The following is a 553,327-nucleotide window of genomic DNA, read 5'->3' as shown; positions in this document are numbered from 1 at the left end:
AACCGTCGGAGTAGTAGCGCCATATTATCTGTTATTTACACAAAGTGCATCCGCAAACACGATTTACGACACAACGATTTTCTGTTAAATAACAACGCGCATTTATTGATCCCAGTCTGCAATGCGTCAGTAGTTGACGTCAGAGATGCAACTTTTGTTTTTTAGTGTCCTTTCTCATTTACAAAATATTTGCCCAAAGTGACAAAGGTTTTTGTAATGTGGTAATAACTTCTTTAACATGGCATTTGTTTATTCAGGGTTACATTCCGAGAAGCAGGGGACGTAGGTATTAATTCCACCACCGCGTCCCAGATTCCACCGTAATTTCCTTTTTTTGTACCACTCTGTGTCCTTAGTGCATGTATGTGTCTTTACCAGTATATGTCCCCGTTAGAAGTCGCCTCAAACCTTATATTGTTCTGTGTCTTTCGCTCATGCCTCACCCGAACCACGCAGTGACGTCACTCGGTACGCTGATGACGTCACGGCTCTTCGGGTTAAATATTGGGTGCCAAACAGCAGCGAAGTGTTCGTCAATATGTACCGCCGACTCAATTAGTTATGTGTTCCCCTTTTTGGCGCTCGCAGCCCTGCCGTTCTCTACTCGAACTTAACGTTTTAGAGCACTTACCGTAGCGCCGAGCACTCTTTGTAGTTGAACAGTGATAAATCGAATTTCATAGGCGCTTTTCCCGTCGAGCTGGATCTTTGCCTGTTTGGACAGCGGCCGGTGTTTTGCACAATCAATTGCTGACGTGTTCGATCGCTATTATTGCGTCACGTTGGTCTGACGCGTTATGCCCGAAACTCTCAAGTTCCCGTCCGCTCTGTGACTGGGCAAACACAAGCCCGGAGTCAACACTATTTGCCGGGCCAACTTCAGCGCAGATTTCACTGGCCTAAGCTGGCATACAGATTTTATTTAATTCCGTTTTAAATTCTACACAATGATATCTGTGCTGCAGCTTGACCTTGTTCAGGCGTGTGTGCAGATGTCAACATATTTTGTAAAAAAGTCACTTCTCCACCCCGAAAATCAATTCGGCTTGCTTTAGATTGCAACAAACACAACCTTTGCGTCGTGCAATACCCAAACGCCGCGGAAGATTCAAACAAAATTTTCTATTTTTTTACGTTTGTACAGTTCAACTGCACGACCACACATCTTGCAAACTCCTATATTTATAGATTGGCCCTCACTGTCTTCGGTTGAAATGTCGATTATTTCGATTTTGTACATAGTTTGAAAATGTTTCTTGCGATGTTCCACAAAAGTGCCTTCGAACTCGCTTTTTATGTTTTGTTTTCACTGTACTTTAGAAATATGTATCAATGCTTAGTCGTAGGGTGGTTCACTGTTAGAATTTTGCATGGAAGCTTAATTTTGCATCGGATCTGTAATACAACACAAATTTTACATGTCGGTTTCTCGCGTTTTTACTTGCTAACTAGCGAGTTAGTCAGGTGGTTGGTACCATCGCCCATATTCAAATGCTCAGTGGTTCAAACCCACCAGACCCCCATTCAGATTTTAACACTGAGATAGTCTAGTGGTTAGTGCAATCGCCGTCAAAATTTACTCATCATGAGGAAGTTAAATCTTAAATGACATCCTGTTACACTGGTCACTAGAGTAGTGCCTGTGGTACGCGTAACTATGTTACAGACACTACCCGAGTAGCTTTGCCCAAGGTCAACAATCATAGGCCTAAATAAGGTTGCGAACGACTGCACAAGTACAATAGCTTCTTTTCTGTTGCACCCATCAGGCTGTCGAAACGGAAGAAAAAATCTTTGCAAATGCATTTTGACACAGCAGAACTCTTGATCTACAATAACATAACATTTCATTTAAGTAGTCAAATAAAAATCAACAAAGATATTCTTTGAGAGCTTTTAACTTTATTAGCAAGTTAATAACGCATTTGTTCCCTGTGGCGTTGTAACGGGTTAGGGAAAAATGCACAACGCATTTAAATAAAAATGACAACGTGTCCAGTCTCTCATTGCACTGTTATGATCCGGCGAGCAATATTTCACTGAATCATATGAAAAGTCGCATGAACACAGCGATAATACTCACAAGTCCGTGATGCACAAACCGTGTACACTTGTGTTCGGGAAGAAATTCACACGAGTACAGATTTCAAAACGATAATAATATAAACGATAAATATCGAAATAATAATAACGAACATATATAGATATCTCACGAACGGTATTAGATGTACTTAAAACAAGAAAATACTGCACAAGTATAATGTGTACGTTGATGAAATGGCGCGTGTGGATTCACGTACTGTTGGTAAGTGGTGTGTAAAATTTGATCTTTAACAGTGTGCTGCTTAACACTACGAAACAAGTATGATCTTGCCCTTTGAACTCATGTTACACCCAAATGTATATGATTCAGCTTCAATGGGTTTGCTTTATTCAGAACCGCCGTACTTGGCTTCTGAATTTATTGTATCTCGCTCACGGGCGACACCCTTCGACAAAAAGCAATGAAACATCGAAGTTAGTTGAACATAATCGAGTCCGGATCCTGCTGGTTGAGCTGCGCGATGTGACGAAGAACGTCTTTCTTGGTAATAATTCCCAATAGACGGCTGTTGAACAACAAATTGGATTAGTATCGAAGGTAGCCTAAGAGCGGACTGTTCGGCAGATAAAAATCAACATTTGATAATATAAGCCTGTGCGTTCTTGTTGTCGGGTCATTAACTTTTTCGGTTCGGAAAGCATTTCCGGCGAGCATTTTGTTTGTGTTTATAATTAAAAAAATATTTTCAGATTTTGAATGGTTATCTTTCCTTGACGCAAGATACTCACAATATCAAACATCACAGATACCACAAAAAACTTTGGAAATTTTACAATAGAGATATATACATGACGACATTGACAAACACTTTGTGAAAGTTTTCGTGCATATAATATTTACCATTCCCACTTATTCTTCCGAGTGCTAGTGTATGCACAAAACACAGGCATTACATAAAAAATCAAAATCAAATTTTTGTCCTTTAAAATTTGCTCATCGTAAACATATTATTAAAAAGTACCACACGAATGTAGTCATACAGTTAAAAACAAAGATTTAATGTAAAAGATACAAAGTTAACTAAAACTTCGTCCAATGCGGCTTTTACTTACCCATTATGCGTGACTAGCGCTTGACGAATCCCTAACTTGGAAAATATTTCGACTACGATCTCCATGGGCGTGTGATCGGTGATTGTGATTGGACTCAGATCGACGATGTTAAAAAGACGAACTGGTGAAGGTTCGTTGGAAGAAGAAACCGACGGCGGTGCATGCAAACTGAAATAAACTTTCGAGTTGCTGAGCACGTTCTCGTTGTGAAGTCGCGCATTTTCTGCAACCAAAATGCTTTATGTAAGATAGCAGGTTTAGAGTAGTTTGTCACAGAATACATTTACCACTGTTCCTGAACAAATTGGTATTTTTTTTAAAATTTTGACAAGATATGATTAAGACCAGCATTTATGCTCTGTGAAAAACATTCAGTTTAAAAAAACATCTATATTTGTTGAGCGTTAAGCTTTAAGAAATTTTTTATCAGGCTTGGCTTATTCTAGAAACACCAACTGTGAGCGTTTAATCTAAAATAATAATTTTTCTTTATTACTTAAGTTAGTAGCCAGCGAAAATGCATGCAAGCTCAAGCAATTAACCAAGTCACCCAAGTGGCGTGAATAAAAGAACACATTCCCGCAAAAAAAATTTTTTCATAGGACAACCACATGTAACTTTTTTACCGCACACAATTCTCTGGCAGTTATATGTTAATTAAATTAAAACAACTTCGTCAAAACACATCCCAACTTACCTAAAGCGAAAATAAGATCTCGTCGATAAAGGTAACCGACCAATCTTTGCGAGTCGTGAGAGGTGATTACTGGAAACCCATTGTAATTTGTCGACCTCACCAACATTTCCAAATCCTCCACCGTCATTCCGTCTTTTGTGACGACACGTAGAGGGGGATCTCCCCTCCGCGGCCGCATCACGTCCGTTGCTGCAAAGGAAAAGTTTCGTTCAGGATATTACAGACTGGAAAATCCTAGGGCCACTGCAGTATAGGATGGAAAATTCCAAAGCCTTGGGTGGTGTTGGTAAGTGAGTCATTAGTGCGAAGAAAAATATCTTGAAAAACTTATATACATTGTGTCGAGCACATGTTTACCATTTTAGGTAAAGTTTTGGAAATTTCTGTCGGAATCATTTACAAAGCAACACAAATTGATTTTAGTGACAAACATATGAATTCAGTAAACTCCCCACCAAGAAAACGTGTCACGACTTAAGATATTGGAGATTTAATCAATGTTTTTTTTAACTGCCCAAATGTTGAGAACAAAATCAACAAAACATTGCATGAGTTTGGAGTGTTACATCCTAAAATATGAAGGCCTAGTGTAAATTTGCATTCAAGTTTTTAAATAATCAAAAGTTTAAGTGTGAGCACAAACCGAGAGTTGTGTGGGTAAATTCTTCTTTGTTGTCAAGAAAAGGATAGCCGTTGAGTCGTATGTGGCCATCATAAATGCCTTCGTGGCCAAACGCGTCTCCCGTCCATTTGCTGAACATCGCAGCAGCCATTAACGGCACAATGTACTGCAGGCCTCCAGTCAGTTCAAACATGATCACAACCAGTGAGACCGTCATACGCGTCACTCCCCCTGCACGCAAAAAGTCGTATGCTTGTGAAATCCACTGAACAATGCGCACGCGATTGTCTGTCCGGAAACAATTTTCATACACTCTGTTCTACAAGCAGTGACTTCTGTAAAGCTACTGCAAAATAAGCCGGGGTTCGAATGCTTTCCTGCATGAAACGGCGCGCTCGCAGACCAATTGATTGGCGATTGTAAAACACAAAAGACAAAGTTCAGCGACTTCTGTAATCGGATTTTAGCGACCATATGATCGGAATTAAATCATTGCCAACGCCTGGTTGTTTAAGTGCAAAACCCTGTTGACCATCCGCATGTTTAAGCAACGGAACAAGTTACACTTACCCAGTGTGGCTGCTGCACCGACCATCGCATACAGGCCTGGTGTAACGCAACTGCTCGCCCCATGGCAGCTGTTTTTCCACAAGAAACAGTCTGGGTACGTGAACACTAATTGCTTTATCCCGATGCCAATTAGCCGACCCATGATTGCACCAACAGCCATGCTTGGTATAAAGAGACCAGTTGGGACCTGAGAAGTTTGTGAAAATATATAAGCTGTCTTCTTCATTACAATGCTGTAAATGGTTGCCTATGTACTTTGGAACACTATGTACAGATCTGTTCATAAGTTTAATGATGAAAGTACCGGCCCAGACAGACGTAAATGCGACATGCTTTATTGTGTAAGCTGAATTTTGGGGAAGTAAAATTCTCTTTTGGACAAAAATGTTCTGACAGAAAATCTAGTTTGTTTTGCAATAAAAACCAAATGCCAAAATGAAAATTAATAAATGATGAGCTTAAAACTGGAGCTACATGGAAACTAGGAAACATAGAAAACAGTCTGCAGACTTTTTGGTTAACAAACATAAAAATCTGTTTTGTCAACCTACCTTGAGTCCAAATGTGAAGACCGTGATTACAGATTTAAGAATCAGTGCAATCACCAACTGCCAAACAGCTGTCTGCAGACCTGCACCAATGTCACCATTTGGAAGATCTCTTTCAGATGAAAATATTGCTGAGCCATTTTTGTTCTGCAAAAATTGGACAGAGTTTTTTTATGTTTTAAATGTTTGAAACTTATAATGCAGTAGATGCATGATGATGTTACTTACACTAGCCTTGTAATCACATAAATTGGTTTCAATGACATGACCACATTCTTTAAACAAACCAGCAATCATAGAACTTGCATCGATTCTTGTGTAAGGATTTGGGTAAGATGCTGCGGCAGTGATAAATGTCACTGCTATTACTTCTAAAATTGGAATCTTTCCCAGCTAAAAAAGTAAAACAGAACTTTGAATAAAAATTGTAAATATATGTCTTAAAGTTTGACAAGATTTACAAAAAATGCAAATAAACTTACAAAACTCTTTGCACTAAAATATTTTTTGGTTTAAGCAAAAAATGTTTTTTTGATCAAAATTTTGTGTTGATTTCAATTTGGACTGACAGCGTTTAAAATCAATATTCAGTCACTAAGGGCATGTGTAAAGCCCTCTTACTCAATGTTACAAGTATGTGCAAACCTTGGAGGTCTTTCTGAATCTGCACCAGGCCAAGTTGGCATGAATAAATGCTGCCCCATAAAGTCCACCCAGAACTCCTAGTAGTGAAAATGGTATTAGCTCAAAGAGAAACCATGGCCGGTTGTAAGTCACATAAAACATGACAAGGTGTGAAGTCCCAAAAGGATTGATTGAGCGCAATATAAAGGCTGCAGTCAAAGCACAGAAGAATGACCTCCATAGTGTCTTCATAGGAAAGTAGTAGCTGACCTATAACAGTTTAAATCACATTTATAACAAATATATTCCTGAGAAGATGGTGGTTTGGGTTGCTTATTGATTGGGAAGGTATTTTTTATTGAAAACTTTTACAAAACACCACTTTAATTTTTTAAATATATTCACACCATACATGTTAAAGGTCATTACTTTTTATATCTTTATTTATTGATTACTAATGTCAAAATCTCTCACCTCCTCTAAACTAAATAGAACTCCACCAACTGGTGCACCAAAAGCAACTGAAACACCAGCAGCTGCTGCAGCCGACAATACTTCTCTTTTCTTCGCTTCGTTTTTGGCATATTTAGGAAATAAATGGCCAAATACATTTCCACAGCATGCTGCAATGTGCACAAGTGGCCCCTCCTTACCAAGGCTGAGGTTAGATGCCACGGCCAAAGGTGCTGTCATTGATTTGATCAGCAATGTCCATTTTCCCAAATAACCTCTAATAATAAAGCCACTCAATATCGTTTTGACCTGCAAGGCAAAATATGAATTGAATACTGTTATTTCAAACAATATATTATTCAAGGCTTAAACCAAATTTTCCTCTGAAACAAAACGGGACTGGTGGGTAAGAACATTGATTACGATCTTACCTCTGGTATACCCGAACCACAAGCATATGGAGCAAACACTTTTACAAGCAATGCAGCCAGTGCTGAAAACAATATGGCCATCAAGATGTACACAAAATAATTCAGAACATATGTTGAAGATGTGTTCTACAAATAAAACTCAAAAGTTAGCAAATTGCATCACCAAATTGGCCAGTTTAAAATTGCACTTACACTTTCTGTCATGCCAAAGATTTCAGACCAAGTTTTCCATTGAGTGCAATTATCAGTTAAACTGTTTTTTGATTCTGACATCCAACAACATGATTCCTTGTTTAAATAAAATGCAAATGTACATACTCCAAGTTTGATATCTGTAAGCCACTTGGTCACAATGTCGATGATACCAGCACATGTTCCTGTAAATAATATTGTGGTGCTTGTTTTCACATGTCTATGCAATATTTATGACTGAACACAGACTTAAAACCCTGCTAATATTTTATATTCAGGCTATGCTGTAGTGCCAAGGGGTGCAATATTTTGTGATTAAGATGACATGAATTTGTTTTTTAAATGTTATACAGTAAAACTCAGTTAATCACGATTCGTTGTGGACCAAAAAATGTGTCGCCATTAAGTCAAAGATGGATTAACCAACATCAGTTAGTTCAAGCCTTACCGCTTTATAAATCATTTGTAACTCAAGTTTTGTCCTAATTTTACAAAGGTCTGGATTAACTGAATCAGGTTTAACTAAGGGTTACTGCATTTATAATGTTGCAAATAGTGCCAAATACACATACAGAACAGTCAAACTAAAAGTGACATAAAGTTATTGTCACAACCCAATAGCTATTTCTTCCACAAAGTTTTACAGTACAACACAAAAGACTAAGTCTGGCAACAACAATTTTAAACAACAACAACATTCAAATTGATTTTTCCCACCTGCAGCTAACCCAACCAGGAGCACCACAAGCCAACCTGACCAGGCATCATGCAAGCTTTTAATGGTTTTAAAGAAAGATTCCTTTTTGCCATACAAGATCTGCCGATGCCGTAAACGATTTCGGGACATCTCCCTAAGCCAATCGATTGTGTGAAAATCATCATAAGTACCAATGTCATCCATGCCTGCCTCTGAACTGTCTAGTGCCTCCAATAAATGACTGGTGACTGCTGTGCCAGACTTGCCTCTTCTTTCAGTTGCAATGGCTGTAAAGAAGAAAAAATGTATTGATTTCCAGCTTGTGGATTGATTACAGTGGCTGCATATCCTCTTCATTAATGAGAAACTTACTGACAGTTGGAAACTTTTTAAACACCAAATGCTAAATAGAAATTATCTGAAAAACATGTCTCATTGTTTTATGTGTCCCAAAATGTCATGTGGTAATAAATTATACCTAAAACTGTGTATCTGTTCATGAGATATTGTTGATGACAGTAAATTGGTAGGTTATTTATAGAAGTGTATTTAGTCTAGTAGGAGGAGGCACATCTAAAATATACATGATTGCCTGGTGCATTATTATCACTGCTTAGCGCACCTTAATATCACTTGGTTCACCTTTTTATCGCCTGGTGGCCCCATTTATTTGCTTGGTGTACCTTTATTTCCTTCTGTCCAACTTCATATTGCTTGGTGCACCAAGTGATATAAATGTGCATGTGGTAATATAAAGGAGCACCAAGGGATACTAAGGTGCACGCGAAGTGGTATAGTGATGCACCAAGCGGTGATAATAATGCAACAAGTGATCCAAGCAATTCTGTATATTTTAGGTGCACACTTTGTAAAGTTGTAAAATATACCTTGAAATGTATGATTTCCAAGTAGGGGGTCATCTTCACTGTCATCGTGGTATACTCCGGTGTTATTTGTGAAACTTGTCATGTCTATGAGATCGTCGTCAGTATCACTGTCAATGCGCCTAGCATGCAGTTTGCCTTAATAACATTAGGACACGTTGGTTAAAATGAAAAAGAGAAAAATCAGTACAAAACTCATTTCTTTAATTATTATATAGTTTTCCTTATCAAAGGCTGTTAATCTGTTGTTATCTGAGGTATGAAAGCACTTACTGTATACTGTTATACCCTAATTAACTTTTTTTAAACCAAATGCCTCTTCTTTTACACAACTGTATTTTTGGTTTGTGAATAACTTAACTCGATTACACAACTGTACAATAATTATATACTATTTCAAAACCTGCACACTTTAACAAATTTTTAACAATTTCTTACACTTGTTGATGTGAATGCCACTAAAAACTTTCCTATAAATTTTCAAGAAATGTTTTGAAAACTAACATAAAAACCTGCTGTTAGTTATTCACAAACCAAACATTATGCTCTTTTTATCACATGCATTACATCTTGATCTTGTAAGAGAGCTGTTTGCACTTCTTTCACTTAGCCTCAGGCACTTTTAAACTTAATCATGCTTTTTTCTTTTAACATAGTCTGGCACTCCACTTTTGCAGGAAGCTCAAACAAGTGTAAGTTGTTTTACAATAGGCTTTTTTCTGGCGATTGTTACATGCGAGGCAGTGGGTTTTTTTTCATTCAATAACGTTAAATACCTTTGTCGAGAAAAACACAATCATTATGCCCAAGACGTTCATATTATCCGGAGGAATCAATAACTCTCTACCCAGGACCTACCGTTCGTTTCACTCCGCCACGCCGACGAAGCCATATCAATCTCAACGTTGTTTGAACTCGCTCTGCCTTTACGGATATTGAAAGAAATGCGGTTCCAACCAGACATCAATTTTGAAAGTTTAAAGAACCTGTAGGTAGACTCGCAACGCAGGACGCTGAGTAACGACTCTTTCCCGACAGATCCGGTTTTAGTTTGTCAATTGTTTATGTGCTATTAAACATAAACAGAAAAACATGGAATCACCATTTCAACGCACAAATAACAATATGTTTACGGCCACAGAAAGTATAATTTGCATTTTCATAGTTGACACATTGCCGTCTGAAATCAAATGTGATGTTTTGTAATTATCTATTAACTGTACTTTAATTGTAGTTGATTGTGAATGTTACTTTTGGTAGTCTGTGAACGCGCTTCAGAAGTCCTTGGTTAAACATACGTCACAAATCTTGTGACGCAAATCAGCTGGCGTACGAACAAAATCCCCCAACCCATTACCTATATGTCAGCTGTACACATTGTAGCGACCAGCAGAGTATTTATTGGACGATAGAACACTAATAATAAGTGCTCTACGGTTTGACAAGCAAAAGTGGCCTATGGGCAATAGATTATGAGTTTGTTTCTATTTGGGACGCCAAAGATTCAAAGTCTTTTAATGTAAAACGCTTTTTAAACTGACAATTGTATTAGTTGTAACTATTAGAATACTTTATTAACAAAAAACAATTGGATAGTTTTTTTAGTTTCAATGAGTAACAAATGCAATAAATACTCAAAAAATTACGGTCAGTTGAAAAAAGATTTTTGTGTGAATCGTTGTGAGTTGAAGTGTTGCCGTGCGCCGGCGAAGATCGGCGAAAGTACTGACTACTGAGTACTGACTACTGACTTATAGTGATATTAACTATTAAACAGTTTTGAGTAAATAGAACAACGTAATGGGTGACAGCGAAGATGAACTAGAAAGGCAGAGGAGAGACAAATTCCAAAGAGAACGAAGCGATCAATATGAGAGAAGGGGTCACGAAAGAGAATGGTCCCGAGAAAGGTGTGTATAATTTGTGTCACTTTTTTTAATTTTGACGGATTATCGTTCATGTATGTGACTAAAAATATCTTTTATTGGGTCATTGCTTTTTGATGGTCAACACAATGCTTGTTATTTTAGACCGAGGGGCTGGAATGGGTCACCTGGAATGCCTGGAGGAGAAATGAAACAGGGAGGAATGAGACCAGCAGAACCAATGCATCGACGAAGAATGGACTATCCCCCGCCAGGTCCTCCTGAAATGAAACGTCGTTTTAGTCCAGGTCGGGATGCTGACATGCGAGCCAGAAAGAGGATTAGGTAAAGCTAGATATTAAAACATATGGATCATAGATTTAAACTAATGTGCAAATTAATGTCTGTATCTAACATATATGTTATTTCCTGGATCTTTTGTACTCCTTCAAACAAATCTGTGCAGTCATGTTTTCGTCATTCAAATGTGAATCATGAATTGTTGTTAGTATAAAAATGCTGAAAAATAGAGCTGTTTGTGTGTATAGAACTGTTGAGGGTTTATAGTTAAAATTTATTATCTAGTGAAGTGCTATATATATTTGTTCTCCAGAATTACTGACAACAGTTTAAGACAAAAATTCCCAGGCTTTCGTTTTAGAATGACCATAAGGAATGTTGTAGATATCCTTTAATTATTGTACACATGAAACATGTTCGTTTTTGTATTTAGGCCTTTTGAGCCTGGTTTTGATCAAGGTTGGGGTGGTCCCATGTGGGACAGACCCCCTTATCCTCCTAGAGAGGACTGGGGTCCTGGTGACCGAGGTTTAAGGCAACCCATGGACATGGACAAACCTGGCCAAAACATGATGACTTTCAAACAATGGCTCAACACTCAAGTATGTTAATGCTATGATATACTCTGTTACAAAAATTGAAAAAGATTGTTTAATTTGTATTTGTAATAACAGTTGACCACCATTATTGTGCAATGTTTTCTGTTTTTGGTGAGGGCTTTTTCCTGAAATTATAAGTACGATACTTGCAGAGTGATGACATCACTGATGATGATGCGGTAAAGAAGTACACAGAATATAAAGTTGGGTTCCGAAGACAACAGTTACAAGAGTTCTTTGTTGCCCACAAAGACGAAGAATGGTAAATGACAATTATGTTTACCAAAGCAACCATATACATACCTGCAGTTACATAAGCCACATAATTGTCATCTGCAGTCAGCAGATATAGGAAGTATTAAAATTACAACTACTTTTTATTGACAGGATCTTCAATGAAGCAATTCACTTTATTCCCAAAACCCAAAGAAATCAGTTATATCTGTTATTGAAATGGAAACCATTGAATTTGGTTATTAGCACAGAGATTCAAACTGTATACTGAAAACAGATAGTTTTGTTGTATTTCTGATATGATATGAGTTAGTCAGAGTGTATTCTGTATCCTAGACAGTGGTTTTTATGTAAGCATATTTGATCGAGTTTCCAATAACAAAGGTAAAGCATGTTATAATTAAAAAAGATTGTGTTTTTTGCAACTTTTTTTTTAATTATAAACAGGACCAGTGGTATGACTTGTGCATTTAACTTAGTTTTTTACTCTTAGCAAACTGAGCAAATAGCCTTTAGCATTTAGTTATGTCACATTGTGGTTGTGAAGTATGGTATTATTCCAAATAGAAAAAGTTCTTGCCATGAATAAATTGTATCGCAAAAACCGTCATTTAAATTGATGCATCACTTGTTGGTGCAAAGATTTTTTATTAGATTTTGGGTGACTAACATGATATCATCTCACTGAATTTTTCATAAATAATGTAAGCGCTGCGCATTACATAGGCCTTTGGTACACTATTTATATATGCCCTAACACGTGCTAAATAAAGCTTGTTTATCATTACATTAGGTTTAAGGAAAAGTATCACCCTGATGAAGCAGACAAGTGTTTTAAAGACCAGCAAACCTGTATCAAGTGGAGAGCTGAGGTTTTTCAAAAGCTCACTGATCTTGCATTGTACAATGGTATCGATTTGGATCTTCAAAATGAGCCGGAAATTGTGAAAGTACTTGACTCAGGTATAATGCATAGTTTTGTGTAAAAATTCAAGTTACCGTCTGTTTCATTTATTTGCACTTAAATGGTTGCAGTTATATGAAACCATATTATTTGGATTAGTTTGTCTTTTTGCATTGTTTTTAAACTGAGATTTCCATTATTTTACCACTAAAATAAAAAAACTAAGATTTTTCCTTATTTTAGAACAAATTATTGTCCCTTTTTTCTAAGAAATGTCTTTGTTTTTGACTTGAGTCCTTAGTTTGTTTCATTTTTAACCATTACAAATCAACTCCCTCTGCTGCAAGTAGAATTAAACCTAGACCTGAGCTGTCATGAGAAGTGCAAAGTATTGTCTGCGAACGATGAGTTACTGTAGCAGATTGTTTCTGACAAAAAAATATGGCGTATGATATCTCATGACTAGTATAAATACAAAGATTCATTCAAAAACATTTGTTGCGTTTCGAAGGCAAATTTAATTTTTCTGTTGTACTGATTTTGGGGTTCATGTCGATGGCAGACCTGATGATATAGTTTCAGTAAACATCTGTTTGTGTTCTTTGCAGCTGTGATACTAATGGAGGGTGGCACATCAGAAGATTTAAAGGTATTTGACATGGATCCAATGCAGCTTGAAGCTGAAAGTGCTGTTCAAGCACAAAAAGCAGAACCAGAAAAACCACCCAGTGCTTCAGACCAAGATGCAAAGGATCCAGAACCAGTAAATGTGAGAACATTGCAAATGTCTAGTCAACATGCAATATATACATGGTGAAAGTAATCATTTTTTGCAGCCGGAAGCCTTGACCGAAGAGCAGTATGAATTAAAGAAACAAGCACAGTTGTATAAACAACTGGTTGAACAGAAACCTGGAGAGTCAGCTGAGGTGGGGACAATTAGCTACATCATATTTTTGAGTACAACACTTTTCAAAATGATATGCTAAGAATATAGATGTGTCAAAAGCATTTCTAGTTGCGAAGTTTTTATATATCGGAGTGCAGTCATACGTCCATGTTACATACTACTTTAGCATACAAACCAACCAATACTGAAAGAATTATTGTATTGATTTTTTTCTTTTTACCTTGTTCATTTTTCAGCATAAAAATTTGTAATGTTCGTATCTGTGTGCGGCCATACTTTGATGTAACATACGCATGTACAAGCCAATCAATACTGAAAAAAAATATTGAGCCCTTTTCTGTTATCCGTGTGTTATTTTCAGTCTTCAGAACAAGCAGGTGAAAAGAAGACAAAGAAAAAGCGGGATCGTGGTTACATGGGATATGATGATGAAGATGGGGAAGGTTCTAGTGATAGTGACTCTGATGCTGGTAAACATAAGATGGCTTGTATTGTATGTTTATGATTAGATTTTTACTTTGTTCTGTTGTTAAGGTGCTGCTAAGGAATCTGAGGTGAAACAAGATGCTACTGAAGGTGGAGGTAGGCTTTCCACACTTCTAACTATATTATGTTGTTTACAATCACACCCTAACAGGTTGCAAAGTGGCAAGTTAGCAAGTTATTCTATAAGTTCTGTTGTTTAAAATTTGAGGAAATTCTTCAAAATAGAGTTTATTGATCCCTGAAGTTTTGGTATTAATGCCTTTTTTAAAATACCAAACTTTCAGTACCATTTAATCAGTGTTTTGCGTTATGCAACGTAACATATAAAAATTGATATCGCCCATATAATAGCATCATCAGTTTTTATTCAAATGCAGGCTATTACATTGCATACGGAAAAGCACAGATTGATTTTAGTGTACTGAAAGCTTTAGTTTGGTGTATATTATCCCAAATGGACTTGTCTCTAGAGAGCGTGCGTTGATTCAAGACGATTTTTGTACAAGCACAGTTTATGATTTTTTGTTATTGCAGAAAAACCACCAATTAAAGAGAGCGAAACCAAATCAGAAGAAGGAGAGGTAAGATTTTTCTTTCCCATACAATGAATCTTGAGTCATTTGTATCTTATGTATGTAATTATTTTAAAGGTGGCTAGTACTCCAAAACCGAGAGCCCTTCACCGCACTCACTCCATATTTATGCGCAACTTGCCACCTTCTGTTACCAAACAAGAGATCGTTAACTTATGCAAAAGATTTCCTGGTTTCATACGTGTTGCATTCTCCCATCCACTGGAGGACAGAAAGTAAGACTTTAGAATCGAACTCACTTGCCATCGTTTTTGTTGACTTCGGTAGCACTTTACTGTACTTAATTTTAATATGCATAGAGACTCTACACAATTATTTTTAAAATTGGACATAGAGTAACGGATGAATTCATACCTAGCTAAAAGTGAATTTGAATAAATTTGTATGTAACTATTTATTGGTTATGGCAGCAGGATATTTATCATAACATACTTTCAGTCGTTTCTATCGCCGCTGCTGGGTTACATTTGACCGAAGCGTGAACATCAAGGACATCTGCTGGAATCTCAACAACTTAAGGGTAAGACTGTAATTTGTCTATAGCCAAACACAACCAGAAGCAGTTTCAAAAGGAGATTCGCATGCATAAGTTTTATTTTGCAGACAAATCTTGGGTGTCGAAACCAGAGTTGTATGTGGGGCCGGGCTTTTTAGGCCGCGTTTAGACTTAAGTTTAAATAAAATATGTATTTGGTCCTGGCATCACACATAGCTTTATTTGTGCCGCAATGTCACCAACTTTCGGGCCAAAGTCAGGCTTTGCGTTAAAAATATGTTACATCAGGGCCGGATTTCGGACTTGTACCTTCCGGTTTGGGTCCGCTTAAAACACTGGTTTACACTTATAAGCCAGGCATTGTGTTATTTAACAAACACAACTACAACAAACTCTTTTCAGCTTCGTGATCTGGAGTTGAATCCAGTGGTGAATCGTGACCTTGCACGGCGTGTTCGACCGATATCAGGAATTTCGCAACATCCCAGCTGCGCACGGAATGATCTGCGTAATATCGCCAGACTCATCATGCACCTCGACGAAAAGTGGAAGATATGGGAAAAGGAGGTTGGTGACTCGTAATACCAGGAATACTTTTTAACGCACTTTTATTTTTTGAAAGATGAAACGCTGTAAGGATTGACAAAACAAAAATACAATGAATTTCAGGCTTTGTAACAAGAACAGACCGTTTGGAGTTTTTTAGTACCAAGTCATTTGACTTGAAATCACTGTGGACATTTACAGTCGTAAATTATTATCACTCTTTTGAAGAAGGAAAGTCCACTAACGCCATACCTCACGTTGTCTGCATGTTTAACTAAATTTCGATAGGGGGCGTAAAGAGCACGAATACCTGTCAAAACGATACTTCTCCGATGTTATTTGGGTTGGTGAAGGTATTATCATTCAAATCCATTAAAACTAACTTAAAACTTGAAATTTTAGCCCTTTGCGCCACCTATCGAAATTTAGCTAGATGTTGGGCTGCCGTGAGATATGCTGTTAGTAGCTTTACCTAGTACACAAAATTGTTTCATTATACCAAAGTATGTAAATAGAGTTACTCAACAACGATATGTTTGTCCGGACTATGTCAGTCTAACCCATTATGTATTTGTGTTAGGTAACAGAGCCAAGCGGGGAAGAAGGTGCAGAAAAAAAGGTCACCAAAATTCAAGGGGAAAATCCGTGGCTGAAAAACATCTCCGAATATTTGGTTGATGAGACGAGCGCTGAGGAGGAGGAGCTGCTCGGAGAGAAAGAAGACAAAGATAAGGAGGAGGGAGAAGAACCTGGAGAGGCGACAGTGAAAATCACAAGAGACCCGGAACTGATCAAGGTACATTGTTGTGTTTCACTGTGTTTTTAATTTGGCCCCTTACGCAGTTTGGTTTTAGATTTGACCAACTTGCTGTGGACCAGTGGTTCTTAACCTTTTTATAACGGCCGAACCCCTACGATATTCTTTAGCCTTTGGTCGAACCCCAAAGTTACATCTTAGATTTTTACCCATTTTGTTTTTGTCATAATGAGATTTAGACCAAACATGATGGTGACAGTTACCGTTTGCCATTTTGTTAAATTCTGACATAATAATACGAGCAACTTGTTTCAGGATTACTTTAATTTCGGCAATTTTTGGTTTTTACCAAAATGAAGCATTGTATTTTTAGCATCTGTCACAAACATGAAAAAGATGAAGTAATAAGTTTTTGCTGCCAACAAAATTTCGTTGTTTTCTGGTTGCGAACAACGCGCACAGTGTTCTTTGTTACGTCAAAAAAAGAAAATAAAACCTCATTGCAGGGGTGCACAACCATTTTGCTAGGACGGCCGCATCGCAGATTTCTATTTCACCAACGGCCACCATCTACCTGCTTTTTTGTTTTAAAATACTTGGTTTATATCATATGTATAACATCTAATAGATTTTTTTCTAGCTTGGTGCACAGATTGAGCTGCACAGCGTGGAGATCCAGTCTTAAGTGTTTATGATGTAATAATCTATATTGTGATGCTTGTGGTACCTATTTTGTTCGTATTGTTTGCACACAATAGGCGTACAAGAAATCTGACGCATATGGTAATTAGGCTGGTAATACTCTTTTCAGTATCACAAAAACTGTTTAGAGCAGTTTAAAAATCAAAATACTTAGCAAAAGAGTTTACGTCATGGCCGCCTGTACATATGTTCCCGGCCGCACAAATCGACTCTGCGGCGGCAGGTTGTGCACCCCTGCCTTAGTGTAAGCGTTTTGATATTTGGCAAATATAAATGCCATTTTTTGGCAAATATAAATGCCGGTTCGATCGAACCCCGGTTAAGAACCACTGCTGTGGACACTTTCCAAAACATTAAATGTAAAACAAATACAGAATAATGAAGAAGTATGATTATGTTGAAATTTGCGACAGGTTGTCGAAACGTAATCACAGTTCTTTTTAGAATGATAGACAGACGTGTATGTTTATATTCTGTACTATATTGCCAATTAAGTTTTCATAAAAAATTGATCACTAATCTGCAAAAACCTTTATTGTTGTAGATTTTGGACAGACTTCTCTACTATTTGAGAATCGTCCACTCAGTAGATTATTACAATGCAAGCGAATATCCATGTGAAGACGAAATGCCGAACAGGTGAAATGAGGTTATGAAATTGCCACGCTTGTCAGAAACGAAGTTAAAAGAGTGTTACTTAACGACACTTTTATTAGTCGTAATTTGAGAAAACTTGACATAACTAAAATCTTTAACCATTTCTAAAGGAACATTTTAATTCACTCTGTCCGATACTCCAATGTTTATATTTTGTATTTTTGTACTCGCATAGATTTAAATGAACCAGTCTGGAGATAAGGTCTATATTAGGGATGGGCCAAAACTGCAAGTGTTCCGAGCTTCTCCCGTTAATGATCGGTACTCGGCCGAGCACGCTTGGGTGCATTATGACGTCACAAACATTTCATTCTTCTCCCATTCCAGCTAGTTTTACAAGATCGCTTACGTCACCAAGGTTGCTTACGTCACCAGCGGTACAAAAGCTGTACAGGCCCTAGAACAGGGGTGGCCAGACCTGCTTCACGCTCGAGCTATATCACATAACTTAGTTTTAAAAGAGCCGCAACACAAAAAAATCAAAAAAACGAATTTATTCACTCACAACGAAGTGTATGCTATCAAATAATGATTATTGTTGCAGTGTGATACTGTGAGTCTCCACCTGGGCTGCAAGGTGTTTGAAATTAGGCTGATATGATGGGAAAGTTTTGTGTTTAGCTTCGTAATGACGTTTCAAGTTACTAGTTTTGTAATGATTGAGCGAAGCTTGACAGATAAGACACACAGGTTTAAACTTTGCAGTTATTGCTAGTAGAAGCTGCAATACAAATGTAAACTGCTTTCAATGTCAGCCCTGACTTACAGCTTAAATCCAAAAATATATTTGACTACAATGCACAATCTAGCACGCTTCTGTACAATAATGTTATTTTCGGTTGGTTTTCGGAATGTACATTGGTTATGTCAAATGACCCTTTGCCATCTGGTCAAACAACTGTAAGATGGGGAACGCATATGTAGCATCCAAGAGCCGCATGCGGCTCGAGAGCCACAGTTTGGCCACCCCTGCCCCTAGAAGTACGCGTTTTTTCACAATCATAACGCATTTAAATAAACAGTCATTATTGTTCTTGTATACCCTTTTATCAGAAGTTTATTATGTTAGTATAAATCTGCAAATTTAGTACTCTGGTCAGTTTGTGCAACCGCTCGGCCGAGCACCGAGCATCAAAAACAGCGATGCTCGGTACCGAGTACTCGGGTTCTGGCTCGGCTCACCCATTCCTAGTCTATATCACCCTATTAGCCGAAAGGGTAAAATGTTGCAAAACACGAACATAATGTTTTACAATAACCTCTATTTTAGGCGCCCAAACACCATGCTTAGGTGTATTGCATGTATAAGTAAGACCTCTTTGTTTGTACGTAGGTGTGGCATTGTCCATGCTCGAGGCCCAGTCCCACCCAACATGCTCACCAAGTCGGACATCAATGAGTTCCAGAAGCGATTTAACGACAAACTGGTTCATATTCTCAACTTCAAGGACAAACTTACTGAAGAAGAGTCCAAGAAACTCGGTAAATGACAAAGTTGACCTTGCAACTATTTAATATGATACGGTAGTCTTTTGTAGTTTGTGAATACAATTAAAATGTCACATAATGTCGTTTTCCTGTTCGAAAATAATGTTGAAAATGTTTGAAAAATTCCCGTTTGTTTTTAGGCCCTAAAGATGTTGATACTGAGGTTGAGAAGTTCATTAAGGCCAACACACAGGAATTGGGCAAGGATAAATGGTTGTGTCCGCTAAGTGGAAAGAAGTTCAAAGTAAGTTAAGCACAATTATAAAGCGATACTACAGTTCCTAGCTGTATCAAATGATATCTAAAACGCAACAACTCAATCTATCTTGCTCTAGGGACCTGATTACATCCGAAAGCACATTTTCAATAAACACAATGACAAAGTCGAGGCAGTCAAGAAAGACGTGCTTTACTTCAACAACTACTTAATGGATCCTCGCCGTCCAGGACCACTTGAAGGTCAAGGACCGAAAACAGCGCCAGGTGGACCCCCATCTGGACCCCAACATCCCCCTACACCGGGGTATGGGGGTCCACCACCGGGGCGAGGGTACGGTCCACCCCATGGTACACCACCGTTCAGGGCTGAACAAGGTAAGAAAAAATACGGATCAAAAACCTAAATCCCGATTCTTGGTTTTAATGTCCTTGGCAATACCTAACACTTCACAAGCATTGGTAAACTGTTGTTATTATAGGACGCGGACCATTTTCGACTCCCCAGTTTCAGAGGCCGCCGAACCCGTATGGAAACGGAGCGGGAAGAACTTACCCGCCGAAAGGCCGCGAAATGCGACCAAAGTAAGTAAAACTGGAGTGGAACATGTGCTGTGGGGATGTTCTATGGTTTGGGCATCAAAATGTGTTTAATTGCTTTAATAACCACCCCCTTATTAACGTATGTAATGGCTTGTTTCCAAAATTTAAATCCTTGCCAGTCGTAGTTTTCCCTAAATCGGGGTCCACAAATACGAAAACATTCTCAACGCGACCGATAATAATAAACCCTTCTCGTTACACAAATTATACAAAAGCGAAGCATTTTATCTATTTTTTAGCCCGATGTTTTACCTAACAAATCAAACTCTCACCAGATTTACTACACTTTTACACACTGACAATTGCTGCCAACTTAACGGTTACCGTGACGTAGTTACGTTGACGTATTAAACAAACAGACAGTGGCAAAGCACATTTTACAAGCGCTGGTAACAAGGCAAACAGTCCGTGCAGGCAACCAAGAAACATGACAATAATTTTGACGGTCACCTACCCACTACTTGCTGACCCCTGGCCTACATTATAGCGCAGGAAAAGCGTTGCTTTGCGAAGGTGACTTCGCTGGTTTAATAAATAACCTAACGTTTTAATTTTCAGCGACTCGTACTCGTCGCGTCCTATCGTTGGTTACCAGGATTTGGACGCACCTGAAGACATGGATTTCTTCTGAATGCCGTATGTTAAACAAAACAACATTCAGCTTTTGTACATAGCCAAACGCAGCAAAATCATTCTCGACTTCTGACAGCATCCGATGGGCAAAGGCCACGTGTGTGGTGACGTTTCGAAATTGTGACACAAATTGTTTGTTGTGCGAAATACACCAGATCCACGTGTAACTGATTTGTTGGTATTTTTGGCGTACGAGCTCTCCTATTGGCTGTTCGTAGGCATTGTGAACACGGGAAATGTGGTGTACAGGTTTGTTGTACGAACAAAGGTCGCTTCGTATGAAAAGGAATTGGACGTTTGGACTTGCTGTCAATGGGCACGTAAATTACCGGTCATTTTGTGATGGCGTTTAACTTTACAACGGGCCACGCCTTTTCGCATTTTCGCATTTCTGTTCAGGTTGCAATTAAAATGGGTCGATACACTTTCGGAATATGTTTGGTTTGGGGAATTATTTCAACGCACATTGGTAAGTAAAATTATTTTTATCACTTCCATACAACAGGCAGTGATTTTCAACAGGTGTTCTGCGGGACACTAGTGTTCTGTGAAAGATTGTCAGGTGTTCCCAAAGAAATTTGGAAATTTGAAATTTACCAGTTTGACCATTTTTCCTTGAAACACCGGTCGAAAATCACTGGTTTAACACAGTGGGCGTAAATAGCTTTCTTTTATCAAAGTAATTACCCATTATCACCAGTTTGAACGTTTCTTCGCGTTAAGCTTCATTTATTGTTGTGTAATAATAAGAATGTTAACGCGTAATGACAATAATGTTAGTACAATACAATGTTTGTGTGAGCTTGTTTTTGTATATTGCATCATTATAAACTTTCGTTTTGTGGTCGAAAGCATATTTTAATGCATAAAGTGTTCCTTGGCCCCCAAAAAGGTTAAAAACACTGGGGTAGGCTATGTCAAACCGTTTTATTCGAGTGAAGTCATTTCGATATTTTAGTGATCTAACGTTTTGAATGTAGTTGGTGTAAATCCAGAGGAACATAAATGTGGCTCGCGGCCTGCGTGGCCCTATCCTCCGGGTTACGCGTCCAGAATCGTGGGAGGAAAAGCAGCCATTGTTGGCGAGTTTCCCTGGCAGGCGGGATTATGGAACAGAAAGTGGGTGAAAGTATATTTAGAACAGTAGTGAATGCTGAATTACAGTTGTTTATAATTATTTTTGCATACATAGGCTACGTGTTTTAAACAGGAGTAACTTTATAAAATTTAGGGGCAGATTTGGGGACTGTCAAACTTTTAATTGATTTGGCTTAAATTCGTTTTGGTAGTTTACAGGTGTGCGGCGGATCAATTATCGACGTACGATGGATACTAAGTGCTGCACATTGCTTCAATCCAACCCAGTAAGTATTACAACTCGGACGTTTAGGTTTGTGATTAGCTCCGTTTGGCTGATTATGAAATCTGAGAGTTCGTCTGAAAGTTTTTTAAGGCATGTTTAATAGAATTAACCTCCATGGTTGCAGGATATCTGCCTAATTGTCGGTTCATGGCCTAGCTACAAATGTTGCGCTTCGTCTGTTTTGTGCGGGCATTAACTTAGTTCAAACTCACTTTAGCCTTAAGTAAAAAACAAGTTGTTCAAAGAAACTACATACTATAAACACTGTTCTAGCTAGCCTATTGTTTAAGTCTCTAACATATTAGCTGTTCACAGTGATATTCAAGAGGATTTCTTCGTGAAAGTTGGGGACACCGACAAGGAAACAGCAGAAAATAATGAGCAGCAATTTTTGATTTTGCGGATCATTATCCATCCCTCATACGATCACCTGACATATAACAATGACATCATGCTTATAGGTTCATCCACCCGTTTTTGTTTTAAAGCTGCACTCTGTAAATTAACCGCACATTTTTGTGCAGAATTGGACGGCGACATTGTATACGACGACACTGTAAAGCCGATTTGTCTACTGAGTGAAGAGGACGATCCACTGCCACCTGCTGGACAAAAATGCCAGGCTTCCGGTTGGGGAATTACTAACGTAACACACTATCGTATGCCTTCTGTACTTCGCAAGGTAACTGCTAAAATTAACAATCCTTGTTTTAATTTTTATAGCTTTTTTATTCCAGGATTTCTAAAAAACTATAAAGAATAAACTACAAAATTATTGTTTACAAACTGTTTACATAACGCCACGCTCGTTTGAATATTTTGCGGGCTTTGCAAATTGTTAAGCTAGTGCGACAAAATCTTTAACATAGGCCTTACAACTGTTTCACTACGAAATCACGTTGACAACAAGTCGCGAATGTTTCCGACCAGGCATATTAATCAACCCTAATAAACAGCCAACCTGCAGGCATTATTTAGCAAAAAAGTGTACCCAATTCAAACTTTCAATCTTGGTTATTACAGGCCGATCTTCCCGTGTATGCCGAAAGTGCCTGCATCCAGTCGTATGACGATGTCTGCGAGTCCCCTGGTTCATTTGGTTGTATCACTGAGTTTATGTTTTGTGCAGGACTTCCACACGGGGGCATCGACACATGTCAGGTAGATTTTTTTTATGCTTTTTGAACCACATAATTAGTCTTTACTTTGTATAAAGTGAAAAAGCCTTCGACATGGTTTATTGAATTTTCTGACCAAACACAAAACTTCTACAAACGCGTAACAAAAATGAACCTAAAAAAGTGTTTGTTTTTTTCAATCGCTTACTTTTTTTCCAGTTGATTTTTGCTAGTCCAACCCATTCTTGTACAAAACCGATGCTCGCTATTTTTTTGCTCGACCTGAAAACATTTTTCTAATCTATTCCGACTTTGCAGGGAGACAGCGGTGGACCACTTGTGTGTTACAGCACTGAGTATGAGGCAAACGTGCTGTTTGGAGTTGTTTCGTGGGGTATTGGGTGCGCACAGGCAGGAAGGCCGGGAGTCTACACCAAAGTGCACCGGTACATCTCCTGGCTAAAGCACATGATGGGACACGTCACAATTACACCCACTGGAAAACCTGTCTTCGCTGCAGAGAGCACTGTGCCTGAGATTGTGGAAATAGAGGATGAATACGGTAAACCCAGATCAGCCCAACATGTTTATTATTGTTTGGTACAAGCTTGTTGTCTAAGTCCGTCGGTCTGTTACATTGTAGTAAGGCACAGACCAAAGCGCACAAATGTAACTCCTTTACATTGATGATCTGCATTTAACAGGAGACCCTGACGACGACATGGTGATTTCTGGCAACCCGTGCAAAAAGTTTGGCGCCATAGTGCGTGGAAAGAAAGGAGTTATAACTTCACCTCACTTTGATGGGGAATCTCCCTATTACCCAAATCTAGAGTGTACCTGGAAAATTCAGGTAATTTTTTTAGTTTAAGGTTCTATACATGAATTTATCCGTATGCTGCACAAACTTGCATAACAAATTGTGTTACTGCAGTAGTTGTAGATAGGCGTATTATTGGTTAAACTTGATTAACTAACATTTGCTTAATTTGTTTTAAGAGCACAGGCGGACAGGACAAACAAGTTCTTTTGCATTTTGTGGAGTTCTCGTTGGAGGAAAACCCTGCTTGTTTGTACGATTATGTGTCAGTGTACTCAGTCGAGAATACAAGTTACGTGCCACTCGGTAGGCATTGTGGAAACAGACACCGACCACAGAAATTGCTGAGCAACGGACCGAACATGACTATACAATTTTTTACGGATGTTTCGAATAATTATCGTGGGTTTGTTGCCACATTTGAAGTGGTTGTACCATCCTATGTACCAAGTAAGTAAAGTATTGTAGCTAAAATAACACAGCATTGCATTTATTTAAAGTTAAAATTGCCAGAAAAAAAGAAAAAAAAGAAAGAAAGAAAATGATACAATGGTCCACAAATTCTGTTTAAAACAAGTTTTTAAAGTTTATTTTATTAATATGACAAGAAATAAACCTGATATGGTACCATGTGTTTATTTTCTCTCTTGTTGTTTATAATCTTTAACCATTGAAATTACCACTGGCCAGTGTGTTTTTGACAACTTTTTCTACTTTAGTCTCTGGGTGTGGAGGAATTAAAATTATGGAAGAAGACGACGGAGAGTTTACCAGCATCAACTTTCCAGGCTTGTATCTGCCCAACTTAATATGCAGTTGGACGATCAAAGCATTTGAAGGTTTTCGAGTTCGTCTGCACTTCACACATTTTGAGCTCGGGACGCCATATCAACATACCTGCTGGGACAAGGTACTGAAAGGGTTTTTAGTAGTGATGTACCGAATCGGCTAAATTTCGATTCGGCCGAAACCGAATATTCGGAGGTTTTGCCGAATAAATTCGGCCGAATCAACCGAATCATTTATGACGTCACGCGAAGTCGTACGCTACGCGTTTGACGTGAAAAAAAATACCAGGCAGACAGTGCAAAATAGTTGTGTTTCGTCCTTATTTCACTTCTGTGGTGTTTAAAATTGCCTTAAGCATGATTGGCAACCTGCCAATGAATTACTAATTTTTTTGACTACCGTGGGAAAAACGATAATGTGTTGAAAAAGATAAACATTGACGCAACTTTCGTTATGTTTGGGCTTTTGAAAGATTGCGTGGACCTTAATAAGCAGAAAAGACACGTTTAACGCTTTAAATTTGTGTTCGTAAAATATTCGGTTTCGGCCGAATCGCAACAAATTATTCGGCCGAAACCGAATCTTTGCAAAAATGATCGATTCGGCCGAATAAATTCGGCAAACCGAATATTCGGTACACCTCTAGTTTTTAGCAAAGGTGACACAACCACAAAAAGCGATCGGGTTTATTTACCGATTCTTGGTTTAAATATAATTTATACTTGCGAGTTTCGGACGTAAGATTTTAGCGATAAAAGTGACAATAACAGACATTCACGTACCTTATTTTGTACCATTAAAAATCTGACCGCCCTCACAGGCAGCCTTTAAGAAAATGCCAGCGCCTTTTACAGATTTAAAATATTGTTAAAAAACAATGTTTTGCTGCACCAAACTACAAAAAGTTAAAACAACAATGTTTTGAAGCACCAAATACAAAAACAAACCAATGTTCTAAATTCGCAAGCGTTACACATCGAAAACCCTGCTTAAGGTTGAGGTTATGCTTTGCTAAATTTCTTTTGAAATCGTTGCAACACTAGTGCTTAGGGGCAATTTTGCGTTTGACATCTTTGACGACGGAACTTCTTTTCAGGTTGTTGTATATGATGATTCGCACACTTGGTTGACAAGGCGACACGCTTTCTGCAAAAAAGAAGGACTGGGTCAGATCGTATTCTCAACTGGACGTTATTTGACTGTCACCATGGAAACCGACCCGACTGGACAAGGCCGAGGTTTCAGGGCCGAGTATGAGTTTGTGACGTCAGGAAACTCCACAGTAATTGTTTCATATTTTATTGAGAATTTTACGCATAACTTTAGACTGTACCTGCAGGCCAAGATTTAAATTGCTTGTGTGCTGATATATTGGAGTTCTAATAACAAATATGTCACTAAAATGTAAGGTACTTACCATTACTCCATACAATGTATTGGATGCTGTATTTTAAAAATTACTGTCCGCCACTCGATTTTAATTTGTTATGTCACTTATTTTAAAGGTTAGAGCCCAAATATACTTAGCTTCACAGTTTTGTTATTCTTAGGAGACCAACGCAGTGCATAAACATAAAAATGCATGTTATTGCATATATTTTTACAGATATCATTCACGAGTGGCCCTGTATACGAGGGAGAATGTGGAAGATCAAAGGCGGAAGACGAAATTTTGGAAGAAGAAGAAGTTGGACGGATTGTTGGAGGAAACGAAGCCCCTGTGGGTTCGTGGCCATGGCAAGTGAGTCAGCTTTTAAAAGCTTTGTATAGTTTTCTTTAAATGCTTTTGATATTCACAACAGGTCTCGCTGAGAAAATGTCCGATGAGCGATTGTCCCCATTTTTGTGGTGGAACCATCGTTGCCAAATCATGGGTTGTAACTGCGGCGCATTGCATCAAAAAAGGGTAAATAACCGAAATCGAACCGTTAGGTATATGTTTCTACATGGTAAATTCGCAAATAAGGAATTCGCTACACGTAGAGAACAGCTGTACCTGGTAGCTGGGAGTCACGATCACATTCTCGAGAAAGAACCTGAGTGGATTGTTCGGGTAAAAAGAGGTGAGATAAATGCCATAAAAGATCTAAGGGAAAATGTTTTGCCTCAGGTTGGGACTTTTTCCAAACAACACATCGATTTGCATCTGATTTTACAGTGATTATTCATGACGAATACGATACGTCGAATTTAAACAATGATATCGCTTTGCTGGAGCTTGATGGTGAAGGCATATACGACGATCGCATCAGACCAGCATGTGTTCCTCCACAAGGTCTTCGCTATGGTGTCGGGACGCTGTGTTACACTACAGGTGTGACATAAATTTTTTACATCTATGTTTCTGTACTGACTCCCGATTCTGGTTTGTCCAATCAGGCTGGGGTTCCACAGAGTTCGGAGGTTCTCTAGCCAGATTTTTACAGGAAGCACTTTTACCATTGATATCTACTCAGGAGTGCAGTGAAAGATACAATGGAACAACTACAAATAATATGTTCTGTGCTGGCTTTGCTGAGGTACATTGCTGTAATCTAAAAGCGCACGGTTGTCCTTAAACTCAACTCAACTCAAGTGAAATATCCGATTAAGTGTGGGTTGCACAGCCTGCGGCGGCAAAGGCGAACTTATGCGGCCGTTAACATGTGTTTTAAATATTTGCACCGGCGGTCATGAATCAAATGAATTTTAACATTTGGGGTCAAAAAATGATTTGAATGGATTTCGATCAGTTGAAAACATGTAATTATAACCTGTCCAGTAACCATAAAGCCATTCTTTCAACCTATTATGTGCAAACAATTAAATAAAGTGGCAACAAACAACGTAGCAATACGGATTGTCACATCATAAAGAGTTAGGACTGCCAAATTGTGCAGAAGAATCAATGGATAAATAAACGAAAATCATAGAGACCATTGACGGTCTTTGGTCAAATAAGGACCATGCAGTGCTGCGGTCGTCAAATGAATTATTCAATCAACTGAATTATGCGATTAAGTGAATTATGCGATTAAGTGAATTATGCGATAAAGCGAACTATGCGATTAAGTGAACTATGCGATTAAGTGAACTATGCCATTAAGTGAATTATGCGATTAAGTGAATTATGCGATCAAGTGAAATATGCGATTAGGTAAATTATGCGAATAAGTGAATTATGCCATTAAGTGAAACATGCGATTAAGTGAAATATGCGATTAAGTGAACTATGCCATTAAGTGAAATATGCGATTAAGTGAAATATGCGATTAAGTGAACTATGCCATTAAGTGAAATATGCGATTAAGTGAAATATGCGAATAAGTGAATTATGCCATTTAGTGAAATATGCGATTAAGTGAAATATGCGATTAAGTGAATTATGCCATTAAGTGAAATATGCGATTAAGTGAAATATGCGATTAAGTGAACTATGCCATTAAGTGAAATATGCGATTAAGTGAACTATGCCATTAAGTGAAATATGCGATTAAGTGAACTATGCCATTAAGTGAAATATGCGATTAAGTGAAATATGCGAATAAGTGAATTATGCCATTAAGTGAAACATGCGATTAAGTGAAATATGCGAATAAGTGAATTATGCCATTAAGTGAAATATGCGATTAAGTGAACTATGCCATTAAGTGAAATATGCGATTAAGTGAACTATGCCATTAAGTGAAATATGCGATTAAGTGAAATATGCGAATAAGTGAATTATGCCATTTAGTGAAATATGCGATTAAGTGAACTATGCCATTAAGTGAAATATGCGATTAAGTGAACTATGCCATTAAGTGAAATATGCGATTAAGTGAAATATGCGAATAAGTGAATTATGCCATTAAGTGAAACATGCGATTAAGTGAAATATGCGATTAAGTGAATTATGCCATTAAGTGAAATATGCGATTAAGTGAAATATGCGATTAAGTGAACTATGCCATTAAGTGAAATATGCGATTAAGTGAAATATGCGAATAAGTGAATTATGCCATTTAGTGAAATATGCGATTAAGTGAAATATGCGAATAAGTGAACTATGCCATTAAGTGAATTATGCGATTAAGTGAAATATGCGATTAGGTAAATTATGCTATTAAATGAAATATGCGAATAAGTGAATTATGCTATTAAGTGAAATATTCGTTTGAGTGAAATATTCGATTAAGCAAAAATATGCGTTTAAGTGAATTATTCGATAAAGTGAAATATGCAATTAAGTGATGTAACACTGAATTTTGTTTTAGGGTGGCGTGGACTCCTGTCAAGGCGATTCTGGTGGACCTCTTGTCTGTCGGCAATTTCTCACAGATGCTTGGGTTCTTTATGGCGTCGTGTCGTTTGGTTATGTTTGTGGTTCTAAAGAACATCCGGGAGTTTACACGCAAGTAAGTCGAACCCCTGTTTAACTCAAATGATCTGTTTGTGATTGCACGACAAACTAAAACAACTGGAAGACTGTTGAACTTTCATGTCCATGTAGGTCAGTAACTACTTGCACTGGATGCAAGAAAAGAGCAACTACACCATCATGCCTGCCGATATAGAAGTAAGCAGGTAAGTCTCCTATACATCACTTCGTTTTTGGAAATTCGGTAAAGCCTGATCTGTTTTCATTTGAAGCACCATGTCTCCTTCCACCACCCAAAACATCGAGCCATCGGGCTGTGGTGGACCACGTGACTTAAAGCCGGGAGCGATCTTTACTAGCGGAGGCGACGGGACAACTTACGACAAAGATGCTTATTGCGAGTGGCAGCTAAAACCTACTGGCCCTAACAAAGCCATTGTCATAACGATAAAGTAACCAGAACTCAAGTTTTTAAACATATCCTGATAAGCTATTTATTCTTTTTATTTTATTTTTAGTTACTTTGAGGTGGCACAAAGTTACCAGTGCTCGCAAGATTATCTGTACATTGAGGAAATTGTGGCGAAAGGCTTGCAACGGACTCCCAAGGACTTCGGGCCGTATTGCGGGAGCATTGACTTTGAAGACCCAATTTATGTCGCAGATCCAGTGGAAGTCATTTTTGTGTCAGACAACTGGGATTCACGACGAGGTAGAGTAAAGCATAGTACGGCAGACCTATCAAAGGCGTAATACCGAATCATCCGGCCACCAACATTCCCAAATATGGCAAGGCATCTGCTAGTAAAATCTAGCCTGCAGTGGAATTTGAACCACGAAAGAAGCCCTTTCGCGACACTCGTTTTACCAACTGAGCTCAGTGGTGATCCCGTCAAAAGTCGAATCACAAGCACCGGTACCTGCTTCGTATGATGATCATGTCAACTTCGTTGTGGGGGATCGCCAGTTCCAACATTTATAAGTTGAATTTATGTTCATTTTAACGTATAATACGCATCATACCAAAATTGCACCAATTTTTGGTTCTGTCCACCACGAGTTGGTTGCCCTCAATTCGAATCTTACTCTTTAATCATTCAAAAGGTTATACATTTGCTGCAGGTTTTTCCGCCACTTTTACTGAAATAGGTGGCGGAATTCCCTTGCTGTCAGGATGCGGTGGAAACATGCACAGACATGCTCCAAATGGGACGATAAAATCCAAGTACTATCCCAGCAACTATCCGTCTTCCATCGATTGCAAATGGGTTTTGCACGCATCGTCCAGCAACAATGAACTTTATTTACATTTTAGGTATTTGCGCTGTAGTTAGTCAATATATGTAATGAAAAGTGACAATGCATATTGCGTGGTTTGATTTGCGTTTCAATAACCAACAACTTAAGGATCTGAAAACACTAATAATGGTTATCGAGGTGGTCGCCCATTCAACGAAATAAGATCTTGATGTGATGCAAATCACACTCCGAGAAAAATAGACATAATTTTACAGGAAAAATTAACGCCACGTTGGAGTATGGGTGGTTTTTGATATGAGAGTATACTCAAGTCGTTTTTCTTTACAGGGATTTTGCAGTTGAATTAGGAAGCTCGTGCCAGTACGATTACCTGGATGTGATCGATGTGGGTGAAACAGAAAACACAACCAGCAAGTTTTGCGGTCCCAATGTTCCCCAGAACATGACACTTCACTCCACAGCTGTTGTCACATTTCATTCCGATTCAAGTCTTTCCAAAAAAGGTTAATTTTGTCGCTGTAGCAGTTTTTAAACTCCAAAACGGCATTGAAAATGGACACATGAATCGGCCAAGTTTCGCAGTATTCACCTTTTATGAAAAATCATTATCGATGCATTTTTAATAAGTTTGAACTTTACATAGGTTTTTTATTGGACTTTGGAGAAATTGTGGGAGAGTCAACTGGTGACGAAGATACAGGTGGTTCTGCTGAGGGGGAAACGTCGTCTTGCTCTGGTCTTAAAGAAATTAACGCCGACTCGGGAAAAATCGTATCTTCAAATTACCCAGGAAACTATGACCCAGCGAACACCTGTCAGTGGATAATTACTGTTAGTGCCGGAAACAAGGTGGGTGCTTGGTTGAGTTTTTAAACAACATATTTGATATTGTGTAAAGCTGTTCGGCTTTGCTTACATGCACTTCAGTTTGTAGTAGCTTAGATAAAAATGGCTTATGTCCTGTTTCCTATATACATTGCTTAGCCTTACAATAAAATTTTGGCTTTTCTTTAGGTTGAGTTAACCATCAGTAGCTTCAACGTCGAATTTGACTTTTTGTGTCGATACGACTATCTAGCTCTCTATAGTGGATCTATACAAACTCATGACGCTCTCATTGACCAGGTAAACATTGCTGTATTTGGGTTTAAATAAGTTTACGTATTCTCACCAAAGACAAAAGATGATCACAAATGTGTTTTTCAGCCAAAAGTCGAAACATGTTAATATAAGATGGCTCGATTCTTCTATGACCTTTGTTCTGAAATGATACTCAAATATTTTTCTCGTTAGATATGTGGAAATATTGAAGAAGGGACGACATACACTTCAACAGGAAATCAGCTTATGGCATTTTTTGTCAGCGACGCGAGCTTGACGGAATCTGGATTTGAAATCGAGTTCCGTGCGGTCGTAGGCATAGGACGAAATTTTAATCCAAATGTGTAAGAAAACGAAAGTAACGCAGACGTTTGTAGTGATTAACGGCCAGTTTCGGCAAAAACGTTTGTTGCATTCATACGTGAAAGCTTTTTTATAAATTACAAGCCAGCGCGTTTAACTAAAACATTCGACACGACACGATTACATAGCCTTGGGATTTACCTGAGTAGGCCATGTACATATGATTCAGTCTGTCGCACCAAATTTGCAACGTTGAAATAAACATCTTTTTAATTCGCTTATACTTTTTCAGACCTGCTGAACAATCAACAGAAGCTCCCCTATCAGATTGCTGTGGACAGGGAAAATGGGTAAACTTAATAACAAACATACAAAAGCCTGCTCCGCTTGGTACATGGTCGTGGATGGTGTCACTACAAGACTGCGATGACTCCCATTTCTGCTCAGCCGTACTTATAAAAGGAGACAGGCTACTCACTGCTGCCGCATGCGGATTTAGGTATGGACTATGTACAGGAAATAAACTTCCGGTGCCGTTGGTCCAAATTGGTTGACAACAAACCAATGACCTTGGCCACAGTAAAATATACGATGAAATGTTTCAGCATTACATACTTGGTAATGCGACATGACCATGTTCATAGCAATGTGGCAAAAGTTAACTAAGTTACATTTCATTTTCGGACGTTTTGATTATTGCAATTCACGTTAAATTTAAAACGCAACATTATACTACATTTCCTTTCAAACTTCTGTAATTCCTGGATTATTTTGCCCTTTGTAGGACCGACACAGACCGCGCCTTTCTGTTTGAATATGATTTGATAAACAACCAAGACAGACGGAAAGAGCTTTACATCGAAAAGGCCGTCACCAAACCAAATGGAAGCATCACTTTGCTCACTGTAAGCAATGTTTTCATTCAGTTATTCGCTTAAGAAACAAAAACTGTGTTCTTAGTTGAGTGAACCTGTGCTGGAAGAGCTTGACATGTCTCCAGTCTGCTTGCCGCGGCCAATAGATCGTTATCTAAACGAGCGGTGCTTCTTGCTGGGTTGGGGATACTTTTTTACCGAAAGTATTTTTTTCTAAAAATGTTTCTTATCCCCAAACTTTATTTAGCTGCCTTTTTTTATGATTAATTTTGTTTTTAGATGGCCCAAGAGAAGCTCTTCTTCAGTCACCGGCTGTATTAACCACTTGCGGCGCAAGCGACGGGAAGTCCACCGCTGACAAACTTTGCACCAAGATAGTAAACAGAGCTTTTAGTGACGTAAGTTGTTTTCGTTTTTACTTCCATCATTTTAGTGTAGCCTTGTAAATCTTTAGCCTGTAGTAGAATGTGAAAATAAGTTATTGGTTGGCGTTTTCAAAACATTTTTATCCTTTCTGGAGGCTTTAAAAAAGTTGATGGCGTGAAGATTTGTGGTTTAGAGTTATAAACGGGCCTGAAATTGGAGCCCAAACCCGAACCCGAATCGTTTTTGAGAAGCCCCTTTAGGTCCGAAAGTTTCATTGACAAACTTATACACTGAAGCCTCAGGAAAGACCAAGACAACAAACACAATAGACAATTTGGCTTAAACAAGGCGTTTGGGACTGTTTGACGTTAGGTCAGGTCCAGCAACTGAAATTTATCAACCTTCAACATACACTAAACATTTAAAAGCACTTAGAATACAAAGCACAATCGAACGTTTATTGTGTGCAGGGGGATTTTGGAAGCGCTTTGATTTGTCAACAAAAGACCGGATCTCCATGGACTCTGGTGGGAATGCGGACCACAAACGAGAGAACGCTAGAAGGCGAAATGTTTGCAGATATTTACCTTCAGACGATAAACTTCAAACTTTAACATGTCATAATATCCTATCAGGGACATGAAAACTGACATTACTTCACCGCGCCAAGATTCCTGTAAAGTGGAATGATTTGTCGTGGACAACTTTATTATTGTACTCGCCAATTACATTTGCACTGATGCACCAGAAATCATACAAGAACGCTGTAAAATTGAAAAAAAGAGCTGATTATGATTTATTTATGTAATGCTAAACACACTTACTCAAACTTATATTTTCAAATTCACAAAATTATTGCATTTTTTTGTAAATTGTTTTAAAGTGTATAATGTTTAATTTATTTTTTATTGTAAATACATTTTCATGTTCGTACGACACGAATAAAAGTTTCCATCATAGCGTTTTACGTGTTTTTAACATGTAACTCAGATTTAAACTAGCTTTTCTCGGTTTCTAAAGCCTTAGTTTTGTTTCGAAAATCAGATCAAAATTTTGTTTTTCCGATTCCGGTTTAAACCGGTTTGGAGGTTCGGAAGGAACCCGGTCAAATTCAGTGCGGAAAACCTCAAAACCTCAAAACTGTTTCCAAGCCGTGTATAAATACTTTCTGGCAGCCGTGTATAAATACTACTGGCATGGAACATGTGTAATCGAATTGGTTCAATTTGACGAATGTATGTCAACTTACTTGTTAGGGGAGATATTGACATTTCATGATTTTATAACTAACAACATGAACCTTTTGTTGGTTTCTTACTTCAAAGTTAATTTCCAAACATTTTGCTCACCAATTGCTTCACGTGTCACATCAGTATTTGACACGCATGACTAGGCACAACCAATCAGCGATCTTCAAGTTTTTGTTTCGTGCCAAAGTCATTCCTGGCAAAGTCATTTGTCTCGTGGTGTTTGCGGCGTGCGGAGGTGGAAACATCGAAAAGTTACAAGGTAAATCCAAGTTATATTTTTGTTGACTTTACCAAGTCGGAAGTATTGTGATGATACTGTTAAGCAAGCAGGTATTTGAACCGGATTGTAAACATTTTTTGTGCATGTTATGTCATTTTAAATAAGAGTGGCTTTGCACGTTTAAACTAAATCATGAATATGTACTAAGACAGTATTAGATAATTAAAAGTATTGTTTATAAATCACTGCCTCTTTGTTATACCTGGGGTTTTAAACCGAATTCAACCAGCAACTATAAAAGCCAGAAAAACATTTCATTACATGAGGCAGTCACTACGCACTTTAGGTAAAGTGACGTCACACATGCAGGTGCGCTTTTTGAAATCGGCGCCGATTGTGGAATCTGCAACGCGCGTTTATGCTTAGGGCCGTTTGGTTCAACTCTTGTCTAAGATTTATGATCACAATTGGTATTACAGTGAACACTATACTGAACATATTGCTTTATTTACAGAATCCGAAGTTCTGCTTTACAAACACGTCAACCTTCATTCACCACCATTCTCTTCAACTTCAAATAATAATTTGTATGTAAACATAGGAGTCTGTCGTGGGTCAATCGGGATCGCGGAACTGTAGGCCTAACTTAGGTTAACTGGCGCTAGGGTTGAGTGACCTATTCTTTGGTCGAGATGGACCCGTAGAGGAAGTCTTTCTCGGTCAAAGAAAGGCCCAAGTCAGTAGGCGTGCTACTATTGCCAGCAAGTTGGCGCTAGGGCTATAGACCTAGAGTAGCACGCATTAACTAAGGTTAGGCTAGTTAACATAGGTGGGGTACGTTTGGGATTCGCGCGCCACATAGGGATTTTAGCTTAGAACGATTTCTAGCTAGGTGTGGCACGTTGTTAATGGCTCTAGCTAAAATAAGGTGCGCATAGAAACACGATCTGGGCATGGCCTCAACCGCATTGCATTGGCCGCGGTGTAGGCAGGACCAAGTACGGACACCGCTACCGTCAATGAAGACTCAGGCTCTTGAGTCCGAGGGGGCCGGCTTTGCATATAGCCCGAAAAGTCCTGTGACCCACCCTGATAGGGCGCAAACTGTTGTTAATTTTTTCCCAGCACTGCGCTCGCGTAAAACAATTGGGTCCTTGAGGGGGACTCGTGGGTTAAAGGGCAGTGACACAGAGTTCTTGAATTATACGCCTTAAATCGTTACTGCCCTTTTGAATAAACCTTTGCGCCTATGCTAACTGTAAAATTAGGGACGTTGTGGATTTTTTTCGGGTTCTGATCAGCTTGTATAATCCATGCTTGTGCATCCGTTTCAAAGTCATTTTCACTAAGAAGAGACCGATTATTGGATGTTAAGCATGTGATTTAATATCTTCTCTTATTCGCTTTATAATTCTTATATTTACCTAAATTTGCCGCATAAAAAAGCCCCAACTTCCCTTTTTGCTGGTCAAACCCATTTTTGTGTGGATTTTAAGTTAATTTATTACACATACTTAATCCAGTTCCGTTTTCCTGGCTGACCCGGCCATCTAGTCATTATGGGGCGATGGCATTGGGGGTGGTTGTAAAACACGACAGACTCACTTTCTACTTTTCTAGGCTAATTTGCGGCGATTGTATGCAGGGCAGTTAGTTGAGCCAAGTTTGTGTACTTTTACGTCGGCCGAACAGGGACGATGCATGGTGGTTCGAACGTTTTTTTAGGTTCTTATCCAACAAATCAGACGAACAATCTATTTGTGCTCAAGATAAACGACAATTTCGCGGTTTCTATGGCAAATATTATCCAAGATTAATATTTTTGAACAAAAAGTGCGATTACATTTATCTGTCGTTTCCCTCTTTCATCAACAAAACTGTGTGCGGAGTCCACTTTTACTATCCTTTTATTTCTAGTTAAGTAGACCAGTTCTTGGGGGGTGTTGTGCCTTTTTACATCAGCAGACAGGTTCTTCATACTATTAATGTGTATTTTTTTATCGCCCGTCGCTTGCACTAACTTCGCGAACCGCCATCGTCAAGTGATAGAACGTGAAAAAGTTTAGTTGTCAGGTTTTGCTGATGTTTCCTTCCAAGTCAACAGATGTTAAATTGTAAGTTTTTTGTTGTTGTTTTAACTCCTTAATTTGTAAAATCTAATCGTATTATTGTTTTTCAGGATTGGCGTCAAAATATTGGTTTTGTATCAATTAAATATATTGAAAAATGTAAAAAAAAAGTTTTGCAAAACCATGCAATGGAATTCACAATTAACAGGTATTCTGAAATTTGTGTTGTTATTAACCTCCTGTTTTGTTTTACAGCAAATAATCTTTTACATTTTTACAGGTTTAAACTTGTTCTGTTTTTGTTTTTCAGATTTTAATATTTTTCCACAGGGTTAACAAATTGTTTTGTTTTTCAGATTTCGAAAGCATATTTAAACTAGAATTCTTAAAATGATTTGTTTTGCAGGTTTTGGATTTCCACAAACTTTGAATATATTAATAATATGTTTTTGTTTTACAGATTTTAGGGTACTTTAAAACATAAGTGTCTTCTAATGTAGGAGCTTGTTTACAGGTGTTAGGAAAGCAAGCATTTCTATTTTAAAGTAATGATTTATGCTTTTTTCCAGGTTGTCCGAAATACTATTTAGTTTGCGGATGTAAAGTTTTGGGATTACGTATTGTTGATTGTTGAAAAGTGTGGTGTTTAAACGTTTTTTATTTTTATTTTATTTCGATTAACGATTAACGTTTCTTTTTTGCAGGTTTTACCAAACGTTGTTTTTGTTTTTCAGCTTCCTGAGGCTTAAGTAGGTTTAGAAAATTAGGTTTTCTGTTTTTACAGGTTCCACTTGTTATTTAGACTATTTGTACAATATGGAAAAATGCATTTTAAACTTAAAACGTAAGTATGCCAAAACTACTTATTTGATTCCTTTCATTTTCCAAAATACCGTAGCTCGTGATCAAAACGTTTGATTTGTTTTCCAGATACTGCAGCTGAGAATGACGCTATAAGTCGAGCAAGACAACGTCGACAACAATGGTTCTCTTTTATCCTAAAACAATAGGTAACTATGGTTTACCAAAATTGATTACTTATACTTTCAATCAATCAGAAAACCTTTTTTGGGCATAGACATAACTTCTTGTAACGGATAAAATAAATACTTTTAATCAATCAGAAAACCTTTTTTGGGCATATACATAACTTCTTGTAACGGATAAAATAAATACTTTTAATCAATCAGAAACCTTTTTTGGGCATATACCTAACTTCTTGTGTTTAGCTGATTTTACAGTTTGGATTTATTGTTTAAAGCAAATTCTTTGGTTTTTAGTGGTGGTCCCTACTAAACTGATGTCTGACAAACGGTAGCTTCCATCGCGGTAATTCCCCCTTACGTCATTATCATCGTCGCAACATCTTACGCAACATTTCATTTCGCCATCGCAACGTCATTGTGACAAAACGTACGTGACGTCACCTACAATCCGACGACAGAGCATTTTATCTCGCTTTCGCAACTGATTACGTCAGCTTGTCGTCAATACCGTGACATCATGTTGCGGTGCCATTGCGTCATCGACCCAAGGCGACGCTCGGTAGGGCTCTGCTTCTACACCACAGTGACGTACATTTCTGACGTCATGTAAACAACTGTAGTCGGTTACCAAACCATTGTTTCTCAACAATTTTTGACCAAACAATGCAAGGTGGTATCGCTTGTTCACTTGAGAAATCACAAATACTAACACTGCGGCTTGAAACATTCAGAAGTAATTGTTTTAACGCAACGTGTTGAAGTAAGGGCGATGTTTTTATGATGTTTATGTTTTTTTCTGTGTCAGAAACATACTTAACTTGACGGTTTAGCGTTTTATTTACTTGTATAAATCGATAGTAAGAAACATTTCCCTTTCATGCAAAGTTCTACATGCGGTCAGCCGTATAGCATGCTGTATGTGGCATTTTATTAATATGCTTCACATTTATTGTTCATCTGACTTAATAACTTTATGTACAATATTTTCTGGCTAATTCCCTGTTTTTTGATTGATAATTCTTCCGTCTAAAAGCGCTTAAATGTTATGCATGGTTTTGTTTCACAAACAATCCTGTTTCATGTTTATCATTGTTCCTCTGGGTGGCGCCATGTAGCCCTTATTCACAAAACACATCTGGGTTAAAAAATTAGCCAAATTATTAATTTGTCTTCCAGGTAACAATTGGTTATCCGCTAAATACTATTGATGTAACAGAATATTATGTAACCGATGTATACCTTATTGTTTCCAGGCATAATATAAATATTACAGCTTTTAAAAAAAAAAAACTGTTCGTTGTTTTTTTCCTTTCAACCGAATCCTCGAGTTGTTTAACTGCGCTATAGAACTTGGCTTACATTCCTGTTTTTTTTTAATACTACAATTTTGTTTTATACGTGTTTTCTTTACATTGTTCTTGTGCATCCATTACATGAATCTTTATGTATGTTTTCTCATATTACTGCTCTTTGCTGTTACATATTTATCATGTTTTTCTTTATGCGATTCACATACGAGCCAAGCCGTTAACCTTTTGTTCAGTATGGTTTATTGTAAAAGCTACTGTCATTTAAACTTAACTATATCAGCGATTCTTTGAAACGTAACAATATTAAACCTAAATCATATTATGATCTTATTCGATGTGCGCCATATATATAGTGTTTTTAATCAATTACAACTTAATCAGGCGTGATTCTTGAAAAAGTGCCAGTCCTACGGCTTTTTACATTTGTATAAAAATAATATTGTCATCTTGCAATCAAAAATATTTTATCTTATGCCATCATTGAAGTAATGCATGCCAAGCTCCACAGCGCTTTTAATATATCCAGTGTATGAATTAGTTGCCAACACAATATTTAGCCTTAGTTATATTATGTACGACAGTGTAATAATCTAATCTCAATGCACTTTATGGCAAAAACGCGTTTGTTTATTATTTATTGCTTTAATTTTGATGCGAGAACATGAATACAAATGAAAACACGGATGTATTGTTGTGCTTACTGGGAACATGCTATATATAGTTAAGATGGAGATAAATGTCTTGTCGATTTTGGGTTTAAGTTTGAATAAAACATACTTCCTTTGGGTCTGACTTCAAATCACGGGAAACGTTTTCGTTAGTTTGCCAATGTAGACGTAAATTTCGGGACTAATTTGGACATTTTAAAACTAATTGGGTGAGGGTTCAGTTTTGGGATTATACTTATTGGTTCAAGCATATAAAAATCTTAAACTAACAACAGAGTTTTGACAGGATCATGCTGCAGAATTATGGTAGGGAGGGTGACATAATGTAAGATGTAAGCTTGTAACAGTGCAACATTTAACATGGCATAGCAAACAGGTTTAGATCTTCTATTAGGAAAAAAAGGGACACCGAAATAAAACTCCTTTAGGCAAAAGTATTACTTAGAAATCACGTAATGTAATTTCAGGATTTTGATTTGTGATGCCTTTTTGTGTACAAACTATTTTATCATATTAATAAACCATCATTATTTAGGCAGAAATAATAACGAAGCTTATTACAGAGAATTGCATTTTCTCGTTAAACAATAATATCACCTACCAATAGTGTCATTCACTGGTTGCGCTCCATAACGTTTTAACGTTGAGCAGCAATATCCGGCTTGGTGGTTGTTTTAATGCTATTGGCTCGCTACGATTTCTTTCAGCAAGCGAAATACACTCAACTCAACTCAATATACAGCAAATGACATAAAGTGTGATGGTCTTTACTATTCTGCACACGTAAAATGAAGTCATAATTCACATTGCACAACAAAGCTGTAAACGGTCCTGAAATTGGAGCCCGAACCCAAAAGTACAAGCACGAAATTCGGTCCGAACCTGAATCAATTTTGAGAACCCCAGTTAGGCCCGAAAGTCTGATTGACAGGCCTATGAATGGAAGCCTCACGAAAGACCAAGACAACAAACACAATAGCGGTGTAGCTGCAGCGCGTCTACCATCTATCCACCAATTGTGTCCTTAACTTTGTCGCACTTCATAACGTCTGAACGTTGCGCAGCTATTTTCGACTTGGTGAATATTTCAGCGCAATTGTGCTTCTACAATTTTGCCCAGCCAAATAAACTCAACTCAACTCAAATAGACGATTGGTCTCGAACAAGGCGCTTTAGGGCCGTTTGACATTACACCAGGTCCAGCAACTGGCTACTTAGCTAGTTAAATTTATTTTTAAAAATACTGACAATGAGTGTAAAATTAAGACCCGAATCAGACCCGTTTTTTTAACAAACCTAAGCCCGAACCCGGCCCGAAAAACCCTTGCCGTCTTACAACTATCAGTGGAACAACATTGTTCAAATCGGTTTTTGCTATAGCCTTTTCCGTTATTGCGATAAGGTGTTTTCAAAAGTGGGTCAATATTGTCGATTTCGAATCCGATTTAAACCGTTTTTTCGGTTTTCGGAGGTCAAAAAATTGAAGAAAAATCCGGTTTTGGGTGGGTTTTCGCCGGAATATTCCAGTTTCAAACTGGTTTAGACCGGTTTCTGCCTCCTACCGAACCACCAAACCGGTTTAAACCGGAATCGGAGAGACAAAATTTTGACGCGATTTTCTAAAAAACCCTAGATTTTTCGGTTTTCGGAGGTCAAAAAATTGAAGAAAAATCCGGTTTTGGGTGGGTTTTCGCCGGAATATTCCAGTTTCAAACTGGTTTAGACCGGTTTCTGCCTCCTACTGAACCACCAAACCGGTTTAATCCGGAATCGGAGAGACAAAATTTTGACTCGATTTTCGAAAAAACCCTAAGACAGGGGTCTCCAACACGCGGCCCGCGGGCCACATCTGGCCTGCGAGGCAATTTTCCGTGGCCCGCGGCGCGTTATTAGCAAATGAAAAAATATTATTATTTCGTTAAATAGGACCAACTTTTTTGTTTTACTCATCCGTCGAGTGTTTAAGAAAGGAAAAGTAATGAAACTTTACCTGGACACACCCATATATCACTATACGTTAAAAAAATGAACCTTTGTGATACATAAATATGATGAAATAATGCGAACTTAGTCTGCTGGTCATCAAGTGTAAATTTAGAAAACCGTTTAGTTCTTGTTTACTGTGTAATTTTATTTTATGGATGAGGAACGTTTATGCCTTTGAAGACCAATCGACATTTTATTAACATTTGAGTAGGCCGCCTAGACTGTTTTAGGTGCTTAGGACGATTTTTATAAGAAACAAATTGAACTCGCGGTCAAAGAAAAATCCAATGCTAAAGCCAATCAAACGCTTTAGCAAAACTAAATCTCAACCTGCTAAAAGTAATTTTCAGTTTTACCACTACAGATTTTAGGATTCATTTCACCTAAATATTATTTGCTTGGTAACGCATATCAATGATCTAAGAGCGGTTTGTGACACCACAGACAAAACTATAAAATCTGAATTATGCGCAAACAATTGCTTTCATTGTTAATTGTGATGAAATAAAAAGCCTTGAACAAGCAAAAAAGATTTTAAAGACAAAACCTCATCAACGTCAACGAAAAAAATGCCTTCAACCGTTAAAGAGCCCAAGACTTTGGTTTGGAAAGAGCCGGCCTAGAGTGTTAATAGAGTGGTGTTTAGCTTGCATAATTAAGGTCTTTGAAAGCGTTTTGACATATCAGGGCGCATGTGGCCCGCGGCTTCAAGGCAGCTGGAACATTGGCTCAGGACAAACTTTGAGTTGGAGACCCCTGCTATAGCCTTTCCGTTTTTTCGGTTTTCGGAGGTCAAAAAATTGAAGAAAAATCCAGTTTTGGGTGGGTTTTCGCCGAACATTCCAGTTTCAAACTGGTTTAGAACGGTTTCTGCCTCCTACCGAACCTCCAAACCGGTTTAAACCGGAATCGAAGAGACAAAATTTTGACTCGATTTTCGAAAAAACCCTAAGGCTATAGCCTTTCCGTTTTTTCGGTTTTCGGAGGTCAAAAAATTGAAGAAAAATCCGGTTTTGGGTGGGTTTTCGCCGGAATAATCCAGTTTCAAACTGGTTTAGACTGGTTTCTGCCTCCTACTGAACCTCCAAACCGGTTTAAACCGGAATCGGAGAGACAAAATTTTGACTCGATTTTCGAAAAAACCCTAAGGCTATAGCCTTTTCGTTTTTCGGTTTTCGGAGGTCAAAAAATTGAAGAAAAATCCGGTTTTGGGTGGGTTTTCGCCGGAAAATTCCAGTTTCAAACTGGTTTAGACCGGTTTCTGCCTCTTAACGAACCTCCAAACCGGTTTAAACCAGAATCGGAGAGACAAAATTTTGACTCGATTTTCGAAAAAACCTAAGGCCTTTCCGTTTTTACGGTTTTCGGAGGTCAAAAAATTGAAGAAAAATCCAGTTTTGGGTGGGTTTTCGCCGGAATATTCCAGTTTCAAACTGGTTTAGACCGGTTTCTGCCTCCTACTGAACCCCCAAACCGGTTTAAACCGGAATCGGAGAGACAAAATTTTGACTCGATTTTCGAAAAAACCCTAAGGCCTTTCCGTTTTTTCGGTTTTCGGAGGTCAAAAAATTGAAGAAAAATCCAGTTTTGGGTGGGTTTTCGCCGGAATATTCCAGTTTCAAACTGGTTTAGACCGGTTTCTGCCTCCTACTGAACCACCAAACCGGTTTAAACCGGAATCGGAGAGACAAAATTTTGACTCGATTTTCGAAAAAAACCTAAGGCTATAGCCTTTCCGTTTTTTCGGTTTTCGGAGGTCAAAAAATTGAAGAAAAATCAAGTTTTGGGTGGGTTTTCGCCGGAATATTCCAGTTTCAAACTGGTTTAGACCGGTTTCTGCCTCCTACTGAACCACCAAACCGGTTTAAACCGGAATCGGAGAGACAAAATTTTGACTCGATTTTCGAAAAAAACCTAAGGCTATAGCCTTTCCATTTTTTCGGTTTTCGGAGGTCAAAAAATTGAAGAAAAATCCGGTTTTGGGTGGGTTTTCGCCGGAATATTCCAGTTTCAAACTGGTTTAGACCGGTTTCTGCCTCCTACTGAACCCCCAAACCGGTTTAAACCGGAATCGGAGAGACAAAATTTTGACTCGATTTTCGAAAAAACCCTAAGGCTATAGCCTTTCCGTTTTTTCGGTTTTCGGAGGTCAAAAAATTGAAGAAAAATCCGGTTTTGGGTGGGTTTTCGCCGGAATATTCCAGTTTCAAACTGGTTTAGACCGGTTTCTGCCTCCTACTGAACCTCCAAACCGGTTTAAACCGGAATCGGAGAGACAAAATTTTGACTCGATTTTCGAAAAAACCCTAAGGCTATAGCCTTTCCGTTTTTTCGGTTTTCGGAGGTCAAAAAATTGAAGAAAAATCCAGTTTTGGGTGGGTTTTCGCCGGAATATTCCAGTTTCAAACTGGTTCAGACCGGTTTCTGCCTCCTACCGAACCTCCAAACCGGTTTAAACCGGAATCGGAGAGACAAAATTTTGACTCGATTTTCGAAAAAGCCCTAAGGCTATAGCCTTTCCGTTTTTTCGGTTTTCGGAGGTCAAAAAATTGAAGAAAAATCCAGTTTTGGGTGGGTTTTCGCCGGAATAATCCAGTTTCAAACTGGTTTAGACAGGTTTCTGCCTCCTACTGAACCTCCAAACCGGTTTAAACCGGAATCGGAGAGACAAAATTTTGACTCGATTTTCGAAAAAAACCTAAGGCTATTTTCCGTTTTTTCGGTTTTCGGAGGTCAAAAAATTGAAGAAAAATCCAGTTTTGGGTGGGTTTTCGCCGGAATATTCCAGTTTCAAACTGGTTCAGACCGGTTTCTGCCTCCTACCGAACCCCCAAACCGGTTTGAACCGGAATCGGAGAGACAAAATTTTGACTCGATTTTCGAAAAAAACCTAAGGCTATAGCCTTTCCGTTTTTTCGGTTTTCGGAGGTCAAAAAATTGAAGAAAAATCCAGTTTTGGGTGGGTTTTCGCCGGAATAATCCAGTTTCAAACTGGTTTAGACCGGTTTCTGCCTCCTACTGAACCTCCAAACCGGTTTAAACCGGAATCGGAGAGACAAAATTTTGACTCGATTTTCGAAAAAACCCTAAGGCTATAGCCTTTCCGTTTTTTCGGTTTTCGGAGGTCAAAAAATTGAAGAAAAATCAAGTTTTGGGTGGGTTTTCGCCGGAATATTCCAGTTTCAAACTGGTTTAGACCGGTTTCTGCCTCCTACTGAACCCCAAACCGGTTTAAACCGGAATCGGAGAGACAAAATTTTGACTCGATTTTCGAAAAAACCCTAAGGCTATAGCCTTTCCGTTTTTTTGGTTTTCGGAGGTCAAAAAATTGAAGAAAAATCCGGTTTTGGGTGGGTTTTCGCCGGAATAATCCAGTTTCAAACTGGTTTAGACCGGTTTCTGCCTCCTACTGAACCTCCAAACCGGTTTAAACCGGAATCGGAGAGACAAAATTTTGACTCGATTTTCGAAAAAACCTAAGCCTTTCCGTTTTTTCGGTTTTCGGAGGTCAAAAAATTGAAGAAAAATCCGGTTTTGGGTGGGTTTTCGCCGGAATATTCCAGTTTCAAACTGGTTTAGACCGGTTTCTGCCTCCTACTGAACCACCAAACCGGTTTAAACCGGAATCGGAGAGACAAAATTTTGACTCGATTTTCGAAAAACCCCTAAGGCTATAGCCTTTCCGTTTTTTCGGTTTTCGGAGGTCAAAAAATTGAAGAAAAATCCGGTTTTGGGTGGGTTTTCGCCGGAATAATCCAGTTTCAAACTGGTTTAGACTGGTTTCTGCCTCCTACTGAACCTCCAAACCGGTTTAAACCGGAATCGGAGAGACAAAATTTTGACTCGATTTTCGAAAAAACCCTAAGGCTATAGCCTTTTCGTTTTTCGGTTTTCGAAGGTCAAAAAATTGAAGAAAAATCCGGTTTTGGGTGGGTTTTCGCCGGAAAATTCCAGTTTCAAACTGGTTTAGACCGGTTTCTGCCTCTTAACGAACCTCCAAACCGGTTTAAACCAGAATCGGAGAGACAAAATTTTGACTCGATTTTCGAAAAAACCTAAGGCCTTTCCGTTTTTACGGTTTTCGGAGGTCAAAAAATTGAAGAAAAATCCAGTTTTGGGTGGGTTTTCGCCGGAATATTCCAGTTTCAAACTGGTTTAGACCGGTTTCTGCCTCCTACTGAACCCCCAAACCGGTTTAAACCGGAATCGGAGAGACAAAATTTTGACTCGATTTTCGAAAAAACCCTAAGGCCTTTCCGTTTTTTCGGTTTTCGGAGGTCAAAAAATTGAAGAAAAATCCAGTTTTGGGTGGGTTTTCGCCGGAATATTCCAGTTTCAAACTGGTTTAGACCGGTTTCTGCCTCCTACTGAACCACCAAACCGGTTTAAACCGGAATCGGAGAGACAAAATTTTGACTCGATTTTCGAAAAAAACCTAAGGCTATAGCCTTTCCATTTTTTCGGTTTTCGGAGGTCAAAAAATTGAAGAAAAATCCGGTTTTGGGTGGGTTTTCGCCGGAATATTCCAGTTTCAAACTGGTTTAGACCGGTTTCTGCCTCCTACTGAACCCCCAAACCGGTTTAAACCGGAATCGGAGAGACAAAATTTTGACTCGATTTTCGAAAAAACCCTAAGGCCTTTCCGTTTTTTCGGTTTTCGGAGGTCAAAAAATTGAAGAAAAATCCGGTTTTGGGTGGGTTTTCGCCGGAATATTCCAGTTTCAAACTGGTTTAGACCGGTTTCTGCCTCCTACTGAACCTCCAAACCGGTTTAAACCGGAATCGGAGAGACAAAATTTTGACTCGATTTTCGAAAAAAACCTAAGGCTATAGCCTTTCCGTTTTTTCGGTTTTCGGAGGTCAAAAAATTGAAGAAAAATCCGGTTTTGGGTGGGTTTTCGCCGGAATATTCCAGTTTCAAACTGGTTTAGACCGGTTTCTGCCTCCTACTGAACCTCCAAACCGGTTTAAACCGGAATCGGAGAGACAAAATTTTGACTCGATTTTCGAAAAAACCCTAAGGCTATAGCCTTTCCGTTTTTTCGGTTTTCGGAGGTCAAAAAATTGAAGAAAAATCCGGTTTTGGGTGGGTTTTCGCCGGAATATTCCAGTTTCAAACTGGTTTAGACCGGTTTCTGCCTCCTACTGAACCCCCAAACCGGTTTAAACCGGAATCGGAGAGACAAAATTTTGACTCGATTTTCGAAAAAACCCTAAGGCCTTTCCGTTTTTTCGGTTTTCGGAGGTCAAAAAATTGAAGAAAAATCCAGTTTTGGGTGGGTTTTCGCCGGAATAATCCAGTTTCAAACTGGTTTAGACCGGTTTCTGCCTCCTACTGAACCACCAAACCGGTTTAAACCGGAATCGGAGAGACAAAATTTTGACTCGATTTTCGAAAAAACCCTAAGGCTATAGCCTTTCCGTTTTTTCGGTTTTCGGAGGTCAAAAAATTGAAGAAAAATCCGGTTTTGGGTGGGTTTTCGCCGGAATAATCCAGTTTCAAACTGGTTTAGACTGGTTTCTGCCTCCTACTGAACCTCCAAACCGGTTTAAACCGGAATCGGAGAGACAAAATTTTGACTCGATTTTCGAAAAAACCCTAAGGCTATAGCCTTTTCGTTTTTCGGTTTTCGGAGGTCAAAAAATTGAAGAAAAATCCGGTTTTGGGTGGGTTTTCGCCGGAAAATTCCAGTTTCAAACTGGTTTAGACCGGTTTCTACCTCTTAACGAACCTCCAAACCGGTTTAAACCAGAATCGGAGAGACAAAATTTTGACTCGATTTTCGAAAAAACCTAAGGCCTTTCCGTTTTTACGGTTTTCGGAGGTCAAAAAATTGAAGAAAAATCCAGTTTTGGGTGGGTTTTCGCCGGAATATTCCGGTTTCAAACTGGTTTAGACCGGTTTCTGCCTCTTGACGAACCTCCAAACCGGTTTAAACCGGAATCGGAGAGACAAAATTTTGACTCGATTTTCGAAAAAACCCTAAGGCCTTTCCGTTTTTTCGGTTTTCGGAGGTCAAAAAATTGAAGAAAAATCCAGTTTTGGGTGGGTTTTCGCCGGAATATTCCAGTTTCAAACTGGTTTAGACCGGTTTCTGCCTCCTACTGAACCACCAAACCGGTTTAAACCGGAATCGGAGAGACAAAATTTTGACTCGATTTTCGAAAAAAACCTAAGGCTATAGCCTTTCCGTTTTTTCGGTTTTCGGAGGTCAAAAAATTGAAGAAAAATCCAGTTTTGGGTGGGTTTTCGCCGGAATATTCCAGTTTCAAACTGGTTTAGACCGGTTTCTGCCTCCTACTGAACCACCAAACCGGTTTAAACCGGAATCGGAGAGACAAAATTTTGACTCGATTTTGGAAAAAAACCTAAGGCTATAGCCTTTCCATTTTTTCGGTTTTCAGGGGTCAAAAAATTGAAGAAAAATCCGGTTTTGGGTGGGTTTTCGCCGGAATATTCCAGTTTCAAACTGGTTTAGACCGGTTTCTGCCTCCTACTGAACCCCCAAACCGGTTTAAACCGGAATCGGAGGGACAAAATTTTGACTCGATTTTCGAAAAAACCCTAAGGCCTTTCCGTTTTTTCGGTTTTCGGAGGTCAAAAAATTGAAGAAAAATCCGGTTTTGGGTGGGTTTTCGCCGGAATATTCCAGTTTCAAACTGGTTTAGACCGGTTTCTGCCTCCTACTGAACCTCCAAACCGGTTTAAACCGGAATCGGAGAGACAAAATTTTGACTCGATTTTCGAAAAAAACCTAAGGCTATAGCCTTTCCGTTTTTTCGGTTTTCGGAGGTCAAAAAATTGAAGAAAAATCCGGTTTTGGGTGGGTTTTCGCCGGAATATTCCAGTTTCAAACTGGTTTAGACCGGTTTCTGCCTCCTACTGAACCTCCAAACCGGTTTAAACCGGAATCGGAGAGACAAAATTTTGACTCGATTTTCGAAAAAACCCTAAGGCTATAGCCTTTCCGTTTTTTCGGTTTTCGGAGGTCAAAAAATTGAAGAAAAATCCGGTTTTGGGTGGGTTTTCGCCGGAATATTCCAGTTTCAAACTGGTTTAGACCGGTTTCTGCCTCCTACTGAACCCCCAAACCGGTTTAAACCGGAATCGGAGAGACAAAATTTTGACTCGATTTTCGAAAAAAACCTAAGGCCTTTCCGTTTTTTCGGTTTTCGGAGGTCAAAAAATTGAAGAAAAATCCAGTTTTGGGTGGGTTTTCGCCGGAATAATCCAGTTTCAAACTGGTTTAGACCGGTTTCTGCCTCCTACTGAACCACCAAACCGGTTTAAACCGGAATCGGAGAGACAAAATTTTGACTCGATTTTCGAAAAAACCCTAAGGCTATAGCCTTTCCGTTTTTTCGGTTTTCGGAGGTCAAAAAATTGAAGAAAAATCCGGTTTTGGGTGGGTTTTCGCCGGAATAATCCAGTTTCAAACTGGTTTAGACTGGTTTCTGCCTCCTACTGAACCTCCAAACCGGTTTAAACCGGAATCGGAGAGACAAAATTTTGACTCGATTTTCGAAAAAACCCTAAGGCTATAGCCTTTTCGTTTTTCGGTTTTCGGAGGTCAAAAAATTGAAGAAAAATCCGGTTTTGGGTGGGTTTTCGCCGGAAAATTCCAGTTTCAAACTGGTTTAGACCGGTTTCTACCTCTTAACGAACCTCCAAACCGGTTTAAACCAGAATCGGAGAGACAAAATTTTGACTCGATTTTCGAAAAAACCTAAGGCCTTTCCGTTTTTACGGTTTTCGGAGGTCAAAAAATTGAAGAAAAATCCAGTTTTGGGTGGGTTTTCGCCGGAATATTCCGGTTTCAAACTGGTTTAGACCGGTTTCTGCCTCTTGACGAACCTCCAAACCGGTTTAAACCGGAATCGGAGAGACAAAATTTTGACTCGATTTTCGAAAAAACCCTAAGGCCTTTCCGTTTTTTCGGTTTTCGGAGGTCAAAAAATTGAAGAAAAATCCAGTTTTGGGTGGGTTTTCGCCGGAATATTCCAGTTTCAAACTGGTTTAGACCGGTTTCTGCCTCCTACTGAACCACCAAACCGGTTTAAACCGGAATCGGAGAGACAAAATTTTGACTCGATTTTCGAAAAAAACCTAAGGCTATAGCCTTTCCGTTTTTTCGGTTTTCGGAGGTCAAAAAATTGAAGAAAAATCCAGTTTTGGGTGGGTTTTCGCCGGAATATTCCAGTTTCAAACTGGTTTAGACCGGTTTCTGCCTCCTACTGAACCACCAAACCGGTTTAAACCGGAATCGGAGAGACAAAATTTTGACTCGATTTTGGAAAAAAACCTAAGGCTATAGCCTTTCCATTTTTTCGGTTTTCAGGGGTCAAAAAATTGAAGAAAAATCCGGTTTTGGGTGGGTTTTCGCCGGAATATTCCAGTTTCAAACTGGTTTAGACCGGTTTCTGCCTCCTACTGAACCCCCAAACCGGTTTAAACCGGAATCGGAGGGACAAAATTTTGACTCGATTTTCGAAAAAAACCTAAGGCCTTTCCGTTTTTTCGGTTTTCGGAGGTCAAAAAATTGAAGAAAAATCCGGTTTTGGGTGGGTTTTCGCCGGAATATTCCAGTTTCAAACTGGTTTAGACCGGTTTCTGCCTCCTACTGAACCTCCAAACCGGTTTAAACCGGAATCGGAGAGACAAAATTTTGACTCGATTTTCGAAAAAACCCTAAGGCTATAGCCTTTTCGTTTTTCGGTTTTCGGAGGTCAAAAAATTGAAGAAAAATCCGGTTTTGGGTGGGTTTTCGCCGGAAAATTCCAGTTTCAAACTGGTTTAGACCGGTTTCTGCCTCTTAACGAACCTCCAAACCGGTTTAAACCAGAATCGGAGAGACAAAATTTTGACTCGATTTTCGAAAAAACCTAAGGCCTTTCCGTTTTTACGGTTTTCGGAGGTCAAAAAATTGAAGAAAAATCCAGTTTTGGGTGGGTTTTCGCCGGAATATTCCAGTTTCAAACTGGTTTAGACCGGTTTCCACCTCTTGACGAACCTCCAAACCGGTTTAAACCGGAATCGGAGAGACAAAATTTTGACTCGATTTTCGAAAAAACCCTAAGGCCTTTCCGTTTTTTCGGTTTTCGGAGGTCAAAAAATTGAAGAAAAATCCAGTTTTGGGTGGGTTTTCGCCGGAATATTCCAGTTTCAAACTGGTTTAGACCGGTTTCTGCCTCCTACTGAACCACCAAACCGGTTTAAACCGGAATCGGAGAGACAAAATTTTGACTCGATTTTGGAAAAAAACCTAAGGCTATAGCCTTTCCATTTTTTCGGTTTTCAGGGGTCAAAAAATTGAAGAAAAATCCGGTTTTGGGTGGGTTTTCGCCGGAATATTCCAGTTTCAAACTGGTTTAGACCGGTTTCTGCCTCCTACTGAACCCCCAAACCGGTTTAAACCGGAATCGGAGGGACAAAATTTTGACTCGATTTTCGAAAAAACCCTAAGGCCTTTCCGTTTTTTCGGTTTTCGGAGGTCAAAAAATTGAAGAAAAATCCGGTTTTGGGTGGGTTTTCGCCGGAATATTCCAGTTTCAAACTGGTTTAGACCGGTTTCTGCCTCCTACTGAACCTCCAAACCGGTTTAAACCGGAATCGGAGAGACAAAATTTTGACTCGATTTTCGAAAAAACCCTAAGGCTATAGCCTTTCCGTTTTTTCGGTTTTCGGAGGTCAAAAAATTGAAGAAAAATCCGGTTTTGGGTGGGTTTTCGCCGGAATATTCCAGTTTCAAACTGGTTTAGACCGGTTTCTGCCTCCTACTGAACCTCCAAACCGGTTTAAACCGGAATCGGAGAGACAAAATTTTGACTCGATTTTCGAAAAAACCCTAAGGCTATAGCCTTTCCGTTTTTTCGGTTTTCGGAGGTCAAAAAATTGAAGAAAAATCCGGTTTTGGGTGGGTTTTCGCCGGAATATTCCAGTTTCAAACTGGTTTAGACCGGTTTCTGCCTCCTACTGAACCCCCAAACCGGTTTAAACCGGAATCGGAGAGACAAAATTTTGACTCGATTTTCGAAAAAACCCTAAGGCCTTTCCATTTTTTCGGTTTTCGGAGGTCAAAAAATTGAAGAAAAATCCGGTTTTGGGTGGGTTTTCGCCGGAATATTCCAGTTTCAAACTGGTTTAGACCGGTTTCTGCCTCCTACTGAACCTCCAAACCGGTTTAAACCGGAATCGGAGAGACAAAATTTTGACTCGATTTTCGAAAAAACCCTAAGGCTATAGCCTTTCCGTTTTTTCGGTTTTCGGAGGTCAAAAAATTGAAGAAAAATCCAGTTTTGGGTGGGTTTTCGCCGGAATAATCCAGTTTCAAACTGGTTTAGACCGGTTTCTGCCTCCTACTGAACCACCAAACCGGTTTAAACCGGAATCGGAGAGACAAAATTTTGACTCGATTTTCGAAAAAACCCTAAGGCTATAGCCTTTCCGTTTTTTCGGTTTTCGGAGGTCAAAAAATTGAAGAAAAATCCGGTTTTGGGTGGGTTTTCGCCGGAATATTCCAGTTTCAAACTGGTTTAGACCGGTTTCTGCCTCCTACTGAACCACCAAACCGGTTTAAACCGGAATCGGAGAGACAAAATTTTGACTCGATTTTCGAAAAAACCCTAAGGCTATAGCCTTTCCGTTTTTTCGGTTTTCGGAGGTCAAAAAATTGAAGAAAAATCCGGTTTTGGGTGGGTTTTCGCCGGAATAATCCAGTTTCAAACTGGTTTAGACTGGTTTCTGCCTCCTACTGAACCTCCAAACCGGTTTAAACCGGAATCGGAGAGACAAAATTTTGACTCGATTTTCGAAAAAACCCTAAGGCTATAGCCTTTTCGTTTTTCGGTTTTCGGAGGTCAAAAAATTGAAGAAAAATCCGGTTTTGGGTGGGTTTTCGCCGGAAAATTCCAGTTTCAAACTGGTTTAGACCGGTTTCTGCCTCTTAACGAACCTCCAAACCGGTTTAAACCAGAATCGGAGAGACAAAATTTTGACTCGATTTTCGAAAAAACCTAAGGCCTTTCCGTTTTTACGGTTTTCGGAGGTCAAAAAATTGAAGAAAAATCCAGTTTTGGGTGGGTTTTCGCCGGAATATTCCAGTTTCAAACTGGTTTAGACCGGTTTCTGCCTCCTACTGAACCTCCAAACCGGTTTAAACCGGAATCGGAGAGACAAAATTTTGACTCGATTTTCGAAAAAACCCTAAGGCTATAGCCTTTTCGTTTTTCGGTTTTCGGAGGTCAAAAAATTGAAGAAAAATCCGGATTTGGGTGGGTTTTCGCCGGAAAATTCCAGTTTCAAACTGGTTTAGACCGGTTTCTGCCTCTTAACGAACCTCCAAACCGGTTTAAACCAGAATCGGAGAGACAAAATTTTGACTCGATTTTCGAAAAAACCTAAGGCCTTTCCGTTTTTACGGTTTTCGGAGGTCAAAAAATTGAAGAAAAATCCAGTTTTGGGTGGGTTTTCGCCGGAATATTCCAGTTTCAAACTGGTTTAGACCGGTTTCTACCTCTTGACGAACCTCCAAACCGGTTTAAACCGGAATCGGAGAGACAAAATTTTGACTCGATTTTCGAAAAAACCCTAAGGCCTTTCCGTTTTTTCGGTTTTCGGAGGTCAAAAAATTGAAGAAAAATCCAGTTTTGGGTGGGTTTTCGCCGGAATATTCCAGTTTCAAACTGGTTTAGACCGGTTTCTGCCTCCTACTGAACCACCAAACCGGTTTAAACCGGAATCGGAGAGACAAAATTTTGACTCGATTTTCGAAAAAAACCTAAGGCTATAGCCTTTCCGTTTTTTCGGTTTTCGGAGGTCAAAAAATTGAAGAAAAATCCAGTTTTGGGTGGGTTTTCGCCGGAATATTCCAGTTTCAAACTGGTTTAGACCGGTTTCTGCCTCCTACTGAACCACCAAACCGGTTTAAACCGGAATCGGAGAGACAAAATTTTGACTCGATTTTGGAAAAAAACCTAAGGCTATAGCCTTTCCATTTTTTCGGTTTTCAGGGGTCAAAAAATTGAAGAAAAATCCGGTTTTGGGTGGGTTTTCGCCGGAATATTCCAGTTTCAAACTGGTTTAGACCGGTTTCTGCCTCCTACTGAACCCCCAAACCGGTTTAAACCGGAATCGGAGGGACAAAATTTTGACTCGATTTTCGAAAAAACCCTAAGGCCTTTCCGTTTTTTCGGTTTTCGGAGGTCAAAAAATTGAAGAAAAATCCGGTTTTGGGTGGGTTTTCGCCGGAATATTCCAGTTTCAAACTGGTTTAGACCGGTTTCTGCCTCCTACTGAACCTCCAAACCGGTTTAAACCGGAATCGGAGAGACAAAATTTTGACTCGATTTTCGAAAAAACCCTAAGGCTATAGCCTTTTCGTTTTTCGGTTTTCGGAGGTCAAAAAATTGAAGAAAAATCCGGTTTTGGGTGGGTTTTCGCCGGAAAATTCCAGTTTCAAACTGGTTTAGACCGGTTTCTGCCTCTTAACGAACCTCCAAACCGGTTTAAACCAGAATCGGAGAGACAAAATTTTGACTCGATTTTCGAAAAAACCTAAGGCCTTTCCGTTTTTACGGTTTTCGGAGGTCAAAAAATTGAAGAAAAATCCAGTTTTGGGTGGGTTTTCGCCGGAATATTCCAGTTTCAAACTGGTTTAGACCGGTTTCTACCTCTTGACGAACCTCCAAACCGGTTTAAACCGGAATCGGAGAGACAAAATTTTGACTCGATTTTCGAAAAAACCCTAAGGCCTTTCCGTTTTTTCGGTTTTCGGAGGTCAAAAAATTGAAGAAAAATCCAGTTTTGGGTGGGTTTTCGCCGGAATATTCCAGTTTCAAACTGGTTTAGACCGGTTTCTGCCTCCTACTGAACCACCAAACCGGTTTAAACCGGAATCGGAGAGACAAAATTTCGACTCGATTTTGGAAAAAAACCTAAGGCTATAGCCTTTCCATTTTTTCGGTTTTCAGGGGTCAAAAAATTGAAGAAAAATCCGGTTTTGGGTGGGTTTTCGCCGGAATATTCCAGTTTCAAACTGGTTTAGACCGGTTTCTGCCTCCTACTGAACCCCCAAACCGGTTTAAACCGGAATCGGAGGGACAAAATTTTGACTCGATTTTCGAAAAAACCCTAAGGCCTTTCCGTTTTTTCGGTTTTCGGAGGTCAAAAAATTGAAGAAAAATCCGGTTTTGGGTGGGTTTTCGCCGGAATATTCCAGTTTCGAACTGGTTTAGACCGGTTTCTGCCTCCTACTGAACCTCCAAACCGGTTTAAACCGGAATCGGAGAGACAAAATTTTGACTCGATTTTCGAAAAAACCCTAAGGCTATAGCCTTTCCGTTTTTTCGGTTTTCGGAGGTCAAAAAATTGAAGAAAAATCCGGTTTTGGGTGGGTTTTCGCCGGAATATTCCAGTTTCAAACTGGTTTAGACCGGTTTCTGCCTCCTACTGAACCTCCAAACCGGTTTAAACCGGAATCGGAGAGACAAAATTTTGACTCGATTTTCGAAAAAACCCTAAGGCTATAGCCTTTCCGTTTTTTCGGTTTTCGGAGGTCAAAAAATTGAAGAAAAATCCGGTTTTGGGTGGGTTTTCGCCGGAATATTCCAGTTTCAAACTGGTTTAGACCGGTTTCTGCCTCCTACTGAACCCCCAAACCGGTTTAAACCGGAATCGGAGAGACAAAATTTTGACTCGATTTTCGAAAAAACCCTAAGGCCTTTCCATTTTTTCGGTTTTCGGAGGTCAAAAAATTGAAGAAAAATCCGGTTTTGGGTGGGTTTTCGCCGGAATATTCCAGTTTCAAACTGGTTTAGACCGGTTTCTGCCTCCTACTGAACCTCCAAACCGGTTTAAACCGGAATCGGAGAGACAAAATTTTGACTCGATTTTCGAAAAAACCCTAAGGCTATAGCCTTTCCGTTTTTTCGGTTTTCGGAGGTCAAAAAATTGAAGAAAAATCCAGTTTTGGGTGGGTTTTCGCCGGAATAATCCAGTTTCAAACTGGTTTAGACCGGTTTCTGCCTCCTACTGAACCACCAAACCGGTTTAAACCGGAATCGGAGAGACAAAATTTTGACTCGATTTTCGAAAAAACCCTAAGGCTATAGCCTTTCCGTTTTTTCGGTTTTCGGAGGTCAAAAAATTGAAGAAAAATCCGGTTTTGGGTGGGTTTTCGCCGGAATATTCCAGTTTCAAACTGGTTTAGACCGGTTTCTGCCTCCTACTGAACCACCAAACCGGTTTAAACCGGAATCGGAGAGACAAAATTTTGACTCGATTTTCGAAAAAACCCTAAGGCTATAGCCTTTCCGTTTTTTCGGTTTTCGGAGGTCAAAAAATTGAAGAAAAATCCGGTTTTGGGTGGGTTTTCGCCGGAATAATCCAGTTTCAAACTGGTTTAGACTGGTTTCTGCCTCCTACTGAACCTCCAAACCGGTTTAAACCGGAATCGGAGAGACAAAATTTTGACTCGATTTTCGAAAAAACCCTAAGGCTATAGCCTTTTCGTTTTTCGGTTTTCGGAGGTCAAAAAATTGAAGAAAAATCCGGTTTTGGGTGGGTTTTCGCCGGAAAATTCCAGTTTCAAACTGGTTTAGACCGGTTTCTGCCTCTTAACGAACCTCCAAACCGGTTTAAACCAGAATCGGAGAGACAAAATTTTGACTCGATTTTCGAAAAAACCTAAGGCCTTTCCGTTTTTACGGTTTTCGGAGGTCAAAAAATTGAAGAAAAATCCAGTTTTGGGTGGGTTTTCGCCGGAATATTCCAGTTTCAAACTGGTTTAGACCGGTTTCTGCCTCCTACTGAACCTCCAAACCGGTTTAAACCGGAATCGGAGAGACAAAATTTTGACTCGATTTTCGAAAAAACCCTAAGGCTATAGCCTTTTCGTTTTTCGGTTTTCGGAGGTCAAAAAATTGAAGAAAAATCCGGATTTGGGTGGGTTTTCGCCGGAAAATTCCAGTTTCAAACTGGTTTAGACCGGTTTCTGCCTCTTAACGAACCTCCAAACCGGTTTAAACCAGAATCGGAGAGACAAAATTTTGACTCGATTTTCGAAAAAACCTAAGGCCTTTCCGTTTTTACGGTTTTCGGAGGTCAAAAAATTGAAGAAAAATCCAGTTTTGGGTGGGTTTTCGCCGGAATATTCCAGTTTCAAACTGGTTTAGACCGGTTTCTACCTCTTGACGAACCTCCAAACCGGTTTAAACCGGAATCGGAGAGACAAAATTTTGACTCGATTTTCGAAAAAACCCTAAGGCCTTTCCGTTTTTTCGGTTTTCGGAGGTCAAAAAATTGAAGAAAAATCCAGTTTTGGGTGGGTTTTCGCCGGAATATTCCAGTTTCAAACTGGTTTAGACCGGTTTCTGCCTCCTACTGAACCACCAAACCGGTTTAAACCGGAATCGGAGAGACAAAATTTTGACTCGGTTTTGGAAAAAAACCTAAGGCTATAGCCTTTCCATTTTTTCGGTTTTCAGGGGTCAAAAAATTGAAGAAAAATCCGGTTTTGGGTGGGTTTTCGCCGGAATATTCCAGTTTCAAACTGGTTTAGACCGGTTTCTGCCTCCTACTGAACCCCCAAACCGGTTTAAACCGGAATCGGAGGGACAAAATTTTGACTCGATTTTCGAAAAAACCCTAAGGCCATTCCGTTTTTTCGGTTTTCGGAGGTCAAAAAATTGAAGAAAAATCCGGTTTTGGGTGGGTTTTCGCCGGAATATTCCAGTTTCAAACTGGTTTAGACCGGTTTCTGCCTCCTACTGAACCTCCAAACCGGTTTAAACCGGAATCGGAGAGACAAAATTTTGACTCGATTTTCGAAAAAACCCTAAGGCTATAGCCTTTCCGTTTTTTCGGTTTTCGGAGGTCAAAAAATTGAAGAAAAATCCGGTTTTGGGTGGGTTTTCGCCGGAATATTCCAGTTTCAAACTGGTTTAGACCGGTTTCTGCCTCCTACTGAACCCCCAAACCGGTTTAAACCGGAATCGGAGAGACAAAATTTTGACTCGATTTTCGAAAAAACCCTAAGGCCTTTCCATTTTTTCGGTTTTCGGAGGTCAAAAAATTGAAGAAAAATCCGGTTTTGGGTGGGTTTTCGCCGGAATATTCCAGTTTCAAACTGGTTTAGACCGGTTTCTGCCTCCTACTGAACCTCCAAACCGGTTTAAACCGGAATCGGAGAGACAAAATTTTGACTCGATTTTCGAAAAAACCCTAAGGCTATAGCCTTTCCGTTTTTTCGGTTTTCGGAGGTCAAAAAATTGAAGAAAAATCCAGTTTTGGGTGGGTTTTCGCCGGAATAATCCAGTTTCAAACTGGTTTAGACCGGTTTCTGCCTCCTACTGAACCACCAAACCGGTTTAAACCGGAATCGGAGAGACAAAATTTTGACTCGATTTTCGAAAAAACCCTAAGGCTATAGCCTTTCCGTTTTTTCGGTTTTCGGAGGTCAAAAAATTGAAGAAAAATCCGGTTTTGGGTGGGTTTTCGCCGGAATATTCCAGTTTCAAACTGGTTTAGACCGGTTTCTGCCTCCTACTGAACCACCAAACCGGTTTAAACCGGAATCGGAGAGACAAAATTTTGACTCGATTTTCGAAAAAACCCTAAGGCTATAGCCTTTCCGTTTTTTCGGTTTTCGGAGGTCAAAAAATTGAAGAAAAATCCGGTTTTGGGTGGGTTTTCGCCGGAATAATCCAGTTTCAAACTGGTTTAGACTGGTTTCTGCCTCCTACTGAACCTCCAAACCGGTTTAAACCGGAATCGGAGAGACAAAATTTTGACTCGATTTTCGAAAAAACCCTAAGGCTATAGCCTTTTCGTTTTTCGGTTTTCGGAGGTCAAAAAATTGAAGAAAAATCCGGTTTTGGGTGGGTTTTCGCCGGAAAATTCCAGTTTCAAACTGGTTTAGACCGGTTTCTGCCTCTTAACGAACCTCCAAACCGGTTTAAACCAGAATCGGAGAGACAAAATTTTGACTCGATTTTCGAAAAAACCTAAGGCCTTTCCGTTTTTACGGTTTTCGGAGGTCAAAAAATTGAAGAAAAATCCAGTTTTGGGTGGGTTTTCGCCGGAATATTCCAGTTTCAAACTGGTTTAGACCGGTTTCTGCCTCCTACTGAACCCCCAAACCGGTTTAAACCGGAATCGGAGAGACAAAATTTTGACTCGATTTTCGAAAAAACCCTAAGGCCTTTCCGTTTTTTCGGTTTTCGGAGGTCAAAAAATTGAAGAAAAATCCAGTTTTGGGTGGGTTTTCGCCGGAATATTCCAGTTTCAAACTGGTTTAGACCGGTTTCTGCCTCCTACTGAACCACCAAACCGGTTTAAACCGGAATCGGAGAGACAAAATTTTGACTCGATTTTCGAAAAAAACCTAAGGCTATAGCCTTTCCGTTTTTTCGGTTTTCGGAGGTCAAAAAATTGAAGAAAAATCCAGTTTTGGGTGGGTTTTCGCCGGAATATTCCAGTTTCAAACTGGTTTAGACCGGTTTCTGCCTCCTACTGAACCACCAAACCGGTTTAAACCGGAATCGGAGAGACAAAATTTTGACTCGATTTTCGAAAAAAACCTAAGGCTATAGCCTTTCCATTTTTTCGGTTTTCGGAGGTCAAAAAATTGAAGAAAAATCCGGTTTTGGGTGGGTTTTCGCCGGAATATTCCAGTTTCAAACTGGTTTAGACCGGTTTCTGCCTCCTACTGAACCCCCAAACCGGTTTAAACCGGAATCGGAGAGACAAAATTTTGACTCGATTTTCGAAAAAACCCTAAGGCCTTTCCGTTTTTTCGGTTTTCGGAGGTCAAAAAATTGAAGAAAAATCCGGTTTTGGGTGGGTTTTCGCCGGAATATTCCAGTTTCAAACTGGTTTAGACCGGTTTCTGCCTCCTACTGAACCTCCAAACCGGTTTAAACCGGAATCGGAGAGACAAAATTTTGACTCGATTTTCGAAAAAACCCTAAGGCTATAGCCTTTCCGTTTTTTCGGTTTTCGGAGGTCAAAAAATTGAAGAAAAATCCGGTTTTGGGTGGGTTTTCGCCGGAATATTCCAGTTTCAAACTGGTTTAGACCGGTTTCTGCCTCCTACTGAACCTCCAAACCGGTTTAAACCGGAATCGGAGAGACAAAATTTTGACTCGATTTTCGAAAAAACCCTAAGGCTATAGCCTTTCCGTTTTTTCGGTTTTCGGAGGTCAAAAAATTGAAGAAAAATCCGGTTTTGGGTGGGTTTTCGCCGGAATATTCCAGTTTCAAACTGGTTTAGACCGGTTTCTGCCTCCTACTGAACCTCCAAACCGGTTTAAACCGGAATCGGAGAGACAAAATTTTGACTCGATTTTCGAAAAAACCCTAAGGCTATAGCCTTTCCGTTTTTACGGTTTTCGGAGGTCAAAAAATTGAAGAAAAATCCGGTTTTGGGTGGGTTTTCGCCGGAATATTCCAGTTTCAAACTGGTTTAGACCGGTTTCTGCCTCCTACTGAACCCCCAAACCGGTTTAAACCGGAATCGGAGAGACAAAATTTTGACTCGATTTTCGAAAAAACCCTAAGGCCTTTCCGTTTTTTCGGTTTTCGGAGGTCAAAAAATTGAAGAAAAATCCAGTTTTGGGTGGGTTTTCGCCGGAATAATCCAGTTTCAAACTGGTTTAGACCGGTTTCTGCCTCCTACTGAACCTCCAAACCGGTTTAAACCGGAATCGGAGAGACAAAATTTTGACTCGATTTTCGAAAAAACCCTAAGGCTATAGCCTTTCCGTTTTTTCGGTTTTCGGAGGTCAAAAAATTGAAGAAAAATCCGGTTTTGGGTGGGTTTTCGCCGGAATATTCCAGTTTCAAACTGGTTTAGACCGGTTTCTGCCTCTTAACGAACCTCCAAACCGGTTTAAACCGGAATCGGAGAGACAAAATTTTGACTCGATTTTCGAAAAAACCCTAAGGCTATAGCCTTTCCGTTTTTTCGGTTTTCGGAGGTCAAAAAATTGAAGAAAAATCCGGTTTTGGGTGGGTTTTCGCCGGAATATTCCAGTTTCAAACTGGTTTAGACCGGTTTCTGCCTCCTACTGAACCCCCAAACCGGTTTAAACCGGAATCGGAGAGACAAAATTTTGACTCGATTTTCGAAAAAACCCTAAGGCCTTTCCGTTTTTTCGGTTTTCGGAGGTCAAAAAATTGAAGAAAAATCCAGTTTTGGGTGGGTTTTCGCCGGAATAATCCAGTTTCAAACTGGTTTAGACCGGTTTCTGCCTCCTACTGAACCACCAAACCGGTTTAAACCGGAATCGGAGAGACAAAATTTTGACTCGATTTTCGAAAAAACCCTAAGGCTATAGCCTTTCCGTTTTTTCGGTTTTCGGAGGTCAAAAAATTGAAGAAAAATCCGGTTTTGGGTGGGTTTTCGCCGGAATATTCCAGTTTCAAACTGGTTTAGACCGGTTTCTGCCTCCTACTGAACCACCAAACCGGTTTAAACCGGAATCGGAGAGACAAAATTTTGACTCGATTTTCGAAAAAACCCTAAGGCTATAGCCTTTCCGTTTTTTCGGTTTTCGGAGGTCAAAAAATTGAAGAAAAATCCGGTTTTGGGTGGGTTTTCGCCGGAATAATCCAGTTTCAAACTGGTTTAGACTGGTTTCTGCCTCCTACTGAACCTCCAAACCGGTTTAAACCGGAATCGGAGAGACAAAATTTTGACTCGATTTTCGAAAAAACCCTAAGGCCTTTTCGTTTTTCGGTTTTCGGAGGTCAAAAAATTGAAGAAAAATCCGGTTTTGGGTGGGTTTTCGCCGGAAAATTCCAGTTTCAAACTGGTTTAGACCGGTTTCTGCCTCTTAACGAACCTCCAAACCGGTTTAAACCAGAATCGGAGAGACAAAATTTTGACTCGATTTTCGAAAAAACCTAAGGCCTTTCCGTTTTTACGGTTTTCGGAGGTCAAAAAATTGAAGAAAAATCCAGTTTTGGGTGGGTTTTCGCCGGAATATTCCAGTTTCAAACTGGTTTAGACCGGTTTCTGCCTCCTACTGAACCCCCAAACCGGTTTAAACCGGAATCGGAGAGACAAAATTTTGACTCGATTTTCGAAAAAACCCTGAGGCCTTTCCGTTTTTTCGGTTTTCGGAGGTCAAAAAATTGAAGAAAAATCCAGTTTTGGGTGGGTTTTCGCCGGAATATTCCAGTTTCAAACTGGTTTAGACCGGTTTCTGCCTCCTACTGAACCACCAAACCGGTTTAAACCGGAATCGGAGAGACAAAATTTTGACTCGATTTTCGAAAAAAACCTAAGGCTATAGCCTTTCCGTTTTTTCGGTTTTCGGAGGTCAAAAAATTGAAGAAAAATCCAGTTTTGGGTGGGTTTTCGCCGGAATATTCCAGTTTCAAACTGGTTTAGACCGGTTTCTGCCTCCTACTGAACCACCAAACCGGTTTAAACCGGAATCGGAGAGACAAAATTTTGACTCGATTTTCGAAAAAAACCTAAGGCTATAGCCTTTCCATTTTTTCGGTTTTCGGAGGTCAAAAAATTGAAGAAAAATCCGGTTTTGGGTGGGTTTTCGCCGGAATATTCCAGTTTCAAACTGGTTTAGACCGGTTTCTGCCTCCTACTGAACCCCCAAACCGGTTTAAACCGGAATCGGAGAGACAAAATTTTGACTCGATTTTCGAAAAAACCCTAAGGCCTTTCCGTTTTTTCGGTTTTCGGAGGTCAAAAAATTGAAGAAAAATCCAGTTTTGGGTGGGTTTTCGCCGGAATAATCCAGTTTCAAACTGGTTTAGACCGGTTTCTGCCTCCTACTGAACCTCCAAACCGGTTTAAACCGGAATCGGAGAGACAAAATTTTGACTCGATTTTCGAAAAAACCCTAAGGCTATAGCCTTTCCGTTTTTTCGGTTTTCGGAGGTCAAAAAATTGAAGAAAAATCCGGTTTTGGGTGGGTTTTCGCCGGAATATTCCAGTTTCAAACTGGTTTAGACCGGTTTCTGCCTCCTACTGAACCTCCAAACCGGTTTAAACCGGAATCGGAGAGACAAAATTTTGACTCGATTTTCGAAAAAACCCTAAGGCTATAGCCTTTCCGTTTTTTCGGTTTTCGGAGGTCAAAAAATTGAAGAAAAATCCGGTTTTGGGTGGGTTTTCGCCGGAATATTCCAGTTTCAAACTGGTTTAGACCGGTTTCTGCCTCCTACTGAACCCCCAAACCGGTTTAAACCGGAATCGGAGAGACAAAATTTTGACTCGATTTTCGAAAAAACCCTAAGGCTATAGCCTTTCCGTTTTTTCGGTTTTCGGAGGTCAAAAAATTGAAGAAAAATCCAGTTTTGGGTGGGTTTTCGCCGGAATAATCCAGTTTCAAACTGGTTTAGACCGGTTTCTGCCTCCTACTGAACCACCAAACCGGTTTAAACCGGAATCGGAGAGACAAAATTTTGACTCGATTTTCGAAAAAACCCTAAGGCTATAGCCTTTCCATTTTTTCGGTTTTCAGGGGTCAAAAAATTGAAGAAAAATCCGGTTTTGGGTGGGTTTTCGCCGGAATAATCCAGTTTCAAACTGGTTTAGACCGGTTTCTGCCTCCTACTGAACCCCCAAACCGGTTTAAACCGGAATCGGAGGGACAAAATTTTGACTCGATTTTCGAAAAAACCCTAAGGCCTTTCCATTTTTTCGGTTTTCGGAGGTCAAAAAATTGAAGAAAAATCCGGTTTTGGGTGGGTTTTCGCCGGAATATTCCAGTTTCAAACTGGTTTAGACCGGTTTCTGCCTCCTACTGAACCTCCAAACCGGTTTAAACCGGAATCGGAGAGACAAAATGTTGACTCGATTTTCGAAAAAACCCTAAGGCTATAGCCTTTTCGTTTTTCGGTTTTCGGAGGTCAAAAAATTGAAGGAAAATCCGGTTTTGGGTGGGTTTTCGCCGGAAAATTCCAGTTTCAAACTGGTTTAGACCGGTTTCTGCCTCTTAACGAACCTCCAAACCGGTTTAAACCAGAATCGGAGAGACAAAATTTTGACTCGATTTTCGAAAAAACCTAACGCCTTTCCGTTTTTATGGTTTTCGGAGGTCAAAAAATTGAAGAAAAATCCAGTTTTGGGTGGGTTTTCGCCGGAATATTCCAGTTTCAAACTGGTTTAGACCGGTTTCTGCCTCTTGACGAACCTCCAAACCGGTTTAAACCGGAATCGGAGAGACAAAATTTTGACTCGATTTTCGAAAAAACCCTAAGGCCTTTCCGTTTTTTCGGTTTTCGGAGGTCAAAAAATTGAAGAAAAATCCAGTTTTGGGTGGGTTTTCGCCGGAATATTCCAGTTTCAAACTGGTTTAGACCGGTTTCTGCCTCCTACTGAACCTCCAAACCGGTTTAAACCGGAATCGGAGAGACAAAATTTTGACTCGATTTTCGAAAAAAACCTAAGGCTATAGCCTTTCCGTTTTTTCGGTTTTCGGAGGTCAAAAAATTGAAGAAAAATCCAGTTTTGGGTGGGTTTTCGCCGGAATATTCCAGTTTCAAACTGGTTTAGACCGGTTTCTGCCTCCTACTGAACCACCAAACCGGTTTAAACCGGAATCGGAGAGACAAAATTTTGACTCGATTTTGGAAAAAAACCTAAGGCTATAGCCTTTCCATTTTTTCGGTTTTCAGGGGTCAAAAAATTGAAGAAAAATCCGGTTTTGGGTGGGTTTTCGCCGGAATATTCCAGTTTCAAACTGGTTTAGACCGGTTTCTGCCTCCTACTGAACCCCCAAACCGGTTTAAACCGGAATCGGAGGGACAAAATTTTGACTCGATTTTCGAAAAAACCCTAAGGCCTTTCCGTTTTTTCGGTTTTCGGAGGTCAAAATATTGAAGAAAAATCCGGTTTTGGGTGGGTTTTCGCCGGAATATTCCAGTTTCAAACTGGTTTAGACCGGTTTCTGCCTCCTACTGAACCTCCAAACCGGTTTAAACCGGAATCGGAGAGACAAAATTTTGACTCGATTTTCGAAAAAACCTAAGGCTATAGCCTTTCCGTTTTTTCGGTTTTCGGAGGTCAAAAAATTGAAGAAAAATCCGGTTTTGGGTGGGTTTTCGCCGGAATATTCCAGTTTCAAACTGGTTTAGACCGGTTTCTGCCTCCTACTGAACCACCAAACCGGTTTAAACCGGAATCGGAGAGACAAAATTTTGACTCGATTTTCGAAAAAACCCTAAGGCTATAGCCTTTCCGTTTTTTCGGTTTTCGGAGGTCAAAAAATTGAAGAAAAATCCGGTTTTGGGTGGGTTTTCGCCGGAATATTCCAGTTTCAAACTGGTTTAGACCGGTTTCTGCCTCCTACTGAACCTCCAAACCGGTTTAAACCGGAATCGGAGAGACAAAATTTTGACTCGATTTTCGAAAAAACCCTAAGGCTATAGCCTTTCCGTTTTTACGGTTTTCGGAGGTCAAAAAATTGAAGAAAAATCCGGTTTTGGGTGGGTTTTCGCCGGAATATTCCAGTTTCAAACTGGTTTAGACCGGTTTCTGCCTCCTACTGAACCACCAAACCGGTTTAAACCGGAATCGGAGAGACAAAATTTTGACTCGATTTTCGAAAAAACCCTAAGGCTATAGCCTTTCCGTTTTTTCGGTTTTCGGAGGTCAAAAAATTGAAGAAAAATCCGGTTTTGGGTGGGTTTTCGCCGGAATATTCCAGTTTCAAACTGGTTTAGACCGGTTTCTGCCTCCTACTGAACCCCCAAACCGGTTTAAACCGGAATCGGAGAGACAAAATTTTGACTCGATTTTCGAAAAAACCCTAAGGCCTTTCCGTTTTTTCGGTTTTCGGAGGTCAAAAAATTGAAGAAAAATCCAGTTTTGGGTGGGTTTTCGCCGGAATAATCCAGTTTCAAACTGGTTTAGACCGGTTTCTGCCTCCTACTGAACCACCAAACCGGTTTAAACCGGAATCGGAGAGACAAAATTTTGACTCGATTTTCGAAAAAACCCTAAGGCTATAGCCTTTCCGTTTTTTCGGTTTTCGGAGGTCAAAAAATTGAAGAAAAATCCGGTTTTGGGTGGGTTTTCGCCGGAATATTCCAGTTTCAAACTGGTTTAGACCGGTTTCTGCCTCCTACTGAACCCCCAAACCGGTTTAAACCGGAATCGGAGAGACAAAATTTTGACTCGATTTTCGAAAAAACCCTAAGGCTATAGCCTTTCCGTTTTTTCGGTTTTCGGAGGTCAAAAAATTGAAGAAAAATCCGGTTTTGGGTGGGTTTTCGCCGGAATAATCCAGTTTCAAACTGGTTTAGACTGGTTTCTGCCTCCTACTGAACCTCCAAACCGGTTTAAACCGGAATCGGAGAGACAAAATTTTGACTCGATTTTCGAAAAAACCCTAAGGCCTTTTCGTTTTTCGGTTTTCGGAGGTCAAAAAATTGAAGAAAAATCCGGTTTTGGGTGGGTTTTCGCCGGAAAATTCCAGTTTCAAACTGGTTTAGACCGGTTTCTGCCTCTTAACGAACCTCCAAACCGGTTTAAACCAGAATCGGAGAGACAAAATTTTGACTCGATTTTCGAAAAAACCTAAGGCCTTTCCGTTTTTACGGTTTTCGGAGGTCAAAAAATTGAAGAAAAATCCAGTTTTGGGTGGGTTTTCGCCGGAATATTCCAGTTTCAAACTGGTTTAGACCGGTTTCTGCCTCCTACTGAACCCCCAAACCGGTTTAAACCGGAATCGGAGAGACAAAATTTTGACTCGATTTTCGAAAAAACCCTGAGGCCTTTCCGTTTTTTCGGTTTTCGGAGGTCAAAAAATTGAAGAAAAATCCAGTTTTGGGTGGGTTTTCGCCGGAATATTCCAGTTTCAAACTGGTTTAGACCGGTTTCTGCCTCCTACTGAACCACCAAACCGGTTTAAACCGGAATCGGAGAGACAAAATTTTGACTCGATTTTCGAAAAAAACCTAAGGCTATAGCCTTTCCGTTTTTTCGGTTTTCGGAGGTCAAAAAATTGAAGAAAAATCCAGTTTTGGGTGGGTTTTCGCCGGAATATTCCAGTTTCAAACTGGTTTAGACCGGTTTCTGCCTCCTACTGAACCACCAAACCGGTTTAAACCGGAATCGGAGAGACAAAATTTTGACTCGATTTTCGAAAAAAACCTAAGGCTATAGCCTTTCCATTTTTTCGGTTTTCGGAGGTCAAAAAATTGAAGAAAAATCCGGTTTTGGGTGGGTTTTCGCCGGAATATTCCAGTTTCAAACTGGTTTAGACCGGTTTCTGCCTCCTACTGAACCCCCAAACCGGTTTAAACCGGAATCGGAGAGACAAAATTTTGACTCGATTTTCGAAAAAACCCTAAGGCCTTTCCGTTTTTTCGGTTTTCGGAGGTCAAAAAATTGAAGAAAAATCCAGTTTTGGGTGGGTTTTCGCCGGAATAATCCAGTTTCAAACTGGTTTAGACCGGTTTCTGCCTCCTACTGAACCTCCAAACCGGTTTAAACCGGAATCGGAGAGACAAAATTTTGACTCGATTTTCGAAAAAACCCTAAGGCTATAGCCTTTCCGTTTTTTCGGTTTTCGGAGGTCAAAAAATTGAAGAAAAATCCGGTTTTGGGTGGGTTTTCGCCGGAATATTCCAGTTTCAAACTGGTTTAGACCGGTTTCTGCCTCCTACTGAACCTCCAAACCGGTTTAAACCGGAATCGGAGAGACAAAATTTTGACTCGATTTTCGAAAAAACCCTAAGGCTATAGCCTTTCCGTTTTTTCGGTTTTCGGAGGTCAAAAAATTGAAGAAAAATCCGGTTTTGGGTGGGTTTTCGCCGGAATATTCCAGTTTCAAACTGGTTTAGACCGGTTTCTGCCTCCTACTGAACCCCCAAACCGGTTTAAACCGGAATCGGAGAGACAAAATTTTGACTCGATTTTCGAAAAAACCCTAAGGCTATAGCCTTTCCGTTTTTTCGGTTTTCGGAGGTCAAAAAATTGAAGAAAAATCCAGTTTTGGGTGGGTTTTCGCCGGAATAATCCAGTTTCAAACTGGTTTAGACCGGTTTCTGCCTCCTACTGAACCACCAAACCGGTTTAAACCGGAATCGGAGAGACAAAATTTTGACTCGATTTTCGAAAAAACCCTAAGGCTATAGCCTTTCCATTTTTTCGGTTTTCAGGGGTCAAAAAATTGAAGAAAAATCCGGTTTTGGGTGGGTTTTCGCCGGAATATTCCAGTTTCAAACTGGTTTAGACCGGTTTCTGCCTCCTACTGAACCCCCAAACCGGTTTAAACCGGAATCGGAGGGACAAAATTTTGACTCGATTTTCGAAAAAACCCTAAGGCCTTTCCATTTTTTCGGTTTTCGGAGGTCAAAAAATTGAAGAAAAATCCGGTTTTGGGTGGGTTTTCGCCGGAATATTCCAGTTTCAAACTGGTTTAGACCGGTTTCTGCCTCCTACTGAACCTCCAAACCGGTTTAAACCGGAATCGGAGAGACAAAATGTTGACTCGATTTTCGAAAAAAACCTAAGGCTATAGCCTTTTCGTTTTTCGGTTTTCGGAGGTCAAAAAATTGAAGGAAAATCCGGTTTTGGGTGGGTTTTCGCCGGAAAATTCCAGTTTCAAACTGGTTTAGACCGGTTTCTGCCTCTTAACGAACCTCCAAACCGGTTTAAACCAGAATCGGAGAGACAAAATTTTGACTCGATTTTCGAAAAAACCTAAGGCCTTTCCGTTTTTATGGTTTTCGGAGGTCAAAAAATTGAAGAAAAATCCAGTTTTGGGTGGGTTTTCGCCGGAATATTCCAGTTTCAAACTGGTTTAGACCGGTTTCTGCCTCTTGACGAACCTCCAAACCGGTTTAAACCGGAATCGGAGAGACAAAATTTTGACTCGATTTTCGAAAAAACCCTAAGGCCTTTCCGTTTTTTCGGTTTTCGGAGGTCAAAAAATTGAAGAAAAATCCAGTTTTGGGTGGGTTTTCGCCGGAATATTCCAGTTTCAAACTGGTTTAGACCGGTTTCTGCCTCCTACTGAACCTCCAAACCGGTTTAAACCGGAATCGGAGAGACAAAATTTTGACTCGATTTTCGAAAAAAACCTAAGGCTATAGCCTTTCCGTTTTTTCGGTTTTCGGAGGTCAAAAAATTGAAGAAAAATCCAGTTTTGGGTGGGTTTTCGCCGGAATATTCCAGTTTCAAACTGGTTTAGACCGGTTTCTGCCTCCTACTGAACCACCAAACCGGTTTAAACCGGAATCGGAGAGACAAAATTTTGACTCGATTTTGGAAAAAAACCTAAGGCTATAGCCTTTCCATTTTTTCGGTTTTCAGGGGTCAAAAAATTGAAGAAAAATCCGGTTTTGGGTGGGTTTTCGCCGGAATATTCCAGTTTCAAACTGGTTTAGACCGGTTTCTGCCTCCTACTGAACCCCCAAACCGGTTTAAACCGGAATCGGAGGGACAAAATTTTGACTCGATTTTCGAAAAAACCCTAAGGCTATAGCCTTTTCGTTTTTCGGTTTTCGGAGGTCAAAAAATTGAAGAAAAATCCGGTTTTGGGTGGGTTTTCGCCGGAAAATTCCAGTTTCAAACTGGTTTAGACCGGTTTCTGCCTCTTAACGAACCTCCAAACCGGTTTAAACCAGAATCGGAGAGACAAAATTTTGACTCGATTTTCGAAAAAACCTAAGGCCTTTCCGTTTTTACGGTTTTCGGAGGTCAAAAAATTGAAGAAAAATCCAGTTTTGGGTGGGTTTTCGCCGGAATATTCCAGTTTCAAACTGGTTTAGACCGGTTTCTGCCTCTTGACGAACCTCCAAACCGGTTTAAACCGGAATCGGAGAGACAAAATTTTGACTCGATTTTCGAAAAAACCCTAAGGCCTTTCCGTTTTTTCGGTTTTCGGAGGTCAAAAAATTGAAGAAAAATCCGGTTTTGGGTGGGTTTTCGCCGGAATATTCCAGTTTCAAACTGGTTTAGACCGGTTTCTGCCTCCTACTGAACCTCCAAACCGGTTTAAACCGGAATCGGAGAGACAAAATTTTGACTCGATTTTCGAAAAAACCCTAAGGCTATAGCCTTTCCGTTTTTTCGGTTTTCGGAGGTCAAAAAATTGAAGAAAAATCCGGTTTTGGGTGGGTTTTCGCCGGAATATTCCAGTTTCAAACTGGTTTAGACCGGTTTCTGCCTCCTACTGAACCACCAAACCGGTTTAACCGGAATCGGAGAGACAAAATTTTGACTCAATTTTCGAAAAAACCCTAAGGCTATAGCCTTTCCGTTTTTTCGGTTTTCGGAGGTCAAAAAATTGAAGAAAAATCCAGTTTTGGGTGGGTTTTCGCCGGAATAATCCAGTTTCAAACTGGTTTAGACCGGTTTCTGCCTCCTACTGAACCACCAAACCGGTTTAAACCGGAATCGGAGAGACAAAATTTTGACTCGATTTTCGAAAAAACCCTAAGGCTATAGCCTTTCCGTTTTTTCGGTTTTCGGAGGTCAAAAAGTTGAAGAAAAATCCGGTTTTGGGTGGGTTTTCGCCGGAATAATCCAGTTTCAAACTGGTTTAGACTGGTTTCTGCCTCCTACTGAACCTCCAAACCGGTTTAAACCGGAATCGGAGAGACAAAATTTTGACTCGATTTTCGAAAAAACCCTAAGGCTATTTTCCGTTTTTTCGGTTTTCGGAGGTCAAAAAATTGAAGAAAAATCCAGTTTTGGGTGGGTTTTCGCCGGAATATTCCAGTTTCAAACTGGTTCAGACCGGTTTCTGCCTCCTACCGAACCCCCAAACCGGTTTAAACCGGAATCGGAGAGACAAAATTTTGACTCGATTTTCGAAAAAAACCTAAGGCTATAGCCTTTCCGTTTTTTCGGTTTTCGGAGGTCAAAAAATTGAAGAAAAATCCAGTTTTGGGTGGGTTTTCGCCGGAATAATCCAGTTTCAAACTGGTTTAGACTGGTTTCTGCCTCCTACTGAACCTCCAAACCGGTTTAAACCGGAATCGGAGAGACAAAATTTTGACTCGATTTTCGAAAAAACCCTAAGGCTATAGCCTTTCCGTTTTTTCGGTTTTCGGAGGTCAAAAAATTGAAGAAAAATCAAGTTTTGGGTGGGTTTTCACCGGAATATTCCAGTTTCAAACCGGTTTAGACCGGTTTCTGCCTCCTACCGAACCTCCAAACCGGTTTAAACCGGAATCGGAGAGACAAAATTTTGACTCGATTTTCGAAAAAAACCTAAGGCTATAGCCTTTCCGTTTTTTCGGTTTTCGGAGGTCAAAAAATTGAAGAAAAATCCGGTTTTGGGTGGGTTTTCGCCGGAATATTCCAGTTTCAAACTGGTTTAGACCGGTTTCTGCCTCCTACTGAACCACCAAACCGGTTTAAACCGGAATCGGAGAGACAAAATTTTGACTCGATTTTCGAAAAAGCCCTAAGGCTATTTTCCGTTTTTTCGGTTTTCGGAGGTCAAAAAATTGAAGAAAAATCCAGTTTTGGGTGGGTTTTCACCGGAATATTCCAGTTTCAAACCGGTTTAGACCGGTTTCTGCCTCCTACCGAACCTCCAAACCGGTTTAAACCGGAATCGGAGAGACAAAATTTTGACTCGATTTTCGAAAAAAACCTAAGGCTATAGCCTTTCCGTTTTTTCGGTTTTCGGAGGTCAAAAAATTGAAGAAAAATCCGGTTTTGGGTGGGTTTTCGCCGGAATATTCCAGTTTCAAACTGGTTTAGACCGGTTTCTGCCTCCTACTGAACCACCAAACCGGTTTAAACCGGAATCGGAGAGACAAAATTTTGACTCGATTTTCGAAAAAACCCTAAGGCTATAGCCTTTCCGTTTTTTCGGTTTTCGGAGGTCAAAAAATTGAAGAAAAATCCGGTTTTGGGTGGGTTTTCGCCGGAATAATCCAGTTTCAAACTGGTTTAGACTGGTTTCTGCCTCCTACTGAACCTCCAAACCGGTTTAAACCGGAATCGGAGAGACAAAATTTTGACTCGATTTTCGAAAAAACCCTAAGGCTATAGCCTTTTCGTTTTTCGGTTTTCGGAGGTCAAAAAATTGAAGAAAAATCCGGTTTTGGGTGGGTTTTCGCCGGAAAATTCCAGTTTCAAACTGGTTTAGACCGGTTTCTGCCTCTTAACGAACCTCCAAACCGGTTTAAACCAGAATCGGAGAGACAAAATTTTGACTCGATTTTCGAAAAAACCTAAGGCCTTTCCGTTTTTACGGTTTTCGGAGGTCAAAAAATTGAAGAAAAATCCAGTTTTGGGTGGGTTTTCGCCGGAATATTCCAGTTTCAAACTGGTTTAGACCGGTTTCTGCCTCCTACTGAACCCCCAAACCGGTTTAAACCGGAATCGGAGAGACAAAATTTTGACTCGATTTTCGAAAAAACCCTAAGGCCTTTCCGTTTTTTCGGTTTTCGGAGGTCAAAAAATTGAAGAAAAATCCAGTTTTGGGTGGGTTTTCGCCGGAATATTCCAGTTTCAAACTGGTTTAGACCGGTTTCTGCCTCCTACTGAACCACCAAACCGGTTTAAACCGGAATCGGAGAGACAAAATTTTGACTCGATTTTCGAAAAAAACCTAAGGCTATAGCCTTTCCGTTTTTTCGGTTTTCGGAGGTCAAAAAATTGAAGAAAAATCCAGTTTTGGGTGGGTTTTCGCCGGAATATTCCAGTTTCAAACTGGTTTAGACCGGTTTCTGCCTCCTACTGAACCACCAAACCGGTTTAAACCGGAATCGGAGAGACAAAATTTTGACTCGATTTTCGAAAAAAACCTAAGGCTATAGCCTTTCCATTTTTTCGGTTTTCGGAGGTCAAAAAATTGAAGAAAAATCCGGTTTTGGGTGGGTTTTCGCCGGAATATTCCAGTTTCAAACTGGTTTAGACCGGTTTCTGCCTCCTACTGAACCCCCAAACCGGTTTAAACCGGAATCGGAGAGACAAAATTTTGACTCGATTTTCGAAAAAACCCTAAGGCCTTTCCGTTTTTTCGGTTTTCGGAGGTCAAAAAATTGAAGAAAAATCCGGTTTTGGGTGGGTTTTCGCCGGAATATTCCAGTTTCAAACTGGTTTAGACCGGTTTCTGCCTCCTACTGAACCTCCAAACCGGTTTAAACCGGAATCGGAGAGACAAAATTTTGACTCGATTTTCGAAAAAACCCTAAGGCTATAGCCTTTCCGTTTTTTCGGTTTTCGGAGGTCAAAAAATTGAAGAAAAATCCGGTTTTGGGTGGGTTTTCGCCGGAATATTCCAGTTTCAAACTGGTTTAGACCGGTTTCTGCCTCCTACTGAACCTCCAAACCGGTTTAAACCGGAATCGGAGAGACAAAATTTTGACTCGATTTTCGAAAAAACCCTAAGGCTATAGCCTTTCCGTTTTTTCGGTTTTCGGAGGTCAAAAAATTGAAGAAAAATCCAGTTTTGGGTGGGTTTTCGCCGGAATAATCCAGTTTCAAACTGGTTTAGACCGGTTTCTGCCTCCTACTGAACCACCAAACCGGTTTAAACCGGAATCGGAGAGACAAAATTTTGACTCGATTTTCGAAAAAACCCTAAGGCTATAGCCTTTCCGTTTTTTCGGTTTTCGTGGGTCAAAAAATTGAAGAAAAATCCGGTTTTGGGTGGGTTTTCGCCGGAATAATCCAGTTTCAAACTGGTTTAGACTGGTTTCTGCCTCCTACTGAACCTCCAAACCGGTTTAAACCGGAATCGGAGAGACAAAATTTTGACTCGATTTTCGAAAAAACCCTAAGGCTATAGCCTTTTCGTTTTTCGGTTTTCGGAGGTCAAAAAATTGAAGAAAAATCCGGTTTTGGGTGGGTTTTCGCCGGAAAATTCCAGTTTCAAACTGGTTTAGACCGGTTTCTGCCTCTTAACGAACCTCCAAACCGGTTTAAACCGGAATCGGAGAGACAAAATTTTGACTCGATTTTCGAAAAAACCTAAGGCCTTTCCGTTTTTACGGTTTTCGGAGGTCAAAAAATTGAAGAAAAATCCAGTTTTGGGTGGGTTTTCGCCGGAATATTCCAGTTTCAAACTGGTTTAGACCGGTTTCTGCCTCTTGACGAACCTCCAAACCGGTTTAAACCGGAATCGGAGAGACAAAATTTTGACTCGATTTTCGAAAAAACCCTAAGGCCTTTCCGTTGTTTCGGTTTTCGGAGGTCAAAAAATTGAAGAAAAATCCAGTTTTGGGTGGGTTTTCGCCGGAATATTCCAGTTTCAAACTGGTTTAGACCGGTTTCTGCCTCCTACTGAACCACCAAACCGGTTTAAACCGGAATCGGAGAGACAAAATTTTGACTCGATTTTCGAAAAAAACCTAAGGCTATAGCCTTTCCGTTTTTTCGGTTTTCGGAGGTCAAAAAATTGAAGAAAAATCCAGTTTTGGGTGGGTTTTCGCCGGAATATTCCAGTTTCAAACTGGTTTAGACCGGTTTCTGCCTCCTACTGAACCACCAAACCGGTTTAAACCGGAATCGGAGAGACAAAATTTTGACTCGATTTTGGAAAAAAACCTAAGGCTATAGCCTTTCCATTTTTTCGGTTTTCAGGGGTCAAAAAATTGAAGAAAAATCCGGTTTTGGGTGGGTTTTCGCCGGAATATTCCAGTTTCAAACTGGTTTAGACCGGTTTCTGCCTCCTACTGAACCCCCAAACCGGTTTAAACCGGAATCGGAGGGACAAAATTTTGACTCGATTTTCGAAAAAACCCTAAGGCCTTTCCGTTTTTTCGGTTTTCGGAGGTCAAAAAATTGAAGAAAAATCCGGTTTTGGGTGGGTTTTCGCCGGAATATTCCAGTTTCAAACTGGTTTAGACCGGTTTCTGCCTCCTACTGAACCTCCAAACCGGTTTAAACCGGAATCGGAGAGACAAAATTTTGACTCGATTTTCGAAAAAACCCTAAGGCTATAGCCTTTCCGTTTTTTCGGTTTTCGGAGGTCAAAAAATTGAAGAAAAATCCGGTTTTGGGTGGGTTTTCGCCGGAATATTCCAGTTTCAAACTGGTTTAGACCGGTTTCTGCCTCCTACTGAACCCCCAAACCGGTTTAAACCGGAATCGGAGGGACAAAATTTTGACTCGATTTTCGAAAAAACCCTAAGGCCTTTCCGTTTTTTCGGTTTTCGGAGGTCAAAAAATTGAAGAAAAATCCGGTTTTGGGTGGGTTTTCGCCGGAATATTCCAGTTTCAAACTGGTTTAGACCGGTTTCTGCCTCCTACTGAACCTCCAAACCGGTTTAAACCGGAATCGGAGAGACAAAATTTTGACTCGATTTTCGAAAAAACCCTAAGGCTATAGCCTTTCCGTTTTTTCGGTTTTCGGAGGTCAAAAAATTGAAGAAAAATCCGGTTTTGGGTGGGTTTTCGCCGGAATATTCCAGTTTCAAACTGGTTTAGACCGGTTTCTGCCTCCTACTGAACCTCCAAACCGGTTTAAACCGGAATCGGAGAGACAAAATTTTGACTCGATTTTCGAAAAAACCCTAAGGCTATAGCCTTTCCGTTTTTTCGGTTTTCGGAGGTCAAAAAATTGAAGAAAAATCCGGTTTTGGGTGGGTTTTCGCCGGAATAATCCAGTTTCAAACTGGTTTAGACCGGTTTCTGCCTCCTACTGAACCACCAAACCGGTTTAAACCGGAATCGGAGAGACAAAATTTTGACTCGATTTTCGAAAAAACCCTAAGGCCTTTCCGTTTTTTCGGTTTTCGGAGGTCAAAAAATTGAAGAAAAATCCGGTTTTGGGTGGGTTTTCGCCGGAATATTCCAGTTTCAAACTGGTTTAGACCGGTTTCTGCCTCTTAACGAACATCCAAACCGGTTTAAACCAGAATCGGAGAGACAAAATTTTGACTCGATTTTCGAAAAAACCTAAGGCCTTTCCATTTTTACGGTTTTCGGAGGTCAAAAAATTGAAGAAAAATCCAGTTTTGGGTGGGTTTTCGCCGGAATATTCCAGTTTCAAACTGGTTTAGACCGGTTTCTGCCTCTTGACGAACCTCCAAACCGGTTTAAACCGGAATCGGAGAGACAAAATTTTGACTCGATTTTCGAAAAAGCCCTAAGGCTATTTTCCGTTTTTTCGGTTTTCGGAGGTCAAAAAATTGAAGAAAAATCCAGTTTTGGGTGGGTTTTCGCCGGAATAATCCAGTTTCAAACTGGTTTAGACCGGTTTCTGCCTCCTACTGAACCACCAAACCGGTTTAAACCGGAATCGGAGAGACAAAATTTTGACTCGATTTTCGAAAAAACCCTAAGGCTATAGCCTTTCCGTTTTTTCGGTTTTCGTGGGTCAAAAAATTGAAGAAAAATCCGGTTTTGGGTGGGTTTTCGCCGGAATAATCCAGTTTCAAACTGGTTTAGACTGGTTTCTGCCTCCTACTGAACCTCCAAACCGGTTTAAACCGGAATCGGAGAGACAAAATTTTGACTCGATTTTCGAAAAAACCCTAAGGCTATAGCCTTTTCGTTTTTCGGTTTTCGGAGGTCAAAAAATTGAAGAAAAATCCGGTTTTGGGTGGGTTTTCGCCGGAAAATTCCAGTTTCAAACTGGTTTAGACCGGTTTCTGCCTCTTAACGAACCTCCAAACCGGTTTAAACCGGAATCGGAGAGACAAAATTTTGACTCGATTTTCGAAAAAACCTAAGGCCTTTCCGTTTTTACGGTTTTCGGAGGTCAAAAAATTGAAGAAAAATCCAGTTTTGGGTGGGTTTTCGCCGGAATATTCCAGTTTCAAACTGGTTTAGACCGGTTTCTGCCTCTTGACGAACCTCCAAACCGGTTTAAACCGGAATCGGAGAGACAAAATTTTGACTCGATTTTCGAAAAAACCCTAAGGCCTTTCCGTTGTTTCGGTTTTCGGAGGTCAAAAAATTGAAGAAAAATCCAGTTTTGGGTGGGTTTTCGCCGGAATATTCCAGTTTCAAACTGGTTTAGACCGGTTTCTGCCTCCTACTGAACCACCAAACCGGTTTAAACCGGAATCGGAGAGACAAAATTTTGACTCGATTTTCGAAAAAAACCTAAGGCTATAGCCTTTCCGTTTTTTCGGTTTTCGGAGGTCAAAAAATTGAAGAAAAATCCAGTTTTGGGTGGGTTTTCGCCGGAATATTCCAGTTTCAAACTGGTTTAGACCGGTTTCTGCCTCCTACTGAACCACCAAACCGGTTTAAACCGGAATCGGAGAGACAAAATTTTGACTCGATTTTGGAAAAAAACCTAAGGCTATAGCCTTTCCATTTTTTCGGTTTTCAGGGGTCAAAAAATTGAAGAAAAATCCGGTTTTGGGTGGGTTTTCGCCGGAATATTCCAGTTTCAAACTGGTTTAGACCGGTTTCTGCCTCCTACTGAACCCCCAAACCGGTTTAAACCGGAATCGGAGGGACAAAATTTTGACTCGATTTTCGAAAAAACCCTAAGGCCTTTCCGTTTTTTCGGTTTTCGGAGGTCAAAAAATTGAAGAAAAATCCGGTTTTGGGTGGGTTTTCGCCGGAATATTCCAGTTTCAAACTGGTTTAGACCGGTTTCTGCCTCCTACTGAACCTCCAAACCGGTTTAAACCGGAATCGGAGAGACAAAATTTTGACTCGATTTTCGAAAAAACCCTAAGGCTATAGCCTTTCCGTTTTTTCGGTTTTCGGAGGTCAAAAAATTGAAGAAAAATCCGGTTTTGGGTGGGTTTTCGCCGGAATATTCCAGTTTCAAACTGGTTTAGACCGGTTTCTGCCTCCTACTGAACCCCCAAACCGGTTTAAACCGGAATCGGAGGGACAAAATTTTGACTCGATTTTCGAAAAAACCCTAAGGCCTTTCCGTTTTTTCGGTTTTCGGAGGTCAAAAAATTGAAGAAAAATCCGGTTTTGGGTGGGTTTTCGCCGGAATATTCCAGTTTCAAACTGGTTTAGACCGGTTTCTGCCTCCTACTGAACCTCCAAACCGGTTTAAACCGGAATCGGAGAGACAAAATTTTGACTCGATTTTCGAAAAAACCCTAAGGCTATAGCCTTTCCGTTTTTTCGGTTTTCGGAGGTCAAAAAATTGAAGAAAAATCCGGTTTTGGGTGGGTTTTCGCCGGAATATTCCAGTTTCAAACTGGTTTAGACCGGTTTCTGCCTCCTACTGAACCTCCAAACCGGTTTAAACCGGAATCGGAGAGACAAAATTTTGACTCGATTTTCGAAAAAACCCTAAGGCTATAGCCTTTCCGTTTTTTCGGTTTTCGGAGGTCAAAAAATTGAAGAAAAATCCGGTTTTGGGTGGGTTTTCGCCGGAATAATCCAGTTTCAAACTGGTTTAGACCGGTTTCTGCCTCCTACTGAACCACCAAACCGGTTTAAACCGGAATCGGAGAGACAAAATTTTGACTCGATTTTCGAAAAAACCCTAAGGCCTTTCCGTTTTTTCGGTTTTCGGAGGTCAAAAAATTGAAGAAAAATCCGGTTTTGGGTGGGTTTTCGCCGGAAAATTCCAGTTTCAAACTGGTTTAGACCGGTTTCTGCCTCTTAACGAACATCCAAACCGGTTTAAACCAGAATCGGAGAGACAAAATTTTGACTCGATTTTCGAAAAAACCTAAGGCCTTTCCGTTTTTACGGTTTTCGGAGGTCAAAAAATTGAAGAAAAATCCAGTTTTGGGTGGGTTTTCGCCGGAATATTCCAGTTTCAAACTGGTTTAGACCGGTTTCTGCCTCTTGACGAACCTCCAAACCGGTTTAAACCGGAATCGGAGAGACAAAATTTTGACTCGATTTTCGAAAAAGCCCTAAGGCTATTTTCCGTTTTTTCGGTTTTCGGAGGTCAAAAAATTGAAGAAAAATCCAGTTTTGGGTGGGTTTTCACCGGAATATTCCAGTTTCAAACCGGTTTAGACCGGTTTCTGCCTCCTACCGAACCTCCAAACCGGTTTAAACCGGAATCGGAGAGACAAAATTTTGACTCGATTTTCGAAAAAAACCTAAGGCTATAGCCTTTCCGTTTTTTCGGTTTTCGGAGGTCAAAAAATTGAAGAAAAATCCGGTTTTGGGTGGGTTTTCGCCGGAATAATCCAGTTTCAAACTGGTTTAGACCGGTTTCTGCCTCCTACTGAACCTCCAAACCGGTTTAAACCGGAATCGGAGAGACAAAATTTTGACTCGATTTTCGAAAAAACCCTAAGGCTATAGCCTTTTCGTTTTTCGGTTTTCGGAGGTCAAAAAATTGAAGAAAAATCCGGTTTTGGGTGGGTTTTCGCCGGAAAATTCCAGTTTCAAACTGGTTTAGACCGGTTTCTGCCTCTTAACGAACCTCCAAACCGGTTTAAACCAGAATCGGAGAGACAAAATTTTGACTCGATTTTCGAAAAAACCTAAGGCCTTTCCGTTTTTACGGTTTTCGGAGGTCAAAAAATTGAAGAAAAATCCAGTTTTGGGTGGGTTTTCGCCGGAATATTCCAGTTTCAAACTGGTTTAGACCGGTTTCTGCCTCCTACTGAACCACCAAACCGGTTTAAACCGGAATCGGAGAGACAAAATTTTGACTCGATTTTCGAAAAAAACCTAAGGCTATAGCCTTTCCGTTTTTTCGGTTTTCGGAGGTCAAAAAATTGAAGAAAAATCCAGTTTTGGGTGGGTTTTCGCCGGAATATTCCAGTTTCAAACTGGTTTAGACCGGTTTCTGCCTCCTACTGAACCACCAAACCGGTTTAAACCGGAATCGGAGAGACAAAATTTTGACTCGATTTTCGAAAAAAACCTAAGGCTATAGCCTTTCCATTTTTTCGGTTTTCGGAGGTCAAAAAATTGAAGAAAAATCCAGTTTTGGGTGGGTTTTCGCCGGAATATTCCAGTTTCAAACTGGTTTAGACCGGTTTCTGCCTCTTAACGAACCTCCAAACCGGTTTAAACCAGAATCGGAGAGACAAAATTTTGACTCGATTTTCGAAAAAACCTAAGGCCTTTCCGTTTTTTCGGTTTTCGGAGGTCAAAAAATTGAAGAAAAATCCAGTTTTGGGTGGGTTTTCGCCGGAATATTCCAGTTTCAAACTGGTTTAGACCGGTTTCTGCCTCCTACTGAACCCCCAAACCGGTTTAAACCGGAATCGGAGAGACAAAATTTTGACTCGATTTTCGAAAAAACCCTAAGGCCTTTCCGTTTTTTCGGTTTTCGGAGGTCAAAAAATTGAAGAAAAATCCAGTTTTGGGTGGGTTTTCGCCGGAATATTCCAGTTTCAAACTGGTTTAGACCGGTTTCTGCCTCCTACTGAACCACCAAACCGGTTTAAACCGGAATCGGAGAGACAAAAATTTGACTCGATTTTCGAAAAAAACCTAAGGCTATAGCCTTTCCGTTTTTTCGGTTTTCGGAGGTCAAAAAATTGAAGAAAAATCCAGTTTTGGGTGGGTTTTCGCCGGAATATTCCAGTTTCAAACTGGTTTAGACCGGTTTCTGCCTCCTACTGAACCACCAAACCGGTTTAAACCGGAATCGGAGAGACAAAATTTTGACTCGATTTTCGAAAAAAACCTAAGGCTATAGCCTTTCCATTTTTTCGGTTTTCGGAGGTCAAAAAATTGAAGAAAAATCCAGTTTTGGGTGGGTTTTCGCCGGAATATTCCAGTTTCAAACTGGTTTAGACCGGTTTCTGCCTCCTACTGAACCACCAAACCGGTTTAAACCGGAATCGGAGAGACAAAATTTTGACTCGATTTTCGAAAAAAACCTAAGGCTATATCCTTTCCGTTTTTTCCGTTTTCGGAGGTCAAAAAATTGAAGAAAAATCCAGTTTTGGGTGGGTTTTCGCCGGAATATTCCAGTTTCAAACTGGTTTAGACCGGTTTCTGCCTCCTACTGAACCACCAAACCGGTTTAAACCGGAATCGGAGAGACAAAATTTTGACTCGATTTTGGAAAAAAACCTAAGGCTATAGCCTTTCCATTTTTTCGGTTTTCAGGGGTCAAAAAATTGAAGAAAAATCCGGTTTTGGGTGGGTTTTCGCCGGAATATTCCAGTTTCAAACTGGTTTAGACCGGTTTCTGCCTCCTACTGAACCCCCAAACCGGTTTAAACCGGAATCGGAGGGACAAAATTTTGACTCGATTTTCGAAAAAACCCTAAGGCCTTTCCGTTTTTTCGGTTTTCGGAGGTCAAAAAATTGAAGAAAAATCCGGTTTTGGGTGGGTTTTCGCCGGAATATTCCAGTTTCAAACTGGTTTAGACCGGTTTCTGCCTCCTACTGAACCTCCAAACCGGTTTAAACCGGAATCGGAGAGACAAAATTTTGACTCGATTTTCGAAAAAACCCTAAGGCTATAGCCTTTCCGTTTTTTCGGTTTTCGGAGGTCAAAAAATTGAAGAAAAATCCGGTTTTGGGTGGGTTTTCGCCGGAATATTCCAGTTTCAAACTGGTTTAGACCGGTTTCTGCCTCCTACTGAACCTCCAAACCGGTTTAAACCGGAATCGGAGAGACAAAATTTTGACTCGATTTTCGAAAAAACCCTAAGGCTATAGCCTTTCCGTTTTTTCGGTTTTCGGAGGTCAAAAAATTGAAGAAAAATCCGGTTTTGGGTGGGTTTTCGCCGGAAAATTCCAGTTTCAAACTGGTTTAGACCGGTTTCTGCCTCTTAACGAACCTCCAAACCGGTTTAAACCAGAATCGGAGAGACAAAATTTTGACTCGATTTTCGAAAAAACCTAAGGCCTTTCCGTTTTTACGGTTTTCGGAGGTCAAAAAATTGAAGAAAAATCCAGTTTTGGGTGGGTTTTCGCCGGAATATTCCAGTTTCAAACTGGTTTAGACCGGTTTCTGCCTCTTGACGAACCTCCAAACCGGTTTAAACCGGAATCGGAGAGACAAAATTTTGACTCGATTTTCGAAAAAACCCTAAGGCCTTTCCGTTTTTTCGGTTTTCGGAGGTCAAAAAATTGAAGAAAAATCCGGTTTTGGGTGGGTTTTCGCCGGAATATTCCAGTTTCAAACTGGTTTAGACCGGTTTCTGCCTCCTACTGAACCTCCAAACCGGTTTAAACCGGAATCGGAGAGACAAAATTTTGACTCGATTTTCGAAAAAACCCTAAGGCTATAGCCTTTCCGTTTTTTCGGTTTTCGGAGGTCAAAAAATTGAAGAAAAATCCGGTTTTGGGTGGGTTTTCGCCGGAATATTCCAGTTTCAAACTGGTTTAGACCGGTTTCTGCCTCCTACTGAACCCCCAAACCGGTTTAAACCGGAATCGGAGAGACAAAATTTTGACTCAATTTTCGAAAAAACCCTAAGGCCTTTCCGTTTTTTCGGTTTTCGGAGGTCAAAAAATTGAAGAAAAATCCGGTTTTGGGTGGGTTTTCGCCGGAATATTCCAGTTTCAAACTGGTTTAGACCGGTTTCTGCCTCCTACTGAACCTCCAAACCGGTTTAAACCGGAATCGGAGAGACAAAATTTTGACTCGATTTTCGAAAAAACCCTAAGGCTGTAGCCTTTCCGTTTTTTCGGTTTTCGGAGGTCAAAAAATTGAAGAAAAATCCAGTTTTGGGTGGGTTTTCGCCGGAATAATCCAGTTTCAAACTGGTTTAGACCGGTTTCTGCCTCCTACTGAACCACCAAACCGGTTTAAACCGGAATCGGAGAGACAAAATTTTGACTCGATTTTCGAAAAAAACCTAAGGCTATAGCCTTTCCGTTTTTTCGGTTTTCGGAGGTCAAAAAATTGAAGAAAAATCCGGTTTTGGGTGGGTTTTCGCCGGAATAATCCAGTTTCAAACTGGTTTAGACTGGTTTCTGCCTCCTACTGAACCTCCAAACCGGTTTAAACCGGAATCGGAGAGACAAAATTTTGACTCGATTTTCGAAAAAACCCTAAGGCTATAGCCTTTTCGTTTTTCGGTTTTCGGAGGTCAAAAAATTGAAGAAAAATCCGGTTTTGGGTGGGTTTTCGCCGGAAAATTCCAGTTTCAAACTGGTTTAGACCGGTTTCTGCCTCTTAACGAACCTCCAAACCGGTTTAAACCAGAATCGGAGAGACAAAATTTTGACTCGATTTTCGAAAAAACCTAAGGCCTTTCCGTTTTTACGGTTTTCGGAGGTCAAAAAATTGAAGAAAAATCCAGTTTTGGGTGGGTTTTCGCCGGAATATTCCAGTTTCAAACTGGTTTAGACCGGTTTCTGCCTCTTGACGAACCTCCAAACCGGTTTAAACCGGAATCGGAGAGACAAAATTTTGACTCGATTTTCGAAAAAACCCTAAGGCCTTTCCGTTTTTTCGGTTTTCGGAGGTCAAAAAATTGAAGAAAAATCCGGTTTTGGGTGGGTTTTCGCCGGAATATTCCAGTTTCAAACTGGTTTAGACCGGTTTCTGCCTCCTACTGAACCTCCAAACCGGTTTAAACCGGAATCGGAGAGACAAAATTTTGACTCGATTTTCGAAAAAACCCTAAGGCTATAGCCTTTCCGTTTTTTCGGTTTTCGGAGGTCAAAAAATTGAAGAAAAATCCGGTTTTGGGTGGGTTTTCGCCGGAATATTCCAGTTTCAAACTGGTTTAGACCGGTTTCTGCCTCCTACTGAACCCCCAAACCGGTTTAAACCGGAATCGGAGAGACAAAATTTTGACTCAATTTTCGAAAAAACCCTAAGGCCTTTCCGTTTTTTCGGTTTTCGGAGGTCAAAAAATTGAAGAAAAATCCGGTTTTGGGTGGGTTTTCGCCGGAATATTCCAGTTTCAAACTGGTTTAGACCGGTTTCTGCCTCCTACTGAACCTCCAAACCGGTTTAAACCGGAATCGGAGAGACAAAATTTTGACTCGATTTTCGAAAAAACCCTAAGGCTATAGCCTTTCCGTTTTTTCGGTTTTCGGAGGTCAAAAAATTGAAGAAAAATCCAGTTTTGGGTGGGTTTTCGCCGGAATAATCCAGTTTCAAACTGGTTTAGACCGGTTTCTGCCTCCTACTGAACCACCAAACCGGTTTAAACCGGAATCGGAGAGACAAAATTTTGACTCGATAATCCGGTTTTGGGTGGGTTTTCGCCGGAATAATCCAGTTTCAAACTGGTTTAGACTGGTTTCTGCCTCCTACTGAACCTCCAAACCGGTTTAAACCGGAATCGGAGAGACAAAATTTTGACTCGATTTTCGAAAAAACCCTAAGGCTATAGCCTTTTCGTTTTTCGGTTTTCGGAGGTCAAAAAATTGAAGAAAAATCCGGTTTTGGGTGGGTTTTCGCCGGAATATTCCAGTTTCAAACTGGTTTAGACCGGTTTCTGCCTCCTACTGAACCTCCAAACCGGTTTAAACCGGAATCGGAGAGACAAAATTTTGACTCGATTTTCGAAAAAACCCTAAGGCTATAGCCTTTCCGTTTTTTCGGTTTTCGGAGGTCAAAAAATTGAAGAAAAATCCGGTTTTGGGTGGGTTTTCGCCGGAATATTCCAGTTTCAAACTGGTTTAGACCGGTTTCTGCCTCCTACTGAACCCCCAAACCGGTTTAAACCGGAATCGGAGAGACAAAATTTTGACTCAATTTTCGAAAAAACCCTAAGGCCTTTCCGTTTTTTCGGTTTTCGGAGGTCAAAAAATTGAAGAAAAATCCGGTTTTGGGTGGGTTTTCGCCGGAATATTCCAGTTTCAAACTGGTTTAGACCGGTTTCTGCCTCCTACTGAACCTCCAAACCGGTTTAAACCGGAATCGGAGAGACAAAATTTTGACTCGATTTTCGAAAAAACCCTAAGGCTATAGCCTTTCCGTTTTTTCGGTTTTCGGAGGTCAAAAAATTGAAGAAAAATCCAGTTTTGGGTGGGTTTTCGCCGGAATAATCCAGTTTCAAACTGGTTTAGACCGGTTTCTGCCTCCTACTGAACCACCAAACCGGTTTAAACCGGAATCGGAGAGACAAAATTTTGACTCGATAATCCGGTTTTGGGTGGGTTTTCGCCGGAATAATCCAGTTTCAAACTGGTTTAGACTGGTTTCTGCCTCCTACTGAACCTCCAAACCGGTTTAAACCGGAATCGGAGAGACAAAATTTTGACTCGATTTTCGAAAAAACCCTAAGGCTATAGCCTTTTCGTTTTTCGGTTTTCGGAGGTCAAAAAATTGAAGAAAAATCCGGTTTTGGGTGGGTTTTCGCCGGAAAATTCCAGTTTCAAACTGGTTTAGACCGGTTTCTGCCTCTTAACGAACCTCCAAACCGGTTTAAACCAGAATCGGAGAGACAAAATTTTGACTCGATTTTCGAAAAAACCTAAGGCCTTTCCGTTTTTACGGTTTTCGGAGGTCAAAAAATTGAAGAAAAATCCAGTTTTGGGTGGGTTTTCGCCGGAATATTCCAGTTTCAAACTGGTTTAGACCGGTTTCTGCCTCTTGACGAACCTCCAAACCGGTTTAAACCGGAATCGGAGAGACAAAATTTTGACTCGATTTTCGAAAAAACCCTAAGGCCTTTCCGTTTTTTCGGTTTTCGGAGGTCAAAAAATTGAAGAAAAATCCGGTTTTGGGTGGGTTTTCGCCGGAATATTCCAGTTTCAAACTGGTTTAGACCGGTTTCTGCCTCCTACTGAACCTCCAAACCGGTTTAAACCGGAATCGGAGAGACAAAATTTTGACTCGATTTTCGAAAAAACCCTAAGGCTATAGCCTTTCCGTTTTTTCGGTTTTCGGAGGTCAAAAAATTGAAGAAAAATCCGGTTTTGGGTGGGTTTTCGCCGGAATAATCCAGTTTCAAACTGGTTTAGACCGGTTTCTGCCTCCTACTGAACCACCAAACCGGTTTAAACCGGAATCGGAGAGACAAAATTTTGACTCGATTTTCGAAAAAACCCTAAGGCTATAGCCTTTCCGTTTTTTCGGTTTTCGGAGGTCAAAAAATTGAAGAAAAATCCGGTTTTGGGTGGGTTTTCGCCGGAATAATCCAGTTTCAAACTGGTTTAGACTGGTTTCTGCCTCCTACTGAACCTCCAAACCGGTTTAAACCGGAATCGGAGAGACAAAATTTTGACTCGATTTTCGAAAAAACCCTAAGGCTATAGCCTTTTCGTTTTTTGGTTTTCGGAGGTCAAAAAATTGAAGAAAAATCCGGTTTTGGGTGGGTTTTCGCCGGAAAATTCCAGTTTCAAACTGGTTTAGACCGGTTTCTGCCTCTTAACGAACCTCCAAACCGGTTTAAACCAGAATCGGAGAGACAAAATTTTGACTCGATTTTCGAAAAAACCTAAGGCCTTTCCGTTTTTACGGTTTTCGGAGGTCAAAAAATTGAAGAAAAATCCAGTTTTGGGTGGGTTTTCGCCGGAATATTCCAGTTTCAAACTGGTTTAGACCGGTTTCTGCCTCTTGACGAACCTCCAAACCGGTTTAAACCGGAATCGGAGAGACAAAATTTTGACTCGATTTTCGAAAAAACCCTAAGGCCTTTCCGTTTTTTCGGTTTTCGGAGGTCAAAAAATTGAAGAAAAATCCGGTTTTGGGTGGGTTTTCGCCGGAAAATTCCAGTTTCAAACTGGTTTAGACTGGTTTCTGCCTCCTACTGAACCTCCAAACCGGTTTAAACCAGAATCGGAGAGACAAAATTTTGACTCGATTTTCGAAAAAACCTAAGGCTATAGCCTTTCCGTTTTTTCGGTTTTCGGAGATCAAAAAATTGAAGAAAAATCCGGTTTTGGGTGGGTTTTCGCCGGAAAATTCCAGTTTCAAACTGGTTTAGACCGGTTTCTGCCTCCTACTGAACCACCAAACCGGTTTAATCCGGAATCGGAGAGACAAAATTTTGACTCGATTTTCGAAAAAACCCTAAGACAGGGGTCTCCAACACGCGGCCCGCGGGCCACATCTGGCCTGCGAGGCAATTTTCCGTGGCCCGCGGCGCGTTATTAGCAAATGAAAAAATATTATTATTTCGTTAAATAGGACCAACTTTTTTGTTTTACTCATCCGTCGAGTGTTTAAGAAAGGAAAAGTAATGAAACTTTACCTGGACACACCCATATATCACTATACGTTAAAAAAATGAACCTTTGTGATACATAAATATGATGAAATAATGCGAACTTAGTCTGCTGGTCATCAAGTGTAAATTTGGAAAACCGTTTAGTTCTTGTTTACTGTGTAATTTTATTTTATGGATGAGGAACGTTTATGCCTTTGAAGACCAATCGACATTTTATTAACATTTGAGTAGGCCGCCTAGACTGTTTTAGGTGCTTAGGACGATTTTTATAAGAAACAAATTGAACTCGCGGTCAAAGAAAAATCCAATGCTAAAGCCAATCAAACGCTTTAGCAAAACTAAATCTCAACCTGCTAAAAGTAATTTTCAGTTTTACCACTACAGATTTTAGGATTCATTTCACCTAAATATTATTTGCTTGGTAACGCATATCAATGATCTAAGAGCGGTTTGTGACACCACAGACAAAACTATAAAATCTGAATTATGCGCAAACAATTGCTTTCATTGTTAATTGTGATGAAATAAAAAGCCTTGAACAAGCAAAAAAGATTTTAAAGACAAAACCTCATCAACGTCAACGAAAAAAAGTGCCTTCAACCGTTAAAGAGCCCAAGACTTTGGTTTGGAAAGAGCCGGCCTAGAGTGTTAATAGAGTGGTGTTTAGCTTGCATAATTAAGGTCTTTGAAAGCGTTTTGACATATCAGGGCGCATGTGGCCCGCGGCTTCAAGGCAGCTGGAACATTGGCTCAGGACAAACTTTGAGTTGGAGACCCCTGCTATAGCCTTTCCGTTTTTTCGGTTTTCGGAGGTCAAAAAATTGAAGAAAAATCCAGTTTTGGGTGGGTTTTCGCCGAACATTCGAGTTTCAAACTGGTTTAGAACGGTTTCTGCCTCCTACCGAATCTCCAAACCGGTTTAAACCGGAATCGAAGAGACAAAATTTTGACTCGATTTTCGAAAAAACCCTAAGGCTATAGCCTTTCCGTTTTTTCGGTTTTCGGAGGTCAAAAAATTGAAGAAAAATCCGGTTTTGGGTGGGTTTTCGCCGGAATATTCCAGTTTCAAACTGGTTTAGACTGGTTTCTGCCTCCTACTGAACCACCAAACCGGTTTAAACCGGAATCGGAGAGACAAAATTTTGACTCGATTTTCGAAAAAACCCTAAGGCTATAGCCTTTCCGTTTTTTTGGTTTTCGGAGGTCAAAAAATTGAAGAAAAATCCGGTTTTGGGTGGGTTTTCGCCGGAATATTCCAGTTTCAAACTGGTTTAGACCGGTTTCTGCCTCCTACTGAACCACCAAACCGGTTTAAACCGGAATCGGAGAGACAAAATTTTGACTCGATTTTCGAAAAAACCCTAAGGCTATAGCCTTTCCGTTTTTTTGGTTTTCGGAGGTCAAAAAATTGAAGAAAAATCCGGTTTTGGGTGGGTTTTCGCCGGAATAATCCAGTTTCAAACTGGTTTAGACCGGTTTCTGCCTCCTACTGAACCTCCAAACCGGTTTAAACCGGAATCGGAGAGACAAAATTTTGACTCGATTTTCGAAAAAACCCTATAGCCTTTCCGTTTTTTCGGTTTTCGGAGGTCAAAAAATTGAAGAAAAATCCAGTTTTGGGTGGGTTTTCGCCGGAATATTCCAGTTTCAAACTGGTTCAGACCGGTTTCTGCCTCCTACCGAACCTCCAAACCGGTTTAAACCAGAATCGGAGAGACAAAATTTTGACTCGATTTTCGAAAAAGCCCTAAGGCTATAGCCTTTCCGTTTTTTCGGTTTTCGGAGGTCAAAAAATTGAAGAAAAATCCAGTTTTGGGTGGGTTTTCGCCGGAATAATCCAGTTTCAAACTGGTTTAGACAGGTTTCTGCCTCCTACTGAACCTCCAAACCGGTTTAAACCGGAATCGGAGAGACAAAATTTTGACTCGATTTTCGAAAAAAACCTAAGGCTATTTTCCGTTTTTTCGGTTTTCGGAGGTCAAAAAATTGAAGAAAAATCCAGTTTTGGGTGGGTTTTCGCCGGAATATTCCAGTTTCAAACTGGTTCAGACCGGTTTCTGCCTCCTACCGAACCCCCAAACCGGTTTAAACCGGAATCGGAGAGACAAAATTTTGACTCGATTTTCGAAAAAAACCTAAGGCTATAGCCTTTCCGTTTTTTCGGTTTTCGGAGGTCAAAAAATTGAAGAAAAATCCGGTTTTGGGTGGGTTTTCGCCGGAATAATCCAGTTTCAAACTGGTTTAGACTGGTTTCTGCCTCCTACTGAACCTCCAAACCGGTTTAAACCGGAATCGGAGAGACAAAATTTTGACTCGATTTTCGAAAAAACCCTAAGGCTATTTTCCGTTTTTTCGGTTTTCGGAGGTCAAAAAATTGAAGAAAAATCCAGTTTTGGGTGGGTTTTCGCCGGAATATTCCAGTTTCAAACTGGTTCAGACCGGTTTCTGCCTCCTACCGAACCCCCAAACCGGTTTAAACCGGAATCGGAGAGACAAAATTTTGACTCGATTTTCGAAAAAACCCTAAGGCTATAGCCTTTCCGTTTTTTTGGTTTTCGGAGGTCAAAAAATTGAAGAAAAATCCGGTTTTGGGTGGGTTTTCGCCGGAATAATCCAGTTTCAAACTGGTTTAGACCGGTTTCTGCCTCCTACTGAACCTCCAAACCGGTTTAAACCGGAATCGGAGAGACAAAATTTTGACTCGATTTTCGAAAAAGCCCTAAGGCTATAGCCTTTCCGTTTTTTCGGTTTTCGGAGGTCAAAAAATTGAAGAAAAATCCAGTTTTGGGTGGGTTTTCGCCGGAATAATCCAGTTTCAAACTGGTTTAGACAGGTTTCTGCCTCCTACTGAACCTCCAAACCGGTTTAAACCGGAATCGGAGAGACAAAATTTTGATTCGATTTTCGAAAAAACCCTAAGGCTATTTTCCGTTTTTTCGGTTTTCGGAGGTCAAAAAATTGAAGAAAAATCCAGTTTTGGGTGGGTTTTCGCCGGAATATTCCAGTTTCAAACTGGTTCAGACCGGTTTCTGCCTCCTACCGAACCCCCAAACCGGTTTAAACCGGAATCGGAGAGACAAAATTTTGACTCGATTTTCGAAAAAAACCTAAGGCTATAGCCTTTCCGTTTTTTCGGTTTTCGGAGGTCAAAAAATTGAAGAAAAATCCAGTTTTGGGTGGGTTTTCGCCGGAATAATCCAGTTTCAAACTGGTTCAGACCGGTTTCTGCCTCCTACCGAACCCCCAAACCGGTTTAAACCGGAATCGGAGAGACAAAATTTTGACTCGATTTTCGAAAAAACCCTAAGGCTATAGCCTTTCCGTTTTTTTGGTTTTCGGAGGTCAAAAAATTGAAGAAAAATCCGGTTTTGGGTGGGTTTTCGCCGGAATAATCCAGTTTCAAACTGGTTTAGACCGGTTTCTGCCTCCTACTGAACCTCCAAACCGGTTTAAACCGGAATCGGAGAGACAAAATTTTGACTCGATTTTCGAAAAAGCCCTAAGGCTATAGCCTTTCCGTTTTTTCGGTTTTCGGAGGTCAAAAAATTGAAGAAAAATCCAGTTTTGGGTGGGTTTTCGCCGGAATAATCCAGTTTCAAACTGGTTTAGACAGGTTTCTGCCTCCTACTGAACCTCCAAACCGGTTTAAACCGGAATCGGAGAGACAAAATTTTGATTCGATTTTCGAAAAAACCCTAAGGCTATTTTCCGTTTTTTCGGTTTTCGGAGGTCAAAAAATTGAAGAAAAATCCAGTTTTGGGTGGGTTTTCGCCGGAATATTCCAGTTTCAAACTGGTTCAGACCGGTTTCTGCCTCCTACCGAACCCCCAAACCGGTTTAAACCGGAATCGGAGAGACAAAATTTTGACTCGATTTTCGAAAAAAACCTAAGGCTATAGCCTTTCCGTTTTTTCGGTTTTCGGAGGTCAAAAAATTGAAGAAAAATCCAGTTTTGGGTGGGTTTTCGCCGGAATAATCCAGTTTCAAACTGGTTTAGACTGGTTTCTGCCTCCTACTGAACCTCCAAACCGGTTTAAACCGGAATCGGAGAGACAAAATTTTGACTCGATTTTCGAAAAAACCCTAAGGCTATAGCCTTTTCGTTTTTCGGTTTTCGGAGGTCAAAAAATTGAAGAAAAATCCGGTTTTGGGTGGGTTTTCGCCGGAAAATTCCAGTTTCAAACTGGTTTAGACCGGTTTCTGCCTCTTAACGAACCTCCAAACCGGTTTAAACCAGAATCGGAGAGACAAAATTTTGACTCGATTTTCGAAAAAACCTAAGGCCTTTCCGTTTTTACGGTTTTCGGAGGTCAAAAAATTGAAGAAAAATCCAGTTTTGGGTGGGTTTTCGCCGGAATATTCCAGTTTCAAACTGGTTTAGACCGGTTTCTGCCTCTTGACGAACCTCCAAACCGGTTTAAACCGGAATCGGAGAGACAAAATTTTGACTCGATTTTCGAAAAAACCCTAAGGCCTTTCCGTTTTTTCGGTTTTCGGAGGTCAAAAAATTGAAGAAAAATCCGGTTTTGGGTGGGTTTTCGCCGGAAAATTCCAGTTTCAAACTGGTTTAGACCGGTTTCTGCCTCTTAACGAACCTCCAAACCGGTTTAAACCAGAATCGGAGAGACAAAATTTTGACTCGATTTTCGAAAAAACCTAAGGCTATAGCCTTTCCGTTTTTTCGGTTTTCGGAGGTCAAAAAATTGAAGAAAAATCCGGTTTTGGGTGGGTTTTCGCCGGAATAATCCAGTTTCAAACTGGTTTAGACCGGTTTCTGCCTCCTACTGAACCTCCAAACCGGTTTAAACCGGAATCGGAGAGACAAAATTTTGACTCGATTTTCGAAAAAGCCCTAAGGCTATAGCCTTTCCGTTTTTTCGGTTTTCGGAGGTCAAAAAATTGAAGAAAAATCCAGTTTTGGGTGGGTTTTCGCCGGAATAATCCAGTTTCAAACTGGTTTAGACAGGTTTCTGCCTCCTACTGAACCTCCAAACCGGTTTAAACCGGAATCGGAGAGACAAAATTTTGACTCGATTTTCGAAAAAACCCTAAGGCTATTTTCCGTTTTTTCGGTTTTCGGAGGTCAAAAAATTGAAGAAAAATCCAGTTTTGGGTGGGTTTTCGCCGGAATATTCCAGTTTCAAACTGGTTCAGACCGGTTTCTGCCTCCTACCGAACCCCCAAACCGGTTTAAACCGGAATCGGAGAGACAAAATTTTGACTCGATTTTCGAAAAAAACCTAAGGCTATAGCCTTTCCGTTTTTTCGGTTTTCGGAGGTCAAAAAATTGAAGAAAAATCCAGTTTTGGGTGGGTTTTCGCCGGAATAATCCAGTTTCAAACTGGTTTAGACTGGTTTCTGCCTCCTACTGAACCTCCAAACCGGTTTAAACCGGAATCGGAGAGACAAAATTTTGACTCGATTTTCGAAAAAACCCTAAGGCTATAGCCTTTTCGTTTTTCGGTTTTCGGAGGTCAAAAAATTGAAGAAAAATCCGGTTTTGGGTGGGTTTTCGCCGGAAAATTCCAGTTTCAAACTGGTTTAGACCGGTTTCTGCCTCTTAACGAACCTCCAAACCGGTTTAAACCAGAATCGGAGAGACAAAATTTTGACTCGATTTTCGAAAAAACCTAAGGCCTTTCCGTTTTTACGGTTTTCGGAGGTCAAAAAATTGAAGAAAAATCCAGTTTTGGGTGGGTTTTCGCCGGAATATTCCAGTTTCAAACTGGTTTAGACCGGTTTCTGCCTCTTGACGAACCTCCAAACCGGTTTAAACCGGAATCGGAGAGACAAAATTTTGACTCGATTTTCGAAAAAACCCTAAGGCCTTTCCGTTTTTTCGGTTTTCGGAGGTCAAAAAATTGAAGAAAAATCCGGTTTTGGGTGGGTTTTCGCCGGAAAATTCCAGTTTCAAACTGGTTTAGACCGGTTTCTGCCTCTTAACGAACCTCCAAACCGGTTTAAACCAGAATCGGAGAGACAAAATTTTGACTCGATTTTCGAAAAAACCTAAGGCTATAGCCTTTCCGTTTTTTCGGTTTTCGGAGGTCAAAAAATTGAAGAAAAATCCGGTTTTGGGTGGGTTTTCGCCGGTATATTCCAGTTTCAAACTGGTTTAGACTGGTTTCTGCCTCCTACTGAACCTCCAAACCGGTTTAAACCAGAATCGGAGAGACAAAATTTTGACTCGATTTTCGAAAAAACCTAAGGCTATAGCCTTTCCGTTTTTTCGGTTTTCGGAGATCAAAAAATTGAAGAAAAATCCGGTTTTGGGTGGGTTTTCGCCGGAAAATTCCAGTTTCAAACTGGTTTAGACCGGTTTCTGCCTCTTAACGAACCTCCAAACCGGTTTAAACCAGAATCGGAGAGACAAAATTTTGACTCGATTTTCGAAAAAACCTAAGGCTATAGCCTTTCCGTTTTTACGGTTTTCGGAGGTCAAAAAATTGAAGAAAAATCCGGTTTTGGGTGGGTTTTCGCCGGAATATTCCAGTTTCAAACTGGTTTAGACCGGTTTCTGCCTCCTACTGAACCACCAAACCGGTTTAAACCGGAATCGGAGAGACAAAATTTTGACTCGATTTTCGAAAAAACCCTAAGGCCTTTCCGTTTTTTCGGTTTTCGGAGGTCAAAAAATTGAAGAAAAATCCAGTTTTGGGTGGGTTTTCGCCGGAATATTCCAGTTTCAAACTGGTTTAGACCGGTTTCTGCCTCCTACTGAACCACCAAACCGGTTTAAACCGGAATCGGAGAGACAAAATTTTGACTCGATTTTCGAAAAAAACCTAAGGCTATAGCCTTTCCGTTTTTTCGGTTTTCGCAGGTCAAAAAATTGAAGAAAAATCCAGTTTTGGGTGGGTTTTCGCCGGAATATTCCAGTTTCAAACTGGTTCAGACCGGTTTCTGCCTCCTACCGAACCTCCAAACCGGTTTAAACCGGAATCGGAGAGACAAAATTTTGACTCGATTTTCGAAAAAGCCCTAAGGCTATAGCCTTTCCATTTTTTCGGTTTTCGGAGGTCAAAAAAATGAAGAAAAATCCAGTTTTGGGTGGGTTTTCGCCGGAATAATCCAGTTTCAAACTGGTTTAGACTGGTTTTTGCCTCCTACTGAACCTCCAAACCGGTTTAAACCAGAATCGGAGAGACAAAATTTTGACTCGATTTTCGAAAAAACCTAAGGCTATAGCCTTTCCGTTTTTTCGGTTTTCGGAGATCAAAAAATTGAAGAAAAATCCGGTTTTGGGTGGGTTTTCGCCGGAAAATTCCAGTTTCAAACTGGTTTAGACTGGTTTCTGCCTCCTACTGAACCTCCAAACCGGTTTAAACCGGAATCGGAGAGACAAAATTTTGACTCGATTTTCGAAAAAACCCTAAGGCTATAGCCTTTCCGTTTTTTCGGTTTTCGGAGGTCAAAAAATTGAAGAAAAATCAAGTTTTGGGTGGGTTTTCGCCGGAATATTCCAGTTTCAAACTGGTTTAGACCGGTTTCTGCCTCCTACTGAACCACCAAACCGGTTTAAACCGGAATCGGAGAGACAAAATTTTGACTCGATTTTCGAAAAAACCCTAAGGCTATAGCCTTTCCGTTTTTTTGGTTTTCGGAGGTCAAAAAATTGAAGAAAAATCCGGTTTTGGGTGGGTTTTCGCCGGAATAATCCAGTTTCAAACTGGTTTAGACCGGTTTCTGCCTCCTACTGAACCTCCAAACCGGTTTAAACCGGAATCGGAGAGACAAAATTTTGACTCGATTTTCGAAAAAGCCCTAAGGCTATAGCCTTTCCGTTTTTTCGGTTTTCGGAGGTCAAAAAATTGAAGAAAAATCCAGTTTTGGGTGGGTTTTCGCCGGAATAATCCAGTTTCAAACTGGTTTAGACAGGTTTCTGCCTCCTACTGAACCTCCAAACCGGTTTAAACCGGAATCGGAGAGACAAAATTTTGACTCGATTTTCGAAAAAACCCTAAGGCTATTTTCCGTTTTTTCGGTTTTCGGAGGTCAAAAAATTGAAGAAAAATCCAGTTTTGGGTGGGTTTTCGCCGGAATATTCCAGTTTCAAACTGGTTCAGACCGGTTTCTGCCTCCTACCGAACCCCCAAACCGGTTTAAACCGGAATCGGAGAGACAAAATTTTTACTCGATTTTCGAAAAAAACCTAAGGCTATAGCCTTTCCGTTTTTTCGGTTTTCGGAGGTCAAAAAATTGAAGAAAAATCCAGTTTTGGGTGGGTTTTCGCCGGAATAATCCAGTTTCAAACTGGTTTAGACTGGTTTCTGCCTCCTACTGAACCTCCAAACCGGTTTAAACCGGAATCGGAGAGACAAAATTTTGACTCGATTTTCGAAAAAACCCTAAGGCTATAGCCTTTTCGTTTTTCGGTTTTCGGAGGTCAAAAAATTGAAGAAAAATCCGGTTTTGGGTGGGTTTTCGCCGGAAAATTCCAGTTTCAAACTGGTTTAGACCGGTTTCTGCCTCTTAACGAACCTCCAAACCGGTTTAAACCAGAATCGGAGAGACAAAATTTTGACTCGATTTTCGAAAAAACCTAAGGCCTTTCCGTTTTTACGGTTTTCGGAGGTCAAAAAATTGAAGAAAAATCCAGTTTTGGGTGGGTTTTCGCCGGAATATTCCAGTTTCAAACTGGTTTAGACCGGTTTCTGCCTCTTGACGAACCTCCAAACCGGTTTAAACCGGAATCGGAGAGACAAAATTTTGACTCGATTTTCGAAAAAACCCTAAGGCCTTTCCGTTTTTTCGGTTTTCGGAGGTCAAAAAATTGAAGAAAAATCCGGTTTTGGGTGGGTTTTCGCCGGAAAATTCCAGTTTCAAACTGGTTTAGACCGGTTTCTGCCTCTTAACGAACCTCCAAACCGGTTTAAACCAGAATCGGAGAGACAAAATTTTGACTCGATTTTCGAAAAAACCTAAGGCTATAGCCTTTCCGTTTTTACGGTTTTCGGAGGTCAAAAAATTGAAGAAAAATCCGGTTTTGGGTGGGTTTTCGCCGGAATATTCCAGTTTCAAACTGGTTTAGACCGGTTTCTGCCTCCTACTGAACCCCCAAACCGGTTTAAACCGGAATCGGAGAGACAAAATTTTGACTCGATTTTCGAAAAAACCCTAAGGCCTTTCCGTTTTTTCGGTGTTCGGAGGTCAAAAAATTGAAGAAAAATCCAGTTTTGGGTGGGTTTTCGCCGGAATATTCCAGTTTCAAACTGGTTTAGACCGGTTTCTGCCTCCTACTGAACCACCAAACCGGTTTAAACCGGAATCGGAGAGACAAAATTTTGACTCGATTTTCGAAAAAAACCTAAGGCTATAGCCAGGGTTGCCATACCGTCCTTATTTCTAAGATTTGTCCTTATTTTGAAGGGTTATGTCTTAGAAACGTTTATTGTCCTTATTTCTAAGAAATGTCCTTCTTTTTGACTTGCGTCCTTATTTTGTCTTATTTTCAACAATTACAAGGAACAAACTTAGTGAAATGACAGTCAAATCCCTGCTATAAGTAAAAGTAAACCTAGACCTGAGCTGTCATGAGATGCACGAAGTATTCTTTATAAACAAGGAGTTGCTGGAACAGATTGTTTCTGGTCCAAATATTGCATATGATATGTCATGGCTCGTATACATGCAAATATTTGTTCAAAAACGTTTGTTTCGTTTTGTATGAAAAGTTAATTTTTCGGTTGTCCTTATTTTTGGTTTCATGTCGATGGCAACCCTGGCTATAGCCTTTCCGTTTTTTCGGTTTTCGGAGGTCAAAAAATTGAAGAAAAATCCGGTTTTGGGTGGGTTTTCGCCGGAATATTCCAGTTTCAAACTGGTTTAGACCGGTTTCTGCCTCTTAACGAACCTCCAAACCGGTTTAAACCAGAATCGGAGAGACAAAATTTTGACTCGATTTTCGAAAAAACCTAAGGCTATAGCCTTTCCGTTTTTACGGTTTTCGGAGGTCAAAAAATTGAAGAAAAATCCGGTTTTGGGTGGGTTTTCGCCGGAATATTCCAGTTTCAAACTGGTTTAGACCGGTTTCTGCCTCCTACTGAACCACCAAACCGGTTTAAACCGGAATCGGAGAGACAAAATTTTGACTCGATTTTCGAAAAAACCCTAAGGCTATAGCCTTTCCGTTTTTTCGGTTTTCGGAGGTCAAAAAATTGAAGAAAAATCCGGTTTTGGGTGGGTTTTCGCCGGAATATTCCAGTTTCAAACTGGTTTAGACCGGTTTCTGCCTCCTACTGAACCACCAAACCGGTTTAAACCGGAATCGGAGAGACAAAATTTTGACTCGATTTTCGAAAAAAACCTAAGGCTATAGCCTTTCCGTTTTTTCGGTTTTCGCAGGTCAAAAAATTGAAGAAAAATCCAGTTTTGGGTGGGTTTTCGCCGGAATATTCCAGTTTCAAACTGGTTCAGACCGGTTTCTGCCTCCTACCGAACCTCCAAACCGGTTTAAACCGGAATCGGAGAGACAAAATTTTGACTCGATTTTCGAAAAAGCCCTAAGGCTATAGCCTTTCCATTTTTTCGGTTTTCGGAGGTCAAAAAAATGAAGAAAAATCCAGTTTTGGGTGGGTTTTCGCCGGAATAATCCAGTTTCAAACTGGTTTAGACTGGTTTTTGCCTCCTACTGAACCTCCAAACCGGTTTAAACCAGAATCGGAGAGACAAAATTTTGACTCGATTTTCGAAAAAAACCTAAGGCTATAGCCTTTCCGTTTTTTCGGTTTTCGGAGATCAAAAAATTGAAGAAAAATCCGGTTTTGGGTGGGTTTTCGCCGGAATATTCCAGTTTCAAACTGGTTTAGACCGGTTTCTGCCTCTTAACGAACCTCCAAACCGGTTTAAACCAGAATCGGAGAGACAAAATTTTGACTCGATTTTCGAAAAAACCCTAAGGCCTTTCCGTTTTTTCGGTTTTCGGAGGTCAAAAAATTGAAGAAAAATCCAGTTTGGGTGGGTTTTCGCCGGAATATTCCAGTTTCAAACTGGTTTAGTCCGGTTTCTGCCTCCTACTGAACCTCCAAACCGGTTTAAACCGGAATCGGAGAGACAAAATTTTGACTCGATTTTCGAAAAAAACCTAAGGCTATAGCCTTTCCGTTTTTTCGGTTTTCGGAGGTCAAAAAATTGAAGAAAAATCCGGTTTTGGGTGGGTTTTCGCCGGAATATTCCAGTTTCAAACTGGTTTAGACCGGTTTCTGCCTCCTACTGAACCACCAAACCGGTTTAAACCGGAATCGGAGAGACAAAATTTTGACTCGATTTTCGAAAAAAACCTAAGGCTATAGCCTTTCCGTTTTTTCGGTTTTCGCAGGTCAAAAAATTGAAGAAAAATCCAGTTTTGGGTGGGTTTTCGCCGGAATATTCCAGTTTCAAACTGGTTCAGACCGGTTTCTGCCTCCTACCGAACCTCCAAACCGGTTTAAACCGGAATCGGAGAGACAAAATTTTGACTCGATTTTCGAAAAAGCCCTAAGGCTATAGCCTTTCCATTTTTTCGGTTTTCGGAGGTCAAAAAAATGAAGAAAAATCCAGTTTTGGGTGGGTTTTCGCCGGAATAATCCAGTTTCAAACTGGTTTAGACTGGTTTTTGCCTCCTACTGAACCTCCAAACCGGTTTAAACCAGAATCGGAGAGACAAAATTTTGACTCGATTTTCGAAAAAACCTAAGGCTATAGCCTTTCCGTTTTTTCGGTTTTCGGAGATCAAAAAATTGAAGAAAAATCCGGTTTTGGGTGGGTTTTCGCCGGAATATTCCAGTTTCAAACTGGTTTAGACCGGTTTCTGCCTCTTAACGAACCTCCAAACCGGTTTAAACCAGAATCGGAGAGACAAAATTTTGACTCGATTTTCGAAAAAACCCTAAGGCCTTTCCGTTTTTTCGGTTTTCGGAGGTCAAAAAATTGAAGAAAAATCCAGTTTGGGTGGGTTTTCGCCGGAATATTCCAGTTTCAAACTGGTTTAGTCCGGTTTCTGCCTCCTACTGAACCTCCAAACCGGTTTAAACCGGAATCGGAGAGACAAAATTTTGACTCGATTTTCGAAAAAACCCTAAGGCTATAGCCTTTCCGTTTTTTCGGTTTTCGGAGGTCAAAAAATTGAAGAAAAATCCGGTTTTGGGTGGGTTTTCGCCGGAATATTCCAGTTTCAAACTGGTTTAGACCGGTTTCTGCCTCCTACTGAACCACCAAACCGGTTTAAACCGGAATCGGAGAGACAAAATTTTGACTCGATTTTCGAAAAAAACCTAAGGCTATAGCCTTTCCGTTTTTTCGGTTTTCGCAGGTCAAAAAATTGAAGAAAAATCCAGTTTTGGGTGGGTTTTCGCCGGAATATTCCAGTTTCAAACTGGTTCAGACCGGTTTCTGCCTCCTACCGAACCTCCAAACCGGTTTAAACCGGAATCGGAGAGACAAAATTTTGACTCGATTTTCGAAAAAGCCCTAAGGCTATAGCCTTTCCATTTTTTCGGTTTTCGGAGGTCAAAAAAATGAAGAAAAATCCAGTTTTGGGTGGGTTTTCGCCGGAATAATCCAGTTTCAAACTGGTTTAGACTGGTTTTTGCCTCCTACTGAACCTCCAAACCGGTTTAAACCAGAATCGGAGAGACAAAATTTTGACTCGATTTTCGAAAAAACCTAAGGCTATAGCCTTTCCGTTTTTTCGGTTTTCGGAGATCAAAAAATTGAAGAAAAATCCGGTTTTGGGTGGGTTTTCGCCGGAATATTCCAGTTTCAAACTGGTTTAGACCGGTTTCTGCCTCTTAACGAACCTCCAAACCGGTTTAAACCAGAATCGGAGAGACAAAATTTTGACTCGATTTTCGAAAAAACCCTAAGGCCTTTCCGTTTTTTCGGTTTTCGGAGGTCAAAAAATTGAAGAAAAATCCAGTTTGGGTGGGTTTTCGCCGGAATATTCCAGTTTCAAACTGGTTTAGTCCGGTTTCTGCCTCCTACTGAACCTCCAAACCGGTTTAAACCGGAATCGGAGAGACAAAATTTTGACTCGATTTTCGAAAAAAACCTAAGGCTATAGCCTTTCCGTTTTTTCGGTTTTCGGAGGTCAAAAAATTGAAGAAAAATCCGGTTTTGGGTGGGTTTTCGCCGGAATATTCCAGTTTCAAACTGGTTTAGACCGGTTTCTGCCTCCTACTGAACCACCAAACCGGTTTAAACCGGAATCGGAGAGACAAAATTTTGACTCGATTTTCGAAAAAAACCTAAGGCCATAGCCTTTCCGTTTTTTCGGTTTTCGCAGGTCAAAAAATTGAAGAAAAATCCAGTTTTGGGTGGGTTTTCGCCGGAATATTCCAGTTTCAAACTGGTTCAGACCGGTTTCTGCCTCCTACCGAACCTCCAAACCGGTTTAAACCAGAATCGGAGAGACAAAATTTTGACTCGATTTTCGAAAAAGCCCTAAGGCTATAGCCTTTCCGTTTTTTCGGTTTTCGGAGGTCAAAAAAATGAAGAAAAATCCAGTTTTGGATGGGTTTTCGCCGGAATATTCCAGTTTCAAAATGGTTTAGACTGGTTTCTGCCTCCTACTGAACCTCCAAACCGGTTTAAACCGGAATCGGAGAGACAAAATTTTGACTCGATTTTCGAAAAAAACCTAAGGCTATAGCCTTTTCGTTTTTCGATTTTCGGAGGTCAAAAAATTGAAGAAAAATCCGGTTTTGGGTGGGTTTTCGCCGGAAAATTCCAGTTTCAAACTGGTTTAGACCGGTTTCTGCCTCTTAACGAACCTCCAAACCGGTTTAAATCAGAATCGGAGAGACAAAATTTTGACTCGATTTTCGAAAAAACCTAAGGCTATAGCCTTTCCGTTTTTTCGGTTTTCGGAGGTCAAAAAATTGAAGAAAAATCCGGTTTTGGGTGGGTTTTCGCCGGAATATTCCAGTTTCAAACTGGTTTAGACCGGTTTCTGCCTCCTACTGAACCACCAAACCGGTTTAAACCGGAATCGGAGAGACAACATTTTGACTCGATTTTCGAAAAAACCCTAAGGCTATAGCCTTTCCGTTTTTACGGTTTTCGGAGGTCAAAAAATGGAAGAAAAATCCAGTTTTGGGTGGGTTTTCGCCGGAATATTCCAGTTTCAAACTGGTTTAGACCGGTTTCTGCCTCCTACTGAACCACCAAACCGGTTTAAACCGGAATCGGAGAGACAAAATTTTGACTCGATTTTCGAAAAAAACCTAAGGCTATAGCCTTTCCGTTTTTTCGGTTTTCGCAGGTCAAAAAATTGAAGAAAAATCCGGTTTTGGGTGGGTTTTCGCCGGAATATTCCAGTTTCAAACTGGTTTAGACCGGTTTCTGCCTCCTACTGAACCTCCAAACCGGTTTAAACCGGAATCGGAGAGACAAAATTTTGACTCGATTTTCGAAAAAACCCTAAGGCTATAGCCTTTCCGTTTTTTCGGTTTTCGGAGGTCAAAAAATTGAAGAAAATCCGGTTTTGGGTGGGTTTTCGCCGGAATATTCCAGTTTCAAACTGGTTTGGACCGGTTTCTGCCTCCTACTGAACCTCCAAACCGGTTTAAACCGGAATCGGAGAGACAAAATTTTGACTCGATTTTCGAAAAAAACCTAAGGCTATAGCCTTTCCGTTTTTTCGGTTTTCGGAGGTCAAAAAATTGAAGAAAAATCCGGTTTTGGGTGGGTTTTCGCCGGAATATTCCAGTTTCAAACTGGTTTAGACCGGTTTCTGCCTCCTACTGAACCACCAAACCGGTTTAAACCGGAATCGGAGAGACAAAATTTTGACTCGATTTTCGAAAAAACCCTAAGGCTATGGCCTTTCCAATTTTTCGGTTTTCGGAGGTCAAAAAATTGAAGAAAAATCCAGTTTTGGGTGGGTTTTCGCCGGAATATTCCAGTTTCAAACTGGTTTAGAACGGTTTCTGCCTCCTACCGATTTTCGAAAAAACCCTAAAGGCTCGTTTACACTGTGCGTATCGCGCTCGCTCAAACCTGCGTAAGTTTGTTTGTTTCATTTTTTTTGTCTGGTTTCGCGCTTGACTGATTTCAGGCGCTCAAGTCTCGTAGAAATGAGTGAGCGATCGCCTGCCGAGCGTTTTTCTGCGTATAAGCTGCTTGAACCTGCGCAGACGGTTTGTGTTATCGCTGTGTACGGGTTTCTGATTTGAAAAAGCTGGTTCATTGTCCGAAACTAAATGATGACACGCTATTTGCCTTCAATTTAAGTATTTATTACATGGTTATGATTGCATGTTGTGTTTTATTGTGTTTAAATATTGTAATTAATTGCATTTAAAATGTACATTTACCCTAGCACAGCGGACTACATGTTACAGAAACATGAAAGTGAGATAAATATGTCACCAATCAATACAACAACATCCAGAACAATCCTGTATGATTACCAAGATGCAAAATCATGTTTACTAACAAAATATAATTTAATTTAGATTGATACAAAGCTTTTTCGATCTAAAATAGGTAACAATACATTTTTGTGGTGATTCATGGTCATCGACATTTGCTGCGAGCTAAAAAATACGTCTAGTGTATTATTTAGTAAGCTTAGGTACGCACCGATAATCGCAGTGTAAACGGAAGGGGTCGCAAGGTAAGGTTAGGTTAGGCGCCGCTAAGCATAGTGTAAACGGGCGTTAAGGTTATAGCTTTTCCGTTTTTTTCGGTTTTCGGAGGTCAAAAAATTGAAGAAAAATCCGGTTTTGGGTGGGTTTTCGCCGGAATATTCCAGTTTCAAACTGGTTTAGACCGGTTTCTGCCTCCTACTGAACCACCAAACCGGTTTAAACCGGAATCGGAGAGACAAAATTTTGACTCGATTTTCGAAAAAACCCTAAGGCTATAGCCTTTCCGTTTTTTCGGTTTTCGGAGGTCAAAAAATTGAAGAAAAATCCGGTTTTGGGTGGGTTTTCGCCGGAATATTCCAGTTTCAAACTGGTTTAGACCGGTTTCTGCCTCCTACTGAACCACCAAACCGGTTTAAACCGGAATCGGAGAGACAAAATTTTGACTCGATTTTCGAAAAAAACCTAAGGCCATAGCCTTTCCGTTTTTTCGGTTTTCGCAGGTCAAAAAATTGAAGAAAAATCCAGTTTTGGGTGGGTTTTCGCCGGAATATTCCAGTTTCAAACTGGTTCAGACCGGTTTCTGCCTCCTACCGAACCTCCAAACCGGTTTAAACCGGAATCGGAGAGACAAAATTTTGACTCGATTTTCGAAAAAGCCCTAAGGCTATAGCCTTTCCATTTTTTCGGTTTTCGGAGGTCAAAAAAATGAAGAAAAATCCAGTTTTGGATGGGTTTTCGCCGGAATATTCCAGTTTCAAAATGGTTTAGACTGGTTTCTGCCTCCTACTGAACCTCCAAACCGGTTTAAACCGGAATCGGAGAGACAAAATTTTGACTCGATTTTCGAAAAAACCCTAAGGCTATAGCCTTTCCGTTTTTACGGTTTTCGGAGGTCAAAAAATTGAAGAAAAATCCGGTTTTGGGTGGGTTTTCGCCGGAATATTCCAGTTTCAAACTGGTTTAGACCGGTTTCTGCCTCCTACTGAACCTCCAAACCGGTTTAAACCGGAATCGGAGAGACAAAATTTTGACTCGATTTTCGAAAAAACCCTAAGGCTATAGCCTTTCCGTTTTTTCGGTTTTCGGAGGTCAAAAAATTGAAGAAAATCCGGTTTTGGGTGGGTTTTCGCCGGAATATTCCAGTTTCAAACTGGTTTGGACCGGTTTCTGCCTCCTACTGAACCTCCAAACCGGTTTAAACCGGAATCGGAGAGACAAAATTTTGACTCGATTTTCGAAAAAAACCTAAGGCTATAGCCTTTCCGTTTTTTCGGTTTTCGGAGGTCAAAAAATTGAAGAAAAATCCGGTTTTGGGTGGGTTTTCGCCGGAATATTCCAGTTTCAAACTGGTTTAGACCGGTTTCTGCCTCCTACTGAACCACCAAACCGGTTTAAACCGGAATCGGAGAGACAAAATTTTGACTCGATTTTCGAAAAAACCCTAAGGCTATGGCCTTTCCAATTTTTCGGTTTTCGGAGGTCAAAAAATTGAAGAAAAATCCAGTTTTGGGTGGGTTTTCGCCGGAATATTCCAGTTTCAAACTGGTTTAGAACGGTTTCTGCCTCCTACCGATTTTCGAAAAAACCCTAAAGGCTCGTTTACACTGTGCGTATCGCGCTCGCTCAAACCTGCGTAAGTTTGTTTGTTTCATTTTTTTTGTCTGGTTTCGCGCTTGACTGATTTCAGGCGCTCAAGTCTCGTAGAAATGAGTGAGCGATCGCCTGCCGAGCGTTTTTCTGCGTATAAGCTGCTTGAACCTGCGCAGACGGTTTGTGTTATCGCTGTGTACGGGTTTCTGATTTGAAAAAGCTGGTTCATTGTCCGAAACTAAATGATGACACGCTATTTGCCTTCAATTTAAGTATTTATTACATGGTTATGATTGCATGTTGTGTTTTATTGTGTTTAAATATTGTAATTAATTGCATTTAAAATGTACATTTACCCTAGCACAGCGGACTACATGTTACAGAAACATGAAAGTGAGATAAATATGTCACCAATCAATACAACAACATCCAGAACAATCCTGTATGATTACCAAGATGCAAAATCATGTTTACTAACAAAATATAATTTAATTTAGATTGATACAAAGCTTTTTCGATCTAAAATAGGTAACAATACATTTTTGTGGTGATTCATGGTCATCGACATTTGCTGCGAGCTAAAAAATACGTCTAGTGTATTATTTAGTAAGCTTAGGTACGCACCGATAATCGCAGTGTAAACGGAAGGGGTCGCAAGGTAAGGTTAGGTTAGGCGCCGCTAAGCATAGTGTAAACGGGCGTTAAGGTTATAGCTTTTCCGTTTTTTTCGGTTTTCGGAGGTCAAAAAATTGAAGAAGAATTCGGTTTTGGGTGGGTTTTCGCCGGAATATTCCAGTTTCAAACTGGTTTAGACCGGTTTCTGCCTCCTACCGAAGCTCCAAACCGGTTTAAACCGGAATCGGATAGACAAAATTTTGACTCGATTTTCGAAAAAAACCTAAGTCTATAGCCTTTCCGTTTTTTCGGATTTCGGAGGTCAAAAAATTGAAGAAAAATCCGGTTTTGGGTGGGTTTTCGCCGGAATATTCCAGTTTCAAACTGGTTTAGACCGGTTTCTGCCTCCTCACGAACCTGCAAACCGGTTTAAACCGGAATCGGAGAGACAAACCCAGCCGGAAATTTTAGCGCGGGCTTTAGTCGAACTATCTTTGTGTTTAGTATAGCCCATATCCTGCTGATCGCATGTACCACATAGATCTATCATTGGCGGTAGACAGGAAACGTGGCATAGGCCGATGTTAGATTATATCGCTAAATCCCCTAGGTAGGACCTTATGTACGGGCCTAACGTGGAAGCAGCCTATACCTGCTTTACACCAAATACAAAATACCCGCAACATTCATTTATTGTCATTGCATTCACGCGCTCTTTAGACAGAGTAACAGTGGGCAATCACGGTAAGTTGAGGAACGAATTGTATACGAACAAACAGTTTAAACCTCAATAAGCAGTGTGACAGGTTGGGACAAAAGTCGTTACGCAGCATTTTGCTTGTTTTTCAGTGTATAACACCAGATGCAACCTTTGCCCCAACCTGAATTTTATTCCTTGTTATCCCAGTCTTCACATGTTATGGTGCAGGGGCGGCTCGTGCTAGGGTGCTGCGGAGCTGCAGCACCCCCCTAATATTTTTACTTAATACTCCTAATATAATATTACACATAACTTTTATTATTTTTATAGTTTTTATTCGTTAGCAGTATATAATAAGCATAATTTGCCCCTTGATCAATCATGCGTTTCTCTCAAACTGGTCGCTGTAGCGAGTTCTCATTAATGCGTTAAAGTACTTGTGTTGCAATAGTTTTAAAGCTGTAACAACAAGAAGGTCAGTCACTTACAGAAGAAACTGTGAGCACAACTAAGTTTTCGTAGCTTGAAAGTAAATATTTTGCTCCTTTAAATTTTTGTAATTTCTTTGTAAGAGAAAGCTAGTTAAAACACAAAGTTTGCAGGACATTAGTTAGTTAGTTGTAGCGTTAGATGAGCATTAGTATTTCTTAAGTTGATCTGTGTAACGTAGTTCAGTCAGATAAGTTCGTAATGGCGGCAATACAGGACCATTGAGCCAGTTGTTCACAGGACCATTGGGCATGGTCCAAAGGTCCTTTGACTTTACACCTTATTAGCGTTAATACATGCGTTGTGCTTGTGGGTTTTAAGTATGAATTTTTGTGTTAGGCCTATGTATTTATGTTGCATATTAAACTGTCAAAAACCTTTACACAAATGAATTGTTATATTAATAGAGTCTGATATTAGTCTAGTAAATCATATAAAAAAATAAACAAAGAAAAGTATAGACATTATACTGACTCTAGCTTGAGAAAAGCTGTTCTAGAGGTTTTGGATAAAAAATGTACCACCCGAGAAGCCGCTTTCAGCAACAACATTCCTCGTGTAACTTTGCAAAGATACACCAAAGAGGCGAAATCTACAGCAACCCTTAACTTAAGCAGTTATGACTTGTGAACTGTGATTTCTTGTATTTATGGGCCTACAAAGCTATTGATGCTGGTTGTATTTCTTTCTTTTGATTAATATTAGATTTCTTTTTCAATAAAATCGTTCTACTTTCAAACACAACACTTAATAAGCTCCCTCATACGTGGTTTAATGGTCCAATATCACATGAAAATACTGGCCCAAAGGTCCTTTATGCAAGGCTCAATGGTCCCCAAGGGTAAGGACCTTTGAGCCATATTTTTTGTAATTTTTAAAACGGAATATCTTGCCAACTCATTTCCAAATAAGAAAGTTATGCCCTTGTGTAAGTGTGTTAAAACGTGTAGTATTAGTACAGGTGTTCAATGGCAATTTTTCTTTCGAACTCAAAGAAATAGTCATGAAAAACCGAATTTTGGCCCAATGGTCCCGCATCTCCCCTACTTATAGTTAAATAACTATTTCTATCAATTCCATCTATCAATTTATTTGTTTGGAGGTTAGTCGTGACTTTTTAAGATGACTGTTAGTGGGCTTCAGTTTTTGCAGTTATCATTGAATTAAAAAGTGTATCTAACACTTTGAAAAGTCATGATTAACCTTTATAATAAATAACTGAATTAAAGAATTTTAAGACAGAATGGGATAAAACATCTGCTATTCCAAATATGTCGTGCAGGAATAGGCAACAACAAGAAATACTCAGTTTTAGTTCTGAATGCTACTGAAAAAATAGCTCTGTGACTGTGAAGTTAAATGCCTCACTGAAATTCAGGCAATATCAAACGCAGAACAAACAATTGCAGAAGCAACAGGAATTTTTGAAATAACCGAGTGATGGCCATTTTAAGTTTTGGTTTCACACCATGTGGACAGTATTTGCAACCAAGTGCAATCATGTGTATTGATATAATGGACATGTACTGTTTCTCTAAACAGTATACTTTCTTAGTTGTCATTTGGAAATCAAGGAAGAAGCTATCAACTACTTTGCCCAAACTATAACTTTATGATTCATGGTGGTTGTAAAAAGGAAGCACAAGGTTTAATCATATGGGTTAAATTTAAATGAGAGTGTCGTAAATTTCAAAGCTTGGAGGAGTATTGCACTTTAAAAAAGGAAGCACAAGGTTTAATCATATGGGTTAAATTTAAGTAAGAGTGTTGTAAATTTCAAAGCTTGGAGGAGTATTGCACTTTAAAAAAAGGAATTATAAGCAAACTAAAAGACAATTATTAGTCTGTAGTCTGTGCACAAAAATTTAAAGAAAAGATGTTTAAATAACCAAGTTCTGACACAAATGTAATGTGGTTGTTAAGTTTGTCAGTTATGATACCAATAAAAAGCTTTATGGCTAGTTTTTTGTGTGGCAATAATCTGTGAAGTGGCATGAGATATGTTGAAACAATGACTGTGCATAAGTTACTCAAATGAAACATGACCATATTAATGACTGAATAGCAAGTCTGTTAGTCAGTGGTCATTGTTATAACCAGTTATTCTTAAATGTGGCCAACTGAAATACTTTAATATATATTGTTGTTGCGTTTTACCGTATTAACATCCGTTCGTTTCGTGTCTGTGTCACGTGTGTTTTTGTGCCACATTATTGCCGCTTGTTATTGAGTTTGGCCCGTTGCCATGCAAGTAAACAAAATTCCCCAATGATACTGTCCGCTGTTTACACTCGTGCACATTAATGCGTAACGAAAATTACGTCACAATGGAATTACCAATTAAGATTTGTATTACTTGTTTTTCTGCACAAAACAATGGCTGGAAATCTAGAAATGTGGCTTTTCTATATATTGCCAACTTATATATGTTAAATAAAGGCTAAAATTTGGAGCAGCACCCCCAGAAATTTTAGGCACGAGCCGCCACTGTTATGGTGTCCCCGTACTGGTGTTGCTGTCACTTTCACTTCCTAAAATTTCTTTTTTTTTCTCTTTTCTTCTCTACTCCCGCCCCCCATTCCAATCCCCAACACCAGCCAGACAAACTTTACCTTCATTTTCGATGCGTGCGGCATCCTTATAAGATGTGAATTGCAATATTATTTAACAAGATAAATGCAATTCGCTGTAATAAGCTTTGCTAGCATTTCTGGCCTAATAAGATACTGATGATTCAACAATATGTCAACATACTTTGCACACTAAAAAGAATCAAAAATCAAAAGCTTGAAATTACTCTACATGATTTTGAATTAACACTTTTGCCTGGGGTTTTTATTCCTGGTGTCCGTTGTTTCTTAACAGAAGATCTAAACCTTTCAATGTCCTGTTAATGTTGCACTGTTACAAGCTTACATCTTACATGCTGTCCACCTCCCTACCATGATTTTGCCGCAAAGACAAACTGTCACTGTCAAAACTCGTTGTTAGTTTGAGAGTTTCACAAAAAACAGGCTTAAGGTTGTTTGTGGGCTTAAACTGTAAGCCTGTTACCCATAAGTACAAACCCAGAACTAAATCCTTACCCCAACCGGTTTCAAAATGCCAAATTTGTCCCGATATTTACAACTGCCATAGTGAAATAACGACGAACGTTTCACCTGATTTGAAGTCAGACCCAAAGGAAGTACAAGCCCACACTCAACAAGAACATGACCCGACTTACAATTCTGTCATGGCTCCCTCCCCTGACATTTATTTCCATTGACACTATAGCATGTTCCCAATAAACAAATAATGAAACCTTGTTTTCATTGTAATCATGTTCTCGCATTAAATCAAAGCAATAAATATTAAACATAGGTGTTTATGCCATAAAGTGTTTTTAGATTAGATTATTTTCACAGGTACACACTACACTGTCGTACATAACACAAATAAGGCTAAATATTGTGTTGACAACTTGCAATTCATACACTGGATATATTAAAGCGCTGTGCAGCTTGGCATACACTACTATGCATACAATGATGACGTAAGCCAAAATATTTTGATTGCAAGATGACAATATTGTTTTCAAAAAAGACCTTAGGAATAGCAAATTCACAAGAATCACGCCGGATTAAGTTGTAATTGATTAAAGACAAAATGAAAACACTATATATATGGCGCACATGGAATAAGATCACACGATAATTTCGGTTTAATAACGTTACGTTTCAAGCACCGCTGATATAGTTAAGTTTAAATGATTGTGACGTTTACACTGAACCACACTGAAAAAAAGGTTTACGGCTTAGTTTCATGTAATGGATCCACAAGAACAACGTACAGAAAACACCTATAAAAACAATTGTGTAGTATAGAAAAAAAACAGGAATGTAAGCCAAGTTATAAAGCGCAGTTAAACAACTGGTGGATTCGGTTGACAGGAAAACACCACAAACAGTTTTTCAAAAGAACTGTAATATATTTATATTATGCCTGGAAACAATAAGGTATACATTGGTTACATAAAAAAATATTACAGCAATAGTTATTAGCGGATAATCCACTGTTAATCGAATGACAAATTAATAATTTGGCTAATTTTTCAACCCAGATGTGCATTTTGCAATAAAAGCTACATAACCCCATCCAGTGGAACAATGATAAACATGAAACAGGATTGTTTATGAAACAGAAACATGCATAACATTTTAGGTGGTGTTGACCAAACCCAAAAACGAATACTATTAGATAAAAACATCATCATTCTAGGAATTAGCCAGAAAATACTCTATAAAGACATTAAGTCAGTTGAACAATCGATGTGAAGCATATCAATAACATATCATCACATATAGCATGCTATATGGTAGACAGCATGTGGAACTTAGCATGGAAATGCAATGTTTCTTACTATCGATTTATACAAGTAGATTTAAGAATGTTTCTGACACAGATAAGACAAACATCATCAAAAACATCGCCATTATACTTCCAACACGTTGTGCTGCTGTTAAAACAAGTATTTCCGAATGTTACGCGGCGCCGCAGTGTTAAGTATTTGTGAGTTCTCGGGTGAACAAGCGATACAATCTTGCACCGTTTGGTCAAAAATTATTGAGCAGCAATAGTTTTGCCACCGGCTGCAGTTGTTTACATGACGTCAGAAATGTACGTCACTGCGGTGTAGAAGCAGAGCCCTGCCGAGCGTCGCCTGGGGTCGATGACGCAATGGCACCGTATAATGATGTCACGGTATTGACGACAAGGTGACGTAAACAGTTTGAAAGTGAGATGAAATGCTCTGTCGTCGGATTGTAGATGACGTCAAGTGAGTTTTGTCACAATGACGCAGGAAATTGCGGCAAGGACGACAATGATGACGTCAGGGGGAATTACCGTGATGGAAGCTTCCGTTTGTCAGACATCAGTGTAGTGGGGACCGCCACTGAAAAACAAAACAATTTGCTTCAAACAATAAATCCAAACTATGAAATAAGCTAAATACAAGAAGTTAGGTCTATGCCCCAAAATGGTTTCTGATAAGTAATCAATTTTGGTACATCATAGTTACCTTTTGCCTTTGGATAAGAGAATCGTTTTGTCGACGTTGACTGTCTCGACTTACAGCTTCATTCGCAGCTGCAGTATCTGAAAAACAAATCAAACGTTGTAATCACCAGTTACAGCTTAAGTAAAAAGTTTTGGCATACTTACGTTTTATTTTTAAAGTGCAGTTTTTTTATTTTTATTCACATGGAGTCTAAATAACAAGTGGAACCTGTAAAAACAGAAAACCTAATTTTCAAAAACTACTGAAGCCTCAGGAAGCTGAAAAACAAAAACAACGTTTGGTAAAACCTGCAAAAGAGAAACGTTAATCATTAAAATGTCTAAAATAGGTAACTTTTAAACCCACTAATTTACTTTTTAGATTTTAGTATCAACAACCAACAATACGTAATTCGTAAAACCTTATATCTGCAAACAAAACAGTATTTCGTGAAACCTAGAAAAAAACATAAAAAATTAATTTGAAAAAAGAAATGCTTGTTTTCCTAACACCTGCAAACAAATTCCTACATTAGAAGACACTTATGTTTTAAAGTACCCTAAAATCTGTAAAACAAAAACATATTGTTCATATATCCAAAGTTAGTAGAAATCCAAAACCTGCAAAACAAATCATTGTAAAAATCTAGTCTAAATATGCTTTCGAAATCTGAAAAACAAAACAATTTGTTAAACCTGTGGAAAAATATTAAAATCTGAAAAACAAAAACAGAACAAGTTTAAACCTGCAAAAATGTAAAAGATTATTTGCTGTAAAACAAAACAGGAGGTTAATAAAAACACAAATTTCAGAATACCTGTTAATTATGAATTGCATTGCTTGATTTTGCAAAACTTGTTTTTGCAGTTTTCCATATTTTTAATTGATGCAAAACCAATATTTTGATGCCAATCCTGAAAATCAATAATACAATTAGATTTTACAAATTAACAAACAACAACAACAAACTTACAATTTAACATAAGTTGACTTGGAAGGAAACATCAGCAAAACCTGACAACTGAAGTTTTTGTTGCTTCTATCACTTGACGATGGCGGTTCGCGCGGTTAGAGCAAGCGACGGACGATAAAAAATACACATTAACAGTATGAAGAACCTGTCGGCTGATGTAAAAAGGCACAACACCCCCCAAGAACTGGTCTACTTAACTAGAAATAAAAGGATAGTAAAAGTGGACTCCGCACACAGTTTTGTTGATGAAAGAGGGAAAACGACAGATAAATGTAATTACACTTATTGTTTAAAAAAATATTAATCTTGGATAATATTTGCCACAAAAGTTGTTAAATTTCGTCGTTAATCTTGGACACAAACAGTTTGTTCGTCTGATTTGTTGGATAAGGACCTGAAAAAACGTTCGAACCGCCATCGTCCCTGTTCGGCCGACGTAAAAGTACACAAACTTGTCTCAACAAACTGTTCTGCATACAACCGCCGCAAATTAGCCTAGAAAAGTAGGAACTGAGTCTGTCGTGTTTCACAACCACCCACAATGCCATCGCCCCATAATGACGAGATGGCCGGGTCAGCCAGGAAAACGGAGCTGGAGTATATAGAAGAAACTTAAAATCCACACAAAAATGGGGTTTGACCAGCAAAAAGGGAAGTTGGGGCTTTTTATTCGGCGAAATTTAAGTTAATGTAAAAACTATAATGCGAATAAGAGAAGTTATTAAATCACATGCTTAACATCCAATTCTCGGTCTCTTCTTATTGGAGAAAACTTTGAAACGGATGTACAAGCATAGATAATACAAGCTGGTCAGAACCCGAAAAAAATCCACACCGTTCTTAATTTTACAGTTAGCATAGGCGCATAGGTTTGTTTAAAAGGGAAAGTGACGATTTAAGGCGTATAAGTCAACAACTCTGCGTGTCACTGCCCTTTACCCCACGAGTCCCCCCTCAAGGACCCAAGTATTTTACGCGAAAGAAGGGCTGGGAAAAAATAACAACAGTTTGCGCCCTATCAGGGTGGCTCACAGGACTTTTCGGGCTATATGCAAAGCCGGCCCCCTCGGACTCAAGAGCCTGAGTCTTCATTGACGGTAGCGGTGTCCGTACTTGGTCCTGCCTACACCGCGGCCAATGCAATGCGGTTGAGGCCATGCCCAGACCGTGTCTCTATGCGCACCTTATTTTAGCTAAAGCCATTAACAACGCGCCACACCTAGCTAGAAATCGTTCTAAGCTAAAGTCCCTATGTGGCGCGCGAATCCCAAACGTAACCCACCTATGTTAACTAGCCTAACCTTAGTTAATGCGTGCTACTCTAGGTCTAAAGCCCTAGCGCCAACTTGCTGGCAATAGTAGCACGCCTACTGACTTGGGCCTTTCTTTGACCGAGAAAGACTTCCTCTACGGGTCCATCCCGACCAAAGAATAGGTCACTCAACCCTAGCGCCAGTTAACCTAAGTTAGGCCTACAGTTCCGCGATCCCGGTTGACCCACAACAGACTCCTATGTTTACATACAAATTATTATTTGAAGTTGAAGAGAATGGTGATGAATGAAAGTTGACGTGTTTGTAGAGCAGAAGAACTTCGGATTCTGTAAATAAAGCAATATGTTCAGTATAGTGTTCACTGTAATACCAATTGTGATTATAAATCTAACGAGAAGAGTTGAACCAAACGACCCTAAGCATAAACGCGCGTTGCAAATTTCACAATCGGCGCCGATTTTAAAAAGCGCACGTGCATGTGTGACGTCACAATGCCTAAAGTGCGTAGGGACTGCCTCGTGAAGCAAAATGTTTTTCTGGCTTTCACAGTTGCTGGTTGAGTTCGGTTTAAAACCCCAGGTATAACAGCAAAGCAATGATTTATAAAAAATGCTTTAAATCAGTAGTTCTCAAACTGTGCGTCGCGTCGTTTCAATTTTCCAAGGGCGTCGCAGAATAGTTCCGTTTCGTGGCTTTTTGTGGTTGTATCAATAAACACAACTTTAATAATAAGTTTCCCCATTAACTTTTGTTTGCTTGTGCGTCGCAAGATTAGAAAACTTTTCCAGAGGCGTCGCAACCCAAAAAAGTTTGAGAACCACTGCTTTAAATGGTAATTATCTTATATTGTCTTACTATATATTCATGATTTAGTTTAAACGTGCAAAGCCACTCTTATTTAAAATGACATAATATGCACATAAAATGTCTACAATACGGTTCAAATACCTGCTTGCATAACAGTATCATCAAAATACTTCCTACTTGGTAAAGTCAACAAAAACAGAACTTGGATTTACCTTGTAACTTCCCGATGTTTCCACGCCCTCACGCTGCAAGCACCACGAGACAAATGACTGCCAGGAATGACTTTGGAACGAAACAAAAACTTGAAGATCGCTGATTGGTTGTACCTAGTCATGCGTGTCAAATACTGATGTGACACGTAAAGCAATTGGGAAGCAAAACTTTTGGCAATTTATTTTGAAATGAGAAACCAACAAAAGATTCATGTTGTTAGTTTAGAAATCACAAAATTCCAGTTTCTCCCCAGACAATAGTAAGATGGCAATGCATTCTACAAATTGAACCAATTCGATTACACTTGTTTCATGCCAACGCACGTTAATGGCAGAAAGTACATTCAGTACAGTCGCTCGATTATAAAACTGGAAAAACTAAAGAATACATTGCAAAATTGTTATAACTTGTGTGGGAGACAAAAACACAAGCGCACTGCAGGTTTTTTTCATGGCAGCAGATCCTTTTGGAAGTCTGCTGTGCGGAAAACGACTTGGAAACAGTTTTTCCGTTTTGTGGTTTTCCGTCCACCATAATATTGCTACTTGCCAACTGCACAAAAACACCTCGCTTCAACTTCACTTTGATGAACAAAGACTTAAACCCGTTGTGTATGGCGCTGTTTACAGTTTAGCTTTGTAGGAACTTCGGTATTTTATTACGAGGTTCAAGGCAGCCAAGAACGAAACCCCTGTACCATCCAGCCAATGTCCTGTCTAGCATATAGCATGTTTGACCCATGTACAGACATAAAATACCGATCGGGGTAGGTTTTTTCGACAATGGGATCAAAATTTTGTCTTTCCAAATCCAGTTTAAACCGGTTTGGAGGTTCGGTAGGAGGCAGTAACCGGTCTAAACCAGTTTGAAACTGGAATATCCAGGCGAAAACCCACCCAAAACCGGATTTTTACTCAATTTTTTGATCCCCGAAAATTTTTTTTCAGGCCCGTTTTCTTGTTATTTCTCTCCTTAACTCATAATTCGAAAACTGCTGGACTCTATGCTTGAATTCCTGATATTGACAGCAGCAGTATAGTAATTCTTAATTACATTCCCACCCATTTTTTACAACAAAATGCCGTATGATGTATTTATTTGTTTCATTGAAACCGACTAGGCGGTCGAAGCTTTTTTTTCACGGGGTTTGAATCCAGGACAACATCGTTGACGAATCCCGATCAGGGATTTTTATATCTGTATATGGGTCAGCCGCGCTAGACCATTCGGCCAAGTTCCTGCTCAATTGGACGAAGCTTGAAAACCATCTGGTTTCTACTGTAATCACCGTATGCTACAGTATCTTGGCCAGCTGAGAAAAACGTTCGAACTTCATCGACTACATCCTCATCCGTTAAATCCACTCCGTGTTGATCCTAGAACACAACAAACGGATATGGCATGTTCTTACGACGTGTTTCTGTTTACAGAAGCTGACCGCTAAGGAAATATCTAATATTTTGCATCACATTTTTCACAGTTTTGTTAACGGGTGGGACGTACTTTTTAGTTGCATAGTACATCCCTTACTTTATGATCAGAAATCACTACTTGATTACACCTTTGGTAGGCATTTCTTTTCAACGATATCGTTTGGCATTGCTAGCGTGGTCGTCAACCTATGGGTCGCGACCCCAAGTGGGGTCGCCTAAACTTTTTCTGGGGTCGCCATAAGTCGCCGAATTTAACTTACTGCATTTTAAAATTGATTACAGAAAATAAAACTAATATTATGTTCTTTTAGATCGCAACTTTTGCTCTTGTTTTGTGGTGCAGCTTGCTACCTTATGTTGCAATTAAATCGTGGTAGTGAAAAAACACAAAATGCCTTTATCGCGTAACAATGATGGGTTTGGACAACGTGTATTATGACTCAACACTATAAGTTTGTATTATGTAAGGTGACACCAGAACGAGTGAATAGTTATTTGTGTAACGTTTGAAATGAAACGCCTTAAAAACTTTTTTCGTAATACTTTTGTATCGCCATATTTGTTTGTAATTATGTATAGTATGTGTACTTGTTCTTTCGGTTCAGCATTACTTAAAACATTTTTCTCAGTGTTGAAAAAAATGGGGTTGCATGTAAATTCCGATTTCATTTTCCCTTAAATTGGGGTCGCCTATAATAAAGGTTGAAGACCACTGGTTTACAGTTTAAGAAAGCTGAAACATCTCGGTTGATAAATCAAAGCTGTTGCTGTCAGACAAAATGTTTTCCTCTTCAGCAGTTTTTTACTAACAAATGGTTTCCGTTTGTTGATGTTACCTTTGTCTGTATAAGCCAATCAAAAAAATCAACATTTTGACCCTTCTTTTTACGAAAAGCAAGCGACTCCCGTGTCGCCTTGTCAACTTTTGTCGTTTCAACAAAATCGGACTCCAAAGAATTCAACAGCGCTCGTCTCTCCCTAATAATCTGCAACAAAACAACACACGTTCTTGTAAACAGCAACACCAAACAAACACAAATTGTATCAATGTTAACAAGCTCGTTTGTCACCACTCTTGTCGTGGAGAGTTGCACACCGCGAAAACAGGAGAACAAACGCACAATCTGCCTTTACACGTTACATGTAGCTCTTTTAACTCATGCCTTAGGCCAACCTTAATTACTGGTTCTCAACCTTAATTACTTCGCGATCCCCTTTGGAGGATTTTAACACAACTCGAACCCTTTACAAACTCATGTAAGAAGTTTCACTACCAGAATGTGTTCATTTACTATTAAATGTCACTGTACGAGTTCGGCTTTTTGAATTGTACAAACCCCGAACATTGTGGTCATGGCTCAAGTCACCATAAACATTTTCACTATTTACTGCTTTTATATGAGGAAAAGCGAAAAACCAAATTCATAGACATATTTTATCACAAATGTTGTTGTGCCAATTTTAAGTCAAGCTTTCGTGTCAGTTACTATACTAAACAGAAGACTGGGGGAAAGTTTTTATGACACGGATAAAATTATCTTGAGTTGGGTTGCATCTTCGGAACCCCCTTAAAAGTGCTTGGCGGTCCCTTTTGGGGTCGCGACCCCCGGTTGAGAAACATTGCCTTGAGCAGAGGAACAAATGTAATGTAGATTTTTTTTCTCTTAAGTCTAAACATTTCAGGTTTGAGTGTTTTGAAATCCAGCGCCTGTTGTTCGCTGTGAAACTGAAAATAAACTCTTTTTTACCTCGCTAACCTTGTCCTGAATCCTGTCAGTGATGTCATAGAACCTTTTGCCCTCTTTTGTCATCTATATAACTTATCGTACAAAGGGTTAACCCAGCGTCGCAACATCAAATCAGAAGACTCAGTAACCAGCTGGTTGTAGTCTTCATCTTTGCTGTAAAACAATCAGTTTAAAATCAGCATTTTTATGGATTTTGCGATAAGCAGCAAGTTCAAGGAGACGTTGAATTTACCCCATAACCACGACTTGTGACATCATACACTCCATCACGTTTTTGTAGGAAGCTTCAGACAACATAAACGATATGTCCGCGGCTTTTTTGCTGGTGGCAACTTCCTCACGCCAATCAATAACCGAGTCGCAGCTGGCGTTGAAAACAGCGCATTGTCTGGCTTTAAAATGCAAAACAACCGAAGTTGGAAATCCGCTGTATACCTATACACCCCAATGAATACGTGAGTCTGGGTGCAGTTTGCGGGGTGGTGTATAGCATTTCCTAGTGCTGGCATAATAAACAACGGCGAAAACTATTGGAAGCTGAGAAGTGTCCGACTTATTGTCTGGAAAAAGTCGAATCAAACAACTTTACTGTTCGTCGCAGCCTGACTTGTGTTTGCACAAACGGTTTCACGTACTTGACTTTGACAGTGGAAATAACAACCGTAGGCAAAATAAACTCTACAAAACAACCCAGTACGAAAATCCCTGCCCTTGTTCCTCGATACATCTTGCTCGGCATACGCATACTAAGCAAGGATGGGTTTCTACTTGGGTCATTGGTTGTCTTTCATGTGGCTCCTGTAAATGTGAATTGCTGTCAGTTCAACAACATTTTTTGTAGGTTAAGTACCAGCTTATATGTTATGCACGTTGATAACACGCGTCAATCTTCTTTATAGTTGTAAACCAATGTCTACATGGGATTTTGGGATCAAAATTTAACGCATCCAAAATTCCAAATCAGTGTAAACAGTAAATTTCTCATTAAAACCCACCGAAATCTGGTTTTAAAATAAATTATGTTTTCTATATATGTGTCAGAAGTGTCACTAAAATTTAAAAATCGCCCCACGATAAAAAAATGACCAGATCAAGAAAAAAATCCATTAATCTTTGTCTTCGTCCTATGCACGAATTCAATGAATGATTAATTATAACCAGCAAAGTGGAACCGAGGGCATATGCATGTAATTTGGTCAGCCTTCTCGGATTTGCAAATGTTGGTTAAACCCAGATATCAAACGCCATCCCATCTTTTGCAACAAATACAAGCGGTAGTGACAAATATAGCGTGCAACTCGGCAGAGCTGACCCTCGCCAATGAATTACAAAACCAAATGACTTCGACAGCAAAGGTTTGAACCCAAAAAGGTTGAACGACTATGTAATAGGTGTGGGTTGAGCCGAGTCAGAACACAAATACTCGGTACCGAGCATCGCTGTTCATCAGTTGCACAAACTGTCCTTAGCATTAAATTTGCATATTCATGCCCAGATATAACATGCGAAACTAGTGTTCGAAACGGTATCCAACGAACAAAAATGACTGTTTTTAAAATGCGTTAAACGGTTTAAAAGCGCGTACTTCTGGGCCTGTACATCTTAATACACCGCAAGTGACGTAAAGGGAAAGCTACAAAACTGGTGTGAAATTGGGGATGTTTGTGACGTCACAATGCACCGAGCACTAACGTGAGATTCTTGGTGTTCCACCAAACAGAACATTTGCAGTTTTGGCCCATACCTACTATTTAAGGTCATCAAAGTTAATATACGCACAACAATACAACAAAATTATTTTATTTAAGTTATAGTCGGGAGAAACAAATCGGAATGAGAACTTCATATTTCGGAAGTTATCAGATAGTTTCATTGCATTTCCCGAATTCAGATTTCACTGACACTAAACTATCAAATTTGTAAATGACACTGAAAAAGCATCGAGCCAATAGATGATTAGCTGCAGACAGTGCACACTGTTTCGATCAGTAAGATCTCGTCACCAGCTGTACTGATGAGACCTTATAGAAACAGTGTGCACTTTCTGCAGCTTGCAAATAACACACTTTTAAACTCCTGCCGTTTTCCTACCAAGACAGACCACAAATAAATCGCAGATAATTTAATGGGCACGCATCAATTCCATTCACTTGAATCGCGTCGCCGTTGATAAAATCTGACAAACCGTCACCTCAATACATTTCTTATTGCACAGGTAACTGTGTGAACGAATAGTAACGTCGACACACATACAACAAACAAACAATTGTTAAGGATTTCAACCCGGGAAAGGCTTGCCTGTCAATCAAAAGCCCTCCCGTGATTTGAATGATGCTGATCGTTGCGTAACAATGACAACTTCCTGTCAGTAACTGTGAAACGTGTACAAGTGCCAATGTATGCGCCTGGTTTCGCTTTCCTTGTGTCATGTGGAAAATCTATTCTATACATATTGTGAACCAAATTTGGATATTCCATGATTAAATGTTTGGTTGGTTTGGCATGCGATTTTTGTTGAAGTTTTTGAATGCCCTTTGGGTTGAAGTTTGACTTGGTTCGGTTTTGCCAGTCATTACTTTTTCCCGAACAAAATTGATGTTTAAAGAAGTACCATCAAAGCGATAACACTAGCGCAATCACAAGTAGTAACTCCTCACACAGTAAGCCACCTAATTGTCAGCGGTTTGGCAACACTTCGACGCGACGAATTGATAATCGAATTTGAGAGTAAGTGCCGTCAATTGGGGAACAATTTCTTACATAATGTATGAGAAAGTGCTTGAACGAGGTTCGCCATGGTTTGGCTTTGGTAAATCAGTAGCAGGCGCTGTTTCTTTGGAATACGTTTTTATGTGAGCCTTGAAATCTACATATCCAGGGCCCTATGACATCACAGTCATATGAAATCACTCTAACAGCTAAAAGCACATGACACCCCTCACATTTGTAGCAGCTCAAGCACTTTCTACACTGGGTGAAGTTTCCAGTATAGGAGTAGGGTCTATCACGTCAGGCTTTAGTATTTCCCAACTGGTTATAGTTTCGTTGCTCGCAGACGGGGTCGCCGCAACGTCACTGACGTTTGTTACGTCACAATGGTTTGAATCACTTTCTGGTTCCTCGTCACTGCCGTCCGCCTGCCGAGCTGTAAACGACACCACCAGATTTGAGGTTCCAACCACAGCGTTTAAGACCGACTTGCTCTCAGCCGGAGGAGATTTCTTCTTGTTGGCCAGGACGGGACTTCCCTTGCGCGTCATGGCAGGGCTTGACCTGGAGTTGAGCGAGAGAAGATTGTCGGCACTCACATTCTGACGCTGAAGACCAGTAAGTTCTGGCGAGGAGTGAAGGGGTTGGCCCAACGATCCGTTACTGCTTGGCTCGTTTAGATAAAGTTGGTCAATGGCTACTTGAGAATCGTTTTGAAAATCTGGCCAAACATAAATGCAAGATTAATGGATATGTTTATAAAGACGGATTTTAATTCTACTGTAATAAACTATTATTATAAAGGTGATACATCATCATCACTTAAGATCCCATCTTAAAGCAAAAAAGCCTGTATTATTAGGCTTTTTTTCCCAAATTAGGTCTGGCTTTCAAGGCCAATACTTCAATAGGGGAACTAGTCACACTGCGTCATAACAAATGACGAGGTGGCCATGAAATGACGCATATAAATAATCATCATACCAGTGATTTGCAGATTTGTCTAAATTCTCATTTTTTTGTTGGCCACTAGAAAAAATACTGACAAATTTTTCAAGTTTCAGAGATGAAAACATTTTTGTATGTTTGAGTAAAATGATAGACTTATGGCAGTCATACTGTTTTAGTTTGTGTCAATTTACATGAACAACGTTTGTTTAAGTAATACGTGTAACCAACCGTCAGTTATCATATCTCTTTAAAGTTTGAACAGTACAAAGGCCATCACAAGTCCTTTATACACAATCGACATTTCCAAAGATCTCTACGTTTCAATTCCACGTCCACAACCTATCTAACATTACGTCAGCACAGCCAGCCGAATTAACATATGGTAAATGAACGTGAAGTAATAAAACAACAATACGACATAACAATTACGCATGTCGGTATACACGTTACACTGCGGGATTTTACCAACCTTTGGATGTGGGCTGCTGGTCTTTGTTGCTTGCTGGAGTCGGTTGCAAAATCCCACGTTTTATTCTCAACTGTTGACGTAGTTTCTTAAGCATCGCTACCTGCTTCTCGAGGGCCGAAGTTTCCTTGTTAAGGACATCAACCGCAGTGGAGACCGATTCCCGCGGCTGCAGTCCGTAGTCAAACCTGTGGTTGATACGTCAAGATTTAAAGGGGAAACTGATATTTATCCGCATATTTTAAAGAAGAAACTTTAAAAAAAAAATAATGCGAAAAATAACTTTCATGAAACTTCCAAGGCGACTGTTTTGACAGACTTCTGTAACGCCATATTAAGAGTGCTGTCATTTTTTCCAATGCTTATTGCCACAACAATTCCAACACAATGATGGTTGTTTTGTTTATCCATGTGCTGAGAAACACGTACAATGATGTAATACAAGACAAGAAAGGAAATAGCATGAGGAAATACGTTTCAATAATTAATGCAAAACTGTATTCACTGAATTCGGCAAACTGTATTCAACATGACCAATTTCTCTTTTAAACATATCCATCACGGCGAGTGTATCCCTACGAAAGGAAACACTATAATACATGCGCTATGCAGCATCGGTAACCAGTCGGTCGCCAAAATTAACCGGTGAAGGCGGTGATCCATCAAAAGCATTGAATCAGTCTCGATAAGGTTGGCCCAATGCTGGCATTAATAGCAGCAAGTTTGAAACAGTTTAAATAACGGAGGCCATAATTACTGTACATTTGCCTCCATTCAAATTTCAAACACCTACACATTTGAAGTCTTACGGTTTGACAACAAACTAAAGAGTCATGGCTTGGCTGCATGCGTAACTGTTTAAGCTGTAAATGGATAATGGAAATGGAAGACGACTTATTACCTATATATAAGCTATTGCTGCCCGGCATAATATCAAGTTTGTTGAGCTCTTCTGGCAAATGTAATTTTATTCCGACGTTTCGAAGTCCTATACAGGTCGTCTTCATCAGGGTAAATAACACTGAATGCGACTAGTACAGTAAACCCTGATGAAGACGACCTGTATGGGACGTCGAAACGACTTATTACCTGTTGTACATAGACAGCCAGAACTTGACGAACTGTGGAGACGAGGGTGGTATGAGAAGTTGATTTTCCTCCCTGTGGTGTTCGGAGCCCCGGTACAAGGGGTTGGTGTAGAGGTCGAGTCTTTTCATCATCCAGCCCCAGAGCGAGTAGGTTCGCGCGGCGAGACTGCATAAAATGAATACATAAATGCCAAGAAAGCATGAACACAATACTTGAGGAATGGATTGCGAAAAAATGTAGCCCATATGCTGTTTAGCAATCGTGACAATGGACTTTCCAACGACAAACCAAATTAATTGTTCGAAACGGAAACTGTACATCATGGCATAAGTTGATTTTTGTCGGAACATAGTTGACACATTGCACAACAACACAAAACAGGACAATGAACCTATAACAACGCAATAAAGAAAGTTGGTGATCTTAAATGCAACACGCACAGGCCAACAGGTCAGCAACTCTCCACAATGCTTTGCATAGTTGTTGTAATGAGCGGTCGAAAGAGAGTGGTGCGATATGTTTAACTTTAAAGGGTACAAGTCACGCAGGGCGTATGCAATCGTGCCTACGCTGCTTCGAAATGTGACAAGTCTCATCATAACACAAACCCACAGTCTGGGGAAAACAGTTAAATGCGCAGGCGCCAGTGCTGATGCGTCACCAGCTAGCTACTGTGCCTTCATTGCTTAATAAGAACCACAAAACTGGCATTCGTGCATTGCTACAATAGAGGTAGAATCAGAAACAATAGTCCACTACCGCTGCCTTTCCTTGAATGTTGAGCACTCGTTGAAATACAAATAAGAAACTGTTGGTGGGGGGATAACGGGCTAGCGAGGACTTCGCCTGGCATTCTGCGAAACTATACGCGAAGGGCCAATCCGGAAACGCGTAGTAACGCAACCGAGCGTCGATGGAAAGCAAGCTGATATACTAACGACATATTCTAAACATGTTGTTATGGTGAAAGAGAAAGACAACGATTAAAATGCCAGCCGCGTGACGAAATTTACATATGGCATAAACAACAAACACTATAGCCGCACCTTAACTGTTGACGTTCTTTGGCGCAATTCCCTAAGAATGTACCGAACTGGCAAGAGAAGACGTGGTCGTGAAGATCGAAAAGGAGCCGTTCGTTGAACTGGAAAGCACACGGTTTGAGCCGCATCAGTTGCCACACCGCGTCCACGAACTGTGTAAACACTGGCGAAACTTCGCGGTTATCTCCATCGATGTGACCACACCTTCGAATAAAAAATATTGTTGAAAAATATGCAATGCCGTTTGAATATAAAGCTTAACGCTATTTCAGTATTTCTTAAATGATTTTACACCTTGGTGCGACTTATAAACCAACCAAAAATTTGAGGGCGCACTATTAATAGCAAAAATCAGTCAACTTTTTATACAATCCAACTTTATCAGCGCATATGGCTACTCTTCAAAAATTATGTTTTAGGGGCCTGTGGGTGGACTGCTTGATCAATAGGAGTCTTGTAGATATTTATCACAAGTGCCAATTTAACAGGCCTAAACAGCTTTTCTTTACAAAAGAAAGGGACAGACACACTTTAAAGCAGGGGTGGGCAACCTTTGTTACTGTGGGGCCAATTACAAATGTCAAAGTTGGATTGCGGGCCGCACCAGCCTGTGTACAACACAAAGTGATTTTGATTTGTTGCTTACCAAATATGCTAAATTACAAGTATAATTCGCATTTGATTCTAGCCACATTTTGCCAGGTCGCAGAAAACTAGCATCAGGCGCATTAATCAGCTCGAAAATATGTAATAATTGGACTCGTTTGCCAGTACTTTTGAAATCCAAGCGTCTCTGCTGGCTGCACAACCTTTAAAGAAGGGCCGCATGCAGACCACGGGCCCCAGGTTGCCCACCCCTGCTTTAAAGAGTGCTATGAAAACTATAATTTAGAAATCTATAATTAGTTTTTGCACCCATAGTTAGTTTCAGAAACTTTATGCAGTTTAAAGCTACATTTAGCATGGATCTTTTTACACACAGTGAAACGTACAACTAACTAAACAATGCAAAAAACAAAAACACAGCATATGACAAGGTACAGAGAGTGAGACAGTAATTTGATGACTCTATTTAAGTAATAAGTACATGTCCACATTCCCCAATAATGACTGTATTTAACTAGCAGAATTATACACACATACCTGTGGGTAAACTTGTGGCCAAAGTGAAGCCATTCTTTTTGAACCAATGCAAGAAAACCATCAATTGTCCTGTAGTGTGGGTTAAGCATTATAGAAGATAATGCACAGGTTTGTGCTGTTCTGTCCCATCCGTCACTGCAGTGGACAAGAACGCTGCGACTTTCCACACCAACAGCCTACCAATATTTAAAAAATAACAATTCATTTAAGGCAACAGTTTCCAACGTTTCTGGTGCCAGGACCTCTTGATCATATTTGCCAGGCTACAGTAACCCCAAGGATAAAATTGGTAGGCTTAATATAAAAACTGCTTGTGTTTGTTTACTGTTTTTTTTTCTCAAAATGAAGTGGAAAATCAGTTTTTGGGGTAGTGGTCTGCGACCTACAAGAAATTTGGAACCCCTGCCTTTTGGTGACCTCAGGCAAATTGTCAGTTTGGAATTCGCTGATTTAAGGTGTACCGTATTTTACGGACGATAAAGCGCACCCGATTATAAGGCGCACTGTCAATAAATTGCTTTGATTAGTTTTTTGTTCATACATAAGGCGCACCGGACTATAGAACGCAACGTATTTTAAGGAGTATGGGTTACCGTATAAAGCTCAGTAAAGTCCCGTCTAAAGCTCATAAAGCTCTGAATATCACAGTTGGTAGTTGCGTTTACCATAGTTTTTGTGTAAGACGGTGGTTTATTTATATATATAATGATAGTATCGGTACTGGTTTTGAGTGTAGCCTAGGCAATTAAGCACTACTTGATCCATACATTAGGCGCACCGGCTTGTAAGGCGCACGATCAATTTATGAGGAAAAAAAAGGATTTAGATTGCGCCTTATGGTCCGTAAAATACGGTAAGTGAATTTTCAACATGAAAACAGGAACTTAAAATGATAAGTTTTCAAAATTTATTTAATCCCATAATTTTATTAAAACTGCAACATTATATTTAAAAAGTTAAACAATAATTGAAAGTAAATAATGACTATTGATTACACTGAAATGAAGTCACCAGTCTTATGTGCATAAACATGAATAATGAAAATCCCCTATGATGCCCTAACATCAAGCTGAGCCCATGTTACAAGAAGCCAGTACATTAGAACTTGCCTGTGCAATAAAACTTGATACTTGTAGCACTGAATGAACATGCTTTAGCCATCCACTGCTGTTTATTGCATCCAGCCAAGTCCCCATACTGCTGCTGGAATCCTCGCATGCTATATATATTGTTAAGTACATTAGAATATAAGTGTATATTTGTGTGATCAATAAGTAAAGCCAAAGGCAGTGACACTGGTTTATTTGAGATAAATGCATTATTTAGTTAAGCCAGGGGTACACAACCTGCTGTAAAGACCTATTTTGTAGCTGTAAAATGTATGTTAGGATATATGTACTGGAAAAATATGGCCCGGGAGCAAGAAAAATATATGTATGCTATTTGTGGGCAAACATTTAATATACAGGCAGCACAAAAGTTAACAATATGGATGGTGACATCACAAACAGTTAACATATTAGAAAATTTGCCAAATTGTTTAGCTTAATGAAAATGAGAAATACAAAACAAATCAAATTTTTTAACAAAATATGCTGAGACACTTGGCAGGCATTGGAGAAATGTTGACCTGTAATGTGGCCGTCAATACTAAAAAGGCTGTGCACCTCTGACATAAACACTTTAACCCAATAGATTATTCAGAAACTAAAGAAAAGTTAGTACCTTCCAACAACTTGTTTAAACTTGCTCTCATCACATGGATATTGTCTATTCCCAAAAAGTGATACTTGATATTTTCATAGACATCAGTGTTTTCGTATCCCTTGCCCTGTGCTCTGTTTGCTACAGCATTTATCTATTAGATAAATAATCTGGTTAAAATGGTAATCTAAATTTATTGACAAACCAACAATCGAGAATTTTACCCACCATTGGTCTAGTGTCAACAATGTACATAAAATCATTAGGAGACGTTTTTGATCTCCTAATTAAATCCACATAGGCTTCATCCTCTATTGATCGCGAATTTAAACCAGCCATAGGCTGACTGCACCTTAATACAAAAAACACAATGAATAGCATTTTTGCTAGTTTTTTTATTTATGGTTTCATAAAAACAAGTGATACCTCACAATTACAGCGCCATTTTTGTGTAAGTATGACATGACGGGCAATCTGCGCTTGCTTCGAAATGCTGCACTACCCACAAGTAAAGCTGGTGTTGCTAGTGAAGGTACACTTAGCAGTTTTGGGTAAGTTTCACACAAACCTGGTTGCAAACAAAGAAATATAGAAATTAAACCCTGTTTGTACATATTCATACCACAAAAACAACATTCAAAGTAAAGAAAATCGTTCAAATTTCTGCATATTTTGAGTGTCAACGTAACTATTTAAAATATCAATAACTTACCAAATTCGTTGTTAATTCGACTAATTTTCCAGAATCTAGTTGGTAAACCCATTTGTAAAAAGTCATTGTTTAAGCCGAATAAATCCCACCCCTCCTGTTGTATTAACTGTTCCTCTCTTGGGTTATAAGAAAATGCATACAGTTCTTCTGTCCGGACTGTAAATATAAATTCTTACATTAGTATTAAATTCTTTACGATATAACAAGAAACAACAACTTTTGTCATTCTCAAATGAATAAATGTAAAACCAAGCAGCGCGTTCATTCATTTGAGAATGACAAAAGTTGATTGTTGAAACGTCATGTTTTATACAAATATAGTGACTTGTTGGTTTCTCGTTAGAATTTTTAAAACCGTGAAATGTGTACCTTTACAATATACCTTTTAAAAAAATTAAAACTTTCATGAAAACTTAATATCAACTTTGGAATTGGAATATACTGTTGCTTTAAAAGGTAGATGATAAAATCTTACTCTTTGAAACACAGTCTAAAAATACACAAAATATATACATTTTAAACATTTTACCTGGCTTTGATAGTTTTAATAGTGAAGAATACAAATCATGACAATCTCGTTCTTCCGCAATTAAAAAGGATAGAACTTGAAATGTTTTGCACCTGAAACAAGAAACAAAATGTTTGTTTGTTTATCATAATAAAATAAAAATATTTTCCTAGTTTTGCATGCCGTGTCAAATTACTTACAAAAAATATATTTTCTTATTATACCTTATTTTTAAAGGAGAACCTGATTGGACAAGACTTAATTTTTCCACCGACTGGATATGAGTATGTACAATCCATGTTTCATTTCGTCTGTTTAGATCGACAAATATTAAGTGTGTTGCAGTTAAATACAATGTTCCTTCAATTGGGTTCTTTGAGTGATTGTCCATTAATCGAACATTTTCAACCTGCGAATAATGATGAATTTTACCTTTTCAAGAACAAACCTGCACCAAAAAAACTGAAAGCTTATTGTTAAGGGTTAAGCAATATTCATGTAAATAAAAAAGTTCAAAACAAAAATTTCTTACAATTTTTGTTTTATAATATTTTGTTAATATGCCAGTAGTTTAATTTTGTGATCTATAGATCAATTATAATTGTTTGACAAAAACAAAAAAATACCTTGGGCGTTCTTATGTACTCCATTGTTTCACTAATCCCTTTACTTCATGAGATATACTTGTGGTCAATCCTGTACTATTGAAATATGACACTCAAGAAAACAAAGCCATAATTTTTCCATGTACACGTTACCCCTGAGTCTGATCTGCCAACATATTTGCCTCTACCAGTACCAATGTTATTTTGTCGAACATTCTGACCAAATATTAAAGCCAAACTAACTGTTTGCCGCAAAAACTAAAGGTAACATAAAAAATAATTATTATTTAATTTTTACAAGAAAATGAGTACCAAAAACTATCTGCATGATATTTAAAAATAAACAAAGTCATTCATCAATACATGCTTAAATACTATACAAGTGCCTTTGCTATTTCTTTTTCACAGAATATAACTGCACAAAATAGAATTTACTCGTACAGTACCTGATAGTAATTGCGCAAATTTAGTCATTATTGGTCACAATGTTTACCATAGAAATCAATAAAAGTCTTTAATTACGTCACGCATACTATCAAATAAATACATATTTTGCGACAACAAGTTTGATATTTGCATCGTTTTGTGATAGAATACAAAATATTTGTAATCAAAGATTTTTAAAAAAATATGCCAGGATAGCCCATTGGTTAACGCAACTGTTTAAACTTTAAACCTTTTTCATCCCGCGACCCAATTTAGCCACAAAATGTAACTTGCGGGCACCCTAGTAAATATTTCCTTTTTTTATATAATCACTAGAATAAACTTTCACTTTGGACAAGCGAAGAGTCTAAGCTTGCTGGTCCGTTCGGTCTTCATACATAAAGTATCCTGTCACAACACACTGAGTGTTTTGATGTTTTAACGTTAGTTTGCCCACGAGGCACAGCGGCACTTGTATTGAATTAACTACATCGTGGCGTAATAAAGCATTTGTTTGTATTGTAATGGCCATAATAGCACACAAAATAAGTTTCAATCTAAAAGTTCGACGTTTCATTGCTTCAGATGTTTTCATTTTGCCATTGCTGATAAACATTCCTTTTTTCAGCTTATCAAAAGTCCTCGCGACCCCCAGTAAAATGACATATACGACTCCCACAGACCCACGGATTGGAAATAAAGTTTGTCCCCTTGTAAGCAAGAATCTCAAGTTAAATTGTTACAACAAATTACAAGATTCGGAATTTACCGGCCGATCTGTCGGTATTTGTCACATAGAAGTAATACGTCGGGCCTGGTTCGGGCTTAGGCTAAGTTTTAATAAAAGTGGAATATGGGACCTGATTTTATACTCGGTCGCAATTTTGCCATGTTAAATCTCACTTTTATGCCTGAAACCTTTGAAATTTACAAAACAATGATTTCGGCCGGGTTAAGCTGGGGCTTGTAAGTTATTTTTGCACAGGCTACGGGCCGGGTTCCCCAGTTGACTTACAACTCTGATTTACAGAACTGACTCGGAAAAAAATAGCTGTTTCAAAATTGTTCTTGCTGTGAGCATGCTTTAAAGAACATTCAAAGTCTTTGCAGATTTGTTTCTGTTAAAACGATTCAATTTTGTGTGATTAATCAAGGACGCATCGTTAAACGGTCGATGAACGGGGTCAACTTGTTGGACTGTCATGCACAGTTCAACTTAAACTGAAAATGCATCTGCAAATGCTTTTAAAAAGAGCTAAGCTCGGAAATTTTACTCAAAGCATTTTAGGTGTGTTAATATAATAATGTAAGTGCAAGGAAGTTCTTTGTTTTTTCAATTTTCGCAGAACACAGCAACGTTTTTAACGTTTACTGCTTCAGGAAGGAACTTGTAACGTTCACTCTGATTATGTCAGCGAGTGTTTTGTTGGCTAAACAAAATATCGCCAAAACGTTTTTCCTGTGAGATTTCTAGAAATACAACAAGCTTTTGCACATTTTCATGGCCTTTGCGCACGACCTCGACGACAGCGCTTGTTGCTGATTATCTTCTTGCAGCACACCGGCCGTTTTTTCTTTTTTTGCCAAAGGCGTTTTAGCTTTCAACTTTCCGGACCTCTACTATCTGTTGTGGTTCAAGAAAACGTTTCTAGCTTTGTAAAGTAGATTGGCAATTGAGTGTAATGCAGCTTAGAAGGAAAGTTCTTAGAAGGAAAGTTTTTTCATAGGTTATATAATGAAAGTTTTTTCTTGTGATTTGTCAAGATGCCTGTAAGTTCTAGATTGTTTATTGATTTCCTCAAACCAGCAAGAATGGAGGCTATTTGAAATTGTAAACCTAACCTTTTTGTTTGTACTTTTTAAATATAGCGATCGTTAATGTTATAATGTAAGCTGTTTGATTCATCAGGATTATCATATAGAATTATTACACAGAAGTATGTAATCTAAGGCTATGTGAAAAGTGTTGTATAATCTGATTTAATACAGATATGAGGAGTTAAATATTGTCTTTTAGTCGAGATCGATCGACTTTCAAAGCGTGTGGCAACGAATCGATGCCCTGAGAAAAACAACACAATCGCCAGACACACTCTTCAACCGTAGCCTATACTTCGTGTTGTAGATTAACATATTTACTGTTGGTAAAATGGTACAGGATCAAGTGAAAGATCATATGGCAACTTCATCGCCAAACAAAACGTCATCTGGAGAAATTTCAAGTTCAACGTCACCTACACTGTCATCGGCATCTACATCAAAACAAATGAAGGACCCTTTATCAGAACTGGACTCAGATTCGGACGAAGAAGCGCTACCGGTAAAGCTGTACACAAGAAGATGGGTGGTGCTGGCCATTGCAGCCTTCTCGATATCAATGCGTGGTTACAATCAGTCTTGCTTCGGGGTCATCAACAATATATACGCAGAGTACTTCGGCGTTATGCCCTGGCAAATCGACTGGTTCGTCGTCATTCAGTCAGTGATATTCCTTTTCATGTCGCTACCAATGACTCTGGTGACCAAGCGACTGAACTACAAGCTCTCCATCTGTTTTATAACAAGCTCTTTGACAATTGGATTTGCTGTAACGGCTTGCGGAATAACAACAAACGAAATGGGCTACGGTGTGGTTTTAGGCGGTCAAGCAGTAATGGGATTTAGCAACATTTTGTCGTGGTCTATTCAACCTGCAACGGCAGCTCTATGGTTTTCTTCATCAGAAGTTGCAATTGCCATAGCTGTCCAAGTGGTCGCTCGAGGCATTGGAGAAGCTCTAGGCTGCATCGTACCACCATTAGTCGCCAACGAAAAGTCTACACACGACCAGGTAAATGACGGCCACAAAACAAATGGAAGTCTGTCTGTAAATTGATTGAATAATCGATTGGTTAATGTACTACATAACGCATTAGAGACCCAAGGTAAGAAACATGTTGGTCTACAAGTGAAATAAATCGATTGATGTAAAAGCTACGGCCAATTTACTTACAAATTAGACAAACACATCGCATCATAGGCAAATTGTTACCTTTTACATTGAATTTAAAAGCCAGCACATTTTGGTTAAGTACAGTCAACCAGCTATTGACAATTCGATAAAATTATGGGTTGGGCTGTAATGTTATTTTGTTTGTTTTAGGTGAAATACGGGCTACTCAGTATGTTCATTGGTCTTGGAAGCTTCGCATTCTTACTGTTTGTCCTATGTTTGACGATAGTCAAGAAGAGACCTCCCCTGCCTCCAAGTGTAGCCCAAGCAAAACTGCAAGCTATAAAGCGAGAGCCACAGGATTTTAAAACGTCCATGAGCAAATTTTACGCCACGATCAAGACACTGTTCAAAGACAAAAATTTTGTTACTGTTTGGTTCGTGTTTGGGGCCATTAACCCTGTACTGCGAACAAGTAACATTCTTTTGACTTCCATGCTGCGTGGCCATTTTAAATTGCACTCAGACCTAAACTTTCAAGTTGGTATTGTTTTAATGGTTGCCTGGTTCATGTACACAGTTGGTGGATTCATCTCAGGCCCATTAATTTCCAAAACCCGACGATACAAGGAAATCGTCCTTGCTAATGTGATTCTTATATGCATTACGTGTATAATGCTAACGATAGGCATCATTTTCAACAGTATTTACTTGGTTTACTTCAGCGTTGCAGCACAAGGTTTATTTCTGGGCTTGGCCAATGCGTCGATTTTTGAACTGCTGATCGAAGTTACTTATCCACAACCAGCAATGTTTGTGACTATGCTGGCAATTGTTATAATGGGATTATTTCGTCTTGGTTATCCCTTGATCGGACGCGCCATATTGAAATTCGCGGGACCACCTGCCTCCACGTCATTCCCTATTGCTATGACGCTTGTCTGTGCATTTTTATTGATCATTCTGAAGCCAGAGTATAAACGGGAAATAGCAAACCGGCCCCCCGATGATTCTGTGCCCCTGATATCTCAAAACAGCGAGATTCGGAAGTAACGAAAACGAAATTGTGACAACCGGACAACTCCTTGTTTTCATTTGTGTACACCATAGTTCCTCTCTGTGTGTGCGCGTGCTAAGCCCGGTTTTTTTATTTCTTCAAAACTACTCGTTAAAACAGATTGCAATTTTGATTGACATTGACATTTTTTTGCTTGCTTTACTTGTTTTTGTGCAAATAGTTTTTTTCGACCAAAAAGTGTTGTTTCTGTGTTGTTTATGTGCTACTCTTTGACTTACCTATCTAGACGAAATTAAAAAAAACGATAAAGAAAGAATTGTTTATTTTAAAAGAGTAAGCAACAGGGAACAAACGTACCTGCTCACTTCATAGCTACAAAGTTTGGTTTATTCGTGAAATGCTTTAAACAATTTTGGCCAAGTCACGGAAAAAAACATTTAAAGCCAAGAACCGAGTGCAAATTTTGGTGCCGTGCTGTCAAAAATGTTGCCCAATTAATTTTCATTTAAAATATCAAGTAAGCTATACTTAAGCTACTGGTTACGGTGCACGTGGTTAATTTTTATATTTGTGGCCTTAAAAAAACTCTTTCTTCGTTTTCACTGAATCAAAGTAGAATGCAATGCATCAAGATGAAATGTTTTTACAAACCACAGAAATCGGTTAATTGAATGTACGGTTGGTGTCATTAAAAGAAGACTAAGCTAAACTATCTTAAGGCGTGAAGGAGGGGACACCATGTCAACATTTTACAGCCAAACTTTTAGAGGTGTCACAGACTTTAAACCTACCATCAAATTTGGAATTTATTAGTAACATACGGCGTGTTCTATATTGTAAATATTACAAAAATACCTTTTCGGGTAATTAAATTTATGTATCATTTCGCTCGCTATACCTGCCACTCTTCAGTCACATGCTACGACTGTATTTGAACCGTTATTAATCAAAATCGGTGTATTACGTTTAGGGGTGTATGGCCATCTTGGCTTTCAACAAAAATCTCCCATTGTTTCATACAACCTCTTAATAAGCTCTATAGCCAATAAAATGCCATGGACGCATACATCTTCTGCTGATCATTTATACAGTCACACAAAATTATGTCCAAGAATCTGAATTTCTACCTCGTTAAAGCGAGAAGTTGTGAACTTTTATTTACAGCACAAGATCACAATAATCCGCTGGGCCACAAAACGACACCCGGAGGAAACCAAATCCACAACAGCCTAGTATGAAAACTGCAGTTGATGAGACCGAACCAAGATTTCCTTGGACTGTAAATGGTTTCAGGTATGATCCATTCAATAATACAAGGCGCCCCATCCTATAAAAGTGGAAAACCCAGCAGCAAAGTTGTCAAAAAATTGAGCTGCATAGCAGAACACGCTGCTGCTGCTGATTTTCTGAGGGCGGCTTCCAGTCAACGATTCCAAATAGCCCAGAAATTAGGAACAACACAAGAAGGTGATGAAAGGTCTAAAAATCCGCCTCGAAACGAGATAAAAACATGGTTCGCCCGTCGTCAATGACGCCACGATCTTTCTTCGTCCAAATTTGCCTCCTCTTCGTCATCTTCGATCTCGGCTCCGGTCAGGAGAGCTTCCTCATCCAGCTCTTCCTCCTCCAGCAAGCCGTATCCATACACTTCTTCCTCTTCGGGAGGGGTGTAAGCAGCCACTGGCTCCACGACCACAGAAATTTCGTCGTCCTCGTCGCCGCTCTCATCCTCTTCTTTCTCTTTGGCGTGGATGAGATGTGCGGGACTGAGAATCTGATTCTGAGACGGGATAGCGGGAGGAGCAACCTTGGATAAGCCAAAGGGGGGTGTTATGAAAGCTTATGGTACAGATGGTAGGCAAACAATAAACACATCAGGCTGGAAATGTAAACACACTTGGCTTGACTATGTTAACTTCAATATACACTTTACGACAGAAATTTATTTTCTTTTCTTATCTATTCTTTTTGCTCGACGCTTGTTTCGCACCTTTTTTAGCAATCGTTTATGTGACTTAAATGTTTATGAACGGGTGTAACTAATGTGGCCCCTTACATCACTGATGATGGCACGAGCAAATGCCGAAACGTTTGAATAATAAAGCATGTCTCTATTTACGTCTATTTGGGCACTTCCGTGTTTAGTGTTCCCTACTTTGAAAGCTCGGACCTGTCAACCTTGTTCTTTTTCCATCAAGAAACGAAATATGAGGTGAAAAAATGACATTAAGATCTTACATACTTTTTTCAAAAAAACAAGCAACGAAAAGCACAGTTTACTTACAGACGCTGGGAGCTTGTTTGGCTGAGAAGTCCACACGATGATTAGATTTCGATTTTTGAACATGCTTCCTTGCGAAGCCGCCTGCATGGATCAATAGAAATGAAATTAGTGCACGGGTAGTCTCACACTGACGCGAGACAGCCTGCCAGTCTCGCAAATGATCTCATCGTGGGTCACTTAGTAAAATTACAACCGGCGCACGCAGGTGATAGGATACGGGAGCTTAAGTAGGCGGCTGTCAATCAAACCATGTCTAGGGTTAAAGGTCGGTTCGTCGTATGCCACGAATTGCGAATGGCATTGGTTGATTTCAACTAAACATGAGTGAAAAGCTACATGTGCAAATGTGAGTGGTCCTTATACAGGGTGTTCGGAAAGTCACTGTGCATTTACGAATTTATTAACAGATTTTTTCAGTATAGAATCCAGGAGGTAAATATGAATGACAATTTTAAATAATGTTAAAAGTGACCCACGTTAGAATCAATACAAGGCTTGGACCCTTCTTATTTTGCATAAAAAATTTATAAAAACAGTGCACAGTGACTTTTCGAACACCCTGTATAAGTAGATAGACATGAAAAGCTTTAAAGGGACTTAAACGTACGCGTAAAATGGTTGAATAAGACAAATTAGGCATCAACAAGTGGCGCATGTGTGTAACAGAATGTTGTTTTCCACATTCGCACTAGAGCTTATTATCATCAAAAAAATTCGAGGTTGTCAACATATTTAGGGTCTTGACGAAACAATAGGAAGTGAACACAGAAAAATACAAACAAAAAACTGGCGAGTTATTTTTCGATGTAGGTGGATGGACTTTTGCAGAAACATAAGTGTGATGCGTACAATGTGAATTTCGACCTTTTTTGTTGATATTTTTTTCTGCTTTCTTAACATACCTGTTCTGCGTCATGGCGAGTTTTGTATTTCACAGTGCAAGTAATTCCTTCCTCGTCAAATGAAAACGTTTCAATGTCACCGAATTCCTGGAAAAAAAAACACATTCCCCATTAATAAAACCAAAAAAAAAATTAAACAGCAAATCTTGGAGGTAAAATAGCTTTTAAAGACATACCGAAAAGTGGGTGATCATCTCATCCTTCTCGTCGCTGTGGAAACCGGATATACGAATTTCGCATGGTCTCCGGTCGATATTTGCTCCTGCCTTAATAAACCTGTGGATATTGCCACGCCCTCGACCACGCCCTCTGCCACGACCCCTCCCAGGGACCCACCCACCTCGACCCGCAGTCTGGTAAGCCGTCACTAATCCAAATGTGTTGGCCTGAATAAGAAACACATTGTTTTTAAGTGTAAGAGTTATATGCGACAATTCGTACTGGGGTTACTATTTCATTCTGCAAGTAAGTAGTCGTTTCGCTCATTTTTATACATATTCTGTTTTGCAAGCAGAAAGACAGCCTACAAACAACTGTTAACATTTCAGCACATTAGGGCTTGTATTTCTGACCCAAAGGGCTTGTAAACCAAAAAAAAAACACGAATATTTCAGGGTTAAGGGGTAAAAACGAGTGAATCAAACTAAAAGTTTCCTAATCATTTCACATTCTAGATCAGTGGTCTTCAACCTTTTTTGAAAGCGACCCCAATTTAAAAGAAAATTGAAACAGCATTTACACGCGACCCCATTTTTTCCGATGGGGGTAATGCCGAAACTGAAACTATTTTTAATGTAAATATGCCCGCTTAATTTTCAAGTAGACTTCAAATATTAGCATTCAGTGTGCATTATTACGCTCAAATGTTAGAACCCAAAAGTTTTATTAAATTTGGCCTGACCAGTTTGCAGAAATCAGTTAATTTATGTATTTTTCCCTGTACCCGCTGTATTATTTTGGACACAACAAGCCATTCATGAGTCGTTATCGCGTAACAATGGGTTGGATAACGTTTTTTATATAGACTATTGCCATCGCAATGATTAGATTGTGACACGGGTACTAAGATGTACTGCAAAACATGAGCAAAGGTTGCGAACTGGGACAAAACGTGCCATTTTTTTGGTAAAGAACTTAAAAGCCGATAGATTGAATTAATAGCGACCCCAGAAAAAGTTTAGGCGACCCCACTTGGGGTCGCGACCCACAGGTTGAAGACCACTGTTCTAGATCATGTACTATGCAAGTACAGCCGTTTTTAAAATTTCACGTTTTGGGGGCCTGTGGGGGCCTGTGGGCCTGTTGGACTCTCGGAGTATCAACTCTGGCTAACTAAGTAACATGTGTGTAAATTTTGAAGCACTTTCGACATGTTTGAAGAACTTTTTCTTTACCAAACAGTTGTAACAAACAAGCATTAGATAGCAAATAGAAAACAAAGTACGAACGAAAACAATATAGAACAAAAGATAAAACGTTATTGACTTAAAAAGTAAACAGGGTGGAAGCATCATGTGCTCTCTTGCAAACGACAGAAGTAAAATTTGTCGCAAAACAACTTAGTTTACTTGGCGCCTGCGTTCTTTTCTCTCTATATCAAGCAGTTAGTCAGTAAAAAAAATACTTCAGTGAAAAGAGAAAAATTTCCGAATTTATGTAAAGCTGTAAATGCGTTTTAGGGAACTTATATCATAGGCAATCTCCGCAACTGGCTGTGACAAAAAAGCGCTTATTTTTGTTTTTTAGGATCGATTTTTGTTGAGCTAACGAAATAGACACTACTGTGGCAGTCTGCGACAAGCATACCTCAATTTTGAGCTGAGTCAGCTTCTTTTTCAGGACTGACGTATTTTCACCGTTGGTCGAAGCATTGTAAAGGTCAAGTTCAGTGTCCAAAAGATCTTTCTGTGTCTGCAATGAAATGTATTTCAAGTTCAAAAATAGTCAACGCATTTGATTCAGAACACAAGTAAGTCAAAATTGTGCATCCTGAAAAACAATCCAGTAAAAAATATCGTTCTGATAATTTTTTTTTAATTTGCAGAAAAATTATGAAAAAAGTTTCCTCTTGAACCTGTTTCTGTTTTTCTTGTACGACTTGAGGAGCTGGTTTTGCTTTTGCAACATTTCGTAAACTGTCAATGGTGCTTGTTAGTGCTTTCAAGGTCTGAATACAATTCTGTTGTTAAGTATGTATTGTTACACCACACAAAGGGCAAAAATATTTATTGCATAAAAAAGTGGTCACCTTTAAAAGATCCATCCTTTCGTTTGGTTGCATACTTTTGTGTGTCTCCAGTTTGGCAAGCAGCAGCTAAAAAAGGTTTGATTTATTATTGACAAATAGTACAAAGTTATCAAAACGCGACGAACAACTCTTTTTTACCTTTTGCTGTTCAATTTGCTTCTGCAAAAGTCCTTGTTTTTGTTTTTGCAACTCCATCTTCTTCTTCTTGACCAACTTCTGCTGCAAAATTGCTTTCTGCTTGGCAGCTTGGCGAGCGGCGATTAACTGAAGGCAGTTGAGTGAATTTAGTGGCAAGTAAATTTAGTGGCGCAAATAATATAGCCAGAAACATTAAAACGTAAACTCAACTTTGAGGCACCCAAAACATGTATGAAATGCAACAGTTCCAAAGGAGAGCTCTTAAACAATATTTATTAACACACAACAGTCAAGCTAACACATACCTTTTTCTTGGCTTCAATTGCAGCTTCTTTGGTGGCTTGCAATGCAGCCGGGTCAGCTTGTACCGGTGCTGGTTTCGATTTCGATTCTTCGTCAGCATCAGGATTGCTGATCGTTCGTGACAAACTGCCGGGGGTGAAAGCCTGGAACAAAAAACAACATTTTGTGATAATTCTTTTCAAAGAGAGAGATGGTCGTTTCATTTCCAAACCAATCCTTTTAAAGTCATCCTTGGTGCCTAAAACGCGTCTTTTGACATGAGCTTTAAGTTAACAGAAGGAGGTTGCGTAGAAGGACTTCAAAGACCGACATCCAGGGTTGTGGAGTCAAAGTCAAAGTTTTGTCAAAAAAATAGCAATACTTAGTGTAAAATAAACCCTTTGTTTTGCGTTGAGGCCGGTACAGAAGAATTTTTACCAGACTTAACAACCTTCACGCGCCTTTCACCTTCACAGCTCTGCTTCGAAAGATCGAAACTAAAACACTAAACTCCGTCCGTGACTAGGCAGATTTTCAGCAGTAGGGGTGTGTTGCCTTTTTATTTAAAACTTATGTGGAGAAAAAGCAGCGACTTGCGAACTAGGGATGCGCCGAGCCGAGCCAGAACCCGAGTACTCGGTACCGAGCATCGCTGTTTTTCACATGAGATGCTCGGTGCTCGACCAAACAGAACATTTGCAGTTTTGGCACATCCCTATTGCGAACCAAATTATACCTATTAATAGCGGTACGTGAAGACGTTCATATCCGAGGTACGTAATCGGTCTTCAAATTGCAAGCCCAAACAAGACAGCAAGCATTAAAGGGCACATGTACACGGTCAGAAAGAGCTTGGAAACCACTGTCGAAAAGCATGAAGACATTCGAGTATAAAAATGTATTTTTACTCACCACTTTTCCTTGTTCGACGCCGGGTGCTGTGTATTTGAGCTGATTAGGGGTGGGAAGAGCACCAAGACGGTCTTTAACAGTCGGCTTGGACTATAAACAGAAAGTTGTTTTCTTTAGTTAGAAGCAAATTTTAAGACCTTCTTTTGAAAACATTTAAAAAAAACTTACAGTTCCGTTTGTTCCTTGCGTAGATTCGTCTGTTCCAGATGGTGTGTGCCAGTAAACTCGGATGAAACGATTATTAAGGACAGCCTCGGTATCGCGAATTGCTGCCCTTGCGCTGTTCGGATGTGCGAACTCGATGAGCGCCTGACTAGGTTGCAAGTCGAATTTCACCTGAAATTTACAACAATATTTTATAAGACATGAAACACATCCGTTACAGTAACACAAAAACAGGGTGTTGGCAAGTCAATGCTTCTTAAGCAGTTGGAAATGTTAAGGCTAAAATGGTCATGGATAAGTGCGGCAAGTTTACATAAACACTGTGAGCCCTGAATCACAGGGTCAATAGGGTTCAAAATGCAACCAAATTTTTTTGTCAGATAGTCGTAACATACTCCCGTTGGACAGAACAAAAATCTTCCTACGAAAATACATTTTCTTTATACTTTTATGGAAATATATAAAAAAAGTGTATATTTGTGGCAGGGAAATCTTCTCTCAAAATTCAACTTTAATTTAAATTTACTTGAATATTGTTGATCGCTCCAAACTTTGCGAAATGTTCGTTAAGCTTCGAAATGTTGTTAAGCATCGGCGGAATTTTCTTGACAATTAAAGTTTTATTGTTGTGACCTGCAAGAGAAAGAAAAAAGAGATCGTTTTATTGCACATCAACAAGAGCAAATAAAAAACTTGACCAAACAAGAACAAGAAAGTCTCACCGGATGCGTTGTTGTAATAAGGTCGTTTATTGGTCGGTTCTCCGCCAATGTTATCCAAAGCAGGCCTTTTCCGAGCGTTATCTGCAAATTTTCCAGACATCACAAATTAAAAATGTATCACTGACAATGAAACACATTCTGAAGTAGGCTAAAACTGGCAGATAAATTATGAAATTGCGCAACAATGGCAGGTATTTCGTCACAATCACATGCAAGTAGACTTGAACAAAGGAGATATTTTTACTGACCCTGGTCATAAGACATTCCCGTTGACATAAGACCCCCGTCATTTTTTCGCGATTCCATATTTCCACTATTCATTTCTGGAGCTTCGGGATTGTAAGGTTGCTGGGCTTGAACTGTTACACTTACAGGGGGGACTGGAAAAGAATTACAGGTTTTGACTACCTTAAACAAAAACTTATGAAAGAGATTTTTAAGTGTGCAAAGAGTTTCGTTAACTGAAAGGTCTTGGTATGATGTCATAAGTTTAGCATCATTAAAGATGCCTTTAGGCGGGAAAATGCGCAGTCAATAAATAGTGCATTTTCCAAACACAACAAGTTAAAATTTGGCTTAAACTGACCAGAAAACGAAACACACATCACTGCCAGAACGATCAAAGCCAATATCACCGGTGGTGCAAATGTATGTTTTGAGGGAGGGTTAACATATTAGAGACACTAAGACTAACGGATAAGTAACTTTTGGTCGGTGATATAGAAAATTGGGACTGTAACCGAATGGCCACTATACCAGGTATCGGTTTGTTAGATTTCATTCGCAACGCCACCACAAAAAGAAGTACATTAAAACAGCCAGTTTGCTTTACAATGAATCTCTGCAAACGTCACAGATAGCCTTATGGCAGTTTCTGTGGCAGTTTGTATGGAAATCAGTTGCTGTTTTAAAATGCGCAATCGTTTTTAAACGTCACTGTGGACAAATGTGGCACAACAGTTTTGTCATGATTCTTTTGCGACTTTAAAACTTGTGCAACAAAGTGGCGATAGCCCAATGTTTGTCACTATGACGAAAATGGCCAAAACCGGATCTTGTTGGTGATGCGACTTACATGGCGGACGAACGAAGTTGGGAGGAGGCACATTGACGTTGATTGGTTGAGGTGGCGGAAAACGATGCATGAGATGAGGAGGTGGAACAGTTATTGGCGGCGGGATCTAAAAATACAACAGCACTGAACTCAAATGCAAAGTATTGGGTCAGTGCTTTTCAAGCATGTTAGATCTCAGACTAGTCCCAACATGCGTATTAATTACAAGAAAAAGGGAAAACCATGTAAACAATATAAAGGTAAAACACACAGTACGCCAGCGCTCACAAGCCCATTTACATACTCGTTTGGCTTGTAGTAGGGTAAATAGACAAACTGCAATTTACTTGATCTACGTCAGTGGTTCCCAGCTTCTTAGTATGGTTACGGACCCCTTCAATAAATGTACCAAAAATCCGTGGACCTTTACATACAAATAACCCCTACATAAAAGCTTGAAAATCTCATCAAATTTTCGCATCCCTGGACCAGCTGAAACTATCTCATGGGCCCATTGGGGAACTGCGAATCCCAGGTTAGAAACAACAGATCTAAGTCATGCATAACAAGCACTTGTCAACGTCCACCCCATGCGTTCAATTTACTGAATGCGGCCATAAATCATAACACTCACCATTGGCGGCATAGGAACTCCTATAGGAAGGCGGGGTAATACAGTCTGTGGTGGGGCAACATTCAACACTGGTGCCTGGACTTTGGCTGCTGGCTCGTTTTTGGTCTCACTGGTTTTGCCGTCTTGACCAGTCGGTGTGATTGACAGGTCGTCGACCACTACCGCATCTTCACCATGGTCGTATGGGCACTGGTCACCCTTCATGCAGAATCCTTTCTCTAAAAGTGTATATTTTGTTTCAATATAATGTAATCTTTAAAAATGAAATAGACCAATTAGGTTTTTAGGGCCGATATTTTTTGCAAAAAAATACATACCGGTCGTTGCAAAGGTACGCCGCAAATAGACCGATTGTCACATGCAAAATATCGGTCTATCCCTAATCTTATAACGTGTATAAAACACATGGCTGACATACTTTAGTTCAGTGTTTTTCAACCTTTTTTGGGTCACGGTCCACGGAACACTTTATGCATTAAAATAGTGTTGCGGACTATGAAATGCAATTTTATGTTGATGCCATAAAACAAGCTCACACTGAAACATTGTATTAAACTTTAGTAGCAACTGGCCGACGCATTAACATTGTTATGATTACACAACAATAAATGAGGCAAATCACAACGAGATACTTTCAAAAAGAAAAAGCATTTACGCTCATTGTATTAAACCAGCGATTTTTGACCGGTGTTCCATAGAAAACTAGTCAACCTAATGAACTTCTTGCGGAACACCGGTTGAAAATCACAGCTTTAGTCAAAACTGTCATGTTTTGAATAACATACAGAATCCATCTTTATTTGTTTATCTATAACGCATGTCGATTTGACAAAGTTTGAACCAGTATTTTTGCTCAACGGAAGAAAAACACGCGTTAGACAAATAACAAAACCCAATAACGTTTCTCCAAAAAAGCAGAAGCCAATATCGTGCATATTTTTCGAAACTGATAGGTTAAGGTTGCCCGGGGTTATGATGACGTAACGCATTTGTGACAAAACTCGGTATGTATGTAGCATGTCTAATACCTATTGCTTGCTATACTTTTGTTCAATACAATACCATTTTCGGTAGACTATACACGGATCTATTCACAAATCTAATGCTGAATATAACAGCCCAAATAGACGTAAAATGCGATTTAATAGCATTAGAATTTGCTAAAGTACTTGTCGATCTCTACGTCTATTTGGGCTGTTATATTCGTCATTAGATATTCGGTACATACTGTTCATTCAAAAAGGCACACGTTTAATTTTTTATTAATATTCAATGATAAAATATGTGATAAACTCACGTTCATAATCCCAGCAGAGTTCTTTTTTCTTGTTTGAATCCCCAGAAACTGACTTCACGTTCTGTTGTTCAGCTGAGGACGACCGACGATTCCGTCTTTCAGGCGATGGCGAACGAGATTTACTTAAAGACCTCGATCTGAGTAAACAATACAACTGTAAATTTCTGATTTTTCATACAAAAGCTTTGTTATAGAAACTATACCATGAGTTTGCCTTTATTTTTGACTTTATTTATAACATACAAGTCTGGCATTTATTATTCTACTAAGTTACCTTTTTCTTCTCGGAGGAGAGCGAGATCTTCTTGGAGAAGCCATTCTTTGCAGCCTGTAAATTTTAATTAAAATATGTAACAATTGTTTTCAAGCACAAAAAAAAAATTTTCAGGGGTGAAAATTTTCATATTTACTGACCTTCGTTGCAATGGTTCTTGAGGACCTCTGTTTCTCCTTCGGCTCGGTGAAAGTGAGCGACTTCGCGGGCGTCTTCCGAAATTTCTCCTACAAAAAACCAATAATAACATTTTTTTTTACATTTTTTTACCTTATTCTGGCTTACTAAAATCAAAGTTAATATGAACATACAATGTATCATTACCATTTTCTGCAAACAATCTTTTACTTATATTTCAAAGTTCTTGTACTTAGTTGCAGTTACGTAGGCAGAACATAATTATAAGATGGTTTAAAAATGTCAACACTCTACACAATTTATTTAAAATGCTGAGTTGTGGTATCCAAAATGTGCATTTCAAAATTAAGGGGGAAAGGGTATGGCCAAATTAATTACAATCTTCAAATATTAGTAAATATGAAACTAAAATTATCTTCCAACTAATGTCAATCAATTATGCCATGAGAAAAACACTTATATACCTATTTTCTGCACCAGGAGACCTCCGACGATGCCTTCTGTCATCATAATTTCGGCGCCGACTGTAAAAAAAGGTTAAGCTTTTAAAGAACATTCTCATTATGATTTTTAACATGCAGTATACACTATGTATAAATAGGTTAAATCATTTTTGCTGTTGCTACATAAGACTTACGATGCATCTGGGCTGCGCTGTCGAGATCTTATTGGTGATCTGGATTTTGACTTGGTCCGTCTTTGGCGAACTTCCTTTGGTTTTTCCTTTACTTCTTGGCTTGATGCCCGCACCTGTAAAGTAGATGACACTTGTTAATCAAAAGTAAACCCAAAAGACATTCAATAAGAGTATGACATATAATAGTGTATCACAGCAATTACACCAACATTTAAAAGCATCGAGCCATTACATACATAAGCTACAGACAGCGCACACTGTTCGACTGTATGAATTCTCATCTGTGCGACTGGTTACAAGAGATTGGCCGTATAAGCTAATGTAGCCACATAATGGCACCAGTATAGCATGTATTTATTAAAAAACTGTCTACATTTAACAGTTTTTTTAATAATTGGGCCACTAATGGGGGTAGTATGTCAACCACTGCCTGTGAAAAGCCACAAAACACAACTCTACAACTTTAAACGAGAAAGGTGGCTTTCTGATATACTTCCATTTTATATATTCTATACGATATTTACCAATTTACTATCATTTGATCTACATATATGATTGTTTTTGCAAGCAAAAACAGATGGGTCCCCACATGCGCGTTTGTGCGGATTTAACGTCCTGGTTATTTTTAGATTCTTAAGAAAAAACTTAACCAACTTTAGCAATAACCCAGCTTTAAAAGTTTTGTCCGTATTCTTTTTGCATCATTATTGTCATATAATTACAAAAAAAAAGTACATAAGAACGGGAAAAATACTTTTAATTTAATCTCATGCTTTGACCTTGATTTTGTCGTTCAAGGTCAGTTTTTAACACAATTTTCCACAACTGAAAATGTGCTTGATAACTTAATAAAACGACATAGCATAGCTGCGCAAAAACAGCTGATTTCTAATCACCGAAACGACTGTCTCGTAAAACGTCTGTCCGGACGTCAAGCTGAGCAATCCCGCTGCATTCACCCGCCTTAATCGTAAACAAGTGAATTACTCCCTTGAGAGTTGAGACTTCTATCTGACTGACAGTGTACACATATTATGGGCTGTAAAAGTAACTATTTGGCCGATTAAGGCAAAATTTTAAGTACTGAACGAATAACCTACTGCAAACAATTGTTTAACATTTCAGCACATTAAGGCTTGTATTTTTGGCCTAAAACTTATTATTTGGGGGTTTAAGGGGTAAAATGGGTTAATCCAATAAAAAGTTACAAAATCTTTAGAATACCTTACATTGCACCAACCAACAAACCATGAAACTCTCAGATTATGTACTTTAGTCAGTACAGCCGTTTTTAATTTTTTTTTAGGGGGGGCCTGTGGGTGAACCACTGGGTCGTTTGGGGTCAAACTTCAGGAGGATCAAATTTGGAACAATAACTAACATCTGCGCAAATTTGAATAATTTTAAAGCCCTCTTTCTTGACCAAACGCATTTAACAAACCAGCGTCAGACGGAAATGAATGTTTGGGGGTTTAAGTGGTGAAAATGGGTGAATTGAAAAAAAGATACAAAATTCTTTGAAATATCTTATATTGCACCAAACAAAACAGCATATCACTCAGAGATGCTGTACTTTAGTCAGTACAGCCGTTTTAAAAAAATACGTTTTGGGGGCCTGAGGGTGAACCGCTGGGTCATTTGGGGTCAAACTTCAGGAGGATCAAATTTGGATTAATAACTAACATTTGTGTAAATTTTATTAAACTTGGAGCACTCTTTCTTGACCAAACGCGTTTAACAAACCAGCGTTAGACAGAAAAAAGAAAAAAAAAATACGGACAAAAACAATATGTGTCCCCTTCATAGAAGGGGACCCATAATAACCACCTTTAAGATTTGTTAGTTTTTTTGTAATGTGGACTAGTAGTTTATTATTACATTACATTTTATCTTTAAGTTTATAAAAAGACAAAACTCAATTTTGTAAGGTGCACATTTGATTGAAGGACATTTCGTTTTTTAAATGGTTGTGAAGAAATTTTTGGATCTAAGAATTCAAAGTAAATTGATGTCAACATGATACCGAGAACATTGAAATGAGTGAAACAGTAGGTGTATTTCTGACACTACAGCAACTTATTGAAAGTTATGAGCATAGTTTTGCTAATTCCTTTTATAATGTGCACTCATACCTCTGTATTGGTTGTGGAATCTGGCTGAGTTTGCAAATAAGACTTGGTTTGAAAGACTTCGAACAAAGCATCAACAAATGGATCAGTCTCTGTTGTGAAAAACAACATTTAGTATTTATACCAAAAAGAATTGAACATTTGAGACATGGGGTAGTACAAACACTCAAAATTGCACCAAGTGAATTTATTTAAAAATATATATATCTTTGTAAATTTACATACTGTATTACAAATATTAATTCAGGCTATATACATCCATGTGGGACATACCTTTCTGCAAAAATACATCTAACTGTTCTTTGCACAAGGTTTTGAGATCTTCATCACTTTTATCTTTTCGTATAAGGGCAACTACATACTTTGCAAGGGCATTTGGATCAGCATCACATCTGTAAGATTTAGTTGATTACATTTTAATTAAACAATCACTATTTTTTTATTCATACAAGAAACAAAAGAGGCTAGCATAGTAATAGAAGCAAGCCACAATATTCTTTGCCATATTGAAGCAGAATTCAGAATGCTAAATGTGCAAAATCAATTTTAAAGTCATTTATGTCACAATTATCAGATGTATATCACAGACCTGTTGCAGTGGAGTTTATTGTCAGCAAAGCTATGTTTGTTAAGTATGGTGTTTAGTTTCATCAACATAAGTCTTTTATTTATTTACTCCTATAAGTGACTTATTTGATGGTGTTGTCTGTTGTGGAATAATGAACAAATTAAGTCAAATACTTACACTGGAGACAGTTGCTTAACAAGCCATATCTTTAATGCTTCAACATTTTCAATGACCACCATTCTTAGAAAAATATGTCAAATTTGGAACAATACCAATCTTGTAAAAACAATTGTTCTTTTAGCAGTTTTTATCTTATTCAATTTGAACCTTTTACAAGCTGTAAAAAATACACAAGTAAAGTATTACTAATGCTACCAAAGGATACCTACATTATCTTGTTTTATCTACATTTTACAATGAAAATACTTGAACTGATTTGCTTATCTTGCCAAAGTTTGTATTTGCACTCAGTTTGATAAGCTGGTGACTAAACATATGTGACTGACTTCTCTATGCAACTCAAGAAAACTGGAAAGTTTTGAAACAAGAGCATCACTACCCGACGCAAAGAAAAACCCAGAACAGTAAATGAAACATGATGGACTACTAACATAAGCCACCAGGGGCGCTTTAAATCATCTTGCACCATCAAAATCAATTTTTTACAAAATGTGACACAACAGAACGCAAAGTGGTTATTCATGTGCCTAAAAGCCTACTTATTTTTTTTATATCTTGGAAATAATTAACACGTCACATCATATAAAAAGCATGCTGTATTTAATTTAACAGATCACGCAGTCCAAAAACTCCGAAACGCCGTGTTGCGTACGAACACTAAGCAGGGGTCGACAACCTTTTTTCTACTGCGGACCGTTTTTCAAACTGAAATTTTATCGCTGACCGGCCTTCAAAAAACTGCAAATATTTAGCAATGAAAACGCATAAATTAGTTTATCATCACCTGGTTACATGTGCAAAATGTTTTTAAAGCATTTAACCTGAAAAATTATACGGCCCGGCAACGAACTCGTCGCGGACCGGGACCGGGCCGCAGTCCGGCAATTACCGACCACTGCACTAAAGGACCGTTAGTCATCCAACTGTTAATGCGTCAAATTTGGAAAAGGGCTCACAAACGTACCCGGGAGGATACCAGTGAAATTGTGAAAACAACTTTGAGACCATGCGGCAAGCACACTTCACACTTGCAAAAAGCAAATATAATCGCGCTAGAAGGGACGCAAACTTGTTATGCAGGCAAAGTGGCATATGTTTGAGGAGTTTCGTCTCAACAGACGTCGAACTAACGGCTCTGCAGTTTTTTATCGCTACATCCCAGGTTTTATGTTACGCAACATCATTAAAAGATGAAAACCCTATTTAATTTTTGCGTATATCACAGTAAAGCAGTGATCCCCAGACTTTTTATCGTACCAGACCGACTTTTTAATTTAAAAAGTCTGACTCGCAGCCTCGCACGTTAACTTTCTGATTTGGGGAATTCTTGTTGTGGCATCGTCATGAAAGTAAAATGAATCGATTTGGAAAAAGGAGTTCGTGTGCAGTGAAGCAAGACGTTGGGTCAAGTGTAAATTAGAAATGTGAGTTAGTTGGTGTTATGAGATTCACTTCCTGAAAAACAATAATTTATTTACGTACTAATACAAGTTTTAACCAAATTGTCAGTAATTGTGAGAAACTGAAAGTCATCACACGTTTTTTTATCTTTTATTTGACATGAATGGGCCAAGCAATATAGTGAGTTAGAGTGAAAGTCGTTTTATATATTTTTCTCTTCATGTTGAGAATAAAAAAATGTTGGAAATTCGATTGTTTTGTGTTCTCTGTTGTAGAATGCAAGCAATAAAACGTAACATGTGGATGAAAGTAAGAAAAATTGCTAGTCCACGGAACATAGTATTTACGTTGACAAGTTTGGCAACATTTAGTGTTTTTTACATGTTTATTGAATGGCAAAATCGTGAGACGACATCTTTTCACATCAAAGATCATCATAGTTTTAAACCTGTACCAGACTGCAGTCTTGGGAGAGTGGTATGTGATATACGTAAAATTTAAAAAAATATGTTTTGTTCAAGTAATTCAACTAATTTACATTAGTCTTGAACAGAAATTGTGATACAAACATAAGCAGCAAAATTGATAAAAAAAATAAAAAAAAGTATGAATGATCGTTAAACTTTAGAAATTAAGCAGTAAAGTTAATCACTTCGCATATTGTGGACATAATTTGTGAAAATGCTCTGCAGAATAGAAATGAAAACCAAGCAGTCAAGTTCCCAGAAAACACCCAAACAAGGCAAAAAGCTTTGTTATTTTTAAAATCCCCTCAAACACAGGTGAGGCATGTATTGTATGTTTACTTTTTTGTAACTTTTGATCCCTTTTGCTGTGGCAATCTTTCCAAAATTTTGGTGAAGTTTTTAATGTTTTTTTTATATTTGTACAAAAGTGGTCTTATTTGTTTTTAGCTGGGACGAAAAATTGTTGTTTTGTTGGAGTCAGCAAGATTTAAATTTAACACACAAAATGGAGAGATCAAAAATCTGCCAGTATTAATTGATGACAACAAGGTGAGTAAAATACCATTAATGGATTTGGAATAAACTTCTTTTATATTTTTGAAATGACAGTTTTTATGGTTTGCAGGGTCGATATGGGGTTATTATTTTTGAGGATATGCTTTCCTATACGGGATTGCACCAATGGAATAGAGATTTGTTGGACAAGTATTGTCGAGATTTTAATGTGGGCATTGTCTCATTTCTTCACCCCAAGAGAACAAGTGTTAGTCACGATGTGGAGTTCACACAAAAGGTTTTTAACATTAAAACACAAGTTGTAGAATTGAAATACTAACCTTATGCACCACTTTTGTAAACAATGCTGTTAAAGTACAGTAGTAACATAGGCAGGCAATTTTTGTGCTTTATTTGATAATAGCTGTTTATTTGATGCAAAGTTGCAAATTCGTTTATAAGTTTGGCCTTTTTATTTACTGACATAACAAGAGTTGCAATGTTTTCAGTTGGGAAACTTTCCTTTGAATTATGCCAGCAACCTCAAAGTTAAAGACTATGAACTCAATGCAACTGCCAGAATTCTAAGAATTGCCAGACCTGCTGAAATTGTAAGATAATTTTTAATTTTTCAAAATAGACATGAAATAGTCTTTGTTAAATAAACATGTAACATAACATAGCCTTGTGATACCTTAAAATGAGCAAAAAATTTTTATTCCAGAGCTAAAACTACATTGTTTCACAATTATAAGTAATCAGTGAATGCTAAATAATGTATGCCAATCTTTGAACTTAAAAATCATAAAAATGCATTTCTTTTTATGTTTCCGATTGCAACATTTTTCACTTTAGATTACAGGTTTGCTCCCCAATGACTGGACAGTTTTTGAATTCGAGCACAACACTTATACACCTGTCAGTACTGTTCGCCTTGCACAAGCATATGAGGCTCATGACACTGGACAGGATTTAAGATGGGACAAAAATAAAGCAAGGTTGGTGAAATTGGTGATTTTTATGATTCATTTCCCAATGTTCTTTATCATATAGTATTCTTGTTTGTTATTTTGTTTTTTCTACTTTATTTCAGACCATTTCGACAAAGTCCTTCAGTAAATAGACAAAGTAGCCTATTTGGTTTATTTCCATCAGAGGTAAAATTACTGTTCTGTTTAGAATTGCAGTTTTTTATTGTGCAACAAACCATAAATGTATAATTTTTAGAGTGTCACTGACGATAGACTGCCAGCTGTGGTACAAGATCTTGGAAAATACGATCAAGTGGAACGCGTTATTTTCGGAGAAGCACTCAAATTTTGGCTGCATCAGTATGTACAATTAATGTTAAAGATGGGCTGCTTCAATACAGTACAAGCATCGCCATTTTATTTTGTTGTGGCAACATCTGCTAAATGTCAATGATAAGCAGAAGCAAAAACATGGGATAAAACAACTCACAAAGAATTTTGTAGTTGTACATTATGGGATTTGTATGTAATTTGACTCTTTCAAGAGCAAAAACTTTTAATATTACAGTTTTGAAAGTAAAATAAAAACTTGGTGTGTTGTTGTTACGTCTCATATGTGCTGTAGACCAGGGGTCGGCAACCTTTTTGGCACTGCCGACCGGTTTTGAACCTGAAATTTGATAGCGGATCGGCCTTTAAAAAAACTACAAATATTTAGCAATAAAAACGCCTAAATTTGATTATCATCCCCTTGCGGGTCGGCACTGGGCTGACGGGGGTTGCCGACCACTGCTGTAAACTATTTGCAATGATCTAATGAAGGTATAACATTTGGATGGATTTGTGTCCGGTAATTAAAAAAAAACTGTTGGGATTTTAACTCATCAGCTAATACGAAATGTGGAAAATTGTGTGTGTATTAGAGCCAAATTACTGAGTTTTTGTTTTTTTGCGTAAAAGGGTTCTTTTCTTGGATGCAATAAGTTACTTGTCACGTGGCCGTCTCGCATTACCACTGGAACGAAACGTTCAAATTGACATCGACGATATGTTTGTGGGAGTCAAGGGCACTCGTATGACGTCAGACGACGTGACGGTTTGTCAAATGTTGTTCGACATTGCAACGTTATTTAGCTAACTAATCACTTACTTAATCTGTGGCCAAAAATTATTTTACAGGCTTTGCTAAATTTCCAAGAGGAATTAAGGGAAACAATTCCTGGCTTTTCTTTCCAACTTGGCTTTTCAGGAAAATTTATTTTCCATGGTAAATTTTATGTTTAAGTCGATTGTATAGAAATTTTTTGTACAACAACCAGCAAAAAAGTTGTTCGTTTCGAGCATAAACGCAGTTAGCTAGGCTTTGGGTGGTCCTAAATTTTGTAGGCCAGAAATTTCTACGCCGAATATGAGTTGCCCGTTAAACAAGATTACTGAAGTCGCAGTCCCAAACCCTATTTTTATGACGCTATTAATCATAAAACACCCATTGGATTAATTAATCAAATCAAATGCCAGTTTCACTTTCACTGCGTGCAATGAAGTTTTGCGGTTTTTACGTGCTTTATAACTTTGCCGCGAGGAATGTTCTAAAATGCACGTTACATCGCAACTCTTATGAAATGCGATTAGGCCATTTTCTTACTTTGCAAAAACAAAAACAAAATTACCCAAACGTAAAAATAGATTTTGTAAATTAATATGGGTGCTTTTGACAATAGTTTGTGTGCAAGTCAAATTACTCAACATCAATCTAGCTGTAAGTAAAATCTGTCAATAACATTTTTAGTTTGTTTATTGTACATTTTGTTGGGTTACAGGCGAGCCCGAAGAAACCGAGGCTGAACGCTTGCTGCTGAAACTACACGACAAATTTCAATGGTTCCCACATATGTGGTCACACATGCAAGCACACTGGTTTAAAAATGTAAGCCAGCTTTGCAGCTACATGGACATCAACAGACAATTTGCTGTGGTAAGTAGCGTCGAAGCTTTGTTTCATAAAGTATTTCCTAAAAACAAAATCTTTAGTATAAGGGTCGTATTTAGTTTGTACATTATTCCTGGCAACAACAGTTCATATGTATTTCTCCCATAATTTCAGGCTTTGGTTTTAACCCTGTATTAAGCGGAATGTTTACGAAAGTGTTTCCACATGCTGTTGTAAAGCTTATGTATTGATTATTGTCGAATGTGGCGATAAGCTTGCTGCAGTGCAAAATCAATACCAACGCGATTAAGGGGCTGCACACCACTAACATGCTATGTGAATTTTGGGTTTAAAATCTGAACTTGTCAAACAGCTACTTTGCTATTAAGTTTTTGCTGACCCGTTAAATCAGGGGTGGGGAACCTGAGGGACGCTTGGATTTCGAAAATACTGGCAAACGAGTCCAATTATTACATATTTTTAAGGTGATTAATGCGCCTGATGCTAGTTTTCTGCAAACTGGCAAAATGTGGCTAGAATCAAATACGAATTATACATATTTGGTAAGAAACAAAGCAAAATCACTTTGTGTGATGCACATGTGCGGCCCTCGATACAATTTTGACATTTATAATTGGCCCTACAGTAACAAAGGTTGCCCACCCCTGCGTTAAATGTTGTTGTTTTTTGTAGCGACATAAATTGAACATGTCCCACGGATATGCCGTTTCGCCGCACCATGCAGGGGTCTACCCTGTGCATCAGCCTTTGTACGATTGCTGGCACAGGATATGGAATATTACCACAACCAGTACTGAGGAATACCCACACTTACGACCTGATCATAAGAGAAGAGGCTTTATACACGACAGCATAAAGGTAAAGTGAAAGTACAGGATTTGTAATTGCAAGATTTCACAAACAACAGCGCTACAATATTATTACACATACAGGGCCGCCAAGTAAACTTTAACCTGTGGCTCGAATTTGATCGTGTAACCATTTTTTTACTAAAGAAGGAACCACTGTGCCAAGAGTAACTTCAGTATTATTCCCATAGCGAAATCGATTCTGCCTGCCAAGTAATTCGAATGATATGACATGGTATTAAACACATTAAACGTAAAGAGAAGTGGTTTCCGCCTTAAATACCACGAATCTGAAACATTGTCACCATTTTTCCAAGGTACGAATGTCAATCGTGGGCCACTAAGGTTTATTCAGAAATCCACCGTTTTACGAAACAGCAAGCAATATTAAAGTGTTGACTTAACAGGTACAATTTCAGAAAGTGGATTTCACCCACGAGGACACGCTACCTATGTTTTACCACTTTGGGGTTAGAATTAGCTGTTGAAACTTTGGTTGTATTTTTGGAATAGTGCGTTTATTGATCAGTTGTACCTTTATTGAGCATTTCATTTCTGAATAAATTCATTTTCATGAACAAATAAATGACGTTAATAGCATCGGTTAAGTCGCAATAAACACCAAAAACAAAAAAGCCTTGGATTTCACCTGTAGCATGGCGCCTCAAACAAAGCGACCGAAGTACTGAAATCCATACAAGCGTTTCAGTGACGATAAACTGAAACGTAAAACGCTGCGGCTTGTAAATAAATGTAGATTTCTTGTTTCAGGTCTTGCCGCGACAGACGTGCGGTCTGTTTACACACACCATGATTTTGGACAAATATCCGGGCGGACCCACAACCCTACATGAGAATATTAACGGCGGCTTGCTCTTTCAAACATTTCTATTTAATCAGGTACGCTTTTTGGCAAACAAAGAATATACAGCCCACTTCAATCCATTTTTATGCGTTATTTGAGGAATATTATGGCTATAAATTCACGTTTTTCGAAATTTGGTTGTATTAATTTAGCCTTGATGGTGTAATATGTATGATTTTTAGGTCTGTTTTTTTTTTTTTTTCAGTTTAACATCTATATGACGCATTTGTCGAACTACGGAAACGACCGATTGGCAATTTATACGTTTCGCCGTGCCATCAAATTCGTGCAGTGCTGGACCAACCTTCAACTGCGCTACGATCCGCCGGAGGTGGTGGGACGCAAGTACTTCGAACTTTATCCTGAGGAAAAGGATCCTCTGTGGACTGTGAGTCTCTTCAAATTTTGACGAACATATTTCTTACAAGGGTTTTTATGGGTCCCATTCGCTTCTTAGTTTTTCAGTGTCTATTATACTGTCTGCGTTTTCTTCTTTAAAAGCCGTATGGGGGACAATCATGTTAATAGATAGTCAATACGTTAATATTGAAACGGTGTGTACAGTAAGTGAGATACAGAATTTGTAAAATGGAAATATATAGGAAAACCACCTTTCTAGTGTTAGTATTGTATTCTGCAACAGAAAACAAGTGGCTAAGGGCGAATGAACGGGGTGTTTTTTTGGTTTCGTATTTGACTCCGTAAAAGAGTTTTAAATAAAGTGTTATAACTTCTACTAATATTTCAGAATCCGTGTTTGGACAAACGTCACAAGGAAATTTATTCTGAAGACAAAACATGCGATCGACTCCCAAACTTTGTTGTTGTTGGTCCGCAAAAAACAGGTACACTCTTCAAAATCTGCATAACCTTTCCAAATTGCTTGTTTTCATAACTTCTAACAACACCAAGCATTCCATTTTAAAGTATTTGTGAATAAATGTATTTGTTTCATTTTAAAACTTCGTTAACTTAAACGTATTCTGAAAAGATAGTTTTGCCTTGAAAAAATGCCATTGTGTTGGTTTTTAGGTACAACGGCACTTTACTGGTTTCTGAATATGCACCCGGATGTTGAAAGCAATCGACCGAGCGACAAGACTTTCGAGGAAGTCCAATTCTTCAGTGGTGCAAACTACTACAAGGGCATTGATTGGTAAGCACTCTCGGTAAAGTGTGTATGGATTAATGTTGGAAGCGAAACTGGCTGATCCATTGTGTCTTGAAATTAAGTTTTAATGCACATCACACGACTAGTTACCTAACAAAGAAACTCTTTTGAATAACGATGCTTGTCGAAACACCAGCCAAGACAAAGCATTTCATTTTTAACAAACCTATAGGCCAGCGGTTCCCAAACTGGGGTCCGCGGTCCTTTTGGGGTCCGTGAGGCAATTTTGGGGGGACCGCGAAGCGGTTGAAGTAATTCTATAATCTTATTTGGCGTCAGTTTGTGCCACTAAATAAGTTTAAATCAAAGTAGAATTGAGAATCGACTGTCTCCATTGCTAAACAATGGCCTTTATTGAATGACAACTATCAAAAATGCAATTGTTCGCGCATAATCGTAATGTTTTTTGTCCTGTTTGTGATGTCAAATGCTGTCTTTGGATGATTGTTATGCGCAATTTTGCATAACTAGCTAAAATACTTCAATCAACTTTCGTTTTTATGAAATACACATTTAGGCTTAAGGACCGCGAGCCCTCTAAATAATGGCAAAGGGACCGTTTTGAAAAAAATATGAAAAAGTTTGGGAACCACTGCTATAGGCTAAATAGATATGCCAAAACAGTAAAAACTAATGTCTTTTCTGTCAACTATTTAAATCAGTAGTGTTGTAATTAAACTCAGCAGTCAGCAACGTAAACCAGTCTGTGACTGCTTTATGTTGGCTAGTTGACACCACTATAAAATTGAAGCATAATTAAATTAAGTTACAATTTGGCCTTTGTTCTGTAACATGATTTTACATTACTTAGGTACATGGACTATTTTCCTGTTCCGTCCATCGACACAATTCTGTTTGAGAAGAGTGCGACATATTTTGATCAAGAGGTCGTCCCACGTCGCGTGGCTGCCCTCTTACCTAAAAGTCACGTGGTTGTCATATTAATCGATCCGGCGAAGCGAGCCTACTCCTGGTATCAGGTAAAACAGGCTTCTGATGGTTTGGTGTACTTTCCACTGTGACCAGTATTTATATCAGTAAACCGGAACGGTCCGAAACAAAAAACTATCGTCTATATCAGTGGTTCTCAACCTTTCGTGGACGGTGCCCCCCTAAAAGTAACTTTTGGGCCTCGTGGCCCCCTTAATAAATGAAACTTGTGTTGAACATCGGTACTACTGAAATTCAGTTTAAACAGGCCGAATAGAGTAAACAAGAATCTATAATCGTGTAAAACCTCAATATAGACAAATAGTATGTGAAAAAGTCGATTAAATTAGGGAACAAAGAATATAAGAAAAGGGCTTTTAGTGGGCGTTTCTGGTGAATCTACATCCGTGCCCCCCCTGGGGAGCCATGGGCCCTGGTTGAGAACCACTGGTCTATATCATAAACATATTATAAAATCCCTAACCTTCATATTCGCATAAAATCTTGTTTTAGTGACGTTCTTACGTCATTTGGCCTTCAAATGTTGTTTTCGTTTTTAAGACTTTGTTACAAATACGACTGAAATTTCAGTAAGATAACAATAAATGCTAGATCAAAATTATTATACTTTTATCACTGGGTACAGCAAACAAACGACGAACTCGTAAAAAATGATATGTTTGAAACATGTTTCGAATGAGTCGTGCGAACATTTGCTTCACGGGTTGTCTCATTTTGTCGGTATTTTGCAGCATATGCGATCTCATGACGATCCAACGGCACTCAAGTACAGTTTTTACCAAGTTGTCAACGCCAAGCGACAAGGGTCACCTTCTGCTTTGATTTCTCTTCAACGCCGGTGTCTCGATCCTGGCTTTTACGCTTATCACTTGGAAAGGTGGACGGATGGACGCCGTTCCGATCAGGTGTGTAAAATGCATGTGAACATGTTTTGTTTGATGTAAAATGAAACGAATATCGTGACACAGCAGTGGCGTAGGCAGCCGAAAATTTTGGGAGGGGCCAAATAATTTGTTGTCCACTACCAATTTTTGCTAACGCTCGGCGTAAGACATGCTTTTTATTTACTGATTTATTCCATGTCTGCATAAATATATATAAAGCATGGATTTCGGCTAACAACTTGGTGACAACAATCATCTTTAGTAATTTACATATTCCTTTGATAGTTGAGAGACGAAACTACACTAAATTCAAGTTTCTCAATAAACAACTTTGAAAATCTGGCTACGCCACTGTGACACAGTTGTTGTTCTCAAATCAATCATGATTGATTGGTCATATCTTGCTACTGTCTGTACATTTTGCTGGTAAAAGAGTGAAAAAAATATTTATTGCATCAAAATCAATGCATGTCACTTTGCCCCTCAGTAGGCGTTAAACATTATTATTTAGGTTTAATGTTCTTTTCATGGGCTACTAAAATATGTGTTTGCTTACCGTTTTTACAGATTGTTATTGTGGATGGGGAAATGCTGAAAGAAAAACCAGCTGTGGTCATGCAGCATGTTCAGAAAGCTTTGGGATTCAAAAATATCATTGATTACAGTAAAAAGCTAAAGTAAGTAGAACGCAATACAATGAAATCGGTATCAAACCAAATTGTCACAAATTAAGCAACAAATGCTGATTCTATCTTTCTAAAGTGCTTGATTTAAATTTTGAACAAACAAGAAACACTTGTTTTGTAGGTTTGACCAGAAAAAGGGATTCTTCTGCCAGGTGACGGAACAAAAAAGATTAAAATGTCTCGGCAAAAGCAAAGGAAGGTTATATCCTGACATGGATGACAAGGTATATGGATACATTTAAAACGATCTTTATTACTGCCTGCATAAACAAAGTAATAAAAAAGTTCTATACTAACAAAAAGGGTTTTTATTCAATGCACTTTCAATGCAAATATTTTGAAATCTTACTAAAAATTGACTGTAATTATTTTTAAGAGTCAAATGTTCCTGACAAAGTACTATCAAGTGGCCAATACCAAGTTACTTCAGATGCTCAAATCAATGAACAAGCCAGTTCCAAAATGGTTAGGGGAACAACAGGGCTCCTAGCATGTAAGCATTGTTGTGCTGAAAAAAGCAGCAAAACTTCAAGCCATCCAAGTTGGAAAACATGCAGCGTGCGGGCGTGGACTGTAACATTGTGGGGGCATATGGCGATCATTGTTGATTGTATTATTATTGTCTTGAAAATAAGACCGTTTCCGTCTCATGTTGTCTTATGTAAGACTTACCTTAACTACCTCAAATATTTTGCCATTCAAGTTGTTAAAAGTTTTGTGGTCATGTGCTTTGTACCATTACAGTTTGATATTGTTTGCCAGTGCAATCTGAGCAGCATTGAATGGCAAAAATGTTATTGTCAAATATAATCAATACAAGATGCCTCAAGTTTGCACGGTCGGTGCTCATTTTTTAGCATCGCTGTTAGAAAGGGTATTCTTATTTATGGTTCTGTTTTTCCACTATTTTTAAATACCGCTATTGAGTAAAACAATACTACTTTTATTGTGTATGAATTGTTTGTGAATATGTCATCATTTCCCTCTACCTTGAAATCACCACCACTCGACACCTTTTTTGTTAGGTGCTAATATATGTGGTGACTATTGGGTGGACAATATCCTCAAAAATATATTTGTTGTGGTTTTACACAACGTTATGCACTGTGTTATGTATTCGCCAAATCATGCCAGTTTCTGTAAACATTTTTATATAAATCTGTGGAAAATAAGATAAACTGTCATCTTTACTGTATTTTTTTTCTGAATACAACATAGGCTTAGATTAGTTTTCATATGATCCCATACACACTTTCTTATGGTTTTAAAATTGCAGCATTGATTTGCACCATAAATATTTGTTATGTGACTTTGTATTGCTAATAAAAGTAAGCATTCAAAGTGTATTGGAACATAAGACACATATTGCACAATAATAATCAATAGTTCAAAGCAGTGAGTCTAAAGTTATACAACCAAAGTATATTTGCAGACTGTCTGAAAGTCGTTTGCTTATCACTTCACAGTTTAGAAACCAATGATTTAAAGCAAAAGTTTTCTGCATATTTTTCTCTCATTTAACCCCATGGTGATTTTGATTGTAAAATTTGCATCAAATTTTCTGCAGCACCCCAATTTTGCACACCTTTACAAAATTTTGCCAATTGTTGCACAAAAGGCTAACAAATTTACCATTCATTGGTGAAAAAATGGCCCTACAAAATGAAAAATGGGAGGTTTAAAAGCTATAAAAACTTAAATTTCATAGTTTCGAAACTTTTTAAGAGTGTCTGAAAAGGGCAGTGGTCCTGAGCTGGTTTGGAGATGCATGCTGTTAGATGGCTCTGCTTCTATATTACAAAGATCGTACATAAAGACAAAGTTCATATTCCAACACATATACTATATCTGTAGTACCTTTTCCATCTGAAACCATTGGAGTTTTGTTGGTTGATTTTGTGGCCCAATGCATGGACTGTAAAAAATATTTTAAAAGTTTTACTGTTAGAAAGTGAGCATGCATATTTACTGTACTATTTCATTTCACAATAGGTTTTTTATGTTACACAAATGGGCCCTTAGGTTTTTTATGTTACACAAATGGGCCCTTAGTGTATGTTACACAAATGAAAGGTTGCATGATGTAGCATAATTTACTAAAAATGAATTGGTTTTCAAATCAGCTGTAGTAGATTTTTCTTCACATCATCAGGCCAACAGTAGTTGCTGGGTTTAAAGGGTCTTTCACATTGCAAAGGTTTGTTGTACAAACTGTCTAAATTGTACAGGGCTATTAGAAGTTGATACAAAGACAACATTTTGTTGTACAACTTGTTCAAACACCATCAGATTCCAATAATGATCAATTACTTGACCCAGTGGGCTAAATTCTGGAAGCTTATAGTAAAACACTGTAAAAATAGGTGACAAAATGACAGAAATTTTGCAGTCATATAAATCAAATACTGTACAACAAAATGACCTATCCTACAGTAAAACGAATTGTAACATTACTACTGGTAATAATATTGTAGTACACATAGAACCTGCCACACCATTTTCAGTGATCCTCCTAATGATTTCCATCTTTTAAAAGAGATTTGCAACCCACTGTTTTTCCACTGTTCATACTCTTTTCTTCTCTGAAACACAACTGATTTGTAAATCCCAAACAAAATGTTTGTATGACTTTTCGTAACAGCATATTCTAGTTCAGGGCTTCTCAAACTGTGGGTCTGGACTTCATGCATAAATTTATTGTTCAAACATCATTCCCGTGTATAGGCTATACCAGGGGTGCACAGCCTGCAGGCTTAAACATGTTTATTAGAATATATGTACTGGTGGCCATGACATGAATAAAAATTATTTTGCCAAATATATTTTCGAACTGCTTTGAACACATTTTGTGTAACTAAAAGAACATTATCAGCCTAGTAGCCAAATGTGCCAGACTTTTTTATGCCTATTGTGTGGAAACAATGCAAAAAAGCAGATGCCACAAGCGTCACAATATAGATTATGCCATCATAAAAGCCAAGACAATCTGTGTATCAAGTTAGAAATTAATTTAGGCTTTAAGTATTTCTTCACATCAGTAATTTTAAATCACAATCAAGTAGGCAGCCGTAGGTGAATTAAAGATCTGTGATGCGGCCGTCATAGCAAAAAGGTTGTGCCCCCATCAAGGGGTCGCATAGAAATTTGTTTTAAAATAGGGTCGCAGAGCAAGAAAGTTTGAGTAGCCCTGTTCTAGTTAACAGTATCAAACAAATTGACTAAGCAAATCATTTATAGGTGGTGATTGACATAAAAGCGTAAACTGTTCGCCAGACATATACGGGTTAGTTTTCTTTTAGACCAGTAACATAACATATTTTTTCAACCTCAGGATCAGTTAGGACATCCTTAGCCTCCAGAAGTTTTGCAAATTCTGATGCAGCATTTTGATCTGAAGGGTTTTTGTCAGGATGGAACTTTTTTGCTTTAATTCTATATTCTGTAAGAATTTGTTCTGTCTGTGGTGAAAACAATATGAAATGTTTGTACAAAGTCACAGTCAAGAAAGGGTATAGGTCACAGCTTGACCAGTCAGGGTCCTTAATACTACACTGGTATTGCACCAATTGAATACTGATGCAAATAACTACTGAATGTTAGTTACATATTGTTGCTGGACACAAAAGTACCTTAGTTAACTTATTTGCCAATCAAAAAAATTAGTTATTGAATGTTTCCTTTGCTAAATAAAAAGTCATACTAAGACAAATTTAACCTAAATATTACCTAACATTCAGTTTCTTGTACTGATTACCACAAAGAACAAAACCAACTCACTGTTGACAATTCAGTGCATCCAATAATTTTGTAGTAATCTTCAGATTCCAGTGGTTTTTCAAAATCCAATAAATCCATTTAATGTACAAATGCAGTTGTGTGTAAATGTTGAAATAAGTATTTAACTAATCTTTAATAATTTAGAAAATCACTTCACAAATTCATATCGAGACACAGCTTACAACAAATGCATCCTAGATTACAGCAAAAATATGAAATCATAGGCTATTATGCAGTGATTGAGTAGTTTTTGAGACTTTTTTATTCAAATTTACCACAAAGGAGACGGTTTAAAACCAGTTTGACAGTAATGAATGCAACGAGTAGTTCTGGACTCGCATAAATTTGCCCAATACAACCAAAAAGTTTTTACCACAGGTCTTTCGACGTACATCGTTAATTTGCCAATAATATTTCAATTCTGTTACGCGCAACATTAAATTTAATGATGAAATTGCGATCAATATAAAACAGCTGGACGACGGGTGTTTACTTTTCCGCTCGCGAGCTTGTTTTGGGTTTGATAACATAACACTATTTCTAAAAGGGTTTTGCAAATACTGAATTGGTTGTCAACATATGGTCTGGGAAACAGCTGTTTCCACTGATGCGTAACAATCAAAACTGGTTGAGTATTATTTTTTATTTGCTGGTAAGTACAATCCATAACAGTTAAATTTAACACGATCAACGTACGACATGCAGCAAAGTAAAACCATAGTTATCTACGGTAAAACATATACCAAAATTTACAAATAAAAGAACACAAAAACTTATAGTTTAGCATAGCTGCACATAATTCGTTTGGAACATTGCCATTGTTATTTCTTTGGTCGAAAGCTTTCTCCAAGGCCGTTGGTGTAGCGGCAACAATTTGCACCTGTATTCACTCAAGCTCATAAACGTCACATTATAATGTCACTCTGTACATATAGGTTTTCTGCTTCTGCGACAATTGCTGTTATTCAGAGGTACGATCGCCGCAACGAAAGAACTTTGCTTGGCACTTGTTTCCACACAAGCCATTAGCATGAAGTAGTTGAATAAACTCCTGCTTTATCTGCAAATAAAAACCAAGGTAAAAATCCCATTGTTCTGCCTTAAGATTATTATTGTTAAGCTTACCTCTTGTATTTGATACCGTGACAATCGCAAGCAATCAGCAGTGGGCAAATACAAAGACCGTCTTCCGCGTTCTCGGGATGTTCCTGTAAGTAAGATATGTTTGATATTAGGCAAGACTTATATCGCAGGTCACCATACCCAAATAAATTTCACTTACTTTGGCATTTTCCGATAAGTAAGGAATCTTCAGCGTAGCCGCCAGACCACCTGTGCGTTGTCACGTGATTACAAACTTCCCATATCCGATAAATGCGCTGGGTGTTGACAAAATCGAATCCCTAAAATTTACACCAAAAAATAAACTTTACTGACAATTCGAGCAAATACATCTCAAAACAACTCAAGTCCTGGTCTGGTGGAAAATTACTTGAGATAGTAAATAGCCAGCCAAATGTGGTTATAGAATAAATTATTTGACTTTTTTCTACCAGATGTCTAAATTTATGAATAGTTATGAGAATTTACCAATACCATGCAGTTTGAAATGTTCATACCTGGGCACACATGGGTTTGCAGTATGTTGACTGTTTAGGGCTTGATTTTCCAGCAACAACACAAACCAAACCCCCATTGGGTGGAGGATGAGGATCCTCACAGTAACCTACCAGAAACATACATTCATTAATAACGAAGGGCATTTACCACGTTCAAAAAACATCTTTTAGAAATCGGTAAATCAGGATCTTTGCCTTATCCAGATACATTTTTTTGGTCCAAACGGATGTGGGTTAACCGAGTTTTACTGTAATCAGAGTTTTCGGGAAAAAGGGTGGCAATCTTTAACTTATGAAGGTGTTGAATACAGTTACTCACCAATATCTCTGCATTCTTTGTCGCCGTGTGCCCGACAGGAACAGCGCCAACTAAGGTTTTCGTGCGAGTGATGAGTTTTTGTCCAAACTTCTCCCACAAGCCGAACTTGGCCATCTTCCGTTACGCAATGCGGTTCTGTAGTCAAAACGCATTTCACATATAGTAAATCAAACGACACGACTTTAGCATAGAGTGCGAAGCAACAAAACATAAAGTTTTCTTCAGTTTTATTCTAAAAAATAACAACAAATATAATTTTCTTTAAATGGTTGACCAGCACTAAGAACAAAAACACTTGTGTTCAGGTTTTTTTAAGGTTTGGTTTGGGTGACCGCTAAGTAGTTTTAAGAGACCGCAAGTGTTTCATTTAAATACCAAAAAATAGCCATATTTGCTTAAACGAATTATTTTGGGAAACCGCTGGAGAAATTTGGGGGACCGTTTCGGCTCTGCAATATTAAAATTTCAATAAAAGAATAAACGCATTTATCGAATTTATTCCTAAAATTTTAGACAAATTAGCTGTATCAAAATAGCAAATAAAAACATTAGATTAAAATGTTGTACCTGGGCGACGTGAAACGGTGTAAGGGGAGCACGATATAAGAGCATCCTGACAAATACATCGTTCGACAACGAAAGTACTAGTAAGAACTTCTGAGGTTCTATTCCAAGTGTATCCACTGCTTACCACCTTCAAATTCGACCAACAAGATTTAGATCATTTTCACCGACCTTACTCGACTTTGCTTACTCTCGATCCAGTGTCGCAGGCTTGCAAAGTGGCGAGCTTTGGCCTTAGCACCCTCTGACCATAAACAATGTGATCTTCTACCCACTGCGCGTTTACTTCTGGGCGCGGAACGTCAGTGGTAACTGTAAAACATACCGACATTTTAATGTAAAATATATTTGTAACGTTTAAGGCAAGCGAGCATACTGAGTTCTGGTTAAGAAAGTCAAAAAAAGGCATAATGACAGTAGCCTACGACAAAAAGCCATGCACTTCAAATCAGCGTCATAGTAACTGGTGAATAGTTATAAATTTGTTTTCATCGAATAATTGTTGTTTTTGTTTAATTGAGAGTCGGTCCAGAAAATACTGTCTGCTTAGAACCGGCTCGCAGCGCTAAAATAGGTTTTCGACTACTATGCTATACGTTCTTTACATTGGAACACGTTCTCTGTTTGATTTAATTTTAAGAATGTGTGACATAAAATCCCTTGTAACGGACTCACTAAAATATGTCTCTGCTTCGGTCAATAAGATTAGAGCCCCAGCATTACACAACATTGTCTGCAGCTATGTATGTAAAGTCTCACCTGAAGCTCGACAGGAAACTCTTTCGGATCCCAAGCACTGGCAGTCCATCACTAACCCGGTGATGTCACTGGTTTGCCAGTCGTCACCAGTGCGATACGATTGACCGCCGCTGTGGCAACGATCTACAAAGAAACTAAGAAGCTGCATAAGTACGGAAAAGCAGGCCACAAGCAAAAAAACAGTAGCGCATTTTTTATGTAAGGTATGTGCTGAGTTCCTAACTCACCGTTGTATGGTTATTGTTGATATAAGTGGTTCTCGAATTTTTCAGGCATGCAAAGCACTACCAAACTAATTTTGGTTGGCTCACTTTGCCAACGTAACAAAAATTAATTTACAATTTTATTGTGGTGGGTGAGATTGTTTTTTATGACAAATTAGATTCTAAATGTTGTCATGCAGATTTTGGTCATTAACGCATAAAACACCAGGTAATGTCTGCACTTTTAAATAACGAATATTTCGCGGCATGCTTGGTGGCAATCTCTCGCAGAGCATTAATATGCCACGGCACACCGTTTGAGAATCACTAGTTTATATTTTTTAAATTACCGACATGTTTGTTTAATACATTCCTAGCTTTAATACAAATAACATCAATCGTGGTGATAAAAAACGAAAAAAATGTCACTCACTTTCTCCCGAGCATGATATCTGCATTCTTCGAGACCCAGCTCTTTGTTCACACACACAGTCAAGAGTTTTCCCTCGTACAAGCCGTTCCCATCGGTCATCAGTCGTTCTGTATCTTCTAAATGCGCGATCGTAGCAACGTCGTCGAACAACTACAAAAAAACTTTACTTCATGCAAAAAAGTACCCGTCATTTTTAAGTTTCTGTGAAGTCGCTCATGTTTTCAGGTTGTTGCTTAACACTCGTTATCTAGGCCAGTGGTTCCCAACCTTTTTTTAACGTGACCCAAATATTTACCAAAATTTAGTTTTGTGGTTTCTCGCGACCCATGGACATGCTATTTTAGTTGTATTTTTGTCTGTAAGTTGGAAAAGCTTTTTGAAAATTACTATGCCAGTTTAGCAAATCAGTAACCTTATAACGAACAAACGCTGTTTTTTTTTACGACCAAACATTTCCATTTATTCCGAACTTGGAGCTAACGAGGCATTATTAGCTAACGAGGGATTATATCAAACAACGCTCTTCTGTGAGCTAACACATCACTTTATGACGTCACAAACAGTTTTAACCATTATCACGACAAGTTGTGGTGAAGTTGTTATTGGGCAACAATTTAAAGCCCTTGGGTAATATAAAAGTAACGCTACGAGGTGTCAAAAAGTAGATGCTGTAATTGTCACTAAAACAAGCGACCCAACAGAATGTTCAGGCGACCCAACTTTGGGTCGCGACCCATAGGTTGGGAACCACTGATCTAGGCGGCTTAAAACACGGGCGACACCAACGGTAAAAGTAAACGAATTTGAGCTATTAGTGAGGCTGCTCTTACCTGATGTGGTAAACCAATCGCATCGTGGTATTCCGGAACTGGTACAAACGCACTGGAAGTATTTGGTGCCGTTTCCATATCGCCACCGTTCATTTACCAAATGAGTTTCTCCGAGAAACAAACAAGTCACCTATGTTAGGAGGGGAAGGCATTTTATTATATTATGGGTGGCGACTTTAGTATGTCCCTTTTATTATGCAGCTAGTTAAGTTTAGTTTCCATTTATTTATGTGTTTCAAACAACCTTAAATCGCTTACCACCGCTGGTTGCAGATAAACAAGAAACTTAATTGGATTGAAAACAATAACTGCAAAGACGACCGAATCAAGATCGTTGAAGCAATGTATTTCAAAAATTATTTTGAAACACTGCAAAAAAGCATAAAATTCATGTGACTTACCTCTTCGGATTGTCGTTTCTCACGCTTTTTCAACTTTCCCATTGACAACACGCTTAGCATCAGCAACAAAACGATACACGAGAAAATTCTTGCTGTATCCATGCTGTACTGAAGAATTCCAGCAATCCAAATCACACTGCAAAATCAAAACTATGTGTCTAATGCTGTACCAAAACCCTGTGTGGTATGTAAGCCAACTGCATCGCAAATGACCCAAAAGGTCGAGTGTTGCGCTGTGCCTGCGGTAGTAAATAGAGGGCTGGTTCTTTGATGTTTTGCCATGCGTGAAATTCAGTTGGCGCAAGCAAGCCACCATGACCTATCTTATGCCTTCTTTATCAACGTTGTGTTTAAATGTCACATGTACGAACGCAATTGCTATGCTATCAACGTCTATTTGGAGTGAAAACTTCGGCTTCAAGTTATATTCATGTTTAAAATTTTAATTAACTTCCACATTAATACCATACAAAAACATAATTGTGAACCAGGTTTTGCCAGACATGACCAGTGAGCACTTTGTTTTGATGTCTGTGACGTAACAGTGCCATGTTACGTCATAACTTATGTTTAAGGGAGGGTTGGCAAACTGTGGAACAACATCTCAAGATGTGTGTGTAAACCCATCAGCTAGCATGAAGACAAACAAGCGAAGAGGAGTTGTTATTTCCCAAGAGGAAGGGCAACGTGCCAGCTACGACTACCCTCTCTATCAAGACTTTGATGACTGCGACAGCGAAACTAACGAATGGGAAAAAAATCAAGGGTAACATACTTCTGTGAAAAATGAAATTGGTAGATTGCTAAATTTCAAAAAAAATCCTAAAAAATATGTCAATCAGTTGTAAACAGTATTTAGAATTGTATATTTCTTTGCCTAAAGGCGAAAGTTGGCGTAAAAGCTCTAGTGCCAGCAACCAATGCCAGGGACACATAAACATTCCTACTGTGTTTCACTTAATAGATTAGACTTAATAGATTTTCGGTTTTACTCGAATCAAATCCAACATTAATAAAACACTACGGTTGTCATACAGATGTGAAGCATGGAGGAAAGACAAAGTAATTCACGAATACGCTCAAGTCATAAGCGAAAGTGGCATCTTCAATGGTTTTATCATGCTGGCAATTTTCGCCAACTCCATTCTTATGATGCTTGATGTGAATGATTATTACCCAGCGATGCGGCCCTATTATCCAGTAAGAAACAACTTTTTCAATTTTACGCCTTCGAATTAACTGTAGATGTAGATTCGTTAAAGGTTATCAGTTTGATTCTTACCTGACCTTTAGGCGGCCGACATATTCTTCCTGGTGATATACTCCGTGGAGTTTCTTGTTAAAATCTACGCAGAACCGGTTGAATACTGGAAATCGTGGTCAAATCGATTCGACTTCTTCATTCTTCTCATTTCCTTCATGCAGGTTCGACTTTTAGGTTCTCATAAACTTCATACTTGAAAAACGCATAGCAATATGACTTTCAACACTGTATACATTTGACTGTTTTTACAGGTTTTTGTAGACCAGTTTTTTCAAGAAGCATCAGATGAAGCATCGTGGACTGGTGCTTTGCCTATGCTCAGGACGTTAAAGGCAACTAGGGCCCTTCGCGCAATGAGGGCTGTCTCGTTTGTTCGTGGTTTGCAGGTATATGGTCAGTTTGTTAACTCAGGCCTTCCAAAAAAGAGGACCTTCTTGCTCAAAACATGCGGCCTATTATTTCGGTGACACTGTAAACTAGTTTTTGTTAACATGGCTCATAATTTTGTCTATTTTCAATGCATTATACGTGATTAATTTTTAAATTTCGGGTCACCGCTAGTCTGAAGCTAATTTATAACATTTAAATGTGCCTTGCAGGTGCTTCTTACTGCATTAATTGATACCATGAAGAAATCGTTCATAAACGTGATGCTCATTCTTCTCTTTGTTATGTTTCTCTTTGCTATTTTCGGCTACTACATGTTCGGTTACGTTGGAGGAGATGAAGAAAATTGGGGAGACCTCGGTTCGGCTTTCCTAACACTTTTCAGCTTTGTTACCGTAAGAATTTTAAGTACACAGCTAAACACATACTAAATTAGGATTCAGACAAGAGCAAGTCGCAACGCCATACCCTATAACTGTCATACGATTCAATATAAAGGCAGTGTTTCAACTTTTTAAGCCCACATAAACAAAACGGTACACTAGATATGGAACATAATAGCAGCATGGCGTTAAACATTTAACAAACTCCCTCCGCACAAAATAGCCTCAACATGTTCATGCATACATTTCAAGCCATCTCAGTTTTGTGCTATTCTAAAGAACCGGTTTGACACACAGCTTGAGCTGCCACACGTCGGATTTCTGGATTTCCGAGGTCTGATGCGGCAAACAGGAGCTCACAACTTTCCTTTACCAACACCGCGCTAAGATCTTTTACCATTTCGGCTGGCATGCACTGTTTCACAGTTCGCGATAAAAGTGGAGTGGAATGAAGCACTATTTTAACAAATGTGGTGACGAAGTCAGCAATCGGACCCCAACGGTGATCCTTGTACGCCTTCCAGAGGCACTGTAGAAAGCCCTCTAACACAGTAATCAGGGGATGGTCGTGTGGAATGCCTGACACATTGACGGATGAAGAAAGGTCGTGTTCAGTGGAACAGCTAAGCATGCGCCGCACTCTCATGTTGTGCTCGTTGGTCTTGTCAGGTGAAATCTCGTGTAGAAAGGGACTAATAGTGTGGGCAGCCAACAGGGACTTTTCCCGCAGCACAAGGTCGCTAAACGCAATATCCAACGCGGCCACTGTTAGTTTGGCAACAGCTTTGCCCATCGGCGGGGCAAGAAAATGCGGCTCTGACATGAAGTGGCGGGGAATACCATGTTTCAGTAAGTACACAACCATTGACAACATATCGAGCTGCATGAATGCGAAAGCAATGTCAACCGCTATTGTTACTGAATCTATCCTCGTCTCCTGAAGCACCAAGCTAATGATCCGTCTCATAAACGCGACTACCCCAAGCTTCTTTAGACTGTCCTGAAACATCTCCAGACTGTTGTGATTAATCCAGCCGTCTTGTACTGTTTGTTCAAAAGCTTTCTGCAAAGTACGGGTTGGTGGAACTTTGGGTTGTGCGTTGGGATCAGGTAATAAATCTTCAGCCAATTGCTTAACAATGTCGCTGTAGAAAACGAAACGTTGGTCATACAGAGTTTGCATCTGTTGATGTCCTTCAGACTTCATTGCCAAGGTCTGCAGTGCATAAACGTATCCTGTGCGTACATAAACAAGCCTTGCTTTGCGGGCAACAGCAGCGATTGATGCCAGGCACACAGATAATGGGCAGTGATCTCGTATCAACACAACAGCACGGGTCAGATCTGTTTGGGATACAAATCCCTTTTGAAAAGCATGGATCAACTCTAACAAAGCCTGTGGTAAATTTATGCACATATCCTGCCACTTGGAGAGGCTCAAACGAAATTCACCTGCTGATCGTAGTGCTTGCAACAACAATTCAACACGACTGGCATCCGTCTCAGGAGTTTTTGTCTGTACATAATTTATGTGAGGGACACACCAAACCTGTAACCATTGGTACAAAAATGTGGATTCTATAGCTTTTTGATGAGAAGCATCCAGAAGAATTCTTTTGTCAAACTTCTTCACCATTCGACACAGCATTAGAAATGTAATATCAAAAATTATGGCTCGAATTTGAGCAGCTTTTGTAGTCTCAGCAGCATTGGCCTTCACTGCCTCATTGCACATAATTAGTTTTCCAGCAAAAGTTGATAGCTGGTCAGAAGCTGAAGCAGCTGCTACATAAACATCAAATGTACCTGCAGCACTAAGTTTTTGCAAATTGCCAAGCAATCGTTCCTGATCAGAGGTGACTTCAACTGATCCAAGCATTGATATCACCTGCTCCATTGTCTTCGCAACTTTGACAATCATTAGAGGATTAGTTGGCTTTTCATGATGGAGTTCATGTGCCATATTTTCCCTTTGAACCTCTCTTGCCTGTTGAATTTTAGAGGCAGAAGTCTCAGAAATTATCCCCTTGCTTGCAAAGTATTCTGTCAAAACTTTTATCCAATTCAGATCTTCTCCATATTGATCAAGAGTATCAAGAAGGCTATCCATGACCAATAAATTGTTGAGAGCTTCACAAACTTGTAATTCGAACTGTGCTGACTTTTTGCTGGCATTACCAGATGGTGAATCAAATTCAGAGCCAATCAATGAAGATTTGATATTAGATATTATTTTTGGCATCCGCAAAAAGAGCATTGCACACCAATGTGCATCAGAATTGGTGTGATTTTGTACAGCATCCAGATAGCACATTAGGCATGTTTGTATGCTGTGATACAACAGCTGGGCAGTTGAAAGACCAAGTATTTGGGACAACAAAACAAGCTGTTGCGATATACCATTATGGTCAGTGAGCTTAACTGTTTCAACTTCTATCATCAACAAACTTGATACAGGCAAACAGATTGATGCTGTTCTGTTGTGGGGGTATGATGGCTTTGGTACAATAGAACACCTTGATAGCTGTGAAACATTGTGACATGATGCACTAATTTCTGCATGTAATGCATGCTGACCAGCCCTGTTTTTGATTACTGCAAGGTCAGTTTCAATATGACTCCAAACCCCACTTTCTTCAAATCTGGCAATTGTCAGTAAAGCTGAAGTTCTAGGTTTGGTTGTCAGCTGTCCAAGGGTGAAACAATTCAATCTGAGCAAATCCTCAGCAACACTGACATACACATCATGAACCCCTTTAAGGTACTGCTCTATGTTTCTTAACAGCCATTGGAGAATCATTCGTAATGAACAGCACAAGTCCATACCATCCTCAATAATAGGACCACCATTGAGAATATCAATCAATTCCTGCAAAAGTTTGTACACACCTTTTGTACTTTCAACCTTATGCAGTTCTTCATGTTTTGAAATGGCTGTTATTACTGAACCGTATGACAGTAGTCCTGTGTTTAGAGCATGCCATATGTATTCCAGAAGTAAGTTATTTGGTGATGGTCCAATAAATGCTTGTGAAACCAGTGCATCAGCAACATGAAAAACATCTGATGAATGCACCAGATACTTTCGAATATGGGCAGACCACTTTTTTTCTGTCCACCTATCCTTCCATGAGGTCATTATCACCTGCTTCAAGTCATGGTGCATACTTGACATCATTTCTGGCGGCTAGCGTTGTGAACAAATGTCTATGCCACTTTGTTTGATGTGCTTGTATCTGACATAGAAAAAGTTTTTGTTAAAATTTACAAAGTTAACACAATGATAACCATGCACTGCTTCTATTTAAGCAAACATAAACAAACGTGCCAAGCCGCAATTAATGCACTATGCATTTACACAACTTCACAAATCACAATTTACATTTACAAACACGACATTTTCCTGTTCAACTGGGACTTCCCCTATAACATGAAACAACTAATTTGTGATCGATAAATTCATTTTCAATCAGTTTCATGGTTTCATGCGGTTGCGTGTTGATAGAAAATGATCTTACAGTACAAAATATGTTTAAGGTGGATGGTTGGTTCGACGCACAAATCGAAATGGACGAACGCACGACTTTAAATTCTCGAATTTATACGATTCTATTTATTGTTGCCGGTCACTTTCTAATTTTCAACATTTTTATTGGTGTCAACATCATGAACATTCAAGAAGCCAACGAAACATATCATGAACAGGTTCTCGCATCTTTGCATTTAATGTGTACGTTTTTGGACAGATACGTAGATTGCTGTTTTCGTAACGTCGTTTGTCATTCAGGTAATTGCAGAAAAAGAAGCCACCTTGGCAAGGAAAAAGGAAAGTATTTTGCATCGGCAGCATGAGGATGTACGGTACGCATATTGTATTAGCGCAAATAGATTAAAATACAAATTGCTGTTTCTTTAGAAATACAGCGTTCAACTTAATAGCGCTTTGAGGCACATCATCCGTGTGTTTTCGTAGTGTAGTGGTTATCACGTTCGCCTCACACGCGAAAGGTCCCCGGTTCGAGCCCGGGCGGAAACATTTTTTTCTTTTGTTTTAGAAAACTACAGGCTAAACAGATTGAAAAGGATTGTGGAAACTTTTACGAGATGGTGAAGTCTTTTCAACAATCCCTTCGTAACGACGATTACGTTATTCAAGAAGATTTAGTTACAAATCTTGATTGGATTGAACTTTACATGGAGACACTGGAGCACATGGATACGGCCGTAACCAAGTTAGTCTTTTATGTTTGTGAACTTGAAAGATATATTCACGTGACATAAAAAACAATTTTGTGCACAAAAGATACTTACTTTAAACTTAAACAAAGTGGGCAGTTAACAAATAGGTAAGATTGCAAAATGCGTTTTATTTAGGTGTTAAATATTGTTGGATTGTGTAAAATGTAATTCATTCTTTCACTGCAAAAGATTGCTAAGATCAGGGGTGGGGAACCTGCGGCCTTTTAGGGCACTAAGTGCGGCCTTCGATGACAGAATACAATTTAGGATGTTGATAATCCACACTGCACCAGGCGCTAAAAACTAGACAGAAACGTATTTGTTTTACCTTTATTCCACATTACTGTTTGATTGGTTCTAGGGCAGCGGTTTTGAAATGTTTGCGTACTGGTACACAAAGCGATATCCGTAGAACTGCCAAGAGACCAAGGTTCTACAATCTTACTTGTGTTGCAAAAGAACAATTGTTTGCGCATAATCGAATGTCTTAAACTCGTCTGTGATGTCACAAGCTGCTCTTAGATTGATATTGATAAACAAGCGACTTTCTATGTTTAATAAAATCCTGAATATTGTAGTGAGGGTGGAAATGTAGTGACGAATTTTATTTAGCTTGGACCGTTAGTCCAATAGCACATCAACCATTCTGTAAGTCAAAATGTTTGAATGCCACTGTCCTTGGCCTGAGAAATAGTCTGTGCGGCCTGAACGACTATTTATAAACCGTTTGGCGGCCTTCACAAACAAGAAGGTTTCCCACCCCTGGCTAAGATTATGACAAAAACGAAAAAGGATGTTTCCGCCCGGGCTCGAACCGGGGACCTTTCGCGTGTTAGGCGAACGTGATAACCACTACACTACGGAAACCGATGAAGAAGGCAGCGCTTTGTTGTGTTATATACCCACGCTGTCCATGCAACCTTTTTCACCATGTTTTTTTTTATTCAGGGTACAGATGTTTCATTTCGAGCTGGCCAACATTCTCACACAAACACTAAACAAGGAAATATCCAAACGACTTGGAGAATAAAAGACATTTTCACAACCATTAGAAGAAGAAATTTTCGCGCTTTTTTGTGTGCAAATTTGATTTAAAATACGTAAGGTCGCGGAATTCCTTTTCTTGTACGACCGCTGTAGTAGTCCTGAAGCATTTGTGGTGCATATTTTGGAAACTGGGCATACTCTTTGAACATGAGACTTCTGGACGTTGGTGGGGACAATTCAGGAACCACTGCATGTGCTGACGCTTCTACTTTAGTCGGATCTCCTCGCTTTCGGCCAAACACACGAGATGTTGTACGAGCACTTTCAGCAGGTGCTCCATCCCACGATGCCACTTTTAATGTATCGTTGTCCACTGCAGAAATCAGGTATTTTTTTGTGTTATCCACCCAACAATTAGGCAACGGTTTTTACACAGGCTGCAGTTTTTGTATGGGCCAATTTGTTTGAGCTTTCATAAAGTCTCTTTTAATCTCATTTGGCCAAAATGTTTGAGGTTCTGTCTACGTTAAATAACCTGCATAACTTTAGGAGTAAATCTTAGGTGCATTACTGGTTTGTAGCTTACCAAAGCTACCGTTTACCTAAATAAAACTATAGTTAGGCTACATTCGCAATGTAAGCCTTACAAAAGTGTAAAATATGGCGGTGTACGACACAACGACAGTTTGGAAAAATACATACCTGACAACGGTTTCAATGCTGGCCTGTTAAGGTCTTTGATAGGCAGAAACGGAAAAACTTGATCAGACTTTGATCCAACATCTATACAACACGGTGCAGTATTTTAACACAGCCTCATCGACAATCATAATCATTATGTTCTTACCTGACAAATGCGGTTGGTATTTGTTCTTGCGCGGCTTAATGACAGAGTTGGTCAACTCTCTTGCTTTGTCGGCTGTCAGTCGTGAGTTTCGCGGAATAACAGGAAAAAGACGGGTCTATAAACAAGTCGTGCTGTTTGGTTTACGTACACGAAAACGCCATAATTGAATTTTGCTTTGATGTAATATGCTTAAATACAGTCATGTCAAATCCACCTCGCTGAGTTCATGATCCAATTTGTTTAATTCTGGAACAATTCCCGTAACACTCTCCTCAGCTTGTCTGGCTGGTTTTGATCTCTGGATTTCCTGTTAAAAAAGGCGCCGTTTTACAAACAATGGCGAAGGCACAACCAGTGTTTTACACAAGCCTTTGTACTTAAAGAACACATTGGTTCGAGCCAACCACCCAAAAACTTTATTTATGCACATGTGGTGTTATAAACAAAATCGTTTCTTAATTACCTACACGAAAATCAGCATAGGCTGCATAGCCTAGCCTGTATGTCAAAAATCGGTTTCTGCAATATAAAATTTATCATGTGTGTAACTTGGGCGACATCGAGTGTTTCGCTAAACCTGATCCTTGAACAACATGACTTACACTGACTTAAGGTATGACATCACTATCTGCCCACTGCATAGAGAGTTATTAGGCCATGCACTCGCAACAAATCTTACCGCCTTTTGATATTCTCGATACGACCTGTGTGTGTTTGATACGTATGGGGATCGGACTGGTTCGCGATTAAATTCCTCAAGGGTCATTCTGGTTTTTACCACAGGGACTCCCTGCAAAAGAGAAAGATTGTTTATATTGTGCTGCTCTATAATACTACATACAAATGCAGGAAATCATACCTGATTAAACATGTGACGAACATGGAAAGCTTGATTCGGGTGTGGGTTGTTTCTTCTGTGGATGGAAGTTGGTCTAAACTTGCGGACTGACATGGGTTTGGGGGCAAACTCGGAAACATACATGCTCACTTCTTTTGCCTCATTTTCTTTGTCTGCTGTTTTTGAACTGTAAAATAATCTTATGTTCCCTTTTTTTGGTAAATTGAAAATAGGACCTATTGAAAGAATAAACCGCAAGCTGTATTCAGCACACCGATGACCAAATAAAAAAACTTGTTTTTTGTATAAGCTGTCTGTTGTAAATAAATGTAGACAACAGTCGTGTATACTAACAGACTGAAAACTTTAAAAAGTCTGAAATCTTTCACCGTTTATGTGGTAATATACACACTCGCATTGGTTCATCAGTTTGCAACACAAGTAGAATTTCGCGCATCCACGGTTGTAGTGCTTGTCTCGCGCCATTTTCTCTCGCGACTGGGTTGGCCGAGTGGTTAAGGCGTTGGACTTAAGTTCCAATGGACGAATGTCCGCGTGGGTTCGAACCCCACACCCAGTACTTTTCTTTTTTTTGTCTACAATGCTTTACCATTGCAAATTTGGCATAAAATTTTGATTTGTTTGTTTGGATGGCCTAAAATTAAATATAGGCTTGTCGTAAAGTAAAATTCGTTTAGCTCCGAAAGGTAGTTTATGCATTTTTGCTGCAAAAGCAGAACAATCCATACGATTCAAACTCCTTGTCTTTAATAAAGTTAGGTGCTACTGTATCTAGGCTACTGCACTGTTATGACTAGATTAGATTGCTAGCCTATGATAAAAACGACAACATACGTTTTGTTTGCAAACGGGTAAACCCGTGGCGTGTTTTGAAAATGCAAAACACCGTCTGTGTGACGGCGGTGATCGCCATGTTCTTCAACTTCGCGGTGTTTTTCCACGTATCCTGCAGCTGGCACTAAAAAGTAAATCAATCTAGCAAGCAAATAGTGATGTTTGTGCATGCACGCATTAGCCCACAATTAATCGTATTAATTTAAGTTGGACTGGTAGCCTATAGGCCAAGGCTGAAATCAGTTTGGAGCATAGCCTATTTCGACACTCCCTTAAAAAAGACGCATATATTTCCATGTTAGGATGTTTGGTAATTACAGTACACAGTAAAAATATTAACCTCTGCTCGACAAAACACGCTTATAGGTTAGGCTATGTTGAAACTCCCCTACAGAAAAACATTTTAACTTCTCCACTGATGATCCCCAAGCAAAGGTTATTGCCTAACGATTTCGCAAGCGATCGGGAAATGTCGACAACCACAAATGATACAGTTAAAACCTAAACGTTCCTAAAGACTTTCTCAAAATCTATCAGTCGTTCGATCACTAACCTTCGTCAAAGTTTCCCAACGGCGTTTTTTCACTTTTTTGCGACATATTAATAGCCTATTCTGAAATGTAAACACTCATTACATTGAAAATAATCATTTAAAAACACATTAACAGCAAATAGAGCAGCACAGCAACAAGTCAACGACAAACAAGTCCTCTGAGAGATTGACAAGTGTGTACTAGCAGTAGGGAGCGGTATTTGCTCAAACAACACGGTGCTGTTTATGCTAGCACTTTCAACAACTAATGGCACTTAAACGTTTACTAAAAAACAAATCTGCGCTTACTGTTATGCTAACAATCCTATCCGGTACTTGATTTAGTTTAATAAAAGTACAAAAGCGAACTCGTATCCTAACTTTCTCAAGTTCAACTCCGATAACTCCAGAAACTCAATCTAAGGCCACTAACTTAAAGTCGTTTTGTCCGTGCTCTTTTCTTTTGTTAAGGCGAGTTGATTAAAATATATGTCTTTGTGTGACTGGATTATACAGTGCTTGTTAGAACTATTGCGTCTAAACAGCGCGCTCGTAAAGCAAGTTTTTCAGTTCAATTGTTTGAAAACTCTCTGCTTTTTGCGCCACATGCACACGTTTGTTCACTTAACAGCAGTCAATTCGTGGGTCTTTAAACTGCCAGCAGGCGCTTGAAAGTCGCTTGCGGAGGTCAATCCGTCTCCCGCCGAACTGAATATGCTTCTTTGTTGACCGCGTCACGGCAAATTGCACGTGAAAGCACCACAGGCGCTCCCTACGCCAAGATATGTTGTTACCTGTGGTCTTTGTGCCGGAAGCACCCGTGTCAATTTAAAAGCTCATCAAAACAAATTGCTTATGGATGGCTGCGCTGTATATATCACACAACTCTTTGATCTATGTTAATGAAATGTAACCATGCGGCGGTTTAACGTTGATTGGATGATTTGATGCGACGTTGCGTTTCCCAGGCGATCACGCTTGTACAATGTGCGAGTGTCTCCAAATATTTTGATTATACTTTACACAATGGCCGTATGACTACAGTATTCTGTGAACGGTTTACAATTTAACCAGTAGCAGAACTTTGTTCAAGATAATATTTTCTCGGTCAAGAGCATTGCAAAACATATTGTGATTTTTGAAAAGCTTTGTTTGCTTGATTCACCTTCCCCGTAAGATTCAAATTGACACACGTTGGAAAAAAAGCATGAACGTTTACGATGAAAAGCGACGAGTTCTGCTATTTCACCAAACGTGAGGAGTTAGGACTTGACTTGACTCGGGAAACACCAAAGCAAGAAATAGCCTTATATTTAGTAACACCAACATTTTCCGAACAAACGTGCCCCAACAAGAACAAGTTGTTTGATCTAGTACTATGTTAATTTTTTATTATTATTTTTTTTTTTAAGATTTGACGCAGACGAAGCTTGGCCACTTGCAGCGCTATGGGTCTAATCAGCTTCCCTCAACAGCTTGGTGCTATAAACGGTGGTGTGGTTTCGGCCATCGACTAGCATTTTTAACATTGAAGTCGTACCAATTTTAACAGATTGACAACCATGGGTGGTAAATTTGGATTTGTACGCTTGTCGTGCACGCCTGCGTGATTTTCCAACAAGCGATGTTTGTGGCACCCCTGAGATCCCCAATCAATGCCTGGTTCTGCCTGCAGCGCGACTAACAGCAATGGGAAAGTATTGATTTGTAAATGAAAAACCGTTGCTATTGATTGCGACCAAAACTGGCCGGACATTGGGTGTTGGAAGTTACGCCAGTTGCTGTCTTGAGCACCGAAACTTAGAATTCGGTTCAACATGCTAGTAAAAAAGCATTCAAACATGTATAATATCTTTGAATATTGTTTGCATGTTAACCGAATTTCAACAAAAAGTCTTCAATTTCTTCATTATACTGTAAACTAGCGTAAAAGCAGGAAAGAACCGTTGCTGTTGTGGTCACCACGACGCAACAGCAATTATCCTTCCTACTGCTGTTGACAGAGCTTAATTAATTTGTTTCCTGTGCTGAATACATTATCCGCAAATGGCGATTCTCCGTACTTTTACGTAATTCTCGTTATGCTAAACTTTCAGGCTGGACATTTTATCTGTTTACACCTCTCATGTCAAGGTTGGAAATAATTGGTGGTAAAAATCACAAACTGAAATATTTTTAAGTTTTTATTCAATCTGCAGTGTTCGCTCGGGCGATAAGCAAAAAGAAAACATCACAACAACTGAAGTCTACTCGAACAAAACGGTGGTGGCAACCGGTAGGCCCGAAAACCGCACAGGATTATTGGTTCGGATGTCAGAACACCCTGCCCCACCGGTCCGAATTTGAAGAGAAGCAACAGAAATCAGCCAGACACAAAAAAGCAATAAATAAAGTACAGGGAGAGCAAAGTGTGGCATAATTCAGCTACACTGGTAAGTACCACCGCGAATGGCTTCACTTTCGGAAAAAGCACACACAGAAGAACACTCGCCCGCGGTAATGCATTGGAAGAAACGAGGCATATAAAACGTAGTGGCCAAAGTTGTCTCAGCAAGTTAGCCTAGCATACAGTAAGCTGTTGCTGTCGCACAAACTTGCACGAATGCATATCAATATGGACGTGAGACAATCGTGGCGGAGAGGAAATACACAAATATATATATATCACACAGTGTTCAGTTTTGTGTATCAGTAGGGGTTCGTGGCGAGTTGGTTAACCTATCGAGCCGGGGTTATACGTTCGTCTCATTGAGTGACAATCCATGTCAATTATCAAGAGTTACATCACAGTGACTTTTGAAGGCAAGCAAATGTGTTGCTGACTATTGCCAATTGCGAGAGCGATCAGCACCGCTCGTTGGTAAACAGGCGACACGCCTTCTAACAAAGAGATGGGTACTGCAACAGGCGAACCTCGGTCTAGGGAATGCCATAGTGTAGACAAACACAAACGTTTCTGGACCCGTCTACAAAGGAAACATTAGGTAGGATGCGTACGGGCGAGTATTGCCCCCGGCCGACTTACATAATACAGAATGAAAACACAAAACGGCGATTGAGATCGTAATGAGGTAGCGGGCAGCGGCGCCAAATTATCGCGTAATACTGTTTTAATTCTTCGCCCTGGTATCGGCAGACGGCAATCGGGTAACTACGGTCGCTGTGGCGTCGCTACCTGGGGTGATTTCGAGGCAGGAACCGGCGCCGGTGGAACCAGAAAGCGAATTCTCCAAAAGACGTATTTGTTGTTCAAACTACCGAATGCCATATCTTGCTAGGACACAAGCAACGCTAGGCTGGCCGTGGCGCGTTATTGAAGAGGGCGGCAATTACGGGGCGTGGCGACACGACCCTGTATCGTTGCGGGCCACGCCAGGCGGAAAGGCGAGGCGGACCATCTGGCCCGGCAAGTGAACAAAGAAGAGTTCGGCTCAACCGCGTGTTGGACACTTTTTGTGGGTAACGGCGTAGAACCAACTGAAAAGTCTTTGGACTCTGTGGTTTGCGCAACTGCGGCGGATGGGCTAGGGGCAAAGCGATAAAGAGAAACAGGCGCGGGGAGTTGTACGTGGAAAGTGCTGGTATAATAGTACGTCTGGATATACTGCCGAAAAGCAGCGCCGAAATCGGACGCGGGTTTGCTTGTTAAATAACACATTAAAACGAAAAAGAAAGCGTCTAAATATTAAATAATGTCAATAATAATCAAACATTGGAATAACTTATCGATAGTTATATCATATATACTCATTACAGGCGGAAACATATATGAGAACAAAGGAACCGGTATCTGAACGCGATCGACTTTCCTAAACGGTGTTCAGAAACTCATTTCTTTGCAAAAACACGCAATAGTGGCTGAAAAGTATCCTAAATGTTATAAAACTATCCAATTCAAATAAATAATAAACGTCCTTGCACGTACAGAATGCATATGGTGCAGGCTAGTAGGAAAATCAAATCGTTTTTTAAACCAAGGGAACCTTAGGAGCGGACGATACACTCGTTAACCTGCATTGTACAAGCAACAGGTGATCCTGGCCCTACCACGTGGTTTGTCAAAACCCGTTGCGCAAAGGATGGAGATTCTTGACAAGCGTATCGCGGTCCTTGAAATGGATCGATGGCCATCGTGTGCTTTTCGGGTGCAGGAGGGCTGGCGGGTGAAGCTGGGATATAAGTGGGCATGGGTTGGCTCACGTACATTTCGCGAGTGTTCATAATTCCGCTCGTCGGGGTAGACACGGGTGGCATCGCACCGTTGGTGAGCCAGGGATGCTGCAGCACGTTTTCGAGGGTCAGACGTTTGTATTGATCCTTGCAGAGCATCGAGCCAATCAGGTGGCGACACGCATCGCTAATCGCGTGTGCTCGCTTGTGACGAAGCTCACATGCGATAATGTCTTTCTCCTTCTGGAAAGGGACCTCGGCTTCCACCATTGTGTACAGCAGGACTCCAAGGGACCAGGCGTCCACACGGCGCCCGCTGTACCGACGCTCAATGAACCACTCGGGAGGGTAAAACTCTGGTGTTCCAGCGAATTCAGTGTACGGCGCTTCCTGCGATTGGTAAACAAGAGGATTATACAACTGTCGATTTGTTTTTAAAATCGTGAGTAACTTGAATTTACAACCAGTCAACATTTGCATACAAATTTCGATGTATATTTAACGCTTACCTTCATTAGCGTGCCGCAGCCAAAGTCAATGAGCTTTGCCTCGGAGGTGTGGAGATTGAGCAGCACGTTCTCATCTTTAATGTCACGGTGTACGACCCCGTTGGCATGGCAATGGATCACCGCTTCCACAATCTGCATACAACGATGTCACAGGGATTAGATCATGCGCAGACATGACGCTCGTCCTATATTTACGTGTAGAAATCACGTCGGGCGCGCGCTTAACGATTTAGCACACGACGTTTTGTGTGCAATCATGCGCCATGACCCACAAAGGGAACTAAAATGTATTCGTGACCTGCGGTCGACTGATATTTTTTGCGCATGCGTGCTTAGCAGGTCAAGAGAAACGCAGCTGATAAAAGGGGCTCACCTGTCTAAATATGTTTCTTGCTACATTCTCGGGAAGGGCGCCGTGCTGGTTGAGGTAGTCAAACAAGTCGATGACTGGCTGTGGGCGTTCCATCACAAGTATGTAGCTGTTGCGACGTTCGTACCAATCCAACATTCCGATCACACCTGCAAGACAAGTTGAACTGCATTAGAAACGGTCACTCACTCACGCGGCATTAGCGGCACAGTTCAGTTGCAGTTCTTGCAGATTACTTCGGGGCCTCGTTACACGCGGTTTACAGGTGACACACAGCGGCCCATCAAAGTGGGCGTACCTTGGAACTCGTTACCTATAAGGAGCGTTTACAAAAAACACATCGCGTCGGGCAGGACGCACACTTGTCACAGTCATAGTAAAACCATCATAAACGCAAAGCAATTTGGCGGCGGCTGGGCGCGAAAATTCGAGTTCGAAGAACAGCTTCGGTTAGTTGTTTTTACCTTTGTTGCCGGATGTAGCGGCCCGGTGGAGAAGTTCAAACTCGATTGGAACCACGCGGCCGTCTAGCTTTCCCCATCGCTTAACCTTGGCCTTGGGCACTTGCTTGATCGCCACCTGTACGTTGTCAGACTTACGAGTGCCTGCAATAAAATAAAACTGAGGTCATGACGAGTCATTTGGACAGTAATCATGTACAGCAACGGTAACGACGGGAGCACAGAGGACATTATCGACCTTGAATGACCCGAACTGTGCAGCGCAAGTGCATTGACGACCCCTGTGTGGCCTTGCAAGGACGCACGGTGCTTTTGACCTAAATAACCAACTGTCGAGTGCACGCAAGCATTGATTCTTATTTCTCTCACGGCGCTGCATTATCGCCGGCCGTGCAAAAGCGCAATTACATTATACGCAGTGAGTGCGCCCTATTCGAGGCCTTTAATCGACTACGACCTCTCCTGGGCAGAAGAACTGGAAACTGTCATAAATATTTTAACGCGAAGCACAGAGCAACGTATTTCTGCTTACTGCACGACCTCTCGTTTGAGTGTCGTTAACGAGAGAACAGTCCGGTTTATTGACATGCAAGTGACTGTGAAACCCCACAAAGTAACAAAGGCCACCACTGGTTTCGCTCTGCCAAGTGGGACGAATGGTTTTTGGAACATCAGCCCACAGCGGCGAACAGGTGTGGGGCGGAGAAATTCAGACGAGTCTGTAAACAACCTTAAGCAACTGTTACACGGTCACAGTTCATGTGCCTTGCTTGTTACGTTCTGGAGAAAACTGCGCAGCCTCATATGTGCGCAAAAACACTTCTGCGTACGAAAGCCCAAAATTTGTCGTTTGCACTCCGTTACACCACAACACGAGGCTACGAACGCCGCCGCTCTATAACGCCTACGTCATGCCATGCGTAGATTCTATTTTTGGATGCTGGAGTTGCCCAAAATAGCAGAGGGGACGTTTCGCATAAAATCGTTGACAATGATTTAAATATATACGGGCATACGGAGGATCGGACACGCAGTTCCACCAATTATGCGATACACAAAATTAACATCCTACGCATATTAAAAGATAAAAATATACGCTATAAAACGATTGGACCACAGACCCATACAATTTGGTTTGAAAATTTAAATCACGCCTTTGTATATCAGCTCGTGGCATCACAGTATTGTTCCGACTAAAATCCACGCATTCCAATGGTTATTTAACGCGGGTGGGTCTTTTGTGTAAGTGCCAGGCGATTATTCGGCTATCGTGTTACGGACGAAATGGCGACGACTGCCTACCGCCGGCATGAAGCAATATGTACGTGCAACAAGCTGAGCTATTATTCGCGTCGTCACTGTGATTCAGCCAACAAGACATGAGATGTTGTGCAAGGCAGCTCCGCTCACCGACTGACACCAGGGCGTGAGCAGGCCCTCGACGATAATATTGTGCAAGAGGAAGGAAAATTTTCTCGCCACTTATTTACAGGCATTTGTAATGGGCGACACTCTTCGGAGAAACATGGCTGAGGTGCTGACGTCAAAGTGCTGTGCCGCAGCGAAAACAAACAAACTTCTGCACTTCCCTGCCAAACAGCGCAACTTCCTTTAGGAAGCGCATCAAACAGACTGTCACAGTAAAACAACGCACTGTTAAAATAGGTTGTGCGTTTGTCAGTCCCTCAGACAGTGGCGGGGGCGAATGTGATCTACACGCGTGACGTCATATGCGAGATCGGTCGGCGAGCTGAAGCGGAAACTCGTATCGCGGCCTATTCAGCTTATAAGGCCATGAGCCCGGGAAATTGCGACTGAAGCGTCGCGCCGTGAGAAAGATGATTCTTGCACCTTCTCGCCGTCGTCAAGCAAACAAAATTAGGAGACTACATCGCCGCACATCCTCGACCAGCCCGAACACACAACTACTTGGAAGTCGGCCACCGACGGGACGGATTAAGTTTCCCAGCAGCGGAAATCGGATCCGCATTATGAACGCCCGGACTGCCAATAACGAACAGGGAAAGCAAGATATCGGTACACACGCCAACACCAAACATCCTCTCTTCGTTTTTTGTATTGGAACAAACCGGATTATCCTCATCTCATAAAGGGATTCATATGTATTGCGATTCCACAGCAGGACGGTGCTAATGAAATGTAGTTTTACCCTCCGCAAAAAATGAAAATCCTCTTGACATGCGCCCATGTATCCATCCAAAGCCAATGATTGCTACCAAGGCCAACGTCGAACACAGCCATATGATTAGTTATTGATTCTGTGAAGTGATGCAGGGTCGCAATGGTACTTAAGGTCACTGAGGGACAGCGTGCATTGACCGATACACAAAAGGTTAAGCATTTCAGTCCTTTCGATTCGAGGTCCATGCGCAATTAAAAATATAAACTGATGGGCAATCGGGAAGCGTTGATTATTGGTGCTGTGGCAATCATGTGGCCAAACGTTTTTTTACTGTAACTACCAAACCTTGGCAGATACTGGTCGACGCATGACTGACCACTAAATAATGCATGCGAGTACGATAGCGAGATGGTGTTGTTCTCACGTCGCGCAAAGGAGTTAAGTGCGGACAAGGTGGTTCATTATTGCGAGAAGAGCGCGAATGTCAAGAGTCTGTCCGCTGTTCCCAGGCGACGATGGGATGGCGAAATGAATGGGAATCTAAAAGGCCACGAAAATGCCCTTTCGGCATCCAGACACAAAGTTTTCGTCTCGCGGCCCGTTGCGGTGTCTAAATGTCCCAGTTCGGAAATAAAACTTGCAATGCCGACGGTCCTTCTAACTGACAACGCACGGTGATCACAGCTCGGTAATAAGCGGTTTTCGCTCTGCCAACCGAACAACAGGGTCGCTCCAACCGAAAGCTGTTTAATTCCGGATGCCGACAGTCAAGTGCTTTGCCGGGCGCTGCCACTAATGGATGGGTTGCTACGAGCGTCGCCAAGTTTTTACAAAGTTCGCAATCGCAGCGTTTACAATGCGCAGAGGGTCGATAAATGCATTGTTCTTGTACTGGCGACGAACAGGGAAAATGCAACCAGAAAACGCTACACTGCTTGACGAGATTCAAACATACACAACACCCTGGCTTTATACAGACATGGGGCAGTTCAATGATAATAGAGGGCGGAATCACCGTGGGCAGCACATTTGCGATGATTCAGTCGATGGGCGCTCCCAAAAGGCAAAGAGATCCCGTCCTGAGAATACGACGACCCGCGCTTGTCAAAATTTCTGTTTGATTCACCGCCCAGGGCCGTGGCGCGCGTTGTTAGAAGGCGACGGATCAAAGATTCTTCAACTGAGCACTAGCGATAAACGCTGACCGTCGTTTTCTCTTTGTACCTGATTACGATTTAAAGTCTTGCTCGTACAATTTATGGTTGTCATTGTCGAGAATAGAGTCTAGTTTTCATCCGCTGCACACCATCTACGACACGTTTAACACGACGCGTTTCCCCGAGGTTTATGGGCTACCATGGTGCTTGTGACGTAGTAGAGGTCGTGAGCAAACCTCATCGTAAGCCCTATGACGCTTGTTTACTGTTTCAAACTGAAACTTGGCGTTGCGAATTGGTGTTGGGAACGTGACGTAGAAACGGCGCTTGCGAGACTGGGTGGTTTGCAGTTGCAGGCGGATTGTCATTTTCTCCGGCGACACAAAAGCGAACTGCTGTTGCTGTTCTTGCACGACGAATGGCGAGCTGAGCTAGAAACGGTAGGCGCGACAGAGGAGGGCCAATCGATTAGCACCGAGGCCAACATCTGTCTCGCCGCGCCCCGGCCCTTCTACCGTCCCACCACTTGTAGTCAACAAAGCGAGGCACGCGGGAGAAGCGAAGAGAACGGTGAGCGCTTGGCGTCAGCTGCCAAAGTTTCCAAGGCCTCTTGTCACAGCACACACGGCGCAAAACAAATCCCAAGAACGACTCATGCGATCGGGTCGAATTGCCAAGATAAGGCCATTAGCAGGAGTGTAAGCAAAATCGACCGCCCACCGTAAGCCGAAGAATTATTCCGCACCCCACTTGGCAACTAGGTGTGATTTGCCTGACCCCAAACTACGTGGGGTTACATTGTCTACACGCCAGGGCTTGGCTTCACTGAAAGGCAACGTGACACGTCGGACGGGCGGCAATAAAAGGCAAACTTTGATCTGATTGAAATTCGGGTGTGCGGGTACCAGGCAAAGCTTTGGCCTCACACAATAGTTTGTTTTCGTGCATTCGCGCCGTGCGGCTCTACAAGCAGCGGACGCCGCTCCCAGTCGTTAGCAATAATCCGACCACCTTGGTGCAATAACGAAGCGACGTGAGTCGACAGCGAGAGGCACAACAGCCTCGTTTATGAAGCGCATGAACAAATTACACGCTCACACCCAGGCCACAATTTTCCACTTACAGTGCCATCCGACTGCGGGTGTTGAATACGGCTATCGAGACCCCGTTCATGCTACCCTGTGTGACAAATTGTTTGTTTTCATTTCAAACGGTAAACACGTCCGACGCTGCCCAACCGGGCGCTTCAAACCACAACATCACAACACGGTGCAATCATGTTTCGATGCACGTTGCAATACATTGCACCGAGCAACGGGTTTGTTTACAAAACACGCCAAACAACACATGCTTTCGGCATCAAGAGGTATTACGCATGATTATGGGAGAGCTAGAACCAGCATTGTCTTGAGTAAGCGGCAGATTGTACCCTCCATACACGATATTGCTTCCCGGTAATTGCGATCGTGCCTAAGGATGTTGATTTTTTATGAATCAGCTAGTTGACAAAGGGCGTAATGTAAGCATACCGGTAGCATGCAAGCTTACATCACTGCATCAGAACTGGCTACTGCATACCCGGCCAGCAGCGGCAAACTGTTCGCTTACTGTTTGGGTATAAGCAGCACCAGAACCATAGAGCGGTTTCGCTTCCCGTTAAACGTGACAAAGGGCTGGGAATGCTACATCGGGTTGCCCCGGCCACGCGGGTCGTGCTGGCGTTTACCATTGTACTTGTACACACCCGTAACAAGCACACACAGCGCAACAAGCAACTCGTATCGGGCAGCGGTTGTTTCCTCTCGCTTCGCCATCGTTTGCCGCACACCAAACGAATTCTTTCCTTGGTTTATGATGCGTCCGTGGTCGTTTAATATCAAGGCGGAGTGTGCGAACTGTCCTGTAAACACGGCTCGTAAGCCTGTTATCCGACCATAAGTGTGAAGCGACACAGATTTCATCACTAGCAATGAAAACCGTGTGCTACATTAGAATGCTTTGCAAAACTGCTTTTTCAACCAGAATGAATGCGGCTGAAAAACAGTCCAATTCAAACCAGTCTGGACAAGTCGGGAGGTGTCCCCACGCCCGCGAGGCATTCCATGAGGCACGATTAGTCAAAGAAGCGTCCTCGAAAAGGCGCAGTCATGTGTGGGGTGGGTGGGCATAGGCTCCTCTCCCATGAAAGGGCGACAACGCTTCGTCCAAATCAGATGCGGCTGGTCGATGATTTTCGCGGAATGCCTGGCACGCATGTTACCAGAGTCACGCAAATGGGCTTCCAAGTACAGCAGTCTTTGTTTTGTGCCTCGCATCTCAGCCTGTGCGGGCTGCTAGACTCACTATCCTAGTTTTTAAAATCAGCCCAGTGCGTATGGGATTCGCTCGACACCTGTTTGCCTTTATCTACGGAGCGCACGACGTGTTGCTGGGCCAACAAAGAACAGTCGTATCCGGCCGAGTGCGCTCGTCCAATAAAGGCGTTCGATGCCGCCCTCGCCAGCCGTTCCAGAACAAACAAGGCATTTCTGCGTCAACGGATTCGATCGGGTTGACATACTTTACGCAATCAGCGCAATGAGCTGACGTCGGTTAAGTTCAAGCATATTGCTCCAGCAAAGACCCACTTACAATTATAAGCGCACCCTCTCCGAAAACAGCTGCGTTTAGAAGATAAGCGCTCCTAGAAATAATTTCGCTACGGCGTCCTGCCTTTAACCTTTAATTGGGGCCGTGCTGCAATTCAACGAAAGCAACTGGTGGTTTGGGTGCGATGTTTAGTTAGTAGGTGACGCACAATTAGAGGGCAACCTTGTTTGTCTTTCGCAGTGTGCTGCCGCTGCCGATAGAAAGTCGAAAAACGCGCTACACAAAAATGAATTGCGTCATGACAAGTTAGTGTCAACGACTTTGCTTGTTTGCCTTTCGCATTGCTGCTTGCAAATCGGGTCGCCAGCGGCACAAACGCTTTCATGGAAAGTCTCGGGTGGCGCCACGTTGCCTTGGTCGCAATTAGAGCTATGTCCTGCCAAGCAACACATCAATGCCAACGTTTGCTGTTCACGTCTTTGCGGAATTTTGCGCCTACACGGCATGATCGTCCCGTGACAGACAGCTGCCTGACTGAATGGGACGTGGGAGGCGACTGACTGCTGCCTGATAGGCAATTTTTGATTCGAAAACATGTTTACCGCGCTCCAATCGATGAGCACAAACGCGCTTGCGCAATAACAATCGTACGCCTTTAAAGTACCACAAAATGATCGACCAGGTACCGCACCTCAAGTACTCAAAAGCCCTTACGACAGCACCTATGTGCACCAGAAGGAAGCGAAATGTGGTTGGTATATGCAAAGGCCTTTGTCTCTGTCAGCGGCGCGCGGCGGAAAAATCCCAAGCCGGGATGAGAAACAGCAAAGCAATTAATCGAACAATCGCGTTACCTATAAGCCACTCATTTGGTCGTTCGAGCGGACAATGAAGTGCAAATTAGGAGCAGTCGCTTTGTTGAAGTGATACAGGGAGCGCCATTGAATCACGGCGGCAATTGGTTTAAAATTGCAAATGCGTGCTCTTGCCCCACAAGTTGACCATTTCTATCCCATATATGTCCAAACATGCGCCCAATGATCCAAACAGTTCGCTTTGGTATAGTTACTATAGGTTGCATGCAAATTTAACTTACCGGCATAAACAGTTCCACCGCCTCCTGCTCCGATGATTCCTCGGATGTCGTAGATCTTTTTGAATGCCGAAGAGGACCTTTGCTGAGCGTCGACGTTCAGTGCTGCAGGCGCGGATCGGATCACGGAGGTGGGTGCGGAAGTCGACGCGACACACGATGTCGGCGGCACGGTCAAGTGCTTTACTTCCGTCGCATTCTGCTGGCTCTCGCTTACAACTGTCACTTGTTGCGGTGTAATTTGCTGCTCGGCTGGTTCGTAATGTTGTTGTTGCTGCTGCTGTTGAACCGGCGCAGGCGTCTTCTTTTGTCGGCGCTGCTGGCTTCGAGTGTGGTAACGCACGTTGTGAGCGCCTTGCTGGGTTTTCCGTCCGTGCTCCGGTTGCAGTAAAACTTGGCGCTCGTTGTTTGTGTTGTTGTTTTCATCGACGCCGTTCCGTTTGGCAGTGCTTCTTAAAAAGTAGCGCTCGTTTGATGCAGCAGAACTGGTGGTTAAGGCACCTGGAGCAACAAACACTGCTTGGCCAGATGTCACTTTCTGCTGCTGAAGCGTTGAGCTGCTAGGAACCATGCCGGGAACAGGGGAAGAGGAAACAACGCGTGCTGATGGGGGTCGTGTCGATCTCTTTGACGACCCTTTCTTCGTCCTACGCGCAGACTTAACGGGATGCGAGGGAACTGAGGCAAATGGATTGAGCGCCATAGCAGTTTTTCCAGACACATTCTCGCAAAGGCGTTGCTGCGGAAGCTTTGGCGCTGGCTCCATGGAAACAAAAACAACGTCGTCATCGTCTGCGTTGTCGTTCTTGGAACGTTTGTGTTGATGTTGTTCGGAAGCCCATTCCTGTGCAATCTGGCAAGTTGGGCTAACTCGCGAATTGTCGTACAATCGTACTCCATTTACTCCAGCGGTCACTTCACTCGTGGATGAAGTATTGGGGACTCTGCATCCGTTGTATGAACGCGCTGTCTGAGAATTAGCGTTGCTCTCGTCAGCTCGTCTTTTGCGAGGCGAAACTCCAGTAACCGAGGATGAAGAAGACAGTGATGAAGATGAATAGGATGACAAGGTCGATGAAGTGGACATATCAGACACCTTTTTTGTAGAGGAATAGGAAGCTGCTGGCTGGGTGCAATAAGCCGAAGACGAAGGCATAAATCCTTGAGTCATCGGGGCACCACCGTGGACAAGATGATTGTAGCTGCTACGATTGGCCATGCTTCCCAAACTCCCTCCAACTGTACCAGCGGTGGGGGAAGGCGGTGCCGATGACAAGGACATTTTGCTGTCGCGTACAACAGTGCAATCCCCACAGGCTGTTGCGCTAAACCGATTCTTGTTTTTCAGTTCGTCGATAGTGCAACCGGGCGTGGAAGCCTGATTGGCATTGGGATGGTGACGTTGGCGATAGTAAGCTTGGCGGCGGATTGCCTGCTCAGATGAAGGTGCAAGCTGGTTTGTCAACAGCGGCATGGTCGGCGGTTGCATGGGCATTCCGCAAGCTTGATTTGTAAAAACAGCGCTTGGTGCCAAATCAGGATTGATCTCGTGTGCTGGCTTTGAAATTGCTTGGGTGTAGAGAACTTGATTTGCGATCATCAGTCTTTGTTGTTCTTCAGGCGACGACAATCTGTTGAAGTTGGCGTTTCGCGATTCAAAAGCCGTTGACTGGCAGTATATATCATCTTGCTCGGTGATTCCGTGAGTGCGGGGTGAAAGCGTATTGATCGGCATTGGACTGGAGCCCGGCAACGAGCTTGGGGCGAACCAGAACGTTGGCGCGCCTTGTTCCGGCACCCGAAGGCAGTTAAACGCGTTGTGAACCTGCTTTGTTACCAGTTCACACACATCGGCTGTCGTGCATCCGCTAGTTGTTGCGAACGAACAGAAGGGGCTTCCAACCTTCGGACCAAGAGGAAAATTGTCTGTTGACATACTGGTGCAGCTCGGTTCGGGGAAAAGGGAAACCGCTGACACGTTGTCTAACTATCAATAGAAGCAGTCTCGTTTTAGCACGTCGTCATAGCGGTATGCTAACACAGGCAACTTGTGTATCGTCCGATATTAGTAACGCTAAAAAATGACCTGTTGAACAAAATTGAAAAATGTTTAAAAAACACCGAAACTTCAAAATACACACAACACTTCCGCGTCTCTTGCTAAACAGTGCTATCTGTCAACGCTAAACAACTTAACAAGGTTTTGTTTTGAAACTGACTACAAAGACTGCACGGTATTTGAGGCAAGCGGTTCTTTCACGTTTTTCGACGGTGGTCGCCATCTGCTCTCTTAAACAAAGCGCACCGCAATGGTTTGCATATACCGCTTATTGCGAATCACGACTAAAAAACCTGCCAACGCAGCCGGACGACAGTCCGGTGATGCGCCGTCGACCGTTATCGACATCCACATTATGTTGATGTTTGCCTGTGTTAGCGCCGGTCACCAAGCATCAGTTGCACAACAACATGACTCAGTCGCTTTTGCCAACAGTTCACCTGTTTTTTCGTGAGCGAGGAGCCAGTACACAACACGTACACACCCCCGGCTTAGGCATGTGAGACTATCTGGATCTACGACCCGTCAGGCACATGCTTCGACCAGTCAGTGCTGACAAAACATCTGATATCACTGCAGAAAAACACGCCTACTCGGTGCCTGCTCTCCGGCGCTACACTCAAAACAAAGCTCGCCTTTCCCTGTCATACCAACACAACAAACAGCTGCTGGTACACAAACCTTACACACACTGCTCATCTGGCGAACTCTTATTTCCACCGCCTGTCATGAGCAGATCAAGTCATTTCAGTGACGCGCCAGTATAAACCTTTCTGCCTGACGTATGTAGTCGCATTGTTTCGTGACGCTTACGCACATCATCGTCCGGCGCGCACGAGCCCTGGCAGAGACTGACCCAACAACGTCGCGATCGTGCGCTTCTAAAGCGACGCACAAAGAAGATTAGAAAGCAGCTTGGAGTGCTCTCTCTCCTTCTCCCTGCGCGCCAGAGCCAGCCGCTACCCTGCTGCTACCAGTTGTTGAGCACGCTCTCGTGTTACCAACGACGCGACTTGGTTTTTCCCGCAAACGCCGAGCGCCTTCGCACTACCCAGGATGGCTACACGACAGGACTGATAAAAAGCGCCACAGGTCATTCTCGTCCAATAGGGTGATTAGCGCCCAAATGATTGGCTGCGTTTCATGACACCGACAGTCCTTTTATTGTCCACAGTCTGTCCGCTTTACGGCCCGCAAACAAAAGGTGCAACTTCGAGCTGCCGTTTGGGCGTGAAAGTTTTGGCAAATGACAGCTGGAATTTGCACTACTTCAACCCACTCTTGTAACGATTTATTAGGAGAGGCGAGAAAAGCCGCCATCGTTTCTCCCAGCTACATGTAAATCATCAGCATGCAAAACAGCGAATTACCCCGTAAATAAGCCCAAAGTAACACCAGGCTGACTCGTACTGCGATAACACTTTTAAGAAATAGAATAGGGCAAACTCATTGCTAACCTTTTCTTAAACGTCGTCTAAAGTTGCAGTTTTAAAATGTCATATCATCTGTCAACCGCAGAGTTAATTTGCGCCCATTTGAAGTGGTAGCATACGTAGCTATGGCAATTATCAATTATCAGGGCGCTAAGTGCTTTGGACGACGCTGATTTAAGGGCAACAGTGGTAAAGACTTGAAATTGCGTGCCCGCGCGTGGCTTAAAGTTAAACAAGGCGATTTCCAGGGAATTATCATGACGTAGCGTCCATGTTGAACATGAATTCTGTTGTAGGGGCGCCATAAAATCGACGCCACATGACGTAAATGCCACGCAGGGTAGCTTCAAACCATTTGTTTCATTCGGATGTGAAACATGTAATTAAGACTGTAAACCATAAGCTGCCGTGTTGTGTGTAAGACAGCCACTGGTAGTTAGGCCCATTCCCGTTGAAACCACAAACATAAATATATGAGAGCTAAGCATTCTAGATAACTGCGAAGGATATGTTATGCGATGGGTCGCGGAAATGCGGGAGGGAGGCCGTATGGAGAAAATCTGCAAGCGAGTTCGACGTAATTCACGTCAGCCGAGTACGGCGACAGTTATTATTTAGGACCGGTTGCATTAGGAGGAAAAAGCCAAAAACGTCATAACGATCTTCGCTTCGGGCAACGAAATCAGAATGCTACTATCCGTCGTCTGCAGTTACGTCACAATCGACCGCGGCCTGGCTTCGTAAGCGCTTGCTGACGTGGCTCCAGGTTTCAAAAGCTAATTTCGACAGTATGCGTACGCAAGAAATCAAATCATTCTTTTTTACCGATGCAAGCCGTTTAAAAACGTCATCACAATTCACGCACCAAAAAATAGGTGTGAGCTGGCGGAAACATTTCAGAACATGTTGTTGTGCCTGTTCCGCATTTAGATAAAAGTACCGCATTTATGTCGGGTGGGAAAGTACGTGTTTTGGGAGTTTTTTTTAACGGAGGAGTACAGACTGAGTCATGTGCATACAAGAATACCGTTACTCGGTATATACCTTCACATTTTTGTATTTACCCAAACACAGTGACTAACTGCTGCCTGCAGCAATTTTAAAAGCAATTCTATTTCATGTGATTTGATTTTTTTTCAATTCATTTACAACACAATTTAGGGAAGCCATCATACACAGGGAATGGACAAGCTATGTCACTGTAAACCACATTCGTCACACGCACACTTAAGGGGCGACCAATGCGCGTATCGTAGGCCAAATGGCATGGACATGAGTTATATCTCATTCCATAGGCCAGAGATACCAAAATCGACGGGTGTGCTGAACAGAAATAGGGACAGATGTCAGTCAGACACCACTAATAGGAGCTACTTCCTTCTACAAAAACGAAAAACGAAAATCTTTGCGTGCTCTATTTCGGTTGTCTGACTGGCGCAAATTTGCAACGTTCGATTAAAAAATCGGCCCGTTTCGCAGAAGGTCTTCTGCATTTAGATCGATTTTCGGGCTAAAAGAAATTTGTCTGGAATAGAGACAGAAAGTAAACAATCACTCATAGATGGCAAATTTGTTACCAAGACATAGCAGTGCCAATCTTTTGTTCGCGGAGGAAGGAAATCAATGCTGGTCCCTTGCACCATTGGATATGTGGCAGTATCCTAGCTAGATCGCAGCTGCAGGGAATGACAACAAGCAGTCAGTTGCCGCGCGACGAGCACAACTGAGAACCGGGGTCCAAACAGGAAACACGTCGCGGAGTTTTTGCAAGTCGATCGGCACTGGTCTGCTGTTTTATGCAATCTAAATGAAATCGACTTCAGGTTATTGCTTGAGGCGCTGTGGACATCCGGGTGAATACCTCTTACTGACAGGAAGACCACCCTGTTGAGCGACAACAAACCTATGTACGCCAAGCACAAATGTTACGAAACAGGCCTGGTAAGTACGGAAAGGCACTGGTTGTTGTTTGAAGTTACTGATGAGCGTATGTTGTGCACCGATTTGGCAACACTTAACACCCTACGAGTCAAAGAGTATTTTTTGCAGTGGAGAGTGGGGCAAACAAGTCTGCTAATCGTCAGGAGCGATTGTTACCCTCCCCGGCCCGTCGCTGTACGCACGAGCCTTGTCACGTCATCATGTGGCACAGGAGCACATTCTGTACGCCGTATTTAGGTGGCGGGCGATCAAAACAAGTTGTTGTGTCGCTCGCACAGTATTGCAATTGACACCCCCGGGCGAACCCATAAGTTCACATGGCGCAGGTCACGCTGTCATTGCGCTCGTGACGCGATAAAACTGTCTGGCAAGCAAGGTGTCAGAGACTTTTCTCTGCTCAGCTGCGGATCAACACGGAGGATTGATTGCAAATTCATGTGAAGCGGGCAGTGGTGTTTGCACCGACTTGACGTGCTTCCACGGTTCCTAAGCATACATTATGCATTGGAACATACCCTTGGAAAGTACAAGCGACAACAGAAAAGTACCAATGTAGAAACATTGCGCTGCAAAACTACATTTGCATATACGTGTTTTAAAAGGTTGAAAGTTTACTTCACATCCAGTTGTAGATAATTTCTCGTTTGAAACATAAAAACCTTGTTTTGACAACAGTATTTGGTCAATTTTTGGAGGAAGATTTGTAACATAAAAAGGACAATGATTGATCGCTGCTTTAGGCACAGGTCAAACTGCAACAGAGAGAGTAAACTGAGGGTAATGCGATATCAATGAAATCATGATATCAACTTTCGCAATACAGCACCAAGAGTGGGCGATAAAAAGATTTTAACGCATACGGACCTCCCTGTTTCTACATTGCGGTTTTGACCCCTTAATGCATTGCTTATTCTGGGTCTATCGTCCTTGGCGCCTGGCGTTGCTACAATGAAGACCTGTATTATGCAGACTGCCGATTGTGGAAATCGCACCTCTAAAACGCGATAACCCCGGTATAGATCAATTTTAACCTCGCCCGAGTTTTTTCTCCGCGAAGAGGAGTGGCAAAGGCGTCAGCTGGAACCCAAGTGAAATGTCCACGGCAACGAGCGCTGGCACGCCACGCGTTTCAAGCTGAGCGAACAAAGGACAACATGAGATTACTCGGGCAGCGGGCGCGAGTCCCGAAGCGACGGTCTGGCAGACGGGCCAAGATCGTATGTCATGACAGCGCGGACTGCGGCGCGGCATTGATAAGGGGCCTCGAACAAAGGCACTTGCGCCCTGAGAGTGGTGACCTTAGCGAAACGGCGGTAGCACAAACAGGAAAATTGTCAGATTCATTCCAAACCGGACAGCGATCAACGGTCTTCTGGCAAACGGGTGTTGCTGCGACTGCGGCACTCCTGTGTAGTAAGTACACAGCGTTCCATTGGGGACAAAGGCCGAGAGCCATAAAAACAAACCGTCCGTGCTGTGGTTAAAGGACTGGCAACGAGTAACAGATAAGAGCAGTGAGTAGGAATCTACAAAGCAAGCAAATGCAACAAGCCCAGCCGATTAAGCTTCAAATCGTTTCGTCTTTTGGTCGCAACTGCGCAACGGGTAGGGCTTGTTTTTGCGTCGTGCCGCGGTGTACACATTCCAATGCAATAAATCGGTGTGTGGCTGCAGAGCGTAGATCGCCTTTTCTCGAAAGATCGCAGGCGGGCACGTAAGCGGTCGGGAATCTCGATCTACCGCAACAAGCGAATATTCACGACTGTTTTTGCCGGTATCTTGGTAAACACCACTCGAAACGCTTGTCGAGTTTCAGACAGGTGTAAGGTGCGACGCCCTCAAAGTCTACTTGAAGCAATAGCGGACCAAGAAAGTCGATATTAGCGGAATCCAAACGGCATGATTGTTTCGTAAGGACTTAGGAAATGCATTATGTAGTTTAACACCGGATATTTTTGAGAGCGACGTCGCAAATACACGCACGTAATATATTTAGTTTTCAGGCCTAATACTAAACTTAACGAGCGAGAACAACCCAAGGTAAATCCCCACGATAGCCGCTTCACGCCAGTGAAATCCCCGGATCGCTTTCGGAAAGCAAACAACTCGATTCGGACTCCGCCGCAACTGTTTCGTTTCGGGTTATCCACGCGTTGAAAGCTAAGACGAAAACAGCACGCAACAGCTCCAATACTGCAATCGAAAAACACGATGTGATTTATCTCGCATTATTTGCCAGAGAGACATAGGGTAAACAAATGTGCATGTCGTGGCCTCGCTGCGTCACATCCGAGCATGCCTACGTGGCACAAATCATGTGACGTCACGATACCGACCGATACTTGACCGAACTCAAGGTGACGTCACACACTGCGGCGGCACTTATCTAAATATAGACCACTGTATAATGTGTTAGCACAAGTGCATGGGTGGTACAACATAAAGCCGTTTGACGTAGTGAACATCATCATTATTGCCATCAACAGGTATATTTTTAATTTCAATGACTTATATACGAATGACAAAGACATTGGCCGAATCACGTCAGAAATAGATTTAGGCTATAACCTCTTAACATAGCTTAAAAACTTTTTTCATGGATAACGCCAAAATTTATGGCTAATTCAAGTAATCTACTGATCAAAATACCTTCTTAAGACAACTTAATAAACAGGCAACCACAAATTTTCGACTTCGTCACACGTTATGTGGTATTTTCTCTAATCTCGATTATCAGTTTACACTCAATCGAGTTGTAACATTCTAAACGTCCAAAACCAACCAATTCAAATACAACCACCTACGACCATATCGCACAAAGGCTTTAAATAACTTTTATTCAAACACACGTCACGACAGATTGACCAGCAACGTGGCGTAGTGAATAGAGCAGTTGTGAGGCTATTGCGCACAGCAGTTGAAATCAGTCTGGCTCACGGGCGCTTGTATTTGTAATGATTCACGAGGTAACGGCGCGATCCGCAGTGCAAAATAGCGCCAAGGTTGCGTAACAATTTGTTGATGCGAAATGTTGCGACCCAACCCGTAAACATGTTGTGTTGCTTTGATGTCCATTCGGTTGTTTACTGGCACGTTTCTATATGCATGGGGAATGGAACTGAAGATAGACTGACTTTTTATCGAACGGCGGTTGCGACTTGAATCAACACGTCACCAGACAGAAGGGCCTCTGAAAATCTTTATCGGACCTCACGAAATTGATGAAAGACGTCATCTGCCATGCTGAGCTAAGCTGTTTACGATCCAATCTAAAAGTCAGTCGAAGGGGTCGAAACATTTAACCAACAAAAACATATTTTTTTTACTTATATGTTGTTGTCTAACTTGGTATACCCATTGGTGATATTTACAGGTTGGGGTAAAGCAACTGTTTATAAATATATCTTGTATGCCAAGAACCATATAATAATCGTTACATGTCATCAGTTTTGTAATAAACCACTAAAAAGAGTTAAGTGTACGATTATGGGTTTGGAAATGATTTCATACGCATTAACGTCAGCCTCGGGTAAAACTTCTGAACAGTACTGGATCAAACTGTAAACGTTTAATTCCAATTTAAAACACTCGAGTAAGTGTTGGCAGTTACTTGCGATTTCGTGAAAATTATCCAACACATTCGAGCGCCGATTCACATATGGTAACAGGGCGTATGTTATACCCGTGCAGGGAATTGATTCGCAAATTAATATTTCGACACAAAGCGTTTTGGCCTTTAATGGTCACATGTAAGACTCAGCCTGCATATAATTAGTTACCACTCCAAAATGTTAAATTATTCAAAAGATTAATTTAAAACATTTGCAAAATACATTTCAACGGCGTATTGCAGATCATAGACATCTCTACCGAAACCGAAACAATGGATTTTAATGTAAACATTTTTATATCCACCATAAACTAGAGCTCGCAATAACACTGCACCATTTTATTATTTACTACCTGAAGACGAGATCTAAGTCTTCTACTCCTCTCTGCCTCAGATCTAAGTCTTCTACTCCTCTCTGCCTCTTTTTCAAACTCAACTGTTTTTAGAACAGACAAAGAAATCAAAATAACCTGACAACTCGGGCATTGCAATGGACTATGTACAAGCGTTATTGAATTGTTACATCTTTTATGGCCGTCTTTGAGCATGTATACCGCTGTGGTAGCGGCAGTAATCGACAAACCAACCTCTTTGTTCTTGCATGTCAGATATATGGTGGCCCAAGTGTGCTAGAGGCCGTTGACTACACGGCAACCGGCGTTCCAGCTACTCTTACTCCGCGCAGCATCCTCCCGATTTGTTTCTTTCTTTCTCCTAAACGTTTTCAGCGACCCCATTGGCCGACAGTGCGCTCGCGTAACGCTTCCGCGCACACACAAGGGGCGCGTGCGACACAGCTGATTTGTAGACAGACAATGAGCGTTGCGACTCGCAGTGCTGCACAGCACGCGATGTTTTTCATTGCCCAATTTGCTGCAATATTTCCCCCATACTGTTGTAATTACACTCAAATGCCCACTCCAGATAGATCACTGCCTATCACCATTACAGTTGCGCCACACAGACTAATGTGTTTCTGTATTGCAGCGAACAAAGAAACCTGCTTGCAGCCACTGTTGCCACACGTAATGCCGTCATCCAAACTCTGCAAGTAAAAGCTGCCTATCGATTTGCCTTAGTCAGCTACCTAATCCCAAAATCGAATTTATATCCAGGGCACCATGGTTGGCGTAATGTCACATTCTGATGGCGCTTACCGAAATCGGAACAAAGCCACACCAGTCAATGCAACAGGTGACGACCGGGCCAGCAACCATAAGAGCTGAGTGGCGCAATAACCGACGTGACTGCTTGCGACAGGACCGGGTCACCGACCGATTAGTCAGGCCAGTCTGTCGTTATTGTACTGGCAATTTGCATTAGCTTCGCGAACGCGGCACGATTATCCTGCCCTTTGTGCACTGGTAAATGCATTTGGCACCCGATAATCCGCCGTTAAATATGTCACGACACTTTTAAACTATTAAAGGTCGAAGTATTGACTACTCATGGTATAGAACTTAGTCGCAGCAACACGCCTATGATTTTATGGAGTTTCCGCATTCTTTACAACCATGCTATAGTGTTTGTTTATTCCAGTGGATTCGCGCTGTGATTGTACTCAAGCATTTCTGAGAAGCGGTGACAGAAGCACTCCGTTCTATGTTTAAAAAGATGGGCATTGTATTCGATGTATCGTGGTGTCAAATTACAATACCTGCGACCTCTGCCACGAAGTCAAATCGTTAATGTAAGAATCAGCGGGCCTGGATTCAACGTGCAAACAATCATTTAACCTGTTTATATCCACTGTGAATTACCAAGCAACTCGTCAAGCCGTTTCGCGTCCCGACTAAACCAATCAAAAGAGATCCGAAAATAGATCTGACAGATTCGAGGGCCTTTCGCCGTTAAGGAAGGATGCGTGCGTTCCCGAAATACTCCACAAAGTGCGGGCAATGTGATTTGTGAGGTATTCAAGCTACTCGGCGTCGCGTGGCATTCCGACTTCTTTCTATAAACGGTCAGAGTTGGGTTACAACGTTACATTCCCCATAAAGCACAACGAGATTCAACTGAAAGCGCGGACGTTGAATGGGAAACGCGCAATGTACAGCATTTTTTCTGTACACGCGCACAGTATCGGACATTCAAGTAAAAGGTCTTGACGAGCGTTAAAACGCTTATAGCCGTCGCAGGCAATTCGATGTTGTTTTAATACGAGTGGCATTTACCCGCTAATAAGGATGTTCTATGTCCTCCACGTGCGTCGCCAGGATATTGCCTGTTGTGGGATTCTGCAGTATTAGAAATTGGCCGTTTCTCGCAGATTTAATCGCTATTCAATCACGGCTCGACTTTTCAGCTGGCCCAGGAAACTGCGTATGGAGCGATCTGCACGATTGTGTCATATCTCTGCACACATTTCCAATTTTCATTTATCCAGAGTTCCGTTCATTAGAGATCAGGCGAATTTACACAGGCGCACTCATTATGGTTTCATCCATAAACCACGCCAAGTGTCAAAATACCTTCCTTATGTTTGCGCCAGTTCAACCCGCAAATGCACTTCTGCGGTATTTGGACTACAAGCTTTCAATTAATGTCCAATTATATATATTTGATATTTAAAATGGTACTGTTTCCATGTTTAGGGATTTTTATAGTCACGCAAGAGTTTAAAATTGTCATTTTGCAGTTCTTTTTAACTGCGTTACTTAAGGTTCGTGTCGTCGTTGTTTACCCAAAGCAAACACATTTATTAGTTTGTTGTGGAGTTTTCCCCTAGCCCACCAGTAATAACGTATAAGACGCAGTTTTATGAATATCGGGAAGCGAAGTCTATGCAATAATATGGAAGACGCTTCTGATACTTCCTTAAACGCACCTGATAACGTTACAAAGGAATTAGTTTAGCCTTTAAGCGCAACATTTTCGATACGTTAGGGGATTTTCTATCCGCGTGTATGCTAAGCAGGCAAAACCAAATTTTCGATGCGTTGTGGAACTTTCAGGATTCGCAACAAAATAGCACTAATGCAAAACGGGGGACTACCAGAGTTTTTATAATCAAGTAGAAATCTTGTAAACGGATCGAAAATTTGAGCCCGAACCCGAAAGTCCAAAGCCCGAAACTTTGATTGACAAGCCTATTAAAAAGAATACATACACAATGGAAAAAATAGACAGTGACCCAGCAAGACGTTTTAGGGATTTGGGGCATTGTTACATCCAGCAACTATAGCTATGCCTAGCTAGGTAATTTATATTAAAAAAACTAAGGACACATAATGTGCCAGGCCCGACTTACAACTCTGAGCAGGATATGGAAGTTGTGGACTCGTTATTTAAGACGTTAAATGCACCGACAGGTATATCTCAATGTGAGCGACAAAAAATCAAAATCCCCGTACAGCAATGAAGACCTCGAATTCGGACAGGGTGGTCTTTTTTAGATATTAATCACGGCGTGTGTCTTAAAAATACAAGAAAAATACAACGTTTTCGATCCAAAAAATGCTTCGACTTAAAAGCGATTTTGTTTGTGGTGAAACTGTCCGGGCGAACCCAGATTGCACTGCTATGTATGTAATGTGCGGTATTTTAAAGTCAAGAGATAAATTCCGGCGCCAGCCGCCCCAGCAAAGCAGGTAATGGATTGCCCATACATGTATAACATGATGAATACATACTGTCACCTTCGCGTGCTGAATGTCACCCTGCAGCCACAATCACTAGCAACCTGCGTACTGATAAATGGCATCGAGTAAGGACGATTGACCCAGTGAAAATACATTACAACCAGTGGTGGGATTCAGCCGGTTCGCAACGGTTCTATAAAACCGCCTCACGACATTTTGTGAGATCTGCGAACCGGTTAGCATTACTGGTTACTGTTGATGGACTTCTTGTAACAGAATCGGCTAAAAAATGACTTTTGTGATAGAACTGACTAACAAAACATTTGAATTCCACCACTGATTACAAACCGACTGACTGGGGCGGTTTACTGTATTAGACAAACCGAACGGTAAATTACATTCCTAAAACCCTGACATTTTGTTTGGCATAAACCTGAAACGTACTGGAACCAGTAAACACGCAGCTTGCATTTTTGTAAACACCACAAACATTATAGATTTCAAAACAACGCACTGGGGAATAGTCAAGATAACAGCTGCCAAAAAATGACGAATTTCAAGTGTTGCGTAATGAAGGGTCAAAATGTTTTCAGAGTTTAAAAAGCTGGTTACGCAATGGAAAAATATAATTAAACTACCTGGTGCGGTAAAAACCAGTCAGGACCGGATTATTGGCACGAACCTGAAAATGCAAAACCTGAACAGAACCCGAACGCCTAAAACAATAAATAGTGAACCCAAACCTATATGGCAAGCGAATCGACTTCCTGCAACAAATTGGCAGATGAAATTGAGTAAATTTGTAACAAACTAACGCAGTTATAAGGAAAGGCAATATTTTCGTAGTTCCAAACCGAGCTTAACATTTTGTGGCTACGCGAAACAACTTTGCAACGTCACTCAAGTGAATTGATGCGTATAGCAGCTGTGGGAAAGCACGAACACACAAACGACAATACACTGTTTATTTGGAACCCCGCGGTTAGAAGACAAAGAACCATCTTGCAAAAGCTGCAATCAACAACACGCAAACACGGTCTGGCTACTACAAAGCGACCAATGTGTTATGATATTATGCGACACTGTTAAGCAATATTAAATGCTTTTGCAGTACTTTGACCTGCTGAACTAAAGTCGACACATACTACCCTGATAGCCAATTAGCAAAGTTGCTGGTTTAACATGTAAATGTTTTGATTCCATATTGATTGCGTCGTGAGCATGCGCAGATACTGAGGAAATATGGTAAATAGGCCCAAGCACGAATCGAGGGTCACGAACAGGTCGATTGTCGACCACAATAACAAGCAGCAGCAATCAAGTAAACACTGCGTTGGTGGTAGACGGGCTAAGCAACTAAAAACGGTTCAAATCAAATATAGTTTTTTGCATTTTTACTTGCCATATGCGAAGCCATAACACTTTTAAAATACAATATTTATGATTGCAAATAGTAGGGGAACATTTTTTATTAAACCCTGGAACTTAGTTTTTCCTCGTCTATACTCTATAGCAGGAGCAACCTTTTTTGCACTGTGGACCGTTTTTGAAAGTGAAATTTTATCGCAGACCGGTCTTCAAAAACTACAAATATTTAGCAATCAAAACGCTTAAATTAGTTTATCACCCCCGGGATACATTGACAAATTATTTTTGTAGCATTTAAGCTGAAAAATTATACGGCCTGGTAACGAACTCCTCGCGGATCGGTACCGGGCGCGGACAGGCGGTTGACGACCACTGGTCTGTAGTATACTGTAGGGTGCAAAAGTTGAGTTATAGCAGCCTTATTGCACAAGCCTCCTGCGCGCACGTACCAGAATCTTGCCAGTACGAAGTACATGTCAACATGTGACGTCAAAACTGTTGGGGCGAGTTCGAACGACGGTTGCACCCTCCTTACAGACTATTAATCAAACAACAAGAAGGCATGCGAAATATGCCGGCCTGAACCGTTGTAACATTAGAAAATCAACGCTTTTCATTTTAGATCACGTACCCAATGCACGGTTGCTGTCTGTTGACTTGGTATAACGTTTAAATAGATGCGTCACGGTGTAATTGCACTGCTAATTAATGTTTATAAGTCGCCGACTAACTTTCCAAAACAATACGTTGACCGTGGGTTACATTTATAGTTTTGTGTCGTAGGATTAGACAGCAATTAAGCGTAAAGAGTTTCGCTGCAAACAAACATTAAACTATTTGGAAGTCCAGATTATATAATTGCGTTAGAAAGTATTACGGACATTAGGAACCGAATGCCTTGAATCTATCCCAAAATTCGGATTCATTTTCGAACGTGTCGAAACACTGGTCATATCAGTTGTCGATTTTACACGATTTAGGGTCGTGCACTGGTGTCCTCGCATTAGCAAAACTTTTCAAGCTTTTGTTTTCACTATCTTGTAAATTGTTTAAAAAAGCGTGACTAGGAAGCACACACCACGAGGTGAATTATCCAAACCCTTAGTCGTCATTTACTGCTTTACAAACACAAGAAAAATCATTCCGGTCTAGTGAGAAGTAGATAAAGTGGGTGGCATTTTGCCGGGGCGTTATGACTCATTTACACCGGCAAAGTGACAACCGTGCAACGATTCACGGGAAAGGCCGTTTCCCCTCCGCTAACGATGATCGGCCGGCTGCCCGTGTGCCTTCCTCCATCCGGATTCGCAGTGATGACTAATTTGTGCGTCCGGACCAGTCAAAATATCGTCTGGTGCTATCTCACTTCACCAGGCGAAATATTATATGCCTGTTTTTAATGAAGCTTTCTGGGACTAAATTATGGTAAATGCTATGACAAATAAACGCCGAAACGTTGTTTTTGACTGAGTGAATACACGACATGTTGCGCAACGTGCTTTATACACTTTGTTGCTTTATAACAACTTTGTGTTTTAAAGTCATTACCCTGAGGAAAGTGTCTGGTATGGGACGTCGATCTTCGACTTGTTATATAATAAGAACCGCTCGAACATATTTGTTACTACATTATGCCTGGCTGCAACAACTTATTTATATTGCGCAATATTGTGTCATAAACTAAGCTGTTTTCGGCAAGCATAAGCGATTCTGGTCTTGAAAGTCGATGAAGAATATTAATAATGGTTATGTTGAAGTAAAGTTATTCTGGCAAGACCAATTAGCTTTGAAATGTAATAAAAAAAACGAGTTGTGATCGACGTAAAACCATATATGCGCTATCCCTACACTTAAAAACAACTCAACTGCAAACTGTGGAAACGCCTGTAAGTCCCACAAACGAAATTGAATTAGAAGAATTCGCTGAAACAAAGCAAGGGAAAACAGTACGGGATGTTTGGCTTTGCAACTAGCCTTCGTCGTAGACGTTGAAAACGAAATTTCGGTTTCATCATGTTGAGATATCGGCTTGCGCAATGCTTTGACGAGGGGAATAGTAACGGGCAAAACCTAGCCTATATTTACCCAAACGAACAAAGAACAAAGGGGAATACCCATAGTCGAGTCCGGGGTGTTGCGACACGGTTGCTGCGTTAGAACTATGACTCATCAAAACCGATGGTACTAGCTAGCTAAAAAGGCAAACGGGTTTCACTGTGACCTTGCAAATTTTGCAATACCAAAAAATATGTTGTGTCTTTGCGGCAAGCATCAGTTCAAACAAACCACATGCACCTTGTACTGTATTTTACCTCTAGGCAAGACCGAAAATTCTCTTAACGTTGCAGATTAAATCTTTGCACCAAATTGACCTTATCCAGTGTTGACAATTCCCTATAGATTTTACAGTACATGACCGCGATGGTGGTTTAGACATTTACAGCTCAGCTCACAGCAGCAGGATACAGCGAAAACCTAATTTGTTTAGACGGGTGAGCAATTACCGAACCGGACGCACGGAAAATGCACTATGAGCTACACAGGTAAATGCGGTTTTAATAATAATATACTAACATTCTAACACCAAAGCACAACACAATATCATTAACTGAAACACAAACGATTTTTGCATAGATTTAGATGAATTTACAGAGAAAAGAAATATATCTTGGTTGTTTATTGCAGTTATTGCATCAGATTTATTGGCATTAAGGGCTAGGGGTCTTAAAACTTGCAATTGGCGATGACATTTCACGATACCATTACCAAAAAAACATTAATTACACCCGTTTGCCGCCATATCCTCCGTTGGGCTTGCGATCTGAACATTTAGTGAAATAAGTCTGCCTTCGTGTTTGATTCCTTGGTCGTGACCGCTACGCTTTCAATCGGTAACATTTTTTCCTGTCACGCGCCAATTTAGTCGGAGCAACTTCAAAAGCGCCTAGCAACACAAGTCGCGGTGCGCTTAATAATTAGTCACGAATCTGTGGAATTGGAAGTCAGGGAAGGGGCACACGAATCAGAACATGGGACACGCGCCGCAATTACCACGGAATTTCAGACGATAGGGGACAGCAAATGTCAAATTCTCGGTGCCGTTTGGATGTACCTGTGGAAGTGAACGAATTCTAGCGGTCTAGTGAAATAACTGTGGCACGCGTTGATCATGACGGAGGTCACAATTCAGAATCTAGCTGCCTGAAATTCGTTGCAGCTGATCGTGCACCAGTACCGTGCAAGCAACGAAACAAAACATGTTGTAATAAATCACCAGAACCTGCTGCTATACTGACTCCAAGCACACACACAAGCCTACAAACACATGGCAATACTTCTACACAATATCATAAACAAACAATTAAAACGCATTTTTTTATACTGCTACCATATTTTTGCAAACATATCAAACTAACAGGCCAATTATTTGCTACATTACAAGTATATTGCCAACACTATATTCTTTGGTTTTTTACTTGTCAGCCATCCCTAAAAAAGTTTTACTTGTCAGCCATCCCTATGGGCAATTCAGCACCTAAACAGCTATAGACTTTTCACAATTGACTGCTGTTATATGCTAATTAACGACGCACCGCGGTGTTATCTGCTGATGTGCTTTGGAATCTGGTGACTAAAGACATTAGAAAATCTTGTATGCTAACCTACTTCCAGGACTCGCCTACTGCACTGGAATCGCCTGCTCCCACGCAAATGCATACAAAGTGCATGTCATTAAGCTTCCAGCAGTCCCACAGCGAATGAAAAGCTTGCGTTTGCTGCAGGGTTAGCAGGACAACATAACACGTGTTTTGCTAATGGCATGTCTCTCAGCATCGCAATACCGATTCACAAAAATCTCATCAGTCTACACTCTACAGCTTGTAGCGGAGATGACGCGGCCTGTCAGTGATTCACACGTGTTAAGCCACATATGCATTGAAGCTTTAAATGCTGACTTGGAAAAAGTTTTATAATGCGTTCCGCGCAATGCTTTGTACAAAGCTACATCAAAACGTTAGGGTGAACTATACTTGTTGTTTTGAAGGTTTTTCTGGTCAAATGTCGGATTGCAACAGCACTGAGGCAATACATAACCTCATCGAGTTATTGACTCATTCGGGATTGTGCAATCAGTCGCAATTCCAATGCCAAATACGGTCAATAATTCGTTGTTCAAAATACGCTAGAAATATTTTAGCTGTGTTTGCACGGGTTCAACTGTCCAAAAATGACAATCGATACATTTTCGTGCGAAAAACACACATTGTGGTTTTCCTCGAATTCAACCGGAACCTATTTTTTATCAATAGTAATGACTTCCGTTGATGATATTTCGCACACAGCAACTGCATTGAGTGTATTGCTTTGCGTTTTTTTGTTGGTTTGCAACCGTTTGTTAAAGCATTGCAAAAAACACACTAATCGTTGGTTGCAAACATTTTGCTGAAGAAAACATAATGAAAAACGAACCTTTTGATCAGAATCAAATAGGTTTAATGGTGAAAATAACGGCCCAAATAGACGTAAAAAGCGACATGCTTTATTGTTCAAACGTTTCGGCAAATGCTCATGCCATCATCATAAAGCATGTCGTTTTTTACGTCTATTTGGGCCGTTATTTTCACCATTAAACTTATGAACAGATCCGTATATAGTGTCCCAAAGAATCAAATAGGATACCACATTTTTAATACAGCACATAGCATGTATATAGTTAAACATGTACGACACAACAGGTGAAAGTGCATTGGGATTTTTTGTCGTGTACGGATGAAGTGTTTACCTTGCAGGGCCCAAATTGCCGAGTTTCGTGCCATCGGGCTTCTGACAATAAAAACACAATCGCGCTGCGGAGGAACGGAAATCACGACCGACCGCTCGTTCCTGAGTCGCTTTTGGCGGATGTTGCTACGCAAAGCCGGGCCTGCATGGCATTTAAACGGTGGTTTCGTGGAAGCAACAGAAGCCGAGTACCGACTCCCCGGCAGCTGTTGTCGTTTTGACGTATTGTTTTTCCAAACAACAGATATTCATGGCACGCGTTCGTTTTTATGCCTACGTGAAGCCTTTGCGCACTGGTTCCCCTCCTTGGGTGCGGGAACCCCCTAGGGGTCAGTAAAATGGTTCCACGTGGTCCTTAAAGGTGCAATTTTAAAGCAAGTTTCTAAAACTAGCTTTAAGGTAAGCTTTATTTTGGGGTTCGTAAACCAAGTGCTTAAAAGTTGTTCGTTGCTACCATAGTGTTGGAGATCACTGCTTTAGCTGGACAAAAATCGTATTGTTGTTGGTTAACTCAGGAGTAAGGCAACAAAAACTGATATTAGGGCGGTTAATGTGCATTCACACTCCTAGGATAACGAATTGACATTGTCGGTACCGTTGCGCTACAATGACATTTAATACATGGGCAAGCCGCTTTGTAAGGATTGCAACCATCAACAGTCCGATCACTGTTCATCAATATTCAAAGGAAGTTGTCATCGTTTGTTCTCACCCTGTGGGCGAACTTTGTCAAGAGGTCGTACGTACTTCTTTGTATAGTGTTACATGTTCGTTAACTAAACGATTTGTAGTTTTATACTTACTTGAATTTGTACAAAAGCTGGTGAATACCAATCCGACAAACTGTTACCAAAATTACTCTCGTGAATGGGTTTTAAAACAAGAAATACCTTTCACATTTTTGAAGCGAAAATATGCATGGTAACTAATTAATCTATGTATGAAGCGACCCAAAAACGAGTTTCACAAATCGGTTTTTATTGAACGGCACTGCTAGCCGGTAAAATTTATTTTACTAACAATAGCATAGCTTATATGAACGTATTATTGTTTGAACCACTTCTACGAGTCATCAGTTTCTGACAAACTTTCGGTTTTGTATTTAGTGTCGGAAGGCCAAAGCCTAGGCATATTCAGTAAGTAGTTTATGAAACTATATACACTATGTTAACGAAGTATAAAGCCCCCTTGAAGGTTTCTGCCTGTTACACTCGTTAACAACAGTGAAAATTACTTATACAATGCTGTCTGTAAGATACAAAGCATCCTGTGCTTTTAAAAACACCGAGCAAGCCTTCCGTGTTGCAGTTTCGTTTTATTGCCACGCGAACCACCGGTAATTTTATTGACAACATTCCTTCATCCGTTTCAAAACAAAACATCATGGCCGATCAAGGCTTCTCCGAGACTAGGACACACGTGACGGCGTCGGCCAATCAGCAGCGACAAAAGCAGCTGTCAGTCAAACCGACACCCGTGCAACGGTCGACAAAGGAAATTACTCTTAAAGCAAGAACGACATTCGTATATATAGGACAATAAAAAATCTGTACAAATCTTCCTAAAAGCGACACCGTGGCAACTAAAGGCATGGCACCGCGCTTCTAAAGTGAACGAGGCACCACGATAACGATAGTGGTAACAATACTGGTCATGCAGGATAGCAGCACACACCAGGTATTGATTTACCGAAGGTTCTACGTAGAGTGGTGGACACAAAGGTGAAGGAAGGCCATAAGTTGAAAGGGTGAATGCAACCTATAAACGTATAGTGCGAAGAAAGGTTTAAAACGACAAATAGTATATCATTACAGGGCGCCGTGCAGTGGGATTTGATAGCAGTGAAAGAAATAAACTGCTATAACATAAACTGTATCGGCCCAAACCACATAAATTAATGTTCATTTCTCATCTACAAAAGGTTGAAACAGCGGCAGGATCATGTCAACTTATGCTTGGTTGCAATGCTTAAATACGCAACTGTCCGGCGATTTGAAGCATGGTTTTCACTCCGGGCATGAAAGCCGAAATTTCCGAAAAGTTGGAATGCGAGACAATATGCTGGTGCTGACGTAATCCTGTCGCGTAGTCACGTGCCGAAATGCTCTGCGCCAATTGGTGGAGGCCAGCAACGACGTTTTGGGACAACTGAAAAGTTAATTTTGGTTAGATTGGCAGCGTTGTGATAAACTTGCAAAATGTTTTAAAATTAAAAAAATAAATAATTTAAGGTGTTATACTGATGGTTAAATAAAGATTTAGGACTTTGGCACACGCAGTTAAGTTTGTAAGTCTGACAAAAAGTTTCTTAACTTACCAAACAGTATCAATACGTAAAAACTATTTGACAGACACAATCAATTTATTTTTTATGCGCAGTAAAAAGAAGAAAAAAAACTAATTCACAACACGCAGGACGCTACAATTTCTGATGAACAAAAAAAAAGGTTTTAATGAAGATGTTCATTTTTGCTCATATTCCTACGTTATAGTGCAAAAGTTAACTTTAGGCAATGAGATGTTTTTGTAAACTCCCGATGACACACTTACTAATATCCAGAAACCACTGCCCGCATATTTTGTGCAGAGGCAAATTAACACACACGAGGTTATGCAACGCGGACGGGAATGTTGTTTATTTTGTCGAACATACAGGATATTGTGTGCCACAACACAAAATAACTTAACCAGCGACGTTGCGTACTTAAATACACGCTTCAAAAGTCGCAATATCTTAAGCGGGCCTAAAACTTGAACCCAAACTATTTTTGAAAGACAAAGCCAACATCAGGCCCGAAAGTTGAAAATACGACAAAATTGATGCTAATGTGAAGTCAGACCAAACTATACGGATGGCTTTCACATATGTTTCCGGTTTATATATGCAATATCCTATGTAAGGCTTGTGTACATGTAAATTAGTAACAGTATTATTATGGTGCGAATGTTTTTGAACACATAAAAAGGGGGGTCCCACAATAAAGCCCGTTTTACTGGAAGTCCCCCCCCCCCCAAAAAACACACACACACACACACACACACACACACAAAAAAAAAAAACTAAAAGTCCGGCTCAACTTAAAACTCTAAACTGCCAACACTTTTTACCAAACGTCCACTTACCGATGAAGCGCGCAGTTTGTCGTAGAGGAATTCCAAACGTCGGTTGCAGTCATCCAGTTTGCGTTTCATTTGCTGCAATAACAGTAAGATAAGATGAGTGCAGTGCTCTTAACCTGGACACAGTCCAATCTTGGTTCCCCTTAAACAGGTTATTAATACACTTGTTTCTGCGTCTCATGATCGTGACATAACTTGTGAGAAATGCGCCCAAATGTAAAAGATTGAAAATTAATATTCACCTTATCTACCGATGATAACAATGAGGTTAAATCAATTACGAACAAAAAGTGTCTAAATTCCACTTGCCGCAGTTAAACACAGGTACCCATGTTACGTAAGTTGTTATGCAAGCAAATACGCCAAAATGCTGACATGGTACACGTCAAGATGACTCAACATAAACCTGAATGTTTGCAATTTATGTACTTTCCAGTATCTGCAGGTATTAAGGCCCACCTATGAATGATTACCTTCAACTGAAAAACTATTGCACCGTAGCAAACTGTGTAAACTTTTGGAGTACGTGGTCACTGGTTAATTCAGGATAACGCCTTCATATGGGCTGGCGTAACTATGGTTTATACATATAAGTGTGTCGTGATCGCTGGTTTGCATGAACGTTTCAGGACTGGTCCCAATTAGGAATTTGTGTATCCTAACCGTTAAGAGAAGCTTTAAATTTTACAATCGGATCAAACCACACTTGTTTTGTAACACATTTACAAATATAACAGTGGGTCCTTATAAGTAAAGGTACCTTATTGGTACGTATATACGGCCAAGGAAAGTGATTACTAATTCTTATGTGGACTTACAGCGCTTGTCGCTTGAGCATTGCAGCGTTTGATGAGATCGTCGAATTGGGTTTGCAGTATCTGGTGTTCGGTAGGTATGGGATCTTTAGGCACAGCCTTGGGTGCCGCTGTGGGCACCGATGCGGTTGGTGCCGGAGCCTGCTGTTAAATAGAGGATGTTGATGTTATCTTATTGCAACATATGCTTGTTTGAATGGCCAGTAAAGCGGATATTGAAGCAATATAATGTGATCATAAGTAGTAAACAGAAACGGAAACTCGCTGTTCTGTAGGCAATAATCGTTCAATTTATTGCCATGTAAATTTTGTGTTGCGCAAGTGACTCATAAAATATGCATTGAAAAAGGTGTCTTTTGAAAGTAAATCAAATCATTTTATGATGAAATCGACATATATTTGTTGCATAATCAAGGTAAGTGGCATGTTTTATAACAAAACATTTCACTACATCAACCTTATGCGTTAAAGCAGTGGTTCTCAACATTTTCACTGTCGGGTCAACACGTTAACTTTGTGGTTTTAAACTTTTATAGACAATACTCCAATACCTTGGCTTTTTTTCGCTATTGTAGCTGTTATGAAAACAAGATTTAGTGTTTTCTAATATCTGGTGAGCGCCACAAAAAAGTAGTTTAAAATAATGGCAGAGAACCACTGCGCGAACGAGAAACATGCAAGTAGACAAGTGACCTTTCCTTTCTCCCAGCTGGTCTGGGCGTCAATCGCGGTCAAGATTTGTGCCGCAAGTTATCAAAGTTGCAAAAGGTCAGTGGGACGAGACGTGATTTGGATGGAGTCACCAAGCCACATCGCATTAACATTTTGCCGAAAATTAGTCATCAAGAACCGCAAACGACAAACGAGTTCAAATCAACGTGTTAAGCCCAGCGAAAGACATTATCTACAAGGAGAACATGCACAACACGACAATTATGCCAATGTTTCTCCCGTCTTTAGGTAACACACATGCTGAATCATACAAAATACAGCTGAGGAGAAGTTATGAATTCCTAAGTTTGGGAAGCTGTTAAGACAGCGGTTCTTAACCTGGTAATATTTTGACCATAATACCACGATACGCCAAGGCTTTAGCATCGTGAAATAGTTTACGCCGTGCAACATATTGTAGCACGAAAATATTCTAATGAAAAGTGTCACCAGCTTAATACAAGGAAAAAACAGAACACTGAGGTGATTATTATTGTTTTGCATGATGTTAAGTGGGTTTGCTTGGCAAAATATTTGGAGAATTACGTAGAAAAAGGTCATTAAGGTTTGAGCACAGCTTGGTTAGGGGTCATGTCGGTTCACTTTCTGACAAAATAAAAGATTTTGCCCTAAGTAAAAAATTCAGAACACAAGTTCACAGCTACGAAATGTACTCTATAATAGGGTTTTAGACAAACATACGTAATCTCAATCGTCCTTCAAGAAAACCTTTAGAAAACTAAGCAATGCAATTTTGCTACGGTGGTTGAAAAGCTATAGCCTAACTTGAAAATATAAAAATAAATTTTACAATGATGAAGTCTACTGGAAATATATGAAGCTGAATGTGGAGTTGTTCTACATTTAAGGAAATTTTCTACTTTAACTATACAACTACTAATACTGGGATGCGTAAATGTACATGGTATCATTTACTAGTCTGCTGTACGTTGGTGTTAGTGGTGCGTTAACCTGCAGTAAGTCGTGGTCCGAAATGTCACTTTCCTCGCAGTACAAGTTGGGCTTAAAATCACAAAACCAAGCAGTTATTATTTTAGGTGAGAAAAATTATTACATCGAATGCTGATACGTGTCAACTATTGTTTACGGTAAAAGTGCCTTTAGCAGCACCATAAGGATCGCAATTTCAATAAATAACGACGAAGGGAAATTGGACGTTGCTTTAAAACAGAAAATTTATATAGAGGTAAAAAAACGAATTACATTTTGCAGCCATATACAGACCCTTTTTGCAGCCATATACAGACCATTTTTGCAACCATATACAGACCATTTTTGCAACCATATACAGACCATTTTGCAACCATATACAGATCAATTTGCAACCATATGCATACCATATTGCAACCATATACAGACCATTTTTTGTGATACATATTGCTGGTTGCCAAACCACAAAAAAAACATTTTTACCTGCATCTGTTGGATCATGTCAGAAGCCTGCTGGGGTCCGGGATTCATCGGCATTTGTTGGGGATAACCCATCATTGGGGCACGTGAAACAGGGGCCGCCATCGAATTGGGTTGCATAAGTCCAGGGTGTTGTTGGGGCGCACGCGCTTGGGGAGCTGGGGTCATGAGGTTCAACTCCTCAGGTTTAATGACTGGTTGCATTGGTTGCTGTATAACCAAAGAAAAGATTTAGATGAAAAAATTAACTTAGTTCATCTAAACAAAGATATAACCGCCAGTAAACTTGAAAATAGAATCATTTGTTTAAACATTGATAGTGCATGGTCAAAATAAACTGAGAGTGATTATGCTAAACAATATCAGACCCTCCAATAGACAGCACGGTCATTGACCATTACTGTTGATGAAATAAATGACTGATAATGGAAAATATTTTTCTATATGAATAAGGAACTAAAGATGTGAGCTGGGTGAAATATGTAAATTCATTGACTGATTCTGTTACATAAAAAATGTTTTTCATTCTCAGTTGTTCAAAATATATGTTTAAAAACTGAACAAAGTTACTCCACTAACTACGTTCTTTGCTTTTTAGTTACCCTATTGAACCAGTGGTAAGTTTAGTTTCAACATTAAAAATTGGACAAATATATTTCAATTGAGTGCAATGTGTCAGCTGTTACACAAAGAACCAGAAATGGTACGTGTGACGTTGTAATGTGACCTTTTTAACGTTATCATCTATTTGTGACAATGGCTGGTGCAACCAAGTGAGGCAACCTGGAGAAAGAGAGAAACCAAGCTAATTTAATGAGTCGGACGTAAATTGCCAAACATTTAACTTTTAAGACCAGCGGTTCTCAAACTTTAAGCATGCGGCGCATTAAGAAATAAAATTTTCTTTGCCGAGGCAAACTTTGCAGGTAAAATTAGCAACTTTGTTGTGGTCGGTAATTCTGCTTTTTATGACCAATAACAAAAATATGAGCCTTGAAATGTTGTCATCTACAATGGCATTTTGTCCTCAAGCCCCAACACACCAGAGAATGTTCGCACTTTTGAAACAGCGAATTTTTCGAAGCACTGTTAAAAACCGCGCCACACAGTTTGAGAATCACTGATCAATACCGAAGCACGTTTAAACCAATCACAAAAACTGCGTTATAAGGCAAACTACTCAGTCCAGCCAAAAATGTCTATTAAATCAAAAAGTTGTTAGGTTAAAGTTGTTTCAACAATTCACTAAAAAATGTTGAAACTCAGTGACAGTGCACCTTCTTTTTACGTGGAATCCTGTTTGGGTCGAGTGCAGGTGGATCGTTCCATCCCGAAGAAGATTTTCTGGTTATCGAACTGTCACCGCCACTTGGGGGAGGGCCCGCCATCGACGCAGGTGGGTTCTGCACGGGGGCTTGGGGTTGCATTGGACCGGGACCGTTGGACACTACAGGTGTGTAGGGCTGGTAGGCCGATGATATAGGCTGCTGAGGTTGTACCTGGTGGATTGTTATTAGGTTGTAGTTTTAATGGTTTACTACTTGAGGTTGTAAATGCTACAATAGTTTATGACTGAGGTCTAATTTGAAAAAAAGAAAAAGGTTTTGAAGTTAGCCGCAATACGGTGAACCTAAGTAAATTCGTACCAGCTTGGACTAAACAAATGTCCGGATTAGGCGAAAATCCATAATAAGCCGAATCTAATTTAACCCAGGTTCACTGTATTTGACTTTAAACGTTTTTAAAGGTTCTGTCGTGTTTTAAACTTAAAAGCTTGATAACGAAATGAACAAAAGGTACATAATAACGATGTTACCCCATTTTTACTTTATTCAAGCACACCCGTATAGGATTTGTACACAAATACATTTGAACAACACTCTAGCCTACATAGCGTGCCGCCTAAAAGCTACATACAGATTGTGCATACTTACAGGCATCATCATGGGGTTCGGGTTCGGAGCTGCGGCGGGAGCAACTGGTGAGGCGGCAACCGACTGGGGATTGTACAAGCTTGTTGGGGCGGTAAGTTGCGGAGAACCTGGTGAATTTTTAATGAGAGATCAAGTTGTGAAGACAAGAATTGATGGACGTGTTTCCCTTATGCAGTGGGGCACAATATAGGGGTCGCCGCGGGTCGGATAGGGGGCTCTTCGGTTTTTCAATGGTAAACAAACAGATACCGTGCTTTATAGCACAAAATTGCGTTCGAACTAATTCATAATACGGGCACTGACACTGTAAGACTGGTAAGCATACAAAATTAAACCAACATCCCCATTAAAGTTGTGTATCCCTGCACTATTGTGTACAGCCTATTTCCATCAAAACGGCTTCTAGCTGTTTAAGCATGAAATAGATTGCTAAGGCGAATTGTGTGCTTTAAAACGATTTTATAGACTTTTACGCGCATGCACAGCCTGTTGTTTAACCAGTTTCTATGAAAAGAGACTTCCTTTGCAAAAGAAATTAAAATTGAAAACGCTATTTATTATTTCCCCAACAGTTTTGTAGCATCCGTCATAAAAAAATCTAAGAGAAAATAAAAATTCACAAAGCTCACAAAGTGAGTTTTGCTTAATGGCAATATCGTTGTAATAGTTTGTGCAGCCGGAATAATATTTTAATAATATTTAAGATGTTATTGGTTTGGGCATGATGACGCTAATAAAATATTCTGCTTTGCCAAACCAAAACCTTGCCTGTGCAAAAAAATTTTTCATGAAGATTTAACGATCTTTTTTATGAAATCAATGTGTAAGCAATACCCCTTTACCTTTGTTTGCAAAAGTCTATGTTATACGTAAAACCCTAATCGGAAAAAAAAGTCTGCTATACCATAAGGCTAAATTGGAGCAGGAACGATTTCTTAATGCATTCTGGATTGGTGTGCTTGAGAAACTTGTCAGTATGTGCTATCATCAAATCCGGTATTAGGCAAACAAAGAGAAATAGTCAAGGGCTTGTGTAATTTAACACTTCTCTGTATCTTACCGCCGTAAGTTTGTCTTTGTTGAAACGGCTGAGTCGACGCGTACGGATTGGGTGATGCTTGTGACTGCGATCTTACCGGTTGCGGCTATAAATACAACAGTATAAATACACTTGTGGAATTCACTATTCAGTTCAAACCTTTGCTTATCATTATCTGGTGTTACATAAGTATGGAAAGTTGGAAACACCACGGCATTAAAGTGTTGAGTATCGAATCGCACCCACAATCCTTTTTTATACTTTCCTGTTATCGATTCATCCCGATCAACCGTTTCCGATACGATTATGGAAACTATAACCGGTTAGAAAATGCCTACTGCATGATGAACAATTACATAACAATAAACTGTTAACGTATACTGTTTACGAAAAATCGACTAATAATATGTTTAAGTGTTTTGAAATGAACATTTTTGTGTAAAATTCTGTTGCTTTAATTATGTTCATCAGTTTTTAAAAGAGAATTAGGGTCGATGGCAGATACTGCAAAACGCACTTCATCCTTATATAGCTAAGTTTGGAATAAGTTAACGGGCTGGGTTCGTTGTGTAACTGTAACAGCCTTGGAAGTAACTATCAGAAATTTTATGGAAAAAAACCCTTAAAATTGTCGTACGTTGACAAACGGTTATCAAATACACATAAGTATACAGACAAGAGTTTTTTTTTATGAAACTAACCGTGTAAGTTTGAGACAGTGGAGTATTTGTGTTCATTGAAGCCGGGCTTTGGGAGTAAACGTTTTGTGGTTGCTGGTTGTACATTCCTGGAAATAGTAAAAAATACAATTTGCAATTAAGTTATAAGAGCTGTGCATAAATTTTTTTGAGGGTAAACAAGTTACAGATACAACAACACAGGTTAAGCGTCAGTTGTTTTTTGGAAAACATGCAATGCAACGTGGCAAAGAACTTCTTGGCGTTTTCCGAGGTCGAGAAAACCTTTGACATTTTTCTCACTAGTTTTGGACCTTTTTTTAACAAGAAAAACCTTACAAAAACGAAACTCGGTTTCAAGCAACGCAGTAGCACCCGAAACACGACGCAACAGCCAAAAAGCCAACTTTTTGCTATGACTGAACACACGTGGTGCCACGACATGACCCTATAGCGCAATATTACATCATACTGTTGTGCGTACTTATAACTAGGTTTTGAAAAACATGAGTGACTATACGTTTTTGTGCGAATGCTTCAACCGCATTGATAAAATCTAGCGCATTTCTTCATTATTGTCTCATGCACGTCTTTTAGGTTTCCAGACTCTCAATCCAAAAAAATCAGGTATACTTTGTAAATCATAACAGGCCAAGCGTAATTCTGTTACAAGAACTTTTAAGAAGCGAAATAAAACACCAGCCTAAAAAATACACTTTGTAGGAACAGTGACACACCTCTGCCACGCCTCTGGGGAAGCACCTGGACTTCCGGTCTTTGTCCGATCCTTATCCCGTCACGTGAGAAGGGGAACGGAGGAGGCTGAAGACCTGCAACCGAATCACCTTGAGCGTGGAAGAGACGATCTTGCAGGATCTGGATCACCTCCTACGTAAAGCAATTACCAGGTTCTTTAACAAAATTTGGACATGGACGTTTCAAAGCCAAAAATAAAGAGAAAATGAATCAGCTATTGCCGTCAGGCATACTGTATAAACGAGTATTGCTCTTCCAGCAGTTTTTATTATATAATCGACGTTTCGACGTCCCATACAAGACGCCTTCTTAAGGAGGAAGAGCAATACTGGTTTATATAAGCGATAAAAGGCTAAAAACCAAAATTTTGAAATGGTGCATACACATAGAATGCAAGAAAACCAATCGCTTTAAGAAAATGGAAAATGTTTGAAAATCATTTTGTTTAGACTTCTTTGCTTAATAACATGAAGTTACTCATCGAGAAAGCGAAATTGGTGAATTTCCATATTTTCTGCAGTGTCACCATAAAAACGGAACCAAAAACATAATAAAATCTAAATTTGATGATATTGAGTTATTAGAGTGTTTAGTTTGTATTAAACGGATGATGCAACATGAAAGTAGGCGTCCGAACGTTTAAATCGCTAAATATTTCATTTTAGACAGACATACTGCAGTGGCCTTTTTTAGAAAGTTTCTGTATTTGCATTTTAGATTTCAAAAAACATGAAACTTTTTTAGAGCCTAATCATTCCAAGCACAAACCATTGGTGGAAACTCTTTATACTTTTATTGTTTTAATAAATCCAGCATATTTTATATTTCCAAATAAAATGTATTGACAAACAGGTTTGCCCTATAAGCCGCTTTCAGTCATACCTTGTTCGACGATCGTGGAAGGATTTCCATGGCAGGGGCAAGTTGGCCTTGCGCTGCAAGTAAAGATGCATATTCGGCAAGCTTGTCAGCTGATGCTTCACCAAAACTAGCCGACGAACGACCCTGACTCTGCAGCTCCACCACGCGGAATAAAATCATGATCTTCTCAATTAGATCCTGCAGGAAAAAACACAACGATATTGCTAGTACTGGTAACATGCTGTGGTTATCCTTGATGGTCAAATACCTAATGCTTACTAGTCGACGTAATTAACTTAAATTTACAATTCCTATCGCTCTACAACTGTTTTTGTCTTTTTTCTTATAAATGGCTTCCGGTTTTACATGATATGTTGGAGCGATTTGCATTAGTTTGATGGGTGCAATTCAGTAGGTATATTAAGCATAAACATGACGAAGGTCTCAATGTTTAACAAATATAATCAACTTGGGTACAACCGGCAATTTTTGCGCAACCAATCTTACTTGTATAGCTTTGCAATCTCCGTCACTTGCTCCATTTTGGGGTCGAACAGAATCCCAGCATCGAACCAAGCGTTCAATGTTACCAGAACAAATGTAACATAGACAAGCATGCGACCTGTACTCAGCACTGCCCTCTAGCCGCTCTCCGAGCTCGTCTAAAAAAAATTAGAAACAATTTTTTTTCTGTCTGTATTTATCTGATCGAACTATTTTAGGGTAATTGTTAAAAAAAGCGTTGTTTTGGCAGTAAAAATTTGTTTTAGATGTACATAACGTTTAAGTAAGTTCTGCAATTGGGATTAAAGAACAGTTAAGGGTTTTCAAAATCTAGTTGCTTGTCCCAATTAGCACTAAGTTACAAACTTTAATAAAAAAAAAACTTGCTTGAGCAATAATGAAAAAAAATGTGATTCTATAGTCTTGTTTTAATACAATGATAACGCAAACACTTAAAGCAAAGCTTTTGAGACGTTCACAATATATCTTAAAGCGTGCACAAATGATTGTGTACATATCTGCACATTTGACAACACATTTCAAGTTGTAGGTTACAAACCTGTAGGTTCAGATTTCGAATCCTGTCAAAGCTAATTATCGTACGTGGTGAAAGAAGTGCATAGGAGTTGGTAGGAAACTTACCACACAATGTAACAAGTTCGTCTGGACTTGCATAAGTGAGAAGTGATGCTAAAGCCTCCTTCCAGTTCTCAAGCTCGCACGACTTGACCACATCTTGCCAATCTTTCGTCACCACAGCAGATAGAAGCTGAAATGGAAGCACATCACGTTTGCACATGATATAAGGTGGTATTATACACAGTGTTGTGTCGACAGCTTGACAGAAGAGTTTGTTGCATAAAAAAGATATCGAGGCAAAAATAACTGATAAATTCCTGTTGAAAACTTTGACCACTCTTGAACAAGCTGTTTTATGTACGAGTCAACAGCTCTAAAGTTTAGCAAAGGAGAGCTACGAATAATTCTTTTACGAATTTCCTCAGTTACAAACTTTCGCATTCAACATGTCAAATCTTAGTAAGACCACCCGTCACAGCAGACCAACATTTAGATTTCGCTAAATGGTGCAAAAAGCTAATTTGGGTGGGTTAGAAAGTAAGTTTTTGACAATTGTAGGTTAGAAACTAAGAATCAAAGTTAGTTTTATTCTATTTTGAATAATAATATTATACCCAACCCTATTATTCAACATTTCAGAGATGTTTTCGTGTTAGTGATTTTTGGCCACCTAACGAAATTTCAGCTAAATGCGGGGCTGCACTCAGCTACAGTGTTGGTAGATTTCCCTTACTTACATGCAATTTTGTTCTCAGTTAAGGTTTTGTATAAATGAGTAATATTACACAAAAAACACAACAATGACTTACTCTTGTAATTTTGGACTCAGAAGAGGCGAAGTATTTTCTCTGTGTTTTCTCAAGTAGTTGCTCTCCACCAGCAATTGCAATAACGATTGCATCAGCCATTCGGTCGCCATGGAGACAGAGATCCACGGCGGCTTCGTAATCTCCGATTAGCAGAGCTTGGCTGATCATACTGTCCAAGTCTGCAAAAGAAATACGGTGTGCTTACCTGGCATATTTCATTACGCAGAATATAAAAATGCTCATTTTTATTCTTGTTTAAATAAAATAAGTTGTAACAAGGGCAAAACAATTATGCTAATGCAAATCGTCAATCATTGGTTAATTACAGTCCAACATTTGCACTCCTTTTAATTTTAAATGTTATTTAATCACATTTAAAAATCGTCACTTTAAATTGCTTGTTTAACTACACAGATTTTAGCGTTCAATGCCCGAGATTTTAGGTCTTTGACAATGCATAAAGGAACACGATCAACGGAGAACATCGAAGGCTATACCGATTACGCGTTTAGTGTTACTACTGCCCATGAAAAAACGTCGACGAAACACCAGGTTTTTGGATTCTAATTATGAAGCAAGGCCAAACAAACAAAGTCCAAACTTGAAGGAAACCTGATTGCAGGTTTGGATTCACACGCAAAAGTAATTTTAAAACAAAATCAATCGAAAACTTCTTTGAACGTTTACCGCTTTTTATCGGATTGGCAATAATTGAGCGTCAACTAATTTGAATTAGACAAGCACACAAGCCTACAAAGAACAATTTTATTCAGTTTCCAATATTAAATCCAACCTAAAGCCATATTGAGCCTGAGTTGAAGGCGGGTCTACAATTGGGGCGTAAACTCGAAACTACAAGCCCAATAACCCGGCCCGAAATCTTGTTGAAATAAAGCGAACGTTAAATTTACCATGGTAAAATTACAACATAAATATGGTTAGTGTGACGCCAGGCTCAAATCAAGCCCGTTTAATTTAAACCAAGCCCGAACCCGACACTAAAAACTCGGGTCGACCTACAATTCTGAATTTAATCCTGAAATGTCCAAATGAACACGGTTTTGTTACAAAAGGGCGTGTTTCCCAAGGCTATGAAGAGAAATTGACGGAAACTTACGTCAGTGTTCAAAATAACCAACGTCACCAGCAGCTAGTATTGAAAGGCGATCCTGAAATGCATATGGGCGGAAAGCTGCGTTCGCGACAAGGGGCGGAAATTTTCTGACCACAAAAAAGGAAAAGATGGGAAAATTGTCCTCCATCGTCATACGGTATCATTGAAGCGTAGATCCGTAGTAATTTGAAAGAGAGAAGTACCTATTATTGCACCATCGAAAAGCATGGTAGATAATAGTGCAGTCTACCTAATTTTACAGCCAGATTTTGTTTTGAAATTATAGGTTTTGTTTATTTAGTTGTAAATCAGGGTTTACTTAAGTGTTTGAAAACGCAACCAACTTTACTAAAAACAGTAAGTTTTGACATGGTTACAAACCAATTTTATCACCATATGGCCGCTTAAAAGTGTTATTTAGTTTCCACTACCACGCCCAGTCAAAAATATTTCAAGAGAACCGAATACGTCGTCAAGACAACCCTCCAATACCAAAACCCCGTGGGCGTGGGGAGCCGAGCCTGTCACAGGTCAACGGTTTTGCCTGAACAAAATGTTCGCGGGCAAGACGGAAAGCAATTCAGGGGCAGAACTGTGGCGAAGGTGCGCTCATATGACAGTGCTGTGCGTTTCGTTGACAGAAAAGATAAAACCACGAATCGACAACTAGACAAGGGTTGATGCGGTTTACATCACGACAGTATGGTTAGATTGCGGTTTGTTGGGCCCCATTATACAGTGTGGGAAGAAATACTGGTGGGAATATATGGTTGCTTTGTCAGTATGTTTGGTTAGACCAAATCACACAACAGAGACGTGTGACAGTTAGAAGCATACAGTTGCAGAATTCGGGTAGCTAATTTCGCATTAAAGAAACAGAAACACTATACAGTCAGGTTTTTATATCAGGTATATTTTATCTTTTTTATGTTTTATCCTGTGGTTTTGTAGGAACCGTAGGTGTCAAAATATATATATTTCATGTAAATTGAGTTACTGGTTCAGTTGCTTGGAAAATATTTCCATTCTCAGTTACGTATAACACAACTACTCCTAACATACTTTAAAATTTCTACGGTAACTTGTGTCAAGCTGTAATGGCGATGATGTAAAACAGGCTTGCGACATGCACAATACATCTAATCACATCGAGGGAAACAAAACCTTTTAGTGGAATCGATCCACAGTGCAAGGCTAAGGTTAGGCTAGATATAGCGTAAGTGCGGCAGACCCGAAGCAGCCAGTTATACCTATATAGGAAAAAAATCAAGGTGCCAAGCGCTAACAAGGCCATGGTGCGTGCACTAGCTAAGGGAAAAAAAGATTCGTAGTACTACAAAGGCCACAGTTTTAAGGCAAAACAAGGATCATCAACGGTGCATTATAGCGTGAAGGTACGAGTGCGAGGCGGTAGTGAAAAAAGACTGTACTTGAAACCGGTACCTCTTCGCTATCAGACTCAAGGCTTTGGACAGAGTTTCATAGAAATAGGGAGGCAAAGCCCAGCGCCATAACTGAGATAAGGAATGTGCGCTACGCTTATATCACACCAGCTGTGTTGAGCCTTATCGCTTTCGTTCGATGTTATTGGATTCAGCTAAATAGCAGTAGTGAACCGGGGACAGCAATTGCGCATAGCGAAGGATTTACATGGAGATTATCATTTTTGTAAGGCAGCAGCTGCGTGGGCTATTTAACCTTCGGAATGAGGAAACAGGCAATGTGCAATGGGTCGTGTTAGCTGTATGTAGTAACAACAGTTGGCCGGTATACAGTTTAGCATTAAATGCTCATTATAAAAAAATCTTGAATGCCAATAATAATCGCACTAGTAAACAATTTTGGGTGGCGGGTGAAACAAATAAGTGTAGAAGCAGAACCAGAAAAGTTAGACAAGAGCGAAAGAGATGGACTTAATTTTTGTCAGTCCGTTCAGTACGCCAACCTCAAAACCCGCTCTGTTTAGACAATTTAGCCTCTCAACGTGTCTAGATGCTTAAACCGCAGCATCCAATAAATGCGCCTGTATTCAAGTGCACTTAGCGTTCTATATGGAATTAAGCGAGAATGAAAGTCGAAAACGTCAACAAAATCGTCCTTTCAGCGTGAGTTCTCCCGAGGCCAGCGTTACGGCCTCAGCACGTTGCAATCAGGAAGATTGGAGCCGCAGACTTGTCATCTCTCCTGACCCTTGCAGGATTTAATTAGGAAACGGCATTTCAGCTAAGCAGCTTATTGATTGGTGCAAAACAAACTCGACGTTGCGTCGCATCAATATCAATAAAAGGTGCTGAGGTGCTGACGGTTTAATTCGATCAGCACTGTAGTGTAAGTTTGCCCAGCGTTTTTTGACAGTGATACTAGGTTGTGTGTTTGTGACATAGCTAAAATTGCCTTCATTGCTGGTTTTGATAGCTGCTGTTTTTTCATTGTTGAAAAAAGTTTTTTTTCCAAACCTATTTTATGCATAGTTTGTCAGTCTAACACAGAAATAGCTTCTGATGATGGCATGAGGCCATGAGCATTTGACGAAAGGTTTGGACAATAAAAGCATGTCGTTTTTTACGCCTATTTGTGCCGTTGTTTTCATCATTAAACTTACAAACAGATCCTTAAATAGTGTTCCAAGAAGCATCCAAAATGACCAAATAAGATCAATTAGTAACTATGAACAGTTTGTTGTCTAGCGCAGGAACAGGTAAAATGGGTTGAATGTTAAAAGTACTGGTGTACTGATAAATAATGTCATCGCAAAAACACAGAGAAGACAAACTTCATGAAATCGATGATTTGCTGCGAAGATGTCACAACGAAGCAGTTTACCATCTGCTTCTTGATGAAAGGAAAAGGATTAAAAGGGATGTTGAAAAACGTTCCCGTGATCATGAGAGAAGAAGAAGTCATCGCCACGGCGACAAGCGAAAATCAAGAAGCCATTCCAGCTTTGATGATATTCCAGCACATAAAAAAACTGAAAAAGGGAGAACTGTACAACAGAAGTCAGCTACGTTGGACCCTCGGGTGAATAGCAGAAATATGCCACCTGAATCGGAGCCAAAACCCAAGACGAGTCCAAAAAAAGAACACAGAAAGGTGATTTGTTGTGTAATTAAATTAAGTCCATGCATCATGCATTAGGTCTGTGAATATTTTATTGATCATATTTTTCAAGGTGCGTGCCAAGTCTGAAACGGTTGAAGAAAAACCAGACAAGCATGTGAAAAGCAATGGCCACACTGTCACAAATTCTAAAACTGCAAAGGATCCAAAAAAACACAAAGAACATGGAAAAACAAAGAGGGCAACTCCAGAAACTGAACAGCATAAAAGTACTACTCTGGTATGTTTTAAAAAAGGAAAATGTTTATAGTCTAAACCAGTGGTTCCCAAGTGGGGAGTAATTCCTCCCAAAGGAGGGTTTTTCAAACTTAAGGGGAGAAATTTATTTTAACTTTTACATGTTGTTGGTAAATAGACACTTCAGTGTTGGGAATATAACCTGTGAAGTTGATAAAAGACACAATTTTGAATGATCTTTGTATGGTTTAGCATCTACTAGTAGTCTTTTGGGGAGGATTGAAAATGTTTTGATTTGTAAAGGGTGGAATTCGTAGACAAAGGTTGGAAACCACTGGTCTAAAGCTAACATATTTTTGTTTGCAAAAAGTTAGCACAAAAGTTATTTACCAAATCAAAAAATATTTTATAGAAATCAGAAAAACAGCCAGTTGAGAAGAAACCAGAAAATAAAAAATCAGAATTGGACATTCCCCCAAAACTGGAAAAACCAAGAAAACCTAAAAGCGAAAAGAAAACAAAAACTTTGGGCAATGGTTCAAAACATAACACAGATACCACAGTGAAATCCACTGAGCCTGCAACACAGAAAGTAGAAAAAGAACCCACAAATAATCATAAAACTAAAACACAGCAAAAGAGCAACAAAAAAACTGAGACAGAGGTAAAGTCGATTCGGCCAAAAGAGTTACCTGTAAAGGAATTCACAGCAGATGAAATCGCACAAATGTCAAAAAATCATCGTTCAAAACAACTGCCTAGTTTTATGCAAAAAGATACAGAAGACAAAGAAACTGAGAAGACCGCAACAGTGGCCAAGAGCCCTACAACACCACAACCAAAGGCTGCAACATGGAACGAGGTTTCTCCGAAGTATTCAGTAACTAAATCCCAAAGTGTACCAAAAAGTGAAAATACTGACAGTGCAGTGCAACAGCCAGTAATACAGACTCTTCGTAGAGGGGGTGAACTTAATGTGTCATCTGGTTCAAGCAATATTTCTTCACGCCTTATGAAACTAAAACAAAGCGATAGAAGACCAAATTGGCAAACCAAGCGACCAACGCAAAGCAATGGTGCTCTTGACACAATCCAAAGGTAAATGTTGTTGTGTTGATTGTCATTTTTAGCATTATATACCATACACTAATGCAACTAAGTATATATATGTCAAAACAGACCAAACAAAAATGAGACATCCAAATGCCGGATAAGGTATTTTAATTTCTAGTTAATGCCTCGCAATAACATTTTATTTATTTAAATCATTTAAGTTTAAAGAAAATGCTAATATTAATTTTGTGTTTTATGCAGAGATGGCAAGATAGTCAACACCCAGCAAGTGACTCCTGGCAAAGAACCAAATGAGGCCAAAACAAAATCCCTAAAGTCAAAGACAAAAGTGCACAAGCTTCTACGTTGGCAACACAGTTCACCAGCGGCACTTGAAGATGAAAAGCAACCACAATATTTAGATATTGGCAACATGTCGGAAAATGAAAGGACAGTGGAAAACCATAAAGTGGAACAACAAAGAGAGAAAAATCCTGAAGTTGTTTTTCGAGTGGACTTAGATGAACTCAATCGAAGAAACAGCAAAACCAAAGGATTGTCATCGTTTTTCAGACAAAGAGTGATGAGAACAAAAAGCACTGAAAGAAAGTAGGAATATTTTTTTTTGATCAAAACTTGTTCCTTGAATGTAATGTTGCAGTATTTGGCATTTTTGAACAAAATGTATACATCTCATTGTACCGAACATAAATTAGTTTGCAAATTCAAAACCAAAAAAAATTAACGCAAAAGAAAGTGGAACTTTTGGTAACTGCTTGTTGTACAGTGTGTTGAAACTGTTTTTGCAGTTTTAATTAGAAAACTGTGGCAAAACACTCGCTGTTTACAGTGTACAACGTAACATTTACTTTACTGTTTTAAACTGTGTTAAAACTGTTTTTGCCATTCCATGAGTCCTAATGAAGTAATGTTTGCAGACAAGCCAACACGAAAGAATGCGAGACCCAAACCCACGCATGGGAAATACCAGCTCTTCTCCTTGAGCAAGCCACACAAACAGCCAACATTGAAATTCTGTCTGCTTCCACACAAACCTTTAACACAGGTCAAGTTGCCAGCACACAAACTCCACACAAAAAGTACCGAGATGTGTCTATTCAATTTGAGCCCAGGTGCTCCACTACTGAAACACAAGTAAGTGCTTTTTGTATTTTTCCTTGCAAAATGTAAATGTGGTCAACCAACAGACAACCCAACATATATGCAAAAAATAAAAGTTTGGACAATCGGTATGCCATTCTCAAATAAAATATTTAACCCAAGCAGACAATAAAACCAGTAAAAAGCAATAGAACAGTGCAAATAACAGTGAACACAGGTAGATAAAACCCCTGTACCAATTTAACACCTGACCTTTTAATCTTTGTCCACTTTACGTGTATCGTATGTTTACTAGAATCTTAACTGTGAATCATGTACCAATGGTCAAGCAGAAATGTTTTAGTCAAATTATTTGAAACAAAGACAAGAGATAAAATTTACATATTTTGGATTGATTTACCGCTGGAACTCAAAAATTAGTGGCATGTACATTGTTGCATATTATTCACTAGACCACATCTTCTGGAGTCCCATCAGAAACTCAAACAGAAGATGAAGATAGTCCTGTGTGGGGAAATTCAAACCGACTTAGTCTCGATCGATTGGTGCGCACAAGGGGCAGAAGAAAAGTGAAAATGAAAAGAGCAAACAGTCAAGATGAAATCAGCACAGGTAAAAAGCTGTGCATAAAAAAACTCTATCAAATGGTTTCCAGCCTATATCAAAATGTTCCAAATTACATAACTGCCTTTTATAGGAAGCCAAGAATTTGATGAGAGTGTTTTAAAGAGAGCTACAACCTTGCCACATGGTGGTGCCAAAGAGGTGGGTTGAACTGAAGATTGTACAATATGTAAGCTATTGCTGTCAGGCATAGTATCAAGTTGGTAGAGAATCACATTCGGTGTTATTTACCCTGATGAAGACGACCTGTATAGGACGTTGAAACGTCGGAATTAATTTACATTTGCCAGAAGAGCTCTACAAACTTGAAGATTGTACAAGTTTAGTTGTACTTTAATGTGTGCCATTTTGTTTTAGGAAAAACCGACTAAGCAGAAAATTACATCCTTTCACTGGACTCAAACTGACAAGTTTGTTAAGATAACAATTTCCTACAGTGGAGCACATTTAATACCAAGCAACAAGATCAAAGTGACCACAAATGGTATGCAAATTAAAAAAATGCATTAGGTGGTCTGTACTTAAAGTAAAAAAAAATCTACTGTTACAGGAATAAATTTTCGCCTCAAGATTAATAGTGATGAAGTTTCAAACCCAAATACCAGCAATTCAAATAACAACAACTCATCACAAGACATCATTCCAGCTGAACTTTACATTTCCAGGCTGCGTTATTTTGTCTCTGGGCTGAGCTACACTGTGCTTCCTGACATGCTAACAGTGTTGCTAAGGAAACAGAAAGTCCAAAATTGGGACAGTTTGGAGTTTACGGGGACAAAAAGGACAGTTATAGAAAATGTTTGACCAGAGAATATCATTCTTAAGTTAACAAAATTATTTGCAGTGATGCTTGCATTTTTTATGTTGCAAATGCAAAATAGCACTTCTTAATGATGAGAAGTGTATTGGTCTTCCAGTTTTGTGTGGTTATAAAACCTGGTGTTTACATGTAAATGTACTTTATTATTATTTTTTATTGCCAATTTTACTTCTTACTTTAGTGTGTACCCTATACATGATATTTGTTGGATTATGCTGCATTTAAACTCAATACAATCATGTATTTGCTCTGGTATGCTTAAGCTTTTAGAGGTTTAGTAATATAAAAGTGGAATTGGCCACTAAAGAATTAAAAGATTTTTTTATATAGGTAACTGCCAATTTTGGCCATTTGCAGCACAAGGTCAAGAATTATAAAACCAACACAACCAAATTCAACAAGTCAAAGACCAAAATTATACACACTTTTAGGGGAAATGCAATTTGAGAAAATAGCAAAATCAGAATGGCTTATTATCCAAACAAGAAAAATAAATCCAACATTTCTTTACTTTTACTAATTGCCTATGTTATTAATACAGCAGTGGAAAAATACCAGACCTAAAACTGAACTAAATTAGTCCCTAAAAAAGTGCAGCAACTACAAATTTAGGAAGCTGTTGTTAAAAAATTACGCTTCGAAGGATGGAAACGTCTACAAAAAATTGCTGCTCATGCAAAATTATCTAACAATCCCACTACCTTCACCAATTTTGCCCAGGGTAGAAAGCCGTCTGCCCATTGCATCACGTTTAGCTGCAAAGCTGTGAGCTGCAGCTGAAATGGTTTTTTTTCACACTTAAACATACATAAGCAAAGAAATAGGTCAAAGCAAACACACCTAGATTTTGGTTGGATTGTTCAAGTTTTATAAGTAACAAACACCACCACTTGCACTTTTGTCATCATTTGTACTACAGTAGAAAAAAACCCAATTACTAATGGCAAGGTAGTTGTGTAGGGGCTTTTAAACCAAGAAAGTATCTGTTATTTCATTTATTGGCAAAAAAACAACTTACCGCCTTCAGCAACAGGGATTTGCATTGGTTTAACCACAGCCTGAGGTGGGGACTTTTCTTTGGCCGCTGCAATTTGTTCAAACACATCCAAACCATTGGACGCACTGTCATCACCTGTTGTACTGTTGCTGCTCTGTTTTGCGAAAATTTTGATCAGTTTCATTCAAACCCCAAACTAACAATAGAGAGAAATTTGGTTTATCACATAACTATTTGCCACAGTTTGTTATGCAATTATCCGGATTATGCATTTAACCATACAATTTCCCCCAAAAAGAAATGCAATTGGATTTTAAGGTCTCTATGTAGCTAAATGGACTATGTGTCTAAAGGATTCATCAGTATCAAGATATGTTTAAAGAAAAATTAGTGTAAGGGTAAACAACATTAAAGTTTTTGAGAAGAAAGTGATGAACTTCAACTTACGCTGTTGTTTAGAGACACATCATTCATTTGAGATGAAAGATCGCCATTAGATGGTGACTTGCTTGATATTGCAGAGTTGAACTAACATATAATGCAAGTTAAGATAAAGATTAGAAACACTGACTCCTTGAAATTTTTTACAAACATTAACACAAACATTGCATTTAAAACAAAGATTGGTTACAAGTTTTGTTGCTTTTTTGTTTGGCTTTGTTTTCAAAACAGTCACAAAAGCTCTCAACTTTACTATTTATTTATAACTAGGGCAAGTTTTTGTTGCACTAAAAACGTGAGAAAGTTGCACTTAATTTCAACAAAAGTTGCAGTAAAAAGTTGCATTTATGCACAAGTTAAAATGACTAGCGGGCCGCAGGTTGGACAATCCCTGCCTTAGACTGTCATCTTAACAGATATCACGGTTATCGCTTCTTACTTGCAAAATAACGAATGCACTTTTATATAAAACTTTATGCTTGACTGGGGTTGTTGAACTGCTAGCTTGCAAGCCAACTGTTGCGTCATAGATAACATTGAGATGCAGCTAATCCATCACATAGCTCTTTGTTATGCCATTTAAAGAGAATAGAACCATACTAAAAATAGTTTTATAGCATGTTTTTTAAATCACTCCTTTACATTTTGCGCAATACTTGATAAAAGTTGCACGAAAAATAGAAAAAAATTGCAAAAAGTTGCAACATAAAATTCCTACAAACAGCTTATAACATCATACTACATAAATTCTGTATTTAGGAAGCTGCCGGAAGCTGTAAAAAAAGTTGCAAAAGTTGCAAAAACTTTCCCTATCTATAACCCAGCTGTAAAAACAGTACAATTATTGCACAACTATTTTTGTTACCTAATTTTTTAAAGGTTGCTGCCAGCAGAAATAAACGGAGTCCTGCGCTTATACATGTTTGGAGTGCAATTATTTTTAGGTTTGTAAAGACAAATAAGTAATACTGAAACTTTGTCAAAATCAACTAAAGCATTGAACCCTATTTCCCATGCTTTTTACATTATTAGCATGTTTAAGTACAAAGATTAAAAAAAAATCAAACAATATACCTAATTTCTTTGAGAATTTAATCAAAATAGAGAGCCATTGAGCAGTGGCCAGTGGGCACCAATATTTTTCTATGGTCAAAAATAGACTGCTTTAGCATGGTGACATGTAGACCATCCTTGTTGTTCCACAAAAACATTACAGTGCACAACTTCTAATAAAATCTTTAATATGTACAAACTTAATAATTTAGAAGTTTTCGTTACCAAAAATGAAAACAACCCAAGTGATTGGTACAAAAAATGAACAAATACATTTGGAAAAAAGACAGGTCCCCTTCAGGAAAGGGGAACCATAATAAAACAAAAGTAATGACTTACTTTTGCTTTTAATTCAGTGGGATTGTATCCCAAAAGTTGAAGATATTGTTGCCGTGGTTCAGGGTCAAAGTTCACCTACACACAAGAAAAACATTACACATATTTTATCCAAAAAATATGATAACAAAAATATAGCAGAAAAAAGCACTTCTGTGGAAAAACAAACCTTCAAAAAGCTCCAAATGTTTTCGTCGAATTCAGTCTTTGCCCCAGTAAGACGTTTCTGACAAAAAGCTGAACACTGTGCGTTATCAGAAAGAGCCCCTCGCAGCTCCTTGGACTGTTCAAGTAAATCTATTTCTGTAACCACCTGGAGAACAATTAAAGTTTCAAAATTATTCAGTTTCCTTAATCACAAACATTACTGCCAAGGTAGTGGTGTTTGTGATTAAACTACTTTTCAAGTCCGTGTATAGTGTTCCTAAGTATTCAGTTTCACCCCAGGATATTTTTTCGCTATGTAATATTTTTTTTAATTTTCAAACAAATGGAATTTTCAAAAATTCTTCAATTAGAAAAACTAATTTGTAAAAACCAACAACATTGATGTGTTGTTACCTTTAATACCTAAATGGGTACAAAAATATACATATAGCATGTCCCAAATTAGTTTTCATTTGGGTAGAAGGCAAAATACAATACATATATATTTGTTGCAAATGGTTGTGTCCCCTAATTCAGGGGTCGGCAACCTTTTTTGCACTGCGGCCCGTTTTTGAAACTAAAATTTTATCGCGGACCGGTATTCAAGAAACTACAAATATTTGGCAATAAAAACGCTTAAATTAGTTTATTATCCCCGGGATATATGCGCAAAGTGTTTTATAGCATTAAACCTGAAAAATTATACGGCCCGGTAACGAAATCCTCGCGGACCGGTACCAGGCCACGGATCGGCGGTTGCCGACCACTGCCCTAATTCATCAGACAAAGACAAAACAAAAGTTCAAACCTATTTCGTTGAAAAATGGATGGATGTTACACTGTACCACAACATACAACTATTATTATCAAACAAGTGTAAAACTAGAAGGGTGGCTTAGCACATATTGCCCTTGCACATACACTATGATCTATTTTAAAACATAAATATATTTCCTATGCTTATTTTGTATTGGGTCCCATATTAGCCATCGTCTTTAATAACCTTGGTTGTTTCTGCAAGCAAAAACTCATGGGCCCCCACACATGCAAAGTTGTAGATAATCCATTTCAATAGATAACAACTAGAATAGTGGTTTTCCTATATATTGCCAGTTTATATATACTACATCATATTTAACGATGTATCACATACACCACTTAATATATTTATAATGGATATATATTTGGCACCTACATTTCATTGGGTCCCGATCTTTTTCCTGGCGCTTTATACCATAATTGTTTCTGCAAGCATAATCTAATGGGTCCCCACACATGTGCATATGCGATTTTGTAACAGTAAAAAAAGGGCACAATCATTAACCCTGTTTACATGGACGCGGATTCGAATCCGTTTCGTCAATCCGCTTCTCTCGTTTTTGCCGCTGAAACGGATTGAATCCGCTTCACGCTCAATCCGCCCCGACTAGGTGGTTTGATCCGTTTCATGCTTAATCCGTCTTCTTGTTAAGGCGTGTTTGCTGTGTTGTCAGGTTAGTTGGAGGGTAAAAATAGGTTATTTGCCAGTTTATTTGCTTTGCATCAGAGAATATTTTGTAGAAATAGACTTAGGATGTAAATTGTCGATCAGGCGAAATGTGCAACGGAAAGTATAGTCGTCAGGCCCATTGCTGGAAGGTTGACCAACTAGAAAAATGTTAATTTGTTCAGCTTCAGTTTTGTACTTAATATATGGTAGTGGCAATTGATGTTAGCAGATGTAGAAACCCCTCTGCAAAGTCTCTGGAAGTATTATATTATATACATGACATATAAATGCCTAACAAATGGTAGAGTATGACATGTAAATGTAGTCTTGTTCCAAAATATACATCTTTCAAGAAAAATAGTTACAAGGTTTACTAAATGTTTTACCTCAATGCTGGTTTTGCTATACAGGAAACATGTTTCTGTTAAGTGTAAAATTATTTAAACCCAGTTTTGCAGAAATGCAACAGCAGCATCCAAATAAGTGGACATTTTTGATGAAATTAACAAACTATATTAGGATTGATTTGCAATGCAAGTGAGTATGAACAGTAGTTGCATGTCATAACTATTTCACCACACAACACCACAAAGCAGATGTAAATGTGATACAGTGTGACAAAATTGTGTGGCTATTTTGTAAGGCAGCGCCCAATAGCATGTATTGTTGGTTTTACCTGCATTCCACATTCACATGTTATGTTTTATTTTGTAAGACTAACACCTACATAAAAAACATGTGGCTGTTTTGTAATGATACTAAGGCACCACCCAATGCTATATACTGTTAAATGTATTAACAAACACATGTTAAGTTTTATTTTGTGGGACTAACACCTACATAATAACATGTGACTATTTTATAATGATACTAAGGCACCACCCATTACTATGTATTGTATTCACAACCAAATGTTATTTTTTGTAGGACAAACATCAACACAAGAACATGATACATTTTCGGATTTATTTGGGAACGAAAGTGAACAAGACACAAGCAGAAAGGCAATGGTGGAGTTCATGTAAAGATAATTGTGGAAAGATACAGCAACTAAATGAAAAATATACCAGTATTCACACAATAGAACACCAAACACACAAAACAGACTTGATAAAATGATAACTGATGTGGTGTCTGTATTTTAATTAGGCACCATGGTGCTTTAAATGTATTCACGTTGTTGTGTCCTTCCGCTTTTTGACCAGTACTCATTGGTGTAGGTTCAGATATATATGTCTTTGTCAAATGTGTAAAGAGTAAAATTCATGACAGACTTCATCCAACATAGAAGCAAGGATATTAAGAATTTAAAGAAATTAAGTACATCTTTAAGGTCTGTTGTACATTATGACATAGCATTACCATCATCCTCTTGATAGTGTCAAAAGATTTGCAACTAAAAATACATGTTTTACTTGCTGAATGAATGAAACCAAAAATGTACCTGAATAAATAGTATTTTATACAGTGTTGTTGCAACTTTGCTTTACCTTTTTGTGACTTGGGTTGATACATGTTTTGTTTTTATACAATTTTCAAGTAATATTAGTGGTGATTTTAAAAGCAGTCAGAAATACCAACAAACCTAACTTTACTGACACCTACAATGTCTTCTGCAGGAAATGTTTAGTTGGTTAACAGTCTCAAACATAATGTAATGGCTATTTTCCCAACCTTGTTTAATGACATTATGCTTCACTTGCTTAAAACAGATTCACAGTGAACTACCCAGAATTAAACTTTATGACTACAGGAAAACCCAGCAACTTCTGAAACCTCAATTACAATTTAGAAAAGATAAAGACTTCTTTCTGGACTAACAGCTTGAATTTTTTCTGACAAAATGATCTAAACAGTGAAGCATTTCTTGTCTTATTGTAAACAAAGGTGCATAATTGCCATATGGCTGCGATTTACTTCAAACAACGCCCTTTTACTCAACAAAGCAAAATAAATTACTATTTTTGGGGTAAGTTCACCGCACAAGGTGAAACGGATCGAGCCTTGCGCCATGCGCATGTAAATAGGACGCTGCAATGGATCAAATCTCAAGCCGGCTTGAGGCTTAATCCGATCCGTTTGCAGACGACGCATGTAAACAGGGTTATTGTTAAATTGGAATAGTGGTTTTCCTATATATTCAATTTTACAGAAACTTTGACATATTTACGCACCATTCATTATAATTGTAAGGGATATATATTTGATGGATACATTTAGTATAGTACCAATACTTTTGTGGCCTGTTATAACATAATTTTTTTGCTAGCAAAAACCAATGGGTCCCCACACACACATATTTTGAATTCGTAACAGGATGAATGGCGCATGCATATGCTAGGTAAGAATTTGAATTGCACAGATGACATTTGTCGTATTAAATAAATATTTATAAACTTTTGTTTTGTAACAGTCACAGCCCTTTGTTTGTTGAAGTATGATATTTAATCCGCACATACCGTTCCCTGGCGCCGTTAAGTTTCTACATACCAACAATACGATTGCTTAGCTGGGCTTTTTATGTCCAAAACCTGTTCTGAAACAGTTTTATTAACGCTTTCAGTTTGAGAAGTCACTTTACACAGGTGTCACAAATCGTGCTGCGTTGTCGCTCTGCGTTTCGAAACACGAATAAGTTGACCTACATTAACGTTTACAGCGCAATATAACTAACATCGTAACATCTTTATTTCAACCAGTGAAAAAATGGTCAAGTGACGACCGTGTTCATGCGTGAAGCAGAGGCATTTTTTCCATGCGCCACTATCATCAATCACTCCCATTGCGTCAGCTGTGCACTGAGCAACAGGCAAATACAGTCATGACGTCATACACATCGCCTGGCCCTGCCGTGACCCCGCAGCGTTAACGTTAACAGTGCAATATCACTAAAATCGTAACATCTTAATTCCAAAAAAGTAAGAAAATGGTCAAGTGACGACTGCGTTCATGCGTGAAGCAGAGGCATTTTTTCCATGCGCCACTATCGTCAATCACTCGCATTGCATCAGCTGTGCACTGAGCGAGAACAAATTTGACAAAAGACAACATATAAAAACATATTTTTACTATTACTGAGCCGATTGCACAGAAATTTTTAACAGCCAATAAGGAGAACCTTATACACAGCTGTTTAAAATTTCAACAGGTTAAGTCTTGTATTTCTGACCTCATTAACGTGATAACAAACAAAAAAATATTTGGGGGTAAATGGGTGAAAATGGATATATACAACTTCAAGTTACAAAATACATTAAAATACGCTGCAATGTACCAATCAAAAAAGTAAGAAACTCCAGAATCATTTGCTTTAGCAAGTATAGCCATTTTAAAAATTTCACGTTTTGGGGGGCTGTGGGTGAACCAAGGGATCAAATGGGGTCAAAATTCACATGGACCATCTTTAGACCAATATCTATAATGTGTGTAAATTTGAAAAAGTTTAAACCATTCTTTGTTGACCAAAACGTGGGAACAAATCCACGTTAAAAATGTCACGTTTTGGGGGGCTGTGGGTGAACAGAGAGATCAAACGGGGTCAAAATTCACATGGACCATCTTTAGACCAATATATATCTATAATGTGCGTAAATTTGAAAAAGTTTGAACCATTCTTTGTTGACCAAAACGTGGGAACAAATCCACGTTAAAAATTTCACATTTTAGGGGGCTGTGGGTGAACCAAGGGATCAAATAAGGTCAAAATTCGCATGGACCATCTTTAGACCAATATCTATAATGTGTGTAAATTTGAAAAAGTTTGAACCATTCTTTGTTGACCAAAATGTGGGAACAAATCCACGTTAAAAATTTCACGTTTTAGGGGGCTGTGGGTGAACCGAGGGTTCAAATGGGGTCAAAATTCGCATGGACCATCTTTAGACCAATATCTATAATGTGTGTAAATTTGAAAAAGTTTGAACCATTCTTTCTTGACCAAAACGTGGGAACAAATCTGCGTTAGAAAGAAAAAAAGAAAAAAAATATATAGACAAAAACAATATGTGTCCCCTTCAGGGAAGGGGACCCATAATGAGTAAGTTTGGTATTGTGAAGACAAACACAGTGATTGGTACTGTGCATATTTAAATATGCTATATGGAGTAAAAACTATTTAAATTAAAACACTCATTTTAGGGGGCTAGTAGGATAACTAATGGAGGTTCAACACACACAAACTTAAAAGTAAGAAACCACAATGACTCAATCAATAGTACTGCAAAATTTCAGTCCAATCTGCCAACGTTTAAAATTTCAACCCTAGAGGTGTTTTGAGCAACAACCGTTAATGTTTCTGACGTCAAAGGGCTGTAAACAACCCCCCAACTGCAATGGCGCAATAACGATAATTGGTATACTTTACAAGCTATCCAAATTTTAGCCAATTCTGACATTGTTTACAAACTCACCCCTTTTAGGGGGCTAGCGGGGTAAATACTAGGGTTATCCAGACAAACAAATCTACATAACTATATCTACCATCTGTATAAGTTTCAGCCCCATCCTTTAAGCATTTGATGGCAAACGAGTCAGACAAACTTCAGGGAAAAAACACCCATTTTAGGGGCTAGCGGGGTAAATACTGGGGTTACCAACAAAAACAAAGTGGGGTGTACATCTACATAACTACATCTACCATCTGTGAAAATTTCAGCCAAATCCATCAAACATTTGATAGAAAAACGAGTCGGACAAACTTCGGGGGAAAATACCCATTTTAGGGGGCTAGCGGGGTAAATACTGGGGTTATCAACAAAAGCAAAGTGGGATGCACATCTACATAACTACATCTACCATCTGTGTAAATTTCATCCAAATCCATCAAGGATTTGATGGTAAAACGAGTCAGACAAACTTTGGGTAGAAGAAAAAAAAAGAAAAAACAAACAAACATTTTGAGTAAAATCAATATGTGTCCCCTTCAGGGAAGGGGACCCATAATGAACTACCTGGCTGATAATTGCTGTTCTTTTTCCTGCTCTCTGTTGTTGTGGATCAGACACAGGATAGTGTTGAAAGGAGACAAGTTTTCCACCAAACTGTCAAAGCAAATATGTTTGTTACTTTAAGAAACTATGTGAGCAATTTGATTGTCTCAAATAGGGTCAAGTAAAACATAAATTACATTTGAACTGTTTCAGAACTAGTCTTTTGCGAACAACTATCCCAGCTTTCAAGAAAATAAACAAGAAACCAAGTATAAATGCTGCTGTATTTCAACTAGGTTCCACCACATCTATAAATACCAAAATTCTAAAAAAATCTGCTGCAGGCAGTCTTCACTCAGAATAGACTTGAAAGTAGTGATGGGACGATACCAGGTTTTGAAGCGAGTACCGATACCGAGTACGAGTACCACATGTATATACCTTCGATACCTTCGATACCGAGTACTTAGGTGTAGTGTTGTACTTAGTTGTATATCACTGGCTAATTTATCTGCCATGGTCGGGGTACAGGCGTGCACACGCACATGCCGAAAAATGTAATCTCCACGTGATAGCGAAAAAGATATACGTAAACTGGCGGAACTTTTTTCCAATTTTGTGCTGTCCGAAGCAAATATTGGCATAAAGTTGCCCGTATTCTTATGGTGTAAATCGGCCTTTGGTACTCACACGTTGGTATCGAAAACCAAGGCAAAATATTTCGATACCGAGTATCTATACCACTCAAATCGTTCGATACCATCGATACCGAGTACCGGGTACAATCCCATCACTACTTGAAAGGCAGTCTTTGGGCTTGGACGTCAAACAATGACCAAAAACAACAATCAACAAAGGCCAGCTGTACTCAAAATATGTTACAGGTCGAAACAGTGTGCACTGTCTGCAGCTTTATATTTATTTCTTACTACTTTTTCAATTAACATAGTTTTGGTATAAGGGTATAAATTTTTAACACTGAATTGCGATTACTTACAACAAATGAAGCTCCACATGGTTTTCTCATCCACTTGGGTGGATTTTTGAGACAAACACCAGCTTTCTTTTGTGCAGCAGCAGTTGGCTGTGGTCGTTCAGTTGGAAAAGATTCTGCACCAAAGGCTTCAGCAACCTACAAAATCATAGCATTAAAACCAAAACATACCTTATAACAAGAGTTTAGACGACCACAACAATTGGCACATATATATGTCAGCACCTTTAATTGTCTTTGAAATAAACAATTTCAGTTCATGGTTTTAAGAAAAATATGTAATTTGAAAAAGAGACAACGAGAGTGTTTATTTTATTTATATATGTACACTACATTTTGAAAGCTAGTAAGATTCTCACCATATTTCTTTGCTTCTCATCAGCACTGTCATCCTCTATGGCAGCACCACCACCCATCAGGGAATGTACAACAATTCTACCATCGAATGATCCAGTCGACACTACATTTGGGTTTCTGGGACACCATTGAACATCAAAACACCACTGAGCATTAGTTTCCAGCTCATAAACAACCTGAAAAAACAAGCGTAAATGCATAAGCCGAAATGTTAAACACAACTGAAAAGTCTTAGGACTGGCACTCACCAAAATTTTGTTTCTCATAAACTAATGCCCACTGTAAATATCTTCCATGTTATTTTACATTAGGTGCTATGTTTACCTAAGCAAATTTGGTTCACAGAAATCAAACAAACAAAAAAATTGAGAGAAGTATTATTACATCCCCTTTAGGAAGACCATGTGTCATAAACCATGCTTACTTCTGGTGGTGAAGTGTTAGGATTCCAACAGAAGACATGATTGTCTTTGCTGCAAGAAAGAAGTAGATCTGGATCCCTCGGACACCATGAAACTGACATTACTCCTTTTTTGTGCTTTTCCAAAACCTTAAACAAGAAACGTAAAATTGTATCCAATATTGTGGACAGGCAGTCACTTGCAGAGCCTGAAGTGAATATTCGGAAACTAAATATTCAGCCAAACCTTAAATCCTCATTTTAAAGGAAGTTTTCAACCGAACCTTGCACAGTTAATGTAGGTGAACTAATTTATAACACTCCAAAACAACTTCTACATATATATTATATGAACAAAACATCTTATGTTTTGCATACTCTGTGGCTTGTGATTTCTAGGCATAACAATTGGTTAATTTATAACGTTTCACATTGGCAATATTGAAAGTTAAGTTTTTTATTCCATACATCGAAAGTTCAGTTTGGGCCAAATTTTCCAACTAAAAATTCGGTGCATCACTGACCAAAACCACTCTTCCCAATTTTTTGGGGGGCTGTGCGCTTGCACAACCCTATTAGCAAGTTTACCTTCATAGGTGAAGTGGCATTTCGCAAATCCCATAGTTGGACTACAGGTGAGTGATCGTCTTCTGATGAAAGAACAAGTTGTGTGGCTACCTCAGGGTGCCATGCTACATCACTACATTGCATCTACATTAGACAATGCAATAGTTAGCTATGCTGCCGATTAGCACAAAATATAGCTTAAAATATAGGTTATTGGGTACTAAAGGGTAAATTAAACATGCCTTTTTCATCCAAACAAAGCAAAAGTTTTTTTTTTGTTTTTTTATTGTATTTTTCGACAATCAGGGAGCAGTCCTAGAACTGAAAATTGCCCTTTGTCCTTCACGGGATTCGAACCCAGGATACTCCTGGGAATGAAACCCAATCAGGTTTCTATGGTTGACATTGTTAAATATCCTAAAACTTACACGACCAGATGGATCTTGAACTTTGATTATCGGCTCATTTTTCCTAAGATCCCAAACCACACAGCAGGGTCCTGAAGTTATTGCACTTGTTGATGCTAAAATGTGTTGAACCTGAACACGAGCATTCATATTAAGAGTGTAGTGACAACAAATCTGTTAAATAAAAACTGCACACACTTGTCTGTTCCAAGCAATTGAACTAATTTGAGCAATTGGCTGCGTCTTGGCACCAGGGGTCATGGGACTTCCAGGATTTTTCATGTCCCAAATAAAAATTTCTCGTTCACTTGCACCAGAAGCAAACAGGTTTCTCTGTAATTTTTTTTTTTTCAAAAAACAGTTTCAATTTACAGACACCTATTATAACCAAACATTCAGAATTTCTGTACATACTTGGAAAGGATTAAAGTCAAGTGCTCCAACAGGCCCAGTATGCTTTGAGGTTTGCAGCACAAGACAATCATCATCACCATTCAAAATTTTATCTGGGTTGTAAATCTCAATTCCACCTTTATCTGTTCCACAGACAATGACTCCATTTTCATGAGGTGATTCTGAGTATGTTCCTCCCCAAACTACCTTCTGGAACCTAAATTAAGTTGACGCTTTACATCATTCGATCAGCTGCTGCTGAAGCATGTAGTACAAAAGTGTATGCATGCAAATCATATGTAGAAATATACTATGTCCAATGGGCTACCTGTTAGAAGTTTCAACACTGCCTGCACACTTTGCAGTTGTGGATGAATCAGTCATGTCCACAGTATAAATTTCCAGCTTGGCATTTGAACTAAAAGTGGCATCCAGCTGTTGTGCTGCAGTTCCAGCAGCAATGTACATTGGGTGGGTTTCAGCTGGACTCCATGCATAATTTGCTGTCACTTTGACCTCCTTAATTTTAACCATTTTAAATTTTAAAAGTTCTACTTGGGGTTAAAACTTGAAAACACAAACAACACATATTACACCATCATGTCTTCACAAAACAGATTATATTCAGATACCAACACAGTCTTTTGCTGTCTAGATGTGCACTTTAACCAGTTATTGTAAATACAATAATATAAGGAGCCAAAATAAATGATTATCATAACGTGCTTGGTTAATTTAAGAAACAAGAGAATATATTGGATGGCACCGTAAACAGGACAAGAAACTCTATGCATCTGTCTAGTTCTAACTAAACTAAGCTAACAATCAAGCGTAAACTCACTTCTGTTTTTACAAACAATCAAAAAACATTTTTCAATGAAAATTTGTTTGGAACGACAAGCACAAGTAAGAAACTTATGCTTGGTGTTTTTGTCAGCAAATTGCAGAAAGGCCCCTCTTGCTAATAGTGCAATTTTTGGAAAACTAAAAACAATAAGAAGAAAGTGTATCACCTAATTTCTTTTCAGACAAGCGTACTCCACAACACGTTTCAAACAAGACGTGGCATTTGTTGCCGCCTACGTCATGAATTGAAACCTCACAACAAACACCACCTTGTGACGACATACAGCGCATAAAAATCTAACAAAGACGTGTAAAATACTAGAACGTGAGTGGTCACTTTTTGCAAGTTGAATCTGTGCGCTGGGCATAAAAAAGCTTAAAAGAATTTTTGTAGGTGGTGGAACGGAAGGAAAGTTTAGACGTTGTGCCACAACAAAACAGTTTGTGTCTGTCGGAGTTTGGCCTGACGAGGCAGAAAAATGGGGAAGGTGAACGTAGACGCCGCCATTTTTGGTGGTTCCAGTGTCAAGAAAGTCCCTCTTTTCCACAAAATTGACATGTATGGATCGTACGCACTGGTATGTTATGGCTACTTTATTATTATATTTTTCCACTTGATGTTCATGACAGGCCAAACTGAGTATAAACAACCTGGAACCCCGTTCGTTTATCTTAAAATGTACCACTTTGAGCACAGAAAATAGCATATTTATTGTATTTGCAGCTGACCCTCATTTGGATTGTTATTCTAATCAACACTACCATGTCAATTGGTCAATACACGGTTACAATACCAAAAGAAATGTTTGTTCATGGGCCTCTAGCCATCAACTTTTCGCTACCCGACACAGAAAACAGACTGATTTGCAATCCCCACTTCAACAAGTTCGTTTCCAACTCATCTTTTTTCTTGGACGCTTTCGGGGAAGATGTTCTGACGACGGTAAACAATGTTCTTTATTTTCTATGTGATGTTAAAATCTCTCCAATACAGATTTGAAATAAACTTCTTTGCTACATTTGATGCAGGCAAAATCACCTGCTTTTCTAGCTCTGCCTGAGATTGTTGGAGTACTGAATGAGTTTAGCAACAAATCTGGAAGTAACATCACCTATATTGGTATTCATCCGAATGAAGTGTGCGAACTTATTCCCCCCAACTTACTGGCCGGCGGAGGGTGCATGACGTACAAAAATGTGAGTTTGACAAACAGTAAAAGTAAATTCAAGGAGACCAAGTACCTTGTTTCACATTCAACTATTAATTTAGCAGTTTAGGTCACACAAGAATCTCAATCGTAATAACCCACTTACTTACAGCTCACAGCGAATTGTCTGAAAGATGTATGTGAAACTGCAGATGGTGTAAATCTCTGCTGGTGGAAACAAGCTTCGTTGTTTTACATGCTTATTGTATTGTACACCATCATATTCGTGCCTGCTTGTTTGCTGGTAAGTTTGGTAAATACACATCGAATCATTGTATAAAGTACAAATTTTCTGCAGGTCGTAGTTTTGATGTTCGACCCTCCTCCCAGCAACATGCGCTGGATAGCAAGGCCAATTCTTTGCTCTATTTGCTTTTTTGGAACAGGTGCAGTTATTTTCTGTTTGTTTGCTTATCACGTTATCTTCTTATTGCTATTTATGATATAGGGTGCAACGTCGACCAGACTATACTTGAAACATAAGGGCTAAAATAGACTGGGCTGAATGTGTTGCGTTATACATTTTGTACAAATATTTTTAGGTTTCTTGTGCGTTGACTATAGGTGTATGTGATCTGCGTAGTACATAACTTGCGAACATAGCGCCTCAATTTTTGGGTTTACATAAAATTAAAATCGAGCAAGAAAAATCGTTACGTTTTGTAATATTTGGGTCATTTTGTACCCACTGTCAGAAACGTCAAGAATAACGCATTTTCTGACATGTTATAACAACTAACCCTTTGTTTGTAACAATTCAGCTTAAAGAATTATTTTTTTTCAGGTATTTTGGGAATAATTGCAGTCGTAATCTCGAGCAGCAATGCTTCTAAGTACCTTAACCAACCGGCGCTTTATGCGGATTACCCACTATTCACATACAGCGCTGGTTCGGGATATTGGTGCGTTCATGTGGTAGCTGAATCATCTGTTGCCTTTGGTATCGTCTACGCTTACATACACTTCTTCACTCCCAAGTACCCAAGGTAGGCTAGAATTTAAAATTCAAATTTGCAGTTTTTCGTCTACTCTAAATCACCTAAAACAAATGCTAAATTTTGACACAAATTATGAATATTTCTGGCATAAAAAAATCAACATTATATATACACGGGGACATGCCAAGTGACCTTCTTTTGGTGTGCGGTTATAATTCGGCCCATATCAATATTTATTAATTGTATGTGAATTTTGGAAAACACTTAAGTTATACTGATGCCAGTTTCTTAGTTAATTGGCCCACGGCATCCTCACTGTTGTAGTTTGTGACGTTGTTTCGTCTTTTTTTATGTTTACCCTAAAATTCATTCCAAAATTCGTCTCTAACCTTTTTTGTGGTGAATTGTTACCAGACATATATATACCTTTCTCTTTTTGTTCATTCTGGAAATTTAAACAAGTCATCCGACGTTTTAGTTTCCTATGCGGGGCGTCTATATCGGTGTAATGCCAGCTACCTAACACAGTCGTTCTTGTAACACCAAGAGGGTAACACGAGGAAGGCACTGGCGCAAAAACGGCGATACAACGTATTTTTTGTTATGTTCGTCCAACGTTGTGCATATTTGGTGTTAAAATATATAAGTTTACAAGTAGTGTTTTAACTCACAACAAATTCATTGCAGACACGAGGCACGTCAAGTGATCAGACAACGTCACTTTGATCGTGAATTGAAAAAACTTGAGGAAAAGTATCACATTGGAGAATCTACCAACTAGAACTTTTAATTTAAATTTTGTTGGTTTGTTGCTGTTTCGTTGGATTGTAACACGGTTATTTGAAAGTTGAAATATAGTTTATGGTTTTTAACAGACAATTATATTGAGTTTATACTAAGTAATGCACCAATTAACTGGTCCCAATTACTTTTTGAAGCAACCTTTGAAAATAAGACCTGAACCTAAAGTCTCCAGGCTAAAACCAACTTACGCTAAAACTAACTATTGTGTCCAATTCATTACAAAATGATTAAACTCTCTTTCGAGATTCAAAACTTAACAGTCAATCAAGGTATTACCCGTAATCGTTCATGCGTGAAAAGAGCCGGTCACGTGCGGTATGCGACTTTTTTCCGTTGCTATTTCCCACCCAGCGACGGCGTGTATTTCGCGGCTCAATTTACGTGGGCACGTAATACGTATGTGTCCTTACTCTTCAGTAGATACAGGCGCAGAGCCGGGAAAGGATAAATGAAACTGCCGGACAGGTTCTGAGAATTTAACCGGTATCAAAAAATAGGACTGATTTTTCATGTGCTCAATAATTAACTGTTGGATAAATTTAAGTGTGCAAGTAAATGCATGGGCCGGCGGCCCGGGAAAGAAAAACACGTAGTGACCGTATACTCAGGAAGTGTTATTTCATGCAAATTTATTATTTGTTTTTTCATGCAAATTTATTACACTAACCTGGTCAATTTTGCAACAGCAAGTAGGTAATTTAACATACTGCTGTAAATTCAAAACATTAAAAGTCCTAAAGTAGCTATTAGATGGATTTAAAGAATGCAACCCACTTTCAAGGTACAGTTCTTGTGTTCTGCTGTTTTCTAATAATTAGTAACATTACTCTGTAAAGTTCTATATATTTTACAGCTGAAATTAAAAAGCATCCAGAATGGGAACTAGAAAAGACAATAGACAGCTCTGAGTTTTCAGAATGGCTCTCTGAAAACTTCAGCATTTGCCTTTTCTGCTCTGTTTTATATGTTGCAGCTGTCTTTACAGGAAAAAAGTATATGGAGGATAAGGAAAGGTATTGATAACACCTTATTTTCAACCAAATTTTTGTTTTTTAAAATGTCATCAGATTTATATATGTCTCTTTGTCTGTAGGTACAATCTTCGACAACCTATGATGATTTGGTCACTGCTTCTTGCTGTGTTCAGCATTTTCGGAGCAATTCGTTCAGCAATTGTCATGTACTACTTGTATGCTGATGGTGGCATGCATTCTGTCATCTGCAGCAAAGAGTTCTACAAAGGTCCGATTGTCAGGTTCTGGGGGCCAGTCTTTGTTTCTAGCAAGATTTTAGAATACAGTGAGTACATGTTGGACATCATCATGCTGTGCCTGTTATTTCAATGTTTATAACAATACACCATGTCTACTATTGTATTGTTGGCAGTACCTTTCCTTGTTGAGTTGTATTAACAAGGCTTTTGACACATTGTGGTATTTCACAATGGATGACTTTGACCATTTAGCTAAATTCAGTCTTTTTACAGTGGATACCATGTTCATTATACTTCGAAAGCAAAAACTTATATTTCTACACTGGTACCATCACATGACTGTCTCCTTGTTTGCTTGGTGGACATATGGAGCACAGTTCGCAGGTAAAAAGTCTTTTCAAAGAAGCAAATTGGTTTGTCTAAGCCCAAGGTCATAAACTTCTTTATTTGCTGTGAAAGTAGGTAACAAAGGTGGTTGGTTCTGCTGAGCAAATGTGACTCTTTGAAATAAACTTTTAATGGTGTTTTAGTGATGTACATACTAGCATGTGACTATTTTTCTAAAAGTAATGCCAAACGAAAAAGGAGCTGTTAAAAAAGGTCACACTTTAACACTGTAATTTTGTTTTGCAGGCGGTGGTGTTTTCATGACTGTTAATTATGCAGTTCATGCAATGATGTACTCCTACTATGCAGTTCGTGCAGCAAACATCAGGGTGCCACGATGGATAGCTGTTGTAATTACTGCATCACAAGTAAGTGGTGTACACATAGATTCTGATATACATGTATAAACTACCCCATGTGACACATCAATTTACAACCATAAGTCAACCACAAAAAAGTAAATGGTTTTGCTTGACAGATACAACCCTGTGGCTGTTAAATGCAAATGTGCTGAGAGAACACTTGGTCTTATCTTGTATTATAGCGTTTGCTTTAAGATTTTCATGTTGTCCATACATGAGCCCTAAAACCTGCATTATGTGCATTAAGTGTATAGGATGTTAACATCTAGAACGTTGCTTAGACCAGATTAATTGCTGCCAAAATTGTTAACTGGGAATGACAAATGACCGGTACTTTTCCCTAACATGTATCGCATAAAGTGATGCAGTGCAAACGCTTGTTAACACCACTTTTCTGCAGATTATTCAAATGATTATTGGCTGCTGGACGGTGTATGCAGTGAACATTTGGCGCGGTGATGGCTCATGTCGCTCGTCGTGGGAGCACATATTCTACGGTGGCATCATGTACTCGTCCTACTTCGTTCTTTTCTTGCACTTTTTCAACAGTGCCTACCTAAACAAACCGCGGCGCGGTAAACCTGAGGCGGTATGTTCAATATTGTACCACTATTTCGCATATCCCGCATACCCGTCGTGTCACGATACGTTTTGCGGACACGCTATTTCCTGACTCATGAATGCTGTGATTAACGCTGGGTTTGATTTGGATGTGATCAAGTTGGCATTAAACGTTGGTTTTGTTTACCGCGTCCAAGTATTTGTTTTCATCTGATCGCTCTGCTTATACTTAGCTATACCCGGGGTCGATGTATTTATTCTTAAAGCACTAGGCAAGGCACTAACTTACCTTCGTGACAAGTTTAAAGAGCTCTTCTGGCAAATGTGATTTTATTCCGACGTTTCGACGTCCTATGCAGGTCGTCTTCATCAGGGTAAATAACACTGAATGCGACTAGTACAGTGCACGATAAACAAAGGAAAAAAGAATAGAACGCAAGCACGTAACAACTTCGTGAGTTGTGTAACTACCACAGTTATGGCATGCACACCGGCGTTGTTGCTTGTCACTAAACGTTTTTCGTAATTATTTTTAAAACATAGTTTGCACATGGTTTGTTGCAGCGTTCCTGCATTCATAACGCCCCTTAAAACTTGTTCTGTTAGTTGCTCAGCAATATTTTCAGAAACCTTTTCATCACCAAAATTATGAAATGCGCTTTGCACTACTTCTGGTTTTGGACTTCGTTCGATCTCTTGTTTAATTTGTCATCATACGCATACTGCGTCATTGCGGCCTTTTTAAGCATCCAACAAACTCAGGGTTTTACAGTTTAAACGACCTTATCACTTTTGGGTAACCAACTTTTGTTCAAGGCCTCGTGTTTTGAGAGCAAACAGTGGCGTGACCCCACCCGTGAGTTCGAAGTCCAAAGCTTCGTCTTGCGTGTGCAGATGGCGTGATCCATGACAAATGAAGACATTTTGTTACCCCAGCTAAATGGCACAGTTCATTGAATGTTAGCTAAAGTTCGAAATTTGGTGGATGTCAAACGTACTCCACGCAATGTGTCATGTCAAGGACTTTCAACTTTGTACTCCCTCTGTGCAGAATATTAAAAATTTCTGCATTGTATGAGACATGTTTTACTCCTGTTTTTTTTTTGCCAAGAACCTCTAATATAAAAAGTGTAAATGACAGTGCTAAATAGTGAAACGGAAAATAGCGACTTTCGTAGTTTTAATGATAAAACATCTTGTTTTTGTCTCAATTTACCCTTTTTACTAAGATGTACAACATGTATTTGAAACTTTGTGTATTAAAACTATGGGTCTTTTTTAAGACAGTTTGAATTGTGAGTTTTACTTTTAGCAACGGATGTATGTCATAAGCTAAAAGTGGCGCCCCTGTCGAACTGACATAAAAAAGTTATGTTATTTCCTCGTGGTGAACCGTTTCTGTGTTTGAATAATTTAACTTTCTGCTGTTGAAGCCTCTCTTTGGCGACAACTCGTTTCGTTAATAATTAATCTTTCTTGTTTTAGCGCACTGATGCGTCGAAGGCGACCAAAGAAAATGGTGACGGTGTTTCGTCGAACGCAACTACGCCACTCAACGGCCAAGAAGGTTTACGCGAAAGAATCAAGCAGAAATGAAAAGACTATTGCTTTTAGATCATTAACATTAGCTAGCTGTTTAGCAAATTTTCATTTTTGAAATGCCTTTTAAAGGTTTAAGCCCTGCAGCTTCAACTACACGTTTGTTATCTATTTAGACACATAGGCGGAAGTAGAAAAAATGTTTGGTTATCCAGCTTCCTCATATTGCTTGCTTACATTTTGGGGTGTAGCCTAATCCGAAATACTCACTCCGCAATGCTTTTTGGGTGCATATGACTATTATGTAAAATATCTACTTATTTTTCAATGAAGCCATCCTTTTCCACCAGTTTTTTGTCATGTCAACACTATACCAATCTTAGTAGTTTTTTTTTTGGTTTTACGCATTCACACAGTTCCTTCTAATTCCTGCAAAGTTCCCGAATCAAGTTTAATTTTTATGCAATCGCCAATCGTGAAATTATGGTTGTTGTTTTTTCACCGTCACCCTAATGCAAACATTCAATTTTACATTTTCACTTGTGAGTACTAATGTGTTTTCTTGCAAATGGTCGATTTGAATGAAGTTTCATTTTAAATGCATTGTATGGAGGTTTTGTGGCGTTTGTTTATGTACCAAGTATGTTTGTTTTTCCACGGTTAAAAGAATTTACGTGTCAAAAACATAAACCTGTTTTTTTTTTCAGTTTTCGTATATTCCTGACAATTTTTACACTTATTCTAAAACCTACATTGTTATTATCACTTCGGTAAGTGTCGCATTTTACACCGGTTCAGTAAATCCTCTCGTGTTTAAATTTTTTAACCTGGTGATTATTTGAGGTATATTTCCTAACCAAACCGTTCGACACAGAGTTGTAAGTCGGGCCGGGTTCGGGCTTAGGTTTCTTCAAAAAAAAAACGGGATTGATGCGAACCTGACTTTACACTCTTAGTCAGTCATTTTTTCAATAAATTTAACTTGCCAAAGTTTGAGTGCTGGCTATAACCGAATGTCAAACAGCCCCAAAACGCCTTGTTTAAAACCAATTGTCTATAGCGTTTGTTATCTCGGTCTTTTCTGAGGCTTCGATGTATAGGCCTGTCAATCAAACGTTCGGGCTTCTCAAAATTTCAGGCCCGTTTTAAACTGGTTTGACAGAACATAATGGAAGAATCATTGTTCGAGCTAGAACAAGAAATACGTAAGTGTCAACTACTAGGGATGTGCCAAAATTACAAATGTTCTGTTTGGTCGAGCACCGAGCATCTCACGTTAATGCTCGGTGCATTATGACGTCACAAAAAATCTCCTTTCTACCTTTTAGCTCTACAAGGCCTCTTACGTCACCAGCGGTGTATTAAGCTGTTACAGGCCTCAGAAGTACACGTTTTTCCACAATCTAATACATTTGAAAAATCATTTGTTTTTGTTCATAGACACCCTTTCGAACACTAGTTACCTATGTTAGCAGGGCATGAATATACAAATTTAATGCTCGGGTCAGTTTGTGCAACTGCTCGGCCGAGCACCGAGCATCAAAAATAGCGATGCTCGGTACCGAGAACTCGGGTTCTGGCTCGGCTCAGCGCATCCCTATTAACTACAACTAATCGCTAAACACAATTCTGTGAAATTTGACATTGTCTTTGGTACTCATGGTTCCTACGGCAAAGTGAACTGGAGTGAGTTACCTAAAAGGTTCTAAATCAGTTTGGGCATAATCGTATTATTTAATTTTGTGGCGAAAGTTTATGTGGGTGATAGGTCAACGCATGGAAATGTATTGGTTTGTAGGACTTGCAGAATAACATATGAAATCAAACATGCTTTACAAAACAGCCCTATCAGCATCGGGCTGATAAAGCATGCATTGCAATGTTGCAACAAAACATTGTCCTGGACCCTTACAAAACAAACGCCACTATACTACACAGTTATGGGTAGTACTAGTGATGCACCGAACCCGCCTAAAAAAGTTCAGGCCGAAACCGAATATTCGGCCACGAGGCCGAATAATTTCGGCCGAATCAGGCCGAACCTAAAATCCCTGTTTATATGGATGTTTTCAACTGAACCTTGGGTCGTAGATGCGAGTGAAGTGAATTATTCCAAATCAAAACCACTTTCACAATGCGAAAGTTTGACGAAACTTGTAATATTTTGTAGACAATGTGGCTCGTATTTTATAAACACAACAAGTAGGTAATTTATTACGTTTCGAATAGGCGAAAATGACAGTTTAGGCATTAACTCCACGCAATCAAAAAAGTTCGGTTTCGGCCGAATTTTCAAAAAAAGTTCGGGCCGAAACCGAAACATCGAAAAACAGCGTATTCGGCCGAAATGTTTCGGCCAACCGAAACTTCGGTGCATCACTAGGTAGTACCACAATGAACCCAAACAGCAATTTTTCGGCAACAAAACAACTCGTTAAACTAGGAGTAAATATTGGCGATCAATTGATATTGGTTTGTTGAGCAGTGCCACGGCCGGTTTACGAGTGAAATTTTATAGAACGTGGATACGCTAATACGCCTAATACCTTTTGTTAGTTTTCGGCAAATTATTTCGAGTTTTATCACCCGCCTTGACGGGAAATGCCTTCAGAGAAAGGTGGTTTATAACAGTGAGCAAACATCGTCATCTGTTTTCACAAATATAAGACGTGACTGGAATATTGTTTGTTACGCACAGACAACGATACACAGTTCGCAATTTTAGGACAAAACATGTCAACCTTTAGTAAAATAGTTTCTGTTTGAGTTGCTCATTAAGATTGCTTTGTAGCAACCAATAGTTGGTAGACAGAAATCCGTTTGTGGCCTACTTGTTGTATTGAGCATTTACAATACAAGCTGTTCAAACAGTAATTCTTACAGCACGTAACAGCTTAGCCTTAGGTATTTGATTGAAGCTGCGTAACTGTGTTTTTCAGGAGTAAGTTAAGCTTTAATCACTCAGTTATTTACAAATCTTACTTTTTAACAAAAACAAAAAAACTGGATTATTTTTTCAGTGTTGTTTGCCTTTTGAACATAAGCATTAACCTAGTCTACATACTTCGCCAGCTCTTCTTTTGCGACTATAACTACAGTGAAAACTGTTAAGGGTTAAATACACTTGGTTTCCATGGCTATCCACGTACCAGACTGCGAGACGTTGATTTCGAACTACCTTCTTACTTTTGTTGCAAATCGCAGCAATGCTTCTCTTTCCGAAGTAGAACAACTGATCAAGGAACAGCTCGGTCCTTGCGAGGACCAACTCTTTAACTATTTGTCAGATACCTTCGTTTACAGCCTCATCTCACTGTATTGCGTCATAATGCCGATTGGCTTTTTCGGGAATCTTTGCATTATCTTACTCATAGTTACAACGCCAAAGCTTCAGAAAAGCCTGAATTTTTTGTTGATGTCTTTGGCAGTTAGTGACCTTATCTTGACTATGTGCCTTCCTTGGACTCTTAATTACAACATATCGTATGATTACGTTCATGGGAATACCCTTTGTCGTGCTGTTCCTCCAATTCAAGGTAACAAACAACATTATGTGTTTAAAACCAACCAGGTTGTAGACATTTTTGTATTACAGGTACAGCTGTAGCCAGCTCCATCTATGTCCTAGTAGTTATGGCTGTAGAGCGACATCAAGCGATTGCCCATCCAACTCATGACCGAGCTCTCAGCAAAAAATCAAACATGGCAATATGTATTGCAGTTGTGTGGTGTCTTGCTTTATGTTTTCAGGTACAGCCGGAGACCATAACTAGAGCTATATGTCTGGTAACCATGCTTGATCAACATAATTAATTTTTTTCCAGATTCCGTTAATCGTTGTCGGACAGGATATATTGATCTGGAACGGAACCGAACCTTCTTCATTTCGAGGAATCAGCTACTACACTCAACTACATGCTTGTGGCGAGATTTGGAGCGAAGAACAAGCCTATTCGTTATCCATCGCAATCATTGTGATTCTCTACATTGTACCTCTTTTATTACTGCTGGTAACATACGCCAGAATTGGCTACATTTTGTCTGTACGACGGCCTGTTGGAAACATACTACCGGCCAGAGCTGCAGCTAGGGCTCAGAGAAGACGTCGCTTGTTGCTGCTGTTTGTTCTTTTGGTGGTTGTGTTTGCTGTGTTCTGGGGACCGTACTTTATTATTCAGTGTATCAAGGCCTGCCGTCAAGGATACTGTAGCATCGAAGCAATTGCTTATCTCCAATGGCTTGGACACTCCAACGTGGCACTTGACCCGCTGCTGTATGCAGCCTTGCACGAAAGAATGCGCGAACACTTCTTTATAAAACTTGGCTTGGTTAAAAAGTTGTTTCGTTCGATTTGTTACTGTAAATGCCGCAAAGTTAAAGATGAAACGCTGATGGTCAGGGTTCAGGAAATGGAAGCCAGCGACACAACGCAGCCTTCGTCTAGTAATCTGGCAACTGTATCACAAAGGTTGACCACTAATGTAAACACCAACATGCTAGCAGCTACACCCCTCAGTGACAATAGAACCTTGAAAACACCGCAATTGACCTTTGGTGTAAATTCCAATAACAGCGCACCTGTATTGCCAGGGGTCATCGTGGACGATTCATCGACATAAACAAATAAGGCTATCTTGTGAGTGACGCTCATATCTCCTCCTGTCAGCTACCATTTTCGATTAAAAAATAATAGAAAATGTGAACACATAATCGCTTTTGTTAAAATAGAACCTCGCACTAATTGTTTGTTTCTGTAATTGAGTACAGCGTGTAGAAACAGTATTAAACGACATGATGCGTAGAATTATTCTTAACATATCGCTTAACATAAGGGTTGCCGTATAACGTCCTTACTTCAAAGATTTGTCCTTATTTTAGAGGGCAATGTCTTAGAAAATTGTATTATTGTCCTTATTTTGTCTTATTTCTAACAATTACAAGTCAAATTCCTGCTGCAAGTACAAGTTAACCTAGACTCGAGCTGTCGTGAGATGCAAGTATTTTCTACCACCAAGAAGTTGCTGGAACAGATTGTTTCCGGCAAAAATATGGCATGTAATATATCATGGCACGTATCAATGCAAAGATTTGTTTAGAAACGTTAGTTCCGTTTGGTATTAAAATTTTTATTTTCGATTTTCCTTATTTTGGGGTCCATGTCGATGGCAACCCTGCATATAGCAGAGTAGCCTATTCAAAGCAACCAAAGAAATCCAGGTTGTAGCCTATCTTACAAAGTCCACAGGAATGTTTCAGAACAATTACCAATTGTAATTTCACATAATCATAAATCATGGTTAGTTTGCTGTATTCAACTGTGCAAAATAAAACAACGATTTGGCCGATTGGTATTTTCGGCACATGAACAAAATCGCAAACAGTAAATTTGTGGAAGCGCCCCTCTACTTGTAAAAAAGCGCCACTACAGCAATGAAGACACAACCGTATTGCAGCAAAATATGCTCATATAAGACTCCAAGAAATGTTATAGTTCACAGATTGTTGAGCGTTGAAGCAATTCGCTCTGAGGTAATTGCACTTTTTACTAGAAAAATCGATCAAAATTAACAGTCACTTAGGCGAAGGTAAATATCGCATACCGTCAATTTGGACTCGTGACTCGTGTAATAAAATGTTGAAAAATATTGATGTTTCTTGTCAATGTTGTAGGTGGTGCAAAAAAGAATCGATACCAGAACAATGCAAAGCACCAGCGATCGCTTTTAACTGTTAACAGAGAAATAAATATGGAACTTTGTTACGAGTAAGTGGCACCGGAACATTGTAAAACACGACATTAAAATCTGCATTAATAATGCACAAGAACGTTTCGGAGACGACATAGTATAAAAGAAAATCAAAATTTTTGAAGAAACCTTACAACAGTGGTTCCCAACCGGGGAGGAATTTTGAAACTTTATGGGAGGAATTTACTTTAAATTGGTTTGGAAATAGACCATTTAGCTCTGGGAAGGTTGGGAACCATTGCCCTACAACGTTACAAGCGCTCGAAAAGTTTTTTGACATCCAAAAAAAACGACCATCCAAATTGGTTTTGACCAACTTGTGAAGTGTAAACCGCTATACTTGATTACAAAGTTGGTAACCAACAAGTCTTCAAATCCGACGTTTAGTTAAACTACACAACGTACGTCCTTTCCGTCAGCTGTAAGCACATCATCCGCTACTACTACGACCCCGACATCACTGCGACCGCTAAAGGGCGTAGTCAATCCGTATTGCACCTGAGTCGTTCCAAATGCAAACCCCGGGATGGTTCCTGCTACAAGCGCTACTACTGGTTGGGTAGAACCTCAGACAGGGAGTGCCATTTGGCAATAGCTTTACGAGGATGGTCCATCATATCTTGCCAATGCAAAAGCTGTGCGCCACGACAGTACATAAAGGCGCCGATCTCCAAACGACCGTACTTGTGTTCGCCATGACGACCGCGGGTGACAGCGTTCTTAATGGTCGATGAGACTTTTTGCAGAGCGCCTTTGCCGCAGGTGGTGACAACTAGAAAAAAATATTTTGTATCGATCAGTTGAAGCGTTGGTAAAAGTAAAGTGTTTGTGCGAAGACTGAGATGAAATAGAGTCTTACATCTGTATGGTTGGAAATTTACGTATTTGGAAATGGTGTCATTCATATGTACAAAATTGATAATTTTTCCTTCACATGTGAATTGGAATGACACTTTACTTTACATTAAAAAACAAGTTATTCCTCCTATAATGCAGAGTTACGACGAGAAAGTATGTTTCGATGGCATTTTAAAAGGAAATGTCATCTTAAACAAGGTCACGTATTTTACAGAAGAAAAAACGCATAAGGTAGACTATAGTTTACAATTTTTGAACAATCAGCCCATTGGCACTGCACAAAAATCTGTAAAAAGATTTTTGTGCAGTGCTAATGGGCAGTGCTAATGGGCAGTGCTAATGCTGGGCATAACAGCAAAACCTGTTAAGCAACAACTTGTGCAATAGTTTGTCGAAAAACATTTCAGTTTTAGACAAAGAAACTTTTTAGCTTACCGTTGATTGAAAGCCAGGTCTTATCCATGTCTTTTGCGGTAACTTTAAAAGTGAAAGATTCGTTGTATTTTGGATCCGACACGCCTTCGTGTGTCACTGTCTTCTTGGTTTTAATTATGTTGTGGCCTTGTGTAAGTGTAACCCGCACAAATATACCTGCAATTAGATGTCTAGAATAATTGACTGTGTTTTAGTTGTCTCCGTGTCGCTTTAAAGGTCAACATATGCCCATTTTGATTGCAGCATTTTTTTTATTTAAGTGAATGTACAACGTCGTTTATAAATAACCCTTTTCCGCCTACAGTAATCTAATTATAAATACTATTGAGGGTTGTTTTTTAATTTTATTTGGGCGAATTCTAGAAAATATAAAATGGTCTCGTACTTGTTTCTTCCAAGTCCATTTGACGTAAGTTTTTCGCCTCTTGAACGACAACGGTGAGACGATCTAGGGTCGGATTGTAGCATAATGATACATTCAGGTCGCCCAACGAGTTGCCAGTGTCCCCAGGCTGTAAAAAAATATTAGGATGCAAATATATTTGAATTCTTCATGTTAAGTTTGTATTCAAAATATGCTTTAAGAAATAATACGTTGACCTTAGGTACACAAGACACGGACTTAAATAGTAGCTTTAATAAAAACCAAATTGCCAGCGATGTAGAATAAAACGTATTCATTTTATTAAACAGAATAAATATAAACGCGTATGTTTCCGCTTGTACATTATATTTTCGCTGATGATGACAATTGTTTTTGTCAAAACGTATGTTTAATAAAATGAATACGTTTTATTCTACATTGCTGGCAATTTGGATTTTATTAAAAAATTAAAAAATTATTTTATTAAAAATAAGTCGTTAGGGGAAAACACACAGAATTTAAACAGGTGCGTTATTTCTGTTAAACAAACTGACCAAAGGACTCACATATGTCACATTGTTTGTTTGTACATCTAACAACGTTAACTAATAATATGCAATACCCCACATTCCACTCTGTTTTAAATTTGAATATCATATACATGGAAAACTCACATGTGCAATATCATCCAAGTCCCTCCACATAACTTCATCAGCCCTGGTCGGATCCAAATCAGTAAGACTTACCAGAGCGTGACCGAGAAGATGACGTGTCGACTTACGTTTGTCGAGGTCGTAAACGGAAAGGCGCAAGCAGCGCGTTTTAATTTCGCTATCTGAGACCTGCAAAAACAAACGAATCTTATATTTGAATGAAACGCTCTAAAGGTTACGTCGTGTATTTACATGAACAGGGTATGGCAAATTTTAAATAAAACACGGAAATTTTGTTGGGTAAATAGCAAGACAAATTCGATGTATTGTTTAATAGGTTCGGTAAACGTAATGTCAACGTCGGCGGTATAGCTTGCTGCGGTGTCAAGAATACGAATTGCCTTATTGGCTACTCCACGAATGTATAATTAACTGAAGACATTTATTTCGAGATGTTGTGGCTATAGAATGCGTAGCCATTTCGTGTAACACAAAATGTCCGCCTTATTAACTGAAGGAGACTCTCAGGTATTTTGTTTACAACCAAAAATCGTTACTAAATGCCGCAACCACGAAACCTGTCATGTAAAATATTGCTTGTTTTCAAACTCATTATTAACATTATATTCCTCTCAGAGTATACGTAAATGAACTGTAATGGGTGTTACAAGTTCAGAGTAACGCTCTAACACACACCTGCGTGGTACGACAAAAGTGCCTCTGGCGGTTCCGTTTAGTGATGATACGCTACTGGGCTTACTTCTCACCTGAAAGACGAAGGATTCGTTAAAGAGGGGATTGTTTGTGCGAAGGCGGACTTTGGTCTGCTGTGAAATTCTCTCGTCGGGAAGAAGGAATATTTTCACGAAGCTGTCGCGGAGTGAGTTGTTATGACCTCGATTGCCGAGTTGCTTTACCTGCCATGTGTTAAAAAAACGTTAGCTAAACTGTCTATTTCAGCATAATCCGGGAAAAAGGTTGTTTCAACGTAAAACAATACGTCGAAAAATTTGCATTTTCGGTTCCATATGTGGCATGTGATGAAGTTTGTTTAAAAGATAAATAAACAAATACATTGTTTACACAAGGTAGAACGAGTGGTCATTTATAGAATGATACGTAATAAAACGTTTTACCCACACCATTGCGCGTCTGCTAGTGAAGTTTAATGGTAAAAAAACGCATTTTCAACCTACGAACACGTTTTATTCTCTAAACGACTTGTTCGCTGCGTTTGGTATAGGTATTGTTTTACACACATTCAGCTTTTCACCTATAACCACACATTCAAAGGCGAGATTAGCTACAGCCTATGGATGCTTTCTTTATCCTTATACTTAACAATGGGCTGGTCCGCGATATTAATTTAATTGAACTGGCGGCCAATAGCCTGAAACGAGTTGAGAACCACTGGCCTATAGCGTGCTTGCAATTGCCAAAATATTTCGCGCATTCGAGCAACACGAACCTTGATCACTCGCACAGTGAGGGATTCAACCGCTCCGTCGTACACCAGGGAAAACCACACACGACCGCAGCGACTGGGCGGCAAATCCTGCTCGCCACGCTCTGAGTACCTGAAACACACAGCAAGTCAGCAAAAAAACAATGCATCGGGCTAGGGGTCGACCTATGCTCTGAGGCAGTTGTGTATATTTCCCACACGTTTTGTTGCATGCTAATACCGCGGCTACACCTAATGATAACAAATACATGCGGTGTGGTTATTTCAATTATGGTGAAGAAGTGCAAGGGGATAAAAATGACTGCGAGAAATAACCTCGTTGCTCTCTAAATGCAAATATGATTTAGGTGGACATTCCAACAGTTTATTAAACCGCTTCACCAATAATTACCACAGCGCTGGGTAATTTCAGCCATTATGTCTTTATTACGTAGTTTCGTGTACTTCAAATTCGCAGACCAAAACAGAACAGAAACCGAAACTTGGTCGGAAAAATGTCTTACCTGTATAATTCGGGTTGTATTTTTCCTAACATGTTGTTGCGGAATTGTTCCGAAGAACTAAGCTGTGGCGAACTTGGTGAGCTTACTGAAGGTGAAATATTTTGGTGTAATACTGGACTTCCTGTAAATAGTTTAAAGGATACTGTTAGCATCCTAAACATTACATTAAACCCAGTAGATTACCTATTCTGACAGAAATATCTGGTTTTCTTTTTGGACATATACCTAAGTGTATTTTGTGTGTATAAGCAACGGTAAAAGCATTTAAATACACATTTGTGGTTAGAACTTATCAACAGGACGGAGAAAACGGATTAGACTGAGGAGCTACGATTGTCTGATACGGGGCCATATATTGTTACGTCACAGGTAATAATTGATTGCACATCGGCGTGGCTCGACAGATTCAATTAATTTTTTTTACGTAATCCATCCGCACACATTGCAACGCAATTCTTCTTTTTAAAACTAGTTCGGCAACTTTTTCCATTGAACGTATACTTTATTTAGCAACCCCGGGCATTCAAATCTTGTGCCAAGTATCTGGCTCGCAACGGCCCATCCCTAACGATTACTACCTACGCAAAAAGCACCAGCCTCACTCTGCAATAATTTAAATATTAATACAGTTTATCGTTAAGTGACTTCGAGTGCCAATGCTCCCTGTGATAGACACATGGCGTTTGAACTCTGCTTACCAATATTACTGTTTCTGTCATCCCAGATATCTTCCATTCCGGTATCGTCACTTGAGTTGATGTTATTTCGCGATCCCATGGACGACCTTGAACCGATAGAAGACCTTGAAGGGCATCTGCATGACGCTATATCCGGTTGAATCTATAGGAGAAAACACCCACTTAAGCATTCGGCTGAATGAAAGAATTCGATTTCAGTTTACGCTTTGTTTAAGTGGGGATTTCAAGTAACCGATGCCAGACTGGCTAAAATAAAACCGATTGTGTTTGCTATTAAACGGAGTGTGAATGCAAACGAGGTCAGTAAACAAACAAAAAATATTTTTCAATGATGTAATGGTCGGTTTAGCCCAGCGGTGTCCAAACTGGGGTCCGCGGTCCTTTAGGGGTCCATGAGGCAATTTTGGGGGGACCGCGAAGCGGTTGAAGTAGATCTATAATATTGTTTGGCGTCGGTTTGTGCCACTAAATAAGTTTAAATCAAAGTAGAATTGAGAATCAACTGTCTCCATTGCTTAACAATAGCCTTTATTGAATGACAACTATCAAAAATGTAATTGTTTGCGCACAATTGTAATGCTTTTTGTCTTGTATGTGATGTCACAAGCTGTGCTTGGATGACTTTTTTGCGCAATTTTGCATAACTAGCTAAAATCCTGAAATTAACTTTCATTTTTATGAAATACATATTAAGGCTTAAGGACCGCGAGCCCTCAAAATAATGGCAAAGGGACCGTTTTGAAAAAAATATCAAAAAGTTTGGGAACCGCTGGTTTAGCCGATCGGATATTGTTTACAGTGGATTGAAAATCGACCATACTCGTTCAAACTAAGTGTTGTTACGACTGCGCCTGTTACGCTCATCACGAACTGTTTTTGCTACGGATTTCGGTCATTGAAGATCGTGCGAACTTGGCCCAAGGCAGCGATACAAGGCAAAAACGTTTCATGGATAGCGCACTGAGGTTTGCCGTTCTGTAACCATGCACAAAAAGCGTTTCTCACGAATAGTTTTCGTGCTGCACTGGTACTTCAGTTCGTGTATTGACGCAAACGGAGAATACCGCTTGGTGCACTGAACCGCGAACAATGCGAAATCTAAGCTAACGAGCTTAAAGTCACAAGCTCGTATGCAATCATTCGGAAATGTCAAGGCTTTTGAACGCAAAACACAGGCTTTCACGTGTTATAGTTTGCACAGCACACAGTTCAAATAAAGCACAGTTTTACCTGCAGAGTTTCTGTGAGGCGACTCGGGGCAATGGGCGGAAGTTCGAAAGGAATATCACCGTGATGAAGGGATCTTGTGACGGGCGATCTGCCCCCAATCGGCGTGGATAATAAACCTTTTGGCGCCACAGGATGGATTCTTAGTATCGGTGATGTGTTGATTTGCAGTGTTGGTGTCTTGATACTGCAAAACACAACAAAACTCTAACAAAATACACGTACACAACCAAAAGTGAAACTAAGACATTATTGACTGAAAAACTTGAGCCGAATTACATTTTCCATGTATCTGACTGATGCATAATATGGAAATCAAACTTGGAATGCTGGAATCCACAGTCTGTATAAATCGTGACTCATTTTAAAGCTATTTAGACACAGATAACAAAAAGCATACAAACAATCACATTTTTATACCATAGCGGCGGAATCGCGTCACTGATGACAAGATAATTATCGTAAAGTTATTCAACATTCCACATAAAGGCGTGTGTTTGACTTACAACAGCATTTGGTGGTAAAACGCGATGCTATGACGTTGAGAAAAGCGAAGAGCATTGTAAAAACTTTGACGAGATAAGCACATGATTCGAATACGTCACATGTTTATGACTTTTAGGATTTACAAACTACCATTTTCTCAGCACCCCGAAAATCCCTTTTATCCGCGCTTTTGTTAAGGCGCGAGTTCTATTTTCAAACATTCTTTTGTGTTTTCTCTTCGAAGTGGTTTTGTCGGGACACAAGGATATCTATAATTCTTTTATCTCATAAAGTGCTTTACGACCCTCGGTGAACAAATTCTTTAAAATGACTTATCGCGTCATGAGAATCGCACCACACTATAAGAATATTATGGTGCAAACAACGCAAATGGATTTTCAGCACAATTTTTCTCGGTCTAGTTCTAAGTTATAGAGCCTTTGTTACTTTAAGTTGTCCCTAATAATCTGCATTCGAATATACTTACAGGTGATTGGGAACCACCACGGGTTCTTGTGCCTGCATGATTTGCTGAAAAGCTTTTTTGAACATAATCGCAAACGAGCTTGATAATTACAGCTTCTTCAGTAGATTGCTTTATGTTCAAAACACTATGCCTTTTAAATAAACCTTATGATACAAAAAAGAACAGAATCCAATTAGAACACAAACAAACTGGCTGCACCCATAGCTTTCCTTGAATTCTCCTTAATTCGATTCTCAAGACGCTTTAGCTAAATATTCAGACGTAAGCAATAAACCATAACTGGTATTGATTCTTAAGCGCAACGCCTGTCAATAAGTCACTCCATCTCCCTAATTTACAACCGTCCTCCTTTCCTCAAAGCATCAATTGGCAATTTTAATACCTGACCAATCCCTAAATACAAAATTCTCAAGAATGACCTGTAGTACAGTTTATTTCTTGTTGTAAATGCTTTCTCGTGTAGCCAACAACTGTTAAAGAAAGAAAAAACGTTCTATGTACGATCTGATAACAGTCCTCCTACGCCGGTTCTCGAGCAATAAACACAAAACGCCTCAAACATGGCGTTTTTGTTGGGCGCAGACGGGAGAAAAATAAATCCCAAGAACAGGCCGACCATGCACCTACGCGACTTGAGAAAGCGCCGGATTTTTAACACCTGATGTTAGATGTTTGTTTTGCTTGAGGGCGAATTCTAGGGCTGCGGCTAGCTGCTACATAATGTTAAGCTAAGCGGCAATTATAGACGCCTAGACCTAACTAATAATCTCTATCCTTATACAGACTGGACTGATTGCCTAGAAAATTTTAACGAAAATACATTTCGTCTGATAGAACCTGATCCTCGCTTCTATATTTGCCAACGTGACACTCTCGCTTTATTCTATCAGCCGTAGCGCAGTAGCCACATCACTGTTCGGCAACACGCGTTTTTCGTGTCGACTGCGGTCGCATCTGCAGCGCTTTCCCGGCGTTTTACCCGACCACAATTTCCCGCGATGGCGCAAAAAAACGCGTAACCAACCGCCTCTAAGCGCTCGCCGTCAAACTGCCATGTTATCAAGCGCTGCTGAACAAACTAGCAAAGCCAGGACAATGGGATCAGGGTGACGTCAGAAATGAAAAAGAGTGTTCCTGCCTAAAAGTGACGCATGGGCCACAACTTGAAGTCTTTTGTGTGTGACAGTTGTTGAAATAGTCGGCACACATTGCTTAAAGAGATCTTGCCACGATTGGCGCAAACCTTGACGTAGTTGGTTTTTTTGACAAAAACGTTGGTGTGGTCATCATCGCCAAAACAATAGTTTAAATAAACACGCAACGTTTGGTTCAATATTTCTGCAAGTCATCACCAAATAACAAAAAATGAGTTTTTTTCACGTCGAAAAGTTTGGAACCGTTTACAAAACACTTAAACAATAACATTAAGTGATGTTTTCAGTATTGTTTATTATTTGACCGGTGTAATTTTGTGCCTATATTTGCCTCTCTTGTTATTCACTAAACATACTGTTATATTAACTGATGGAGTTTATAGACGCCCGTTAAATTAAAACAGTTGAATCAACGCGTTGACTTTGACACCTCTAATTATCGCGGGTCGCATTTTTTTCGATCACTGTCAAATTGTCGCATTGATCGCACACAAAATTGAAAAAAGTTTAAGGCCCGCCTGCCTAAATACGCCGTATGACGTAAATGCATTTCTCTGGCAGATGCTTGGTTCCATCAATCACATTCAGTTTGAAATAAATGCAAAAAAATCTTTCATTTTAGAAAGTCAATAATTCATAGCAATTAAGGCTTAAACCTCCAGAGTAGGCGTTATGTTGAACTCAGAACAACAAACATGTATAATTTGACCGAATTTGAAAGCTAGAGAGCAAGTTTTAACATCCGGTTCGAATGCGAGAAATGACGTTCATTGGGCATCAAAAGCAAAATTCGAGCACCGTGCCACAAATTCAAAAATACAAACAAATCATAACAGCTGCTTTCACAAGGACACTCAGGGTCGACCGCTCGCGTTGCCCAAGGTACTTCATTCACTACAGTCGTTTAAGTCTGAGTTTGGTTTACCAACTGGTTTTAAAACTAACAAGACCTATTTGCACTCAATGTTAGCCACTTGTTGGCAATTTAAAAAGGTATAGAAATTAATATCAAACCTATTCTCTGTAGTCAAGTGGCGATGAAGTAGTCAATTTGTAGAGAACCAATGACTCGAATTGATTAATGCTTAAATAGAACATAATTAACCAATTGGTTAACAGGGTTATCACCCAATTTATTGTGCGGGGTGAAATTACTGGAATGCATGGCATAAATTGGCCTGTGATATTTGTTGGGTTTCCAACTTGCTATTTTTAGTTCTAGTGAATTTTCACGTTTAATTGCAATTAGGTTAACAATGTATTCTCTGAGATCTCGCGGGTTTAACTCAAACATCTATGAATTTTTTGTACAGTATGTGCCAATTAACGCATGTTAAAAGACGGATATAGCGCGGCAACTCTACGGAGAACCATTTCGTTTGTCCCCACGTCCGTAAACTGTCACAACGCTGATCGGATAAATCGATTTCACAAGGCACTCGACAATGCGGTATCTAAGACAGTCGGTTGATATTTGCACTAGTTCAGAAACGGGCCGTTTGTCTTACTGCGAATTCAAACAACCAACATACCAGTGTAAATAGGCACAGCATGCACCAACGACCCTATTGACCCAAACGTGCTCCCAACTGCGCTATAGCTCTTGCTATTTCCAACAGAACCTGTCACAAGTGCCGAAAACCCTCTTCTTGCGACATTATGTCTACACAACTTGTCAGTGTGTACAAGTCCATACACGATCAATAACTTTGTACAGCGTACATAAAAACTATTAATCAATTGCACAGCGTGTAAAGATCTTTAAAAAAAATTTGTGGCAAACCGTTAACTCAAAAAATTTCAAAAAATCGCTCGAATCCGGAAGTGGTGATTACTGTATAATTGTTATTATGGATGTTAACGCCTCGTAGGTTGTTTTCAAAGAGATCTTTTAATCCCAAAATTTGACATTCATTGGTCGGTTCAGAGCACCATTGACGAAATTTGCTGTTTACGACGTGCTTTCCAAAATTTGGTCGGTCCTAATAAGGATGGGGTAGAGGACACTGCTAATTTATCTTAGGCAGCCGGGAATATTTAACCCGGCGTCGATCAGTTGATACCTGTTCCCAGATCTAAACACGGAATGTCGGTAAACCGCACATTTGCCACCGTCTTCCGCTGGAAATCTGATACAACCAGAGTCACGTATAAAATACGTCGAAAGCCCAATTTTTACGAGATAAAACCATCACACAGATTTTAATAGAAAATCGTTCCTTTTTGTCGTAAACATGGGTCAACACCGTTTTTTAAGGATCCGGTCGTTATTAACGTACTTGAATTGGCTTATTAAAACGTACAGAACACATCGTAACACTTAAATACACATAAATTATCACAGTTTGCGGAGACATGCCTATTGCTATAGCATATGTGCTTTGGACATATTTCCACATACGAAATTTTCCTGCTAAAATTACTTCAATTTTGTCTTTTTTTAAGGTCTATATACATTAGAGCAGAACATTTTAAATATATGAAGCGGTCCTTTTTAAAGTTTTGTGACTCCTGCGTTAAAAATGTTTTGTTTAAGGCCCTCCATATGAAGTTTAGTTTTTCATGCAATTGTAATAAACGGTAGTTAAGTCACGTTCTTTGAAATACTTTCAAAAAGCTTGAAATATGACACGCGTGGCATTTATATCACTAAACACCATTTTATTACGTATCGTCTACGTTGCGAGGCAAAGTCATGGCTATGTCGCGTGCGTATACAGTTCCCCTAAATTAAATAATGTATGGGACCCATGCAAATGAACATAAATCATTAATGCTTACTGTCTGCATCCATTAAACAGACGTCAGCTATGGTTAAAGGTGTACCAGGTCATTTGGTGCGCGAACCGAGCCAAGGTTAAATATCTGTCATGTTCATGTTGAAAACACACCTACATTTATAGTGCGAATATTTGACAATCTATACGTGCCCACAAACAAAACGACATCAACTGTTCGAATTGAAATGATAAGAAATGTCCTAAAACGGTTTAAATCTTGGATGAACGAAAAACATATCGAAGTTAGGGAGTGTATAATTTTAAGATGAGCATCAATTCATAACTGGGATAAATCCCGAAATGTTCATGTAGACCAGCGATCGAGGCACACTCATATATGAATCATACTACGCATGTTTACCAAATCAGTCGTTCACCAAGCATTCCCATAGGGCAAGGCGCAGGCTAGAAAAAATTAGCTTGCGGTGAGATTCGAACCCACGGCAGGAGCCTTTCCGAGAGTGTATGAAAGTTTTCAAAATCATTCTCACCGTTTAGTCTCAGCGCCAAACGCAGATTCCAACTCATTGAATTTACTCGAAGACGTTTGTGATTCCAAATCCTCATCGATTTGTTCGTAGTCACTCGCATTGCTTTTGCTCCCAGGGCGCCACCCTCTGTTCACAAGACCGCGGCAGTAGGGAATGCACACGCGGATGAAGAGCGCGGCTAGTGACGCGAATACCAGAACGCAGCCGACCGTGATGGCGGTGATAGTCGCTGGAAAAGCAAAGGTGTATCGCTAAATGGTGGTGAACCAAAACGAAGCCAACCACTTTGTTAAACATACGCTATACCCGACTAAAGTCCTCTTTAATATAAGTTCCCTGTCAGGCATGCCTTAATTGGGTTTGTCTCGAGATTGAGAGGTTTAAACATTAACTTTGGAGTTATTCCTAGTGTGAATGTGGCCTTGCTGCGTCCGTCTACCCACCATGACATGTCGACAACCGTAACAAACCCTTCAGTCATAAAATTTGGAAAATTTATTGTACTTTCTGTTTGGTATTTCACCGTTAAATTTAAGGGAAGTCTAAGCGAATAGTTATGCCTATAAATTTATATTTCTGCAACTTATACTCTATAAACTTTAACAAGGCACATTTGTTTAGTAAGAATAGTAAAAAGCAAAAAATAATAGAATTGCTAGATAGCATTGCACTGAAATAATTCAGTGAACAACACATAATTTGTAACCCTACAGTCTTTGTAGACTGCACAACCTTTATTCAGTGGGGGCATTTACCCGCGCATGTTGCACGTAAGGGAACTGCGTGATAAGAGATAGGATTGCACCTGCCGATTGATTGATTTAAAATGTGTGCCATTGCTGCTACGCTTTGTGCACAAACACACCTTACAGTTTTACGTTCAAACCTAAATTCAAAGGTGTGCGGGGGTCCGTATTAAAGCTTTATATCTAAGGTAATATGCAATGTCATAAAACGATCAAACATGCCATAAAGTGAAAACCATAAATATCACAAAAGTAAAATATAAGATTTGTTTTATATTACTCTGTCTTGTGATATAGTGGATTTACAGTAAAACTCATTCTCAACTGGTTGTTACAACAATGCAAGGATGTTTAGGCGGGGCCGAGATGACTTTGCGTTTTACGGTTTAAGACTATACCGCGGTAGTTAGTAAAAGAGGTAAATTCTTCACAACAAGTTTCGGTAGGAGCTGGTTGCCTCAAACATTTTCCGGGCGAAATTATGCGGCGCGGCAAAAGCGATTTGATATGGAAAAAATCTATGTTTTCTACAATTTGTATTTCGACTGGTATCTTTCTAATTTCTGTTTTGGAACCGTAGACTTGTAGGTAGCACGCAACACAAAGCATATTATACACTTACCTATTCTTAACGTGGTTGCATTTCTGGTTATAAAATCGGAATCATCCTGTAAGGGAATATCTGTTGCCTCGATATTTTGAACGTTTTCTTCTCTGGTTGCAAACCCAAAAAAGTCGTCCGCCATCGCTCTGTGCGATTTGCTTAAATGCGGAACTTATTACAGCAAGTGCTATTTCTACGCCACAAGTTTTACCAAAACACAATCTAAAACCAAGCATAGTTCATCAACATTCAAAAAGTCAGACTTTCGCCGCATACTCATGATATAGGTTTCTTTAGACTATTTTACACTTTTGGAATGCAAAAAATTGTAGTGCTTACTGTCCAGCTGTTAAAGTAGGTAAGTATACTAAAAACGATGCTTTTTGACTTGCAAGTGAACGCTTTGCGATTCCCAGAACAGAATTACGCCAACTACAGCATACTACCTCTGCTTTGAGATTTTCGCTGCGCTACTTACAGCCGTTTTAAAGAAAAATGGTTAAGGCTTGAGAACCATTGCGCACTTTCTCAAGGGTTAAAAGATTAGACCGCGCTTCGGAGAGCAATTTTGTACGCTACGGGCATCAATAACTTTTCCTGTCGCCAAAAAATACACTGAAACCGGATTTGAGTTCTTGCGACTGGACGAGAATCAATTTGTTTACTCAAATCAAACTGAGCCAGCGCACTAGGTCACTTCAAGGCTGCCGCAAACCCTTCGTCGCAAAAGCCTAAACCCAAGGGTCTGACTCATTTTGTAATATTCCTACACACAAAAGCGGTTACTTTTGAGTCCTCAACAAGGGTTTTCCCTCTTTGAATTTCGTCGAAATTTGGCATAAAACTTTATTACTGGAACCACCGAATTCTCAAGCGCGTAAAAGATTATTGGTGGTGACGTAAGTTAGCAAAGAAAAAACCTTCGGCCATATTTCGTAACCTTGACATGTTATAATCTCTTACACAAAGATATCGGCCTTAGATTACACAGTGTTAGAATTCGAACCAAACGAAACACGATAATTTATAACAACAGTTAGACTGGTGGGTTTTAATAGTCAATTGCAAAAGAAAATCAATTGTTTGCTCACGTCTGATCGATTATGATTTTTCGCGAACAAGTACACTTTCGCGCTAGCAAATATCCGGGTTTTTATAGCACCTACTTCGCACCAACCTTTAGCAATTGTTATCTTCATTCATCAGCAAACCTAACCCACCCGGATTCGACTTTTTGTTCTGACAATTTTTTTGTCCAACACTTTCTTATACGCATGTTAATAACTTAAACCTGCCATTATTACACGATGCCGTTATAATAACCGTAAATACAACGCAAGTTGTATTTGCTCAGACTACATAGACTCACAACAGAACTGAACTATCTGGTCGTCACGCATCATTTTCTTTGCTCCACGACAAGTACCGAAAAGATTGTTTTTTTCTCTCAAAAGTCCCCTAAAGTTACGCCACAATTCTTAAACGGTAGTTTTTCGGTATCCCTCTTACACAACGCGAATGGAATTTTAGTTTCGATATTTTGCTTGTCAAAAAGTGCAAGGGGTTGTAAATTTTGATATTTTCAATACAAGCGTTTCATTTGCAAAGCAAATCTCATAAAAGGGCCATAAAAACAGCTTTGACCTAGTCCTAGACCAAAACGTATGTTTACTTTTCACGGTTTTTGCAAATGCTTACCACGCTTTCTTGGTGTCTGGCGTGACATTATGAAGGTGGTTATTAGGGCATTCAAGAAAAGCAACCCATGTGTTTCGTGATTGAGATAGTTTGAAATGAACAGTATCGGACCCTTCAACAGGCAGCATCGATATTCACTGAAAAATATTTTTCATTCTTAGTCATTTTTTTTGCGATTTTTTGTTTCCCTTTTTCCTGTTAATTTTATATCGATATTAACCTGTTTTTTTTTTTAATGTTACTGACCTCAAGTGTCAAATGTTATTGTGATTGAATCCCTGAAAGGGTCAAAGTTGCTACATTTGGATATTAGAAGTTAGTTGTAATACAAATGAAATTATCGGACTATTCTGTTATATGCCAACAGGATTTCCTTAAAATTGAAATAAAGTGTTTGTCGTAAACAATCTAATAGAACTTTCTTTACAGATGCGCCGGCATGAAATTCCATTGTCGTTTCCACATAGACCGGAACGCGATGTTACAATGCTTGAAAGAGTGGCATTGACAAATTGTTCCTCCAAGGTACAACAACAGTAAAACGTGCGTCACACTCTTCTAAAATCGGTTTCTACATGATGTGATTGGTCGAAAATATTTGTCTTGCAGTAAATTTGAAAAACAGCCATATTTTCACACTTCTTTTTGTTATTTGTGTGTGCCATGAGGGGTTTTCCAATTTGCCCCAGAAAGATCTCTTTGAAAAGTGCAACTACCATCACATGTTTAGGATATGATGACAAAATTCGGTTGTGCTTGGCAATGCTAGAATTCCATTTTGTTGTTTAATATGAGTCAAATTGATGTATACGTGTATATGCTGTGGTTTTCATACTGTACAGTAGTTAGTTACTGTGCAGTAACGTTTGAGAAAAAAAAAGTTTGAGAAACACTGAACTTGGTTATGTAAAAGGCCAGGTCACATATTTTCACCTAAAAGGCGGACAAAATATGGTATTATTTACAAATGCAATCAAACAAAACAAAGTTACCAAACCTTTCCCTTGGCCACGACTTGATCTTGTAGCAGTAATCAACAGCTTGAGTTGTATGAAACAATGTGATGTACAGCAACCCTGTCAACACCCCGACATGCAAAGCAAAAGTGACAAATGACCTTAACACCACGGGGTCACTCAACAATCTTGGTTTCTTCTTTGCTCCGTAATTAGCCAATCAGAATGGCGACGAAGAAACGAATTGCTCTGTGATAAACGAAGTGTTCGGGAAGATAACTGCTCGGCTATCATTAGGCTTTAGTGCCCCATGGAAGCAGTAACAAACATGAAAAAGCATTAGTATAGTTACTTAGTCTATATAGTTGAGAATAATAGGGGCAAATTTTAGCAGGTTTTTTAATTTTCAGGATTAGCAAGTTTGGTGTTATAGGCGGCTTTAAAAATGCCCTATGAGGTGTCAATGTCGGGAGGTTCCCCTTGGGGCTTTCGACTGTCTGGTGGACCCCTGAACTTTAAACCAGTTGTGGTATCACGGGTAAGTAATCGTCAGTAATTAACTTTGCATAAACAAATTTAAACCAAAAACCTGAAACAAGTTTTCCTTCATCAAAAAATATAAATCCAGTTTGGTAAGAAAATGTGCTTTCCCAAACAGTGGTTTCTCCTATTGCCGACAGACTGTTCATTAATCACATGGAGAGAAGTGGTATAAATTTAGTACTCAACACCTTTCAATTAGGTTTCGAAAACGTGTTGTTGCGTTACACCCACTCATACATTCTTTTTTATTTTCTGCAAGTATATGTGTTATGTCTGTGCCCTCTAAATTTTGTAATAATTTGTATTAAAATGTATGATTTTGATTTAGTATGGAACAAAGTCTTTACATAAAAATCTGCTACGGTTGGAGTTCAGCTGCATGAGTGTAAGTGCTTTTGTCAAAAACTCACATTTGATTCTAAGGTGACACCTGGCGGTAAAGCTGCACAGGCAAATGTGATGCAAGGAGATGTACTGGTTGCTATCAATGGTTTTGCCATCAGTGACAACGATCTGCCCGAAATCATGGAAAGGGTCAAGTTGTCTGGTTTGACGCTTCACATGACTCTATTGAGGTAAATAATACTTAAAAGTACAGCGGCGATAGCTGTAATTTAGTTTGTAGCCTGACTATTTTTGTGACATGCAAATTCAACGTGTCTTGTTTTTCCACGTTCTGTGGCTGTTTTAGCTACATTTTGACCTGTTAAGTAAAAAAAAATACCAGGCCGTTACTGTAGTTACTGAAGTCAAAACAATCAAAATTGTCCTCCTGTAACTACTAAAAAATATCATTTTTGTATTCATTAGGGGTTGCATAGCCTTTGTGTATTTGGTGGATGGCAAAGTAATTGGGCGTGCAGTAACGAGTACACATTTTGTTCCCAATCTATCAAACTTCAAACGAAATAAAAATCCCGAAAATTTGGGAAAGTACTTTAACGTGTTCCCCAAATTGCTTACAAGAGCACTTTAAATGCCCAAGCACAACCGCAAAAGTCTGTTGTTCCCTTTACCCCTCCATCTTCTGGTGCATCACTAATCGTTGTTATCAGTCATTCTATTTTGGGTCTGTGTCATCAGCATGGATTGCGACGACTGCTGGAAAACAGGGCCGACGTGTTTTAGGGTGCGAATGGCAGCTATTAACAGTTGTTGTATGCAAGGCATCCCTGCCCTGTCATCGCCAACTGACCGTTCGAAGCGGTCTTTGTTGCTGTTAATAATCATGTACTGAAATGTGTAGCTGTCCACGCTAAATCAAGGGTCTGTCAATTGGCAAATTTAACACTTTTATGTCGTTCCAACCAACCTCTTTTCATGCTTTTTTGTTTACATGTTTCATTACTTTTATTACAGTCAAGAAGAAATCGAACAAACACTTAACAAGAAACGTCACTCTGAAGCCAACTTCACATCCGTGTCAGAAATGTAAGACCAATAAATTGAACTAAATCTGTTTAAATCAAAGCAACATTTTAGTGTGGTATGTGGCAACCAAAATGCAACGCATTGTGTTTTTACAGGGAACGACCAAGAAGTCAACTAGTGATGACGCCCCTCAGGTAAATCATATTAACATAGAATATGATTATCATGGAAAGATTAAGGTTATGTAAAGAAAAAATAATTCTATAACTAACATTTTAATGTACAATGTTTTTCAGTGAAAGACCTTCGAGCCAAATAAGGTACGCATATTTATTACATAATTTAAGTATTTAATTGCAAGTTTTCTAACCATAAGTGACCTGAGAAACATTTACAAAAAATTTTGACCACCCACAGTAATTTGACATAATTTTTCACAAGAATCAAGTCAAGTTAAGATAATTTAAATATAGATCGCCAAAAGATGTTTTTATAAACGTAACCAGTCCAAACAAAAACTGTCAAAGCGAGGTGGGTTTGGTGTTGATGAATGGAACCGGTAGAAGGGATGCTACGAAAGCAGACACTAACGGGGTACAGATTGGCTCGAACAACATGCCAAAAATTACCATCAAAGTCGGACGAAGAAGCAAGGGCAAAACAAAGCGCGGTGATGCCCGCGATAGTCGAGAAAAGCGGTTAGAATTGAACACCACCTCCTGAAACACGCACTAGCTTGTTTTGCACTAAATCAATAGTCGCAAGCAAACCACATAACGTTTTGTCAGCTTTCACTTGCTTTTTTCATGCAAATAACCACCTTTTTTACACATGCACAGAGAGATATTGTTTTCGAATGTCTTACTAGTGAAAACAGTGCATATAAAGAACAATTTATATCCACACAATGTCTTGTCAGCTTTCGCTACCTTTTTATCTCAAAATATTCAGTTTTTTACGCATGTACAGACCGATAATGATAAAACTATTGTTCACGAGTGTCTTATTATTAAGAACATGTTTTGTCACCTTTCATCAGCTAAACCTACTGTTTACAAATGTCTTATTAGACGGTACATAATTTTTAAACTTGCTTTTCTCAGCAACGCTGCCCAGGAAGAAGTACGTAGTTCGACTCCCAACGGTGAACTGGTACCCAAGAGTCCCAGTCTCCTGCCCCCAGTCACTCGAAGTCCCAGTCCCCAACTAGCCCCAAACCCAGTTTGTGCAAGCCCCCAACCACCACCACCGGCGCCTAAACCCAGAACAAACAAGCCAAAGAAAGTTGAAATTGAGGATTTTGATGCAAAATATGATGACGACGAATCAACAACTAATGATAGGTAAAGCCAGCGTATGGTGAGTAGCCTATCTAAAATTTTTAGCTAATATGTATCCTTTTGTAACAGCGATGGAACTAAACAAAAGAAATTGCCCGATTATATTCGGCGACAAATGAAACCACCAAAACCAGCACCAGACTTCAAGCCACAAGTTCAATGGCTTCACGTAAGTCGATGTTTTACCACTTTAAAACGTTTCTGACTGCAAAAAAATAAGTTTGATATTTCACAATTTCAGGATAAACTGCGACTGAAAGGAAAACAACCTTCAGGAATGTGAGTAAACTATTTGTTTTCTAACATGTTTTTCTGTAAACCGTGACTTGGTATACGCCTTGCATAGATTGTAGAGTGATCATAGACAGCACAATTTATGAAAAACTTGAAATGTTATTTATTAAACTGTTGCTGCCAGGCATAGAGTATAAACGAGTATTGCTCTTCCAGCAGTTTTATTATAAATAATCGACGTTTCGTAGTCCCATACAACTGATACAAGACGCCTTCATCAGGATAATGCCATATCTTGCAAGACAAATGAAATGTCGTATGTTTAATATAACTTGAATTTCCTAAAAATGTATGAGAATTATTTCAGCACAAACCCTGGCAACACATTGAAGGTCGCAGCAGCTGCTTATCCATGTCAGCGTATCGAGATCGAGGGTCCTTTGTCAGCCACCATCGTGCATGCGCAATACAACACTCCAGTTGGAATGTACAGCGCCAATCAGATTGTCAACACACTCGTCAACACAGCTGCCGCTAGAGGTGCTGATGTGCCAGACCCAGCAGCTTTCGGGTTGGTTGAATTTTTTGTACATTAGGGCAGTGGTTCTTAATCTTTTTCCTTGCTGCACCTCTTTCAAATCACCAACCAACTTTCGCACCCACTTCTGTAATGTCTTAAATAACAAAACCATTGTAATTTAATTTTTATACAAGTAATCCCCGCACCCCCTAGGAACAGTTCTCGCACCCCTTGGGGGTGCGTGCAACCCTGGCTAAGAACCCCTGCTCTTGGGCTTTGGCCACTGTTTTAGACAATCTGCATTTGGACACGTTCTTACTTTTTAGCGTTTGTGGAGAAATCAATTAGTGATAACTCATAACTTTCTTGGTTAAGTTGTTATATTCATATTTTTAAAACTTGAAAAGTGAATATCTTGGACGACTTGATCACTGAAAAAATAACGCCATTTGTTTGTATTTTTTTGAAAATACCATTTAATTTTAGTCAGTGCTAGTATAAAATAATCCTTTTAGCATAAACAATTTTCACCTAAATCATAATTTGTTCTGCCTATAATCTCCCATTTTTAAGTGTACTTGGCTTGTTTGTCAGCAAAATGCAGCCCAAAAAACTAATTACAGAGTTTGTTAGAATTGCATCACCTTCGAGCCCTAACTAATACAAAACGATGTTCCCAATTTAGCGATCAAAACGTACCAGTGGATAAAGGCACTGCTGTCTACAAGCTGGTGCACAAGGAAGAACGGTCATCACCAGCTCCAGCACAATCGCGATCTATTCAGATTCTCGATGCACTGCTTGATTACGACGAAGACGCAATGCATCACTTTTAGCTTTGTGTCTAATCGAACGTTTTTTAATGACGCCTGCTCGATTTCGTGTGCTTTGCCTGCTTTATTTGCCGTGTACAGTAACAGATGTATATTTCGGCGGTTTTCCTAAAAAGATGCAAATAAATTACCCGAACTCACGTTGTATTATGCCACTGGTTTACAAATTACACTTAGGGATCAAATCGTCCCACTATAAAGCGCAAGAAAGCCACCGATTTTGTCATGTTTAATTTAACCAGAATTTCAGTCACGTAAAAACATAAACCAGACAGGTCGACCCAAATGCGGTCTTTGCAGCTGCAGTTCAGACAAAAGGAAAGTTATATATTCAGCTGACGCAATGATAGCCTGACTATTATTTTTTTCAAGCCAACCTTGTTTAAATTTGCTTTGTAGTGTTGGTTTTTCGACCTTTTGTTTCCACCAAGCGTTTGTAATACGAGAACCTGCTTTGGACTAAGTTTTTAAACTGACATTATGGATATTTGCATTAGACCTCAGTAGCAGGATGTCGGTTGCTTGCATAGTAATATGCCAAGTAGGTATTGGTTTCATTGCCTGTAGAGAAGTATTAATGCTAGATTTCAGCAAAAAATGATTTGTTGTGTTTGATTTGCATGCGTGAAAAAAATGATTTGTTGTGATTGATTTGCGTGCGTGAAAAATGTATGAAAAATGTAAAAACGTATTTACTGTATGCATTATGGGCCCCGCGACTGCCTGAAAGGCTTATTGTTCATGTCTAACAAATTGATGTTGCTACGTCTGGCAAGTAGATGCTGACAGAGGCAATCCAGTCACAAAGCTTTCTTGCTATCTCAGCTACGGCATGCAAGACGTTATTTCAGAAAAGCACCTCTTGTGCAGTATGTTGAGATACAGGCTTTGGCCTACAAAGACTGTACTACGAGTTGGGCTGCAGTATTTCTACAACGTTTTCTACACTTGCTTTTGGCGCTGGCGTCTAGATCAAGTACTGTATGTTGCAAATAAGTAATTGTTTAATTTACGACGGCTATGTCCACGAACCACAGGCTCAGTTTAGAAATAAAAAGCGTTTTTTGAGTACCAATGTCGCTTGTGTAAATTGTCGTGGAAAATTAGCCGCATGTATACCGAAATGTCCTTGACAGTTCTGGGAAATTTAGCAACGTGTTGTGGCAAACCAAAAGCGGACGTACTCGATCAACATTTTTTTCCTGCTTGTGTGTATACGGCAGCAGTCTGCTTTCAACGCCAGTGTTACAGCCTGTGCGCTTTTGCGAAAATTTAGCTTTATTTTGCTTAACTGTAATGGGCTAGTATTTAGGCTAAAGTTAAGCTGTAAAGCAGTATAATGTGGCACAGGTAGAGGAGGTATGAAGACATAAAAAAGAAGCCTATTCGAATCGGTTTGCAATTTAGCCAGATCAAATTTATAGTTTTTATTTTAACAACGTAAATATAATTTAAACGTACCAAAAATAATTGCAATCAGAAACAAACTAACGAAATTTGCACATACGAAACAGAAACTAAGAAATGAAAACCGACTAAGGGCAAACCAACAAACCTGGTAAAACGCAACTCATACTAGTTTACTTGTACGGGGTGTAGCGAGGATGGAGAGGTGATACCCGGTGCTTTCGTGAGAGTCCTATTCGACGTGGCCGCACGCAAGTTCGAAGCGGCTGTAACCTTTCCAAACGTTCTGCCCCTAAAAATGTTTCGAGACTTAAATGGTTTAAGACAAAAACTTACATATTAACAGACTGCCAACAACCTAAACATAATGTATAAGGTATTTTATTTTATGGGCTCAAGCTATTCGTTTTCTTGGCAACACAGCGCTGCTTTTTTACAAAATCACTGCAAACGTTGATAGTGTTGATAAGGAAGTACAGTAAACCTCGCTTAATCTGGACCCGTTTGGACCAAAAAATGTTTCCCGGTTATATGAAGATCCGGTGTATACGAAGTCGATTAGTTAAAGCCTTATCACTTTACACATCTTTTGAACCTCAAGTTTTGTCCGAATTATGCAAAGATCAGGGTTTACCGAATCCGGTTTTAACGAGGTTTATTGTACCATCATAGGTTATTTTGAACTTACTTGCGTTTTGCATCTTTGACGAATAGAATTTGTCGTAGAAACTGTCAATAGAAAACAACGATAAATGGTTTTAAAAAATGTAACAACAGAACGAAACACCACTAGATGCAACTTGCTTGTCCAACATAAACAATAAATGTCTTGTTTACCTGTTCGTCTCTGTTTCATACTCCATGTCACTTGTGTCACATAGAATTTCCTTTTGCATTTTGACATGTTGTTTGTTATTACATGGGTGCATAGATTCATCGTCACTATCCTGGGTTGATGTTAGTTCACAATCTTTCGTCACAGGGACTTCTTGATCCAAATCCCGATTCTGGAATTGGCTAAGCACGTCTGATACAGTGAGTGTTTGATTTACCTTCGCGCTTGGCAATGTTGTGACAGAGTCTAGGTCGTAAAAAATCTGGCCATCGTCCTCTTCACAATTTGTTGGTACAGACACATTTTGCACACTTTTTTCGGCGTTGTCCGTCATTGGAAAGTTAGCATCAGGACGACATTGGTTTGATATGCTACCGTTTAAATCCTCTTCGGCATTCGTGTGATTAGAGCAACGTTCTTCATTATATATTGGCACGTTACTCACACTGCAAGGTGTGACATGTGGGCTATCAACAAGTTGATGAGACAAAGAAGTGTTCTGTATGTTGTTTTCCACTTCAGGAACAAATCGGTCATTGGCCTGGCTCCCTTGGGTCCCGCTGTACTGGTTAACCATTGTTTTGTCGCAGAGTAAATCACTAGCCGGAACAACACGAGTAAAAAAATCATCAGCATTTGTTTGTGATATTGCATCCTTTGACAAAATGTTTCCGCAGTCGTGTTGGTTGTTTGGTATTTGTGAACTGTCGAACAGTTGAGGCGTGCTTGTCGCGCTAGAAACATACTCGTTTCCTCCCTGTAAGTGGGAGTTGATTGATGGATCGTTGTCAGGCGTTGGGGTAGGGGTTGGTAATGAGCGCTCTGGAATTTCATTTTGGCAGTTTGGAAATTTTCCAGCGATAGCGTAAGCGTCTGCGAAAGAATGGCTATTTGTTTTGCAACCACACCTAAATTAAATAGCTACCTGCACTTTCTTTCCATGCGTACGGCTTCCAGCTCATGACGGTGGAGTTGTTTGTTATGTCGGTGGGCCTGAAGTAAACAAACGGTTGCAAGCTTTTATGTACAAATAGCATACAATTTTTTCTACTCGTACCGTAAAATGATTTGACCCGAAGCGGTGTTGATAAGAGTTGATGTTTGCCGTTTTTCAGTCGGTAACTCCATCTCGTTTGGAGAGCTCTTTTCTAAATCACGAAGCGAGATACATTCCGATTTACATTTTAAGAAATCGACGTTGTTGACAGGGTCAGCATTGTGGCAAGATGGACTCCGAGTGCCTGAAACAAACTGCAACCAAGGGTCAGCTTCAGCTTTTAATTTAGGCGATAAGCCTTGCGGTGGACAGTCTTGTTTAGAGCTTGCCAATATATCGCCACCCTGAAAAATGTCGGAGCTTGGAGTTGGGCTATCATTTTCTGAGAGTATGTGCATTGGACACGCGTTTTCTTCTCTAGAAGAGCTACTGCATGGCGGACTTATTTTACTTGGCAATTGATCAGCAATCTTGTTACATTCTGTAGGATCAGATATATTTTGATCCGGCCATTGTTTGGAAGTACCGTTTTCAGTTGAGCTTGTTTGGATTTCAATTGCTTTGAAGTTACAAATGCGGTCAAGCATGTCTTCCATCAGAAATGTCACTTCATTGTTGACTTGCAACCATGAAAACTGCTCACTTTTCGTTTTGTAAGCAGGCAACAGCTTGTCTGTTTGACTGAATTTTGAAGAACATGTTTGAATCGGGCTGCTGGATTTGCAGGTAACCATGGTTGAAGAGACCAGTTCACTGACAATTTCAGCTACAGTATTTTCTAATGTCAAATCAAAGTTTTGCTGACACCCTGGTAAACTGAACACATCACCAACAGAGCAAAAATGGGCAGTTTCGCACTTGTCGTCCGTTCGTGTTTTAGGGGCAGCTGGTAAACATAGCGCATCATCAACAGTTTTCGTTTTACAATAATCCAAACTTCTGACAGCCACTTGGGAGACAATACTGTTTAAAAGCGCAGAAATTTCCTGAAACTGGCTTCCGAAACCAGGCGCAACATCGCTTACCATTGTCCTTGGTATTGAAGTGGCAATTTTACGGTCCGTTACAGGCTTTTGATATAGGTCTTAGCTTGCACAGTCATAAGTCAACCACTCACCAGGAGGCAGGAATGTACACAGCACAGCTGAACCCTTTCATGTGTGATAGCTATAACAATAGTTTAGAAAATACATTGTGACGTCACAAGCCTCAGAGAGTGATTTGTTGTGACTTACCGCCAGCAGACCTGATTCAGCGCACGACCAACTTCCTGATGTATAACAGCAAGCGGGTGCAGCTGCAGGTGGAATTAGGCAGATGCTGGACATTGCTGGACATTACCAGTTAATCTACAAAATAAGTTGGTTTATTGGACCATCAGGTCTGTGCTATCAACTTAAGTGGGTTTTTAGGTGAACATGTAAGAAACAAGTTTCGGTTTACTGTTTGCAGATACGTAGTTCACCGCATAGGACTGCAGGTTTCAGTTAGGTGCTTTGTTTACGGTTTGCTTTCATATGTAAGCACATGAAGACACTTTGTTAAGTTTGTAGGTGCAACATGAATTAAATTATAATCTAGTCATGTGCATGTATAATCATATTCATTCATAAAAAAATAGAACTTTAAATAGTTTTTGAGTACAAAAGCGATGATCAATTCAGGTTGTAGATTCAAGCAGCAAACAATGTAAACAAAAGAAACCACATAAAAGCAAAATTATTCAGAAAAACTTACCAAAGCTAAATGGCTTAGTGACATTTAAAGGCAGTGAGTAATTGTTACCGGCTTAGTTATGAATGCAGTCGTAGCGTGACGTATAACGCTGTGTGATTACTGCCGCCTATTAGTAAAACTAAGGACATGTGTTGCTTGTGAGTTTAAGCTGTTTACTAAAGGTACACGGTTAAGTTTAGTCACAAGGTTGAAATGATTTCAGTTGGAGCAGAAGTTGTAGTTGCAAAAGTCGGAATTCGAAGAAGTGTCGATAAACATTGCACGACATGCAATTTGTGCAGATCTGTCACTTTGCTAAATGTCCCGTACTATCCGTACCCGTAAAACAAGCTCATTATTTAATAATGAAAATAACGCGGCCCAAATAGACCTGTAACGCGACCTGCTTTATTGTTCAGACGTTTTGGCAAATGCTCATGCCATCATAAGCGATATGAGCATTTGCCGAAACGTCTGAACAATAAAGCATGTCGCTTTTTACGTATTTTTGTGCCGTTATTTTCATTATTAAACTTATGACTGGATCCGTATATAGTGTTCCAAAGCTCATTATTAATTTGTAAGAACTTAAGCGGTTTTACAGCTGGATTTCAGTTTTTACAAGAATCGAACAACGTGGCAGCGCCTTCCACACGGGCAGACCATTCATCTACGGATTTAATATCATCGCCACAAACGCTATCAAGTTACACAAATAGAATTGTACAATGCGACGAGAACCGAATCTCTCTTGGTGACAAACCTCTGGTGATTTGCTTTTTGCCCGCAATGAGTCCTCGCCTTTTTTACGACGTGTTCTCTTGTTTGCACACTGACTGGCTTGTGAGTAGCTGCTAACCGTCAGGTATTTGTCCAAACCTGTGGCTGGAGTCAGATATCTGCTGTATGAGAGACCTAGGGAAAGTATCTTCAGTTTTAATGCTAAATTTTCGAGTTAGCTAGTTGTTGTTGTTGTTGGAGGGTCGATTTGAAATGCGTTTACTGCTTTTATGAGTATTTTTAGATTAAATAACAATTAACAAGTACAATTACACATTCCAGGGTCCATTTTTTAGACCAGGATTGACAACTTTATAGTTACTGTCTATCATGTTATGATAATCGTCAGTTGCCTTAATTACCGTTTGTAGGATATTCTTATTGTGGTACCGTACTGTCATCATGAAAAAAAAGATTGCACGACTTGCATCCCGACTGTTTGTGGCAGGATTACTAGTAGCTGGTGTACTGTTCTTGCAGAGACCATATCGCAATCGCAACGAAAAGCTAATCGTGGACCCTGACTCAGAGCTTGCCGTACATTCCCCAGCTGTAATAAACATTCGTTCGCCGTTATTAACTTCTACGCTGGGACCGCCAAACATTTCTGACTTTACATTTGACGAGGCTGATATGCTGGACGAACATGGTAAGCCGTACACTATAGTGATATGGAAGAACATCAACGGCAAACCTGGTTATATGGCCAACCCACAGGAATGTTTGGGCAACGTGCGATGCGATGTCACATACGACAAATCGAACATGGACAAGGTTCACGCTGTAGTATTCCCTTTCGATGGTCTCTCGAGTTCCGGTTTACCACAAAACAGGTACATGTAAACAAAAACATACTGTGCGCAATGAAATAATTTCAGTATGCCTTTGCTCAGTTTGTTATGTAAAGCAAAAAGCAAACGTTTTGTTGCCCAGTAGAAAATAACCGGTTTTTTACCTCTCGTTATAACCCTCAATGACGATCCAGGGTGGCACCAAACCCCATATTACGGATTTTAGAAGCAGGTCGTTGAAAATAACAGACACGTCCCAATTACCCACGCCTTTTCATATTAACGGGCGTCACAGTGCTACTGGACAAGGGGTAGACCGGGCCTTACTGACACAACTGACACGCTTGACCAGATCACCCGCATTCCTGCTATGCTCTACTGGACGCATGTTTGACGTGCAATCAGTGTCGAGCGAGAGAACTTTGCTGACATTTGAGGTTTTCTCCAAACCCTATTCCAATGCCCTTTTCCATGTTTACATAAAACTGTTTTAAAAAAGTTTTGTAGTACTGCAGTAGTGTACCACAAAACCGAATTAAGGATGAGATGAATGCATTATGCAACATTAAATGATGCCTTTTGTTGTTGTCGTTTTTAGGCAGCCGTGGCAGCTTTTTGCTTGGTGGAGTTTAGAAAGTCCATTGCACAGTAGTGGTGGTGGGAGTAGCACATGGAACAACTTTTTCAATCTTACGTTTCATTACCGAACGGATGCTGATGTGTACGCACCTTACGGTAGCATTAATCTTATACTGCGTGAGCTGAAGAAAGCCGGTGAGACCGAATTGGAGGATTTACTGCAAAGAAAGCGCGGTTCGGACAAGATTGCTGCCTGGGCTGTTAGCAACTGTTACCAACCTCGCATGAGCTACGCAAAGAGTTTAATGGATGCCGGATTACAGGTATATATTGAACTCTTTAGAATAACCTACGTAGTTTTTATTAAAACCTTACGTTGTTTTCATCTACCTGGTACTGCCTTTCCCCTAAGTTGTCATTTTATGCTTCATAAAGGCGCAGTCATGTTTACCTGTGGAAAATGCAATGTTTACATGGTCAACATTCGATGACTGGTACAACAAATAAAGTCAAGACAGTTAAAGTCAATCATGGAACAGGCGTTTCATCACACAATTTCATATTATATACGACTGCTCTGTTGAAATGTGAATGAAAAAACTTTGAATCGGGCGTCTTTGTTCCTTTACCTAAATAAACATCTTTTTGTGTCAAAGGTCGACACCTTCGGCGGTTGCTTCGGAGGCAAACAACTGGCTGGTAACCGTTACTCCTTGGAGTTCTACAAAGCACTGGGGGAATACAAATTCTATTTCTCGTTTGAAAACTCCATTGGATGCAAGGATTACTTTACTGAGAAATTTTGGTTTAATGGACTGCGTTCGGGAGCGGTGCCGATCGTGTGGGGACCACGGAAAAAGGACATTCTAAAAGTGGCGCCTACCAAGTCATTTATCCATAGTCAAGACTTTGATTCACCTGCCAAAATGGTAGAGTATCTAAACTACCTAGTGAAGAACGAGACTGCTTACGCTGAATATTTACAATGGCGTACGTGGAATAAGTATCCGGAGCGCATTGAAACCAGGCTACGTATGGAGAACCGCGAAAATGACCTTCGCAGTTTCTGCAAGTTATGTAGCCTTGTTCAAATGCACGGCCGCGCTCGCAAAAAGGGTTTGTCGATGCCCCATAAAGTCATACCGAGCCTTCACGAAGCCTGGCAAGGCGCAGAAAAGGGCTTATGTCATCACTAACTGATGCCACGGGTCAAGGGGAAAAAACTACTGTGGAGCTCCGCGTGAACGCACAATGCGCAGGTATGAGATGCGCCATGGAAGCGTGACGTGCTTTAAGGAAGCTAAGACCCTATCTAAGCTCCGGTTACAGCTATTAGGTACGCGGTATAGCTTTTCTAAATTTAGTCGTGGGCCAACGGTACTGTTATACGTGTACAGTCGACACTTGTACTTTTATTTCATGCACCGCTTTATGCACATTAGATTATTTTACCCTCGATAAATGGTGTACGTTTTTTAGATTTTTTAGTAGGAGAAACCCTAAACAAATCAAAAGAAGCAGTAAACGATAATACTATTCTTACTGTTGTACATTAAATAAAAACAAAGTAAATTGAATTCCATGCGATACAGTTCCGCTTCGCAAAGTACTGCTGCCCATCACGCTAACTGAACCAAATAGACACCAAAGTTTACGGCCCGCTTGCTCACTGTAAAGGCTGAAGAGTTCCGACAAAGTGTTGATATTTATATAATTGTGGTAGAGCAACAGGCCATTGTGAAAATGTTCTACTCTATTGTGTGCTGCATGTCACTGTACTCAGGATGCTCACACCATCCATCCGTTGCTACATGATGCGTTTCGATTTTGTCCCTTGTGACTTCCTATGAATGTTTTTACAGCCTGTGGTGAACTATATGTTGTTTTAAGTCCCAGAATTGTAATTACGAAAATGTTGAATCTGAAATCCGATTTTTTTTATCGGCTATTCGTATTCAAACATATTTTTTGTGCCTTTGTTTACCCCAGGCTAAATAATTCAAATTTGCTTTTGATACTTATAAAACGAAACTGGTGCCCTGTAACGCGCTACGTTATTTATTGACTCAACAAAATACAGCTCCCACTGAAAAAGCAAATTAGAATTTAAATATAGAATGGCATTTAAAATAAACCATATGGTGACTTTTTACAATTGTGCATTCCTAATCATAGCAGACAAATTGCTTTTTTGTTCTACAGTGTAGATTTTTCTTGTGCCGTTTGTGCCTTTATTTACCATCATAAAACATATATATGACTTATATGTATATATATGGACGTTGTTTAAAATGTTGATCCTTAAACTATTGCTAAACGAACCGTGTTTTTACCTCTATTTACACTTCCTTGCACTAGAAAGCTCAGTACCAAGCACCTTACCAGTAGTGATTGACTCTAACCGTCACGTAAAACGACCGAGCATACTTTGCCAAGTAATGTTGTGACTGTATTGACCAATGTCATGAATTTAAAATATTCTAACGCTATTTGTACGTGCAGTTTGTTGTTGTGTCATTTGCAACAGAGGTTCTCAAACTTTTGTTTTCTTTACCCCATGCCGATTTCGAAGATTTTTTTTCTTAAAAAGGTAATTTTGCAACTATTGCAAAAATCAACTCCAGATAAATGTGATTTGGTAAGATAAAATATGTTTCATCTCTTAAGGAATTTCAACATATATTTACTCTACCTTTATATTTACTCTACCACATTACGTTCAGAACTTATGCGTTAGTACTGCAAATTGGGACATATTATTTTATACGAATGCACACACAAACTTGTTTTTTTGTCTGTTTTGAGCCTAATATTCGGTAAAGCACGTGTTTGAACTGTTTTCCGCTTGTCTTAAAAAGCAGTGACGATCCAGTCACATACGCAGTTTGTTGAAAGAATATTGGGCAAGAATTTAGCGTTAAAAAGCGTATCTGCTCCCGTTATGCTACTTTGTCTTGAATGGCGATCGTGAGCACACAATCGATGCCTTAACTATGCTGTATGTTTTTACTGTGAAGCTTTCGCGTTTATGTTTTTCTTTTCGCACAAATGTGCAAAACCGCTATGCAAGTGCACGTTGCTTTCTTCGCCTATTAAAGCCACTCTTTGGACAACAGTACCTATCGGGTAGCTAACGTTGAATTACATGTGTTTTTTTACAATAATTACAAGTTGTTTTGTTAATTTTTATAAGTAATGGTACAGCTTTTGCTAAAGTGGGCCATCTTTGGCAAAGATCCAGCTGGCATAACGTAATAACTACTTTATATTGAAGTCATCAACAGTTGGTGCTTGTCATGGTATTATATGCCCAACCGTGGGTTGTGTTTCTTTCGAACAGGCTACCGCTTTGTATTGTCTGCCTGAGGACTGGAAATAAATCTGTGATTGCTGGCTTATGCGGCTGATTTTCAATGAGACAGCTATAGCTAACCGGAAGTGACGTGTATTGCTTTAAACACAGCAACCGCAGGCGGTTTGTTCCGCGAATGAACAATGTGAATTGTAATGGTTATCAGTTTTTACCAAGCTCACCACGAACTTTTCTTAGGCCTGTACTTCAGTGCGTTTAACCATGAAGTTCGTTTTATGCGAAATCTGAAAGTTCGCCCAAAGTCTGTAGCTGCTATGTCGTTACAGTTTGAAAATGACAAAACAAAAACAATTCTTGAATGTTAATGCGATTTGAACTATGATAGGTTCAACCAATTAAATCATGTGGGGTTAATCAACCGACATTGAAAACCGTTTGATAATTCATAATCAATAAGCGATGCCACTGTAGACAGTTCCTTGGTAAACATCATTTAAGCCTACCGTTGTAGGGCGGTTTGGTTTAGTTTTCCTAGCCAACCCGATCACAAATGGTTATTGAATTGAGGACGAGACAAACAATAGCCGGTGTCCCCGCTCCTTTGAGGAAATATGCGCCAATACAATAATCACGACCTACATGAAATTTGTCACGCGTACAAACAAGAAACGAATTAGGTTCCGAAACGAATATACGCCGCCATCCAGAACCCCATACATGCTATTTTTGTCATCTACAAAAGCTTAATCAATAGCAGTTCCAGTTATAGTTGCTAGTTGCACGTGAATATCAGTCGCACAACCGATATGGCGTTGTGAACCCGAAAGAGGGTGAAGTTTATACCTTTGTTAAGGTCAAGGTCACAATAAAACAAAATAGTTTGGCAGACTATTTACAGGCAGTTGTAAACGCACAAGAAGACCTAAGGAAATGTTCAAACCCTTGAGTTCTGTTGCGCTTGTAAATTATTGCTGCATAATGTCCTGTTTAACTGATTTTAAGCCTCGATGAAATGCTTGGGCTATTAAAGCAATTAATTTCCGCACTTTTTAAAAATGCGTTTTTTTTTTTTTTTTTTTCATTATCTCTCTTCTTTTTTTCACGGGGTTCGAACCCAGGACTCTCCCGGGGACGAATCCCGATCAGGTTTTTTATGTCTGTATGTGGGTCAGGCGCGCCGGACCATTCGGCCAATTTATTCCGCACTACCTATTTCCGCAAGTGTTTTTCTATTGGATGGGTAGGTCGCATGTGCAAATGCATTAATTTGTAACTTTTTTCCCAGTGAGGGCAAAGTTGTCACATATTCCAGCAAGACAATATGTATATGTAACCCCCATAAACGTTGTGTTGCGCTGACGCCAGTTAAACCGGATTAGGTAAATTCGGATCTTCGCCAAATTCGGACAAAACTTCAGGTACGAATGATTTGTAATGTGATAGAGCTTTAACTAATCAACATTGGTTAATCCGGATCTTTGCCTAATCCGGACAAAATTTATGGTCCGAATGGATCCGGATCAACCGAGGTTTACTCTATATATATGTAGCCGACCTCACACACTACACACATTGTATTTTTGTATTTTGTATTTTGAAATATGAGAAAAGGGCGGTAAAGAACAATATATATCGGAAAACATCACAAAAAATAAAGCTTTGGAAAAGTGAAGGAATGTTACAAAAACGAATGTCAAATATCTCCGTCAATCTGTGTTTTATTAATTCTGCAAATTTTGGCAAGTCTTGATTGTCGCCATTGCATTAGCTGCAGTGGGTCTCTGTTCGGGGTCCGCACTCCAGCACGATGCGATAAGGTCGAAGTAAAGTCTTTCCGCACTTGCCATTCCACATGCGCTACTGACTATAAAGTAAACAGAAAAATAAAATAACTTTTACCAGCAAACCACTTGGAAAAGTACGTTTGAAAATTGTCAGTGAGGGCTTAAATAAAACAGACTTCACGTCTCCATGCGAAGGATTTAAACTGACATTTGATGCTGTTATGGAATGTATTGTTCGGTGTACGGCGATTTTGTCACGAACAAAAAGCGACATCGCCGTACAATCCTTAGCGAATTGAACAAACCATTGCACCCTAGCAAACGAGAACGGTTACATACTCGACGAAACCTCGTTGATTTCAGGAAATGGTTTAAGTAAATTTCTTTGTTAATATAAGTGCTTGATTATAACTGTGTTGGTATATTTAAAACACAGGCGATCGTTTAGTTATGGTTGGGTCTACAAGGGTTACGTGTTTGTTTTTGGACATTGATGCCAGCAGAATACACTATTAAATCACTCTTGTGTTTAGTAAACAGTCGTTATGCTTACCTGGCGACGCAGTGCTTGGTTGTGGAATTTTCGGGCGAGCACCAAATGCAACAACAGCAAACACGGTTGCGTGGTTGTGTTGACCAGCGTATGGTAAGACTCGACTCCATAGCTGCCATGCTGTGATGCTAAACGAATATATGTCCGATTTGGTGCAAGGCACGTAACCACGAAGTAACTCCGGCGCCCGGTAGATGAAAGTCCCCATAAGCTGCGATCTGCAAACAAAAGCGTATTGAAGTATTGCAATCGCTCAGAGATTTTAGTCACACAGTACCTTCAATGATTTTAAAATTGAAATGGTTGACATAGCGTTTTGAATAAAAAACATCAATGTGATAAGACCTAAGGAACCTGTTTAACTCTTGTAATCTGCGCGTCGAAATTATTGCTAGATAAAGTCCCGTTTAACTGATTTTTAGCCATCCATAAAATAAAAAATACCAAATGTGATGTACAATTTCTGAACATGCACCAATCCGAGGAACTAAGACTGGCTCTGTACTTAATACTGGCGAAGCATATAATACTTACGACGATCTTGCCGAGCCGGATGACTTTGATGATGATGGTGCTGAGAGCATTGTGGAGTTGCTCATTATGGAGTCAGAACATCCGGTAATGTTACAATTCGGGTCTCTTATACTTTTGTCCGCCTGCACAAGCAATCAATGAACAAAAATCAGTATTTTTTTACGACCAGTCAGAAAATTTGTTTCACAACCACGCCATGATGAGAAATTTACCTGCTGGGGTTCATCGACGTTGGCAATACGCAAGCACGATCCAAAGTCGCACACTTTGCACACGTCATCATGCGTCACGATTACGTTGCTAGGTTTCAGATCAAGGTGAGCTAGTCGTTTGCTGTGAAGATAATCCAAGGCCTGAAGAATATCCGCAGAAAATCTGCAATATACAAAGAATTGTAAAGATTGAAATATTTTTGACTTGTGTTAACGCCTTTTCTTTTTGAAGGGCACGTACCAATTTCATTCAGCAAATATTTGTATGTCTGCTACCTAATTGAACCCAAACAAAGCTCGTATACCAATGTGTAAAGGTCCTTACCTGTATCGTCGTTGCGGGGTTATAGGTTCTTTAATATCATTAATCAGTTGTGAAAGATTTCTGTTGCCGGCATGTTCCATCACAACGTAGCTTTACATATAGCAACAAAAAATTAACGTCAGTCATTGGCACAAATATGTTTTAATCAACTTTACATCTGATTAAATTATTCAATTTGCCTCATTTTTGTGTTATTTTCTACTCACAGCCACACGTATAGTAGACTGTTTTGCGTATTATGTGTCACATTAGTGTATGAATTTATATGCAAAGGCTTACCAGTAGCTGCGCGAATTGCTGTTGGACGGCGATGGTGTAGGTTGCACGACCACTAGTGTTCGGACAATGTTGGCGTGTCGCAAACGAAGTCCGTTCATTTCACCCTGTTAAAAGCAATCGAAAAACTACATTACCATAATCACAATCTTGTAAAAAATCCTGCACCACATATTCCGATGTGAATTCTTAGTTGCTTCCTTTTAGGTTTAACCACCCTTTTTGGCATTTCTTTTTTTTTCGTGATGTGTTATTGTGCGTTTATTCGCCAATACAAAGATTGTGCACATATATGGATTTTTAATTTTTCCCTTACCTGCAAAGTTTCAAGAACAGCTTGTCTCGATTTAAACGCATTTTCGATCTTCTTTATCGCCACCTTTTCCCCACGGTATCGACCTAAATTTGAAAACAACAGTGTCAGTATATCTTTCCGAATACCACAAAATCATGTTAATTCCACATTTCCACAAAATTGATGCTAATTTAAAATCCACACCAACCTTCGAACACTCTTCCAAAGCCACCGCGTCCCAACTGCTCTGAAGTGATCAGCTCAGATTCATCGTCCTCCCAAAAGTAAAACTTTCCTGATGGGCATTGCTCTATGACATCTTGCAACCGCTTGGTGTGCCTCAAACTGGTTGTGACGCCGCAACTCGCGAAACGCTTCCATTTAAAATGACGAGGTGATGAAATTGACTTTGTGGCGTTATTATGACCAGACAGTGGCACTGGACTCTGAGATGACCAGGACACTGAACTTGGAGAAAGAGCTACTCCAGAAAGCCGAAGTATCTGGGATCGATTCCCGTGTTTGGGAGTAGAAGCAGGAGCCACTGATGCACTAAAGACGCTGCATTTTTTGGTCATATGATTATGAGCCGTGTGATCGTCGTGAGTCGACTGGTTGGCGGAATCATGAACCTACAAAAGAAAACTGAAGTTTGTCAAAGCTATTTTTGTACAATTGCAAAATATATCAGCTAAAAACCTAAAATATGTCAAAGTTATTTTGACAGAATTATAAAATTGTGAATTTGGAAATAGGCGGATTTTTAAGTGACAAAACGAACCAAATAAACTAAAATATAGTTTATCAACAATTTGACCATTTTTGACAAACCTCATTTAGTTAAATTTAGATCTTATAAAAACATACGGCACATGAAGTGAAAGAAGTCAACTTGTCTGACGCGAACTCATAGTCACTGACGCTCACCTTAACCTTGTGACGATGTTCGGGCAAGTCACTGATGCCAAAATGCCTCTTGCGCGACGCATGTGGCAGAAACTTATACGGACTCACGCCGCCGAGGGATTGGCCTGCCATCATCTGACTTGCGTTGGCGGTCGGTGTGTAACTCCACTGTTCTGAGATATTCCTTTTACTGGGCAGCGAGCTTCCAGGACTAACAATGCTGTTGCCCAGCTTTGGAGTTGACCTTGCTGTAGGCGAATGTGCAACACCAGGCGCAAACCTGTGAATGCTATCGGCTGCTGAAGGTAAATCTGATGAGCGTGGACTAACCGGTCTTGGCGAGAAGAGGCGGGAAAATTTGCGAAGCTTGGTAACAGGTGATGACATTTTGATTTTGTGCAGATAGTATTTGACCAAACTCTTAATTTTTCTATTTTAGGAAGAAAATTTCAGATAATAATTATCACATAATTTTGTTTTCGCAGTTTCTAATCGAAAGCCAAGAATACAGCCTAAAAAACAGGTTTCTCCCTCTGTCTATCTTGGCTTTGCACTAAACATTAACATCTTGTTATTAAATTGTACCTGTTTACAAGTACGCTGGGAGACTGAAATAGTCCGACATATAGCTACAGTGTCTGGTTTTCAATAAAAAGTTGTTCAGCTTATAAACTGGCATCTACTGCTGTTATTTAAGGTATTTATGTGACTGAACACTTTTCCTTTTCTGTGTATCCTTTGAGGCTGGCACACATTGTGTTGTGGGGTGCAAAGTACCAAACAGACCGCTTTATAACAAAACTTCATCCATCTGTTATCTGTCTTTGCACCTCGCGCAAACAAATTAGAAACAGCTGGTTGGAAATGCGATAAAAACTAAGCACGCGAAAACGTGGACGTCATCTAATGACGTCATTGATAACGTAAGTTACATTTTAAAAATTTGAGTGCAGGGAATTACTAATTACGATAAACTTATGATTAAGTATTTTAATGCGAACGAAGGATTTCTATCAAAATATTCACAAGTATATTTAAATATGTAATTTACTGACATTTTAACCACAGTAGACGATAAACATCAGCACACAGTACAACAAAACAACTTTTTCATCAATAACAACGAAACAAAAAAATAAGACATATAAATAAATAATTCAGAAATCTTACGCCATATATTTTCTGTTAACATAGTGGTGTAATAAAAATCCTTAAAAATTAGAATAATATAATCTCTTGGAAGTAAACTGTTCGGGAACCGGGTAATTTATTTAAACAATATGATTCATGTCCCATAAAAATCGTAGTTATTTAGTTTAGTATTTTCGCATTCGCATTTGCAGAAACGGAAATATGTTGCTGTTTTTTGGTAAGGTTTTAGCGTCTGGTGCTCCGTCTTGAAGGGCTGGATATGCTCTGCAGCGACACCGAGCGGGTATAATTTCCCGTAGTGGCATGGTGAGTTGTGTGTTGTCGATTATCATTTGATGTTTGGAAGCACCGAAACGTGGAACGGAATTCTCTTCGAAACTGAGCTGTGGAAAATGCAAATAAATATTTAATTGCTGTTGTAAGAAAGTATGGTCTGTCATTCTGGATATTGATTTATACCCTAATTGTCCCAAATTCATGCCATACCTATTAGTTGCACACCATTATGTAAATACATACACACATAGTAAGTGGTATATATGCCTATTTAGCTGATTTGCCTGTTTCACATCTTTCAATTGTTTTCTGAATAACATAAAGTAAGGTATAATTTCGACCGCGTTGTTGTGGCATTGCGTATTGGACATAACATGTGATAGACACGATAGTTTTGGCCGCAATGACTATGGGTATTATATTCTTGCGTAAGTATGCGCTAAAAGAAAACGACTTCAAGGCAAATATTAGAGCTAAAGCAACTTACCACTAAAGAAGTTATAGATGATGGGGTTGAGGGCGCTGTTGAGGTACATTAACAGGTGAGCAACCGCAAAGACAAAGTAGATCGTTCCGCGATTAACTGAGCCGAATCCCCCGAAGGCTCTGTTGAAAGGTAGATTTGGTTGTTCAGAACATTGTGAAATATTTAATACAATTATTGTGTGTCTCTTGTGGAAGTATGGTTTAAATTTATACTTAGTCTGTGCTGCTGCTGACAGTGTAAAATGTTGATTTTAGATTTGTACTATCGAACGAAATCGTGAACTAATATGGTGTAATGGAAGTCAATAAAAATACTTTTTAAGTATTAAACTGGTCATAACGAAATAACTAGATTTGGTTTTCAGTTATGTTAAAAAAAGAAATAAGCTTACCAAGTTGCCCGATATGGAATATGGTATAAGAAACAGGATAAATTACCTTACAACATCTGCTACCACTGCTATATAATATCTGATTATAGGGCCAGATATGTCAGTTATTCTTGATGTTATTATCTCTCTGTTATACGAGCATGTCTGACATAAAGCATGTTTTCTCTGGTACGTATGTCCCTAGTGCATTGACATTTAGACACTGTGGCTAAGTTTATGTTGGAACGATTGTAATCGGGTCATCATGTACGCAGATATCAGATAATACCGTACTGCTACATTATTATTTGTAGACCACAGGACCATGCCATTAAACGTGGATAAATCGGAAGGACAAAGTATCTTTGTTATTGTATGAAGTCAACGTTTGCTAAGTAGCTGCCACAAAAGGTGAAAATTAATACAAACTTTAAAACATAAAAATACTGTTACATTCATAACAAATAGAAACAATAGTACATTAATGTATATGTAAAAAGCTAATGAACAAGCGTTTCGCCTTCACAATGTTGCCCATTTAACACTTTTGTCGATTAACTAGTGTAATGGTATAAACAACATTGGTCTACTAGTCGTTTTTTAAAAAGTTGCAATTATGCTGACGTTTTGCCCACCAGAACGACAGGGCTTTGTAGAGCAATAATCATGTTTAATTGTAAAAAAGAATGCTTAAACTAATAGTAGATTTAAAGTATTACAGGTCATTTTACCTTCGTACAAGATCTAGGATCATGACAGGAGCGTAGCAAAGACCGAAGACGACGATGAGAGCAACTTGCATCCGGGCACTTTTCTTCCGCGCATGGATGAGCATGATCTGTAAGTCACGTGAGATGCAAAATAGTTCTACCAACAATGGAAGCAAATGGCTCGTAGAGCTCGAAAATTTTAAAGGTTGTTTTGACATGTCTGAGTTTACAAATTCCTTTAGATGAGATTTTAGTGAATAATTGGGTATCTCACTTAAGTATTAATAATTAATATCCAGTTTTAAATATTTATGCCCGTATCAAGGCAACTGCGGTTTCGAGTTTTAATTTTCTTTAAAAATGTGCACGTAAGAAAGAAGTTTACGCGAGGGTCCTTCTTCAATAAACGCTTTATCCTGTAATCTGGTGAACATCTGAAAGGAATTAAACAATAAAGTGCCAAATTAATTTTACCTGCCAGCTTATCGAAGTGATGTGTGTAAACTTCGTATATACATGACTCACAATCGATAAAAATAATAATTGGTACGTGATAGTTCAACTCTTAACGGAAAGAAAAGCAGCTCGCTGGATATGAATTTAATGATTTGATGCGTGTTTCTGTCTTAATTTAATGGATTAATTTTTTGATATTTGCGGTGTATGCAAATTAAATGCCTGGTGATTTGCTGAGCCGGTAAATGCCGTTTGGAAGCGCCGAGCAAATCCAAAAAATATTAGGTTTTTTTTCGTCTGAAGGGTGTTTTTTCGTTGTTATTATTTGCACATAGCGTTTTACCTTCGCTGAACATTTACGACAAACAATTTTGTCAGATTTTGCCAGAGAGATGCGTCTTCTGATACGTCGTGTCATGGAAGATGTTCGCCGCGTTTGAACCAAAGGTCTTGCCTCTGCCAAAACAAGAAAGGCACGCAAGGTTAACAAGGAAAAATGGGACCAACTTAACGTATATTTACTTTTGATTTAAATTATTACCTTTGGTAAATGACGGCGGTCTTTCATATAAGTTGCTTGTGACGCTGCTGATAATGGAAGACGCCGAGTTCAACTGCCAAAAATAAAAAAGGCGTTCATCATCATTTGTAGCTCCACAAAGCAGAATATTCTAAATCAGTGTTAGTCTGCATTTGGGTTGTATTTCTCTATTATCGATTCTGTACGCTTTTGAATTCTCTCCACAATAAATCATTACAACCTCGAGCAAGCGTAGTCAGACATGGGGCAATTCGTATTCGTCATTCGTATTCGAATGCATTCGAATACAGGTTTTGCTACCTTCGTGCTGTATTCGAATAATTTTGGCTTTCGTTCGATGGTACATGAATACAATTCGAATAGTTGATGTTATCTTTTGAACCAACAATTCACGAATACAATAGCTTGGGTAAATTTATTCGAATACAATTCGAATTGTTGTAGGTTTTTGGCAACCTAAGAATTTGCGAATTCGAATACACGATATTTTTTACGAATACAATTCGAGTTGTTGTCGGCCTTTGACAAGGTAACAATTCGTAAAATGGAATACATGACTACATTTTTACGAATACAATTCGAATTGTTGTCAGCCAGTGGTTACGTAACAATTTTCAAAATCGAATACATGACTACATTTTTACGAATACAATTCGAATTGTTGTCAGCCTTTGGCAACGTAAGATACATAAATTCGAATACATGACTACATTTTTACGAATACAATTCGAATTGTCAAATATCTCCAGACTAGGAGTAGTCGAGAATATTTTGCTACACATTTTTGCCAAATAGATTCGACTACAATTCAAATTGGCAGTGAAGGTGACCTGTTTTGACAAGTTTTCGTTCATGTTACGAAACAATGACACATAGAAGTTTAATTGTGACGTTACATAAATGGAATTGTGTTACAAAGCTTGCAACATTGGGTTGTTCTCAGCACATGACAGGTGTAGCGTGTTCATGAAGCAAACATCTCATGTAAATTTGGTGAAATTTATATAACGGAGACTTAAATCAGTCAAGCTAATGTGGCAACAAAAAGCTCGTTCGTTTACATTTTTACCAATAAATTTGCAATTCATAAACCCATGTTACCTTTTGATCGAATACCTTTTAAGTTTCGGGGCGCCTTTTTCTTTTATTTTCCGCAACTACAAATATCCGAATTGGTGCATTCGAATGCTATTCGAATTGTTTGCTTCTCACAACAACTGAACAATTCGTGAATACAAATAACTAGAACTACTAATTCGAATACAATTCGAATTGCTACATCTCACAAAGGACGAAGTATTCATGAATACGAATACACGCTTGGGGTTTATTCGAATAGTATTCGAATTACACGTTGTTGTTTTTTGGTCAACTATTCATGAATACTAATACTTGACACGTTTTATTCGAATACAATTCGAATTGCTGCCACCTTAACATTACGAAACAATTCGTGAATACGAATATTTGACTCGCATTATTCGAATACAATTCGAATTGCCGAACTTCAAAAAGTGCGTAGAATTCATGAATACGAATACATGCCTTGGTTTAATCGAATAGTATTCGAATTACTGGTCATTGTAGTTTGGTCAACAATTCATGAATACAAATACTTGACTCGTTTTATTCGAATACCATTCGAATTGCTGTCACTCAAAAATTACCAAAGTATTCACGAATTCGAATACAGTCATGCAGGTATTCGTAAAGTATTCGAATACAGGACGCCTGTATTCGACCCCATGTCTGAGCGTAGTATCCCACCGGGAACGGCAGCCAAATAATGTTGTGACCCATTGTGTGTTTTAAAAATATGAATGCGCGTTTATTTTGGTAACGGGATTTTCTTTTAAAAAATGTAAAATTAAAAACAATTTTCGAGTTTTTTTGTTTTGACTGGTAAATTTTTGTGTTTTTTCCACTGCTCACTTATAAATTCATTATTACGTTAACGCACACATTTTTGCAGGCTGGCACCTAATTGTGCGTGTTAGCCTGGTGTCTTGCTTTACGTGACAGCCCTAACGTGGTTACGCATTATTTCTTCATCCCGTAGCACCTGATCACTGCTTATCTTATTATGGCCACCGCACGAAGTTACAAGGTTAATTAGACATACGGTTGTGGCGTGCCAACAGCATATACAGAGAGACACATCGACACAATGCCAAACAGAATATTGGGTTATACCGGTAATCGACTGCTGGCAAGATTGTCATTTGTTCGTCTTGCTTCGACGTCGCTACACTTGCAGTTGGATCGTCCAGCCAACGAAAAACCAGGAATCTAGACAACATGGATAAATGTTGAAGACTGTCTCGCCATACAACGTCAATCCTTGCGGTTTATAAATTGAACTTGGTAAATGTCCTGGAAACATGGCTTAGTCACAGGCATTGATATGTGATCGATTAGTTAGGAACCACTTCATGTTTCTACCATGACAAGGGTCAGTCAAAGAGGTCAAAACCCACTTGATTACATCCTAGAGGGTTTATATGTATGCAATTTTTTTAATAGTTCGTATCTACGGTAATACAACATTAACCCTCAACAAAGTGATTTGGGCTTACTTTAAGACAATAATACTCCTTAACCTTCGTATGTCATTATGCAACATTAAAATGAACAAAAAACAGTTTTCCATTTTTATTTTTCTTGTTTGCTTCGTATTTAAATCACCTCTTTTCGTGAAAGAGCCTTGAAAACTTTCGTGTAAGTCACACCCAGAATGAAAAGCGGTAGAGCGTATCCGACTGTGACGTAATAAGTGTGAAACGCTGCCTGATAGGTTAATGCTGAAATACAAAACATTATTATAAAACAGTTCCTATTTTGTACGTTTTAAATTAGTGTAGAAGATTTTTGCAACATTTTCAACTTTATATTTGCATGCATTTATTTTCAAAAAAAAGAACAACAACAAGATGTAACTGCAAGGTGTTTTAATAATTTAAGTTGGAAAAAATATGTTTGTAAAGTCTGTAGGCTACTTGGCCAGTGTTCTCCACAGGACATCAGCAAAGACAATTCCTCATAACCCTCAAAATCAGGTGTTAGCTCGTTAAAGAATGCAACAGGGCAAAGCGTTGAAAGACTGAAGAGCCAAATTGCGGCCATCACCATGCCAGCTGACTTTGAGGATTTGTGAAAAGTACTGCACCTCAGTGGATGACAAACGACAAACCATCGATTTACAGCAATTGCACCAAGGGTAAGAGAGGAAACAAGAGTGACAGTCATCTGTTGTACATAGGAATATCATTATGGTCACATATAAATATGGTCGTATGTTTTTGAATATTTATGCAGACATGATGTAGGATTTGTGCCAATGGTAACGATTGCGGTTTATGGCAACCTTTTGCATATCGGATTGTTGCAGTTTTGTGACTAATACCGGACTCTAGGGTTTTGAAACAGACAGATAGCATACAGACAAAGAAACATAATAAATTTCATTAAATTTTCAAATTTCACAAAAAATCATTATACTGGGCCAGGATTATTTCGCTTATTAATACGACGATAAATCCACCAATATCTGTTTATAATCAGAACATGATCAAAGGTTTATTTTGATACATTTTTCTATTCCATGCATCTTCCGCAGGGCAAAACGCCTCAATAACTACAATGGTCGAAACACGAATTAATTAAATTTATTTTCTGCTGTCCTGTAAACAGGTTGTTTTATCACTAAGATCTTTATGTGGGTTAATTCCTACCTGCAAAAAAGGGACAAGCTTGCAGAGGAAACGTCCCATAAGCCAGGACTCGAGAAAGTCGACCATCATGGTTGGTGGGAGGCAAATAATCGTCACCAGTACGTCGGCAAGCGCCAAATTCAGCATGAAGTAATTCACAGTGGTGTGCAAATGCTTTCGGCGGAGAATGTACGCCACCACTGCGCGACAAAACACAAGTGGCGGACCCGGTATAAATCATATGATCGACATCAGAACAATGGCGTGATGCTGCTTAAGGCAAGACCGAGGTTCATGTAACTGCACAGGACCAACAAATAGCTTTTTACTGCATTTTATGTTGGCTAATTAGCACTTACAAACTATATACCATCACAACGCAATTGTGTTACGCAAAAAGTTGTTTAGTCATCGAATATTTATTTAAACAGAAGAAGACCAAAACACTAAGCATTTTGCGTGCGATTTGTTTAACAGGCGTTTTTCACATAAACGCCAAACGATTGACATTAAATTCGGTTGCACGCCATTGCAAAGCAGAAAAACAAACAATTGTAAAATTCCCTCGGGGATTGAGAATGGCGTTCTAATAACTCAAGTATAAGCCAGCTTTGTGGCACAAGGTACCAAAACAAGTTACGCAATATTTATGACGTTCGTTTAATTGCAGCCTGTTACTCGGTCGCATTGCAATTTTCTGCGTCACCCGGTCATTCGCGTACATATGTGTGTCGTTATGTTACGCCGCAAATAGAGGCTGCATGATTTAGATTAGAGAACCCTAGCGCGTCTTAAGCCTTCCGCAGGCGGCAATGTGACTTCGCGTTTTCATTCCAACTAATAGCGGCTTAATTTTCCGCTTTACAGTTGGTCCACATAAAACGAATATAGAATGATTTGTATTCGGAACTTCTGTGTAGCATATACGTTATTTGGAAACAGCTTCAATCCGAGAAAAAAATGTAAACTGTCCCCGTATATCAAAGAGTTAAAACCAAACTGTCATTTTCAACAAATTATCGAACAAGAAAACATGAATCAATCGATTTGTTGCATGTTATTGGTCCTGTTGTGTCATTTGAGCGATTTATATTCATTGATGATCCCCATCGATTATAGATACTTGATACAGCGATCAGGAAAATGTATATTCCCAAAGCCCTTGGTAAAACACCCGGGGACGCACAAAAAGCTTTTCAGCTAATTTAAAATGCGCAAGATCGGTTTGACAAACGACCCTTAACAATACTACCACTAACGACCAGATGAACATAATCCAAAAATAGTTTTCCTTACCAAGTGAGTTGCCGACGATGGAAATGACAAAAACAATCACGTACAACGAGATGACGAACCATTCCGCGTGACTTGGCCTCAAGTAATGCTTCCAAATATCAAAGTCTTTGAGCGGATAATCATAATCCTGTCTTGTGTCGCTGTCGTTTTGTGCAGAACCAGCAATAGCAGTGGTATCGTTCATAACGGCCCTATCAAGCATTGCTAAACTTACTGCCCTTAAACTTGAATTGGATCGCTCCACCATTGTCCCACCTGGGCTTCGCTGGAAAACGTATCCACGACTGATGGCTGGTTGCACGGCGCACGCGCTCAGGGCTATTCTGGCCGCCCGCTAGCAGCAAATGCCTTTTTAAACGAGCCGTAAAAGTGACGTCTACAACCGGTGCGCGCTGGGCAGAATGCAATGCACGCAAGCGGTTGAGCCCGAGCGTGCTTAACGGCGCAACTCGATGACCGGAAGCTTTGTCATTAGCGAAGCCCGAAAGCATGAAACGTAATCTGCGCGCATGTTGCCCACTGTTTGACTCGAAATTCGAAACGACACAGTAAGTTTTCGAAATTTTCACATGCAAATGCATCAATATCAAATTTTCAGTTCGAAAAGGTTCTTGCTGCAAAATATGGTGCTTGCCTTGCACATATTTAGAATCAATCAATGCTGCAAACTAAAACTTCATAGCCAGGTTCTAACGACGATGTACGAAATGATTCGAGTGGCGGCATATGATGTAAGTTATATGTTTTCAACTGTAGCTCCGAAATTACTTTCGTCGAAAAGTCAAACATTTATATTTGTCGTATTGTTGTTTTTTAAACATGTTTCACACAACAGAAAGCAGAACCTTTATGTCGTACCTATCTATAATAATTGAACCTTTCAAATGCGGTATTCGACTCAGCAAATTCGATTAACACGTATTATATTACAAAGACACAATTTTCACAAAAAATGATACAAGAATTTGCCAAATGACCAGGACAATGGTGTTTTTTCCCAAAGCCCGTGGTAAAACACCCGGGGACGGACAAAAAGCTTTTCATCTAATTTAAAATGCGATACAAGAATTTGCCAAATTACCAGGACAATGGTGCTTTTAACTTTTTTTGCTTTGGCTAACATATTACAATGATGTTGTCAAACGTTTGAAGACTTTGACATAATCATAAAAAAATGTAAATTGCTAAAGACGAAAAATGTTTCATACAAACTCACCCCTCATTCAAATCTGCGTACAAATCTAATTTTGTATTTTAGTGCAAGAGGTGTTCCAAAATAGCAAACAATGTCTGTTACATACAAGAGCTTCCCCTGAATAAAATAGTTGTCTATGTGTATAGGCTAAGAGCTAAATTCAGTCTCTAGCGCTTTTTGTGGCAATTTATTAGAACACAAATGCGCGTTGTGTGACACTAAATCATCGGACATTAATGGTGAACGTACAAATCAAACGTGTCTCGACAATACAATTTGTACGTGTATGCGAAACCGTTCTGTTATCATTATTTATCATTTTAAGTGGATGGTTGCCCCAAAACTTAAAACACAGGAATTGATCATCTGAAACTCGTCTTGTAAGATGTTGGTAAGTTACAAAATTGAATACTCTTGAGTATCCAAGATAGTAAACTAATACCAATACAAAATCAGGCACTGAAACCAATTTAAAAAACGTAAGTAAAAGCGCACTGTCCGTGAGATGGCGAGCTTGGTGGCTATAACGTTCCACGAGTTTATAGCTTTTGTTGTATTTCTGAAAAACCAGGGAGTCGAACCGGAACTGAACCCGAACCCGCGAACCGGTTTGAGCGGTTAATATCATTAAACCCGAACCGAACCCGAACCGCTAATTACGATTTTCTAAAAACCCGAACCGGAGTCGAACCCTATATTTTGTTTGGCGTTGAACCCGAACCGGAACCGAACCAGTAAAAAATGCAGTCTGATTTATATTTTATGATTTTTTTAAAAACAGCGTACTAAAGAATACATGAGATAACACTTACAGGGCGTTTCAAAAATAGCAGTGCACGGGCAAAATTCTTTGGATTTTGATAAGGACAGGTAGGATGGGTAGAATTAAATTAAAACGAAAAAATTGAACCGGTTTGAAAACCGCAAACCGGTTCGGACCGGATACTTTGCCCGAACCCGAAAATATACATTTTTAAAAACCTGAACCGAACCCGAACCCTTAAAAACAAAACCAAGTGAACCCGAACCGAACCTGAACCCATATGACAAGCGGTTCGACTCCCTGTGAAAAACACACTTTCTACTCGCTTGGTGTCACCAATGAGATTTTTTACTATCAAAGACAAGTGGCAGCAGAGACCATTGACGACTTGTTGGTCGAACGCGGCACATTTGAAGAGAAGAAAAGAAAGAAGGCATTCTGTCCGGTGCCGTGTAAGAAACGCAAGATGAACGTAGTGAGAGAGTTTGCTTCAAACCAACCATTTTATTCTTTAAAAAAGTCACAGAGACCAACGAAAAAGGCTGGTGGAAGAAGGAGTGCGACTCGTTCGCGACAGACCCTATATAAACCGCGTAGTTTCAGAGCCTGAAAGCGAAGTGAGAATTAAAGCAGTTTTGACAGTTTTTTTACAACGATAATGCGATTTGGACCGAGTTTGTTGATATTACCTAATGTACTTGCTACAACACCCCTTATTTGTATTTGACGTCGAAAACAAGTCTTCTTTAATTTATTTCTTTTTGGGTGAGTGTGATCCGCTTTCTGTTCATTAAGTTTTTCGATTTTAACATAATATTTGCAGCACCAGTTTGAAAACCCTTTTGTTGTTCATGGATTGTTGCTTAAATTGTTCGTCTTTAGTGGAACAACACAGGTGACAGTGACACTAATTAAGGCTTCTAAAAAAGAAAAAAAGATCGAATATCGCACCCTGCAGACCAGGATATATTAAATTTTGGGGTGTTGTTATGATTTGCGAGTTCATGATCTGCTCATTGTTGGATAAAGTGAGTTCGAGTTCGGCGGCTGGTGACTGTTAAGTGCTGGTGATTACACCTTTTAGTATTTAGGGCAGAAAGGTTATGGGTAAGCGACTACTTTCAAAGTTGAAAGTCCAACAATTAGGTTTATTCACTTGCAAGTCATTTAGCATTTACGCCAGTGTAGATTTTGCCTTTGCCACAGGCAATAGCTTTGTGAGGAAAGCCCATGAACATGAAATCAGTCAAAGGATAAATGGAAATCAAAGCAAAACTAACAAACTACCGTTATTTCTTGCACAGGTGCAAATTTTGTCAAACCAACTGTTAACTGTGCTATTTAGGGTCTTGTGTTCATTTTGCTGTGACATATGAAAAGCAGAGAAATGTGTGATGAACAGATGCTTGTGGAAGAGCCAATGTCAGACTCACCCATATCAATGAATCAAAGCTATGATCCAGCTTCAATTCCAGAATACCCTTTTCCCATGGAGCAGATTCCTCGCATGTCCATCAATGATCCAAGACTTCAACATTTAATTGAAACTTCGGTAAACTTTTTCACTGCTTGTTATGTGCTTTGTGATATTTTCCAATTACATTAAATTGGAAACCCTTAAAATAACAGAGTTAAACGGCTTTCAAATTCCTGTCCTAGTGAAACACCACAAGCATTTGTAAAGAAGAGTTTTTAACAAATAAATCCCAAACATTTGCTAAAGGCATCTGTACTTTTATTGCAGCAACCTGTTGTGATTACTGACTCCCAACTGGTTCAACCAGCTCTAAAATGGAACTTACGATACCTCAAATCAAATCTTGGTGATGGACTATATTATGTTTACTCCTCACACAACAACAGATTTAAGGTAAGTTTTCCATGCTGCATCTTTTGCTGTAAACACAATTAGAATTACAACTTTTAGCTTATTTCCTTAAATATTCATGTACATTTGTAAAATTACAATGCTGGTGTTCATATTACAAGTAAGGCTTATTTTTATTTTTAGTACTTCGATAAAGAAAGGGCAAAACAGTGCTCATCATTTAAGCAACCAACAACGAGAAAAGAAGTAGCTTTTTCTGACTTCATTGAGATGTTAAAGAAATGCAATGAATCAACAGAAAGGTACAAAACCAAACAAAATTATATTTATGCATCATAGTTTTATAAACCATGTGAATAACATACCAAAGCAGTTTGTGCGTGTATGTGGCACTTTAGTTATAGCTAAACATATCTAATTTTCACATAAGTACCCTATAATACAACACATTAAAAATATGTTGAATTTTTTCAGGATCTACTTGCAACAAACTTTAAACGACACAGTGGGACCCAACATTGTTCAAGACTATTTACAGTTCAACTGGCATTTTGTATCAAGAATACAATCTAAAATGCAGTGGGGTGATCTTAGTTCAAATCTATTGCTCATCGGCCAAGAAGGTAACATATATATGTGAATTTTTATGACTGCGTTGTGTGTGGTACTGCCATATAACATTGAAATAGTATTCACTAGTCCCTTTGTCAAATTACTAAAGGAAGTTAAGAAATTTTACACTGTTATGTAAATGGAGACAAAGTTGTAGTACTACAATGAACAAAGGGTTGAATGTTGTTTATTAGCCAATATTAATTATGTGTAGTATAGCAGATATTGAAAGTTAAACATTGCAAATAGGCACAGACCTGTTTTATTGCTGTTTTGAATGCCTGGCTTTATATGAGCTGCACTCCCATAAACACTATTTGGGCGTTACTTCATGCAAGGACCAATTAACGCAGCTACACAGCGTGGTTGTTTTGCATTTGGGCGGTCGCTTGTTTTCTATTATTTCCTGACAAGGGCGCGCGGCGGTCGGGCTATTGGCCTCTTGTGTATTGGGTTGTGACCTCTTTGGTTTTTCTACAGGCAACATTACACCTGTCCACTACGACGAACAGGAGAACTTCTTTGCACAGGTTTCCGGCTTCAAGCGGTGCCTGCTCTTCAGTCCCGACCAATTCGAGTGCCTTTACCCTCATCCGGTCTCCCATCCCTGTGATAGACAGAGCCAGGTAAATTGAATAGCTAGGCTTTGTTTTTAAGATTTTAGTATGGACATTTCCACTGTCGCAGTTAAATATATTACGCAAATCCACGTTGCTAAAAACGTATTTATAAATATTTTAAAACTACCATAGCATTAAGTTTGCTTGTACAGAAATCGTCCTGAACCGACGCGTGCTTAATACAAACGATTCAAGTTACGGATAATTATAGTAAACTGAAGCAAAACGAAAACGCAGACGGATTTAAGTCTACCGGAAGCTTCAGTTTACTGTGAATTAGATACGAGTTGTTTGAAAACATAAATTTTCACCTTGTGTAGTGTTTTGGGGGTTGTGTATATTTCGAAATATGATTAAACAATGTATGTTAATTCCCAGGTGAACTTTAGCAATCCTGACTACCAGCGTTTTCCCAAATTTCGGGATGCCCATGCGGTTGAAGCCATTGTCGGCCCGGGCGATGTGCTTTATATTCCCATGTACTGGTGAGTTGCGTATCTGTAATTCGTAACAAGTAAATCGTCAACCGTTGCTTGTTTCACATAAAAGTGTGGTACAACTGAAAACATATGGCCAAAAATATGTACGAACCAGCATCAGTTTGCAGTACAGCTCGAAACGGCATTAAAATTACACGCACTTTCGGTATCTTTGATATTCTGACGATAGAAGTTTATTAACTCAATTTTTCAAACATGAGACGTTTTTATTTTAATTTTTCATGAATCATACAGAAAAAATGTTGACAAAAACGTCGGCCATTTTGTTTTTTTATTTTAACGACCTTGTAGACTCAAACAACGCTTATCGCTTACAACGATACGTTAAATGACCGCAGTTAATGTGTAACTTCAAATTAAAATCCACCCACACATTGTATACCAGCGGGCTTTTGTATTAAAACCAATTTATTGTTTAGGTGGCATCAAATTGAATCACTTGCTAGCGCTGAACCTTACGATCACGGCTTCACTGACGATGCAGCGAGCTCATGCGGTTCCGATACATCCGATGAGGACATCCCACCTGTTACGGTGTCCGTGAATTTTTGGTATCGCTCCTCGCCGCTTCCCCAACAAATCGAATATCCGATATCTGCCCAACAGCGTGTATCAGTAATGCGCAATATTGAGAAGATGGTCGGCGCTGTGATGGGAAGTCCTGATGAGGTAAATGTAATTTCATTCATAAATTTTTTGACATATGCTCTGCCCTTTAATAATTTTGTAAAACATTTAAACCTCGTGTCACAGCCTAACGTACAAAATCCTTGCGGTAATTTTGACTTATTTGTTATTTCCACCTTTCGAACGCTGTTTTCCTCCCCCGCCCAGCGTAAAACCACTTGGGTTCAAATTCCATCGATCCCGTTTTGTTTTACTCCTAACGTACAAATCATTCGACAAAAACACTTAGGTCGAAACCAAAATAACCTAATGTATAAGCTATTGCTGCCAGGCATAATATCAAGTTTATAGAGCTCTTCTCGCAAATGTACTTTTATTCGGACGTTTCGACGTCCTATACTTGCGTTTCATTCTTTTTTCCTTTGTTTATCGTGCACTGTACTTGTCGCATTCAGTGTCATTTACCCTGATGAAGGCGACCTGTATAGGACGTCGAAACGTCGGAATAAAAATACATTTGCCAAAAGAGCCCATTAAACTCAAAATAACCTAGAATTGGATTGAAATACACCACGTGATTTAGGTCGCAAGAAGTTTTTACGCGCTGACTAATCTCAATTCTGCCGCTTGCTTGCTCTTTGTCTGCTGTGCGTAACCGCGTGACGTCATCGCGTACGTGACTCCGCAAGCCCGAGCTATGGTTTCCTCCAATCGAGTTATTGCGAGTTCGGCAAACGAACAACGCTGTGTGGCACCGACTTGTTGAAATGAATTGCCAAATCGACTGGAAGTGCGAAAAAGCTCGTTAGTGGCCCTTCGAAATTAAATACATTCACTGGTACTAAATTTGCGCCACTTGTGTGCATTAATGGCTGGTAAGCATTCGGTCTACACTCCCTGGCGCAGTCTAAATATCCAGTATTTGGAGTTTGACATAATCGTTACAGGAGCGACAGTTCTGTATTGACGATATTCGAATGTTCCCGTTGTGCCAGAAATCCGCTGCGATGCCACGGGATGCGTACGTGCGTCGCTTTGTTGTCAGTTTGCGAAACCGCCAAAAGCGGAAACACACTCATGCAAAAAATGACTGGCCATGTCCTTGTCGCTTCCGTTTTAATGCTGCAAAATCACGACCTTTTGTTTTGGCAACAAAGTGAAAGCTTTCTGTCTGTAGATGATTCGCTTGATACTCCATGTAGATCTTTTTGTCAAGGAAATGTCAACAAAGTTGCGAATTTGTTGCAAATACACGTTCTGTCAATCGAGTTAACGCAATATCACTTGGGTGAACCCAATTGGTTGTCAATCAGGCACCTTATTGTGCTGTCCGGCGTGAACGTGACCTCTAGCTCGGGCGCTTACAGTCCCGTTGATCTCTCCACCGCGGGCTAGACATTGATTACTAAGGAAGCTGTTTATCATTGTGGCTGTGATATTGATATTTAATAGGGCCATTTTAATTGTTGCTTAAAGTCATGCTGTTGATAATTTTTGCATTATACTGTTGCTGACATGCTGCCTCTTAAATTTTGTACTGTACATGGTATTTATGGGCGCTGGCACACATTGTAATAAAAACAACACATGTGTTAACGAAACATAACACCTGCAAAGCTAACAAGGTGATTAGTGGCTATTGCGGCGCGTGCAGGTTTTCCAATTACTCATAGTCATATCGTATTTGTTTTTACAGGTCGCCAACCTTCTGCGCACCATTGTCGACGGACGTTACAACATGACGTCACGCGAGGCTACGTAATGATGTGTGACGTAAATGTGAAGCGTCGTCGCTAAAGTTGTACGAGTGGGCCCCCGCAAGGAAAGAAATACTATTGGAGTGGTTTGGCGCCGTGAGCAAAAATGCGAACACTTGCAAACTGTGGATGGGATCAACCTTTATTTTTTTCTGCTGCGGTCTTCGGATGCAGTGTAATATTCGTGTTGAATCTAGGTGCAAAAGTCTGAAATTCCGACTCTTCGTTGGCAGCAAGTCCCAACTATACCACCTGTCTTCACGTCTGTCAGTAAGCATGCGTGATGTCCCAAGTGCAAGAGTGTGCCTGTCTGCAAATATTTGTATTGGTGATGTGGCAAAAAAACTGTGACGCATGTTTGCCTGGGCACATTCCCCGCGTGAAAATTGGCTGCTGTCTTTCTGCCTAATCTGAATTGCGTAAGCGAAACGAAGTTTACTCATATGCGCAATCCCTTAATTCCTATTGATGTATTTGTGTATTGCTGAACGTACATACAGTAATCAAATTTCAAACCAAACTTACCGCTGACGTACATACTACAAAGCTCATATTTCAAGCCCAATGTTTCGTCTACGGTTTCAGGCGTGCTCCGCGCTGTTCAGTTTATTAATCGCTGCAAAATGTCCGCTGGATGGACAAACCCTGTCATGTACCCTGATTTACTACGGCCCTTTGCGTTCTTATCGCCGTTGCCTGGCCTTAAGTGTTTTCAATGCCTAGCAATGCACGTTGTTTAACAGCACATATATCCAGTACGAAAGTCTGTAACAAAAACATGCTTTTTAATTCTTTGTGTCCCGTTTACTCAATAAGCTTTAAGGTGTAGTGACGTCACGCGAACTTACGTTATGTGCATGACATCATCATCTGACGTACCAGGAACATTTTGAAGCCTCACAAGTCGGCCAACCTCAATCTCAGAATCGTTCCTCAAAACGACCGACCTGTCGATTTGCTTTTTGTCTGCTATTTTTTCATCGCAAGCTTTTTGTTCATGTTTTTTGTTTTCTGTTCAGGGAATTATTCGCCGTGCAAATAATTGCTTTTTACATGTTTTTCGCGCCTGCTTTAATGAACCGCAATACATTTGGTTGTTCCTTTAGTTTATTTTGTTGTTACAAATTGAATATTTCTTAAACATTACAGGGAAGTTCAGAAAATATTTGAAGCACTTAATCACATGATTTACATAAAGATAAGTTTAAACGTTGCGTAGTTTAAACGAATACATAGACACGGAGTCACGTCACTCAACGAATATGGACGCTAAGAATAGTTTATCAGCTATTTTCGGTTTCACATCAAGGTATATTGCACCATACCCCAAGCGTAAGATCCACTTCCTACCAAACTTTTGTTGAAACAAAGGGTAAACGTGGTTGCAGCGACCACATGACGATAATAACTTTGTTTACAACGCTTTCCACATTTTTCCTGCGTCATAGCCATAAATTCTAAGTATTCGCGAGATGTTCAAAAAATAAAGTACAGACCAGTGTGGTTCAAATTACAATTTAGCAGTAGAAAAGTTATAGCTCGAGCCACTTCTACATACCTCGCCCACCATGCCAACATTTTTGTCGTATTAATGATTTCTCATCTGAAAAGCAGAAGTTCCTTGAAATTTGCCGAATAAGAGTGACAACACATTCTGGTAAATTATTCAACACTTTGAAATATACACACGAATCTGCTCGTAAGACTGATGAGGATATAACGGCACAAATAGACGTAAAAAGCGACATGCTTTATTGTTCCAACGTTTTGGCAAAAGCTCGTGCCATCATAATCGAAATGGAAATACTTTTTTCCGTCTATTTAGGACATTATATTCGTCGATTTTATTATACCGTATACATTAAACTTATTAAAAACTGTTGAACCATAACTTTATGTCACGATGTGCAGAATAACACCATCTGTGGCGTTAGAAATGTTTTCATTGGAGTTACGAATTTCAACAAAATAAAAATGGCGTCCTTCCGTTAGCGGCTGGTTTTTGCTGTAGCAACTGACCGCAGCCACTTTGCCCATAAAAGATGTCACGTAGGCAGTGTAGATCCTACATGCGCCACCACCAAGAGGCCGCCAACCAGCGCCCATCTGTTTACAAGCGTCCATAGTGCGTACGTGCCAGAATACGCTTCGCCATGGCGTCCTCGTTATATCAGTGGATTGACGAAAAAGGGCTTGTGTGGTTCTTTCCTTTTAACAGGCGTTTAAGTTTGGATATGTATGACGATAATGGCACGTACCGAAGTTACATAACTTGTATTTTTTTTTGTTCCGTGCCAAACTTGACTGTCGATAAATTTACGGGTAGAACCGGATTTTCAGGCCTAACTATAGGTACAAGTACGTAAATAAAATATACTCTTAAAAATCTTACCGTTGCACAAAATCGTTATCATACGACATTTACCCTATTATATTTAAGCTAACATGGCGTGGGCACCAGTAACACGGTTCCAGAAAGCACCGGTATCGTCACAAACTTTTCGTTACTCCTAATGCAAGTCGATCCTAATGCAAATCCCAATGGGCGACCATAAAATATGTATTACATAAGACAAGCCAACAACAACACGCGTACACGAGTACCGCGGTTATAGGGCAAGATGTCACCAATTCCCAATAGAGCATTCAAATTTGCCAATCATCGACCAGATGTCATCTCTTGCCGCTACCTGTCGCCCCTGAGTACGCGGAAGGAGGTTGTGCATTGGTTTATACTACGGCGACAATTTTTCTCGAAGCTTTCCCTTTGTTCAAAGCTGATCTCGTGAAGAACAAAGCGTTTCCTGGTCCCGTACTCTTTGTTTTTCACGCCATGCGATATTGTGATGAATGACAATGAAGCGCGCATCAACACTAGATCATCATTAAGATTTATGCATGGCTTATAAATCCATCTACCCTTTTCCCTTGAGGCGAGTACCTTGATTGGAATAGTGGCTAAATGAAGAAACACTTCGTTTGTAGAGCGTTCGCATTCTTGGTTTTGTCGACGTGACTTTTGGCAACGCCCTGTTAACCGCAGTTAAACATTAGGACCGATGTTTATTGGCCAATAGTGTAGGGTTTGAAAGCAACGATATGCACGTTGTACATACTGTGGCAAGCAGCCGCGTGCCTGCGTGACCGAATGCAACCTTTCCGTATTTGTGTAAGTCGCCGGCTGCGCAGAAAGTTCAATACAAGCGTGAAGTACTCGAGGACGGGCAAGTGCCAAGTTCGACTTAGGTCAAAATTTGCGTGTGTGATACTGTGTAACTTTGCAACACTTTGTTTAATTCGGGGTTTTTGAGGTGAAAAAAGGCCGTGGCACTTCTGTCACTGACGTAGGGAAACTAATTTAACCCTCTTTTGTTCGGTTCTTCACAACATATTTATGCACACGGTTCATAAGAGTCGATGCGTTGTGTGCTACTTCAGCTTATACGATGTCAATGAAAATAAATGGTATAACTCACGTAGTCATGCGGTTATTTCTCTATACCCCCCAAAGGCCAATCTTTACATTTTGGACAAAAACGAATCAATACTCTAAGCCCGCGAGTTTAACATATTGAAAGTAGCTCTAAAAAATACAATCAAGCTAAATGCATTCATAAAATTGCCGTTACAAATCGAGGGTCAATTCCAGGATAGCCGACACACTTAAAAAGACTTTTTGGGAGCTGCAGAGACGTTTTTAAATTTTTATTGTTAACGACGCACTGGCTACGTGACTTGCAACAGCATCAGCAAGCTATAATCATCCATGGAACGCGCGCGACAACGAGGGGAATTAGGTCGCGCCTTGTTTTTTTCCGCCAACCCGGATTGCCGAGAATTGTGCGTGGGGGAAACCCCTGTTTTGTTGCGATGTGCTACGTGACCTGCGCGGTGAGCGGGTTCGGTTTCGGAGAATGGCCTTTTGTCATCGCTCCTTAAAGTCGTTTCGCTTCCTTGTGGCCTCGTAGTAAGCTTCGGTTGTTTGTTTACAAGCCCAAAAAGGACAAAATCTCACTAATCCAATCTCGCATTTACAGAAAGTTGGCGGCTTTTGAGCTGTGTAAACGAACACCTGTGTGCTTCTGAAAATGTTTTTTACCATTTTTCAGAAATGTTTTAAAATCCGAAATTTATTCTTGTATTATTTCACTCTTTGTTTTTGCTTTAAAAGTCATTACAAACCAATGTTTGCATGCATTGTAAACACAACAGTCCGCTGATACACAAATTAACGATATTATCGTTTTAAAATTTCCTGTCCAAATTACTTCAATTAAAGTACTACCGGGACGCTTTTAAAACGGTACTCGAATTTGAGCCATTTGACATTTCGGATATGTGCCTGTGGACACAACTTCGCTAATGACAAGCGTCCATTTTAAGTTGCCTACGTGAGCTCGGCCACTGCGTGTCCCCAAGCGAGGCGCCAAGCGGGCCGACACATTTCTGGCGTCAACAACTGGTCAAGCTTTTTTTGTCATGCCTTGCATTGTCTGTTTTCGTTTTCGGTTGATATTATGCAAAGTACATTGTGACGCACAGCACGAGTTATGGTGCCATCCAAGTTATAAACACTAAAAGCCCACTTATTTTGGCCTGGTGTTTTCCAGCTAAATTGACATTGTATTCTGTTGTCTTTACATAATATAGTTTATGTTATTTGCTTGTGGCAGTATATACACCATAGCCAATGTTTCACCATTACAACACCACTCTTTAAAGACCACATGACATAGCGAGCCTTACCACAAAATAAACCAAGACCTTGAAACGGGGTTGAACGTCCTAGTTATTATTGACGTTACAATTTGATTTTAAGATACATTATCGTAAATGCAAAGACCCCGACCAAGCTGCAACCGAAACTCGGTTCTTGTATCACGTTAGTGTTTCCGCAAATGGTGAGATTGCGGGAGTGTAGGCGTGGCTCGCTTTACGACTAAGCTACGTGACTTGGAGATTGCCATCTAATGTCAGGCAGGGAAAATGCACTCCATAGCCCAGACCGATGACTCAAGTTTAGCATGCTTATTCGTTTAAACATTTTAAAGCAATGAAATTATTACCCTTGCTGACTTTTACCATTTAGTGTTTGTTTAAACTACTTTGTAGTGTGTATTAATTTTATTAAACTACTTTTTAGTATGTAAATTTTTTTAATTTAAATGGCCTTGTATTTTAATAAATGGAATATTTGATTTCCCGTTTTTTTATTTATGTCATTCAAAAAAGTTGATTTAAATTTTGTGATGAAATCATTTGCAAAATATTTTCGTTGTCTTTTTTTACAAGTCAAGTACCGCTTAAAAACCTGGCTGATACATTTTGAAGTTCTACTGTTTTAGCGCGCCCACTAATGACGAGAAATTTAGGTATAGTTTCACTTACACCACTAAATTATATCAACTTCACCAATATATTTTGGGAGTTAAATATTCTACAAAGTGTCTATTTAACGACAAAATGGTCAATTTTGTTGAAAATGGGATTGTGAATGGCGTTAAGCTATTTATTGCCTGGTCAAATGTTAATGTTGTTTTTTCAAAGCAAAGTAATGCAATACAGTTTCTTTTGCCTAGGCCTACCATATTTTAATCACCAAAAAGGATGACGTTTTCCCGACAAAGAATATTAAAACTTAGCCTACTTTTGTGCCCAAGAAAATAAAAGCACAAGATATTTGATGAATTCCACGCAGTCAATTATTAAAGGCCAAGTTGGATGAAGTTTTAAACTTACTAAGAAATAAATTTCAATAAACAATGACCACAGCTCACACTCTTTGGCCGTTTTTAAAGGCACAATTGTTATTTCAATATTCAGTAAATACAGAAAATTCAAAAAGGAGGACATTTGGGCATTTTTTGTTGTCTCTGGAGGACAACTTGCTTTTCGTTAAAAAGGAGGACGTGTCCTCCAAAACGATCGAGGACATATGGTAGGCCTAATTTTGCCTAGATATCAAAACTTATAACACACAATAAACACGAAAACTCAGACAATACCAAAACAGAAAAGTTTGACAAAACAACATGTTTGTGAAATCAGAACCGCATGTTTGCGTACGTCGCTCGCTCACGTCGCGTACTGTGACGTAACAATACGCGTTGTCCAACGGGCCAATAGCGAGCGATTGCTGTCGATTCCAGCGCGGCGTGACCCCGAATAACTCGCCTCTGGGTAAATGCGTACGTGCGGAACCGATGATTCAAATTGGAAGCTTCGTTAGGATGTTGTGGTAACGGAAATAGATTAACTGCTAAAGTTTGCATTCCAAGATAATGCTATTGAATTTAGTTTTCTTGTCAAAGATCATTAGGCGCAAAATTTTCAAGAATTGTTTTGAATAATTTTTGACTCTTTTCGGGTTCCGAACATTTTTGGTATTTCACGGTTTACGTTAATTTTCTCTAACATGTTTATATCATGTCGTTTGTACGATTTTAAGATGTGTGAAAAGTAATAAACAAAAACTTGGTATTGATTTATTTTTCATGTCAATAATAGTTTGGTAATTTTTAACCCTAAATTGAAAAGTCATATCATGGACTAAAAACTGTCAATAATTGTCTTGAAAAGTGTAATTATTACATTCGCTTTTTACCAAAAATGTTGTCAATATTTTGCAGTGTGCACCTTTCGTGTCGCATGCAGCAGCATACCGGTCTTTGTCTTGTGGTTTTAGCAACCTTTGTTGTTTTGCTCGCTGTATTTACTTTTTACCACCGCGCCGATAAAACTATCGCGATCTCTGACGTCACAAAGCCAGTCGGAGGCCTTAGTCACGTGCGCAGTTGCGGATCTGGCCCGTGGCACGTTTCACACTTCGACCGAAACAAACCGAGTAGGTTTTTTGTTGTTGCTTTGGAACAAAAACAAATTTATTGTGTTAAATATTTGATTTGTCCAAAACACTTAGTTTTGTAAAACTCATGCTGCGTACAGCTACAAATATTGTGATACAGTTCAATAAAAACAAAACATTGCTCATTTCTCTTTTTTGGCATTTGTTGAAGAAGTGTTTAAAATTGATTTAAAACTTTTTTGTGCCCTTTTTTGTGAAGGCAAAAAAATCAAAAATAAACGTCATGATACTTATCAAGAAAGGCAATGTATAATATTTCTTGTGTAAGGTATATTAACCAATTGAGATGTAAAAATCATCGAAGCCGGTGAAGAGGGTAATTCGGCTACGCTACGCCACCTAGCGGGCATTTTTATTTGCTAAAAAATACCATTTTACGCTTCTTGTTGCAATTTTTGTTTTATCACATTTGGACTGCTATTACGACACTTTTTTACAGCATTGTCGATGTTTAGAAACTCTTTTCCGTATTGTTGTATCATAGCAAAAAATCTACCTTCTACCTATTACCTTACAAATTCTGATTTGTTTTTGGTAATTTTCCAACTTTACTGTATAGTACACTGTGTCTGTAGTGCGAAATTTATATAGAAGGGGACGATAAAAAGACAAAAATGAACAAGAAAATAGGAAAGTATCACAAGTGTTAAAATGACCATCAAGCAGGTAAAATCCAAATCATATTCAAAAAACAAAAAGTCAACAAAGGTCTAAAAATAATAATGCGAAAATCATTAGAAGCAAATGAGTGTGCAGCAATGCACGTGTTCAAATCACAACAAAGAGGCAAAGCACATATATTTACCCTTTTCAATATTAACACTGTATATTGGCGTTATTTAATTTAGCGGGCACCAGATGATACCTATCCAAACTTACGACTGCAGTGCAAATTTGACTCTAGTGCGCGATCTAGCGGAAAGCAGCTTACGTGAAATATTTCTCACAAACGGAAATTAAAAATTATCCCACAGTAAAGTGGTTTGGTGCAAATGAAAAAACTTCGCTTTGCCCGTAGCAGCACCGTAAACTCAACAGCACCACACAGCAGCAAGCAGTAAATGCTACATAATCCACACAGTGGCGCACGAGATTCGCAAGCACAAGCTTAATTGTTGCCGTAATATTTAGGGCAGGAGCTTTGTCAAATGGTCTAAGGCGCCTGACCCATACACAGACATATAAAACCTTGGTAGGGATTCGTCCCCGGGAGCGTCCTGGGTTCGAACCCTGCGAAGAAAAAAAATAACAATATTTAGACACCATTCAGCGGGTCGCAGCTAAGGTATAAAGTGGCATCGTTCCCTATGCATCTGTGTGGAGTTGGGTCAGTTTTGCAGCTGATTTCTGAGTAGACCGAGTCTCGTTGCGAATGTTTCACTTCATAGTTCATATCAAATACTCGTCGATCGAGAGATTGCGTTTTTCTGACAATGTTGTGGGATGGTGGAATATGCTCATAGCGAATCTTGGCCACTGCTGGATTGGAAACTCGTAATGTGGAAAGACTTTCTTGGTGTAAAAATCGTTCGCCGTCTTCATCGTCGCTGCTGTATGAGATGCCTGTATCGCCGATCATATGAGATTGCTTGCCGTTGGGAGTTGTCAAACTAAATCTGCGACAATTACACACTTTTAGATGTATGACTCAATGATATGAGGATTAATGTAGCTATTTTCTGGTTTATGCTTGTTGTGACCATGTTTCTAAAGCAGAGTTGTAAGCGGGTCCAAACCTGAATCGTTTTTGAGAAGCCCACTAAAGAGTACATACACAATGGACAATATTAGACAATGGCCTAAATAAGACGTTTTAGGGCTATTGGGCAGTAGGTTAAATTCAGCAACTAGTTACTTAGCTAGGCAATTTATGTTTAAAATTACTGACACAGAATGTTAAGTCAGGCCCGAATCAAGCCCGTTGGTTAAAATACCCGAAGGCCGAAGCCCGGCCCGACTTACAACCTTAGTCGACCGATTATGCAGCTGTGGCCTGAACCATTGTCGCTGCCTTTTACCACTACGAACCATTCGTTTTCGAAAATTTTTTCAAAGGGACTATATTGCCCCACATAGAGCGTTTTTTAAAGCCTGCCCAGGTGCCAATGCGTTGTAGGGGGTCAATAAACAAATAACACAAAAACAAATCATTTTTTAATTAGGCAGAGAGAAAACGTTCCTTTTAATTACCTTCCACTTCCATACATACACAAAAAAAACCGCCAAAGCAATTCTACACGGTTATACAGCATTGCATTATGCATAAGGTATGTAAACGGATTGTTTCGCTGGGCCGATGTGGTAACATATTTAGATTCATGGCAGCTGGTGGTGGTTCAATGTCGGCTTGCAGTAATCACCTTTGTGCTGACGCGCTGACGTTTATTCGATAAGAAACGAAACAAAACCGCCAACACGTACGTGTCCCAAATTAATCAGCCACCGTCTGTCCATATTCACTTAATTTTTGATATATTTCCGGCTTACCAAACCTGTCAACAGTTGTTTTTTAGATGGGAGAAAACGGTTGACAATATAACTAACTGGGATTTTGAGCCATATTCACCTATTTTTTAATATATTTCCGGCTTACCAAACCTGACAACAGTTGTTTTTTTTAGAATAGGAGAAAACGGTTGACAATTTAACTTACTGGAATTTAGAGAAATTGTTTTTTGGTGCTTGTCCGCCTTTTGGCCATTGAGCCGAAGGAGAGCGAACAACATTTCTTGCGCTTTTCTGCAATTGCAGGTCGTTAAGAGCTTGTTTCTCTTTAATCTACAACAAAATAAAATAATCAAGTACAGTCAGTGTAGTCCAGACTCTAGAGAACAAATAAAAATAACAAAAGCTAGACTAAAACGAGAAAAAAACATAAGGTTGATATAAAATGGTTGGATTTCATTAAATTTGCAAATGAAAGTATAGAAAGTAAAAACAGTTGAGGCTCCGCTTTCCTTTGACATTTTCCTAAATAGTCAAAAAATTTTATTTTTTAATTTTAGGAAAACATCCCCCCTTTTATTCGTTCACCGTGCTTAGTTGTGATTGTATTTTAAGCCCAATGGTTAAAATGAAACCCACAAGTTGCAAATAACGGTTTTATAAATTTAAATTACAAAAAAACATTTTGCTTGCCATATTTCGAAAAAAAATTTTCACAATTCATTTCTTTCAAGAACACTACTGATTGCATTGAAACAAAACCAGTATAAAAAATTGGTTTTGATATAAATCTGTCGTCGGTCTGTCAGACCAAAATCAGAACAGAGACCTGGAAATCCCAATGCGACCTGTGGGAAAGCTATTGTTCCTAGATGTTCCGGGGTAAAAACGTGGATTAATTGCTACTGAAATCACGTCGGCCTATATTAATGCTTTATAACGAGCCATGCATAATTTAAGGCCTGGGACAATGAAAAATTTATTGTTGCTGTACGCAATATGTCGTTATGCCGCTGTATGGAGTTGTTGCATATGTTTAAGCATGTAATATGATTTACTTCGCTATTTCGGGAATATATATAGTTGACTTTAACAAATTTAATTTGCACGTGTCCGACATTTTACTAATTATAAATAGAACATTCCAAACAAAGAAATACCCCACGTACCATTCGAAAATTACGTTTGTAAATCTCACACCTACTTAAATATAATACATGAAATTCGAGTCCATTTGTTGTTGTAGCTTTTTCATTGCAACTAATATTGTTGTAAAATGAAGGTGTAAAACAATCAAATTGATACCACAGAGTGATTTATGTTTTAAAGCCAGCTTTCGTTTAGGGATGTTTGTTAACCCTTGTCTCAAGGATATAATTTGTGTGCGCAAGTGATCAATTTTCTTGACGGCGTAAATCACCTTGACCGAACACAAAAATTCACGGCGGGAGACGAAATCTCACCTTGGTAGTTTTAACCTCCTCGATACGTCGCATCAGGGTTCGAAGTTTTCTTGTGCTGTAGCCAAACCATAGGCATCCTATGATAGCCAACATAAGGCCACCTCCGAGAACCGTAAAACCGCGTATCGATACCTGTACGTACAAAACAGCGAAAGCATAAGGTTGGGTCAACAATTAAGGGTCTGAGAAGTGCATGATTTGTGTCAAATTCACGCAGGGATGATAAAAGCCTCTGATAAACTACTGCACTTAGAAAAATGTTATGGAAATGGCTCGCTGCACTCTAATACGCGTGTCGCCGGCTAAAGGCACCAGATCAAGATTGTTGTTGCCACGGTGTATAGGCTATTGTTGACCTTAAACATCACGGTTATGGCAAAATGGCACTAAGTGAATTTGTGGCACTGTCTAATAACTTCCTAGCGTGAATTTGTGGTTGTTGGTATGTGGATGCTTTCCGTTTGATTTAGGTCTTATGGAGAAGCGATTTTGATAAAAATTAAAAAAAAAACATAATGGCGCCTTCTATAATGAAGGATGAATTACGTATCTTTTAAGTTAACCTACCATGTGCTCAAAAAAACTATTGTTTTAAGTATATTTAACAAGATAGTTTTTCAGTAAATTGGGAAAAAGTAAAAAAAAATCCTGTAAAATGAAAACGAAACTATGGTTCTCCCTATAATAGGAAGAGTTTTGCCTTTTTAACGGCATTGGAACCCAGAGGAAATTTTGTACATAGGTAAGGGCTGGGAATATTTCGACCTACTGCGTAGTTAAAGGCGAGTTGATCCACCAATATAAATCCAGTACCGATAAAGACGAAAAGAACGGCTAAAATGAGCGTGCAGACGCTTCTTCGTAGAATAGGGTGAAGTTCAAACCTGGCAATATACAAAAAAAAACGCGATGACAAACCAAACCACATATCACATACAAAGCTCCATATTTAAAACGCTTGTTCTGTAATTATTAAACGCACTGAAACGGAAGATACTTGTGGTTTGACAGGCTTGGAAACTGACGTCTGACAAGCGTTGCACGCCGATGAGGCGACACACCACTGCTGTTTAACGGATGGTGGCTTGAATTATGTGTTTTGTGGATTGTCGTGAGTCTACGCCGTCTATTTTAAGGATACACCGTTCGATGTTAACAACTTTGCTATTACAATTGTGTTATAAATTTGAAATTCGTTTTTTTTGCGTTATTCATCCGAAAATTTAAAGAAAATCTATTTGTAACGATCCAATAAAAATGCAAAGAATTTCCCCACACCTCTCAACGCCTATAGCTATATTTACACCGAACAGGCGGATGAAAACTCCCTTATACTGATATGTTTCCGTTTACATCTTGGCAAGTTCATGATGCGATGCAAGTAAAACAACGTACAGAACTGAATGCTGTATAAAATCAGAGATTAAAAATTGCACCATCTGGTTTGCATTACTTAATCATAGATATAATACAGATTGTTGTTGTGTGTGAAATGCCTCACCGTTTTCGACGCAAATGTCTTGGCAGTCGATCGCGTCGCATGCTCTGCTTCATTCCCGGGCTGCAATAACAAAGTTACATAAACTTCAGTTTCGTATCTAGCAAAGTGCAAATCAAAATGTTGTACACGTATACCCAAGACCCATTAAAATATAAAATTAGCCTTTAAATGCGATCTAATATAAAATATCGCTTGTCTGTGGTTAACCACCTCTGACAACGAAAGGTTTTGTGGATGTTGCCATCTCTACCGTGAAAATCTCACGTTGGCTGGGTTATAGTGGCTACATCGCCGTGATATTTAGAATACACTTCTCTAGAGTTACTTATATGCATGTACTTGTCATATCAACAGACGTAAAATTTGTTTTGTAATCATTATTGGTCGATAACGAGAGGATTGGCGCAAATGAAAGCACTATAACACGTTTTTCCCCACAACTTTCTAGTAGTGACAACACTTTAAGTGCCTAAAAACGCTTTCGACGACCCTGAAAGTCTAACTCAAGTGTAAGTTCAAATCAATGCAACATGGTATTCCTTTAAAGTGGTAAACTATGCTAATGACAAGGTTTAACAAATGACGCACTGACTTATGGTGTATTTGTAATGCTAGGGCCTAAAGTTGACGCGTCAATAAAGTTGCTGCGAGGTTCGGGCATGGAGGTCGTCGGATGTTTTGAAAACAATTCAAACTTTGGTTTGTGTTTGAGTCTAAACATGCGAGTGGTATCGTGTGCCACCAAGCAGGCATTTAGTCTTCGGGATAAGTTCTTATTTTCACTTAAAATGTGCCGTATTGTTGGTGACAACATTTCCTCAATCGTATTGTCAACACGTTTTTTTGCTGACCATCTGATACAATAGAGTATTTTCCAATAGAGTACAACACAATAGACTATTTTGGAGCACCAACATGAGTGAACAATGCGAACAAGATTATTATAGCTAGAAGTATATTTTCGGCCCAACACTCTAACAGGGACAATTGACGTTTCCTTTTGTGGTTCTGGTCTGTAAATTGGTGATTGACACCATCCTTACAAGGACACTACGAACAACGGCTATAGTAACCTGACGAATGGTCACTTCTAAAACAAAGGAAACACGGATTTTGCCATTTTTTACATTCAACTCTGCACCCTCTCGAATATGTAGTCAAGTATTTACGTGTAGATTTGGATTTGATTGAAACCACAGCAGCAAGAATTCGTAGCCAATGCGCCCACGTCCATCAATTAAATGTATACGAAATGATATATCACAAAACAAACGATATGAATCCTAAGTACGAAGAGGTTATTATACAGCATGTTTTTTTCGTGTTTTAGCTCGGAGATTTATGTCAGGGCTATATATGCTAGAATTTGTCATGGCGAATTTGAGAATTCTTTAAACAGGAGCAAAAACCACCACAAGAGGACGGCTTAAAATGTTAAGATTTTCTTTCTACGCCTTTTCACCCACGTAACGTTTTTCCGTTACTGACGTGACGCACAGATTTATCAATGGAGAAGGGAACTTAAAACCGTTTAAGTACTTGGCATTGAGGTTAAACAATGACACCTCGCTTTTTAAGTTCAAGTCTTGTGGGCCAAAAAGCGGGGCTCGGGTTGGGCGTGTTGTTTATAAATTGACAATTTGGGCAGACACAAGCGGTAAAGTGATGACCGGCCTAGCCCCAATCCGGATTGAATTCCAATGAAGCGTGAAGTTTTAAGTTTGCGAATACGATGCCTTAAAACTATTTGGTGCGTAAGTTATAATTATACACGCCACAGCGACCAAAGCGAAAATGATTTTACACGATGTGTTAAAAATCGCGCGCCAGCAGTTCACGATTTTCTAACCAACCTGTAGCTTTCGCGCCCAAATCCAGGACTTCTACGACTGGGCAATGGGGTTCGACTAGGCGTCATACGTCCTTGGTTGTTGTCATCCCAACTGCAAAACCCTGACCCGCTGGGCCCGGTGTCAAGCCGCATATGGCTGTTGTTGAGCATTGAAAACATTCCCGCCATGACGGTGTTCGTTCTCTGTAGAGAAAACGGTCAGTCGTTTATGTCACCCGGCTATATTCAACGGCTGTTGGTTGTATTCTCTAGCGAGTGCCGTGTGATTAACACAGAGATATAAGCTACATAATCATCATAATCTCTGTAAAAAAAGTTAAAGTTAAGGTAAGTTAAGTTATGACCCTATCCTTTTCCAGCAGCCATCGTCTATTAACTGTCAGCCTCTTCCTTGCTATCCTTCATAGACCACCACTTGACATAATTGGCAAACCGAAAGGTACTGGCAAGGACCGTGCTGAAGGCTTCATTCTCTGAGCAATTTAGTCTGCCATTTGATTAGCGCTATCCCAATACACTGCCGAGAGAATTTCACGTGCGTCGTTGATGAATAAATTATCAACAATAGAGAAAGGAGCTATGTTGTGAACGAACAAACGCCGTATGTATTCCGCTTTTTAAATATGGCTGTCTGAAACCGAAACAGATTGTCATTTACATGTTTAAACTAGTGACACTAGATTATGATTGTCATGGTATTTGCTGTCTGTGGTATAAAAATACACACACCTTCGTTTTTGGCTCAGGTCTTCTTTTAAAATTAGACAGTATTTTAACATAATCATAAAAAACGCAACAATTCTGCCGATACTGTTTTTCAAAACATAAATTACAATAGATTCCATTAAAACAACTTGCCATCTGACAAACCTTAATGGAACTTCAAATGTGTTCACAATGGATCTAAGTGAGTTATATTTGTCAAGAGCTTTCGAAAGGACTAAGAAAACAAACTCAAAAATGGTAGTGAATGGGGCACCGGCAAACGTTCATCCGTGCCACCTGAAATTCGTAGCTAACTTGTACTTCTTACCTCAAATAAGAAACGTTCTTCAAGAAAAGTCAAAAACGATAACTTTTTACAACATGTTTTAACTTTCTGTCCAGCTATAACGGGCTGTAATCACTTCAACTTCAGGCAATAGAAAATGTCAAGAAGCGCCTATCTCGTGTCGTAATTAAAACTTCTTCAAAGCAGCAGGTCAGGTATTTCTACAGCGCTGACCGCTGACCTATAATATCCTCCTCTCAGCAAAATTGCGTAGGTTAAAGCTGACCACTGGCCTTCCTCATCCTGCAAAACAGCTTGGCGAACACCTGTTCAATGATGCGTGGCTTTCGTAACTTGTGAGAAAAAAGCTCGATTCACAAAGTCACAATCACATTCGATTCGACAATTCCTATGATTGACAGGAGTCAGTCCAAAGCTATATCATCAGAACTGTATTGATTTGGAATATTGACTAAATATCAAATAATTGTCCACCTTATTAATAACTTTTGAATTAAATCCGCGTGTGACCACACGAATGAAGCAGGGCCTGACATTTAAAATAAGTTGTAACTGGTTATTATCAACAGTTGCCTCAAGTATACTTGAATTAAATCACAAAAATGGACATTGGCACTGCCACACATAAATAATAAGTTGATTTTTACAACTAATATATACTAAAGAAACTAATGCAACTAAAACTGGTCTGTACGACCTGGAGTTAAACTGTCATCTGCAAATTCGCTTTTCGCTTCCAGCTGTACCGCTGGAGCGCTGGAGCGCTGGAGCGCTGTAAATGTCAGATTTTTTAATTTTAACAATCGCACTTCTCAGAGGAGGCCGGTTCATTAGCTACCAGCTGCATGGGTCCTAATTAAAGTGGGGTCTTACAAACATGATTTGTTGCGCACCGATTTCGTGCATTAGGGTTGCAGTAATCCAACATAAAAGGTAGCAATACAGTAAAGGCCGACAAGTAAATAGTGAAACCACCTGATACAGATTACCAATTTACAAAAAAATGACATTGTAGACAAACAATTCAGTTCATTAATGCATAACAACGTACATGTGACATGTATAGACATGTAACATGTCTGTATTTGATCGCACAAGGCTATCATAGCATGCCTATACAGCCGCTGCACTGTGCGGAACACAAACACTGCCGCAAGTTCAAAATTCCCACATCTGGATGCCGAAAGAAAACAAAACAGAAAATCATAGCTTCCGTCTGTCTGTGCTTGGGACTTTGGGAGTAAAATAACTCGCGAAGCAACTCGTTTTACACAATCAAGATTCTTGTATCAGAGCATGACATATGCTTATCGCCATTGTTATCACTATTGATCATGTATACAGCGATATTCGGTCACTATATTCACCTCACGTTCCCCTATGATCGTTAGGTTTCACATTGTCCAAAGATAAGGAGAGCATGATTTGTTTGCACTTACCCAGCCACGCTTTACTGCCATCGCCATATCGTTTGTTTGTTCTCTAATGTTCATTCTTCGTAGAGCTTTGCACAGATGATCAGTTTCACTAGAGACCTTAAATATTTTACCTGCCAAAGCGAGGAATTTTTTATCACAATAAAACGCTTCGTGCCTGTCTTGGCTTTGGCTTTTTTGCTATTCACTTTGCACCTGTTCGACTATTGATTGCTCTCGCTAACCAGGGGCAGCCACAGTACGTCAGAAACCAGGCACCCGAGTCACGTCGTGGTCCCTTAAAAGCAGCTTTGGTTACAAACAGCCAAGTGGGGCAGGGTGGCCAAAATTCTTTGATCCATATTTGTGCCAAAATCTACTGCCAGCTACCTAGGCCAACTGTACACTTTATTTTCCGAAACCTTAAAACCCTCAATTGTATGTCAACTATTCAACTATGTTTGATTTCACATTTATGTTTTCCACCATGTGTAACTCCACACAAATATTATTTTAACATGCCACCGTTATTTTTGAAGGACATTGCGTTTTTCATGCAAGTTGTCGCTGACGTGTAGTCACAATGAATTGGATCCGTCTCAACGTGTTTCGGTAACCGTTGATTCGTTTAAAATTGATCAGTAGGTTAAATCGCTGCTAACAACATTACACGCTGAAAATACTGAACAGGCGTTTTGTCCACCAGGTTGCATATTTAACAAATTTGTCGTTCAACTGTTGTGATGCTAAACAAAATACTAGTTGTTGTTTCAAGATCTTGCATTTTTGCTGACGTTTAGCCCACCAGAACGGTAGGTATTTTGTTTAGCATTACACAAGTTGAACGACAAATTTGTTAAATTATTACACGCTATTATGTGCGTGGTTACCCCACTTTTTGTTTTCACATGGTACAATTATGTCAGAACTAACGTAACGTTTCTGCGTTGAATTAAAATTAGTTTTCGAAATGTTTTTATAAAATTAGAAGTCGAAGTGTATATTTTTTATGCTTAGGCATTTTTCGCACATAGAAATCCTGTAATTGGGGGTTTCCCATTACAGCGGGAACATGTCAAAAACTAAAAAAACGGATTAAAATATTTGTTGACATTTAATGTGCAACCAAATTTAAGAAAACGATGGCAGCGGACGATCGTATTGTTGTACTCATTGATATGGATTGTTTTTATGTGCAAGTGGAGCAACGGAGGCAACCCAGTGTGCGGGGAAAACCAAGCGCTGTTGTTCAGTATAATAAGTGGAAAGGTGGAGGGTAAGTTAATATTATAATGAATGGAATTTAAGATGAACATAAATTCATAAATTCATAACTGGGATCAGCCCTGAAGCGTCTATGCAGACCAGCGATCACGGCACACTCATATATAAATCACAGTACGCCAGGCCCATTGAAGGCGCTATACCGAATCAGCCGGTCACCAAGCATTCACCACCATATGGCAAGGCGTAGGCTAGAAAAATCTAGCCTGCGGTGGGATTCGAACCCACGACAGGAGTCTTTCCGGGACTCGCGCTCTACCAACTGAGCTGAATGGAATTTAGTAAAGAAGAGTTTATTATGAATACTTAGTGGCGTACACGAATAACGTTTTTGTTATTTATGATACGTGAAAAGGTGGAGAGAAGAAAAAAATATCAATGGAACAATATTTCATATTTTGTTACAAATGTTAAAAGTTACAGAATGTTTAGTGGCCTTTTAGCAATGATTGTATAACACACAAACCTGCGTATTGTCCATGTGCAACATCTTTTCATAAAAAAATTTAAAGGTAAATGTATGTATGAATGAAACAAGCATTAAAAACAGGGCCTGTGTCTATTTGCTATTAAAAAAATCACTAGTTCCAATTATTCAGAAAGAAGGGAGCTAAAATTGTTGCGTTTTTTTTCTGCAGGTTTTTTCATATTACACAGTGTCAATTTATATTTCATCAGGATAATTGCTGTAAGTTATGAGGCTAGAGCTAAAGGCGTCACAAGGCAAATGCGAGGTGATGATGCAAAACAAAAATGTCCAGAAATTGTTCTCCTACAAGTTCCAACTGCAAATGGAAAAGCAGATCTGACAAGGTTAATGTGGTTTAACTTATTTTAATTAGTATATGTGTCCACCTTAACACAAAGCAAATGTTGTTTTATGTGCAGGTATCGTGATGCTGGGGCTGAAGTTATCTCCGTTTTGTTGCAGTTTGGTGGCACTGTGGAGAGAGCCAGTATTGATGAAGCTTACATTGACTTAACCAATGTTGTCAATGAGAAGTTTAATAGCATTACAAGGTGACCCTAGTTGTTTGCCTGTGTACTCTTTTTGTTGATTAGTTTGTTGCAAATTGATGGTTGTATTGTTTCAAAAAATGCAACTTTGATTATTATAGTTCAAAAGACTTTTTGCCAGATGTAGAAGAACTGAAAAATACACATGTTGTTGGATTTCCAAAAGAATTCAATTCTGAAAATCAAGGCAAGTGGTGCAAAAATTGCAAACAAAAATAACTACAGTAATACACATATTTTATCTATTATTCTCTACTATTTTGTTTTGTGAAATAAGTGTTTGTAGAAAGCAATGTGCGAGACAAAATTTTTAAGTTTTTGAATTAGATTCTAGACTGATTGGTTTGAAGCAATATTTGTCTACAAGCTGCAACAACAAGCATGTAGCTCGGTTAAGTTTTGCTGCATCAATAGTGGAAAACATGCGGCAGGCAATTTGGCAACAGACTTCATTTCGCTGTTCTGCAGGAATTTCTCACAACAAGGTAAAATTAGTAAGGAGTGTTTTTATCAAAATAAAAAGCTTGACCTTAACATAATTTTGTATGATTGTAAATGTTTTTTAGATGTTGTCAAAATTAGCTTGTGGCATCAACAAGCCAAATAAGCAAACAATTTTGCCCATGGATGGTGTACCAGAACTCTTTCAAAAAGTAAAAATTGGAAAAATGTGGGTAAAGTGTGTTAATTGCAAAAACAAATATGTTACAAATCCTGTTGTTCTTGTTTCTAGACGGAACTTAGGTGGAAAACTTGGTGCATCTCTCGCCATGAATTTTAAAGTTGACTTTATAGGCCAAGTTGCTGACATATCCAGTGAAAACCTTGTTAACACATTTGGAGCAAAAACTGGGTAAGCTGCCAGTTTCTAAATCATATGTCTACTTAAATAATCTCAGCTGTTTTTCATTCAAGCAAACTGCTTCATATCAGAAAAAAATTTAAATCTTGTTGCCTAATTTGCCTTCAAAATCATTTTGTGTAAGGTCATGGTTAAGCGAGGTGTGTCATGGTATCGATCATGAGCCAGTGAAGGAGCGGCACATAGCCCAGTCTGTGGGTTGCAGTAAAAACTTTACTGGTTCTGATGCACTGGACACAAGGGCGAAAGTCAAGCACTGGGTTCAATGTCTCATCACTGAACTAGTGGAAAGACTTAATAAAGACAAGTTCAAGGTATTTAGTATATGTGATATTGTTCTTAGGATTTATAACATATTTTATAAATTGAAAGTGTCACATCCCAAATTGTTGAACTTATGAAGGGATATTTTGTAGTAAGTGTTTTTTACAGTATTTACTAGAAACTGTAGTGTGTGTATGTGACAAACACATAAATCGCCTTAGTGCCTTAATCATAAAGATTGCCAACTTAGTTATTTAAATACAGAGGAATTCCACAAAATATCACACCGAAAACATCTTGTATGTTGTTAGTACGTTTGTTTTGTTGTTTATGGTCGGATTTTATAGAACAACCGAGTCGCTTATGGCTTGACGCTGCATGTCGGTCACAGTAGACGCCGAGCAGTCTCACGCTCCTGCCGTATCGAGAAGTACGAAGCCGATCACGTGACAGCATGTTGCCTGGCAACGCTCGAACTTCTTAATGACGCAAAACGCGATACTGGAGCTTGGTAAGCGATTTTTAGCAAAGATATTTTTAAGAAACTGTTCGTTGATTAAATTTGTGTCGCTAAACGTATACCATTGACAAATAGTAAGCCTATCGCGGTGTCGTAGCCGAACGACCGTCTAATGACTATTTGAAGCCGTGTACACTGTGAGCATTTATTTAAGAAAAACTATGATATAATTTGCATAGGACGCCTCCAATTACAATGCTCGGAATTTCTTCGAAGAGTTTTAAAAGCATTTCAGGTGGGTTGTGTGAGCTCGTTACACGTTGGTTAGAAACGGAATTGAATTGCTTTGTTTTTCATTTTGAAGGAGATGGGAGTAAGAATGTTGCCTCGATGTTGTCAACGCAAAGCAGACAGAAATCACCGACGAAACCTTCGTCTGTACAAACGGCTACGGAGGGTACACATAACAAGCTTTATTTAATAAATGTTCCTTGTAATATACGTTTTGTGTTGTTTCGATAGACAGTGGTCCTACGGAAAACCAAGTCAATAACAATTCAATAGACTCGTTCATTCAAAAAGCAAGCGCTCCCACACTGAAAACTCAAGACACACCAAGCTCAAACAGCGCCCAATACACGAAAAATATCGACACTACATCCCAACCAAGCCACACCTCTTCGCCAAAGAAGTCTTTGAATGTTGGCACAAAGACCAGTCCCTTGTTGAAAACCCAAACGAAGTCCTCATTCTTCTCCAGGCTCAAGTCGTCTTCTACTGAACGCAAGACTCCAGAGCCAAATATCGCAAAAGGAAACAACATGAACTCACTGCCTACAAATAAAAATACCCTGATTAATACGGCCTCACCTAAAAAGGAAGGTAAAATCATTTTAGTTTTGGGTTCGGTTTGTTATTGCATGCGTAGGCCTCCACAAATAGCCAGACAAGTTATTGCGGTTTTCTAATTCGACACATTAGAGCGAAATGCTGGAATTTCCAATCTGATTTAGAAAAAATGGATAAGCTTCCGATTTTGTTATAATCTAGTTTACAGGTACTCCAAAACCGTTCCAAACGCATTTTTAGCATGCAATTTAACACGAATTTCGTTTGTCCAAACCGCACTACATTTTTTGCAAAGAAATCTCTTTTTATGCTTATGAAAAGAAAAAAACGATTTGTTTAGATTTTAGAAGATAAATTGATTAGTTTTGTTATAATTTCAATTTTAAGTCTCTGTAAAGGTCGTGTTTTCGGGAAATGGGTAATTTTAATACAATTTGCACAACCTGAAAAGCGCTCCAATTTTAGTCTAATTTTTTAAAAAAAACAAGGTTAGTTGTCCATGTTTGGATGTAACTAAAATGTTGAATAAATATAGCTTGTGAAAAATATGGTTTTGGTATGTTAAACACTGTAATTTATAGTTTGTTGGGCCTTGGCTGGTCTGATTCGACTCCTAAACATTACTTTGAGGACCTCTGACATAACACTTTTATACTTTCAACAAAAAACTCCTAAAACATGCTCTTCGTTATGTGTGTTTTCTCACGTAGAAAGTACTGTTGAGACGTTGAAGCAAGACATTGCCAAAGATGCGAACAATGACAAACCATTGCACAATGATCCAGACTCGACGACCTGTGAAAATAATGCCCCAAAAAATTCAGTTCTGGTATTTGTTTTTGATTTGTTTTACAGTTTGCGTTGTTGATACTAAAAGATAACAATCGATTTTTTAGGGATTTTCCTACGCTATGTCAGACATCGATCGAGAAGTTTTTGACTCTTTGCCCTTGCATTTGCAACAAGAGGTGAGATTGATCTCTTTGCCCATATATTTATTTTTCGGAACGATTTTTTCAGCCTGTCCAAAATTGCTTTACAGGAACCACTATTATATTCCATCTACTAACTGTATAGTGTACGGGTCTGTCATCAAACTTAAATTAAAAATAAAGACAACTTTAAAGTATTTGTTTTTATACCCAAAAGTTGAGAAAATATGTTTCTTGAATTAACTAATGTCAAATTGTTTTGGTCGAAATTTGCTCATGCCAAGAATAATGCGAAATCAAATTTTAGCCAAAAATTCAGCATTCAACTAACTTTAGCTTGTTGAAGCAATGATTCAACAAGTCAAACGTAACAACCGTCCTTCAAAAATTCCATTGAAATATGTTTCAATAAACAAGGTCAAATCTTAAATGTAAGGTCGTCATTTAAGCCTCACAGGTAAATGGAATGCAAATTGCGGCATAATTGCTTTAGATTCAATCATCTGCGAGACGAACCAGTCCCGGGTCGTCAAATCGATATTCATCCACAACAACAAGTAACAGGAAGCGACCACCCAATTCACCAAACAAACAGAATTCGATTTCCAAATTTCTGCGACCTTCTTCTGTGAACTTTGCTGCTAGAGAAAGCAAGAAGGCAAAGGATCAGAACAAACCTGAAGAAAAGAACAAAAAGAAGCGTCCTCAAAATGGTTTGACAGAATTTGTTTCTCTGGGTTTTTTAACTTGTGGTACTAAATACCATTACCGCATGGCATACAATATGCCGCATGAAGTGCAGGATGTCAAAAATACAAGGCCCGACCAGGGTAAATTAGACCAGATTCTAGTGTTATTTTAATTTCAAGCCCGTATATCTCTAACCGTCAGCGCTTTTAAAAGCCGCAAAATTTTAATTTTTGCAAAAGGTGATTCATGTCTATTAAAAACTGGGCCTACCTTGTGATAACATGCGTTTTTTAGTACTACCGGTTTTTAACCAGGGGGTACAAAGCACAAAAACACGGGGTAAGACATGTTTGTGAAAACGAATTCAGTAGCCTATATTACATAAAACACCACTGAATGCCCAAAAAGGTCTACAACTTAACTTACATGTCAATTACTATAATTCAATTTCCTGTCGGTAATGATAGACAAGGGGTACTTGCGCAAACACTTTCAAACCTATTCCCGAAGACTCCTGTCGTGGGTTAGAATCCCACCTTTAATGGGACTGGTGTACTACAACCTACTGACATAAATTATGAGCTTTCAAAGCCTAATAATAGAGATTTGTAATTCTTCCAAGTTGGTATTGAGGTTTATGCGTCAGAAGTTTTCGGTATTTGGTTGAAAATACTTATTGATAAGGAATAATGAAGTATGTATGCTGCTTTTTGTTTGATTTTTGACAATCATCGTTACAGTAAAGAAGAACGCTCATACTGTTTATGACGCAACATCGGTTCCGCTTGGTTTCTTTCGCGCCCGATCTCAAACTTCTGCTGCCATCCGCAATGCACTGCAGGAAAGTCACAACCAGGGAACCGGGAAAATATCAAAAGTTATTCCAGCCAAAAAGTAAGTGTAAAGGCTTTTACGTGGCTGTGCGGAGTACGAAGTAGAAAGTGCTGGTTACAACGATCAACTGGTTGATTTTTTTCGATAAACTTGTTGATTTTATGCAATCAATGCATTAGGTTACAAAATCAAAGCAAAGAAGAGAGTTTTGGTCCCAGCCCGATTTATTTGGTCCCATGACCGAACATTCGGTTATTTAATTCGGTTTCAGTGCTTCACAAAAAAGAACCGATTTGGTGATTTAACGTTTCAGAGAACAGTCACGTATGTGTGAAAACGTCTTTTCACTCAAAGTGCTAATTACAACACAAGTTGTTTTCTTTGTAAAGGCCCCAACTAGTACGTCAGTAGTGAAATGTGTTTCCGTTGATAACTTAGCAAACAGGTCATGAGGTTTTTGTTTTCCGAATACGGAACCTGCCAAGTCAAACTTCAGTTTGAAAATTATTTATCCTTAAAGTAAAATTGTGTCTAAATTTGTTTGCATTTTTGTGTTTTTAGAAGCACCAGTGTAAAGAAATCAATTTGGAACTCGACAGTGGCAAACGCAGGGCCGTGTTACAAATGTGACGAATGTTGTTGTATGGTTCCTATCAGCGAAGTTTCTAGCCACAGTGAATTCCATGAAAAACGTAATCGAGAAAACGCCCAATCCGCGCCACAGGAGTCATAGAGCTTTTTTATGTCTCGTATTTGTTTTGCTCATAATTTAAAGCGAGCGATTTTTTTTTAAATGTGTACGTTTGTTTTCTATGTTTGCCTTATTGCACAACAGATTATATGATGTTGCGTTGGTTGATCAATTAAATTAGTCATTGTCGTTAAGTCAATTAATTCAAGTTGTGGAGATGATACTAATGGGAGCAGATGCCCTGGATTCCCAAAACAAGAAAATGTTGTAAAAACAATTGTCGCACACTTGTAATTTTATTTCATACATGCGCGCGTATATGTAGACAACACAATACGATAAATGCAGGAGGTCAAGATGTTTTACTGCCACTGACGGACGTGTAGGTCGGGCTCATGGGACGTAAGGCTGGAGACAGGTAATGCTGAATCACTGCTGAGTAGAATTCACAAACTCTCGTCGCTGTCATGTTCTGTTGATTCGTCCTCAACCATAGCGGTCGCTAAGTCCCCCGAACTGTTGTTGGAATCTTCTGATTAAAAGGAAATACCGGTTTGTAATCTTGATCGTTTTTAATCGAGTTCTGTACCTTTTACGTACAACATGACGTCACGTGACGCAAATCAAAAGTCATTGACGTCATCACGATTTGTCAATAATTAGCCTAAACGTTTTATACCAAGAGTGGCCAACTTAAACATGAAAAATGACGTGAAAATTTGTATTTTTTATTTTATTTCCGAACCAAAAGTTGGGAAAATGTATTTAACTAATTATTTCCGGTTTAAAATAAGAGTGTTTAACAAAAATCTAAATCCGCAGGCAAAACAAATTTATTCCACACAAAATAGCGCTGGTCAATTTTTTTCCGGTGCCAAAATCATTTTACATGTACCATACTGACGTCCAATAACAGAAATCGATCCAAAAAGCTGTTCATCCTATTCAAACAGAGCTACCTCGGATTTACACAGCAGTCCTGTCACAATGCATACAGTCTTACCGTTGTTGTCAGTTTCTCCACCGTCATCGAACATTTTGCCGTCCTCACCAGCCTGTTGTTTATCAATTGCCTCCTTAATATGATTGTTGATTCCCTTTGGATCGAGGTCAAGCGCCCATGAGAAGTTCATCATAGCGAGATGGTTTTCACCCAAAACCTTGTAAACCTGAACAATCTTTTTGTTTAGTACTGCGTTTAAATAGTTTAACTTCCGTTTAGCTATGTTTGTTGAGCCTACAGTCGATTTTAAGGTTTTAAATAAAGTTAACTATATGTTACAAAAACTATCCAAAACTGATTCCCAAATGTGAATTTATATTTAATACTCCGTTTAGCTAGGTTTTGTTAAGCCTACAGCCAATGCAAGTAAACCTTAAGCGCTAAATACCCAAACGTTTGATGCAATTCCAGAATAGAACTATTGTTTAGCAATGGGTCTCACCTTGCCCAGTAGGAAATAGACGAGGCTTTCTTTCGGCACAATCAGTTTCAATTGGAGCAGTTCTTTTAGCGCCTCCTCGTGGCGGTCGGTGGCGAATAAAATACTTGCACGGTGAAATTTACACAGCGCATTGCGAGGTTCCAGGGACAACGCATTAGCAAGGGTGTTTAATGCCGTCGTTGATCGCTTCTGTGCATGTTGAACGATTCCTGTCGAAAACAGCTTTCGTTTACATTTTTGCATAACCAGCCTAATCCGAACGTGGTTCATAGTACACCAGGTCTATTGAAATCGTTATACCCAATCAGTCGGACAAAAAGCATTCTCATAAGGAAAGGCGTAAAGGCAAGAAAAATCCACATGAATCTTTTCGGGACTCGCAATCTACCAATTGAGCCACGCCACACAGGCTCAGTGGTAAGTCCGTCGAAAGTTGAATCACAATGGCCGTTGCCTACCTCGTATGGTGCACATGTCAGCTTCGTAGTAAAAAGTAAATACACATCGCCAGTATGCGAGTAATCGGCCAGTTTATGCAGAACAACGATCACGGCAAAATTTACTCTTTTTTAGTTCCCTAATTTCGCATACTACATAAATTTTGATTTTGCATACTCCATAAAATCAAATATTTATCCCCCAAAGCATGTCAAATTTATGAGAGGGGATTACCATAAGAGTTTCGGATGGTCACAAAATGTGAAAAAAAAACTAGGATAATATATAGAACGTACCAAGATGACACAACAGCACCGAACTTCTCATGTTAATTGAAAGTGCTTTCTTGAAATGAATTTCAGCTAAGGCAAAATTTTCCTGTTTGTAATAAATTGACCCAATGCCGTACCTGAAAAATAAACGTTAAATGTTTAGGAATTCAGTAGTAAGCGAGAGTTGCATGTAAGTGCAGAGGAAACGTGGAAAATACTTGTAACCGTATCAAATTTTCAAGCGTCAAGTTCTTTGAGCCTGTGGGCCACATATTTTGCTAGATGCACTCCTCTATCAGTCTCTATGTATATCCTCTATGTATATCAGACCATAATAAGTCTCACTGCATGTTTACTAATGTACTATATTGTATGTGTTTTATCCAACGCAAACAAGTACATTGAAACGCACTAATTACCACCAGGAAATTATAATCGCAAACTACATGATCATAAACAAATAAAATCGTAAAAACGAAACACCCACCATGCGTTGTAATGCCTTGGGTCGCAGTGAATAGCTTTTCGGTAACAAGCCATTGCTCGCTCGTTGTCATCGCTGTAAGCGTATTCGTGGCCGAGCAAGGTGTGAGCATACGCGTATTGTGGGTCAATTTGCACAGCACGACAGAAAAACTTCACAGCACTTTCGTTGTCGTGACGAAGAGAGAAGCAGTTCCCCACAGAACACCATGTCTGTGCGATAAATACATGCAAGTTGGTAAGATGTCACGAAACATTTGTCCAGATTAGGCGAAGATCCGGATTAACCAATGTCGTTTGGTTCAAGCCTTATCACAACAAAAATCATTTGTACCTCAAGTTTCATCCGAATTAACCGAAATCAAGTTAACCGAGGATTACGTTATGTTCGTTATCTGTGAACTTTGCATGAATGCTTTCCCACAAACTATGGGTTATAAGTCATTCCTTGCTAAACAGCAAAAAAACGCTGATGTTTTAATAGTAATTGAGATGCCACATTGCCAAGAAAAATTGATCTTCGACCAAATCTACACTTCCGTTAAGTCGAACGCTTCTACCATTATATTTAGTGACCGCATAACGGTTAATAAGTATATCATTTTCACTCAGTAACCAACCTCAGTTGACATGGGATCAAGCTCGATGAGACTGTGGGCGAGCGTCGAAAGAGCAATGCTGTCCTGCAAGTGCCACAAGGTGGTGCTATAGAGCGCGAGGCCGGTCACGTGATGTGGATGATCAGTGCGAAGTTCCTCAAACACGTCGGAGGCCTGCAACACAGTACATATTGTCGTATGATTGTTGAAGAAACATGTACCCAGGATGGCGCATTGGGTACCTGGTCAGTTAGATTGTACTTGTCAGCCTCTTACTCCAACGACAAAGTGTCGCGTCCTTTGTATGGGCGCATCACAGTAAAAAGTCGGATAAAACTCGCTCGTTTTCCAGATTGAGTTGAATTATGAATAGTGCTGCCCTACATAGACTCGTGCTTGTGATTCACACAGGTACAGGTTACACCGGGATGAACTGTTTAAGTGACTCATACCCTTATATAAGCTGATCTAGATATTTTTTTAGTACAATGTTTACCACAAACGTATATAAGCTGTTGCTTCAAGGCATGATAGCAAATTTATAGAGCTCTTTTGGCAATTGTATTTTTATACCAACGTTTCGACGTTCTATACAGGTCGCATTCATCAGGGTAAATAACGCTGAATGCGCGTGCACGATAAACAAAGAAAAAAGAATTAAACGCAAGCATGTCACAACGCAACGAAAACACTGTGCGATGATGAATGATGGGGGCCTCTAATCAAACGTTATTTTACCAATGCAAGCGCTATTTATCCGGTTTTCCTACCTTTTTGTATTCGGTCATCTCGAAGTAAGCCCTTGCGAGAGCGGAAAGTGGCCACGTGGTGGCGCGCTGGTGCGGAGGTAGCGACTCGATATATTGCACGGCTTTCCGGCAATCGAACTGACAAAGAGCGAGTAACGCATTTCCCATGTCCCGAAGCAATGTCATGAGGCCATCTGTTAAAAAATTGTTTCGTTTTTTCGTGACAACAGAAATAATGCGTTTTGAATTATATGCTTTACTTGAGTGGTTACCAACCTTTATTGGCAAATTCGTAACAATTCAAAAGATTCTCAATCGTACCTAATACTAAATGGTATATGCTAAACTAAATTTAAAAAAATCCTTCCCTCAAGTTTTAAAGTTCCTTTCCGTTTGGGAACCACTGCATTACTTTAATAGGGTGAAAGGTTAAATTCGAGAACCATTATTTGCATGAACAACAATTGTTGTTCATAAGATGTGCATTTGTAAGATAAATCTTAAACACATAAACTGCGTGTGCGGTTTGGCATGACTATTTGAGTGGGTAAAACGTAGCAAGGTAAAATACGGCCAGCGATTTGCTTCACACGATAATAGACACAAGTCTGTTCCGTATTCTCAGAGTCAATACACAGGAAATCAACAACAAACCTATAGATGTTTTATGGGCCGCCAACACATATTGGTTTGTAGAGTATGGTTGCGGAGAACTTGGTTTCGACGATTTTTCGCACGAAGACTCCACTTTGCTGATTTCGTCAGATAAATCCTTCACCGCTATATCGCCAGCTACTGACATAAACAAGTAAAAACGTTCATTGATTAAACCAAGCAGGTAAATAATTGGGGTGCTGGAGAATATCAAGGGGTCTGGTGCAACTAAGGGGATTTGGGGTATTTGAACCGTTAGTGACAGACATAACATGTACTTGGAACTTTTCTTTTGACAAATGTATCGTTTGCACCAAAGCTTGAACGATATTAGGTCGACTTTGCAAAGACTGGACACTCCATTTACTACAAGGCAAAGAATACATGTGCCATGAGTTATAACAAATTTTGCCGTGAAACATGCAATTTTGGGTGAAATCGATCAAAATGTATTTTTTTATTATGTCGTAAATCGCACCGGCATTGATAAAGCGAGCACACGACGGTGTAAATGTGACATATGAACTTACATTTCGTTTGCCGAAATCGCGCGTTTCTCTTCAAGACATCTTTCGGTTGATTCGATTTGCCTTTCACATGTTTCTTGGCGTTTTCCTGTAACAAGACGTCAAAAAACTAGAAAAGTGGCTTTCTGATATACTTCCATTTTATATATTCTATACGATATTTACCAATTCACTACACTATACACAATTTTATCTACATACATGATTGTTTTTGCAAGCAAAAACGAATGGGTCCCCACACGCGTGTTTATGCGGATTTACGGTAAACCTATGTGGCGGTTATTTTTATATTCTTAAGGACAAATTTTTCACAAAGCATAAACTTAACTTTAAAAGTTCTTTTCCGTATTCTTTTAGCATCATTATTGTCATATAATTACAAAAAAATCGGTGAAAAAAGAACGGGGAAAATACATTCAATTTAATCTCTTGCTTTGACCTTGATATTGTGGTTCAAGTTCAGTTTTTAAACACAAATTTTCCTAGAAAGCCTTAACTGTTGTATTAGACACTATATAAAAAAAGTCGTTTGCTACAAAGGTATACATAACAACTTGTTTTTCACTTAACTTTGTTTCGCAAAAACGACCGTTTAATGACCTTTTGACACTGTTTTTAATAGCATGCAGTCCTTAGTGTTCAACAATACCGTTTAGACTAATTTATACATGACTTAAGTACTGATTCTTGAATTGATTTGATTTGTCAAAAATATAAAAGATACGTTATGACGAAAAATTCGTAACGGTGTTGTAATGCCTACAAGTTGACCTTTAGTGACCCGTGGTTATGAGACGGCGAAGCTGACAACGAGAATTTAAAGACCATTTATCGCGGCGTTCGAAAAAGTTAAGTTTATTAAATTTCATATTTATGTTCATCAACGATGTTTTGCCTGACATAAACGAAACCGAAGTACGTTTATCGAGTTCGAATTACGTCTTAGGTGTAAAACCTGCGCCAATACTGAAAATGCGCGTGATAACTCAATAAAACGACACAGCATTGCTGCACAAAAAAACAGCTGATTTCTAATCACCCAAACGACTGTCTCGTAAAACCTCTGTCCAGACGTCAAGCTGAGCACTCCCGCTCTGCTGCCTTAATCGTAAACCAGTGAATTCCTCCTTTGGGACTTATATCTGACTGATAGCGTACACATATTATGGGTTGTAAAGGTAACTGGCAAAATTTTAAATACTAAACGAATACCCTGCTTAAATAATTGATAACTTTTTCAAATATTTCTGCACCATAGGGCATGTATTTCTACCTTAAAACTAAAACCGATTATTTCGGGGTTTAAAGGGTAAAAAATGGGTGAATCCGAAAAAAAGATACAAAATTCTTTGAAAAACTTTACATTGCACCAAGCAACAAAGCATGAAACTCCAAGATGCTGTACTTTAGTCAGTACAACCGTTTCAAAAATTTCACGTTTTGGGGGCCTGTGGGTGAACCGCTGGGTCAATCGGGGTCAAACTTCAGGAGGGTCAAATTTGGATTATTAACTAACATCTCTGTAAATTTGAATAAATTTGGAGCACTCTTTCTTGACCAAACGCGTCTCACAAGCCAGCGTTAGACAGAAAAAAGAAAAAAGAAAAAAAGAAAAAAAAATACGGACAAAAACAATATGTGTCCCCTTCAGGGAAGGGGACCCATAATTACAGAATATGCGAAGTGAATGAACAACATCAATCAACTGATGGAAAAGTATATCTTTACCACAATACACTTGCGATTTTTGGGTAGTAACGCTAAACACAGCAACAATCGCTAGCAGTAGGAACAGCCCAAAACGAGGCCAAAAAAACATAAGGCAAAAATTATAATTTGGCAGCTAACTTCGTTGCAATAGATTTCCCAACAACAAAGATATGTCCGTTAAATTAGCGTCGGTTTCCACACCAGGCAGACAAAAACCGTATTTATGGGGTTATTAGTGTTCACCACAAACATCAATGTCGGGCACAAAACAGAGGAAATCATGACCGTAATAAAAAGGTAGTTTTGACATAATGCCAAAAAACAGTATTTTGCATGGGAACTGGCTATTGAACACATTTTAAGCTATTCTTCACTTATCACTTGTCTTACCTTAACTGAGTTCGAAGTAGAGTGAACGTAACTGCGAGTATTTCTTCTAGTTGTCGTCACTGCTGTAGCGGATTCGGGGTTGGGACTTTCACAGGTTGGGTCATTGGCTCGGCTGTTCTCAGAGGAGAAGAGAAGTTTGCTCGTAGCAGTTGGCGCGTCACCCACTTTGCGAGATTGCCGTGTTGCCATCTGTTTGCAATCGAGCAGTAAGTAACTAGGTCAAACGGTTTACCTAGTGATGGGGATTATTTAAGCTGCCAACATTGTTGCATGAAATGTAGTTTATGTATACGAACATATACATATGTGCACATATATATCAAACAGCAGGACATATTGTAATGTGGTTGTATACACACGAGAAGTATAAAACCTTAAGATGCATTTACGGTACATTATACATGCTGCCACTTATTCAATCTAAATTCTGAAAAGTATCTTTTAAATTCAAAAGCAACTTTTTAGATGTAAAAATGGTTTACAATCACAGTTACACTGGGCATTGGTTCATTTAGTGCAATGGTTTTACTTACTTCTGAGACTGATTTATAAAGCCAAAAACTTACCCTTTTAGCAGGAACTTTTCGGTCAACTGGAGGAGGTGCCATGTCAGTTGGTGTTACCATTGCCTTTGACCTTTCCCATGCAGGACTTGGGGTTTCAATCAGAGGCATTACACCAAAGCTACCAAAACAACACATCAAGTTTAGAAATCTTGTCTCCGAATATCATCACTTAAGCATTTAAATTGCACAACAAATTCATTTAGCCACATACCTTGGTGTGAGTGGACTTAAGGCAGCAGGTCCTACTAAGGATTTTGTACCCTGGAGGTTTGTTCTAATATAACGTCGGTCACTTGCTGCACTTCTCAGTCCCGTGTAGGAGTCAATTGAGCTGTCCCACTCATTTTGCTCTGATGGTGTAGACTGAAATCCAAACAAGCACATAATTCAAGCAGGCATTGACAAGACCAAGAAACTTACTCTGAAAAAATCCATTGCAGTTTGATCCAATGTGGACGAATCCTTACTACCAGTGGTGCAGCGGTCTGAGCCGCGATTAACTGTCAAGAATAATGTTTGTATGTAAGAAATTTTATTTGTGGAATTTTATTTAAATATTTACCATCTGTGCTATTGGGGGGTGTCGACACAGGAGCACTTGGTGTTACATTAGAAATATTGGTTTTCGGGTCTGCGATCTTCCAAAAAAATAGAATAGGTTAAAAAGCGAAATTAAGTTAAACTATGGCCTCACAATAAACAATTAATCATACTCTCTCAGAAAGATTAGAAAATGGCTCTGTCCCTTCAGTGTTGGAGCCAACTTGACTGGGGGCGAGCACCTTTACAGCATTTCCCTTCTTTTTTCGTGTAGGCATAACATTTTGGGGTGTATTGACTGCACAACAACACACAACATTACCAGGTACTGATATATACAACACTTCAAGTATACAGGTATTAGATTTGCAATAATTCAAACTTACTTTGGGTATTAATTACAGTGGGTTGTACTTCCACATGAAAGTGTTCCTCTGGATTAGGCTTTTTTCCAGCTTCACACATTCTTTCAAATGAGGTCCAAAGCAATGGATTTAGCTTTAAACTCATTGAAAAACATTTTTCGGCCATTTCAGGCCTTTCGGTCCTTTGATACATTTTCCCCAGGAGGGCCAAGGCAAAACAACTGGCATCACCAAACTCAACTGAAATATCCCCAAGCATTGTAGTTATGTTTGAGAACTTCATTGCACTGCTTGTCAATGTGTGTTCTGCCTTAACATATCTGTAAAATTTAGTATTTTTACATTTGTTGCTTATTGTGAAGAGTTTTACAGTTGTATAATCCTTAACACATACTCAGACTGGTCAAAGCAAGCTTGAGCATAAAGAAGTTTGCACTCCGGCAACCGAAGTCCATGTTTTTCCAGTAAAACTTGAACAATCTTGGGCTTTCCAATTCGATAATATGCAGTGGCTAGAAGGTAAAGTGCGTCGTCGGATCCAACTAAAGCAGAATAAAGTTTAGGTAAACATCACAGAAGTACATTGTATTTTTTTAGAATTCACAATTAAAAAAGTTACTTTGTACCTTCCGCAAATAGTCTTTCTGCAAGAAACAATGCATCACCATAAGCATAGTGATTTAAACAGTTCCATATGGCATTCTGAATGTTGAAGGGATGTTAATAAACTATCATATAAAGTGGGTCAAACAAAACATACCTTTATAGGACAGGATACATCATGAATAACCATCATACTTTTTATTTAATGAATGCATAAATCCGGAATAGTTTTCCAAATTGAAGCAGAACGAGTCCCTGGTGCAAATTTTTGTTGCCTGCCCTATGCTAAAACAAAATACATTTACGAAAGAAGTAGTCCTAAATGCCAATCATGATTTCCGAAAATCAAAGCGTCTGTCATAAATTGTAATTCCTGAAAACTGAAACATACATAACATCTTAATGTCAATTCTCCTATCCCATTCGAGGGCTCAATCGAGCGAGTCAATGAAAACGACACAAGTTATGAAAAGAAAACTCAGTATCTCTTCTGGCGTCGGCGATCTTTTTACTACACAATAGAAATTGTATCGCACCTAATAAAATTTCGATGGTATGCCGGCAAACTATTTGGATTGGACGGTAAATTGCAAAACCTTCTTGTAATTGCAAAACCGAGTAAAGTGAGATGCAAACGAGTAAAAATTATAATTTATTACTACACTTTGCATAAACCTTTTACTTGATAGATGGTAAAATCATTCGCGTGGTAAAGGGAAAGATAAAGAACCTTTATTCAGTCGACTTTGTTGTTCTTTTGTTGTGCCTTTGTTGGGTATTTCGACAGTAACATTTAAAAAAATATTATGCGGACAACCGGACTGATATTTTATAGAACTGTTAAGCATTCTCTTTCGAAGTGGTCGGTTATGAAACTAGAAACATATATTTTTATGTTAGCAAAATTTGAACAAAATTTGTTCAACCAAAACTCTGCAAAATAGACAAAAGTACTTGGGTAGCTTTAAATAAAGTTTGCAAAGCACTATGTCAGAGGTCGGCAACTTTTCATACGCCGTGTGTCAATATACTTAATTTTCTTTCAAAAAGTGGTAATGATTCGCGTTCCTACATTCTGTGTTTATTAGCGGTTTGTGTCAGCTGGTTTATATAGTAATCAGATACCAGTATCAGTATGATTTGTATTTGTAAACTGGGTTTTGTGGTACTACTACATCATTACATTCCGAAACGATTTAATAGTTTTAATTCTATTAAACTGTACTTATCGAAAGTATACATCGAAAAACACTTGACATGCTATTGAAAACCACCTTATGCGTCAATACTGGAAACCGTGCCAGGGGTTGCCGGCTCTGTTATACCATCACTTTCATTCTTTCATTTCATTCATCTTTTATTAATTTTAACAGTGGAAAACGTCATGTGTAAATAAGCTGTTGCTGACAGGCATAATATGTTGACGAGTAATGTTCTTCCAGCAGTTTTTATTAGAAATATTTATTTATTAGAAACAAATCGACATTTCGACGTCCCATGCGAGACGCCTTTATTAGGATAATAGCACATCATAAAAGACCATTTTCTCTAAAAAAGCGACAACAGCATTAAAATACACATAAAAACAGCGATAATAAGCTTGTGCGGTTACCAACCGGTACCAACGGAATGATAAACCTTAATTCATTGGTGGAAAAGCGGCTAAAAATATATCATACGTAGCACGACAGATAAAATCAGGGTGGCTCAGTAGTCAATTAAAGAATATTTCAAACGAAACAAAACATAGCTGGTCGGAAACAAAAACATTACAGAGGAGTTTGGCAGAACGTAACTATTAGCTCCGTGGAACCGCAGTAGTACGGAACAGACAGAACAGTTCGACAAACATATTTCTACAATACTAACTTTTAAACAGATTTACTTAGCTCATTCACATAAAAACAATACAATAAAAAAGTTAGTTCAAATACCAATTGTTACGGAAAGTGTTGCTGCTGACAGTTTTTGGTCTTTGGCGCTCTTTTTTATGTGGCAGTTCTTTGGCGCTTTACGTTGTACGTTTGACGGTAGTGTACGTGTTAAGTTGTGTAAAGTGAGTGATGCTAGTTGTGCAAATTTTAAATGTACACTGTGTCATGTGATAAACGTGATACACCTTATGGATTCTATTTAAATATAGGCTTGATCACCAAAGGTCACATTTTCAAAAATTGTTCGGTTTGCAAAGTTTTACATCGTACTGCGAATTTGGATGCTTATATGAGTAATGGGATGTACGATATGGAACAAAAGAACCAAAACAGTTTTGAATTTCCTTAAACCTGACAGTTTAAAGTGGACCAAAAAGAAGTTTAAATCCCACAAAAACACAGATATAAACACAACTAGCGCGATCAGTCACACACGCAATTAATCATACTAAAACATGAACTTCGTATTCACAACTTTCAAACACTATTTAAAACATAAAAACATTATACAGAAATAGGAAACACTCAACTGTACTGCGAAACTAACACAAAAAGTTTTTCATACCTGCAGGTAGTTTCATGTAATATCGCTATGAAAACACAACTTAAAGGATTGACTTCGGTCTCGCAAAAAATGTTTGGAAAACGATGCGATACCCGACAATAATTAAAAAAGGATGCGATACTCTGTTTACTGAATTCTCACCACAACAATATTGTTTGCATTGTCTCTTCAGGAAAATTCATTCTTTGTTAAATTTTACTCACGGGTATTGAAATACCAAACCCGAAACGGCCCCTGATGACTTACAGTGTATTGTGAATCTTGTGTGATATATGTTTTTTAACTTTTGAAAAAAAACTTAACGTCGATTTTGCGTCAATTCTCTTACAAGTGTTAACAGACTGTCCTGGTCGTCTTGTTGATTTTCACGCAGGACGAAACAGTGGGCCGTTATTTTTCGACCAAGCTGTTCCAACTCGCTCTTGTTGTGCAAGGATCGCGTACCGGTCCGACGTCCAGCGATTTGCTTTACAAGCATAATCAGTAGTTTGGGTGATTTGCTTGATTTTGAGCTGTTCACTCGTTTCATCCATTTTGTCTCCAACTTCTTGAAGTCTTCAGGTTGATCTTGTGAAAAACTCAAGATGATAAGGTTGCAACCATCGCGCAAAGCTTTAGCACCTTTTTCAACGTTGTACACAACCTGCCTGTTCTGAATAACAAATGGTTTGATAATCGGGTGAACACTATTGAAATGTAACGCGTTTAAGCACTGGTTTACCTTATCCAGAGTGTTAAGGACAGTAATAACATCAGATTTACCCGAATCTCCAATTATGACTATTCTTTTTGTAGTCGAATGTGCAATACCTAAAAAATCATCTGCTTATAACCAATAGGCTGCAACCACTTAAAGCATAGCCAATTTTGAACTTCTACACGCAAGAATAAAAAGCTTACTAGGATTCAGTGGATAATTGTTCAAAAAGCTTGAGTGGAAGAGTTTTGCCGCCGGTGGCGGCAGTGTATTCTTTGCTGTGTGCAATAATCCTTTTCCGGTCCGCAAGATATTTCGAAGCCTGTTTGGTTGTCTATTTGATGGTCCTGGCTCTTCGTCGCCCGAAAATGTATCGCTTTGTGTGGGCGCATTGTTACAGGGAAGAACGGGTGAATTTCTGGTCGTACTTGAATTTGTAGATGTCATCCTCGCCCTGCTACGTGCAGTCGAATTTCGATTTTGTGCTGCTGGAGATTCTCCTTATATTGAAACTGATATTAAGTAAAGTTAATACGATTAAGATGCATTTACCCACCTTGTGTGTGTGTTCGGACAGGAGGCTGATATACAATAGGTGGTGGTTGAAATTGCCCTTCATTTGGTGGAAAGTAGTACGGATGGCCTTGATTGGTGCCAAACATCGAAAGAAGTGGGGTTTGAGCAGTTTCCTCTGTCAGCGGGGGCGAATTCTCTAAACTTTGAATGATATTCGACACCTGTAATATATATATATATATATAGGCATTGACAGAAATATCGTTGATGTATCTGGTATATTAGTTAGGTATTTAAGGTCATAAGCAAATATTACGACCGCGAAAGTCATAAACGCAAAACCTAAAGATTTGTTTTGGTTGTCTTAAATAAAGTTTGTTCCTGTTGGTCACAAAAGAAATAAATCACTTACTTGACGGGCAACTTGTTTATAATCAATTGGACAGTTGCACTCTAAAATTGTAACAATTCCGTTTGCACTTGGCCGCCTTTGTGGTTCGTGCTCCCAACACTGCTCTACCAACGAGCAAAGAGCATCACTCTTAACAGAAACAAAGCGATTGGTTTAATTATTATGCAAACCAGACGGTTAAAGCCAGCTTACCTCGTTTCGCATTCGGGGATAAATTTCAGGACGGCCACGTTGGTCGACCACAAAGCTACGGAGTTGTTGTGTCAAAACGCGTTGAAGCGGCTTTTCACGGGCCAAGATTTGCCAAACCGAAACCCCAAAACTATATACGTCCACCTGAACCAACATAATAAAGTAAAGCAGTAACAATGTTTTGGAACCTTGCCTGAATTTGTGGTATAGAATTGTACGTTTTACGTCAAATACTGAATAGCAAGATAATGCATGACACGAAATCAGACATACTTTTTCAAGCACAGGTGATAAAAATATATAGTCTTTTTCAGTATTCTGTTTATTCACGCGCTTAACACGGTCTACTACACAATACATTTGTTTATAACCTACTTTTGAGTCAGGGTGCATATTTGGGCTTTGCAGTCGCTCTGGGGAGCAATAAACCATAGTGGCAACCGACCCTTCCAACTGTCTTGCGTGCGACCAGTCGGCGGTAATGGTGCTTAAAACGCTGCCACCAAAATCACAAATTTTTACGTGCAGGTCGACATCAAGGAGAAGGTTGAAAGGCTAAAAAAAGTAAAAAACGATGTTGTTTTAAATTGAGGCATGACAAAGTTATCAAAGTTACCTTTAAATCTAGATGGAGAATCCGTTGATCTGTATTTACGTTGTGCAGAAAATCTAAACCAGATGCGAATTCAAACACAAACCTAAAAATACAATGTCATATAGCCTACGTTTTAACTGAGATATAAAAGTTTGTAACATCAAATCTTTAGACACAACAAGAAACCGACGGGAAACACCAACAACAATAATTAACATATTTACCGTTTTTTAAGTTCCAGTGGTATTTCTCCGTCCCAAGTATGCAACAATCCATGGACTGTTCCGTTTTCTGCATAGTCCATTACAAATCCGACTATTCCAAGGTCGTAATCAGCAATCCAAGCCATTATATTAATGATATGTTTGCAAGTTTGTGCATTGACATGCATATCTGCTTCTGAAGAATGCAAAACAAGCCTTTTGTTGAATAATTTTATAAAACTATACCAATATTAGCCCATACAAAATATCATTTCGCAGAAATGGATCATACAAAAACTGTTAAGGGTACTAACAATATTATTATCTAAAAATGTTTAACACAGTATAACCACATAACAATGGTGTAATAATTTCGGCTAAAATGTGCAAGACAGCCTGTATACATTGGACGTTAAAGGTCCACGAAAACGGGCTACTCTAAAATACGCAATCTGTACGCAATCTACTTATAAAACGTATGCAACTTTTAAAAATGTTGACGGTTAGCCTGGTTAGGGTTTTTAGGGTCTGGGTGAGGGTTTATAATAAAAATAACACTATAATTTAGTTTTGGATGTCCAGTTTGGACTTAATATTCTCATACGTGTTGAGAGTGGTACTAAACACTGTATGGTACCGCATGTTAACACTTGTGAGAAAATTAGACCTGAAAGGCATCTGAAATTAAATTTTAAAGTTATTTGTATCACAAACCCTCACCCTGACCCTAATAGCCCTAACCGTCAACATCTTAGTTAGTTTTTGTTAGTAGATTGCGTAGATTGCGTAGATTGCGTATAGATTGCGTAGATTGCGTAGATTGCGTAGATTGCGTAGATTGCGTAGATTGCGTAGATTGCGTATTTTAGAGTAGCCCCACGAAAACCAATAAAACTGCATAGGTTTACAAACAAGGATGAATGCCAAATGCCAGGGGCCATAGTGTGTCAACAGTGGCGTAGCCAGGGAGGGGCCAAAGGGGCCATGGCCCCTCCCAAATTTTCAAAGTTGTAAATTGATAAACTTTAATTTAGTGTATTTTCGTCCTTCATCATTGTGGTTTCGTCTCTCAACTATTAAAGGAATTAAATTAATTACCAAAAATGACTTTTGTCACCAAGTTGTTAGGCGAAATCCATGCTTTTTTGATTTATGCAGACATGGAATAAATCAACGAAGCGTTTGGCTGACCAGTCGAACCACAGTTTGGAAGTCACGTGTTTGGTAAAAGCACGCCGATTAGCAAAAAGGCGTTAGCAAAAAGTTGTATTAGACAACAAATCATTTGGCCCCTCCCAAAATGTTTGGCTGCCTACGCCACTGTGTGTCAATTGTGTTAATCTGACTACAAACACTTAAGCTGATATGATGTCTTAAAGTAGGGTTCGTTTAGCGTGTAGGCCCAGTTTACAGTTGTTGTTGTTGGTAGTCAATATAATCACCATAAAAACTTGGTCAAACTTGTAGGGAGGCTATAGCCTAGGTTGCAACCAAATATCCTACAGATGGAATATTCATATCAAAACTACGTAGATACCTCTTTTAAATTTTTCTATTTCTTGCATGTTTGTAGCGCTGGTAATTTTGACCGCTACAGTTCCAAAATGCTTTCTGTAGGCCTTTACTACATGTCCGAAACTTCCTCTTCCGACAAAACTGGGTCTTCCACTTTCCACAAATAACGTGTTGCAACTCCAGTGTCTTGCATTGGGAAACGACCCCTTGCGCCCTACTTGTTCACGTTGTTCCATTTGTTAGGCTCTAACAATAATTTAATAATTTCAGTCAGATGTTTTCTGGTTAAGAAACTGAACAGAAACGTTACTATAATGTTACAACCGGCGAAACTAATTGCTTATGGAGCAGTTTCAAAAAACAGGAACTATATAAACACCTAAGGCAAAAGCCATTCAACATAAATGATGTGAATCTTTCTTCTTTCAAAAGTACCTTAGAACGAAGCAAAAAGATCCTGAATTGAATTCGGAACCATGGACTTAAAACAGAACTTACTACACCTACAAGGTTTGATATTTACATTTGGCGGAATTTCGCGGTTTGGTAATGATTTACTTGGGGGTCGTAAACCCAGCAAGTGTGGTTCCAGCCCCGGTATGGCAGTGTTAACCCCGTATCAACAAAGCAACAACTTTACTAGTTTTACTAAAATAGTGAAACTATACTAAAATAGGGATAGTATTGATCAGTCATTCAAAAGTATATTTGCAAAATAAATGTTGTGGCTAATCACGCATTAAGAACCAAATCATGAACTTGTTTTGTTGACGCAAACATGTTACTGGTGGATAATTACTTGTGTTAAATTTTTGCGGTCTAAATTATATTAATAGTTAATCGGATGATAAGTCCTTGAAAACAAGTGTTTTTTTATTTGCATGACTAACCATAAAAATATTAAGGTTAGTCACGCGTAAAAGTTGCGTCTGTTGAAAACAAACACTAAAACCTTGCGAAGATCACCACAAGGAGTAAATGTATACATAATACATATATGTTTCTGTAAAAATAGTACACCGGGCCTGTTTTGTTTACGAAGTTGTTATGTCCAAGTCAACATCTTACGCGACCACCCAGTGCACACCTGTGCGACGAGGTTTGTCTGTGCCTCCAGGAACATTACTTTTGCATCCACGATGGAAAGATACAGATTTGGTGTCGCATCTTAAAGGAAAGGTGACAATTTCAGTAATGGGTGAAATTGGTGTTGCTGATTTTCATCCAACGTGTCATTCATGTGTGATGTATGTAACAGAAAAAGACATTGTTTCATCTGCAGCATACAGAAGAAGAATTGCTAAACTTCGTAACGCAAGAGGGTTTCAAAAGCGATGTGTGTTAGTGGACAAGACAGATGTAACTCATTTTCAATTTTGGGACATTCAAAAGTTTATTGTGTTGGATTGCAACATGAATATTTTAGGTGTTGATGGGTGCAAGGAAGCTGCAAGTTACCTGTGTCAAATGGTTATGTCGGCAATGAAAACTCCTAGCAGAAATCCATTTGTTGGTAAAACCCAAGGTCCTGCTTATACAGATGCTGCTATTTTGTCTGTTGTTTTGAAGTTTCCGCGAATTGGTGAAACAAAAGCAAAGCTTTTACTGGAGAAGTTCAAAAACATTGAGAACATAGTAAATGCATCACAAGCAAGTTTAACTGATGTAGTTGGAGAGTCGGCTGCAAAACAATTGCACAGATTTTTTAACAACGCAAAGTCTTGAATGATTTTCACCTTTATATATTTTTCAATTTTACCAACAGTGTAGTACCTTTTGCAACTTTTATGTAATATTTTTCAAGATATTTCGAAATTAGTGACCCTGGCCTCGCTTCATAACGTTTAGTCATTCTGACCCTAACAAGGCTGCAGTTCGTCTAACAAATTAAATGGCACAGATTTTGAAATTAAACATCTGCAGTTATTAAATTAAGTCGTCATAAAACATGCCATGCAGTCTTTAAAGTCTGTTTTTAGATGTATTGACTAGAGATACTGAATCAGTCTTCGATGCAACTAACAGCAATCTCGCAAAACTCTCACTAACAGATCAGCTTATCCTAAATGCAAGACTAAAGAATACTTAGCTTATAATGATGATATTTTTCAGAAGTAGGATGTCTTTTTAATTTTTCTTTAAACATGTTGAATTTTATTAAACATGATTGTTTTATTTCCTGTGGTGCTGTTACTCTTATCAGCTTTATAACACGGTAATGCAAATCAGTTTACCTATGCTTAAGTTTTAACCATTTATTGCTGGTAAAAAAGATGCTGTATGTTTTATCTACCTTTTTTTAATATTTTCAGATATTACATGATTGAAACACCACCATATGTTTGTTGGGATGAAACACACTTTGGTAAAATGGCAGGCCTTTATATTAAACAAACATTTTTCTTTGATGTGCATCCACCTTTGGGAAAGCTTTTGATTGCTGGATCAGGTAAAACTTTTTAGCCTACTTTATAAATATTGTGGAAATTTAGCAACATAGTTAACATTAGTTTTGTTTTTCAGCACACCTTTTTGGCTACGATGGCACATTTGCTTTTTCCAGTGCCAGTGAATATTCTAATATTAACCAAACACAGGAATCGGTGCCTTATGTAAAAATGAGATTGTTTTCTGCCTTGTTTGGTTCTTTGTTAATTCCATTGATCTTTCAACTTGTTTTAACATTAACTGAAAACAAATGTAGTGCTTACATAGCTTCTATGTTTTTGGTAAGTATACATCCCAAGAATATGCATTTCATAAGTTGAAGTGTATTTATGATCTGTGTTGTAGGCTTTCGATTGTGGGTTAATTACACTTTCCCAGTACATACTGCTTGATTCAATTATGTTGTTTTTCATGATGGGAGCAGTTGCAGCAAATGCAAAACTGACCATCCAACAAGGTGAACATTGTTTGCTTTCCTAATATACATGTTTATCATAGATACATGTATGTTACCAGTCATTTCTTTTTTTAAAGGAAACATGGAAAAGTACAGATTCAGTATAAAATGGTGGATGTGTCTATTAAGTACAGGTTTCTTACTTGGATGTGCACTTTCAACAAAGTTTGTTGGAGTTTTAACTGTTATTTATGTTGGTGCCTGGACTCTATGGGACCTTTTTATTGTGTGGTTTGAGGTTTGTCATTATTTTGTTTTCAATCGTTTATCCTTATTCTAGTTGTTCTACTATGCTTTGGCAGAGTATTTCATGGTCTGTTTTGCTGAAGTATATTTGTGCCAAAGTGTTTGGTCTCATTTGTTTACCAATTGCTCTGTACATTTTTGTCTTTTGGTTGCATTTTAAAGTTCTTGTAAACAATGGAAAGGGTGCGGATTTATATAGTACATCCTTTCAGGCAAGTTTGTTGGGTGAGTACGTATGTTGTTTTGGTATCTAGCTGCACTTACAACCAGATTTTTTTTATCAGGAAATCCCTTTCACAATACCACTGTCCCAAAAGTTGTAACCTCAAAAAACTTTATAACACTACGTAGCAGTGACTATGGTGGAGTTATTCTACACTCACACAATCGACCATTCCCAGATTCTGTGCATACTCAACATTTGCAACAGGTTAAAATTCCTTTTGTCTATTAAAATATATTGTTACTAGTATGACATTTAAAGTTACAGCTGTATATGTGACAATCTAGGTAACTGGCTATCTTGCAAAAGACTCCAACAACATTTGGAACATAATGAAGGTTAATAACAATGAAGTAAGTTGTCTGCTAACATGTTAATTCAGTACTCTGGTAAACAAATTGTGTATTTGCCAGAATAACACCATAGCCAACTCTATCAAACATGGTGATGTAGTGCAACTAACTCATCTTAAAACAAAGTCCAGACTTGCAGTGGTGTTAAATGACATCAACCGATGGGCATCAGCTCCTTTGTCTACAAACCATTTGCTTGTCACAACTGTGCAAAATTCAAGTCGTTTTGTTGCACAAGGTAGTGATCAGTGGAAGATTCAAATGTTGGGTAATGTTCATTTGGTTGTTTGTAACTTGGCAAGGTACTACTGTATTTTTCATTTGTAAGAAAACCAGACTCTATGTCCCATTGAGTGTCCAATCCGGTTAATTAATGTGGCAACTCATTGCTACTTACACTTGAGTGACCAAACTCTTCCTGACTGGGGTTGGAAACAAAGAGAGGTAATAAGCAAAATCTGCAACCTTTGGTTTTGGTGCTAATCATGCACTCTTTTGGTAGGTTACTTGTGTCAAACAACGACTTGCATATCACAACTGGTGGTTTGTTGAAAGTGTAATTAACTTTAATAAGACTGTTTCAACAAAACCAATACCAGTTCTGTCTTTTTGGCAAAAGCTTTTGGAATCACATGGCGTCATGTTTGCCATGAATTCCAGACTGGTTGCCAAACGTGGTGTCAAATGGTCCAAGCCTTGGCAGTGGCCAGTGCTTAATGAGGTAAATAAAAACATACTATTTTTACAATTTTGGCAAATACTATTTACAACTTTGGCAAACACTATTAAATAGCGTTGTTTTTTATACATACAGGGTCAATTATTCTCTCGATCTTCAGAAAAAGTTTATTTGTATGGAACACCATTGGTATGGTGGACCAATGTTTTCAGTCTGTGTTTGTTTCCTGTTGTCTATGCGCTTACATGTAGATACAGTATACAGTTTTTTGATACTAGAAAATATCGTTTAACATACAACATTGATATAGGTGTATGTGGGTGTTTTGCAATTGCCTGGCTTATTCACTATGGGCCTTTTTTCTTCATGAAGCGGGTGCTGTTCTTCCACCACTATTTTCCTGCTCATATATTTGCATGCTGCCTCTCAGGTGTGTTTCTAAACATGGTGTCTGAAAACTTTGCACAAAGCTGTTCCACAATGCTGCACATGGATCCTGTACCTTTACACCACACTGTGCTTGCCATTCTTACAGCTTTAACAATTGGTAGTTTTTATCAGCACATAGATATTTGCTATGGTGTGTCTGCGTGATTTTAAATAAGGTTTTATATGTATTTTTTTAATAAAACACATCATTGCCATGCAAATGAGAAATTATGTTGAATGGGCAGTGAATCAGGTCAACAATAAATTGGCAGTAAAAGTCATCAAATTAATCAAAAGTAATGTAAAAAATGGTGACATCCTGTTACATTGAAAACTTGTATGACACTGCGCCATCCACTTTATGAACAGATGTGGAGAAGGATCTCAGTTTAACTTCTTCTGAGTTAGGTATTAAGCAAGGACTGGAGTCTTCCCATTTTTCAGATACTTCCAAGTTTTTGTCAGTGTAAAAAAGTAAATCAAAAGAACCTAAAAATGACAGTATTAGATGCATGTGTTTGCATCTACTAGTTTGGACATAGTATCGACTTACAAGGACATTCCAAGAGTGGCAAAAATGTAACTGTTGCTGTGACTTGACGAATAACTGCCCGGATTTCAGAGTTGATGGTTTCTTTCGATCTGCAAATTCAATAATAATACATACTTAACAGCAACAATAAATAAATAAACACAATGTCAAAGCACAGTTTAAGTTTGTGAAGAAGTGGTAATAAAAAGAAAATTTTCATACTTTGTTGCTGGTTTTCCATTTTCACTTTTGTCAGATTCACACTGAATTTCAAACTGCCACCTTTCCAAAGTTTCATTTGTTTCAGACTCTCGTATGACAACAACAAGCCTTTTTACTGCACCTTTTTCCAACCATTCTATTTGCAGAAATAGTTGTTGGCGTTGGCAAAACAAAGGCAACACAGAAGAGAGCAACATTACGTTACCTTGTAATTGGGGCAAAACATTATCATTTAGGTAGGTCAACAAAGTTTCATCAGTACTGACAAGGATCGTAAGGCCATATTTCTTTTCTTGCTTGAACATCTCTGGTGGATAAACTCCACGCTGATACAAGATATTGTTTATTCCATAAACTGTGAATGATATAGACAAGTTAAAATCCTCAATAAAAAGTTTGCGATGGTACAAGAATCATCACTGTGTATGCTTTGACATTTTAAACCGTGAACTGTTTGTGTCAAACAAAGTTTTAATTGAGTTTTTTAACAACATTTTATTCCAATCCCAACATTTCATTGATAAACGCTATGCAATCCAAAAGCATATAATACTTACAGAAAAACTCAGAAACAATTGCAGCAGATCCTTTGAGTGTAATTTTGTTCAATTGCTTAGCCGCAGCCATATTTACGTCTTGTTGATGTCAGTCACTCAGTCTGCAAATAAATTTTAGTTTCACAAATCAACTTTAATGCAAACCAGCTGGTTTTTGTGTTTCAAATGTTCCCTCCACCATTTTACTTGTTATGAGCGACCTTTGACCTATGAATTATACGTCATGTTTCCAGTTTTTTATTCTTTGCGGGCAAAATGTCCAGCATTGTAATTTTAATCGCTAGCGGAATAGCGGATATAAAACAATGTTGTTGTATTGATTGATTTACCGGTAGCTAAGAATTAATTTAAAAACACGTAAAGATTTGTTCCACTCACCGTGTTTAATTGATACTGATTTATTGTTTTTGTTTGTTAGGTCATTGGATGCAATTTCCCAAGGTAAATCGGAGCGAGCGCAACTTTATGGTGTCTAATCAAATAATAATATTCTGGTTGGAAGTTTTTTTTAGCAGTGAATTTTTATTTACGACAGGATGCTAGTCGCAAGCACATCGCACATGCGATATTTCCTGTCACGTGTCAAATCTCCAATTGCAAACGAGGTTTGGTCCAAAACGTGTTTTGCTTCAATACACTGCACTCCTGTAAGTACACTGTATACAAACGTATTGAATTGTTGCATTTGAAGTTTTACCTCGCTTTCAAACAGCAATTCTTTTTAGGTACAATTTAAAAAGATCATTATGAAACTTACTGAAGAACAACGTGCCTCTTTACTCAATCCACTTAAAGCAGCTGGCTGGACAATGGTGGAAAATAGAGATGCTATTTACAAGGAGTTTTTGTTCAAAGATTTTAATGAGGCATTTGGATTTATGTCCAGGGTTGCATTACAAGCCGAAAAAAGCAACCACCATCCAGAATGGTTTAATGTGTACAACAAAGTAGGTTTTGAATTAAGTTTTTTGTGTTTAAAACGATGGCCATTTCTATGCAAAGACTAGCATATATTTATGTAACTAGCATGTTTTTGTACTGTTGCGCAGTACTAGATGAACTTACTATGCCTAATTTTAAATTTGACTTATTAAACAGCAGTTTGATCCTACTGCTGCTGAGTAATGTTGTGTTTCTTTCAACATATTTATTGGACAAGGTTGTTTATAGCACCTAACATATTTCATACATTTCAGGTTCAGATTACTTTGAGCACACATGACTGTGGTGGACTCTCTGACCGTGACATTAAACTTGCCACTTTTATTGACAAAGTTGCTGCATAAGCATACTACTGATTTTGGGAAACTACTGATTTTGGCGCTTTTATTGTGTGCAATTCATTGGTTCATTTATACTTCTTTGTAATTCACTAATGCTGCGTACTGTACTAATGCTTGTTTTGGGACTTTTTATGAAAAACCAGACGTTTGATGAAATTTACTGTTTATGTTTGAACTATGCACTGCAGCCTGCAAATGTTTGTGTTATTAGAGTGTAAAGGAAAATAATACACAATATCTTGAAACACATATTGTTGTTGTGGGCAAGGCAGAAAAGTTTATTGATCAGTTATCAAGCTGATAGAGTAGAATGTTATCATGAAGTACCAGTCTTTTTCACTTGTATGGACTTAAAAACATGGTAGATCAGCAATTAAGATTTCAATACAAAACTTAAAATCAGCTATTTTTCAAATTCTGCAATGCACACAGGATCAAGTTACATTCCGCCATTATTTGAGTTGATTATGTGTTTTGCCTGAGTTAATGCATGACTTGCAAATAGTAACTCATCTTGGCAATTGGTGGCAATTGGTGGCAATTTACCAGAACAATGTAAAGCTGGAGAAGTAAGCATTTGCAGAGCAATTTAGACCAAAGCAGAAGAGCAGTTATCGAATTCAGGTTTTTGAAATTTTCAATAATTGTGTAATTTTGATGTTTTCAAATAAGTGTCAGGGATGTAGGGCTCAGAGACATGACGCTATTAGTAACGGTGTAGCTGCAGCGCGTTTATCATCTTTCCACCAATTGTGCCCTTACCTTTGTCGCGCTTTATAACGTCCCAACGTTGCGCAGCTATTTCCGGCTTGGTGAATATTTTAGTGCAATTGTGCTGCTACGATTTGTATCACCGGCGAAATAAACTCAACTCAACTCAAAATAAGAGTGTTAGCCATTATCAAGCAAAAATTGTGTTTTCTATTCAAAATGATGAATTAGTGGAAACATGGAGCAATTCAGTTTAATTAAGCATAACAATGTGCATTTTCGTAGTGCATCATGGTTATTCACTAGGAAACGACCCCAGACATATGATTGTTTCACTAGCAGTTTTTAACTTTATTTCAACAGCCTATACTGGCCAACTGTCAGATAATTTGTTTTGGGGGAGTACAAAAGTTTGGAAAGACATGCTGCATGGCATTTTTAATCTTCTTGTCATAAAATGGTCTCTTATATGTTCAGTTATCGTAAGTTGATTTTGCACCTTGTGATTTAAATTGGGTAAAAATTGATTCAAATAATCAACATCCCGATTAGGCATTTGAACGAGGTTGTAGATGTAGATTGGTGTGCGTGTTGAGTTCTGCCGAGGTTACGCAATTGTTAACACTTAACATTCAGTCTTTCAAAAGAAATGCGGTCGATTCAAGCCCTGTTTCTTCTCTTGGTCGTGTTTATGATTCGCTTTGGCATGGTAAAATTTTGTGATATGATTTTCATGTTGTTCAACACAATCACCACTGTAGAGTCGCCACTTTAACTAGTTTGTGTTATTCGCAGGGTTACTACCTTGCCATTTCTGGCCCTACCCTATTTTACCTTAGCAACTTGGTGGATGTGCAGGTACGACAATTTTCATCCATTTTCAGTGGTAGGTTTGGGGGATGTCTTGTTGGCGGCCTTCTGGTTAGTTTGGTTTACCGCTGGACACAAGGAAAGATAAATCCCCTCTCTTTTTCAGGCGAGTTATTATTTGACAGTATGACTGCTGACATAAAAGTATAGCGGTACGTTGCACAACTTTTTCGCAAGTCCCAAATTATAGATTCTTGTTTTACCAAAGCCGTCAGCAGTGTCCACCGTGCAAGCTCATGGACGCGTGCGTCTACCCAGTCTGTTTGAAACTTGTATCTTTATAATTTTGTAGGGCCAGTTTTCGGAACCAAATACCTAGCAAGAGTTATTACGAACATGGGTGCCGGCACGTATAGGGGTAAGAGGGGGCATTGTAGTAATATATCCATGTAAGTATAGGCTATGTATTTGTCAAAATTTGCCCCTCTCTGGATATTTTTCTACTGGCACCCATTGTTATAAATACGTGTATTAAATCTCCGCAGGTTTTGCAAACCGTTGTTTAGAGAATGATCAATCGAAATTGAATTTGGTACAGTACTAAATGTCTACAATATCCTCCAACGCTTAGCCTGAGATATAATTCCATTTATAGCTCGTTCTGATTGTTGCAGCATTTTTTCTACTACTGAAAGGAGTGACAAACTTTTTCGTTCCCTGGATCACCAATTATGAGCTGATGTTCGTCATAATTGCGGTTGGTGGCATTACGTTCGGCTATTTAGACGTTGGTGAGTCATGCAAGACCACTGTTAAAAAATGTTACATATCTGTTGATTCGCTCGTAGCCACAAAAATTTGTAACATAGATCGTTTTAAAGCAAAATTTGATCACATTGATTGGTAGCATATACAAGAGGCAATATTTTTTAGGTTTGCAAGCCCTTGTATTACGTTTGTGGGGAGCAACTGCTTCTCGACCTCTCATATACATTTATCATTTTTCCATCGGCATCGGCGGCTTGGTTGCTCCAATTATTGGTTCGTGTTTGGCATAAAATGCATTTTACATTCATTTAGTTTGTGCTCAACTTAAGATCTTATTTAAGCTATTGCTGCGAGGCATAATATCAAGTTTGTAGAGCTCTTCTGGCAAATTACATTTCTCTACAAACTTGATAAGTTCTTATTGCTGTAAAAGGAGGAGAAAGTTTAAATCTTGCAACCAAATTGTCTTGACCACACCGAAACATTTTTCCCACCGCGTTTAGCCAAACCTTTTCTTGTGGAGGCCTATGGAGAACAGGAGTCCAACTCAATAGATTGTCTGGGTCACAATCACACAGACAATGCATCTGGAAATGCATCACTGATAACAAGCACGGTATAGATTTTGCCGCATTTAAAAAAAAATAATTTAAGTTCATCATAAACATAACTGCCAACGAACTTGTGAATATAGAATACAATGTTTATGTTGAAAACAAATAAACGTCTGCATAATGCATTCTATATTCACAATGTTGGCAGTTAATATGTTTATGATTGAATTACTCTTCGTCCGTGTATAGTGTTCCTTAATTTAAGTTGTTCTTGACGTTTCTCAGGCCTTTAATCCAGTTGGTTGGACTTACATTCTCATTGGAATTTTCTTTTTTGTTTTGGCTGCAATCGTCGCTGTGATGGCCCGTACAAATTTTAACGGTGAGCATTTTTGTAGAAGAAGTCTGCGATTGTTTTTGCAAGTATATCCTCCCCCATACAATTCTCTTTAAAGTTTGGAATTTAGGCAATATATTTTTTGACTTTGTAATTGAATACCCTTCTTAAAGGAAAAGTGGCTTCTAACTATAGTTTGGAGAATGTGGGTGCTGTTGTGGAATCGAGAAAGGAGGAACCCTTGCGTGACGTCATCTGGATATTTCTTCCGCTTATCGGATATTACTTCTGTCACGTTTCCAATGAAGTTCTCTTCAGCAACTTTATTTTCTCCGTATCAGTTTGTTCTGATTTGAATTTCACGGTGTGTAAAACCGAAGTACATTTTTTTGGGCAGATATACAATTGGGTAAAAGAGTTGTAAGTCGAATCGGCCTTTTGTCGGCTTTTGGACTTGTGCCAAGTTTTTGACTTGTATTTTTGGGTTGAGGTCCGCTTACAAATCTGATGGATGCTATTACCTTAGTTTACCTATAGAGTTGTTTTGAAATTTGTACGATAAAGATACATATTTTTTTACACTTTCTACACTTTTGTTTGTACTTTTAATTTTAGTGGTAACAGACAGACCTTACACGTTGACTACTTTTAAAGTCAACAACAAAAGGATCTCCGAATTGTTATGCTATAATATTGTAGAGTGTAGACAAATAAGCCTTACAGTTTACAAATATCTAAGTGTGATCCCATAAGCACGACAACAGAGTTTTGGAGCCCTCGATCACAGAGCCTTAGTAACAAAAGATTAAAATGTTAAAAAGGCCGCACATGATACCTAAGTTCTAAGCAGGCCTGAAACTGGGGCACGGACCGGAAACTACAATACCAGATTTTACGATTGAGTTTTGTTTTTAGATTTCTGAAGCGAGTGTGATTAATTCCGTGCATTGGGTTGGATTTTTCTTTGGAAGAGGTTTAGGTATTTTTGCTGCTTCGTTCACGAAACCGAGATATATTGCGACTTTTAGCATCTGTGGAACTATTACGATGATGGTAAATAGCAATCGTGCATTTTCATTATTTGTTTCTGACAATATAGGCTATACCTTTTTTGTTTTTTAAGATTATTATGATCATTTTTGGTCAGTCAGCAAAATGGATTTCGTGGCTTGTATCTTGTGCTCATGGGTTTTTCGTCGGTCCGTTATATCCTTCAGGTAATTTTTTTTAAGAGACTTGTAAAGATCTGCATATATTTATAGAAGTGTTGTTTTAGGTGTCACGTGGGCGTCAAAGGTCACCAACGTGAGCGGCAAATACATGTTTCTCTTTATAATTGGAGGAATGGTGGGTTGTATTGTTATTTTGCCAATCGGTGGCTTGCTTTTCCAAAAATCCCCCTTCTCTGTTGTAAGTAGATTGGTGCCAGAATGTTCTACAAAAAATGGTTTGGTTTAGCTAACTATTTTGTTGTTGTTTAAAGATGTATCTGGCAGCAGCTCTCAGTTGCATCAACGCGGTATTCTTTATCTTGGCGGTGTTTGCTGCACGACGTCACAAAAGCATGCATACGTCAGAAAAAAGTGATTCAGAAGAACGCCAATCACTACAAGAAATGAAATCGAATGAATTTTAACTTCATCTTGTTTATGTTATTGTACTGTGTTTCAAAGATAAAAGTAAACAAACAAGGCTATTTTTACCTGAGAGTCACATTTTTAAGCTGACATAAAAAATCTTTAATCTGAAATGATACTTTTTCTTTGAAAATAACGTGTCCGCTGGAGGTCCTGGTTTTTTTGTGTTGTATCACATATCGCTTCTGTGAAATATTATTTCCTCCCAGTTGATATACTGTCACTTGACACCGCCTCCTGACGGTAAACAGTCGGCTGAGTTTGCGGTTTGTGACACTCTTTGAAAGTAATAATAGGCTTGAAAAGTAAACACGCTGTGCAGCACGTGGACAAAGTGTCATCTTGCAGAATTGCCAATAGAGGTGTAGACGAGGTCTTGTGCGGTCAGTTGTATACATGCATTTTAAACCTTAGCAACTTTTTTGTTGATTGTTGTGACATACCCGTTCTTTTGTCAGATTGGTTTAGCTATGCAATAAATAGACAGTGGATATACATATCACTTTTTAAAAAAGATGTGGTCGCTTCAAGCCGTTTTTCTTCTCTTCGTCGTGTACATGATTCGCTTAGGCATGGTAAGGTTTCGTGTGTGTTTTATTTCGAAGTTCGGCTAAGATATTTATATGAATGAATTTTATGATTACAATTCGTTTACTGTTCTATACGCAGGGTTATTATCTATCTATTTCTGGTCCTACTCTGCTATACCTTAGCAATCTTGTCGGGGTGCAAGTAAAACAATTTTCGACCGCCTTCAGTGGAAGGTTTGCAGGATGCCTGTTCGGCGGCCTTTTGGTTGGTTTTGTTTACCACAGGACTAAAGGAAAGATTAACCCACTTTACTTTTCAGGCAAGTTGCTATCTAATTGTTGACTTTAAACACATCTTTGAGCGCATGTTTGCACTGACAAAACACAGTACGGCGTTATCATTTATTGCCAAAGCAAAAAAAAAAATTATCATGCCAGGCACAAATTTTTCTAATTTGGTACTCATCTTCTTTAATGAGCACTTAAACAAATCCGTTTGGTTTATGTTTGCCTTTACATGTGCGTTTCACATTTTCAGCTTTCTTTCTGCTCTTGAAAGGAGTGACAAACTTTTTTGTACCTTGGATGACTAATTATGCTCTTATGTTTGTTATGATGACGGCTGGTGGCATTACATTCGGTTATTTAGACGTAGGTAAGTCAGTGCGAATGAACCCGGTGCGACAAATGTTTAAAATCGTTGAAATATGTTTGACCTTTTGCGGTTAAATTCTTTCCACTGTGAAAGTCAACACAGCTACGTGTTATAAGTGTTTGCATTACAAGAAGCCATGCTGCTTGTCTCAAGTTGTTTCGGTTGAAATGAATGTTACACTGAGTGTCGGCATGTGGCGTCACTTTTTCGACATTTATGCCGCAACTGAATTAAAAATATATCTCACCCACTGCATTGAAAACCCGCATCAGCCAAGGTTTATTGAACAAAATAATGCAGAAAACGCCATTCTGAATTTTCAATGTACAAAAACGTATATACCTACGTAGAAGGTAAAAAAAGACCTTGCCCCGTTCTAGTATATGGCTAAAGTTTTAAATTTTACAAGGAGAATGTAAGTCAATTATTTTTTGTGCAGGTTTACAAGCCCTTGTATTACGTTTGTGGGGAGCAACTGCTTCACGGCCCCTGATCTACATCTATCATTTTTCCATCGGCATCGGCGGTTTCATCGCTCCTATTATTGGTTTGTAGTTGTTAATGAGCGTTTTTGTTTTTCTTACAAGTCGTAGGACACACGCTAGTTTTTTCGTCACTTGTCTTCCATTTGAAAAAATATTAATTATTCTGGAGAAAAGGGTTTGGCTCTATGTACCACCAACAGCGGGAAAACTTTTCATAACTACCAAAAAGCTAACTTATCATATTCAGCTGAACCATTTCTTGTGGAGGCGTATGGAGAACATGAGTCAAACTCAGGAGGTTGTCCGGTTTACAACAATACAGACAATGCAACTGCGAATGTAACACTGACTGCAAACACGGTAGATATTTTTGCCAAATGTTACATTTTGCAACGTTGTAGCTTAACTTTATATTTTCCAGACATTTAACCCTGTTGGTTGGACTTTTATTCTTATTGGAATCTTCTTTTTCGTTTTCGCTGCGATCGTTGCTGTGATGGCCCGAGTGAACTTTGATGGTAATTATGTTGTCCATCAGTGTTTGCACAATTCTTTCCTTTTACAGACCATTTTTTTATTACTGTGTCTAGAAAAAGTGAGTACTGGTTTGGAGACGGTGGGCGTTGCTGTGGAAACGAGGAAAGAGGAACCTTTACGTGACGTCATCTGGATATTCCTTCCACTCATCGGTTATTTCTTTTGTCACGTGTCCAATGAGATTCTATTTGGCAGCTTCATTTACTCCGTATCAGTTTGTTCTGATTTGAATTTTACGGTATAGTCCACATTTTGACCTTTGTAGCGAATCATTCGAAACTTGTAGGCTTTTGGTGTGCATTAGAGTCTTGGAAATGATCCTATGGCTCGCAGCTCAATTGTAAAGTTTTAAATTTTATTGTGAAGTTGTTTTGGTTAGGTTTCTGAGGCTACTGTAATCAATTCCTTGTACTGGATTGGATTCTTTCTCGGAAGAGGGTCGGGTATTTTTGCTGCTTCGTTCACGAAACCGAGATATATCGCCACGTTCAGTATATGTGGAACTTGTACGATGATGGTAAACAATTAATGCATGTTTAAGACGCATTTTTTGTACGTTAATGTATCGCTTTGTTGTTCCGTTAGATTGTTATGATCATTTTTGGTCAGTCCACAAAATGGGTTTCGTGGCTTGTATCTTGCGCTCATGGTTTTTTCGTCGGTCCGTTATATCCTTCAGGTAACTATACCTAAAACCTGGTGATATTACTCCATTTCTGTTTTTGGGATTGTTGCGGCCTATGTGCTGTATTTCAGGTGTGACGTGGGTGTCAAAAGTCACAAATGTGAGCGGCAAATACATGATCCTTTTTATAATTGGAGGAATGACCGGATGCATTGTCATTTTGCCGATCGGTGGCTTGCTTTTCCAAACATCCCCTTTTTCTGTTGTAAGTAGCTTTGTGACACATTTTTTTTTTTTTTTTTTTTTTTTTTTCATTTTTTAACCTCTTTATTTACAATATCTTTGTTTAGATGTATCTGGCAGCAGCTCTTAGCTGCACAAATGCCGTGTTCTTTTCCTTGGCGGTGTTTGCTGCACGACGTCACAAAAGCAAACATTCGTTAGAGAAAAGTGAATCTGAAGAAAAGGAATCCTTGCAGCACATAAAGCCCAATAAAGTGTAATCGTATCGTTATGTCTTTCAAAAAAGCAGTGGTTGATCAATAATGTAGGGTTAATACAACATGTTTTTTTTGTAAGTTGCGGATCTATTTGTCTTTTTGGCTCTGTCAGATAGATTGTAAGCTCGCTGTGTATTTTTTTATATCGCATTTGTTTCAAAACTCATTTCGTGCATTTCGGATAAAGAAAACTTTAAAAACGACTCTGCCGTAGACTACGCATGTGGAAAGTAAATATGCGATTGTTGCGATCAGAGTATAACAACCGGCGTAGACAAACACAATGACCACAAGTCATTGCTTAGCATGTAGACTTTCGATAAAAATGCTATGGTCCTCTAATTTTCTTTTACAAAATAGGTTTAACTTTTCCTTTAAGAAAATGTCCATGCAATTAGAATTGATATCAACTTGCAGCATCGGTTTCAAAAAAAGAGAAGGTTGAGTTGAGTTTATTTCGCTTGGTGAAAGAACACAAAGCGACACAATTGCACTGAACAATCACCAAGCCGTAAATAGCTGCGCAACGTTAAGACGTTATTGGGCGCAAGAAAGTGGATCATGTTTAAACACGCTGCAGCTACACCCTGTTATAAAGGGTTATGTGGCAGGAGCTCACCAGAAAATGAGTATGGGGCATTGTGAGTATAGCACGACTGCGGGGTAAACGTTGGTGGGACCAGTCGAGGGGGCCCTAGAATCTAACCACCCGTATTAGGAAAGAGGGTGGGGTTCGACAGGAAAAGAAACCCTGCCGGTGGTTGAGGACCCTTTCTTCACATTATGCTGCAGAGTGCTCATTCAGAAGTAATGACAAAAACTCGACAATAGTTCAGATGCTTATCTTGCCAACCCAGTCCAAATTTCAACAACAACAAAAAACAATTCCGTATTTAACGCACCCCTAAAGGTTCCTTTTCATTGCAATGTTTTGGATAATTGTTTTTCGCCAGATGTCGCTGGATCGCTAGGACTTCGGTTTTGTTTTGTCTATGACTGTGTTGAAGCGTTCGTTTTTCTTCTTCGCAGTGTGTGACTGATTCATTTGCATTTTTTGTATTTAAGCAGTGAACGTTTGACAGTAAGTTGTTGCCTATTTGAAAAACGTGTCGGTAGGTTTAGTAAGACAGTCAATAGCGTACATTTTTGTGACAACAATTGGGTCGTTATTTTTGACCAAGCGAAATAGACTCGACGAGGTTATACCAAAAGCAAACTCATACAGCCTTGAAGTTAATCCAAAGTCAACGTAGTTATCTTATTTGTTAACGATTCTGTTGTGACGAAAATGAGGATCGTTTACTCAGTGATTTTTTTGCGGTATTACTGATTACTGCTAGGTTTTCAAATTAACTTTTGCAAAAATATTTTATTTAAAGACACTTTTACTTTGTTTAGTATGCGGGTATTACTTTTATAATCGTTTTTGGACGTGAATAAGATGCTCCAACTGCACACAGTTATGGATAACGTCCCCCGTAAAAAGATGGACCGAAGTCGAAATGGATCTATCATCAACCAGTTCATACAGCACAACAATAATTCACCAAAATGTGAACAAAATGAAGGAGCAGTGGAGTCCTTGTTTCTGACGCAGTACTGTTATGATAACAAGGATAAAGAAGCAGAAATTGCAGAACATAATGGAAATCACACAGCTGTGGATGAATTAAACTCTTCAGTATTCAGTTCTGTAACTGCGGATTCCCAACTGTTTGTGGTTAATAGGTTTGATAATGACAGTAGCGCAGGTATTGAAATAGGCAAAAGTGATGTCACTTTGCCAGTGCCTGACAGCAGAAGTTCAGAAACCTCTGATCGTAGGGATAGTGGATTTCATACCATGTCAAGACCCAACCATGATGTAGAGAAAAAATCCTCATCTTTATCAGATGCAACTGACACAGAAGTCAGTGATAGGAATAAATTGCAGTTAAACCTACCCACTCGCACTAGATCTTCACCGTTGCTAACCAGAAAATCTGACCATCGACCCATTCGCCAGAGTGCAGCTCAATTTGCAAACAAACTTTTCCTTCTGGATGGTTTTGAGAGAGCTGATGTTGCAAAGCATCTTTCAAAAACGTAAGTTGCCTGACAGTTCCATTGCTTTTTAAGTTTGCAAAAAGTTTTAGCATTATATAGCTGCCAAGTCAACTTCAACTTGGTCTTTAATGTTAAATTATGAGCTGTGCACACTGTTTCGACCTATAATTACTCATCGGTGCAGCTAGTCAAAATAATGTGCAGCTTATCATTTATTGACTTGATGCTTTCACAGTGTTAAATTGATTTACTTATGTATCTTGCTTTAAGCAAAGTTTGTGTACACATACATACATAAAGTATTTTTTTGGCAGTGATGAATACTCCAGGAATGTTGCAACTAGTTACATGGCGTTTTTTAATTTTTCTAAACAAACTTTGGATGAAGCGATGAGGTAAGTTGTAAAGCAGTTGAGTGCTAAGGTTACCCCACATTCCACAGTCATTACTATTGCCAATGCGCAAGTTTTCTATACTTTGCAGGTGGTAGCTTCAAAAAACATAAATTTGTGTCAGCTACGCAGATGTAATGACCAGTAAAAAATGATGGACCTAGATTTAATCCCCTGTCACTGGTGTGACATCATATATGTTGTCATAGCACTTTATACCCCCAAATGCCCTTTGCTGCCATGAGTAAATGTTTGGGAAACAGATTGCATTAGGATTACAGCTTTACTTAATACCGAATATTGATTTATTGTTTTTTAAATTTTAAATGTTTGTATTACAGGTCCTTTTTTACACACTTCGTTCTCGTAGGCGAGTCTCAGGAAAGAGAGCGTATTCTGGATTGCTTGGCAACCAGATATGTGGCTTGCAACCCAGAATTCCTTAATGGATCCCAAGGTACTTGTGCCAAAAATATGCTGCATTATTCATGTTTGTCTGCACATGACTTGCTGCCGAAATTAATGAAAGTAATCTATATGGGGCGCATTTTTTGTAAATGATTGTACTTGCTTTGCAGACACCACACACAAGTTGATTTGTGCCATTGCACTGCTAAACACTGATCTTCACTTGGGCACCGCAATGGCTAATCGTCGTCGTATGACATGTAAGGAATTTGTGAACAACCTGGAAGGTCTTGGGCCTGATGACAACAACTTTCCTACACAATTGTTAAAGGATATATACAAAGCCATCAAGAAAAAGCCTTTGCCATGGTCTGGATCAGGGTAAGTTTATGGCTTTTCTGGTGGTAACGCTGTATTTCCCCATTGTTAGTTGCACCATAATGTGACCTAAACATTTGTTTGTTTATTTTTAATAAATATTTTTTTGTATTTTCTGATTGTACAATGTTTGTGTATGCAGAGCTGCCCAGAAGAACGGTCAGCATCAGTCTTCAAATCGAGTAACAAAATCTCCATCTATGAAGCCCAAAACCACCAAAGCAGCCATTGTAGCAAGGTACTACAGTGTAACTTACTAGTATTAAATTTTTTTATTGTACCTGACTTAAAAGTCGTTCAATTCAAGGTTACGCAATTGACCTTGATCTTGTGACTGTGTCTGGGTGGATTTTCTCTTAAATAATACATACCAGCAAAGTCATTAATAATACAAGTGTTTTCCAAGTCAATATGTGCTTAGAGAGCTAGACTAGGCATGGTATGCATGACTCATTTAGTGATCCTTCAATGTGTTGCAATACTGTTTTAGGAGAATAAAAGGATCACAACCAATATGAGACTATTAAGTGAAATTGTAACTGCCTTGTTATTGTTTAGCTACTGAACAACTAAAAGTTATACTCCTGGCACCAACTACAATAAGGCATTGTTAAAGGCATTACATTAGTTATAAGGCATTGATTTAATCATGTATATCTACATACAACATTTACTGAAAAATCCTTTGTTTGTTCTAAGGTCACAATCCAATAGATTGAACAGAGCAGCTATTGAACCTATTCTGCCTATGCGTCCCAGTCGAGAGGACATGGGGGCTGTGGCAATGGGTGGGAGAAGTAGCAAAACGAAAACACTTCCCAAAAAACAAGGAGTACTGTTTCGCAAACTAATCGTTGACAGTGACGGAAACAGAAGTAAGTTTTTTTTCACATTTTAAAGGACAAGTACTGCTTGTTGTTTTAATATGAATTAATGTTAGTGTGAAAAAACTAAAATGCTTTGATTTAAATCCTACGAAATCAAAACAACTTGGCTTAAAGTGTTACTGTATGTGATCTTTGCCTTGTTTTAATTACTAGTTAGGGTTGCTTGTAGCACAACACTGAGTGGTGATTTCCCATTGATCAGCTATTTATTATTTTTTGTCTCCAGTTAGTAATTGTCCACTTACTGATAAGCGGCCAGCGAGTTCAGGCATAATCTAACGCCGTCATCGAAACTTACTTCGCTAGTAATTCGCAGTTAATGTTTTCGCCAAACGATCAGCGTTTAGTCGTTCACACAGTTGACACAGCAAACATCGAGCCCTCGCCTCATCCCTGCCCGACCCGCGGGTGCGAGCATTTCAGCTAGCGATGAATGCATTGTTGTTGAGGCTTTGGCTTTATTCACGGGCCCACGCTGTCGCCACGCCCGCATGGCTAACGAAACCTTACCTGGGCTTGGAGCGCACGAAAACATGTACTACAAGACGCTTAACATACCTGACACGCAATCGCCGTGGTTCGTTTGTAGCGACCGATTGTTAGATCGTAGTAGCTACCAGTTTTACCAACTGTTTTTGTGGAGTGAATTGGTTTGCTGTAAACCGTGACCACTTTATTGAAAATGTGCCCTTCAAACTAATTACCATCGTTTTGTGTGTCGATATTCATTTTCTTGGTTAGAACAAATTTATAAATCGCGTGGGGATTAAAAGCAAGTGATGTAAGCATACCTGTTTCTACCCCCTCCTTTTTACTGATGAATTAATCACCTTAATATGACTCGCGACAAGAAAGACAGTAGGCCTAAAGTCGTGGTACACTGCATCATGACTGTATCTGATACGGTGCGTTAAATATACCCACGCTGTAAGGCCGAAAAACAATGCAGTTTACACATGCCTTCTGCCAACGCTAAGAAATACGATACAAAGCAACCTATAGTGATTCATTTCTCGCTCGAGCAATTCGTAAGCAAATGCGATTCAATCATGTGATTTGGTGACGATTTAAGAGCCCCAGTTGTGCGTTTTTACGCCTGATCGCACCCAAACCCGCAATCGGCTTAGTCTGGGAGCTTTGCCCTGATGTGATCGCAACTCATAATTAACACAGAGTGGGCGTATACATTACGTAGTTGTCTGACGTTGCTGTTTATCAGATTTGTCCGTGCGCTTCGTTAGCCTGCCAATTTGCTGACACGCGAGAATAATCACCGTATGCTATAACAGCACTATTCTCCAATTCTCAACGTTGGCTTTGTATTTTAAAAATGATATATTGTGTGTCCTTACAAACAATTGCTAATCAGTGAATGTAGAATGACATTTGTTCAGAATCACTTTTTACACAAAGCGCTGTGTAGCGACTTAATCTGTCGATCATGTGTATATTGATACCACGGCATTTCTCCCTTATATGATGTGTTGTTTAAAATTTGTGGCAGTTAAAAAAACCCACAGGTAACGTTCTGCGTAAATCCCCACGTGACGAATTGCTGTTTTCGATACTTTTGCCCTTTACAGGAGTTTTTTGGCTCGTAGTTCACCAGTTTTCGAAAACAAAATGTCGCGCCCCTCAGCTCTGTAAGGTCAAATTTGGTTTAACATTTGTCATATGTAATGAATTAACCACTGTAGTGGCAGTTTCGTTGTTGTACTTTTGGCGTGGATAATAATTTATTATCATGTATAGTGGCGTAATTTCCGAAGACGAAAGTGCACCGGTATGGTCTTTTTGCTTGGGTTCATATTTTGTGTTTACCCTGAATAAATACGGAAACAGGGAGGTTACTGATCGATCGCCAGTAATGTTTATGTGCACTTCGAACTAAAAATAAACACACGTCCAATTATTTCATTTTCACTCTTCGCCATAAAGAAGCAGCGAGAAACTTACTATATTGCAGCCATCGGGTTTGCGTTGCTATAACACACAATGCATTCTTCCTCACGTCTGTCTCACCATTAACCTTGCTTTGTCTTTTGTTTGCAGCCTCAAAACGAAAGAGGAAATGGAAGCTGCTAGTCGTTGCCATCCACGGCTTAGAGCTACATCTGGCCAAGGTAGGAGCATTGCGTAGATCTCGCGTATCGATCGTAAAACTCGCTGTTGGCACTTGTGCGCTATTTGCACATTTGTGTCGTTTCCTGTGCGCCCGCTTCCCCCTGGGATCGACTCGTTATGTGACACCTGTTTTAAACTCTCGTTCACATGGCAAGAGCCTGAACGTTAATTAACTTCGACTTTTAAGTTGGCTCTCTTGGGAGTGGCGTTAAACGTTTTTATTTTTTTGAGAGGTCACATTGAAACGACTACACTTAACATAAATACAAGAAACACAAAATGTCAGCACTGTTTAACTTGTCTTTAGAATATAACAATTCCTAATTTTGTATGAAACCTACTATTGTTTTACAAATCAGTCCAGTAGAAGCAAATCCTAGGTTTTAAACGATTGTAGGTTACTGACGATGTATTGTAGAGAATATTATGATACATAGCAAATGTAAATGAACGTAACCAAGAACCTGACGTTAAAAAGTATCTTGAAATATCTATCGTTATACCAATGATTACATCAGAGATATAATAAAAACGTTTGCTATAAACGGAGTCCACAATATACAAGTTCCTCATTAATCATCCTTTTAATGTTCCAACTAATAGAGTGTACTGAATAGCGTCATTGTAGTTTTGATTCATAATTTAGCAGTCACCAGTTTGGACTGCACGTCCGGAAACAATTTCATTGCACGTTTTCGGTTGCGTAGATGTCCTTTATAGCAGCCTACCGCCATAAAAGGCCTTGAGCACCACCCAGTCTGTACAGTCACCTGGCATATGGCTTATTTCGGTTTCATTAATTAACTTGGAACAGCATACATTGGCATTGTCCCGTAATAGAATAATTCCGAATTCCATGGCGGGATACTTCTTGGCTGGAGTTAAGACTTCGAAACTGGGATAGCCTCAACGTAGGCGTTATTGTGTGTGGGGAACAAAGAAGCCAACAGGATGAATGTCTCCCTTCTGCTTTGTATGAGACCAATTTGCGTAAACAGCCGCCTAGTTCCCGTTACTGAGCTTGTTGGCCTGGCTGTCCATTAGTATTGCGTGCAATTTGCGTTAATACGTGCCGGTAGTTGTTCGAGTATAGGTGTGAATGACGTCATACTTTGTTACGTAATCAGGTGACGCGAGGGCCTTGTGTAATGCAGCAATAAACTGTTTGGGTTAACTGGGGTGGAATGCCTCACGATCATTGTTGTCAAACTTCAAACTACCGGGTGAACAATTCACTATAGTCCGACACTTCCTGTAAACAAGGCTGCGTTTGACAGCGCTTCAGTGCCCTGTGGAGTGAAATGCATCTTGTTCAGTTGTGCAAATAGCACATGACATTTTTCAACAAAGAGTGATATGTGATTAGATTCACCTACAAATTTAACTATAGTTTTCAAATAGAATATTGTACAGACAATGTATAAATCATTATTTCAATATCACCTGTGGTTTTAAACCAAGGTTGATTGCTTCATTAGTCTCACGCTTTGGATTACCAACTATCGACCTCAACTTTCGAGTTCATGTAAATCGCCCTGAACAGTTATAATTAGGAAATTACGCAAAACCCTGGTTATATTAACCGTGGGATCGGCAGGGCAGAAACTCCTCGGCCGGGTTCTGCTCTCTGAACTGTTCCTTGAGCACCTGTTTGTGGTTTCTGAAATTAACCAATCGTTTTTCCTTGGCCACATTGCGTGAGCGAGTACAGACACTTAACTTCGCCAGCGCTGTCGATTTTGCTCAAAAGTATACGCCTAAAGAAAGTTCATTGCTCTTTATGAACCGGACAATGTTAGAAAATGTTGAGTGTTTTTATCCTGATAAAGGCGACCTGTAAAGGACGTCGAAACAAAAATACAATTGCCAAAAGAGCTCTATATAGCTAATGTTGAGTGTTTGTGTTTGTGACATCGTAACATACCAATAATACGCAAACGCTTTTTTTAAAGTTTTTTTTGACATTTCGTAAATGTTTTGGTGGTTGATTTTGGCATACAACCAGCTAAAACATGGGAGTGCTTGCTTTCAGGAAACGCTATTTCTCAAAAAAGAATTAAACAATTATTTTAATTAAAACTTTTTAATTTCCTGTTACCCTTACTCACACTAACTAACTAAAAAAAACTTGACATGTTGCCCATGTTTTCCCACAGAAAGGAGCAACTCAAGCAAGCAAGGTTTCGATCCACCACAGCCTCGCTGAAGTAGAACTACCCACGAGCGGCGCAACCAAGCGTGACCACGTCTTTCGGGTCTCTTTCGCCAACAGGAGTGCCCTTCTTTTCCAGGCCAGGTGCGTTGCTTTGACCCCTAAGACCTGCAGGTCGTCGCCTTGTTTTTCGACCACAACCTGGTTTGACAACAAATTCTTATGTTATCTTGAAAAAACATGTACAAATATAATGTAACAACCACGGCTCGCCCGTTGGATTGGCAGGCAGTCGAGCGTTTAGCGTTGATGGTGACGTCACAATGTTGTGAAATGACTCACCTTGCGAACTGACTTGCGTTTGAACCGCAAAAAAGACGCGTTACCGCAGAGTTGGCATTTTGAAAGTGTGCGCACTACTTCCTTGTAGCAAGTTTTATCTAATGTTTAGCGTCATCGCATGTTGACCTGTTGTTATACATGTGTGTTTGTGTAGCATTGCAGCCTTATCAGTAACTTGTGTGGTTTAATGTTGATGGCCGTACACAGATAATGCGCTTATCATTACTATAGCTTCAAATTTATTGAGATTTAAAATCAACACAACCCTTGACAAACCTTCAAAATGCAAAAATAGTGAATGTAATAACAATGCTTTTGTTCATTTTCTAGTTCTGAAGATGAATTGGAGAAATGGATTGGTGTAATTAACCGAAACGCAGCCCTTCTATCAGCCGCACCCCTTCCAGCTGCTGTTGGGTCGCAGCTAATATTCCAGCGTCCTTTGCAACCTTCAGCCCCGTCCACCTTACCATTGGTGAGCATGTTTACTGCATAACATTATGGGCTACAGACCGCAAGATCTGGTATACATGTTCGTCTATATTAGTGCAGTGCAGCAGATGGTGTCCACTTATTGGCGCATTTGTTTTTACCTTTTTGGGGTGGGTTTAGCAGAAGGTTGATAGCAATGATTGATAGTGAAAACCCATGTAGTTGGCGTGACAAACGCCAAACGATACAATCGATCTACCGAATGCCAACTTTGCAAATTACACATTTAGTGGCATTTGAGTTTCGTCATAGCTGTGCATATACAAATCACTTTGCACTTTGCAATTGTGTTGTTTGGCATGACAGGTGGTTTATAGCTGGTGCCTGCAAAAGTTTGTTTTGTAGGCTGGTGGTACGTATTCAAGTTCAGGTCCAACGCACCGATTTTGCATTTAATGCGCAATATTATGGTCTTTATGGCTTCGTAATATGCAAATAGCTTGTGACGTAAATCATAATGTTGTCGCTCTGCTCGGCAAAATGACTGGCAAACTTCTCATCTGAACATTTTCCAAATTTTAAATATAAAATTCGATGCGACGTATTGTAAGGTTGCGTAGTTCTACATTCATATCTATTTGAATAGTAGTGGCCACGTTATATGACGGATTTTACTGTGTGTGACGCGTGCTGAATCACTGTTACGTTGTGTATGACGATCAGCAACCGACCGTTCTGGCGTACTACAGCTGTGAATTAAAACTTTGCGTGGCCTTTCAAAGTTTCGTTGACTTGTTTGCAGCAGGGTGATTTAAATGACGCTGGTTCAAATAGAGGCCGTGCAAATTGTACACATCCTATACATAGCTAAAAAAATGTCGGTACGAAAATACATTGCCAGTAAAGGTATATGTAGTTGGTATTATGCCTGGCAGCAACAGGTTATATGTTGTACACATGCACATTGTGTTGAACTACAGTACACATTGTGTTGAACTACAGGATTTTAAAGTCTCTGTCCTAATTACTGGGATTAGGGCTAGTGCGTGTGTACATGGCACGCTCATATACAACCATGTACAAAGGGGCAGGAATGCCGCCGACGTTATTAGCAAAGCAGTTGTAAGTGCTTTATGGCCCCAAAACCAAACACCACTGTCTGTACCAGAGGCACCCGTTGAAATTACGTGGGTCTGTGTCTGATTGGATCGTCCATTATAGACCTCGCTATGTTAAAGCCTAGACGCCAGAGTAGGCGGTTGGTTTCGCTTTTATCTCTACCCGTGCCTCGGCATACAGACGGCAATTGACACCTTGTTGCGTATTGTAATGTAAACTATCACGCAACTGTTACATACCACCCTTACACGACACGGGGCAAAATTTATACTACATATACAAACATGCAGGATTTTCATATTATAGCAGTTGCCACATTGCGTCATCGGTTTAACCGAGTTGGTTTTGGGTTTTTTGGCAAATGTCGCCGAAATTGCTAAATGCCATGCTGCGCAGTACACCAATCCAATTCAAAGTGACAGATTTAAATACAACGCGTGGCGTGCAGTATGTGATAATTACATAACGTCCGCGTATTGTGCATGGGATGGTTCAGAAGCCTGGCGTGTGGTCCAACTGATAATTGTACCTTGTTAAACTGACATTTTGGCAAACCCGTTTAAGGCATTGTTCTGCTTCTATGCAATCTGAACGTCGTGCTATTAGCAGAGAAATATATATGTCTTTCAGATAATGACACTTTCTGATTAAATATTCCAAGCAATGCAAGTATTCAATCATCTACTATGTTTTAATTGATCATATTTTGCTATTTTAGTTAGGTAGTCTAACAGATCCTATTTATAAGACCTTCAAATACCACAAGTTTATATATATGGTGTACACATTGCATGGGTTTATGTATTTCTATGAACCGCTTTCGCCAAAAGTCTGCTATAAAACAACTTTTTATTTTCGTTTGTGCACATACACAAAGGCGTTACCATTGCGCATTGTCATATGGCGTGATCAGCACCTGTTGCTTGATCTAAACATAGAAACTTGTTGCTTGGGTCGGTCCTGTCAACCCTGTTTCGTTTTTGCGCAGGCCAAGCAATTACAGCAACAACAAGGAAGGCTGGCAACTTTACGTCGCGAACTTGACGAGATCCCAAGCAAATTGGGAGAGAAAGACCAAACTCCACCACAGAAGCAGTATCTGGAAGATAAACAAGCCTTCTTGCGGACTGAGGTGCAAACAATATGTCTGTGATTGATTTAGGCCATTGAAATCAAATCTTTGTGGTCTTATTTTAATGCATTGTTGAAAATCCAAGGCTATGAATTCCGTCCTTGGTTGTGACATAGGATCATTTAAGGCTATAACCGCGCGTCTCGAATAGCTTTATGTATTTCAAATAAAAATTCACGGGTTTGTTTATCCTTTGCAGATTCATAAATACGAAGTCTACACGTCGCTTTTGGAGAAAACACTACATTCCGCCAGAAAAATTCGGAACGACTTCTTGCGCGCGACCGAAGCTATTGCAGAAGATGACGAAAAGGCGGGAGATCCGATCCCGGAATCCGGCAGTCTTATTTCGGTTTCCCCGAGCGAACCTGGAGCGGCTTCAACATCCACCAGCTTGGCAATGACTTCTGGCGAGCAGAGCGAATCGACGGGAAACCTAATCGACTATATGCCGCGGAAGCACAGCCGAGCCACCCCGATCCGGACCGTATTAAGTCCAACTTCGTCGCTGCCTAATCTTCATCCAATGGACTCGCCGTGTTTCAAGTTCCCGCCGATGGCTGCTGTGGAAGATGAAGAAACGCCAGCATCGCAAGGGGAATCCGCACCCACGCATACTTTCGACTTTGTGCCGTCGGTAAGTGAGACCACGGACGGCCGAAGCGCGGTGAAGCTTGTCAAGAGCGTGGACTCCCTCAACAACTCCAACAATTCGAACTCTACCGACGTAGACTACTGGTCATCCCTGGGCAACGAAAACTTCGGTTACTCAACCACAGGACGAATCAAACAGAAACCGGTCGCCGAGCACACCGGCATGACCCCCTGCGCTTCCGCGGACAGAATTGACGTCACACGGCACCAATCGATGACGTCAGGGCGCCGGGAACACGATTTCGCGCACAGCCGTCAGCCAGGCTCGTTCAGGAGGGCGAATGTTGAGATAGAGACTTCATTAGTGAATGGACCGGTTGTGGGGTCCGCACCTTCTAAGAGTCTTCACGATACGTTGATGCGACGAACAGAGATGAGCAATGATCAGATTCATTCTCAACATTCGCTTGCACGTTCGTCCGCCCCACCGCGTGTTCGAGGCAGACGGGAGCGCCAGGGGTCTTCGAGGTACAGCTACTTACAAGCAGTCCGCGACCCAGCAAAGCACGATGCATAACCGTATTGTTGTCCTACAGACAAGGTGGAGACAAACAGTGGCGTTGGATTGATGAAAACATTGGTTTATGTTTTGTCAGCAAACGTTTTATCTCAATATGCGACCATGCAGTTGACCCAACATTCCCAGTTTAGCCATAACTGAAAATCAATTTTCCGATCCTGCAGCTTTTATTTAATGTTTTAGTTCTTATTGTTCCCACGCAATTACTTTCCCGTGCTTCAAGTTATTTTTTTCTCGTCGTGTGCAATCTGTCCCTGTATCAGCGAGACTTTGTGTTATTTTACCATGCGATCATTTTAATGAGTTTCCACGCCGGAATTACGCGACGATGCGCTCATGCAACATGCATGACTATTTTGCGACAGCAACCCTCTTGGCATCGCGTCATTTTCCATGCGCGGTGTTCGTTGCGGAAGTCTTTAACTTGTACTAAGCACGATTGCTTTGTACTAACGGCAAGTCTGAATTTCACTTCCTTTCGCTGTGTTGTAAACCGCTTGGGAATGCCCTACACTGAAACCGTACTTTTTGCGGTTGAGAATCGTCCCTGCTGACAGTTTTCCCGTGTGAACTCCTTCGTTACGTACTTAGAAGTTCTAGCGATTAGCTGTACTCGAGCATGGTGATCCTAGACATTCTCTCATACCCGAAAAAACAGTAGGACATTAAAAGTTTCAGCCACAAATAGGAATTCAATGCACGTTTTTGAATAGCGCTTATCAAACCGCCCTTTTGCCTAGTTTTTACTTCAGCAACTGATGCTGTCATGTACAATTACTTCATCAGTGTTTTTTTTTTGGTTAAGTCAAAAACCGTGGCTTCACTTGTTTTTCACAAGCTGTTTCGTGTCACCAACGGCTATTTTAATCCTTCCGTTCTCGGCATACTTCCCAGGTGGCGGCATTCCGATAGCTGGATCACGTGATCAGCTTCCGGCTGATTTTCTGTTGTTGTTGGTTTTCGTTTTTTCCTTACTGTTTTATGCGCGGTCGTACTACTTTTTTACCATTGTCCGAATTTCGAAAGCCGTTGTTGTTTAGTGGCCTTTTTTAAATCTTCACTTCATTTATGTGTGACGTGTGTGTTGCACCAAGTCACGTGTTTCATCTTCACCCTATCACGTTGCATTGTCACATTATTCATCGCAAATGTCACAACGCCCAACACTTAAACCTTCACCGGTCTAAATGTTTTGGTTGTTTAACCCTTCACCTATACCACAACATTGAAGGCCGTATCAGCGCTTGTTGGTTTTTCGTTCCGTTTTGAAAGATATTTTCTGGGTTATCATGCAAGTTGTGTGTCGTTTTATTTCCTTGTCGTGCGCTTCTCTGAACTAGGTATTTGTTCGCAACTGTGACTTCCGCGTCACCGTGTCTAGTCAGGCAATAAACCAACTCATAGCATGAGTGGGACCTTATTTGTTTTACCTATTCATCACTATGAAGGCTGCCGCACTCTGTCATGTCAATGTTAGATGAAAAAGTGAAGTTGCGAAAATTGTGTGCTTTGCAAAAGTCGTAATGGTAGAAAGTTCTAAAAAAATGTTTGAATGCCAGTGTTTGCTTGATTTTAAACTAAAAATCCTATCCGACCCAGCCAGCGTGGGGTATTTTTGTTTCGACAAGCAGTTATTTTGTAGTTTATAGTTTTCATTTTATTTAATAAACGATCTTTGTACATAAACACAGTTAAATATGGTCAAATAAAAACTAGAATGTTCGCGAAAGATCGAGAAAAAAGTGTAACTATTATCCCTCTTCAAAATATTTCATGAAAATGTTCTTTACACCACCTAGCGGAAGAGGTTGTTGCTAAGCTACCACTGCAGCTCGCAGGTGCACACAATTGAAAATAAATATTCTTTTGTCCTTTTTGTGTAGATTTGGTGTAAATTTTGGATTTACTAGTCAAGAATTCGTGTTTAAAGAATTGGTCGTCCAAGGACAACCATCTTAGTCAGCAGGGCAGAACAAAGAGTTCATTAAAAGATTCACGGTGTCTGGTTTCAATTAAACACCAAGAAACAACACAAACATATTTGATAAACAATGAAGCACGCTTTCTCACGAACTGACAGTGGGGCTTTTGATCCTGTTACAAAGAGATACGTGTGGCCGCCTGGTGTGAATGCAACTGGTCGACGAATGTTGTTTACTGGTACAGTAATGTTTTATAATTGTATTTTGCAATGTGTACACAGCAAAAGAAAAAGTGATTAATCCGTTTGGTCTTTAGTTCATAACAAATGTGACTTTAAAATGCCACATGAATGCAAATTTTCTCACCATATTTTATATTTCAATGCCAAAAATTAGCCTTTATAATTAATCTGGTTATTGTTTCATTTTTACCAAAATACTTTGAACACAATTCAGCTGCAGTACATACAAAATGCTGTGTGTTAACATAAAACATATTTAAAATGTAATTTTGATAGGACCTGATGGAATTCGAAATCAAAATGTAGATGTTGAGGAAGATAATCGATATGTCGGAATTGGTACAATGTCACCAGAGGGTACCAGTGAGCTTGCTTATTTATACAGGTCCGATTATTGTTGCTTTCAGCTTAACATATTATCATTTTCTCTAAGTTTTGCTCTTAAGTTATGTAGGTTTTAAATATAGGGTATAAATATGTTTTTTTGCCAAACTAATGACCTTCCTCCAAATAATTTGTTTAATGCCTAGTAAAATGTATGTATTTGATTGGCAAACTTTTGTAAGTAACTATTTCTGTATTGTAACATATCCCCCATGTAATCAAAACTTTTCGTTTAGACCAGACTGGAGAAATGCACCATCACTGCTGCCAAAACACAGAAGGGTGGGAGAAATAGGTTGGGGCATTCCCATGTACTCAGATCTGTCAGTTTTGCAAACAAGGAAGCAAATCACGGTAACGTAATTAGTTTTAAAATGTAGTGCTGAAATATTGTCATTTTTTCTTTACAAAGTTAGGTTTATAAATGATATTTAAACTAAAATTATATACCCCTATTGTAGCGAGGGGAATTTAGGCAAAGTGCAGAAGACCGCCACACACATTTGTATCAGAATCCATGGACTCCTCCAATTCAGCCAGTTTCACGACCTAGAACTGCACCAGTCAAGTACAACATTTATGCCTAATAATCCAAAACCTGTCTGTATATTATGTTGTTTCAATCTAGTCTCTTGAGGTCGCCTCGAAAAAAATTGGTATGGGTTGGATTTTTACATCTTTTAAAGTTTTGATGCCTTTAAAAGTGTATAATTGTTTCTTTTTTTGGTGCCCATTGTTGTGGCTCTTTAGGCAAGCAATATACAGTCAAAATGTAACCATTGTAAAATTAGAGTTGAGTTGAAAGAAAAGTGTTCACAATTTAGCATCTTTATATGACACCACTATAGCACAACAAGTGAAATGGATTTTGATTGTTATAGTGCATTATTAAAATGGTGGTACTAAATACGGCACCACTCATTACCTTGGGGTGAGGGTTGGTAATTAAATGAATGCAGACTAAAGAAGCACCACATTTGGACTTAAATTCTCACATTCCAAATATCATGCTGCATATACAGTAGTTAGTACCGCACCTTAAAACGTAGTGGTAAATATAGTTGTAAACAAAGGAATTATTTTGGTCCTTGTGCAACTTGTTTATATCAAATCAAGTCCTTCTGATATCAAATAATGTGCCACCAATACTAACTACAGCAATCCAAAATGACCAAATTTCTTTTCTAAGGTCCCTTCGCTATACTGATGACTACTTGTTGGAAACTGACCAATCAAGGAATGCCACAGATGGTCATACCACTGACACCTCTTCTCATACCAGCTCACACTCTAGTATTCAATATTAGTCGTGCAATAGGACCCAAGTAGTATCGCTTTGTATACAGCCTTTAGTTGAAAATACATTCCCAATCACTGCACTTGTTATTACCACTGAGATTGCTATTCATTTTTCCACTATTGTGCAATTGTAATTTTCTGTCACCTTCACTAAAACCAAAATTGTTTTTTTCACTCTATTGGCATGAGATTGAACTGTTTTCTTTTTTCCAGCTATGAAGAGATTCTGCAGTATTGCAAAAATAAAACATTGCCAGTTTATTATTGGTTAGGCTTTGAGAAGCAGGATATAGTTGGGTTTCAACAAAAGCACAATATCAATTCACAAAAACAGCTTCGCATTTTTCTTGCAGTCATTAGCATTGGGATTTCGTACCTTTATATCATAATGTTTTCATAGCATTTAAGATTCTTTCCATAAAACCATACAAATAAAACTTACAGGAAAAATAAACAATGACAGCAATGAACAGATATGAAAACTGCTTCACACAATGTGGCATTACATAGAGTAAATGAACAAATGATAAAATAGGACAAATCTGCATAACACGAATATAAAAACAACTAATTTACATCACATTCGTGGACAACAAAACCACTGCAAGTTTTTCATACCATTACACTGCTAAATTATTCTGCAATAAGTTGGGATACATTAACATAAAAGTTGAAGCAATTAAAAATCTAAACAAATCAAATCAGTGGGGACTAGAGTAGTGTCAGATTGCTGCGGTCAATACTGTGGGCGAAAGAGATTCCACAACATTTGAAGGGTAAAAAACAGAGCGGCCACTTATATTTCTATGTACAGCAACACAGCATTGAATACTACTACCACGTCATTAAACATTTTTGAGTATTTAATTTAAGTGAGATTTTTCACCCTTATTACCCAAAATTACAACCTAAGGGAGCCAGACTCTAAAAATACTAGTTGTCTGACTTTACACACATTGACTCTGCAACTCTGGTAGTAGCATTTGAAGGGTGACACAATGTAAAGTGTAATAAGGGTGTATGTTTGAAGATAAGACGTAAGGGAACTTTAGCTGGGCTGTTTTCCTGAATTAAATGAAAAGTATTTAAAACATTTACATATTTGTGCAAAAAATCACTAAAAAAGACTTATGAGGCTCATCTTGCCCTTCTTTTATTATACCCATTTTTTTGTGATGAAGCTGAATAGAAAAATGAAGGCACATACCTCTGCTTTACAGGCATACCAAGGAATGTGGATCTGTTACACTTTTGTTCTTAGTTTATTGTTAAGGGGGCACCAGGTCATTTAAAGTACATTGGTCCCTATGTTAAAGCACTGACCATAAGGAATTCTTAGTGAGAATCATTCCTACAAATTATACGAACAAAACCTTGCACAAAAACTGAATATTGCAGAATCAAACTTTCAAAAGTGTGTTGAAAAGTCAGCACAGTGTGTTGTGTAAATGGACAGCACATTTGTCATCTCTAAAATACATAACTCTTTAGAGAAGAGTTTGTGTCTTCTGATGGAACAAGTTTTTCATATTGGACATTGCCTGAAGTTTTTCTAGAGCCTGTTTTCCTTCTGTTTCCTGAACTAAACAGGTATGCACCAACCTACACACAAAATACATTAGGTCACTTTTTAATAGTCTAGTACAGATGATTTTATTAACATTACAAATCTTCTTTTACTAACATTGTGTTGTCCTTGTTAACAAAAACCCAAGAACCAGAATTGTGTAGTGGGCATCGACGTTTTTTAATATTGTGAAAAAAAGTCATTCATCATATTTTTGGTGACTGACTTTTGGCAAATTTATTGCAAGGGTAACATAAAAGCTTTGTTTGGTTAGAGTTGGTTTCAGTTTACATAAAATAAGTGAAGTCAGAATTGAAAAATAGATTTGTAGAATCACTGAAATTGTACTTACTTTTCTCTTGTTGTGATAAAGCAGATACAGCGCAAATGCAGCGACTATTGTGAAAACAAAGTAGTAAAAGAAATGTCCCTCTTCAGGCACCTGCATCAAAACTGGCATAAGTATTCAATTTTCAGAAGGGCAACGTATACATACAAAACACTTACCTTTAACTTAATTTTTTTGTCAGTTTCTTTCAAATCCTTGTCTAAGGAAAAAGTATACAAATTTTTGTTATTTCTATTTTTGTTTTTAAGATAACAATGTTTAATGTTGCATGTTTATGAACTTTTTGCTGGATAGTATGTTGTAAATTTGGAAAACCCTTTTAGTTATTATACAAGGAATAAACATGCCATTTTGTTTGATGGAGGCGACATGATAATTTGCATTTTCATCATTGTCTATTGTTTGCTCATCAGTACCTTTAATGTTAACAGTTTTGTCTGCATTTTCTTTTTCATTGTCAGGGGTCTCATCAGGGTTGGTGTCTGTTTTAAAGTATAGATTACAGTATTAAACACATCAACAACACCTTAACCTCAATTCAAAAAATAAAGACAATCTTTAAACACCATCCTTGTTCAATATTTAGGATTGAAAGCATATATTTATTTATCATGTATAAAATTTAGCATTGTAAAAGATAAAAAAAAACAAAAAAAAAACAGTTGCATGTCCCGATGCCAAATTGCAGCATGGCAAAGATCATCAATGAACGTAACAAAAGAAAATTGTTAAAAATAAAATCTCCTGAATGTTGGTTATTTTTCCCCACATTAAAGCTGTCACCTATGGTGTTTTCACTATCATCAGAATGTTCAGAATTGATGATTTCTCCTATATTTCCTTCATCCTTGTTTTCTGTAGTCACTTTGAGAATTCGAACTGCTATAAAGAAAAAACAAACTATATTTTAAAACTGAAACACTAAATTCCTAAGTCAAAACTGGAAAGATGCATATTATTTACAGTATGACACTATTTTTTAAACTAACTCAATTACATGTGAAACATATTACATGCACATTTACTAGAAACGCAAGAAAACCAAATGGATGTTTTGGTAAATTGCTTTGTTTTTCAAACCTAAAAGGACTGTAAATGATAACGCGAAACATTTGGTTCACACCCCAAAAAAAAGACTTTTGAAAAGTGGATGTATGTAACCTGGAGTTTGTTCCTTGTTGGTGTTGTCATTTTTGTTTTGTTTTTTTGTGTGCCCTGTATTGTCTGAAGCAACAGTTTTGTTTGTGGTTGTTTCTTCTTCAGCTTTAGTGCTTTTTGGTTTTGGGTCATTTGTATATTCAAAGGTATTTTCTGTTACATCAGTAGTTCCTTGGGTATTTTCATCACTTTTATCAGGTGCTTGTTTATCAGGGTCTTCTGTTTCGGTTTTATTTTCTGATTTGTCTTCTGCATTTTCTTCAACCTTGCCTTCTATAGTGCCAATAGAAGTTTCTGCATAAAGTAAAATCAAATGGTTCCAACAAATTGCAAGTTTGTTTTTGAAAACAACAACAATATTTTAAAAGTTGAATTACAGCTAAAACGGTAGATGCAAAAATGTAATCACCTGGATTGGCATTTGCTGATTTATCTGTTTTTGCTGTGGTTTTGTTATCATTTTTATTTGTAGAATCACTCACATCTGTAATAAAATGTGTTTATAACTAGGCAGATGGCTTTTATAATGTACACATGGCCTTGTTTAACTCTATAGTGCAGTAAGTCCAAAAAAAAGTTTTATTTATCTAGAAAATACTCCTGGTAATTTTTTTCATTGGGGATTTTATTATCAACTGAAAAGTTTAACAAATAATGGCTAACCTAGTGGGCAATGAGTTAACTATAGGGTATTTCTGACATGTGCTACAACTGTCCAAATTGTATCAAGAACCTTTAAGGGAAAAAATCTATCTTGTAAGGTGTAATGAGCATGGTTTACCTGTGTCTGTGGGATCAGTTGTGCTTAATTTAGTAACAACTTTTGCATTTGTACTGTTTTCTGTGGACCAAGAAATATCAGCTGTTAAATTTATTATGTGTATAAGCTATGTTTCATCAATTTAAACTTTTTTCACAGTTTTTTTCTGTTCATGTGGAGAATAGCTGACAGTCAAAGTTGTAGTCTCAAATATGTCTAAGCTGCAGCTCGTTTAAAAAACAGATTTAACAGGTTTAAAAAAGTTGTCTTATTTGGGACGAGAACCAAAACGAGTAAAACAGTATGTGTTCAGCTAAAGAGCAGTATGACTTATTATTTTTTATTGATACAATTATCGTTAGGTCTTAGAGGCAACGCCCTTGAATCTGCTAAGGAAATAAAAACAATTTTTTCAACTGTTTATGACATTTTTTTGATGAAGGGTTTAGTTTACTAACCTTGAGCATCATTTGAAGTTACTTTATTATTATCTTTATCTGTTTGTGAGGTAGCTGTTTTGTCTTCAGTTGTTATATTTGCTTTGTCTTCGCCATTTTTCTGACTAGTTGGATGGTCATTTATATGCTTGTCACTCTCCTTATCGGGTGCATTAAAAGCCACTAAAAACAGTTGCCATTATACAGATAAGTGTTCAACAAGAAAATATGGTAATTTTTTTCTTATTTCATAGATCATACAAAGTACTTTTATACAAGTTACACTGAATATAACAGATACAAAAAGTTTAAAAAACACAGTGGCAATGTTCAGGTTTATGTAGTTTGAAGAGTATTGTATGTAGTTTGAAACTGTTTGGTTTTAAAGTACAATATCTGACTATTTCTTAACAGTTTGGATTAATATGAACATTGCTAGCAAATTTCCAGATTTGAAAACAAAACCTTAAAATGTAGAGTAAATTTATAGTTATGTTATGGTGCATCTAAAATATACAGGATTGCTTGGATCGCTTGGTGCACCTTTATATCCTTTGGTGCACCTCGATATTACTTGGTGCATCTTAATATAGCATGGTGCACATTTATATCGCTTGGTTCACCCTTATATCACATGGTGCACCTTTATGTCGCTTGATACACATATATTCCACTTGGTGCACCTTTATTTTGGCCGGTGCAACTTTATATCGCTCTGTGCAACTTTGTTTTGCTTGGTGCACCTGTATAATGCTATGCGCACCTTTACCTAGCGATAAAAAGGTACGCCAAGTGGCATGAAGGTGCACCAAGCGATATAAGGGTGAACCCAGTGATATAAATGTGTACCAAGCGATATAAACATTCACCAAGCGATATAAATGTGAACCAAGCGATATAAAGGTGCACCAAGTGTTATAAAGGTGCACCAAGTGTTATAAAGGTGCACCAAGCTGTGTTAATAATGCACCAAGCGATACAAGTGATCCAAGCGATCCTGTATATTTTAGATGCACCCGTTATGTTATGATAGTTTTAACAAACATAATTCTTGTGCAAGTGCATAGCTCGTTTTTATTTATGGGACACTCCGAAGAAATAAAGTTAGCGAGTTACTCATTTTTTTAGCTTATTTATAAAATCAAACATATGATATGCTTATCTCACAAACCTTTTGCTGTAGATGGAGGTGTAGGTAGTGAAAAGACCGAAGTTACCAATGTAACCGAACAAACTACAAAAAGGATGTTCATGTTGTTGTCTCCACAACCATAGACCACAAACAAAGTACTATCTAATTGGGTTCAAAGGTTCCTATGACAGAACAGTATGTAAAAATGATTCATGCTATGTAAGATTGCTAACACAGCAGTTTATATCACTGCTAATGTCCAATGTTTTTGCTCATAACAGGTGCTATAGCCTTTTTCATGTTTTTTTTATGCAATGCATTGACAAAAATTATAGTTTACACACAAAAAACACACTCAAAGACATAATGTTGTTTATGAGCAAGTACATACATACAGTGTTTTTTTTAAGGTGTCAAATTTCTCCAGCGGTTTCCCAAATAAGCAAATATGGCTATTTTTTGGTATTTAAATGAAACACTTGTGGTCTCTAAAAACTACTTAGCGGTCACCCAAACCAAACCTTAAAAAAATCTGCATACATATTTCAAAGATCATTAAAACTGTGTATGTTTTTTAACAATATTGTGCCCACCATAGCATATGAATAAAAACTGCATACTTAGGCTATGTACTGTCTATTAAACTTCAGAACATTAGGGTTTATACATTATGTCATTTTTCAAACTGGTATAGTCTGCTTGATCCATTTATTCTGGAACAGTCACAAAATATCTGCCCAAAATACAAAATTATATTTTACTCCTGCACATAGCTGCATTTTTGTAATCTAAAATGCAGAATCTAAAAAAAAACTCATGACCATTTGTATGTCATATACTCATATCGTGTGGGCTTACAATATTAATTTTTTGAGATCAATTCAGCTATTGACATCAATTTATTTCACAAATTAGTACAAACACAAACAACTGAAAGTCTAAAATCTTACTGGCATGATATTTACAGCTTAATTTTACTGTTTCATAATTATTGGGAAAAGTTTCAAATAAACAATACCAAAGCAAGCAACAAAGCGTTCTTAACGCCTGAAACTACAATAAATGCCGTCTTTCCATTTAGAATCTGCTGCAATAGAGCACATTGGAAACCTACAGTCAACATTTGTAGTTGCCTCAGGCAAACAGCCACTAACCACCAGGGCTGCCAATGAGAATTTCAACAAAACCCAAGACTCACAGCAAAATAACCCAAGAATTTAAATGAAAACCCAAGAATGCAAAATGTGGTTAGAAATGCAACTAATTAGGAAATTTACTCGTTTCATTGACAAATATTTGACAATTTACAGTCCGGAAATGCAACTTTACAAACTTTTGGTAGGAAATGGTCAATGCAAGCAAAGGGAATATTATGTTCAATAAAATATGCAGCAATCGCCAGTTCACTCTTGGCTGTTTGATGATCATCATCTGTTTTCTTTTTCATAAAATTAGTAATGTCTACAGTATATTTAAAAGCTTTAAAACTTCTTTGATGGTTCGCAGTTTTTATGTTTAACGAACATTGATCTATTTGCATTTTTGAGTATAACGATTGCTTTCACTGTATACTTATCTAGAAAGAATTAAGGTCTAGAATAGAGAGAAAATAAAAGAGATGATAAAATGGCCCAAACAGTGCAGCTACCCGAAAAACTTTTCTCGTTAAAATAGTTCTTACATATATCTATTTCATCAATAAGACTCAAAACCCAAGAATTGCTATAATTTTCAAAATAAAACCCAAGAACCCAAGACGTCAAGTAAAAACCCAAGATCTTGGGGCAAAACCCAAGCTTTGGCAGCCCTGCTAACCACCAACCACAGACAAGACAACAATTCACAATCAACGTATCACACACAGGGTTGCCAGGTAGTGACGATTGGATTCGGACAATATTTGTCTGAAAATCGGACATTTTAGGACAAAAAAAACGAGAGCGTATAATTGCAAACAAGGCATCAATATCGAGGTACCAACAGCCATTTTTGTGCGGTCACGTCTAAAACTGCGGGCCCACTTGGATCACTTGGCCCGCTTGGCCCAGCACTTCATGCAATTGAAAAACTGCGGGCCCACTATATCCAGTGCTTGTCGCGTCTCTCGTAAGTACAAAAACTGCGGGCCCGCTATATCCAGTGCTTGTCGCGTCTCTTGCAAGTATAAAAACTGCGGGCCCGCTATATCCAGTGATGTCGCGTCTCTTGCAAGTATAAAAACTGCGGGCCCGCTATATCCAGTGCTTGTCGCGTCTCTTGCAAGGAAAAACTGCGGGCCCACAATATCCATTGCTTGGCCCGTCTCTCGCAGGACAAAACGGGCCAAGTGCTGGACCAAGCGGGCCAAGTGGGCCAAGCGGGCCCGCAGTTTTAGACGTGACCCATTTTTGTGCGCTTACGTTTCCTACACTCATAAGCGCGAGTTTTAGAAAAATGCAAAGGGTTGACGTAAAACATGACAAACTTCCCATGTTTGACAAAAAAAAGACATGTTTAAAATAATACTTAGTCGGCAATTGCAAACACGTTGCTGTAGCGTTTATCATTGGTTTTAGCAACGTTAAAAAATGTTTCGTCAAGTTGCTGCTTCATATCACCAGAGATAACCGTTTATTACAACACATTTGCATTGTACACAACAATGGCCAGACATTCACTGGTAGGCAATTATGTGTTTAACGTCATAAACAAGTCACTAACCAAAACAAGTTGCAGTTTTAAGCCACGTTTTGTCGTTAAAAAGGTTTGCAACCTTCAAAAAATAGGATTTTCGGACATATAGCAAAATTCGGACATATTAGGACAAAAAACTAAATGTCCTAATGATTTTTAGGCGTCGGACACAGCATGTGAAATTAGGCCAATTTATCGTTTTTTGTCCGAATTTTAGGCCACCTGGCAACCCTGATCACACACCTGCGCAATACCCATAATTACATCCGAAGCGACTGAGAAAAACAATCCGGTCGTGTACAGTTTTGAATTAACTTGTCTCTCCAGTCTCAGTATCCACCACCACCATGTCTACAAGCTGAACTGGACATCAACGCAATGTCGTATTATACACAAGTATAGGCTATAAATCACGCCAAAATGTATTTTTTTTATTTTTGCGTTATCAAACGCGCTTCGCAAATCAATTGTTTTTACAAAAAAAAACTCAACAAGACAAGAAATAACTAGGAACACGCTAAAACAAAATAGCCTACTTATAGTCAACCATTTAAATCATCTAAATTTTGCAAGCACAGTGGAATATAATGGAAAGAAGTTGTTTAGTTTAGCTTTATACAGGATTGTAAAGATAACGATGAACGAATACACTTTAAAAACAAACACGCTAGTGGTAAGAATGATAACACACACAACACACAGTCAGGGCAAGGTGGTAAGGGTGGTGATCTAGTCGTCCAATTGACAGAGGATAGCCACTCCTCTGTTAATCCAATGGCTCTGGGGCTTGTCAGTTGGCAGTTGCATCATCATCACAAAATTTGTGGAATGACCTAATAAGCAACACTTAGTTAGCAGGCTAATGTATAGCTATATATTGCTGGAGTCTATTGCAGTTGAGTTGAGTTACACCGAAACAATGTTCGAATCGGAAATATTTAGTTAAGGCATAGTTAAAAACGAGTAGGCTGTTAAAATAATCGTTATATGATCTCATTCCATCTCGTTGCAAAACAACAAAATTGAACAAAGTCTAATTTATCTAAATCTAGGCCTACTTCTAATCTAAGTTATCTTGTTACCAGTGGTGGAAAGGGTGCCTCGCCTGGCGCTGGTTTTATACACGGGGCATGTGTAGGCGGCTTTTGGCACAAATTTCGAGTTTTCACCCGGTTTCAGCCAAAGTATGGGTAAGTTGTCAAACAGAACTTTGGGAAGGGATTCGCCCATTTGCATGGCTTCGCGATCCCATCGGCCTCCTTCCAGAAACAAACCCCGAACGTACACTCCTAAATCAACAAGAAAGGAAGCAGATTAAATTTTATGTGACAAAGCTGGAATATTTTAGCTTTTGAACATACCGTCGTCAGGTTTTTGACTAATCTCGTCCTCGTGCTCGAAGCTTAGGACTTCAAATTCAAATCCGATGTGATCAATTGGAATAGTGTATCTACAAGTTGTTTACAAAATTAGCTATTGATATTTTACAAAGAAACTTTTAATGGTTAAGAAATACTGGTAAATGGCCTTTTAACATAAGAAACCGACACCTACTTGCGGGCGTAGTTCTGCGATGCGCCTGTAAGGAAAGATTGGGTGAAGTAAAATCCAGAGATCCAAAACACGTTGGGAATTCCATTCTGGATCCAGTCGTTGAAGAATTGAAGACGTGCCAGGAGATCTAAACCAAAGTAAAATTTCATCATGACACTTTCGACCAAAACAAATACTAATTTAAGACAATTAAATGTACTTAAACTGACAGGAGTGTTAGAAGAAAATTAACACAAACTATATGAAGCCAACACGTACTTCTTTTTGCTCACACTCAGAACGTTGTGCATTTTGTATGACCGTTACATAACTGTAAAAATTCGACCAAAAAATGGCGGTCAAGCAGACAAGACCGCTTTTATCATTTTTGCACACATAAAATATATAAAAACAACTCTTTTCTAAGAAAAAACTCAAAAACAGCAGAACCACATGAGCACATAAAATCCAAACTTTTGTATATTGTTTCGTTTATACCCATAAATATAAAACAAACAAGGTGTAAACTTTCAGTTACCAGTGACATATCCTCCTAGTGGTTTGAGTGAAGGGTAGGACTTGGATGCCCACATCGCTGGCACTTTGCCGACCAACATTGATGTAAAAACTTCCTCCAGTTCCGAAGACATCACAACCAAACCGATAATCGCCTTTCGCAAGTTCACCAAACTGGAACGCACAACCGCTGTCAGACGATTGAACCGAATCAGCTCTTGTCTAAAAACAAAACGGTTTTTGGATTTTGGATTTCAAATGAAAAAAATACGGCATTGTTTACAAACATGCAAACAAAGCAAAACATTGCAATAAATTTAATGAGATTGCTATTTATAACCTAAAGTTTAGAACAAGGTATCTTTTTTATTGTAAGTTGTTCTTGACTGTTAATATCGACTATTTCTAGCCTACATGTGAAGTGTGCATTGTGGTTTTTACTGGCTTTTGCCTTTTCCTAAAAAGGGCAAGATTGAATAAAGAAAATACATTGCATAAAACATCCACATCCTATTGATATGTTGGCGCACAATACAGTATAATTCAGTACTGCCTTCAATTAAACATATTCTATTAGCCCTCTCACCTCAAAACAGTGTTCATCGATTCATCGTAGACCACAGGATATTTCTTCATCACCATTTCAAGGTCAAAATCAGGCGGGAGTTTGGTGAGGATGTCGGACGCCAGATCGTTGATCACCTCCTCCGGGGATTTTCCTCCGCCTCCGGACTGACGCGGAAGAGTAAGGAGGATGCTGTCGAAAAGCTGGAGAGTCTCTTGGTTGTCTTTGGTAATGTCCGCATTCTCGTGTAATCCAAATACCTGGGAAAAAATACAGATACTTTAGCTTTAAGGTAATTTTCGTCTAAGCAACCGGAGCATTTTATGAGACAACAGTCGATAGACAATACAAAAAAGCGCGCTACGGCATAAATAACAGGTTTTTTATAAACTATACAAGTGACCATTGAGCAGAAATCCCAAAAAATCACTGTTTTCGACAAATGAGGAAAAGTTTTAGAGCGGATATGCTTTCAATTTCATTTATAAGCCTATGTATTCTTTCTTCGTCACGATAATCATTTTAAAGTGTAGACTGCATGCAGTGGCGTATCTAGGATCGGTTTTAGGGGGGGGGGGGGGGGGCAACAGCATAAAATACATTGCGCCACCTTGCGGTGACAAGTGCGCCACCTTGCGGCGACAAGTGCGCCACCTTGCGGTAGACTGTGTAGACCTCTCTGTTAGCACCTGTTGTGCCTATTAAACTCGCAATATCAACTAAATGCTGGTTAGCCTAAGGCCCTGTGAAGCCCTTACTCTTGCTGTAAGTAACGAACGTTATAGTCACGATTCGATCGTGTTCATGTAACACTTTTCAACACTCGACACAGTTGTTTCTAACAGTGGTTGCCTCTTAATCATATTGTGAATTATCTTCACTTGTATGAGTGTGACGTAACAAAGTTATTATAAAATCCATTGTAACGTCATACGCGCAGTTGGACGCCAAGTGGCCTGGATTGGCATTCATTGTTTATTGAGATATGTGACAAGCATTCAATGCGTTACGCACATTAAACAAAATGGCGCACATTGCTATTCACAGTTTTGTCTGAAATTACAAGATTTAATACTAAAACAGCCTGTCAAAATTTCTTGAGGGGGGGGCCATCACCTTGCCCCCCCCCCCCCCCCCCCCCCTAAATACGCTAGTGACTGCATGATTCGGACAATCTTTTGTGCTGATTTGTGCGCGGTCGATTCAGGCAACGAGCACCACAAACAGAAAAAAGTTCGCCCACATGCATAAACCAATTACAACAAAAACGGGCAAAGAAACCACCAATTTTGGCGGGTACGCTGCTTGGCGAATCCTTATATTAATTTTTCATGTATTAAATTTAAAATTTTATTGTTCAGATTTAAAACAACAACATTTGTCATTTGTTTCCCTAAGCTGATCACGTTGGTTTTCATTGTTACGCAATACACGCAAGAAACATTATACTTATCGTTTAAAAATGCCAACACAAATATAAAATCGATGCGAAAAAACAGTACAGCGATTAAAACCAGTCGTACCTCAGGGTGTGGAACTAATGGCAGTTCTCTGACATAGTCAAGGTAGGATTGGTACGACCCATCGGGTGGAGCTTTGTACATTCCACTTGGTGAGAAGGTGTAAGAGTCGTCTAGCACAATTTTGTCTACATACGTCTAAATTTAAAACAAACATTTATAATAAACAGAATTTTCCCAAATAATTTCGAAAATCATCACGAGCTACCTCATACGCTTCACCGTTTTCTATAAGGTATAAGATTTTGCTTCAGAATTGAAATAGGCGAACCCACGAAAAGCAATGCTTTAAATTCAGATAGAAAGTGTTACATAGAAACTTTTTTCTCAGCGTGTAAACTCAATCGTCCAAGAAACTTTTTGTTGCACATAAATTGTAATCACATTTCACAATTAATAATGGAAATTCTGTAGTGATTGCGGACCAATTTCACTGCACTTACAATGGACAGAAGCGAGAGGAGAAGTCTTCTGTCCTTATCATCGGTGACACGACCACCGTAGTTACATTCACCAGTCAGATAAGACAGCGCAACCAATGGAAGTTCATCGTATTCGTTCAAGAACATCTAGGGATAACAAAGATGGGAATACATAACTTAGATATTGTTTCACGCTTTTTGTGCAAAAATAGCAAGAAAATCTATTTAAAAATCTGTAATATATTGTGGTACAAAACAACATGTTGCATGAGGTTTTGAATATACAACATAACACATGACACAAATGTATAGATAAGTTGATATCACATTCTGCAGTTTGTATTGTGCTTTGCTGTAGTTGGGTCATACCTGTAGTTGTCTCATGCTGATTCGCAAGTCGGATTCGTTGAACTCATAAGGAATATTCCAACCCAAAGGACCAAACTTGCGACGTTCCTGCACCATTGCATGGAAGAAGCACAAACCGAAAAGGAGTTTTCTCCATTCCTAAAAAACAGAATGTAAAACATAACCGTTTACCAAAAGTTCTAATAACAGCACAAAATACTTTTTTTACAGGAGTCTTACAGGTCTACACACAGTTGTAATAGCCAAAAATGGTCTGCATTCTGCAACGACTTTTTTCTCAACGCCAAGATGTAACAAGCATCGTTAATATCACAAACTTATAAAAAATCTCTGGATGTTCTTTTCTTTGGGTTCCATTGATAATCTCGACAATATTTGTCTTAATGATGTTTATCTTTTACGCAGTCTCTAATTGTTGTTTTTATTTTTGTGGATATGTTCCAATTCAGATAATGTAAACGTGGAAACTATTTTACCTTTGGTTTGTTGCAAGCTGCGAAGAAGGCAGGATCAGATATGGGATCATTAAGATAAGAGCGAAGCAAATTTGCTCGAAGTCCCTTCGGAGGCTCGTTCGTCATTTTCACACCGTTCTGTTACAAACGACATGATTTGTTTTTTAAAATCAATCAAAAACGACCCGGTTTTCGGTTTTCCTGAACAAGGTACTGAATTTACCTGTAGATTTACCAAAAAGTGCTAAATTAAGTTTTGCTTTAGCGTTTAAAATTATATACAAAGCCTAAAATGGTCAAACTATAGTCATAATACCGAACTTAAAAAAAATAACACCAAAGAGGTTATAAAAGTCAAGCAACGGAATTGAATTAGTTTGGAATTTTGGGAAGTTGTGGAATTGGGGCTGTTAAGTTACCTGCAGGATTGGTACAGGAAATTTTTCGGACGGGTAACTTGTAAGCCAAAGCCGGAAATCTTTATGTGTGTTTTCTGGTACGATCACTTCCTCGCAAATCTTTTCCAGTGTTGCCATCCAGCTTGTTGCCAAGTGACAGTTCTGCAGCACAACCCAGGTGCCCTACAAATAATTAAAATGCATCTTCAACAGATTGCTGACATAAAGCCTTAAAGCTTAAGTGGTCAAATATTATCAAGACACTATTTCGTTAAAATTGAACTAGTTGTGTCGTGTGCTTTGTGGCATGCTTACTTTCAACGTAGCATCATCTATCATTTTCTGTGCAATCGGTCCTTGTCCCTGTCCAAGTGAAATGGTTCCAATACGATCTCCTCCGAATCCACGGTCTCCAGCAAACTTCAACAAGCCTAAAAACAAAAATACAAGCAAAAGTCTCAAAATCTATTTCGGCTTGACTAAATGACGAAGTGCATTCGGTCAAAACTTATTCATAAAAATTTATAGGTCAGTCCAGAGTTGTAAACGGACCCGAAGTTTGAGCTCGAACCCGTAAGTATATGCCTGAAGCCCGACCCGAACCCGAATCGTTTTGGAAAAGCCCGTTTGGGCCCGAAAGTTTGATTGATACGCCTATAATAAAGAAGACATATGCAATGGACTATAGTAAACAATGACTTAAACAAGACGTTTGAAAGGCTGTTGGGCATTAGGATATACCCAGCACCTAGCTACTTAGCATAGCAAAATACTCTGCAATGGGCAACAGGGTTTTAAAACCATTTTTAAAGCAAAACAACCTTACCGGCCATGGGATCAGCGCCGGGTGATAGGACGAAGATTAGCGGAGTGCAACAGCTTGAATCACTGTACGACCCTGCGAGGTCAAAGGTCGGAGGTTCAATGAAGGCTCGGCCCATTTCGTCCACGATAAAATCCTGCACTGCTGGCACCACTTTGTCGGGTCGCAAACACCGCAACACCACCATGCGGTCAAGACCCGACAGGGTGTTCCATTTGTCCGGAAATCTATTAGAAATTATGCCATTTGGGTCAATGAAGACGAGGAAAAAATTTATAGCTGCTAGTGTAGTGTTCTAAGGCCCTAAGGATGAAATAAGCCGAAGTACTTTTATTGTTATAATCGTTATTTATGTATCAATAACATAGGTTCGACCTGGGCATAAAAAATACAAAGCCTAAGCCTTCTTTGTTCAGTAGGGAGCTAACTACTACTGTACTAATTATGTTAAAACCAAATTTCAACAGAAAAAAATATCACTGTGATACAAACTAATTTGGTTTATCACGTGTTTAATTTTCTAATATTTTTGAGCAGCCAGAGTTTTTCTGACCTAACGACAAGCTTGGTATTTTTACCATACTAACCTAAACGCAACTAGCGCAATCCTGCTTGACCGAGGATAAAGCAATTTAGTAATCCAAGTTTCTTACTTGTCAGTATGGGGGTTGGCAGAGTCATATACAGTTTTCCAGCTATTAGGGTTCGTCTTGAAGTGATCCATCAGCCCTTTGAGGTTTTTAAGGTTGGAAGCACGCACAATTTCCGACCACGACTTATCCTGGAACCACTCAGGAGCTGGATTGGGATGAGGATTATCAAGAGCCACTCCACCAGTTAGGAAGAAGCGCCACACTTCATCGTCTACTTTGCCTATTTGAAAAAGTTACAGTATTAATAGACCTTTTGACTGAAATAACGTGACAATTAGGCGAATGATGTCGTAGGTGATTTGGTGACATTTTTACATGCTTACTTGATTGTTTGCTAAAGCCTATGACAAGGCCATGACTGCAAAAAACTTAGATAAAAAAGTCCTGGTAGTGAAAAATTTTGTAGTGAAGTCACAAAAGACAATGGATTTATAATGATCTATTGCGTTAACAAAATAAAATCTCTTTGCATTTTATTTTCTGACGATAGCAAAAATGTCAAAACACTTGATAAAACGGAGTCGTTCGTGTGATATCGCCTAATTATCACAAACTTAGTGAACAAATCCTTATACAATGCTCTCCTGCTTAACCGTCTTAACATTAAATCAAAGTCGTGAGTAAAAAACCCACCCTTGCTGCTCTGGAGGGCAACAGTAAGAACGAATGAGAAAAGCAACTTATCCTTCTCGAAGAGTGAACGACACACGTTGTTATAAATACTTGCTGTGAAATGCTCGTTTAAGTTTTCGATTCGTTCTGCCAGATCATCAGACTTCCCACTGTTTTCAATCGACTGTGCAAAAGAAGTTTAGTCTTACTTGGTAAGGTAAATTGATTTTAGATTATGCCAATTGATTTGTAAAAAAATGATAGAAAATACTTTCCTTATCTACAAACCTCTTTGGCCTAGTTTGCCTCTAACTGTTTGAAATTTTATGGTGTTTAGAATAGGTTCGTTAAGAGCAACATCCGTTTACTAATTTTGTATCAAACTTATACAATTCGAAGGTAGGACTTAAGTAACATGAAAGAAGCGAGCTGTAATTGTCCGCCTGTTGTGATTGCCCGCCTATATCTGCTTAATAGGTTATTGTATGTTATTACATGACATACCACTTGGTGAACAAAGTATGTAACAAACCAACCATCAGGTAGAGATTGATAAACCAAGCAAGTGAGTACTGATACATCGGTTCGATGTTTGCCAAATCACAAATGCAGAAGAACAAAACAGCTGAGTGGACTGACACCGGTTTGTATCCGTTCCTTGTCTCATCGATCTGACGTTCAGTCTAAAGCAAAACAAAGACAAAGTTGCAAAGGTTTGATTGTACAATTTAAAATTCTGTGAAGTGGTAATTTTTATACATTCGTCCCTACTAACCTCCGAAGCAATTTCCTGTTTGGCAGAGATTTCCTCTGAAAGAGTCTTGGACGATGAGAGGATCTGAATTGCTGTTTCATCTTCTAGGATGTTGCCTTCTGACGAGGATAGTACCTAAATCATTTGTCGCCAATAAATATCAAAACTAAATCCATTGGTCAGGCCATATTCACTTATTTGTCCTTTAACACAAGTAAAACGTGTCAAGTTGTGGGATTGGAAAAAATACCTTCAGGATTTTATCCTCGATGGTTTTCAACTGCCTTTTGTTTTCTGCTCCCTCTAAGATCAGTTCGTTCTTCTTCTGCTCAAGCTCAGGTTTTTCTTTGGCTGCGACGATACCGAGAAGCTGATCTTGTAATCCCAAGGGAGTGATCATAAAGTTCACCAGACAGACCTGTGAGGAAAAAACGACAAACCTTTAAACCACACCAGTATATGTGTAAGCAACTATAACAAAATCGTTCTAAAAATGTAGGCTTTGGCTGTGCACAAATTGGATAAAATATCTTATCATCTGTTGTAACAACCAGTACGCCAAACAAATTTGATCCACCATTGTTTTTGTACTCAGAATTTAAAGGACACACAATAGAAAGATATTTAGCCTATTCGTATGGCATTATATACCAATAAAAAATACATTTGGGTAGCAATTACCTTGACCGATATCTCAGGAAGATAGTGGGGATTTCTGAGACTGGTTGTCATATAGAAGCGGAAGTCACGCGAGTACTCAATGATGTTGTCACCGAGCTTGATATATTCGACTCCTTGCTGTTTGTAGGTCTGCTTAAGAAGAACCGTCTCCAGGATAGCATCCAATTCCTCACCTACAACCAGAAAGAATAACATTAAGTCTTCATAAGGTAATTTTTTACCGTCTCTGTAAATTAACCATAAACAAATGTTTACTTAGGCACACTTTCCACGGCTCTGAAAACAATAAACAGGCAATACAACTAACATATTTAAATAAAACTTGATGATTTAACAAACGCTTTGTCTTTTTTGTGGACATGATTTATCAACATTCCGACTTTTATTTAGTCTACAGATCATTTCTTAACACTGCGGCCGCCATACTTTACATGCAAACTTAAATATGCTTTTACTTACCTAAGTTCTCCAAGAGGACGGGGTAGCCAAATTGGATGGAATTCTCCAAAGATCGAATGTAGGTTGGATCGGAAAGTTTCAGGACAGCCAGTTTGTTTTCTTTCTCCATGTTCTTAATCCACTTGTTTGCTTGACCTTGTGGATCGATCATCAGTGGCCAACGTCGCGAATTGTTGACAACAATTCCTGATGAACAAAAGCAATGAAAATTATATTCATTGCGAAACAAGGCGAAGAAGAAAACTAAATGTTTCTGGTTTAATACGTTCGCAACAGGAAAATATCCCCCCAAATTTAATAGAGCTATAGCTACCCTAATGGACAACATATATTTTGTCAGTAGAAGGTGGTCTTCGCAAAAGGCGTTGGCATAAACTCTTCTTTATTGCAGCACTGTTTACAACATGTATATACCACTACTGTATGGGATATAGTTACTACAGATCAGGATAAGAAAGAATTTATATAATACACATTGGTATCCACTACTACATTAATATGTGACAAGATTATAATACAACATTACTAATTTCTGCTGCTACTACCCATACATAAAAATTTGAATTAAAGGCTTTTGAAAACTATTTGTGCCCCAACCCATTGTATGAAAAATGACATGTAAGCAATTAGTACACACCGTTGTCAATTGAAAATGAATCGACGGGCAAGCCGGCAATTGTCCAATCACGAATTTGCACTGGATTTGAATTAAAGGCTTTTGAAAACTATTTGTGCCCCAACCCATTGTATGAAAAATGACATGTAAGCAATTAGTACACACCGTTGTCAATTGAAAATGAATCGACGGGCAAGCCGGCAATTGTCCAATCACGAATTTGCACTGGATCGCCGAGTGTATTGGCAAGCTGGAAGTTCTGGGAGCAAGGAATTTCTTCAACCTTGAAGGCGTCCTGCCACTTTGTAACACAATCGTTACGGAAGTCGACAGTAAACGGACCAAGGTAGGCTACCGTTCCTGTGTTTTAAAGATAAATGTTAGCAGTGAGTCCAACAATGCCTTGACAAGAGATTTGAAAGTAGTTCAAATTCGGATGAATTCTTAACGATTTTTTTACGAAATACATTCGTTTTTACTGAAACTATTTTAAATTAGAAGAAAGGGCAATTTTCTATGGCAGCGTTTGCTCGCTAATGAGTTGCAACCAGTAAAGACATTTGCGATTTTTACGCCAATTTTTGACAAAAAAATACCAGTATAAAGAACTAATTTGATATATTTTTATTAATTTTTGATATATTATTAATTTTTTTGTTTTATTGTATTTTTTGACACTCAGGCGGCAGTCCGAGAACTGAAAATTGCCCTTTGTCGTTCACGGGATTCGAAGCCAGGATACTCCCGGGGACGAAACCCGATCAGGTTTTGTATATGGGTCAGGCGCGCCAGGCCATTCGGCCAAGTTCCCGCCCAATATCATTATTAATTTTTGATATATTTTTATGCTTAAATAATATAAAGCTGGTGCAACACAATAATCCTAGTTCTAAATGCTGCTGAAAAAGCTTTCAACATACCTGATGAAAGTAGGACATCTCCAGTCAAGTTAACCAATTGTATTCCCAATCTTTCTGCAGCTAACGTCCATCTGCAATCAACACAAACACATGTTAAATTATTGTCGCTGTTTAAAGTATTTACTGCTTCATCTAAACCCGGACCTGTCCTTCTCTCCCCCAAGTCCACTGATCAGCTTCTCAGCGCGGTCAAGTTTCTTCGAGCAAATGTCGATGTTTGTTTCCAATTCGATCTTCTTTTTGTTCATCTTGTCGAACTCCGCTTGCAATGCTTCAACTTTGTCCAGCACCTACAGCAGGAAATGGATTCGGAATTCAGTTAGATCCGTGATTCTTAACGTTTTATTATTGTTGCCCCAGGAAACAACCAGTGACTTTCATTTGCATTACAAGATTTACCAACTATGACGTCAGAAAAAGATGACGTCACCAAACCAAAAATTGCCAAACGTCAAATAACCCCGTTTGGGGTTAATGTATTATGTATATAGATCAATGTATATCACACCAAATACAGAAACAAAAACCAAATATATAAATCTGAACCAGGAATTGTCCATATCCAAAAGAATCGATTTGCATGTGTGGACACAACTTTGACTGACCTCTTTTAGTTCGGCCCTCTTAGCGTTCAGTTTCTTCATCTGGACTGCCAGTTCTGATTCAGCTGCAGCGAGTTTGATCTTCTTTGGAGCGACGACCTTCGCCACCCGCTCATACATTTCCATCGCACGGACCCACTTACACAGACCTACGTGAAACACATGTTTCAAAAATGTGTTCGTGCAATTTTTCAGGCATGCAATATCCTTCATACAAGGCTAGGATTCGACTTGACCTGAACAAGTGGTAAAAAGGTAAAATGCGAATTGTATTGCGACCAGTCTAGCATTTACCACCAGCTGTTAGGTTACTCTTTAGGTCAGTAATTCTCAGTCTTATACAAATCGCGCACCACCTGCCAACTTCTTCTATCGTCGCGTACCACCTAAACCCTGTTTAAATGAGTAAACCAAGAGATAGGCGTACTTTTCTTGACTAGGATAGCATATTTCCGAAACTAGCAAGGTTAACGATCCCAAAAGAATGACCATGGCATAAGTTTCGCCCAAAACCAGGTAGGACTTATCAGTTGGGGCAGTTGAGTTGCAATTCTTGATCTGACTTGAATTGAGTAAAAACGCACAGATACGTAAGCATACCTTCGCAAGCTGATGATACATTCTTGATGGTTGCCGGGTTAAACTCGGGATTTGGAATGTATTTGTCTCGAATCTTCTTTATAACCGGTCCCGATATATTGTCCTTGTCATAAGCTTTGAGAGAATCGAGAAATCTCATGTCGTTCATCATCTTTTTGCTCGGACCCCAATAATCCTCAATCATTTTGCCTGTCAGCAACATATAATACAATTTGAATCGTGTTTTATTTGTAAATTACACAAAATAGCGGTGTTTTTTATTATTTACGAATATAGTTTTTTTTCGAGCGCTACAATTGAAACCCAGCTCCGTCGAATTCCAGAGATTAAAACGCTTTCTGTACTTCTTCAATAAATCGTTAAAAAATGAACAAAATAAGGTTGTATTATTCATTGTAACAGATTTAAAAAAGTGTTCCTTCTGTTTTGCTTTCAGTAATCTTAATTTGCTAATCACAAACTTTAATACCTGATTTCCATTGCAAAAACAATTGTACCAATTCAGTGACCACACAATTCCGAAAAGATAATATTTTGAAAGCTTACCGGAACCAGACGGATCCGGTTTTCGTTCCGGTTTGATATTTTTCATCACACACACCGATTCAAGTACAACCTTGACAGCGCTTGGCGGGTTTTGCATGGATTTCACCACAGTAATATCTTGTGGCTTGAGAGTGTTAAGAGCGGCAATAGCAGACTCCAGAGCCGGCATAGCTTCAGCGAGATCAGCCGAACATTCGTCCTTGATCGCTTGAGCAACTGAGGCCGCCTCGTTTGCAACTTTTTCATCTGCAGCTACAACCTAAGATATACAGTGGGCTGTTTTGCTATCTAAACGGTTTTTCGGTCGTCAAAAAATTCATTAAATGATTTGAGAAATAGCAGGCAAGGCAAAACAATGAAATATTTTTACATTTTAAGAGAATCTAGGCTTGCGAGATCTAAAGGTTTTTTGTTGTTTGACGATAAGTACACGGGTTTTTACTTGTCTAGTTAATGAACGTATTACACAGTTTTATATAAAATTTAATAAAAGTACTCTTTTACAAACAAGCGTCTCAAACTAAAAAGGTATGTTTAACTTATAAAACATGAAGCACCGGTAAAAATGCGACACATCCAGGGGCGACGTAAACCGAACACAAACCTCTTTCTTTGCTTCAACCTCCACAGAATCGTGCTCAATTTTCACCATAATTTTATCGGTTTCTTCTGAAGTTTTGATTAATTCCGGTTGAAGACTGGTCAGTTCAGCTTGCATGACGGTCACCTACAAAAAAATTGATCAAGTTTCAAAGGGCCAAAAACCATAACATCTTTGCAAAGGTGCATCAACTTTTTATTACCTGTGAGCTCGCGAAGCTCAGTTTTTCAAGTCCATTCAAATACCGATCCTGTAACGTCTTAACCTCATCACGTTTCACACCGAGCAGAGACTTAAACGTCATAATCAACTCGAGGTATGACGTTGGTGTGACGTAGTTGCGGCGTCGCAGTGTGCCCCAGAAGCTCTCAGACAAATCGCGAACGCTATAAACGAAAGTGAAGTAGAGAAAATGTTTATGTACAAATCTCTTCGTAAAAAAATTATCTCTTAGCAGACTGCGTACCTCTCATGGAACATCTTGCACATCTTAACGCATCTCAGTCTCGTATCGTCCTCGACGTCCACATCCTCCAGGAACTTGTTTGCCACCATCTCCAATGCGTCCTCTGGCCAAGCCTATGAAGAAAACTACATGTTAGAAAATACAATCTGCGTGGCGACATAGCAGCAGTGACATGCTTTTGAGTAGGATTGGCCCGATAATACTGTTTCGGCACCGATACCCGATGCCACGAGCGGTTTCGGTACTCGTACGATACTTTGATGGTATCGAAACAATTACCGATACTTTTGAAAGCTTATTAAAGAAGTAGCAAAACATGTTAGATACGGAAACAAACGAGTATGTGTGCACGTTATAAAAAAACAACACCTAATTCGCTGTAGCGATTTTACACTAGATCACGTTTTTCTTGTTTTGCCCGGGCATGTTTTTTTACGAGCGACGAGGTAAGAACGGAGGAAATTTGATACAGCTTTTTTGTGAATGTATTTGAGTAACAGTAAAGGAAATGTCAGCCATGTTTATGTGTGCGACTAATCGCTTTTTTCCCTGTTACAAATCTAAAAAAATATATTTTTGGCTGGTACAGATAAACTATTAAGTATGGCTTAATATACAGTGTGTAATAATGTAAAGTGTAGACTGAGTCATTTTTGCCATGTGTGAAAGTGATTTGTCTAAGTGTATGTGTAACCATTGTGGTGCTAATGTGACCCTAGTGATAGTAGCTCACTATCATGGACCACATCAAATCTCCGTAAGAATCTTTAGTGTATGCACAGAGATTTAGGTATATGACAATGCAATTTTCAGACTGAAGGCTTTCTTGGTGTAGCATCACACTAGTTGATGATGAATTTGTAAAACAAAATGAAGTTATTGCTGCTATAGCTTTTCCTGACAGTCATACAAGAGAAGCCATTTCCAATGCCCTGAAAGATTTTTTTCTTTATTAAAAGAGGAAGGAAAAGTTTGTGCAATACTGAGAGATGGTGCCAGTAACATGGTGTCTGCTGCTAAGTAGAAGAACCTTGACTTGCATTTATACGTGTACATTCATAACATTTATTTTTTATTTAAAATTTTGGGATTGAAAGCTTCAGTTGCTAAGTACATGTATTAAACATATTTGTTTCAAAAGGTGTGGATTCACAAAGGTCTTGTAGGCCAAATTACACATACATGGCCACTTTCACCATTCCTCATTGGCTAGTGGAATTATTCCAATAAAAATGGTTATTGATAATATCACATGCTGGAATTCACTGGTGATGTTAGAGGTATGTTGGTTTTGTAACATGTAAATGTTGTGACCAAGTCTAAAAACTATTACAGTACTTCCAGTGTCAAAATATTCACTAGTTCCGCATGCATCTGAACTTGATCTGCCTTGTGACATAAGATTGGATGCTAATCGCTTGTGATTGGATGCTAATTTTCAAAACAATTGGAACTTTTGGACCATTTAAAACTGCAATATGTCAACAAGGCAGGGAAGATGAATATGCCTCTGAAATTGTACCAACAGTGATGGCTGTTTCAAAACAACTCTAAATGGTCAGCACATCAGGTATGATTGCTTTGTGATCGAAGCTAAGATCAACAATTGACCCTATGTTTTAGTATGTGTATTTGTTAACAGGACATTGAACGTAGAATCATGAGCTCTGATAAGCAGCTTACCATGATTACCTTTTGTGGACTCAAAGTGTGTTTTTACAATAGTTTGCAACTGAAATTGTTATTGTTTAGATTTAAGGATCGTCCTTGTAATGATTCCAAAAAAGAAATAGGCAAAATAATTCAACAAGCAATCAACAGAAGGGATCAAGCAATATTAACAAGGAGTGACATGAATATCGGTCATCTGTCTTCTTGATGAGAAACCCGTTCAACAGAAAGATAACCCTAATGTCCAAAAGTGCAACATCACTGGTTTGTGAAGCAGTTTAAATTTGACCACTCAGAGGCCAAGGATGGTAGAGTGAAATTGAAATGTACCTAAGGTCCCCCGTTACAGATGCTGAAGAAAATTTTGGATGCTAAATCAATTAAATTTTCCAGCATTGTTTAATTTGGCAAAGTGTTTTGTAAGCTTTTACGGAAAGAAGAGCTCGAAGAAATCTGCTCAACTGGTCGAATTGACGGCAAACGATCTCCTGGACGACAGAGAACAAATTTCTTATCCTGGATGCTCAGGGCAACGGGAAGAAATGCTTATAATCTCATTAGAGCTTTGAAGATGCGAGAGGAAGAAACTCTCTTGGCTGAAACCAAAGCTAAAATTTTAGCACGGCATCCTGATTGATTGATTTGTAAGCTTGTCATCAAGTACTGTTGCTTGTGGGCAATTGTTTTCTGTTGCTGGAAATATTTTGTCTCCTTTAAGAAATTGCTTGACAAAATGTTAACAAACTGATTGTCATCAAGCACAATGTGTAAAATAACTAAATGTACTTAAGACCCATATGTGTTCAAAGAATGTAATTTGGGACATTTACTGTAAAATATTAATTTAAACTAGTTTAGTTTTTGTGTACGCAATAACTTATTTTCATTTTAAGTATTACAGTGATAATGATGTAAACTATGATGGATTCTATTGCAAAATTATCAGGTATCGGATCGCATTACTTTGGTCCAAAATATAGGATACTGGTATCAGATATCGGGCCAACCCTACTCCCGAGCATTTACAATTACAACTATTGTAGTTTCAGCTAATCAAAATTATGTAAGTGCAATAAACTTCTCAACACAAAAGTCAAACCCACCTGGAACCAATCGATGGTGCAGCAGTTAATTAGTGAAGGAAACATACGGAGTCGGTTACGAAGAGAATCACCGATGGGACTCATAGCGAGGCACACATGCAAATTGCTTTTCACTCGTTCGATGAAGAAGTTGTACATTGCCATCGGGGTTGACTCGATTTTCTTGCCTTCCTGACGCGCGACAGCCTGTGGATTTTTTTCACAAGTATGTGGTTTTTACATTTTAATTACAGGTTACGAATTGGCCCGAGAAGCCCGGCCGAATTACAAGCTATGGATCCGCATGCTATTGTTTCCATTCTCTTTCTCAATTTGCGATACTCAAATTAAGCATTTAAGCGCAGTAGAGCTAATCCAACAACGTCCATCAAATGGAAAATTTAACTAAACTCTTTACTCCAGCTTGTCTAAGATTGTCATCTAATCACTAGGGATTAGCCGAAACGAGCCAGAACCCGATTATTCGGTACCGAGCATCGCTGTTTTTGATGCTCGACCGAGCAGTTGCACAAACTGAGCCGAGCATTAAAGTTACATAATTCATGCCCTGCTAACATACGAAACCAGTGTTCAAATGGGTATCCAAGAACAATACAGAGTGTTTTTATTTAATTGCACCAGATAGTGAAAAAAACGCTGGTGACGTTAGGGGCCTCGGAAAGCTACAGAACTAGCGTGGAATTGGGAATGTTTATGACGTCACGACCGAACATTAACTTGAGATGCTCGATGTTCGACCAAACAGAACATTTGCAGTTTTGGCCCACTCCTGCTAATCACCTGCATTTTTTCAATGAGTTCGGCCTTTTCATCGGCTGGGAAGATATTGGGAATGTCAGCTGTGTTGAGGATCATGTTGATGTCTTCCACAAACGCCTCCTCCTTGATCTGCTGATCACTGAAGAGGAAAACAGTCTGCGTCCCGTCTGCTCCTGCCTTTTTCATCATGTTCTTGATGTCGTCTCGCCAATCAGCGAATGCGTAAGTTCTGAAAAGAAAAAGAAAGGTTTGTTTGAAGAGCAAATCAGTGAGTCTTAAATCAGTCAACTGTTGCTAAAGGAGATTTGTTTTTTCACCCGATATGGCATAGTTGTTTGTTTGTCGTTTGTTTCATTTTTATCCACGGTGAACGGACAACGTATGAATGGGATATGTTCAGGTTAACAGGTTTCTCTGGACTGGAGCATTGCCCACAAACCTTGTGGGACCACTCGGTCTTCTTGACTATCATTTTTTTTTCAAAAAACTGACCTGACGCTAACGAAATGTAGCACTGTTTTACTACATTGAGTTGTACTCGACAATTTTGCCGGGCCAGAACATGGGCAAAACCGTAACCGCCAAGTGTTTAAAATTAAAAACGAGTCCAATTATGACGTCATTTATCTGCTGGCAAAGAATCACATGTCATAACCGAACTCGATGTCAGAAACCAGTCCCCAATTGGGCGGAAAAATCGCCACTCTGAAACTCAGTAACCAATTATTTTTGGTAAAACATTATTCTAGCCTCTGTATGTTTTTATGTTCTGCTACTTTTTGTTACCCAATCGAAACTTTCCTACCTGGTCAGTTCGATCTGATAAATGTCGTAGTCGGTCATGAACGCAGCCATGCGTGTCGCGCTCTTTCTCCCACTTCCTCCGATGCCGATGAGAAGCACGTGACCATTGTCTTGCTTGAGTACTCGCGAAACACGTGACACATGTTCGATGGCGAACTTGAACATGACGAGTGACATCGGGGCTTTGGAAATCTACAAATGGGTTAAATACAATTAGCCTAATCAAAGAGATACAAAGCAGTCTAATAAATTTTGTCCGTTACTACTGATTATGACTTTTTTTCTACACAAATATGCCCGTAAAACACAAGATTACTAGTCAATTTGCTTTATCCATCAGCTTTTCTTATACTTTTGTTCAACCGCTTGACAGCAAAATTACTTCGTAAAGGCAAAAAATAATTTGTGGCTTAGCCTACCTGGTTAAATTCGTCCAGGTAATGTTCCATTACTTGAGTCAGTTGCGAAAAGTCTTGAATTTCGTCGTAAATACGCGGATTCGCATCGGGATTGATAAAATCGCCGAAAAACAAATTACGCACATCGTCGTCCTGAAAAATCAAACCGAGTGAAGTGGTTGTGTTTCTTTGTGCCAATAAACGTAGCCTACCGAGGTTAGTAAAATAGTTGGATTTTCTCATTGTAACAAATTTTGCCCGACACCAAATAAAGAAGAATTGGTCTTGATCACACGTTTTGATACAGCTATGTATAGTTAGGCTACGTGTTATTAATCAAACACACACACAGCCAATATGAACCACTTGTTCTATGCTTGTGCCGTAGCATCGTTTTTTAACACGTTGCACAGCATAATGAATGGTGTTTTGGGAATTAAAATCAGACAAAATGATTTGGCAAAACAGAACGAATAAAATCACTTTTACAGAAAGCAGCAAAAGATACATTATAAATACGTAAAACCACGTGATTTCTTTTTACCTGTAGACTTTTCGACTTGAAAAGATGACTCAGAACTTTGTCCAGATTCTGTTTGAAGTAGTTCGAGCAACATTCTTTCACTATGTGGAAAAAAGTTTGGCGATCCTGGTCGTCTATCAAACGGTCGTAAAAAACTCTATAAAGGAAAAAAATGAGTTGGTACAACCTCGAGTGCAATCGAGTTCGAAATACTTTTAACTCGCCGAGTGTTTTTGAAAAAAATGAAATATCTGGATATACTAATTTTGTTCAGATATCCAAACGAGAAAGTTCGTGAAATCAAAGTCACTATATATCGTACATATTACAAAACAGCACAGAGCAGCACCGGTTACCTGTACACTTCGTGCACCCACAGACGGATGAATTTGTCTGATTCGGCAAGGTTGGTTGCAGGCACAAGAAGAACTCCGCGAATAACTCGGGCAAAATCACGAAGATTGAACACGTAATGTGACTTGGTAGGCGTGGGAAGAAAACTTTCCATTGCTCCTTTGTAGACACCCATTGTTGCTTGGACCATAATTTTCCCTGAAAAATACGGGCAGAATATAAGCAAGACGAAATTTTGATGGTTTTAAATTTAATGTTTATCGCCAGGGTAGGCCTAACGGAAAACTGATCATTATATAATTTGGCAAACGCGCAATAAATCAGCAAAACCACGCTCGCCTCGAAAGTATAGTTACCAACTTATAAGTTTTATCATTCATGCGCTATACCTTTGTTAGCCAACGTGCAGGGCTATTTTCTTTAATAAAAAATCTATCGCAGATTACATGCTTCATATTTCAACACTGCGAAAACCACGTCTGGGCAACCTCTGCTAATTTACAAATTTGACACTAACCTAGTCGGAGGATTGATGCATCGTATCCATTGCCGAAATGCCAGTCACTAATCGATGTGAAAATCTTCGTAGTAGTCTCGTCCGAGAAAGTGTCGATTGAAATAATATTGAGGTGGCGCGACATACGATCCGTTATTGTGTTTCGACCGCCCCCTGGTGGACCCATGGCACTGTAACACAAATTGCAGCGAATTTGTTATTTCCAACTGAGTTTTAAATCAATGCTTAATAGTAAAGGTACTTTGGAGTCTCGTTTACGTGGGGATATGGTGCAGTTTTATATGGAAAGCTTTTGTGAAGATAATCAACTCACGCGATGAAAAGAACGTCCGTGAGGGTAATTCGTGATGAGTCTTTCTTGTCATACATGAAACCGTGATCGAGCCATGTGCGCAGCAACTCGATGGGCGGTTGTGCCCCGTAGACCTTAACACAACAATAAATAGTTCAAAGCTGAAAATATTAGCATCCGATATGCTTTGATATTCGTATTTTGTTAGTAGCACCATCATAAGACAAAAGAAAACAAATGGCCTTTGAAATGTTCCATAACACAAATGCATCTCTTCAGCAGCAAAGGACTAACATCTCCAACAGTGCTATATGTAGCCTACAATACAGCTAATAGTAATTACAAACCTCTTTTGCTGGCATATTCAGGTCGTCAACAAACACAATTCCTTTCTTGCCAACGGGAGGTCCAAACAGCCCTTTGCGCCGCCTGTCAAGTTTCGACATGATGATGTCTTGGGTCTGGTTGGCCGAAGTACGTGCAGAGAAGTTGATTGTGTTCGCCATGAAACTCTCTTTAGGCAGATGCATCAGGTAGTCGTTTGTGATAGCTGACTTACCGGTACCTGAAAAAAGGTGGTAAAGTTTAGTTCAAGTTCTTTTAAACACAATGAGCTCAATTTACAAGTTTATTTTTCAGACTGCCAAGCAAAAAAAAATACAACAACTTGTTACAAATACACGAAAAACTGTAATTCAAAAGCTTAAAAAGTGCCAAAAAGGTAAAATCTATGGCCAGGAATTTGTGAAATTTCAAATACAGCATACTATTGTACATACGCTTACCTGTGGGTCCCACAAAGAGGGCCGATACATTGCTGGCAACAAACGTGTCAAGGAAGAAGTTTTGCTGAGCAGTGTTCATAGTTTGCACAATGATCTCACTGATCTGTCAATGCAAAATAAATTGCAATGTATCCACATTTTATCCACAATGTTTTAACAAATGTACTGTTAATTCAATTATTAAGTGCAACGTACCTTAGATCCAGGAGCTATAGTCATCTTTGATTTGTCCAAGTAGTCAACCCAATTTGACCAGTTGCCACTGGATTGTTTGTGAAAGAAGTAATCGTAAACCAAGCCTAAAAATAAACAGAAATTCCGTAAAAAATAAACAGAAATCGAGCAGAGTAAATTTGTTCGTTTCTTTCCAACGAAGGAATACACAAAAGTGCCACGGTGTTCACTTGCAATTCAATATATACTTGCAATTCAAAAATATATAAGGAGATGTACTATTGTTGATTTTTAAGACATACAACTGCCTATAAAAAATCGACCTCGATTATTGACAATCACCTCGCTCAGGAAATACGTTGCTCTTGGTCAACTTGGAAGTCTTGGGTTTTGGATTTTCGGCATCAGTTCCGCTGATCAGGGTGCGAAGGTACTGATCGAATTTTGGCCGACTGTCCCCACTGATGGTGCCACCTATCGACCAAACCAACGAAAATAGGAAGATTCCTTGCAGCCAGAAAAATATCTATTTGAAACAAAATTAATTAGGACAATCAACGAATCTTGGACTATGGAGAAAAAATTACCCACACAATGTGGTATATTGATGCTTTTCAAACAGTTAAAATAGTTGGAACGCCATTTTTACACTTTTTATTTCAACCTAAACGACATGAAAACAATAGGACGTCGAATGTCGGTTGCTTTAAAGTAAACTGCTGTAGAGCAATAATTGGTAATATATACTACATAACAGTTTGAGAGGGGACAGTAAAGTATTGAATTATAGTAAGTACTTGGCACCTGTTGGTTGCTGAGTTGATCCTTTCCTTCTTGTCCAGACTCACCAATTTCAGTAAGCAGACTGTCAAATAATCTGAGGAAAGTAGCGACGAGATGCATTGGGGAACTTTTCATCTGTAAACAGAAATGGTGGCGTGAAAAATGTTTAGGTCCGTAACCGTTTATAATTCTGGTTTACTGCCGATGAAACCAGAAATTGGTCTAGCGAAAAAAGGTCCAAATTGCTCATTTCTCTTTCAAAGCAAATAAATATTGCTTAAGTACAGATTTCTGAACTTTGCAGCACATAAGCAAATGTGTCAAAAGTCAAAGTTTTAAACTACGCTAATCAAACTGTTATCCTACATTTACCAATCGTAAACAAAAGTGTTTTGTGTAAATTTAACCCGGTACTGCAGAGTTGTAAGTCGGGCCTGGCTTTTCGGGCTTGATTCTGACCTGACTTTCCACTTTATGTCATTAGTTTTTGAATAAATTTAAAGTAGCTAGTTGCTGGTTCTGACCTAATGTCAAACGCCCTTAAACGCCTTGTTCAAGACCAATTGCCTATTATTGTCTATTGTGTTTGTTATGTTGATCATTGTTTTTGTTATCTTGCCTTAATGTATAGGCCGCTCAACAAACTGTTGGGCCTAAACGGGCTTCTCAAAAACGATTCGGGTTCGTGCCGGGTTTCGGGCTCCAATTTCAGGCCCGTTTACAACTCTGCGGTACTGTCAGGCATAAAATACATATCGCCAAAAAACTTCACAAGGTTTACACTTATAGACCACAATCGAAAAACACGATGTTGCTGTTATTGCACTCACAATATATTTGCACTCGTGGCGAATATATTCCAGGCACGGGTCGATCAGCCACTCGAACATGTCCTCGATCATCTGCTTGTGATCTTCCTCTAGTGTGGCCGGAACCGTTTTCATGTATGAGGTCTGCAAAACGAGCCAGAACAACATTAAGTCTTGTAATAGTTTAAAAAAACACTTTTACTGACCTTGAATGGCCTCCACCCCAGCTGATGTGGTTCAAGATAGATCATACCACATCTTGAAACTGTAGCGGGAGAGGCTTGCTCCAAATCAGCCGGTTCAAATATCAAGTTCATCTGCGTATAATGCAATGTTCAGCTTAAACGTGGGCCTTGCCAGAGCAGTATATGCATTGGCCCTCATGGCAGAAGATGGCGCTTATAATGAAACTTATGGGTTGTTTTTTAATAACAGACACACCTTTGCACTCATTTGGATGATTTCTCCCGACATCAGACAAAGTTTCTTGTTGTCATCTAGCACAGTGTTCATGTTTTCAATCCACACAGCGTCAACCGGGCCGTCAAACAAAAGCCATTTCCTACACAGCGAAAAAGCATATTATACGCATCTAGTCAAATTTGCACTGATACTACACACCTAGTAAAATCATAGTATGTAACAGTGTTAAAGACGTCATACAGATTTAAGCCGGCCTTACCATTACCACAGGGGTGCACAACCTTTTTTCTACGACGGCCGCATCGCAGGTCCTTATTTCACCAACGGCCGCCAATTGCTTGCGTGTTTTTGTGTAAAAATAACTGGTTTACAAAATTAGGTTTATATCATGTATATGCCATTTAAAGCCGCCTCAAATGCTCAGATTAATAATTTCTAATTTGCTGCATAGGTTATCTGAACGGAGCTAACTGTTTATGACGTCATAATGTATATTGTGACGATTGCGGTGCCTATTTTTTTCGCATTGTTTGCACACAATAATCGGATAAAACCCTGGCGCATATGGTCACTACAGGCTGGTAATCTTTTTTCCAGTCTCACGAAATCTGTTTAGAGCAGTTTGAAAATTAAAGTATTTGGCAAAATAGTTTTAGTTACGTCACGGCCGCCAGCACATGTATTTTAATGCACATGTTCACGGCCGCGGAAACGAGTTTGTGGTTGTGCACCCCTGATTACCATATATGACAAGCTATATGATAGAAAACCTGGCTTTGTTGTAGGACTCGAACCCACTATAGAGGCCTAGGTATTAAAAATGTCTATAACAGGACAGTTCAAATTAAAATTTTAAATCGTCTAAATCAGGGGTCACCAAACTTTTTTCACTGCGGGCCGAATAAGTTTTAATAACGATTTGCGCGGGCCGCATGGTTCACATGCTCTAGCGCCGTCTTTCCAAACCTTGCCCACGGTGCGATTTTTATGTGGGCGCCGAGATATGGTCTTTCTATAATCCAATTAAATATCTGGGGATGGGACTGTTAGCTTGTATAGTAAGTCTCGTTTTAAGAGCAATGATTATGTGACGTCACAAGTAACTAAAGAAAGGAATTGTTTGCGCACAATTAACACTTGCAGTCATGTATGTGACGTAACAAACTGGCTTTGAATCATTCGAATCAATCCTGGGAGTTATAATCCTATGCGATTGGTAATATCAATTCTACACATCGCGACAGGAAAACTTTCTGAAGGAGTAGATTATTTTTTGAATCCTACAAAGTTATCAATACGATGTGACAAACCAAAAATGTGGTCGCGGGCCGGATGAAAGGACCTCGAGGGCCGGATCCGGCCCGCGGGCCGTAGTTTGGTGACCCCTGGTCTAAATGCTGTACCGGTTATCACTGGTGGACGATGCCTGTTCTCTGTACAATATGGGAAGCACGCCGTCCGTCCACTCATGGGATATTGGATCGAAACAACCGTACAACTGACTCATTGTGATCGACTTGGGGTTGATGACTTTGTAGTCAACAGCGAATTCCTCCATAAGGCCAGCGTGGTTGAGGTCGGACAGAGCGCCAGCAAGTACCTAAATTGACAAATAGGCGTTTACTGAGCTGCGCCATATTTGGACGGACAATCCCTAAGTTCGTGATGCTAACAGCAAGCCCGCCTTGGACGAGTTGTCTCATGAAAATCCCGCTGGATCATTTTATATTTGGAATTTGCTTTTTAGTGACTTCAGTGTGAGAAATTGGTGACTTCAGGGTAGTTCAACATGTTTCTTGCTTAGAGAAACACAAGGCTCAGACGGGCTTGATTGGTTGACATGCGTTTCAGAGTTACCTTTATAACGTTACAGCCTATAGTTGAAATAAATTTAGGGGCCTCAAAAGCAAAAAGCGACATGTTAATATAAACTGATGCGCATGTTAACGGTGCGGTAATGTGTTTTTAACACCCGATCTACCTTGTATGACATTGTCTTTCCTCCGAGAGGCTCTCCCACTATCATGAAGCCATGCCGAACCAACATCATTTCATAAACCTTTGAAACAAAAACAAGTTTGAAAGTTGGGTTCAAACTGCAGGACAATCCAAATATTGGTTGGTCAATTATCTTTGTACCTGTATAATCTTCTCGATTGACCATTCCACAGGTTGGAGGTTTAACTTGTTCTGATTTTCTCTCAGCGCTTGTAGGAACACGTCGTAATCCGGAGCGGGAAGGACAACACCCGGAAACAAATCCGAGATAATACCTATAAAGGGAACCGTTAAGTGACTTTTCTGTATGCAAGCGAAACTACCCAAGTTTTTCGTAAAAGCGTCCCATAAGCAAAACTCAAATTGAATGTACCTAAGGTGGACATACACACGTACTGGGATCAACCCTAAAGTATTCATACAGACCAGCGATCACGGCATACTCATTTATAAATCATAATACGACAAGCATATTATTGAAGGCGTATTACTGAATTAAGCTGGCCTCCCAAGCATTTTAATAAGGAAATGCACAGCCAAGAATAATCTAGCCTGCGATGGAATTCGAACCCACGACAGGGGTCTTTCCGGTTCTCTACACAGGCACAGTGGCGAACCCGCCGTAAGTTGAAGCAAAATTACCATTGCTTGCTAAGTTTAACATACTACCCCCTTTAGGCATGTTGTGTACAACCTGTTCCTTGCATTGGAACGTACCGTTAAAGAGAGGAACATCTTGTGCCAGGAATTTGGCAAGATTGACATCCAACAGCGCACGTAACATTAGCACGCTCTCATCTTGTTCCGGATATTTAAGCTTCAGGTTGCCGGCAGCAGTTAACACCGTCTTTACAGCCCGCATTCCTGAAATAACAATCTTAGTTAATCGGCATACAAAACATAGTTTGCATTGAATTTGATTTGGTAAGAAAATTGATACTCTACCTAAAGCAATGTTGAAATTCGCAATTCGTGTAAAAACGGTTTGTTGCAACAGGTGTGTTATACGCCCAGATAAAAGCTTCACTGCACATTTTAGTTTCACAGAGAGCGTTTTAGTTATGCTTACTTGCGATTTACATTGTAGTTAGTAGTTAGTACCGTAATCGTAGTGATGCTGTGATGACAGCTGCTCCGAACACAGTCTGTAAGTTGCAACGATTTTCTGCGCCAAACTCCGGGCGTCCACGAAGCCCATGGAGTAAAGTGAAATCTCCCCGATCATACCGTAGTCGGGCACCATCATGGCCACAGCACGGAAAAGAACCTACAAGTTAAACATTACAAATATTACACAGCCATCCCACAAGTAAATAGAGACAGCCAAATGTTAGTTTAGTTCGGTTTTTGACAGTCTGGGTTCGCGGTTTTATAAGCAACACCGACTAACATGCGTTAAGGTAAATCTCATTACAAGCAAACTTACACTGGTCCATAATTATGTTGAATATAGCTCACAGGCCCGTGGAGATTCTTAACTTGGTGAATAGCTTGGCTGCAACGATTTCTTTCATACAGCAAAGTTAACTCTACTTTATCTCTATCGTATCAACTTAAAGGTTTGTAGGGGGAAAAAAGTTCGGTAACAGCTAGGGAAACAACCGCAGGGGCCACTGTTTAAGTGTTTACTGTGGCAAGGTACATAATCTATAGTTCACAAAACTTACCTTCAAGTTATCGGGTAGTTCGGTTCGACCTGCATAACCCGGGTTCATGGTGATGAACACGGCACAAGTCCAGTTCAGTGAAAGTTCTGATCCCTCAAAAAGAAACGTCTTCAGCTTGGCGACAATTCCATTTTGGATGCAGAGGATTTGCTGAGCCACCACTGATAACACCTCGATCTGCAAAAATTACACGAATTTAAAAATATTTTTCATGAATATATTGTTTTTTTTTTTTACTAAAGTGGGAAAACAAGAATTACACAATTGGGTGAAATTAAAAACTAATCAGTTTAATTTTAAAACACGTTTTTAATTGCCAAGAAAGATTAACCTCCTAAAAGTAAACACTTCTGTTCATTAAACAAGTATTGCTCCCTATTAGAAAGTTTTCTGTTAAAGCAAAGCGAAAGCAAATGATGCAAGGCAAGAATATTTTAAACTTTTCGAGGTTTCGAAATCAAACAGTGCACAACAAATTCGTTTTCACCTCAATTCGATTGAACTCATCAAAACACGCCCAAGCACCACAAGAGGCAAGTCCCTTGAAAAATTTCCCCATGGCTTTGTAGTCAAGACCGTCGGAGCAGTTGAACACCACACACTGTTTGGCCAGTGCCTTGGCCAAATCCTTAGTGGTCTCAGTTTTGCCAGTTCCTGCTGGACCCTCAGGGGCGCCACCAAGGTTTAACTTAAGAGCTCCCATCAGAGTTCTACGTGACAAAACAACAGTAGATCAATGTACAGTGTTTAGTACAACGAATTGATAGATAGGCACAAAACGCATGGGCATTTCAAAAACTTAATCCTGAAGTTAATATTTGTATGCGTTGTATGATAGAAAGCCGCATGGACATAAAAATACGTTTTCAAAAAAATATAACGAATACTAATGATGGCATGAGCATTTGTCGAAACGTCTGAACAATGCATGAAGCTTTTTACGCCTGTTTGGGTGGTTATTTTCCTCATTATTTTTGTTTGCGGGACCATGAAAAAAAGATTGTCAAACACTTTTATAAATTATAAAATGCATTGTTCAGACGTTTCAAATTATAAATCATTTTCATTCAGCGACTCACCGGTAGCATCTGTCCGTCAGAGGAGTAATGACGAGTCGATGCGAGTTTCCGAGGTACTCGTACCCGTAATTGTACTCGGTGTTGATCATGTGCACAATAAAGTCCTGACTATCCTGGTAGTAGCGAAGTTGGCACAACCACTGGAAATCGAGTGGATTGGAAATCCCGGTCTTTACTAACGCGACAATGGTGTCGCGAGCTGAAAATGCCATTGTGTGTATTTAGTAAGTCTTACGCACAAATTTAGCTAATCAATGGTCGATCTGGGAATCCCCACTACGAAGCCGACATGTGCAGCATACGAGGCAGGCAGCGGTGCTTGTGATTCGACTTTCAGCGGGTTCACCCCTGAGCCTGTGCAGCTTAGTTCATAGAGCGTAAACCCCAAAAAGACTCCGGTCGTGGGTACGAGTCCCACCGTAGGCTAGATTTTTCTAGTCTGTGTCTTGCATATGAGAATTCTTGATAGACCGCCTTGATTCGGCATGGAACCTTCAATGGGCTTGGCGTACAATAATTGTTTTATGTACAACTATCAATCAAAAAGCAAGTTTTGCGTTTCAAAATGCAACTTTGCATTTAGTAATGGGCTAAATCGTTACACAGTACTAGAACTAGAGTACTTGGTACCGATTATCATCGTTTTTTTATGATCGGAGTACGGGTGTGAATAAGAAGTGATATCCTGTTTTTAATCTAAATCTCCCCGTCTTTGCACAATGATGAAAAACGTGTGACACGACAAACGGTCGTTGGTAAGATTTGTCATGCAAGTTAAAAGCTCGGTTATTAATAAGAGACGCTTGAAACGTCGCCAATCTAAACCGTAATCCTTATCTCACATAATAGTCGCACAATATAGATTGAGACCATAAGGATTTTTTTGGAGATCAACTTACCGTGTACATCGAGTACTGTGAGTGCGCCAAGAGTGATTCGCGCTCCCTTGTCAAGTTTGCCTCGCACTAAATCGACGATGTCGTTAATTTGCGAGTTCAGCTGCTTCAGGTAGTCCTGAAAAGAAACGTTCAAGTTAGTATTGTCTATACTTTAATTAACCTGTAAAGGCAGGTAAACGAGGTTGCGTGTTGTATATACGACACTATAATATTCAGTAAGGGTAAATAATATTTGCAACTAATCACAAGAACTATTTTTTTTAATTTACAAGACATTGCACACATAACTCACCCGGACTTCGCAACTTTTTACCTTCAAGGCCTGTTTTTACACTATTTAATACAACCAAAAACGAAATATTGTACTGTCTACCTTATTTCACTACCGTACAGGTTTAGTAGAATGCTTGCAGTAAACTGAAAACATGTTAACTTACCGCTAGCGACCCTTCCTCAATCGCTTCGGTTACTTCAGAAGTCCAATAAGTTTGCGATACACACAAGACAATTTGCCCGGGCCAGTCCAACACCCACTTTTTGCGGTGGGTCTCGGCATAACCTTTGAACGATTTGAACATAACTTGCTTTATGCTTGTAATCATGCTCGCTTCCACTTCCAGTAGCCATTTCTCCACCATACCCTGTTAAAACTCGTGTGTCTATGTAAGTAAATTAAAAATGGTCGCATGCTGGATTTTGTGCAAGTCTAAATATATGGCAAATACATAAACCTGAAAAAAGTTACAAATTCTGGCAAGCAAACAGGTTTTCGAAAGCATTACAGGATTCAATAGATAAAACTGATGTATATATATATTTATGATACAGTGTGTTTGTACCGCAGTCAAACAGATTAGGTCCACTAAATTCTAGCATTATTAAGTCCAACGGCTCAAACAAAGGCAACAATTGCATGACAAGAGCTATTCGATTTATATTCATGAATTATAACATAACGATTAGCTGAAATATACGATTTGGGCCAAATCAAGCCTTGCGAAATTGTTGAACAAATGTTTGGCCTGATTAGCAAACACTTTGTTGGCAATTTGATAGTTTTGATTCAGCAAACCTTGGCTTTGGCGGGATAAATTTTGTGGCCGTATGGAACGGTTTCGCCTTCAGAGCTGATCATTCCGACAATTTCCATTTGCTCAGTGAACTTGAGTTTGTTGATTCCTTCGAAGCATTTCTTTAGGTGAGGTTGAACTCTCAGTGGATCTTTGGTTTCTGACAGAATCTCCAGCAACTCATCGTTGGACAAAAAGAAAAATCTAAAAAAGACGTTTGTGATAAAACGAGATTAGCACCTTTTCGAATTGGCCGAGGCTTCTTAGTAAAATATAAAATGTAGTTCTTCTTGTAATCACAAGGTTTATTTGAAAGATTTGTTCAAACCACCTAACATACAAAGATACCCAAATATATACCCAAAGTGTTGGGTAACTCGGGCACAATGCACTAAACTGCCGAAAATATTTTAGAGTACAAAAATGATCTATTCTGCTTGAGATAAATGCAAAAAATGTTGTTACCTTGGAAAGAAAAGTCGCTTCTTCTCTAGGTAATCGTTTAGTCCCTTCTGAATCTGATCGAGAAGATCGTTTGCCTCCTGTAGTCTTCCCAACATGTTGTGTTGAGCTGTTGCCACCAACACTTTAGGGTCTTTGACCTGCAAATAAATTAGTCATTTCATCAAATTAGTCGGAAAAAAGTACGGTACAAGGATCTAATGTGAAAAGAATCTTCATATTGGAAAAAAAAACACTTGCAAATTGGTTCATTTAGATTTGCCAATTATGCCCAAAATGCGATTACGCTAGTATACAATTTAGCCATCTTCAAATTTAATAGAATTGGTTCGTAATAAACCTAGTGTTTTGTGCAACTGTTTAAGTAAAATGCATAAGTTGTTTTATTTGTGCATATTGTTAAATGCTCCATTAGTTGTATAATTGTTTATGCGGGATAAAAATTCTGACACTTTTACAATAACTTACAGCTTCAACCATGATATCTCTCCATGTGGAATCCACAATGCCGAACTTGCGACCCTCAGCAGGCATCTGAGCCAAGATGTCCTCTGAGCTGAAGATCGGCTCAAGGTAAAGCCAAGTAGCTTGACATTTTAACCAGGCATCAAGAATGTCTTGCATCAGAATCAGCTTCTCTTCCCATTCCTAAGACAAGGAAAAAATCTTTCAATGCAAGTTAAAAGATAGACAATTTTAATATGTTATCGCGTTTAACACTTACCTGTTCAAGTCCAATGTTCACAACAATAAGAAAGTTTTCGAAAATATTTTACTTCGTGTTGAACACAAATTTTAACAAACATTGCAGAGTTTAAAGGTCAGCGTACTTTTTTGCGATAACGTACATACTGTACCAAACGAGGCAAACCAATGCCAATTCAATGACCATGTGTGCTATTTCAATGTACCAACAATAAACCCGAAGTTTAGATGCTTGTGTACTGGTATAAGACTTACAACGAGAAGAAATGTTTCACACTGCAACACTACAATACAAACCTTTGACTCGGTTTCGATGGGACCAATAAAAGGCGAACCTTTCATGGTCTGCGCCTTAACGATGTGATCGTCCAGCAATGCTTGAATGTCATCAATCGACGCAAGAATACTTAGACCCTAAATGCCACCAGTTTGAAGAATTAAAACAAGGCGCATCAACAAAACAACGACGATCAGTAGAGCAAAAGTGACAAAGGCATGAGTTTACCAGCAAAATGTAAAAAATCTACTTCAAAACATATTTAAGAAAACAAAGCTAAGTAAACCACAACAATTAAAGCTGTAAAACTTTCGTAAAAACCTATAGTTAATTTCCAATACAATACACCAAAACAGTTAAATCTCAATACAACTCAAGACAACACTGGCCCAGTAACTACAATAGCAATGAGACCTGAACACAGCTTTATCAAGTGTAACTTTTTCTTGAAACAAACGACATTACTTTCTAAAACCTGAAACCAAAACAATCTCGACAGTGTTTTATCTGCTCTCACGACTTTGCAAAGAAAACCTTAATTCTCCAAAAAATACGCATTTACCTCAACACCAATAAAACAAAAACTTCGTGGACGAAAACCGACCAATCTGACACAAAACTTGACAACCACAACTCAATGCAACCTCCTTAATTTTCTATCACTGCTGTATAACTGCGTTTATCCTCACCGAAAACTCCTCCTGAAAAGGTCCAATGTACGGAGATCCTCTCATAGTCTGACACTTTACTATGTGATCGTCCAACAAAATCTGCAGCTCATCCACTGAACCAAGGATAAAGATGTCCTGCATATTGAACACTGATATTCGGCTGTTTTGGTTAAACTATGTTCTACTATATCTTTAGCTTGTCTTTGTTCTGCTCTACGTTTTTACTGCCATCTTTACTCTTGTTTGGGACCTTTACTTCCTAATGCTGTTTTTTTCTCTGTTTCTCATGAATGTTTGGTTTTCTGATCAGCTAGTTGTAGTTTGTTAAGTGTTAAAACAAAATAACGTTCTGGTCTTATTAAAACCATTTAAAATGTTTTGTGTACAATAAATAATAGCATATTTCTGCATAAACAGTAATAAATACAATAGTTAGCATATAAATTGGCACGATTTGAAAATGGTGAAAAAATAAATAAAAATGGAAAAAAAATAAAACATCACCACAATTTTTTCTGCCAATAACACTCAACTCAAAACACCACAATTTTACAAAACCGCAAGTTAATACCAAATAAACTTTCACTCATGCAACATTCCAAGTTACACCTAACACCCTTTCCCACCCAGTCACCATTAAATCACCAATTGAAATTATATTTGTCAACTTTGTGTTAGGGGTTAGTGGCACACTCCACCACACAACTTAGTGGCACACTCCACCACACATATCTTACGGTGTCACGGTATGGAACCATTATAAGGTCCATCTCACTCCATTCAGTTTTCATTTTATGGAGAGCGTTCTCAAGCGACCATTCTTTGCTGGCCCGAGCGCCGATCGCCTCGATGCTGCAAAAACCGGTGGCTCATCATAAAAGGAGGCATAAATTTATCGATTTAACCTCTGCAACAAGTAGGTGGCTTATAATTTTTGTGCTGGTGGAATGTTTATGTTTTGAAACGATTTTGCTTCAATAGCTCGCAAAGAGGGACGAATTAGCTTTAGAATGGACAGGCATGCTAACCAAAAGTGTCATAAGGCGTTTGCTTTTCATACTTTAACAACATGCAACCCTAGGTCCATAATTGCGGTAACAAACGTTTCGATTTAGTTGCAGCCTACTACAAGCTTTAAACAAAAGGAAATCTAAACGACGCAATATTCACAACACACAAATCCACTCAGAGCAAACATGCATACGACAAAATACATTTAGTCACACTTCATTAGCCACACAAAATGTTTGGGTTACCGTGTCCCTGTACTCAAGCAGGGTGAAAGAGACTTCTGCCCATTCGTTTTTCATCTTGGCGAGGCTTTTCTCCAGGCCGAATTCCTTTCCAGCGTTTACACCGATTCGTTCCATGCTGTTAGTGTTAGTTATTAGATAAACAACAAACCGTTATCAAAAGCAAACAAAACACCAACAAAAAAATTATACAAAAAAACGTACAAACGCACAACAAGTTGCCTTTGCTTGTTTTTTGGTCATAAAGACAGCTTCTTTAAATTAAATTCAAATTAAATTTCATTCAACATATATTTTCTTTTAAAAATGATACTATTTATTTTTCCAAACAAAGCGTTTGTAAGTGTGTTCGGGTAAGGGTTAGTTTTTGTTTTTAAAACACAAAATATTTATTTTTCCAAACAAAGCGTTTGTAAGTGTGTTCGGGTAAGGTTAGGCTTATGTTTTTAAAACACAAAATTCACAGCACCACAGAATACAAAATTCAAACCTACTCGTCAATGTATTTGTTGAGACCAAACTCCAGCATATTCAGCAATGACGTGTCGGCTTCTGGTTTGATGTCGAATCCAACGATGTCGCTTATCTGCAAACAGAAGAGAATTCCAATTACCCATAACTTGACATATATAAGTCACCTGCATAACAAAAGTTGCCACAAACGGACAGAAACGCCTAATGTAGCCTAAGATACGCGTCACAACACAACCGGTGCATCGTAAAACTTAGCGTCAGAAACGGACTTTTTGACGAGGTGCTACTCAACTAACCTGTTCCCAATGTCGGTCTTTGATGCCTGGATTACATATAGTTGTAAGGATGGGAAGATGCTGTTTGAATTTGTCGATTTTGGAGCGAACTGACTCAGCTATACGTCGTGGACCTGCCGCGTCCGAAAACGACTTGGTCAGTTTGTAAACTGTTCTCCACATCTGACCCAACTCTTCAGCGAGATCTTCTGAGTTAAGATTCTGAAACGGTCCTGCACACAGAGATTTAGATACCTTAAAAATATGTGCATTTTATTTCAATGTAATCAAGAGGTCGGTGGTAGGACGCCCCGTACGTGAATTCAAGGGTGTTTCCATATATTTATGAAAACAAAATAATCTTTGACACCATTTGACCCATTGCAATTGACCTTTTATTAAGCCCCAAATTTATTGCCCAAATTGTCTAAAAATTCTTGAAGTGTCTAAATTAACACCAAGAAACAAGCATGTTTCAGTATAGGCCCCATGTTTACTGATGAATTTGACTTTCTATTTTAACAGAAAAAATATATACATGTATTGTAACTTATATATGTACATGTATAAAAAACGTCATGTGCTAAAACGTCATGTGCTAAACGTTTACCATTCAACCACATTTCGTTCTTGGTGTTCCAATTCAACGCTGTGTTCCACAAACTGTCGTATGGTTGCTTGAACTGGAACATTGCTTGCAGTATTGGGAATGAACTTTCATCGAACTCGAGAAGTCTTTCTTCCTCATTTATTGCCTGTGCAAAATCGAGAATTGTTACCAAGTTCGACAACAAACGGCAACCGCCTAGTACAGATAAGATACACAGAACAAGTTTGGCAAAGGCTTGTTGCCCAGAGCAAACACAAACAAACAAACAAAAGGAGCATTTTATCCCAAAAAGTATATCGCCTAACGCAGATCGCCGAAGCGAAAAAATTAGAACTCTAAAATTTTAAAAAGGTAGAAAAACATTTCCAACACAATCTAATTAGATTGGAAACTTTGATACGTCTGAAGTCATCAACTGTTGTTATAAGATACATATATTTCAGCTAAGTACATGGCATCTTTAGCATCCAATTTAAATAGAAGCCCTTATACTGAGTCTCTGGTGACTCGTGATTAAATAAGTTTACACTACACAACACAGTTTACACTATCTAACCAGACGTAAAAAGTTTTCATCAAGCAGCAACGAGGACTTAAACGTAAGCATCTGTAACGTTTTGTTTTAACTGGTCATCAATTACAAACATTTGATAATAACTTGGTACAAACCTCAAGTTCTTCTGTTGCCGCTTCGAGTGATTTCGTAAGATCGTTTAGTTTGTCAACGTTCCTTTGCATTTCATCGGGACTCGCAACTTCTTTCTTTTTAAAACTCTCAACTTCTTTGTTGTAGCCGTTCAAAGTCTCCTCGAACTCCTTTACTCTGAAAGTTTATGTAACTTCAATTGTATTTTGCAATAGTATTTTTTTAAGTAACATCTTCATGCGAACAAACTACAATACAAACGTTACATAAACAATAGTTAACAGGAAATACTTTTAGGTGTTACCAGGAAAAGAAGCGAAGTAATGATATTTGACTGAACCAAATTATATTTTGTCTTCTTATGAATTACACCTGTTTGATTTAGATGGTAAATGCCTTACCTCTTTTTGAGTTTGTCTTCAGCTGTTTCCCGTCTGTTCATCAGTCGGTTTCGGTTGATCTCAAACACACTGTGGATTTGGTCAGGCCAGTGGAACACGTTACTGTTCAGCTTGATGTCCTCGTCTAAAGTAAAACTAACAATTTAAAGCAATGTTCGTAAATCGTCATCACAGTGTAAACTATAATCTCATCCAGTAGAATTTGCACAAATTAAATTAAAAACCACAGTACATTAAACTGTTTCCCACTGATACTTGAAGCATTGGCCAACAAACGCTGTAATACTAATCAACAAATTGTAAAACAAACAATAACTCTTTCAAAAGTTCCTTGTATTCAAAGTTTTGTATTTGGGTCATAAAATATACAACTTTAAAAAAATCAAAACCAAAAAAGATTGAATTGAGGAAAAATGCGACAACAAAACGTAAAGATATTTTTGCAAACTTACAAGGCAATGTGGCGTAGTCGAGAAGAAATCCAAGTCTTTCTGCGGCCCATCCGATCTTTTCCTTCAGCTCATGGATTGTAACCTCGTTCGAAGTCTTAAGGAAATCAACGAGCGCCACAAGTTCCACTGTGGTCTCCGGCATCTCCGATACACGGTCAGCAATCACATCATACTCATGGCAAATGCTATCAAACAGAAAAATGCATAGATTTTTTATGCATAGAGATTTTTATTATATCGGCTTGTGATTCAGTCAGGCGTGCGTGGGACATCTCTTTTTAAAAAACTTGGTTAGGAGTAAATTCGTATCCAAAGCATGTACAAAGTGTTAATAGAGAAAATAAAAGTTGGGCCCCCAAAACAATATCTTCAAAAACAACCCAAGATTGTATTTTGCGGTCATAAATCTATATACTTGCTTTATTAAATAAAATGTCTTTACCGTACTTAGGTAACTGGAAAGACGTTTTTGAAACAACTGCGTATATTACGTAAGTTTTCAACAAACCAAATTATAGTACTAGAGTTAACAGGTCAAATGTTTACAACTTTACAAACAATACTGTTTTCACGTTTTGAATTTCTTAATTTATTCACCCCTTGTTCGACTCGCGATTTTGTTCGATTTCGTGTAAAATAATTCGATCCTTAAGCCTCTGAGCTCGCATGGCGTGTTCCTCATTTACTTCCGAACAATCAAGACAGAAGAAGCTGAGGGGAACGTTGATGCGAAGAATCATGATTTCGGAACGAGTTTTCTGCAAATTCAATCATAGAAAAATTGTTTGCAAAATTGTCTTGACATTTGTCAATCTCTTCATGCGATTGAGGGACGCAGTAGTCAGATACGGTTCAAAAATCTGATTGCAATTACACGGTTTTTGCGATTACCCGGATTTGTCTAAACAAATCTAGAGATCTTGTTTCCGTATTTGCTTACATCAAACTTTTTAATCATGACCACGTGTTCATCAAGCGTGTGTTCCTCCTTGAGGAACTGAATCACATCCATATCGGCTTTGTTGTTCAGAAGGTCCTCGTACTTCTTGTAAACATCCAGATATCTAAATACATGTAACATAGTGCCAACCATTACATCCCGTTTCTCGTTCGTTTGAGACAATAGTGGCTTTGATTGATTGATAAACTTTTTTTAATGCATAGTATTTATCAATGCGAATCCGGTTAACTGCATAAACCGTTTAATCGTATAGATATTGTAAATCCCAATAGTGGCAATTGGTTCAAAAAATCGCTTTGCGGAAATTTGCATAAAAATGCTTGACAAAGTGGTTATTTGATCAACTGAATTTGTCTGTATTTAACAAAGGAAGACAATTGACTGCGGGTAGGTTTTTTAAGCTGCCGATTGATTTGACACAATACTGTGCTAGAGCAGATGTGATCTTACTTTTGGGGGCCGATCAGGTTTGACTTGAATATATTCATGGCTGTGTCGACGAATTCTTTGACTAATAATTCATCTGGGTTCACAGTTCGTAAGATGAGGGTTGTGTCACGCATCTCCGGAAACAAATCGCATTCAACCTACAACAAATCATGTGTTACACAAAACCGTACTTGCTAGAGAAATAGTGTCAAACCCGCAAAGTATCTGAGAAGATCTTTCCAATTTAGCTTAGACTTTTAGTTTGCTATTTGAACAAACTTTAAGTCAAGGTGGGGCAACTTATTCCATTCGGTTTCCTTTAATATTGTTCACTACGGTACATATCATAGTTGCTAAATTATTCATCTATATTGGCATACACTTTATTGATGTACTGTATAGTTGTAAATTGTTTTAGAGCGGTGGTTCCTAACAGGTGGAAAATTATGTACTTGCAAAGGGAATGTGTAAAAGTCTTAAGTACCTGAAGTGTTGTTTTAAGTTTACCTGAATATCTAGGGTCATAAATCTAATTATTTATTTACAAAGATAAGTATTTTCAATCGAATAAAGAACATTATTGTTAATACCCGGCACAAACCATCACCATAACAATAACACATGAGGAAATTCGTACAGTATTTTTACTGTATTACAGTAATTCGGCTAGGGAGTGTCATTAAAATGCAAAACAGTTAAAATTTTGGGTTATTAGTGTCGCATTTTTTCAACTACCGTAATATCACGAACATTTTCGGCCTAAATAAATAGAAAATATTGAGAACAATTTCAGTTTTAGCCCTTCTCTATCTGTAAGTACAGAACGGAAAATATCAGCTTTCCCAGATTGCTATTTCGGCGAATCGCCAAATCGAGGTCAAACAAATGTAACGATTTCTCATTTCAAGAGCATTCCGCGCGCTGCACTTTTATCTCACACCGACCTTCCGTGTTTACTCAGTCCAACATCAACACACTCCAGATACTCATAAAACTTACCCGGCGACGTCAATCAAATGATAGCAGTCTGACTTTAATAATAAACTTGCACCCACGTGTCTTGTTTGAGTTAATATTTGGACGAATCGCGTTGTAAAGATGTAAAGTTTTATACATTGAGCGAAATGAAATTTAGTCAGGCCTGTCAGGGAATTTAGTCAATGGTTCTTAATCGTCGTACATGGTGTTTTGCAGCGGCGAAGATAGTTAAACAATGCCCAAAGATAACAAAGAAGTTAATTTATATGATAGGATCCTTAACGTTAATGACTAATGTTTCCACATTACAGATGGCGCGCCCTAAATTTATTGTGTAGGTACGCTCAGGGGTATAAAAGTTTTAGAAAATCCATAATATACCTTGATCTAACCTACAGACAGATATAACACTATGCACACAAAACTCGTACAGATTAAAATTACTGGAACTTGTTTTACCCTGGGAATGGCTTCGGCTGCTGCAGTGATGTGTGAGAAGCAGTTCAACAAGATGTCCCGACATTCTGGAAAGCTTGGGTCGAAGAACAGCTTTGTGTCGCGAACTTGTAGTTGCAGAAGCATGACGGGCCGGACACAGTACATGAGGTCCTCGTACGTTGTGCCAAAATCATTGCCAGCCTAATGTTAAGGCATTTGTTGTGTTTATGTTAATTTGTTGCCTTCAGAGGTTAGATTTGCATTTTAAATTGTAGTTGGAAGAACAAACTTTGCAGCCTATAATATGAATTAAGCTTAGCACCAAAAAATATAATAATTCATCAGTAAATTTGTCATTATTTTGTTTCGTTGGTAAATGGTTTTGTTAGATCATTGTAAAAAGGCAATTAAGGTTATATGTTTTTACCAAATTACAATCAAATGCCACTTTTTCGACAACGCTTGATAACCATTCTAAATGTCACTAATGTATTGGCAATACAGTAATGCAAAAAATATCTTTCTTATGAGTACTTCTCGATTTGTCTTCTCGATTTGTCTTTGACACTAAAACAGGCTCAGAAACCTTGTTCTTATATTTTTGTGAAAGTTACACAGTTCGACACTTGTCCGGTTTGTGTAAACACTACCACACGTGGCGAATGTGGTGCGTTGTATTTTTAAACCACTTACCTCGTGCGCCTTCCAGAAGTTGACAAAGTCGCTGAGTGAGTTAATGACCATTCCCCGAAGCTGGTTCGACATCAGAGAGGCCGCGCAAGCAAAAAATTCCTGAACCTACAAAGCAAAAATCTTACAAATTCTAGCTAAGAATGCAGTTTTATTTAAGAACAAAAAAACAGTTATCGGCGGCTGCATTGGTTGGGATATATTTTTCTCGAATTCATATCACCGACAAAATTTACTTTGGGAAAATTTAACAACTATGTCAAAACTGACTATTGTGAGTACTTTAAAATACGGACGTATGTTCGTGAAAAAAAATAGTTGCGGAACACATATCCTGTATCACATGTTACTGTGATGAATTTTGATGTTCTAGGCCAGGGCCAAAGCCCACAGGTGTGCTTTGCTTTGAACCTTGTAAAGCGGAAAGTTTATGGTCAAGCAAAGGGCAGACAAGAACCTCGACAGGGCATGACTTAATGAGGGGAAGTCGGACTCGTAAATCGATTTAAAGTTTTCCGTGAACATTGTTCGAGGATTCTTAAGTGCGTCTCGAAAGGCGAACAAAAGTTCAAGCCCTTCAACAGGAGAACAAAGAGCAAAAAAGAGAACGAAAATTACAATGTCCTGTAACATTGGCTGTTGTACCTAAAGATTTGAGTAAACTCAACAATTTTCCTGTTGGGCGTTTACTAAATATTAGCAAACATGGCTACAATTGACTTTAGGTTTGGTGGAGATTTACTTTTGAACGTTGCCTTTTTGGATTTCGGCCCACTTTGTTAGTTTTAGTCTGAAAAAAAAAACTGCAAATCCGCTTGTCACCACACTTTGTTGGCCTTTGAGTTTAGTTGAGTTAATTTCGCTTAGTGAAAGAAAACTGGCGACAAAAATTTCACTGAAACGATCATAAAGCCGGAAATAGCTTGACAACGTTGAGACGTTATGGAGCACAAAATAGTAAAGGACACAATTGGTGGATCATGAATAAACGCGCTGCAGCTACATCATATTATGAAGCGTTATGTGATAGGAGTTCACAAGAGAATGAGTTTGGTGCACTGGAAGTAGAAACACGACTCTGGGAAAAGTTGGTGGCACAAGTCGAGGGTGTCCTAGCAACTCGTGCTACGTAAAGAGGTGGGGGTTCAAAAGAAAACATACAACTAACAGATATGACAATACACAAACATAAAAATTAAGTTCAGAGCAAAGAGTACCGAAGAAAGTACAGTATTTATTATGTCTCACAAACCTGGATGGTGCTGTCGCTGTCGTTTTGTGGAACAAGATGCATCCACGACTCCTTGTGTAAAAGAAAAAGTTTCACTGCCGACGGAATCCATTGTTTCAGTAAAACATCGCGCGTTCGCTCGCAATGAGTCAGCACCTTTGTGAAACAAGCAATATGTCGCTTTGTGTGTATTTATAAACGCAAACACACAGCCCTTATAGGGCGTACGAGGGCGGGGCACTAGCAATTTAAAACAAAATAGAAAAACGCAAATGCACAAAATTTCCTATGAAGAAAACGAATTATTTGACAATTATTTGATATTTATTTGCAGACTGTGTGCAAAACATTGCAAAATGTTACACAATTTGTAAGTAAGTTATAATAAAGAAGTAAATGCTTCTGACTCAAAATCAGTAAACACAAAGTTGTTAAAAAAGCCTACTAGTAGAGGGACAGATCCTGTGAAAAGCAGTTATATTTACAATTTGTCAGTGATAAGTATGCATTTTTAATAAATGCACTATGAGTTCTATAACAAACAAAAAATATTAACACACTGTGCCAAGCCAAACAAAAATAACATTACATACCAGCTCCTCAAACTTGTTTGGATGCATGGGCAGCCCTGCTTCCAACAGCTCCTCAACGTTTACAAATCGGAGGTCATTAAATCTGAAAGATTGTGAAGAAATTGGTTGTTAACTTTTACCACACCAGCTGATCATGACCTTTTTTCCAAAATACTTTATGAGATAGTTTTTTTGCAGTGTTAAATTTTACCAAAAAAGTTTAACCTTAAGATTTAAACTTGTGTGAGCCAAAATTGTCCAAAGAGGTTTGTCAAAGATTAAAAAAAAACATATATTCACCTGTCAAACCACAAGTTCTGCAGATGCAACATAAGAGGGCTCACAGTAAAAAGGCTTCGTTTGCAAAAATCTCTGGCTGTCAAAGCAGCACCCCTCCATGGCACAGGTGCACGGATGGTTTTCAGCATAAAAGGCTTTGGAATCGCTGACACTTTAACTCTTGCTTTTTCAGATTCATCACTTAAAATGTAGTCAACTAAAAAAGCAATAACTATGTGTAAAACATACATCACAACTTGCATAAAATTAAAATAAAAGTGACATAAACATTTATCTACTGCACGTTCAATACATATGAGCTGGTTTCAAAAAAAAAAAAAATGTCATTCTCTTTTGCCAAGCAAAGGCAAAAACAATATATAACAAGTCAAGAAATATAAATATCAAGTATCAACAAACGAACTATGAATGATATTTATACATTTTTGTTGTGTATTGTTTGTAGAGCAGAATATTATAAAACAAACAGTGGGGGCTTCGGCACACAACAGCACATCTCACATTACAATTGTAAAGAAATCATTCTTAAAGGGTATGTGCAGGAAAACAATGGTCTTTTGTCAAACAGAAGTGGTTTGAAACATATACATGCACTGCTGAGCTTACACATAAAGTACCACTAACAACATTTTCTCTACCACTAACAACATTTTTAAACATTAAAAAGGAGTTAAAAATTGATTTAAAGATATCTTGTTGGTTTAATTTTGACTCAAAACTTGATTCTTTGATTGGGTAAAGTATTAAAAATATAGATAGTGTACTTTAAAACTTATTAAGTTTTCCCTTACTTATTGACTTTCTATAACTGAAATCGTAGTCAGTCAGCACTTCTTCTTTCAAGTCCCCAAGCAAACTGTGCAAGTCTGAATTTTCCTTCAATTTTTCTGGCAGGTGTTCTTCAACTCGACCCATTTGTCCAGGTGGTGGCCCAGCTAGTTGCCGAGAATCAATTCCTTTTGTGATGTAATAGTGGTATCTCTGGAAAGCATATTTTGTTCGATAAGTCATTTTTATTACCTGAGGGGATTTGCACAAAGTCAAAGGTGAAAAACAAGCACAAAAAAAGTAAAAAAAACTTTTAACTATCCATGTCACCTCCAAATCTTTTTCAGAGCATTCAGCTGCTGCACTTTTTTCATTATCACTTGATTTAATAATAGACATCTGTTCCATAGGGGACATTGGGCGGCTTGGAGGATGTTCTTCCTCAGTTACCCCATTCATTGGTTCTTCTTCAGTAATTTTTTGCCCTCTAGGGGATTTTTTGGGCGAATACAAAACCAGCGAGTCATTTCTGTCCAAAAAGTTACAAAATGTATTTTTCTTGCATTGTTACAAAAAAACAGTGCATTTTACCTTGGATCTCGAGTGCCCTCACCCCGAAATTTCTTCTTTGGTGATGGTGGAGCTTTTCCAACTGCAAGTATTTAATTTGGTAATATAATGCTTTTACCACAAACTTTTGCACTCCTTGTGAACTTACATGTCATTTTTCTTGGTGATTTGGGTGGAGATGGCCCAACTGATTTTGATATTCCAGCATTCATGGATGTCCGACGCAAAGACTTATATCTAAATTTCCAAAAATCACATTTAAATTGATGCAAAAATGTGGCTTTTAAATGGACAAATCACATATTGACAGTTAAAGCTGTTACTGACTTGGCAGGGATGTCTCGAATTTTAATGTCTGCTGCAGATGGTGTATAATTGTTTGCAATAGATTCACTAGGAGAACGATGGTGTCTTTGTTCTTTAAATGGTGATAACAAGGTCCAGGACATACCTTGCATAATTGGGGGATGAATGCTGTTTTTCAAAACAATCTAAGATACAAAAAGACAAGGGTAAAAATAGATACTAAAATCATAAAAAAACAACCTACAGAGATCAGTAACAAACAACATTTTTATTTAATTTGTGAGATACCTGGTATAATTCAGAATCATGGCTTGTTTGTTCAGGTGGCAATTGAGGCAATCCTGACAGGCCATTAGATTTAGTGTTGCTCTGCATAGGGCTTTCCTGAAACTGTGGGATAGAAATGTTTTCAGCAATTTTTACATGTAAAAAATGTTATGTGTACAAAATACAATACCTTTGCCCTCTGCATTTTTTATTGCAGTTTTTTCGTGTGCTTTGTTTACATTGGTGCCAAATTACACATAGATTGATATCATGCAATCATGCAAAACTATTCAGAAGCAATGTTTCTTAAATATCTTTAAAAAATACAATCACAAACCATTCCTTATTAATCCAATTTTACTACATGGACAAATGTGAAAGATAATGAATGATCAAAAATTGTAAATAACTATAGTTTCATTAACATAACTAAACTGCATTTCACCTACCAATGCTGAAATCGTTTTTTTGCAAGTACAACTGTTAAAGTTTATCTGTAACCTATTGGTAATGAGTTCACTTTTTTTACAAAAACAGGATAGTTGTTAACATCTTCGCGCATTCACTTGTTATTCAACAAAATAGATTTACAGCAACAAGTATTAAATACTATTACAAACAACACCATCGGCTTACAATGTTATCACAAATTACATCAAAGCCGGATTTTTTTCTGCAGTAGCCAATGAAGCGTTGCTATGGAACACTGCCTCCAGTGTCAAACCTTTAATTACAATTTTTCAGTGAAACTTGTTTTTAAAGTTTAAACTACTACATTCCAAACTGGGGGATTTAAAATTAAAATGCAATGAAGTTTAAAAGGTTTTGACATTGTTTTTTTTTATGAAAAATGCAAACAAAAACCCGACAAACAAATCATATGACGTGTCATTTTCCGTGTTTTGGTACACGAAGAGTTACAGAAAAAATAAACTTTGTGTTTGTTGCGCACTACATGCAAACAATAGTTTGGGTGCCAATATTTAAACTTTTGCGCAACTTAAGTTTATTGAGTGACTGTGCAGTTTTATCAACAGCTGGTGTAGTTCTCAAGGATTTTTTTGAGTCATTTGTTGACTTCGTAACTATTTGGCCTGTTAAGTATGCTGATGTCCGTGGGTTGCGAGCAATCGGGAAGACCTGTCTGAGTAACTTTTTATTTTTTGTTATTTGCAGCTTTTAAAAATATCAAAAAAAGTTATGACGTCTTAGCCATTTTAACCTACTTGAATAAACTTGGGTGACGTTACTTATAGTTTTCGTGATTGAAAATGATTTAAACCACGTATTCTTTGCCTTGGTTGTAGCTATTCGATGAGTAGATTTATTCCTAAGTCAACGATGCAGATTTTGTTCTTGTCTGTTTTGACCATTTTGCTGGCAACCGGCGAATCGGCTGCAGCACCTTTAGGTAGGTATGGTCCATGTTTTCACTGTTCATAACTTTAATATTTACCACTTTTTATGTGATTCTGTTGCTTTAGAAAGTTACAATGTGGACGCCACGCAGATTTCCACGAGCGGTCTGTCTGCCGGAGCTTTCATGGCGGTTCAAATGCATATTTCCCATTCCATGATTTTCTCTGGAGTCGGGGTACTTGCAGGAGGTGAGTGTGTCAGCAAATTAACCCCAAATGTCTAGCACAACATTTCAATCAGCTTACTCCCTGCAAACATGATTGTGTGTACACTAAGAAAACAAGATGGGCGAAAAACGTTTATAAGTTCAATATATAAGACGACATAAACGGAAAAATACAAACTTTCTGTCACTTCTTGTCAACTTTTTGCAGGTCCGTTCTGGTGTGCCAAAAACAATCTTATGACGGCCACAGGCGCGTGCATGACGTCACCCAATTTGATTGACGTCGCTTATTTGCAGCAGATCACTCGCAACACTGTACTGACCGGTTACGCTGACCAGTTGTCTTTCTTGACAGACGATAAAGTGTATTTGTACAGCGGCACTGATGACTCTGTAGTGGATCCAGGTACACCCTTATACATAAGAGTACAATGAACACAGGGTTGCATCGCGCCGTTTTTTTTTTGGTCGAGTTCGGGATGAAGTTTAAAAAAACGGGCTTGATTCGTGCCTAAACTCAAACTTATTTTTATGGTTTAATTCGGGTTTTATTCCAACCAAATTTCGAGTTCATGTTCGGGCCCGAATTTCTAGCCCGTTTAAAACGATGATTGAACCCTTCTTTACATGTTTATTGCCTTAAGTCCTTTTCGCATTACACTTCAATCTGATTTTGACCATCGAAAGATTTTTTTTACACTTAGGAGTGGTCAATAAAGCTGAACAGTACTACTCAGAATTTGTGTCTGTGGGAAACATCAAGACGGTGTTTGACATTCCAGGCGAACACGGATTTGTAAGTATATCAAACATTTACGACAAGTTGTCTTTTTGTAAAAAATATCTCACATTTTTTCAGCCTACAGTGAGTTATGGAGGCCAGTGCGACAGGCTGAACACTGATTACATTAACTATTGTAATTATGACGCTGCGTACGATATGCTTGAATTCATCCATGGTGGCTTGCAGGTATATTTTAATCTCAAACCCTATCTTGTAACGGAACCTAAAATTTACTTGTTAAGCTTATTTTTTCTACAGCAAGCAACTTATCCAACAGGCGAGCTGGCTGGGACAATACTCACATTTGACCAGACAGAATTCTTTGGCAATAATGGGTTTTCAGACATTGGTCTTGCTGATGATGGCTACATTTTTGTTCCTGACGGATGTGCTGACAGGAACACAGGTAGCACACTATACAAGCAGTAAACGAATTGTGGTAAGCACTATAAGTGAAAACAATTTATAGGAAGAGCATTTAGAGAGAACAAACTAGGTTTAATGTGAAAAAAAAACATTTTTTGAACAAGAGCAACTGTTCGCAAAAGCAAATCGCAACATAAAATATCATTCAAACAATGCTAAAGGGACATATAAACGTTACCAAAACCCACTACAATCATTGTGTACAATAAAGTAATTTCTTCCATATAATTTTACGCCTGTTCCAGCTTGCAAGCTACATGTTGCATTTCATGGCTGCAAGCAAGGGGAGGAATACTTGGGACAGACTTACGTAACGGAAACTGGATACAATGAAGTAGCTGCACTAAACAACATCATTGTGGTTTATCCCCAAGTAAAGAAAAACTTAATGACAAACCCTAATGGGTGCTTTGACTGGTAAGTTTTGCCTTGATGTTTTAACTAAGCTATAGTTTACACACGAGTTCGAAACGGAATTGGATATTTTTCAGGTGGGGCTATACTGGAAGCGCTTACGGTAAGCTACCAAAAAAAAAACAAAAAAAAATGTTGTAAAATGTGTGAATCGTTAAAGAGTGTTAACAAAATACACTATATTGATTTCTTTCTCTAACAGCATCCAACATTGGCAAACAAGTGGTTGCTGTGCGAAAGATGGTGGAAAAAATAGCGAACCTATAGTCATGCGTACCCATCTCCACGTCGAAACAGACGTATTCGACGAAATAAATATACAAAAAAGCTGTGTGTCGTATCAATGTTATTTGCTATCACGAAGACAATGTTTAGGCAGCCATAGAAAACCTTTTCACCGGTATTTTATATCAGGACGTAGCCTACTTTGCAACCTGTGGCACCGCGGGCTAAATGACCGACCGAAATAGGATAAGGGCAGTGATGGGGAGACTCGAGTCAGTGACTCGACTCGAGTCACCTTTTTAAAAGACTCGACTTGACTCGAGTCTCAGTTGTGAAGAGACTCTACTCGTTATTTCACCAACAAAACGGAAATAATGGATAACCTGTTCAGTTGACTTCAACCAAACAACAGCAGCAATTCACTGTGCGATGCGAAGTTATTTCTGCTTAATTTTAACGTAACGAAGTCGCTGCTACATTTTGCTAAACTTTCTTACGCTGGCATTAAGCGTTGTACTAATTGCTTGGGTTTTAAGGTAATCGAATGCAGTTCATGCCAAGGCCAAGTATTCGCTTTTAAGTGCTTATATTACTGAACAAACGCTCTAGTCTAGCGCATGCGGTAAAATATGAATTTTTGGTTTTCAAAAACTCCTTTGAACAGGATGACGTTCTTTTTCACACTGTTTAATGAGTGTCAATTAATGTGTTTCATTAAAGTTGACCCTACTCTAAGAAAGGGACGTTGATGGGATTTGTTCATTGTAAAGAAGCGGTGTCCGTTTTAAGTTAAAAAGGCGCGATGAACCATTCAAATGCTGGGATTAACTATCTAAACCTTTTTGCAAAAACTTTTTGTGACTTGCCTTGACTCGAACTGCTAATGACTTGACTCGACTTGAGACTCGAACCGCTAATGACTCGACTCGACTTGAGACTCGAACCCCTTGTGACTTGACTTGACTTGGGACTCGGACCCCTACTGACTTGACTTGACTTGAGACTCGACTGATAGGACTCGTTACCCAACCCTGGATAAGGGGCTCGCTAAACTATTTCTATACAATGCTAGTAAGCAACTCTATTTCAGTCTTTGTTTCTGAGCAGTTAAATGCATCCGGTGCTGTATTTCTGCGACCTAGCAATACGACAAGAATCACTTGTGCATTTTACTGGTAGCTGCTCACAATAGAATCATATTTGGCATACCTAATTATATCGCAAACTTTTGTTATGTAGTTGCGGGTCGAGGTGCAATTTTGTTAATTGTATTTAGCTTATCAGTATTGTATGTTGCACACCTCTGCTCAAAGAGTATAGAAAAGTTTTTACCACGGTTTGTCGTGCTTTGATTAACACGGTAGAGCTACTAACACAGGAACTTGGCTGGCGCCTGGTTGAAAATTGTTCGATAGGTGGAGCAACGGAGCATAGGCGTTTATGGTGCTGACTCGGCAATTTGGGTTTATGGTAAGAATGGTTGCGGAGTAAGCACCATAAACGCCTATGCTCCGTTGCGCCACCTACTAAACCAGGCGCCAGCCAAATTCCAGTGTTAGTAGTTCTACCGATTAACACAGCCAATAGAGCAATAGAGATACAAAAATACATCAATGGTCCCTGTCGGTACTTTCCCACGAGGCCAGTAACTTTGTTCAGTTTGGTCTCGGCCTCGAACTAAAAACTAGTTTGCCGGGCTCAAGTTAAACTGGTTTAAGACGGGAAAGCGGGTGTTAGCAACAATAAAGATACCACCTGGACTCACCATCGTCGTGTGGAAAAAGATGTAATGAAATCTGTCTAACTTACGTTAAAGTAACCGAAACGGACTGCTAATTGTTCCAACTCTAAATTAGATGACAAAATGGCAATGAATTTTTCGTATGGTGATTTATCTGATATCTTCTGTTCATGTGTTAGTTCGGATGGTTATGAAGTATCGAACCTAATATCAAACGAGGAGCACAAACGTCGAAAGGTATTTTTTGGAAACTAGCGTATAAGTGATGCAGTAAATCGTTTCTTAAATCACAAGGAATTGACTTCTGTTTATTTTTAGAGAAAAAATATACTGTGTATTGTAATTTAGGTAAGTTAACTTTGAAACAGAATCACATTTGCTGTGACCATTGTGTTGCTTTGGAGAGACCTGCACCACTTTGATATTTGAGCCATTGAGCGCATAACATTATCTATTTTTTGGGCATAACTTTGTTGTAGGGATTTCAAGCAGAAAGATTCGCCAGAGTTCCAGTATATGTTGCAATCAAATTTCCTCTTCCAATTCAACTCCAAAAGATTGTGATAAAGCCGTGGGTAGGACAACAATGTGCTAAACTGATCAAAGTGCTTTCATCACAAAAAACTTTGTGGGTACTTGTGAGTTTGCATTCCGAAATCAACAGTTGTATTGTAAATTTCTTTTTTAACTTTCAGGAAAAGCAACAATGTGTTGGAATGCTTAAACGAAATATCTTTCCACACTGCCAAAGCCACTGTAACGAAGCAGTCTGTGATATCCTTTGTCAACCCTAACTATAGAGACAGTTATCATTTATCCAGTTCATCATGTGAACAGGAGGAAAATGAAATAATAATAACTTTGGAAGGCAGATTCACCAACATAACTGCTATAAAGGTTGGGATTTTGCAGATGTTGAGGGGAAGTGTGCCATCCATGCAAGCTTTGGAGATATGGGGGTGTCCATCTTTTAAATGTAACAAAAAACTAAGTTTCGAAGTTGTCCAAAAGTGGAAAAACTTGCTCAAAATGAAGAAAGCATTTTCAGTACCAAATTCAATCTCTTGCAAATCCCAAAGTGAAGAGTTACCTGAACATTCTGTAATGTATGCAAAGAATGTTTTAAATACAAATGATGAAACCAACATGGATAATGGTTCAATCCCAAAACAATTTCTTGACCCTCTTGTGTGTGTGATGATGAAAAACCCTGTGTTACTGCCAAGCGGTCACACTATTGACCAAAGAACACTGGACAAGCACATTCAAGCCCAAGCAGAATGGGGTCGGCCTCCATCTGACCCCTTCACCGGCATAACTTTCACAGAAAACCAAAAGCCTGTACCAAATGTCCAACTTAAATTAAGACTTGATCAACATGCATTGGATACACTGTCTTCTGGCAAAATGCCTTCTAATGGAGGTGTAATACTGACAAATTCTTCAAAGCCCAGTACACAGATTAAGCGACCATCAGATTGTGAGAGACATTCAAATGCTAAAATCAGAAAGCTAGATTCTGGAGAATCAAGCAGGTCCACCCACAAATCTGTGTATGGTAGCCTTGAAACAACACTGTTGGCAGCTCACCAAAGAAATGCACAGTTTCGGGCAATTCAACTCGACAACAACAATGAGAAGCCTAACAACATTTATTGTGCCAAATGCAATGCGTTTTTGTCATCAACAGTTGCACAGTACATATTGCCGTGTGAGCACAAACTGTGCCGGACATGTTGCCTAAAAATATCCACAGATTCAAAACCAGGCACAAAACACTGCCCCAACTGCCAAGCAAGCTTTGTGAGCAATGATGTTTATCGAACGTTTCTATAACATTTTCTTTTTTCATATATTTTCGCTACGTGAAAACAGATGAAACATGATTTTTTAAAAGCGCATGCACCAGCAAAAAGCAAACAAGATTTCACATAGTTTATTGCACACAGTTACATGGTATCTTTCATCATGAGCTTTGCTTTCGTTCTTTAGAAAAACTGAGTGCTTGGTGGTCAGGAACTCTGGTCACAGTAAAGAACCGTTTGTCATTTTTAACACCCTTTCTGGAGTGTTGGTAATGCTTTTTCAATTGATCCATAGCTTCATCTTCCAACTAAAACATGGAAGCATTAGGTGCTTAATTTAAATACAGTTGCAAATTGAAATGATGATTGAAATCTAACCTGAATCAAAACAAGTGGCTTTTTGCTAGTTTTTTCAGCTCTCTCATGACATAGTTGTTCACTTTCCACAATATCGATAAAGGAAGGTGAATGTTCCACGTAACTTGAACTCATTGTTTGTCCACTTTGTGCTGGATTTTCATATGGTGGTGAAATTCGTGCTTCCAGCTGAATTTGTTGCCATGGGCTATAATAAAATTGTCAACAGTTAAAAAATGTTCGATACAGTTAATAAATGAGTAAAGCACAGAAATAGTTCATTTTTTCAAAAAAATTTAAAACGGTGTTTCCACGTACCCTGATGGAGAGAACTTTATATCTGGTGACTTGATAGGGGATGGTGGTAAAAAAGTCTTTGTTGCATCTGGGACATCCCATATGGCTGTAGTTTGCTTTGGTGATCTACATTCACAAAATAAGGTATTTGAACAATCTTTAAATGTGGCATGAGTCGACAAAAACAAAAAATGATAAGATTTCGTAGAAATTCAGGTAACCCTTAAAAATCACCTCATAGGAATTCCCCATGCATTTGTGACTGGTTTTACAGGTGGAGAAACAGGTTCAGTGACATGTGCTGTGTTCTCCTGCTCTCTTAAGCGGCGCCTTTCCTTTTGTGACAACTTTTTTGTCTTTCCATGCACAGGATGGCCTGAGCTACCTTTGTTCATGTTTGATGATCCATTTTGTTTGATATTTGCAAGTGATGGAAAGTCATTGGTTGAATAGGATTGATTCGGGTCTTTGTTCAAAATTTTAGCATTACTGTTTGGCAACCAACTTGACACAGATTCAACCTTTTTTGCTTTGGCAGAAGAATTAGGTTCAGTTGTGTTCAGTGTTGTTTTTACTTCAGTTTTTAATGCTTTCGGCCTTTCAAGAGTGGCTTGTTTATTACTCTCCACTACTACAGCACTTCCATCATCTTGCGTTGGTTCATCAGAGGTTGCCAACATTTTTTCTAAAATTTCATCCTCTGCATATTTTGGTTCCTTGTATAACAAGTCTGAAAGAAGGACTCCAAATTTTTTGTTTCTTTTACCCTTCGATGGTCCACTGCTCAGACTGGGCTTTCTACGACTCGGTGAGGTGTTATGCTGTACCTTTATCTTTCTCTCATCAGAAGAATCATGTACATCCCCATCTGTAGGATACCGAGGGATGTGGTCAATCCTGGGAACATCACTCGTTGAAGCTATAACCCTTGTGTACACATCTGGGATATTCGACCTTCAAAAAAGTCAACAATTTTTTGCAGGACCACCAAAGCTAATTAATTCCACTGAAAGATTTTAATATGGAATACAAAAAGCCAAGCAATATAGGAAAACTTTAGCAGAACACTCAAACATGAAAACAAATCGTTTTACAAAGTGATCCTAATCACAAAGTAGGTAAACTTGGGGCAAATTTAAATTCTTCAAGGTTGTAACTATGTGTTTGCAATTGGTAGACAAGTCAAATCCCACCTGTATATGTTTTCAAGTTCATCAAACACCTCTGGGTCAGCAGAATGGAAAGATGGTGTGCATAAAAGTGCTGGCAAGTTTTGACAAGCGAATTGCAGGCATGAATTGTATAATTGTTTGCTGTTAAACGCTTCAGCAACTTCACTAACGGAAACTACATTTTTCAAAGTCAAAAGTGGAACAATCTGTGTGCAAAACAATGTTATTTTTACTTTTTGTGTGTGGGAGTTGTCAAAAAATTGGTAACTAAATGGGATGGGCCGAGCCAAGGCGAGCCTGAACCTGAGTACTCTGTACTGAACATTGCTGTTTTTGATGCTCAGTGCTCGGCTGAGCAGTTGCACAAACTGACCCAAGCATTAAATTGCATATTCATGCCCTGCTAAGATGTGAAACTAGTGTTCAAAAGGGTATCAAGAACAAAAATGACTGTTTTTTAAATGTGTTAGATGGAGGAAAATACTTTTGTAGCCTGTACAGCTTAATACACCGATGGTGATACTCGGCCGAGTATTCACATGAGATGGTGGTACTCGGCCGAGTATTCACATGAGATGCTCGGTGCTCGACCAAACAGAACATTTTTAGATTTGGTCTATCCCTAGGAACTTACTTGCACTTCAGCAACTTGTTTCAGTCTGTCCATTAACAGCAAGTCCGCAGAAGCCAGTATTTCACAAAGACTTTCAATTGATGTGGCCCCATGAAGTGAAGTGGGTGAATCAGTGTAAGCAAAGTCAAGCACAAAGCGAAAAACATCAGATGGCACCGGAACCTGTATAAATTGCAAATGTCGCACAACTCACTTCTACTTGTGACACAATACAAAAGAACTGACATTTTAATGTAATGCATTTTTGCATAAAGTTATATAGCAATGTTGTCAATACATATTTTACCTTCAAGTGAGCACATTCACCAATTTTCATGTTTGAGGATTCCATCCATGGAGAAAGGAGCATGCCTTGAAAGAATGGTGCTCTAGCACACAAAACACACCTGTGTGCTTGAAATGTTTGACCATCATCACATTCGATGACACAGTCAAACAAATTAGGATGCAACATTCTGTTCAATGTAAATGAAGGCAAACTGGCAGTTTTGACAATTTTCCCATCATGTACAACAAGTTTGTCAACAGTTTCTTTGATACCAAAGATACCAAGCTTGACAGCAACATTTCTAAGCAGGGTAATGCTGTTTACTTTCGAATTTTCTTCCTTTTTACCAAATTTGGTTGAGGTGATATCACCATCAAAGCATTTCTCATTTGTTCCGCAGTAAACTTTGCACAATCCAAGCTCAACCAACTCCTCATTGAACTGCTGATTGCTTTGTAGCATTTCACATGTGCCAGTATATATTAACTGCAACAGGTTCTTTGCAATTTTAGGGTACACATTCTCAATGACAATTTCACCACAATCTTCACCAGAGGTGACTTCTGATAATAGGAGTTTGTAAAAAAGTGATGAGCGAGATGCAAGAATGTAAGAATGAGCAGGATATGTAACATCTGGTTTATCTTTTCTTTTTACTCTGATGATTATGTCATGAAGGATGTCACGATCATTTGCATCTTTAAGCAAAGCACCAAGATGTTCTGATAGTTCACTTGCAGTCACAAATGGAACCTAGACAAAACCAAAAAAGTTCAACATAAATGGGTTACATAATGGTTACTGCTGAATCTTAACATATAGTGCAGGGGCGGGCAACATACGGACGGGATTTTGAGCGGCCCGCAGACAGTTTCTGGTCTTACATGATAACGTGGCCCGCGGCCACAGTCTGCCGAATCCCCCACTACTTGCTTACTACGTCAAATTATAGTTGTAACAAACAGTAACGCTCCCCAATAACAGAAAAACTTTCCCGCCGTTGTTACCATTGCACCATACGTCCATTGTTACGACATAACTGCCAACCTTGTGCGTGGCCTGCTTTCACGGTTTCCTTTGTTTCCACACATGTAGTGTGGTTAGTGTTTCAGCAGTATCCAAGTCTGTGGTATATGCATTAAATTTGCTGTGGTGAATAATTTTATGTTATATCAGTTAGATTGTTTGGACTGTATTGTAATTGCGACGTTCTTGATTGTATTTAGTTTAGGTGGTCAAAAATCCGTTTTAAATCACTGGATAAATACGCGATTAGTGTATCGTTTCACGAATCCGGCCCGCCAAGTACTTCATTTTCCCATATCAGGCCCGCCGACTGGAGAAGTTGCCCGCCCCTGATATAGTGGCTTACATTGGTAACAAAATTCCGTGGGTCTGATTGAAGAATGGCAGTGTTTCTTCCTTTGGGTCCCAACACTGCAGAATGAGTGCGGAAGGCACAAGGAACTTGCTCCAAGTTAAATGTTTGTGATGAATCTGCTTCCAATAGTTCCAAGCTGTTTGCAAATTCCTAAAAATGTAAACAAAAAAATTCATGCATGTTGTATTTAAACTGCACAAATTAATGCTTAAAGCAGAGACAGTAAAAGTTAACCTGTTTGTGGAGTGACTGGTTTTTCTTTGACTTTCCAGGATGCCAAGCAGAATACTGTCCGATGTAAGCTGTTCCATCAACAGAGACAAACAACACATTGCTGCCCCGACTACTCATAACAATATCACTTATCCAATGCACCTGCAAAATGAGTCTAACTTAAGAAGAATTCATCTAATTTAATACAGGTGGTTCCAAATGAAAATTTAAATGGTCTTAGTATTTCTTGCGAAAATACTACATTTTTTGACAGCACTAACAGAATTAGGATTTATGCTATTGCAAATTTGGGCTACTGCTCTGATCATTACCTGTTTTATACCAAACTGACATCTGTCAATGCTTGCATGTGAAGATGACCATGATATTAAATCACCTGACTTTTTTAAAATCAGTACACGACATTCTCTGTCATCTCTTTGTTGATGATCGTCTTTTACAAGTTTGTTACCAGAGAATGTCAATTTTACCTGATTGGATAACAACACAAAATTGACATTAAATAGCCTTTATATGTATTCACAAAATAAATACATCCAAATATAGCACCATTATCTACCTGACCCACAACAGTCTTATCCAGCAAACCACCTCCGACTTGCAGTTTTTCAATATCCATGTGCTTTGACACAATTTTGCGAACAACAAACTCATGCAAGACATACACTGATCCCTGCAAAAAATATTTGTATGTTCCCAATCAGGAATGGTGTTCTTGGGTGAAAATAGTTACCTGGGAAGTTGCAACAACAGTGGCAGCATCACTTGAATGCACAGACAATATCTTGCTGTCTTCTTTGTACACACCAGATACTTGGCGGGGTGTAATAATAAAGGTATCGCCTTTTGCATGACCTAGGAAAAAACATTAGTTATTCTTTACATTTTCCCCTGCTTAAAGAAAACAAAGAAAAATGTTTGACAACAGAAAAGTTTACTTAAAGCTTGAAAAAGAATTACCTAATTGTCCTGCATTGGTTCCAAATGTGTAAAGAGATGTTGGTGTCCACACCACAGTGTGATAACAGCCTACACTACAGCCAATAATGTGATTGTCGCGGAGAGTGGTAACTTTAGTGGGGATCAAAACCTTAGGTGGAGGTGGATTGAGCCCCAACACTCGACAATGGTTCATTCCACAAACAAACACCTAAATTATAGTTTTGATTTAAAGCTGTTTTGCATCTTAAAGAAACTTACAGTTACAAACCTGGCCATCTTCAGCCACAAACACAGAGTGATCAACAGATGCAGATATGTTGATAACTTTTATATTTGTAAGGCCTTCAGTTTTTTGAGGATGTATAAAAGTGTCTTCTTGTCCAGTGCCAAGTCTTCCACCTCTCCCGTTGCCACAGGTATAAACAACACCCTCATGTGTGAGAAATAATGAGTGGAACTTGCATAGCACAACCTGGTAAAAACAGAAATATGACAGTATAATACTAAATAGATATGCCCACTCAAAGCAGTGAAGCACCATCAGAACTTGGTTTAAAGACCACTTTAAAATATCTCGGATTGGGTATTTGTACCGTGTATTTGATGTACTGAAACTTTGGTTTGTCAAATTTTGTCGGCGGAATAAATCCTAATGATTCAATGGAAATTGAATCTTTTACAAACACAACTTTAAAGTGAAAAATGTTTTTTTTTTTATTTAAATGCACACCAAAGAACCTGACTGCATAATAACTAAGATTGTATTAACTAGTGTTGAATAAAAAAACTGGTACTTAGGAACACTATACACGGACTTGAAAAGTAATTTAATCACAAACATTACTGCCAAGGTAGTGGTGTATATAGCATACATCGTTCAGACGTCAGTGATGATGCCAACAGAGATTGTGAAACTTCTGAACGATGTATTCTATGTACACCACTACCTTGGCAGTAATGTTTGTGATTAAAAAACTGATAAATATTTGGTTTTGGTCCAAACCTAATTTAGCTGATTCAATGCATCTCGTGTTTGTATTATGGCACTAATAAAAGTCAGGGCTTTAGTGAATGCACAAATAGACAATTCTTGGGGGTTTGTACTGTAAGAGCAATTGATATTTTTTACCTGTGCAATTGATATTTTCTTTCTGGCAAAACATTCAACAACTTCCGGTAATTTTCTGCTCTTTTGACTTTCATGAGCAAGAGTCATATTTTCATTTACACCCCATGTGTATAAGTCAGTGGAATCTGATTTACGAAGGTCATTCCAACTGCAAAAAATAAAGCATACAACACTAATTAGCAAAAACAACCAATTTACGCCAACAGCAGTTGCAACAGCCCAGAGGTTCCCAACCAGGGGGAAATTTGTGTCACAATATAAAACACTTTCTGGTTGTCTTTGCTATGTGTTATTGCTGCATTTGCCATATATGAGCTGAGAAAAAGAAAGTTATTGTATTATCGTATAATGTAGGCGGGGAATTAGATTTGAATATCGACTAAAAGGGTGCACAGGACGAAAAAGGTTGGGAACCACTGCAGCAGCCATTATTCAGCACAGCTATATATAAACAGACAATAATTCAATATTATAAACAGTTCACAAGTGAAATTTGACACTTACTTCTTGATGCTAATATTGCTATTCCTATTTACATTAGGCTTATTCACCCAAGGTGCCACATCATTGGTCATAAATGTCAGAATATTACATCCATCTTTGTCTTTGATCCACATTGAAGCACCATTCTTGAAAAAACAAAAAAGTAACATATTAAAAACGTAAAATAGATGTATTTATAAACAAGAATTATTACTGCAGTAATTATTTAATCAAAAAAACGAGACTGGCATTGTAAATGGCAAACAATACTTTAAGATTTAGGTTTAAAAGAAAAGTAAGTCATAAATTGGATGCATAAATAACTTGGTACTTTGAAGATAATCCATCCAGAAACAAAGATTACAGTTTTACAAATAGGATACTTGTCATTTAAACTTGATTATGATATCTCAGTGGTAGTACCTGCAATAGAGCAACCACACACCCAACCCTTCCAAAGTACACAGCTCGGTGCAGAGCAGTCCATCCAGATTCAACATCCTTACAATTCACATTGAAAGTGGAAGGTGACTCCTTAGCTTGCTCCAACAACCAATGTAATATGTCTGCCTTCCCACAGGAGGCAGTTACATGAAGCGGTGTACGTCCATTGCTGTCTTGGCGGTAAAGAGCATTGATACAATGACTGCGCACATACTCTACAAACATCACAAAAACATTAGGCTGTGTTACTTTTTGGCAGAAAACCATACATTAGAATGCCAAGCCCTGGTATACCATTCACTTAACTTCAAAAAACACTGTTGCTGTTAGCATTTAAACAGCAATTAGGCTCTTCACATTTTTATTCTATAAAAAATCTTTGTGCTTTCAGAGTTATTTCAGATTTTGTGTTACTTTTACTTGTTAAATACAGTTAACCCTAATATGCAACAGCCCTTCAACAGAATGGGTTTTATCATAATTCAACAAAAAATAACTCCACTTAATCTACACAAAGATAAATGTATTGGAAACTTTATGGCCATCTGATTCCTCACTCCTGTCATTTTTGTGATAAAATGGCTACCATTTTTAACAAATTGCAACGTGACATACATAACTAGTTGTACCTAAATTTGTGCAAAGTCAAACAAAACCTAATGCACTACATGTGGACTCGAACCTTTCACTTGATGCAATGTTCCTCTTAAAATGACAGAGTTCAAGTTATCAACGCATCCCACGAACGTGCATTTGGGAAGGCATCTCTCCTCAAAATTCGACATCGTCAATCAGTCCATCATTTTCTCCCCTCAATTAGGTAAAACTGACTCAAATACACATTGCTTACTTTTACTTTTTAAATCCTGCTGGCTTCAAGAAAACAAAACACACACCACCGGCGTAGGCATTCAACCATGACGAGGTGACGTTGCTAAAATACTTTCAAGTGGATGTGAGTAAAATATGCTGAGTCACATGGTTCGTGATGTAATTTATATTCAGAAATGTGAATACACAGCTGCGAGTAATAAAGTAATAAAACGAAGATTGCACTTGAAAGAAAATCAAACAAACAATTGAAAAACAATGGATGTAACACAACATTTCAGCTCAACACGAGAATCAAAGAACCATGGCAAGTCATTATTAAACTGCATTAAAATCATCACTTGCAAAATCAGCGGTGGCGAGCGGTGTTAATTTAGTTGGCAGGGGGAGGATCAGTGGTGGTGCCATCTGTTGCTGATTGCGCTTCTGCTTCGTCTGGTTTCTTATCTGAAAAACGACGTATCTTTCCGTTAGTTGGCTGCAAGGGTATATGTTGCCTTGTGAAGAAAGTTGAAAACGTTACAGTACAAACGTATATAGAGGTTAAAGTAATACAGGGCATACGTGAAACTAAGAAGTTTTGGTCTCTAGAAAATAGTTCCATCACTGACGTCTATTAAGCAATCTACAAAATGCATCATACCTCCTTTCTCTTCAGCTTCTTCCTTTGCTGTAAGGTCGGCGCGGAAAAAAATCCGAGCGCTGCTCAGTGAATAGTAGAGAAGATCGAATTCCTGAAATCAGAAAAATAAAACAAAATTTACACCTTTTGATAAATGTGGCACCAAAACATGCCTGCGCATGGGGCACAAACTAGCAACATAACTAAAAAATCCGTAAGTTTTAAAAGAGTGTTCAACAATAGCATTTAGAAAGGGGTTTCGGCATTTTTCAGCTAATTTTGTGGTTTCAAGTTTTACAGTTGTACAGCCACACGCAATTATCACAGCTTATTTTTTATATATTACTACAAGTAAAAATTACCCCTTGGCCCATGCCCGACAGTTTAGGACCCACTGGGCAAGGAAAACTAAGAATACTAAGAATTTGTCAAATAAACAACGAATTATATCGGTGTACATTTAAATCAGAATCGAAAACTAAGTCAGTTGCTTACTCGCTGGTATATTCCAATTCGCTTCAGGGCAAGTGCTTTGGTCTGTAGGAGTTTCTCGTCCTCTGCACCCTTCCCTTGTTTCTGTGCAGGTTGTTGTTGAGATTTCACATCTGCCTCGTACTTTCTACGAACACTCTGGAACCAGTGAAGGGAGTCAAACTCCGAGTACTGGTCGACCAACTTCAGTATATAAGCGAGCCCTGGGTCCAAAAATCTCAATTAGTTTGTTTCTCGTCGTGAAAATTGTGCTGTGTTATACAACAAAACCAATGTTAACATTACTAGTTGGTTGCAAAAGAAAAATTGAATTCAGCAGGAAGCTTTTTAACTAGTAACCATCTGTTCGTTATTTTACTATGCCTTCTCATTTCGTTACCAAAAACCATAAAATACATACGATTACCACTGGTGGTTTATGAGATATTTTTAGAAGTTTACCGATTGCGAAACCGTCGTCAGTAAAAGCGGCGCCCACTTTATTTTTCTTGTTCATCTTTTCCTTGCAGCTGATCACGTGTTCCACAAAGTTAATAGTCTGTAAAAGGTCACAATCGGTCAATTCGTTCATGATCTGCCTATACAGCATTTATACAGTTGTAAATGCACTTACCAAAGCTGGGATTATAACGTAGAAATTGCGCAGATGCATGTTTTTCGAGCTACGGAATTCTGGAGCAAAAACTGAAACCAACATACGGAGATAATCTGATCCCTCGGCTGAGTTTTTGGCAAGTGACCCAATCACAGCATCGATGTGTGTAAAGGCCGAGTTCACCTGTGTTAAAAGTATGTAACGTATCAGTTAGAGCAGTGTTTTGACCTTTTTAAGGTATAAATAAACTTTCAAACATGTGGCGCCTTTAACAAACCAAATGTTTATCCGCCCCCCACTGTGCAAGCCAAGAACACAAAAGTTGTTGATTAAAAACAAATGAGCAAGTTATTGTGACCGGTAAAACTGCTGTTTTGAGAAATATAAAAAAGCCGCAAAACGTTGTCATGCACGTTCTCATATCAACACCAAATGAATGTTTCCACTTTAAATTGCGAATACTTAATAAAAAAAAAGAAAAAAGAAAGAATCGGTGCTAAAATGAAACACCATAGTGTTGCGTTGTAAATACTTGACTTTAGCAAAACTCTTTGATAAAAATCAAAACAAAAGCCTTGCGTTATTTGAAAAAATACAAACTTACCTCTGGGCTGATATTGTCAGCGTTGGCCAACTCTTCGAAGTTAACTATATCTTCCACGTCAGGGACAAAGCGTATCGCGTTGCTACAGCAATGTAGACCTCCAGATCTCACCATTCGAATGTATCCCATTGCGTTACCTGTGGAATCACAAAGTCTTAACCAGGTATAGCAAAGATTAGGGTTGGCCCGATACCAATATTTTGAACCGATACCGATACCCGATATTTTACCCCAAAAGTACTGCGATCCGATACCGATACCCGATACTTTGCAAACAAGCAAAATCATTTTCAAACTGATGTATTTGTAATGTGTTTTCCCATCACAGTTAATTTAACAACACACTGAGTCTATAATAAATCACTTAAGGCCGTAAAATGCCCAGGTCTGGTAAAGACTCTTTGGCAAATCAGCTGGCGAGCTGACGATGCCCTAACGACGGTGGTGCACTGGAGGCATAACTAACGATCGGTGCACTTGTTGTTACGCATCTGATCACGTGATTACGTTTATGCTACGCGCTTTGCAACGTCTTACCGGCGTCTATTGTTTGTAACGTCTTACGGCGTTAATGTTTTACGACTTTGACAACAAAAAACATTTAACGATCATGGCTTTAGGCAGAGAATGGGATTGTCTGTTAATATCCCCAAAACAGTGAAGGAATCCCAAAACATATGACGTTTGGGTCATTTCTTAACGCCAACTTTTGTATTGCAAAATCGCAGGTAGTTTAATTAGGATTTAAAAGTTCACCTAATGGCGTAGAAAATAATTTGTCACTGATAACACTAGGAATGTCTAAATACACTTGGCCATACAAATTAAACACCTGCCGTTTCGAAACTTATGCTTACAAACGTCTACAATGAACTTTGTGCGTTTTGACGCTCGCTCGCAATTAACGCGGGCCTAAAAAACGTGTTGCGGCATTAAGTCGCTGTAGCGATTTAGATCATCTTATTTCATTAAATCCAAAACGAACGCGTTTTTTAGTTGTAGTCCCATAAATATTTTATCACAGCCGATGGTTGTTGTTTTTTGCCTCCTTTCATTTTCAATTTTACACATGATAAAGTCTCAAAAAAAGTATCGGTACTTGTACCGATACCGCTAAAGTATCGGACGAGTACCGATACTGCTCGAAGCATCGGGTATCGGCGCCGATACAGTACTATCGGGCCATCCCTAGCAAAGATCCATCTATCTTAATGTCGATTGGGTCATTATAAAGTTTTAGCAGGTCTGCTGCACTTGCGAAGCAATTTATACACAACACAAATACAGGTCCCACTTTTTGGCACACCGAAAAAAAGATTAGTTGATTTGTCACATATTTAACAATTTAAATTGATTTTACATTATTTTTTTTAACTTGTTCCAAATCACAACAAGTGTTAGAAAATCAATAAATTGAGTTACACTTGCCAATGTGAGAGATGAGCAGACGAAACTGGTCAAGGTAACTGCTCCCGTCCGCTGATAAACCAAGTTTGCGGATTCCCCGGTTAAACTTGTCCGCTCGGTCGTATGGATAAAGCTGGTTGAGAGATTCTCTGTTTTCGCGAAAGTCCCGGATGTCCTACAAGCAACATTTGCTTATCAAACCAAAATGTATCAACTACAATCGCGCGAAAAATTGATTTAATAAAGTCACGCTTCGAAAACTGAAAAAAATTAAATGCATACATTACACACTGTTTTGACCTGTAAGTTCTCACCAGTGTAGCTAAAGGAAAAACATTGGCCGTGTAACACGTAGTTAACCTGCGGCACTTTAGTTTGTTGGAAGTAACATACTAAAAATATGCCTCACCAAACCTGATTGATGCTTAAACGGCCAATGTATTGTCACAATCTGTACAGAATGACTTTCAGGTTAAACAGTGTGCACTGTATGCAGCTTACTTTTTACGCAATGGCTGCACGCTTTTGTAATTCTGTAAATTTTTTGATTAAGATTTTTCCGAATGGTGAGGTTCGGGCGGTTTGATTTTGGTTATTGCAAGAGAAATATTGTCGTTTCCAACAAACCTTGACAAGACGAGACTTAATATGTTCGTCAAATAGAAACTGTGAAAAGATGTAAAATTTCTTCTTCAGGAACTGGAATGTGAAGTTGACCTGAAAAAAAAAACATAAATAAATACCGTTTGTATTGTACCTTACCAATTAGATAGTTGTAACTAGTGTAACTGTCGTGTTGGCTTCTATATACTGTATGTAAACTTACAGTGGTATTCATAATTCCTGTCCCATGGGTTCTTATTGAGTTAGCGATGTGGCGTATGTTGATGGTGTTGAGATGCTTGTTGTTGCTTGAACGTTCAACAAATATCTGCAATAGAAAACATGTGTCAAAACGAAACGAAATGTTATCTATGTATGTATGGTATTGCACCTGGTTGTTGAGATTGTAGAGATACTTGGATACGAATACGTGGATGTTTCGCATAATCTCCAGAACATCCAAACCTTGTTCGAGTTGTTGATTGGGTAAATGTACCTGTAATTATCTTAAGTTTCAGTTTGTAATTTTGTTAAAACCTCAGCATATTTTTTGTGCAAAAGTTTCAGTAATTTATTTTCGCAACGTTAAACATGCGTAATGCATTTTTCTGAATGGATTATCAACATCAGCTTTGCATAGTTTTGTCACATAACGTTTTGAACGCTATTTTACCTCCTGCATCTCAAGTTGGTATTTTTGCGCTGCAAGGTTCCTCATTTCGCCATAGGTCTTCCAGTCGTGCAGGGCAACAGTGGTCAGGTTGTAGAAAGTCTGGTCCAAGTAGTGAGTCACATAGGCTGCATGTAAGGAGAAAAGTCAAAATCGCACTTATCGGCGCACGCACCACAAACGGAAAATTTCAGCGTGCGGAGCCTTACAAATCCAACCTAGAATACTAACTAACGTGCGCACTTCGAAGACCTGCTTTCCAAGTCGCTGAGCAATTTCGATTCGGCAACTTGGGGGAAAGTCCCCGGAAATTGGGTAGAGAGTACCCAGGGGGTAATCCCCTGTACCCGGCTGTGATGTCACTCGGGGGTGACCCCGGACAAGGCGAAGAGGCGATTTAGCTTAGCCTGTGACAATCGGCTGGGTGTGTTCGAAGCACAGTAATGCAGGTGACACCCTTGTGGTGTTAACTCAATGGGGCTCATTCTCGCAAGTGCGTACTTTTGGCATTTTTTGCCACAAAAACGTTTAAACATTTTTTGGTCATAAATTCACCTTTGATATCCAGAAAGGAGCCTTGAAACTTCAGTGGTTCGATAGCAAGCAGTTGACGTAGAGACTTCACGCCCACACGAAACGGGTTCCGGTCATCCAGTTTTAGATGCGTGTGAACTGACAAACGCAGATCGTTTTCGATTTCTAAAAATGCAAAGGAATTGAACGAAAAAATTAAACCAGCAGGACTTAATTTTGTTGTGCGTGAATACTTGTGTAATTTGTCACTTAATTACCTTTGCATATCACGTCAAGTAAGTTTTGCCTGACGTAGCCGTTCATTTCATCCCGGTAAGTCTGTACAAGTTGTTGTGGAGATGCGAGATGCTTACAACGCAAAAGTCGAGATGTTATGTCTTCGAGGACATCAAACATATACTGTTAAAAAACACAATCATATTAAATTTGAAATGACATATTGATAAATGCAGGTCTGAAAATATAACATGATTGGTGTCAATGTTTCTGTTAAAAACGTTGTACAACACGAATGTCACTTATTTATTTTCGTTAAATTTCAGAACAATGCGTTACAAATTTCCTCCAAATGGCAAGTACAATAAACCACAGTTAAACCGACATCGGTTAATCCGGATCTTCGCATAATCTAGTCAAATTTTGGGTCCAAACGGGTCCGGATTAATCAAGGTTTACTTTATTCTCAATATATATATTCAACGATACAATACACCACTACAACAAGATAACATTTTCACGTACCGATAACCTGGCAGCCTCACTCGGGTCAGAACACAGGCCGTCCAAGTATGTGGTGAAAAGCGAACGATGCCAGTAGAACGATGATTGGTCGGATGCTCGCTTGGAGTAAGCCCATACCCCACATGCACCGATTATCTGAAGTCTTTCTAGCTTCATTAAAATTCCCATGTATTCGTCATCCCTGATGATTTTCTACAAGAAAACAAGTGTCTTCTAAAAACCAATCCCAGATATAAATATACTTAAAAGGTATTTTTTGTTTGTGAAATTAAACTAAAACGTGAGCTGTCCTAAGCCTTATCCAAAAAAATATAACTGGTTTGTTAAATAATAATAAAAAAAAAACACAAAGAAAATATGCAATTCTTTATGAGAAAAATATTTGGCTTGCTTGTTATTTAAATATCGGATAATTTTACTTTCTTGAGGGATCGTTATGGAGCACTTACTGACTGGTTGGCAACAGATAATGCCAGTTTGGCCACTGCTATGCGCTGTAGTGTTGGACTACCCTTGGCACAAGATTCTGCAAGAACAAGACCAGATAGAATGTCCAACCTCCGATCGCTGTATTTCTTTTCAGCCACTGCTCTTTTCTTTAAAAGTTTTTATCATTCAGTTTATAATCTTAAGTATAACATTAACTAATATGTTGAACTTCAGGGTTATTTCTAACTTTGCCAAAGATCTCAATGCACTTGAATCAACCATTTTTATAATTTTGGTAGGCATGAATCATACAATATTACTGACAGACCGTTCAGGGCATACAAAACTTAACCATTTAAAGTATTACAAGTCACAATTTCAGTTCACAACATAGGCAAATGTAATAAAATGCCATGTTTTGCCATAGTTTTGTTCAGTATTGTACAACTACCTAATAATAATTATCAGGCAACAACATTACTCAAAAACATTTTGTTGTTATGAACCCATGGCCAAAGAGTTGTATTTGTAACAAAACTTTACCTTGGCTGCCTGCAAAACCAGGAGTATCTGGTACTGCAAGAACTGCACAATGTGTTGTCCACTCTCAGCTGCTAGCATTGAACCTCTATGAAATCCATCAGTTACAGCCTTTGACAGCGCCATCATGCGACAAAGTGCAAGTACCTCGTTTTTGGTCATGGGTTTATTACTTTGAGCATGCAAATTGGTCATAGTTTCCACCGTGTGTCGCATTCCATATGTTAGCCAAATACCCTGCAAAAATGAGTTACATAATGGTATTCTGAATGATTGTAGTTTTGTTAAGTTACACTTACTTCCATAAAGGTTTTCAATTTGGTTTCAAGGTCCCCCAGAGATTTGTTTTGTGGAGGGCCAGATAGCATTCTTGCAGACCAGTTACTAACTGCCACATGCTGTTGTTGGCATTCCCTACAAAATACCAAAGCAGCAATCTTACACAACAGTTTTGAAATTACACAAACAACATTATGGCTCCACATTAAAATTTGTTAAATTGTTGTGTTTCTAACCTTGAAATATTTTGCACTTTGTTGTTTAGCCAATTTGAGCGATTTTGAGCAGCTTGATCCAGCATACGCTGATCTACTGCACGACTTTTTGCAGGCATATTCTGTCCGAGAAACTCATCTGGAAACCAGGTGACATGGCCAACCAAGCAAACACATGGCAACTAAAAACATAATTTTTTGTTGTGTGTGCGTTGTTAGACTTTTCAATGCATATGTCATGACTCACCTTTTTGGAAATGTCCCAAACTTGTCGAAATACCTTTTTGTCAAAGGAGTGAAAAAGTCTGTGTTGCAGAACCAGTAGAGAACACAAACCAACATACTTCAGTCTGTGATTGGTTTCAGACTGATCACCTACATAGGTAAGTAAAAACGATTACTGAAAATACCTAGAAAGAGACATCTTAAAAAAGACAAACAAAAACATATCACCAACCAATTCTTGGATCCAATTGTGAAAACAGCACCTTCAGGTTATAAGTAAACTCCTCAGCAAAGTATGAATTCTTTGACACAGGGATACCAGAATCATCAAAGTTCTGATTTAAACAGGTCTACAAGCAAAAAGGCAATTGTTAAGAAATGAGATGATTTTTGTAGCTACAAAGTAATCATTACGGACCTGTAAAAGTTTGCACTTGATAATGCTATTCTCAAAGCGAGTCACCAACTTGTCCAATGGTTTAAGTTTTCCTGCATCTACATCAAAGTTGCTTGGGTTGTGACCAACTTGTTTTAACATTCTTTGGAATAAAAAAAATGTAAGTGAACTATATGTTGTGTGTAGTGGCCTTTCCTTTACTTACAGCTTGTACTGGGACCAATGAGCTTGTAAAAATGCATTAGACGATACAGCGCTGTCAATGGTTATTAAACAACGAAGAAGCTTTCCAATGTGTTCATACACAACAGTGAAATGGACATGAGTTGCATCAATCACTTTTGGCATGGTTCTGTAATCAAAAAGCTATTGGTACAAAACTCTGTTTATATTTATACTTTGTACATAAACAAACCAGTCATTTTTAGCCTGATTAACTTGAGAAGAAAAATCGAAATTTTACATCTTATTAAAGATAACAAAATGGGTAAATGTCCCCTAAACAATCTTAAAAAGAGAAAGAAAAACTAAAAATGGGTTTATTATGTGCCCTGTGAAAACACCTTGCCTTCGTTGGGATATTGTTAATCAATAGAATGTACTCAGGACTTATTCTTACTTGTTGTGCAATGCTGCCAGTTGTTGAACAGTGTTTTTAAGCACTTCACGGCATCTTTGCAAAAAGCAAGTAAGCCTTTGGAAAAGTGGAAGCATTCTTCCAATTTGAACCTGACTATCTCCTCCAACTTGTTCTTCTTCATCCTCATTTACTGAAATAATCACAAAAAGTTGTACACCAAGGAATCATTTTTCCTTTTACTACATTACAGATTCTGCTTGTATTAAAAACTGTTATTCATCCTCATGTACTAAAAATTTACTAAAAAATCATCCTCATTCACTAAAACAATCACAAAAAAGTGCACAACAAGAAATAGTTTTGAATTTTACTACTTTACAGATTTTTATTGCATTGGAAACTGTTATTGGCAAAAAATGATTTTCTACAAGAAAAATGGGGATATAAGTTAATTCTTTTAGGAGTATGTACACTGAGGTTTTACTGACAGACTCATAGACCTAAAAAGAACTCATTTAATATAATCACTAACCTCCTTCCCCATAGAACATCAGTGGATCATAAAAATCCTTCCAAGCTTCCTCAGCAAGAGTATTTACTTCCATGCACAATGAGGACAAAGTTATGAGAACTTTGTTGAGAATTTGATTGTCAGTCCTAATGAGATTAGGTAATGAGATTCTTTCCTCAGGGCTAGTCTGAAACATAGAATATACTATAAACCAAACAAGGAACCTTTGGCAAAATGCAAATGACAATTTCTGGATTAATTCATGTACCAATTCTAGTCCCACAGTCAAAGTGCCACAGCCTTGGCAAAAGGGAGCCTTACATTTTACTCTTATTGTGTCTGCATTACAAAGCACTCATATTACACGAACTCTGACCTGTATTCTTTGATCAAGATTGTTTTGTCCTCATAACATGCAAGACTATTTAATGCAAAACTACATTTTGGCAATTAGTTGAGATGTCATTAGGTGCCTATTTTTGCTGTTCTTTCAACTGAAGTGTTGGTGGTTTTTCTGCTACTTGTTAAGAGTTTAAAAAGTCTGGTTTCTAGTTGCAGTTGATAATTCCTGTTTTTGAGTGGTAACATTTTTTATGCATTCTTATGACTAGTTGCCACAGGGACCCAGTGCTTTACAGCCACATTCTTGCAGATTTATATGTTAAACTTTACAAACATACCTTAAGTATGACTGGACAAAGAGATTTTTCCCAAACAACATGTTGTTTTCCTCCAACAGCTTCTTCCAAATTCGACAAGTTGTGGGCATATCCATCCATAAAACTTGTGTATTTTTTAAGTTGTGCCTCACCAACGATTTCTAAATAATTTGAAAGCAACGAAAATGTGAGCTCCATAATTTTATCCTTCCCAAACACCCTCACAATTTTACAGCACATAAGAACGACTTCAATGCAATTTACTTACTTGCTGAGGCTTCATCGACTTTGTCATAAGCATTTTCTTGCGATACGCTACCCATTTTTGCTTGTACAAATGCTATAGCTCGAATTGTTATTTACAAATCACATCAAGCAAGAAATTTTCATGGACAACACTAGCGATTAAATAACGTAGTACTTAGTAGCACACATTATATTTAAAAGTCGTCTTTACAGTTACAAGGAAATATTTTTTACGTGGGATTTTTGATATCACATTTTATTTGTTACAATTGCTGCCAACAAAAATCATTTTCAGTTCCTGATCAGATTTTAAAGTAAAAGTATAACGATCTGCGTAACAATGCATCATCAATTTCGTGTTTAAGGCCTTTACCAGCTCGTGCAATTTGAACTAACCCTTTAGTCACAACCGGTAAACCAAGCCTGTTCTGGGCTCTGTAAAGTTATTACTGTTCTAGCAATGCCTTCGTCTGTATTAATGTACGTGGCAAGAAATATAACAACATACAACTATACAACTTTTATGCATTTAGCTGGTAATTATGCAATTTTTAGTAACCACTAAAAGTCAAGTAGGATTTCAATAGAATCCTGTTTTTATTTTTATTATTGTAATTAGAAACGTTGATATTAGGGACGCAAGCAATGTTTCAAATCTTTGGAAGTGCTGAATCTTGGGAAATCGCTAAATTTTCAGTGGCAGCTCTGGTTGATCAATGCAGACTTTGGTTTCGAAGTCCTGTAACCTGAAACCGCTGTGCGTTGAAAAGCACCGTCCACCTACGTTGGTACACGAGTCTCTTCAGCGCCTGTCAAGGTTGCATAAAATTTTTAAAACACAAGCAAACAGGAGGAAGAAACAAACCAAACGATGGCCGAGGCAACAGTGGACGTAGTGAAGCAAAATGGCAATGAAAGCGACTTGCTACAATCCAGTTACTTTTGTAAGGTTGATCGACGAAAGGTGAACATTTATTGTAGTAGAGTTTAAAGTTCACAGTTAACCTTAGCATTTGTTGCTTTTGCAGAAAGTGGATGTCGTGCTTGAACTTTCCACCACCACAAATACCAGCACCAGCTCGAAAAGTGACACTGTCTCTTTTCGATATGTTCTTGTTATGATGTCAGCAGTAGTATGGGCTTTCCTATTTCAGGCACAAACACTTGTTTACTTGACAGAATTAAGGTAAAGTATATGCTATTTCCATTTCATCAATGATAGATGCTCGATCACCCTAAACACATCCACACAAACTGTTTTACTTACAGATTTTCGCTGAAACGTTTGTTGAACAAATGAACTACAGGTCAAGGCTTTCCATAGTGTCCTTCGCTGAGAAAGCAACAACATGTATGGAAATGACAAAAATGGATAAAAAAGGACGAGTAATGAAACATTTATGTACTTTAAATATCCCAATTGTGTAGTTTAACGAAGTAGAGATGTATCAAATCGGGTTAACACTCCGAAGTTTTGCCGAAAACATTCGGCCGAATCAACTGAATCTTTATTGACGGCACAAGTCGCACGCTACGCTTTTGGCATGTAAACATGATTAATGTGATAGATTGCCTTGGCCGTCGTTGCCAGCCTTTGAATGAATTACTAACTTTTCTTCTCATGAGGCCGAAACGATAACATTCCAGTTATTGTGTAGTTCAAAGGGATGTTTGGTTCCTTATTAGGCACAAAAGACACGTTTTATGATTTAAATTTGGAGTTGGAAAGGTTTGGTTTCGGCCGAATTTTTACAAATCATTTGACAAAATTATATATTTTTCTACAATATTTCTATTATACTACCTTTTGTAAACTTTTTTTAGAATAAATTATAGTGTTGAATGACTGTTCAGGTTAATGTTTCTTCAGATTGCAGCAAAGTATATCATAGAAAACCTCAGAGCGGACGGGGAAACCAATATTAGCGATGGACTCTTCGAGGGCTTGCAAACAACAAGGTGAAGACAAATATAACAATAACAATGGACATGTGTTACTAAAGGCAACTTTTTTCCAATACATTTGACATTAAGTGTTAACTTTCCGGCAAACAACTTTTAACTCTATTGTTTTATGCAAACAGTGACGGGAAGAAACATACTCGCGACTGTATTATCCTCTTTACCGATGGCGAGGCAAACAACGGTATTGTTGAGGCCGGTCAACTTGTTGCCAAATACAATGAACTAATGGACACTCTTGGAAAACAGAGCCGAGTGCCCATATCAGCTTTCACTATCGGCGGTTACCGACCTTACTTGCTTCGAGAAGTATGCAATGAAAATTGTTAGTATTACCAGAGACAAAACTCGTATTTACCTTCGATCGCTTGGTGGTTCAGGCAGTTTTGTAAGCTTCTAAATGGTGTTCAATAAGCTTTTATGTCGTAAGTCAGGAGTAATCAAAGTACGGCCCGTGTTTGTTGTACAACAGTGTTAGTTGTAAGCAAATATTTCGAACCGGGGGCATACTTTAAAACAACTGTAGCAAAGTGCTGTTGACAAGGCTACATGTGTTACAGTTGACGCAGATTTCAACGCGACTCGGCTGTGAAGCCTTTTATTGGCTGAACGAGGATTGTGATTTTGAAGCCGATCTATTTGCGCCGATGTTTCTCAGGTAGATCGAATTTCCAAGTTTCGCTTCCCCTTTTTTTAAAAAAGTCCCGATATCGATGGTTGCTGTTTTTGTTTGTAGGGAATCCACGACTATCACTGATATATCTGTCACCTTGACATGCTTGGAAGATGTCACCTTCTCTTTATCTGATGTATCCACCCAGTATCTCCAGGTCATTGTTTGCACCTAACATACAGTGAACACTATTTCGCTCTCTATGCAAAGCCACTGTCATAACTTTTATTTTGTTGGAACAATGGTGACAAACACTGAACAAACCTTTCCATTTTTACTATATTTACTAAATTATTAACCGTACATATTGTGAACTTAGCTTTTTCAAACCGTAACTTCAAAGAATACTCACAGAACGCCAGGCCCATTGAAGGCGCCATACCAAATCAGCCTAAAATACTGTTGTTTTTATTTTTAACAGAGTGACCTTCAAGACAATTCATCAACATTGGAGCTAACGTACTTCATACACAGTATTCCAACGTCCATGAAGAAACACATTTTTATCAGTTTAATTTTGCCTTCGGACAGTAATGTAAGTGCAGCAACAAGTTCTTATACTGGGCTAAGTGTAAAACAAAACGAAACAACATCGTTTATGCAACATTTAGTGTGACAAATGCCAGTGGACTTTTAAGCACCAATGTGAGACAATTTGTATGATTTTTGATACAGCTCGATGCAAAGAATATTCTAAGGGTGGACAAAACTTTTCTCGATTGCAAAGCAAACCAGCAAATATCTACAGATCTTTTGGAGTTGAGACTGAAAAGTATGAATGACATCACATCAAGCAACACTAAAGGTTCACATTTTTTTATATTTCTTTACCTTCTTAGCAATATGTGAGGTTAACAGTTAAATTGAATTTTTCTGGACAAGAATCAAGTGATCAAGCTGTCGAAATCCTGCAAAATACATCTGCGTACTGCGTTAAAGATAACAATGCAGACGATTCGTGGCAAGCCACACTAAGAGCGTACACCAAGGTTTTGCAGGAGGACTGTCGTATGCTTGCAGTTATCAACTTTCAACAAGCGTGTACAATGCTTAGGTACAGAACCATCTTACACTGCTCAACCAAACAAATATTCACAAACGAAAAAATGTTTTTATCATACAGCGAGGAAACGCCTGATATGGACGCTGTGAGTAAATGCTTTCAAGATACAAGTGACGAAATCGCCAAAATTAAAGACCAGTTGAAGGTGGCTTTGGGAAGTGATAACAACTTCTACCAGAACTTTTGCACAGAAGCAGACAACATAATAGAGGTTGTGGAATTTGGTGGAGAAATGCTGTCGTAAGTCAAACCGTCTAAATTTTTTAACAAATTTTCTATGATTTTCAAAACGCAATTTAATACTTTTGCTATCTTGTTCCGACAAACTCAAATTATTAATTTTGTTATTGAAAGGACTGATATTAACTGGGGACGCCTGGCTTCAATGGAGTCTTCCTTGGCCTCAGAGATGCCGGCTGCAACAGGAGTTTTTGATCCTGACAAGCCTCCACCTTTTATGACACAACATGTTTACGATAAGTTGAACAAATACAGGAAGGTGAACGATTTGTATAAACGCTGTTGCGGCCAGTCATAATATCAACTTTATGAAGCTCTTCTGGCAATGTGCAAAAATACAATTGCCAGAAGAGCTCTGTTGGTATACGATTTTTGTCAAGCATCGCTTTTTGCAAAGAATAATTTTGTTTTCGTCCAATGTTTATTTACTTTTTCTCTTATGCAGTTCGTGGACATAAAGAAGATAAGTCGACAATCACTGAAGAGTGTTAAGTCAGTTGCGATATTTATTTGTTAATTAAAATAACTAAAGAAACATTCTTATTTCAGAGCACACAGCTCAAGATATGGCAGAAAGGATCAGTTTCTGCAATTTTGAGTCAAAAAGCGTTATGGTAAAAGCAGTTTGTAGAGTTATGCATGGATGACTTACATTTAAAACTTGGTTTATCTAGCCCAGTGGTTCGCAAGCAGGGCCCATGGCCCCCCAGGGGGGGCCACGAGCTGTGTTCTGGGGGGCCACAGGAGTATATTCACCAGAAACACCCACAAAAATACATTTTCTTTTTTTAATGCGCATAACTAAGTGTGTGTTGGAAATAACTTTATTCCCAATTTAATCGACTATTTCACACACTATTTGCCTATATTGAGTTTTGTCACGATTACGGATTCTTTATTAGTCTATTCGACCTGTTTAAAGCCGAAATTAGTACCGAATTCCAACACGGGTCGCCATTTCATTTTTTAAGGGGGCCACAGGACTTAAAGGCTTACTTGAAGGGGGCCACAAGGTCAAAAAGTTGCGTGTAGGGGGCCATGGTCCACGAAAGGTTGGGAACCACTGATCTAGCCCATATTTTGTGCTTTAAAGAAAACTGTTGTTTTCGCTTTGGACGTCTTAATTGTGTTGTTGTCTTAATTGTGCCCAATTTTCTTAATTGTGTTGTTGTCCTAATTGTGCCCAATTTACTGCATGTATAAGGGTGGTCGTCCGTAGGACGGCAGGGTATAAGATGTTTTTCAAAAGGGTTTTCCAGTATGATGAACGTCGCAGGGCTGGATTGGCATAGAACAGTTGCAGGCTTTCGCTGCTCAGTGTGTTTTTAGCACTCGTATTTAAGTGTTTACTACTTTAACTTTGTGCGTGTGTCAACGTCAAGCTAGTAGAGTAGCAACAAAATCGTTGCTTGCTGTTCTGTGTTATTTATGTGTGCAAATATACGCCCATAGTAAAGCCACATGAACTTGGATAGTGGTCGTGAGCTGCTGTTGCAGAGTTTAGGGAGCTTTAGGGTAAGTAAGGTCGGTTTTTGAGCAGAAGGAATTAATATGGATCGGTAGGGCGTAAAGTTTAACATCCCATCCTCAATAATTGTTTGCAAATTTACGAAGCCGTTAAAATAATCCCGCAATAACCTCGATTTTCAGCAGGTTAACATTTAATACTTGACATTTTCTGCAAACTAATTAAGGCATAATAATACCAAGCCATTTTACCAGCTTGCTGCGATATTTTTGTCTTTGTCACGAGGCTTTTGAGATCTGCAAAGTTTCTGAAGATTTGATGGTTTCGGTTACTGACGGTCGATATCTAAAAATCCCCTTTAGAAGCAGCAGATCAACAGCGACTTATAATAAGGTTGCACATCTCCGTAACCCAATACCGCGCCTTGAAACATATCCATCTGACACTTCCCGGTGCGAGTTTTTCGCATCGTGTTTCAACACGCGGCTGCTTTATTTGCCAGATTGCCTGTGCCGTTTGTTTAGTATAGAGTTGAATCCAGATACAACAACAAGCAATTATGGGCGATGCAACAGTTGGTGTGGTAAAGAAAAAGGAAAGCGCCTTGCTGAAATCTAGCTACTTTTGCAAGGTTGATCGACGAAAGGTAAACAAGTAGTGTTTTGTAGAAAAGTATAAAGTTAATAGTAAACTTCAGCATGTGTTGCATTGACAGAAAGTGGATGTCGTACTTGAACTTTCCACCAGCACAAAAACTAGCAGGAACACTGTTTCATTCCGTTATGTTCTTGTCATTGATGTCAGTGGCAGTATGGGGTGGACTATTCCAGGCACAAACATTTGTCTACTTGACAGAATTAAGGTGGCCAGCAATAACATTACCATGAATGGTTTATGCTACGGATTTGATTTACCTAAATACACAGCCACACAAACTGCTTAATTTTCAGATTTTCGCTGAAACGTTTGTTGAAAACATGAACGACATGTCATGGCTTTCAATTGTGTCTTTCCATCATGAAGCAACAACCTGTATGAAAATGACTAGAATGGATCGAAATGGACGAGTAAGCCCCATTACCCAAAATTTGGTGCATGGGCAAATACAGTTGTTACAGTTGTTGAAAACTTCAATTGCTATAGATTTGAATACCTAAGTTGGAAAATCCAATGGTGTAAATTCTGTACACTAGCTAACCTTGAGTGGTACTTCACAGGCCGCGGCAAAAAAGATAATAGAAAGCCTTGAAGCGGACGGGGGAACCAATATCAGTGACGGTCTCTTCGAGGGCTTGCTAACAACAAGGTAAAGAATTGGAAAACGCAAACATATGTGTGTTGTTTAAGGCGTCTCTTCTTTGTGCCATATAACAATCCATTTCAATACCGAACTTGAAGTGTTTACTTCAGGAAAAGACCTTCGAATAACCTTTATTGTTTCGTTCATACAGCGGCGGTCGGCGACAAACTCGTGACTGTATTATACTCTTTACCGATGGCGAGGCAAACAATGGTATTGTTGAGGGCGGTCAACTTGTCACAGAGTACAATCAGCTGATGAAAACACTAGGAAAACAGAGTCGGGTGCCGATATCAGCTTTTACTATCGGCGATTACCGACCATACCTGCTTCGCGAAGTAAGAAAGACCAATTCTACAATTTTGGCATGCAAATTATTTCTTTCTGAATTTTAATGCTTGCCATTTGGCCGCTTGCTTTCAAAGGGTTCTATGCAACGTTCTATACAACCGTTAAATATCGTTTCATATTTCTAACCAATTCCAGACTTAGTTCTAAAAAAGTCTTCTGTGTTTTGGAACCTTAATGGAAGTTGTGGTCAACAAACAGCACAAAAATAAAAAAATAAAAAAAGTATTATACAAGCATATGAACAAAAATAATTGAATGAAATGTGCAGTAAAATGCAGTTGAAGTATAGTTGAAACATATATAACATGTTTAATAGCTTATTTGTTTTCAATTTGAAATCCAGGTTGAACGCAGGCCTTTGTTAATTAGAACGAACTGATCCCGTTTGTTGCAAGCAAAAACCTTCCTTTTATCCAACACTTGAACGAAAAAACAAAGCGTTTGTGTATTATGAAAGTGTTGACAAGAAACATTTTACCATTGACGCAGATTTCGACGCGTCTCGGCTGTGAAGCTTTTTATTGGCTGAACGAAGATTGTGATTTTGAAGCCGATCTGTTTGCGCCGATGTGTCTCAGGATCGAATTTCTTAGTTTCGATTCCCCTTTTTCAAAAAATCCCGATATTGATGGTTGTTGTTTTGTTTGTAGGGAATCCACGACTATCACTGATATATCTGTCACCTTGACATGTTTGGAGGGTGTCACCTTTTCGATATCCGATGTCTCCACGCAATACATCCAGGTTCTTGACTTAGTGACTTTAGTGCAGCGGTTCTCAAACTGGGGCCGCGGTCCTTTGGGGGCCCGCGATGCAATTTTGGGGGGACCGCGAAATGGTTGAAGTAATTCTATGTACTTATTTGGCGTCAGTTTGTGTCACTAAATAAGTTTGAATCATAGTAGAATTGAGAATCGACTGATCCATTGCCAAACAATAGCCTTTATAGCATAACAACTAACAAAAATATAATTGTTCGCGCACATTTGCATGTTTTTTGTCTTGTCTGTGATGTTACAAGCTGCGTCATTTTGCATAACTAGCTAAAATCCTGTAATCAACTTTCGTTTTTCTGAAATACACATTTAGGCTTAAGGACCGCGGGCCCTCGAATTAATGGCAAAGGGACCGTTTTGAAAAAATTATGAAAATGTTTGAGAACCACTGCTTTAGTGGATCACATGTTATGCTCTAATTAATTAAGATAGTGTAGATCGCTCGTAAGTGTATAGTGACAAATGCAAGTTTTTGCAGCTAAAACTTTTCACTTTTCATATTCACAGAGTGACCTTGAAGCAGAATCGTCAACTTTGGAGCTAACGTACTTCATACACAGCATTCCCCTTTCTATGAAGAAACACATTGTCATAAGCTTGCTTTTGCCACCGAACTGCGATGTAGGTACCAAAATAAGTCATCAGGTTTGGCCAAATACGTTCCCATAAATAAATCAATGTTAAAGAGTTCTAAAACCTAGCGGCCAAACCGCAATTGTTCGTCCTTGGCATAAAGGGCGTTGTGGCACCCGTGTTGAAAAACACAAATGAAAACACACCTTAAGCAGCATATAATGCAATGGCCGTATGTGCTTTTAGCTTGGAAGTACAATGATTCAATGTTGTTTTTAAATGTAGCTCGATGCAAAGCATATTTTGAGGGTGGACAAAACCTTTCTCGATTTCGAATCGCGCTTGCAAAAGTATACAGATTATTTGGAGTTAAGACTAAGAAGCATGAATGACATCTCGTCAAACACCGAAAAAGGTAAGCAACATGCCTAATTTTCGAAACAATACTTCGCACAGCAATAAAAACTGACTATAAGTAACTTATTTTGTATGGCATTCATTTAAACTTATTTTGTTGAACAAGAATCAAGCGAGCAGGCTGTCGAAATTCTGCAAAATACCTCAGCGTACTGCATGAAAGACAGCAAAGCGGATGACTCGTGGCAAGCGACACAAACATCGTACACGAAAGTCTTTCAGGAGGACTGTCGCATGCTTGCAGTTACCAACTTTCAACAAGCCTGCGTTATGCTCAGGTACACGATAAACTTATACAGTTGAACAAAACAGTTAGTCAAACGCATATGTTTCGTCTCACAGTGAAGAAAAACCAGATATGGCCGCTGTGCCAAAATGCTTTCAGGGTGCAACTGACGGAATCACAAAGATCAAAGAGCAGGTCAAAACGGCGTTGGGAGGCCACAACACTTTCTACAAGAACTTTTGTAAGGAAGTCGACAGTTTGATTGAGATGGTGCAATTTGGTGACACTGTGTTAACGTAAGTCATGATATTAAAAAATGATAACATCCAAACCAAAATATCCAACTCTCATAATAAAAGGACCAATATAAACTGGGGACGCCTGGCCTCAATGGAGTCGTCCTTGGCTTCAGAGATGCCGGCTGCAACAGGCGTGTTTGATCCTGACAAGCCTCGGCCTTTCATGACCAAGCAAGTTCAGAACAAGTTGGATAAATACAGGAAGGTAAAGGATTTGTTTCCCAAACAGACTTGTTAGAGCTAAACTTTACTTAAGTTATAACCATGCAACAATATTTGTATTTTTATTTATTTATGTTTTTTAAACAGTTTGTGAACGTAAAAGCGAGAAGGCGTCAACCGCAGAAGATTGTAAAGTTAGTTTCATTTATATACCGAATTTCGTCGAATAAAACTTTAAAAGTAACTTTTACAATTTTAGGGTCTTTCAAGCGCAAAATATGGTGCTTTCAGAAAGTTTAATTTATAAACGTCTTGGTCGTAAGGGTCAGAGTCTACAAGAGTTGATTATCAAGTTCGGAGGAAGGGCAGGTAACATGTTCATGGGTGCTGGTTTAAATACTAAATTTGTTTGAAATACAATACTTTATGTGTTTATTATTTTCCGTTTGTAAGTCATAATTGTATTTTTTAACATTATAGTGCCCCACATTGGTACAATGCACGAAGACACCATCCTCATTTGCAGCAAAGAAGACTTTGATAGGCGTTCTGGAAAAGTGCGTGACGCCATAAACAACAAGGTTTGGGATGTGATGAGCGGTGTGGGCAATATGATATAGTTAAAAACAAAAAATGTCTTTTTCAGGTTCCTATTGTAGCCGAAGGATTTGTTTACGAATGCATTGAGCAGAAAAAAGTTGTGGAACTTGATAAGTTTACCTTAAAAAACAAACCGAAGCAGCAAAATGTACCGTAGTCGTGGTACAGTTTAGGATTATAAACATTGGTTGTGATTTTTTAATTCAAACCGTTTTGGTGCATTTATATACAGTTTTGTTTGCTATAATTAACATTCTAATAGTGTTTGACACATTGCAATTGTTTGTTTTTATACGCTAATGTTTTTCTTTTTCAATTGTGTATGTGTAGTAAAAAAATTGTAAAAGTAGAGGACAGTATCTATAAGGTCGATAAGTACAAAGTATAACTGCAAATAAATCTGGCACCGTCAAAATGGTTAAATGCTGGTCGCTGCTGCATTGGCACTTTATATAACTTTGCTAGCTGCTCGACCTCAGGAGTCGTTATTGAGAGAAAACAAAACTATAGGCTGCTTTGTAGATCGCGGTTATCGCTTTGCAGCTACGCCGAAATTACAAGGTGATATGACAGTCGTGGGTCATAAAAAACATAAAGTTTGCGCACAATTAGTGAATTCTTGTTACCCGGATGTACGAAGTATGCCACAGCGTACTCTGATTGGCTAAACATTTGGATGTGAGAAGCTTGATGTCATGGGAAAGGTCATTTCGTCTCGGGGCGTCGTGCTAATAACAGTTGTTCTGCCAAGTTGTCCGTAGACGGCTGATAGTTTTGAAATTTTGGTTGTTTTATCTTCATTAAGGATTTTCGTCGTTTTAAAATTGGAAGACAGGTTTCGATAAAAGACAACATTAGACAGCAGTGATTGATTTGGGTTAGATAACGCCACTTAAAAGGCGAAAACTTTGGCAACAATTTTTAAACATTTTTGGTCAGAAGTCGTAATTCGTTTTAAAGTTGCATCGTAGTTTTCCGCGTGTCTTCGTTGTTTTACCAAACTAATTGGGAGTTTAGAAACCACATAAACCATGAGTGTGGCTGCAATTAATGTGGTTAGGCAAAGGGCACCAGAAAATGATTTGCTAAAGTCAAACTACTTCTGCAAGGTTGACCGACAAAGGGTAATCAATCGTAATTAAAGGATAAATAAAGTAATAAATTACTAGTTAAAATTATTTACAGAAAGTTGATGTCGTTGTTGAGCTTTCCACCAACCCCTCAACGAGCAGGGATACGGTTTCGTTCCATTATGTTCTTTTATTGATGTCAGTGGAAGTATGAGTGGGTGTATTTCAGGCACAAGCATTTCTCTTCTTAACAGAATTAAGGTAAAGGCATGTTCGCTCTTTTATACTACCAGCATATTATTATACTATCAGCATATTATTATACTATCAGCGAGAATTAGTCACAAAATGCTTTCAGATTTTCGCTGAAACGTTTGTTGAAAGCCTGAACGACTCATCACTGCTTTCGATTGTGTCTTTTACTGATGTAGCAACAACATGTATGAACATGACTAGAATGGATCAGAGAGGACAAGTAATTAAACCTTATTATATTGTTATTTCTATACAATTGAGTGTAAATCGCAGCCAATGCTACGAAGAAAGTTTACGTCTGTTACAATATTTTTCAAACTTTTAAATGTTAGATTTTTAATTCGTCATGTTCCTGAGTCCTCGCAGTCCAAGACGAATACATTGTTTAAGAATAAAACACACCCAATTTTTTTGCTGTTTTTGATGGAACAAAGCAAAACTGCTTGTCACCGGAGACCCAGAGCGTTCGATATAAATAAACACATATTCTGTCGCATGGTCTGACATCAAATATAAGATTGTAATCGGACAAGAACCTGTATGGGAACTGTACAATGGTTCAAGTAAAAAATACAAAATACAGTTTCATTGTTAACACTAAGTGATCCTTCACAGACTACTGCAAAAGGCATAATACAAGACCTTCAAGCGGATGGGCCAACCAACATCAGTGATGGGCTTTTGAAGGGGTTGTTAACAACAAGGTGAAGACAACTAAGACATAATATACATTCAATGGAAGTTATTAAAAGCTAGTACAAGATCCGTTAAAACGTTTAATATTTGATTTATTTATACCTAGCTTTTATGCAAAGACGTTAGGTGAGAACGCAAAGTTTATTGTTTTGTTCAGAGGCGGTCAACGTCAGACTCGTGATTGTATTGTACTCTTCACCGATGGTGAAGCCAACGAGGGCATACTTGACGCCGGTCAACTCGTTCATGAATACAACAGCCTAATGGACATGCTTGAAAAGCCGAGCCGGGTGCCGATATCAGCTTTCACTATCGGCGATCACCGACCTTATCTTCTTCACGAAGTATGTGTTTAAACCTTGATTTGTAAGTAATTCTTACGGGTGATGTGGCAATCCACAAAAAACAATACAATTCATATTTTGCTCTTGAGTTGCCGCGTCCTATATGCAGTTAATCAGTATCGCTTCATTATGTATACCAGTGGTTCTTAAACTTTTTTATATTTTTTCGTTCCCTTTGCCATTATTTGGAGCGCTCGTGGTCCTACACCAGTGATTCTTAAACTTTTTTAAATTTTTCGGTCCCTTTGCCATTATTTGGAGGGCTCGCGGCCCTTAAGCCGAAATGTGTATATTAGAAAAGCGAAAGTTAATTGCAGGATTTTAGCTATAGTTGTGCAAAATTGATACAATGATCCAAAGACAGCTTGAGACATTACAGGCAAGAAAAAAAAAACATTACAATTGTGCGCGAACAATTACATTTTTGTCATTTGTCATGCAAAAAAGGCTATTGTTTAACAATGGAGACAGTCGATTCTCAATTCTACTTCGATTTAAATTGATTTAGTGACACAAACTGACGTCAAATAAAATATAGAAGTACTTCAACCATTTCCCCCCCCCCAAAAAAAAAATGCCTCACGGACTCCTAAAGGACTGTGGACCCCAGTTTGAGAAGCGCTGATGTACACGTTATTCACCAATTCAAAGTCATGCAAGTGCCTTTTTACAAACCAGCAGACAAAAACAACAGCTTTGCGTTGGTTTAAACCAAACATTGTAACAATAACCAAACATACGTTTGCCAAAAAAGTTGATTTGTCAGTGTTGACAAGAATCTCGTTACAACTGACATAGATTTCAACACGCCTCGGCTCTGAAGCTTTTTATTGGCTGAATGAGGAATGTGACTTCGAAGCTGATCTGTTTGCGCCGATGCTTCTCAGGTGGAACGAGTTAACTAATTTAAAAAAATAAATTTTCCTCATCGTATGGTTATTTTTGTTTTGTTTGTAGAGAATCTACGACTATCACTGATATATCTGTCACTTTGACATGCTTGGGAGGCGTCACCTTCTCTTTATCTGATGTGTCCACCCAGTATCTCCAGGTCATTGATTGCATCTAACATTCTGTAAACCCTATTTAACTCACTACATCAAGCCATTGCCATTATTTTTTTTTGTTTAAAATGCGACAATCTCCAAACAAACACTTTAGAGCAGGGGTGTCCAACCCGTGGCCCGCGGGACACATGTGGCCCGCAGGAAGGTTCTTAGTGGCCCGCGTGGTATTTTTGGAAATGACTCCTATTGGCAACCTAATCTCCTACGTAATTTATGGCGAACTTTTGTTCCGAAAAATTGGCATTTATTGTTTGCTTTATTTCTTTGTTAATAGAGTAATACACAACTTTTCAAGTTACTTTGATTGCGTTACAATGCACATTGTTACGCATCACAATTTCTACATTGTTACGTCACAATCTGACTCGTGCTACAAGAGTCAGTCAGTAAGTTTCTTGGTTCATTGAGATACGTCTGGTATCAGAGACTCGCGCAAAACGCATTTAGCAGTAAAAACATTTTCCGCACTCTGCAGTGATATAGATTATGCCAAGCAGGAAACAAAAAGCAAGTAACGCTATCAGAACTTTCCAAGAAAGGTTGACATGTGACTTATAAGTCCCCTGTAAGATCAGTAGTTTATGACAGCCAGATGGAAAAATAGCTTCGCATTGCTCCATCGTCCATTTCACCGAATATTGCCAAACTAGTTAGAGAAAAATAGTGCCAAACTTCACATTGAAATGTCGACGTGTTGGAAAAACCTTGTTGACTTTACTATATCTTGGTGTGTTTATTGTTCTTATAACTGTAAACGAGGATAATAGACATTTTTAAGATTAGAATTTCGGTGTGAGGATTTTAATTAGAAATTATAAGACAGCTATTTCTAAGATTTTTCAAATTAGCAGTAACTTTCAAGTGGCCCGCGCAATCATTCGTAAACCGCATGTGGCCCTTTGGCCAGAAAGGTTGGACACCACTGCTTTAGAATGTGGTTTCCAAACTTTTTCATATTTGTTTCGGTCCCTTTGCCATTATTTCGAGGGCTCGCGGTCCTTAAGCCTTAATGTGTATTTCATAAAGACGAAAGTTGATTGCAAGATTGTAGCTAGTTATGCAAAATTGCGCATAACAATCATCCAAAGACAGCATGTGACATCACAAACAGGACAAAAACATTACAATTGTGCGCGAACAATTGCATTTTTGATAGTTGTTATTCAATAAAGGCCATTGTTAAGCAATGGAGACAGTCGATCCTCAATTCTACTTTGATTTAAACTTAATTAGTTGCATAAACTGACGCCAAATAAGATCATAGAATTACTTCAACCGCTTCGCGGTCCCCCCAAAATTGCCTCACGGACCCCTAAAGGACAGCGGACCCCAGTTTGGGAACCGCTGCTTTAGACGCAAAACTCTTTTCCCGCTTTTACTTTCCATATGTAACTAACGACAATCTATTTGGAACAGAACGACCTTGATGCAAGATCATCAACTAGTGAGCTGACCTATTTCATACACAACATTCCGAGGTCCATGACGAAACACATTTACGTCAGTTTGTTTTTGCCACCGAACAATAATGTAAGAGCGGCAACACGTTTTTAAACTTTTATTCCACGGATTTCGAACCCACGACGCTCCAGGGGACGAATCCTGATTAGTTTTTCTATGTCTGTGTGTGAATCAGGCGCGACGGACCAATCAGGCTAGTTTCATCAAATGCAACGGGCGTCAATGCTTTTTAGAGTCATCGTACGACAATTTATGTTTACAGAGACATTTTTTTATTAAATTAAGCTCGACAGAAAGTACATCTTGAAAGCAACCAAAACCTTTCTCGACGTGGAATCGCGCCAGCAAATGTCTACAGATTACTTGGAGTTAAGACTAAAATGTATGAATGACATCGTTTCTCGCTTCGATAAAGGTTGTCTAGATTTTTGTAATATGTACAACATTAGTGAATAGGTCAATAATATTGCAATGAAATAAAACCATACATTTTGAATTTAATCATGCGACCGTAGTCGCTTTTTTAATAATTCTATTAATAATTAGCTGTAGCAAGTTTGTTATTAAGGATTAATGATAGAGTTGCTTAAAAAAGTTTTTATTTAACGAAGATTATTTAACTGCCAGCACACAAGCAAAAATTAGCTCAAATAAATTTACAATATTGTTTACCAAGGATTATACAGTACAGCAGGGGTGGCCAACCCGCGGCTCGCGAGCCGCATGCGGCTCTTCGCCTGGTTTTATGCGGCTCTTAAGTTGTTGGCGAAGTTTGGGGCCATTGTGTATATTTGGGTTAGTATGTGGAGATCTGGTACAAAAATCGTTTAAAGCTTTAAAGCTTTAATAATTTTGCTTTTGAACAAACTTATTATCGGTATGGTCACAAACCTTGCTATAAAACTGCAACTTTATGTGGCAAATGGCTTGATTATGATGGCATATATTCAATTGTGAACAATGAATGGTTGCTCATTTCGGGTTATGACTAACGTTATATTTTATCAGCAGTTTGTCTTGGGTTTGAATTGAGCGATTGTTGGTGGTGAATGCATTAATGACGTCGCAATGAACTTAGTTTCGCCAATTTGCACTTGGGAAACATGCGCGTTAGATGAAAATACCGCAAGTTTTTTTCAGCAGGGAAAATCTTTTAAATAAACAAATTTTTGTCAAGTTAGCCTTCAAATTGGCAGTGAAAAAAGATTTTAGCAATTCACCAGAAATGAATCTCACCGCACGTTATTTATAGAGTGTGAAAAAAGGGGTATTTTAATTCATATGTTTTTGTTTGATGGATTCGTTGAAATGAGAGTTTTGTGTGACAGACAGTGTTTGCCATGACCATTTATTGTTGAAAATGACTGGCCCGTGGTCTGTACAAGTCTAATTGTGTCATTATTATGTTGGTGTGAGACATTAGGAATAGTTTTGGCTAAGCACAGGTCTCTGTGTGTGAGAAAAGGACGAGCCATTTAACCAATGTGCTTATGTGTATAATGTGGCTCTTTGTGGTAACACAATAAAAAATATGGCTCTTAGGCTTTGACCGGTTGGCCACCCCTGCATTACAGCATTGTAACCTAGTAATATAGGCTACACCTAATTTTTGCTCAGAATGTAACAGAACAAACATGACATTTAATGAACTATAGAATACATTTTTACTCATCAGAATCGAGCAAACAAGCTGTCGAAATTCTGCAAAATACCTCTGCGTACTGCGTTAAAGATAGCAAAGCAGACGATTCATGGCAAGCCACACAAATAGCGTACGCCAGCGTCTTGCAGGAAAACTGTCGTCAGATTGCAATCAACAACTTTCAGCAGGCGCGTGAGCTGCTTAGGTACAAAGCATGCTTACAATTTAACCCAAAAATTTTCATGCACAAAGTGATTTGTTATGACAAATAATTATCTTTCACAGTGAGGGGAACTCTAATGTGGCCAAAGTGCAAAAATGCTTTCAAGATGCAACTGACAAAATCACAAAGATTAAGGATCAGTTGGATACGGCATTGGGAAGTGAAAACACTTTTAGGGAGAACTTTTGTAAAGAGGCAGAGAGCTTAAAGGAGATGGTACAATTTGGAGACACCGTGCTAACGTAAGTTCAGCCGACTATATAGTTTGACAAACAAATGTTTACTATGTTGTCACTAGGACTAATATTAACTGGGGACGACTGGCCTCGATGGAGTCGTCTTTGGCTTCAGAGATGCCGGCTGGAACAGGAGTGTTTGACCCTGACAAACCTCCACCTTTTATGACACAAGATGTTCAAGATAAGCTGGGGAATTACAGAACGGTAAATGCTTTGTTTTAATTACAGGTGTTGCTTGGCTCCAAGTTTCATTAATCTCATTTTGTTAACTTAATTTCTTTTGTTATTATTTTTTGCAGTTTGTAAAAACAAAGACGGAGCAGTTTGTGACCACAACAGAAAGACGTATTGATCGATATGACTTTAATCAACTAAGAGGTAGGTTTTATCCAATGCGAGCAGAGCACAAGTTGCGGAACTTAAAAGCTGAGTCTATTAAACAACGTTACGAGAGACATGACACATTTTAAATTAATAAAGAATCTTAAAAATCCAAAAGCAACGACATTTAATGCCTTTATGTTTTTAAACAGTAAACCATGTAACGAACTGAATTAAGAAACATGAATCATTTTAAGAAAAGAAAAGAAACCCCCTTCCAAAAGCAATGGTATTTGAAGCATGTAACCAGTGCCGAATAAAGGGTCTGCTTGCCTGTAGGCACATTTTATAAGTGACCCGAAAATCAGGGTTGCTAACTAAAAAGTTAGAAAATTTGTATTTCTACTGATTTTAAAGTGGCCTGGATTTTTGACTGACCTAGTGTAGGCAAGTGCCTACTTTGCCTAATGGTTAATCCAGCACTGCATGTAACGACCTTAATTAAAAACGTGAATTATTAAAAATATAAAATAACTAATCGAGTAATAAAGTGAATCATGTATCCGATTTATTTAAAGCAGGAGTGGGCAACCTTTGTTACTGTAGGGCCAATTATGAATGTCAAAATTGGATCGCGGGCCGCACATGTGCATCACACAAGGTGATTTTGCTTTGTTTCTTACCAAATATGCTCAACTAAGTATAATTCGTATTTGATTCTAGCCACATTTTGCCAGATCGCAGAAAACTAGCATCAGGCGCATTAATCAGCTCAAAAATATGTAATAATTGGACTTGTTTGCCAATACTTTTGAAATCCAAGCGTCTCTGCGGGCCGCACAACCTTTAATGAAGGGCCGCAGGTTGCCCACCCCTGATTTTAAGACTTTACATTGGTCTTCGCGCAACGCTTGAGTTTCCTTACTCACTTTGACTTTCACACACGTCTGTTTATTGTTTGCAATACTCCAGTTTGCTTTCGAATGCTTAAAAGTTTTACTTACAACACGTTTCAATTGCCTATTTCATACTTGGAAGACCTATGATGCTAAACGATATTATGTTTTAAAGAAGCGTTCTGGGCACACCCCATTGTGCAGGCTGTAGTTTGGTTCGGCAATCGTTTTCGGTGGTGAAGTTCGAGTTGAAGAGAAGAACAGTTCTCCCCTGACCATCGCGTTGTAATTGCTTGCATATTGTGTGCTGTTTTGAACTGTGCTATTCCTTTGTAAAAAAAAACTGCTCATAAGTAAAACCACATTAACTCGGGTTGTAGTGTTGAGCTGCTGTGGCAGGATTTGGAAAGGTTTAGAGTTAGTAAGGCAGGTTTTCGAGAAGAAAGAATCATTGTAGATCAATTACGGTTTTAGGTTCAACATTTCAAGCTGAAACGAGGTGCTTTAGGGCCTATAATCGTGGTCGCGAAATCCATGTCTGATCGACGCAAGGCTCGAAACCCCTGTCTGAACGACGGAACATCCATTTTGTTAACGGTAGTGTATGTTTGCGTGTTTAAGTTTCGGTTGCACAGTTGCGTAACCTGATATCGCGCTTTAAAAATGCCAACCTTTCATTCGCCGGGGCTAGATTTTTCGCCCGGCTGCCTGCGCCATTTGTTAGTATAGAATTCAGAAACAAACAAGCAGAGGGTGAGGCAACAGTGGATGTGGTAAAGTAAAAGGAACGCCCCATACTCAAATCTAGCTACTTTTGCAAGTTTGATTAATGAGAGGTGAAAAATTGTTGCAGAAAATGAGTTAGTAGTTAACTTCAGCATGTGCTGCATTTTCAGTGAGTAAAAAAATCCTTAGCAGTTGTTCAAAATTGCTTCTAAAATGCAACTGATGAAGTCACAAAGATTAAAGAGCTAAAAAGGTAAAAATCGACATTGGCAGATCGCAGCACTTTCTACAATAGCTTATGTACAGATGATTGTAAAGTTGGAGGTTCTAAACTGAAATTCGTCGAACTTAAGTTTAAAATCAAATTTTTCATTTTGAGGTCTTTTAAGCGCAAAATATGGTGCTTTCCGAAAGCTTAATATATAAACGACTTGGTCGCAAGGCCCAGACTCTACACGATTATCAAGTTCGGAGAAAGGTTCATTTTCGAACTTCATTTTGTGCATTTTCCGTGTGTTATTCATTCGAGTGTTCTAGTGCCCCACATTGGCGCAATCACATTACACATAATCATTAGCATTTAGGAGGAAACTAGAGTTTAATCTGAAAGTGCATGATGCCATAAACAACACGGTTTGGAATCAGATAGACGGCGTGGGCAAAAAAATTAATTCCAAATTTACAAAACCAATGTAATGTTACTTGACAAAAAGGCATTAAATGAGGTTCAGTCATGCATCACCATATGAAGTGATGCGTGAAGGCACTTGTTGATTTTTTTTTCTAAATGTGAACTCGTGACTAGTGGTGTCAACCGCGCCGCGTGAGCGGCCGCGCAATTTTTTTAGGTAATTTTTTATGCGCGGCCGCGGCATTAATAAATTTTTATGCAGCGTCAATGCCGCACGCCGCGCAACTTGTGTAATTACTTTTGCTTTAAAAAGGTCCTCAACTTTTATGTACACAGGTTTGATACGTTTTTCTGTCATGATTAAGCAGAGCTATTGTGAAATAACAATTGGCTGTATGCCTTTAGAATTTTAGAGTAAACGTAAACGTTAAATTAGGGTTGTTCGAATTTTTTGTTATCAACAACATGAACACAGCGCAAGTCAAAAAAAGTTTGGAGGCAGGCGAGCTCTGTATTATAAAAAAATGCGGAAAATCCAGCATTTGGAACACTTTTGGCATAGTGGCAGAGAAGGCAGGAGCAGAATCTTCGGCTTCCAAACAACTTCCGATGGTAGCATGCAGACAGTGCTTGAAGTGTTTCAAGTATATTAGCCACACGACAGGCACAACCCACTTAGCCAGACATGTGGAACAAGGTTGCAGCAATGAAAGTTGCAAGCAGCTTAAACTCAGTTTTCCTAAAGTAAAATTACCAACACAGGCTAGAAACGACGTTATTAAAGGTGCAGCAGATCTTGTGGTTAAAGATCTCAGACCATTTTCATGTGTAAATGGGCGTGGAATGAAGAACTTTGCACAGACTTTAATCAATGTAGGCGCAAAATATGGACAGGTGAATGTTTCAGATGTTTTGCCTTCAAGAAATACCATCAGCAAGTATGTAAAAGAGTCAGCAGCAGAGGAAAGAGGTAATTTGATTGCAAAATTAAAGCGGGCTATACATTGCAATGGAGGAGTCGGCATGACTGTTGATTTATGGACAGATAGCCATAAAAAACAAAGCTATATGTCATGTACTGCACAGTGGATCGAAGAGGGATCTGTTAGACAAAGTGCCATATTTTGTGAGCAATTTTCTCCATCTTTTAAATCTGCAGATAATATTAGAAACGAATTGGTAAGAAGCTTAATAAAGTATGGTTTTACAATGGAGTTGATGAAATCAGTTACTTTTGTGTCTGATAGAGGAGCAAATGTAAAAAAGGCATTAGAGGTTTTTAACTGGCTACCATGCTGCTGCCATATTTTAAACACTGTATTGTATCATGTCTTTAGAATAAAACCTGCAAGTATTCTGTGCAATGATAATGAGGAGAATGAAGAAACTTTACTGTATGATGAAACCTATTATAGTCAAATAAGTTCTGTTGTGAAACTGCTCACAGAAGTGAAAGATTTAGTTACTTACTTAAAACGGAGCGGCCTTGCTTGTATGCTGACTAGTTCAGTTATACAGGAGTGTGAAACAAGATGGAACACAAAACTTGCAGTTCTAATCAGTGTAAACAAGGTGTTTGATGAAATAGAAACTCTTTTGATTGAGAAAGGCCAACAATCTCGACTTGAAAATATTGACATTGTATTAATGAATGAACTTATTAATTTTCTTTTGCCTTTCAAACAAGTATCGGAAGCAATGGAAGGTGACAAGTATCCTACCATACATGGTGTGCTTTTGTGGAAAAAAAAATTACTGGACCACTGTAAAACACTGCCAACTAATACTATAGTGTTGAAAATGTTAAAATTAAAATGCACTCAATTGATTAAGAGCAAATGGCCAAGTCTTGACACCTATAAGATTGCCCTTTTTCTATTTCCTAAGTTTAAAAGTTTGTCAGTTCTACCTGTGGAATGTGCAGTGGAAGTCCCAAATTTAGTAAGGGAAAAATTGGATGTGAATCAATCTTCTTCTAACAGTGGTTTTCAGCCCATGCTGTCATCTGACCATACCTATCAAAATGTTACACAAAAAAAGAGAAAGTTTGACTTTGCATTAGATTTTAATGACTATGCTGATACTCCAAATACTGAACAAACTTATGATGAGGTTACAAAATATATCCATGCTGACTTTTCTTCTGAGTGCACAACAGGTGCAAATCATTTAGGAGGTTTTGATGTAATTAAATTTTGGAACCAGCAAAGTTCATTGTTTCCTAAGCTTGCAAAGTTTGCAAAAAGTGTTCTTTCAACACCTTGCTCATCTGCTTCTTCAGAAAGGGTGTTTTCATGTGCTGCGAGAGTGTATGAAGAAAGGCGGAATCAGTTGCACCCAGAATCAATTAATGCAATTGTGTTTTTAAATAGTTTTTTAAAGGAGTAGTGGTTTATTTTAAGATTGTTGGTTTGTTATTTGTTGTTTAAAGAATTTATGACTTTGTTACGTTGTTGCTGTTTGACTATTTCATGCAAAGTAGTTGATTTTTTAGATAACATTAATACATGTTTAATGTTGCATGTTTTGCATTACAGGTTTAGGAACTGATGTAGGGGTTTATGATACAATATTATATGCGGTGCGGTGCAGTGTCAACAAAACTTTTGATAAGGGTTGCAGCTTCGGTGCGGTTTGCGAACAGCTTGGAATTTTGCGGTGCGAACAAAATTTAAAAAAACTCTGTCCGCGACATCACTACTCGTGACTAATTGCAGCTGTTATGCATGTAATGTCATGTCAAATAGTTGAACGAATTTTTCTCCCTTCATCATGATGGAACATTGTTTAAAATTTGCTGTTGTACTAGTATTGCTAAACTTCATTTCGGCATTTTCACATAACGAAGACAGAAGAGTTATTGAGTTTGAAAAAGAGTTTTCAAAAACGGTAGGAAACTTTGATCAAGACACGTCGTATCCCATTAATGACAACGGTGGTTTTGCCCATAAATTCAACGGGATTGGGGGGTTATCTGGTGGTGGAGCCACAAGCAGATTGCTTGTGAATTATGCTGAGCCATACCGCTCACAGATTCTTGACTTTCTTTTTAAACCCAACTTTGCAGCCTCTCTTCACATTTTGAAAGTTGAAATTGGTGGTGATGCTCAAAGCACAGAAGGCACTGAGGCAACTCACATGAGAAGTGAGAATGAAGAGAATTACACAAGAGGGTAAGAATTTTTTTATAGTCCAAAACGGCAGATTCAATAGTTGGTCTGCACTCTGCAGAGTAAGGCAGCTGCTGACTTTTTTTTAAGTGCACACCAATTTTTTCGGGTTGCTTGCAGAAATTGTGCATCAAATGCATTTCATTGTCCTGCCTTAACCTTATTTGGTTGCTTATCTGATCGTCTGCTAAAATTTGTCTTGTGCACGGGACATGATGCCCCTGCTTGTGAACTGCATTTCTCTGCAGACTGAGTTTGCACAGCAACACTAAATGACCTTGATTTATTTAGGTATGAATGGTGGCTAATGAAAGAAGCGAAGGCAAGAAATCCTGACATTACACTCATTGGTTTACCGTGGACTTGGCCATCATGGATTGGGCAAGGCACTGTTTTGCCCTATGAAAACAAAACTTTAACTGCAATCTATATTATGAAATGGGTTAAAGGGGCAAAGGAGCACCATGGTCTTGCAATCAACTATGTGGGCATATGGAATGAAAGGCCCTACAATGTTGAGTACATAAAAACACTAAGAAAGGTGTTGGATGAAAATGGTTTCAGGTAAACCCTCTTAGGTTAAATTTGCAATTGTTTTTCATTTGCATTATAATTTGCAAGATATGTTGGTGCCTTTTTGGATGCAATTGATTGGTATTTGTATGTGTTTTCTCTTTTAATTTCCTAAACTGAACTTTATGTTCCATTCTTTATGTAGTGATGTTGGAATTATTGCCTCCGACAATAGTTTTATTCCAACTTCTGAGTCAATTCTGCATGATGGTGACTTAGCAAAGGCTGTGGAAGTTATTGGTGCCCATTATCCGGGAACATACTCAGGAACAGTGGCTCAGGAAACCAAAAAGCCTTTGTGGGCCAGTGAGGATTACAGTACCTTTAATGATGCTGTTGGTGCCGGTTGCTGGGCTAGAATCCTAAATCAGAACTATGTAAATGGCAATATTACTGCAACCATTGCATGGAACCTCATTGCAAGCTACTATGATGATTTGCCATACAAAAGGTATGTAGTAAAGTATTACAAAAGATTCTGGTACAACTAGGCAAGCTGTATATGTGACTCAGTAGAATTTTTAATTTACTAAAAGTAATTATAGGCTATGGTTTAAAAATCATTATGCAATAAAATGAAGACTCTAACTTATGCTTCACACAGATACAATGCAAATATGTGATCATTTAACAGGTGTAGTTTACTCACAGCCAATGAACCATGGAGTGGTCACTATGAACAGGTTGGACCATTATGGGTAACTGCACATACAACCCAGTTTACTAAGCCAGGATGGTACTACCTCAAAACAACTGGCCATTTGAGCAAAGGTGGAAGTTACGCTGCATTAACAGATGGCAAAGGAAATCTGACCATAGTTATTGAAACTCTTTCACATGATCAATCCATTTGCATTCGACCACCACTGCCCTCTTATGATGTGGCTGACCAAAATGTTACCTTAACTTTGGGTGGTAGTTTTAAGGGAGTAGTTAAAGTATTAAATATGTGGCAGAGTCAGCTTGGCCAAGCGTCCACCATTGATAGTATGTTTGTAAACAAAGGTAAGTCAAAAAGGTAATATTGTGTAGATGTTTGCATATAAAGCAAGCATGTTAAATAATGCAAATATATTTTTGTTGGTATAACACCCCATTTGCTTTTTAAGCTATTATTTTTTATATTTTGCTTGTTATGTGTTAATTAACTTGTCTTTCTCAGGAAAGGTAACCGTGGGATCGGAAGGTGAAATATCTTTGTTTGTTCCTACAAACATGCTGATTACTCTGTCCACCATCAACACAGCGATGAAAGGTTCCTATCCAATGCCACCAGCATCTGCAGCTTTTCCATTGCCATACACTGATACATTTGAATCAAATGGCTTTAGTGAAGCATACAACTTTGCTGACCAAAGTGGCAAGTTTGAAACATACTACAATGCATCAGCTATGGATGATCACAAATGGACATTAAGACAAGTAGGATTTTTGTTGGTGGAAGTAATTTTTTTCTGGAAATTTTTAAATTTAGGTGGTGACTGCGAGGCCTGTCACATGGTGTGATGACCCAGACCTTGGTTTTACTGTTATTGGAGATTACAGCTGGTCAAATGTTGCAGTCAGTGTTGATGTTAAACCAGAAGACACATATGGGGTTTTTGTTGCTCTTAGGTAAGCAAAGTTACCTACCACTCGCTCAAATTGATAAATTGAAAAAATCTGAACCTAATTAATCAAATATTAATATCTTCATGACATAAAATTACATGGAGACAGTGGTGAGATTAAGCTGGTTTGCACCGGTTCTATAGAACCATCTTGCGAAATTTTATGAGATCAGCGAAATGGTTAGCATTACTAGTTACTGTCCATGGACTTGACAGAACCGGCTGAAAAATATGACTTTTGTGATAGAACCAACTGATAAAATATTTGAATCCCACCACTGCATAGAGATATTGCCCAAATTGGAGAACATACACCAAGAACTACTTTTATTAACCAAACCACCTCATTAACCAATAGTTGTTTGTTAGATCAAAACCATGTGTTTGTGAAATATGCTATTAAGCACACCCAAAAAACCTGTTTAAAATATCAGTCAAAAAATTGAGAATCAAATGTAAAGCGTCCTTAATGTTAAACTTACCTGGAATATAAGAGAGTACAGTAATTTGAATTGTGTGGCAGAGTGGATAAAGGTGGTTGTGATGCACGGGAAGCCAGTGGACTCTTTTTGTGGTTTATGACAAACAGATCTTGGGTGTTAACAACAGATATTATGCGTGAAAATCGACTTCAAAGGTGTGCGATTGGATGGGAATGTTGGGTAACAGAGGTATGTCAAACTGCTCTTCAGCTATGTGTAACTTTTTGTGCACTTTAGGTCATTTTATGTTCTTGCACAAGTTACACTTTCGTTGCAATATTTTAGGCCTATCGTACGACCTCTTTTTGGAGGACATGTCATCAAGTTGTCCTTCAAGGACATTAAAAGATACCCAAATGTCCTTCTTTTTGATTTTTTCTGTATTTACCTAATACATAAATAACAAGTGTGCCTTTAAAACCGATCAAAGTGTGCGAGTTGAAATTTATAGTATAATTGAAAAGGTAAACATCATCTAAATTGGACAATAATAGTTGACTGTGTGTGAAAATTGCCAAATATCTTCCTTCATTTTGTTTGGGCACAAAAGTAAGTGTTAGAATTCTTTGTCGGGAATGTGTCCTCCTTTTTGGTGATAAAAATATGGTAGGCCTACAATATCGTGATATACTTCATCTTGTAAATTATATTGGGTGTTAAAGTTCCAGGAACAGGAATGGAACCAAGTAACCTTGGAAGTAAGTAAGGACACAAATGTTGTTGCATATTTAAATGGAGCAAAAATATTGGAGCACACTATAAAGAAAGAGGATGCTGTTCCAGCAAATGGATTCGCTGCTCTGGGCACAGCTAGTTTTGGGAAAGCACAGTATGATTCATTCACTGTGAAACCGTCTACTTAAATTTGTGTGACATAATCCCTTAAACTTCATCTTCATTTCATACTAATTGATGTTGCATTCAAGCTAGGTCTGAATTTATCAGTCACTCATGATGCAACGTAGTATATTATTTTTCGGGCTTCAATTTGGTCCATGCTTTGTGATTGATTTTTTTAAAAAACACGGGTTCGGTTGTCTTTGAATTACAAAATACCTCTCACTTACATGACATCGTTTTTGAACGCCTGAAGAGATACAACATATCGTTCTGGCATGCAAATATTTAATCACATGTTGATTTTCATATTTACTGATTTTGAAGCAGTCAGGCTAAAGTATTTGTGTACTTTTCTGCTTATTTTATATTTCGCCGTGCTTATATATGCAATCATGTCATGAAATACATCAAACTTCGTGCAATATGCATCTTGTATTTTTTTACAATTTCTATTTGTATGGGAATTTCCCGAACGTACCTTTTTTCGTAATGATGATTTCGGGAAGGATTGCAAATTGTACGGTTACATAAGTTGTAAAACAAAAGTTTAGTTTAAATGAAGTAATTTGTGTAATGTAAGAAGTTGCATAAGTTTTAGTTACTTCGATAGTTTAAAAGACGATGGAAAAAAATATACTGCAAAGTTCTGAAGGTAAAAATGTTTCATTTTTATAAGCTAATGGTGTTGATATAATGCTTGCAAATTATTGTGTTGTAGTATTTAAAAATATTTCTAAGACTTGCAATACCCAGGATCATGTATATGGGAAAAAATAACAAGAAACGTGTTTAGAATCTTAAACAAATCAATATTTTAGATGCAGTTATTGTTCAAGAAATTGACACTAAGGTGCCCCTCTCAATTCTTCGCGAAACAGTTGGCAGACGTTTATGCAAATCGGACCTAAGCAAGCATGATATATGCATACAAGATTCTGCTTTGGATCCCCAACTTAGCTTAGTTGACCATGGTGTTGGGGTTACGGGAAACGTTGAACTTAGCATTCAGGTTCAAACCAATGACACAAACCCTAAACTTGTAATTGTGGACATCAACAAGCCAATTGAAAATGATTCCCCTGCTTGCAGTATTTCCACAGCCCACAGAGGTATTTTTAACATAAGAATAACCATGCATTAATGCATGTTACTAACATTTCTTCTTGCTTGATGAACTTTATAATTTGAGCATTTTGGAAAATACAGTCCTGTTTTTTTTTGGTTTAGTAAATCGCAGAAAGCGGAAGTATACTTTGCCTGAAAAGTCTGTTGGTAGCAACACTAAAGAAAGTGAGTTAGGCATTCCTGGAAACCCTATGATCTGGACAAAATCGCAGGTAGTATACAAAGTACATTTGGCAATAATAGTACATGTGTAGAAACGTTTTGTAATTATAGGTCAACCAATGGATGGTGTGGGTTGCAAAGGAGTTTGAATTTGACACATCCATCATTAAAGATTACAAAGTCAATGGCAAAGTGCTGTGTGCCATGTCCCAATCAGACTTTGTAGAGCAATTTCCCTATGGTAACATCTTGTGGTCTCATCTACAATTGTTAAAGGTATTTATTTGTAAATTTAGGTTTCAAAATGGTCAGGCATTTGCAACAGGGAGGTAGTAAGTAGTCTGATGTAGATAAAGTTTGATGAATCTATGTTACTTTCTTCAGAAACTTGTGAAGTCTGACACGGCAAGCACCACAAGCTCATCAGTTATTGGACAGGTTTAACATTCTTGTTTAGTGTGGACATTTTTAGCATTACATAATGATCATTGCTTTTTTTCTAGACACCTTCTGGCAGTGTGCCTACTATGCCTATGACCTCAAGGCGAGCATACAATCGAAATTCCCCAGGAAATAGGTAGGTCAAAGTGTATGACTTTTGGTTGCATTTAGAGGCAGATAGATACTTGATTGTTTGACAGGTCTGGTAATAATGGACAAACACAGTTGTGGCAGTTCTTGCTGGAAATGCTTACTGATGCTGATTGTATTAACTATATTCGATGGGTTGGAGATGAGGGTGAATTTAAACTTCTTAACCCAGAGATGGTTGCACAAAAGTGGGGTGAAAGAAAGAATAAACCTGCAATGAATTACGAAAAGTTGTCTAGATCCCTGAGATACTACTATGATGGGGATATGATATCAAAGGTAGTAAATTATATATTATGAAAAACAAAATAAACAAATCATAAAATTTGCATAATAAATTTAATTTGAGTGATGCCAAATGTGTGTATCAAACCATCTCTCGATCTCTTTAGGTACCTGGCAAAAGGTTTGTATATAAGTTTGTGAGAAACCTTCGACAGTTAGTTGGATATGAAGCAGTTGAATTAAATAAATTGGTTATGGAATGTGCTGAAAAAAGACGAAAACTTGTAGAGGTACAAAGTGTGGAAGAGTATCTACACACACCTGACAGCAAGGAAGTGACATTGACGCTAACAACTGGCTGATGTGCTCATGAAAACAACACATTTAAGAAACATAATATGTTTGGTGGTGGTGCTGTTTGTGCAAAGTTACAAAATTAATAACAAGTAACTTTTTTTTGCAAAAGTTTGCTTTATTTGACAAAAGTGTGTTTTTACCTGTGGTACAATTGTGAACCATTTTGATATTTTTTTGTTTTGTGGCTGATCAAACAGATCATGTTGTAGTACATACTTTTAAAACGTTTTTGTTTCTTATTTACTATCATAAAGACCTATCAGATAATGATTTGTTTGTTTTGCTTGCTAAAAACAGCGTTGTTTTTTGCCTGTGGTCTTAATGCGAAAATGTTTTATTTGACAATAAATAAATAAAATATACGTAAACAAGATCATAAACCAAGGCCTTGGTTATTTCTTGTTCTTTTTGACAAACTCCCAACCATTTGGGCCTTTTCGTATTTCCATTTTTTCACCATTCAGTTCTATGTCTATTTTTCCTTTTGCGGATGACTTTGCAATCTAAAATTAAATTACAAGATGATAATCCAAGGAAACCTACTGCATAAAAAATAACAAAGCAATTTTGTCAAATACCTCCTCAAACATATTTTTTCCCAAACCTAACATCATATTTGAAAACAAGGAACCAAAAATCCCTCCACGCTTGTTTGAACTGTTGGTTTTTTGAAAACCTTGTCCTTCAAAGTTCTTCGCAAATCTGCGAAACAATTCCTCAGCATCCTTCATATTGATTTCTTGGTGTGTCCACTGTTGGTTATGAAATGGGTTGCCCTGCCAATGGTTGTTTGTTTGTCTGTTGTGGCCATATGTATTGTAGTGTTCTCGACTGTTGTCCTTGCGAAGTGTTTCATAAGCCTCTGTAACCTTTCTAAATTTCTCAGCAGCCTCTGTGTTTCCAGGGTTGGAGTCTGGGTGGTATTTTTTTGCAAGCTAAAAGATACAGATAAACTTTACCTGAAAAGATTTACCTTTTTCTTCCTGCATAATGAAAATTGACTACCCAAGCACAAGTTGCACAACCTTGTGTTGTTGCAGTAAAAGTCAGGATGAATCATTGATGTTAATATCATTCGTTGACCAATTTGTAGCGAGTGCAGAAATTGGCTTTACCGTTTTTAACACAATATTTGCACTTTATCCAACCACCATCAATAGATATAAGAAATTTTAAAAGTGAAAACTTTTTTGCTACACACAAACAAATTAATTGCATTTTCACAGTTCAGTAAAAGAGAGAGAACAGAACACTAACCTTAAAGTAAGCAGACTTGATATCCTTTTGTGTTGCGTTTCTATTAACACCTAAGACATCGTAGTAATCCTTTTGTTTGCTGGACATTGAGGTATAAATGTACCTTTTTACAGCGATGTTTTGAAGGCAAGAAAAAGAATTAATGTGTTTCCATACATAACAAGTCCGCAACATGACGAAATTGCGTAGGCAAAGTAATTTGAATGACAAAATTTTACCTGTTCTGTTTAAACAGGTACAGTATGGCGATCATACTAAAACGCATGAACCCAATACATCGAACAAATACATACTTTCCCTTATATTAAGCAAACACAACACCGCCGTCAGCTTTGCTATTTATTGACGTAACCAGCATGACGCAGAATAGAAATCTTATAAATTACCGTGGGTTGCTTAGTAATGACGTATAGATTTTGAAGTAGTATTTGTCAAGAAATTAAACATATTAAGACCTTGATCACACCACAGGTGCATATAAAAGAAATACAAAGCGATATAAGTAAATAACAATGCAGCGCTGTAACACCCCGATGTCATAACTCATAACACTTGCCACAATACAGCACAAATTTTTTCGGAGTTGCCTTCCTTTAGCTGCCAGCCCACAAAGATTAGAAGGACACATGTGGAGCCAATTAAATGGCTAAAACTAGCACAAACCACTATAAATTTGCTAACAATGCGCTCTTCAAAGATATTCACTCACTTGTCTTGTGTTGATTTGTCGGCTTTTGACTACTTCCCAAAATTTATTTCATTTCATTTTGTTTGTTCGAAGCTTGTCACCTTTCTTCCCTTTTCTGTATGCGCCTTCCCAGCTTTTTCTCTGTCCATACGCATGACAAACAAAGCCAGCTAGTGTGAGTGGCTTTGTTTACCCCTTGGTGTACTTGTTTACATGTATTGTATGTGCACTGCAATGTCGCTGCAATCTGATTTTTAAAAGTAAACACAAAATATTTTGGTTATGAAGTGCATTCTTTAATTGCGATTGTTACATCGTCTTGTACATATGTTTATGTTTTCCGCCAGTAGCCTTGATTCCTGTCTATGACGCAGTGTTGTGCAACCTGAAACATTTTCTGTCACACTATCGGTGATTGTGATGTCACAACCTTGGCATTGCTTACTCTTGTAAGCGAGGTTGCCTCGTGTTTGTTAGTGACTGGAACTTACAGCGTCTGCATGCTTTTTTTTGAAAAAACTGGTCAGTTATGTTTGTTTTTGTGTAACGAACAGGAAAATTATGTTAAAAACTTAACCGTACATTGTGTGACTTGACCAGTAAGCACATGTTTGAGCCTTGTTGTTAACCATTAGGAATTGGATTTATGTGAAACCTTTATTCAGGCGTGAATCCCGCCGTCGTCAACCCACGTGTTATTCTAAACTGTGTTATTCCGGTAAGATTATTGTTTTGCCGTCCGTCTCTAGTGTGATTAAGTGTTGTTTATATGTGATGTTATTTGATGCTGTATTTACAGACCTTCTACTGATCGCTTGCATTTAAATGACTCGGGTCCTTTTATAGTTTGGCAAGCGTAAATGTCACTAAAATTCTTGTCTAAATTTAAACACGGTGTTGAAACCGACTTTTGACCGGTCATCTTTTTTTGGCGCAGGACGCACAATAACAACATAAAATACCCAACTAAACAAATACTTCAAAGGGATGGAGAAAAACGAAAGAAAGGGAAGAAACGTAAGTAGACTTTAACACAAAAAACAATGAGAAAACGTAGATGAAACCGCCTTTCGACCATTGTACTCGCTGTGCTGCCGTACACTCGAGCGCCACCAGTCGGCCATATTGCAGAATAAAAGAGATCTTAATTTGCCAACGTTAAATCAATCTCAGTTTGAAAATAGTGAGTTGCCGATTTCCGAAAACGAGTTATACGCATCGCTTAAATCTATGCCCCGAAACAAATCGCCGGGCCCAGACGGATACCCTGTCGAGTTCTATGAAACATTTTGGAATGACCTTAAGGACATGTTTAAGGACGCATGGGCTTATTCCGCGCAAGTAGGTCACTTCAGTCCAACGCAGTGCCAAGGAGTGGTGACCCTCATACCAAAACCCAATAAAGACAAACAGTTCATCACCAATTATAAACCTATAACACTGTTAAACGCTGACTACAAAATCGTGTCCAAAGTCATAAACAACCGCATAAAATCCAACCTGGATCACCTCGTCAATCGAGACCAGAACGGGTTCATTAAAGGGAGGTTCATCGGGGATAATATTCGTTTACTGTTCGATGTGATTGACCTTGCTGATAATCAACAATATCCAGAGGTATACTATCTCTTAATATGTACAAAGCTTTTGATACAATCGAGTGGAGGTTCATTTACGCCGCATTAAAAACATTTGGTTTCGGAAATAATGTTCTGCATTGGGTACAATGCTGTTACTCGAATCCCACAAGCACCATAATTAACAATAATTTTTTGTCACGGCAAATTAGAATCAAAAGGGGGTAAGGCAGGGAGACCCTTTATCTCCAACTCTATTTGTACTTGCCATTGAATGCTTAGCTGCTGCGATGCGAAAAGATGACGAAGTAGGAATTCATTTATTGGGCGATGACTTTAAAGTGTCGCTCCTGGCAGACGATACGCTGGTTTTTTTGAAAGGGGAACCAAACAATTTTGATCGAGCCTTTGCGATTGAACTCTTATTCGCGCCGGTATACTTAGTCACTACGATCTAATTAACAACGAAGGCCACTATATGACTTACGACGACCTCGCATTAAGATTTAACTTCACACCAATTAATCACGGATTCATTGAATTTATTAGATTGGTTTCTGCCATCCCAGCGAATTGGGATGTACGAGACAAACATGCCAGCAAAGAAAACGTTCAGAAGACCCCATTTTGGTTAAACACAATCGCCAAATTTAGCGAGGCAAAACAAGCCTACCTACACGTAACAGATTACAACAGAATCACCCCTCCACCAACAGGAAATGTGGGAAAGGGATCGAGTAGGGCATAGGCGCCGAGTAGGCGGTGGCGGGGTGGCGCCGCCACCTTGGGTTTGTAAAGCACGGTGGCGGCCACCGTGGAAATTGTGGTTGGTTTGTAGCGGTATGGTATGAAACATCGTAAAATCTGAGAAAAATAACAAACGATTTTACTTTTAAACAAGTGTGCTGGCGAAAAAGCCACAAAAACACTACCCTGTTTTGGTTAGGGCGTTGTTTATGACGCCATTTTTGACCATGATTGTGTACAATTCCATTTTGCTGCTATAAAAGTTATTTTGGGACTAGGAGATATACAAAGCAACAACAACGTGACAAAACATTTTTAACGGTGTTAAACCAATGATAAACGTTACAGCAAAGTGTTTCAAACAAATATTTTCAAAAATTGACTTTTTATGATTTTGACAAACGTTGTATTCTACTATGTTTGCTGGGCTTTGAGTTTCAGCTGATGTGGTTGCACGTATTAGTGACGTCACATGAAATGACGTCATAAGTCCGCCACCTTGCATTTTTGTAAAACTCGGCTCCTATGGATTTGGGTACGGGAACGAACATACCGAACTGGGGACACATATACATTAATAACTATATTTGTACGATAGAAACAAAATTAAGAGCCTTTCAAATGAAATTGAATTTAAGAGCCATCATAACTAACGAGAAATTATATACAGTTGGCATAGTACCCTCACAACAGTGCGTTTTCTGTAAAGATTTTCCAGAAACCCTTTTACATCTATTTTACTCATGCACTGTAGCTGCAAAGTATTGGGAAAATGTTACTGCGTGGATTTCCAGCAAACTGTTAATTGATGTTAGACCTCGTGCAATTTTATGTTTATTTGGAACTGATGACCAAGAACTGTTACTGAACTGCATCCTTCTGTGTGCGCGATATGTTATTTTTCAGAGCAAATACGCGCAAAGTAAACCAACTTTGCAAAGATTTATTTATTCCCTAACAACGCTAAAACACTCAGAATTCCTACTTGCAATTAAAACCAACAAACGCCCTGATTTTTTACGTAAGTGGTCCGGCCTTTGATTGTCGCGTACTTGACTTAGCGTATTTCTGGTCTTGTTCGTATTCTTTCTCATTTTACTTGTTATCGTAATAAAAAAAATAAAAAAAATAAAGACAGTTTTAGGAATACAAGCGACCTGCCGTGCTGTCTGGAGGCGCATGAAGTTACGCCTTCTGATAATTCAAGACAGCTCAACTGCGATGTTACAGAAAGCGAAATGCAAGTACGTCAAAAATGATACTTAGTCCACATGATCAATTTGTTTCTGCAGTGCCCAAATTTGCCAACCAAAACGTACAGTTTAAAGCAGCGTAAAGCAAAAATTGAAAGCATCAGTTTAAGTAGTTTACAGAATTTTCGCAAAATTGTAAGCTAAACGCCTGCATACAATTTTGCAATATGACACCAATAATAAATAGATTGTTTCACCTAGGAACGCACACGACCAATAATGCTTCTGTGTTTTGAAGTTGTTCATCTGCTTATGCCGAAAGTTGATCTTGATGAAACCCGGCATGCAAGTAAAACTTAAATTCTGGACCAAATAACTATTTACCCATGTTTATCCAAACTGTTTGAACAAGTCCCCTTCGTAAACTCTTTGCAGCTTGTTGCTTTTTTCTTTGCAAACCTCTCGGGATTCGCCATAGCCGCACCGTTTGTTCCATTGCAACAACATCGGCAAATTGTCGTGTTGACTGGTAATGAAATAACTTACCTGCGCCTCCGACTTTCGTAAACGTGCAGTATTCCCATTGGTTGGTGGGTTTCTCTTTTCACCTTTGTTTTAGCACGTGCAGTCTAGTTAGTGTTGCATCGTGTATAGTATCTAAGTCAGTTGTGACTACATTATGTTTTGCCGTGGTGGATAAGTTGTGGTGTAAGTTAGGTTATTTCGTATCTTTTATAGTTGTGACTTTCTTTCTTATAATTGGTTTAGGTGGATTCAATCACTCTTTATTTCAATAAAGTGCATGTGAAACTGACCGCTCTTATTCTGCTAGTCAAGAGACTATACGGGAAAACTTGCAAAAAGCTCAAATTCTGCATTGTGTATAGTTAAGTTTTTCTGCCTTGGTGATTAAACGCAGTAATTCGGGGGTAGCCTAACATGAATAAACAGGCATTTCATTTTTTGCACATTAGGCATGACTTACATGTATCATTTTCATTTGAAACGAGATACACCACAGACAAAGTATTCTGCTTCTGCACGATAGTAAGAGGCTCAATCATGTACCTCAGTATTTTGTTCAAGTAGGAGTCCCCCTTTCGTAAAACGCTGGGAATAGCAATCACCATGTAGGGTTGCATTTTTCCCGATCCAAACCGAAACTGGGGAAAGTAGTCGTCTTGAGGCTGCAAATCTTCTGAGTTGTTTTATGTGCTATCTCCGCCAAGTCTTAAACCTAAAGGTCCCGCATAATGTTTCAGCCGACACGTTGTATTTCTCAAGTGCGATTGCTGTAGAATGATGCCAATTGCGACGAGTGCAAAAATCGCTGAAACAAACACTTTTATATATTTCATCATACTGCTGTCAACCAGTTACCGAAACTCATTCCCTGCATATAACCTCTGAATATATATCAACAAGAAAATGTCAAAACGGTTAAGTTACGAAACTCAAGAGCTTGATAGAAACACGGACCAGCACCAGTTGATCACACCAGAGATGCATATGTAAGGAATACCAAGTCTATGATTTAAGAGACCACGCAGCGCCACTACTCGATATATCACATGGTATTTCTTCATTGTGTGCCAAGTACCCAATACAGAACAAATGTTAGAGACGCATGTGAGGCGAATTATAAGTGGCTGGAAATGGTACAGGCCACTATATAAACATGCTAAAAATGATTTTCTCGGTCTTTTAAAATATTTATTCGCCTGTCTTGCTTTTGACCACTTCCAGAAATTTAATTCATTTTACGCCTTTATTAAATCTCGTTACATTTCTTTCTTGTTTTTATATGTGCCCACCGTATGCCAAGTCCCAACCAAGCTGGCTACGTTGAGGTAGGCCTACTTTGAAAACGCCGACTTGTTTACTTTTTTTATTTTGCACCCTAGTTGTTCTCTTTTAAATTCAACCCTTGCTTTTTACAGATTTTATGGAGACTAATAATGCCTTTACAAGTGAACTGTCTATTTCTCAGCTTTTAGATTTTAAAAATGTTTTATTGTATCACCATTGGAAGATGCATAGTAGGCTTTATCAATAACAAAGGATATGACAAAATCGCGTGACTAAATTATACGAAAAGTCGAAATACACCGTACGTATTCCAACACTATAAATGCATGGTCTGAAAAAGCGTTGTATTTGTAAAAACAGAGTTGGCGATTACGTACTTTATCCATAAGTGCGGTGTTGTATAAAGCGAAAGGCCAGTACGTCAAAGTGCTAATTAAGCCACATGATAAATTTTTGCGATGTCCAAGTTTGCAAACCAAAACGTACACTTTAAAGTCACGAGAACTAGCCACAGTCAGATAACAATTCTGGTAAAACGATAGGCTGAACGCCTGTATAAAATTCTGCAATATGATACCAATAATAAATAGGGTAATGCATAAAGTCAAAGGAATGCCATTTTGGCAGGGTACGCGTAGCTCTTGCGTTGAAACCATGTAACGGTCTTCCAAATTGAATGGACATCGGTCCTTTCTCGCATCTGTGAGTGCTCACTACCAATAATGCTTTGGGGTTTTAAAGTTGTTCATCTGCTTATGCCAAAACTTGATCTTGATGAAACCCTGCATGCAAGTAAAATTTTAATGTTGGCCCAAATAACTTTTTACCATATTCATCCGAACTGTTTGACATACTTTCCCAAGTGTTTGAACAAGTCCCCTTCGTAAACTCTTTGCAGCTTGTTGCTTTTTTGTTTGCAAATTTCTTGGGATTCGCTATAGCCGCACCGTTTGTTCCGAATAAAATCCCAGTATAGCCAATCAAGTGGCTTTGCGTCCCAAAACATTGCCACAAAGTCGGCAAATTCTCGTGTTGACTTGTAATGGAATAACTTCCCTGCGCCTCCGACTTTCGTAAACGTGCAGTATTCCCATTGGTTGGTGGGTTTCTCTTCAGCAAACTGCAAAAAGACACATTTTGATAAAGGCAAGACTATTGGCTAAACATAGCCTATAAGATTATGGCAAAAATGAACAAACTGACAAATAAATTATTGCCACAATTATAATGTCTGCTTTATTTTTTTGTCTGCCTATAGATTTGATAAGCTTTAATTGCTTGAAAACTAGAGCATTAACGTCCTTAATCTGTTCTTGGACCATTTGACGAAGATGTGTTTATGTTTGTGTTGTAGTAGGCTACTGTGGTCGACAACCGCCGGTGCCGGTCCGCAAGTAGTTCATGCATCCCGGGACTGATAAACTAATTTAGGCGTTTTTATTGCTGAACATTTGTAGCTTTAACAGCCGGTCCGTAATAAAATTTCACTTTTAAAAACGGTCCGCAGTGCAAAAAAGGTCGACGACGTCTGTTGCAGTATGTGTAAACAGACAATAAACTTATAAAAAGTTTGCTATAAATTTTCTGAAGCTGTTGGTGTTTGTTCTTTATCGCTTCTTTTTTGTTTTTGCAAAGTGACGACAAAAGCAAATATCAAACCTATGAAAGGCGTTTCTACAGTTTCACAATTACTGACGCAAAGAAATATGTTTCTATCATAATATATGCCATACAATGGCGCCGAAAAAGCCCAGATTAATTTCTAACTTGATGCAAAAACCTTAACGGAATACCAGTCTGACGATCAGTCTTAACTGTTTTCGTGACGTCATAATCTGTGACGCTTGTGATTTTCTTGTATTGTTCACGTACAATAGGCCTACAAAAACGGCTACTCGGCTGGTAAAACTCCTTCCAGTCCCACCAAATCTGTTTAGAGCAGTGTGGAAATTAAAATATTTAGCAAAATAGTTTTATTTTCGTCACAGCCTCCTGTACATTTATTTTAATATACATGTTCACGGCCGCACAAACTCGTCTCTGCGGCCGCGTGTGTACGACCACAGGTTGTGAAACCCTGGGCTATACCAATGACTTTGATCATTTTCCCTCTAGTGCATCATAAAGAACTGATGTTGCCATTTCATGCATTCTTGTGGTTACTGTAACAATTTCCAGCTTACTAGGTGATATAAAATGTCACGGAGAAAAACGCAAATCTAAAGTGACATTTATCAAGAGAGTGATATAGTGCATGGAAATGGTGGTACACAATGTTTATGAACTTCAATATACTCATTCACCCTTAATAAAAGGTATAGTGCACCAGGCACCATGAGAGCGCAAGTGTGTTAACCAAAGTTGAACAGAAAGTGTACAATTTTCTTTGTTGTACAAATTACCTTAAGTATCTCGGACATGTAGTTTGTTTCAGCTTGAACGTCATCCTCCATCATAAGAAACAACGTCGGATCTATGTAGCGTACGACATATGACATGAGAAAGGCCATATCGAGGTTCTGTTTCGACCTCCAACGAATTCTTTCTATCTTGTCATTAAAGTTTGGCACGAGCTTGTTCTCCCAGTCCGGACGAAGTTCTCGCGGTGGGCCGATAAGCTAACAAAAACAAAACAAAACGTTTCACAAAAAATCAGTGTTGTGTGCACCCTTGTTCATTCAAGGTTATTAAACCTTCCGGTACGAAATTTGAAACTCATGGCCTTTAATCATATTTTACAACCTCAATGCTCCTGCTATGTTATTCTCGAAAAGTGTTGCTTCAAAATCAATTCAAACTTTGGGAAATTACCTTGCATTTGTCCATTAGTTTGTTTTTGAAAAATTTAAGAAATTGTGGGAAATGGGCAGTAGCGCTCCCCAATGTTAAAACTCTTCTTGTCGTTGCATCCATTGCACCATACATGCATTGTTACCACATAAGTGCCAAACATGTATGTGTCCTAATTTTTCGGGTTACTTTTTTTCAACACGTGCAGTCAAGGGTTAGTATTGCAGCAGAATCTGAGTCAGTTGTGAGTGTAGTAAGTTGTGTCATGGTGGATAACTTCATGTGCTGTAAGTTAGATTAATTCGACTAACTTGCGGTTGTGGGGTTCTTTGTTAAACTTATAACTTAGTAGGTTTATTTGGGTGGTCGAAAATCGTTTTAATTCGGTCTTCATTTCAAAGTAAATGTGAAACTGACCGCTCGTATTCTGCCAGTCAAGACACTAAAAGGTAGAAGTAGCAGAATGCCTGTATTTTTACTTTAAGTACAGTGAAGTTGGGCAGGAACTTGACCGAATGGTCTGGCGCGCCTGACCCACATACAGACTTAAAAAAACCTGTTCGGGATTCGTCCCCGGGAGGTTCCTGGGTTCAAACCCCGTGAAAAATAAAATAAAAGTACAGTGAAGTTTTTTTGGCTTGGTGATTAAACGCATTAATCTAGGAGTACCCTAACACAAATACACAGGCATTTCATTATTGCACACAAATTACAAACTAATTGCACATTAGGCACGACTTACATGTATCATTTTCATTTCAAACTCCTCTCGAAATTCTTCGTATAGTTGCTTCGCCTGCCTTTCGAAAATGGTGGCCTGGTTGTCAGCGAGATACACCACAAACAAAGTATTCTGCTTTTGCACGATGGTAAGAGGCTCGATCATGTACCTCAGTGTTTTGTTCAAGTAGGAGTCCCCTTTTCGTAAAACGCTGGGAATAGCAATCACCATGTAGGGTTGCATTTTTCCCGATCCAAACCGAAACTGGGGAAAGTAGTCGTCTTGAGGCTGCAAATCTTCTGAGTTGTTTTGTGTGCCATCTCCGCCAAGCCTTAAACCTAAAGGTCCCGCATAATGTTTCAGCCGAAGACTTGTATTGCTTAAGTGCAATTGCTGCAGAATGATGCCAATAGCTACGAGTGCAAAAATCAGTGAAGCAAATGCTTTCATATATTTAATCATATTGATGTCATCCAGTTATCAAACCGTGTTCCCTGCATATAACCACAAGATGAAAATTCAAAAATGCTATATAACTTAAATGCTCAAAAATCATTTGTTTGTCATAATAATTAATCATACTGTCAACCGGTTATCAAATCGTGCTTCCTGCACATAACCACAAAATAAAAATTCAAAAATGCCACAGAACTTGAATGCTCAAAAAAGATCATTCGCTTGTCAGCTGAACAAAAACTTTTAACCTAATGATTCTAAACCAGGGATTCTTAAACTTTTTCGGCCGTGCCCCACTTGACACTATTTATTTATTCTCACGCCCCCCTAAAAAACGTTAGCACTGATGATGCTTGTCTTGTTTTTTTGAAAACAACATACATCGTAGGTCCGCCTTAAACTACTGTCAAGTTAGTTCCAATCGTTAGAAAAAGCCATTTCAACACTGATAAGTTGCAAAAAAAGCGCGCGCACAGAGCCACGGTGCCAGTATTCTTGTAAACTACGCATATGTTGCCCAGAAAATGTTGATTCACTCAAAGCCAAGGCAATCTCTAATGCGAAATTGCGAACGAATAAAAAATGTGCAGCCGACTGTATAGTACAGGGGTCACCAAACTACGGCCCGCGATCCCATTTTTTAGGTTTGCCAAAACGTATTGATAACTTTGTTACTGTCAAAAATTAATCTACTCCTTACAAAAGTTTACTGTTACGACATGTAAAATTAATATTACCGACTTTTATAGGATTGCAACGCCCAGGATTGATCCAAAGCCAGTTTATTACGTCACAGACAAAACAAAAAGTGTTAATTGTGCGCAAACAATTGCCTTATTGTGTTACTTGTGACATAATATAAACATTCCTTGTAAGATGAGACTAACTATACAATTTAACAGTTTTTAAATAGATTTTTAAAAAGACCAAAAAAAAAAATCTTGGCGCCCCTATAAAAATAGTCTCGTGTGCTAAGCTTGAGAAGACGGCACTAGGGCATGTAAACTATGCGGCACGCGCGAACGTATCCGGCCCGCAGTGTAGAAAAGTTATGTTAGTACAACTGGACATCCATTTCAGAGTAATGAAGCGTTTACTTTAAACAAAAAGTTCGAAATCAGTGCCGACATAATTCCAATGCATTAATTTACAATTGTTTGCAAGTGAAAACTTTGCAGCCAGATTGTGGTGCGCCCCCCTTGCGAACCCTTCACGCCCCCCTAGGGGGGCGCGCCCCCCAGTTTAAGAACCCCTGTTCTAAACCAGTAGTTCCAAATCTGGGGTTTGCGACCAGGGGTCGTACATGCAGCAACTTTTAGGTAACTATCTAAAGAGCTTTTAGTAACTTTTACACAGTGATCTGTAAATCTGATGCATTTGTAAAAGAGGTCAGGTGTTACCAAAAGGTTTGGAACCACTGTGCTAAACATATGCCATTATTAGGCCTTAATAGATTGTGGTATTGTTTAAAGTTGGAGTTTCAGATTCGATATTGTTAGCTTCAACAACACTCCTGAATGATGAGAACCTGTTTGGGTGTTTTAATGCAAATAAAAAGAACTTTAACACAAATCTTTTACTGATCACTTCGAATACATCCACAGATCAAATGATATTTTCTCCAGCATTGTTACCTAATTATTTTCTAATAGTGTTACCTAATAACATTACTACCAAGTTAAGACCTCAATTTGTTTTAGTCAAAAGCATTTGCCCCTGCTAGTTGCCATGGTGGCTGTACTGGTTGGATGCTGTGAACTACAGTGTAAAGGAAAAAATACTGCTGTTTAACACGTTTGTAAAACATTAACCGGGTTCGAATATACCTGCCGTAAATTGACGTCAAGTTTCACAGATACGCTCAAAGTCAACAGCTGTAAAGAGCACCTCGATCAACACTTTTCAACTGTTTTCTGCCTAATCAAAAAAGCAAACTTAACCTTTGATTTAAACTTGCTCTGCTGATCTTACTTCTTAACCGTTGCTGTATGTACAATTTGTATGACAATGCCTCAAGACTGTTTGGAAGTTCTTATACGTCACTTCCGGCATTGCTTAGGATGATATAAACCTTAACACGGAAGTCATCGTTCGAAGATGACATGTTTTGCCCTTTTCCCTGTACACCTTTTCCTTTTGAGCACAAAAAACTCCATTCCGACCAGAGACCGCGTTCTTGGTCTATACTGCCTGTTTAGTTGATTCTAGCTTTCTTACTGCACGCGATTCCCATCAGCTGGTTTTGGCAAGGGTAACCTAAGCACGCGTTACTGTAGGGGATTCATTCGATCACGACTGGGCTGGTCACAAATCGTGATATATGTTGCCCAGTTGGTTGCACAGCTGAAAACAGCAATAGATATAATAATTTTGTCTTGTTCAGTGTTGGCTTTTAGAAAAAAACACACACGTTGTTTTCTTATATTTTTTTAACCATCGGTTGCTTTTCGACTCAATTACTGGAAATTGAGGATATTTGAGAATGTACGTGGCAGTCGCGTTTTCATCTGGTAGCAAATGCTAAAACACATCGCTCTCATATATCAACAACAGAGGGTAAATATTTTTTCAGTGGTTTGCCGCCGTATGGAGTATCGATTTATGCCGTCTAACAACTCGATCTAAACAGATTGTCACGGATAAAGTTATTCTAGGTCTTGGTCAACTATTTTTTTGACAAAAAGAAGATTGCACAAATAAATTAACTTGTTACAATTATATATTTTGAACATTAACCACGAATGGTAATTTTGATGGGAATCCGTATGCATAATTTACTGTTTAGTCACTTTTCACAACCTGCCTGACTATATCGGCTTTTCTGAATGACTGAATAATCACCAATTCGACCTGAGTGTTATAGAACTCGCTACTAAAAGTCTTCTTCGGGTATCATAGCACTAGAAAGTCCTAATTTGCCTTATCAAATTTACTCATTGTAAGTTCTAACAACTTGTAATGACTTTTGTTTTACTAAATGCGTACATTCTGCCAGCTTCGTTTCCAAACAAATAAAGTCTGGTTGCCTGAGGTTATGAAAATATCCGTTTTTTGCCCCGGGGCGTGCAAACTCGCGCATTATCAAGCCACGTGTTACAAGCCGTTTATTATGAAATTATTATTAAGTTTTTTTGTGATAGAATTTACCTGCTAGAGGAATAAATATGACTCGCCCAATATCAAGACCCGATATATAACTTATAAAGGAGCAGTGTTAAGATTTTTTGTCATCGAATTTAACTGCTTAAGAAATAAAGTTTACTCGTGCAATAACAAGGCATGTATTTCAGGACATTTTTTTGATTCGGGCCTTACCCCTTACCTTCGGGTTCGATTTCGGGATTGTACTTCGGGTTTGGGCATATTCAGACCCGCTAACACCTTTGAACCTAACTTAACTCCGCCTAAACCTTTTTTTTTTGAACGAAAAACTAACTTTAACACCGTCTTCTTTATAGGACTCACTGCTCTGCCTGTCAGTAGCTTATAGACAACCAAGGACTTTGTATGTGATATTGAGAACAATATACTTCCGCAGTAACATGTAGGATGAAAACTCGACTAAACTCTACTGCATTTATTTAACGTATCAACATTTATCATGCAACAAATTGGCCACTGTAAGATAAACTCAATTCCAGGAATCTTACAACGCTGCTTTCACTTACCGACAACAACGAAAATGTGCACTGGAAACTACGCGCTGCCGACGTAACAGCAACTGCACGCTTTCCGCTGTTTGTTGTATATACTGGCGTTAGTGTGTGTGGCACTATAGTCCCACGACATTGTGTTTGTAACACATCCGACTATACAAGCGCTTGGTGTGTGAGCACTGCAATATCATATTGAATATTGTGGTTACTTGAGTTTTCATACTTTTACACAAATTTCATCGTCAAAAGAGTTTCAAACCGAAACAACAGTTTTTAATGTAATATTTGAGTCCTTTGCTCGTCTATCCTGGAACCATGGTCACCAACTGCCATGATCCGTCGCGGGAGAATCATATAAATTAACGTGTTGGTTAATCATGTGTCTACGAAAGAGCTTATCTTATATCAACCGCAATGCCATGTCCACTACTTTGTTTGTTATTTATTTAAGTTTTTCGTTCAACACAGAGTTGTAAATCGGACCGGGTTCAGGCTTAGGTTTTTAAAAAAAACTGGGCTTGATTAGGACGTGATTTTACACGTGTCAGTATTTTTTGAATAAATTTAACTAGCTAAGTAGTCCAGAGTTGCAAGCGGGCCCGAAATCTGAGCCCGAACCCGGCCCGAACCCGAAACGTTTTTGCAAAGCCCGTTTAGGCCCGAAATTTTGATTGACGGGCCTATCCACGAAAGCCTTGCAACAAAGGATGAGATAGAAAAAAGAGAAAGACAACAAACACAATGAACAATAGTAGACAATGGGGTAAACAATACGTTTTAGAGGAGGGTGGGCATTGGGTCAAAGCCAGAGAATTGTTACTTAGCTGAGTGATTTTATTTAAAAAACAATGGCGGACACGGAACGTAAAGTCAGGCCCGTTTTAAACCCGTTTTCTCACAAATACCTAAGCCCGAACCCGAACCCGGCCCGAAAAGCCCGGCCCGACTTGCAACTCTGCCCCAACTTGAGAACCGTTGGTTTACAACCACCAGGTTTTCCACGCGTCACGCAAAGGGGCACATGACTGATGACGACATTTGCGCTGCCACAGTTACTGAACATATTGTTAAATATTTACTTCACAGTTTACTGCAAAACCGTTGTTGGAATATGTATTACCAGTTTGTGTTAATTATGTTGGCCTCATTTATTCGCCAATGTGTGAAATAGTTTTGAAATCACACCTGTAACAAAGGCTGCTCAGGTTTTTCGTCACGTAATTTCTCTTTATCGCACCCCGTGGTGTCAATGAATTAAAATATTTAGACTGCTTGCTGTCGCTAAAGGGAGCACAAATACAAAAAATTGTTTCTGCAATCATACTTCTTTCTTAATTATTACTTAACCTTTATGTAGCACCCATAAAACAAACGCATAGTCATTGCCTTATCAATATAAAATACCTGTCTCCTGTGGGTTAGGAATTGGATCTGATACCTTAGGTTCCGCTGTTATATTGTGGATTTCAACCGGATACTGGACGGTGTGGGTAAAAAAGCGATTCAGTCACAAGGCTGTTAACTTAAAAGTGGTCTACTTTGTGCCAATAACTTACAAACATATCAAATTTTCAACGAAAAAAGTACTGTAATAGCGAGTATGTTCCGTTTATTTTGGCTTGGTGAAAGACAAAAGTATGTTAACCTGATCCTTTGCGTTATATCAAAGCATGAACATTTATGGATCACTTTAAACATACACTTTTATACATCTAAACACTGTTTTTTTGGTTCCAAGTAATCATTCGCTACACTACAATACTTATAATGTCTTCTCTACGCACCCTATATCAAAGTGATTTGCAATAATCCCTATATCAAAGTGATTTAAATAATAAATATTATTAGACTGTCAATTAACGGATTCAAAAAGATGGTTATTCAAAACACACGCCTAACTGTCTCCTTGATACTGTCAGGCACCACCTGAATTTAAAACATTTCACTGGAGGAAAAGTTGCCCACCACCTGTGGTAAACTTAAATTCAATTGCATCCATCGTATCAAACCAGAGCAGCTATTTTCAGAATAGGCTTAGGTATGAACGGCTTTAATTTGACCACAAACTCGACCACATTTTTGTCGTAATTGCACGTTGGTAAGTTTCAATGTTTGGACTAATTCGTTTTTGTTTTTCTAATTTCAGGCTTAGGTGCCACTTTTTTGCCGGCTCACACATTTGAACAGAGTATAGCTATTTTGACTGCGCTAAAAAAGGCCTACTAACGGTTTCATCTCTACCCTACTTTAAAGTGATTTGTAAGATAAAATAATAAATCATATTCCATCAAAATTCCACGCAACTATATTAACTTTTCAAACGGTAGATTAAATTCAAGCGAAAGCTAACGGATGCTGGGTGTTGATTCAAAACACAGTCTTCGCACTGTCTTGCTAATACTATAAACAGTAACCAGCTGAAGTGTAGAACATTCCACCGGAAAACAAAGTTTCCCACCACTATTTCAAAACGTTGAATTCAATTAACTTTAATCGTACAGGACCTGTGAATCCAGCATAAATTTCAGCCTAGCCTTAAATATGAACGGTTTAAATTTGACTACACACTCAGTCACATTTGTATCGTACCATGTCAAAAAGTTTATAAGTTACAAAAAAAGTTTATAATAAACTTTCACGATACACATCAAAATACTAACTCATGTTGGGTCGCTATTTTTGAACGCTATTTTTGTACAATAAAACTTCTCCTAGCCCATCCATCTTATATCATTTCTCCTGTAGTGATATTGCTGCGTTTTTTTTCAACCAACGTTTCGCAATTTCAAAGCTTAAAATGTTGACTAGCATTTTCAAAGCTAAAACTTGGTAGAGATTGTTCGGTTTCATGTATGACTTCTTGTCATAAAGTATAACTCACAAACGACAAACACGTCGTAACTCTTTTTTTTTGGAATTTTTAAGGCCTTGGCCGTAGGCAAGGGATGCACTACCTTTTCGGCAACCTAGTGGATTTTTGTTTATATAATACTGATGTAAAGCAATGGGATTTATCTATCAACTACCCATCTATTCAGCTTAACGATTTTGCAATCAGTCTATAAACCAGGGGTTCTTAACCTGGGGTACGTGTACCCCTTGGTGGTACGAAGCACCAAAGCAGGGGTGCGACATGCAGTGTAAAATTATACGCTATTTAGGCAGAATGCGTATTAAATTACTTTGTTATATGTCTTTGACTAATTTGAGTTGACAAATTGTTGGTGTGCTGTAAATATTGTTAAACTTACAAGACTGTTTTAATGCATGCATTCAACACGCAAGTTATAAATACACTGAGTTTAATTCCTATTATTACAATTTTATTTACTCCCGTCACCTACTGTACACAGGGGGTACGAGAAAATTTCATGAAAGCTCAAAGGGTACGAGCGCTAAAAATATTAAGAAACACTGGTCTAAACTCTTTATCAAAGTCACCTTCCATATTAATACCTTGTTTGTTTGCATTTTTACATAGCAATAGGCTCGTCAAAAAGTCTAACGCTTGTGGCTGCTGGGTCGGTCTGATATACGGCTTTTAAAGCTGAATGTACGTTTATTTTATAATACACATGTTTACGGCCACATAACTTAATCTTTTCGACCACATATGTTCTTCGCAGACAAAAAGGCAGATGCAAAACAACGTCACGTTCAATGTGGATTTACAAACGTTGTGGTGAACATCAGTTGGCATTGCCGGCAGACTTTTAACAAAACTAATTTTGCAGAAAGTTTTGGGACTCGCCGAAGTGGTGGATTCGAACTGTGACCAAATATTTTGGTCATGCACGAATATAATGTTTTGTTCACTTTGTTTTCCTGATTTGGCACCGTCACGTGCATTTCTTTTCTCTTGTGTTGTTTGGTTGGTGGCACGTTTTTTAGCATTCCCTTCCTTTGCCTGTAGGGCTACACGAGTGCGCTTAACGTTTGGTTTTGCAAAGGTGCTCATTTTGCTTAAACGTTGTTGACACTCAAAACCCAACGCCTCGTATTTAGCCAAGGTGAACATATATTCATTACTGGAATCAATCCTAAAGCGTTTATTTCAACCTTAAGCAAGCGGTTTGGTTGTCTGGGAAACAGCGCGAGTATAAATCGATTTAATTGATGCTACTATTTGATTAGTATCGGATCAGTAAAAGGCATTTTAGATATCAAGGATATCGTAGCGATGACTTTACATTGGTTGCCAGGCTAGCAAATACGCGTCGCCAACTAATTACACAAATAGGAACAAAAAAAAAAAAAACCGTAAAACGACGCGTTTAGCTAACAAAAACTTTGAAACTGTTCCATAATAGCTTGCTGGGAAACAAATTTTAACGCCACTGGTTGGGGTAAACTGTTTAGGAGTTATCTATCAATTTCCATAAAAGAAGGGTGACAAATCACCATACGTCGGACTGAAGATTGTCCCCCATTGAGTTCTGACGATTCAGTTGCCGTGTTTAGGCACATCAGCTACATCTTCCTGAGAAGAGCCTCTCAAACAATTTTACAAAAGGTTTGCCGACGCCGCCTTTGTTTGAATTCCGGTGGCAAAATAAAATGTAAATGAATGCACGTTTCAGTTGGATTTAGATTGGCTGACTCAATAGCAGACACACATGTACAGGTACCACAAAGGCACAAAAAATAGTTTTAAAGTCACCTTCATAAATATTACCAGAAACATTTTACCACTACACAGAGACATGAGATGGGTTTGTGCAATTAAACTTGACATGACAAATGTTCAGCCAAACGTACGTTACTTATAATTTACTTGAAGTTTTTTACAAAACAAAACTGTGTAGCGAATGTAAACGTTCGTTTCATTTTTTTGGAGTAAACGAACATGATATAAAGTGATGCCCTCAGTTTGTTTTGTACTACGCATGGCACTTACAAACCCAAGTTGAACAGTCACGCCAACACAATTCAAAGTTTGTTGCTTAAGAAAATACCCCAAACAAAAGTGACCAAAGCCTACATTCAAACATTTTTTTCAAGATTTGTGAGGTTTTCAAAAACAAGCCAAAACACATAACAATGAAAATATTGAGCCAAACTTTAGTTTCGCTGACTTTAGTTTTAGAACGATCTATAGTTGATCCTTTTTTAGTTGATCATTTCCAGGGGGCGTGAGCCAAATGTTAAATAACCAAATTTATTTAACTTTGGACTCACCTCCCCCTAAAATTAATTTTGCAATTGTAGTGTATTGTTTGCGAGCACCACGTTTTCAAAAAAGAAACGAATATTATGATGCGATACCTTATGGCGTAACACAAATTTTGAATAATGACATACCAGGCAAAGTTTTTGGTTTGTCAGTTTAGAACAGGGTTCACCAAATTTTTTTAACTGCGGGCCGGATAATTTTATTAATCACGCGCGAGAGCCGCATGGGTTACAAGCCCTGACGCAGCCTTTCCCAAACTGGCACACGCGAGGCGATTTTGACCAGACCACAAAGGGTCTTCATGTCTTTCTACGCTCTTATTTGTATTTAGATTGTACCGCTGTTTAATTGTAAAACTATGAAAAATCTAAAACTGTCACATACCAACTAATGGACGTTTATTCTACCACAAAGAACTAAAAAGGCAATTGTTCGCTCACAATTACTATTCTTTGCTTTTATCTGTGACGTAACAAACTGCTTTTGCGTGATACTTATGCCTTGTAATCCTGTCAAACCAGGTAAAATTATTGCCAAAATGTATAATGAATGTTTGCCCATTTAACGCCCCTGGGCCGTAATTAGGTGATTCCCGGGTTACAACATAAGCATCGGAAACTTCTTGTAGTTCCATTGCTGCATGTGTTCGAAAAAAAACTGTCGTTTTTTGCCTGTTTCAGGGGGGCTTGAAGTGCCCGACAAACACCTTAGGGGGGCGTGGACAAAAAAAGGTTAAGAACCGCTGCACTAGAAGAACCCAAAATGACCTCTACGAGTACCCATCCAAATATTTTTTGTATGTCGGTTGAATGTTTGCCTAGTATTTTGACTTTTGGTTACTTGGTTAAGCATCGTGCATTGCGCTATTTGCTGAAAGAATTAGGAATTGTTTTCTGTTATGCTAGAATTATATCGCTCATTGTTCAAGAGAATTTATGGAATTTTATTGAACCTCTCAACAATTCCCGTTTTATTTAAAAACAAAAGGGTCAAATTACGGTTTGAGAGTAACCTTGTTGGACCGCAACGAGAAAATGTCTATGTATGAAACAACAGTGGCTTTTTATCGTTAAAGCGTCACTGGAGTCGTATTTCATTGTTTAAATTTATTGATGGTTGCTTCCTCGCCATGCAGACAAGCATTGTTCGTTGTTGAAAACCTATGCAACTGATAAAACTTTGATAACCGATACACACGTCTGTGGCACATCCCTGATACGACAAACAGTATTTACCAAAAACCTAAAAAGCGTGACCGGAAAAAGTCAAAAGTTGTATTGGGCTGTCAAATGCTTCGAACATATCTTTTCATTTCTCCAACAAAAAAGTACTGATAATACACATTATCTAAAGAGTTTTCTCTTTTGCAGTTTCGTTTTTGTGCTTTCCTGAAGAGAAAAGTCCGTAAAGGTAATTGAATGCACGTAATTATATTCTGAATCAGATAGTAAAACTACTAACCCAGGAACTCAGCGCACTAAAATATTTTAAACGCAGTTTGTGTAAAAAATGCTGACAGTTAGGGCTATAAGAGGAAGTCTGAGGTTCCATAAAAGTAATAACAATAAAATTAACCTAAAAACCTAGTTGTTGATGGTAAAATAGTACTTAACTCTATCCAAGTTTCCTTTTTTTGAAATAGCTGCGCTATTTACGTCCTTCATCGGTAATTAGCAAACCGTGTGTGCTATGAGTTCTTGTGTTAGTAGCTCTACCGAATTAGATTGGCTGACCGAATCACACACACACATTTACAGGCACCAGAAAGATACAAAAATTATACGTTTTAAAATTACATACGTAAATGTTCTTGAAACGGGCTGCAAGATAAATTTGGCAGTTAACGAAGACATAAGATGCGTTTCAATATTCGTGTTCCACTTAAAATGAATTACTAAAACAAAATTACCTAACGAATCTGAACGGTAATTTGATTTACCAGAAAAAAAAACGGTTGTGGCATATTGTGATGCATTTTTGTAATATACATAGTACTATCACATATCACATTATCAGTTGCACAGTCACGGGGTACCTTTAGAGCAAGACTTTGCCGGCAGAACGACCTTTAGTTTTTCACCAATGCGTTAAATTGTAAATTAGATTGTGTTTGAAAGACTCAACCAATAGATAAACCAAAGATGGACAGCCTGTGGCCTAAAGGCGACGAAAAACGCAGTTTTCGATGGCAAAACACCTTTCAGGACCTTGGTATTGCACTCTGCACCAGTCGAAGAAAAATATGGGGAAAACAATATTTTTTGATTTTTGTTCAGTCTTAGTGGATGTTGGGTCGCCGAAAGCTCATGACCCCACAACCGTACTTAATGGCAGATCAATGCCCCTTTAGGCGATCATAAGTAATAAACAGAGTAATTGTGAAAATCGCATTTTAGTAGTTCGCTTAAGGTTTGGTTTTGCTAAGTTGTGTATTTTGCTTAAAAGTTGTATTCAGCTTGGGTACCGAGTCCTAACCGGGAAAAAAACGAAACAACAGTTAAGTAAATCAAAAAGTTTTAAAACCACTGTCCTAGGTATAAGAACTAAAAACTGTGTTACCTCTGAAAACCCAAAGCCTCTTACTCAGCTAAGGTGAACATAAATTTATCACTGGAATAAACCCTGAAGCGTTTATTTCAACCTTGAGCGAGCGGTTTGATTGTCTGGGAAACAGGGCGAGTAATCAATCGATTTAATTTATGGTACTGCTTGATTAGTATCAGACTAGTTAAAGGCTTTTTAAATATCAAAGATATCGTAGCGATTTTAAAGACTTTACGTTAAAGAAATAAAACTTGGTTGACAGGCCAGCAAATACGTGTCGTCTTTCCAACAACAAGACGCCTACGTACACTGTTGGTAAGGTTGGTATTTGGCCTAAAAAAACAATAGTTGCCCATCTATTTACAGCAGTGATAAAAGGTAAAATACACAACTCATATTTCACAGCATCCAACCTCCGATGTATTGTTTTAGAAAATGTAAACAAGTCATTGCAGGGTGCACACCATGATACAAAAAAGTTTTAGCGCTAATCGACTTCATTGCATCAATTCTTACAACTGCTAACACTTTCTGTGAACTTAATGAAACAAACTAGCTACATCTGCACAAAGTTTTGTACGCCACATGTTCTGACACAATTTATTCGTAAACCTTTCCGTTATTTCGATTGCCTATTATGGACACCAAACAACTAATCGACTCATATTGTTTATCCTCTTTTTACATGACTTGTGGTATTTCTTCGATATTTCGTTGTGCACTTAAGTTTATATCGTGCGGCTGAATTTAGATTTTGCTTTACTACCCTGACCTTGGAAAAATGAATTGAGATCACATTGCCGTTTAAGTCGGCGCAGCTTTGTCTATCAAGTTTATTGTCCTCTTTTGTTATACTAAACCAGGGGTTCCCAACCTTTTTGCGATCTCGTACCACTTGGACGCTCTTTACTGCCACGCGTACCATTTCTTGCAGAACATCTAATTTGATCGAATCTTTATTTCGAAGAATAATATTGGCCTACTAAAGTAACACTAAAGCACCACAACTAAATTGATTTTTTTGTTTACTGTCCACCATTTGGTCAACAAAATCAGATAAATATATGATAAAGATGTAAATCCAGGTTGTTCTGAAAAACACGAAAGCTACTCGCGTACCACCTGAAAAACCTTCGCGTACCACTAGTGGTACGCGTACCACAGGTTGGGAACCCCTGTACTAAACCGTCCCAGCCACAAAAAACCAATTTCCCAGCTAACAAACAACGTAGTTTCGACATTCCCAACGTCGCTAGAAAGTCGAATAATGGTTACATGCTTGTTTATTTTCAAAGTAAACGTCGCAAAAAAGTTTTATAAACTGACGTTGACAATGTACGTTGTTATCTCCAGAAAACTACGTAATAAATAACGTAAGTAAGACGTTTACTATGAATGTTAGACAAAAACCTTAATAAGACCATTTTAACCCCCTAATATTAACGTAAAAATGACGTTAATTTTAAACGTTATATTAAACTCAAATTCGACCATTTTTGCACGTCAATATTAACGTAAAAATGACGTTAATGAAAAACGTTTTATCAAACTCAAATTCGACTATTTTTGCACGTCAATATTAACGTAAAAATGAAGTTAATTTTAAACGTTTTATTATACTCAAATTCGACCATTTTTGCACGTCAATATTAACGTAAAAATGACATTAATTTTAAACGTTGTACAAAACTCAAATTCGACCATTTTTGCACGTCAATATTAACGTAAAAATGAAGTTAATTTTAAACGTTTTATTATACTCAAATTCGACCATTTTTGCACGTCAATATTAACGTAAAAATGACATTAATTATAAACGTTTTATTACACTTAAATTCGACCATTTTTGCACGTCAATATTAACGTAAAAATGACAATAATTTCAAACGTTTTATTGTACTCAAATTCGACCATTTTTGCACGTCAATATTAACGTAAAAATGACAATAATTTCAAACGTTTTATTATACTCAAATTCGACCATTTTTGCACGTCAATATTAACGTAAAAATGACGTTAATTTTAAACGTTGTACAAAACTCAAATTCGACCATTTTTGCACGTCAATATTAACGTAAAAATGACATTAATCATAAACGTTTTATTACACTTAAATTCGACCATTTTTGCACGTCAATATTAACGTAAAAATGACAATAATTTCAAACGTTTTATTATACTCAAATTCGACCATTTTTGCACGTCAATATTAACGTAAAAATGACAATAATTTCAAACGTTTTATTATACTCAAATTCGACCATTTTTGCACGTCAATATTAACGTAAAAATGACGTTAATTTTAAACGTTGTACAAAACTCAAATTCGACCATTTTTGCACGTCAATATTAACGTAAAAATGACGTTAATTTTAAACGTTGTACAAAAGTCAAATTCGACCGTTTTTGAAGGTCAATATTAACGTAAAAATGACGTTAATTTTAAACGTTGTACAAAACTCAAATTCGACCATTTTTTAAGGTCAATATTAACGTAAAAATGACGTTAATTTTAAACGTTATACAAAACTCAAATTCGACCATTTTTGAAGGTCAATATTAACGTAAAAATGACGTTAATTTTAAATGTTTTATTAAGCTCAAATTCGACCATATTAATACGTTAATATAAACGTAAAAATGACGTTAATGAAAAACGTTTTATCAAACTCAAATTCGACCATTTTAACACGTCAATATTAACGTAAAAATGACGTTAATTTTAAATGTTTTATTATACTCAAATTCGACCATTTTTGCACGTCAATATTAACGTAAAAATGACATTAATTTTAAACGTTGTACAAAACTCAAATTCGACCATTTTTGCACGTCAATATTAACGTAAAAATGAAGTCAATTTTAAACGTTTTATTATACTCAAATTCGACCATTTTTGCACGTCAATATTAACGGAAAAATGACATTAATTATAAACGTTTTATTATACTTAAATTCGACCATTTTTGCACGTCAATATTTACGTAAAAATGACAATAATTTCAAACGTTTTATTAAGCTCAAATTCGACCATTTTTGCACGTCAATATTAACGTAAAAATGACAATAATTTCAAACGTTTTATTATACTCAAATTCGACCATTTTTGCACGTCAATATTAACGTAAAAATGACGTTAATTTTAAACGTTTTTCAAAACTCAAATTCGACCATTTTATTACGTTAATATAAGCGTAAAAATGACGTCAAATTTTAACGTTTTTCAAAACTCAAATTCGACCATTTTAATACGTTAATATAAACGTAAAAATGACGTTAATATTAAACCTTTTACAAAACTCAAATTCGACCATTTTTGAAGGTCAATATTAACGTAAAAATGACGTTAATTTGAAATGTTTTATTATGCTCAAATTCGACCATATTTGCACGTCAATATTAACGTAAAAATGACGTTAAATTTAAACGTTGTATAAAACTCAAATTCGACCATTTTAATACGTTAATATTAACGTAAAAATGACGTTAATATTAAACCTTTTACAAAACTCAAATTCGACCATTTTTGAAGGTCAATATTAACGTAAAAATGACGTTAATTATAAACGTTTTATTACACTTAAATTCGACCATTTTTGCACGTCAATATTAACGTAAAAATGACAATAATTTCAAACGTTTTATTATACTCAAATTCGACCATTTTTGCACGTCAATATTAACGTAAAAATGACAATAATTTCAAACGTTGTACAAAACTCAAATTCGACCATTTTTGCACGTCAATATTAACGTAAAAATGACGTTAATTTTAAACGTTGTACAAAACTCAAATTCGACCATTTTTGCACGTCAATATTAACGTAAAAATGACGTTAATTTTAAACGTTGTACAAAAGTCAAATTCGACCGTTTTTGAAGGTCAATATTAACGTAAAAATGACGTTAATTTTAAACGTTGTACAAAACTCAAATTCGACCATTTTTTAAGGTCAATATTAACGTAAAAATGACGTTAATTTTAAACGTTATACAAAACTCAAATTCGACCATTTTTGAAGGTCAATATTAACGTAAAAATGACGTTAATTTTAAACGTTTTATTAAGCTCAAATTCGACCATATTAATACGTTAATATAAACGTAAAAATGACGTTAATGAAAAACGTTTTATCAAACTCAAATTCGACCATTTTAACACGTCAATATTAACGTAAAAATGACGTTAATTTTAAATGTTTTATTATACTCAAATTCGACCATTTTTGCACGTCAATATTAACGTAAAAATGACATTAATTTTAAACGTTGTACAAAACTCAAATTCGACCATTTTTGCACGTCAATATTAACGTAAAAATGAAGTCAATTTTAAACGTTTTATTATACTCAAATTCGACCATTTTTGCACGTCAATATTAACGTAAAAATGACATTAATTATAAACGTTTTATTATACTTAAATTCGACCATTTTTGCACGTCAATATTTACGTAAAAATGACAATAATTTCAAACGTTTTATTATACTCAAATTCGACCATTTTTGCACGTCAATATTAACGTAAAAATGACAATAATTTCAAACGTTTTATTATACTCAAATTCGACCATTTTTGCACGTCAATATTAACGTAAAAATGACGTTAATTTTAAACGTTTTTCAAAACTCAAATTCGACCATTTTATTACGTTAATATAAGCGTAAAAATGACGTCAAATTTTAACGTTTTTCAAAACTCAAATTCGACCATTTTAATACGTTAATATAAACGTAAAAATGACGTTAATATTAAACCTTTTACAAAACTCAAATTCGACCATTTTTGAAGGTCAATATTAACGTAAAAATGACGTTAATTTGAAATGTTTTATTATGCTCAAATTCGACCATATTTGCACGTCAATATTAACGTAAAAATGACGTTAAATTTAAACGTTGTACAAAACTCAAATTCGACCATTTTAATACGTTAATATTAACGTAAAAATGACGTTAATATTAAACCTTTTACAAAACTCAAATTCGACCATTTTTGAAAGTCAATATTAACGTAAAAATGACGTTAATTTTAAATGTTTTATTATGCTCAAATTCGACCATTTTTGCACGTCAATATTAACGTAAAAATGACGTTAATTTTAAACGTTGTACAAAACTCAAATTCGACCATATTTGCACGTCAATATTAACGTAAAAATGATGTTAATGAAAAACGTTTTTCAAAACTCCAATTAGGCCATTTTTGCACGTCAATATTAACGTAAAAATGAAGTTAATTATAAACGTTTTATTAAACTCAAATTAGGCCATTTTACCACGTCAATATTAACGTAAAAATGACATTAATTTCCAACGTTTTATTATACTCAAATTCGACCATTTTTGCACGTTAATATTAACGTAAAAATGACGTTAATTTCAAACCTTTCACAAAACTCTAATTCGACCATTTTAACACGTTAATATTAACGTAAAAAATGATTTTAGTTTTAAACGTATTACAAAACTCAAATTCGACAATTTTCAGACGTCAATATTAACGTAAAAATGAAGTTAATTCAAACGGTCTTTTCAAAAAAACACAACTTTGACCATTTTTGCATGTCTTATTATTTGCCCAATCGTCACCAAATTTTGTATTTATAAACCAGATACAAAACGGAGACGGCCTATCGAAATCGTTTTCGGCAAACTGCTATGGATTTTTATTGAAAAAAGATTTCGCACCAAACTCATTTTGACCGTTAACGTTTTAGCGGTCGTGCCTTTGGGTTTCATGACGATGCACGTCCGTCATTTTCTTATTATTTGCCCAATCGTCACCAAATTTTGTATTTATAAACTAGATACAAAACGGAGACGGCCTATCGAAATCGTTTTCGGCAAATTGCTATAGATTTTTATTGAAAAAAGATTTCGCACCAAACTCATTTTGACCGTTAACGTTTTAGCGGTCGTGCCTTTGGGTTTCATGACGATGCACGTCCGTCATTTTCTTATTATTTGCCCAATCGTCACCAAATTTTGTATTTATAAACTAGATACAAAACGGAGACGGCCTATCGAAATCGTTTTCGGCAAATTGCTATAGATTTTTATTGAAAAAAGATTTCGCACCAAACTCATTTTGACCGTTAACGTTTTAGCGGTCGTGCCTTTGGGTTTCATGACGATGCACGTCCCTCATTTGCTTATTATTTCCCCAATCTTCACCAAATTTTGCATTTATAAACCGAATGCGCATTTTGCGCAACATATTTACAAAAGACTCGACAATAAAAAAATATTTCATGACGTTACAATTGCGCATTACATTTTCTGAAGTTGACGGCAAGTATTGCATGTTGTATTTTATCCGATAGTTTTTACCATAGGCGCCGACATAGGCGCCGCCACCTTGGATTTGTGAAGCACGGTGGCGGCCACCGTGGATATTTTGTTTAGTTTGTAGCGGTAACGTACGAAATATCGTCAAATCTAAAGAAAATTGGGAACAATTTTGCTTTTGAACAAATGTGCGTGCGATACAGCCACAAAACGTGGCCGAAAACTGCAACTTGTTTTGGTTAGTACTTTGTTTATGACGTCAAACACACAATTGTCGCCAGTGTATGTTGGGCTGTTGTTGTGTACAGTGCAAATGTGTTGTATTAAATATTTAAACTTGACGAAATATCTCTTTAAACGTTGCTAAGCCAATGATAAACGTTACAGCAACGTGTTGTAATTGCGAATTAAACGTTATTTCTATGGAAAGTTTACTTGGCTTTGAATTTGAGTACTTGTGGTTGCACGCATTAGTGACGTCACATCAAGTGACGTCACATTTTATGTCCGCCACCTTGCATTTTTGTAAAACACTTCATGTGACGTCAGTAATGCAGGAAACCACAAGATCAACTAACTTCCAATAAAATGCAACGTTTGTCAAAATCATAGGAAAGGAAATTTTTAAAATAATATTTATTTGTAACGTTTTGCTAAAGCATTAGTTTAGCAACGCTTAAAAATGTTTCGTCACGTTGTTTCTTTGTATCACCTAAATTAACCATTTGTTGTAGAACAATCGCTTTCTACGCAATAATGGCTAAACATGGACTGGCAACAATTGTGTTAATCCCGTCATAAACAAGGTACTAGCCAAAACGGGTTAAAGTTTTAAGTCAAGTTTTGTTGCTTTTACGACGCACGCATGTTTAAAAGCAAAATCGTTCCTGATTTTCGTTCAGATTTTACGATGTTTTGAACCATACTATTACAAACAAACCAAAATATCCACGATGGCCGCCAACGTCCTTGCCGCCACCGCCTATTCGGCGCCTATGGTTGTTACTTGTTATTGCAGCCTGATTCATGGTTAGTCAGTTGGTATAAGCACTTCGAGAAATAAGCAATTTTTGAGTCACTACCATTTGGGTATATATAAATAAATTATACATTTAACTCAATCAAACTTTTTAGCAAGATGATATTCTCCTTTAAAAAGGTAGGTCTAGCGCCATCACCGGCAACTGTAACAAAAAATATCACGAGGCTAGTCTTTTGGATCTAGAAGGCTACAGGTGGGTCGTGTGTTTTTTTTATCTTTTTCAATCGCTGTCTTTTTAATATTTTATTAGATGTAACCAACATTAAAACATATAATAAGGGCCTATAAACAAAAATGAATGAGAGTAGGAAAACGTACAAGCGTTTATGGATGAGACGCAGGCGTGCTGAGATAAAACGGCGCAAAACTGTTGATTTGCAAATGTTGTCCTCTGAAAGTGACGAAAATACGGACTGTGTTGCGCTGTCTTTTAACCGGTAGAGGGCGTGACTCTATGCGCCCTTGACAGCACAGCAGGGGCGATCGCTTATATTCCTAGAACGGTTCTCAACGCGCCTTTCCTCGCGCTCAACAACTCCAAGGCACCAAGAGCCAAAATAACGAATTCTTTATTTAGGCAATTAAGGACAGAGATGGCGCTCGAGGGTTCAGCAGCAAGACGAGCACAAAGGCAAATGCGGTTTCTGCAAATATGCACTAATTTAGTTAAGGAAACAGACGAGAAATTATCAGTACAGTTGACTCTTACCGAACTATTATAGGACCAGAGTCACAGTAACATTCAAAGCGATCAAGAGATTTTAGGTTCTGCAAATACAGCATCAAATTCAATAAACATCACCAAAACAGATTAGTAACGAACTGCGAGACTTTAAGCAACAAGGCTTACCGGAAAAATACAGTTATTTACAGCAAACAGCAAGTTGGCTGACGACGGTGGGATCCGTGGGCCAGAAATGCACAAATTACACATTGGACGACCGGCAACAGTTCAGTTAGCACAAATTTCCTATTCGTTAGCAAAGAAACAAACATAACCGGTCAATTAGATAAAGCATGCTGCCTCTATAACATCCAGTCGCTAATAACACGAGGCAGTCACGCTTACAAGTTGGGACTTCAGTAAAACAATGCCAAGGTTGTGACATCATAAGCACCAAATGTGTGACAGACAATGTCACCAGGTTGCACAACATTGCGCCATACAAGTACAAGTGAGTTAAGCCTACTGGCGGGAAACATAGAAAACATAATAATATGTACGATGGCGATGTAACAGACTGTGAAGAGCATTGTGTCAAAAATGTGGAAGATATTTCTAGTGAACTGTTTGCAAACCAGCAGCGAAATTTTGTATGTGATGCACTAACTGGTTCACAACTGTGTGCTGAGCATTCCTGTAAAGGCGTAGCATCCACTTCTACTTGTAAGATACTTCATAGTCCTTTAGGTATTGATAAAGTTCTTGATAGCAGTGAAACACTTGCCTTGTGTTTCAGTGATTTTTCAGTTAATTTCGAGGATGACCTAAAACAGTGGGTTATTGAGTATCAAGTTAAACATAATGCTGTTGACCAACTTTTAAAGTTATTTAAAAAGCATGGTCCCCAAATAGAGGTTAAAGGGCCCCGGCAGCGGCGATGTGACTTTTTCTACATTTTAGATATTTAGAATTGCCAAAAATCAGGGATTCCGAATCACTAATTTTTTTTGTCCTATGATTTCTCGTTTTCGAGATATTCAATCAAACAATGAGCTCTCGAGCGACACCTTGGTTTGATATGTAGCAGCGATTGTTACGTCACATCGTACCAACTTCTAACAATGGCGTTGATCAGCTGTTGTTTTTATTGCTTGTTTTAGCTTTGATGCGTACATTTTTTTATTGTTTACAACTGATAAAACTAACGTAGTATACGTAGTTGACAGTTAAGCAATAAATAACAACTGTTTGCTTAAAAAGGTAGGTGTTTTGTTGTTGACAAAAGGTATTTTCCACGTAACAGAATTATTGCAGGTGTTTATGTATTAACTATGTGATAATGGAGGAGAGAAAATCATGCGTTTGCTGCCATGAAATTAGTAAGTGCAACAGCAGTTAGCCAAGTTCAACGAATATTCCGAGTCTAATCTGCTTTGTATAAAAGTATATCCTGGATTTGAATCTACATGTCTCAACGTGTATTAGAAGCAGCATGTTATCGATTTAAACGTCAATTGGGAAATCTTGATAAGGGTAATTAACACCCGTCACGAGTAAGTTTTACTGTACTAACTACTAACATGCAACCAGCAATCTCTATGCGTTACATGTATACTGCCTACAGAAAATTTGTTGAATGGTGCTGGGGAAGACTTCAGAGTCACGTTGCCAGACTGACAGCCACTTGTCAACTATAAGTTGTGAATTCCCTTGTGATGTTGCTGCACAACAATACATGTGGTTGCATATGCTTTTCACCCAAGGTCCCAACTCTTTGCAACATGCTTTGTTAGAAAGTGCTGTCAGTTTCTTTTGGATTTCTGAATTGAAAACCATAAACACAAATATACCGGTGTATGCTCATCTTTTATTTCTATCATACTTGTAGCTACATGCCAAACATAATGTTTTGTTTCTGACGATTCTTCACTAATGTATTTAATGATTTGTGGATGCCTGTCAGTCACAAAGGCTTTAATAAACAATCCTTTGCTTGTGATGTTTTCAATGCATCCCAAGAATCCTTTTTCCATATCATTGCTGTTTGCCACTTCATTGCTCTAGAAAATATTATGAAATTACCATCTGAATACATTAACAAGGTTAATAGCAACAATTTTATTGTTGCAAAGATCCATCATCCATCATTGTGTATGTACTAAATTTAGCTGAGTGTCCAGGGAAATCTGCAGTTAATTTACTTCTGTTACACCATTTAAGAGGTAAAGAAGTTTTCCTTTACACACAATGTATTTTGGTTCATAGCTTAGATTGGGTGGTTCCCAAATGAAAATGTATTGATATTATCACACCTTTTTTTCATAACCACACTTTTTTGTTATTACCAAGTAAATGGCATGAAAATAAACTAAATTAGTATGACATAATGGTAATATTAAAGACTATAATGTTAAATGAGATTATGTCAGAAAACAGTTAATTAAAGCATACCATGTGCTACTTTTCTTGCAGCTGCTCTCAATGCCATTTCTTGCTGAAGAAGACTGTTCTAATGAATACATGGAATGGCATTTGGCTTTAACACCAGAACTTTTGCCATACCCCTGTCTGCTGCATTTTATTTGTGAAACATTCATCTGTGAAATGTAGGCTACAAAGAACACTGTATTTCGCTGGTCCCTTTTTTCACGTTAACAAATTTAATCCAAGGTGACCGCAATCGCTTTATATTTGGAAAGCGAAAAAGTGTCATATTGCTGGCCTTTTGATTTCCTCTTGAATTGCAACCATACAAAGAACACACTGCAGGCATTTTTTCACACTTGAGTATAAAAATGAAAACATTTAAACACCAAAATACCTAAACTAACTAACGTAATTGGCGTCGCAGAACGTTAACAACCACCGACTACAAACAAGCTCCAAACCAAGTTGGTACGAGGTGACGTCACATGGCGTTTGAGCTAAGTGACAAAATATCCGCAAGGTGTCAGTGTTTTTAGATTTAAAACATAAATATTTGACTAGTAACATCGATTTTTGTGGTTTTAAATTTGAAATCGTGTTTATAAAAATACGACAAACAACATATTAAAAAATAATTTTCCGGTGCCGGGGCTCTTTAAAGATGTTCCATCCTGTTCACGGACACTTCTTCAGACACAAACAAATATTTCCATTACTAACAAGTCTGGAATGCAGTACTACAATTTTGGCTTGCAAAAAAAGATTATTGCTCAACTAGATGTGTTTGAAGAAAAAGAAATGTTGCCTAAGCACTTGGAACTTGCTTTTAATATTGATGGTTTGCCTTTGTTCAAAAGTTCCAAATCTTGTTTTTGGCCTGTAGTTGGTTGCATAGTAAACTTAAAATGTGTATTTTGTGTGTGTCTTACATATGGATTATCTAAACCATCGAACTTGGACTTTTTAGAAGATTTCATACAAGAACTGAATAATATTTTGACACATGGAATTTTTTACAAGGGTATTACTTTTGCATGCAAGATCCACAGTGTAGTTTGTGATGCTCCTGCACGATCAATGGTTAAAGGAACAAAACTTTTTTGTGGGTATTATGGATGTGACAAATGTGCTCAACAGGGTACTTGGGTGGGTCGCATGACATACCAAGAAACATGTAATTATGTTGAACGAACTGATGAGTCTTTTCGTAGCCAAGTAAACAAACAGCATCACAACAGTTTATCTCCATTTTGTGGCCTGCCTATCAACATGGTAAAACAGTTTCCTATTGATTATATGCACCAAGTGTGCTTGGGTGTCATGAAAAAACTTTTAGTAACATGGGTTAGAGGCCCTAAAAATGTTAGACTAGGGGTACAACAAATAAATTTAATTTCTGAAAAACTGATCCACCTCAAATCTTTTGTACCCTCTGTATTTGCAAGAAAACCAAGAACATTAAAGGAAATAGAACACTGGAAAGCAACTGAGTTCCGACAGTTTTTGTTATATACTGGAAAAATTGTGCTTCATAAAGTTTTGCCCAAAAAATTGTACAATCATTTTTTGACTCTTAGCATTGCAATGGCAATTTTGATATCTCCGTCATTGGTCTCGTTACAATCGTCAATTGCAAGTTCACTGATGAGAGATTTTGTCTCTAATTGTAGAACCTTGTATGGCCAGGAGTTCATGGTGTACAACATTCATAGCTTGTTGCACTTGTCCGAGGATGCTATTCACTTTGGTGGTCTAGATGCTTGCAGTGGGTTTAAATTTGAGAATTTTTTGCAAGGGTTAAAAAAAATGGTTAGATCAGGAAAGAATCCAATCGCACAAGTTGTCAAACGTGTACACGAAAAAAGTTCTGTCAGAAAACTTTCAAGTAAAGTGATATGTGACCTACCTACCAAAGAACCAAATAACTCTTTTGTCATTAACTTTGGAAAATCAGACGTCATGTGTGTGGATGTAGTAAGCAAGATTTGTGGAGACACTGATAGTTCCGTTAAATATTTATGCCGATTATATCCTAATCCTCAAAGTTTATTTAAATATCCTTGTGACTCAAAAATGATTGGGGTGTATGTTGTTAATCCACTAGTTACACGAATGAAAGTTGTTTCATTTGATCAAAATTTTGTTCAAGCTTTTTGTGTTAAATGTGTTAAAAAACAGCTTCTAATGGCTATTTTGCATGACATATAAAGTACATGACTGTAGTTTCTTTTGACATAAATACATTTGCCCACAATATAATGACCTAATATTTTGCAGAAATGTATTTCATTGTCGAATTTGTGGAAGAGAAAAGTGTAGAAGTCATTCACAGCTCGTGGGTTATTTCTCCAGGAGTAAGTTAAATTTGGTGTGTTTTTTATTGTTGTATTAACAGGACTACTGCAAAGTTTATTTTGTAATGGAAAGCCAAGTTATAATTGTTACATTACAACCCAACATGCTTAAATTTTAATACTGTCATCAGCTCATAGAATATGAGTAAGGTCCAATACAAGTATATGTTAAGGTTAGGTATAGTCAGTGTATATTGTTACAAAAACCTACAAGTGAAAGGAGAAAACCAGACCAAGTAAATTGTTTTGCAGACTTGGTGCAAACCCAAGTTGTAGAACACATTTGGTAGTTCGATTGATTTACAGTGATCATTTTTTTACTGTTTATCTTAGAAATGTTTTTGGCCAAAGAATGGTGCAAGACAAAAAGCTAGAAAGGAGGAAATACCAGACACAGAAACTTGGACCACACATAAGTTTAGAGAGCTAGGTCATGCAGGTACATTTATACAGAAACTGATTTTGATAAACATTCAGTCTTACTTTAATGTATTTGAAAAGATAATTACGAAAAGGCATCGAAAAAATGCTTTTTAGCATTAGACACATCGAACCTTGATAGTGACAGTAAGGAGGTGACACAAGGAGGAAAAACAACTGAAAATTTACAAGGTCAGAGAAAACTTGTAAGCTGCTTTTGTAGTTCAATCAGTAGGGCATTTTTACAGACCTTTACAACAAAAACTCGTAAAAAAAATCTTTGTGGTCTAATGAGAAGTGTGGTGTGTTGATAATTCATTCATAAACCAGTTTATTTTGCCGAAAAAACATCAAATGAGTTACTTTGCCTTTATAGTGGATTTAGCATTGATCATTATTATTTATATTTATATTTTTTTATCGAATAAATATGTTCTAGGTGATGAAGACGTATTCCCAACAACTCACAAAGGTCTGTTTAGTAGACGTATTTTGGTGGTTAAACAACATTTTATCATCCACTTTGTTATTTACTTAATAGAACCAGGACCAAATGACAAGGAAAATTTGCTTGAAAGTAAGCAATCCAGACCAAACGACGAAGAGGAAAATTTGCTTGAAAGTAAGCTAGATTGCTTTGAGCAAATTAATATTGTAATCGTGCGATTAGTAAACCAAACTTTCTTGTTCAGAAAAGCTGAATGTAATTTTGGAACATGTTCAAGAAATAAATGCGTTCCTCAAGCAAAGTTCTTCAACTGAAAAGGAGTTAGAACTACACCCAGCGATCTCTGTGGATGAACTTTTAGAGTTGGAAGAACGTTTGCTTACAAGAGAGTATAGAAATGAAGTGGTATGTTGCTTAGCTTTTGATGGAGTTTTTGTAAACCTATGATTATTATACAATGTCAGTCTTATTGGGTTTTTGATACTGTTTAAAAAGAGAGATTATTTGTTGTATTTTAAATGTTAAGTTTTTTTAGGGATTCCCCTTACTTCACCTAGTATAAATAATGGCATAATTCAAATGCAGATCAAATATTTGAGAAGATTGGGAGGGTCCACTGCAGCAGAGATGGCCAGAGGGGCAATGAAAGCGTGTGGAGATAATTGCGTTTGGTCTGAATTTAGTTTCAGAGGAAGAAAGGGAAAGCGGGCATTTTGCCACCTTGTTCTGTGTAAAGTTATAATAAGTAAGTCATTTAATATGTGTGAAACAATTATTTTCTAAACTGGTGTTTGTGCTGTTATGTTATTTTATTTCTTTATATTTGATGCTATTATATTTTATAACTATAGTTTAATTTACCTATTGTCCAAAAAGCATGTGTATATCTATTATAAAAGTTAGAATTGCAGTGTTAGATTTTTGAGTGCAACTTACAACATTCTATATTTATTGCAGAAGCCTGTTTAAAAACCCACAAACAGGCCGATGTAAAAGGACTTGAGAGGGACATCAGCGAGTATCTGAAGCACTCACCTCGCAAGCGGGGTGGATCTACTTACAAGGTACAAAACTCTTTATGTGCTGACGGCTGATAACAGTTGCTTGGTTTAAATCGCCCATGTCTAATCATATTTGTTTTTGTAGAAATTGGACCACTCACTTTCCAGCAGTTCTGCTTCAACAATTTTTTTAATGTCATCAGATTCAGAATAAATGTGATGACAAGTTTGTGTGGTTAAGTTTGTCCTAAGTTGATGGGAGGTCAGGCTTTTAATTTAATTAACTGCATTTACCACCGTTTCAAAGTCACCATTTTTAGCACACGCTGTGACGCAACATTGGGTGGCGGTCTATTATGGCAGTCGATCCAACTACGTAAATGAAACGTATAGAACTTGATATTTTGACGTAAAAATGCCACGTTGTATGACGGACTTAGTAGCGACGTTAAAGGAAAAACGTAACTGGAACGTAGTTTATTTCGTTGTATCTACGTTCACTGAAGCCCCTAAATTGACGTAAAACCAACGTTCGAGGGCACGTAATCTTGACGAAGATGTGTAACGTTCAAATGACGGGTTGACTAGAACGTAACTATGACGTCTAACCCAACGTGGTTTATTTCGTTGTATATCTACGTAGACTGGAGTCCACACTTTTACGTAAAACGAACGTTCGGGGGCACGTAATTTCGACGTAGGAAATCAACGTTGTAATGACAGATTTACTAGCGACGTTGAGGAGATACGTAACATTGACGTCTAACTCGACGTAATTTATTTCGTTGTATCTACGTAGACTGGAGTCCACACTTTTACGTAAAACGAACGTTCGGGGGCACGTTATTTCGACGTAGGAAATCAACGTTGTAATGACAGATTTAGTAGCGACGTTGAGGAGATACGTAGTAGGGACGTTTATGCGAACGTAGTTTTTTTCGTTGTTTCTACGTAGACTGGAGTCCACACATTTACGTTAAATAAACGTTTTCAGAAAACGTAACCAGCCCCAAAAATTAACCAAAAATCGACGTCTTATATACGTCAAATTGTTAGCTGGGTTGCAGTCAACTTAAAGTTCAAAAGTAAAAGCGTTTGTTGTTTGACGACTTTTGAAAGATATGGATTTTAACATCACTCATGATATCTGTGTCATTCACTTTGATCACATTTAGCGTTTTATAGGTTTTGCCATGTTAAAAGTTAATGTCGGGAGTTAAAAAAGCAGTATTGCCTACAGACCCCTATAGCGGAACTAACTTGGAGTTTAAAACCCGACTCTGTCACATGAACATGGACATAAAACATGGCCATTTCGCATAGTCGAACAAACGCGAATGGCCCAAAAGCGCATGCGTTTCCATGTCCGCAAGTTTGTTCAAGTGTGACGAGTAGCGGGAAAGATTGCCGGTTTCAAGTTGTTGGTTTTCATTTTATGTGCAAAACTGATCATTTCACCAAAGTTTAGAAACATTTTTTGTCAGTTGTAACTATATCAAAATATTGGTATTATATAATATATTAGCAGCTGGAATTCGCTGCCAACAGTATGTGGAAGTACTTGATAAATAAGATGTATTAACAAAAGGAAACAGGGAAATTGTTGGATATTAAAAAGGTAATCAAATTGACAAGTGTTTGTTTTAATTTTATACACACTGTGTTCTTAATCATACTTGGTGCTTACAGGTTAAGAGGCAAACAGAGGAGAACCTTGGTGAAGCTTATTTATTGCATGCAGTGTTCTTTACAATCCCTGGAAATTAATTCACCTGTCCCACTTCACACATTCCTCAGAGAGAGGAGGGTTTACCTGTTTACAGCTTCATTCGACATGTCATTGAACTATATCTCTTATATACACACCTTGCTTGTGTATTTACACAAAATACAATAAATATGTTGAAAACAACTTTTATTAACTGATGAGAAGCAAAATATTCACTAAAATTCAACAGGTTTAGTGAGGTTTATCATGCTTTACTACATATTGTATACCAGAAAATAAAATGAATCATACAAATGTATATGTACATAATACTTAGTGAGGGCAATTGTTTACTGTTTCAAATTTAGCAATGCATCTTAATATTTATTGGTTTTTTAGTTTAATTAAATTATCCATTGTGTACAAGTCCATTGTGTACCAGTTATGTTGGTCACGTTTATAAATTTAGTGCATGAATAAGTACAAAATTGTTTACATACAATTTCAATTCAATGGTTTATTTGTCACGAGACATTGCACAACGAGAAAAAAAACGAAATTGCACAACAAAAGTATCTGCGTGACGGGTCAATGAAAGGCCAATCATTGGCCGCCAAGTCATTGACCTACTATTGTTTATTCAGTAGCGATGAACTACGAAAAAGGACGATGGGTAATTAGCGGTCACCTAGACCGAAAGAGTGACTGTTAGGGCGAAGTTGCTGAGCAATGCAGCAGCAACGATACGTAATAAAATAAAGAAACATAATAGCAATACAATGGAAGAACGATCGCAGGATTGATTTGAAAAGCTGGAGGGCAAATTAGCAAGGAAAAAAGAAGGCCAGCAGCGCGTAATAGTTGTTGATTGGACACAGTAATCAGAACAAAAACAATGCAAGGCATGTTTACCACAGCACGTGGGTGGGGGCAGCATGTAATGACTGAACAAATTTTAAAATAAAGCGTATTTGCTAACAAGAAACTGCTTTACTTTCTTTTTGAATGTGTGAAAACCAACGTGTTTAATGTTTTCAGGCAGACGTCGTAGCTTGGCAAGCATGCCAGCACTGCAACTAATTTTTTTGCGAAGATATTGTATGTGGGGTTTAAAATTTAATTTGTTGTCAAAAAACACGCCAAGGTATTTCACTGTTTGCACCTCTTCTATAGAGTTGTGTCCATATGTTATTTTAAATTTGGAATGAAGGATATCTTTCTTCTTGGTGAATATCATAAATTTTGTTTTTTTGTAGTTTAGTGACAACTTGTTTGCCCGCATCCATTGGTCAACCTTGCCAAATTCTTCATGTACATTTTTTTGTAGTACAGAGAAGTTGCTGCCTGACATCCAGAGAAATGTGTCATCCGCAAATAATCTTGTGTTAAATCTAGATGCTGTTGGCAAGTCATTTATATATAATATAAAAAGCAAAGGACCCAAAATAGATCCTTGTGGAATGCCACAAGTCATATCTTGGCTGCCAGAATTGTGGTTTGGATAGATGTGAGTAATTTGCTTCCGATCTGTCAGGTAACTTTTAAAAAAATCCAGTATGTGTCCTCTAAAACCATAGCAACTTAACTTTTGCAGCAGTATGGTGTGGTCAACAGTGTCAAATGCTTTTGCCAAATCCAAGAAAACTCCACAGGTGATTTGACCATTGTCACAATTTAAAACAAGTTGGTCATGAATTTCTGCTATAGTCAGACTTGTGGAGTGTTTGGGTCGGAAGCCGTTCTGGAACTTGGTAATGAGTTTAAACTTGTGCAGGTAATCTGTCATTCTGCTGTGTATTAATCTTTCAAGCACTTTTGACACAATTGGTAACAGTGATATTGGCCGGTAGTTGGACATTTCCTGGGAATTCCCACCTTTGAAGCACGGAATGACTTTTGCCAGTTTTAGACAATTGGGATAGACACCGGAATGAACACATTCATTGAATATGTCACTAAGCAGATGAGATAGATATGGGGCACCAAGTTTAAGCAAGTTTACAGGTATATCGTATGGTCCTGGTGCCTTCCTTTCGTTTAGTGCCATTATAATATTATAAACCTCACTTGCATCTGTAGGTATAAATGAAAATGAATTTGAAGTCGGACAGGGAAGAAATAATGTTGGAGGTTGTGGTGTAGAGAGAATTTTGCTTGCCATGTTGCTGCCAATTGTCGAAAAGTAGGTGTTGAATGCATCAGCTATTAATGTGGGATCTGTAATGTGTTGTGAGTTATTTGTAACTTTTGTGATGTTGTTGTGTTTTGTTTGTTTGTGTGAGGTGATATTCCGTATTGTCTGCCAGGTTTTTTGGGGATTGTTTTGGTTAGCTGTAAAAAGGTTTGTGTAGTAAAGTTGTTTAGATTTTGTTATGACATTTTTAAGCATTTTTGCATAAAGTTTGTAAGTTGTTTTGATGTTTGTGTTGTCCGAGTGGATTGTTTTTTGTACATTTTGTTCTTAGTGTTAATGGAGTTCAGAATTGCTCTTGTGATCCATGGGTTATGTTTGCGACGATTTTTGGGAGGCTTAGCATATGGTGCATGTTTGTTTATTACTTCTTGCAAAAGCGACATTATGTGAACCATTGTTTCTTCAACAGATGAAGGTAATATGACGTTGGCTTGGATTTGCAGTATATCTTCACAATAGCTTTCTAGATTGAAGTTTTTATAGGTTCTGAATTTCCTTGTTGTGGTGACTACTTTGTGTGGGATGTGTTTGGCAATGACGAATATTGGAAGATGGTCAGATATATCAAATTCTACTAAACCAGGTACGAGTTGCCCTATGTCATTATTTGTATATATATGATCTATGGCAGATCTTGTTAGGGAAGGAGCTATGTGAGAGTATGTATTGATCAATGGTTTTATGTTTAGGCTTGTCAACATTTCCTTGTAGTTGTTGCATAGTGTACTGCTAGTACTTAGGTCAATATTGAAATCCCCAAGAATGTAAAAAACAGTTTTCTTTTTATTTAGAGCAAACAGACATTTTTCTAAGTTTGTCTGAAATTCGGAAATGTTATAACTTGGATGTCGGTATACCACCCCTATGATCACATGTTTTGTATCCTGAAGTTGTAGCTCAACCCAAAGGTTTTCACATTTTGGCATTGCAATGAAATATGTTTTAGTAATATTAAATGTGAATGATTCTTTAATGTACAAACCAACCCCACCAGCATGTGTTTCAGAATTATGCTGAACAAAGTTGTATCCGGATATGCTAACATTTAAAGAGGTTTGATCATTGAGTTTGGTTTCGGAGATTGCAATGATGTCGGGCTTTAAATTACAGGTATCAATGAACTCCATCAAAACATCATAGTTTTTTGTCAAACTTCTTACATTAAAATGAATTATCACAATGTCATTACAAGAGACAGTTGAAAGTAAGGAATTATAATCAGTTATATCATAATATGTTGCCATTCCAGTCATTTAAATGTAGTATTCATTTGAGACAGTGTAACAACAAGTAAAAAAGGAAAAACTAACAATAATAATTTATCACCAGGACAAAAGCTGTGGATATATATATACATTACTTGTCAACAATCCTTGAGGCTTCTACATCATCCCATGGAATGTTGTGAAGACTCATGTCCTCTATATTCCGTATAGCAATGGTTGCACTTTCATCATCCTTTTTCAAAGGAATTGTTCCATTTTTTGTCCATATGTACTGAAGATTTGCTGATTTTTTGTGATGCAGACAGCAGTTAAACAGCTTTTTGTTCATTTTTGTTAAACTTTCATTAATGAAGATTTTTGATTTGTTGGCTTGTCTAACTTGTCTAAGTTTTCCCCTGTTGTTATATATTTATCCTCATTAAGTATGTTTTGTTCCATAAAGCAGTGAAACTTAGCAGAGTTTGAATTGATTTAAGTAGGTCTTATGATTCTCTTGTATTTGGGTTTCCAAAACATCTAAAGATGAATGTGTTTCTCTTGTAAGAGCCTGATTTGTTTGTAGTTGTAAAGTTAGTTGTTGAAACAGAGGCCAAAGGTTTTGAAGTTTCTTGTAATTACCTCTTGCACAAAATGCTAGCAGTTCCTACACACAGAACAATTATTAAAATCATGCTTGGTTGCATCAGGAATGCAATATTATTGAAAAAGATAATTGTAAATTTACCTTGGTCATCTCCTCAGTGCATCTTTTTTAACAGTTTAGGTCTTGGTGAGCTTTTCTTGATAGAACTTAGCAATGAAATATGTCTCAACTAATATGATGTGTAACCAGTCAAGAGTTCAATCCATTGCTCAGAACCCAAATCCACGGGGGTCAAAAATTCAATAAGCTGCTTGATATAATCCATTTCGTTACCATAATGATGAAAAACATTTGCAGATAACTTAAACTTAACAGTCGTTTCATTTTTGCACTGGTAACAAAACACCTGAATCTGCGCGAATGGCCATGTAAAGACGGCCATAAGCCGTATGTCCACCCCTGCGGGAAGGACATACGAAAACCGCTTATGGCCATGTATTTGGCCGTGCGTCATTTGGGTCACTTCCAAATATGGTCACTCGGCCATAAAAGACGGACATAAAGTGGCCATGGAAACGAAGTATAAGTTGTGAATTGCCTTGTGACGTTGCTGCACAACAATACATGTGGTTGCATAAGCTTTTCACCCAAGGTCCCAACTCTTTGCAACATGCTTTGTTAGAAAGTGCTGTCAGTTTCTTTTGGATTCCTAAAATTAAAACCATAAAAACAAATATACTGGTGTATGCTCATCTTTTATTTCTAACATATATACATGTAGCTACATGCCAAACATCAAAATAATGTTTTGTTTGTGACAATTCTTCACTAATGTATTTAATGATTTGTGGATGCCTGTCAGTAACAAAGGCTTTAATAAACAATCACTTGCTTGTGATGTTTTCAATGCATCCCAAGAATCCTTCTTTTTCCATATCATTGCTGTTTACCACTTCATTACTCTAGAAAATATTATATACCATCTGAATACCTGAACAAGGTTAATAGCAATTTTATTGTTGCAAAGATCCATCATCCATCATTGTGTATGTACCAAATTTAGCTGAGTGTCCAGAGAAATCTGCAGTTAATTTACTTCTGGTACACCATTTAAGAGGTGAAGAAGTTTTTTTTTACACACAATGTATTTTGGTTCATAGCTTAGATCGGGTGGTTCCCTACATGAAAATGTATTGATATTATTACACCTTTTTTTTCATAACCACACTTTTTTGTTATTACCAAGTAAATGGCATGACAATAAACTAAATTAGTATAACATAATGGTAATATTAAAGACTTTAATGTTAAATGAGATTATAAAACAATTAACTAAAGCATACCATACGCTGTGCGGCTACTTTTCTTGCAGCTGCTCTCAATGGCATTTCTTGCTGAAATAGCATTTGGCTTTAACACCAGAACTTTTGCCATACCCCTGTCATACTGCATTTTGATTGTGAAACATTCATCTGTGAAATGTAGGCTACAAAGAACACTGTATTCCGTTGGTCCCTTCCATTTTTTTCACGTTAACAAATTTAATCCAAGCTGACCGCAATCGCTTTATATTTGGAAAGCGAAAAAGTGTCATTTTGCTGGCCTTTTGATTTCCTCTCGAATTGCAACCATACAAAGAACACACTGCAGGCATTTTTGCACACTGGAGTATAAAAATGAAAACATTTAAACACCAAAATAGCTAAACTGACTAACGTATTTGGCGTCGCAGAACGTTAACAACCACCGACTACAAACAAGCTCCAAACCAAGTTGGTACGAGGTGACGTCACATGACGTTCGAGCTAAGTGACAAAATATCTGCTAGGTGTCAGTGTTTTAGATTTAAAACGTAAATATTTGACTAGTGACTTTGATTTTTGTGGTTTTAAACCTGAAATCGTGTTTATAAAAATACGAAAAACAACATATTAAAAAATAATTTTCCGGTGCCGGGGCTCTTTAAACGTGGTCTAGAATTGATTAAAAATATTCCTTGTGGACCCAATGCAGGTGTGCAATTGTGAAATTACTCTTATTACAAATGCACTGGCTAGCTAATACTGATTTGAGTTGTTACGCTGTAACATATACTAACATATTATGCGTTTTTTATGTCTTTATGGCGTAAATGTCATAATATATATTCAGTAACTGCAGCAGCGCAAATCCACACGGGTTGGCATCACTGCTCAACCGAAACTATTGTCGCTATTCTTAAGTTACGATCAACGTGAAAAAGCAAACGTCATGTGTTATAATCTGCAATGACCCGTAAAACAACACACTTAACTCGATGATCCATGTTTTTTGGTGTCCTTGCTGTTTAACGTAACCGTTTAACAATGACAATGTGATGAAGTGAATGCAAATAAAAATAAACGTTACTTTACTCACAACACATAAGCAATGTTAGTTCATTTTCCATTTCTCCTATAGCGGGATGCAGAAACTTAGCTAGTTTTGCAAGATCACGCATAACAGTGATCCAAAGGCAGTTTGTGACATCGCAAATAAATACATTAGAGTTGTGCGCGAACAATTGCATATATGTTAGCTGTGATGGAATAAAGGGTATTTTCAGTAGGGTGTAATTCTACTTTGATTTAAACTTATTCAATAGCACGATCTGACGCCAAATAGGATCGTAGAAAAACTTCAATCTCTCGAAGGTTCCCCTTCACGGACCCCAACAAGTAGTCAGTTGCTGGACCTAACCTAATGTCAAACGGTCCTAAAACGGATTGTTCAAGACCAATTGTCTATTATCTTCTATATGGGTTTGTTGTCTTGGTCTTTCCTGGTGCTTCAATGTATAGGCCTGTCAATCAAACTTTCGGGCCTAAACACGCTTCTCAAAAACGATTCGGGTTTGGGCCCGGTTTCGGGCTTGTACTTTCGGGTTCGGGCTCCAATTTCAGGCCCAATTACAACTCTGGTTCAAAGCCATATGCGTAAATGACCCAATTGTCACAAAACAACTAAACTAACGACTAAACATTATAACTTAAGTCAAAAGTAAACGATTAGCAGCAAAATTGTCACTCCCAGTGTTTTTAAGGTGTTTTGGGGGACTGAAACGGTCCCCCAAATTTCTCCAGTGTTTCCCAAAATTTGAATATGGCTATTTTTTGGTATTTAAATGAAACACTTGCGGTCTCTTAAAACTACTTAGCGGTCACCCAAACCAAACCTTAAAAAAACCCTGGTCACTCCTGTGTGTTTTTCCTTCCAAATAGGTTTGTTTCTTTAACGTGTTTTCTGTCGAACACCTTGTCTTCCATACACGTGTAGTAAGTTTTACGAACGACTTATTTCACCAACGTCCACTAGGGCACCAAACTCAAGCCCTAGTCAAGAGATGTCTTGTATTGGCGGTGCATCTGCAGCGAGTTTGACTATGCAAATTGTTTCATTCACTTTTAACAACGCACAGCTATTCTCAGCTTGTTGCATTCAGTTTTTGTTACAGGATCCTTCCCACAATCTATTTGAATAAGGGCGACTTATGATCACCACATAGGAAGGGAGAAATATATATCGTTTAACACTATTTGTGAACTGATCGTGATTAGGAAGAACTGTTGCTTCGTCGCTTATTTTTGTTGATTGTTTTACTACAAATGTTTCATTATCTTTCACCAAACAAACTCAACTCCACTCAAATTAACTTTAGCTTAATATATAACTGAAAATCTCTTGTTGGCAATCTCGTATTTGTTCTGCTACCATTAAACATGACACATAACAAACCGCACAAGTTCACAGAAACAGTAATGCTTAATCTGTATTAAAGAGCTTCCGCAAAGTTCAATGAAAAACGTTTAAAACGTAAATAAAGTGGAACATTGAATGTCGCTCCGCAGCGACACGTCGTGGCACAAAAAATAATAAGAAACTAAACCCGAGGTGGCGCTACGACGCCGACCAGCTGTTGTAAATGAAGAGTCTGCTCATGCGCTTAAAGTTTCGCTTCCAAAACGCTGCACAGCCAATAGCGCTTGCAATCATCCCACAAATTGGCCAAAGGATGGAATACAGCATAGCTTGCTCCGTGATAAGCCGCTGTAACATAACGCGGTTTTGAGCAGCGTTGTAATAACATGTATAGGTGCTGTTAATGCGTCCGTATTTACGCGCTTGGTCACTGATGCCCGTCAATATCGCTTGCTTGTCTTGAGGGCAGTACGCCGGCAAATACGAGCACCTTCTGTACAGATAATCGTTGCCAGCAAAGTTCAACTCGTTCTGAAAGAGCAGAAGCGCAGATGTATTGGAGAAGTCGGTCGTCGCGGCTCGTTTGTTTCTTGTTCGAGGCGACTCAACTTCGGCGCTGTCGCTGTTTTCGGGCCACAAACTTCGTTTCGACCTGTTCGCGGCAGCCGAGGCTGACGTATGGGGTGTGACGTAGATTTGCAAACATGGAAAAACGTTAACGACGCCGTGTGACGAAAGCGTGCTGACGTAACAACTGGAATTTCCGTTGTAGAATGTATTGATTACTGCGCAAAAATACACGTTACTTGCATTTTTGGTCAGCAACTAATTTTAGTACAGAAACATTCGATTTCAGATCAATTCTTAAGCGTTTATGCAAACCAACTACAAAAAAACCCGTTACATAGAAATACCTTATTTGACCTGAGGTAATGAAATACCTGATTAGTTGTTTAAACACCTAAATTATAAAAGTTAGTTCGCGAGTCGCACAAAAACCTTTGGAGGGCCGCATGCGGTTTGAGACCTCCGGCCTAGATGGTGCGGTATACGGAATCAAGCCAAGAAATTTGTAAAAAATCAATGCAAAAATCTGTGCGGTCCATCCACTCCTGTGGATTCAAATCCCACCCGTTAGCAATCCACTTAATTTGACATCGCGCTTTACGCTGACCTATTGTGATAGAGTCCGTAGTTTTTACCCCAGCATACAATGAGAACATACAAATTATCGGTGTACAACCTAAAACAGAGGTCGATTGCAAAAACTTGGTTAAACTGTGCTGCAATATAAGCGACTAACTCGATAATATTAAGGCACATATCTCACCTGTACAATTGACCTGAACAAATCCTCTGGACTGTAGGCCGGGTCCAACAGTCATGATTGTGATGAGAAGGCACTCGAAAGAGACGAAAAACATCAATGTGGTAAAGGCAAGAACGAGTTGATTCAAGTTGGGACAGACTTTGAACGAAAAACCATTACCTGAAAAGAATAGCATGAATTATGCAACGGACGTATGCAAACAAGTTAAATATACAGCGGATTTGACAAGTAAATAGATAAAAGACACATGTACACAATTCGGTGTTTCAGGATGCTGTTATTCGTGCTACAGACGCGCGGCAGAGCAGTGGAATAATTGGTTAAAGTACGCCTTTTACATGCGATAATATCTTGTTTTTCACAAGCAAAGCTGATCGAGGTTGCTTTACGACATAAAAAGTAACGGCGTGTTATAAATCCGTTAATTTCAACACCGGCTTCTCGAATCCCAAAATGCTTTTGTCCCATGGTGCAAACATTTAAAACAATCGAAAGTTTTCCAACGTTTTCAAATACACTGCGAACGCATACTAATGGAAATGTAACAACTAAAACGATATTTAGGTATCTTCATTTTGCTTTCATTTAAACGAATACACTTAATTTGGTCAAAGGAACTATATGGAACAATTTAATCAACATATTAAATGGGTTTGCTACATGGGTCGCGAACCAAGAGCGTAAAACCAATAAAAAAATCAGAAATAGTTGTCAACCAGCAGTTACAAGCACAAAACCAGAAACTTGAAGGAAAAAACATCCAAAAAATGAAATGTTTCCTTCTCAGCTTTGGGCAGTTATCAGCCAAGATACGGCCTCTCAAACAAAACCGTCCGTCCCATCCAAAAGTAATGATTAACCAATACCACTTGTGTGCGATGTTTATTTTTTCCGCCTAATCATGTAGGATGTGACGGCGACAAAGTAAGAAAACAAAGCCTTGTGCGTTTATGACAGCCGTTCAGCGTTTTTTTGACATCCCAACCAAAATGACGTTTTAATTTGTCGTGATGGCACTGTTACTAAAGGTAACCCTATTGTGTTGAACAACGTTTTAGAGGTTGTGTTGTCCCTAGAGCTGTGTCAACAAAGTATCAATGGATCGCCATCTTTGTTAAGGCTATAAAACCGACACAACCGAAGCAAAGGCACGACATCTCTTAGGTTTATAAGTTTGGCGTCGCCTATTCAACGCATAATAAACCTTACGAGGATTTACTACAAGGGGGTTCGTCAATTCCTATCTTGGAAACCTATACCGTTGTCAAGGATGTACGACCCTGTCAAGGAAATCCTGTATTAGTCAACATTTTACTGGTACAATTTTTACCAAAATGCCGCTATTTAAATTTTCCTTCAGACGTTAGTTATTTCAATTTTACGCACCTAAAATCTCTGAGGTCAGAAAATATGTCACTTAGTTTAGTTTCAAATAGTTTAGTTTCGTAAAGATTATAAAGCTATAAAATTAACAACGTTTGTGCTCTATCTCTAAACGTTTTAAAGCTACGTAAAACCTAGTTATGTCGTTTGTCTTAATCTGTCTATGTTCGTGGTCTTCACACCTGGACTGATTTTCATTCGCCACCAATTTAAGCAATCAACTGACCGACATCCTTAAAAATGCTTTCACTTGTCGAAGTATCGCCGGTACCTCCCATGTCCACAAGCGTCCACCACTGCGCTACGAGACCAGCGTCGCCACTCACGGTAAAGAGGAACTGTCGCGAAGAGCACACGCTAACCAAACAACAGCGACGACAATAGGGTGGAAGGGTAACTAGTCGGGCAATTTATACCGAGCCCGACGGTGGTTGCGTTTTTCGGGGTCTCGGGTTAGATATGGGACAAACCGATATGTTGTTTCTACGTTGGGGATAAGCGCTCTTGATCGATACAAACAGCATTCCGAGACGTTTCAGCCTGGCCGCGGTTGGCGCTGTTGTCGAAAGCGCTTGCCAGAAGGCTCGACTTGACAAAGGCTAAGTGGTTCTGATCAATACGCCTTTGCCAAACCGTGCATAGATGCATGAAAGACATTTCGTTATTGATCTTTGACAGCAAATGTAATGGATCACCCTGTACCTCTTATAAATTATCTACACGGTCTCGTTGCTGACGGACAACCACGCGGTTAACTTGGTGCAAGACTCGAGGTTTTCGGCCGCCAGGTGAATTTATAAGTATTTGGTTTTGTAATAACGACAGTGCGTAAATGAGGCATAAGTGGTAAAACACATTTTAGGCAACTGTGATCCAGTAAACAACTTTTTGAATTGGTTATTTTTGCATTGATCACTGTACACACGATAAACTTTTAACGATAGGTTGCTCAGGGCTAAAATCCCTCGTTTTCAACGTAAAGAGCTGTACTTATTTCAAGCAAATAATGAATGCTTATCATTATGTATCGTCCGTACGAATGACCTTCGATGGAAGCAACACCAAAGAGACTTCCAAATTGCACCCGGCATATTTGGCGCATTGCAAGCTACGCAGGTCGTTAGGCCTACAAACATTACGCGGCAAAAGCTTGTAGTCATGGCGCAACAACAAGATTATCCGTTAATTTTATGTCGGTTACGCTGCAACTGCCAATAGCGACGTGCAACGGTGACGACAACTGTCAATCACGCAACCCTAACCGTCGCTACAAACGACGCCTTAAAACAATGTGAACTATGCCCAGATTTAGTTGTTGTTATTGTGCTGCCTTCGTTACGCCAACGCAACAGGATTGCAGTGACCCAAAACTAACTAACTGCTGATACGCTCAATTGACCGGCGTTGCCAAGCAATATAGTTAAGTTGGCATAGCGGGCAAAGCGGTGCTATTTACGAACACAGGCAATACAACACTGTTGATAAATTTTACCAAATATTCCTTGGTTATGTGAATCTGTGAAGTATATTATTATGGGTTTACCCCAATCATGAAACTTTCGAAATTATAAGACCAAGTACTGTAAGACTGATACGTCGGTGTTGTACCTGTGTTTCCACCGCCCGCGATGGAATGGTTTCTCTGCTGTGGGATTTGCTCGTTATTACTATCCGGGCGCGCGAAGTTCCATAGCTTCGTCGAACGGCGACTGGTGCTGTTCTGAGGCATTGTGACAAGCAACCGGTTCAAATCCGCTGCCTTTTCACAGATCAAGATACTATATTGTTTAATCAACCTTCTGCAACACTATTCAACACTGTATGTGAAGAAATAATTGCAATACTCTTAAATATGTGTGGATATAGCCTATCGGCTTAAATTTTGAACCTTTGTTCATCGGTGTGAAAAACAATTTTGATTTTAAGGACAAGGGGCGCATCAGCTGGGTTTCCAATACTAATTCGTTTTCACTTGTCAGCGCTTAACGGCACAAACAGATCTCACAAACACTCTGCCCTTCAGATCTTCAAACATATTTTTGCACTTCCTTTGTGGTTTCAATTGCCATTTAGCACAACACATAATGCCTGGGATTTCGGCTAACTCGTTTCCTGCGCAAAATATCAAACATTCAGTTTTGTTTTTCGCCTATCGCTAACCACACTAAATCACCTAAGGCAATAAACGAGTAGCTATACGCACAACAATTCGCCTTAACGGTCTAGAAATGCAACAAAATGTCTCAGGTTTAAGAATACACATCTTTTAGCGACTACATGGTTGAATATCAAGGAAAATTGTACAATTCATACCCTGCTGTCTTTACCTCAACGGCACAGTACTGATGTAGCCATCCCATTATATTGCACTTAAGCGTGAAGTGAAAACAAGCAGCAACGTGACAAAAATTTTCGGGCCATTCAATTTCAAGTGTGTGCGTATTATTGTGGCGCGCTCGAGCGTCAAATGGCTGAATAGCTTATATCTTTGCTTCCTGGTTTTGCGGCATAATCTGCATACAAAATGTAGTGGGCTTTTCTGATTTATTGCTGAGAGTTGAGTTGAGTTTATTTTGCTTAGTGAAAGAAAACATAGCATCATAATAGCACTTAAACAATCACCAATCCGGAATTAGCTGCGCAACTTCGAAATTTTATGAAGCACAAAACAGTAAAGAGCATAATTGGTGGATATTGGCTAAACTGAACTGTAGTTATACCGTTTCATAAATCGTTATGTGACTAGGGCTCACAAGAAAGTAAGGTTGGCGCATTGTGGGTAAACACGACTGGGGGGGGACGTTGGTGGGGCCAGGAGAGGGGCTGTTGACAGGTTGTAGTACAAAAACTAGATACTATCAGCACCAAGGTGTACACCTGCTTTAATACAAGCTTTAGGTGGACTGGTCTAACAGTACGATATAGTGTTTTAGGACTGTAGACATTTTGATATGAAAGCCAGTATTTGTTTAACATCATTTTTGATGTATTGTTTGCATCGACTGGCATTAACAAGGGTTCTAAAAACTGCATCATCACTGCCTACATTTCCTGTTGTCAGACATGTAGCTGCAGTTAGGGCTCGACTTTTCTAGTTACTTCATAATATCAAATCGTTAGGCCAGAAAGCCAAACTAACTTCTGCTGGTGGATAACAAACACGCTTTTAATGACTATTTTCAAACGTATCGGAAAGATCATATTTCTAGCAGATAATATCAACAAAAAAGGCTTACAATATACAAACGTTAAACGGCAATACTACACATAAAATTCACGTTTCTGCCAGAGTAACCTTCTTATTTTACAAACTACTTGGATTGAGTCACTGTTCATCATGCAGTTACTGACAACGCAACCCTTAAACTTATCTGAATTGGAAGTAAACTGACAGCAATACATTTTGTCGTCATACATGTCACGCCTCGCATCATGCAAACCGCCTGCAATACATCCGGTTTAATGCGACCGCTAATGTTTTCCTTGTCAACCGTTCGTTCAAAACGCATGTTAATTGCCTGTAAAAAAACATGGCGTATGCAGTTGGACTATATGGAGATTGAGACCTTCGAAATTTCAATGGCGCCTGCGGCACATTATGTTCGACGCATTTCAACGACCAAACTTCAATGTGGGATGTATTTCAGCCATGGTTGCTTTCAGCCATGGTCCTACGCTGTTTTTCCAGGCCTACAATACAACGCCCAAAATAAGCACAACGTAGCTCTCGTGTAACGATGATATACTGTACTGTGAAAGTCATTAACTTACTTATCCATGTAAGCATGCACCACTTTAAACGACTCGTCTTGAGTACACAAGTCGCGCCAATACCCACAAAAATGCCGATTTTAACAATAATATGATAGCAAAATCTCTACAACCATCGTATGCCAGACTACGTAATATACTTCGAATATCGTATACCATTTTTATCTCAAAATACCACTATTCGCCGAAAGTTTAACTATGCAGACAGCAAGTTTACCATGTCCTGACTCGTTTATTCGACTGTATCCGGCCAACGATTTGCTGTAACAGGTCTTCACGAATTTGTATCCGTGCCGAAACCACTACAACGGGAAACTTGAGAAAAGTTAAGGGTGCTCGGGTTTAACTAAAAGCCTGCCTGTATGTCTCACTTTTCTAGTGTTTCAAAACACTCAAGTCTTTGAAACTTTAGTCGTTATTTTGCTTGGAATTGTTACTTGCCTTAATCTTATAAAAACTTTCTGCGCATCATTTATTTTCGGGCAAATAATTTTGTTTACCTAACAGTACAATATTTACAGCTTTTTCTTCAAAATTGTTCAATATAAACTGATTTGCGTCATAAGCATATACTGTATTGTGAAATATAAACAACCTGAATTATGTTTCTAAACGAAAAAAACATGTTATCTTCTTCTTGTGTGTATCATATTAATTGCGGTCAAAAAATCCACCCTCTTGGGTCGTAACATTACACGCAGTTGATTTTAAAATTCGCTCTAACGAGTAGACCTGGTGAAGACCCCATGACGAAACCGTTTCAAGCTACGCAGGGCCCTGATATTATTTCACGTGGTAAAGCATGGACATATCTTTGAGGTAAAAACAACACAACCTTTGCATAAATGTTTCACACTAGGTTTTTGCCCTAAAAATAACCACGTTTGCCTGTAAACTACCACCATTTTAACACTCGTTTTTTCTTTCTTATTGCAAAACACGGAAACAACACCCTTGCAGCTCAAATTCAAACTCAATAATTTTGCAGCTTACATATCTATTTAACGAACAGGCGTCGAATTTTAAAATCGACGAATTCCTATGACGAATATTCCAGACGCTTTAAAGGTCGCCAAATTCCCCAAGGTCTCAATTATGTCGTCGCTACTGGTTGTGCAATTTCAATTTCTCTACACTACAGAAGTTTCCATGGGCCCGTGGGAAAATGGAACTGACGTTGGTGTTTGTTTATTTCAACCCTCAACTTCTCAATACCCTAAAACTGCGTACACATGACTGGAGCGAAGTCCAAGGTTATTTAACTTTTTGAAAACACATTCATAAGGTAACTTCCTGCTGATTACAAAATAGTTACTCAAAAGCAAAATTATTTGGCGACTAAGTTTATCGCGAATTCATTTGTTTTTACTTATGTCCAGGGACGTAACAACAAAATCAAACTTGATAGCAAACCCCGTGTCGTCTTATTGTTGTACTATGACACCTGCCTTATACAATTGACATTTGAAATGCCATTAACTGACCCGTCGGGTTATTAAAATGAAGTGGGAGTTTGTGTCAGGTCATGCTCTGCGTGCTACTGGTAATATGTAATCCAGTACTACCTGTTTCATAGTCGGGTCGTCGGCGACTAAACCGGCTCACCACACTAGACTTTTGTCGTGTGGAGGGTGGCTAGCAAACCGTTTAGGATCAAAAATAAGACCCATTGAAGCGCGGATGAGCTTAAAAATGCCAACGGCCAGCCAGCTAGATAGAGACGGTGTCTCGAAAAAAACACCCACGGCCGCAGAAGGAATGTGGGGCCTCCACTGCAGATATATACGCCCTTAGTAATCAGCCATGAAGTACAATAAGTTCTCCTGGCTGAAACCAACGCCAAACGTTTTAGCACGGCATCCTGATTGATTGAGGAGTCACAAAAATTCACATTGAAATGTCATTAAATATCGTCTCTCAGCAGCACAATTTTGAATTGACAATAATATCACTCACGGCCCAACGTGACGGACATATTTATCAGTCGCTCCATAGTTATTTAAAATTTGTTTCTCCGCGGGTTGCAGTGCCCATCGTCAACACAGCAAGCAAGCAAAAGTCAACTTAAAACGCAAAATAATTTCACAGATGGTTTGTTTCGGTGCTTTTAAACCTTCAAGTGGCTAATAGAAATAACTATATATGCCACTAGATGTCGACAAAGTGTCACAAAATGTTTTTTGGTACAAAGGTGATTGTAAATGTATTGAATGCTGTACAGGCGTTTTCGTCCACCAGGTTGCATATTTAACAAAAATGTCGTTCAACTGGTGTAATGTTAAACAAAAATACTAGTTGTTTCTATCCATAACTTGTATTTTCGCTGACGTTTCGTCCACCAGAACGGTAGGACTTCTTCAGAGCAATGAATGACGAATGCAAGCAACAAGCGAAAGGCGCAAGAACAGCGTGATACCATGAAAAATAATTATATTATAACAAAATTTTTGTTAGTATTTTTGTTTAACATTAACACCAGTTGAACGACATTTTTGTTAAATGTATTGAATGTTAGTTGGAAGCCCCAAAATCAGCCTTTGCTACAGAAGATATTTGCGAGGGAAAAATGGTGTTTCAAAAGACAGCAAACTACAGTCTTGCAAATGTTTTGTTCTGAGACGACAAATAAAAGACCAAGTCCAGTGCGATACTTACTTCAACACAGCATATTTCAACATTCCATGTATTTGTACCACTTTGAACAGCTAAGCAGTTTCATTATCAATGACATTTTCGCGTTTTTTACAAACTATTTGATTTATTCAAAGCGATCAAATCTTATCAACAACCCCCCCAAAAAATTCGCATTAAAAAAATTCTTACTCACCCGTGCAGAGGTTTATACCTTCAGTGGAATAGAACTTGTACTTGGGTGGAATGACGGCGTGGTAGCGCCCTCTAGTGCTGCGCCGTGACCTGCGTGCTTTTTCTCCAGTCATCCACGTCACCCGCTTCATATTCAAGATCTCATTCTTGCTCTGGGCTCGTGACATCTTTCTTCTTGTCTCGCTGATTTCACGAAGTTTTTACGGTTGTGCTTCGCCGGCACAAAGTTTGTGTTTTTCAACAGAGATGCACTCCAACATAACGCACCCCACTTGGTTCTGATTCACTTCCCTAAGCACTTAACTTATGCATACAGTTTTCCAGCTTAGCAGGCTGGTATGGACTGTGAACCTGTGGGAAACAATCAGGAAAAAAAGTAAGGGTACTGAAACAATTTTATGTTGTTTTGCTTTGTATACATCAAAAACTAAGATCGATTTTTGCAAAATTTTGATTTGATGACTAAAACCTGGGACCCTAATGTAAGCAAATTAAAATAAGGTGCTATAATATATGAACCTTTTAAAAACAAGTGTTTGGTTAATTTTTCAAGTCAGTAACATGCACCACTAGTTCTGTTTTCGATAGTTTTGTCTGTCCATGCTGTTTTGATAAATGTCTAAGCTATTTTGATAAATCATCTCTTGACGTATGATAACTGCTATAAGTTACAAGAATAACCTTTTGGTTCAGCATATTTGTTGTCCAGCACTCATGTACTAGTTCACTGACTTCCAAATCAACATGCAGTAAATATTTGGTTTAATCTCTTTACCAGTCGCTATCTGTACCAGGCTGAACATTTTCTTCTCAATAAAGCACAGGAGTACAAAGAACTGGTATGATGTGTACCAAGCGTTTCCTGTCAATAGCTGCGGAACAGAGTTTGATTGATGGCTCCTATACACGGTACAACGGTGATCGGTCTTTTGCCGTTTTTTCTGTCTGTCGAACATCCATTTCGTAACGCTAAGACAATGCAGATGCAGAAAAAAATACATAATTGGTTTTAGAGAGAAAATATCGACGTGTATGGTGGGGCCTTATGTAAACGTGAGTCACGTACGAGTTTCAGTTTTACGCCATTTTACAAGCACCTGCTTTTTTAGGATTGCAGATTGTGAAGAGTGGAAAAAAAACTGTGGCGGATTTATGCACACAACTGAACGAAAATTTGCTTAAACCCAACTGCCTTAGCCATTTGATTTTGCGTTAGTAACGCGGTATGTTTGAGGCTGTAAAAACTGTTCATGGTTTTTAACTATAATACTACACTACTTGCTGCCCGTTTATGTCCTTGAAAGTTACTCGGAGTCAAAACATTACTTTCAGATAATCCTTATATTCACGTCACTATCTGTGATGTACATATTGTTACTATTTTTTAACGGTGCGTTACAATAGAATTATTCGTGTAAAATCATTGGTACATTTTAGGAAGTGACGTCATATGATGTCATTAGTCATTACAAAAAAAGTTAAGTGACCAAGAACAATCGAAACCAATATACCCAAAATAGCGACCACTCGTCGAAGCGCTAACCATAAACATTTCTACTGCTGCGCACCACCTAAACCCTGTTGTAAAGTGTAGGGAAGGACATAAAATTCTTAAGCCAGCAAGGTTAGCAATTCCAAAAGAATGTCCAAGAAACGAGTTTTCTGAAAAAACACTGCTATTTAAGTTGTTGTTTTTTTGAGCTTTTTATGATCCGACTTCAATTAGGTATAGCAGAAAGCTACTAGCGTACCACCTCAAAAAGCTCCGTTATACCACTAGAGGTACGCGTACCACAAGTTGAGAACCACTGCTTTACAAAAATTATACCGTTTTTCGTAAATGTAACAAAAACTTCTGTACCAAAAGTGCTTGATTCGTACACATTACAAAGTGTCAGCAGTGTTGTTTTTGCTGTTGTAAACAAATTTGGCTCGTCCTGATAATACATATTTTACTAAACAAACGACTATAAAAACTGAAAGTAATATGTCTCCTTTCCAAACAAACGACTATAAAAACTGAAAGTAATATGTCTCCTTTCCACGTAGCTATACCGCCAGCACGTCGACTATTGTTCCTCACGGGACGTCCATATCACGTTCAGCGCAAAGCCTGCAAGAGTCTCGCTAGGAAGTCCGCTCAATTTACACCAAAACCTAGCCACATTTTCCTTCATATAACCACTTTTAATCTAACAGCCAGAATTTAAGTGGTTAAGCATAAATTTAACATTTGCTATCAATATGAAACGAGGACCGTAAGATTGCCGCTGTTTACACTGTTTTGTTAAGCTGCTGGTTACCGACACTTTGGTATCAATGCCCTGCGCGCTAAAAGTGCACATCCGCGTCAAATACCGTTGCTCCCTCGCCTTTGACGCATTTTGTCAGCATGATGCACAACCTTCTTGGAAGTTTTATGCATCATTAAATACCACACTTGCTTGCTATGATACGTACGCGTTTATAAAAGTGTATCAGCGTTTCCTTAAACTTTTTACGCATGCGTATTACCGAACTGATTTGTATATTCGTGGCACACTTTGCAGGCCAGCATAACAAAACTTTTTAGAGGAAAATTCATTTGCAACTTTATTTTAGTGAGCCAGATTGCTTTTTATGACAAACAACATAAAACGACCTTTTAAAATTGTTATGCACGCCCGTACTTTGTCAATAGGATCGTAAATCCAGAAATATTTCACACTATAAAAAGCGAATATTTCTACGCACATTTGGGAATCTCTCGACATGCCACTCATTTAAAGATCAGTGAACTATGTACAATAAAAATCCCTGTCCCATCACTTACAACACCGCCTCAAACCAACGGTAAATTCGGTAAGAAATGGGTTTAATACTTGGTGATAAAGGAAATATTTGCGTACAAGAATGTAATGGAGACGAAGCTGTCATGTTGCTACTTAACCTTTTTGCTGACACGACACGGTTTAACCCCCTGCGGTTACGGCTTACGTTTCATGCACGTGGTCACGCCCAAGGGTCGAATCGTTTACTTAGCATCGGATAATTGAAGTGGATTAACCGTGATATGGGTCATTACATTAACATTCACTTTCCTCTTAACCTCTGGGTACCACAATCTGAACTAAAGCCATATTGGTACAGCAAACTGGAACCTGTTTTCAGGAGATTTTGATAAAAAAATAAAATTTTAAAAACATATTTGCTTTAAATATAATTTTGTAACTTTGGCGTTTTGACAAAAATGTTGTTACCATTGGTGGAATAACCTATTCTCTTACATGCAATGAAATTAACACGTGTTGGAACTCGTACGCCATGTAGATGAGTTGTCAATTTTTTAATACGACTTTCAAATGTGGTTTGTGAAACGCATACGCCAAAAAAACCTAGCGGAACTTTCGGTATGTAAAATCCAAATTTAAACGATAAAGCAATTTACTTCATTTTTTTGTTTTCAGGCCGACTTGTTACACAAACTAGTTTTTATTCTATACTGTACAGGGTTAAGTTCTAAATAACAAATCGTGTTGCTCTATTAGTACAGTTCAGCAACAAAAAACATTTGTTTTAAATACACGAGTCTATATCGTGACTCACCAGTACAACATGTGCTGTGATCTAAAATTCAATTGAATGTTCATAAGTGATGTGGTGAAAGTAATTGAATAAGTGCTTAAACCAGGCGGCACATGCTCATACGATCCAACTTCTACTGCTTCTAATCTGACCACCAGCACATACCCCTTGTCCCCTAAGCTTTCTCCACATTTTCAACACAAAGAAAGACAAGCCGTTCTGAGCTGAAGGGCACTACGGTTGACGGTGACCTGCACTAATCAGTCCTCTGCGCTTGACTTGCCAGCGGTCGTTGCGTCAACCGCAAAAAATGTGCACGTCAACACAAACCATTCTTCCTCCCGCTGTTGCTCTGCATTTGCATGCTGCTACTGTTCATTACAAGTGGAATATACAACAGCTGCAGAAAGCATTGTGCCATAGCAGCAGTGTGGCCCACACCACTGACTGAGCCATGTGATAAAATCAAACAAAGCGCACACATTTACAAAATTAGACAATCCAATTTAGCTGCACAGTGCAGACAGTTTCGACATTTAAGGTGCTTTTATATGGACTAAACGACTCGCGAAATTTTTAAAGTTATTGCAAAACTGTGTCAGTAAATGCCTTGGTGTGGTTTTGTGTTAAAGCAGAAACGATTTTTCGGCGGTGGAATTTCCAACGGAGGGTGAAGCGACCTTTGAATTTGACAACATATCATCGTTTGACGTTTCCGCAGTCGCTATAGGCGCAAATAAATTGTTACAGCATGTTTTGCATTGGCAACTCTAGCTCTAGCTGGGCTATTCACTTGAAAATTATATGAATTAATAGATACACATTTATTAAAAAAAAAATTATTTACTATTTTCATCAAATATATGTTTTTCAATTCTAATCTCATTTGATGTTCCTTGACCTGTTCACAGCTTTACGCGATTATTCAGTTACCTGTGAGGACACGCGACCTATGCTACGTTTCAGGTTGTTCGAGCAGTTAAAACTGTCACTAATAACGCAATAACGCAGGTCATTTTCGTTTTGCGTCGATGAATAATTCAAGCGGGCGTCGATCATGGAAATGCGGCCGGATTAATAACGTCTTAAGGTGAGCTTGTTCTATGCATTATCAGTTACAAAACGTAAAAAATACCCATTTGACACCGATGTTAGTTCTATCATACAGTCTTGTTTACAAAACTTTACACGAGGAAAAGTTTTTGCCAGGAAATCGCTTTGCCGTTCTTTTCGAAAAAGGTCACCTTTACGTAAAAGTTACAAAACAAAGGTTACTTAGGCCTTGCTCTCTCAAGCTGAAAATTTCGAAAACCCGATTTACTTGTTTGTGTCTGTAACGAGAAAAGATTACTTGCGGAAAGAGAAACGCGCTCAGACCCATGCCAAGGGATATGCAAGGTTTCGTTACTGTTTTGGCCACACAAGCGCCGTATGCAAAATGAAGGCTGATGCCAACGATATTGCCTCTAATTAGAACTTACCTCATATGCTTGTATGCTACACCAGAGTTGTAAGTCGGATCGGGTTCGGGCTTAGGTTTTCCTTGACACGCGGGCTTAGTTCGGGCCTGACTTTACATGATGTTTTTTAAAATAACTACCTAGCTAAGTAGCTATATTGCTGTATGTACCCTAATGCCCAACAGCCCTAAAACGTCTTGTTTTGGCCGCTGTCTATTATTGTTTAGTGTGTAGGTCTTCTTTAGTATCCCTGTCAAACAAGCTTTCGGTCCTAAACATGTTACTCAAAACGTTTCGGATTTACGCACTATAGGCACCACCAAGCACAAAAACCCGCATAATGCTGAGGAAATCTTTTAACCTCAATGCAAACCAGACTGGCAGTCTACAGTTCTCGAGAGCTGTTTTGGTGAAAAAACAAGATCGTCCCGCAAAACGAATTATGTTTAGACAAGAAACATTGTGGTTTTGCATTTCTTTAGCTTGGTGTCAAATGTACAGATTGAGTTTTCTCCTTATTGTTTGTTTGGCCGTGCGCCGTGGCGTCCGTTTTTGTTACATAGTAAAACATTCACTGTTTTTTCACTCCTAACGTTACGGGTCGCAAAAGTTTGTACATAATAAGAGATCAATACAAAGGTGCTTAAATTTAGCGCAAATTATTGATTTCAGTTGCCCATTCGACCTTTTATTAAATTTGAGAGTTTTATAAAGTTTTTTCACCCATGCACAATTGCTAAAATCGCTTCACAACCAAGGGCCAAAAAGGACACCTGGATTTGATTTTAGGAGAATTTACAATACATTTTTTGACATATATGTGTGCACACAAAACCCGTGTTTCAAAATTCCTTCGTTAAACCCTACAAATTCCGGCAGCGATTCTGACTACATGACTAAGTTCATACTTTGCATCTCTCTGGTCTTTGACTGGCCTAATTGTTGTCAATCTAACAAAACCATGCTAAATATATGTGTAATCAATGTAACAGACGCATTTGCAGAAAAAATGTTGAAATATACATACCTATCTTCATTTATAATAAGATTTGCGATGTACAAACACTAACTGCTGAATCCTGGAAAGTGGCATAGTTTACAATCGTCCCTAAACTGTTTGCAAGAATGCCTTTCTTATTCCCAAACCAGCCTATCTCTTAGGCGCCTCACTTTATGCTCCCAACAATGGATTTCTCCAACGCCCCGAACGGTCAATTGTTTAACAATGGCAGTGGGGAAGTTCTAGGGCGTGACTGCGGTAAGTGGGTGTGTATAGCTTTTTCTACTACTTTTTACCTCAACGCGTTAAGAGTGCATCCCATACAGACTAAGTGTGACTAATTTAGGCAAATAATGTTGACTGTTGACTATCCCATTTGGAAGTGTTGTTTAACTTTCCATGTGCGAAGACAGAATCCCCAGAAAGGACCATTAGGGAGTGTATTTCACCTGCAACGAAAAAGCGTTTGACATTGAGTTTGGTTGACATGTTTACATTAAACCAGTGGTTCCCAACCTTTATCGACGAATTTATCCATAGGCGCCGACACATAACGGCAAAAGGGGAGACTCTTTGTACTTATTTGTATGATATCGTAATCCATCCATGTATAAGTATATGTGTCAAAATTTACCCCCTCGTGCAAAATTTTCTACCGGCTGCCATGAATTCCTCCCTTCCTCCCCAATCGACTACATAGTAGATGCTAAAGTAAACCATAAAAAAATTAAAATTGGAGCTTTTATCATTTTTACAGTTCATATTCCCAGAGCTAAAAGTGTCTATTTACAAACCACATACAAATGTAAGTAAATTCCTCCCATGGAGTTTTTTTTCAAATTCCCTCCTAGGGAGGAGTTCCGCCCCCTGTTGGGAACCTTATTGTACTCACGCGAGACACCTAGCAACTAAACAATAGACTTTTCTAACTTGCATTGAAGCAAAACAAAATCCACCATCTCACTGTGTATTACAACCAACCAAACAGTATAACAAGGCAAAATAACTTCCGAATAATTTCTCTGGTGAATCTTGCACGCTTTCCTTTTGAGGCTTTTGGTAGTGAACTTGTTTGCACACTCATTCGCATGTGTAGTGGGCGTTTCCTTTTTCAACACACGCAAATCTGGCTGGGTCTGATACTGTTCAGTATAATTACTCTCAGTTCAATTGAAGACGCAACATTTTATTTACAAACAGTTTCCGTCGTCCTAATTTTGCACCAGCATAGTAAGTGATACGCCACCCGGTGTTTTAAGTAATAAACGTTTTATGTCAGAATATGCAATTTGTGTGCAAAACAGCGGCATAAATAAAAAAACAAAATGTGTTTGCGTACCACCAGGAATGCCGTCGAGTACCACTAGTGGTTGGTAACCACTGGTTAAGCCTTTGCACGTCAGTGCAGTTTCTGTCAAAACAATGTAACCAGCTCAAACCAACTGTTTAGTTTGTTTTGGTCACAGTAAATGTGTTTGCAATATTTTTTGGGACATATTTGATACATAAAGGCCGCTTTTTCAGCGTTATACTCACTTTAGTTCTAATTTGCATTTGATGGCGAGTTCAGCTAGCTTGTCTGTAAAAATTAAATAGATGAAAGTTTTGATTTTTGAGATTTGGTAAAACGCTTTAATTTAAAATCTTTTCTTACCGGTGCAGTTGTACTTCATATTTATTTGATACACATCGTTGGCAGAAAAGGTGGAGTTTGGAGGCACAAACTTCGATTTGTTGGTGCTAAACAAATATGTCGTTGGTAAAAACAAACTGATTCCACATTGCATTCTTGGGGACTCGTATTTGCTTATCATGTGATACCTTTTGTCTATGATCGTGGGCTTGCCGTTGCGTGAAAAGGTGGAACCATTGTAGTGCATAACCGAATCTAGGTCGTACGGGGAATCGAAGGAATCTATGGATGAGCTGTTAAAGGGCTTAAAGTTTGCCAGCAAGTCTGAAAAACAAAGAAACGCTTTCAATACTTCCAATAATACCTTCCATTTTGTATGCTCCACTACATACAAACGGAGAAATATTATGATCAAGTTGATAAAATAACGCCGTTCAAATCAGAATGCTGTAAATAAATAAAATTATAGTGACAATTAAAAGCCATATTCAGCAGCTACTTATTTAAACATACATTTAGACCTTTAAACTGCGGCTTTGAAACATCTGAGCTAGCCAAAATAGTGTTTTGTAGATTTAGCCCTAAGAGAATCGCCTAAAGAGTATTTAATGTACTTGGAATGATGTTTTCTTTGAGAATAGTTATGTACTTGTCGCGATCAGGTCTCTGGTGTTCGTGAATAAAGCCGAGCAAGTGCATTGTTTCATGCAGAACAGTCAGCAAACCTTTAAAGCAACCTTCAACATCGAGCCACACCTGCCGTAAACAATTTGGTCAATTTACGCAATACGAATATGTACAACAAAGTTTCTCAGAATTAAAAATCACGTTTCCTCCAGTGTATGTTTACCATTGACATGTATTTTAAAAAAACGATTTTGGGTCAAACCTCTTGCATTCCGCCCGTTTTGAACAAATATGAGGTACAATGGTTGGAACGAACGAATTGCACATAATCATGTTCACTTGTTCTTGGGATGAATCGGATGCACGTATTGTCTTTATATTCCTTTACCGCCATTTTAATGCTCTGCAGCTGATAACGTGCTGAAAATTTTATTGGTTGATTATCATCAATTTTGTAAGCGCTTAGCAGAGGTGCGTATAATACGCCGAAACTACGAAATATAGATAATAACTTTAACCATTTGTTAATCCAAAAATCCAAGAAAAACAAACACAAAGAAAAGCAAATGTACGCACTCAAATTTTCGTGCAAAGCAAATGGAATGGAAACCAACGAGCCGTTTTTGGGCCATTGATATTGATCAGGCATAATTAAAGCTGCCCGTTTAGAAATATCTGCTCCGTTTTCGCGTTGATGTTGCATGTCGGGATAAACCTCCTCTGTAACATAAACAAGCTGTAAAATATGTGAAAATCGAAAGCATTAGACTAGGTTAACCAAAAATACACAACAAGTAATTTTTGGCTATGCCTTTTATTCCTTTTTTGGAACATCGTTACAGCGATTACAGATTTGACATCCGTTATCATCGAGGGCAAACCTATAAGGTCGCAAGTTTCCGAACAGACTTTGCATGTATCTTTAGTGGTTAAGGGCGATCCTTACAATTACACAAATACATCAGCGTTATAGGTAATCAGGAATCGTGAAATTCATACATAAACTATTAAACAAATAAGACAACGTCTTTGTATTGTTAAACGGTTTGTGCAAATATGAAACTCCCATGGCCAAGTTTTTGTCCAACACATATAAGAATACATGGGCGCCGGCAGATTCTTTTTTTCAGGGGGGGTCAAAAAACACACTTGCAGAGATAGATTGCTATTTCAAGTAATTATGTACACATGGCATAAAATATATGCAGTAGATTTGCGTCAACGATGAAAAATCCCTGTACAGTCACGCAACTATGAATCATTTTGTCCATTTAAAAAACATAAAAACGGCAGATGCTATGAAAACAACACCAGATACGTAAACAATGCAGACATCGTTAAAGTCGCTTGTTTAGACATTCGCTTTGACTATCTCAACTTCCCTTCTTAGAGCATTATCGTTTTTCAGTCATCACCTTTTTCGAGAAAATTTTGTAATTTTGCGGTAATTTGATTTTCCAAGGGGGGGGGGGGTCAAGTGCCCCCCCTTGCCCCTACGTGGCGGCGCCCATGTAAGAATATCATTTAATCTGTATGCTATTGATTTTAAAGTTGTTGTTGTTCTTAATGCGTTTTCTGTTTCCTAATGCAATCTTTTTTTCGGTGTGAGTGCAGACCCTTTCAAAATAGTTTATGTTAGTTTAACTTACCAGAGATCACCCTGGCCAATAGAATACAAAGCAGACTTGAGAGAAATAGCATCGTAAATGCTCCACTTCGCATTATTAGTTGAACACCTCAAGGCATGAAACAAACTGACCCGCCTTAACATGCTAACTGAACGTGATCTTTTACTTTAAGATGACAATCAGCACTTTCCTGTCTCTTTACATGTTACTGTATAAAATGTAAATTCCCAAATCAATGCAAAACTGGCTTTCCTGTGTATTTTATTTAGTTATTTTAAACATATTGCTTTATTTACATCACCTTTCTCAACTTTGGTACGCTAATAAATGGCTTACATGACCATCCTTTTTTATTGTTACTGCGAATATACTATACTATATATAAGTTATTTGTAATACTTCAAAAAATGCAGCAAAGAATACTAAAAAGTTTCGATGATAACCTAGCATTGTTTAGGAATCGATACAAATGCCAAGAATTTTTGGTAGAAGTTGTCAAAATCGGCGACATAATCGTATAACTGAAGAAGAAAATAATAGTTTCTG

The 553,327-nt window shown here is 38.8% G+C and overlaps 54 protein-coding genes, 11 long non-coding RNA genes and 3 other non-coding genes across 99 annotated transcripts in view; 38 read left to right on the top strand and 30 right to left on the bottom strand.

Annotated features, from left to right (window-relative positions):
- Positions 1-1,419, top strand: part of LOC145202712 (mitochondria-eating protein-like) — an 8,692-nt gene extending 7,273 nt beyond the window's left edge. For both annotated transcript variants that reach the window (XM_080075748.1, XM_080075749.1), the window contains one exon: positions 258-1,419. The gene's annotated coding sequence lies outside the window, so the exon portion shown is untranslated. The remainder of the gene's footprint in view (positions 1-257) is intronic.
- Positions 1,420-1,882: 463 nt separating this feature from the next.
- Positions 1,883-9,963, bottom strand: LOC145202709 (H(+)/Cl(-) exchange transporter 4-like). Of its 3 annotated transcripts, XM_080075744.1 has the most exons (15): positions 9,733-9,960; positions 8,878-9,012; positions 8,011-8,277; positions 7,294-7,478; positions 7,102-7,227; positions 6,692-6,979; positions 6,239-6,487; positions 5,822-5,986; positions 5,597-5,740; positions 5,046-5,232; positions 4,497-4,706; positions 3,854-4,042; positions 3,157-3,379; positions 2,945-2,968; positions 1,883-2,609 (listed from the first exon to the last, which is right to left on the bottom strand). In XM_080075744.1, the coding sequence occupies exons 1-15, from the start codon at positions 9,836-9,838 to the stop codon at positions 2,519-2,521; spliced, it is 2,589 nt and encodes an 862-aa protein (XP_079931870.1). In that variant the 5' UTR covers positions 9,839-9,960; the 3' UTR covers positions 1,883-2,518. The 3 variants fall into 3 exon arrangements, with proteins under 3 accessions (XP_079931870.1, XP_079931871.1, XP_079931872.1); XM_080075745.1 differs by lacking the exon at positions 2,945-2,968 and having other exon boundaries at positions 9,733-9,963; XM_080075746.1 differs by lacking the exon at positions 4,497-4,706.
- Positions 9,964-10,575: 612 nt separating this feature from the next.
- On the top strand, positions 10,576-21,030 carry LOC145202708 (serrate RNA effector molecule homolog A-like). The gene is made up of 20 exons (XM_080075743.1): positions 10,576-10,784; positions 10,905-11,084; positions 11,473-11,641; positions 11,791-11,900; positions 12,666-12,835; positions 13,385-13,545; positions 13,613-13,705; positions 14,048-14,156; positions 14,221-14,268; positions 14,707-14,753; positions 14,823-14,980; positions 15,204-15,285; positions 15,664-15,828; positions 16,388-16,603; positions 17,811-17,905; positions 19,257-19,405; positions 19,552-19,655; positions 19,747-20,005; positions 20,110-20,212; positions 20,789-21,030. Exons 1-20 carry the CDS (start codon positions 10,675-10,677, stop codon positions 20,859-20,861), a joined length of 2,601 nt encoding a protein of 866 aa, XP_079931869.1. The 5' UTR covers positions 10,576-10,674; the 3' UTR covers positions 20,862-21,030.
- A 1,599-nt stretch (positions 21,031-22,629) lies between these two features.
- LOC145239543 (ovochymase-like) lies at positions 22,630-34,143 on the top strand. The gene is made up of 27 exons (XM_080102890.1): positions 22,630-22,687; positions 22,751-22,908; positions 23,250-23,387; positions 23,663-23,906; positions 24,049-24,197; positions 24,344-24,614; positions 24,884-25,074; positions 26,050-26,235; positions 26,560-26,694; positions 26,756-26,859; positions 26,937-27,016; positions 27,112-27,267; positions 27,333-27,472; positions 29,189-29,329; positions 29,425-29,498; positions 29,565-29,744; positions 29,811-30,004; positions 30,415-30,607; positions 30,880-31,055; positions 31,196-31,401; positions 31,567-31,677; positions 31,846-31,997; positions 32,249-32,455; positions 32,741-32,861; positions 32,917-33,034; positions 33,111-33,229; positions 33,668-34,143. Exons 1-27 carry the CDS (start codon positions 22,678-22,680, stop codon positions 33,809-33,811), a joined length of 4,098 nt encoding a protein of 1,365 aa, XP_079959016.1. The 5' UTR covers positions 22,630-22,677; the 3' UTR covers positions 33,812-34,143.
- Positions 34,144-34,232: 89 nt separating this feature from the next.
- Positions 34,233-35,985, top strand: LOC145239564 (uncharacterized). Its single transcript, XR_013862335.1, has 2 exons — positions 34,233-34,706; positions 35,182-35,985. It is a non-coding gene; the product is annotated as an uncharacterized LOC145239564 (long non-coding RNA).
- A 1,470-nt stretch (positions 35,986-37,455) lies between these two features.
- Positions 37,456-39,716, top strand: LOC145239565 (uncharacterized). Its single transcript, XR_013862337.1, has 3 exons — positions 37,456-37,580; positions 37,667-37,746; positions 38,017-39,716. It is a non-coding gene; the product is annotated as an uncharacterized LOC145239565 (long non-coding RNA).
- A 69,146-nt stretch (positions 39,717-108,862) lies between these two features.
- LOC145238675 (uncharacterized) lies at positions 108,863-110,867 on the bottom strand. Its single transcript, XR_013862160.1, has 3 exons — positions 110,733-110,867; positions 110,590-110,666; positions 108,863-110,463 (listed from the first exon to the last, which is right to left on the bottom strand). It is a non-coding gene; the product is annotated as an uncharacterized LOC145238675 (long non-coding RNA).
- Positions 110,868-112,327: 1,460 nt separating this feature from the next.
- Positions 112,328-113,993, bottom strand: LOC145239266 (uncharacterized). Its single transcript, XR_013862260.1, has 2 exons — positions 113,835-113,993; positions 112,328-113,141 (listed from the first exon to the last, which is right to left on the bottom strand). It is a non-coding gene; the product is annotated as an uncharacterized LOC145239266 (long non-coding RNA).
- Positions 113,994-114,941: 948 nt separating this feature from the next.
- Positions 114,942-117,743, bottom strand: LOC145237828 (uncharacterized). Its single transcript, XM_080100818.1, has 5 exons — positions 117,652-117,743; positions 117,249-117,380; positions 117,109-117,169; positions 116,105-116,254; positions 114,942-115,211 (listed from the first exon to the last, which is right to left on the bottom strand). Exons 1-5 carry the CDS (start codon positions 117,741-117,743, stop codon positions 115,053-115,055), a joined length of 594 nt encoding a protein of 197 aa, XP_079956944.1. The 3' UTR covers positions 114,942-115,052.
- Positions 117,744-119,123: 1,380 nt separating this feature from the next.
- Positions 119,124-128,201, bottom strand: LOC145238474 (phosphatidylinositol-3,5-bisphosphate 3-phosphatase MTMR8-like). The gene is made up of 13 exons (XM_080101669.1): positions 127,968-128,201; positions 127,566-127,750; positions 127,363-127,454; positions 126,834-126,989; positions 126,548-126,689; positions 126,350-126,473; positions 126,143-126,275; positions 125,527-125,636; positions 124,418-124,593; positions 123,278-123,478; positions 122,232-122,396; positions 121,146-121,330; positions 119,124-120,446 (listed from the first exon to the last, which is right to left on the bottom strand). The coding sequence occupies exons 1-13, from the start codon at positions 127,989-127,991 to the stop codon at positions 119,971-119,973; spliced, it is 2,169 nt and encodes a 722-aa protein (XP_079957795.1). The 5' UTR covers positions 127,992-128,201; the 3' UTR covers positions 119,124-119,970.
- Positions 128,202-130,105: 1,904 nt separating this feature from the next.
- LOC145237972 (choline/ethanolamine transporter flvcr2a-like) lies at positions 130,106-132,638 on the top strand. Its single transcript, XM_080100986.1, has 2 exons — positions 130,106-131,202; positions 131,515-132,638. The coding sequence occupies exons 1-2, from the start codon at positions 130,522-130,524 to the stop codon at positions 132,355-132,357; spliced, it is 1,524 nt and encodes a 507-aa protein (XP_079957112.1). The 5' UTR covers positions 130,106-130,521; the 3' UTR covers positions 132,358-132,638.
- An 800-nt stretch (positions 132,639-133,438) lies between these two features.
- LOC145237971 (RNA-binding protein 26-like) lies at positions 133,439-147,061 on the bottom strand. Of its 2 annotated transcripts, none has more exons than XM_080100984.1 (24): positions 146,884-147,061; positions 146,412-146,530; positions 146,142-146,230; positions 144,010-144,122; positions 143,837-143,896; positions 143,375-143,461; positions 143,235-143,288; positions 142,961-143,097; positions 141,664-141,881; positions 141,051-141,156; positions 140,224-140,355; positions 139,976-140,056; positions 139,780-139,886; positions 139,257-139,424; positions 139,089-139,178; positions 138,200-138,340; positions 137,895-138,020; positions 137,757-137,822; positions 137,583-137,687; positions 137,315-137,419; positions 135,685-135,894; positions 135,509-135,595; positions 134,607-134,687; positions 133,439-134,129 (listed from the first exon to the last, which is right to left on the bottom strand). In XM_080100984.1, the coding sequence occupies exons 1-24, from the start codon at positions 146,943-146,945 to the stop codon at positions 133,848-133,850; spliced, it is 2,826 nt and encodes a 941-aa protein (XP_079957110.1). In that variant the 5' UTR covers positions 146,946-147,061; the 3' UTR covers positions 133,439-133,847. The 2 variants fall into 2 exon arrangements, with proteins under 2 accessions (XP_079957110.1, XP_079957111.1); XM_080100985.1 differs by having other exon boundaries at positions 137,583-137,675.
- Positions 147,062-148,529: 1,468 nt separating this feature from the next.
- Positions 148,530-158,920, top strand: LOC145237191 (bifunctional heparan sulfate N-deacetylase/N-sulfotransferase 1-like). Its single transcript, XM_080099961.1, has 21 exons — positions 148,530-148,764; positions 148,980-149,069; positions 149,202-149,303; positions 149,380-149,547; positions 149,759-149,860; positions 150,105-150,247; positions 150,343-150,406; positions 150,477-150,580; positions 151,181-151,316; positions 151,400-151,487; positions 152,041-152,195; positions 152,844-153,029; positions 153,791-153,919; positions 154,090-154,272; positions 154,633-154,729; positions 154,917-155,040; positions 155,867-156,035; positions 156,738-156,911; positions 157,458-157,567; positions 157,698-157,800; positions 157,953-158,920. Exons 1-21 carry the CDS (start codon positions 148,564-148,566, stop codon positions 158,064-158,066), a joined length of 2,742 nt encoding a protein of 913 aa, XP_079956087.1. The 5' UTR covers positions 148,530-148,563; the 3' UTR covers positions 158,067-158,920.
- LOC145237194 (J domain-containing protein-like) lies at positions 157,705-161,901 on the bottom strand. The gene is made up of 5 exons (XM_080099964.1): positions 161,354-161,901; positions 160,903-161,034; positions 160,072-160,158; positions 159,434-159,491; positions 157,705-159,366 (listed from the first exon to the last, which is right to left on the bottom strand). Exons 1-5 carry the CDS (start codon positions 161,429-161,431, stop codon positions 159,272-159,274), a joined length of 450 nt encoding a protein of 149 aa, XP_079956090.1. The 5' UTR covers positions 161,432-161,901; the 3' UTR covers positions 157,705-159,271.
- An 80-nt stretch (positions 161,902-161,981) lies between these two features.
- On the bottom strand, positions 161,982-167,839 carry LOC145237192 (uncharacterized). The gene is made up of 12 exons (XM_080099962.1): positions 167,764-167,839; positions 166,482-166,617; positions 166,081-166,210; positions 165,251-165,400; positions 164,615-164,737; positions 164,046-164,167; positions 163,859-163,985; positions 163,292-163,426; positions 162,973-163,079; positions 162,636-162,756; positions 162,479-162,561; positions 161,982-162,413 (listed from the first exon to the last, which is right to left on the bottom strand). Exons 2-12 carry the CDS (start codon positions 166,581-166,583, stop codon positions 162,315-162,317), a joined length of 1,299 nt encoding a protein of 432 aa, XP_079956088.1. The 5' UTR covers positions 166,584-166,617; positions 167,764-167,839; the 3' UTR covers positions 161,982-162,314.
- LOC145237195 (cation channel sperm-associated protein 3-like) lies at positions 167,025-173,784 on the top strand. The gene is made up of 9 exons (XM_080099965.1): positions 167,025-167,247; positions 167,519-167,681; positions 167,775-167,906; positions 167,997-168,131; positions 168,345-168,527; positions 172,053-172,220; positions 172,303-172,376; positions 172,571-172,747; positions 173,703-173,784. Exons 1-9 carry the CDS (start codon positions 167,048-167,050, stop codon positions 173,782-173,784), a joined length of 1,314 nt encoding a protein of 437 aa, XP_079956091.1. The 5' UTR covers positions 167,025-167,047.
- Positions 168,626-171,765, bottom strand: LOC145237190 (mediator of RNA polymerase II transcription subunit 24-like). Its single transcript, XM_080099960.1, has one exon. It carries the CDS (start codon positions 171,691-171,693, stop codon positions 168,784-168,786), a length of 2,910 nt encoding a protein of 969 aa, XP_079956086.1. The 5' UTR covers positions 171,694-171,765; the 3' UTR covers positions 168,626-168,783.
- On the top strand, positions 172,479-172,551 carry Trnav-cac (transfer RNA valine (anticodon CAC)). Its single transcript has one exon. It is a non-coding gene; the product is annotated as a tRNA-Val (tRNA).
- Trnav-aac (transfer RNA valine (anticodon AAC)) lies at positions 173,549-173,621 on the bottom strand. The gene has a single exon. It is a non-coding gene; the product is annotated as a tRNA-Val (tRNA).
- Positions 173,677-176,915, bottom strand: LOC145237193 (uncharacterized). Its single transcript, XM_080099963.1, has 8 exons — positions 176,835-176,915; positions 176,282-176,405; positions 175,448-175,613; positions 175,268-175,378; positions 174,803-174,895; positions 174,589-174,703; positions 174,444-174,524; positions 173,677-174,114 (listed from the first exon to the last, which is right to left on the bottom strand). Exons 1-8 carry the CDS (start codon positions 176,878-176,880, stop codon positions 173,846-173,848), a joined length of 1,005 nt encoding a protein of 334 aa, XP_079956089.1. The 5' UTR covers positions 176,881-176,915; the 3' UTR covers positions 173,677-173,845.
- Trnal-uaa (transfer RNA leucine (anticodon UAA)) lies at positions 175,924-176,006 on the top strand. Its single transcript has one exon. It is a non-coding gene; the product is annotated as a tRNA-Leu (tRNA).
- A 2,068-nt stretch (positions 176,916-178,983) lies between the features above and the next one.
- LOC145237025 (uncharacterized) lies at positions 178,984-191,422 on the bottom strand. Its single transcript, XM_080099722.1, has 5 exons — positions 189,309-191,422; positions 182,327-182,467; positions 181,866-182,011; positions 181,493-181,624; positions 178,984-181,373 (listed from the first exon to the last, which is right to left on the bottom strand). The coding sequence occupies exons 1-5, from the start codon at positions 191,239-191,241 to the stop codon at positions 180,798-180,800; spliced, it is 2,928 nt and encodes a 975-aa protein (XP_079955848.1). The 5' UTR covers positions 191,242-191,422; the 3' UTR covers positions 178,984-180,797.
- A 17,952-nt stretch (positions 191,423-209,374) lies between these two features.
- Positions 209,375-242,445, bottom strand: LOC145239668 (protein transport protein Sec31A-like). Of its 2 annotated transcripts, none has more exons than XM_080103046.1 (26): positions 242,183-242,445; positions 241,876-242,071; positions 241,660-241,794; positions 241,483-241,593; positions 241,076-241,198; positions 240,512-240,637; positions 240,090-240,263; positions 239,734-239,868; positions 238,758-238,847; positions 232,342-232,485; positions 232,176-232,250; positions 230,790-230,870; positions 230,364-230,496; positions 221,316-221,494; positions 220,570-220,696; positions 219,931-220,085; positions 219,445-219,621; positions 218,544-218,694; positions 217,831-217,916; positions 217,151-217,235; positions 216,091-216,197; positions 215,434-215,655; positions 214,160-214,366; positions 212,018-212,158; positions 211,203-211,274; positions 209,375-210,227 (listed from the first exon to the last, which is right to left on the bottom strand). In XM_080103046.1, exons 1-26 carry the CDS (start codon positions 242,386-242,388, stop codon positions 210,048-210,050), a joined length of 3,618 nt encoding a protein of 1,205 aa, XP_079959172.1. In that variant the 5' UTR covers positions 242,389-242,445; the 3' UTR covers positions 209,375-210,047. The 2 variants fall into 2 exon arrangements, with proteins under 2 accessions (XP_079959172.1, XP_079959173.1); XM_080103047.1 differs by having other exon boundaries at positions 212,018-212,155.
- Positions 225,110-229,593, top strand: LOC145239669 (uncharacterized). The gene is made up of 9 exons (XM_080103048.1): positions 225,110-225,522; positions 225,602-225,769; positions 226,139-226,824; positions 227,041-227,388; positions 227,718-227,934; positions 228,354-228,513; positions 228,599-228,666; positions 228,883-229,009; positions 229,076-229,593. The coding sequence occupies exons 1-9, from the start codon at positions 225,172-225,174 to the stop codon at positions 229,327-229,329; spliced, it is 2,379 nt and encodes a 792-aa protein (XP_079959174.1). The 5' UTR covers positions 225,110-225,171; the 3' UTR covers positions 229,330-229,593.
- LOC145239671 (uncharacterized) lies at positions 233,666-235,049 on the top strand. Its single transcript, XR_013862357.1, has 2 exons — positions 233,666-234,345; positions 234,736-235,049. It is a non-coding gene; the product is annotated as an uncharacterized LOC145239671 (long non-coding RNA).
- A 630-nt stretch (positions 242,446-243,075) lies between the features above and the next one.
- LOC145238930 (uncharacterized) lies at positions 243,076-245,676 on the top strand. Its single transcript, XM_080102218.1, has 7 exons — positions 243,076-243,278; positions 243,425-243,643; positions 243,730-243,897; positions 244,021-244,152; positions 244,207-244,294; positions 244,693-244,894; positions 245,534-245,676. Exons 1-7 carry the CDS (start codon positions 243,180-243,182, stop codon positions 245,625-245,627), a joined length of 1,002 nt encoding a protein of 333 aa, XP_079958344.1. The 5' UTR covers positions 243,076-243,179; the 3' UTR covers positions 245,628-245,676.
- Positions 245,677-246,031: 355 nt separating this feature from the next.
- Positions 246,032-250,533, top strand: LOC145239436 (very long chain fatty acid elongase 6-like). Its single transcript, XM_080102754.1, has 7 exons — positions 246,032-246,431; positions 246,504-246,663; positions 246,744-246,949; positions 247,137-247,247; positions 247,497-247,618; positions 248,013-248,201; positions 249,659-250,533. Exons 1-7 carry the CDS (start codon positions 246,401-246,403, stop codon positions 249,767-249,769), a joined length of 930 nt encoding a protein of 309 aa, XP_079958880.1. The 5' UTR covers positions 246,032-246,400; the 3' UTR covers positions 249,770-250,533.
- Positions 250,534-252,845: 2,312 nt separating this feature from the next.
- LOC145237827 (QRFP-like peptide receptor) lies at positions 252,846-254,331 on the top strand. Its single transcript, XM_080100817.1, has 3 exons — positions 252,846-253,248; positions 253,308-253,462; positions 253,537-254,331. Exons 1-3 carry the CDS (start codon positions 252,846-252,848, stop codon positions 254,329-254,331), a joined length of 1,353 nt encoding a protein of 450 aa, XP_079956943.1.
- Positions 254,332-255,003: 672 nt separating this feature from the next.
- On the bottom strand, positions 255,004-262,773 carry LOC145239233 (synaptotagmin-15-like). Its single transcript, XM_080102530.1, has 10 exons — positions 262,636-262,773; positions 261,666-261,849; positions 260,436-260,577; positions 259,738-259,858; positions 259,238-259,346; positions 258,537-258,686; positions 257,791-257,958; positions 257,138-257,264; positions 256,753-256,908; positions 255,004-256,231 (listed from the first exon to the last, which is right to left on the bottom strand). Exons 1-10 carry the CDS (start codon positions 262,698-262,700, stop codon positions 256,008-256,010), a joined length of 1,446 nt encoding a protein of 481 aa, XP_079958656.1. The 5' UTR covers positions 262,701-262,773; the 3' UTR covers positions 255,004-256,007.
- LOC145239234 (uncharacterized) lies at positions 258,585-261,736 on the top strand. 2 transcript variants are annotated; one of them, XR_013862257.1, is made up of 5 exons: positions 258,585-258,649; positions 259,692-259,813; positions 260,024-260,106; positions 260,462-260,734; positions 261,672-261,736. It is a non-coding gene; the product is annotated as an uncharacterized LOC145239234 (long non-coding RNA). The 2 variants fall into 2 exon arrangements; XR_013862256.1 differs by having other exon boundaries at positions 259,692-259,828.
- Positions 262,774-271,452: 8,679 nt separating the features above from the next.
- LOC145239160 (uncharacterized) lies at positions 271,453-276,045 on the top strand. Its single transcript, XM_080102447.1, has 10 exons — positions 271,453-271,602; positions 272,031-272,182; positions 272,967-273,038; positions 273,134-273,172; positions 273,275-273,298; positions 274,082-274,321; positions 274,388-274,487; positions 274,560-274,597; positions 274,920-275,123; positions 275,758-276,045. The coding sequence occupies exons 1-10, from the start codon at positions 271,510-271,512 to the stop codon at positions 275,906-275,908; spliced, it is 1,113 nt and encodes a 370-aa protein (XP_079958573.1). The 5' UTR covers positions 271,453-271,509; the 3' UTR covers positions 275,909-276,045.
- Positions 276,046-277,367: 1,322 nt separating this feature from the next.
- Positions 277,368-279,135, bottom strand: LOC145238890 (uncharacterized). Its single transcript, XM_080102169.1, has 4 exons — positions 279,073-279,135; positions 278,150-279,020; positions 278,001-278,041; positions 277,368-277,604 (listed from the first exon to the last, which is right to left on the bottom strand). Exons 1-4 carry the CDS (start codon positions 279,107-279,109, stop codon positions 277,486-277,488), a joined length of 1,068 nt encoding a protein of 355 aa, XP_079958295.1. The 5' UTR covers positions 279,110-279,135; the 3' UTR covers positions 277,368-277,485.
- A 2,770-nt stretch (positions 279,136-281,905) lies between these two features.
- Positions 281,906-286,406, top strand: LOC145239289 (4-galactosyl-N-acetylglucosaminide 3-alpha-L-fucosyltransferase 9-like). Of its 2 annotated transcripts, XM_080102594.1 has the most exons (4): positions 282,231-282,289; positions 282,358-282,473; positions 283,030-283,333; positions 283,667-286,406. In XM_080102594.1, the coding sequence occupies exons 1-4, from the start codon at positions 282,287-282,289 to the stop codon at positions 284,204-284,206; spliced, it is 963 nt and encodes a 320-aa protein (XP_079958720.1). In that variant the 5' UTR covers positions 282,231-282,286; the 3' UTR covers positions 284,207-286,406. The 2 variants fall into 2 exon arrangements, with proteins under 2 accessions (XP_079958719.1, XP_079958720.1); XM_080102593.1 differs by having other exon boundaries at positions 281,906-282,473.
- A 1,485-nt stretch (positions 286,407-287,891) lies between these two features.
- On the bottom strand, positions 287,892-291,956 carry LOC145239401 (serine/threonine-protein kinase mos-like). The gene is made up of 9 exons (XM_080102713.1): positions 291,230-291,956; positions 290,511-290,934; positions 290,324-290,406; positions 290,011-290,114; positions 289,732-289,821; positions 289,407-289,569; positions 289,195-289,316; positions 288,661-288,878; positions 287,892-288,187 (listed from the first exon to the last, which is right to left on the bottom strand). The coding sequence occupies exons 1-9, from the start codon at positions 291,593-291,595 to the stop codon at positions 288,045-288,047; spliced, it is 1,713 nt and encodes a 570-aa protein (XP_079958839.1). The 5' UTR covers positions 291,596-291,956; the 3' UTR covers positions 287,892-288,044.
- A 281-nt stretch (positions 291,957-292,237) lies between these two features.
- On the bottom strand, positions 292,238-300,606 carry LOC145239200 (orexin/Hypocretin receptor type 1-like). The gene is made up of 10 exons (XM_080102485.1): positions 300,207-300,606; positions 298,932-299,110; positions 298,197-298,446; positions 297,886-298,001; positions 297,394-297,489; positions 295,201-295,273; positions 295,003-295,115; positions 294,225-294,331; positions 293,124-293,242; positions 292,238-292,743 (listed from the first exon to the last, which is right to left on the bottom strand). Exons 1-10 carry the CDS (start codon positions 300,451-300,453, stop codon positions 292,586-292,588), a joined length of 1,458 nt encoding a protein of 485 aa, XP_079958611.1. The 5' UTR covers positions 300,454-300,606; the 3' UTR covers positions 292,238-292,585.
- Positions 300,607-303,445: 2,839 nt separating this feature from the next.
- LOC145238959 (hypoxia-inducible factor 1-alpha inhibitor-like) lies at positions 303,446-309,213 on the top strand. Its single transcript, XM_080102250.1, has 8 exons — positions 303,446-303,716; positions 303,909-304,034; positions 304,176-304,294; positions 304,467-304,615; positions 305,085-305,230; positions 305,603-305,709; positions 306,144-306,393; positions 308,048-309,213. Exons 1-8 carry the CDS (start codon positions 303,537-303,539, stop codon positions 308,111-308,113), a joined length of 1,143 nt encoding a protein of 380 aa, XP_079958376.1. The 5' UTR covers positions 303,446-303,536; the 3' UTR covers positions 308,114-309,213.
- A 6,330-nt stretch (positions 309,214-315,543) lies between these two features.
- On the bottom strand, positions 315,544-324,787 carry LOC145239637 (uncharacterized). Its single transcript, XM_080103004.1, has 7 exons — positions 324,686-324,787; positions 322,236-322,417; positions 320,383-320,442; positions 319,651-319,765; positions 318,882-319,013; positions 317,627-317,751; positions 315,544-316,589 (listed from the first exon to the last, which is right to left on the bottom strand). Exons 1-7 carry the CDS (start codon positions 324,737-324,739, stop codon positions 316,229-316,231), a joined length of 1,029 nt encoding a protein of 342 aa, XP_079959130.1. The 5' UTR covers positions 324,740-324,787; the 3' UTR covers positions 315,544-316,228.
- Positions 324,788-325,713: 926 nt separating this feature from the next.
- LOC145237759 (DNA polymerase eta-like) lies at positions 325,714-332,738 on the top strand. The gene is made up of 17 exons (XM_080100741.1): positions 325,714-325,937; positions 326,624-326,758; positions 326,834-326,965; positions 327,064-327,149; positions 327,290-327,447; positions 327,529-327,632; positions 327,696-327,815; positions 327,949-328,138; positions 328,436-328,599; positions 328,788-328,843; positions 328,913-329,005; positions 329,071-329,430; positions 330,108-330,226; positions 330,294-330,365; positions 330,823-331,042; positions 331,760-331,913; positions 332,415-332,738. The coding sequence occupies exons 1-17, from the start codon at positions 325,804-325,806 to the stop codon at positions 332,584-332,586; spliced, it is 2,469 nt and encodes an 822-aa protein (XP_079956867.1). The 5' UTR covers positions 325,714-325,803; the 3' UTR covers positions 332,587-332,738.
- Positions 332,739-332,821: 83 nt separating this feature from the next.
- Positions 332,822-342,306, bottom strand: LOC145237758 (cell division cycle protein 27 homolog). 3 transcript variants are annotated; one of them, XM_080100740.1, is made up of 19 exons: positions 342,043-342,306; positions 341,909-341,984; positions 341,677-341,824; positions 341,304-341,602; positions 341,091-341,215; positions 340,940-341,015; positions 340,798-340,877; positions 340,589-340,740; positions 340,378-340,495; positions 339,812-340,000; positions 337,715-337,799; positions 337,185-337,325; positions 336,552-336,724; positions 335,803-335,955; positions 335,187-335,395; positions 334,724-334,836; positions 333,990-334,198; positions 333,548-333,713; positions 332,822-333,073 (listed from the first exon to the last, which is right to left on the bottom strand). In XM_080100740.1, the coding sequence occupies exons 1-19, from the start codon at positions 342,076-342,078 to the stop codon at positions 332,991-332,993; spliced, it is 2,631 nt and encodes an 876-aa protein (XP_079956866.1). In that variant the 5' UTR covers positions 342,079-342,306; the 3' UTR covers positions 332,822-332,990. The 3 variants fall into 3 exon arrangements, with proteins under 3 accessions (XP_079956866.1, XP_079956865.1, XP_079956864.1); XM_080100739.1 differs by having other exon boundaries at positions 332,822-333,076; positions 337,185-337,322; XM_080100738.1 differs by having other exon boundaries at positions 332,822-333,076; positions 342,043-342,305.
- Positions 342,307-344,268: 1,962 nt separating this feature from the next.
- LOC145202632 (uncharacterized) lies at positions 344,269-347,189 on the bottom strand. 2 transcript variants are annotated; one of them, XM_080075632.1, is made up of 9 exons: positions 347,021-347,189; positions 346,818-346,899; positions 346,577-346,756; positions 346,202-346,345; positions 346,010-346,138; positions 345,638-345,818; positions 345,285-345,581; positions 345,106-345,194; positions 344,269-345,036 (listed from the first exon to the last, which is right to left on the bottom strand). In XM_080075632.1, exons 1-9 carry the CDS (start codon positions 347,185-347,187, stop codon positions 344,683-344,685), a joined length of 1,623 nt encoding a protein of 540 aa, XP_079931758.1. In that variant the 5' UTR covers positions 347,188-347,189; the 3' UTR covers positions 344,269-344,682. The 2 variants fall into 2 exon arrangements, with proteins under 2 accessions (XP_079931758.1, XP_079931757.1); XM_080075631.1 differs by having other exon boundaries at positions 346,202-346,756.
- Positions 347,190-349,410: 2,221 nt separating this feature from the next.
- On the top strand, positions 349,411-350,628 carry LOC145239364 (Fanconi anemia core complex-associated protein 24-like). Its single transcript, XM_080102675.1, has one exon. It carries the CDS (start codon positions 349,562-349,564, stop codon positions 350,237-350,239), a length of 678 nt encoding a protein of 225 aa, XP_079958801.1. The 5' UTR covers positions 349,411-349,561; the 3' UTR covers positions 350,240-350,628.
- LOC145239360 (protein O-mannosyl-transferase 2-like) lies at positions 349,633-354,458 on the top strand. 2 transcript variants are annotated; one of them, XM_080102666.1, is made up of 12 exons: positions 349,633-349,693; positions 350,827-350,963; positions 351,038-351,243; positions 351,308-351,419; positions 351,497-351,657; positions 351,722-351,890; positions 351,950-352,095; positions 352,176-352,241; positions 352,302-352,509; positions 352,570-352,685; positions 352,744-352,962; positions 353,056-354,458. In XM_080102666.1, exons 2-12 carry the CDS (start codon positions 350,834-350,836, stop codon positions 353,512-353,514), a joined length of 1,992 nt encoding a protein of 663 aa, XP_079958792.1. In that variant the 5' UTR covers positions 349,633-349,693; positions 350,827-350,833; the 3' UTR covers positions 353,515-354,458. The 2 variants fall into 2 exon arrangements, with proteins under 2 accessions (XP_079958792.1, XP_079958791.1); XM_080102665.1 differs by lacking the exon at positions 349,633-349,693 and adding an exon at positions 350,652-350,729.
- LOC145239363 (mitotic spindle assembly checkpoint protein MAD2A-like) lies at positions 353,515-355,105 on the bottom strand. 3 transcript variants are annotated; one of them, XM_080102671.1, is made up of 5 exons: positions 355,039-355,105; positions 354,661-354,761; positions 354,104-354,458; positions 353,903-353,991; positions 353,515-353,838 (listed from the first exon to the last, which is right to left on the bottom strand). In XM_080102671.1, exons 2-5 carry the CDS (start codon positions 354,728-354,730, stop codon positions 353,672-353,674), a joined length of 681 nt encoding a protein of 226 aa, XP_079958797.1. In that variant the 5' UTR covers positions 354,731-354,761; positions 355,039-355,105; the 3' UTR covers positions 353,515-353,671. The 3 variants fall into 3 exon arrangements, with proteins under 3 accessions (XP_079958797.1, XP_079958799.1, XP_079958800.1); XM_080102673.1 differs by lacking the exon at positions 355,039-355,105 and adding an exon at positions 354,847-354,945; XM_080102674.1 differs by lacking the exon at positions 355,039-355,105 and having other exon boundaries at positions 354,104-354,239; positions 354,309-354,458; positions 354,661-354,832.
- A 19-nt stretch (positions 355,106-355,124) lies between these two features.
- On the top strand, positions 355,125-356,192 carry LOC145239366 (pterin-4-alpha-carbinolamine dehydratase-like). Its single transcript, XM_080102677.1, has 3 exons — positions 355,125-355,307; positions 355,386-355,607; positions 355,857-356,192. The coding sequence occupies exons 1-3, from the start codon at positions 355,197-355,199 to the stop codon at positions 355,944-355,946; spliced, it is 423 nt and encodes a 140-aa protein (XP_079958803.1). The 5' UTR covers positions 355,125-355,196; the 3' UTR covers positions 355,947-356,192.
- Positions 356,193-357,303: 1,111 nt separating this feature from the next.
- On the top strand, positions 357,304-361,133 carry LOC145237826 (sodium-dependent glucose transporter 1C-like). The gene is made up of 11 exons (XM_080100816.1): positions 357,304-357,363; positions 357,450-357,512; positions 358,120-358,255; positions 358,398-358,505; positions 358,736-358,848; positions 359,072-359,168; positions 359,297-359,487; positions 360,039-360,176; positions 360,247-360,340; positions 360,400-360,533; positions 360,607-361,133. Exons 1-11 carry the CDS (start codon positions 357,304-357,306, stop codon positions 360,757-360,759), a joined length of 1,287 nt encoding a protein of 428 aa, XP_079956942.1. The 3' UTR covers positions 360,760-361,133.
- Positions 361,134-361,203: 70 nt separating this feature from the next.
- LOC145239367 (sodium-dependent glucose transporter 1A-like) lies at positions 361,204-364,170 on the top strand. Its single transcript, XM_080102678.1, has 11 exons — positions 361,204-361,335; positions 361,430-361,610; positions 361,829-361,945; positions 362,385-362,492; positions 362,678-362,790; positions 362,852-362,948; positions 363,021-363,205; positions 363,347-363,484; positions 363,553-363,646; positions 363,724-363,857; positions 363,943-364,170. The coding sequence occupies exons 1-11, from the start codon at positions 361,276-361,278 to the stop codon at positions 364,093-364,095; spliced, it is 1,380 nt and encodes a 459-aa protein (XP_079958804.1). The 5' UTR covers positions 361,204-361,275; the 3' UTR covers positions 364,096-364,170.
- Positions 364,171-365,456: 1,286 nt separating this feature from the next.
- Positions 365,457-378,087, top strand: LOC145239359 (uncharacterized). Its single transcript, XM_080102664.1, has 11 exons — positions 365,457-366,177; positions 366,453-366,533; positions 366,872-366,987; positions 367,109-367,319; positions 367,459-367,554; positions 368,016-368,191; positions 370,256-370,326; positions 372,484-372,623; positions 373,152-373,296; positions 375,361-375,504; positions 375,704-378,087. Exons 1-11 carry the CDS (start codon positions 365,534-365,536, stop codon positions 376,673-376,675), a joined length of 2,796 nt encoding a protein of 931 aa, XP_079958790.1. The 5' UTR covers positions 365,457-365,533; the 3' UTR covers positions 376,676-378,087.
- A 75-nt stretch (positions 378,088-378,162) lies between these two features.
- LOC145239365 (protein SPMIP2-like) lies at positions 378,163-380,786 on the top strand. The gene is made up of 5 exons (XM_080102676.1): positions 378,163-378,838; positions 379,119-379,227; positions 379,463-379,580; positions 379,688-379,794; positions 380,416-380,786. Exons 1-5 carry the CDS (start codon positions 378,730-378,732, stop codon positions 380,531-380,533), a joined length of 561 nt encoding a protein of 186 aa, XP_079958802.1. The 5' UTR covers positions 378,163-378,729; the 3' UTR covers positions 380,534-380,786.
- Positions 380,769-386,131, bottom strand: LOC145239361 (uncharacterized). Of its 4 annotated transcripts, none has more exons than XM_080102668.1 (10): positions 385,968-386,131; positions 384,818-384,979; positions 384,381-384,440; positions 384,009-384,083; positions 383,603-383,893; positions 383,225-383,320; positions 382,789-382,923; positions 382,600-382,640; positions 382,445-382,534; positions 380,769-382,127 (listed from the first exon to the last, which is right to left on the bottom strand). In XM_080102668.1, exons 1-10 carry the CDS (start codon positions 386,047-386,049, stop codon positions 381,996-381,998), a joined length of 1,164 nt encoding a protein of 387 aa, XP_079958794.1. In that variant the 5' UTR covers positions 386,050-386,131; the 3' UTR covers positions 380,769-381,995. The 4 variants fall into 4 exon arrangements, with proteins under 4 accessions (XP_079958794.1, XP_079958793.1, XP_079958796.1 ...); XM_080102667.1 differs by having other exon boundaries at positions 383,225-383,323; positions 385,968-386,130; XM_080102670.1 differs by having other exon boundaries at positions 382,858-382,923; positions 383,225-383,323; positions 385,968-386,130.
- Positions 386,132-389,011: 2,880 nt separating this feature from the next.
- On the bottom strand, positions 389,012-432,907 carry LOC145237324 (dynein axonemal heavy chain 3-like). Its single transcript, XM_080100131.1, has 81 exons — positions 432,747-432,907; positions 432,578-432,679; positions 432,311-432,474; positions 432,132-432,220; positions 432,005-432,065; positions 431,744-431,942; positions 431,437-431,626; positions 430,646-430,841; positions 430,367-430,448; positions 429,795-429,929; positions 428,546-428,650; positions 427,874-428,053; positions 426,458-426,594; positions 425,987-426,110; positions 425,644-425,804; positions 425,047-425,231; positions 424,595-424,718; positions 424,217-424,370; positions 423,548-423,692; positions 422,959-423,170; positions 422,683-422,774; positions 422,192-422,306; positions 420,285-420,401; positions 419,751-419,930; positions 419,286-419,422; positions 418,823-419,024; positions 418,188-418,391; positions 417,751-417,865; positions 416,852-417,050; positions 416,260-416,482; positions 415,773-415,949; positions 415,207-415,372; positions 414,823-414,969; positions 414,247-414,380; positions 414,089-414,166; positions 413,511-413,707; positions 412,126-412,246; positions 411,891-412,001; positions 411,706-411,828; positions 410,897-411,010; positions 410,435-410,618; positions 410,114-410,217; positions 409,919-410,021; positions 409,481-409,698; positions 409,155-409,267; positions 408,842-409,011; positions 408,327-408,522; positions 407,992-408,127; positions 407,469-407,600; positions 407,051-407,241; positions 406,267-406,474; positions 405,487-405,672; positions 402,713-402,825; positions 402,449-402,632; positions 402,250-402,372; positions 401,646-401,904; positions 401,100-401,288; positions 400,503-400,648; positions 400,042-400,187; positions 399,898-399,968; positions 399,143-399,337; positions 398,362-398,547; positions 397,903-398,075; positions 397,472-397,639; positions 397,243-397,356; positions 397,004-397,150; positions 396,489-396,651; positions 395,856-396,075; positions 395,206-395,429; positions 394,695-394,810; positions 394,401-394,562; positions 394,003-394,119; positions 393,527-393,664; positions 393,179-393,304; positions 392,739-392,873; positions 391,237-391,475; positions 390,673-390,872; positions 390,156-390,282; positions 389,963-390,051; positions 389,684-389,890; positions 389,012-389,434 (listed from the first exon to the last, which is right to left on the bottom strand). Exons 1-81 carry the CDS (start codon positions 432,759-432,761, stop codon positions 389,331-389,333), a joined length of 12,234 nt encoding a protein of 4,077 aa, XP_079956257.1. The 5' UTR covers positions 432,762-432,907; the 3' UTR covers positions 389,012-389,330.
- On the top strand, positions 403,145-407,057 carry LOC145237325 (uncharacterized). Of its 2 annotated transcripts, XR_013861980.1 has the most exons (4): positions 403,145-403,992; positions 404,048-404,282; positions 404,465-406,467; positions 406,654-407,057. It is a non-coding gene; the product is annotated as an uncharacterized LOC145237325 (long non-coding RNA). The 2 variants fall into 2 exon arrangements; XR_013861979.1 differs by lacking the exon at positions 406,654-407,057 and having other exon boundaries at positions 404,057-404,282; positions 404,465-405,494.
- Positions 432,908-433,897: 990 nt separating the features above from the next.
- LOC145237825 (poly(3-hydroxybutyrate) depolymerase-like) lies at positions 433,898-436,032 on the top strand. The gene is made up of 9 exons (XM_080100815.1): positions 433,898-433,967; positions 434,041-434,163; positions 434,350-434,547; positions 434,846-434,937; positions 435,001-435,111; positions 435,184-435,331; positions 435,597-435,768; positions 435,843-435,868; positions 435,968-436,032. The coding sequence occupies exons 1-9, from the start codon at positions 433,898-433,900 to the stop codon at positions 436,030-436,032; spliced, it is 1,005 nt and encodes a 334-aa protein (XP_079956941.1).
- Positions 436,033-437,483: 1,451 nt separating this feature from the next.
- LOC145237354 (RING finger protein 37-like) lies at positions 437,484-439,675 on the top strand. The gene is made up of 4 exons (XM_080100170.1): positions 437,484-437,776; positions 437,847-437,968; positions 438,211-438,359; positions 438,427-439,675. Exons 2-4 carry the CDS (start codon positions 437,855-437,857, stop codon positions 439,565-439,567), a joined length of 1,404 nt encoding a protein of 467 aa, XP_079956296.1. The 5' UTR covers positions 437,484-437,776; positions 437,847-437,854; the 3' UTR covers positions 439,568-439,675.
- LOC145237352 (inhibitor of Bruton tyrosine kinase-like) lies at positions 439,366-447,799 on the bottom strand. Its single transcript, XM_080100168.1, has 18 exons — positions 447,560-447,799; positions 446,857-447,092; positions 446,455-446,579; positions 445,951-446,098; positions 445,090-445,293; positions 444,840-445,029; positions 444,613-444,734; positions 444,439-444,552; positions 444,191-444,349; positions 443,880-444,020; positions 443,637-443,795; positions 442,283-443,017; positions 441,997-442,158; positions 441,384-441,568; positions 440,425-441,144; positions 440,212-440,316; positions 439,915-440,101; positions 439,366-439,844 (listed from the first exon to the last, which is right to left on the bottom strand). Exons 1-18 carry the CDS (start codon positions 447,660-447,662, stop codon positions 439,698-439,700), a joined length of 3,942 nt encoding a protein of 1,313 aa, XP_079956294.1. The 5' UTR covers positions 447,663-447,799; the 3' UTR covers positions 439,366-439,697.
- A 59-nt stretch (positions 447,800-447,858) lies between these two features.
- On the bottom strand, positions 447,859-458,222 carry LOC145237353 (WASH complex subunit 4-like). The gene is made up of 26 exons (XM_080100169.1): positions 458,080-458,222; positions 457,833-457,972; positions 457,174-457,339; positions 456,681-456,831; positions 456,267-456,413; positions 456,083-456,203; positions 455,897-456,014; positions 455,687-455,814; positions 455,461-455,621; positions 455,245-455,359; positions 454,949-455,182; positions 454,426-454,572; positions 453,977-454,168; positions 453,493-453,634; positions 453,257-453,400; positions 452,705-452,829; positions 452,423-452,527; positions 452,255-452,359; positions 452,056-452,145; positions 451,450-451,603; positions 450,022-450,158; positions 449,436-449,600; positions 449,264-449,360; positions 448,826-449,025; positions 448,352-448,442; positions 447,859-448,155 (listed from the first exon to the last, which is right to left on the bottom strand). Exons 1-26 carry the CDS (start codon positions 458,132-458,134, stop codon positions 448,082-448,084), a joined length of 3,504 nt encoding a protein of 1,167 aa, XP_079956295.1. The 5' UTR covers positions 458,135-458,222; the 3' UTR covers positions 447,859-448,081.
- Positions 458,223-458,928: 706 nt separating this feature from the next.
- LOC145237824 (uncharacterized) lies at positions 458,929-462,941 on the top strand. The gene is made up of 14 exons (XM_080100814.1): positions 458,929-459,021; positions 459,086-459,190; positions 459,327-459,443; positions 459,928-460,016; positions 460,142-460,328; positions 460,589-460,677; positions 460,756-460,849; positions 461,114-461,233; positions 461,368-461,497; positions 461,575-461,746; positions 461,816-461,995; positions 462,110-462,254; positions 462,441-462,487; positions 462,545-462,941. The coding sequence occupies exons 1-14, from the start codon at positions 458,929-458,931 to the stop codon at positions 462,591-462,593; spliced, it is 1,617 nt and encodes a 538-aa protein (XP_079956940.1). The 3' UTR covers positions 462,594-462,941.
- A 642-nt stretch (positions 462,942-463,583) lies between these two features.
- On the top strand, positions 463,584-468,582 carry LOC145237355 (uncharacterized). The gene is made up of 16 exons (XM_080100171.1): positions 463,584-464,109; positions 464,179-464,325; positions 464,414-464,530; positions 464,681-464,769; positions 464,915-465,101; positions 465,604-465,685; positions 465,758-465,858; positions 466,398-466,511; positions 466,749-466,878; positions 466,987-467,158; positions 467,223-467,402; positions 467,466-467,610; positions 467,715-467,761; positions 467,827-467,936; positions 468,048-468,148; positions 468,214-468,582. Exons 1-16 carry the CDS (start codon positions 464,023-464,025, stop codon positions 468,322-468,324), a joined length of 1,920 nt encoding a protein of 639 aa, XP_079956297.1. The 5' UTR covers positions 463,584-464,022; the 3' UTR covers positions 468,325-468,582.
- A 533-nt stretch (positions 468,583-469,115) lies between these two features.
- On the top strand, positions 469,116-470,214 carry LOC145202647 (uncharacterized). The gene is made up of 3 exons (XR_013853308.1): positions 469,116-469,498; positions 469,596-469,712; positions 470,108-470,214. It is a non-coding gene; the product is annotated as an uncharacterized LOC145202647 (long non-coding RNA).
- Positions 470,215-474,020: 3,806 nt separating this feature from the next.
- LOC145237823 (uncharacterized) lies at positions 474,021-475,634 on the top strand. Its single transcript, XM_080100811.1, has 5 exons — positions 474,021-474,081; positions 474,736-474,907; positions 474,988-475,167; positions 475,224-475,368; positions 475,464-475,634. The coding sequence occupies exons 1-5, from the start codon at positions 474,021-474,023 to the stop codon at positions 475,632-475,634; spliced, it is 729 nt and encodes a 242-aa protein (XP_079956937.1).
- Positions 475,635-480,267: 4,633 nt separating this feature from the next.
- On the top strand, positions 480,268-484,837 carry LOC145237983 (galactocerebrosidase-like). Its single transcript, XM_080100997.1, has 8 exons — positions 480,268-480,911; positions 481,200-481,472; positions 481,627-481,932; positions 482,116-482,486; positions 482,644-482,903; positions 482,956-483,095; positions 483,615-483,762; positions 484,236-484,837. Exons 1-8 carry the CDS (start codon positions 480,511-480,513, stop codon positions 484,434-484,436), a joined length of 2,100 nt encoding a protein of 699 aa, XP_079957123.1. The 5' UTR covers positions 480,268-480,510; the 3' UTR covers positions 484,437-484,837.
- A 72-nt stretch (positions 484,838-484,909) lies between these two features.
- On the top strand, positions 484,910-487,101 carry LOC145237984 (GA-binding protein alpha chain-like). Its single transcript, XM_080100999.1, has 8 exons — positions 484,910-485,065; positions 485,232-485,522; positions 485,641-485,750; positions 485,812-485,976; positions 486,085-486,138; positions 486,204-486,277; positions 486,342-486,570; positions 486,684-487,101. The coding sequence occupies exons 1-8, from the start codon at positions 485,035-485,037 to the stop codon at positions 486,876-486,878; spliced, it is 1,149 nt and encodes a 382-aa protein (XP_079957125.1). The 5' UTR covers positions 484,910-485,034; the 3' UTR covers positions 486,879-487,101.
- An 88-nt stretch (positions 487,102-487,189) lies between these two features.
- Positions 487,190-488,501, bottom strand: LOC145237985 (dnaJ homolog subfamily A member 3, mitochondrial-like). The gene is made up of 3 exons (XM_080101000.1): positions 488,131-488,501; positions 487,452-487,808; positions 487,190-487,376 (listed from the first exon to the last, which is right to left on the bottom strand). The coding sequence occupies exons 1-3, from the start codon at positions 488,302-488,304 to the stop codon at positions 487,266-487,268; spliced, it is 642 nt and encodes a 213-aa protein (XP_079957126.1). The 5' UTR covers positions 488,305-488,501; the 3' UTR covers positions 487,190-487,265.
- Positions 488,502-494,326: 5,825 nt separating this feature from the next.
- Positions 494,327-501,050, bottom strand: LOC145238556 (alpha-1,3-mannosyl-glycoprotein 4-beta-N-acetylglucosaminyltransferase A-like). Its single transcript, XM_080101761.1, has 4 exons — positions 497,677-501,050; positions 496,547-496,762; positions 494,999-495,264; positions 494,327-494,926 (listed from the first exon to the last, which is right to left on the bottom strand). The coding sequence occupies exons 1-4, from the start codon at positions 498,115-498,117 to the stop codon at positions 494,890-494,892; spliced, it is 960 nt and encodes a 319-aa protein (XP_079957887.1). The 5' UTR covers positions 498,118-501,050; the 3' UTR covers positions 494,327-494,889.
- A 15,891-nt stretch (positions 501,051-516,941) lies between these two features.
- LOC145237326 (uncharacterized) lies at positions 516,942-524,360 on the top strand. 5 transcript variants are annotated; one of them, XM_080100136.1, is made up of 10 exons: positions 516,942-517,010; positions 522,186-522,262; positions 522,596-522,701; positions 522,764-522,874; positions 523,122-523,154; positions 523,224-523,304; positions 523,375-523,535; positions 523,716-523,875; positions 524,088-524,194; positions 524,277-524,360. In XM_080100136.1, exons 2-10 carry the CDS (start codon positions 522,188-522,190, stop codon positions 524,343-524,345), a joined length of 903 nt encoding a protein of 300 aa, XP_079956262.1. In that variant the 5' UTR covers positions 516,942-517,010; positions 522,186-522,187; the 3' UTR covers positions 524,346-524,360. The 5 variants fall into 5 exon arrangements, with proteins under 5 accessions (XP_079956262.1, XP_079956260.1, XP_079956259.1 ...); XM_080100134.1 differs by lacking the exon at positions 516,942-517,010 and adding an exon at positions 520,483-520,929 and having other exon boundaries at positions 522,800-522,874; XM_080100133.1 differs by lacking the exon at positions 516,942-517,010 and adding an exon at positions 520,483-520,929 and having other exon boundaries at positions 523,230-523,304.
- LOC145237331 (uncharacterized) lies at positions 517,371-517,987 on the bottom strand. Its single transcript, XR_013861990.1, has 2 exons — positions 517,527-517,987; positions 517,371-517,461 (listed from the first exon to the last, which is right to left on the bottom strand). It is a non-coding gene; the product is annotated as an uncharacterized LOC145237331 (long non-coding RNA).
- LOC145237330 (uncharacterized) lies at positions 519,329-520,095 on the bottom strand. The gene is made up of 2 exons (XR_013861989.1): positions 519,933-520,095; positions 519,329-519,541 (listed from the first exon to the last, which is right to left on the bottom strand). It is a non-coding gene; the product is annotated as an uncharacterized LOC145237330 (long non-coding RNA).
- A 3,420-nt stretch (positions 524,361-527,780) lies between the features above and the next one.
- On the top strand, positions 527,781-529,713 carry LOC145237329 (uncharacterized). Of its 8 annotated transcripts, none has more exons than XR_013861988.1 (5): positions 527,781-527,843; positions 527,919-528,616; positions 529,040-529,086; positions 529,144-529,237; positions 529,363-529,713. It is a non-coding gene; the product is annotated as an uncharacterized LOC145237329 (long non-coding RNA). The 8 variants fall into 8 exon arrangements; XR_013861983.1 differs by lacking the exons at positions 527,781-527,843; positions 529,144-529,237 and adding an exon at positions 528,825-528,941 and having other exon boundaries at positions 528,377-528,448; positions 528,517-528,616; positions 529,040-529,143; XR_013861984.1 differs by lacking the exon at positions 527,781-527,843 and having other exon boundaries at positions 528,377-528,448; positions 528,517-528,616; positions 528,825-529,086.
- A 3,898-nt stretch (positions 529,714-533,611) lies between these two features.
- Positions 533,612-543,215, bottom strand: LOC145237328 (uncharacterized). Of its 4 annotated transcripts, none has more exons than XM_080100137.1 (3): positions 542,871-543,215; positions 534,890-535,048; positions 533,612-534,344 (listed from the first exon to the last, which is right to left on the bottom strand). In XM_080100137.1, the coding sequence occupies exons 1-3, from the start codon at positions 543,034-543,036 to the stop codon at positions 533,758-533,760; spliced, it is 912 nt and encodes a 303-aa protein (XP_079956263.1). In that variant the 5' UTR covers positions 543,037-543,215; the 3' UTR covers positions 533,612-533,757. The 4 variants fall into 4 exon arrangements, with proteins under 4 accessions (XP_079956263.1, XP_079956264.1, XP_079956266.1 ...); XM_080100138.1 differs by having other exon boundaries at positions 542,889-543,215; XM_080100140.1 differs by lacking the exon at positions 542,871-543,215 and adding an exon at positions 537,881-539,352.
- Between the last annotated feature and the right edge of the window lie 10,112 nt (positions 543,216-553,327).

The sequence above is a fragment of the Phallusia mammillata genome, chromosome 7 (genome assembly GCF_965637545.1).
Source record: "Phallusia mammillata chromosome 7, kaPhaMamm4.hap1.1, whole genome shotgun sequence".
Taxonomy (NCBI): Eukaryota; Metazoa; Chordata; class Ascidiacea; order Phlebobranchia; family Ascidiidae; genus Phallusia; species Phallusia mammillata.
The sequence above is the reverse complement of the archived record's forward strand: the minus strand, read 5'-3'. Positions and strand labels throughout refer to the sequence as shown.

Excerpts from the sequence above, each read along its gene's own strand:
- LOC145202709 (XM_080075744.1), bottom strand. The coding sequence starts at position 9,838 with ATGTCTGGTTGGAACCGCATTTCTTTCAATATCCGTAAAGGCAGAGCG. Across the intron at positions 7,479-8,010 it reads CCTGGTTGGGTTAGCTGCAG|GAACATGTGCTGGTATCATC; the intron begins GTGGGAAAAATC and ends TATTATTTACAG. Across the intron at positions 6,980-7,101 it reads GTGGTTCGGGTATACCAGAG|GTCAAAACGATATTGAGTGG; the intron begins GTAAGATCGTAA and ends TTTGCCTTGCAG.
- LOC145202708 (XM_080075743.1), top strand. The coding sequence starts at position 10,675 with ATGGGTGACAGCGAAGATGAACTAGAAAGGCAGAGGAGAGACAAATTC. Across the intron at positions 10,785-10,904 it reads AGAGAATGGTCCCGAGAAAG|ACCGAGGGGCTGGAATGGGT; the intron begins GTGTGTATAATT and ends TTGTTATTTTAG. Across the intron at positions 20,213-20,788 it reads GGCCGCGAAATGCGACCAAA|CGACTCGTACTCGTCGCGTC; the intron begins GTAAGTAAAACT and ends TTTAATTTTCAG.
- LOC145239543 (XM_080102890.1), top strand. Across the intron at positions 31,678-31,845 it reads ATGACGCTCTCATTGACCAG|ATATGTGGAAATATTGAAGA; the intron begins GTAAACATTGCT and ends TTTTCTCGTTAG. Across the intron at positions 31,998-32,248 it reads CGAAATTTTAATCCAAATGT|ACCTGCTGAACAATCAACAG; the intron begins GTAAGAAAACGA and ends ATACTTTTTCAG.
- LOC145237828 (XM_080100818.1), bottom strand. The coding sequence starts at position 117,743 with ATGTATCGAGGAACAAGGGCAGGGATTTTCGTACTGGGTTGTTTTGTA. Across the intron at positions 116,255-117,108 it reads ATTTGATGTTGCGACGCTGG|ATTATTAGGGAGAGACGAGC; the intron begins GTTAACCCTTTG and ends GTTTTGTTGCAG. Across the intron at positions 115,212-116,104 it reads ATTGGCTTATACAGACAAAG|GATCAACACGGAGTGGATTT; the intron begins GTAACATCAACA and ends GTTGTGTTCTAG.
- LOC145238474 (XM_080101669.1), bottom strand. The coding sequence starts at position 127,991 with ATGGAGTACATAAGAACGCCCAAG. Across the intron at positions 126,690-126,833 it reads TCGAATTAACAACGAATTTG|GTTTGTGTGAAACTTACCCA; the intron begins GTAAGTTATTGA and ends GTTTGCAACCAG. Across the intron at positions 126,276-126,349 it reads TTGTTGACACTAGACCAATG|ATAAATGCTGTAGCAAACAG; the intron begins GTGGGTAAAATT and ends TTTATCTAATAG.
- LOC145237972 (XM_080100986.1), top strand. The coding sequence starts at position 130,522 with ATGGTACAGGATCAAGTGAAAGATCATATGGCAACTTCATCGCCAAAC. Across the intron at positions 131,203-131,514 it reads AAAAGTCTACACACGACCAG|GTGAAATACGGGCTACTCAG; the intron begins GTAAATGACGGC and ends TGTTTGTTTTAG.
- LOC145237971 (XM_080100984.1), bottom strand. The coding sequence starts at position 146,945 with ATGGTGGTCATTGAAAATGTTGAAGCATTAAAGATATGGCTTGTTAAG. Across the intron at positions 140,356-141,050 it reads CAACTTCGTTCGTCCGCCAT|TCCCCCCTGTAAGTGTAACA; the intron begins GTAAGTCGCATC and ends ATTCTTTTCCAG. Across the intron at positions 140,057-140,223 it reads GGGAATGTCTTATGACCAGG|ATAACGCTCGGAAAAGGCCT; the intron begins GTCAGTAAAAAT and ends GAAAATTTGCAG.
- LOC145237191 (XM_080099961.1), top strand. The coding sequence starts at position 148,564 with ATGCAAGCAATAAAACGTAACATGTGGATGAAAGTAAGAAAAATTGCT. Across the intron at positions 156,036-156,737 it reads GAGCCTACTCCTGGTATCAG|CATATGCGATCTCATGACGA; the intron begins GTAAAACAGGCT and ends GGTATTTTGCAG. Across the intron at positions 156,912-157,457 it reads ATGGACGCCGTTCCGATCAG|ATTGTTATTGTGGATGGGGA; the intron begins GTGTGTAAAATG and ends CCGTTTTTACAG.
- LOC145237194 (XM_080099964.1), bottom strand. The coding sequence starts at position 161,431 with ATGGATTTATTGGATTTTGAAAAACCACTGGAATCTGAAGATTACTAC. Across the intron at positions 161,035-161,353 it reads GATGCACTGAATTGTCAACA|ACAGAACAAATTCTTACAGA; the intron begins GTGAGTTGGTTT and ends TTTTCACCACAG. Across the intron at positions 159,367-159,433 it reads AATGGTTTCAGATGGAAAAG|AAGCAGAGCCATCTAACAGC; the intron begins GTACTACAGATA and ends TTTGTAATATAG.
- LOC145237192 (XM_080099962.1), bottom strand. The coding sequence starts at position 166,583 with ATGGATACAGCAAGAATTTTCTCGTGTATCGTTTTGTTGCTGATGCTA. Across the intron at positions 166,211-166,481 it reads AGAAACGACAATCCGAAGAG|GTGACTTGTTTGTTTCTCGG; the intron begins GTAAGTCACATG and ends CTCCTAACATAG. Across the intron at positions 162,414-162,478 it reads CACGGTATCAAATACAAGAG|ATAAAGCAGGAGTTTATTCA; the intron begins GTAAGCTTAACA and ends TTTTATTTGCAG.
- LOC145237195 (XM_080099965.1), top strand. The coding sequence starts at position 167,048 with ATGTTTAAGGGAGGGTTGGCAAACTGTGGAACAACATCTCAAGATGTG. Across the intron at positions 167,682-167,774 it reads CGATGCGGCCCTATTATCCA|GCGGCCGACATATTCTTCCT; the intron begins GTAAGAAACAAC and ends CCTGACCTTTAG. Across the intron at positions 167,907-167,996 it reads TTCTCATTTCCTTCATGCAG|GTTTTTGTAGACCAGTTTTT; the intron begins GTTCGACTTTTA and ends CTGTTTTTACAG.
- LOC145237190 (XM_080099960.1), bottom strand. The coding sequence starts at position 171,693 with ATGATGTCAAGTATGCACCATGACTTGAAGCAGGTGATAATGACCTCA.
- LOC145237193 (XM_080099963.1), bottom strand. The coding sequence starts at position 176,880 with ATGTCGCAAAAAAGTGAAAAAACGCCGTTGGGAAACTTTGACGAAG. Across the intron at positions 175,614-176,281 it reads TACCCGTTTGCAAACAAAAC|TTCAAAAACAGCAGACAAAG; the intron begins GTATGTTGTCGT and ends ATTATTTTACAG. Across the intron at positions 174,704-174,802 it reads TGGATCATGAACTCAGCGAG|ACCCGTCTTTTTCCTGTTAT; the intron begins GTGGATTTGACA and ends ACTTGTTTATAG.
- LOC145237025 (XM_080099722.1), bottom strand. The coding sequence starts at position 191,241 with ATGTCAACAGACAATTTTCCTCTTGGTCCGAAGGTTGGAAGCCCCTTC. Across the intron at positions 182,468-189,308 it reads CGGTGGAACTGTTTATGCCG|GCACTCGTAAGTCTGACAAC; the intron begins GTAAGTTAAATT and ends ATTTTATTGCAG. Across the intron at positions 181,374-181,492 it reads GCTGCGGCACGCTAATGAAG|GAAGCGCCGTACACTGAATT; the intron begins GTAAGCGTTAAA and ends TACCAATCGCAG.
- LOC145239669 (XM_080103048.1), top strand. The coding sequence starts at position 225,172 with ATGTCATCGCAAAAACACAGAGAAGACAAACTTCATGAAATCGATGAT. Across the intron at positions 225,770-226,138 it reads AGCATAAAAGTACTACTCTG|AAATCAGAAAAACAGCCAGT; the intron begins GTATGTTTTAAA and ends AATATTTTATAG. Across the intron at positions 227,935-228,353 it reads GCTCCACTACTGAAACACAA|ACCACATCTTCTGGAGTCCC; the intron begins GTAAGTGCTTTT and ends ATTATTCACTAG.
- LOC145239668 (XM_080103046.1), bottom strand. The coding sequence starts at position 242,388 with ATGGTTAAAATTAAGGAGGTCAAAGTGACAGCAAATTATGCATGGAGT. Across the intron at positions 240,638-241,075 it reads ATGCCACTTCACCTATGAAG|GTTTTGGAAAAGCACAAAAA; the intron begins GTAAACTTGCTA and ends TTCTTGTTTAAG. Across the intron at positions 232,486-238,757 it reads GAACAGCAATTATCAGCCAG|GTGGTTACAGAAATAGATTT; the intron begins GTAGTTCATTAT and ends ATTGTTCTCCAG.
- LOC145238930 (XM_080102218.1), top strand. The coding sequence starts at position 243,180 with ATGGGGAAGGTGAACGTAGACGCCGCCATTTTTGGTGGTTCCAGTGTC. Across the intron at positions 243,279-243,424 it reads TGTATGGATCGTACGCACTG|CTGACCCTCATTTGGATTGT; the intron begins GTATGTTATGGC and ends TTGTATTTGCAG. Across the intron at positions 244,153-244,206 it reads TCGTGCCTGCTTGTTTGCTG|GTCGTAGTTTTGATGTTCGA; the intron begins GTAAGTTTGGTA and ends AATTTTCTGCAG.
- LOC145239436 (XM_080102754.1), top strand. The coding sequence starts at position 246,401 with ATGGATTTAAAGAATGCAACCCACTTTCAAG. Across the intron at positions 247,248-247,496 it reads ATATGGAGCACAGTTCGCAG|GCGGTGGTGTTTTCATGACT; the intron begins GTAAAAAGTCTT and ends TTTGTTTTGCAG. Across the intron at positions 247,619-248,012 it reads TTGTAATTACTGCATCACAA|ATTATTCAAATGATTATTGG; the intron begins GTAAGTGGTGTA and ends ACTTTTCTGCAG.
- LOC145237827 (XM_080100817.1), top strand. The coding sequence starts at position 252,846 with ATGGCTATCCACGTACCAGACTGCGAGACGTTGATTTCGAACTACCTT. Across the intron at positions 253,249-253,307 it reads TGCTGTTCCTCCAATTCAAG|GTACAGCTGTAGCCAGCTCC; the intron begins GTAACAAACAAC and ends TTTGTATTACAG. Across the intron at positions 253,463-253,536 it reads GTCTTGCTTTATGTTTTCAG|ATTCCGTTAATCGTTGTCGG; the intron begins GTACAGCCGGAG and ends ATTTTTTTCCAG.
- LOC145239233 (XM_080102530.1), bottom strand. The coding sequence starts at position 262,700 with ATGTTCAAAAAAGCTTTTCAGCAAATCATGCAGGCACAAGAACCCGTG. Across the intron at positions 261,850-262,635 it reads GTGGTGGTTCCCAATCACCT|TATCAAGACACCAACACTGC; the intron begins GTAAGTATATTC and ends TGTGTTTTGCAG. Across the intron at positions 257,959-258,536 it reads ACGAATCCTTCGTCTTTCAG|GTCTCAGATAGCGAAATTAA; the intron begins GTGAGAAGTAAG and ends TTGTTTTTGCAG.
- LOC145239160 (XM_080102447.1), top strand. The coding sequence starts at position 271,510 with ATGCCCTATGAGGTGTCAATGTCGGGAGGTTCCCCTTGGGGCTTTCGA. Across the intron at positions 273,173-273,274 it reads CTAGTGATGACGCCCCTCAG|TGAAAGACCTTCGAGCCAAA; the intron begins GTAAATCATATT and ends AATGTTTTTCAG. Across the intron at positions 274,488-274,559 it reads CACAAGTTCAATGGCTTCAC|GATAAACTGCGACTGAAAGG; the intron begins GTAAGTCGATGT and ends TCACAATTTCAG.
- LOC145238890 (XM_080102169.1), bottom strand. The coding sequence starts at position 279,109 with ATGAGCTGGAAGCCGTACGCATGGAAAGAAAGTGCAG. Across the intron at positions 278,042-278,149 it reads TATGAAACAGAGACGAACAG|TTTCTACGACAAATTCTATT; the intron begins GTAAACAAGACA and ends TTCTATTGACAG. Across the intron at positions 277,605-278,000 it reads GTCAAAGATGCAAAACGCAA|GGGCAGAACGTTTGGAAAGG; the intron begins GTAAGTTCAAAA and ends AAACATTTTTAG.
- LOC145239289 (XM_080102593.1), top strand. The coding sequence starts at position 282,043 with ATGAAAAAAAAGATTGCACGACTTGCATCCCGACTGTTTGTGGCAGGA. Across the intron at positions 282,474-283,029 it reads TCCGGTTTACCACAAAACAG|GCAGCCGTGGCAGCTTTTTG; the intron begins GTACATGTAAAC and ends TGTCGTTTTTAG. Across the intron at positions 283,334-283,666 it reads TAATGGATGCCGGATTACAG|GTCGACACCTTCGGCGGTTG; the intron begins GTATATATTGAA and ends TTTGTGTCAAAG.
- LOC145239401 (XM_080102713.1), bottom strand. The coding sequence starts at position 291,595 with ATGTCATCACCTGTTACCAAGCTTCGCAAATTTTCCCGCCTCTTCTCG. Across the intron at positions 290,407-290,510 it reads CTTTGGAAGAGTGTTCGAAG|GTCGATACCGTGGGGAAAAG; the intron begins GTTGGTGTGGAT and ends TTTCAAATTTAG. Across the intron at positions 288,188-288,660 it reads ACCAAGCACTGCGTCGCCAG|TCAGTAGCGCATGTGGAATG; the intron begins GTAAGCATAACG and ends TTTACTTTATAG.
- LOC145239200 (XM_080102485.1), bottom strand. The coding sequence starts at position 300,453 with ATGGTGGAGCGATCCAATTCAAGTTTAAGGGCAGTAAGTTTAGCAATG. Across the intron at positions 298,447-298,931 it reads AGCTTGTCCCTTTTTTGCAG|ATGACTGTCACTCTTGTTTC; the intron begins GTAGGAATTAAC and ends TATGTACAACAG. Across the intron at positions 292,744-293,123 it reads CATCTATAACTTCTTTAGTG|CTCAGTTTCGAAGAGAATTC; the intron begins GTAAGTTGCTTT and ends CATTTTCCACAG.
- LOC145238959 (XM_080102250.1), top strand. The coding sequence starts at position 303,537 with ATGAAAAGCAGAGAAATGTGTGATGAACAGATGCTTGTGGAAGAGCCA. Across the intron at positions 304,295-304,466 it reads TGCAATGAATCAACAGAAAG|GATCTACTTGCAACAAACTT; the intron begins GTACAAAACCAA and ends GAATTTTTTCAG. Across the intron at positions 306,394-308,047 it reads TGATGGGAAGTCCTGATGAG|GTCGCCAACCTTCTGCGCAC; the intron begins GTAAATGTAATT and ends TTGTTTTTACAG.
- LOC145239637 (XM_080103004.1), bottom strand. The coding sequence starts at position 324,739 with ATGAACATTAGAGAACAAACAAACGATATGGCGATGGCAGTAAAGCGT. Across the intron at positions 322,418-324,685 it reads TGGCAGTAAAGCGTGGCTGG|AGAACGAACACCGTCATGGC; the intron begins GTAAGTGCAAAC and ends TTTTCTCTACAG. Across the intron at positions 316,590-317,626 it reads AACAATTTCTCTAAATTCCA|ATTTAGTTTGACAACTCCCA; the intron begins GTAAGTTAAATT and ends TAATTGTCGCAG.
- LOC145237759 (XM_080100741.1), top strand. The coding sequence starts at position 325,804 with ATGGCAGCGGACGATCGTATTGTTGTACTCATTGATATGGATTGTTTT. Across the intron at positions 326,966-327,063 it reads AAGTTTAATAGCATTACAAG|TTCAAAAGACTTTTTGCCAG; the intron begins GTGACCCTAGTT and ends TGATTATTATAG. Across the intron at positions 328,600-328,787 it reads AAACGCGATACTGGAGCTTG|GACGCCTCCAATTACAATGC; the intron begins GTAAGCGATTTT and ends TAATTTGCATAG.
- LOC145237758 (XM_080100738.1), bottom strand. The coding sequence starts at position 342,078 with ATGATGGTTATTCATGATGTATCCTGTCCTATAAAG. Across the intron at positions 341,016-341,090 it reads TTTCTAATCTTTCTGAGAGA|ATCGCAGACCCGAAAACCAA; the intron begins GTATGATTAATT and ends TTTTTTTGGAAG. Across the intron at positions 333,077-333,547 it reads TGGAGAAACTGACAACAACG|AAGATTCCAACAACAGTTCG; the intron begins GTAAGACTGTAT and ends CCTTTTAATCAG.
- LOC145202632 (XM_080075631.1), bottom strand. The coding sequence starts at position 347,187 with ATGCATGTCAATGCACAAACTTGCAAACATATCATTAATATAATGGCT. Across the intron at positions 346,900-347,020 it reads CCACTGGAACTTAAAAAACG|GTTTGTGTTTGAATTCGCAT; the intron begins GTAAATATGTTA and ends TTGTATTTTTAG. Across the intron at positions 345,037-345,105 it reads TCCTTAACACTCTGGATAAG|AACAGGCAGGTTGTGTACAA; the intron begins GTAAACCAGTGC and ends TTTGTTATTCAG.
- LOC145239364 (XM_080102675.1), top strand. The coding sequence starts at position 349,562 with ATGTCCAAGTCAACATCTTACGCGACCACCCAGTGCACACCTGTGCGA.
- LOC145239360 (XM_080102665.1), top strand. The coding sequence starts at position 350,659 with ATGTTGAATTTTATTAAACATGATTGTTTTATTTCCTGTGGTGCTGTT. Across the intron at positions 352,686-352,743 it reads GGGGTTGGAAACAAAGAGAG|GTTACTTGTGTCAAACAACG; the intron begins GTAATAAGCAAA and ends CTCTTTTGGTAG. Across the intron at positions 352,963-353,055 it reads AGTGGCCAGTGCTTAATGAG|GGTCAATTATTCTCTCGATC; the intron begins GTAAATAAAAAC and ends TTATACATACAG.
- LOC145239363 (XM_080102671.1), bottom strand. The coding sequence starts at position 354,730 with ATGGCTGCGGCTAAGCAATTGAACAAAATTACACTCAAAGGATCTGCT. Across the intron at positions 354,459-354,660 it reads AATTGTTTCTGAGTTTTTCT|TTTATGGAATAAACAATATC; the intron begins GTAAGTATTATA and ends TATCATTCACAG. Across the intron at positions 353,992-354,103 it reads AATGGAAAACCAGCAACAAA|ATCGAAAGAAACCATCAACT; the intron begins GTATGAAAATTT and ends TTGAATTTGCAG.
- LOC145239366 (XM_080102677.1), top strand. The coding sequence starts at position 355,197 with ATGCTAGTCGCAAGCACATCGCACATGCGATATTTCCTGTCACGTGTC. Across the intron at positions 355,308-355,385 it reads CTTCAATACACTGCACTCCT|GTACAATTTAAAAAGATCAT; the intron begins GTAAGTACACTG and ends AATTCTTTTTAG. Across the intron at positions 355,608-355,856 it reads GGTTTAATGTGTACAACAAA|GTTCAGATTACTTTGAGCAC; the intron begins GTAGGTTTTGAA and ends CATACATTTCAG.
- LOC145237826 (XM_080100816.1), top strand. The coding sequence starts at position 357,304 with ATGCGGTCGATTCAAGCCCTGTTTCTTCTCTTGGTCGTGTTTATGATT. Across the intron at positions 359,169-359,296 it reads GGCCCGTACAAATTTTAACG|GAAAAGTGGCTTCTAACTAT; the intron begins GTGAGCATTTTT and ends CCCTTCTTAAAG. Across the intron at positions 360,341-360,399 it reads CGGTCCGTTATATCCTTCAG|GTGTCACGTGGGCGTCAAAG; the intron begins GTAATTTTTTTT and ends GTGTTGTTTTAG.
- LOC145239367 (XM_080102678.1), top strand. The coding sequence starts at position 361,276 with ATGTGGTCGCTTCAAGCCGTTTTTCTTCTCTTCGTCGTGTACATGATT. Across the intron at positions 361,336-361,429 it reads ACATGATTCGCTTAGGCATG|GGTTATTATCTATCTATTTC; the intron begins GTAAGGTTTCGT and ends TTCTATACGCAG. Across the intron at positions 362,949-363,020 it reads GGCCCGAGTGAACTTTGATG|AAAAAGTGAGTACTGGTTTG; the intron begins GTAATTATGTTG and ends TACTGTGTCTAG.
- LOC145239359 (XM_080102664.1), top strand. The coding sequence starts at position 365,534 with ATGCTCCAACTGCACACAGTTATGGATAACGTCCCCCGTAAAAAGATG. Across the intron at positions 366,988-367,108 it reads ATTCCTTAATGGATCCCAAG|ACACCACACACAAGTTGATT; the intron begins GTACTTGTGCCA and ends CTTGCTTTGCAG. Across the intron at positions 370,327-372,483 it reads TAGAGCTACATCTGGCCAAG|AAAGGAGCAACTCAAGCAAG; the intron begins GTAGGAGCATTG and ends GTTTTCCCACAG.
- LOC145239365 (XM_080102676.1), top strand. The coding sequence starts at position 378,730 with ATGAAGCACGCTTTCTCACGAACTGACAGTGGGGCTTTTGATCCTGTT. Across the intron at positions 378,839-379,118 it reads TCGACGAATGTTGTTTACTG|GACCTGATGGAATTCGAAAT; the intron begins GTACAGTAATGT and ends TAATTTTGATAG. Across the intron at positions 379,795-380,415 it reads CCTAGAACTGCACCAGTCAA|GTCCCTTCGCTATACTGATG; the intron begins GTACAACATTTA and ends TTCTTTTCTAAG.
- LOC145239361 (XM_080102667.1), bottom strand. The coding sequence starts at position 386,049 with ATGAACATCCTTTTTGTAGTTTGTTCGGTTACATTGGTAACTTCGGTC. Across the intron at positions 384,441-384,817 it reads AACTTCAAATGATGCTCAAG|AAAACAGTACAAATGCAAAA; the intron begins GTTAGTAAACTA and ends CTTGGTCCACAG. Across the intron at positions 382,641-382,788 it reads CGCCTCCATCAAACAAAATG|ACAAGGATTTGAAAGAAACT; the intron begins GCATGTTTATTC and ends CTTTTTCCTTAG.
- LOC145237324 (XM_080100131.1), bottom strand. Across the intron at positions 426,595-427,873 it reads CAGCCGAAGCCATTCCCAGG|GTTGAATGCGATTTGTTTCC; the intron begins GTAAAACAAGTT and ends GATTTGTTGTAG. Across the intron at positions 423,693-424,216 it reads CGGCAACAGAAGAACTTGAG|GCAATAAATGAGGAAGAAAG; the intron begins GTTTGTACCAAG and ends GATTTTGCACAG.
- LOC145237825 (XM_080100815.1), top strand. The coding sequence starts at position 433,898 with ATGCAGATTTTGTTCTTGTCTGTTTTGACCATTTTGCTGGCAACCGGC. Across the intron at positions 434,548-434,845 it reads TGACTCTGTAGTGGATCCAG|GAGTGGTCAATAAAGCTGAA; the intron begins GTACACCCTTAT and ends TTTTACACTTAG. Across the intron at positions 434,938-435,000 it reads TTCCAGGCGAACACGGATTT|CCTACAGTGAGTTATGGAGG; the intron begins GTAAGTATATCA and ends ACATTTTTTCAG.
- LOC145237354 (XM_080100170.1), top strand. The coding sequence starts at position 437,855 with ATGGCAATGAATTTTTCGTATGGTGATTTATCTGATATCTTCTGTTCA. Across the intron at positions 437,969-438,210 it reads AGGAGCACAAACGTCGAAAG|GGATTTCAAGCAGAAAGATT; the intron begins GTATTTTTTGGA and ends ACTTTGTTGTAG. Across the intron at positions 438,360-438,426 it reads CTTTCATCACAAAAAACTTT|GAAAAGCAACAATGTGTTGG; the intron begins GTGGGTACTTGT and ends TTTAACTTTCAG.
- LOC145237352 (XM_080100168.1), bottom strand. The coding sequence starts at position 447,662 with ATGTCGAATTTTGAGGAGAGATGCCTTCCCAAATGCACGTTCGTGGGA. Across the intron at positions 447,093-447,559 it reads AACATTGCATCAAGTGAAAG|AGTATGTGCGCAGTCATTGT; the intron begins GTTCGAGTCCAC and ends TGATGTTTGTAG. Across the intron at positions 446,580-446,856 it reads GTGTGGTTGCTCTATTGCAG|AATGGTGCTTCAATGTGGAT; the intron begins GTACTACCACTG and ends TGTTTTTTCAAG.
- LOC145237353 (XM_080100169.1), bottom strand. The coding sequence starts at position 458,134 with ATGGGTAGCGTATCGCAAGAAAATGCTTATGACAAAGTCGATGAAGCC. Across the intron at positions 457,340-457,832 it reads TTTGTCCAGTCATACTTAAG|ACTAGCCCTGAGGAAAGAAT; the intron begins GTATGTTTGTAA and ends TCTATGTTTCAG. Across the intron at positions 455,622-455,686 it reads TTTGGGACATTTCCAAAAAG|TTGCCATGTGTTTGCTTGGT; the intron begins GTGAGTCATGAC and ends TTATGTTTTTAG.
- LOC145237824 (XM_080100814.1), top strand. The coding sequence starts at position 458,929 with ATGGCCGAGGCAACAGTGGACGTAGTGAAGCAAAATGGCAATGAAAGC. Across the intron at positions 459,444-459,927 it reads AAATGGATAAAAAAGGACGA|ATTGCAGCAAAGTATATCAT; the intron begins GTAATGAAACAT and ends ATGTTTCTTCAG. Across the intron at positions 460,678-460,755 it reads TTTGCGCCGATGTTTCTCAG|GGAATCCACGACTATCACTG; the intron begins GTAGATCGAATT and ends TTTTGTTTGTAG.
- LOC145237355 (XM_080100171.1), top strand. The coding sequence starts at position 464,023 with ATGGGCGATGCAACAGTTGGTGTGGTAAAGAAAAAGGAAAGCGCCTTG. Across the intron at positions 466,879-466,986 it reads CTCGTCAAACACCGAAAAAG|AATCAAGCGAGCAGGCTGTC; the intron begins GTAAGCAACATG and ends TTGTTGAACAAG. Across the intron at positions 467,403-467,465 it reads TTTGGTGACACTGTGTTAAC|GACCAATATAAACTGGGGAC; the intron begins GTAAGTCATGAT and ends TCATAATAAAAG.
- LOC145237823 (XM_080100811.1), top strand. The coding sequence starts at position 474,021 with ATGAATGGTTGCTCATTTCGGGTTATGACTAACGTTATATTTTATCAG. Across the intron at positions 474,908-474,987 it reads CAGGCGCGTGAGCTGCTTAG|TGAGGGGAACTCTAATGTGG; the intron begins GTACAAAGCATG and ends TATCTTTCACAG. Across the intron at positions 475,168-475,223 it reads TTTGGAGACACCGTGCTAAC|GACTAATATTAACTGGGGAC; the intron begins GTAAGTTCAGCC and ends TGTTGTCACTAG.
- LOC145237983 (XM_080100997.1), top strand. The coding sequence starts at position 480,511 with ATGATGGAACATTGTTTAAAATTTGCTGTTGTACTAGTATTGCTAAAC. Across the intron at positions 480,912-481,199 it reads GAAGAGAATTACACAAGAGG|GTATGAATGGTGGCTAATGA; the intron begins GTAAGAATTTTT and ends TGATTTATTTAG. Across the intron at positions 481,933-482,115 it reads GATGATTTGCCATACAAAAG|GTGTAGTTTACTCACAGCCA; the intron begins GTATGTAGTAAA and ends ATCATTTAACAG.
- LOC145237984 (XM_080100999.1), top strand. The coding sequence starts at position 485,035 with ATGGAAAAAAATATACTGCAAAGTTCTGAAG. Across the intron at positions 485,523-485,640 it reads TATTTCCACAGCCCACAGAG|TAAATCGCAGAAAGCGGAAG; the intron begins GTATTTTTAACA and ends TTTTTGGTTTAG. Across the intron at positions 485,977-486,084 it reads CTCATCTACAATTGTTAAAG|AAACTTGTGAAGTCTGACAC; the intron begins GTATTTATTTGT and ends TACTTTCTTCAG.
- LOC145237985 (XM_080101000.1), bottom strand. The coding sequence starts at position 488,304 with ATGTTGCGGACTTGTTATGTATGGAAACACATTAATTCTTTTTCTTGC. Across the intron at positions 487,809-488,130 it reads TCAAGTCTGCTTACTTTAAG|CTTGCAAAAAAATACCACCC; the intron begins GTTAGTGTTCTG and ends TGTATCTTTTAG. Across the intron at positions 487,377-487,451 it reads GAAAAAATATGTTTGAGGAG|ATTGCAAAGTCATCCGCAAA; the intron begins GTATTTGACAAA and ends ATTTAATTTTAG.
- LOC145238556 (XM_080101761.1), bottom strand. The coding sequence starts at position 498,117 with ATGATTAAATATATGAAAGCATTTGCTTCACTGATTTTTGCACTCGTA. Across the intron at positions 496,763-497,676 it reads TTGAAATGAAAATGATACAT|CTTATCGGCCCACCGCGAGA; the intron begins GTAAGTCGTGCC and ends TGTTTTTGTTAG. Across the intron at positions 495,265-496,546 it reads ACATGTCCGAGATACTTAAG|TTTGCTGAAGAGAAACCCAC; the intron begins GTAATTTGTACA and ends GTCTTTTTGCAG.
- LOC145237326 (XM_080100132.1), top strand. The coding sequence starts at position 520,638 with ATGCAGTACTACAATTTTGGCTTGCAAAAAAAGATTATTGCTCAACTA. Across the intron at positions 522,702-522,763 it reads TAGAGAGCTAGGTCATGCAG|ATAATTACGAAAAGGCATCG; the intron begins GTACATTTATAC and ends GTATTTGAAAAG. Across the intron at positions 522,875-523,121 it reads AACAACTGAAAATTTACAAG|GTGATGAAGACGTATTCCCA; the intron begins GTCAGAGAAAAC and ends AATATGTTCTAG.
- LOC145237328 (XM_080100137.1), bottom strand. The coding sequence starts at position 543,036 with ATGTCACGAGCCCAGAGCAAGAATGAGATCTTGAATATGAAGCGGGTG. Across the intron at positions 535,049-542,870 it reads AGGTATAAACCTCTGCACGG|GTAATGGTTTTTCGTTCAAA; the intron begins GTGAGTAAGAAT and ends TATTCTTTTCAG. Across the intron at positions 534,345-534,889 it reads TGTTCAGGTCAATTGTACAG|TAATCAATACATTCTACAAC; the intron begins GTGAGATATGTG and ends ATTTTTGCGCAG.